This window comes from Vanessa cardui, chromosome 4 (genome assembly GCF_905220365.1).
Source record: "Vanessa cardui chromosome 4, ilVanCard2.1, whole genome shotgun sequence".
Lineage (NCBI taxonomy): Eukaryota > Metazoa > Arthropoda > Insecta > Lepidoptera > Nymphalidae > Vanessa > Vanessa cardui.
The window spans coordinates 4,823,408-5,400,123 of record NC_061126.1 but is presented as its reverse complement, the minus strand read 5'-3'; the positions used below and the strand labels follow the sequence as shown (position 1 = coordinate 5,400,123).

At 32.7% G+C, this 576,716-nt stretch overlaps 22 protein-coding genes and 1 long non-coding RNA gene across 32 annotated transcripts; 11 read left to right on the top strand and 12 right to left on the bottom strand.

The window, feature by feature from the left end:
* Positions 1–8,354: 8,354 nt before the first annotated feature.
* Positions 8,355–10,023, bottom strand: LOC124544153 (39S ribosomal protein L27, mitochondrial). Its single transcript, XM_047122610.1, has 3 exons — positions 9,844–10,023; positions 9,510–9,673; positions 8,355–8,604 (listed from the first exon to the last, which is right to left on the bottom strand). The coding sequence occupies exons 1-3, from the start codon at positions 9,893–9,895 to the stop codon at positions 8,401–8,403; spliced, it is 420 nt and encodes a 139-aa protein (XP_046978566.1). The 5' UTR covers positions 9,896–10,023; the 3' UTR covers positions 8,355–8,400.
* Positions 10,024–13,678: 3,655 nt separating this feature from the next.
* Positions 13,679–28,708, top strand: LOC124544276 (cytochrome P450 4d2-like). The gene is made up of 11 exons (XM_047122753.1): positions 13,679–13,980; positions 18,904–19,010; positions 19,398–19,488; positions 20,986–21,171; positions 21,594–21,663; positions 21,736–21,932; positions 22,174–22,283; positions 22,535–22,668; positions 22,965–23,065; positions 26,273–26,461; positions 27,330–28,708. The coding sequence occupies exons 1-11, from the start codon at positions 13,830–13,832 to the stop codon at positions 27,494–27,496; spliced, it is 1,503 nt and encodes a 500-aa protein (XP_046978709.1). The 5' UTR covers positions 13,679–13,829; the 3' UTR covers positions 27,497–28,708.
* Positions 28,709–32,216: 3,508 nt separating this feature from the next.
* Positions 32,217–43,479, top strand: LOC124544195 (cytochrome P450 4d2-like). Its single transcript, XM_047122655.1, has 11 exons — positions 32,217–32,437; positions 35,307–35,413; positions 35,650–35,740; positions 36,924–37,109; positions 37,551–37,620; positions 37,695–37,897; positions 38,281–38,390; positions 38,517–38,650; positions 39,241–39,341; positions 41,866–42,054; positions 42,760–43,479. Exons 1-11 carry the CDS (start codon positions 32,287–32,289, stop codon positions 42,921–42,923), a joined length of 1,506 nt encoding a protein of 501 aa, XP_046978611.1. The 5' UTR covers positions 32,217–32,286; the 3' UTR covers positions 42,924–43,479.
* Positions 43,480–45,817: 2,338 nt separating this feature from the next.
* LOC124544118 (transcriptional adapter 1-like) lies at positions 45,818–47,695 on the top strand. Its single transcript, XM_047122563.1, has 3 exons — positions 45,818–46,433; positions 46,683–47,047; positions 47,524–47,695. Exons 1-3 carry the CDS (start codon positions 46,038–46,040, stop codon positions 47,672–47,674), a joined length of 912 nt encoding a protein of 303 aa, XP_046978519.1. The 5' UTR covers positions 45,818–46,037; the 3' UTR covers positions 47,675–47,695.
* A 482-nt stretch (positions 47,696–48,177) lies between these two features.
* LOC124544279 lies at positions 48,178–53,232 on the bottom strand. The gene is made up of 5 exons (XM_047122756.1): positions 53,010–53,232; positions 52,805–52,937; positions 49,626–49,928; positions 48,839–49,005; positions 48,178–48,530 (listed from the first exon to the last, which is right to left on the bottom strand). Exons 1-5 carry the CDS (start codon positions 53,080–53,082, stop codon positions 48,253–48,255), a joined length of 954 nt encoding a protein of 317 aa, XP_046978712.1. The 5' UTR covers positions 53,083–53,232; the 3' UTR covers positions 48,178–48,252.
* A 2,891-nt stretch (positions 53,233–56,123) lies between these two features.
* On the bottom strand, positions 56,124–65,454 carry LOC124544278 (ATP-dependent RNA helicase SUV3 homolog, mitochondrial). The gene is made up of 15 exons (XM_047122755.1): positions 64,956–65,454; positions 64,461–64,581; positions 64,175–64,343; positions 63,712–63,898; positions 63,057–63,134; positions 62,677–62,768; positions 62,295–62,434; positions 61,894–62,028; positions 61,447–61,553; positions 60,780–60,973; positions 59,522–59,701; positions 58,523–58,671; positions 57,464–57,562; positions 56,645–56,786; positions 56,124–56,295 (listed from the first exon to the last, which is right to left on the bottom strand). Exons 1-15 carry the CDS (start codon positions 65,374–65,376, stop codon positions 56,197–56,199), a joined length of 2,313 nt encoding a protein of 770 aa, XP_046978711.1. The 5' UTR covers positions 65,377–65,454; the 3' UTR covers positions 56,124–56,196.
* A 632-nt stretch (positions 65,455–66,086) lies between these two features.
* Positions 66,087–88,893, top strand: LOC124543990 (eukaryotic translation initiation factor 5B). The gene is made up of 18 exons (XM_047122310.1): positions 66,087–66,305; positions 66,387–66,449; positions 66,621–66,778; positions 67,947–69,103; positions 69,318–69,482; positions 70,709–70,843; positions 71,278–71,496; positions 71,896–72,009; positions 72,359–72,586; positions 73,497–73,679; positions 74,389–74,550; positions 75,092–75,222; positions 76,423–76,555; positions 76,856–76,963; positions 77,583–77,747; positions 78,085–78,192; positions 78,713–78,874; positions 87,834–88,893. The coding sequence occupies exons 1-18, from the start codon at positions 66,259–66,261 to the stop codon at positions 87,939–87,941; spliced, it is 3,546 nt and encodes a 1,181-aa protein (XP_046978266.1). The 5' UTR covers positions 66,087–66,258; the 3' UTR covers positions 87,942–88,893.
* Positions 88,894–91,641: 2,748 nt separating this feature from the next.
* On the top strand, positions 91,642–130,212 carry LOC124544333 (protein sprouty). 3 transcript variants are annotated; one of them, XM_047122837.1, is made up of 3 exons: positions 91,642–91,764; positions 114,960–114,988; positions 128,721–130,212. In XM_047122837.1, exon 3 carries the CDS (start codon positions 128,778–128,780, stop codon positions 129,432–129,434), a length of 657 nt encoding a protein of 218 aa, XP_046978793.1. In that variant the 5' UTR covers positions 91,642–91,764; positions 114,960–114,988; positions 128,721–128,777; the 3' UTR covers positions 129,435–130,212. The 3 variants fall into 3 exon arrangements, with proteins under 3 accessions (XP_046978793.1, XP_046978791.1, XP_046978790.1); XM_047122835.1 differs by lacking the exon at positions 91,642–91,764 and adding an exon at positions 93,581–93,744; XM_047122834.1 differs by lacking the exons at positions 91,642–91,764; positions 114,960–114,988 and adding an exon at positions 124,526–124,772.
* Positions 130,213–169,149: 38,937 nt separating this feature from the next.
* On the bottom strand, positions 169,150–172,166 carry LOC124544134 (retinal rod rhodopsin-sensitive cGMP 3',5'-cyclic phosphodiesterase subunit delta). Its single transcript, XM_047122586.1, has 5 exons — positions 171,853–172,166; positions 171,505–171,536; positions 171,181–171,332; positions 170,635–170,771; positions 169,150–169,623 (listed from the first exon to the last, which is right to left on the bottom strand). The coding sequence occupies exons 1-5, from the start codon at positions 171,921–171,923 to the stop codon at positions 169,542–169,544; spliced, it is 474 nt and encodes a 157-aa protein (XP_046978542.1). The 5' UTR covers positions 171,924–172,166; the 3' UTR covers positions 169,150–169,541.
* A 424-nt stretch (positions 172,167–172,590) lies between these two features.
* Positions 172,591–185,261, top strand: LOC124544198 (ubiquitin-protein ligase E3A). The gene is made up of 16 exons (XM_047122658.1): positions 172,591–172,805; positions 173,041–173,254; positions 173,758–173,888; positions 174,069–174,229; positions 174,747–174,929; positions 175,124–175,239; positions 175,624–175,840; positions 176,190–176,359; positions 177,123–177,291; positions 177,477–177,611; positions 178,450–178,652; positions 181,032–181,213; positions 182,556–182,724; positions 182,842–183,009; positions 183,382–183,537; positions 184,779–185,261. Exons 1-16 carry the CDS (start codon positions 172,771–172,773, stop codon positions 185,115–185,117), a joined length of 2,748 nt encoding a protein of 915 aa, XP_046978614.1. The 5' UTR covers positions 172,591–172,770; the 3' UTR covers positions 185,118–185,261.
* A 1-nt stretch (position 185,262) lies between these two features.
* On the bottom strand, positions 185,263–203,440 carry LOC124544201. Its single transcript, XM_047122662.1, has 17 exons — positions 203,008–203,440; positions 199,348–199,473; positions 198,783–198,888; positions 196,152–196,210; positions 193,671–193,882; positions 193,173–193,271; positions 192,851–192,955; positions 192,680–192,758; positions 191,805–192,022; positions 190,985–191,219; positions 189,920–190,021; positions 189,577–189,711; positions 188,554–188,871; positions 188,105–188,218; positions 187,469–187,615; positions 186,514–186,704; positions 185,263–185,708 (listed from the first exon to the last, which is right to left on the bottom strand). The coding sequence occupies exons 1-17, from the start codon at positions 203,245–203,247 to the stop codon at positions 185,555–185,557; spliced, it is 2,640 nt and encodes an 879-aa protein (XP_046978618.1). The 5' UTR covers positions 203,248–203,440; the 3' UTR covers positions 185,263–185,554.
* Positions 203,441–203,859: 419 nt separating this feature from the next.
* LOC124544200 lies at positions 203,860–205,153 on the top strand. The gene is made up of 3 exons (XM_047122661.1): positions 203,860–204,116; positions 204,328–204,466; positions 204,598–205,153. The coding sequence occupies exons 1-3, from the start codon at positions 203,980–203,982 to the stop codon at positions 204,988–204,990; spliced, it is 669 nt and encodes a 222-aa protein (XP_046978617.1). The 5' UTR covers positions 203,860–203,979; the 3' UTR covers positions 204,991–205,153.
* Positions 205,154–205,729: 576 nt separating this feature from the next.
* Positions 205,730–235,942, top strand: LOC124544196 (phosphatidylinositol 4-phosphate 3-kinase C2 domain-containing subunit alpha). Of its 2 annotated transcripts, none has more exons than XM_047122656.1 (33): positions 205,730–205,865; positions 206,022–206,157; positions 210,589–210,712; positions 211,015–211,140; positions 211,213–211,801; positions 212,514–212,661; positions 213,953–214,143; positions 214,939–215,029; positions 215,112–215,255; positions 215,900–215,988; positions 216,162–216,399; positions 217,096–217,268; positions 217,735–217,939; positions 218,453–218,657; positions 218,738–218,938; positions 219,528–219,646; positions 220,491–220,669; positions 221,001–221,167; positions 221,626–221,759; positions 222,134–222,222; positions 222,520–222,693; positions 223,423–223,580; positions 224,337–224,424; positions 224,509–224,638; positions 224,991–225,146; positions 225,380–225,530; positions 225,983–226,139; positions 226,789–226,922; positions 228,424–228,531; positions 229,185–229,385; positions 233,235–233,428; positions 234,292–234,437; positions 235,342–235,942. In XM_047122656.1, the coding sequence occupies exons 2-33, from the start codon at positions 206,046–206,048 to the stop codon at positions 235,603–235,605; spliced, it is 5,385 nt and encodes a 1,794-aa protein (XP_046978612.1). In that variant the 5' UTR covers positions 205,730–205,865; positions 206,022–206,045; the 3' UTR covers positions 235,606–235,942. The 2 variants fall into 2 exon arrangements, with proteins under 2 accessions (XP_046978612.1, XP_046978613.1); XM_047122657.1 differs by having other exon boundaries at positions 205,742–205,865; positions 212,514–212,598.
* On the bottom strand, positions 229,664–231,006 carry LOC124544199 (putative uncharacterized protein DDB_G0285869). The gene is made up of 2 exons (XM_047122659.1): positions 230,782–231,006; positions 229,664–230,541 (listed from the first exon to the last, which is right to left on the bottom strand). The coding sequence occupies exons 1-2, from the start codon at positions 230,915–230,917 to the stop codon at positions 229,799–229,801; spliced, it is 879 nt and encodes a 292-aa protein (XP_046978615.1). The 5' UTR covers positions 230,918–231,006; the 3' UTR covers positions 229,664–229,798.
* Positions 235,943–238,092: 2,150 nt separating the features above from the next.
* Positions 238,093–241,921, bottom strand: LOC124544391 (phospholipase A1-like). Its single transcript, XM_047122920.1, has 6 exons — positions 241,743–241,921; positions 241,282–241,457; positions 240,399–240,529; positions 239,461–239,642; positions 238,955–239,107; positions 238,093–238,467 (listed from the first exon to the last, which is right to left on the bottom strand). The coding sequence occupies exons 1-6, from the start codon at positions 241,828–241,830 to the stop codon at positions 238,118–238,120; spliced, it is 1,080 nt and encodes a 359-aa protein (XP_046978876.1). The 5' UTR covers positions 241,831–241,921; the 3' UTR covers positions 238,093–238,117.
* A 3,206-nt stretch (positions 241,922–245,127) lies between these two features.
* LOC124544289 (heparan-alpha-glucosaminide N-acetyltransferase) lies at positions 245,128–266,877 on the top strand. The gene is made up of 10 exons (XM_047122766.1): positions 245,128–245,571; positions 251,571–251,701; positions 256,215–256,330; positions 261,688–261,844; positions 262,078–262,282; positions 264,359–264,526; positions 264,600–264,721; positions 264,841–265,010; positions 265,327–265,513; positions 266,253–266,877. Exons 1-10 carry the CDS (start codon positions 245,383–245,385, stop codon positions 266,545–266,547), a joined length of 1,740 nt encoding a protein of 579 aa, XP_046978722.1. The 5' UTR covers positions 245,128–245,382; the 3' UTR covers positions 266,548–266,877.
* Positions 266,878–267,844: 967 nt separating this feature from the next.
* On the bottom strand, positions 267,845–373,473 carry LOC124544290 (cyclic AMP response element-binding protein A). 2 transcript variants are annotated; one of them, XM_047122768.1, is made up of 7 exons: positions 373,065–373,473; positions 286,180–286,381; positions 275,555–275,745; positions 273,804–273,945; positions 272,261–272,448; positions 271,163–271,306; positions 267,845–270,915 (listed from the first exon to the last, which is right to left on the bottom strand). In XM_047122768.1, the coding sequence occupies exons 1-7, from the start codon at positions 373,125–373,127 to the stop codon at positions 270,727–270,729; spliced, it is 1,119 nt and encodes a 372-aa protein (XP_046978724.1). In that variant the 5' UTR covers positions 373,128–373,473; the 3' UTR covers positions 267,845–270,726. The 2 variants fall into 2 exon arrangements, with proteins under 2 accessions (XP_046978724.1, XP_046978725.1); XM_047122769.1 differs by having other exon boundaries at positions 272,261–272,445.
* Positions 373,474–376,225: 2,752 nt separating this feature from the next.
* On the bottom strand, positions 376,226–393,204 carry LOC124544367 (TBC domain-containing protein kinase-like protein). Its single transcript, XM_047122887.1, has 13 exons — positions 392,832–393,204; positions 392,282–392,534; positions 391,674–391,890; positions 391,051–391,313; positions 390,038–390,281; positions 389,572–389,733; positions 388,988–389,165; positions 388,343–388,549; positions 385,895–386,082; positions 382,309–382,392; positions 379,097–379,221; positions 377,127–377,298; positions 376,226–376,626 (listed from the first exon to the last, which is right to left on the bottom strand). Exons 1-13 carry the CDS (start codon positions 393,022–393,024, stop codon positions 376,504–376,506), a joined length of 2,409 nt encoding a protein of 802 aa, XP_046978843.1. The 5' UTR covers positions 393,025–393,204; the 3' UTR covers positions 376,226–376,503.
* A 693-nt stretch (positions 393,205–393,897) lies between these two features.
* On the top strand, positions 393,898–400,503 carry LOC124544053. Of its 4 annotated transcripts, none has more exons than XR_006967515.1 (7): positions 393,898–394,262; positions 396,768–398,194; positions 398,264–398,475; positions 398,552–398,746; positions 398,820–399,266; positions 399,737–399,979; positions 400,271–400,503. XR_006967515.1 is itself a non-coding variant. In XM_047122450.1 (6 exons), the coding sequence occupies exons 1-6, from the start codon at positions 394,070–394,072 to the stop codon at positions 399,840–399,842; spliced, it is 2,580 nt and encodes an 859-aa protein (XP_046978406.1). In that variant the 5' UTR covers positions 393,898–394,069; the 3' UTR covers positions 399,843–400,503. The 4 variants fall into 4 exon arrangements, 2 of the variants coding, with proteins under 2 accessions (XP_046978406.1, XP_046978407.1); XR_006967516.1 differs by adding an exon at positions 399,558–399,664 and having other exon boundaries at positions 399,737–400,503; XM_047122450.1 differs by having other exon boundaries at positions 399,737–400,503.
* Positions 400,504–405,569: 5,066 nt separating this feature from the next.
* Positions 405,570–465,279, bottom strand: LOC124544328 (synaptotagmin-5-like). Of its 2 annotated transcripts, none has more exons than XM_047122827.1 (9): positions 465,179–465,279; positions 464,432–464,763; positions 425,484–425,627; positions 413,532–413,764; positions 409,331–409,554; positions 407,877–408,084; positions 407,166–407,392; positions 406,613–406,758; positions 405,570–406,147 (listed from the first exon to the last, which is right to left on the bottom strand). In XM_047122827.1, exons 1-9 carry the CDS (start codon positions 465,180–465,182, stop codon positions 406,001–406,003), a joined length of 1,665 nt encoding a protein of 554 aa, XP_046978783.1. In that variant the 5' UTR covers positions 465,183–465,279; the 3' UTR covers positions 405,570–406,000. The 2 variants fall into 2 exon arrangements, with proteins under 2 accessions (XP_046978783.1, XP_046978784.1); XM_047122828.1 differs by lacking the exons at positions 464,432–464,763; positions 465,179–465,279 and adding exons at positions 438,696–439,040; positions 444,356–444,434.
* A 6,259-nt stretch (positions 465,280–471,538) lies between these two features.
* Positions 471,539–472,046, bottom strand: LOC124544316. Its single transcript, XR_006967529.1, has 2 exons — positions 471,814–472,046; positions 471,539–471,625 (listed from the first exon to the last, which is right to left on the bottom strand). It is a non-coding gene; the product is annotated as an uncharacterized LOC124544316 (long non-coding RNA).
* Positions 472,047–480,796: 8,750 nt separating this feature from the next.
* LOC124544121 (venom dipeptidyl peptidase 4-like) lies at positions 480,797–530,015 on the top strand. Of its 2 annotated transcripts, none has more exons than XM_047122569.1 (18): positions 480,797–481,108; positions 511,277–511,349; positions 512,155–512,476; positions 512,641–512,735; positions 513,500–513,577; positions 515,779–516,040; positions 516,523–516,692; positions 523,102–523,193; positions 523,784–523,904; positions 524,502–524,594; positions 524,992–525,125; positions 525,753–525,960; positions 526,215–526,399; positions 526,583–526,777; positions 527,067–527,224; positions 527,616–527,701; positions 528,194–528,319; positions 529,034–530,015. In XM_047122569.1, exons 2-18 carry the CDS (start codon positions 511,299–511,301, stop codon positions 529,121–529,123), a joined length of 2,466 nt encoding a protein of 821 aa, XP_046978525.1. In that variant the 5' UTR covers positions 480,797–481,108; positions 511,277–511,298; the 3' UTR covers positions 529,124–530,015. The 2 variants fall into 2 exon arrangements, with proteins under 2 accessions (XP_046978525.1, XP_046978526.1); XM_047122570.1 differs by lacking the exon at positions 480,797–481,108 and adding an exon at positions 506,393–506,491.
* Positions 530,016–563,977: 33,962 nt separating this feature from the next.
* On the bottom strand, positions 563,978–572,322 carry LOC124544504 (trimethyllysine dioxygenase, mitochondrial). Its single transcript, XM_047123098.1, has 8 exons — positions 572,084–572,322; positions 571,340–571,439; positions 570,957–571,069; positions 570,066–570,286; positions 569,061–569,236; positions 567,992–568,216; positions 565,376–565,509; positions 563,978–564,222 (listed from the first exon to the last, which is right to left on the bottom strand). Exons 1-8 carry the CDS (start codon positions 572,088–572,090, stop codon positions 564,086–564,088), a joined length of 1,113 nt encoding a protein of 370 aa, XP_046979054.1. The 5' UTR covers positions 572,091–572,322; the 3' UTR covers positions 563,978–564,085.
* Between the last annotated feature and the right edge of the window lie 4,394 nt (positions 572,323–576,716).

Sequence of the window (576,716 nt, the reverse complement as noted above, 5' to 3'; positions counted from 1 at the left end):
CCATTCGTCAGTACACACAAAATTACAAGTGAAAAACTTAGTTTTCTGTCAATTAAATTCGTGAATTTAATTTAAATAGATAGCAACTTCCTTTACACGTATAACCATCTCATACCGTAGCAGTAAAAAGCTAATTGCTAAATCTATATAGGTACTTAGAAAATACAGTTTGAGTTTACATCCGGACGCCGGACACCATTTCGCAACCGGAAAATCACCAATCTCCTCTCCCTACCTGCTATTTTTTATGTTACATATTCGTGCTACTAGCATCTGTTACCTAAATACACATACGGCCCGGAGCTGTGAAAATAATTTATAGTCTGTTTTCGACATATTTGAATTACGTTAAGAATAACGACTGTGTAAGTAGTTAAGTTTGATAAATAGTTCCTCATATATATTTTGTATATTAAATATCTTTAAAGGAATTATTTGAATTGTAGATAAATAACTCTGTAGAAATGTATTTATTGATTAATGACGATAAAATTATAAATGTATGTAGCTTATAAAATGTCGAAAGTGGTCTTTTAACTGATTTTATGAAAGAGGCTTAGTTAAGTTGAATTCTATTGAATTTATTGAATCGCGAGCGTATAAGGCTTTAAAGTACTATCATAAAAATATAGTCTAGATCTATATCTAGATCCCTTAATTATATATACATGAAATTAAACATTAAAAAAACTGTTAAATATACAAACTTAAACTATCACGAATCAAGTGTTTGCTGTGTCGAATTTGAATGTTAATGCTATATTAACGTTTTTTGTTTTTTCTACTTTAATTCCCATTTTTTGATAAATCTAAATAAACGAAAACGAAACTGAACGAAAACTGAAAAGGAAAAGGGGAAAATTATTTAAATATAGACGTTTGATATTAACTAAACGATGATATTCTTTAAACGAGTCTGAAGTTTTGTTATCGCACGTGAAATTGGCAAAAAAATCTGTCCCATTTTGGCACAAATAAATGCCATTCGTAAGAGTCGTGAGAGCCCAGTGGTTAGAACGCATGCATCTTAACCGATGCTTCATGTGTTTAATTTGTCTTTATAATTCATCTCGTGCTCAGCGGTGAAGGAAACCACCGTGAGAACCAGAGAGAAGAAACCTGCATGTGACAAATTTCATAGAAATTCTGCCACATGTGTATTCCACCAACCCGCATTGGAACAGCGTGGTGGAATATATTCCAAACGTTCTCCTCAAAGGGAGAGGAGGCCTTTAGCCTGAGGCAGTGGGAATTTGCAGGCTGTTGTTGTTGTAAATGCCAAAAATAAAAGTTTTGTTTCGTAGTATTTATCAAAACATATTTGAGTAAAAATAATAAAAAATATAATATAACGTCATGCTGATCAAAAAACTCACTGGGTGTAGATTACTACGTATGATTTGTAGGTACTTCAGTCATACTGTTAACAAAGTTTGATTTATGAAAGGACTTATTTATAAGGCAATAAAATTTGTCCGTCCCTCATGGCGTCTTTCCACTTTCTTCATATTTCATGAGCAAGGTGTGGGCTTACCTCTTGTAGGATTGAGGCGTAGATTTTTGTTAGAACGTTTTTTTTAGGCAGTTAACATTCTTAAGTTATACAGGTACATAATTTGTACTGAGATGTTATTCTGTAAAAAAATCCTAAAGTTGATGTCGTTTTTATACTACATAATAATACAAAAATATAAATATTGAAACAAAAAAAAAAAACAAAAATTGTCTAGAAGAGATCGCTATTGACCGCCATTTCCGCAATCTATTGTATATACAAATTTATCTGTTTTAGATCGAATTGTCCATTATTATAAATAATGAAATGTAATATTTTCATTTCATTATTTGGTATAATTATATTTAGTATATTAATGAAGGATATTATAAACTATCTAATCAAAATAGGGTCCATACTAACCTATTAAAACTGAAACTGTATTAAGACTGTATCGGATTGTCTCTTTATTTTATTAATTCTAATGTTTTATTTTATCACTTAACTTTTTACAATGTTGACTTATATAATAATTTCCAAGTAATCTTAGAACACCTGTAAAAAAGTGGGCATTTACCCATTTACGTATTTATGACTTTTGTTTAATGTGTATTTTTGTTGTACTACTTGTTGGTGTTGTCAAATAAATAAATAAATACTATGTTAATCGACAATTCGGTCTATAAAATAATTTAAAAAAAAAATACTATAGAAGTTAGTATTTCGACACAATGCTGAAGTTTTTATAACTTTTTAACAATATTTAAGCGATAAGTTTAATTTTATTCTCAAGTTAAGTACGTAAGAATTAAATGGTCAAAAATTTAATTAATTCACAAATTCTGAATTACTTACTGCGTTCGCAGTTACATTTTGATTTTTTTCTGTTGGACGTTACTTTCTTTTTATTTTGTTTTAAATTCGGTGTTAGTCACGATCATTATACCTAGCTCTCGTCGTATGGATATAGAAGTCGCAGCAAGAGATGTGGAGAAAAATCAGTGACAAGACGTCATAGGGTATCACGACTTAGTTACTTAGGTACGTGTAGAAACGCTATAGATAATGTTACTAGGAGAGACAGGAAGACTAGAACTACAGAAGTCCAGGAAGACCGATATAATCGCCCGGGCACTACAAAATTGAGAACAGCAATGTACCTACTGGCGAACCAGTAAGTAGTCAATCCATTATTTTAAATTATATTTACTTGATTGTAGGGCTTTGTGCAAGTCCGTCTGGGTAGGTACCACCCACTCATCAGTTATTCTACCGCCAAATAACAGTACTCAGTATTGTTGTGGTCCGGTTTGAAGGGTGAGTGAGCCAGTGTAACTACAGACACAAGGAACATAACATCTTAGTTCCCAAGGTTGGTGGCACATTGACGATGTAAGGATTAGTTAATATTTTTTACAGCGTCATTGCCTATGGGTGATGGTGACCACTTTTTTTTATGTCATAGGTGGCAAACGAGCAGGAGGCTCACCTGATGGAAAGTGACTACCACCGCCCATGGACATCTGCAACACCAGGGGGCTTGCAGGTGCGTTGCCGGCCTTTAAGAAAGGAGTACTGTCTCGCCTTGCTGAGCACACCCAGCTTTTTTGAAGCCAATTTGGCTTTGCCTTCCAATTGACCGCGGAACTGAACGAGGCTCGAAATATCAACGCCAAGTATTCCGATACTACCTGTAGCGGCTATCGGAATGTTCTCAAATTGTGGAGATACGACAAATGGTGTTTTTTTAGCGGTTAACGCGCAAACTTGCGTCTTTTTGGGGTTGAAATGGACTAGATTTAGTCGGCCCCAATTCGAGACTTCGTTTAACAAAGATTCGATTTCAGACACAAGTTTGTTTCGGTTTTCTTCGACGTTTTCCCGAGAAATATTAGCGCGGCCGGTGTATAAGGTGTCAACGGTACTGTCGTCTGCATAGCAATGAATGTTCCCGATTTGCAACAAATCATTGATATGCAGAAGAAACAGAGTGGGTGATAGAACGCAGCCTTGTGGAACACCAGCATTGACGAATTTTAAGTCGGAGCATGCACCGTCGACAACGACCTTGATGCTCCGATCTGCCAAAAAGCTGGTAATCCAATTGCATAATTTCCCGGGAAGCCCATAGGAAGGAAGCTTTGAAAGAAGCGCTTTGTGCCAGACGCGATCGGAGGCCTTCGCTATGTCCAAGCTGGCTGCTAATGCCTCCCCCTTGCTCTCAACTGCTTCAGCCCATCTATGAGTAAGGCAAACTAGAAGATCACCGGCCGACCGACCCCGACGGAAACCGTACTGGCGGTCGCTAATCAGCTGGTTCTCCTCTAGATACCGCAGGAGCTGGCAGTTAATAAGGGACTCCATTACCTCGGAGAGCAAGGAGGTGATGGCTATAGGCCTATAATTGGACGGATCTGAGCGGTTGCCTTTTTTAGGGATCGGGTGCACCAAAGCTGTCTTCCAGGAGTTCGGGACGACGCCTAATGTGTAGGATTGCCGGAAAAGACGCGTTAAGACCGGTGCCAACTCGGGAGCACATGTCCGTAGCACGATTGGAGGGATGCCATCAGGTCCACTCGACTTATGAATATCCAAGGAAAGAAGTGCTTTGCGAACTGCACTTTGCCGGAATTTAACCTCTGGCATCGTGGTATCACACCGCGGAATTGTCGGTGGAGACTTTCCTTGGTCATCCAGAGTCGAGTTCGACGCGAAGAGAGAGCCTAAAAGGTCAGCTTTCTCTTTCGCGGTATGGGCCAATGACTCACCGTCCCTGTGCAGAGATGGAAACGAAGGCTGACAGAAATTCCCTAAGACAGCCTTAGCGAGAGACCAGAACGCACGTGTTCCTGAAGGGAGGCGCACCAGTCTTTCGCCAATTCTGCCAATGTACTCCGTCTTCGCCCTAGCAATCACGTTTTTGAGGGACCTAGAGGCAGAGTTATATTCCTTTTTGAATGCGCTGGTATTTACATCACGAGACGCAGATGCATTAGCCCAGGTTTGATAGCGTTCCCACTTTCGGCGTGATGCCGTTTTGCAGAAGCAACCAAACCAAGGCTGGGACTTGCCACCGATGGGTACTGCAGGGTAAGGAATGAATAGTTCCATACCCTGAAGCACCACATCGGCAACAGAGTCAGCAGCAGCGTTCGGATCATCCGGCGAGAAACAAATCTGCCCCCATGGGTAAGATGCAAAAAAAGACCGCATCCCATCCCAATCTGCTGACTTGTAGTGCCATACTCGGCGGCACCCAACAAAGCGAGGCCGTGAGTACCGCATAACCGGCACTGCACTCCGGACGAGACAGTGGTCCGACGAGCCCAGAGGGGGATCGACGGTAACCTGATAGCCATCCGGATGCGAAGTCAGCAGAAGGTCCAACAGGGAAGGTGTATGATCCTCCACATCCGGTATTCGCGTTGGCGAGTTGACCAGTTGTGTCAGATCATATGCTAGAGCGAAGTCCAGAACAGATCTACCCGCATGATCGGTGGTGCGTGAGCCGAGCCATTCAGCGTGATGGGCATTAAAGTCGCCCAGAATAATGATCTCTGCGGATGGAATCTGCTGCAGCACGGAATCTGTAGCCAATTGGACGTGCTCAACCAGTCGGTCGGTTTCGGCATTACCGCTATGGGACCTATAAAGGCACGCATAGATTCGCGGATGGTCATCGCAGTCTACACGCAGCCAGATAATCGATAGGTCCTGTCCTTCAAGGCTGCCGAGGCGTCGAGAACAGATATCATCTCTGACGTAAACGCATACCCCAGCTCGTGGCACAAAGGAATGTTCCAATTTGTAACCAGGGTACGAAAGAAAAGTCGTATCGGCAGGAGGAGATATCTGGGTCTCGGTTAGAAAGAGCAAGGCCGGCTTCGCCGTTTCCAGATGGTAGTGAACGGCGTTGAGGTTAGAGTTGAGTCCCCTTATGTTGCAGAAGTCCACAGCGAGGGTGGTAGGGGTTGCCTTATGATGCCTGCTCCGCTTGCCTCGAACAGTGGCGAGCGCAAAATTGCCCCCCCGCCCCCAGAATTCGGAGGGCAGCCTGGGCATCCCTGCTCAGGTGGTGTATGTCCTGAGCATGGATGCCCAGAGAGGGATTCTCCACCGCTGTCGCTGGTGGTACCCACCTGTTGTAATTTAACCATATTCTGCACAACCATCAAGTTTTGGGGGGGAGGGGGATTGGGCCTCCGGAACTCTCACTTACCGGGCGAAACGCGGTAGCATAGCTACCACTTTACGCCGATTTTAAGTGAGACTTACCATCAGGTAGCCCATATGCTCGTCCGCCAACCTATAACATAAAAAAAAAACCATTCCAAATCGACTTTATGAAGATGGCCGAGAGTCCAATATGTTTTTTGACTAAATATGACAACTGGAGAACTGTTCACAGATAAACTAAAGTAAAGTTTGTTAGCGATGATTGACGGATGCGTGGAAAGAGAAGCGGAACCTTTTCCAGAACCTTGCACTCACAAAACAGACCGTTTGCGAGCCCAAATATTCTGATTTGGTGTCGATAAGTCTGCATGTTAAAACGGAGCTGGCATCTATTTAGGAACTTACCCAATTTTCATAAAGAGTCTGTAAAGACAATGCTAGCGCACATACCGCTCTTGCTACACAGAGTATTTTTTTATGACAATATCAACGTTTGATTATAGCCAACCATGAGACCCGACCTTAAATCTATCCAAAATGGATGGGATCAAATATTAAATCTATTATGATATCCATCATAGATCCATCATAGATCCATTTGAAAAAAAATATACATAAATGCTAAAAAAAAAAAATTACAGCCAAATAAACTAATTTGTTTTAAGTAGTTTGTTTCCTGTATTGAATTAAAACAATTTAATAATTTTAAACGGATTAAAAGCGGAACTGTAAAATGAATATCTATATAAAATATACGAGTTCCCTTCAAAAACAATGACCGCTTCTTAAAATGCCTAGTGTCTAAGCCTAAATAATAAATGCACTCGAACACTTAGTATTTTGTTTTTTTGGTATATACACATTTTAATTTCTTAATTTTTTAACTTCTTTTATCCTGGCCTTAAGATTCAACGACTTTCTAAGGGTATATTAAAGGTGAATTAAGTTGCAAATTCGCGTCATCTATAGTTACGAGTAACCAATAAACTTTCGCTGGTTCTTGTTCATAAGATTCATATAAGCATCATACTATTAATAAAGAGTAGGTACACATTTCTTTTCCATAATATACCGAACGAGATTTTTTTATATACGTTTTAGATAGTAATATTGAAGTCTACAAGTAAGCGATATACCCGTGAAACTTATCAGAGCTCATATTATAATAGATTTTATAATAGGATTAAAATTAGGGATATTATGAATTTCAGCATCAATCGAAAATCGATCGTCATCTTAGTAGAGAATACATGAAATATCTATATTTATTAATCTCATATCCGTACCACAGAAATTATTATACTACCTACTACGGGTACACAATATTGACACTTAATTAAATTTTAAGCATTCTGACTTTTATTGTTATTGTATTCTTTTATTCTGCTATAAGCACCGCCTAATACGGTGGGTCTGACAGAATAAAATTTGGTATTAATAGGTATTTCTGAAGGTTCGTATGTATTAATGAAAATATTTCAAAATACATCAGAAATATTACTCAAGTAAAGCTTACTTTAGCTAGTTTAGCTGTTTTACTCACCTGAGAAATTGAGAAACTTTGATTTACATTGTCCTTGCGATTTGCCAATAACACACGTCTTCATTTTATTATGTATATTTCTTGTATTTATATTCACCATCATTTCAGTTCCGATGTCAGGTTAGTCTATATTCAAAATTTCAATTTTTTTTCTAATTCATAATGAGCAAAAAAATAAGTCAAACCCTCGTAATGATATCGCATAAATTTTACAATATGTCTTTTTTCCCGTTGTAATTGGAATAGCTTATATGCAATTAAACCATTGTGACACATATAACAGTGTAAAATCATTATGAGACATAATTTATAAGTCAAATAATTAAAAGTTTGCAAGGTTACTCGACTTCGAGGCGCACTTATTCTTATTTTGTTTAATGCAAATTGCAAGTGAAATAAATAATAATGAACTGCGATCCCGCCATTTTTTGTATCATATCGTCTGCACAGATAAAAAATATTCAATATATTTAATAGATTGTGATATTCGCGACAAGAACAATTTCCTTTTGTTTATACTCTATTCATATTTAAAAAAAAGTAAAGTAAACGAAGCTAATCTACCTTTAAATTATTTTTTTTTTTGTGATTAGATTCGGCTATACATAGAACAGATAATGTTTTTCTTACAATATTTTTAAGAGTTCACCAAATTATCATACATACATATTACATAAGTACATAAAACCTGAAACAGCAATCTCATGTTTTGGGGAGCTCTTTAAAACCCTTCTTCATAATAATACGTAAAATAATTGTAATATTTAAATTAATTTAAAGTTCATGTAGCTTTTAACATTTAATGTTATACTTTGTGAACATTACGACTTATAAACTCAATATACTTACTTTATGTAATTTTATTAAATTCATATTCAGATTACTTTTCAATTGTGTTTGGGTTCCACCTTAAACTTTATGGCAGTTGGAGTAACAATACTCTTAAAGATGAATTATTTGTCTAATGTCTTGAATAAATATTAAAGAAAACATGAGTAATACTATTAAATGATAAATTAAAACAATTTAAATGATACCTTATTGTTATCCCAACCTTTTGTATAAATGAAAGTGTAAGTAATACTAAATTACATATTTAAGTAAATGGTAATTTTATATGTTATGAAATAAAATACAATATTAACCAAATCATATAATTACTATACTATACATCTAAATATAATGCCTAAACTTCATCAATTAATTTAAATCTGGTATGCTGAGGTTCAGGTATGACATTGAAATACTTCTTATATATTGTCTGGTTTTCTCTTCCTCCGTAAACTCTTTGTACCCATGTGTGTTCCCAGTTAGGGTCAAATTTCTCACAGGTTACAACCACTTTACCAGGCACCATTGCAAATAGTGTGCCATTTCTTCCAAAACCAACCTGTAATATACAACATTTATTTTCAGATATTTTTTATAAACCAAAAAGCAGATGGGCGAATGTATAGTGACAGATAACCTCAACCAAAAGAATGAGGAACTATGTATATAACTTTTACTACAATACATGAACAAAAATTGGCTACTAGCTCCCATAATTGTAGTTTTCATAGTAGTAGTAGTAACAGCCGGTAAATTTCCCACTGCTCGGATAAGACCTCCTCTTCCATTAACGAGAGAATTTGGAACATATTCCAGCACGCTGTTCCAATGTGGGTTGATGGAATGCACATGTGGCAGAATTTTGATGAAATTAGACACATGCAGGTTTCCTCATGTTTTCCTTCACCGCTGATCACTAGATGAATTATAAAAACAAATTAAGTACAAATATGTGATGGTGCTAGCCTGGGCATGCACCCGCAAACATCGGTAAAGATGCACGCTTTCTAACCACTGGGCTATCTCAGCTCCTATCACATGATTGAATGCGATAGATTTTTGAACATGTCTGTATACTACAGTCTATATCAAACAACCAGGTAATGTCTTATCACTTGGCTAAGAATTTCTTTACTCTTAAATTTAGAGAATATTAAATGACATTTCATGTCACACTTCCAAGCAGGCATGTGGATAATTACCACACAAGCAAGTGGTAAAATTCCCAGCAACATACATCTGACAACGGTTTTTTCCACTGACGAGTATGAGACAAATAAAAATATAAATTATTAAACATGGTAAAACTTGGTTGGTTAAGGGTTTAACATCTTCAATATTTGGTAAACTTAACTTTTTTTGATTACTACTTAAAATATATGGTTATTTTTAATGTCTTGTACACACTGTATAATTCAGATTGAGTTGTTTTTTCACCAAAACTTGTAGTATTTTTACACTTACATTTAACCCTGGATGAAATCTAGGGGTAAGTTGAGTAACCAACATGTGACCAGCCTGTACAGAGTGACCATCTTGCACCTTCCAACCTCTGTGTTTTGGTTTAACTTTACAATTTGTATTTTTAGTACTGCCACCAGTTTTCTTACTTGCGTGACGTATTATTTCTGTGAAAATATTATATTATCCATGCATTTTTAAACTTTAACTATATAATTTCATATTTTTTGTACATATAAACAATATTTTTTTATTAATGTTTAATAGATTTTGTATATATTCCTGTCGAAACATTTTTTAGTTTCACTTTGAAACTTATGAAAAAACAGTGTCTTACCTAAAATCGGTGTTTTATTTCTACTTGTATTTAAAATAGCATTAAAAGACATTCTAGCCGAAATTTGACTTCTCTCAAATATAATAATTGAAAATATATTAAAATTCAAAGGATAAAAATAACCTTAAAAAGTAATTCCCTAAGTCAAGTGTCAAATTATGAGTCTGACAAATGTCATTGTCAACGTTCAAGACTTATTTTATTTTTACACAGTTAAATAAATATGTGCAATATAAATTAAATAATATCAATTACAAAGAAATGTTTTGTTAAGATACTTGTTTATCTTGTAATATTTTTTACATTATTTATAATAGCTCGTAGTATTGATGATGTTTAAAATATATAGTAGAAAATCTCAGAAGGCGATTACGAGATCCGACTGCAGAATCAGTGTACTCATGAATTGTTTGCTATAAACCAAATTTTTACACATATTTATGATTAGGAGAATTGAAATCTATCAGGTTGCCTATCACAATGTGGCCGCTAGTAATCTTAATTAAATGATTAATAATTCATATTCCGTCAAAATTTAATTAAGTTATTTTTTCAATAAAATGTCGTCCACTTTACGGCAACACCTATAAAGACTGAAAAATCATCGCACCTCTTCGCAGCCAGGTGTTCACAGGTATGATTTTGTACGTTTATAGACTCACAACACAGATTCATAAATTATTTATCAAATGAAAGCAATTTTTTTCTGTTTATTATGATATAATATACGGTTGCCTAATAGGCTATTTGAAAAATAAACTGTGAATTATTGCAATCGGTGTACATTATGAGTTTAAAAATGATTATTTACTGACGAAAATTGAAAATAATACTTAATTTTTTCAAAAATCCATAAATAAAAATGCATTTTTTCAAACGTTTGTCACGTGACCCAAAACGCACCTGATTGGCCGGGCTTTTGCTGAAGTCACTTTCTTGTAAACCTTGCTTTTCTACTATATGTACCACAGATTAAAATACTGGAAAGTGACGTCACCGACCCCAATGCATCGCCATATTGTCCAAGTAGCGTTTTTGCGCGCTATTTAAATATGAAATTTTTAAGATGATTTTTTTCCGCAAATATGTACTAGAAATAAAAAACCAACTTTTACTGGGTTCCTTAACTTCTACTAAATAATATAAAATGGATTTATGGATTTTAAAGCCCAATCAAATAGCCTATTGAATCTGACTGCAAAGTTACTGGCTGTTAAAGATAGTAAATATTAAAAGTAGAGTAAAAGAGAGCTAGCGCGTAACATCACTAGTCAGACGAGGATAGCCATTGCCAGCTGTCGGACGGTTTAAAGCCATTGCGCATGCGTCAAATGCTAGTGTTCTCAACCTCTGATAGAATACAATAAAACGAAAAATAATTCGTTAAATTGCAATAATATTTCACGATTCACAATATTTTGACAGTACACAATCTAACGAATTTTGTAAGTTTACGGTGACATATATAGCATAAAAGTTTCTAAAGATTCAAGCGTTATCTGAAAATGTCAAGACTCTTTGTTGCTTTAAAGTAAAATTTAAATAGAAACATTAAAAATAATAAATGCTTGTACAATGTTACATCGGTCGGACGGTAGGGACGCGCAACGTTCCACTTTTATTGAACACGAAATAATAATATAAGATGCGATATTTTTATTTTTGTCTTTATTTTAATGAACTCCATATAGGATAGATCACAAGTATGTTAAAAATCTAAAAGTCTGTAATTTACGGCAAAAATTCAAAATGACAATTTAAATAAAACAAAACGGGTCTATATTTCGTATGACGTCACTGCTGTCTGTCTGCCCACTGATCGTACTTGACCTCACTGGCTTTCATACATTTTTTTCGAACTTTGAAATACTTTTTTGTAAAAAATTAAGTTGGACTATTGATACTCCGAAAAAAAGCTTTATTGACGTATGTTTTGAGCCAATTTGTTCATCTACTTCAATAAAGTTTTCAAATACATGGTTATTGACAGGACCTTCTGACACAAAATTGAGATAAAAGTGATTTCAAGCTGAAAAGAGGAATCTACTTTGCAAACCCAACTTCCATTTTAATTCGAAAATTAATCGCGTTTTTACCTTACGTTTACGTTACTTTAATTCGTAATTATTGTTAAAAAAAAAAAACAATATTATATCAAATATAAACCTTGCAATGGTTCTTTTATATTTTTTTAATATTTTAACAGCAACATTTTCATAAATATTATATTGGTTTCCCTATTGAAGTTCGAGATGATGACACAAGCTCCGACGACTCTGGTGATGATGATCTTGGCTGTGCTGTTCTCTTCCTTAATCAAAACTATTTTATTTTCAAACTTAATTTGTAAAAACAGGGTTATTTTTAGACCTGCCGTCAAACTATAAATAAAAAAAATGACCTTTCATACGAAATCGACCACGTGTTCGAGCAGTTTTCTATGGGAGAGATGAATTTTCTTTCACGTTTCTATCGTTTAAAAAAAGTTGATTTAAGTATGATGGTCTGAACCATCTAATTAAATTTGGCGGGAGGTCCAAATATAACCCTGTAATATGAAATAGGTACTTATTATGATTATTGACCCACCGTCGCTTATCTACCCAACGTTTTATATATCTAGTGGAATGAAGAAATACACACATAATACAGCCATTCCACAATACAGTTACAAGTATTTTGAAACGTTTTTTGGACTACAAGTTATTTTCTGTTTCTCATCACTTACCATTCTATTTAAAAGATCAAGCTAACTTGTACATGGTATAAATATATACGATATATTTAGCCTTATTTATTTTTAATATAATAAACGAAGTTTTATTGGAATACCAAAAAATAACCCTAATTTTTTTAATATGCAGTGCAATGATGTTGTAGTAAACAGATATACATATTATTAGCGCGCAAAAAGTGAAGACTAGAAAACGTCCTAATTGGGACGTTTTCCTTTAGTTGTTTTACGTAGTAATACGTTATAATACATCATAATTACGTAGTAATACGTTTTGCGTCATTAAAACATCTAGTTATTCCTTTTACTTATTGTTTTTATCAAGCTATCCTTTTTACTTTTAACGAAATGTAAAAATAAACTAAAATGAACGGTCCCCGGTGCGGCACACTTTTTTCTGTTGTTTAGTATGGTTATAACATATCTGTTTATTAGAATATCATTGATGCAGTGCCAAGTTGTTTTATTTGAATTTTATTTTTTCACTCTGTAATCTTTTCGTCAACTGGATCACGAGAGGGTTCTTTCTATTGAAGTCCCCGCCAAAAAGGGTTGTTCATACGTTTTGAACGAAATAAACCAGAAAATATTAATGCAATCTAAAATAAGTAAATTTAGCAAGGAAAAACCACCGATCTGAGATTTCAAATCATACGCGTTTCTTACGAGTAGTGGAAGGAGACCACGACAGACAAACAAAATAGCAGGAATTTATATATATATTAATAAATTTCAGACTGACAAAGAAGACAAAGCATTTTATGATAAATTTAAAAATAATTATAAATTTCTAAAATTTAAAATGTACAAGTTACAAATATTTACTGACCAATAGGTTCTTGTTTTAGTTAAGTTTTTGTACTTATATAAGGACTATTCGCTGATTATGTATAGTATACATATACATTATAAGTAATTAATGATGTTAGTTCTAATAAGAAAATAAATTGCAGACTTACTGTCGCGAATACAAAAGAATATAAGCTGATTCTACAATTAAAATCAATTTAAATAATTGCTACAAATTACTTGAAAGACTTACATATTATTTAAATAACCGCTTCAGAAGGTATCAGCGTAGTGCGTTTAGTATGAATGGTTTTATTATCGTATTAGGTAGTTTATTTGTTAAGTTCGTTGTACAACGCACATTGCACAGTGTCTGATTTTAACTGACGGGACGTAGACGCTTTTATTATTGCCGATTAATAAATTGATAATTTTATATTGTTATAGTACTATTAATGAAAAAATGATAGCGATATTAATATTGTTGGTCTTAGTGCTACTCCTTTTAACATCTTGGTTAATATTGGTTAAAGATTGTAATACGTTCAATATTCCGGGGCCGAGACCTTTACCTTTATTTGGCAATGGACTGTTATTCATAACAAAATCAAGAGGTAAGTCACAAATGTTATTAAACATATAAAGTACTATCATAAATAAGTCGTATTTAATAGTAAGTTAAATAAGTATATATTTACACATAAGTAGCATAATTAATAGACATGCGCACTATCTCAAATCGTATTTATTTTAAACTATAAAATACACTAATATATTAAAATAAATACATTATTTAATAAATATCAATAATTAAATAAATTTACACTTGTCTGTTATACGTAGATTACAAAAAAAAACGTCAGAATTAAATTATTTTATTTAATTCTGACGTTTTTTTTTTTTTGTAAAAGATAACGAATTGTAATGAACTTACAACTTTATCGGTAATTTTTCTGTCACAATTATCATAATATAATATAAAAAAATAATAAGATGCTCTTAGTTAAATCAGATTATTAAATAAAATTTGGAATGAATGAAAAACTAAAATGAATTTTTATCGTTATTTTATATTCTCTGCGCCTATATTTCATGTGTTTTTCCTCCTGGCGAAGGCGAAGTGGACCAAGATTGGGTAAAAATAAAATGAATGTCTTTGGATCAGCTCCTAAATAATGTGTCTGCATATTATTATTAATGCTATCAATATATACATTTTTTATTTAATTAATAAGGCTATTAATATTTTTTTACTTCATTATTATTTAAGAATCATTGCCATTTCGCCCGGTAGGGATCAATATATTTAAAACAAATAGATGAAATTGGTTTGTGTATTAAATTCTTATAGAGTTACAGTCATTATCTACAAATGGTCTTACGTTATTTATGTTATGATTTCATTATTACATAATTATACCATAAACGGTTTATTGAGAATAAAGTTAAGAAAGATAATTATTTATAAGATAATCATGATTATTTTCAAACGAAGTGCATTAATTATAATACTCATATAAAAATATACATCACTCATAAAACAGATATATTTACTTTGTGCCGGGTCTAAACACGAGAATATAATTTTCATTTGTAGCTAAAGTGCTAAAATATTAATCTTTAGGTTTAAACAATGTATCGAATTTAATACATATTATGCCATTTGAATACTAAACAGTACTTTTTACATTTGTGAGATTTTATTTTAGAATTCTCAACTTGAGGCCATGGAAGGTGATATATGGTTTCGGAATTCGTACATACTAATAATTTCGTGAAAAAACGTGCTCTACTCACGGCTAGTTAAAGCATTCCATTTAAATATTCATTTATTTTAAATGTTTCTTCAAAGTTCATAAGAACTTCGTTGATATTCAAATGTTTGCGAATCCATAATGAATATCATAGTTAATCTAGATCCCGTCCAATGATATAGCGTCAATTCAATGTTAATTTTATTGATATATCACGTAGGCGCGCCCTTCCACGTTAAAATATATAAAAACACTTATTAATTATGATAAAGTTTATATTTTTTTGCTGTCGTTCACACTTTGTCGTCCCACGCACTGTAAGATATCTCGTAAGCACGAGCGCCGAAAATAATTTAATTTGTAGAGGCTTCATTAGTGAATCTATATTATTCTTTATAGGTACCTCCTACAAAATATAAAATTAAGAAAATCAAATAAAGGAAATAAAGGCTTTTTAAAGGCTTTTTAAAGGCTTAGGATAATTTTAACGACTAAAAAAATTCACAACTTATTCAAGATTTAGAAGAACCAATCCTCCGATTGGTTGATGAAACTGAAACGTTTGATGACTATTTTAATGAATTCCATGTATTGCTTCCTGGGTATCTCATTGACGTTGATTTTAGACTCGTTATTCAGTGTGAATAATAAAAAAAATATATTTTTTTTAATGTTTCAAGGTCGTCAAGTATTAGTACGTAGGTATAACACAATAGAGTAGGTACGTACCATAATTTGTAAATGACAATTCCAAAGGTGTTAAATTTTAAATATAAACAACCAATTTCCAAAAAAAACCACTAATCAAAAAATTAGATGACTTACAGAACTTTATCATCAAATGTAATAGATATAATATGGCTGTTAATGAGATCCCAAAATGTTTACTTTGAAAATATTTCGAAGCTTCTATGACAATAATGTTCAGCTACCATCAATGTTGTATTAGTGTTTGGTATGATCAATGAAATTTTAAAAAGAGTGACAAAAGTCGAAACGATTTTATAGTCATACATATACATATAGCTCAATACATTTTAGATAAATAATATATGTATAGTGGTCCGATAAGATTCAGGCGTTAGAAACAAATCAGAAATAGATCAGAGTGTTCTGAGATATTTACAGACTGTTAGGTCTTACATTGTAAGAGATAAACACGCATAGGTACTTTGTATAAACCATTAGTCTCGTAACAGTCGTAACAAAGAAAAATAAAACAATTTAAACGTTACAACTACATCATAACAATTGGTCATTTAACTGTTGTAATTACTACTAATTATGTTCGGATGATCTCTCAATCATTTACGCGATTTTCCAATACTTGCATTTATATAGTAAAGTAAATATGTAACAAGTTTCGGAAGTTGAAACTAAATTTTGACTTACTGTCTATCACTATTAATTTTTTTCCGATGAAAAGAAAATAAATATACAAATAACTTTTATTTCTTACCTCTCTTCTTCTGGTCTGGATTCATTTGATGAGTCACTACATATAATTGAATAATACTTTATTCAAATGAGAAGGCATTTATTTTAACTTGATAAACAATTATTATTATACATCACTAATTAAAGATATTAACCAAACAAGAAATGTCTACCAGTTGCTGACTAATTTTGAATCGGCTGATTTAATTGAAAACAATAGTCGTCTTGGACTTTTTCTCCAATATTAAGTCAACTTACATTATACCTGTTTTATATTATCAATTGATAGCGAGAGATTTCTTATAATTTTGAACTAAAGATATATTATATATATATATATATATATATAGATATATTTTTCAACCGACTTCAAAAAGGAGGAGGTTATCAATTCGTCTGTATTTTTTTTATGTTTGTTACTTCATAACTTTTCAATGGGTGAACCGATTTTGATAATTTTTTTTGTTTGAAAGGTAGTGCTTCTCGTGGGGTCCCATTTTAATTTTATTTTTTTCCGATGATGGTATCCGTGTGAAAACGACATAAGTCTTAAATTTGCATTATGTATATGTGCGACTAATAGGTGAATAACTGAAAATCACGTTAACCAATTTTGATTTTATGCCAAGAACACCCTACAGTATATCTATCAAAAAACAATACGAGAATACTTTAACAAATATGCGTTTTACAAATTACCTTTTATACAATAATATACTGGATCTATCAAGGGCTCGTATCGCTTCTTTCTTTTGATTGTTGGGGCAAGGGCATCGTGACTGACACCAGCTCCAAATAACAATAATTATAACTACATCATATAATCGTAAATCGACTTTTAAGTAGTCTAATATTTTTCATTTCATTTTACTTAGGAGGACTCTAAAAAATATGTTGAATACGCAATTATTTTTATTACTTTTTAGTACATATTCATTTGTTTTAAAATAGTGTTTTTTTTGAAGTCGGTTTTTCTTTTTGTTCAAATTTTTATTTATTATAATTTTAATTAAAAAAAACCTTTTAAGAAATAAAATAATACTTACCATTGATCTTTGAAAATTTTAATTCCGACTTTAAATGTTTTATAGCTTGAAAATATTTCCAGCGAAGTTTTTTTAATTTTTATTTTTTTGTCTTCTCAGAATTTTATAATATTTAGTATGTTTACTTAATGCGTTAGCTGGTTTGTTTACTATCACCATACCACTTGTTAAAACATCGAGGTCGATTGTCGGATACGTTTAAGAAGTCGTATAAACGTCGTTGACCTTGCTCGATTGGGTGTTGCCGATAAATATACCGAGCGGAAATCTTACTTCAGTTTGTAGAAAAAATGATTTAATTTAATTTACTAGGGAACAAATGTGTGAGGGATGCATCGCAAATTGCGAATTCAACGTACCGATTATTGAAAAAAAAAACGTTAAAAATATTGCTAAAGATAGTCTGCAATAATTAACCGAACGTTCCGATTATTAAATCTCGTTATTTATATTACTATTCGTTGACTGAAATGGGCATAGATGTAAAGCCTGTTGTAATCCCACTACTGGGCTAAGGCCTCCCCTCTCTTTGAGGAGGAAGTTACACTATTATAGTTTATTATTTTTATAGTATATGTTGGCGGACGAGCACATGGGCCACCTGATAATAAGTGGTCACCATCACCCATAGACAATGACGCTGTAAGAAATATTAACTATTCCTTACATCGTCAATGTGCCACCAACCTAGGAAACTAAGATGTTATGTCCCTTGTGCCTGTAGTTACACTGGCTCACTCACCCTTCAAACCGGAATACAACAATACTGAGACCTGTTATTTGGCAGTAGAATAACTGATGAGTGGGTGGTACCTACCCAGACTGGGTAGATAAAATACCTACAAAGCCCTACCACCAAATGTAAGTTTATTCCAATCCCAGATCTTCCAGACCTTAGAGATCGTGACATTGAATGATATTATAAGAGGTTTTCGAAGAACTTTGGAACTAAAATTACAATTGATATAAGTCGTCAAGAGGAAACGTCTCGCATAAATAATGAAGTTGAACTATTAGCGACACGCTTAAATTTAAGATTTATTTATCCCTATTCTTTTATTGATTAGAATAGATTTTACAAGTGAATAGAAAATACGTTCATAAAACATTTACGGTTTACGGGGGATGAAAATTTATTCACTAGTGATATAAAATAAGTAAATAAATATTTTAAAAAAGTTGGAATTTGAAACACTTTTATTATTAAAATGAGTCCACCCGGACCATGTTGTAATAGCATTAAACTAAACGAAACTTAAAGTATTGTATTGTTTTATCTAAATTGAAGCTTTATTTCCAGATTTCCTGCCGCTTCTTCATAGACTAAGAGAAGAATACGGAGACGCGTACAGAGTGCACCTCCTACACACCGCATATATTGTCCTATCACACCCCAAGTATATAGAGGTACTACTTCAACTTCTTATGACCCCTCCCCCTATTCTTATAATAGCTTGTTAATTTTTTATACGGAGAATCAGAATTGAGATTTAATCGAATAATGCTGTTAATATTCTTGTCACTATAGTACGCGATCATAAATTTTTGTTAATTTACTATTTTACATTTTAATGTGTATATAATTCGTCATATCCTCAATATAAATAGATAATGCGTTGAAATATATTGAATTACAAATTGAATTTGCATTATAAAAGTGTTTACTAAGAGTTATTACATTTTTATTATTTATTGTATTACTCCGGCTTTACCAATTAAGAATAAAGTAAAACAAGTAACACGATTATATATTTTTTGCTTAAAGTTTAGCTATAATTTCAATTTTTGTGACAGGGCCTCATGTCTAGCACAGAAATAATAACTAAAGGCTACTCGTATTATTTCCTGAGACCCTGGCTTGGTGATGGACTTCTAACATCTACAGGTATAACTGTCAAACTATTATTAAATTATTTAGCTTAATATGTATGTAACCAATCCAATATAGAAAATCGATTTAACCTCTTTTTGCTATGATTTTGATTGATCACCATTTGAAACATTAAAGGTAGTAAAATCCTCGGGTGCCTTCTATAAACAGAGCGTTACTGGTAAATAACTAATAATCTACCATGTTACTGGAAAGCTTAGAAAGAAGTTGCTTAGATTAATGAAACTCTCTACAAATAAATCTGTGAAATTTTTCTTTTAAAAATTAACAGTATGCTTCACACTATTGAGAATTGTTATATAATTTGGATAACAATAGTATACTAAGTTTCAGTCTATTTCACCGACGATTGAATAATTTCTACTAACTAGACATATAATGCTTGTGGGATCATCTTATCCTCCTAATAGTAAAAATGCGAAAGTTTGTGAGGATGGATTTATATGTTTATTACTCTTTTCCGAAAAAACCACTGAACGGATTTCGATGAAACTATACAGTAATATAGGTTATAAATCAGAAGAACAGATAGAATACAATTTATAAGGATTTTATGTTATTCGGTTATAATAATATATTGATATATATATATAAAGTATCCGTATGAAGTCGGGGCTGGTCGCTAGTATTATAATAAAAATACAGCAATCGTATAATCTTCAGTTATTATTTGAAATTTAAATTGAACGACGAGGTGAGGAAACGACATATGAATAAGGTCATCAAAAGTTTATCACAACGTTATTCCCAATATTATAATTGCAGTTAGCAAACACTAGGAGTGTTATTCTCATAACGTATTAATACAGCAGTAAATAATAATAAGAAATATTGCAATAAAAAGTAGCTCTACAGTTACGTTCTTTTTTTTTTAAATATAATTAATAATGAAAAATATTTCTTTCCCTTGCTTCATAAATTATTCACGATCTTTACCTGTTGTATTTACATACACCTCTTTATGAATATAAAATAGGCTTTAAACCTTTAAACTTTTGAAACCGGCTCCATCTTATCAGTAATAACACTGGTTAACTTACACATCAAACCAGAATAATGGATAACAGAGGCGTTAGAACAATTTGCTAGTGGACGGTAATTATGCTAGACAAGTCCGATGCTACTAATAAGCTTATCGAACAAGTTATTTAAAAATAAGTGATATGCAATAATAATTCAAAGATTGTTGACAGTTGTAAGAAAACGTGAATCTTTAAAGTGGAAGCAGCAGGTTGAATCACCCGGTCAAGAACAATTAGATTTTTATCTTATGCTCCGCGATGAATGAAAACACCGTGAGAAAACTTGCATATTTCTGATAAAAATCATACACACTAAACATACTTCCTTTACAATATTTGTAAAGGAATTGTTTTTAGTGCTTTTTAGTATATAATGCTCCATAAATTTCCAATAAATGGGAGGAACTTTTGCCTAGCATTGCATTAACAAAAGGTTCTTTGCTTTCTAAAAAAAATTAATTATTTTAAGGTCACAGATGGAGAACAACGAGGAAGTTCTTAACGCCAGCGTTTCATTTCAACATTCTACAAAACTTTTTACCAGTTTTCTTGAAAAACGAAAAGATTTTGATAAAGAAATTACAAAATTACACGGACGGTAAAGCTTTCGACGCTTTTCCCGTTATAGCATTGACGGCCTTGGATAACGTAACAGGTAATCAATGTTTTCACTCACTTTATTTATTCAAAATACTCAATTATACAAAAAAATGTATCAAAGACTTATCAAACATAAAAAAAATTATAAATAAGCTGTCAAAATGTTTTCCTATGGCATTGTTCCTTAGACGGAAGTGCCATTAAGTATCTCAATATTTCGACATACTTTAAACTGAGTTTTAGCAATGAGTTAAAAAATATATAAGTATAAATTACACTTTTTTCCTTTTCGTAAATAAATGTCTTTTGAAGTTGATTGTGTTAGTAACGTTATCTCATTTATATAAATAATAAATTATATAAATTGTAACATGTTCCGGTAGAATATGTTATAACTCAAAAAATTCAAATATATTATTAATTATTTATTTGTGCTTTGCTCAATAAAAAAGATCGATAAAAAAATATTATTTGCAGAATCCATTATGGGCGTTTCTTTCGATGCTCAAAACAATAGCGAATCTAAATATGTAAAAGCGATTGAGTCGTAAGTATGTTTGAATAATAAGCATAGTTTTTATGGTATTGTACGAACTCACAGTGTTAACTTAAATTTTAGTCTTTCCAAGATCCTGTCATTGAGAATGCGAAACCCATTCATGGGAGAAGACGCAATATTCAATTTATTCCCGTATAAAAAGATACGAGACGAAGCAACGGAAATACTGCACTCACATACAAGAGAAGTAATCAATATGAGACGTAAAGAATTGGAAAAATCAAACATCACTAATCTGAATGGAACCTCTGATTTAGGTATATAGATATACTAACGAAAATATAATTTGCAAATTTTGAAATGTTTCAGATTTTTATTATACTGTTTAAAAATGCGGCTTTATGGCTAACTAACAAAAACTTTTTAATTACCACAAAATTAGCTATAAAAAGTTTTTGTAACAAACCATTGAAATACTTTGAATTAATTTTATTAAGTTATATTATTGCCTTCTTACTCAACGTAAAATTAAATTATTTATTAACTCGTACGTTTCAGGTATAAAGAATAAGCATGCATTTTTGGACCTGCTCCTTCTATCCGAAGTTGACGGTAAGCAAATCAGCATCGAGCACGTGAGGGAAGAAGTGGACACATTCTTATTCGAGGTGACTTTAAATGTATTATTTTCGTAACAAGTTCTTTTTCGGATAAAGATTTAATATAAACAAAAAAAAAAGTAATCTGTGTAATTAAATATTTTTTCGCACATAACAATTTGGTTTTTCAAGAATCTTACAACATTTATTTGTTTATTGAAATTTAAAAATAAGATATGTAATAAAAACGTAAAAAAAACTGATAATTTTTCTTTAAATTTAATAAAGGTTATTCGCTTAAGGTTTTATTTTATTTTTAGGGTCACGATACGACCAGTTCCGGAATTTGTTTTGCGCTGTATTGCCTCTCAAAACATCCGGAAATTCAAGAGAAAATTCTAGAAGAACAGAGAAGTATCATCGGAGAAAACTTAGACAGAGATCCAATCTACACGTATGTTATATTAACATTTTATTTTATAACTTTCCGTATTTGAGGGAAAAAGACAGATTCGATTACGAATGCCATTTTCAAAATAATTTAAACTATACTGAAAAATAAAATTTCAATTCAAAAATATTTGTTTCTACCATAATGCGATGAAACGTGGAATAATTCCAAAATCTGCCAACGGGTGGGTTCACGTGACAACCTTTGACTCTATCTCGGCTGGTGAAACCACCAGATACTGATAAAAATATTTTAAAACACATATTCCTATGTAATAATTTACATGTAATATTTTACAGGGAAGTCCAACAAATGAAATATTTAGAACTAGTTATCAAAGAGAGTCTTCGAATATATCCTTCTGTACCTTTAATAGAAAGGCTCGTGACAAAAGATACAGGTAAGTTTTAATTTTTTTTTGCGCAAAATTATACACATTATAAACGATAATTGTTATATTATGCTAATGATACAATTTAAATGAAAAAAAAACTCTTAATATGAAAACAAAAATGTAATTTACAATATAATATATTAAATTATTATGTTAATGAGCATTATAATGACCAAACATTTACTATCAAAATTGAGAATAATTTATAATTTAATTTTTCTTTTATTAAAATTATTTCATTATAAGAGCACTTTATTGAGCCCAGTGTGAGGATATTGTCGTTTTGACAAAATAGCTTTAATATAAAATTTAATTCTATATTAACATCACCAAATTGTATTCAAAATATTATGTTCAACGCTTTTAAAATTGTTAAAATAGTAAATAATTTCATGAAACGAGATCGTAGTATATTTATTTCAAATCTATAGGTAGGTATATATCTATGTAGATTTGCTTGTCGCCAATAGAGGAGCAAAGATCTAATAAATTAATAGTATTTTAAATACTATATTCACATCAATGCATAAATAATTAATTTAATAACGATGTTTTTAAATATTTATTACTGCAAAATGGGTTTTTCCGCCGATATGTGTATACGGAGATAGTTACCACAAATGCGTCAAATTGTGTAAGTAACCGAACGCACTGATATCAAAAAGGAAAAATAATTTACAATTAATCTGTTTTTTTTTATTGTTACTCGTAAACTCCGTCAGGTATGAAACTTTTGAGAATATTCTTTTTTTTCTTAGGATTTATTTCTCAGTATTATTTGAAGACAGTTTTGTGTTTGTCATAAAATTCAATACTATATTAACAGTACATAATGTCACTTGTGTAATTTAGTTTAAAACATACAATATAAATATACGAGTCAAACGTCAATCCTCTTTTATTCCAATAGGGATAAAATAGCAAATAATTTTAACCTTACAGTTACTTAAAAATAAGAATAATTCCTTAGGTATTTAATAAGAACTTAAAACGAAAATGAAAACGCTTAGGTACGTCATTGCGGTTACTACTGTACAATGATAATTACAAAAATGCAAATTATGTTGAGTGATGTCGTTAAAATTGATAAAAAACGTTTACATACTTCGTAACCTGTGTCACTTGTTTTAAACAGAATCAAAGATCACCGTTAATACATATATTCATATTTAATTATTGTACGGCGTAATATCAGACAATCATTCGATTTTTTTCGTTTACGCTCTCAAAACCGGAATATTAATTAAGAAACAAACTACTAGTCTACTAAATATGCTTGAACTGTCCACAATGGATTATTTACCAGTGAACGTAAATCGTTCCTAACTGAGGTTCACGTATTTTTATTGTTATGTTAATGACTGTATCCCTAGTCAACTTCTTAATGAAAAGCTTGTATGGGCACGCTTCCCATGAAATAAAAAGATTTAACAATCAATCTACATATGTTTACGTAAACATCTTTTCGAGTTTTTTGGTAATACCTGCCACACTACACATCCATTGTTCAGTTGATACCTAGAATACTTAATAATAGCTAATGAAATTTGAATATGATTTAATAAACAAGGCAGTAAATTATCTTATATACACGTTTCACATGTAATCTATATTATAGTAAATTATCTATTGTCACGCTCAGAACAAAAAAACTCGGTTAATTTGCAGACAATAATAATTGAATAATTAATTAGATACTCGCTTGACTCGCATTCTTTTATTGTTTAAAGACAACCTTTCGAATCCTTAATTTGATGTATTTAAAAATACAAACATAGAAAAGCGTTTAGTTTTCACTAAAAATTAATGTTTCAACAGTTTACAACATTACAAATCTCAGTCTTCTCGAATCACATGTCATTTTTAACCGTCGTGACGTATTAATTACTAGTTATAGTACGACACACATATGTAGATGTAGCATCGGCAAATTCAATAAAACCGATTACTGCCTACATTACATTACATTACCTACATTTTTTACAATTTTTGTTGGTCTGTTTGTTTGTTCCGGCTAATCTCTGGAACGGCTGGACCGATTTTGACGGGACTTTCAATGGCAGATAACTAATATAATAGAGAGTAACTTAGGCTACACTATTTTTTATTTTTTGTTAAATTCAAGCGCGTACAAGTCGCAGAGCGTACTTGAATCGGATGTGATCGGTTTTACGAATTTAGCCGATGCTACATCTAAGTTGTGTCGTACTATATATGCCATTATAAAGATTCACTATTCCCTATGTTTGTAATAAAAAATCGAATCTATAGCAACGTGTAGCGGTCGACCTTCAAGCTTTATACGGCAACGTGTATCTCTCGGAACTAGTCTACTAGAGGTCTACTAAAGGTTGACTGAGTCTCAACGTATAATCAAAAGATTAAGTCGATTTAGTCCAGTGATAAAATACGTAAATTTTTTAGTGATTTTAATTCGAAGACGTTGAAAACATGTGACATATGAAATAAATGACATGATTATGTATTCAGAATTTCTAAACCTTCTTCTCAATAAGGAGATGTCTTACCCCAGCAGTGTCCTATATATGCATATAGTAAAACCCCACATTGGAATTGCTTTATCATTTTAAAAAATTACATTCGCATTACAATCATATATATATATATATATATATAGGTATATTACTTAGATAATATCTATGAAAATAAAAATATTACACTATTTTTCGTATTCGCTAAAATATGTTCTTGTTTTTTTTTATTATTATTATTATTTATTCGTTACCACAGTTTACATAGCATATTTAAGGTTGGGTCCCTCTAGTGAGCATGTTACATACTCGTGTCAAAGGGACCCACTCTTCCATAACATGTGTTATATGTAAAATAATGAATTATTCTTTGAAAAGTACGTCTAAATTAGTTTTTCTAAAGTCTTCATTCATTCATATCACTAAAAGTAGTAAATCCAACTCAGAATTTTTAATAGAGATTATTTATAGAAAATATTCCGATAACCTTTAAAAATATTGTGACAAAAAATACTAAAGATCAAATATCAAGAAAAGAATAAACATCATTATAATTATTGTGTTTATAATAACAGTTCATAAAACAAAAAAGTATGAAATTTAATTGACACAATATTTTAAACTATAAAACAATAATCTAAGCTCATATAACAAAATATTGTTATTATTTAGCTTCAATGACCTGGATAAGTTCGTTTACTTTACTTAACACTTTTTCCAGAGATTGATGGTCTAAAAATAAGAAAAGGTACATCGGTGATAGTCAACATTTTCGAAATGCATCGAAACCCCGAACTTTACGATAATCCAATGGAGTTCCGACCTGAGAGATTTGAAACTTCATCGGCTAGTACGGCGAAGAACGCTTTCAGTTGGCTTGCTTTCAGCGCTGGCCCGAGGAATTGTATTGGTAAGAAATTAATTATGCATCTTTATTGCGTAAATTCCGCCTTCGTCTCGACCATTTTCACCTTCGGCGATAATGATGAAAGAGATTAGCTGCACAGAACTTATTAAAGTTACCATTGCCCATACACTCTCTTAATCTGATAGAACGTCATTCTGATATGACCTGACAAAATTCTAGCGCAGAACCAACGGCTTCACATATTTACTAGGGCTTGGGAGTATTTATTGATAGATTTTTTGTTGCGTACAAGGGTTATAATTTAACAATTCTTAGTATCTCATACCTAAAGCATTATAATATATCCCCAAAGCAGTTAAAATCCTTGATGTGAGCAAAACAAGTGTTAGTGTGTTAGTGATTAGTATAGATTTTGAGATCATTTTTATCGTATTAAATATGAACTAAATGAGCGTTATTGAATCGGTTATACAATACAAAACTGCATGATGGTAATGCAATGCACGCATTAATTAATTCATAAAATACATCATGTGATTACGCAATAGTAGCGTGCAAACAAATCTAATAGTAACGTACAAACAAATCTGACAATACATTGTAATAGCATTGTCAAGTATGTAATCGCAATACAAGATTCACGAGTCGAGCTAAACAATCAAAAATAATGAAAAATGCATTCAAATTAAACAGAAAAAAGATCTCTCAAGTACTCTGAGACAAAAATCAAATTAGACGAGCGATGGCTAATATCACGGGGGCACACTGAACTACATTTATTTTCGGAGTATCGTCTAAAAATATGAACAGGCCCTTTAAAAAATCATTCATTCACTCATTATTATGAATGAATGATTCGATTTCGAATTCGTGAGAATTTAAATAAGTAATGTGTACATTATTTTTTCAGGTCAAAAATTCGCGATGATGGAAATGAAAGTCACAATTGCTAGTATTGTGAAGAATTTCGTGCTACTGCCGGAGGACGGACAAGATATTGGAGTCTGTGCTGAACTCATACTGCGATCAGATACCGGAGTTAAATTGAAATTGAAACCTAGACACAAGAAGTACTAAATACAGAAGCAAAATAGAACTTATTGAATAATATAATGATTTGTGAATAACCTACCTTACATTCAACGCACACGCGCTCCACTAAGATAGTGTAGGCTTCAAATTGTAATCTTTGTAACTTACGATAGCATTAAGCTTAATGGTTGTTCCATTTGATTCATTAAAATCCTTTGAATCAGGTAATTATTGGTACAATATATACAGACTTCGAACTTAAACCGATCACAACGAGATTTAGCTAAAACGTATTTTTAAGAGGATTTTTTTTACAACAGACCGTGAGATAGTACTGTAACACAACACAGGTATATAGATTTTTATATATTTGTAACGGGTATGTTTTTATATATAAATATACATGTAACATATTGATTAAAATATAAATTTGGTATTGAATAAAATATAAATTTATATTCAGAAAGCCCTTATTTTGTCAATTTTATAAATCAATTATTGATAGGATTAATGTATGAAATATATATTTTTAATACATAGTTATTAATATATTTTTCTAACCCAAGGTTGAGTGTTCATTTTTAAATAGTTATTATATAGATTTAATTTACTGTATCTTGAATTGTACATTGTACTGATGATAATATTATTTTAAAGTAATAGAAAAAAAAGCCAATGTGTCTTTTAATAGAAACTATCGACAATTACAATATAAAAGCATTAAGTACATTCTTTTTAATTTTAATAATTTCTTTTTGCTCTTTCTGTGGCTTTCTTTGCTGCACAACGCGGTTCAATTATAATTGTGATATATAAAATAAATAAGTTATGTATGTAATTTTTTTTTATAAATACATTAATAGACTATAAAAAACTTAAGTATAATAATAAATTTTATCACATGTTATTTTTTTAATATCACTATTCTAATTAAAGTTCCATAGAGATATAGTCGTTATGAGTTAAACGTGTATATTTCTATGTTTGACTTAGGTATCATAGCTCGTATAGGAATAAGTTGACTTAGATCAAATTTGAAGAATATGAAATTGTTAAAGAGACGTAAGCAAATTGTATTACAACTCAGATGGATTTAAGATCGACTAGCCTGTAACTTTGATGATTTTATAATAAAAGGGACCACCTGATGCTGCAATATCACCTGGAATCAGTAGAATATCTACCAACCTCTGTAACTTATAAAGGTTGGTAGGTATTCTACTGATTATCAAAGTGATATGCGTACATAATTTGGGTTATGGTATATTTATTTATTTGTGACTAGCTGTGTCCGCGACCTTATACGCGTTTGAATATAACAAAAAAAAAATATTGCAGCCTTAATTACTCCTTATTATATCAGTTTTTTGCTAGTGAAAGTCCCGTCCAAATCGGTCCAGCCGTTCTACAGATTAGCCTAAACAAACAGACCGACAGACAAACAAAAATTGTAAAAAATGTTCTTTTGGTATATGTTCCGTGTATACATACATATATATATGCATTGAGTAAAAAAGGGCTATTTTAGTATTACAAACAGACACTCCAATTTTATTATATGTAAGTCTTAAAGTAACGTAACAGCCTGGTAAATTTCCCACTCCTGGACTAAGGCCTCCTCTCCCATTAAGGAGTTAAGGAGGTTTTGGAACATATTCCACCACGCTGTTCCAAGGCGGGTTGGAGGAATGCACATGTGGCTCAATTTAGATGAAATTAGACACATGCAGGTTTCCACACGATGTTTTACTTCACCGCCGAGTATATATAAATAAATAAAGTAATCAAATTAAGTTTCAAGATATGAATATTGCATATATTTATTAAGTATTATATGGGACTCACCAATGGCCAGGACGTTGAGTGCGCACTAATACACCGGAATAATTAATCCAAACATTCTCCTTAAAAATGCTGTAGACAGTACAGTGTTTTAACATCTCTACCCAAAGCCAAAGGATCAAGCTGGTAATAAAGGGCTTGACCGTTGAAAACTTGAACCGCTCTGCGTTGGATACGATCAAATTGAAGGAGGTATTGGGGAGCACCTGCCCAGGAGTGAAAGCAGTACTGCATGTAAAGCCGATTTTGCGCCCTGTATAGTTGTAGGCGATGGACCTACAAGAAGTATCGTCTTACCATGCTGAGCACAACAAGATTTATTTAAATCAATTTCAATTTTGTCAATTTGGCTTTACCTTCCGAATGACTGACGAACTATAAGATATTTGAAATATCGCCAATATATTCCGATACTAGCTGTGCAGCAATGGAAATATTCTCAAATAGGTTTTATATAATATCTTCAGTATATTCTATCTTACATTAATACCAGGTCCGGTACCAGGCCTATTTAACCATCTATATGTATATTAAAATGTTTGTTTGTCTAAAATATAGCAAACAGATTATTTTTTTGAATATAAAAACATATTTTATTTAAGAGCGATGTGTGATGTATTGGATGTTGAATATCGCTAATCTTTGTTTTGATTTAACATGAATAAATCCATTTTAAAAGGAAAAATAAACTATTGTTTATACGACACAACTTAGATGTCGCATCGGCTAAATTCGTAAAACCGCTCACATCCGAATTAAGTACGCTATCTCAAATTATCAATATTTATTTCTCACGCTAATAGGATCTTTGCACAAACGTAATAACTTGTAATATCATATGACCTAATATATTCGTCAATTTGACGCGTCGATTGACATGCACTTGCTTTCTCTGACGCGTGAATCTATAGCGACGAATAGCGTCGAATGACGCGATAGGGAGCTATTTCTATTCGTTGTGTAAGTCGGCAGTAATCGGTTTTATTTTCATTCCATTTCATTTTCCGATGCTACATCTAATTACATTAATTACATCTAATTACATTTAATACGTAAAACTATTTACTCGAGTACGTACTGCAAATCCGCTACTATAAAGTCTACTATACTACAAGTTGCTCCAAAACTTTATACAGGAAGAATATTAAATAAAGTATTCAATATTTTTTTCGTGTTTAAGTTATATACAGGCCAATTATACTAACAGAGTCTCACTTCACTTTATTGCAATGAAATCGAAACGTAATCGTTACCGTTCCGCCGTTTTTCCTATTCTATTAAAGCAACAATCAAGTTGGAACGAAAAAGGATCGAACTACAATCGAAATCAAATCGTAAAAGACATAAATAAGTAGAAATTCGCCCTCAGTCACGTTTAAACTGAGGTTTAATTTTGTGAAGAATAGTAGAAGTTGGATCAGAATATAATCGGGAACGAATCACAATCGATGTTAATAAAGTTGGCCTACTGTAAGATTTACTAATCGAATAACAAATGTTATTTTTAATTTTATAAAAAATTACAAATAGTAACATTTACATATAATATATGTTTATAATAAATAAAAGGGAAAAATAAATTGTTTATAACGTTAACTGGTTTTTGGTTGTTTACTACATTATAACTAACGTGCAAATAAATACAAATGCTTTTCTACGAAACTTACCATGCCTATAATTTAGAGTTTGTTCATTTTGAAGACTTTACTTAAGTAAAAAGTTTATAGATGTTGTTTAAGAAATGTACTAAATATATATTAAAAAAAAAGAAAAATAAAAAGGTTTTGCCCCTGAACAATTTACACACAGTATACGACGACTCTATTATATAGTATTATCTTTTAACCTAATTTCTCAACTAAATTGCACTCACTGGTTTAACAAATATGTTTCAAGGATTGTTGACGACCGAACGACCATGTTATGTTTATCGAGTTAAAAAGTTAAGTTCATTGTCGTTATATAAATAAAATGAAAGGGATATACAAAAATACCTGTCAGCCCTGAAGTATTTAAATAGTTTTGTCATCATAAAATTATGATAAAAAATAAAAGTAGGTATACATACCATATTTAACTTTAAATTTAGATGTAGAAATGACTTTTATATATAGTCAAATTATTTTAACAAAATATACTATTAAAAAGTGGTGTTTCGAAAAAAAATGCCGAAGTGCATTCTTCAACACAAAAAATATTCTTGGAAAACTTTCAAGGAAGTATTTTTTATTTTTTTTTTATTTTACAACATCCACAGACTCGCAGATGCCCGTGCCTTTTTTTACATTCTATTTTTATACATTTTGGCGTTTTATATTTTAGGCTAAACATTAGCAGATCTTCGCTGAATTTCATTAGTCTTCTTGGGAGACGTGGCCCAAACTGACTTTTTTTTATATATTTTAAAATGATATATAATAAAAATATGTGTCAAGGCAGTATTAGATTGATAGTTAGGGATCTGACTTCTAAGTTCCAACAAAAATCCGTTATTTTTTTTTATTTTGTCATAGTGATTCATTTTAGTACCATACAATTAGGGTCGTTATCGATTTCAAATTTCAATATAATATTCTCACAGACACATAGAAAACGATAAATACTATTGGGACACATCTGCGCGATTGTCTCGACTTTATCACCGAATGAACTTCCCCCGCTCTCTTTCCCTTTTCCGTCACTTAATACAATTTTAATTTTGTATAACTTAGAATAGCATTAGAATTATCATACATAATATAAGGCAATGAGATTTACCTACGTGAATCAAATCAATCTCTGAAAATCCCATTTTTCTGTAATTCCGAGTATTTATTTATATACCACAGCATTCAACCTACGTAAAAGTTAATATCGTGGTATTTAACATGTTAAAAACCATAATTAATTTTAACGTTCGTTTAAAATCAAATAGTCGCCGATACTCAGTGACACAACACGGACGGTTTAATTACCTTTGATCGATATATCGAAGCCTATTTATTATTGAAAAAATGATTGCTACATTGATATTGTTGATTTTAGTATTGACCGTTTTAACATCTTGGCTAATATTTATTAAAGATTGTAATACGTTTAATTTTTCGGGACCGCGACCTCTTCCTTTAATAGGCAATGGACTTTTACTTCTAACGAAATCCAGGGGTAAGTCAAGATATAAAATATTTTTGAGTGACATTTGAATATTGTTCGAAAAAAATACTATAAAAGTTTCAGCTTCATTGCATATTGCAATGGACATGTGCGATTACTAAAGTTAGTTATCTTTAATGTTCAATTAATCAGTTATTTTAAAAATAAAAAATAGGGTATCCTTAAAATACCGTAATGAACATAACATTATACTTTGAGAATATTCCTCACCGCTATAAGATTTTAGCTCATGCGAGATGACTTTAGATGTTCTTGAAATTATTTTTAAAAGCAATTAAGATACGTGGTGCTATTACGGTTATAGCATAGCAACTGTTGTCATCAAATATTTGTTAAGAATTGATAAATGTTGCATTCAATAAATTAGTAGTATAAAGTATGGTGCTACTGCATAATATTTTTATAAATATAACAGCTCTACTGGTTAAGACATAAATATTGTAGGTTAAAAATAGTAAAGTAACATACGAATATTTTAATTTTTTTAAAGCTTTATGCAGACTCTAGTTACCACTCTCATAACACAGATTCTACCGTCAAGGAGTAAGAGTATTTTTGTGTTTCTGTGAGAAGAGTATTACACAAGGGACATAATATCCAACTTCTCAATATTGGTGGCGCATGGGCGATGTAAGCAATTGTTAATATTTCTTACACAGCCAATCTATTTGCGGCGACCATTTACTATAAAGAAGCAAATAAAAAAATAAGATCGTCATTAATTCGACTTAACGTGTATTGTTAATATCTAATTTTATCATGGTGAAGTACTTTCGCCTAGTGTAAAAAATATGTCTGATGATGATAAATATTAAATTTTATATGTAACCTTAAAAAAAATAGCAACAGTTTTTATGTTTTTCTTTTTCTTTCACATAAATCAAATCACTGACTGCAGTTGAAAATATTTTTTTCGTTTATTTTTATATATGTTTTTAAACTTTATTGATTCTATAAATACTTTTATGACTTAACAATGTTAAAAATATAAAACTTCAGTTATTTCTGATGTTCATTTAGTTACAAAACCATTTTAATGACGCACGCTTACGTGTGTACTTGGATACATTTTATTTAATTTCTTCTTATTCTGATTTTAACGATTACTAATCCGCTATAACTTGACTGCAATACCTAAAACCAATCGAAACAGATAATAAGATCATTTAAAATAAACGACTACAATACTCCGGGCTGAATATTGGAAAAAAAAAACAACATTAAATTCTTAAGGTTATTAAAGATAAAGAAAATACTGTGCATATTAAAAAAATAAACAAAAACTACTTAATACCTGGTTTTTTTAATACTATAGTCAGACATGGTAAGTGGTCACCACTGCCTACTCATCAAGGTACTGAAAGAAATATTAACAATCCCTTACATCGCGAATGCGCCACCAAACTTTGGCAAGAAGATATATGTTCACTCATCCTTCGAGCCGGAATACAACAACACTCAATACTGTTTGAAGGTAAAATGTCTAATGAGTGGGTGTTAATTCCATAAAGGGATTTGCACAAAGCCATACAACAAATTAGTTTTTCCTTCCTGAACGTCAAACGTAATTAAATCTTAACTAAACAACTCAATCCATTCTATCTCAGAACCTTTAACTCTAATATCCATAAATAATATTCACAGCTAATATATACAGCTCTATTGGTCAATATTCTGTTGTTGATGCTAATAATAATAGTAAATATTTTGGAATTGTGCGTAGCAAACACTTACGTCGTAAGGATCACATTGAGCTGTTAACAAATAGACTCAAGACTTTGAGAATAGTTATGTGATTCGAAAGGTGTATTTTGTTTGTGCATTCGCTTGTCGCATTTTGTCTTACATTTTGGGATAAATCAATTTGAACTGTTATGATTCAAGCAAATTTTTCCGAGTGTTACCATTCTTAAATATTCTTTAGTTTTAAATTTCTTCATTAACTATTTTTCAAAATTGCAAAAACTTGTTTATTGTGAAGGTACTAGGGTAGAAAATGCATTATCAAAATTGATATTCATTCATCATATTGTTTGTAACCAAATATTTTGTTTTAAATGTAAGTTATAGAGCAAAATTTTAGGTAAGATTGAACATAGTGGTCGAATGTAACCGATAACACAGTATACTTGAGAATCACTTTACATTCGATATTGGGTGCCATTTATCATGCCCAACAGACTGGGCACAGCATACGCTGTTATAATGATTAAACAATATTGATACTGTTAGATGAGTATGTATATTTTTATCTAGAATGTTAAACAATTTACACTATGATAACTGAGTAAAATTAGTAATACATTTAACTTTTCTAAACGATATTATACTAAATCACCCTAAAAGTTTGCCTACTCTTATGGGCTAGTGTTTATTGTAATACCAGTAAATACTAGTTTAAAAAAATATTTTGGATAGTACACTAATCTGCGCCAACAATTCCAATATTTTTTTTTTTTTATAAATATGAGACAACATCACATACATTACTCTGATCCCAATGTAAGTAGCTGAAGCACTTGTGTTATGGAAATCAGAAGTAACGACGGTACCACAAATACCCAGACCCAAGACAACGTAGAAAACTAATGGTAATCTACATCGACTCGGCCGGGAATCGAACCCGGGACCTCAGAGTGGCGTACCCATGAAAACCGGTGTACACACCACTCGACCATGGAGGTCGGTCAATTTTAACTGGCGGAAAACTAATTTAGTTAGAAACCTGTTATATTCTAAATTGTGTTCTAGCATGTAATGCTAGCCGAGAAAGTGCTGTGCGGAGAAGTGTTTAGGCTGCTGTACCTATATACGAAATAGTATTTAATGGTCAGATCTTATTAAATAAAATTATTTTTAGGATTCCTGCCTCTTCTTCATAAGTTAAGGGAACAATATGGCAATGTATTCAGGGCTCATCTGCTCCACACCGTGTATGTTGTGCTGTCACACCCAAAATATATTGAGGTTACTAAATAAGTCTCATTATATATTTATATTCACTCATTAAACTCTGCATTTGTAGAACGAAACAGCGTGGTGTACGAAATAAAACCTTATCCTTACAAGGAGTCTGTTTTACCTTTAATATTTAAAAAGCGACTTCTCTTTACAATATTTGAAACGGACAGTTAAAATGCTTGATTAAATAATAACGCTATTATTTTTGTGTTTGTTTATTTCTATTAATATGTTTTTAATAGGCTGTTATGTCTCGCAACGACCTAATAACCAAGGGATACTCGTATTATTTCCTGAAACCTTGGCTTGGCGATGGACTTCTTACATCTACAGGTACGAGATTATTAATTATTTTATACATTATCACATCACATTAACATCTTGTAAATATAGAGAAAGATTGGAGCATATTGAACCACGCTTTACCATCGCGTTTTGGTGGATACACATGTGGCAAATTTCGTTGAAATTAGTCACATGCAGGTTTCCTCACGATGTTTTTCTTCACTACCGAGCGCGACACAAATTAAACACATGACAACTCATTGGTGCTTGCCTGGGTTTGAAGCCGTAATCATCGGTTAAGTTGCACGCGTTCTAACCACTGGGCCATCTCGCCTCATCGGTTGGTTGGTCGGTAAAAAATTCTTTCACTCAATGTTCGGTATAGTAGTTGTCTAAAGTGATAGCAGTGTCAACTGCCTATAAGATTAGTTCAAAGTAAATGTTTTATGCTACAAAATTCTTCAAAGTAAATTCATTAACAGATGATTCGGTTTCTCAATACTCTGGTTAACTAGGTCAATGACGTTTTATCACCAAAGTTCCAGTAAAATGACGTCATCACATATATTTTTAAAGATTTAAGATAATATCTTAAACTAATTTGATTTAGTTAATTATTATAGAATGACGAAATTTAATATCGTTACAATCATTTTATTTACTTAGGATAAGGGTGGATAGATATAACAACATAAACATTAATTAAAAATATTAAAATATACTTATAAAAAGATCTTTAAAAACGAAATATTATTGAAAAAGTATTATTTTGAACCAAACTCACAGTTACATTAAACTTTATCAATCTACAACTAATATTAGTTGAAGATTACTTTTTTCTCTTATAAATATAATTCCTTAATTATAATATGCAGATTAAGGGATGGGCTCATTGACACAACAATATTATAAAGTGAATTGGTTTTATCGATATACTAAGCAATAATAATACTATTTCAATACTATTTCAGCAGTTTCTTAGAATATAAATCCATATAATATACGAGCTATAAAGCTGCTAAGATAAAGTTATAAAAAAAACTGGTGCTGCTTCTAAATACACACCTATAAGTCTATAACAAACCAGTTACGTAATATTGTGTATGTGTAGAAAGATATGGGATACTGGAATACAGCGGTAAAGTTGTCTACTTTTATTTACTCACCACCATTAAACTTTAATAACAAGCAATTATTAAAACATTTGTTATTTAAATATAAATCTTTGAAGGCCACAGATGGAGAACAACGAGGAAGTTCTTAACGCCGGCGTTTCATTTCAAAATCCTACAAAACTTTCTACCAGTTTTCTTGAAAAACGAAAAGATACTGATTAAGAAATTACAAAACTACACCGATGGTAGAGCTTTCGACGTGTTTCCTATTATAGCTTTAACGGCCCTGGACAATGTCACAGGTAATCAATGTTCCTAATAACACTATTTTTAAGATTTATTACCTGAGATTTATTACTGAGACCTGAAACAGGAAACAGACACAGGTACAACATACATCATGCAAAGTAATGTATCAGGATGCAAAGTCGTTCTGTATTTTTTTACGATGCTTTTCGGTGATTTTCTCGACACGATACGGCATCGAAGTTGCTTGTTTTGGACCTATGATATTCTGTGTCGTCTGAAACTACAAAACCTAAAAAAAGCAATGGTTTATTTCCTAAAATGAAATTGTCATCTACAGACCTACATTTCCAGGCCTCTTTCTTCCTAGTATCCTAGGACGAAAGAGGCCTGAGAAAGTTCTTAGGCTTGTATGAACATCTAAGCAGTAGTGTTGGAAAAAAGCCTAGTACACTTACAAAGCTGCTTACAAAACTAAGTTAAATATTTATTTGCAGAATCTATTATGGGTGTTTCTTTCGATGCTCAAAACAATAGCGAATCTAAATATGTAAAGGCGATTGAGTCGTAAGTATTGTATAACCAGAAATATTTTTATATTATTGTACGAACTAACAGTAATATCATGTTATCAATTTTAGTCTGACCAAGATCCTGTCATTGAGAATGCGAAACCCGTTCATAGGAGAAGACCCAATATTCAATTTGCTTCCGTACAAAAGGATACAAGATAAAGCCACTGAAATTCTTCATTCACATACAAGAAAAGTTATCAATTTGAGACGGGAAGAATTACAAAAGTCAGAAATAAATATTAATAATTTAAATGAAAACTCTGATTTAGGTATATTTATATCGTAACAATATTTTGCATAGTATTAAACTTAAGATAATTTAAATATTTCCTGTTTTTTTTGGCCGAACCCCAACAAAAAAAAGCGAAGGCGTCCAGTTAAAATCTTGACCCGTCTAATAATTTATCTCGGGGTCACCGGTGTGAGCCAAGTTCGAAAATATCATGATTAAACACGCATGAATGAAATTAAATTTGCCACATACGTATAAACAAACATTCCTAAAAATACACCCACATCTGGATTAATATATCGAAACTTTTTTTGTACTATGACAAAAAAAATCATTGCTCTAAAATTAACGATGTATTTAATAAATTTCAATGAATAATTTTGTATACAATGAATTTATTAATTAACTTGTGTGTTTCAGGCATAAAAAACAAGCATGCATTTTTGGACCTGCTCCTTCTATCCGAAGTTGACGGTAAACAAATCAGTGATGAGCACGTGAGGGAAGAAGTGGACACATTCATGTTTGAGGTGAGTTCCGCGTAGATCCGTTACCAGTGTAATCATATCGTGTGTTAATAGTTTAAAAAAAATATCTTATTACGATATAAAAGACAAACTACATAATGTAAACTATTCAAGCTATGTAATTTTTAGGGTCACGATACAACGACATCCGGACTTTGTTTTGCGCTATATTGTCTCTCGAAACATCCAGAGATTCAAGAGAAAATTCTAGAAGAACAAAAGAGCATCATAGGAGAAAACTTAGACAGAGATCCAATTTATACGTATGTTTACATCTTTTCTATAATTTCCGTTCATGGTAAAATATGAATAAAACACCTTATATTTCGCTAATAAAAAAGCAATTACACAAAACATATGGAAAATTGGGGTCTTAATAGAAAGTCACGCGCTTTAATACGGCATAGCAACAGGGCTGTATTTAGGAGAGGGCAACCGGGGCAACTGCCCTGGGGCCTCCACATTAGTGGGGGCCACAGTTTTCAGCAAGTTAACAAATACCGAGATATAGTCAAATTATAATAATGTTATTATTTAATAATTTAAAAGTTACCGATACAAGTAAATAAATCATTGCTTACTGATTGAAATAACAAAAGTAATTAATTCATGATAATATAATTATTAGCTTGTTCACGCTTCTGTTTGTCTAGAGCCCCCACTGCTTTGTGGCCCGGGGGCCTCCAGACCTTAAAATCCGGCTCTGCATAGCAAGCTTCACTATCTCTTCTATATTCTGGTATTACAAATTCAGAAGAAAAGACATCTACCTACAAGAACCACATCGTTAGCAGATCTTTTCCCAGCATTAGAAAATTAACGAAATGTTAAAATATTATATTTTTGTATGTAGGGAAGTGCAACAAATGAAATACTTGGAAGCAGTTATCAAAGAGAGTCTTCGCTTGTATCCTTCCGTACCTGTCATAGGAAGGCTCGTTACGCAAGATACAGGTAACTTTTAGTATTTATAAAATAATAAACTACACTTTATATTTGAATTTCAAATAAATCTATGAAAATGATTATTAGGAGAGTATAGACAAATTTGAACTCAGTCAAGTCTGCATACCTCAGGGTATGCAGACTTGTATGAATTAACAAATGAGTTAGAGGCTCATTGAATATTAAACCCTAATTAAGGTTATTTTTGATATGATATTTTTTTATATACAAAAACTATTATAAATAATAGTTGTCGCTGATTCTTTAAAAACAATGTTAGCATATAGTTGTGAGAATAGATTATATAATTTTACGCATATCCTGAGGCAACGATAAATAACACATTCTTAAAAACATCCTGAAGAGTCTTGAGCTCCAAGATCGATTAGCTGTTTTCTAATAAATTGATAAGATTATTTTTTCAATATGTATCTGTACCAACTAAAGAACCTACTATACTATAAAAATAACCAATAATTATGGCATTCCGAAAAAACAAATTTCACTAATCGAGCAAAATCTAATCTCAGGTATATTTTTTTTCAACTGTGCGAAGCCAGGCGTGGAAGGCAGACTATATTTTAGTTCTAGTATTGAATCATTCAGCCGCGTAACAGTATATGTCGTGTCAAGGATGCATTGGACATTAGATAATAATCTATACAAGGGCTCGACATATTATGTTACTTGAAATTAAAAAATATAATAAAATAAAATATTACAGGAAAAGTATAATTGTGTAAAGAGGTGAAAATTTAATACCAATTCAAGTATTAAATAATATCCTATAGTAATGTCAAACAACAACACCCGTAATTTTCCCACTGCTGGGCTAAGGCCCCCTCTCTCTTAGACGAGAAGGATTGAAACATGTTCAATGTCAAACCTATATTTTAAAAAATAAAGTCCAAGCTTAAATTTTATTGTTTTTGTTGAATACTTGTAGACTTTTTTGACAGGCTCGATGATTTAATGTCCCGAGGCCTAGAGTTCAAACCCCAGGTGAGGCCTATGAAAAGTGACTAGGTTCTCTATTAAAAGATTCTCAGACCCGCCCGGAAGGAAGCCTAGAAGTCGGAAGCATGTAAAGCCGTTAGTCCTGCGTTTGAACTTTTTCCGGTCATTTCGATTAGCGTTCCATCGGATAATGGAAGGGCATAGAGTGCAACTGTTATTAATAATATAGTGCAGAGTGTAATATTTACTTTGTTGTAAATAATACCTTAGTAGTAAATAATTGAGATTCGCCACCGGGTCGTGGCCGGAATTTCCCGGACGATATCGTCCGCACCAATGATGTTCTAGTAAACAGATATGTCATTAACGCGCAAAAAGTGAAGACTAGAAAACGTCCTAATTGGGACGTTTGCCTTTAGTCGTTTTCATCATAATTATGCCAGTAATACGTTATAATACATCATAATTATGTAGTAATACGTTTTGCGTAATCAAAACATCTAGTTATCCCTTTTACTTATTGTTTTTATCAAACTATCCTTTTTACTTGTAACGAAATTTAAAATAAACGGTCCCCGGCGCGGCACACTTTTTTCTGTTGTTTAGTATGGGTATAACATATCCGTTTATTAGAATATCATTGGTCCGCTCTAATTGATTTAGATACTTTTTGAGAAATTAAATCTTGTATTTATACCTAGATAATTTAATCATTTCTACACTTACCTGATATTATGATATCACATATTAACAAAATAATTTGTAATTATATAAAACTACTAACACCAAAAATTATTTTTTATTTAAAAATACAGCAATTTTTCTCTCTTTCATCACTTTTTTAACTACTTTTATCTTTTTTTTTTTAATGTTATATGGGGGAGTATTAAATGCCAGTATTTTTAACAAACATTACACCTATAAAACCTTACGATAACAATATAAATTAAACATTGATGTTCATAAAGCCAGTTATATATACATAACATTAAACACAAATTAACCTTAGCTCCAAACATTTAAAAAACATTTGTATAATATTTTATTTTACTTAAATCGAATGGCACATTGATTTTATTAATTGGCTTACTGCCCTTGATTTTTTTTTATCTTTGACATGGTGGTATTTATGGCGGGCTTTTATGAAGTGTTCCACGAATATAAATAAAAATGGCGTTCGTCTAATAAATGTCGTAGTAATTATTAGTTAAAGTCGATTTATATGATGAATTATTTTTATAATAATAACGTTTTTGCATATTTGATTAATAATAATTATAATATGTACCTGGTGTAACGACAAATATAATACCTGATTTGTAATATTGACTAATAGTCATTCATCCTCCTGCCCTTATGCTAATGTTATTTGGGGTCGGCGCAGCATGTCTTCTCCTTCCATACTTCTCTTACAGACGTCATCTCACAAGTAACATTCTTTCTAACCATATCGTCTTTCACACAGTCTATCCATCGTTTTCTTGTAATATTGACTATGTAATAGTATTAGTCAGAAAAAACAATCCGGATCTATTTTGTATATTTTTAGTAAAAACTGTTTTTTTTTCTTTTACAGAGATAGCGGGATTAAAAATAAGAAAAAATGCATCAATCCTTGTTAACATTTTCGAGATGCATCGGCATCCCGACGTTTACGATAATCCTATGGAGTTCCGACCTGAGCGATTTGACACCGCGTCAGCCAGTTCAGCGGTGAACGCTTTCAGTTGGCTTGCGTTTAGTGCTGGGCCTAGGAATTGTATTGGTAAGAATTGAATTGAGCCAAAGCCTGTTTAAAATGCTTACGGAAAATATATACATATATGAAATCAATTTATATTTATGTATTTAAAAAAAATGCTACCAACCGTCTATAATCTATATTTAATATGGAAGATCTTACAAAAGGCAAATCATCTGACAGACTAATTCTATTGGGTAGGACAAAGATAGATGGAATATGAACTCTAATTTATTTTTTTAATTGGGATCACTATTTAGTTAATCAGCGGGTTTATCATAAGCAGACTATTTAACTAAACTAATTATTTAAAAGTCTTGGGCAAATTTTCACAGATTCTCTTCAAATCTGTAATATATGTATAAATTCCAGTGGTTAGAACGCGTGCATCTTAACCGATGATTGCGGGTTCAAACCCAGGCAAGCACCACTGATTCATGTGCTTAATTTGTCTTTATAATTCATTTCGTGCTCAGCGGTGAAGGAAAACATCGTGAGGAAACCTGCATGTGACAAATTTCATAGAAATTCTGCCACATGTGTATTCCACCAACCCGCATTGGAACAGCGTGGTGGAATATGTTCCAAACCTTCTCCTCAAAGGGAGAGGAGGTCTTTAGCCCAGCAGTGAAAATTTACAGGCTGCTGTTGCTTGCTTGCTCGCTGTAATACCGTTAGGTAGGTATTAGACGAACAGAATTGTTGACTATATATAATTATAACTTTTAGGTCAGAAATTTGCTATGATGGAAATGAAAGTCACTATTGCTAGTATCATAAAGCATTACATACTGCTGCCAGAGAACATGCAAGATATAGGGCTCTGTGCCGAACTCATATTGCGATCAGATACGGGGGTTAAATTGAAATTGAAACCTAGAGAAACATTATAAGAAACACTACAAATAAAAGTAAAATAGAATTGGTCATTGGACGACATAAAATATTAGTCATTATTTTGAGAATGCTCCTGCTGCTGAGAATGTAATATCAAACAAACTGTACAATGTGTAAATAAAGATGTCTTAAATATATTTTTTTACAATTTACATTTTATACCACTAATATTGTGATAAGTAATTAAACAATTATGTGTAATATGTAGATAATTTGTTTTTTTATTGTTGTAATATTGTTGTAAACTGTTTCATTGGTCTAATGGCTACCTTATAAGGCCGCGAATTTGGAAATTCTCGAAAAACCGTCTTTTTCATTTCTGGCAAGAAATTTTCAGAAGCAACCATCAGTCCGATTTTCGGAAGTTGGCGATGATCACACACGAAGGTACTTCTTCAGAAAAGTGTGTTGTGTTACTGCACCTAAACTACAACTACTAGATTTTACAGTCCTATCTTATTATGAAAATTTGGGAATAGAGACTGAACTGCGGTTATGCAAATAAAAGCATTACATAATATAGTCTGCGCATCATCACCATATATCACTTTCGGGTATGAAGATATAAATATAAAAGCAATAAATAAAATTTTAACAAAAAGAAAAACCGACTTCAAACAAAACAGTATTTTAAAACAAATTAAAATGCACTAAAAAGTAATAAAAATAATTGCATATTTAAGATATTTTTGAGAGTCCTCCTAGGTAAAATGAAATGAAAAATATTAGACTACTTAAAAGTCGATTTACGATTATATAACATAGTTATAGTTATTGTTATATTTGGAGCCGGTGTCAATGAAGCGTGTGCCTGTGGCTGACACCGACTCCAAGTATAGCAATAATTATAACTACATTATATAATCGTAAATCGACTTTTAAGTAGTCTAATATTTTTCATTTCATTTTACCTAGAACGGAAGTTCAAATATCCAAGTAACCCATAAATAAAAGATTCGACCGAGTATTGCTAACGTGCTCCTCAGAATTGTTCCGTTCCCTCCCGTTCCCTTAATTTGTCATAGATCCTGTGCTCAGAACCTTACCAAACTTTCACCAAACTATCCTTAAAGTATATCCTTTATAATAAAAAAAGAATCATCGAAATTGGTTAACGTGATTTTGAGTTATTCACCTATTTGTCGCGCATATACATAATGCAAATTTAAGACTTATATCAAAATCGGTCCACCCAGTAAAAAGTTATGAGGTAACAAAAAAAAAAAAAAAAAAAAAAAATACAGACGAATTGATAACCTCCTCCTTTTTGAAGTCGGTTGATAAAGCAATGCTGCAAAGCAATAATTATAAAACATTTGATGGAAAAATTTATCCGCTCTTTTTCTTCTAAGAACCAATAAAATAATCTTATCTTAATGGATATATTGTCTAAGACCGCTGGACGCGTATTTTTATGTATATAACAGTAGCTTAAACAGAAATTTTATTAAGTTTCATTTAAATAAAAACACACGTAAAGTCATTTCTTAAGGATTTAAAGAAAAACTGTCTTTTTCCTGCTTCAATATAATCTATAATGCTACTAAATCCGGGTTTAGACTGAATAGTATGTTTATCGCTGAGTAAGGCGGTATTAAATATTTATTAACTAAATGATAATAATGCGATTAGTAAGAGACAGTATTTGTAGCTAGATAGGCATTATTTATATTTCAGTTTAATGGACATCATTAATATAAATAACCGATTAATATGCGTAAACAGATAAAATTTTAACTTTAAAGTTTTTTTTATCACTTTCTGCTATAACTTATAGCGCGTAAGATTTCTAGGAATTTGACCTGAAAAATGAGCGATTATGTAAAATAAATTATATTTATGTAATAAATAATTAGTAAGGTAAAATTTAATATAGGTATTTATTCTGACTCAGTCTTTATTCTCACTTTTCACGTAATTGATTCCTATTTTAAATATTAACAATCAATAGGAATATCAAATAGGTATTAATGTCCAATATGTTATTCACTTTTTGACAATGGCCTGAACCTAATTATTATGTAATCTGCTATAAAGTTAAATTTAAATTGCGTGATAAAAATATATGTAAATTGTATAATCACATTTAATTACGCTATTTATAAAACACAGTACAGTGGGTACTGTAAATGTATTTGTATTATTTGGAAACACAAAATTAGTCAACGCGTCATAAATATAATTACAAATATGTACTCTAGCTGTAGTAGTAGTAGTGTAGCTAGCTCTCCACCAGTTATATCATATCATATCATAACTGGTGGAGAGCTAGATTAATCTAAGATAATCACTATGGATTTGCGAAAAAATGGCGTTTTGAACGTCGACGAAATTGTTAAAGGAATTTACGACGTAAGATTAACGTGGAACGAACTGGTCAAGTTCAATTGTGTTATATTGTAAATAAATTTATATTAATCATAAACTATAAGTGAATAATATGTCTAAATTATTAGCAAATCGCATAAAATACGTAAATCTAAGTTTTGGAATTAACTATAACTCAAATATACTCATCGTTACACTCTTATATACAATAATTAAATAAATATTTTTATGATATTGTTTGCCGAACTGGCAAAATTGACTTTAAGGGCTTTTTTCTCATTATAACCAAAAATGTATAGAAATCACCTACAAAAGAAACAAGTTTTTTATTTCGATTTCGATAAGCAAACATTACATTGGCGCAATAACTACTTCCATTTGTCAAAGACTGAATAACTTGTAATAACTAGTGAATAATGGCACTATAAATTATATAGTGCCATTATTCAATAACTAAGTAAGCAACTTTTTAATAAATATAAATATGTACATATTCAATGGTCAAGAAATTACATACAAACTACTTCCAAGGCAAAGTTAAACTTGGTAACACTGGCCAATTTATCAGTCAAACGTCAAGTGTCACTCGCGACATCAATAAAATATTGTAAATAAATATAATGTTGGTTTCAAAAACATCAAATAAAAGAGATCCATTTAAGTATTTATAAGTTACTTTATGATATTTGTCGGTAGAGTTAGCAGAAATTATTCTAAGCAACACACTGAACCAATATTGGAACTATTTATTACTTCTATAACAGCAACAAGAGTATATAGGTATGTCTGCTGACGCCTTAAATATATCTCGTCGAAAGCTTAACGATGCCCTTGGTGAGAAATCTACAAAATATTTCAATCACATGAAACAGTGGTTTCGCATGAAACTTACAAAAGAAGAATTTGATACGGAAGCCCGCGCCCTGTTAAGCCCTGATCAGGTACATTATCACAACGAATTCTTGCTAGCTTTATTAAACAAAGTCGAAGGTTTGGCAGAAACTTCAATAACTATCGCTCAAGAAAAAGCAAGTACTCATAACAGGAATAGTAGAAGACATAAAAGAAACTCTCGAACATCTGAAAAGTCAAACTTTGAACCAGCAGACCTATTGGAATACTTACCACCTAATTCACCACCTGGAGCTGGTAGCGATGGAGTCAAATATGCAACACAGGTGAGGATAAAATCTTTTTATATATGACACTATGTGTCACACTTCAGGGCTAAATATTATGTTCTAGTAAAGGATAAATAAATTTTATGTATCTTACTTATCCAAATATTTAATTGACTCACATAATAAAAGAAATTTCCTCATATCACTTATTATTTATAGTATTTTTATTGATATACTTACTACTGCTTCAATCATAATTGTAAATAATTATTTTAAAGAACCAACAAATAAATATTAATATTGCAGGAAATATTCCTACCAGACCATGCGCTGGTTGTGGGCCGGTTCATGCTAGCAGCCTGGGAACTTGGATTGGAAGGAGCCGACGATGAAGCTGCAGATCTCATTGTAGTTGCTGTACAAAACTTTCTCAAAAATATCATAAGCACTGTTGTTTCACAGAGAAAAGGTTATAAGTTACGAAATGAACGATTCATGTATGACATTGGAGCAGATATGCCTAACATCTGGCTAAGGAATAGTAATAAATTATATGATCCCCAAAATGATGGAAGAATCAATTTAGATGACAGTGTTGATGCATTGGGACCCAGATGTCCTCCGACCATAGATGAAGTTGAACATTCAACGGCATTTGAAATTGCTTGCAGGTGAGCCTCAATATAAAAAAAAAAACAATAGACCAAACACTCACACATCGCTAAACACATTGTGCTTTCCACTGCTAATTATTATTGTTGTTCTCAAGAAAAACAATTATTTGCTTATATAACAATTCATTTCTAATTTTAATTTATAAAGATTTATGGATTTTAAAATCACAATATCATTAATCATTTTAAAATTGTAACATGGTAAAATCTAAATTATGCTTTTATTTAACTCATACTATTTGATTTGCAAGAAAATTTTATATCATTTGTCATTCATAAGAATAATTAATTTGCTTTCTTTGCACAATTTTTTTAATTATCAGAAATATTGAGCGTCACTGGCATTTCAAACAGGTCAATGAGACCAAACTCATAGGTGCACAACCTGTACTAACCTATGGTTAATAGTTGAAACAGGGAAGTTACTTATAAAATTATGTTATCGGTTATTAATTCTTGTTGTATTGTTTCAGTGTACAAAATCCGGAACCAAATGATGACAAGTTATCCATATATGAGTTTTACAACACATTATTGACACATAAAAATGTTATAGCTTGTCATTCTGTTTATGCTGTAAATATGGAAAGATTAGCAGTTATGTTAAATCACCCTAGCTATTAAATATATCATTAATAAAAAATCTTTTAATTTTTTTTTATTTTAATTTATAACAGATAAAATATTACATCACAAATGTTACAATACAATCTTCATAAAAAATATTTACATTTTTTTTTTAAATATAATATTAGTTAACAAACAGTATAGTAGTATAATTAAAATTATTTAACAAACATTCATAATTTTTTTTAATTACATAATGGAAAAATATAATATTCTTATTTTTAAAAATACTTTCATAAGTTTAGTTTGCTTAGAATTGAAATTTATTTTAAAGTGGTAAATTGTTATATTGTGTGGTATCTGTCTACTGAAAATAAATGTTAGAGAATAAAAGAAAAGATTCATAGAAAGAAAAATCAAGAAATAATTACAATTACATTAAGTTACATAGGTTAGATTATTTTTAATTGATAAAAATAAGTTAAGAAAATAGCCACAAATATATAGTCAGTTACAATCCAAGACATTTTATTTGATCAAGTTAAATATGTTATATGGTCCTAAAAAAAGTCATTTCGCACTATTCTTACCAATCGATATAAATAGTTATTCTTAAAAGCTCATTTAAAAAATGATTACGGTGGGCTCTGTGACCGAGACATGAGTGGTGAAGTTCCGGGCTCCCCAGGATCAGAGGGTGACTGCACAACAACAGTTGGCACGCTTCGTCCTGGCTGTGGAGAGTGTTGTTGGCCTAAATTCTCAATTTCTATCACTTCTGGCACCGCCGCTGTCTGGCCTAAAACCCTTCTCTTCTTCCACGCTATAAAACCCAGTGAAGCAAGTGCGACTGCGATTAATATACCCCCAAAGGTAACACCGGTGGCTGATGCTGTAGACATCGTGTACATACCTAGAATTGTCGGAAAAAAGTTCATCTACTTTAAAAAACAGTAATTCCGAGTTTTATTTATGGACGAATAAAAACTTATTATTTGTTAAGAGTTACGTTAAAAGAAATTCCAAAATACACACTAAACAAATACTTTTTTTGCAACTTTTTATGCAAATTACTTGTAACTAAAATTAGGAATATAGTTAATATCGCACTCAAATTGTTACCAAAGCAATTATAATGTGTTAGATATTCTGATTTATGTGAATTATGAGTTTCGATTAAATTTATGATAAATATTTTATGCAGTATCGAATGATACGAACCTTCGACCTCTAATCTGATAACGTCGATGTGCTCCTTGCCGTCATCGAGGCCGGCTCCGCACGTCCATTCCCCGACATCATCATACTTAACTTTACCAATAGTCACTGCACAGTCTCCTCGGTCGAGGCTACTATTTGATGGATAATAGTACTTCTTCAAAATAGGTCTGTAATTTTTTACATAACATTTTTAATTATATCTCATAATTACATATTATAAAAACAAGTCGCTTACCGCTGTCTGTCCCTACGTAGGTATGCTTAGATCTTTAAAATAACACAACGGATTTGAAAGCGGTTTTTTTAATAGATTGATAGATTCAAGAGGGAGGTTTATATGTATAATACAAGCACAATGTAGTAGAGAATAACTGAAAAACTGTGAACATTGTAAGAAGTCTGCAGTATAATTTGTGTCAGAATTCCAATCGTGCGAAGCCGGGGCGAGTAGCTAGTAATAAAATAATTTAAACGTAACCCATATGTATAAATCTGATGATAATGTGTTTACATTAACTGGTGTTAATACAAATTAACCTAGTAACAAAGTTGTTATCAGCAAATAATTATTTACTAATCACCAACCGTTGATGATATAATATATGAAAACACATCTTTTGTTTTTCTAAACATTTCGTAACGCAAGTTTACATATCAATTGATTCGTCAACGTAGTAGACTAGAGCTATGCATACTATGAATTAAAATTAGGCAAAAAAGGTACAACAGATACAAATGACCTTATTGTAGGAACACAATAAGGTCTTAAATAGCTTATAACACTTACTGATCTTCCGTAACTGTTGAGTCTATGTTAAAAGATTGTCCATTGGGCGGTTCAAATCGGCAATAGCTCAACGGCATTAAGCCCCTTGTAGTTGCGCATGCGATCGTTATCGGCTTCCCTAACTTTGCTGTAATATTGGGTTCTACGGCTGCAACTTTATTTACTATTCGCACTTGTATTTTTTTTATAGTTTCCAATCTAACAGACTGCCTTCCTATATGACAACCCCATTCACCACTGTCCGATTTTGTTGCTTTGATATTTTGAACGCATTTACCATTTGTAACAGCGCGGTCTGCAAACCTGTTTCATAAAATTTATATTAGATATTAAACTCGCCTTGTTAACTCATATTATAAAAAAAATGCTTTGCGTTAGAGCTTTCTGCAAATCCTTCAGAGTAGCCACTTAACCAAAATCCTACAGTCAAGCAATAAATGCCAAAGGGACAACATCTTAATACCCAAAGGTTGTGAGCGCGTTAGTTATAATGTCTATAGGCTATGGTTACCACTTGATACTTAAAATGAGGTGTGATGTGATCTATATCGATTAAGTAAGTGGACGAGCTAATGGCCACCTGATAGTAAGTGAAAATAGTTGGCGGATTGTTGATATAGGGAATGATTTGTACTACAAATTTATTCTGGTAGTGGTCACTATTTGCCTAATCGGCCCATTGTGTAATTCCGGCTGCCTTAGACATGAAAAATGAGTATATTCGTGGTTTCGAGAATAGTTAAGAATTCTTACAAATACGTCAAATAGTGCCATCCCCTTAATTATAAAAAAAGAAACTTAATCAAACTGCATATTCACTAACTTTCTGTATTACGTTAGGATGCCAATGATTCCGTCTTTTAACGATATCAGTTATTATCAAATAAGTAAGATTGAAACAAAAATAGGAACGGTACTAAATTCATCCTCCTGCCCTTATCCCAATTTTATTTAGGATCGGCGCAGCATGTCTTCTTCCATATTTCTCTGTCAGACGTCATCAACGTAAGTAACATTCTTTCTAACCATTTCACATACTACTAACGGTACTATATCATGTAACAAAATCTTATAACTTTCTTGGAAGTCAGGTATGTTAAAAATGAAATTATTGTTTATCACTAAATATATATTATTTAACCAACCTCAATTTGTTTTGGTTGTGGATTATCAAACAAAATTAAGCTTTTATCGAAACAAATAACATATTGTTTATTAGTAGTATACTTATGTAAATAAAATAATATGAATAGCAAAAATAAATAAAACATTTTCTGGACCCTATACCAATTTTAGATATATTAAATATAATACGTATTCATTGATAAATTTTTAACAAAAAGAAAAACCGACTTCAAACAAAACACTATTTTAAAACAAATGAATATGCACGAAAAAGTAATAAAAATAATTGCGTATTCAACATATTTTTTAGAGTCTTCCTAAGTTAAATGAAATGAAAAATATCAGACTACTTAAAAGTCGATTAACGATTATATCATGTAGTTATAGTTATTGGTATATTTGGAGCCGGTGTCAGCCACGGTGCCCTTGCCCCAACAATCAAAAGAAAGAAGCGATACGAGCCCCTTGATTGATCCAGTATATTATTGTGTAAAAGGTAATTTGTAAAAAACATATTAGTCAAAGTATTCTCGTATTGTTTTTTGATAGTTTTTTGATAGATACTGTAGGGTTTTATTGGCTGACACCGACTCCAAATATAACAATAATTATAACTACATGATATAATCGTTAATCGACTTTTAAGTAGTCTGATATTTTTCATTTCATTTAACTTAGGAAGACTCTAAAAAATATGTTGAATACGCAATTATTTTTATTACTTTTTCGTGCATATTCATTTGTTTTAAAATAGTGTTTTGTTTGAAGTCGGTTTTTCTTTTTGTTAAAAATTTATTTATTTTTCGATTTTAAGTGAAGCTGATGTTGATTAACTAATTTTTTTTTTATATGGATAGATTAAACGTTCCGTTTATATGAGTCAGAAACTACTTCGAGGACAATTTCAAAGGAAACTTGCGAATAAAGCAAAAATAGACTTTCGAAAATGCGGATTTAATACGTGACGCGGCGTAAACTACAAGGATCCCTCGAAAGAGCTGTAATCGAACTCAGCAAAAAAACTTTGAAAAAGACCAACTATATTTCGTACATCATATGACATCACATCACATACACAAAATTTGATTAAAGATAGTAAGAAATTCTGCCCCATATCGCACCCTAACTGCGAGCCGTATAGGAGTTCCATCACTACATAGTATAAAACAAAGTCGCTTTCTCTGTCCCTATATCTTTAAATCTACGCAACGGATTTTGATGCGGTTTATTTTAAAAGATAGTGTGATTCAAGGGGAAGGTTTGTGTATATAAAACATGAACAATATAGTAAAGAAACACTGATAATTTTAGAAGTTTGCGATGTGATGTCGTATATAAACAAATTCTGTAGTATATTTAGTATCAGTATTGCACCCGTGCGAAGCCGGGGTGGGTAGCTAGTTGATTATAATATTCGACTATGATAATTACATAAACATAACCACATTACGGAAGGTGACTCAAATATCCAAATAACCTATAAATAAAAGATTCGACCGAGTATCGCTAACGTGCTCCTCAGAATTGTTCCGTTCCCTTCCGTTCCGTTACTTTGTCATGGATCCTGTGCTCAGAACCTTACCAAACTTTCACCAAATTACCCTTGAAGTATATATTTTATAATAAAAAAAGAATTATCAAAATTGGTTAACGTGATTTTCAGTTATTCACCTATTTGTCGCGCATACACGTAATGCAAATTTAAGACTTATGTCGTTTTCACATGGATACCATCATCGGAAAAAAAAATAAAAAAAATGGGACCCCACGGGAAGCACTACCTTTCAAACAAAAAAAAAATTATCAAAATCGGTCCACCCAGTGAAAAGTTATGAGGTAACAAACAAAAAAAAAAAAAAAAAAAAAAAAAAAAAAAAAAAAAAAAAAATACAGACGAATTGATAGCCTCCTCCTTTTGGAAGTCGGTTGAAAATTGTCTAAACTATATGCAATGGTATCTACTAAAATATTCATGAGAATTCTAAACAATAAACTTATAACATTACACTTCATTTACGACTCATTTAACTACCTAGTAACTAAATAATACTCACGAAAACCGTTTTCCACTGGGATGAACGAAACCGCAGTAAGTCATAGGAAAATCAGACTTGCATTGTATACTTATATTTTCATTTTCTGATGCTAATATAGTTTCTTTGCCATCTATTTTAAATATCCTATATGCTGAAAGAGTAAAGTTACACTATAATCGATCACCGAATCACAAGGAATATGAGGATTATAAATAAATCGTACCATTGATGTGCACAAAATTTTCACTGGAAATAATTAACGCCAGTGCGACGAGATACTGGCTAACGCTTATCATTTTAACTGTCACTAAGACGGTGTTAATTGTACTGTGAACCGACTACCCTCCGGCCTAGGTAATGGCAAGTGATAAACGCTTACTACATTAATATCATGTCAATAGGTCGTGATTTTACGGCAGACTTTTTGATAATGTAGTGATGAGAGTGACTACGAGTTAATGCCTGAAATTTGTACGTTTTAGTACTAAATATTCATTTTAGGGTTCCGTGTCTTTATAAAATACAATCGCTTTTGTTATTTTTTTAATGTGATATTATATTGTTCTTAGTAACTGTACCGATTATTTTCGGATAACGCTTATTTATGTAATACAAAATACGCATAAATTATTACCCGTTAAATAGTATTTGAAGCGTGAATTTATGTTGTGATTTCTCAAGGATTATAAGAAAACAAAAGTAACCAATTTTGTTGTTTATAGATAAGAATGTAGCTTAAATAATTTAATTTATACAAATATGTACAAATGTTAAATATGTATAGATATTAAATAAAATAATATAAATAATAGAATAATATTATGTAAAGTAACCAACTTTTTGTCCACTGATAAAAATATGAATTTTGTTACTTAAACTTTACTATAGGGAAGTTAACGCAAATTTATTGTTGGGTGCCTAATAAGCAAGTACCTAGTTTTAGTAAACGTTTCATAAAGCATTAATTATAATTGTTCTTTTCATGAGCTAATATACAGTATAAAGTTTTAACAGGATTATTTCTAGGCAAACATTTGACTTTAAATAAGCTGAAAAGACACAACAATAATACCAAAACAAATACATATAGGTATATTAAATATTCATTCATACTGCGAAATCGAATCCAAATAAATAAGTATCGTTCGTCAGCCTTCATCAAATAAAATCAAGCTAAAATCATTGTAGTACACTATATTTATTTATTTATTGGATCGCCAACAAAGTATACACAAATACAGCCATTTAAATTAATACAATTTAGATGCTATGTGCTACCTCAGTTACAGGCAACCACTTCATGCTGAAATATGAATGCTATATGTAATTACTTACATTGAGATCAAAGAATGCTATATGTAAATAGTGTACTACAATGATTTTATCTATAACTTTTTTAAGAATCTGACTGTTTTTACTACAATATTTTATTACGTATTTACTTTTTTTATGACAGCATTATGAATGCTCATACGGTAGTCAGCTCTTTCAAGAGATCGCTGTAATATCGACCACTGTTATCTATTCATGTTTCAAAATTCGAAACAAAAAAATTACTATAGTTGTTTAAATTGCTTTTTGATATAATTGTATTTAACTATTATATTCGACACACTGACTTATTCACCTTGGTCTAGCCGGCAGCGGATCTCCGACCTCTCATAGTTTCAAAGTTCAAATACTATATCGGACAAGATAATTTTTCTTATAAATAGTAAAGTAAGTATCGACTCCAAGCTGCTGTGGTGGTCAAATTCATTAATTAAAAAGACGGTAAATTTTTGGAAGTAATTTTCACGAAATTATTCCTGCAGTTCATACATACATGCATACAACCTAATGTATCGTACAATACAACTTAGATGTAGCATCGGCAAAATTCGTCAAACCGATCACAACCGATTTAAGTACGCTATCTAAAATTATCAATATTTTTTTCTTATGTGAATATGATCTTTACACAAACGTAATAAATTGTAATATCATATGACCTGTATGTTGTATGAATCGGTATTGATCGGTTTTATTGAATTTGCCGATGCTACATCTAAGTTGTCTCGTACTTGCGTACATGCTTGCGTAGGCATTTTCTATGCTAAATTCATAACCCCTTTCGATTCTACCTGGAAAAGTTTCGCAGAGCAATTAAGACCGTTAATCCGATTTTGCTAACTGTACTTTTTTCGAAAATTTGCAATTTCGTTTTGCAATTTTTTACTTTGACAGAGTTCCATTTAATTTTAAAAGCGAAGCAGCAGCAGTTATGGTTTTTTGGCGTATTTACTTTTTTTATGACAGCATAATGAAATCTCATATGGCTGCCAGCTCTTCCAAGAGATCGCTGTATTATCGACCGCTGTTATCTATCCATGTTTCAAAATTCGAAACAAAAAAATCACTGTAGTTGTTTAAATTGCTTTTTGATATAATTGTATTTAACTATTATATTCGACACACTGACTTATTCACCCTGGTCTAGTCGGCAGCAGATCTCCGACCTCTCATAGTTTCAAAGTTCAAATACTATATCGGACAAGATAATTTTTCTTATAAATAGTAAAGTAAGTATCGACTCCAAGCTGTTGTGGTGATCAAATTCAATAAATAAAAAGACGGTAAATTTTTGGAAGTAATTTGCACGAAATTATTCCTGCAGTTCACACATACATGTAAACAACCTAATGTATAGTACAACACAACTTAGATGTAGCATCGGCAAAATTCGTCAAACCGATCACGACCGATTTAAGTACGCTATCTTAAATTATCAATATTTGTTTCTTATGTGAATATGATCTTTACAAAAACGTAATAAATTGTAATATCATATGACCTATAATATATTCGTCAATTTGACACGTCGATTTCACGAGAATCTATAGCGACGAATAGCGTCGAATGGCGCGATAGCTATTTTTTTTGGTCGTATAAATCGGCATTGATCGGTTTTATTGAATTTGCCGATGCTACATCTAAGTTGTGTCGTACTATACATGCTTGCTTAGGAATTTTCTATGCTAAATTCATAACCCCTTTCGATTTTACCTGAATTGGATTAACGGCCTTAGTTGCTCTGCTTTTTTGCTACCTGTACTTTTTTTCGAAACTGTTCTTTTTTTAAAATTAGCAATTTCGATTTACTTTGATAGAGTTCCATTTCATTCTAAAAGTGAAGCAGCAGCAGTTATGTTTTTTTTGCGTATGCCTTATGGAAAGGTACGTTTTAAAAAGTGGTGTTTTTTTGGCATGGTAGCAAAAAGACAACCGTGGGTTTAGGAATTTATGAAAACCTTCTATAAACATAATTAATACAGAGACGCACAATAAAACAACAATATGACTAAACAAGGTATTCTTTAATTTTTCCCGCATTCATTCAACAAAAACATTTACACGACTAATTTATCAAACTATTTTCTTCTATTCCGACCGCCTTTGTTTCTTCGATCAGTTTTATCTGTGGTCAACTCTTGTTGTAACTTCTTTAACATCTGCGGCGTTATTAGTCCCTATAAAAATAAATTATATTACAAATAATTACAAATACAAATATATTTAATGAACTATTCAATAAGATTGCATTAAAAATATATATAACACTTTTAAAAATCAATATGAATATGATAAATATGAAATTAACTCGCTCTTTCAGGACCGAACCGCTAAATTTAACCCTAAATTTAACCGCTAAATTTGATGAAATTTGATACGAACTATAATATATACTAACACATGAAAACCAAGACAAGCAAAGCCGCGGGCGACTACTAGCTTTGATATAAACTAAATTTGAAAGTAAAGCAATAAAATTGACATATTTTATTTAAAAAGTTTAACATGTCTTCTTATACGACTCACCCTCGCAACAAGTAAATCTGACAGTTTGCCTTTCGAGTCGTCGCTTTTGACTTGAGTTTGCATTTTCCCGGTTTTCTTGCCTCTGCCCATTTCACTTATATCCGTGTCACTGCGAAGCACTTGCTCGGAATTCCTTAATAACCTGTTAACAACAATAAAAACTTTATTTGAATACAAATAAAAAGATATTGATCAAATAACTTGTTACTGTTATTATATGTTTTTCTATTATCACTTTCTAGTTTCTTTACGTTACTCTTTGTTAACTTTTGTTAACTCTTATGATATATAAGAGTGTAATATAGCGCTCTGTGCTTATTCATATTGAAAATTTACTTGGTGGTAGGGCTTTGTGCTAGCTCGTCTGGGTAGGTACCACCCACTCATCAGTTATTCTACCGCCAAATAACAGTACTCAGTATTGTTGTGTACCGGTTTGAAGGGTTAGTGAGCCAGTGTAACTGCAGGCACAAGGGACGTAACATCTTAGTTCCCAAGGTGCCACCACATTGACGATGTAGGGAATAATTATTATTTCTTACAGCGTCATTGTTTATGGGTGATGGTGACCACTTACCATCAGGTGGCCTATATGCCCGTCCGCCAACCTATACCATAAAAAAAAGAGAAAAAGAGGCTTCCATTACAGATGATTAAACTTTAAGTAGCTAATAATATCCATTTTCTTCAAGACTTCAAAAGAAAATTTGAAATCTTGTTTATTTGTAGTAAATAATTGTAATAAAATAATATATGTATATAATAACGTAAATAATATACATCAACAAACTAATAAAATATAATGATCGCTATGATTACCTTGTAATTTGAAATATTCCTTGTTGAATGATTGCATCCAGCTCCACTTCCATTTCACGGACGAGCTTTACATCGGGGAACATGTCCGGAAATCTATAGCTGCAGATTGAAATACAAGATATTAGTATAAATATTGGAACAGCGTGGTGGAATATGTTCCAAACCTTCTCCTCAAAGGGAGAGGAGGCCCTTAGCCCAGCAGTGGGAATTTACAGGCTGTTGTTGAGTTGACTATATGTCGAGTATGTCATATATTTAGTGTATCCAACGATAATAAGTTTATCTTAATATATTACTAGTATTTGAACACTATTTAAAAAAGGAATTTAACTCGTTCTTTCGTTTCTGATTTATACATTAAAATAATTAGTTAGAAATACACGAATAAATAAAGTATATTATTTAACACCTGATTATTTAGATGTTAAAAAAGCGCGGAACGAATATTTGTTAAATTAGAGGCCGGATTTAATTATATACATATATATAATTCTAGTAGAATAGTGTCTATACATAGAATAGTATACAACTGAAATAAATTTGTATTGTACATGTTGGTAAGGACTAAATAATGAGTTTCTAACGGTTCCTTTCGATATAATCTACATTCCGAACCAGTGGTAGCTTCACATTACATGGTTTTTTAAAATGACCAAACGCTCTGAATCGCGAACTAGGCCAGTAAGAAGTCGGTTGAAAATGTTATGTTAGATAACTGTGCATATAATTTACTGTGACCAAACTATAAAGCAAATTTATGATACAGAAATGATAACTAGATCCAGTGGCGTAGCTATCGTAGGGCTAGGTGGTGCAGTGCACCAGGGCCCCGGAGTTCAGGGGGCCCTCTAAACTAAACCTTAAGACTTTGCGCACAAGATTTCTTATTTGGTATCTATGTATATTTCATTTTGATTACATTATTTAGGTAAGACACTACATTATTTAGTTAAACCCGATCCTTTTTCTCTGCACCGGGGCCCTTCCTCACTTAGCTACGCTACTGACTAGATATATATATACACTATATATATCACTATATATATCACTTCCACTCACCTGAGCCACAGATACAGTTCGAGTACATCAAAGACGGCTTCGAGGTGAACTAAATCCATAATGGTCTTCGGCGACGGTAGCGGCCAGTCCACCACATTACTCATCCAATTCCTAGTGATTGGCTCATTGCGACTGTATTGACGTACCATCTGTAAAAAAAAAAACAATATTGTCATATCTAATGCATATACTTGAAGAGTCGAGATGGCCCAGTGGTTAGAACGCGTGCATCTTAACCGATGATTGCGGGTTCAAACCCAGGCAAGCACCGCTGTTGCATGTGCTTAATTTGTATTTATAGTGAATCTCGTGCTCGGCGATGAAGGAAAACATCGTGAGGAAACCTGCATGTGTCTAATTTCATCGAAATTCTGCCACATGTGCATTCCACCAACCCGCATTGGTACAGCGTGGTGGAATATTTTCCAAACCCTCTGCTTAATGGAAGAGGAGGCCTTATCTGCAGTGGAGCAGTGGGAAATTTACAGGCTGTTACTTTACTTTTACTTTACTATTGTCATATCTAATGTAAATACAGGTGGCCTAAAATCTGCTATTGTATATTTAAAATTATCATTACACTGTAATTATATACCTATTGAGTATAAATAAAAGAATATACTAGTCATTGGGTCATGTAGAAGCTTTACCAAAATTAAAAGAATACTAGATACTCAAACGAAGTTTCAATGGTAATCAGTCTGTGAGTACCGATCATTTATTATGTATTTTAATTGTCTAAGTTCAAATGTACCAGTTAATTCGACAGATATGTCCTGTATATAATAATTTTAAATAAAAAGAAAAACCATAGAAACTAATAATATGGCATTTCTAAAAATTACCCTTTTCCTTTTACAAACCGTATTAAAATTTTGAAGTCGTTCTCAAGTTATTGCGTGACAAAGGAAAAAGAGCCCTATTTATATACACACACATATTAATATTAAAAGAGATCGTGTAAGAGTGTGCGTTAGAAGCACACTTGTACAAGTGTACCTTGAGGAAGGTGGCGCAGACGAAGGGCAGCTTGTTGTTGATGGGCGCGCAGCAGAACACGTAGCGCGCGCGCAGCGGCAGCGGCACGTGCTGGATCATCTCCGCCAGGAACTTGAACGCCTCCGTGTTGCACATGAAGTACAGCGAGTCGTCCACCGTGCACAGGTGCACGAATATGTCCTGACGACATTATTTCATAGTTGTAATACACAGTATGATGTAATACAGAACAAAGATGGCCGCGTAGTTAGAAAGATCCGGCTCGAAGGACCATGAATAAAACACCACTCGTTCCCAAGACAAAGACAGTTTGTTGATTTGAATTTTCCAGTCTTATATATTTTCCTTTGGGATATCGTTATATAGAAATCAAACTTATTGAATAACGACATCTTCATCATCATCAATATTGAATAATGACAAATGTTTAAAAATTATATAACGCGTGCATCTTAACCGATGATTGCAGTCTCAAACCCAGGCGAGCACGACTGAATATTCTTTGTCTTTATAATTCATCTCGTGCTCGGCGGTGAAGGAAAACATCGTGAGGATACTTCATGTGTCTAAGTTCATAGAAATTCTGCCACATGTGTATTCCATCAACCCGCATTGGAACACCGAGGTGGAATATGTTCCGAATCTTTTCCTCAAAGGTAGAGGAGAAAGGGGTGCTAAGGAGCACAGCTGTGGGAAATTTACAGGCTGTTGTTGTTTGTTGTCATACGATCAAAACAACATTTCTCTCTTTCTATCATCATTGATTTGACGACTTATTTCGTCGACATAACATTTATAAGTAAAACTTTAAAATCAGTTTATTTCTATTTAATTTAGAATAGTACTGTTGGAATAGGTCTTTCACTCACAAAGGCGCGATCCACGCTAAATTACCATCGTGCATGTACGGGTGATGCTCGTGCTTACAAGATTACAAGTCTAAGTGTACGTGAGACGACCAAGAGTAGAGACAGCAAAAAAATTTTTATTAAAAATTAACTCTTCTTTTTCATAAGTGAATAGACCTTTAAATGAAATACAGACTTCACTTTATGCCGACAGTAGATAGCAAACAAATATCTTACCATAGGTATTATATATCTTGTGCTTATTTCAACCCTGGCCTACCTTAGCCGGAACATAGAAATTGGGAGTACAGTCGGTAAAATAATTAGAGAGTCGGTAGTAACCATCCTCACAAGTGTGGATAAAACACTGGCACTGATGAAAATCTTAAATAAGTTAATTTAATGTGTACCATTAAGCTACTAAGGCTAGCGTGAGGTAGGTGGTAAGCGTACAACTCCATCTGTTCAGCTGTAGGATGTAACCCCGCTTGAGTGATGGGATCCGGGGGTTGAGCCAGCAGTGTCTTCAGCGTAGCGAGGTCTTCCGGTTTGAATGTGGTGACGTACCCTGTCTCCCAGGCACTACCGTATCGGCCGGCCCGCCCTAATAATTATGTCAAAATTTATTTAATTTTATACAATTTATTGATGAAAAAATTTGACAAATAGTATGCATATGTACATCACCAATATAGTTGAGTTAAGTTGGTATCATCACCTCTTACCATTAGGTGCCTTATTAGACCATATGACCCATAGTCATTTGCACTATGAGAAATTAATTATTCCTTAAATGGCCAATGTGCCACCAACCTTTGCAAACTAAGATGTTATGTCCCTTGTGCTTTTGGATAGACTGGCGCACTCACACTTCAAATCAACCACAATAATTCTAAGTAGTGCTGTCAGGTGATTGAAAAAGTTATGTGTGATATACGAACAAGTGAGCTTGCAGAAAATCTTACCATGAAGAACATGTTTTAAAAAACAGTTTTAAATCTGCAACTTCCAAACGCAGTAGTCACAACACTTCTTCTTATTGTGCATTAAGTAATGTTGATCCTCAAATAAACATACCTGCTATTTGTAGAGCTTGAGATATACTGATAACGTCCATTTCTTTGTCACCATCCTCATTTATAACGGGTTTTATGAGCGAATAAAATATTATCCTTCGTATACTCCTAAAACATATCATAAAATTATTAGGGTCATTAGAAAAATCTTACATATTAATAGCGCAAGCAGATTTTTGTCCCAGTGATTAAGAGATGATAGTTGCACATAGAAAAATTGGTTATGATCTCATTTTGAAGAGCTCTAGCCATAGATGTGCTATAATTAATGAGGCTTCTTGATTGCAACTTATTTATTTGTATTCTCATATTTATGAGCATTATCACCTTATATGTTTGGACTGGTTTTCTAATTTATGAGGCAATAATGATAATAATTTTATATTTAAAAAATACCGTTTAAATCCAACAATTTCTAGTTTAAATAACAAGTGTTGCCTTAACTTACAAATTAATACCAAGTCCGATAGCATCTGTGGCGACCATAACTTTACAAGAGCTTTCTGGATCGTTGAATTTGTTCGCTTGAGCTAGTTTTGTTCCTGGTGGTAGACTTCCATATATTACAGCCACTTCATGTCCTCTGAAATATAACATACATATATATTGCCAATTATGTACCTAGATATTTCAATTATATAATAACGATATATAAAAAATTAAGTCAAATCTTATACTCATATCTTAATATTATGATTTTATGTTTTTGTGGTTATTCATTACAATTTTTATAATTAAAATATCAAATTAATTATCGAATTACAATTCTTATCTACTAATTACAATTCAAACTAAAATATAGAATGATTTTAATTTGTATTCGGATACCTGCCTCAACCAGGGACTGACCTCTGTTCTATCGCTCGACTTACACTGTAAATGTCGTTCTTATTGAAACACACTATACAGTCGCCGGCGCGCACATTGTCCAGTGAGCTCAGAGCTGCGTCTTCTACTTTTAATTCTGTTAACCGTTTGTATGAACGCACCTGCAAATAATTGGAACATTTAGTAATTAGAAAGGAACTTTGAATTAAGATTTGAATTAAGAATCTTTTATAAACATAATTCTTATCATAACTTAAAAAATTTACTGAAAATAGTCAAGGAAAATAATTCTTATTATTGTCTTATATCGCCATTAAAGTTGGAATAATAAAAGCAATGCTTGATACAATACTTCCAATGCAACAAATAATGTAAGAAGTTATTTATAACATATTATACTTACATCCATTTCCTCGCCAGTTGTATTACAAATTTCTTCTATTAGGCCTATCGCACCTGCTTCACCACATAAATGTATTTCTTCAGCTTGTAAACCTATTGACATACAAAATTAAAATTTAACAATCTTTTAAATATACTTCTTCTGCCACGGCAGAGAAATGTTCAATATGTTTTTGAAAATGAGACGAATATATACTTAAAATTTATGTTTAAATAAGAACAAGTAACATTAATTATTTCTTTTCACAAACAAAATACATATTCTGCCTTACTTTTAAACAAACTCTTGTTGAATATTTATAGATAACATTGTTTGCAATAAACTTAATAATCTGTTTTGGCAGTACAATGAGTTACATACTACATATTAATGTCAAATACCTAAAACAGCTCTCGTCCACGCCCAGCCTCTTCCTCTGTCACCGATCATCTGGATTTCATCGATAATGGCAACTTCATCTGAAAATATTCATATAGATATGAAATCTATCTTATTTGTCATAAAATAATTTAATTTATAAATTAATACTTTTGTGTGCAATGTAACGAAAAGTTAAAAAGTAGTTAAGGACTAATGAATACAACTCTGAGCTTCTCTAGGAATTGTCTTGAAGGTAGGTGTATACCTATTAAATTCTTATCTTAATTAATTTTAGATAGTAAACTAGCAACTAGTTTTATAGCTGTAATATACCTAAGGTATATCTAAGATTTTGGACTCAAACCCAGATTCCAGTTATTGATGTTAGTGGGTTTTCTCATTAAGAAATCATAGCAGTGTTTACAGTTTCTTGCCTCAGAAATCATGTCAAGCCATGTGTCCTTAGCCTGAATTCTTTTCAGTCATATAGGGTTTGCTATCTCAACTAATTATAAATGAGAGAATTGAGAAAGAAAATGCACTATAATCAGTCCTTTGCAGTTGGCTAGTTTTCTTTGAGAAATCGCCTTTGCGTAAATCAATAAGAAAAATATCATCTGAATATAATCCAGGTGTCGACAACTCATTGGCAAACAAACAGATTAATTTACTTACATGTATCATTTAAGGATGTCATTTCAACTGTACACGCAATATGTTTTGAAGGTGTAAGTTCCGGTTCATCGAGCAAATAAGATTCCTTCTCAGTTTCAGGTTCTGCTTCATCTTTGCTATCTATGAGGGTTGTGTATTGAGTAGCATGCCGTCGTTCTTCACCTGTGATTAAATCACAAGGAGTACCCTAAAACATTTAACCCCATAACATAGCATAATATTCATTACTAATAAAAGTAAATGTATAAAATATGATTACCAAATTTTTTTTAGAAATTGCAATTGCAGAAAAGTTTTTGATTTTATCAATATTATTGAAAGTAATCTTCTATTATAGTTACTTTATTGCAGTAAACGTGAAGAATCTTATGTTACAGTAAGTCTTTTATGGATTTTAAACAACAATATATGAATACATATATTTTAAAATAACATACAACATTAATGAGTGCAATGTACATACCTTACTATTTGATTTGTGATATATTTCAGTTGCTAATAATTTTAATGGTCCACAATAGACACCTGATTTTGATGTAAGGAACCTCTCCATAGCATGATATGTCTTGCCGGAGTTTGTGGGTCCTGCATGGAAAATTATTTTCCTATTCATATTACGTGCCTGGGGATACCTGTGGGATGAAAAACATTTGTAATTTTAAATGATATATTCTTCAGATAGTGGCAATAAAATGTTTTCTTTTTAAAAACTCCTGAACTTATATTCAAATCAACTTTTTTATATTTACCAACTAGCTGGTGTCCTTAGGTCTGAAATTTTCTTAAGATCATCTAAGCAGTCAAGATGTGGAAATGCAAGTCTAGCGTGTCTAAGGAAGTATGGAAACAAATCATCTACATGGCCTGCACCTGTGAGATAATTATTTGGAATAACATATACAAATACCACAAGAGTAATCTGAAAAGTATTAGTTATATAAAAATAGCAAATGAGGGGTCTTCTTCTTTATCATAACAATTACTTGATAGTTATTGTTTCTAGCATATTCCCACAAAATTTAAATATGGGTAGAACTTGAATTATCTATAGTTATAAAATTGAATTTTTGTACTATTGTATAATAGCCAAAATAAATAATTTTCTATTTGCTTAGTAATAAAAATATAAGATCAACCTGGCCTCAAGCAACCTGGATCAAGAGTCATCATGTAATTACATGTAGTTTACCAGGTAAACATATATTTCTATTTATCTCAAATTTAATAAAAGTATCAATACCTACCCACTAAGATATCACTTATTGTTATATGTAAATCCGGAGGTAAATCATGCTCTAAACAATGTCTTCTAAACGATAAAAAAGCTTGATGCAGTAACTGATCATCAAGTCCATTTTCTGATGCAAGTAATCGAATCTCTGGCTTTTGATAAAATTTGTTTAATATTTTTAACAGATCTTGCTTTTTTAAACGTCCTGTGAATTCTTCTCCAACATTTATATCATCTGGATTAGGTTTTACCGGCACTGGAACGAATAGAGCTGAGGGATTACCTCTATCATGTTTCTTGGTTCTCTTAAAAACATAACCTATATTAAGTTTTCCATTTCGAGAGTTGAGTACACTAGTTACAAAAGGGGAAAAGCACGGTTGTAACCTATCTACACAATAAATAGTCCATATTCGCGAAAACCCTTTGTACATTTTGATAAAAAACAAAAATAAATGTACTAAAATTTTGTAATTGCTTCTGTCAGTCTGTCACATTACTATAAAAACAGTGTTGCAAAACACAAAAAAAAATTGAAATGTCTATCAAAATAATTTTAAGGCGATTAGCCTTTATAAGTAATATGGTATATGAGGCTATTGGCTATTTTATTAAAACAATCTGACGGTTATTTGTTTGTGATAATACTAAAACGAGTAACAATTATCTAACGGCAGAAAGAAAAAAATGTTCAATAAACAGTATTATTTATAAATAAGCCCGTTAAATTTACAATATACATATATAATTGGCATGGTTATAATCAAAAATGGTAAATCTTTTGATCGATATTAGAAAAAATTTCCATTAAAACTAGGTAACTGAATTTATAATAATATACTTTTCAATTCCTGTAACACCATGAAGCGGCTTTTTTGTATTTTTCCCCGTTGATATTAAATATAATTCAGTCGTACTGCTACTTTTCATATTAACATTCAATATAACTCGTTGTTTAAATATTTTACTATTAACCACATACTATTACACTCGTATAAAAATATATTTCATTTTTTCAATTGAAAAAAATATATTTTTATTTTCACACAAAATGCTTGGAGAAGGCTAAGAATCCATAAAAAATAACTATAATATTCTTTTGTATTGACTGTTTTTTATCTGTATAGGGCTTAAACTTTTTAATATTTTCATTGACGTGCCTGACGTGAGAAGAGTACGGACACGACGACGAGCAATATATTTCGGCTTAGCTTAATTAGTGCATTGATTACGTTTCACATGATAGAAATCATAAAGTATTTGGCAATAGAACATTTCATCACAGGCATCGTGACTTAATAGAGCAGATAAAAATAATGGGCAAGGCTAAAAAAGGGAAGAAAAATCAGGCTGCTGAGGATGGGTAATTTTCTCACTATAACATATGTTTAAGTTATTTTGCTTGAAATAAAATATTAATATTTAATTATTAATAATATTTCAGTGATAGTGATGTGGAAACTACAACTATTGAAAGCTCCAAACCTGTCCAAAATAAAGGAAAGAAGTGAGTAACTTATAGGTTATATGTTATGCTTACTTTCTATTCATTTAAAGCTCAAATAATATGTTATTATAGCTTTATTCATATTTAGTTATATAATAAACATATCAGAAAGTATTGCTGCAGTGAATGTTGACAATTGAGTCATTGTTATGACAGTAAAATAAATTTCAGGAAAATAGTTGAGTCAGATGAAAGCGAAGATGAGAAACCAAAATCTAAAACTAAGCAGAAGAAATCAATCGATTCTGATGTTAAAGAAGTCACAAAAAATATAAAGAATGTATCAATTTCAAATAAGTCTAAGAAAAAAGTGGATGTCAGTAGTGAAGGTAAATTTATATCTAATTTGATCTTTTATAGATAGATAGATGTCACTTATTATATTGGTATATTAGATAATAAGTCTGATCAATATATATATTAAAAAATATTGTTGATTGCTTACATATTATTTAATATGATTCAAATACAATTTAAACTAAAATCTTTCTTGACATGATAAATACATGATTTTCTATAATTTAATTATATATATATATATATATACATAATATTCATGTAAGTCTTGTCCCTTATTTTTTTAATCTGTTAACCAAGATGTTTTTAATATGAGATAAAATATTCTGCTTTATTAAGTTAAGACTATAAATAATAATCATAAAATATAGATGTGTTGTGTGGCCCCTGCGAATTACTTGATCAAGGTCTTAAATCTTTCATGGATATTGTGGATTAGTGTAAAAAGTAGTATTTTGATTCTTGTTGAAATTTGTTATTGGAAGGTTACAAGTAAAATTAAAGTGATCATAGTCATACTGATGCATAATCATGATGACAATTTATGTATATTGTTGCATAATATTTTGAAATTCTATTCATTGATTAATGATTAATAAAAATAATCAGTGAATTATGACTGGTCAATTTAAGGTAGTTTTTACATCATTTATTTCATTAATAAACCTTTCAGATTTTTAATAATTGAGATTCCACCCATTTAGGTCGAAAACAGATCATGTACATAGTCATAGTGTAATTTCAGTTTTTGATTTTGCTTTTGATGTTATTATTTATTTGAAGTAAAATATGTGAGACTTTTTTGAGATCAATAAAAAAGCCTATTGGTGCTGTTAAAGAAGCTGTGCAAAGATGATTATTTTAGATTTTATTATGTTCGATTTTGTATTCATGTCTGATAATCGTGAGTGTGAGAGGGTGTCTGAGTCGGAAGTCTGGTACATAGAGGGAGTATGAGCTTAAGTAGACATCCTAAAACAAAATTGTCGAATGAATTAATATAATTCATAAGCATGGCCATTTTTTTCATTTTTCAGATAGTTGTTTTTGTCGCAATACTGTTTTGTGTTGATTTTTCATTGTTTCCATTTTAAGTTTTTCTGATGGGTTAGACATTCTACACCATAATGTAAACCATATTACCCGTAAATACATATTTATATTTCAATAAATCAAAACATAATATTTCTATTTTACTAGATGAATCAGATATTGAGTTTGAGGAAAAACCAAAAAAGAACAAAAAAAAGGAAGAGAAGAGTGCATTTTCCCTGCTAGAAGTTGAAGATTCGGCAGGGTCAGCACCTGAAGCACCACCTTCTTCTGAAGATGAAAAACCTCAAAAGCCTCAAAAAAAGGGTGCACAGGAAAAAAAAGAACCTGCTGGTAAGAAGGGAAAAAAAGCAAAGAGAAGGAAGGATGATAGTGATGAGGATATAGAAAAAGTTTTAGCAGAACTGGAAATGGAGTATTCAGGTGTTAAAAAGGAGGCTGTGCCTGCACCGGAAGTTGAGAAACCTTCGGAAGTAGTTGAGGAGAAAACTAAAACTAAGAAAAAGGGTAAGAAAGATGAACCTCAACCGGAACAAAATGAAAACGAAGCTGAAGATAAAGGTAGTGACAATGAAGCTGATGTTACCATAAAGACAGCTGCACAAAAGAAAAAAGAAAAGAAAGAAAGAGAAAAGCTAAAAAAATTGGAGGCTAAGAAGAAAGAACAAGAAGGTAAAAAGGATACAGAGCCAAAAACACCAGCAAAACCAACAGAAAAAAAGGCCGACAAACCAGCTGAAGAAAAAATTGAGGAAGCCAAAGCTCCTTCAGAAGAAAAGGAAAAGGATGGTGAAGGTGATACGCCAGCAGGCGAAGGAAAGAAAAAGAAAAAAGGAGATAAAGGTGACAAAGATGATAAAGGTAAAAAAGGGCCAACCAAGAAGACTATAGCAGCAATGCAAGAAGCTTTAAAGAAAGTAAAGGAAGAGGAAGAACGTTTGAAGAAAGAAGAGGAAGAAAGGTTGAAACAAGAAGAAGAGAGAGAACAGCAGCGTTTAGAAGCTATAAGGTTAGAAAAAGAACGTAAAGAAAGGAAGAAGCAGAAAGAGAAAGAAAGGAAAGAAAGACTGAAAGCTGAAGGAAAATTGTTAACCCCGAAGCAAAAAGCGGAGAAAGCTAGAGCTCAAGCAATGCTCGAATCATTAAAAGCTCAAGGTATAGAAATTGGATCCGCTGAGAAAAAACTGCCGCCAAGACCTGGAACTAGAATTAAGCCTACAAAATTAAAAACACAAATGTCACAAGAAGCTCCCAGCACCCCAGCTGAGGAAAAGAAGATTGAATTAGAGATAACAGATAAAAAAGTAAGTGTTTTGACCAACATTTGACTCAATAATTTTTTCTTTAACTTTTTTATAAATGAATATGGGAGCTAAAATGTGATTCCTTTTCTAAGAAATATTTTTCATATGAGTATTTATTTTCTTATGAAAGAAATGAGATCATCTAAAAGTTGCCTAACCTTCTTGCCTAAGTTAGTATACATGAATATTAATTAATATTATTTTCGTTCCTCAGGAAGAACCCCAAAAAGAAGAGGAAAAGAAAGAATCAGACAATGAATCAGTAAAAGATGCATGGGATGCTGAATCTTCTGAAGAAGAAGTAGAACCAGCTAAACCGGAGCCTGTCCCAGCAGCAAAAGAAGTAAAGAAATCTGAATCAGTTGAAGAAAAGTCTAAGGTAAATATTTATTATTAACATTCACAGAATATTAACAAACATAGTTAAAGGATACAATACAATACAATAAAGTCGTAAGATGAGCATCGTAATTGAAATAAACTCATTTAAAGTACTTCCTAAAATAAAATTAAGTTGATTGTTTTAAATACTATCATTGATTTGTAATGTATTTTTATGTTAAGAACTGGCGTGAAATATTTTACTTTTAATCTTTACTCCTGGTTTACGTTTGATCTGAATATTTTCATTGTTTATTATATCTATCTAAAAGTTATTCTATCATTGCGTATAAGTAAGTTTCTCTGCTCTTTTCCCGCCCAAACAACAAGAAAAACAAATGTATATAACCGATAAAAAGTTAAAAACGTTTCACATACACATTGATAAACTTTACAACACAAATTAGTCCAACAACACAACGCGTGCAGATAAAATTAGTGATATCTAGGGAATCTTAAACATATTTTCATAATTTTTCATATTTCATTCAAGCGACCGATCTATTGATAAATACATTTTTTTATTTTGGATAATAAATAAATTTATTCAATAATATGTTTTATAATTATTATTAACTTTAAAAATATTGCTGGTTATTTAAATATTTTTCCATTATATTCAGTGTTTCAGAAAAGGTGGGCTATACAATATAGATATAGTCTATGTTTAATGTAGCCACAGTGTCTCGTAACCATTAAAGAATCGTAATTATTAAAGAAAACCTAATATATTAGCAATTACTTTAAGGTTTTATAATTATATTTGAATAAACTGTTAATTTCTAAATAGTATTAATTTCGTAAATCAATGTATTTGATTGACAATCCAAAACTACGAAACCTACCGACTCTAAGAAATTGATATTATTATTACAGAAATAATAATAGATAAACTATTCAAAAAACTATTCTAAATATTACTATAGGTTATTAAACGGCGAGAAAACCATTTGTTACAATATTTATAAAAACTGTCCTATTTTTACCAAAAAAAATACAGGATTAAATACCTTCGCTGATTTTCACATTTGTTTGAAGGTCAATATATAATGTGACTAAATGCGGCGCATGGTGCCATTTGGATATCAGATTACTTTGATTACATGTGAAGGCATATCCCACGATGTCTGTGCTATATTTATTGTTTTAGTATCTCATTGTTGGTTAAAAACTGTGTAAAATATTTAGAATTCATAACAAATAAAATCTTGTATTATTTATCAGAAAGATGAAGATGATAGTTCAGATGAAGATGATGACGACAGTTCTGAAGACGAATCAAGTTCCGAAGAAGACTCGGAAGAGGAACAAATGACGGATGCGCAGAAGAAACGTGAATTGGTTTTGAAGAGATTAGAGGTAATTTAGTTGTTTTTATCTTATTCACTCAATGATATTCTAATAAACAGATATGTTATACCCATACTAAACAACAGAAAAAAGTGTGCCGCGCCGGGGACCGTTTATTTAACATTTCGTTACAAGTAAAAAGGATAGCTTGATAAAAACAATAAGTAAAAGGGATAACTAGATGTTTTAATTACGCAAAACGTATTACTACATAATTATGATGTATTATAACGTATTACTGGCATAATTATGATGAAAACGACTAAAGGCAAACGTCCCAATTAGGACGTTTTCTAGTCTTCACTTTTTGCGCGTTAATGACATATCTGTTTACTAAAACATCATTATATTCACTACATTTATTGAAATAGATAATTATAAATGATTACATAAAAACAAATAATTTATGGTTTGCCTCATATATATGTCTTATCTTAAAACAGAAACGGCGTGAAGACAACGAAAAGAATAAAACAAACAATCCTCTGCGAGCTGCCGTTGTGTGTGTACTCGGACACGTCGACACCGGTAAGACCAAGATTCTGGACAAATTGAGAAGAACCAACGTACAGGACGGGGAGGCTGGTGGAATTACTCAGCAGATTGGAGCCACTAATGTGCCCATTGAGAACATCAAGGAACAAACTAAGCATGTGAAGGGCGTAAGTTTATTGTCATTGTTTTTCATACAGCTCATACACATACACATTCCAATAGCAGGAGTTTAAAGGCAAAACTACTTTGACCTAGAATTGACGTTAATATGACGTCATTGGATCTTGAATAATCTGTGGTATTTAGATTTATGTTTAAAATTGTGGAAATAATGAGTTGTTATACCATAGATATTTGTAAGTTAGAAAGTATGTGTCAATTGAAATCTTTTTTAACTTCATACCTTTTGACGTTCGAATAAGCTATAATCCATATTTTTATTATTTCATCAAAAAATAAATCTAAAAGTTATCATCAGCTTTTATGCTTATACAAATGTTGTTATCACAATGATTATACAAATATTGTAATGAATTGTTTAAATGTATTGATTATATTTGTTACAGGTGAATGAGATAGCATTCAAGTTACCCGGGCTTCTAATTATTGACACACCCGGTCACGAATCCTTCAGTAACTTGAGGAACAGAGGTTCCTCGTTGTGTGATATCGCCATTCTTGTAAGTTTTACAATCAAGTTTCAACATAGTTATTTAGTAACATATTGATATAAACTTTATATTCATATCATTCTGCTATATATAGTGAAGTTAGAAGTTGCATTTTTGACAAATTTTGAAAAAAGCTAAAAAACGGGATAACTCAAAAATGGTTCACTTTTGGATCGTGCATATGGGGATTAAAAATTATTACAAATAGTCACCCCTATCACCTCCTAACGGATATACGTCGAGTTACCAATAAGCCTGTATGTAATAATATGCATAGGCAAAGCAAGTTTAACATATTAATTTTTAACCCTCGCTGTATACTAATAATTTCTTAATTGGAATTTGCTTTTGTTGGCAGGTAGTAGATATTATGCACGGACTGGAACCCCAAACGATTGAGTCGATAAATCTGTTGAAACAAAAGAAAACGCCATTCATAGTAGCGCTGAACAAGATAGATCGTCTGTACGACTGGCAGAGTGCGCAGAGGAAAGATGTGCGCGACATTCTCAAAATGCAGCAACCCAACACTCAGCTGGAATTCGAGAAGAGGAGCAAAGATGTCATCATTCAGTTCGCTGAACAAGTGAGTTCATATTTAATACTAATATTATAAATGCCAAAGTAACTGTCTGTCTGTCACTCTTTCATGACCAAACCGCTTAAGAGATTTTGTGGATTTGGTTTGGAGCAAGCTTGAATTTCGAAAAATGTTAAGGTACTATTTAGTATGACGTTTGACGACCAATTCAAGCGAAGTTAATTTTAATGTATTAATCAATTGTGGAGCTGAAATGGCCCAGTGGTTAGAACGCGTGCATCTTAACCGATGATTGCGGGTTCAAACCCAGACAAGCACCGCTATGTATATGTGCTTAACTTGTGTTTATAATTCATCTCGTGCTCGGCGGTGAAGGAAAACCTCGTGAGGAAACCTGCATGTGTCTAATTTCATTGAAATTCTGCCACATGTGCTTTCCCCCAACCTGCATTAGAACAGCGTGGTGGAATATGTTCCAAGCCCTCTCCTTAATGGAAAAGGAGGCCTTATCTCAGCAGTGGGAAATTTACAGGCTGTTACTTTACTTAATCAGTTGTGTGGTTGTTTGCTTCATATATTCATAATAAATATTTTTTTTAGCAAGGGATTAAATATAAAGCCCATCTTTATTTTATTGCTCAACAGAAGTACTTATTACAGCTTGACTTCTGATTGATGAATGTGTAAACTTGTACAGTCTCCCGTAGAAATGCTCACATTCGCGAGTCAGGGACTTGGAGATCTGTCTATTAAGCTTACATTTGGTAGTATCTGAGGATGTTACGATTATTTTCCATCTTTACTTCAAAAGCCGTATGGTAGGAATTAGAGATCATTATTGTTCCGTTTGCACGACGACCTTGAAAATCTTAGACCCAACCGCATGGATAGCTTTCACGAACGTGTTGTATGCCAGTTACATGTGTATGAAATGCCAATGCCAATGCTCTTCCAGGGTCTAAACGCGGCTCTGTTCTACTCCAACCCCGACCCGCGCACGTACGTGTCGCTGGTGCCCACGTCGGCCGTGACGGGCGAGGGTATGGGAAACCTGCTCGCCATGATCGTGCAGGCCTGCGAGGGCCCTCTGCACAAGAGGCTGGTCTTCTCGCAGCAGCTGCTGGCTACTGTTCTCGAGGTGAGCTACTGTGAACTACTGTACAGTGTACACTTACCATTTATTTTGGTACACACACAGAGTCGGATTTAAAGGTGTGGAGGCCCCGGGGCCACAAAGCAGTGAGGGCCCTAGAAACAGAAGCGTGAACACCCTAATAATTATATTATTATGAATTAATTAGTTTTTTTTTTATTTCAATCAGTAAGCTATGAATTGTTTCGTATTTGTATCGGTAACTTTTAAAATATTAAATTATTATAATTTGACTATATCTCAGTATTTGTTAACTTGCTGAAAACTGTGGCCCCCTCTCATGTGGAGGCCCCAGGGCAGTTGCCCCGGTTGCCCTCCCCTAAATACGGCCCTGTACACACATACATTACATAGATTATACAGGAAAAAAAAATTAATTTATAGAACACAGTGTAGGTAGCAAAGGGTTCATCTCAGTATAAGCTGTGCTAATGCACAGCACTGATTTTCACTAAGTAATTCCGGCTGTATATTTGCAATGCGCTAAAACCCAAATTCAAACTAAACTTCAATATTTGATTGTCAAATTTAAAACTATTACCGGGGTGGAAAAGAAACTACCCTGCCTTGATAAGAACCGGCGAAAACTTAAAGTGGGTTTGTTGTTTCTGCGAATTGGAAAGTTGTATGTATGGATGTTTGTTACTAAATAATGCTCGAACTCCGACTATGATATAATTTTAATTTCACACAGGTTAAAGCTATACCCGGGCTGGGTACCACAATCGACACGATCCTCATCAACGGTACTCTGAGGGAGGGAGATACTATGGTGTTGGCGGGGACGGACGGGCCCATCGTCACTCAGATTAGGTCTCTACTCATGCCCCAGCCTATGAAGGAACTCAGAGTCAAGGTCAGTTGGTTAATTTCTCACCATATTATTACGGCATACTGTTTTTTTTTTCATTCATTAAATAATAATTTTGTTTTTTTTTTTTTTTGTAATGCATCAATATTCATTATAATAATAATAAATATTAAATAAATATGAGACAACATCACATACATTACTCTGACCCCAATGTAAGTAGCTAAAGTACTTGTGTTTGGAAAATCAGAAGTAAAGACGGTACCACAAACACCCAGACTCAAGACAACATAGAAAACAAATGATAATCTACATTGACTCGGCTGAGAATCGAACCCAGGACCTCAGAGTGGCGTATCCATGAAAACCGGTGTACACACCATTCGACCACGGAGGTCGTCATTACATCGTATATAACAAAGTCACTGACCGCTGTCTGTTACTATGTATGCTTAGACCTTTAAATTTACCCAACGGATTTTGATGCGGTTTTTTTATAAGATAGTGTCAGTAACACCCTTGCCAAGCCGGGTAATAATAGTAATAATAGTAGTGATTTTATATAATAAATTATTTGTCGTTATAGAATGCCTACATAGAGCACAAAGAGGTCGTAGGTGCGCAAGGAGTTAAAATCGCCGCCAAGGAGTTGGAGAAGGCAATCGCTGGACTGAACTTGCTCGTAGCCCAGAAGCCGGATGAAGTCGAAGTGCTCATGTAAGGATCCAAAAAGTTATTTTTCTATCCTATATCTTATCTTAGTTCCCAAGGTTGGTGGCGCATTGACGATGTAAGGAATAGTTAATAATTCTTATGGCGTCAATGTCTATTGGCGATGGTGACCACTTACCATCAGGTGGCCCATATGCTCGTCCGCCAACCTATACCATAAAAAAATTTATTATTAAGTGTAATTTCTACGAAAATGATAACTGTTATATGTATTTTTATTTATCTGTCAGTAATAGTAGTTTATGCGGCAAGTCGATCATTGTTTCACTACGTAGCAAATTAGTACGATACTCATTTTTGAAGTTATTTTTATCGAGTGTCCTAACTACAACAACAACAACAACAGCCTGTAAATTCCCACTGCTGGGCTAAAGGCCTCCTCTCCCTTTGGGGAGAAGGTTTTTGGAACATATACCACCACGCTGTTCCAATGCGGGTTGGTGGAATGCACATGTGGCAGAATTTCTATTAAATTTGTCACATTCAGGTTTCCTCAAGATGTTTTTTGCTGAGCACGAGATGAATTATAAAGACAAATTAAGCACATGAAACAGCGGTGCTTGCCTGGATTAGAACCGGCAATCATCGGTTAAGATGCACGCGTTCTAACCACTGGGCCATCTCGACTCCCCTAACCTATCTATAAAATAACTAAAAAATTGTTTACAGTAAGCAGTAGTAGAGCTTTCAGAAAGAGCTTTCTATGCTTTACTCAGAATAATACTATGTTGAATTATAAAACTTATTTTAAGTTATTTTAACTGAAATCGAGTGTTGGTCTGATTTGCTTCTATTCTGTTGATAAAGAGGTTCAGTTTTGTTCATTAATAAATCGTTAAAAATGTTAGGAACCGTTTTTAAATTTTCCTCCGCTGAGCTAAAGTCTTACGTTTTCATAAGAAGACTTTATCGTTGTCTTAAATTTTCGCGTTTATTACACATTTAAATAAAACAAGTTATAACGGATTTGAATCGCGTATATTAATTATCCCGACGTTTCGAGCACTTTACAGCGTTCGCTCGGGATGTCAAAAATGATTAATATACGCGATTCAAATCAGTTATAACTAGTTTTATTTCAAAGACTTTATCGCTTATTTCACCAAGATTCTTCTATGAGGTCACTTACCTTTAAAAATGCTCTTTTATTTTCAAATTAATTTATAATAATAATTGATGTTTTAGAGAGGAGGTGGCTCGTGAACTGAAGTCCGCTCTGTCTTCGATCAAGCTGTCGGACCGCGGTGTGTACGTGCAAGCCTCTACGCTCGGCTCCCTCGAAGCTTTGCTTGAGTTCCTACGGACCAGCAAAATTCCTGTAAGCATTCGGATATTATAGCATTGAATAAGGGTTTAATAGGGTTGCTCTTACTAACCAAGTTGACTTTTTAAAGTCACACGGTAATGTTAAACTAGAAAGTCTTAGTATTTTCACCAATTAGGTGTTTAATATGTTTAATTTTGATGTGAAATAATATCAATTAATATACGGTTACATAGATACTTGTATAAAAAAGTAGTATCATTTGTATAATTTATTTACTATAATAAAATAGTTTAAATGTGCTTGAAAAAGAACATTTTGTGTAATAAATTGTGCTTTGTTTTTATTTCACAGTATTCCGCCATTAGGATAGGGCCAGTTGTAAAACGTGACGTCATGAAAGCGTCCGCCATGTTGGAACACGACTCGCAGTACGCGACTATTTTGGCTTTTGATGTCAAGGTAAGATATTACAAGAAAAGTACAATTTTACGGCTTGTAAATCACATAATATTAAACTACCTTAAGAACTTTTGTACCGATTTGACTGTTTTATTTTGACACGGTCAATTTTTACATTCTTAAAGCGGTTTAGTTTATGGTAATTTATTTTGAGCTGTTTCAATAAAAACCTAGTTAGTTAGTATTTAGATATCGAATAAATATTTATAACAAATTACGTAACTAAACTTAAGTAACTGAACATTTGTAACAAAAACTTGATTTGTTACAAATGCGCAGTTTTTTTAGTAAGCTGTATATGATTCCGTTTCTAGAAATATATCTGTATAAACTAAATAATTTCACTTTTCAAAAACGGTATGGAAGATCTAGCGAGCTAAATTTGAGTTTCTACAAAATGCTTAATGTACTTCACTGTGATAAAAAATTTTGTTTCTACAAAATGTACTTCGCAGTAGATTTCACTAAAATCCCTTCAGAGACCTTTAAGTATTGATTAGCTCACGATTTTGACAAACACGCACAGTTAAACAATACCTCTATCAACTGTAGCTTTAAGTAACAAAAGTATATCTTAAATATATGTTATTGACGAGATTCTCCACCCCCCCCCCCTCAGATCGAGCGCGACGCACAGGAGTTGGCCGAGAACCTGGGCGTGAAGATATTCGCGGCGGACATCATCTACCACCTGTTCGACAAGTTCACGGCCTACCGCGAGGAGCTCAGGCAGAGGAAGCGCGAGGAGTTCAAGCACATCGCCGTGTTCCCCTGCAAGCTCAAGGTCACCTACCGCAACACTATACCGACCCCCTGCCCCCCCCACGCGTCTCACGCGTCCGTCTCCTACCGCCCCCCCCCACACTATACCGACCCCCTGCCCCCCCCCCACGCGTTTCACTCACGCGTCCGTCTCCTACCGCCCCCCCCCACACACTATACCGACCCCCTGCACCCCCACGCGTCTCACTCACGCGTCCGTCTCCTACCGCCCCCCCCCCCCCACACTATACCGAACCCCTGCCCCCCCACGCGTCTCACTCACGCGTCCGTCTCCTACCGCCCCCCCCACACTATACCGACCCCCACGCGCCTTAGTACTCACGGCTCCTTCTCCACAGATCCTGCCGCAGTTCGTGTTCAACTCGCGAGACCCCATCGTGGCTGGAGTGATGGTAGAAGCGGGGATTCTGAAGGAAGGGACTCCTATCTGCGTGCCCAGCCAGGAGGTGACGCGATTTACTATTTAATACATTATTGTTAATAGTAATTTCTACAACAATTGATAACTGTTATATGTGTTTTTTTTATCTGTCAGTAATAGTGATTTAAACGGATACGCAGCGTATTAGTACGATACGCATTCGAATTACGGGTTCTTGGTAAAATATTTATAAACCAATATAATATGTAATTAGGACAAGTTTGTAAACATCAAACATGTTATATTTTAGTACCTATCTCCCAACACAAGAGCTCTCTGATAGACAGCCGATATTTAGCGTTCGTTCAGAACGTTCCTTGTCCATACTCAAGATCGCCATTAATAACTCATTTTAGAGTTTGTATTCCTGCACATCTTAGATCGCATGGGCTGGAACTTAAGCAGTATATCGCAATAACGAGTCGACACTACCTCTTACACCTGACAGAATATCTGTTCATATAATAAAATCACTAAATCACACCTGTATTAGGTACATAGATATAATACCAATTCAATGTTTAATAAAGAAATGTTTGTTCTAGTTCGTGGACCTAGGGCTTGTGACCTCTATCGAGGTCAACCACAAGCAGGTTGAGACAGCCCGCAAGGGGCAGGAGGTCTGCATCAAGATCGAACCGATCCCCGGGGAGTCCCCCAAGATGTTCGGCAGACACTTCGACGAGACTGATATGCTAGTCAGCAAGGTAACGCTTTGCCATTTTCTTATATTTTATAAAATGTTATTATCGATTCGATCGATTGAGTCGAGATGGCCCAGTGGCTAGAACGTGTGCATCTTAACCGATGATTGCGGGTTCAAACCCAGGCAAGCACCGCTGATTCATGTGCTTAATTTGTCTTTATAATTCATCTCGTGCTCAGCGGTGAAGGAAAACATCGTGAGGAAACCTGCATGTGACAAATTTCTTAGAAATTCTGCTACATGTGTATTCCACCAACCCGCATTGGAACAGCGTGGTGGAATATGTTCCAAACCTTCTCTTCAAAAGTAGAGGAGGCCTTTAGCCCAGCAGTGGGAATTTACAGGCTGTTGTTGTTGTTGTTGTATGCAATAATAATTCATTATAGAAATGCCTCGAAGCAAGGATTTGAAATAATTCATAGATATCTATGTTAAATCAAGACACGAATTGTAAATTTGACAGTAATCTGAAGACACACAAATGAAGTGATCTTAGAAAATAGCAATAGCGTCCGCCCAAACTTACTTTAATTGCATTTTATTATTTAGAAAAATATTCACTTTAGGCAATGATGTCCTAGTAAACAGATATGTTATTAACGCACAAAAAGTGAAGACTAGAAAACGTCCTAGTTAGGACGTTTGCCTTTAGTCGTTTTCTTCATAATTATGCCAGTAATACGTTATAATACATCATAATTATGTAGTAATACGTTTTGCGTAATTAAAACATCTAGTTATCCCTTTTTCTTATTGTTTATATGAAGCTATCCTTTATACTTGTAACGAAATGTAAAATAAACGGTCCCCGGCGCGGCACACTTTTTTTCTGTTATTTAGTATGGGTATAACATATCTGTTTATTAGAATATCATTGACTTTAGCATTTTGTTGTTTCGTTTTTTTTTTTAGTTCTTTTGTAAGAAGTAATAAAACGTTTCTTTAAGACGTCAATTTTTTACTCGACTATATAATATACATTTATTGCTAGTAAATTATTGATAGTAAAGATATAGTTGGGCTCAATATTCATTAAACCCAGCTGTTTTAGGTGTCAATTTTACTTGATTATTAAAGTAAAACTTTCAATGTGAGCTCAAATTGAGCTAGTCAGTCCGCATTGTCAACGATGGACCACATCTTAACTCGTTTTCTCGTCATGCAAAAATGTAACTTTGCCGCGACACGATACTAACACTATAAAGGTACAAGCATTTAAATGACTTCCGGTAATATATCTCAAGAATATTATTATAATATAAAATCCAGGAAGCCGCAACGACATAAACTTTGAATATACGCCAGAAATTGGACACTTATATGAATAATAATTTGATTTTTTATTTAGCGTTCGACGTCCATAGTAAAATCTAACACATGTTTTTGTTATGTAAATTAGACGTAGAAACAGGTTCTTATAAATAGTATCGAATGAAAATATCTTCAAAGATCAGATATAAATGTATATCACCGAAATTAATTAGCTTTTTTTTGTATATGTATATCAAAGGAGCGCGCGTGAAAGTTTTATTGGCACGTTAATAACTATACTTCGCGATGATGTTATATGTTATATCGGTAACATATTTACAATAATTCTATTATTAATAATACTTTTGATCTCTAACGATTAATAAAAAGCGAAAAAAAATTGTTTTTTCTACTTTTAATTTGAGTTATTGGTAATATCTTCTGATTCATTGATATATTTAATTTGAGCCATCATTCGACAGATTCCTTATAATTTATTCCAAAATTATTAGAAAAGATTTATATTTTTTTGAAATTTTAACGAATATCGCATTAAAAGTTTTTAAGAATTTTCCGTGTGATTGAATCAGATATCTTTAGGAATATCTGCATTTCGAAGTTATTGCCGAGTTTTGAGTGGCATATTATTCGATACAATATTTTATAGATGATAAAAAAGCGTGGAGTTAATACCTGTTGACTTTCAAGCAGGATATATTAATTTAAATAATTATATTTAACTAACTTGGTCTTTTTAAATGTTGAAAAAGAGTAATTACTGAGTTTCTTGCCGGTTCTTCTCGGTGGAATCTACTTTCCGAACCGGTGATAGCTTCACTTAATTGTAAAATGAAGATTCAAAAGTGCTTGTAAAAGCGTACTTGAATAAAGTTTATTTTGATTTGATTAAGAATTTTCCGTGTGACTGAATCAGTCAAATCTTTAGGAATATCTACATTTCAATGTTATTGCCGAGTTTTGGGTGGCATGATACCTAGCCATGGCTATAGCCTAGTCTTTGGACCATTGGTTGATGGCGCGTTGACGATGTAAACAGTAGGTATAATGTAGGCCCAACAAGTCTAATTGATTCTCCTAAAAAAATAAAAACAAACATTACCTTTTAATAATACTAGTAAAGATGGCAATTTTAAAATAGAATCATATATATCAACAAACCTTATAACGGTAAATATTGTAGAAGTAAAAACAAAAATTCATATGACATTTTGTTTTCTCATGAACGACGCAGTTGCAACGCTCATGAAATCATATTCGGCGTGACGTCAATTATTGTCAGTTATTGTAAATGTTTAGGAAATTGTGTTTAAACTTGGATCACGTTTTAAACTTACCCAAAATTATTATTATCTTTTTAAGATTACATCTATACTCCGTACTAATATTATAAATGCTCTGTCTGTCTGTCTCGTTTTCACACCCAAACTACTGGACTGATCTAAATGAAATTTGGTACACAAATAGTCTAGCGCCTGAGAGAAAAGACATAGGGCTACTTTTTAAGTGGATAAAATGTCTTGTATCAACGTAAAATGTTAAGGTAATTTGCAAATATATTCATATTATACGCGAGAAAAGCCGCGGGTAACAGCTAATTTGTTATAAACCTTTTTGTACCAGTTTTTTTTTAATATTAACCTTTAAAGTGCTGAACAGGTAAATTCTGACAATTTCCGATACGCTTTCTATTAATGTTGTGCAAGAAGCTTTGAACCTTCTCTCCAAGAAAAGAGGTCGTAGTCTGGCAGTGGAAAAGTTACAGCAATTATAAAAATTGCATTAATACAAATTTACACGTTGACCTGTATTTTAGTAACAAAAATGCTTTCGAAAAAAAAAAAAATTATTAAATAAAAGACTTATTTTTCTGCATTTATTAATACAGTTGATCTATGTACATATCAATCGCTAGTTTATATTGTTTTGGTTAGTATTATTTTAACGAACTGTTTTAAAAATGGAACGCAATCAAAATATTATCCATTGCTATTAGTATGAATAAGGAATATTATGCAATTAACACGTCCCTTTACATTGCATCCGAAGTGCAAATGTTTAGATACGAGAATAGAACGGAAACAGTATGTCGTTGATGTATAGTATTAAAACACGTCGTGTTGATATTTGCGTTGTGTAACTCAAACATCGCGTCTCCTACATAATATAAAACAATCATTATTTTGTGAGTGCATTCGTCTCTGATGCCATTGTCAATATTATATTAACATACAACATAGGATGCCTTTGCATTTTAATGAAACGTATAATATATAAGTCGTTTGTAATTCAAGTGACGGTTTTATCGAATGGATTTTGTCCAAATGTTTTATACTGCGTAGATATTTTTTGAATATTTATGTTATAGCCTGCGTAATAATTTAAACGAACTACCAATATATTATAAATACTAATAGTAGTATCTACAGACGGAAATATAATATATTTATATTTATTTTTCTAGAATGTTGAATTAATCTTTTGATATTCAAACATATGTCAGCTATATGTAATTTGGAGATGATAGACTTAACATTCGGAAAGCCCTTAAATTTGTATATATGTGGTAGTGGCGCCTTCACTTAATATAGTTTGTTGAATTACTCAAAAGTTCTCGTAAAGACATACTTGAATAAAATAAAAGCAAATGCTTATGTTAATTCAAGTATATAAAAGAAAATTAACACTAATCAAAAACAAATCATCAAATACCAATCCAACTGATTTTAGATTGTAGATTTTAGAAGTAGTCTCGATAATGCAATAATTGATAAAGCTAATTTAGCTTCTGAATTTTGAAGTGTTATGTGCAACAACTTAAAATTATATACAAGAGCAGAAATTAACTTTCCATTGAGTTATATCTATCCTCCATTGAGCAGCAAGCATGAATGCCGCACCCCGCCACGCTTTGGCATTGATCACACCAGGTCACTAGGTCAAGTGAGGGGTTGTTCTTTTCTTAGTAACCTGGGGATTTAAGAAATATAAACCTCTTCGTTTATATTTTTGCATCGAGTTCTTCCTTATCTGTTTGTCTTTAGATACGGTTTTGATTGATTTTGTTTAGATGCGATTTTTCGTATGGTATTTTATTTTCTAGCGAATTATGTTACGTTACCAAGTTCTCACAGATGTAACTCGTGTATGTATGTATGTAACTCTTTGTCTTTGTTTCTTGGTGGTAGGGCTTTGTGCAAGCCCGTCTGGGTAGGTACCACCCACTCATCAGTTATTCTACCGCCAAATAACAGTACTCAGTATTGTTGTGTTCCGGTCTGAAGGGTGAGTGAGCCAGTGTAATTACAGGCACAAGGGACATAACATCTTAGTTCCCAAGGTTGGTGGCACATTGACGATGTAAGGGAATAGTTAATATTTCTTACAGCGTCATTGTCTATATGGGCGATGGTGACCACTTACCATCAGGTGGCCCATATGCTCGTCCGCCAACTTAAACCATAAAAAAAGTCTTAAGTTAAGAAGGAAGAAAATTAAAGTACAGTTTCTTTCATACGCGGCCGATGATGAGAATTGGTAATACAGTGCAATTGAACACGGGGTCGACTGATGTGCTCTGCCTTACTTTTATGAAGAAATGTGTAATAAATTGTTAAGAGTTACAAACGTTATATTTGGGTAGCAAAAATAAGCTTCATTTGTAGAACATTTGATTTTCTATAAATAAAAATATTACTAGCAAATATGTATATTTGGTGCACATTGAGAATTTTCTCGTTTGAAAATAAAATACTATTAAGAAGATTTAAAAGTAAATTGAACTTTCTAAAGTCGTATAATTGAAACTGAAACTTATTTGAAATGTTTCATTCGTCGAGTCCATTGAAGTCTATTACTTAACGCAGCCCGCATCCTCCATTGAGCAGTAAGCATGAATGTAGCACTTCGGCCGCGGTTTCATTGATCACATCAGGTCACTGGGTCGAGGGGACTTGGCTACCTAACGATGTGCGTTACACTTACTACTAATGTAAGTCACGCAACCAATTAATTTAATACCTAAATAAAATCTAACGTAATCATTATCATTATCATTGCATAGTATAAAACAAAGTCGCTTACCGCTGTCAATCACTATGTATGTTTAAAATTTTATTCTATCTTTAAAATTTCGCAATGGATATTGATGCGTTTTTTTTTAATGGATAGAGTGATTCAAGACGAAGGTTTTTATATATAATACATGGACGATATAGTAAAGAATCATTGATTATTTTAGAAGTTTCTAATGTGATGTCGTACATAAACAAATTCTGTAGTATATTTAGTGTCAGTATTGCACTCGTGCGAAGTCAAGGTGGCTCGCCAGTATAAGATATTTGAAAATGAGGCGGCATGCTTATAGTCCTATTTTTGCTTAAATGATTACATATTCTATAATTTATTAATTATTTTTAAAATCTTTGTTCTCGATTTGAAAATATTATCCTGTTACAGTTTATTGCAGAAACTTTTATAAAAATTGGCGCGATTTGGAGAAATTAATAAAAAAGTATGAATAAAATACAATAATTCGTATGACAAAATGACACGTAGGGCTCATAATTGACGCAATGACAATAACTGTACTCAAAATATATGTAACATGTAACGTTGGTATTGAGTGAACGTGATAGAATAAGCGTTTCTTTTAATCCTCGTTTTATAAAGCAGTCGTTATGAACTGAGCAGTTTTCCGTCACCCGCGCGAAGGTCGTTTTATTTTCGGCCGTGACGTCACATGACGGCTTTCCATGCATTAGGTAAGAGATGTAGCGCGTGTTGGGCTTGGGCCTATATTTTTTAAAAAAAACACGTTTTCACCAGAACTTTACATCAATGTTTTGTTGTTATTATTCATTCGTTCCTTAGTTCTACATCGTAATTACTAATAAGTGTTCCATTGTTACGGTATGTTCTAATGAATCTGTCTCGTATATTAAAGATTTATTTTTGTATATGCTTATGTTTGGGTATAGACTACATTTATTGGGACATTAAACAAAGTAAGCAGCATTACCGACTTTACCATAAGTGGACATGGATCACGTATCCAGAAGTAGGTGTTACCAATGGACTCCAAATGACTTATACTGTATTTTATTTGAATGTAATAAAAATAAATCGATAAAAAAACGATATACTGCTAGCGCATATATTCCTGCGTGCCCTATTCTATCCTAGTGTTTGATTACTGTATACAATTATTAAAGCCATTGGTCAAAAATATAATTATCATTCATATATATCATCATATTATATTTATTATATAAATATAAATCATGAATACACATACAAATTCGACAAATTAGTCGGATGATATTCACTGATTGATTTTAAGCTTGAAACATAAAAACAAGACCTTTTTTTATTTAAAGTGAGAGGGATTGTTTTTGAATCGGATCGACGCAATACTTAGCATCTATTACAGTTTATTCAATTGAAGAATAAAAACATTGGGGAGACAGTTGTACATTGCATATTTGTAAATAAAACTTTAGACACATGTTAGCCCCAATAAGTAAGTCGGAACCGTGTAAAATTTTCTCACGGCTATGAACAAAGTAAGCTCGGATACGTGTAGGTATAGGTATTATTGAAGTTTGTTTCTAATCTCGCTGAGAAAGTTCCAGAAGTGTTTACATTGTTCGAACATGTGGCGTTATTAGTGTTCAGCATGCTATTATTATGTTGAAGAACTTCCCGTATCACGTCCTAGTAATATAGAGATTTATGGTTTCGCTAACAGCCCGACCCAGCTCCTCCCAATCGAGCACATTAAACATAATTAATCTTGTGAAATTCGTTGAAAACTTACGAAACACCGATCACGTTCACGTGCCCTGAATAAATTCCGTACAATATAAACGTTTTAACTAAATGTGAAATTCATTCATATTGTCCAAGTCAATCGACCTAGTCCATGAAATCTGCTATTTGGATGACTGCCCAGCTGCACCGTTTGAATTAAATTAGCGTCGGTTTACTTGGGTTTGAATATTATACAAAATCCTTTTTCAAAAATACGTTATTTTTACTTGAAAGTAATTATCAAAATTCAAAGCATTTTAACGATATCCTCGTCCCATAAATGTCTAACTAATAAAAGTAATTGATGACATAGACGAACATACGTCGAAACGATTTGAAATGTAAAAAAAGTTGAAACACTAAAGGCACTATACGGGTCTGTTTTATTGCAATTGTATGTGACGTGGCGACGAGGTCATACAGATACGAGCACCGCGAATATATCTTCTGTCTTTGGTAATAAGAAACAGTTGGTGTTCCGTGTTGCCGGGGCGGGGGAACGCACACCGACGCATCCGCCGTGGTAGCTCGCACACAGACGCAGTGACCGGGTCAAATCCCATTCTCGAAGCTCCATTGATATTTCGCATCGCGGTTTCATTGATGAAACTTCTTTGCTTTGCAGCCTTGTAGCACATTCGCATTGCACGAAAGTTTGAGCCACATATGTAAACAAAGTTAATTTATGTCTGCAGCGTTTTATTCAAAAATAATATACATCCACTTTAAAAATAAATCGTATTTAAAATACTGTTAATTTCATGTTATATGAAATTCATTATTTAAACTTGTACGGTTTTTTTAATACACAATTAAAAAAAAGAACTGTGCAATTTACAAAAAACGATTTCTTTTTTATTGAATAATCGTTGATTTTGATTTTATATAAATGCAATGATTTTAAAGCCAGAAAAAAATATTGTACTATTTGAATTAGGTACTTGAATTTCCCTTTTGTTACTTTTTTTTTAATTTCATTATATTATAATACATATATGAATATTTGAATTACTAAAAAACGGACACATACGAGCTAAAATTATACTAATTATTTGAATTATTACGAAATAATTTTAACCCATATCGCAAATTCTAAACTATGTAAGTGTGCCACGCCTCGGTTCATTCAGTATCCCGGATTAATTCAATGACGTCAAACCTCGAGGGGTTGGTGCAGCGAACCCAGGTCAGGGGTGCGGCTGACCCACTTCCATGCTTGCACAACCTGATCTAATTCCGAGTGACGTCATACTTCCATTCAACCCCGGAAAGTTGAATCGATGCTCTGAAACTAGGTCGGCTTGAATGGACTCCCGTCTACATTCACGTGCTATTTTTAACAGCGACTTGTTTGCATTATCACATTAATTATATTTATAAGGAAAATATTTGGTGTACAAACATTTTGAGAATAGAATATGTATGCTATAAATAATTGGTTCGACTCATATTTTCTTGAAAAACTACGGTGTCCCACGAGTACTAGGACCCTGCATGATTGCTCTCTATGATATTGAACCAAAATCTTTTTGTTGTCCTTTAAGTATGTATTAGTGGTAGTAAAATGACCCCAGACCAGATTGTATTAGCTTAATGTATACGTTGTAACTCTAACATACCGTTGTTGAACACGTGCATTCATATCCAATATAAAGGTTCTAATAAATCTATCATCTGAAGGAGAAGGTGATTGATTAATACTTGATTTTTAACACAGGTTTATAAGCTTAATTAGTATGCAAAAATAGGTATATATTTGTTATAAACCTATTTCATATTTTTTAATTATTTGGGTCGTAATGAAAATCACCTTCGGTTCAAACTACATCGATAAAAAATAATATTGACATTCATTGTAATAAAAATATTCTTTGTTACAGATATCGCGAGCGAGTATCGACGCCTGCAAGGACTATTTCAGGGACGACCTCATCAAGACCGACTGGCAGCTGATGGTCGAACTGAAGAAACTCTTCGCTATCTTGTAAAGTGTTGTAGTCGAGACAGTATACGTTACTTAGGATCTTCTCTCGTTGCTTCACACGAGTCAATTCGACACGTGCTCTCCTCGCGTCTTAATGTGTCTACATGTCGTTTACATGTAATTTGGATTCTATATTTGCTTTTTTATAAAGCTCTCATACTAAAAGCAATTTCTGTGGTGCAAAATTTTTAACCCTCAGTCTGTTCCATCTAATTATTCCGTTGTGTCTGAATCTCAGGACTTTAGTATAACAAATAACCGTTTTAACCTAGCCGCGCCCGTAGATACTTTTCTTTCATATGTTTTGTATCATACTTTTGTTTTTTCGAATTACATCGAGCATTCAATAATACCTCTGTCGTCTACATATGTAAATAGTCCATTAGAAACTATTTATTGAAGTAAAAACGCGTTTCATTTCCAACCTTTCGGTATCTTTCATTGGACGTCAATGTCGATCGATTCGAGAGAAATAATTTGCAATATAAATAATATATGCCAGTTATATTCTAGAGATACATTTTATATCACTGATTCTTTGTACATATACATACGTATGATTTATTTACTATTGTAACTTTATGTAAATAGTGTGGCATCGCTTGCATTTTATTTTTTTTTTATTTATGACCATGTCGGAGGGTGCAATAATTGATCTCGTGGGAATGTTTTATTGACAATAATCATTTCCTTGGTATCAAATTAGATGGGAATAAAGTTTTGTTAGTGATGTGATCTTGATAATAATGAAAGAATGTTATAAAAAGTAGCTTGAGTATAATTTTTTTAAGTATCACCCTCGCTGGCATTAGGTTTTAACGCGACAAGGCGTCCATATAAAGGTACAGAAGGTTGTAATTTTTTTAGGTATTATCCCTTTTTGAAATGCTTATATTATATAGATGGAATCGGACATATTCTTATATTGAAGAAATTTTAATAAATTACAAAATATGTATTTGATTTTTATTTTCCCTCCTTCCTTCCCATCAGTATTATTGTATAGATTATAAATACATTTAAACGAGAATAAACTAGACAACTGGTAAGAAATTTCATTTTTTGAATTGATTATATTGAAAATAACAAAATCTTGCTACAAAATTCTACGTCAATTTGCTAAATATTTTTTATTATTATAATGATTAATTTAACATAACTAAATATTCTGAATATATTTCAACTTGGATTACTTTACTATCAACTGAGAGTATAGTACCAGGCCCTACGGGGCACTGGCTTCACGTGGGGGAAACAAGAAATGCATTTTCCTAGCGAGAAAATAATAATTGTATCAAATCAATGGCCTTAGGTGCTCTCTGAGGCACTACTAAAGAGCACTTTATATTTCTGTCTTATAATTAGGTAATCCTTGTGACTACATTCGGAATACCTTTTAAGGGATAAATAGATTCCTGTTTTTGTAGTTACGTACGCTTTGGTTGCGCGATTAATAAAACTGTACAATCAACAAAACCTATTTTTAAAGAATTCTTACCTATGTTATTGATAGTTAATTTGTAGGCATATAAAAATTTAATAAAAAAATGTCAATCACCTTCGAATCATGATTTATTACATATTGCCTTTAACATAAGCATTTTTTCCAGATAACACTAAGGTAGTCGCATTTACACATACATTTCGAATACTGTTATTTTTTGTATAAAGCATTGGGTATATCGAAATTAAAACACTATGATTAAAGCAATCGACAAAAATGAAGTTTTGAATACATATCAAAATTGATAGCGTTATAAAAAAATGACATTTTTTGGGAAAAAGAATTATATGGTCCAGCCTAAATTGTAGTACTCCACTGTCATAAAAATATCTCCAATCTCAATGCTATATGCAGTAAAAGAAATATTTTTCAATCAATAAAAAATATTTAGAGTATTTCTGACATTTACAAAAAAATAAGGTTAATGTTAAATATATCGATGTAGCTAGTTAGGTACCAGATATCAAGTTACATTTATAATTTAATTAAATACTTCATTGAATCAACCTAAATGTCTACTTCGTAAATCTTCGCGTTCGCACTCGTATCAGAAATAGCAGAGACAAGCGTTCAATTGATTTATTAAATAATAACTGTGCTATTCAGAAACTGTAACATATATTTTATGTAATATCAACGTAATCGATGCGGAAGATTTATAGCTCGGCTATATTTGTTGCAATACGTTACAATTCTTGTTAACTTAGATCGCTTGTCCCTTGTTGCACTGGATTACTCATCCTTCAATACGGAACACACCAATATCAGTATTGGTATATAGCCATAGCCGTTTGGCGATAGTAAATGTGATAGGTATCTACATAGACAGTCTCACAAAAAGCAATACGAATAAGTAAGAACTAAAATCAGTAATACATGTAACTCCTTTTAATTGAATGTAAAAAATAATAGTGTGATAAGAGAATTAATTTATTGGCCTGTTATAATTTTATCTCAACGTTGAGATCTTAAGGAGAATGATTTGTTCATTATCCTCAATACTGTTGCTCTGGACGTTGAGAGATGCTCAATGCAAGTGCCATCATAATGTTGTTTAACGCTGAGTTCTAAGTGAAAATTAACCCGCGTCTTGATAAGAAACTGAGATTTTTTTGGTTCCAACTCATATTCAATTTTTTTTTCATACACTACATACACATAAGTATATCTTTTTAAGTTTTGTAAGTAATAAGATTATTATTTAAAGTTTCTCCTAAGTCTGTGCAAAGTATATAAGTAAGACTTGTGCTTAGTGGTTCATTTGGAGATTTCGATTAGCGTATTTGTTATTAAACTTCTATGATATGAAATTTTTTTTTTTTTTTGCACAAAAATTTGTTTTGCACAAAAATAAATGTTTTATTTATCTATGTATACCTAATGAGATTTCTGTTGTTTTAGATCCAACTTAAGTTTAAATTTTAAAATACAATCATTTCTCTTATACTAGTAATTGCTTTGAAGTGTAAAAGAAAAAGGTAAATACAGTATAGTTTTAATATTAATCAATAAATATTTCTTGTATATAATTCTGATGAGTTGTGATTATAATTATCACTAACGCCACGTTGTGTATAATAAATCCGTCCTATTAAGTAGAGTTGTAAGGGGACCAGCAGTAATAATGCATATTAAAAAGTTCATTCCCACACATATGTACAACTAGCGCACTATTTAATTAGATAATGTTCCCAGTATAATACACGGAGTTATAGCTCTAGACGTAACCTTTGACAAGCTAATAGGCTCGTAACCTACGTTGCTCTTGTTTTTCAACCATAATGGCTCCCGGAAGGACAGTACTCATACCAAATGGAGGAGCCAATGCAAACGAAGCATAATCGTTCAAAGGGAGGGGCAAGAGTGTGTAGGTAGCGCGTTACTTCCTTATAACTTTAGACGTAGTAAAGTAAAACTGGACCAAACGTTGACGAACAATAAAAAAACATATGTATTTTTAAGCACTGGATACTTTTAATCGAGACACAGGATCGTTTAACATTAAAATGAGCCAGTAATTTCCGATTGCATTTTGGTTGCATCTTTCCAAATAACCATGTTATTCGGTGAGCGTGGGCGGGAGGGTGGTGTTTTCAGGGTCTAGGTCACGCCCCGGTGCTGAGAGCGCAGGCGCGGGACCGTTGAGGCGCTAGGAAGCAGACCAGCTCAAACCGCGCCGGAGCTTGCAGATGGAAGACCAAACTTCCGCTGTAGTCGGTGTTGTGGGTGACATATATAATATAATTGGCAGAATATTCAATAAGTGATCCCAGTGAGTGTTGATTTTACAAAATTGTGTGAAGTGTTGTTTAATTGCTTTATGGTACGTTTATTGAGGTATTATGAGTTAATAATAATTAGATTAAATTTTTTAATATAATTCACTATATTTTTAAAGGTCTTCACAACGAACATATCTCATCCAAGAAGCTATTACTCATCATAGTTATAATCACGATATGTTATCTTATAGTTATATATACTCTTTTAATTCTATATTCATCAATTAAACAAAAAGTTATTTTTTTTGTTGCTAAATTTAAGCAACTCCTCAATAATAAGTCACTGTGTTTGATCAGTTTGTTAAATAAAGTTAACTAATATAATTCTAATTATAATGTAAACTATACATTTCATATTACAATTTCAACTTAATACTAAATACATACATATATTTAATTTCATAAAAAAAAATTAAAAACCCAGTATCACACAGGCATATTATAATATACTACATTTTCTTTTATAAATTAATTGTCATGTCATAAATATATGTATGTATCAATTAATCTATAGGAAAAAATAATAATCAAAGTATAATAGACTACAGGCCCATATCCAAAAAATGATGGGTCATATGAACCACCAGGTGACGTATATAGGACGATATAAGAGCATAAAATAATAAGATAAGATTTTAACTCTTAAAGAGTTATTGAATTTCATAGAACAAGTTAATAGGAAATCAAAACTAAAAAAATACAGGGTATTGAAAATACATTAACGTACATTAACGTATAATTACATTAACATATAATTATATTAACGTATTTCATATAAAAAGAAATTATAGATTTACTATTATTAACAAGTTGGGAGAAATTTAATTTTCTAATAAAAATTAAAATTCTCTAATAGGGTAACAAACTGAGTAGTAGATAGTAGTATCGTGTTAAAGCATACAAGTAAGGGGTTTATGCAAAAAATATACATATAACTATTATGTCATTGTCAATAGTCAGAAACGAACTGTAAACTAGGCATAGCTTATTAAGGAGTTAGCATTTTTTTAAATTATTTTAATAAAGAAGCGTAAAAATAATAATAAGTATAAAATAAAAAATTGGTACAAATGATACTCACCAAAAATATTTTTAGGCTTTTGCTAGAAAAAAAAAACTGCGTCATGACAGTTGAAGGTATTAATATCAAAAGACAAGTAGAGTCATACAAATATTAATAACTATAGAATAATGAGTTTGATTTTTTTAACAATTAGATTTATTAATTTTAGACTGGCCATAAGAACAAACGATTTATAATTTCTCAGTAAAAAATATTCAAAGAAATTAATTTATCAGCTGTTAATAGGTCCAAACTAAAGTTTATTGAATAAACTTTATAAACAATTAACATTTTGATAAGCCTTAATAATATACAACCCAATTACACACCTAAAAGTTAATTAATTAATTAAATAGTCCTTAAAATAAAAAAGTGTAACGGTTTGCGTGTTTTTACACTCGTAGGTAATTAAAAACTCATTTATAAAAAAAACCTTATCATTAAAAGAAATATGAATATAGAGAATATCATATTTTAATTTTTCCAATTATTAATTGCGATAAAAATGTAAGATATAGTAATTTAGCGTACTTTAGCGTCGATAACATTCGTTACTAATGTATAGCGAAATACATCTCGCCAACATCAGAAACGTCCTACAACTGATTTATTCCCAATAGATAACGTTATGTTGCTCTATATTTATGTTCGCAATAGCATTACACTAGTACATTAGTTCGCACAGTCAACTAATAAGTCTAGTCACCATTAGACAAGGTCGATTCAGTGGTTTCCTGCCAGAGCAGTTTCAGTATTTTTCGGCCACGTGCTGGCATCATTCATTCATGCGTACGAGTGAATGGGGAGTCGCGGGCAGATACAGTCGGCTGGCGATCGGCCGCGCGCACGCCGCGCAGCGCAGCCGCCCGCGCAACGCGAGTGACACCGTGCCATTGCCATTGCTGCCAGTCACGAACGGTTACGACAGTTCCAAGCCCCAGCACACCAGAAACTATCGGTGCGTCATCTATTTATAAATTTTGACTCCCTCAACCTTGAATTGGTTTCATTCATTATTTATTCTCGATGTTCTCGGCTTATCGATGACGGGAGTTTCGCTAATTGGAGATAATTTATACGATCTAAAATTGTTCGTGATTAAGAACGCACGAATTGGACGACTTCGACCGTTTCAAAGTCATTTATTTCAGCTTTTAAAACAAGAAAAATATTCTATAAAATATGCTACCGCTGTTTCATTTACTAACGTATAAAAACTTATAAACGATAATCAGCAAAAAGTACCAACAAGTACGCTATGGTAGATCCTTTTATATTTACAGTTAAATACTAAGAAAGACTATTGACAGGAAATTAAAGTTGTCAGTAGGGCCGGCGCGGGCGCGGGCGGCTAACAGTAGCTGGTCCCGTTGTTCAGAGTCTAGTCGAGTCGCCGGCTCTCGACACTCGTTGCAGAACACTGATATATCACTTGCAGGAAGTACTCGGTACACCTATCACAGTTATCGCTATCACAGAACAAGACCTCATTGTAAAATGACTCGAACAAAGCGCGTGCCAAATACCATCAACAAAAAACCACTTCGGAACACTGTTTCATTGATAAGATAAGACATTCACAAAGGGCTACCAGAAAATTATCCGTGTTTTAAAAGAATTACAGCCATTATTTACTTTGAAAGCCAATATGACAGGGCTTTTAGAAAATTAAGACGGTTATCAATGTGGCGCCAGACGTTTTTTCAATACATACAAACGTTAAGAGGTTTAGATTAAAAGATTTGCCTTCGAGTTTTTTTAGGTGAAAAACAATAACTATCGGATATGTAGCGCATTTTTGTAGTAGTATGACACTCGGAAATATATAATTTTAGCCTATGATATGTTATACGAATATATCGTATCTATTAGTTGAATTTATTTGAAAATACGATACATATTGTATGTATTGAATAAAACTTCTTAAAGTAATAATTAAAGACTTTTAAATTTTTATATGATAGATGTATATTTACTGTTCCTATTTTCATATAATTCATTCCATATTTTTGAGCGAAGAAAGAATAATACAGCGAGTTTTGAAACGTGAGGTGACCGTTTGCGAGTATGATAGCGGGTCGGCGCGGGCGTCGGGCGGGAACGCGACCTCGCGAGATAAATCTATCAATGAAGGCGATAAGGGGACCGCGTGTCACGTACCACAGGAAGTGCCCCGACTCCGCTTGCGCCCTGCACTCTGAACGCACTATCGCCAGTATCGCGAGAATTTTTGTTACAAATAAGGCGGAAAAATCTGCAACACCTATAATAATCCAAATCATAATTACTTCTTCACGATAAATCATTAGATATTATTGTTATATTGAATGTGATTTTAATAAAAAATTAAGTTTTCTTAAAAAAAAGTTTCGCTAATTATGTTAATTAGTTAGGATTTAGAAATGAAGCAATCAGAGTTATCGTATTTATATAATTACATTCCACACCTACAACGACCCAATGTTACTGTGCACTAAAAATGATCTTTGACTGTTCAGTTCTCCTAATCATTTTTTATTCATAATACTGAAATAGATATCTATTTTTAAGGGATGAAATTGTTTCTAAAAAAATTAGTACCTGATCGTTTATACAAATGCTTAATATTTTATACCTTTATATTCAAAATGATATACAAAAGTCATCGCCAATGGTATTTTATGAAAGTGAAGTTACATTTTAAACTATACACATGAAAACATTATACCTTAAAAACAATAGGTGTAATTTGTGACAAAATTAATAGTAAGTTTAGTTAAAGTAATTTTCCAAGAGGAATAGACTGTGGTTAAAATAGACTATAGTCAATAGCCATGTAGGGCCAATTATAATAAGTTTAATTAAACAGCATGTTGAAGTTGTTTAACGTAACGTTTTTTTTCTAATAATTATTGTTTTGATTATTTATTTATCATTTATATGATTTTTATACGACTGTTGTGAATTCGATTGGACAGCGATCTCACACAATCGAGGAAGTGAGATGTAACCAAGTAAGCTGTACCGAAGGATCTGCGTTTTTTCGGGAACGGAGCACATCAATTTTCGAGCTTTGGTTACTAATGATAATTTATTAAGCACCTAATAACTGTTGACTGACCCGATGACGGCTTCGTCGTGTCTGCTGAGTTTGATCGGTCCTTTCTTGTTTCACCTCCGCCATTTCCTTTTGAACCATGGTGATATCACTGAAGGAGTCTATCAACCTCCACGGTGTTTGCCTGCGCAGCATCGTCGACAAGATTCCTCATAGATAGAGATACTCCACGAACCAGGTCCGGTTTCTGCGCATTCCAAATAGGAAACGACAGTTGCGTACGCTAAGCGGTATCCCGATCACATCAACGTCGTCGCTTCGCGTCAGATCTTACACATTTATTCGTCAAATCGCCAAACAGACTGTGTAACCCAATATGTCACCGGCATGCAAAGCGGCGATGGCATCCCCTTATTCCCTCAATTAGTCAGCAGTCTGTGCTTGGCACCTACAACCGCGATAGTCCAAAGACTCTTTGAAGACCCAGTGACCATGCAGGGTGAGGCCAAGGCACTTCATACCTGGCCTTGGTTGGTAACCATCGCGATTCCCAGATTTTTGACCATTTTTTAACCGTAACGTCTCTGTTATAAACTAGTCCAGTATTCGAACCACTAGAACTCACTGGCAGCAAACACGTATAAGTTTGAATTTACTAGAGATTTAAATACCTAAACGAACATCCAAGTTCGTCTACTATTTCCTTAATAGTAATATAAATTAAACACATTATAAATCTTTCTGTATGTGGAGCTTGTTAATTATTTATTTGTGCTAGTGTTGTTTCTAGTTATCAGAGCCGGAAACCCTAGTTTGGCATCAGACCAATGCGTTTGCCGTGCGCATAAATGTTTATGTTATTACATGCAAATAGGGATGTACCGGTATTGTTTTGTTTAGGAAACTTTGCTTATCACCTTTATTCTATTTCATTAACAATGAAATACAGTCTACCCTTTTTAATATGGATTTATAAATGTATTTTTAGAATAGGGTACAAAAAATGTATGAATTTGAAAATCAATCCTACATAGGTTTATATTAGCTAAAAGTGAAAATATATTTGTTTTTACTTTATTTCGTGAAGATCATTCAGAATTATTTCAATTTGTCGTTAAACTACACCACTTAGTATTGTTGTGTTCCGTTTTGAAGAGTCAGAGAGCCAGTTTGTGCGAATTTCAATGGGTGGTAGGGACTAAGATATTCAGGCCAGGTGTACGTAATTAAAAAAAAAAAAGTCTAAATATATTTATAATACAAGTGTTAGAAATACTTCTCTATTTGGTTATAGTTTAATAATATTATATTATTTATTAACTCATATTTTGTTCGTGTATTCGAATTCATAAAAGTGTAATCGATTTTAGAACGTTATTCGTAGGGTTTTGAAATAAAAAAACCAAGACGTTGTCCCGCGCAAACTAAAAGAGAGTCGCGCATGGAACGACTATAGGAGATATTTGTTAATTCGGTGTTTAACATAGGTCCTTAAGACTATAACATCTTATAAACATTAAAAAAAAATTATCAATAAATATTCTTTGTACTGGTGTGTTCATTACAAACAAATTAAACACTTTGTTAAATTTACATTAGACCTTGCTTAGGACATAACATACACGTTTGGTAACAGGTAAATTGTGTATTTCGTGACATTCATGCTAACACCAAAATTAAAATGCAGCGTAGGTTGCATAACCTACTTATGGCCACTGAGAAGGCGACAGATATAACGATGAATCGATATATTCAACTCAAAAAACTTTGTCGTCATTAATTAGCCAGTAGGCGGTACGTGGATGAGCAAATTATGCTGTTCATTTGTCCATAGTTAGCGCTAAGATGGTTAATTTTAATAATAATTGCTATTATATATACCTGCATATACATTTTATAAATATAACGTTTATGTCTTTTAAATTAACTCATAGACATTTCTACCAGCGATGCTATTTTATTGCCAATTAAATTTCTTTTTCAATTTTGCATTTACAGTGTTGCATGTAAAGAAAAACAATGAATTTTTTAAGACACATTTCTGAACGACAATGACGTTACCAAGATAATCTTTTACGTGATATATTTAAATGCAGAAATAATGGAGATATTAATTATTTTTAAAAATATAATTAATTCAAAAAACGTGCTTTTTTTCATATTTCTCTTATTAAACATGTAAGTAATTACTACTTCTCTAGTGTGTACACTTTCATTCATCGTAGAATTAAATTATCGAAAAAACAAAGCGAAGTTTACATAAAATATAGGACACTCTGGAAAGAATCATACAATTTCCGTCTCAATTGATTACTAAATTAATTTTATATAAATCTTTCCAAATTAAGCAAGGAATTGAACTTTTTTGCAGCACCCAAATTAGCAGGACGAGTTTGTAATGTTTTTAAAAATTAAGTCAAGCATGGCGATTTTTATTAAAATTCAATAAATAATTTATTTTACAATTATTATAACACATTACAATCTGCATAATTTTGTAGGTTATCTAGCGATATTTAGAATTCTGAGTAACGTAAGCATAAATTAATAATTTGTTAATAACAACTATTTCGTACGTATTAAGCTTAAGGTAACAAACGTACATCTCCTTAGTCCTGCTTTTAAAGAACACAAAACGAATACTTTATATTGAATTAAAGGAGAAAACATAACTTGTTATGAAGATTTATAGAATATATGAGGCTCTACTATTAATAACTAACTAATTATCTGGGAATCATAGCAATTTAATACAAGTATACGCATAATCGTAAGACATTAGTCTGAGATAAATCTTTAAAGCAAATACGATAGTAGAAATTAGTACGTTGCTAAATAATTATAAAGAAAACCTGCTTCGTGCTTGATGGGATTCCATTAAGTAACATCCGACTTTTCTGAATGGTGAAGTTTTTATAAAACCTGCTATCTGTCAATACTCGCTTTTAAGCCACAGCGATTAGTTTGTTCCAGCGTACAAAATTGAGATGGTATTACAAGTTTCTAACTGGGTATTTGACGAATTTCCATACAGTGATTCAACTTTTTATGGGTACAACTTTAAAAACACTTAGCGCGCCTACCTACCTTAGAAGGATTTTTTATTGAAGCCGAAGACTTTTTAGTTGTAATTATTGTATTCCGTTTAATTGTTCGAGTAACGTAAAAAGTCGATATTATAGTAAAAGTACAATTATAAAACATATAAAAGTCTTCTACTACTATCGGCAAGCCCAAAGGTTTAATAGCTCACCAAAAACTATGAAGAATGACCCTCGGGTTACATAACAGATAAATAAAAACAATATTTTTGGTATTTTTGATTATACTTAAAATAATAGGTCTCGCAGAAGTGGCAAAGGGTCTGCTCCTTTCGTTGAAAAGTTTCATTCGAAACTTGCTCAAATCAAAGTTTCTCATGACGTTTTCCTTCAGCGGGCACGAGATGAATTATAAACACAAGTTTAGCACATGAAGATTCAGTCGTGCCTCGCCTGTTACTATTCATCTTTCAGTTATTATTCACGTGTTCTAACCGTTGGGCCATGTAGTCTCCATTTATTGATTTTGTGCTAATTAATTACTTTTAATATACAATATTATCTATTTTAATATGCACATAACATGCTTATGATAGTGACAGATCATTCTATCACGATCATAAATATGTCAATAATTGAAATATTGTTCTTATATTCATATTTATGTCGAAGTTTCCAAATTAACTAAGCATAACTTTAGTAACGACAAAAAAATACACTACTTGTATATTCTGGGAATTACTTGGTGGTAGGACTTTGTGCAAGCCCACCTGGCTAGGTACCACCCACTCATCAGATATTCTACCGCTAAACAACAGTACGCAGTATTGTTGTGTTCCGGTTTGAAGGGTGAGTGAGTCAGTGTAACTACAGGCACAAGGGACATAGCATCTTGGTGGCGCATTGACGATGTGAGGAATAGTTAATATTTCTTACCGCGTCTTTGTCTACGGGTGCTAGTGACCACTTACCATCAGGTGGCCCATATGCTTGTCCGCCAACCTATTCCCTAATATTTATATATATATATATGATAGAGTTTATCTATTATTATCAATTTTATGAATATTTTTTATTCTAATCACTATGTAGCAGCAAATAAAATAGCTTCCCGTCTATATTGCTTAGATCGTTTAAACTACGCACCGGAGTTTATCAATAATTAGATTAAATTAGATAGTAGGGAATAGCAGGGAATTTAATTTCATTTTTTAGCCGAGAAGAAATAATAATAATTAATTTTTAGTTTTTTAACTTAATAGTTGTGTGTAAAACATCAATCAAATTACTAATTACATATAATAACATAAGGTACATTAATGAAAATACTATTTATTTAATTCCGATTTAACAGAAGTTAAAGATACATTTATTATTATCGTTCAAACAGCATTTGTTTTTAATTTTTGATGACAATTCGTAATGTAACACCGAGAGTTTTTAATCAAAAGGAAAATTTCGAAATATCAATTCATGAGTTCAGTTCTGATTGGATTTCTGTGAAATCCCCGGGAAGCCACAGTTTATATAACATTTAATGTAATAAATAATTCTACGAAATAATTATATTTAACGATTTCGTTTCAAAATTATCTAAGAACAAAATACGTTTTAATTGTTTGATTATTGCGAATGAATCTTGTTGAAAACTGGCTTAAGATTACTTTGTATATTATAATAATCGAAACGAATTTTTAGTAACCTTTGTGTATCCTACTCGTAAGAATTTTTTCCTATTTTTATGGTGACGTTTTGAGCCTTCATCAAGCACACTGTTTCAGTGTATATAGTTATAGGTGTAGCAGAATTTCATATGAGATATTTCATAACTTTTATTCTGGGTACAAAAACTCAATAATTTTGTTACTACTTTGGAACCTTGAATCTCAATATTTTTATATAAAAGCTAGTAACTAGTCCAATGACGGTATAAACTTATTTATAGTAGGTCTCAAGGAATAACTGCCGACTGCATTTACCTAAACGGGACTCATTATAAAGTTATAAATAAATGTATTACTTTTTTGTTGTTACATAAAAAATGATGTACGATACATTTACGGCAACAATTGGATCTGTAATTCGTTGCAAAATTCTTTTATTTTATAATAATGATACCTGTTTTGTTTACCTTTAAGTTCAATTTTGGTACAGTCAACTTTCGCATCCAATAAGGTGCAGGCCATATTGAACAGTTGCATAATGCCTTGCTCCGCTTTCCACCTGCCCACGTGTGGCTGTGGGCTAAGAATTTGGTACCAACCTCCATGCATCGCCTTGCGAAACTGATGCGTAGGCGCAGATTGTGAAGCCAACTTAATATTTCCATCGGTTTTATTGTACTACTATTATGCATAATAAATACTTAAGATAAAGGAATTTGTATGTATTAAGTAAATGGTAGGTTATGAAATAGAACTACTTCAATTAAAAATGAATTGTAATAGTTCTGCTGGAAAGAGGTTTTATATCAACACTATAAATGTTCAATGGTTTTATTAAATATAATTAAATACTAACTTTGAACTTGGATATCCTATAATAAAACTTATAAGCGGATTAATTCTATATATAAATTGTATAATATTTTTTATTATTTTTTCATTTACTTATTATATACAATATTTAATGACTTACTTTTGTTATATTAATATTTATATAAAATATATGTATAACTGTTAACTATTTAATATTCTAAAATGTTACTCTGAAGTAATTTGCTTTATACATAAACACGATTTAATAACAAGAATTTGATCTTTGAATAGGATAGCTTGTGCAAGTTTTCGATAGTGGGTGGTGGTAGGTGGTGCTGTATAGGAACCACTCGGTGCGGTAGGTGTGGGACCGGCGCGGCCGCCGTAGGAGCGCCCCCGTTGATGAAATTATACCGCCTATTATTTTATTATTACAAATTATCAATGATTTATTGCTTGTAAAGTTGAATGGCTGGATATGGCTATGTGTATTACAAAAGTAAGATATATAATATAGTGAAAATGATAGTATTTCGGGTAACGATCATTTTTTTTATTATACATTTATTTTAAGGTATTGATTTAAAGTATTGACTGACACTTACTAATTTTTATAAACAGTAATAGGGATACACTGTTTTTTTTATATATTTTCTTGTATTCATTCTCTATATTCTCATTAGGTATTGGTTTTATGTCAGTTCATTTCGATATGTCATTGATATTCCAGCTAGCTACTAAACATTCGTTTCTAATAATTATTATTTTTTAATTTGTATTAAAATAATAAGTTACCAACTATATTAGTTATAAACTAAAGTTAATAGCGTTCATATATTTAGTTCAATGGTATTTTGAATACGTATAATAAAATAGTATAGTTATTTTGTTATGACTTTAACTTGATTGTATATTTGTTTTGAATGAATTTATATTTTCAATAATCCTCCTTTTATCAAACCTTATTATTTTAAATAAAATCACCTTTATTCAATCGATTGACATTAAAAAATATTGATAAAATCATAACGTAATACATGATTTTAGTACTGTTAGTCTTTCTCCTAAAAACGTTAACAAAATTGTCTATAGTTATAAAATTAATATAATTATTGTGATTACATAATTGACACCCCCATATCGTAATCGAAAAGGATTGAAGTAACCAATATTTCGGTGTGGCAGGGCGCAGGGTCGTCGACCGCACTCTTCGACGTTGTGCGTGCTATTTCCAGCGCGAGCGCGCCCGAGCGCCGCCGACTACACCCGAGCGATGCGCACGCGTAAACAAACATGGCCGAACTGTCATTCACCAATTCATTCATAAGCGATCATTGTATTTGACAAATTGACACTTAACTCATTATCTGCCAGAATACTAGAGACAGTGTAGCAAAGTCTAGCTTTAATAATAAATCATCATTGAAGATTTTTTTAACGAAATTGTCAGTATAAACTCTTTGGTCATGCAAAAGACAAAATATGTTGTGTTATGTAAAATACTACTACATACTAGATTTCAGATTTATAGGAGTAACATTGATATCGACTAAACTAAATGCTTTTAAAGTTTAATATAAAACTAAGATATAACAAGAAACTTATTAAATATCTAATAATATAAGAAGCGTATTAAACATCTTATTTTGAATATTTTTCGAAATATAAACGTACTCTACATACATAATATATCATAATACTTTATTGCTTATGTTTTATCTGCTAAGTGAATAATTCACTTATTTTAATGGTCAGACAATTGTCTTATGTGTATCTTTGGAATGATTAAACGCTAGAATTATTAAGCTAGAGATAACATAATATTTAATTTTTTAATCTCAAAGCGCAACACGACTGGCAACTTACAGCCGGTCGCAAAAACGTTCGAAGGGTAATAAGAAGAACAATTGTATGTCTATTGAAGGATTAACAGAAATTTCGGAAATAATTTAAGATCTAAGGCTATTAAGACTTAGTCTTTAAACAAAAAAGTTGACCCGCACTACCTTTATATACTCTGTACTGAATAGTATAGCTGGTTTTGGAGAAGATATTTCAATCGGTATAGATTATAAAAGGTTTTTGTCTTGAGTGGCATATAATTTTATTTCAGTGTCGCTTAGAATCTGTAAGGTAATCTAATGTTATAAACTGTCAACCGATTTGACCTTTCTAAAAAACTTTTACTGCAATCCTGTTTCATCGTTACAATGGGATTGGAAAAACGATACAAGTTATTTAACAAAATATACTAGATGATCCAGAAGTCATAATTAAATATATACTTAAATATTAACGAAAAGAAAATTAATTTTGTGATATTAATGTTTACGCATGTTGTGTGTGTAACTTTCAACTCCTCCAAATATGTGGTGGTGTGGTTTATTTGTCAACCGACTTCCAAAAGGAGGAGGTTATCAATTCGTCTGTATTTTTTTTTTTTATTCTTCTGCTCATTGCCAAGTCACTATAATTATAATATAAAGAAAACTATTGATACAATTACTAAATGTTGATTTATAACTACAAAATAATTTGAATAGGACTTGGCTTCCATGAGATCACAAAACTTTTTACGATGGAAAGAATGCATCGAGAGACTTGGCATTTTTTTACATTTAATGTTTTTGGTGGGATAATTTTATTTACATTCAATAAGATTTTTTTTGTTTCCTAATGAACGGATAATAATTTAAATGTAATAGTTAACTAAAATAATCTTTATAATGATTGTTTAAAAACTGTTAAATGGCGAATATGTATTAGGTATATTCTAACTTTATACATTTTTTCTTTTATTTTTTATCCTAATTTGATATTTCTCAGTAGTCTTATATACCTACAGTTTAACATTAAATAAATTTATTATGAAATAAAATTATACTGTATAATTAAACGTGCTGATTAAAAAAAATATTTTTTAATTATAAAAGTAAAGACGTATGCTAAGGAAGAATATAAAGTCGATTTTAAATAAACGACTGGAATAAAAATTTTATTTATACAAATGAACTGAAACTCATCGCGCCAAAACTAGTATCGTACGATGTCATACTTCATACATATGAAGGTATGCATTGTTCTTACTCCAACAACGGACAGGGTTAACAGTTCCCAACAATTAGGTTATTTTTTTCTATTGAATTTCTCAATAATTTCTAAACTTCATATTTATATGAAATTTCACATTATATTATTAAGTTTTAAGATTATACTTCAAACTTAACTCAATTTAAATTCTTATTTTTAATTATTCGAATGGCGTTACAATATTGCACAAAATATTAGAAGTAATAAAATTTATTGCCCATTTTTTGTATCATTATCATCACACTAGACAAATAATATGAAAGTATCGACAAAATCAATCGTATTCACTTACATATATATCAGTATATCATACATAATAGTCAGATAAAATATACTACTTCTCTAATATTTCTTTTATACTCAAACACAATGATTTAAAAAAAAATGAACGAATATTTTGAAATTAAATATTTTTAAGTCAAATAATAAAAATAATAATTACATTAATTAATGCCGGTGACAGCCCTACTCTATACCATAATATAGCACATCTGTAGAACATATTCAAGCGTGCCTTTTGTTCCTACCCTGACCATGTGGCCTGCGGTACGTTCAGTCGACGCTTTTTCTAACAGTTTTTTTTCGACGAACGAAATTTAAAAACCATTCATGTGCCTATTCGAGTATCCGGTCACTAAAATAAGCCTTTACATGACAGTGGAACGGATATTATTTCGTTAGTTACACTGCTGACTTATTTCAAATGGCATTTTGGCGTTCGAGTTGAGCTCTAGATTAAAAAATATGGCAGTAAGTGCCTATTTACATTTATGTTGAAAATATTCTAAGTATTGAATCCCATAATGCGCGTTGCTTTAACATTTAAAAACATAGACCGATTTTGCATTATTAATCGTTGTCATATTAAAAGTAAAACTATATTAATATTATAAATGTCAAAGTAACTCTGTCTGTCTGCTGCTCTTTTACGACGAAATCGCTGAACCGAATTTGATGAAATTTAGAACGAAGTAAACTTGAGCTCCAAGAAGGGATATAGGCTCCTTTTTTGTCCAGCACATGACAACCAACGCCCTAAAATGTGAGCAAAACCTCGGGCGACTACTAGAATCGTATCAAGTAAAATACCTTTGTAAAATTTATCTTTATTTGGTACTGATACTGTAATTATTGTTTAATTAATTCAACGTTAATCAACGTCGTAGATATGTAGGATACAGACATAGAGTGGGCACGGTCACGAGTATGCGACGCTGCGCGGGATGCGGTGACGCCGCCGTCGAGCACGTGTCGCTTGAAGAGCTGCCAAGTCGCTACGACATTTCCTGTTTACTGTCACCCGCGCTGCGCCCGCGCCGTCTCCCAGCACGCCTCAATGAAACTTAGCATTAGGAATATTTGATTCGCTTTTAAGAATACACGAACGAAAGTATAAGAGCTTTTGGAGTTAAACGGATCTATGATTACCGTCTTCCTACGGTATTTCAAATTGATTAATTAATTCGATGTTATTATACAGCTTTAATATTATTAAAAATACATACTATTAAAAATGCACACTTAAACCTTGTGCTAATCCTTCGCATTACTTCTTAAGTTACAGGCATATTTATTGTAATATTTAAAGATATAATTTTCTTATTTATTTATCATCACCTAGAACTTAAATCTTGACAGTATCTAAAAAAACGTCGCAAGCCGAAATCGTTACGATGTGGACACAACATATACATACATTTTATTCAAAATTATCGTAATATCACAATCAATATCAAACTTACATTTCGATATTAGGTAAATAGGAGTTTGTTATCAGATCGTAAAAATCTAAAGTAGCGTACGACCTCAAATTGTCCCCAGTAACTTATTTGACATTGCCCAACTCTCGTAGTTTACATCAACACTTAAAAAATCTATTTTTTTCTTACCAAGTTTCCGTTTGTTGAATCTCGATGCGAGAGTTCCGCGTACGGTATGGCCTTGGCGAGTGTTGACCGAAGGATTGCTCCTATTAGCACTCTTTTAGATCTACGATGAAGCTCAGTGCAATATTTAATGTTTAATAGACACGCACAAAATATAATGAATGAAAATTAGGTGTTAGCCCAGCGCTTTGCTCTTTGTTGGCGGTATTTTTTATTTTTAAATGATGTACCGTAATACTAATCAAAAATTTATATTTATAAACAATTTTAGATTGAGCTTTACTAGACTGATCTTTGCCAGAACTCATTATTATTAAAAGTATTTCTAATATATATAATATGATGGATTCTAGAATAAATACCTACTTTATGTTACTTATTTGGACAAATGTGTGTAAAATGGATATGCCTAAATGTGAACACGATTTAATGTGTAATAAAATTCAAAACATGTAATAAAATTGAAAACATAAACTTTTATATATTTCTTACAATAATATAAATTAAACCACAACATACCAAAGAATCTAAATTTATTGAGATCCAAAGGTAGTGCTACTAGGAACAAACCTGACTAAATATTTTTTCTTCTTGTCGTTTATACACAGATAACGCATTGTGTCACTTTATCAAAGCAACGAGTGTCGATGTTTCTTAGCTCGAATATTGCGAAAATAAATAAAAAAGTCTAATTCTAATAATAATATTTTTTTTTTACAGTATAACCGTGGTTATTTAATTTAAACTACCCGTACAAACTTCGCACGTGTATTTCTTTATACCTAGATGTTTTAAAATTAGTATATTTATATAGATACTATTATAAAATAAATATTAATCCGCCTGTCGAAGCTCGTATATATTATATTGATGACTACGCGTGCATTTATAAATCATTATTTCTTTTGATGTGCGGTTTTTTTGATACTTAGTACTACTTTTAATAATTGCTATCGTTATTTTTGCCGTTTATTTATTTATAACAGTCGTTATTCCCACAATACTTAAATAACTTATCTGTTACTGTAAAATATGCAAATGATAAATATGTTAATAATCTTTTCTGATTTTTTACAATTAATTAAAATATAATTTTAAATATCAAGTTTTATGTGTATGGAGTCTGTAAAATACAAATAAACAAGCAAGTGAAGCATACCTCTCAATATAATATTAATATGACTACATGGCTATTAAAAATAAAATTGAAATATTAAAATTGTATCGTTAATATTCTCTTTTTAAACGTTCAACTCATTAAATTCGTTAATGGATTCACATCCGGTTCGCTGGCTACAAACTGATACTTCGGGTTTTTTGTGTTATTTGCAATTTTTTATTGTAAATCAATAAACGTAAGTTGGTAGCTTCGGGTATTGTTAATTATTTTATTTTGTATTCGTTCTTATTAGCCCGATACATATAAAGGACCTATAATATCGTATTTTTTATTGAAATATATGATATAAAAACTTTTTAAATCATACCTCTTTACTGCAAGAGATCTCACTTTTATAACAAGTTTAACGTATATTTGCAGGAAATATAGAAATATAATACAAATTTAACACAATATAGCTAACTTTGTATTGTTATTATACAAGGGAGAATAATATGTACACGCATACCCATTATTCTAATCAATTAGCCTATTAGCAAATATGGAAATGTTATTATTGTAACCAAAATTAAATTAGTTAAAGTAATTTTAAATCAACAAGCTTTTTGGTTATAACTTTTAGATTTTCTTTTAAACAAGTATTGTTTATGAAGTTAGAGATAGACACACTATTTAACATTCCGTATTCAATAAAGCAACAACTGTAAGCTACGTATCACGAAGCCGTATCACATATCTCATGTCTAATGTCATGGTACTCTTGGGGATACGTTTAACGGGACACGCAATTACGATGATAAAACAACTGGTGGCATACATTGCCGCTTTTCAACGTGAGATCAACAATCTTACATTGTGGGGCATAAATTGTTTCTTTATAGAAGAATCACGCAATCTATATAACATATAATGTATGTTGTCGCGGTTAAATCCGGGATAAGGCTTAACGGGGGACGCAATTATGATGATTAAATCAAACTGGTTCCAGCACACGCTGTTCGTTCGCTGTGACCGCAGCTATGATCTCTGCGATTATATCGAACATCAAATTCGTGTATTAAATGTTTAAAAATCATATCATTGATGTACCTAGCTATTTATATTTACAATCGTTTTACAGTGTAATATATGTAATAGATATAAGTTTTCTTTGGATAGGGCACGGGATAGAAAAGAAAAATGTCTAAGATTAACACAAACAGAATTAATTACTTGTATTATTCTTAGAAATTGTATATAGGGTTATTATAGTTAGATATTTTAATTCTTTAAAAAAAACAACCTGTTTTTGGTAACTATGATAAAATTACTTATCTGAAACAATGTTTCTTAATTTAATAACTTATCAATTTTTTTTATAATTACGTGTATAAAACACATTCATAAATTAGGGTTTTTTGACAGCGTGGAAGAGAAATTGTTTTAAAATCTTTACAACGGAAAGCTGAAGAGGGGAATTAAGTAAACTGAGTGAAAACACAAGGGCGGTGTTTCAAAGGAGTATAAATATAACTGGCGCCGGCTACAGCGACAGAACGCTTCTTAACTAATCTCTGATCTCTTGCGAGAGCCAATTTGCCTCCCCTTCAAAAATTAAAAAAAATACATATCTTTTTGTAGCCCATTCATGTAAATTTTTGTTATAATAAAATTTTTCACCCGCCGTGATTAGTAAGGACATTTTAGTTAAAAATACATATAAGATGTTTATAAAAAGTAACATCCACTTTCTAAGTTAATGTACTCGTACATAATACAGGTTTCGAGTAAGTTTAATGATAGATGTTTCATTATTTCAACCTACATATTTTGTGTTTAGATTGTACGATTCTGTAATTAATTTTGAATTATGATAAAATTAAAATCAATTTTATTATGAGCGTGTAATCATAATCGTAACTTTATAATTGCCATAATAAAAAGGTCAATTAATTTTAATAATTTTTTTTTCGTAATAAAATGTTATCCTTTTGCGTCTGGACGAGAATTACTAATTAAAAACTTAAAGAAATTGCTGTTGATGTATTTAAAATTTAGCGGTCTGAGCTGAACTTTTTTTAATGTATATTTTTATTTAATATTTATTATTGTAGTCTGAGCAGACAATTTATTAAGATATGTACTCTTTTACTATTATCATTCGCCATTAAAAAAAGTCACGGGAGCAGCTTGTTTTAATATTTTATATTTTTACTGCGTTAATTAATCTTTTAGTATTTATGTCAGGTAATTATATGAATCTCTCAGTGTGGGAAAGGCGGCTTAGAACTCAATACGCGACGTAAGCTACTCGAGCAATAAATAACGCTTTGCAATTAAAAATATGTTAATCCTAATCGTAGTATAATTAGCATATGCTATTTTCAATACGTGTCATTTATTTTAACATGAAATTCTAACCTCAAATTCAAACATCATATTTCCGCTTCGGTATAAAATTTTTATTCCGAATTAACCTTTGCGGAGTAGCAAGCCACACCATTGTTAAATGCGATATTACATGCTAGATCCTAACGACATTTTTATTGACGTCCCAGCGATTCAAAATGGACACGACGATTATTCTCAAAAGAGACTAATCAAGTGCACCGGACATTATATTATAGTGCACAAATGTTTGCACCAAAAAAAAATGTACCCTTGATTCACTCATACTCATAATCTGATGGGTTCTGTATGATCGGAAAGAGCTTAGTCCAAAAGTGTTGCGTTTTTTCCATAACACGGGTCTGTAAACACTGTTAATTTTTGGCTTACATAGCTATTAAATAAATATCGACAGAAAACGCAACAATTTTTAAATCGTTCGACAGGGATATTTGATCAGGACCTTGGGAAAGCTGCAGCCTTATTATTAGACGCTAGACCAACAAGACTCAATTGAAAGCGAAGATTATGCATGAAATTACTTCGTGATACTTGCACTGTCTTTGTGTATTACTGGGCCACCTCAGCGTTACATATGGTTGATTATATTCGTCATAATCAGTAGCACATTACAATCATCAAACACAAATTATTCATCTGAAAGTGCATAGGTTTAATTTTGTGACGATAACTTAGAAACGGCCAACATATATTTAATAAACTTTTAATTCAAATATACAATAAACGTATTGCCGGCATATCTGTGTATACTAGTTTTAGGTTAAAATATTAAGAAAAATAAAAATGAAACTATAATGTTATACAGAATTATACATACATGTTCTGCTCTTGTATTGTTGACAAACAATGCTACGAATTGCCTTTGATTGTACTCTCGAAACTTAAGCGAGTTTAAAATTAGCGTCGTAGCGTGATTTGATAGGCGAGCGAACGGAAGTCACGTCTAAAATAACCTGATGTTTGCTGTTTGCTGGCCGAGTACTTCCACTGTATATCATGTTGAGAAATCCCTATATATTCTATATTTAAAGAAAGCTATATGAATATGTGACCGAGAGAACCAGGTCTCGAACTAGAAGTAATTATTAAGTAATACTAAGGTCATCGTACTTATTATGATCATATACTAATAGATACCACAAGTGCGACATTTTTTATTAAGTGAAGTCAGTCTGTGACTTCAAATTAAGTGGAAATTTTAGTTAATATGTCTTTTCGCGAGTTACTCAAATTAAAACAACTATCTTCTTAATTTTAGACTATTACTGTTCACTATAAACTTCTAGTTCAAATTACAAAACATCAATAAAATAATATGGCGAAATTCAGGCTTCCAGAGAATTATAATTTTCTCTGCTCTGTTTTAATCGCCCATTAATATATAATAAAAAAGATTGTTTGTTATATTGAACAGAAGAATTAATAAACCATACTAACTAAGACTCTATTGGTTGTATTTTTAATTTACAGTGTGGTTTAAAAAAAACACCATTCATTTTTGTATAGAATCTTAGCTCGAATGTGCGAAGTATATATATAAATATAATAAAGTAAAATTGTCTCGAAAACATGTCGAGCTGACAAGAATTCATTTTAAAACAAATGCTTTAATAGCAAAACACCTTGCTGATGAAATGAAATGTTAAAAAATGAAAAGTAAACGTTGAGCTAATTAGCCTCGAAGTGTTTTACATAATACAAGGGAATGTGGCATTTTTGACACGCTTGACGTATTGCTGCAATGCCGGACGAGAACGGACTGACTAGTGACTACTGAGCACAAAGTTGTGCATTGTACTGTAAAAGTCAAAGACACGCAGAGGAGTTCAATTTTCGTGATTTGTCTCTGATGATCATGATTATGTTACTAAATGCTAAAAACGGCTAAATATTTTAACAACGATGTCATATTATAAGGCTTTTATATTAAATAAAATAATAGTACCGTAAAATAAAAGCAAATTTTCCATAAAAATGTATTGATAAAGTATAACAATGATTAACTTTTTTTGGACTCTTATGTCCATTTGGCAACTCTCTCAATTCTTTATCATACAAATAACAACTCATTCAAATTAATATAAGGCTATAAATTAAACTTAACTCCAGTATGAATGACGAGAGACTGCTTTACAATTCGAATAATTTCGTGAATGCCTACATTATGTTTTAACTTCCCAAGTAGGTATCTAATATTGTGATTGAATCTCATTTTCGTAGAGTTTTTTTATTTGTTTATCGATGTTTTCGTACTGTTATTAAAGTCTTAAAAATAATAGCCATGGAATAAGTTGCTTGTTGTGTATTTTTTATTGTTTTTTGAATATTTTTTGTCTAGAATGCGGCATTTTGTGTACTTTTTTTTCAACAGTAATAAACCTACCAACAAAGTACTGGCTGATATAATAATTTACTTGTATTAAATTATAATATCAAACGGAATTATTTATCTGTGGAGTAATATTCTCGATGGTGCCGGTGGGCGTCGAGAATGTGGATATTTTGGGCCATTATCGCGCGCCCACGTCTCACTATTGGCAGAAAAATGTTACTAAAATACATCGTCGCATTTCACTCGTCTTGTGCCGAGTCAGAGGCTGACATTGATGCTGCCCGCGGCCTGTGGGCTGGCATCAATGAGGTTTCCAACGCTCGCTAGTAGATTAGACCTCATTAATGGCGACAGCCGATATTGTTTTTACGCCGGCTGCCCCCGCTCGTCCCAGGGTCTCTTATCTGCACCTTATCATTGTTACAAAGAGCGGGGAGACGTAATGGAAGATATGTGTTCCAAATCGCCGAGATCTCTTGCTCGTTTCCGGTGGTTGTTTACAAAAAAATAATATATATCTATATATAAAATCGTTGTCCGAAGCGGGCGTACGAACCGGCCGGCCGAGATACTTGGTGCGATTAAAAATCGTTACAACTTCCGTTCGGGTCCGAGCCTCGGAGCGGAGGCCCAGATAAAAAAGATAAATAAAAAAATAACATAAAGATCGATACGGCGGGACGGCGCTACCTGTTTTTTTCACCGAGCCTTAGAGCTTGAGGCAATTGGGACGCTTGTGTCGCTGTGGCCAACATATTTATTTGTACATATAATATGCATGCATTTCTCTATATAGCGCACGATATAAACACGAGATGTAAAATAAACTACGAAATCAATTATCCTACACGTGATAAAGATCAGAATACATTAAACTTGAATGAGTAACTTTCTCTACATCTCTACATTCCTGCAATTTAATCTCCTAGTAACTAAAAAAAGAATGACACGAATAAAATAGTTCCGACGGTCAAAGGCTAAAAAACATACAATGATCTGTCAAGCAAAACCAATAGTAGAATGACTTTTGATACAAGTTTGCTTGCTCGTCGTCCCATGTGAATGCTTCGCCTCAATAATTATCTGTTTATTCGAGTAGTAATATCAACTAAAAAATACTATCTAGTGTCTACAGTTACAAATAAAAGCAAACACGCGCTGCGACTTATGTTTCCGGTCATTAGGTCTGCTGATTAATGAGTTAATGTGTACCTAGTGGAAGTGATTACCATTATTCATTACTTACTGTTACTAGCTATGAATATCGATCCCGCTTTAAATCTTCCTAAGAGCCTCTTGTACTCTCTGATGTCTGTACCTAAATAACAATTTATGGGCCCTCTAGCTTTTAAATTTAAGTACAGGTTATTTTATACGGATTATTACATACTATCGAAAGAGATACCATAAATGTCATTAGATATTGTAATGCGTTTCTCCAAACGACACTCGCAGCGACAAATTAATGATGCTATAAAAACACTCGCATTTGCATTTTGAGGTATGGAACGTTAATAAAATAATCATAGTGAGAGAATTACAGACAACTTTTCAAAGTGACAATATTTGCTTCTGAAATAATTAGTATCCAATGAGTTACGATCGCGTCTCCTCCATGAATTACGAGCCGAGCGGGTTACATATTCAAATTAATTGCAACAGTAGATATTATCGGCAGTCGATAAGAGCAGACGAGATCGGCAACAATTTCACGAATAGTGCGCCATGATAATTAAGTGTTCGAAACGCGGTGGTGTGCGTGGGCCCGAGTGGCCGAGCGAGCGGGCGAGGCGCGGAGAGCAGGCATATCAAGTCTGGTAACTATGCGGCGTAACTCCGGTAGCAGTGCAACAGGTCTGAGGCGGGGCGGCGCGGGCGCGGGACGGACGGTAGGAAATCCTTTGCTCACGAGCGCACACAGCTAAAGGCGCTCCAGTGTGCGCCATCCGGTTTTCTTTGCGCGTGAGCAGCGTGTACACACGCCGCGCGCCTGTAGTGGTGTATATCGAGTCGATCGATCAATGAGCTCGACATCGACTCGGACTGTTGCCTGCATGCAACTCATTGATTAACGCTATGAACGTGGAATTGTTTATTCATTCATGATGAATATTTTTATTTCAAATGAACGTTTTTGTTGTCCGCAACACACAGGTTGACCTTCTTGAAGCAGACATGCTATGATGCTTACGTACGCGTACGGAGACATTGAATATTTTCTTTCCGCACATGTAGCACATCTGTTTAGTCTTCCTTACGGAATTGATACTTTTCTTGATATACTTTCTTAATAAGAAACAACCTTAATTACTATTAATCGAGCATTTTATATAGGTATATGTATATATGTGGTCATTATATGATCTATACATCTTCTCTTTACTTATTTGTTTTAGTATCAAAACATACGTATTTAAGTATATTTAACTTTTTTATAGTAAGTATTCTTTGACAGTGAGGCTAATGGTCCACCTGATGGTGTATGGTCATTGACACTGACCATTCGCAGTGGTGCTGTAAGACACATCAATTCTTACATCTCAATAGATAAGTTCCTTATATCTCCAATGACCAACCAGTGTAGGGCCTGGCTGAAATGTTAGGACCCTTGTGCCTGTAGTTACACAGGCTCGCTCACTCTTCAAATTGAAACACGACAATCAGTAATCAGTAGAATATTGACGAGTGGGCAGTCTTGCACAAAGTCCTACCAACAAGTGTTGAGGTTTGAACTACCCCGTCAATCAATTAAATTATTATTTAAATTAATTCAAATTAACAAAATAATTTGTCAATTTACAGGTTTATGCCAGTCCCTGCGTAAAATGTAGGTAAGTAAATACCATTTGAAATCAATGCAAGTAAATACAGAACACTTCAATTAAGAATTATGTAGGACATTTATTCTATTTAGATTGAAATGGTTAAAAATCAATACTGAGAAAATCAATGAATGTCCATATATTATGATTAAATTATTACTTTAAACTTTAATTTAATAGATTTAGAGTTTATATTACAACAGAATATTGATATTCCTTTTTGCAACTCATTACTTAGTTGGTAGTCAAATGGACGTTACGTATTTAATCAAAGATTGCCTCATAATACGCCTTAAGAATAATTAATTGTCATCGATACATTGACTGTCGTAAATATCTTTTTTTTTTTAAATAAATCGTTTCAACCAAATAGTTTTTAATTAACAAGTAACTGTAAAATCAAGAACTTTAAACATTATGCTATTTTTTATATGAATTGCTGTAAAAACCTTTACGAAAGCGATATTATGTGTTTTAATAAGTAGGTTTTTAAAAAAATATGTGCTCTTGTGTTACACATTTCAATTCAGATTTGCAATTACTTTTAACATAATTGGAATTAATCGGCTAAAATTAAATTTAATTATATTCCGACTGTAATATCCTTCAGTTATATTTTTACTATATTATCTATATTTTATTCGGATGGATGGCTTGTGATCACTAACGATGTAACTCTATATCAAAGAGATTCAAAATAAATATATAAATAGAATAAAATAGAATAAAAATAAAAAACTATCATTAACGTATATTGGAAAGTTTTAAGCGTACAAAATTCAGATGTATGATCAATTCTATCTTGTCAATATTGAATACATTCGCCATAATCGTGTATGTCCATATCACATGAGACTTGAATTCTTAAGAAAACGTGGAACACAGATGTCGGCATCAATTAGCTGGACGCGTGGTGTCGAAGGGATCGTGGATGTAAGCATATCATGTTGTTATATTTAAACAACTGCGTATGCAAAATTGATAGACAGATTAAAAATGTCATTAATTGCTAACCAAAAATCTATTTTCCTTGCATACCTGTATCTATACATAAATCTGTACAATAAATCTGTAGGGATGTTAATTCTGTACATGAAATATTTTTCCAAAATAACCATCAGGGGGTGATCAGGGATCGATACTGATGGCAAAAATGCAATCAGCAAAATTCGTGCATATGGCACGAATATGCTCAGGATGCTTTGACGTACGTTCGAAAGTATTGACAAGGTTGTGAATGTACCGGATTAAATAAGACGTGTTGGTGTGATGCAAACTTATACAGACTATAGAAATTTAATTAAAATTTTCATCGTACCAACTTTACACTGAGATTATACCATCAATAACATTCTCATAAACGAACTATGACGAATATTAAATAAAATATTTTTTAAGTATTTGATTTAATATTCTAATTGTGTCTTGATATATTTCTTTATTATTTGTACAATGTTGATGATCAGTAATTAATCGCAAAATGAAGAATTCTAAATTTATTTTTCTGCGACTAATGCCCAGCGAAGCGGGCGGGTATAGCTAGTGTATTAATAAGAAAAATAACGTGTAATTTATCTACTATTGTAAGTTGTGATGTGGCGCAGTTCCGATGCTAGCTAGTAGGTGAATTAAGGATGGATAAACATAAAAAAATGCGTATTAATGAGCTTGAACATCCTGGACGTGAGGCTTGTGTGGCAACGCTGTACGCAGGTGTGGGCTCGGAATTTGCGTGGCGTGGTCGAAGGCATCGCGTGGGCGGCTTGTTCGCCCACGGCGCCGCACCTAGCCGCGTCGCCGCCTTGCTTGACATATACGCACTGTGGACTGCTACGCTTTTTTCGTAAATAATATATTTAAATTGTAAAGTATTATAGCTCATGTCAGACCCGAATAAGTATTAATTACCCATTTATCCGTATTTCGTAGTAAATAGAATTTCTGCCATCAGTACTGTCGAGGTGAATGACCTCATAAGATACATTAGGTCATTCACCTCGACAATATAAGGCATAATCATTTATATATGTACAAATGTTAGTACTTTGAAGTGATACATAATAGCATCAGGTCACGGATTGTAGGATTTTCCTCGACCGATCATCATTCAATTTTAAATAAACAAGTTAGCAACGCCACCGAAAAGGACATAGGACCTAGCACTTGCCACTCCAATCCACACGGAAACTATTAATTTATAAAGTAAATTAAAATGCCGAATGTTATTTATTATTATATCTACAAATAATTAAAATATGATCATTTAAATTTCACCTGTTGTTAACGTAAAGTACAGTGCGTGTTCACCATCATTATGTGTGATAAATCATTAATCACTACTCCATACAGAGCTAGTTGCCAACCGTTCTATGATTATCTGAGATACCTGGTCTTTTTATACATATACCTGTTTAAAATTATCATAAACGATACATATTTTTCTTTAAAATGAGATGTGATTCCCGTATCAGTTTAACATATCCAAAGTAAATTGAGCCATTGGTCAGTGCAAATTAGAAGCGTTTCAACTGCGAAAAAAACAATGATATTTTCAAGTACTGAATGGATTCGTTGTTTAAATTAACGTTCCACAGTGGGCGAGGAACTATATGAAGAAGTCTACTTGGAATTTGTGAAACGTGTAAAAAGTATATCTGTTTGATCCCGGGATCGTGCAAACCACGTATCACGCCGATAAAATGCTTTTGGGATTTGAGGACATGAATTTTCATTGGATTAAGAGAATGGGTCAGACAGCACTTGTGTCAGCACGCACATGGAGGGCCGAATTAACCATGTCGAGGCCCCTGGGCAAAGAGCAATCCGTAGCCGGCCCTTTTTAAACTTTCTAAAAAAAATGTTTCTCATAATTTTTTTATTACTATATTACGAAAAAGTTTACATATTTTTTTTGCATCCTTGCATCCATACACTTGAAATTAGTATCGGTGGTTTTTAGTGATTAACGCTTCTTAGAGTTCGTGTGACAAATAAGAATAATCACAGCAAAATAGACAAACTAGATTATAGTTGTTAATTTTGTATAATTTTAATTGGAAGGGTGGGTGCACCTTAATTTATGAATAGATTTCAATTAATAACCATAATATTCATCAACGCAAAGCAATTACATTTTTTACACAAGCATTGTAATATTTTCTGCATCCTTGGTTAGTCACCTTAAAATTGCCACCATAGCTGAGATCTATTAGGACGATATCATCTTCGGCCTGGATGATCGTCAGCCCAGTAGAGGCTAGTTTTCTTTAATCTAAACTGTAAAACATGATTTTACTCGTCAGTAAAATAAAAACATTGCTTAAAAGCTGCTTGCTTGCATAAATTCATATCTTTGTCTATATTTAATATAAATTGTAGTAAAACACTTAATCTACACACATTCAAAATATGACATGAAGGAAATAGGTCAAAAGTTTGATTAGTCTTTTTTATTTCGTATCACAACTAAATGTACGCAATGTTTATCAAGCAAAATTATGAATGTTTCTATTATATTCATACACGTATCAATATTACTTATATCAGTTTTAAATGAACACGGAACTGTTTCAGTACTACTTCTAATAAACATTATCGTTGTATTTTCAAATGCAAGAAATGCAATTTCTACGTATATTATTATTAGCAAAATCAATTCCCACGAACGGATCTTATACGATGGGAATGAATTAATACTCCTACCATTTAAAAAGGGTATCTAATAGCACGTTGCTGGCGTCCAATAGAATTGATTATACGATTGCTATCATGCACGAAACCTACCGAAAAAACAAAAGCGCTTAATACGGTGTTATTACGATATAAACAATTTGATCTGTAGCAACAATACGATTGCTATTGATGAAGCACAAAAAATATTTTAGTTCACATATCTATGTCGAGTGGTACAACAACTCTGTGATCTATGGTGTGGTCATAGAGTAGAATGTTAGTCTGTGGTGTGGTGGAAAGTGATGTCATTGGCCGTAACAGAGTGCTCCACTAGCTCTGTCACAGCTACTTTTGCTTTTTGTGTGAACATTATACATCCTGGATGAACACGTCATTCGTTTGGCATTCACTAATAACGAAATGACTATTCTTTTTTTAAAGCTAATAAGGTACACAAATCAATTATTATTTACTACACATACATTTAAACGTGAGCTAATTCATATGTTATAACTGTCAGATTTAATATTTTTAAAAATATATATCGTAAAAAGAACTTTAATGTCAACGGCATAAATACTAAAAGAGGAATAAGTAAGGATTTAAAATTAATGAATTTAAAAAGGATGTAGGTAAGATTGAGATTAAAGTGTACAATTTCACTTTTTAGAAAGACTTGGCAATAAAAAGTTAAACATTTTTTAGTTCCGGGTCATTGAAATTCTACTTCAATAGGTTTTATTCGCCGTTTGCTCTGGACGACGTACGTACGGATTATCGTTGTATTTTATTAGCCGTAGTATTTCCGGACTTTGGAATATCTTAAAACAAATAAATCATTATCATACGAGGAAAATACACATTTAACTTTGCTCTTTAGTTCCTTAATGAATAATATTTAAAGTAACGAACCGATTTTTAATTAATTAATTCCAACTCAACTAATTAAAAAAAAGTTAATTTATTTGATTTATAATTTATTAGCTGTTAAGCTCATTCCAACCATTTAATAAAATATTCACGTAAGCAGATATTTTAACCTACTTACATACTTTAGCTATAAATCTGAAAAGTAGTACCATAAACAGAGAATATTTCGATTTAAATGTCTGTAATGTGAAACATGGCTGGCGGCATCGACTGCGCGCCGTTCCGTTGGACGTCAAGTTAAGATTGTGATTGTTGTTGGGGGCATTCGAGCCGGTGAGCCGGTGTCGGTGATTAAGGTGGCTTCCTGCGCTCGTAATAGCCGAGGTGATGGCGCGGGCTACAGCGCGCCGGACGCGGACGGCCTCACGGAAGGTCGACTGCCTCTCTCGCCGCCCGCGCTCCCGCACCTCTTGCACGCCCTCACTCGACCGCTACGTGGAATTTATATAATTGCCTTCAATTAAAACGAGAATTTCATCCAGCGCATGTTCCATCTTCCCATGACAGACGTGACGTGACGTGACGGATACGAGGCTGACAAATTCGTTAGATGGACGCCGAGTGTTTTATCAGATCGGTCACGTGAGCGAATTTTTGCTACCTACTACACACATCCGTCGCTAAATAACCGCATGGGCATGGAAGGTCATCGTCGATGAGTGCGTGCCATGAATGGAGTGAGTCGTGCGCGACACCGTCCATTCAATGAGATCCTTCATTCTAACTTTTGTCTTACGTAACGCTTGTTCATACACTAGATATATTGTTACATTCAAATATTATATTACGATGTCAGTGTCACATTTTTTATAACCGAAACAACACATCAACTTACGGTTTTTTTAGTGCTGCGAAGTAGAGTATGTTAATATAATGTTCGTTTCATCATTAAAACATTTTGAAATGTTTTTGCACAGTTAAAGATATATATTTATCAGAATATATTGTATTACGAACACGCATCCGTTTGATTTTTAACCAATTCACTTTTTCATCGTATTTCCTGCTGACACTCAAACATCCATGTGTTAATTTGTCATGTTACCACACATGTTTACATCCCAAATGTTGCAAAAAATTGAGTATCCGCGAAAACCGGCGCGACGCGCAGTTCATGTTGTTTTTGTTTATTTCTAAGAAAGAGCATTAGCAGAATTCTCGGAGCGCGGATAACGAATGCTTTATATTTTTTTATCATCGGATCGACAGAGTACGTAATATGTTTACATAGATAGTCTAAATAGTAGTTCTATGCGTTGCCTTTATCTGGGTCTCACATCCGGCATAATAGTGTGCCTAACGCGACTTTCAGTACTGGGACAGTTATCACACGGTTTGGGCACACACTGAGATAGTAATTTTAGACAAACAACTCTCTTATGAACCGCTTATCGGTTCTCATACTCGCGAAAGATAATACGTGTTCAAAACAATACTATTTATCGTTGTTAAGTAACCAGACAATTTATTTCGTAATATACTCGTGTATATGTAACGTTAATTGTCGAAGCTTAAATATATTTAAAAAGAATTACGATTAAAATGAGACTGATAACTTCATTTGACTTCAGAAGGAAGTTCAAAGATAACAAAATATTTTGAGAAAACAATCGAAAGATAATAAATAGCGCCACAGTGGATCTCATTGTCACGTATTAAGTTATGTATAAAAATTATAATAATAAATTAATTAATTATGTTGATGTCTCAAAAACTTTGGTGCTAACAATAAAATGCGTGTAGGATTAACTTTGTCTTGTTTATTTATCCTTACGAACACGTCTTATTTCAGTCACAGTAAACCATTATTTTTTATATTAATCTAAAATAAATACAAGATTCTTTGAAGGAAGTCAGTGAGATGAATAGTATGTTTAAAGTTATATTAATTTTGCTGTTTTAATCTGCATTGTAAAATAGAATAAAAAAAAGGATTAAAAGTTATAATTAAACAGATATAGATAATATGATTAATAAAATTTCATATGTGTGAAGTGTAACAAATTTCGATTATCTTGAAATAACTTTCTATGAAGTTTGTTAAATGTTTTACATTAAGAAAGTGTAATGATATGAAAGTCTTTCTAAATCACTGGCAGTCATTAAACGTTAATTGTATAGTTGTAGATAATACTGTCAATAGGATCACTGGTTGCGGTCGCAGCTCGGGCCGAGGCGGATGGAAAGCGGAGGCGAAGGCTTCCGCTCGACCGACGCGGGCGCACCGCCTCCAGAATAACAAACGAAACCTGATTTCTATCGAGGCCCACGTTCATAAACACTTTACAATCAAAACATTTTTTTCGAATCTTATTTGAGTAGGCATTGCGCTCTATATACACGCGGATATTGAATTAGTTTTGTTTATTAAGTCTAAACAGCCCACGTTGTCATTTATGGTATAACACTTATATGGGCTTGTATAAAATGGAACAATGAATCTGACTCATCCACACCTACCAGTGGAAATGCCATATTGACGGCTCCTTATTGTATTATTTATAAAATAAAACTTTGTAAGTATATATTTATCGTTTCTACTTTCTAAAGTTCTAAGCCATAGAAAACCCACGTTTTATGTCTGCTTTTTATACTAATTTATTCATAAATGGAACACGATAAATTTCCATTTAAAAATGAAGTAACAGGATTCTTATACTACGAAAACCAGAATGATATAATCACATTGTGTACGTTCCTGGATGTAACCTTTAGCATTCCGTGAAACGAAGCCTTGCCTCAATTGGTTGTCAATGGTGTCGTTTTCACATGGTATACCTATTTAGTCAGGCCATTGTTCTTAAATGGTATCGTGTAACTCATCAACGCTTCCTTTGCGTGTTAAAGGCGAGGAGATAAATCGAGATATTTGCTTTTAATGAATATTTTATGAAACTAAGTAATTTATAATTATAATTTAGTTATATGTGTGACATTTTGTGTGGTCCCTTACTAAATTTGAAACGAATAAATCATTCGTTCTCGATAGAAAATTGTGAAGCGATAAAAAAACAATACTTCCTGTATGTTTTCTCCTTACCGTTAACTGAACAAAAAATATAACGATCCGGATGCAGATTCTTTAAAAAAAAAAAACATTTCAAACACATGTCAGCCCAATGTTCCGGTTGGAATAAAACTTTAAGTGGTTTGCGAATTCGTAAAGATTAAATTCACAATAATTTTAAATTTGATGATGTTTGAAAAAAAAAATGTAGTTATATTTATCGGTAAAATTAGAGTGTTCATATAATTATTACAATATTGATTACAATCAATAAAATAGAATATCTGATAATTATTATCAAAAATGAACTTAAAATGATTAAAAATAACTTTAAATGGAATATTATTTATTATTTATGTTAAATAGTAATATATTAGTACATATACGTGCTAAATAAGCTTTAATAACTAAATTGTTATTAATAATAATTAAATTATATTATATTTCCATAAAATGAAATAAAAAGGATGTTCAAAATATGCAATCTTTAATCAGTGAATTAAATAGGTAGTTGTCTTAAATATTAATTATTTTGAAAGTTAGTTTACTATAATTAAACTAACTATAACATATTTTGTGTTGTATTGAAAATATTATTATTACTAGTTAGTTTTGAAAGTGTGTTAATAATATAATTATTACATTGCTCTATTTACCTAAAGTAGTCAAACGAGACAAGAGTAGTACACATGAAATTGGCTTGTTATGTATCTGAGGTTTTTATTAAAATTACACACCTAACAAAAAAAACAATTTACGTTTTTTTTTAATATGATAAATACAGATAAAAATATTATTATTTCTTCGTGACTCTACAATGATTCAATCATATTGCAATTCTTTTTTTATTTAAATATAAGAAATTAAATTCGTTAAATGTGAAAAATTATTTACCACCAAAGGATGATTCAGTGCAATCGTTATTTCATTGAAGTGACTCTCAGAAATGAAATGGAAATTTAAGAGCAATTGTTATGCGGTTGGCGCTTGCATCTGGACAATAGAAGAACTAACCTCAGGTAGAGATCATTTTTTGTATGACTAACTTGTGACGTCCATTCACTCGCGATCTGGTTTATGAATTAATATTTAATATTTACAACGTATGCTGGTCTACATTTTAGATTGTATCTTATTATTGAAGATGGTTCATCAAATCTTTTACCGTAATGGGAGTAGAGTAGGAGTAGGTACCCTTATCTCTGTTATTGTAGTATTCATGTTAATATATTTATACTTTGATTATATTTTAAATAGTTTTTACTATCATAACGGATATGAAACTTAATTTTGTTAGGAGGTTTTTTAAGTTTTTAATTGCTAAGACGTATCTGTCTCTATCAAAATTCGTCGTTGGTTGTAGTCCCTTAAATCATGATGACAACATCTCGTATGGCGTAACGTTATCGCTCGTCCTTGACACAGAGACGCCGCGTGCACAACACGCCTTATTGTCGTTGCAACCTTGCGAAAATTATACTCGCGTATACCTATTACCACTGCGATAACATGTCGCCGGCCGCTTCGCGTCTTCCTCGCGCACCCGGATATTTGTGTCATGAACAACATTTCGCATGATGCTCAAGATGTCTCATTTGGCTATCGAGAGATCTGAATGGAGTCGTATTTTCACGTTCTCTACCACTGAACGAGGGTAGTGTAGTTGCAGGACGAAAGTGGGCGGCGTGGTTCGACTCTTACCGACCGGAAACCTAATTCCCGGATGCGGCCGCGCGGGGATCTCACCGGAAGCTCGATAAACGAGCACATCCGCTGCCGTCGCCCGCGCCGCAAAATTTGGCACCGCGAGCGTTCGCAGCCCGCTTCCGGCCCCCGCCCCCCTTGCCGTCCCCGTTCGCCTGCGAAAATAGCGGCCGACCGCTTCGTGTACGCGGTTCATTCAGTATGGCCGCCTTCCATTCATAAAAAGGCGAAGTGCGCGCGGAGGGACGCGCGGCGGCGGGGTGCGGCTCTCCGCCGGCCCGCTCCCGCGCCCGACGCCAGTGCGGAATGTGCCAGCGAACGGAACGGTCGTTTCGTTGGAGCGTAGCGCTAACGCTCCCGGTTTTCCATTAAAATGTGTATAAGGATAAGTGCAGTGAATCCGCACGAGTTCGGAACGGTTACGAAAATCGCCGTCATCGAGATCAGGAGTAGAAATCAACGAAGAACTTCACCGAGGAAGTGAGTAGCGGCCATATTGCAGTGATAACCGCGCGGCGGGCGGACGAGAATCGAGGCCGGTGCGTGGGCCGCCCCCCGCCCGCGCCAGGTGCCACTCCGAACCGCGCCGGTCTTATGAGCCTTCCCGTGGATTTGCGCGGCCAAAATTCGGTGGTTCTACCGTATTTTTGTGTGTCAGTGAGCCTACCGGCGCGGTTTCGGTCCGGCACTATCGGCCTAGCGTAGATGCTCAGTGTAGTGAGTGGGGCCAATCGGCCCGAGTGCCCTTGTGAGATGTGTGTAGGAGACGTGTGACCGTGGAACGTCTGCTTCGTAAGTACTCGCACGACGTCATTCCATATCCAGGATGTGACGAGTCGCGGCGGATTTGTCCGGCGAGATTTTATAACTCTCGTACCATACGTAGGTAGTAATCAGTCCGATCGCGAAAAAAATTAAGCAAACATGAATGATGAGGCGTCGCGCCGCGCCTGGCGACCGTCGAGTGTGGCTAGCGCCGTCACATACCGTCACACGTGTGCACCTCGCGCGGCCACCGCTCCGCGCACTGCCACTTGCCAGCGAGGCCTCCTCGCTAACAAGTTTAATAGGAGAGCTTTCGTTTACGATGCCACTTCAAAATCATTAGAACGAAATAACAACCACCTTCAACTTCGAAGAGGGCGCTCACAAACTTTCGTGAACTAGCCCGTCCCCGAAGGCACAAACTTTTAAGTACTAGACGAGGTAGAGTCTTATAAGTCGTAGAGAACCGTATCTCGTTTCAGTAACGTTTAATACGATGATAAATTTTATTACATATTTTGATCGTTTTATTGAGAATTATTATAGCAACAGCGAGAACAATTTCGACAACGTTTGATAACTCAACGCAGATAAGAATAAAAATGTATTGTAAACAATACACAACCCTTATCATTTAACAAACTTTACGACGTTAAACGCATTTAGACTAAACAAAATGAAGTCGTGGAATATATGTATATACATAGAAAAATATTATTCTTTCTAAAGTACTCATAATGTATGTAACTCATACATTCAATCCCCATAACATTTATATTATATTCTAATGAAAGCCTGAAGCATATCAAGCTCAGGTTATTAGTACGATATTTTGGAAATACATAAATATTCATAGAGTCTTTATAAATATCGCCTCATTCCATTCTTCTTTCTAAAATGAATTAATAAAATCCACTATGTACAGGAAAATTGAGAATTTATGATTTATATTATTCTAATATTTTAAACATATCATAATTTTTAACTCATAATACATAGATTATTCTTGCTTTTAAAATGTCGGATGTTTTTTAAAAGCATTTAAAAGGTAATACTATAGGAAATTGTTATATTGCTAATAGCTTGTGTTCAAATAACTGTCTAATATTATTACTAACAGAAAAATCAAATGCATAGAGATATTATTAAAACCGGTTCAATTGTTTAATTTATACACATGTACTACTATTATATTGCTACTGACTGGTTAAATGAAACACAAAATTTAAATAAGTTATAACAATTAGAATTATAAGCTAATTCATTTTGCTAAGATATAAAAAAAATACTAAGACAAATGCGAAGGTACTACTCAATAAAAAAAACTTGTACGTATGTAATACCAATAATTAATTAATTTAATTTCGATTCATTAGTGTAGTCGCGACACTATTTTATCTCAGATAGACAGACGCTCATGGTAGCCAGATGCCTGTCATAGATTACATATATGTAAATATTTCTGACATTATTAATTTAATCGTAGCAATATTAATCAACAAACTGCTTATATGTTTCAACACGCACGTTAGCATTCACAAGATGACATCGGAATTATTCATTCTTGTTTCCCATAAAAATATATCTTAACAGAATATTCATATCTAATTTATATAGTGATGTAAACTTTAATAAATAAATAATATGTACGACCTCAATTATGTAATACATTTTATCTTCAATATATATACTAATTTTGGAAGCGACTTTGCTTTCGATATTCTCCGACATAATATAGTCGATTCTATTTCTATGCAAAAAAACACGTGGAATGATTGCTTTTGTTGATTTGTTTAAAAAACAAACCAATATACATTCGCATGTAAATAATACTATTATTAGATATAGCGTATAACCTTTTTGATTCATTTGCTTCACATAAATATAGTACATTATTGTTATATATGTTTTAGGGATAATTAATGTATTTATGTACACAACTGGATTATTTCATGTTGTAATCTAATATACAAGTTTGAAGAAATATTAAAGAGAAGATAAATTATAGAACTGAAAACATTTTTTCAAAACATATTTTCTCTTAATCAATTAATAAGTGATTGTATTCCTATACCAACCTTATAGACTACACGAAACACACCATACATTACATTAAATTTAATAAAAATAATAAAAAATTAAGACTCAGCTCGAAAAGTATTCGAATATATTAACAAATACTTTAATATTATCTTCTAACACTTTATATATATAAATTTAGCATTCACATGTTATTTATTTTAGTATCATTGTTTACAAAAGATTATGAATTAAAGTCGTCAATTAATATACTTGTATTTTATAATTGATTGTTCATTAAACGAAATCGAAAGAGAAAGTCATTAAGTATTTTGTATTTACATTGATTTGTACTTTTATATACAACCGTAAAAAGTATTATTCAGAATATAACGAAAGTAAAAGTTATTGAGAGTATCACTTTTACAGCTACCGAAACATTTTTTGAAAGCGTTTGGTAACTGGATTCAACTCACTAATGTAACTTATTTTCAATCAGCATTAGCAACTTATTGGTTTATAGGCTAATTTAGAGGACGTACGGTTTTTCGAAATTATCCTAATTATTGTCACAGAAGCGAGCGGGCATATTACTTGTAAGCTATGTTCTGACGATAAACATTAAGTTTATTATGATATTGTTTGTAAAAAAAATATAATTCGTAGACGGGTGATGAAATGGTTTAAATTGAAATATAAGTTGAATGTAAATATAAAGCGGTATTATATGTTTTAGTGCTGTAAAGTATGTATGCTATATAATGTTTAATATACTCACTCCATTATTAACTTAGCCTTAGAAGATTATAAAAAAACATCAAAAAACAATATTACAAATTCCTTTACGAAACCCTGTACATAACTCTGTATGTATAGTAGATATATAATCTTTTTTTAAACAGTAAATTTGAAAAACAAATACATTTTAGTTTACTGTTTAAGAAAAAAAATATTAGCAAGGACGATTTGAACTTAAAATCATAACAAATAAATTACCAACTTTAAATCCATATATATAGGCATATGCGAACAGTGTTATTAATATACATATATAATTAATAACAGATAAGAAAAAAACAATACGAAGTGGTACTTTAATATTACAAAATCTCGGAAAAAAAATGTTTTATTGCCTTGCTCTATGTATGCTTAATTTAATATACATACGTCCATTTACCATATACATAGTATTTTAGTTTGGTTAGGCATATTATCGAACTAACAACAGACTACACCGTATGTATCTTGTATCCATAGGAATAATAATCGTAGCGTGTTTTTACATTTATAACAAATCTTACCTTTCCAATACAGTTAACTACGTTTGGTCGTATCTGTAGATACCTCATAAAGGAGACGATAGCTATGAATATCAGAAGTAAAAATTGACGAACTGGAAATAAGTCGTACAAATATCTCTCACATAAACGTATCTTTCTGTTACATTTCGTAGAATGGAGAGGTCATCTTAAACTTGTAAGAAAATTGATAAAAAGTAGATATCTAGAACAGGATAAACGATTGTAGAATAGCTAAACTATATACTCAGTAATTTTAAACGGGAATGAAACGTGCGAGTACAAAAAACTGATGTATTTTCCTCCTGCGTGCATTGTATTAACGTATGTGTTTATTTTTTCTAAGGTGGGGACGATGAGGGAACAGGAAGGCGACGGCCCAGAGAGCCGTTAGCCGGACTCGATGGACGAGTATGGCGGGCCGGCGGCGCCGCCCCGGCCGCCCAAGCCGGCGGCGCGCGTGCACCGAGCGGGCGCGACAGGCGGCGGGGGCGCGGGCGCGGGCGGCGCGCGCCAGCCCGCCGTGTCGCTGCTGCGGCCGCGGCCCGAGGCCGAGCGCGAGCGCAACGCGTACGTGGAGGCCCCGCGCCGCGCGCCCCCCGCGCCGCCCCACCGACACGCGGCGTCGCAGCCGCTCAAGCCGGTGACCGCCCAGCCAGCCGCCGACAAGAGGCGCACGCCGCTCGCGACGGACTCGATCGTGTGCGAGAACTGCGGCCGCTGCCGCTGCGAGCAGTGCGCGCGGCCGCGTCCGCTGCCCTCGCGCTGGCTGTGCGGCTCGTGCCTGTGCAGCGCGGAGGCCTGCGTCGACTACGCGTCGTGCATGTGCTGCGCGAAGGCGCTGTTCTACCACTGCGGGAGCGGCGAGGAGGAGGCTAGCGAGCCGTGCGCGTGCGGGCCGCGGCTGGCGTGCGTGGCGGCGCTGGCGGTGCCGCTGCCGTGCCTGTGGCTGTACTGGCCGCTGCGCGGGTGCGCGGCGGCGGGTGCGACCGCGTACGCGCGCTGCCGCCGCGCCGGCTGCCGCTGCCCCGAGCCGCCGCCGCTCTCCAGTATTATCTAGTCCCGCCGCGCGCCCGCGTTGTACAAATATTTATTGGCGAGCGGAGAGCTCCGGACCGCGCGGGGGTGGACTCAGTGATCGCTGTGCCTGGTCCGAGTGAGTGGTGAGGGCGCGGGGCCGGCGAGGACGAGCGCCCCGCGCCGCGAGTGATCGTCTTGTAAATATAGTCGTATAGTGTGAATGTACGTGAACGTGAACGTGTCGCCCGAACGCCGAAAGTCTCAAATTTTCTTGAGACCGAAACGTGTCATAAGAAAACGCTAACATTAGTATTTTGGATTCCACACAAATCCAGAGAAGATTAAGAAATGAGATATAAAGCATACTTATTAAGATGTAGATAATTTACCATTTATTTATTAACTGAATTTGTATTTATTTGTAAATAAAACGACAACATTATATTATAAATACGAATGTTTACTACAATATTTGTTTTCTTTTTGTCACTAAAACCTAAAACGACGTGTAAAAAGTAAAAAAATGTCAAGTGTTCATTCCATGGCTGTATATATATGAAAAATACGAGCTACGTGAAGTAAATCGAAGTCGAATAATATGTTCTATACTATAAAATTAAATTCCACACTGCTTACTATAAAGATAAATATATGCCATTTTGGGTGTTATTTTTTTAAACACTCGTCAACTCTGTATTACTTCTTTGTTTTGTTTTTAATATTTTTTTTATATATTTAAAATTCATAGTTGCCACGGATTTATATTTTTGAAACACAATATAAAATCTCTAATTTCTTAAATAAATTTATTGCAAATGTATCCGTCGTCATTTTTTTACTAACGAAAGGTGTAATCAATTAATCTTCGTTTGAAGTCTCCGTTGATATAATCGAATAGCTACAATAGTGAAATATTAAAGACGCATATGTGTCGGTATATAAATAGTGGTTCGTTTATGAGTTGGCAGGAGGAAGTGAGGCGCGCCGCTTCCTTCGGCGCGCAGGATGCACCTCCTGTCTCACTCTTCCTTCCTTCGCTCCATGTTTATCTGATGCCTGGAATGCATTCCGAAAATATACGCTCATAATTTTATGCTACTATTTTTCTATTTATCTAACCGTACTATTACAAATTGCCGTGACGTGAAATCAATGTAGAGGCTAACAATATTACAAATTATTTAAATCCTGTTTTATTGCAATATTTCATATTTTATATCCACGTTTAAACATACTTATTCATAAGCTTACGACATCGGTACAATTTAAATAGTTCAAAAAATAGCAATACAAAAACTAACGCTAGTAATATGTGTTGTTTTAAATTTAGTTCGTGGAGACTATTTACAAGATTTACTTGAGTACGTACTTAGCTGGATCGTTTAAATGGGGACAACAGATGTCGACAAGCCGCCGACAGCGTTTGATGGGCGGATGAACTCTGGCATGGGATAAAAGGCAACTATCGCTTATAGGACATATTAGAGACGTAATAAGATAAACATTTGAAAAAAAAAACAAAGTTCCACTTTGTAGTTTTTGTTTGTAAATTATGTCGTCATAGCTAAGGTACGTATTTGAGAACGTAAAGTGCAGATGTGTCATGCCTAACCCTACATTGTATAGACGATGCCTCGAACCCGCTCTCGATATATTTAGGTTTTGCTGTACGTTGTGAGCATTTCTCGTATAGGACGCCTATTTATTTTCAGCGTGCGTAAGCGCACCACATCGAGAATTTTAATGCTCGATATTTGCAAGTATACAGGATCCTCGCGCTATGTCTCCGAATAGACACCACGACATTTCTGTTTACTCAAAAGCAAATGTGTCTAGCTGATGTATTACAATAGATAAACCTGTTTGCTCATACTGAATTCATGTTTTAGATTAAGAAAAAAATAATCTCCCGTATAAAATATGTTGGCCCCACGGATCTTTTGACCTATGCTTCGTGGAAGATGAATTATTCGTGTCATTGCGAGGCAGATTCGAGATTTGTGTGAGCTCGGGGCGATGGAGGTGCGTCGTGGCGCTTGTATTCGTAAACACGCTATTTCACTGTCAAATCTTGCTATTTATCGATCGCATTCCTTGACCTGTGCCCCGTGATGCATGATGCAGTGGCACTCTGATTGTTCGATGCTCGGTGAATAATACTCTACTTCGTTTTATACGATAATAAAGGGGTTACCTTTATATTCTTATCCCGTTGTTATATAATCGAATGTGCTCTGTTATTTATATAGATAAATATAATGCAAGCGATATGAGTATGTTTTCATAACAAGGAATGTCTTATTGTATTTAAAAAACCTCTTATGATAGTATGTTCGTGTAATAATTTTATTTTACACAAAAAAAACTTAATTACTGTCAATGCAATTAATGCAATCTTAAATAGGTACTGCAAGCATAAAATTGCCGTAAAACTTTATTTAATATCTGTACAAGTTCACGACGTGCAATATTTTGATAAATAAGTATTCTATTAATAAAGTAGCCATTATCATCTGACGCCTCAGTCACGTAGCCAGCGGGTCTGCGAAATACTCTATCCGGTAGCAATACGCTTAGAATTTAAATAAAATTAAACAGTATGTAATTTCTTGTGAATTACTATGAAATTTTCCTATGGAATTTTCTGGATCCGTATGAATAGAAGGAAAGAAGATTAGGTACGAATTTTGGTTATATTGCCGCCTTACTTAAGCTTTGTGTCCCTTACAACACTTTCATATCAAATTTAGCATTAGAATTCTACTGAAATGTATCATTACCTAATTTGGCAATTTTATTTTGTAAATAGTTTAGTGACACTTAACAGTAATATTTTTATAATAATAAAGGTTTTTAAAAAATAATCGATTATTACCAGAAATATTTTTGGTACAATTATAAATGACCTGAAACTGTGTTTAATAGCAATTTAACGATTACTGAGACGCGTTCAGTACTTACGAGACGTTAGTAGGGGCTCTGAAGAATTCGGTGGTAGTTACTTCGCATCATCTGCAGCAATGGTGCAGCAGATAAGACAGGTCATCGCGCAGGAAGCGGCTCTTCAAACGAGCTACCGAAGCGATGATAACGAGTTGAGCAAACGCGCCGTCCGTACTCATTCCGTTGCTAACCTATCTCAAGACCGAAATTAAACAATTAGACCGCTTGCCACGCCGAATCGTGCGTAATCTATTGCTCTGTTAGTTGATCTTAATAAGCGCAATAGACTACTTGAATGTTGAGATGACTCCGAGTTCAATGCGAATACGAAACACCTGTCGGTGTCAATTCGAGTTCAATTCCCCATTTTGTTCCATTATCATTTATCTTCGTAGAAGTATATACGAAGGATTAATTAAATACTGTTTAACCTTCGGATGAACCTCATCGCTAGTTTCTATTTTTAACGCTTAACCTTGACCAGCGCTTGATTGTGCCATCTTAGGGAAATGCCTGAAGATTAAAGTCGAGGTGTCGGTTTTACGACTCGCGACGAAGTAGATTGATGGGACATAAATTGACACATTATTGGAGATAAGACACAATTGCCGCTTTAATGAATCATTGTACGGCGGGTAGGACTGTCGCATGTAACAGATCGGCGTTTCTGGAAAGATGATTGAATAACATAAGATGCGTGTTAGAGGTAGCCGGCGGTAGGGTTAGGAACGTTTATTCGTCTCCCATTTAAAATTCCTGGCGTCAAGCGGGCACATAAACAGTGTCCGCTCAACGAAACCATAAATCGATTCATTCATACGACGTTTCGCTTCATCAATCAATCGTCTATAAATAAAAGATGAAAACGCGGCACGGGTGAGGCGGCTTCCACTTCGAATTCTGACGTCAGATACAATGGATGGAGATTTTTTTCTTATTCAACTTTATATCTATTCTAAAGAAAAATTACATTATACAGAATTCATAAATAAGAAACAAGTTTCTTGCCTATGGACGGCAAGTGCAACTTGAATATATCTTAACGGTCTTTTTTGTTCTCATTTCGTAGTAGCGATAAATCTACCTCGATATCCTGGCAAGCTGAATACGAACTAGTCAGTTCGAATTTACAGAATAAGTACTACGTATCTAACATAACATTTATTCAATATGAAGATATCAATAAGATAACAACTTTATTTAAAGGAATAAAACCCGAGCACACTACATTCGTCGCAATTAAATATTTACATAAACTCTAGGTTGGCTTAAAATAACTCATTATTTGTAATTGTAGTTATTCGTTCAGATAATATTCATGCATTATACATTGTATACGATTTTCTTAATAAAAATGAAACAATAATGAATCATTAATACGTCGAATACAATGTAAATGAGAACAGTTACGACAAATTTGTAAAGCGTTATATTGCGTAGAGTTCATACGCTTGGCAGATAAACATGCAAATCCGAAACCAGACGTTTTACAACGCCCGTATGACACAATTAGTTGAAGACGACGATAATGAAGATATTTGTGTCGATCCGTCGAGTGATGGGTTTATCTAGACTCTTCGTATCTCTACAAATTGGCGAGGTAGAAACTACGGTCATCGGTTGTGAGTCGGAAGATAAAAATACGTCCTCATTGTCGCCGGCCTACGCGACGTCGTAGGTGTATTCGCCTACCCATTCATATGACACTTATTGCTCGAATACTTAATAAATATTTATATAATAAACTTATTAATATATTTTTTAATAAAATGTACAAAAATATCTTTTGTTTTTGCTAGTATATATATTAGCATTAAATTAACAAACACTGCTTAAATTAACCTAATTTTAGTTCTGGTAAAAATCAAAATTTCAGCACTGATTTAGCATACTTACTTACGTCGAGCTAGATAGACGCTTTTATTAAACTCCATCCATCCGTCCATTATATATTTAAAATTATATTCGGGTCTATATGATCTATCAACGTCTCAAATAAATTAATAACAATTCAGATAAATATAAGTAAAACCCAGTGATCCGCCTCGATTTCGCACAAGTGCAACTTATTAATAAAAATGATACTATGATATACATATAATTAATACTATAAAAATATAAAAAAATAGAATTTAAATCAAATAAATTTAAGATTACATACTTAGTCCCAGATATTATTAATTTAAATATTATCTGCAAAGGTAAAATAATGACAATACGAGAATACGTCAAGGTAATTTATGCACAAGTAAATCTAATTCGGTGCACAGAAAAACAACACGCACATAAATATGGATAAAACTCAAACGACAGTAATTCCACGCTCTCTATACATACTTAACAAGAACTTATCAAGTTACTGCAATGTTTCATCGTTTTCTTGAGCTACAGATGTCTTCGCCCGTGAATTTACTTTTTCGTTTTTCTTTTAGTTTAGTTTCCAAGTTTAACAATAAAACTTCTTAGCCCGAGTTTCTCTTGACTACTCGACTACACTAAAAACTGTGTTTGGTTCCATTGCTTAAAGCTGATTGGCGTGTTATACTTGATAAACTGTAAAGCGGTCAATGGAAACTAATCTTAAATTAATACACAAACGTTATTAAAGCTTGTGTTTAATTAGTATTGTCAATAATATTTCAAACCTTCGTTTAGTTACTACTCTAATGTTGGAAAATTCGTGTTTTGTCCTTGGTAAATAACCACATAAATTATCTATAAAGCTACTGAGTATAAGGTTTACTTAAACTAACAAGCGAATGCTGAGAAATATTAAAAGTACCATTTGAAAAGTACGTAAATTTCCGTTAGCCTTGGTACCACCTACTATAATTTTTTTTACGTACAATTGATACAGCGCATTAACAGACACAAGGAACTTAACATCTTAAATATTTGACGGTACCACTGTATTACTTCTTTAATGCTACTTCTATCAGTACCTATATACCACAAAACTACTGACGGTCCTTTTCTAATTTGTTTCCCGTATAGAAATTATCATATGAAAAGTTACGTTCCCTTTAATAAAATATATACCTACTTGCATTCTATGTATTTTATTATTGTTATCAGTTTGGCCATTTTTCGATTAACAGCAGAACGTGGGTCGATGAGCACGTGCGCAATCTTGCATACTAAGAGTTAGTATAATAGCAAAAAAAATGCAACTTTAATACGTTGAATGAACAAATATTTGTGATAGGTTAATATTACTATATCAGTAAGACAGGACGGACCTGCAAATTTAATTTTATATTTATATTCTATGTAACAGTTTATATATCAACAAAATTACTTGTTATTTATATATAAGCCTTAAAATTAATTTAAAAAAATTAAAGTATAGTACGACACAAATTAGATGTAGCATCGGAAAATGCAATGAAATCAAAATAAAACCGATTACTGCCGATTTACACGACCAATAGAAATAGCTCACTATCGCGCCATTCGACGCTATTCGTTGCTATAAATTCTCGCGTCAGAGAAAGCAAGTGCATGTTAATCGACGTGTCAAATTGACGAATATATTAGGTTATATGATATTACAAGTTATTGCGTTTGCGTAAAGATCATATTCACATAAGAAATAAATATGAATAATTTGGGATGGCGTCCTTAATTCGTATGTAATAGGTTTTACGAATTTTGTCGATGCTACATCTAAGTTGTGTCGTACTATACTAATTTAACTGAAAACTAAAAGATGGGTTGAAAAAATATTATTTAATTACATATACTCTTAATATTACACGCTCTACATTTCCATAAAAGCCTTCTCCCGTACAAAACGAAATAATAGTAATATAATCATCTCGAGCCATCATACAAACACAAATATATATGCATTTTGTATTGTAGTCTTTTTACTTACAAAATGACAATATTTACTTATGTACACATAACATTTTGTTGCATTTATTGTGTAGAGTAAGATCCCCAGCATATAATGCTTACATGGATGTAATGATCTATTTAAACCACCTTTTAGAACCAAAGAAAGAAAAAGAATTGATTTTTCAGTTCAACCAATTGAGTGAAACTGTTTTAAAATATTAATATAGGAAATTATGTATAGATTATATATAGAGTTAAATAAAAGCTCCGATGTTTTATACAAAGCTATAGACGAGAGCTTATAATTCAATGTATGGAAGAAGATAATTTTATCATGATTCTATTAAGTTTAAGTTGCATATTAACCGCATTTGTGGGATTGTGTACGGGTGTTGCGTTACGTGGTGTCGTGTGACGGGCGGACAGGAAGAGCTCGCGTTGCGACACCGATAATTGTAATACGATTCAACTTTTAACGTGTTTCATACATCAATGGCTTTCATATTTACATTTCTTCCATCTTCTTTATTTATTAAAATATATATTATTTATTGATCATCATCATCCTTCTGCCTCGTCATCTCACAAGTAACATTCTTTTCAGCCTATCATGTCTTTCCATATTCATCCAGCGTTTCTTTGGTCGTCCCCATCCTCTATTTATTATTGATTTAACATCATTTTATAATTATTTTATTTATAAATCTCGATGCTCGATGTTGAAGGAAATCTCAGCGGTAGCATTGTGAATGAGCTTCATGCCATCTCCTTAATAGGATTATACGCTATAATTTTTTAATTGTTACTTTACTATAGATACTACACTTTCTATTATTCGTTGTATTCGAAATTTACAAAATGAGCTTTTATATTCGATAACTGGAAAACTGTAATTAATACCACAAAAAAATATATTTTATTTTTTATGATATAGACGAACGAATAAATGGACCACCTGATGGTAAGTGGTCACCAACGACCATAGAAAATATCGCTGTAGCAATATTAACCAATTCTAACGCCGCCAACCTTATGAACTTAAATGTAATGTAAATGTGTGTTATGTTACATTGGTTTAATCAACCGTGAAACCGTAACACAACAGTACTGATTTCTGATGTTTGGCGGTATAATATCTGATGAGTGAGTGGTACCTGAGTATAAATCATATTTATTAAATATTTATATGTATAAAATATAGTTATACTGCAATTCCATTTACAATAATTTTACGAATTCGTCTTGCCTTTTTCGATGCATATAATACAAATTATTTTATTACAATTACTAAAACTTATTTAGCGATTTAGGAATATCTCTTTTAAATTATGTATAAAAAACTACGCAACAGCCATTGGATGTTAATCATTTCATAGTCTGTTGCCGTGGAAAGCAAGTAAGCCTCCTGAGCGTATGAAATGCTCATTGGAAGGTATAAAAAGCGTTCTCTTGTATTTGCGCAAATCAAATCAAAATAAACTTCATTCAAGCGGAATTTTACAAGCACTACTGAATCGTCATTTAACAACTAAGTGAAGCTACCACCGGTTCGGAAAGTAGATTCTACCGAGAAGAACCGGCAAGAAACTCAGTAGTTACTCTTTTTCAACATTTAAAAAATACAATCATATTAGTTAAATACAATTATATATGTATGTAATGTTATGTGCACATCTATATACTGTGATACTGTGACACGCGTCATTAACTAATGCTTATGGTTGAATGCTTTAGTTAGAATTCGGTAAGGAATACTTCTTAATTCCAAAAGAGCATTTGGAGATCGCTCTATCCAACACTTCACCGCCTTAATTATTTGTACATATTTGTAATTCACTACATGTTCTTTATATTTAAAAGATTATAGAACGAACTTTCTTATGTAAACTACATAAACCTTACTTAAACACATTAGTATGACAAAAAATGTAGTGAATAGTATAGAATAGTTTCATAACATAGTGTCTAGAATAATTCTCTTTAAAGTAAAGTAAAGTAACAGCCTGTAAATTTCCCACTGTTGGGATAAGGCCTCCTCTTCCATTAAGGAGAGGGTTTGGAACATAGAATATGTTTCAAACCCTCTCCTTAATGGAAGAGCTGTTCCAATGCGGGTTGTTGTGCGTTGAATACACATGTGGCAGAATTTCGATGAATTATAAATACAAATTAAGCATATATATGTATATATATAGAGTGATGCTTGTCTGGGTTTGAACCCGCAATCATCGGTTAAGATGCACGCATTCTAACCACTGGGCCATCTCAGCTCTTATTGATAATTCTCTTGCAGATCTTTAAATCATTAAGGGGTCCATGAGTAGGTAGATTAACAAAAATAAATCTGGGGAAGGTTGTAGCTTTTGGGGGTGCCTACTGGGTCTTATATTTGGGTGCGTCTCGCCCTTAGCAATATTATGACACTAAAACTCCTTAATTTATAAATGTATTACAACACAGTATTTAAAATTAGACGACCTCCATGGTCGAGTGGTGTGTAAACCGGGTTTCATGGGTACGCCACTCTGAGGTCCCGGGCTCGATTCCCGGCCCAGTCAATGTAGATTACCATTAGTTTTCTATGTTGTCTTGGGTCTGGGTGTTTGTGGTACCGTCGTTACTTCTGATTTCCATAACACAAGTGCTTCAGCTACTTACATTGGGATCAGAGTAATGTATGCGATGTTGTCTCATATTTATTATTTATTTAAAAAATGAAAAAAAAAGTCTCAAGTATATCAAGTTGTCGATGGGTAATTTATTAAACAGACTACGTATGTTAGAAATTGTATTTCAACCCATGGCTTAGAATTGTATGTTCGAGTAGCTTGAATATTCGAGTGATCAATATTGTGTGTAAATTTACATTGCCTAGGGCATTCAAAGCAAATTCGAGAGCATATTATATTCATTTGTCGTATAAACCGCGCGCCACAGAGACGGCACTAAAACCTTTATTTAAAACATATTTATTACAAAGTGTTAAATTATTTAACGCGTGCATCTTAACCGGTGACTGCGGGTTCAAAACCCAGGCAAGTAACACTGAAATTTTATGTGCTTAATTTGTGTTTATAATAGAACCCGGTGGTGAACGAAACCTGCATGTCTTATTTCAACAAAAATCTGCCACCAATACGTGTAAATTCACCGACCCGCATTGGAGCAGCGTGGTGGAATGTGGTCCAAACCTTCTCCTCAAAGGGTGAGGAGGCGTTAGCTCAGCAGTGGAAAATTGACAAGCTTTTGTTGTTGTTTTATAATATTTTTAGTAACAGTTACACAAAAAAATAATTAAAATACTAAGCACTATCATTTGAACGTACAAAGAAAAGTACCTACAAAATATTTTTATATAATAAACAAGTTCTAGTAACTAAAGTACTCCTCAAGAAAACCTGTAAAAAGATAAATACGACACTATTCGATAAATACATAACGTAGCGTAACAATCGAGGCGGATTCCAGAGCAATCGCTCGTAACAGATGCTCTTCCGCCGGCGCGGTCACAGCACATCCGTCTTATCAGCATCCTATAGTTTATTACGAAACGAGCTGCGTCGCCTCGCGACTTTGAACGCGTACTACACTGCTATTTAAGATTGATTTAATGTTATACGACGAAACATTCTTTGTACTTTAACCTATATCGAAATAGATTAGACATCCAGTACTCCTAAGTATAGGTAGGTATTTGATATCTATCAAAACACTGTAGGTATAATTTTCAAAATAACCTTTAAAATTAATATAATATTCACAATTTACATATAAACCTGATATAGGTTTTATATATTATAAAATAAAGTACAGTAGATACAATACTTTTTCTTCTTTAGTAAGGAATTTATTCAGTGACGTAGCTAGGTGAGGAAGGGCCCCGGTGCATAGAAAAAGAATCGGGTCCCCACCCTCTCTTTCCCATCCCTTTTTAACTAATAATTAAAATTATAGATACCAAATAAGAAATCTTGTGCGCAGGGTCGTGTTTTTCTAGCTTCAGAAGCTTAAGGTTTAGTTTATAGGGACCCCTGAACTCCAGGGCCCTGGTGCACTGCACCACCTGCCCTACGATAGCTACGCCATTGAATTTATTTAAAATAATTTGAAATATAAAATGATTTTAATGTAATACAGAACACAGGTAGTACAGGTGTTGAATGCCAGGCCGCAGCGGACGCACGTCCGGCACCGGAGAGATGAACTACCATCCGCTCCAAACAACAACAGGATTGTTTTTGCCGAAATACCGAATATCATGTTTACTTGACAGTTGCACCTTTGATAACTGCGGATGCCTCCACAATGGAAATATATGTTACATTTCTTTAAGGGTACAATTATCTATGAGATAGAGATAGCATATCCTTTTTGTTCGTCAGGTTAGTGATTATTATCTATAACAACAACAACTTGTCAATTTTTCACTGCTGGGCTAAGGCCTCTTCTCCCTTTGAGGAGAAGGTTTTAGAACATATTCCACCAAACTGTTCCAAAGCCGGTAGTGGAATACACATGTAGCAGATTTTTTATGCTGGTTTCCTCACAATGTTTTCTTCCTTCGCCGAGCACGGGATGAATTATAAACACAAATTAAGCACATGAGTATTCAGTGGTGCTTAAACGCGCAATCATCGGTTAAGATGCACGCCTTCTAACCACTGGGTCATCTCGGCTTGATTAATATTATCATCATTACATAAGAATTCTACTGATGTATTTACCTGCAAGTTATTTGCCTATTTAGCTTGTCTAAGGTTCTGAGGTCTTGGGTTTAAATTCCAGGTAAGGCCATTAAAAAAGTAAAACGATTTTCTGTTGTAAAAATCTCAATAAAAGGGCGAAAGTTGAATGTGTGTGTAATCAAGTGCCCGTGAAAGCGCATTAAGCTTGATCTTGCACATAAGCTACTTAGGGTCGTTTCGGATTTGCCGTCCCATCGATATTTAGGAGTGTCGAAAAAGTGTATTTGAGTTTCTGCAATCATTTTTGTATTATATGTCCTGCGTAGTTGTATGGCTGATCGAAATCGGTCTGGACGACATCACAGCTTGCTGTTGATCAGTAGCGTAGCTAGGTGAGGAAGGGCCTCAGTGTATAGAAAAAGAATCGGGCCAACACTCCCTCTTTCTTGTCTCTCTTTAACTAATAAACTCTTTAAAATTATAGATACCAAATAAGAAATCTTGTGCGAAGGGTCGTGTTTTTCTAGCTTTTAAGGTTTAGTTTAAAGGGCCCCCTGAATTACGGGGGCCCTGGTGCACTGCACCACCTGCCCTACGATAGCTTCGCCACTGCTGTTGATCTTCGCTTCGCTAAAATATTTGGTAAGTGAGTAAACTAACAGTATATGATTGGCGATGAGTTATCGGACGCACCAGTCCTCGCAAAGATGGTCGTACCACTCGTACAGTTTTGTTAAATCCAAGTGCATTCGAAGGTGGCGCTGTTGCCACTCTGTCAAGGACGCAGGTTTTCTTATACACTAGTATATTTGACAGATTTACTAAAACTATTTTTGTTATATAGCATATCTTATCTGATCTTTCTCGTGATAGAGATATTCTTATATATAGAGATTTTCTTCAAGTATTTCTATCTTAATCAAAGAAAGCTTCTACTTTCTTCTACTATTTTCGTTTGAAACCATTTGTGCATGATTAACAGACACCCAAACCTACAATCTCTTACATTTATAATATTAGTAATATATTAATAGCTGTTACGAAATAGATATCGTATGAAATTGAGGTTGTTTACCTTTCCAAATATAATAAGTAAATAAAATAATAGGTATACCTAAAAATAGTAATAAAGACCACGTAATAAATTAAATACACATTATTTACGAATGTTATATAAGCATATCTATATCTACACGTAAAATAATTTTATAAGCAAGTTATTCACCCACGTTGCACTTTCTACAACCGATGGTAATCGTGTTGAAATTAACATTTATAAGCGGTTCTGAGGCCGCGTTGGCAGTTCATTCATATTGGTTGCGGCCCACGCGACCCCTTCGCCTCGCTCAGCCTCCTCCCTAGAACCACATCGACATCTACGCGAGGACTAATCACGATCTAGAACATTGGTTTATTACCTAAATAAAACTAGTTTATGAGTTATGTAATCAATAATATGAGTAATATATTTGAGATAAATTTATTCTTGTTTTGTATTGCTCTCACGTTTCTATTTGTATTTATAATATCATAAAGGCTCGATTTTCAAACTCCATATATTACACGCTTGGATGTGAATTATTCTTATTTAATGCTACCACTGACTTAACAACTAACTATTTCATTTAACACTAGTAAGTAGCTTTTTATAAAGTCATTAATTAAAAATAACACATGAATATCCATTTATTATATGTACTACAAAAACGTCACAAAAATCTTAATTGATTATATGATGTCAAAATAAATTGAACGAAATCATAATTGTAGCTTTTAACTCGACATTTCATCAATCCGCATTTGATCGGGTTGGTGCAGAAAGCTGTGTATTATTTGTCCACAGACGTGCTATCGATGGCGTTGTTATGTCACATCATTTACGACAACTGTAATATATCTGCAATATACAGTGAGGCAACGTCACAATCTAAATTTTTGGACTGAAATATGACGTAGATAAGTCAATTGCAGATCAAATCAAATAAATTTTATTGAAGTAAACGTCACAATGAAGCGTTTTTGAATCGTCAACAATTAAATACTACCACCGACACGACTTTTTTCATTTTCTCCGAGTTTGTTTTTGTGGAAAATGTCCAAACCTTCTCTCCAAAATAAAGAAACTCTTACCAAACAGTGGTACATTTACAAAGTACGTAAGAATGAAAGCAACTTACTGTACTAGATACTCTATTATCCATAGCAGCGACAAATTTCTGTCTCGTCTGCAAAATCTCATGGTCAAGATACTTTCTCGCATACCAAATAAATAAATTCTTCTCAGATTCTATAATATTATTTACGAAGTTATATCCAAAATATTTATAATAATTGCTGATATGAAGCAATCTAATTGTAAGATAAGTCCTTAAGAGGTTGTTAGGCGGGATCCAATCCCTACCGTAGCGTAGGTGCGTCAACTTGTGTATTACGAGACAGCTGTCGGAAAGACACCCTCGAGATGGGGTTAAATATCAAATACGTCACACGACAACCTTTTCAGATTTCTTTAGTCATTGTTATATGAAGTAGTATAACCATGTATTTACTACTTATCAATATTATGCTAGAAGTGCCCCTTCACTAATGAAATTATTGGTGTTTACCCCTGGTTCGAACTCAGAATCATTGATTAAGATTCAGTTCTTGTCAAGAGTCGAAATAAGAAATTCTTAGATCATATAATTTGCAATAGTTCTGCTGTATTACGCACTTCAAACAGTTCAATATTACATAATACTATGTCGAAGTAAATCTGTAATAATCGGGATCCATTAATCTTCATATGTATTCAGTAAGTTTGTTGACCGAGTAACCTTGATATAAGTCTGCTTTAAGGTCGAAGCAGTTTTCACATCAAATGAAGGTACTATAAATAACTTTCTTAACAAGTATATTAATCGTATTAATTTTCTAAAGAGAAATGGCTTAGATTTTTTTTTCACAGGTTCACTGCGAAATCTACTATAATTACATTGTTATGGAATTTTAATTTTATCACGTTTCGTAAACGGTGTAAATAAATTATATTTGTACAAAAACCTGCAAACCTCGTTCTTTAATATAGGAGTTTCAATGATACTAGGTTATGTCCGAGGATATCTGATTGAAATTTTGGTCTATTTTTAACATTCTTAATTTGCAGACTCTCGAATATCATTATGCAAATACTCGACTCGTAACGAAGTCTTCATGAATGGTGTGTAGGCAGCCCGCCTCCTCGTACACCCCTGAGTCACCCCTCACCCTCTTATTTACTCGGGCACGAGGACTAAATTTTGTAACATCGGTAGCATTGTGACTTTATTAGCCCTGTTTCTTTGATATTCGCTTAACGTCACTTTAAAAGGGTTAATTTGGGTTTAATATGTTTGATAGTAACATTAATTATTAATAGTCGTTTATTTGACATCTATTTTTGCACTTTGATGACTATTTTAATGAACCCATAAATTTATATATTGCAATTAAATTTTTATTATGAAATTTTATTGTATATTTAACTCACTACCACATAGAAAAACAGGTAATCAGACCAATAAGCGTCATAATATCTTAGTCTACAAAGTTTGACGATACAATTGTTATATATGTATATCTCACAGCGATAATAGCTCTGGGCCCAAGCTCTTTTTACAGGTGGCCTAAATGCTAGTGACTAAACAGTACTAAGGCACAATTTAACATATTTTACCTTAAGGTAATATTATCAATACGTACTCGTCACTGACTTCGTTCAGTCAGAACAGTGACCTTTTCAAGTGTGATGCAACAAACAATTTACTTTAATGCACATAACACGAGGGTTGCACCTACGACTAAGATATGTGGAAAAATCTTACCTAGATGTTATTACTAGAGTATTATCATCCTTATTTTTAAGACTTGACTACATTTTTTGTAGAAAATTTAAAAGTAGTTAAATGTCATTAGGTACATAGCACTAAAATTTAAGTAATTCTATATAACTGTCTATGTATTCTTAGTGAGAGACGGTTTGAAGCTTATTTCTTGTAATCATTGGACCATACCGACATCTTCTCTCCATTTCGAGACTGTTACTCATAAAATTTCTTGGTCAGAAAATAATAACAATTTAACACAAAGGTGATTTGATTTTATAAGATAATTCAAAGTAAATAAAAATCAAGAACCTCAAGGGAAAATTGCTGACCGTTATTAGTAATTGAATGCAAAAATAAAAAAAGAACCAATCTTTATGCATATTGAAATCATCAAGAGTTGTACAATTTAATTAATTTAACGTACGAGTCAAACCAGTTGCCTGCCTCGATTGCTCTGTCGCGCTGCTGAGCAAAGGATAGTGTCAAAGAACAACGAATAAACAGAAGTAGGAAGAAACAAAAGAGATATACATATATACTACCCACGTTTATTTTATACAATGGAAGTTCTATAAAATATATTTTGTTTTATTAACAGTCATTGAACGCAGAAGCAATATTTGTTTAAAACGACGTCGAGTCAGTGAAGACATTACCTACAAACATCATGTTTCTTCCTCTTGTTTTGGAGATTATAAAATGTTTTTATTAAGACCAACACTTAGTTGATTTTTTAAAAAGATTTGTCCTCGTACTAACGATTTATATGTTATCTAATTTCATTCATTGGAGATTCGGCTGCATTGAAATGACATAGAAAAACAAGAAACGCACTAATCATTAATGGTTCAATACATTTTGAAAGAAATTTATTTTAATAAATGAAATTGATAATTTATAGAAGCTATGAGTAGATTTTTTATGAGAGTGACGTATTGTATGTCGTCTCTACGAATGATATAATCATGGAGCGAGCCTACGCTACTACACAGTCTGCGAGGCGTGGAGCGTAGGCGACGCGTGGGCGACCGCGTAGGCGGCGATGTACTATGTATGTATATATTTATAATATTCGCATTTGAGTAATTAATGTATGCTGACTGTCGACTCGATATCGAAATGTGAGTTGCGACTTCATAAATTTTATGACCAATTCCGAAGCTTTTTAATTAGTCTATAACAAATGAAAAAACAAATACTTTACAATTGTATGTGTATTTTATTTACATATGATTCTGTGCTATGCGTATATGTATACGCTTAAAATAGCGCAATCCAAATACACGATAGCGTGTTGACTTTTGTAAATGCTAACGAATGCTGCTAGTGACAGTTTGACATATTGAAACACCTACGTCAAAGTATTTACTTAAAATCAATAACGAACCTATTTTTAATAAATTATAAAATAGTTTATTTTTACTAATCATAGGTTTAACGTTAAAACAAAAATCTTATTAAATGTCAATTTCGTTAATGCAATAATATTTATAATGGGTTTACAAGATTTATTTAAATATATTTTACGATATTAAGAGCAGACTGCAGAGATTTATGAAACTATTATTATTGACATATTTTGGAATAATATAGGGCCGTAAGTTTAAATAAGAGTTTCAATAAAATCCTTTTATGCAGCCGTAGCTATAATAAAGAGCATTTATTTCAAGAATTGCGCTACCATCAATTTTGTATTCTAAAGTCTATTCTTAGTAACTAAGTACACTTAAAAGTTAAATAAAACATATGGAACAATTGAGGATTGAACAAGTAAAAAAAATATAATAAGAATCTATCCTTGCTCTATTTTCAACTTAATACTAATTCTAAATTCAAAATAAAGTTGTGGGACGCCCAGGAAATGTAAAACGTATAAATTTATTAATATAATTAAATAAAGAGACAAATAAATAAACGCATCTATCTTCTTACTATAAAATATAGTCATATAATACTTATGTTAGTATATCGACTGGAACACTCGAAGGATTAGAGAGGATGGCATAAGAGTTTGTATACTGTTAACTATTATAGTACAAAAAGAAGAAGCTAGAAAATTGGACAACGGGATTGCAACCGACTAGGAAAGGTTGATAACTAGATAATGTTTGTGATCGCTGATGTCTAAGCGATAGGTCGAGCTCAAATCTATATGAACGCTTAGACATTGAGTATTCTATGTGACCATTGAAAATTCTCGAGTTCGTTCGAGCAGCTTCGGCTGAGTTCGTGCACGGTCGGGCGCGCTCGGCTGCGCGTGCGCCGCCCCGCAGGAAACAGGAAGTGGACTAACCGCGGGTTTCCGCTCCCATTCGCCGCTCGACTCGCCGGACGCGCTGTTTCGTCCAATAGGGCTGATGGATAGTTTTGATTTAAAAAAACTGTTTTCCTCGTTAATACTCTTAGTATACTTACCTACCTCATGTCATACATACATCTCTGAATGTGGTGTATCTTTAGCAGTTAGTTTTCAAAAGCATTCAGAACATGGGAGCATTATAAAAAAGATAAATCTTTATTGAATTTAAGTGATTAACGCAGACATAGATTGAATATCGGTGTATATTTTTAGCATAATATTAAGTTTAATATCACATTTTAGAACTGTAGTTCTCGATATTTATTCAATCGATTTTAATGAAATCGTAAAAGTCGCGTTCAAGTTAAATTAGTAATTTAATAAAATAAATTCTAATTAATTTATGTATTAGCTGGATATTAATGAATTAAAATAAATGATTTGAGACGAGTGCTCTTCTATACAGGCACTGTTAAGTAAGTATATTTAACTGGGATACAAAAACAAACAAAAAAGTGGTCATACATCAATTACACACTAAAATATTTAATGTATCGCTTTATTTTTAATAAATTATTTACCATTCAAATAGTTATATAAAATTAAGAGTTTTTCAAATTGAAATACGTCAAGTCACTCTTAAAACACATATTTTGTACCAAATACCTTGGAAGTAATATTTACCAGTTGATGACACCACCAGAAGACGAGTTTGTTTATAAAAAAGTAATATTTAATGTTTATCTTATAATTAAACATTGAATTACATAGTTCGATAAAATTAATTTAAAATAATGTTAATTGCTCTTTTGCTTCTGTATATTTGTTATGTTTGCTTTTGTATCATTAATAATAAATTGATAAAACACTTCTTCTAACTGAGCTTCAGCTACAAGGGCAAATGTCACAAATTGTGCATAGCATATAAAAACATGTATGTAGGGGGGTACAAAGATGCGTGCTCTGTTCTCTCCCTAACGAAACCAAAAAGATCACAGATAATAAAATTATAAACAAATGTTATTCCAGTTTGCAAGACACAGGAGAGTAAAACATCTAAAATCAAGAACTTACACTACACATATATTTAAAGAAAAGACAGTGTGCCTGTTTAATGAGTATTTTTTACCGGATTACTGGATACTATCATTATTGGAACACCACACACAAATGAAGTGAAACTTATTTAAGTTAGCAACCCTATTACCAAGCTCGCAGGTTGCATATCGTGCTATTAAAGTAATATTATCTATGCAGTTGTCTTATTTCTTTTGTGCAAACAAGATATCTTGTCGTTCTTTATTATAATTTATATGAAATGTAATTTCCTGCAAAGAAAACTGGCAGCCCTACGAGATAGGTAGCCTCGCGCTCGACGTATTTCGTGCCATTGAAGTAATATTATCTAGTTGGATGGTCTGTGGAGTAATACCGCGAGCGACTACCGACTGTCGACTACCGGATACGCGCGTAATATGAGACTGTTTCTGTGCTTTTTTGCTGTGTGCGCCCTTTAATTATTATTGTCTATTTTTGATACGAACTAAGCCCGGTTTCTATTTAGACCCTGACACTCAAACATGGCGTCCAATCACGTATATAATTAATCTTTCTTTCATATTGGAATTCTAAAGACTATCGAATTGCTTTTGACTTATATATATTTTTTTATTGAAATAGCGTTTCAATAAAAAGTGTATTTTAGTTTTTTTATATTTAAATATTTTACGATCGGTAATTAAAAACAATTAATATTTGTTAGTACTATATCGCGTCCCTATATCAAAAATTAACGTCGGCTTGCATTATTTAGAGTGATTGAAGCTTATAAGAGTATAGAGAGCCAATACAAATTAAATGTATGTGTAAAGTATATACTATAAATAAATAATTAATTAAAATAACCTTCACGTTAAACAAAATTAATAAAAAAAAATCTTTAACATAAAATTTAAATTCAGAAAGATTATGTTAGTACACTTTCAATACTTTTCTTCTTATAACTTACAAGAGACAATTTTTGATAATTTATATATGTATATATTAAATAGTACGTTGGCATACATGTGTGCATGCGTCAATCTCGAATTACCGAATATTCTAAATAATTAAAAAGATAAACTGGAGCTGATTGTCATAAGAAAGCCCGTTTATTTAGTGTGCTGTTTCACATTACTTCACAGAATTTGCTTGTTACTAGCGACTCTTTCGACTCCTTGTCACCTGTATTATTAGAAATTAGTGTCAAAAGAACGAGTTCGAATCCAAGATGAAATAATTTTAAAAATATATATTTTTTACTCTCTTGATCATTTCAGAAACCTATAGGAAAGTAATCCTGTACCTATATAGCATACTTCTATTAAATATATAAAAATAGATATGTAAAAAATTAGAATGATCTGGAGATCTATTCAGGGATGAAAATTGCCCGTGACGTCACTGGTGGGCGGGCGCGACATAGGGGAGAGGGGTTGAGCTCAATGGAACTAGTTACGTCATCACACTAACTTTTTATACAATCTTGTCGTTTTGCCAGGGTTAAAATAAACATCCGAGATAAGAATAATATATACGCAAGTGGAAGCGTGAGAAAGCAAGGAAGATGTGAAACAAAACCGCGTCTAGAACTATCTTTACTACGACAGGATACTTAAATTAATTTTGAAAGATCATTACTGTTAAAATTGTCATGTAACTATTCACTCTATTAAATATATTTGTTGTATTCTATGCCACAACGATTGTGTGATTAGTGACATAATTAATTAGCGTTACCTTATAGTGAACATTTTTCTTTTCTCCCTGCCATATATCATTGCTTTATAAAAAAAATTTAAGTACATCTTGGCAGAAATGCTAAATATTTATCACATCATAATATTAGAAAAGTTTTATTTCGTTTATTTTAAATTTATATATCGAAATGAGTGACCGATTTAATGGAATTTATAACAAAGTTAACTCGTTTCATACATTGGATAAAATTAATATAAATTTGTGAAAATTGAAGCTAACACCAAGTTAACCAAATTTCAATTTCAATGTATTAAAAATAATTACCCATTTATATGTTCGATACTAATAATTTCCGTTAATTCTCAAAAGATAATTCTAATCCCTCATTATAATTACTCACAAGAACTAGAAGTTGTTGTATACGAAGCGTTAAGCTCGTTCATGTAGTAAGTAGCCCTTGGAGTCGACGTGACTCGACGGAAACATCAATGAACAGACCCGCGCCATTCTTATCCAACTTCCGCTATCCGTCCTTATCACACGTACAACAAACAAATTAACTTAATGAGACAGATATATTTATGGCACTTACGTCGCGAATAAAACAATTTCATTGATTGTGAAACTTGTGAATCAGATTCAACTGTTTTCGGAATAAGTTTGTCTTTTAGTTTTTAAAGATCCTCTGATAATATTGAAGTTGTTATTGGATTACTGGATTGCATTGAGAAAAGTTAAGAACTTTAATAATTGTGTGTAAAGTAGGTAGGATATTAAAGGCGTGTTAGTCTTGTGCAAGGGTATGAATCAGAACCTTTCTTGGAATACCGTGTAAGAATTATAAATGAAGTATGAGACCAGTCTCTACAATAAAAAAAAGCAAAAGGGTAAACCAATCAGCGAATGTTGCATTGGGTCGTAAACCAAAAGAACGTACCTTTTGATTTCAAATTATTACTCTATTTTCTTTAATTTTAACGTGCTAGAAAAGTCCTTTGTATATGTCCCATCTACTTTATTAGTATCTAACGCAAAATAAGTATTTGTAATTCGTTCTGTTTTGAGCTTGGAAATCTTGTAATATGTAGAGTAAATGATATAAGAACTTACAATTATAAGAAAAAGCAATAAATATATAAACATATGTGTATACGATGTAACATAACGAGAGAGCGGCTTCTTAGAAAAATGCTTACATTTAAATGAATGCATGATATATGTCATTGTAACGTTTTCTGCTCCTTACATGTTCGCTTGTCAAACAATCTTACACTTTAATTACAATAACCCCCAGAGGAAACACTAAGTAGGAAATAATAATTGACGCGAACAGGGAACGTACGTATCCGGCGACGGACGGAAGTAACGCCATACGCCTCTGCAAGGGAAGTGGGCCCCTTTCTTTCCTGCGCTCTTGATCATGCGCCCGCGCCGCACTCCGATCCCATTCACGAGACCGTGGGAGAATTACCAACCGAACCACCCGTAACGACTAATTCATGAATGAAAATAAATATACCATTTTGAAAGTACTCGTCCGTTTCACATTATGTACTGTCTCAAGTGTTACTTCTATTCGGCCGGTTCATCCTCACCAGGATGTGAATGAAACGGGGGAGGTATTTTTAAGCGCGCGCACTTCGCTCTACACCGACTATTTTTATTACGGAATTATCTAAATAGGCTCAGCGGAGGTCGTTTTACATACGAAAACATTTCATATTTATTGCTAGAATATTTATTATTAGTTTACTTTATGATTTTTTTCGGCACAAAAATAAAGAACGTTTCTAAATCAATGTTATTCACGAAACGCCTCGTGCTGGCGGCGAGCCAAAATTATGAGCTCAGACGATCTCTCATTCAGATCTACTGTCTTTTTTTACATTATGTTAAACACGAACAAAATAAGATTTACTATATAAATGTAACTTAGCTTAACTTATAGTTATATAAGAATAAGTAGTAATATCTAAAAATGTAAAGTATGATTTTTTTTTCAATAACATAATTAATTATATCTTTATGGATAACTTGAAATGATAAATAAGATGTTATCTAACGATGTCGTATGAAAGTGGTTGTTAAAAAAAGTACGAACTGAGGCTGTAATGACGCTGAGTTAAGTAATTTGTGCTGCAAGAAGTAATCCCAGCTAAACGCGTTTGGTATTCGACATTAACATTGTAGTCTGGACAGTCTAGTTCGCCACATGCTCAGCGGGTACTCATTCTGTTGCCCACTAGACTTGCCTTTATATCGACACGAGAAAAATCTTTAAATACAAAATGGATTATATTAGCTTTACATAACTGAAGCGGTCATAAGCGGTCACGCGATCACACGGTTTTAAGCTAATTGTTAATTATAAAAATAAGACCTATTTTTTTCATTATATATCCAATTTGTTGACTCTTGATGAACTTATAAATTAGTCATAATATATTATAATATTTAATTAACATTAACATATAATAATAATGTTAACAAATCCCGGATCAAACAGCTTCCAACTTCACTTCTTTTATTTAAGTACTGGTAACTGAATAAAATAAATAGATCGATAAATAACAGTAATCAGAATATGCGCTGTTCATAGGGACAAAATGTTACTGTATACTACTATACTACTAATACTGTTTTTAATATTATATATATAAAAAAAACATATAATGTTAGCTTGAGATTTTGGCTAATTCCTTTATTTATATACGATTTTAAAAACTACAAAATAACGAATAAATATTGAAGTAAAATAAAAAAATATTCGTACAATTCGTAAACTATTTTTTTAAATGTAAATAATACTTTAAAACACGTGTTACATTTCGATGAACATTGAGAACACATTTAATAAGAATATATATAAGCTTTACGTTGAATATTGAACTAATTATATAAACTAATAATTATATAAGCGAAATAATCACATGTAATGTTTGATAAACGCCACTAAACACTCAATATAGATCATTTTCGAGCACACCAATAATAATCTCCATTTAAATAACACTAATGTCATATGATGTCTTGTTATCACGGGAATTATGAATGAAGCAGTCTCAGATAAGGGGTTATATTGTAACCATTAATGTGTTTTTCGTTTCGACCAATCGTGTGGAGCCGTAATAAATAGGAAGCCCATTAGGATGTCAAGATGTCAAATACGTTCGATGTTACGCTTTATCAATACTTTTATGCCAAATATAGAATATCGCGACAGTAATTATTATTCGAATAACATTGTATACGTTCCGTTTTGTTATTTCAATTGATTATACGGATCAAATTAAATATTTATTACATTTTAATTTTTATTTACTTACAATATATACGAACACATACTTTAGGATATGTCTAATTCAGTAAATCAAAAGCAATTAACAAGTTAATATTTAATGTTATTTATTTAATTAAAATAATGTTAATGGTAAACGTCGTCTTCCAAAGTTTCTTAGAGAGCAGTATTCATTTGCGCGAATGTATATCCGCAAGGACTATAAGTATAAACACACGATGAATGGAGTTGAGCGCGTCCGCAATTGATAAAACTTAATAGTGAATTTGAATGGTGCCGAGCATCTGCCACGCCAGGTGCGCCCGCGCGTCTCGCCGCGCCGCTGCGCCGAGCGACTGCGCACAAAGATCGACCCGCTTCAGCGAAACTGCGAAGCTTTTGGGACAGATAACATCTAAAACAGGCGGGCTCCGATTGAGCCTTAGCCACTCAATGAACTGACTGTTACGCACCTGCGGCGTAATGCGATTAAAGATTTTATTATATTAACGGATGTTAAGAATTCTTATTAAACATTATTATTCATATATCTAAAAATAAACACATCTTAATTGCACTCTCCGCTCCGCTGATCCTATCTTATAATATAGAATTCTTAAGCACTATCTTAAAGCTACCGGTCTTAAACTATGTCGTCTAGGCCAAAGAAAGTTGCCTATTACTTGGATCATATCGCAGGTCCCAGCTCGCCGTCTGCGCTAATCAACGCCAATAATCAGATAAACGTCATAAACGCTATGGAATGGTCGTTCGGTAGTACCTTCGCGCACGGGTTTCTATTTTTACGTGGCGTAAACTTAAATTAATTAGTGCCCGTCATTTAATCTGTGGAGTGTAGGTGCGTTCCCACGCTGCGCCCGCGCGGCCGGAAACCGGCCCCCTCCCGCGCCGCTAAGCCGAGCCCCATTCCGTCGCTCACGCACGCTCCCTACGAACTCATCACACTATTCACACTCAGCGGCCAAACTTAACTGAAGGCACGTATGGCGAAATAGCTACCTATCTATTCACCAGCCGTAGGCTTTTGTTGATATTAGGCACACTACTTCCGTTCGACGGACCCCATCCGTCCGTTCGTTACTATAGTTTACGTTGTACAATGCACTCATTGACAAGGGTCCGGAAGGTACGGAATTATTCTTCGCTTTTACGTTTTATTGTAACTTGTTTCCGAAATCCGTTTGGCGTTTCCTGTTTCCGGCATTTTTTTCGCTTGCAATTTAGATTTTGACACGTACAAACATCATTTCAAACTAAAAACTACATTTTCTTTTGTACTTATATGAATTCAAAGTTGTTTTTCAATTTTTGTATTTACACATACACAATTATCAGTACGCAAACTATTCTATCCTTCATGCTGAAGTTTGAAATATGATACAAGAATTTATGAAGATTAGAATGCTCAATTTGATCTTTTAAACCTTGTATAATAAAATTTAAATATTCCTAGAAGATTTCACTTTAGATTAACATTGCAGTACTGTACAATACCTACTGTCTCCTAGCTTTTTTACGTTCCCAAAAAGGTTTCGTTAATATGTCTAAAAGAAAAAAATTGGTGCTCCAAGCTCAGCTCAATCAAACAGCTCAACCAAATCTCGTGCTCCACGTGATTTGGTTGAGCTGAGATGGAACGCGTGCATCTTAACCGATGATTGCGGGTTCAAACCCAGGCAAGCACAATTATATATATGTGATTAATTTGTATTTATAATTCGTCTCGTGCTCGACGGTGAAAGAAAACATCGTGAGAAAACCTGCATGTGTCTAATAACTAATTTCATCGAAATTCTGCCACATGTGCATTCCACTAACCCGCATTGGAACAGCGTGGTGGAATATGTTCTAAACCCTCTCCTTAATGGAAGTGGAGGCCTTATCTCAGCAGTGGGCAGTGTACAGGCTGTTACTTTACTTTACGTGATTTGGTTTACACATGCCATGTGTAAACCAAATCACGTACATTGGCGAAATTGTAATGATTCCTTAACCTTAACAACTGAAATGTTATATCTCTTGTGCCAGTTGTTACACTGGCTCACTTATTCTTCAAATCCTTTGGCGGTAGAATATATGAGTCGGTGGTACCTCAAGGTAATTACGATACATAGTATAATATATTAGGTTGGGGAAAAAGTCTTTTCGCATATAGTATGTATGAACTTGTAATAAAATCTCTTTGGCTATACCATTTGTATCTGGCTGGTTTTGGTATCATTAAAAAGTTTTAATTTTAAAGAAGGCACTTCCAAATTCAAATTAGGAATTTATGTGATTTTCATTTGTTTTTATTGTTGTTAAAATGAGTGAATCTAAAGAAGAAATTCGATACATTTTAAAATTTTACTATAAAAAAGGTAAAAATGCAACTCAAGCCGCGAAAAAAATTTGTGATGTTTATGGACCTAATGCAGTATCTATGAGAGTAGCGCAAGTTTGGTTTAAGCGTTATCAAGCCGGAAATTTTGATATCAAAGATGCATCTCGCTCTGGTCGCCCTGTTACGGACAAAATTGATGCCTTTTTTGAAAAAGTGGAGCAAGATCGGCATATTAGTAGTAACGATGTAGCTAAGGAACTGGCAATTGACCACAAAACGGTTTTGACTCATTTGAATAAAGCTGGGTACACAAAAAAGCTCGATATATGGGTGCCTCATGAACTCACTGAAAGAAACCTAATGAACCGTACTCATTTGTGATTCTTTATTACGACGTAATGAAACCGAACCATTTTTGAAGAAGCTGATAACTGGTGATGAAAAGTGGATCACATACGACAAGAACGTGCGAAAAAGATCGTGGTCAAAGGCCGGTCAAGCTTCACAGACTGTGGCAAAACCCGGATTAACTCGCAACAAGGTAATGCTGTGTGTATGGTGGGATTGGAAGGGCATCATTCATTATGAGCTGTTACCGCCCGGCAGGACCATCGATTCAGAACTGTATTGCGAACAATTGATGAGATTGAAGCAAGAAATTGAGAGAAAGCGGCCAGAATTGATCAACAGAAGGGGTGTGGTTTTCCACCATGACAACGCTAGACTTCACACATCTTTAGCCACTCAACAAAAATTACGAGAGTTTGGCTGGGAGGTATTAATTCATCCGTCGTATAGTCCTGACCTTGCACCTTCAGATTTTCATCTGTTTCGGTCTCTGCAGAATTCCTTAGGCAGTGTCAGGTTAACATTACGAGAGGACTGCCAAAACCACTTGTCGCAGTTTTTCGATCAGAAGCCCCAAAATTTTTACAGCAATGGGATCATGTCACTACCAACAAGATGGCAAAAAGTTATGGAACAAAATGGCACCTACATACTTTAGTCAAATGTAAATAAACTATAAAAAAAACTTTTTGAATTTTCATATAAAATACGAAGAAACTTTTTCCCCAACCTATTATATAAATGACTAATAAAACAAATGAGGCAAATTCTCTAAGCGGCTACTTATAAAAAAAAATTGGGTCTATTTATTAGCTGTATCTAAAGTGTATGCAAAATTTAACATCAATCAGCTGCATGGAATTTGTTGAAAGATTAAACTCAAATTATTGCCCGCTGCTTCGCTCACGTATTAGGCTGTTAGTTATCATGTGTAAGGCAAAGAAGTAGCCTATCCTTTCCTGGAATTCAAGTTTGCTTCATACCAAATTTAATCCAATTCGGTTCAGCGGTTTGCTCGCGAAAGAGCGACAGACAGATAGAAAAAGATGCTTTCAACAACATTTATAATATTAATAAAATAACTAGCAAACCGCCCCGGCTACTCATGGGTACAATGCTGATACTAAATATACTACAGAATTTGTTTATTTACGATATCACATTAGAAACTTCTAAAATTATCAGTGTTTCTTTACTATCTTGTTCCTGTATTACCTACGAAAATCTTCGTCTCGAACCACGAAAATATAAAAAAACAAAATCCGTTGTGTTATTTTAAAGATCTAAGCATACATAGGAGCAGACAGCGGTGAGCGATTTTGTTTTATAATGAAATATAGAAATATAGATATAGGTACAGTACGACACAACTTAGATGTAGCATCGGCAAAATTCGTAAAACCGATCACATCCGAATTGAGTACGCTATCCCAAATTATCTAACGTAACAACTTGTAATATCACATGCCCTAATATATTCGGCAATTTGACACGGCGATTTACATGCACTTGCTTTCTCTGACGCGAGAATCTATAGCGACGAATAGCGTCGAATGGCGCGATAGTGAGCTATTTGCGTTGTTTATGTAAATCGGCAGTAATCGGTTTTATTTTCATTCCATTGCATTTTCCGATGCTACATCTAATTTGTGTCGTACTATATGTATATATAACATGCTGTATACTTTAAGTGAAATGACATGCACTTGAAGTGTTTTACCAGCGGGATGTCGACTCCGGACGGAAATCGGGAACGAGATCGACACCGTGGGAACTTTTCTTTATGTTAGAGTCAATATTAAACATGCCATGGACCAATAAGCAGTTATTCTTAACAAGTAGAACATATACACTAAATATAACTTAAATATATAATAATGTCCAGTGTATGGAAGGCTTACATCGGAACTGGTCATATAGGAATGTCCATCCCATTTAAGTATGAGGGGGAAGAAATCTTGTGAAAAGTAAAGTGAATTTATTACTCTATTTTTAAAAATTAGTAACTCCTCAACGCACCTAGAAATAGCCAACCTATATGTATTCCACCTATAGATATATTTACAGTTTACATCTTTACATCCCTTTTAGTTTCGTTACTTTACATCCCCTGCATATTCACTAGATCACTTACTCAGTCAAACCGAAAAAAAACTATCTAAAAGATTCCACATTGATTGATCGATTGTTACTATAGTTATTGTCAATGACACATAGCATAACTTAATGACATTTCACAATCGTGTACCGCGGTGAGTTACGAGTTTGCTCTCAGAGAATAGCTGTACACATACTTAATGTTAATTAGAAGACACTATTATATTCCTTATAGGCTCTTTAGTGTTCGACGGTTGATATTATTCATAATATAAGCTGTTAGTTTTCAATCTGGCGTTAGCAAAAGAGATCTAATTAGGAAGGTTTATATTATAAAGTGACACGACGATACTATCAGTCTTGTAATTAAATTAATTTTGAAAAAAATCTTTTAAATACCAATTGATACGGTTAAGACGGCTGTTACCTAACAGTATATTCTATAAAATTAATTATCGCATAAGTAATTAATTTAATTGAAGCCACATTCGAGAACTATTTGCTTTACAGTATCCAAACTTGTTTCACATAAAATAACCAGTAGATTTAGTCGCGAGATTAACTCAATGTTTTAATGTTCCATTCATTATACTGACATTGAATAAAAATAATTATGCCATATTTGTAATGTTTTTCTCACAAATTTGTTTCTGTGATTATCATAAATCTTTAATTGGTTTTTTTTTTAATTTTATTCATATGGTGATGATGTCAACTTATTCCGCCATCTAAATGGCTTAAAATTTTAATACTAATGGAATTAGTAACATTATAATTAATTTGAGTTTTTTGAATGTGCTTTGAATATTTTTATTTAATAAACAGTTTTAAATATGTAAGAAAGTGGACAGGCGGAGCACGTGCCCTATAACAATGAATAAGACCACTTTCCTCCACGAAGTTTTTTTGTAAACATGTACTTAGCACTCACAATAATTCATATTTGTTATATCAATACACAAATGTTCAAATATCGCTCGTTTTCAAATATCGGTACTAGTTTTACATTTACTTAGAACATCTTTCAGAGCTAGCCTGTAGAGGAACGATTCAGTTCTCAAAAAGAAATTTAAAAAAAAACTTCCTTCCGAAACTGTCACGATATTATAGTTGGTGATTATGTTTAAAGTATGCCAATTAAATCCAAAAAATAAACCTATATCGAATAACGAAGATTAGTGATTTACAAAACAAAACTAAATAAATCTTAATTTTACATAATAAAGTATTCTAAGTGATACATCTCTATGCTATCCTTCTCTTTTAGATTTATCCTAATAATTGATATATTAGACTACAAATCTTTCGGTCTTTTCCTTTATATATTTGCATAGTACGTATAGTATTATAAATATATAAAATTCGGTGGTGTGTTTGTGTGTGTGTGTGTGTGTGTGTGCGACCGAAGCCATGCGATGAACGGAATGTATCGGCAGGTGTGTTCTAACATAACGATGATGTTAACATTGACACGCCTTACATAAAAAGGAAAATACACTCATTAATAGAATATATTTTATTATTATTAATTTGTTACATCTTTTAATATTCTTTAGGGGTTTTACTAAAATAATGATAAATTGTCGTAATCATAAACTGAGAAAAAGCCTTTTGTTACAAGCAGTGTATGTTTTTAAAGTAATTTATATGTCGAGTGCCTTACCTTTTAACAATAAATCAGTAAATACTTTGGACAATTATGATATGATATTATGTAAATTTTAAGTATTTAGTAGGTACCATATAGTTTAGTCTTGTATTGTTACAATTGATTCCATACATTAAAAATATTGTAAGCTTGGACGGTGTTCAAATAAATAAACGTGAGGGTAGTATCTCGCTATGTTCGTCGTGAGCAGATTTCGGGAACCACATGTCATTTCCTTTGGTACCATATGCGGGGTAGGGGCGGTTGAGACGATTTCAATACTCGCAAGAACACTTATACGCGTAGACACGAACGGGTGAATGCAAAAAATACGCCCGCACATTGCTTTGTACTAATTTGTTTTGGAGTAGTTTTATATTTGGACTAGGGAACCGCCCCGGCTTCGCACAGGTGCAATGCTCATACCAAATATACTATATATTACTTTACTATATTTTACATTGGTTATGTACGAAAACTCGAATTACTCTAATTATTAAAAAAAACCGCATCAAAATCCGTTGAGTAAATTTAAAGATCTAAGCATACATACGGACAGACAGCGGTAAGCGATTTCAGATACTGTAACAATGTTTTGTACTGAACTCTTTAAAAAGTTTTTTTTTACGGTATTCTAAAATTAAAATCCAATAATTTGTTTGGTCAAGACGTTGCCAATAGAAGCCCAGAGTCAAGAAAGTCTCTTGCATTGGAAAGCATATCAAATCCTGCGCATCTTTCTGATTGGATTGAATTGCTGCCCTATCGAACTATGGTTTACGAGAATGAAAGAATGGAAAACTTCAATGGTGTAAACATACCCTTGTTTATAATATTTGTACCGGCGGCCGATTTCGGTCAAGAGATTACTGGTATTATTGCTATTGGGCAATGAAATGCAATGCGATGTCGTGAACTTAAGTTATGTATACATTCGAACAAAACAATAGAAATCATATGTCGCATAAAGGCCAAAGAGTTAAGATACTGCTGAGCAGACATACTACAAAAGAACTACATACTACAACTACAAATTACAAACCTTTTTTTTTAAATATGCAATAATTAAATTTTGTATTCAATATCCAATAGATCATTATGTTCATACATGTTGAACATAAACATAATCGTAATCAGAACAATAAACAATTAGAAGCTCTATAAATAACAATAAATTAACTAATCATAACAACTCAAGGCGTGATATCTGTATTCAAGGAATGCTCTCTGACTGACATAATCGTCGAATTTTCCATACATTGATGCTAGTTCAACGTTAGCCTTTGTCTCGTGACTTTACCGGCGAATTTCATATAAGTTTAGTAAGCTAGTTTTAAACTAAGTAAACTTATTTTTAACTTTACGTTGAATTTAACTTCTTATAAATGTATATGAAAAATACTTTTACTAATTACTTATATTTGCAAATAAAATCAAATCAAAATACTCTTTATTGTACACCAATAGAATAGTTGCTTGGAAAACAATCGCATCAAAACTATACACTATTGGAAAATATTAAATATTCAGATGATAAAAATGATAGGGAGATGTAATTTTTCCACGTACCAGTTGCAGTTGGTCTATTATCAGCTTCTTGGGTACTTAATTGCAGTTTTAAGGAGACATTTATATGCAGACTAACCTCAAATCTTTTGATATATACCAGGAATTTATATTGTACATAATAAAGTCTGCGGCAGCGCTATTCATGCGATTCATATCAACTTGTGTAGTTCGCAAAACAATAGCATTGTCAGTGAATGAGTATTATCGCGTTTCGAAGCTAAATTATGAGTTTATACGAGGCAAGAAGCCGAGCTGTCTATCTAGTACTTCTCTCGCGACGAGAATAAACTTATTGGAATTGTTGTTTCATTATAATTGAGCAAAAAAAACATATTTTTAAACCATCTATGTAATAAATCCTTAATCTATGCATAGACGAGACATTCAAAGGAATTTATTGTAATAATTTTACTTGTTACGTTTCTTTTTAAAGATAGATGTTGACATAAGCGTTAAGCGTAATAGTGAGAAGCGTACGAATTGATCCAGGACACGGCGAGGGCGCAGCACAACCGCGAACATTAGCATTCAGCAGCACGCGCACGCCGGAAGCCGCGCTCGGGAACATGGCTGGCCACTTACATCCAAGATGGCCGCGCACTTACAATGAATCAATAATTAACGATAAACGATTTCATATTTCAAATCCACCGCGCCTTATAAACAAGATGTGATGTAACTTGGCCCAAACGTGGACCATTGCCTTCCGAATGCGCAGTAGCTATCCTTGACTGTCCATACCGACCATCGCAACTCATCTTGCATCATTATTATTAAGGACCTGTTCGTTTTGATGGGAGGTCGTCGGAGGTACCTTTGTACGTGTAGGTAGCCTTTTTATGTTTGATTGTCTTGATTCTTTGAATCACCGGTAATCATTATTGTTTTTAATCGTGATCGAATGTAACCTTTAATCGAAGTTTTGAATTTTTATTGTTTTTTTTTAGTATGGTATAACATTTCATTATTTTAAACGTATCAAATTTTTACTTTTAACTTCTAAATAATTGAATTTATTTAATATCTAAATGCATATAATGAAGCTGTAAAAAATCTCTTAAGGATTAAAAATATAGTAGGTATTTTTGTAGGCGGTGTACTAATAGTTATGATATTATCATTTTAAATAAAACAATTATCTTTTTAATTCAAACCCTGTTTATTGTGCTATTGTAAGCGACCGAGTACACATAGCAACATTATTAAATATAATTATTAATAATGTATACTATCATATATTTTCTCATAAAATTCCTGACGTCTCCATCTCCAGTCAACCTTACAAAATATGGAGCTTTCGCTTTTTTTTTATCAATCTATTATACGATATATTAATTTTAACTACCTCGTTGGTAACCTTCTAAGCCAGTTACTAGCTCAAAAGGCTGCACATCAGATAGGTTCTAATTTCAAATCTCATTTTAAGCCAGCGAGAAGAGTTCTTATATTCATCCAATTACTTCTTAGTTACAGTTCAAAGATTAGCAGTCGTTTGGCAGGAGCACAAGAGCAATATAATTAAAACCGTTGATCCTACTTAAAGTCTTCAATCGTGTCAGATGTTGAGAGAAAGAAAGCAGTAAGTACATGTATACGGTGTTACTTTTTAGACTCCGTTGCGAATAGTCAGCCGTAAGATCAGATCAGAGATCAGAGGACGTATCATCGTATTAATAATATGTTTTAATAATAGTAGTTTATTCTTAAATTTAATATATAGTCTGTCCTTAGTATGAAGGTCTCTTATGTAACATTGAAACCGTATAGAATCAATCGCTATAAATACGTTATTCGAAAAATGTTTTGGGAAAGTTTAGTTTCTAGATACAAAAAAAACCGAATAAACGGCACATTTATTTCCTTACTGAATACCATGATTGTTTTTTTCAATCGTTACTGGAGTTCCTGCAAGCGGCGTTTCTGATTACTTTCTTATTAAGCTAAGACACCGGAGGTAATCGCGTATACCGATGCGCATCCAGTTTTTACAGGCACCCGCTAAACGCTTCAATGCGTCTCCCCGTAGCTTGTCACGACGTCCACTACCTTCGACAACGAATCGTAAACATCAACTGTTTTTTTGTGACCACGCTTTTTGCTCAACCTCATGTTCCGCGCCAACGGACCGAGATTTATTTTAACATTTATCGTGGACATTGTTTTAAAACCTAGATTTGGATATGGTTTACACCTTTTTTTAAGTAACTTCCGGTCTTTCATTAGGACTATTGTTTAAAACAAAACGTTCTCATATTTTAGTAGTTTTATAGCAACTATTTATGTGTTTTTTCTTATAAAGTATAAGTTCACCTAGGCTTATACTTTAATAGATTCTAATCATGCCGAATTTAACAAAGTCTCGGGATACGTTTGACTTTTGACGTATCATATAATTTAGAGTTCTATTAAAGTATCCCATCTATGTAACTATTATTTGGTCAAAAAACTTCGTCTTACAAGCAAGATAGTGACGTAGCGGTCGTGACGTTGGGGGGTCGCGGGAGGGGCGGAGGACGCTGACCCGCAGACGATGCGCGCGCGACGCACCCGCTATCCTTCCACATGATGTTTATTCCACTTTTTTGAGGGAACTTTTCGCTCGCATTAGTCTCTTATTCGATAACCGATTGCACGATTATTAAAAGTAAAAGTAAATTGACTACTTTATAAAGTCAACGACTAGTATGTAAGTGTTTTCTTATGAAGACTAAATTATAATAATAATTTGGATTATTTAAAATAACTTATTTCCTATATCACTAAAATAAACAGAATTAGTCATTGCAGGGTATCATTTAAATAAACATTTAGATGTTTAACAAAAACAAATGACAACTAAGATATTTTTGTTTAAACCTTTAAGACAGATTTTGGTTTAAACATATTTTCTCTTAAATTCCTGTATCTAAAATCAAATTCCAAGCACTTTTTAACTCATAATACAGTAGAGTCTCGTCATACAGTTGAATTACCTACTTGGGATATTAAGTAGGTGTAGACTATTTCGATGTTTCTGAACTCAGCATCATAAAATCCCTATTCAACTTTCTTGCAATTCACTTTTGGTCTCTTCAACGTTATTATTAACTTTCATACTTTAATTAAAATTAAATTCGTAAAAAGTTTTGATATTAATTTAACGAATTTAAAATAATTACCTTTTACGTCACATGAATCCAAATTTAATCAAGCCATTTACATGTCAGCAAAGCATTGGTATTAATTATTCATCACTAATTAGCTGTTTGGTGCGGTGCAGATCAGAGCAACTTCTGCCGGAAACAGGAAGAGAGCATCAACATAGCTAAAAATATCACACATTTGGTGTTCATCCGGCAAGCGATTTAGCCCTAGTGACGCTTACGTACCGTACGCTAGCATCAATAAGGCTAAATTTGGAGAAAAGAGTGCTGAGGGGCACCCTTTTTATGTCCCACTACTGGTCAAAGGGTCTTCTTAAAAAGGTTTTAACTGCACACACATCTCTGCACATTTTTAAAGACTTCTATCAGAATTTACTTGGATTTTATTATACTTTCTTCTGTCAAGTCTGTAAAAAACTAGTCTCAATTATAATCATTTACGTATAATCGTTGTATTAAAATAAGTACATATTGACGTTTTAACTATACGAGCATAGACATGAACTATCAGTAATAGTAAAAAGTATATACATTAATGAAATAGAAATATATTTGTAAATAAAATGTTACTTCAGAAAATTGCTTGAATGCTGTTTATCTCGGTAAATGATATTAATATGATCATAAGACATACCATTAGCTTTATCTATTACAAATGCGTACATATAATAAGATTTCACAAACACGGTTATTAATGTATTTTCTTATTAATGTTTTACTCACATCATAGTTATAAATCAAATTTACTGGTTTTCTATGGCAACGATCTCAAAAACGGTGTGATGTTTTTTCGCTTAAGTGTTTCGACACTAAAGCGAAAAAACATAATTTCGAAATTTTGTTTAATTTATTTTCATTTCCGATAACATAATCAGAGGAATAAATGATCGACTGTAATAAATAATTTATTTACGAACTCCAAACACAATTTCTGAATTTCTCATCATCGTGTCTAAATAGTGTGGCGAAGGCGAAGCAATAAAAACTTGACCGAAAGTAATAGAGCGATCGGTCCGCGTATATGTACATACAGTTAGGCAGCTTATCGTTCTATTATAATGTGTAATAGGTAGTAACCGATAACATCGACCTTCCTATCGAAAAAAAGCGTTCAATATTTATCGGAATGTCATAATTATTATTTATTAGGCGGTCAGTATGGTTGAAATTACGATTCCCTGCAAGTACGCGGCTAGCACTCGCCGGTACATAATTATATAATTTCTATTATTTATATGCGGAGTCGGTGCGTGTGCCGCGCATCGAAACGACACGGCTTCCTTCGACGGCACTCTACGAAGAAATCCGACGACGGGTTCTCGCTAGAGAGGATGTAAGGCCCGCCACCAATGATTTAATTCACAAAAAGTTCCTGTCGTGAACGTCCGTAGCTTTTCCTGCAGGTGACGTTTCACCACGCTCCTCGCTTCCTCTATGGTAATATTGATAAACGTGTCAGCGTACTAATAAGATTCAGCATCGAGTCACGATTTATCGATACAACTGATAATTCTACTATTGTTCCAATCATTAAGATTATAACAAACTCAAGACCGAAGGGCTCGTAGTAAAAGGTGTAAATACCTACAACTAAATGTTTGATAAAATCTAGCGTTTTCAAATCAATGTAGGTACATGTGATGTCTAAATTGCCCTGTGTTCAGCAAATCTTTTTTTAATAAATGTATTTAATTATGAAGAGTAATGTCATTGAACTGCATTCAACAAACTTGAAACTCGATAATAATATAATGTAAAGATTCATATAAAATAACATATCGCGTAACTGGGTTTCAACATTTTATGAGTGAGTACCTACTTATTGAATTGCACTGTAGACTATTAAAGTTGCATGACTTGCTTGTCGAAAAGCAGAATAGTGTTTACCTATGCATGAAGTCCTTCTGAATGTATTTCCACTGCATTCAGGGGTCTTGAGGCACGCTTTCAGCCGAACTGCTACTGACAATTTTCCCAAGATGATTATTACCTAAGCCAAATAAAACCAACAATTTGATAACTACAGTTATGTACAGATGGCATATGAGTTGCATCCCCCCAAAGATCTATTTACTATCCATTTTTATGAAAATTTATTCGACACACAAAACGATTATACTTAATAAATATTATCTTCTTAGGTGTTTGTCTTTGTATTGTACAAATGATTGAACGCTGCTGGACTGAATATGTTAATTACATTTTATTGAGCTACGCCACAAAAAAGCGCGATTTATTTGATAGGTATAATGTTAGAGAGTATTTATGTTGAGTGTTTGATTAACCCAACAATGCACATTAAATCCATTCCCTCTATATTGTATAATAGAGGATAATACTAGTGTCGGTGTGAATATATTGCCTTTCTAGCTTTTTAGGCATTACATGTTCAAAACATCTTTTTATGAATACAGATAGCTAGGCCTTATTTTCGTAAGCTCCCGTTTAAAAACTGACTCCTACACAAATTATAATTCCGCTCTATGATTTTTGTAAAAACCCTACCTTCCTTAAAAACATCTATTGACATGCCTTAAGTACATAGACTAGTATCGCAGTCGTGACGTCCAGTACAGTAATAAAGTCCGTGCATCTAAGTCTATATAGCGTCCAAGATCTAGCCTAAACTATGTGTTTAGGCAGAGAATCTCTCCAGAAGCATGGCAATCGCAACGAAGTATCCAATATCCTCGCAAAAAATGAAACAGAGGGATTTGATTATGAGACATGTGCCACAAGAATGCTATGTACGATAGCGTATCGCATGCAGTGTAATATTGCAACAAATAAAAACATTTTAATACTAATGAAGAGGGGACCACTAGAATTCTGAATTGCAATCTAAAAATAGCAATATTTAATTGTGATGGCCCGATTATATACATATATTCTGACCTTGTAGACAGCTATCTACGACGAGGGTTCTAAGATTTCACGATGACTTATAAAACTGAGGCTGTACTCACTAAAGTTAAAGAAACCGTCTTCGTAATACAAATACTCAGAGTCGGATTTAAAGGTCTGGAGGCCCTGGGGCCACAAAGTAGTAGAGGCCCTAGACCAACAGGAGCGTGGAGATCCTAATAATTATGTATATCATGGGTTAATGGATTAGCTTAAGGTATTATTAATTTAAATCAGTAAGTATTTCTTGACTGGTAACGGTAAATTTTTAAATATTAAGTAGTAAGATTATTATAATTTGACTAAATCTCGCTATTTGTTAACTCACTGAAAACTTCTGGGCCCCCACTTATGTGGAGGCCTCAGGGCGGTTGCCACGGTTGCCTTTCCCTAAATCCGGCCCTGCAAATACTTTGTCGTCGAAATGTAATTATAAAAATAATAAGAACACATTAAAATCACACAAATTAAATTACATAAGACAGTAGCACATCGGTGAAATTAGGTACATGAAAGAATATTATGACAAAAAAATTTAAAGACGCTACGGGTAAAAAAAAGAAACAATACATATAGATAGAAAATGTTTTATTGAAACTGTTTTTACATTACAATCTTTTACAACTGCGAACACAGTTTTAACGACGGTCTTTAAAACTTATTTCTAATGCAAGTCTAAGCTCAGTTTGAATCATAAATTAGTGATAGTCGTGTTAGAGCGCGAATGAAGTGAAACTATTTTATAGAGTCAGCATCTCAATCAAAGTCATAGTTTTAATAAAAAAGACAGAAACATCTAAATTGATCTCTACTATTCAAATAAAAGTCGTCTAAACATTCTAAACACCCATTTTTATTAAATATGTCGAAGCAAAACCACCGTCAAATACATAACTTCATTGAAATCGTTATTGAAATGATAAGAACTAGTGGTTTCTGCCTTATTATATGTAAGAATTTAAAAATATGGAACACATCGTGAAAATAAAACCCAATCATAACACATTTTAAGTACCAACTCGAATTGGAAAAGCGTAGTGGAATATTTTCCAAACTCTCTCCTTAATGGAAAATGGCCTTAGTTCAGCAGTGAGTACTTTAAATGCTGTTACTTTACTTTTACATTTTACAATATGACAGCAGAAATCTCCGTAAATTTAAATATAAGATCACTTTAGACGACTTTGACGGTGACTGTATCTGTTTTGTGACAAGAAAACGTCCCTTATTTATTTCCACGAGCGTTTGGTACGCGTCGATCGCTGTCACATTCAAATCCATGTTATCTCTTTAATGTTCGAACACAAAATGTCCTTTCTAATTCTGCTCTAATGAAGGCGGTAGCCAAGAACACTTTAGGCCACTGTTTCACTATAAACAATATTGGTTAAAGCCCGGTTAAAGGTCGGCTCAGATACCAGATCACTTGCAGGAGCGCTATGAATTCACAACCAATATTAATTTAAAACTAGAGTTTACTGTATGTGCGATACACTTCAGCAAAAGTCGATTGGATTGTGATTCTGTCACATCCTTATAATTAAAACCTTTTTTATTATTTTCTAATTATAAAATAATATGCTAACATTACAACATTATGTAATAAACAAACCATAGAAATAGTATTATGGTTTTACCATTGTTGTAATATGTTTCGAATCATTGCCGTTTATGTATAACATTCACGATAACTACTTTTTGTCTAAAATAAATGTAAGGAACATTTAAATTATTTTTCACCCTCAAAAAGTGCTACGCATGTGCTGTGCTTTCATTACTCGTCTTGTGTGAATATGATATAGGACGTTTTCTTTATATAAGTAGGCGTTCGTGCCACCGTGCCAAGTGGTCACAACCGGCCGCTATAAGAAATATTAACCGTTCCTTACATCGTCATTGCATTACCATCTTTTGGAAGATATTACGTTACGCTACAATACCAAGTATTGCTCTTAATATTTCATTCTACAAATAAATCTGGAAGCATCTGCTTCAACAAAACGTCGTAACCGACGGCCAATGTCACACTTAATTACTTGAAATTTTGTGTTCCGATTTGAAGAGTGAGCAAGTGAATGGAGAAGAATCAGCTCAACGAATGAGACCACGTTCGAAGATGACCCGAAACGACCAATACTTCGTCATTATAGGATTCGTAGTAAGTTAAGCCAATTCAACAGTCATAAAATTAAATTACTGTTATATTCTAAAGTTAGTTTGAAATAGTTTTAAACTATTTTAAATTGCTAAAATACATGCGAATACACGTAGGGACAATGTTATCTAAATATTACCTATTTTAAACACGAAGTGCATAATGCGTTTAAAATATTTGACTAGAATTAAAAATCATGACATTCATATAGAAATCAATACTATTCAAATTGTGCACGATAAATGCATATATTGGAAACATACATCGTAAAATAAACGTAAAATAAATGCTTATTAATAAATATAAGTGGTTTAGACGTAAAACAGGCGCACACGAGACGTTGTTATGAGAATATCTCCATCGAAGAACTTCGTTTCAATCACGACATTCCCACTGAAAACAAATGTTTGCCAATTATCTATACATATAAAAAAATGGGAGTGTCTGTTTGTAATATTAAAATAGCCCTTTTTTTTGCTTTACACGGCACTTATACCAAAATAACATTATTTACAAATTTTGTCTGTCTGTCTGTTTGTTCCGGCTAATCTCTGGCCGATTTTGACGAGGGCCTTTACCGGCATATAGCTGATAAAATAGGATGTAACTTAGGCTGCAATATATATTTTTAAACACAAACGCGTACAAGGGCTCCGACATAGCTAGTGAATACATAAAGGGAACAAGTCATAACGACTCGGTAATATATTCAATGTGTCAGGTATGGACTGTGGGCTTCTCTTGGAAATATTGTAACAGATAAACCTACCACCAAAAAATTATTTTTATTGACCTAACATGGAACTCGAACCAAAGATTACAATATTAGGATCTGATTCTAACTAATCACCGTCAAAAATTTAACAGCTGTATAACTATGGATTAATTCTCTCATTCTAGGTAATGAGTTTATTCCTGCTCCACTGTAGTATAGTATCTTCATAACTACAAATTTGGCAAAATTCTATCAGACATGTGTTTACTCAAAATGGGTTTTCTATAAATTTGACAACACTTTAGAACCTGTCTAGGTTTCAGCCAACAATCTTCAATGAAATTCATTGTCTCAAACATTTTCATTTCTACTCCTAAACCTCACATAACATAAAAAAAAATTAATTTATATTTTTACACCAAACTTTGTATATAAAAAAATTCAGCTGTCAAAAATCAACGAAATATATTTGTGGTTACATTAAATCCATTTCCACTGTACATGACAGAAATCAGGCAACCAAGTTTGTATTTCTCGCAGTAAATTAGCATTGTCTATTGTTTTGTTATTTTCAGGAAAAATGTGGGCAATAAGAATTTAGTGGGCCATTTACAATCTTACTGTTTTAGAATACTTAAAAACAGTTTTGTCCATATCTATAAGTCTGAAATTAAAAACTTGATACTCACTTAAGTACATTAGCAGGCATCATCTGAGACTCTGGAGCCGATTCTATGATAGATTGCCAGGTGTTGGTGGAATTAGGAATAACATATCCAAACTCGAAGAACCATTCCTCTAGACATCTACCTTTGAATAGTACTTTCTGAAACATCAAAAATAAAATCATTGTTATTTGTAAATGACTGTACATGTGAATACTGTTTTTGATACAATATAAATAATATAAAGCAAACATAGCCAACAATTCTTCTATATTTTGAGATAAATTGTGATTGAATTATGCCAACTTTTCAAGACCTTAAAAATTTGTGAAGAATCTGTCCATAAACAGCAAAATACATACAATCAGGCAATCTTTAATACATCACCACATTTGGGTAAATGGTATACAACAGGTACTTCAGATTACATTTTTTTTTATGAGATAGGTGGCAAACGAGCAGGAGGCTCACCTGATGGAAAGTGACCACCACCTTGGACATCTGCAACACCAGGGGGCTTGCAGGTGCGTTGCCGGCCTTTAAAAATGCAAGCATGATAAGATTTCTCACCTGTTCTAGTCGGAATTTATCCATGGATTCTACGGAGCTGAAGTTCATCTCGCGAGAAACTACTCTAGACTTGAGTATGCGTTTGGGTACTCGCGCCTCATGCTCCACGTCGGGATTTGACATGTCTTCATTGTGCTGCCAGATTACTTTACCTATAATGTCACAAAATATTTTTTGAATTCATAATATAATAATATTATAGTTATTCACACCTAATCTATTAGATTATATAAAAGTTTGTCAATGAGGCTCAAAGTATAGGAAATATTCTTCAATTTCTCTTTTCATTTTTATACTACCAATAAATTTCATGAAATAACTCACCTGTGTCCACATCTCGTAGGTTCATATAATTTCTGTTTAGTATATTGTTAAGAAAACATTGGTTAATAATTAGAACTATTGCTACATATTAAAAGTTGTTAGTCAAAGTTCATCTTCTTATATTATTGAGGGCAGTATTAGTTTCTTATACAAGCTTTTAACAGAAATAATGTCAATAGATACAAAAATAAGATTAGAGATAAGAGAGAATAAGAAAAGAGATTTGACAAAACACAATTCGATAAAATTTAATAGGCATCATCATAGCACCATATGGATTCCTTTAGAAAAATAAACTATATTAATATTATTTAAAAATAACATTCTCTAACAAAGTAAAAAGGATACATTTGGAAACCGCTGAGAATTGACTTCATTCGATCTTGTTCAGATTCTTCAAGAGGTAATAACTCCGTCATTGTTTTAGAATGAGATGTTACTTACTGTTCTAGTAAAGCTTTAAAATAAGTCTAGGTTGTGAAACGTATACAAATGATTCAAAATCAAACACCTTTAAGAATGTCGATCAAAAATACACGTATAAAAACACAAAGTATGGAATGTTATTGACGATGTAAATTACAACTTTAAATATTACTATATTTTTTGCCTAATTTTGTGCAAAAAGCAATTGCAAACAAAAAGTGACATTTCATTTGACAATTTACTTTTATTTTATTGCCATTGGCAGTTACATTTTGACAGTTATTTTGTCATTTTAAGGTAGAGCATTTGTGTTTTGTGAAAGTTATGGTATTATTTAAATAACGAAAGAATAGCTTTATACATATATATTTCTTTATATATTTAAAAGTATCCATCACGAATTTATTTTTAATGAAAAAATAATTGTAAAAATAAAATTATTGTTCCATTTAACGCAGACTTAAATTTTAATATAAAGAAATTTGGTACAAAAACGTACGATGGAAATAATTTAGTATTAACGACGAATTACAAAACCTTTATAAATATTTTATTTATTTTACATGTCTGATGTTTTGAATTGTCTATAATTATTTTTTTATATAAAAAGTTTCTTTAAATATTTTTCTGATGCGTACAACTTCATGCAAATTCAAAATGGTAGATTGACAGATTGTAGGATGAGAACAATCGGTGGTATTTTTTTGTGTACCTGCTCAATTTGTTTTGTAAAAACATTGCCACGGAATTTGAGCAAATAACTAATGTTGTGTCCGGTGATTTTGCATTAAAAATATTAGACGGTTAGAAGTTAATAAGAATACATAATCATTTATTTCTATGAACTCGAAAAGTGAAACTGACGAAGCTTCAAGGTAAATAAATTTGCCATTTTTTTATTTTCATAATTAAGAAATAGTAAAATTTTCGTTTTTGTTAATTTTTTTTATTTATATCTCCGTGTTCTCATGAGTAATGATTATTTTTTGAATTTATGCGTAATTGATACAAGTAATGATTCGAGGTTATGCATTACTTGCCAAATTTGATCTTTGTTGACAACGATTTATATTGCTATCTTGGACCTTGGCTTATATTAATGTTTTTCAGGGGGAGCGAAGCGTCATCGTCAAACAACAGTTCAACCCCAAGTAATTCCAAGAATCAACCACCAGTAGGTTTATGCGCCGGATCAGGCTCAAACAATCCACACATTATGAAACGAGCAGCTGCGAGACAATTAATTGAAAGATATTTTTATCAGCTGTTGGATGGCTGCGGCAATCCCAATTGTGACAACAAATATTGTGCTTCAAGTGGAGAGGTAGTGTTCTTAGACCTACAAAGTTGTCATAGTGATGAGAAAAGCTAATTTAATTAGTGACTTAATTTAATATAAAAAAATCATGGCATATAATTTTTTTTAATTATATAGAGCAATATAAAAAATAAAGAAGAACAATATAACAGTATAACATAATAGATTATCATTATTATAAAGGAAAACTGATAGATAATATGCAACTGGGCCTAGAAGGTATAGTGGATTCAACTGATGGAAGATTCAGATTTTGAAACCATAATCATCACTACTAAGTTTTCAAGTGCTATACTTATCATGTTTTTATAATATATATAAATGTATATACTACTTGATGGTGAAGAAAAACATTATGAGGATAATGATGCAAGTTACAGAGGAATAATCTGTACATTTTTTTAACAGCAGAGGTTGCGGAAAATTTATTTACTTTTAGTTCTTATTTAAGGTTTCATAAATGTTAAGCTTATGTCTGTAAAAGTTTTCACTTATCTCTATTCAATTAGGCAAGAAATTTGACACCAAATGAAGCAGCAGCAGAGGCAATCAAACTATTCTATAAAGAGGCTCGCCTGTGTGACACCTTACCTAACAAAGTTCCAAGGACTGAAGCAAGTACTTGTGATTCCAGTGCTAGGTAAATTTAATACCTCATAATTATAACCCATAATCATTATAAATAAAAAGTTGACTTTTATTTATCTTTGAATAAATTTATTTTATATACTTAATCATAATATTTGTAGTTAGTTTTAGATTTAATATAATTTTATATTGTGGACAAGAACAAAAGTAATGCATTAAATAAATATTTCAGTGCAACTTGTACAAATTCTAATGTAAAAGGCAAATCAAGTGTAGAGAGCAAACAATCAGATTCGGCATCATGCAGTGTATCACCGGCAGACAACAAGAAAGATAAACCTGAAACTAGTCATAATTTATCACATGAAGAAAAAGAAAATGTAATTTATGATAGTAAGTTAAATTAATTTTATTGTCAACAGTTCACAGCATTCATATCCTGTTTCAGAAAGGAAACTTAACTCTTCAATCTCGTAATCTTGCTTTTTCTTTAATTTTTATTAGTTTTTACTTAATACTTGTCATGAATCTTAAGAATGACAGAAATTTAAAATTAATATAGTATACATAATTAGATGGATTAGTTATAATGGTTACCACTATTGTTATGTGAATATAATTGAGATGAAACAGCCCTCTGCTACTAAATTACTAACTGCTGATAACTGCTATTAAACTTAAAAACCTTAATTACATATAAACACTATTCATTCTAATGAATTATTAGTTAATGTTTTAGTGGTAATTAATTAATTATACAACAAAATAATTGTACAATTCATTTAATTTGTTCATTGCAAATAGAAAGTTTTAATGATAAACATGTCTAGTGTAACTGAGGCTAAGTTTGCTTTAAAAAAGCAGTTGCTGATTCAGGCATTAGACAAATTGCTTCTGTCATTGCTTCTAGACGGTTCCATGTTAACTGAAGAACGTATATATGAATTATGTGATGAATGTCTACAAACGAAAAATCCGGAGCCCTTAATTAGAGCTCTAGGTGAAGCGTTCACACAGCCCACGATACTATCAAAATGTTTTCAAAGAAAAATAATTGAAAGGGACGATGGCAATAAAAGAGAGAAAAAGTCAGGTAAATATATTATTACTATAACACTATTTTATAAGATCTTACTATTTTATGTTCTAGAAGAAAAAAATATTATTTTTCTTTATTTGTGTATAATGATTATTATAAGTGTTTAATCTATGATTACCATCTCCAAAAAACATATGTTAGTCATATTTGGAAACAAATATATATTTATATTGTAATATATGTTTTAGATAAAGAATCAGAGGCAATGTGTTCTTCAAGTGATCCAGATAAAGATGTGGACAGTGTTATGGGACCGGGCTTAGATGTAGCTTCTTGTCAGAGAGCCTTGCAGTACCTTACCAAAGTAAGTCCCAGTAGTACTACTCGCCATACATAATTCATATGTTATTTAAGTTTATAACAAGTTTCAAAGTTTCAGTGTTTGTAAATGAGCAAAATTATTCAATGATATTGCTGACTATAAGTTACATATATTTAACATTACATACTATATAAAGCATATTCATTTGTCCCAGCAAATTAAGCTGTTTTATTATACTCGGTAAACTAGGTGTTTGTTTGACAGACCAGTGGAAAGAATTGATTACTTTTCTTGTACATATTTGTGTTTTTAATTTATATGGTACTTGGTGTTTGATACTTTCTGAGAGGGTTCCTGTTTGATGATTTAACTTATTTTTAATAATAATTATATCCAATAGTATTATATAACATTTTAAATAAATAGGTGCCATCGGAATACTATAGTTCAGCATTTGTGATAGCGCTCACAACACTGGCAGAGAATATAGAAATAGATCTACGGATAACAAAGAATTTGAGTATGGATGATATAGTCTACTGTTTCATCATAGCCTTCGAGGTGCCAGACCTTGGCTGCAGTGATTACTTGGAGATTGCATTGCCAGCAATGTGCCATGCCGCTCAGCATTTGTCTGTCAAAGGTATTTAATACCTGAATAAGATTCTGTGTAAAAGAAAAAAAAAATAAAGTAGCCATTGTTGATTCATTCAAGCCATGCCAATCAATAATTGTAATGACAGTTTTTCCTACAATTAATCCTATTCCATTAAAATTAGTCAAATTTTTTTTAAGATCAAGTATTAAAAAGAAAACAAAATCATATGTAGAAAATGTTACACATGAACTATAATTACTATTATTTGTCTAGATAATATATAATCAATGTCCTTTTTTTAAATTAAATCATTGGTCATCATTTATATGCTAGATATTTTGTATATTGAATGTAAATAATTTAGGATACAATGAACATTTTGGTGAATTTTCAGCTCAAGCTAAACTAGCGCGCCTGTGGGGTCAGCACTGCAAAGAGAGCCTCCGACACATACTAGATACGATCCAACAACTCATCACACTCAGAGTTATATCGACAAACTATTCTAGAACCTTCCAAGTTCAAGATGACGATAGTGTGACTATGGCCACGAAACTTATGAAGGTAGTTTTTATGACTTTACTCTTTATGATATGATATGGTAGTTGAGATGGTGATGATGATGATGATCTTAACCGATGATAGCGGGTTCAAACCCAGGCAAGCACCGCTGTTTCATGTGCTTAATTTGTCTTTATAATTCATCTCGTGCTCAGCGGTGAAGGGAAACATCGTGAGGAAACCTGCATGTCACAAATTTAATAGAAATTCTGCCACATGTGCATTCCACCAACCCGCATTGGAACAGCGTGGAATATGTTCCAAAAACCTTCTCCTCCTGGAGGAGGCCTTTAGCCCAGCAGTGGGAATTTACAGGCTGTTGTTGTTGTTGTTGATATGATATGATGCAAGTGACAATTGATGACTCATAACATTTTGCAGTTATACAATGCTTTCACTTCTTTCGAATCACATGAAAACAAGAAATCAATGTAAATGTTAATCTGTCTTAAAACCATAATTAATTATGTATGTAAAAAATATTTATACATTTGTTATAAATCATCATCATCATCGTCATCATCATATCCTGCCCTTATCCTAATGTTATTTGGGATCGGTGCAGCATGTCTTCTCCTTCCATACTTCTCTGTCAGACGTCATCTCACAAGTAACATTCTGTCTAACCATATCTTCTTTCACACAATCCATCCATCGTTTTCTTGATCGTCCTCTATCTCTATATCCATCCACATCCATGCTCTATTATAAATATAATAATGATAAAATGATATTTTATTTATTATAAAAAAAATTAAAATTTCAGATAGTGTACTATGCCAATATGTTAGCTGGTGTGATGGAACCAAGCTCCCTACGAGAGGAGCCAGTTGTAATAGTCAATCAGTTAGATCCCCTAGGTGATGCTTTAGACCACTTATATCCTTTGTCATCAATCAAGAGCTTTAAAGAGTTACAGCAAGAAGATCCTTTAGGTAAGCAATGATTATCATGTTCCCGGAATAATTTCCTTTATTGCCTTACTCTTATAACTCAATGGTATGACATGTTCTTAACAAAAAATCCCCATAGCTCTTTCATAGTCTGATAATAATTCTTTATCTATAAATGATTTTAAACAAATATACTGGTTACTAATGAATGTATTTTTTTTTTTCAGCTATCGAATTAGATGTAAATGTTTTAGACGTTAGGAAACCTTATTTGCCATTTGAGGATTTTTATAATGAACCTCTTAGTGATACTATAGAAATGGATATAGATTTAGCTAATTGTAAAACTGAAGTAGCAAATGGTAAGTTTAATATCATAATCAATCGGTTTTCTAATTAAGGACTGACATTATATGACTTTTTATTAGTTTTTATTTTTTTAAGTGTATTTATAAGTTTATTGAATTGGTGTTAATAATTTTTCTCGTCCTCGAGAGAATGATAGCATCGAGAGGAAATCTATATAATAGGCTATTTGACAATGCGAAAAATAAATTGTGAATTATTGTAATCAGTGTATATTATGAGTTTAAAAATGGTTATTTGCTAACGAAAGTTGAATGTAATAATTAATTTATTCAAAAATCAATAAATAAAAATGCATTTTATCAAACGTTTGTCACGTGACACAAAACGCTCCTGATTGGCCGGGCTTATGATGAAGTCATTTTCTTGTAAACCTTGCTTTTCTACTATATGTACCACAGATTAAAATACAGCCAAGTGACGTCACCAACCCCATTGCAGCGCCATATTGTCAAAATAGCGTTTTCGCGCGCTATTAAAAAATGGAATTTTTAATATGATATTTTTCGGCAAATATGTACTAGAAATAAAAAAAATCAACTTTTACTGAGTTCCTTAACCTCTACTAAATAATATAAAATGGATTTTAAAAACCAGTCAAATAGCCTATTTAAATGAACTCTGCCACATTTAAGTCCACCAACCCGAGTTGGAGCTTTAGCTAGCATTCTCCTGCAAGGGAGAGGGCGTCCAGCAGTGGTCGTAGGGTGTGATATAACGTACCAACCCGAGTTGGAGCTGACCTTGAGTGACAGAATAAGCTCGAAACCTTCTCCTGCAAGGGAGAGGGCGCCCAGCAGTGGTCGCAGGGTGTGACATGAGGCGTGTCCGCAGGGCGCAAGTTCTCGTTCCTGAAGTACCCGTTCGTGCTGACGGCGGCCACGAAGTCGCTCGGCCTGTACTACGAGAACCGCATCCGCATGTTCTCGGAGCGGCGCGTGTCGCTGCTGCACGCCGTCGTGGGCGCCGCGCCGCCCATGCCCTTCCTGCGCCTCAAGGTGCGCCGCTCGCACCTCATCGACGACGCGCTCGTCGAGGTACGCCACACACACGCCCGCTACACACTATACACCCGCACTACATTCGCAATCCTTCGCACCTCATCGACGACGCGCTCGTCGAGGTACGCCACACACACGCCCGCTACACACTATACACCCGCACTACATTCGCAATCCTTCGCACCTCATCGACGACGCGCTCGTCGAGGTACGCCACACACACGCCCGCTACACACTATACACCCGCACTACATTCGCAATCCTTCGCACCTCATCGACGACGCGCTCGTCGAGGTACGCCACACACACGCCCGCTACACACTATACACCCGCACTACATTCGCAATCCTTCGCACCTCATCGACGACGCGCTCGTCGAGGTACGCCACACACACGCCCGCTACACACTATACACCCGCACTACATTCGCAATCCTTCGCACCTCATCGACGACGCGCTCGTCGAGGTACGCCACACACACGCCCGCTACACACTATACACCCGCACTACATTCGCAATCCTTCGCACCTCATCGACGACGCGCTCGTCGAGGTACGCCACACACACGCCCGCTACACACTATACACCCGCACTACATTCGCAATCCTTCGCACCTCATCGACGACGCGCTCGTCGAGGTACGCCACACACACGCCCGCTACACACTATACACCCGCACTACATTCGCAATCCTTCGCACCTCATCGACGACGCGCTCGTCGAGGTACGCCACACACACGCCCGCTACACACTATACACCCGCACTACATTCTATTGCGAATTTATATTTGACAATGCGAAAAATAATTTGTGAATTATTGTAATCAGTATATATTAAGAGTTTAAAAATGGTTATTTACTAACGAAAGTTGAAAATAATACTTAATTTATTCAAAAATCCATAAATAGAATTGTATTTTTTCAAACGTTTGTCACGTGACACAAAACGCTCCTGATTGGCCGGGCTTATGATGAAGTCACTTTCTTGTAAACTTTGCTTTTCTCCTATATGTACCACAGATAAAAATACAGGAAAGTGATGTCACCGACAAAAATGTAGCGCCATATTGTCGAAGTAGCGTTTTTGCGCGCTATTTAAATACAGAAATTTTAATTTGATATTTTTCGGCAAATATGTACTAGAAATAAAAAACACAACTTTTACTGGGTTCCTTAACTTCTACTAAATAGTATAAAATATATTTTAAAAACCAGTCAAATAGCCTATTCTGACGACCTCCATGGTCGAGTGGTATGTACACCGGTTTTCATGGGTAAGCCACTCTGTGGTCCCGGGTTCGATTCTCGGCCGAGTCGATGTAGATTACCATTAGTTTTCTATGTTGTCTTGGATCTGGGTGTTTGTGGTACCGTCGTTACTTCTGATTTCCATAACACAAGTGCTTCAGCTTCTTACATTGGGATCAGAGTAATGTATGTGATGTTGTCTCTTATCTATTTATTTATTTACAAAACATTACGTATTCGCTGGGTGCGAAGTATAAGGTGGGGGAACTACGAAACGATCGCAGCGCGCGTCATGGCCAGAAAAGGAACTTTCTGTGGCGGACGCTGTCACTTTTTACTAGCGAGATTTACGTTTTTAGTAAATAAACATGAGTATTTAATTTCTTTCACTAAAAACTAATTGTTTCCCTTTCAATGTTGTTTGTGGTTGGAAATTGATGTCGTATGTGATTGGTCGGAATCCAGTTTTTATGATTAATTTGGTCATGTTTAACTGAAAATACATAAAGGGATGGATTATTGTAAGCACAAGCACTCATAAATAATCGTCTGCTATTTACATGAAATGCGTTAAACGATGAAATTTGCTTATTTCTTTACTTACTTCTCATGACGACAGCCATGAATGATCCGTAATGTACTAAGCGAAATCTATTGATTGTGCCATTTTAGACGAAAAATAAAAAAGCCTTACCTTATATAGATTTAGAATATTTATTGGAATAAATCTAAATTACAATATTTAAATAAAATTGTTCGTTTGTAAATAACTCGTCGTAATGACAGCCGGGCATTTGACATTTCGGAGGCCACCGTATTTGCAACCGCTAGTTGGCGCTGTCATCGCGCACCCAGCGAATAGCAGACAAACCGCAACCTAGAGTTGTAATAAAAAAAGTAGCCTCTATCTTTCCCCATCATTTAAACTATCTATCTATGTATATATATATATATATATAAACTATATATATATATATATATATATATAGATAGATAGTTTAAATCACGGGGAAAGATAGAGGCTACTACTACTACTACTACTACTGCTACTACTATATATATATATATATATATATATATATATATATATATATATATATATATATATATATATATATATATATATATATATATCTATGCAACTGTAAATGATATCATATTCGTCAGCTCGAGATGATAGCGATGGAGCGAGCGCTGGACTTGAAAAAGCAGCTTGTGGTGGAGTTCGAGGGCGAGCAGGGTGTGGACGAGGGCGGCGTCAGCAAGGAGTTCTTCCAGCTCGTCGTGGAACAGATCTTCAACGCGGACTACGGCATGTTCACGCACAGGGCTGACTCGCAGACCGTCTGGTGAGAGCTTGAACAAGTACTTGGCTATTTGACACCAGTAAAGTAAAGTAACAGCCTGTAAATTTCCCACTGCTGAGATAAGGCCTCCTCTCCCATTAAGGAGAGGGTTTGGAACATATTCCACCACGCTGTTCCAATGCGGGTTGGTGGAATGCACATGTGGCAGAATTTCGATGACATTAGACACATGCAGGTTTCCTCACGATGTTTTCCTTCACCGCCGAGCACGAGATGTATTATAAACACAATTAAGCACATATATATATAGTGGTGCTTGCCTGGGTTTGAACCCGCAATCATCGGTTAAGATGCACGCGTTCTAACCACTGGGCCATCTCAGCTCACACACCAACTTCTCCTGAACTATTATCTATTGATTTTTTTTCTGAAGTAGTTATCTTTTCTGAACTGGTATTAACTTAATTGTAATATTCCAATAATTAAAGTCAAAGGTCTGAAAAGAAATGAATATAGGAACAATGTATAGTACGACACAACTTGGATATCGCATCGGCAAAATTCGTAAAACCGATCACATCCGAATTAAGTACGCTATCCCAAATTATCAAAATTTATTTCTCATGCGAATATGATCTTTACACAAACGTAATAACTTGTAATATCATATGACCTAATATATCCGTCAATTTGACGCGTTGATTTACTTGCACTTGCTTTGTCTGACGCGCGAATCTATAGCGACGAATAGCGTCGAATGGCGCGATAGGGAGCTATTTCTATTGGTTGTGTAAATAGGCAGTAATCGGTTTTATTTTCATTCCATCGCATTTTCCGATGCTACATCTAATTTGTGTCTTACTATACCTGGCTATTTGACACCAACCTCCTCAATTTCTCTAACTATTATCTATTGATTTTTTTCTGAAGTAGTTATCTTTTCTGAACTGGTATTAACTTAATTGTAATATTCCAATAATTAGAGTCAAAGGCCTGGAAAGAAATGAATATCGGTACATATATAAAAGATAATATTATCAATTTCAATGTTAAAATTTGACACATCGTTACAATAATAGTTTAATACATTGTTTTCTAAATTCTTATCACATGCTATAGCGCGTCAAGTGTAAGTTGGCGTGTGGCAAAAACATGTACTAATTTTTTTTCTTCATTTAATATCTTATTTGTTTTATTTACCCTTATTAAGAAAACTTACCCAAAATCTATTAAAAATGAGACGTAGAGCATTATTTTCTAGGGAGATATTAGTGAAATAAACCAAAAAGTGGCAAAACAAAGGGTGTAGCATGTGCTGCCACAGGAACGCCAACTTATACTTGACAGTCTGCATAGTTATGTTATCTATTTAATTCTATTCCAGGTTTAACCCCACGTCATTTGAAACAGAGGCTCAGTTCACACTAATCGGAATAGTATTAGGACTCGCAATATATAACAACATTATATTAGCTGTTAATTTCCCCATGGTCGTGTACAGAAAATTAATGGGAAGAAAGGGATCCTTCGAAGACTTGGCTGACTGGAATTCGGTAATATACCTTCCATATTCTTGTAGTTTAATTTTCTACCAAGTTGGTACATTCTTTGAATGGAAAATAGCAGAGGCATTTCTGGTATTTTTATGTTTGTGTGTTATTCTGTTTCAGACCTTATATAATGGCTTAAAAGACATGTTAAATTACACGGGTAGTGATTTAGAAGAAGTGTACTATCAGACATTTAGGATATGCTATACAGATGTATTCGGCAGTAATATATTTCATGATCTGAAAGAGAATGGCGATGATATATTTGTTACGCAGGAAAATAAACAGGTGAGTTCTAGTGCGAGCTATATTATTAGCTATATATAATACAACTGTAAAATTAAAATGATATTTCTTAACATTCCTGGTTGAGTGAAAATGTTGTAATATTTTATCAATAAGCCATTTCTTTTGCTACACAACAACAACAACAACAGCCTGTAAATTCCCACTGCCGGGCTAAAGGCCTCCTCTCCCTTTGAGGAGAAGGTTTGGAACATATTTCACCACGCTGTTCCAATGCGTGTTGGTGGAATTTGCTACACAATTTCATCCATTTCAAATGCATTGCAAATTATTTTTCATAAATACATATTATAGTATATATTTTAAAGCATATCGATATTACCTATATATATTATAATTAAAAAATATTTTTAGGAATTCGTAGAACTATACGCAGATTTTCTACTGAACAAGTCAGTGGAGACACAGTTCAAGGCGTTCAGACGGGGCTTCGCCATGGTGACGGACGAGAGCCAGCTCGGCACGCTGTTCCGGCCGGAGGAGGTCGAGATGCTGGTGTGCGGCAGCAAGGTGCCAAACCATTTATAGTACGACACAACTTAGATGTAGCATCGGCAAAATTCGTAAAACCGATCACATCCGAATTGAGTATAGTACGACACAACTTAGATGTAGCATCGGCAAAATTCGTAAAACCGATCACATCCGAATTGAGTATAGTACGACACAACTTAGATGTAGCATCGGCAAAATTCGTAAAACCGATCACATCCGAATTGAGTATAGCACGACACAACTTAGATGTAGCATCGGCAAAATTCGTAAAACCGATCACATCCGAATTGAGTATAGTACGACACAACTTAGATGTAGCATCGGCAAAATTCGTAAAACCGATCACATCCGAATTGAGTATAGCACGACACAACTTAGATGTAGCATCGGCAAAATTCGTAAAACCGATCACATCCGAATTGAGTACGCTATCCCAAATTATCAATATTTATTTCTCAGGCGAATATGATCTTTGCACAAACGTAATAACTTGTAATATCACATGACCTAATATATTCGTCAATTTGACGCGTCGGTTTACATTCACTTGCTTTCTCTGACGCGTAAATCTATAGCGACGAATAGCGTCGAATGGCGCGACAGGGAGCTATTTCTATTGGTTGTGTAAATCGGCAGTAATCGGTTTTATTTTCATTCCATTGCATTTTCCGATGCTACATCTAATTTGTGTCGTACTATACCTATCAAACCCATTGAGTAACATGGTCATGTGCCAATGTAATTACTGGCACATAAAATTATCAGTTGGTCCTTCTGATCGTTTGTCATAAATATTGAAATTTTTTTTTAAGTTAAATGTACTCTGTGGTATAACCTGCGTGATAATGAAGAATTTTATTCAAATCTATGCAGTAGATTTATTTTTTATTAAAGTTTGACGACTACCGTGGTCGAGTGGTGTGTACACCGGTTTTCATGGGTACGCCACTCCGAGGTCCTGGGTTCGATTCCCGGCTGAGTCGATGTAGATTATCATTTGTTTTCTATATTGTCTTGGGTTTGGGTGTTTCTGGTACCGTCGTTACTTCTGATTTTCCATAAAACAAATGCTTTAGCTACTTACATTGGGATCAGAGTAATGTATGTGGTTTTGTCACATATTTATTTAAAAGTTCTAGTTCACAACTAATTACTTACTTTAACGTAACTGAGTTTAGCTATTTATCTAATTTGCATTCGCTATTATCACCTTTATTTATACTCAAATTTGATTTAATATTTTGGTTTTATTTCAGAATTTCGATTTCAATGAACTAGAAAAATCGACAGAATACGACGGTGGTTACACGCCCGATTCACAGACCATAAAGGATTTCTGGAGCATCGTCCACAGTCTGTCATTAGAAGACAAGCGGAAGCTGCTGCAGTTCACCACGGGCTCGGACAGGGTGCCTGTGGGCGGCCTCAGCCACTTGAAACTAGTTATAGCCAGAAACGGCCCGGACTGCGACCGGCTACCGGCGGCCCACACCTGTTTCAACGTCCTGCTGCTACCAGAGTACGACAGCAAAGAGAAATTACAGGACAGACTGATGAAAGCGATTAGTTACTCCAAAGGCTTCGGTTTACTTTAAACTTCCGCTTGAGCCATGAACAAAGCAGTAAATGCCTATTGTTGTAATGCCACTTTTTGGCAGATCTGTATCATTAATGAATAAAGTTTGTTTTATTTATACAGATATTATTGTTTGATTTTGTAATTAAACATATTTTTTTCATGTTAATTTTTTTATTGTAAACCATAAATCATACTCCTATTTTTTAAATAATACAATACATTATATTAATAAAAACGTCCCATTTGAGCGTATTTTGCAATCGTTTAATTACTTCTCTCTCCAGTGAATTACATGAAATTTGCCGAATAATACACTATCGTCGAAACTGCGTATAAGATTACTCATGAGTTACAAGTTCTAAACATTTCATTATTGTCCGACTTATATACGAATAAATATTTTATAAGTCATCCCTTATAGATGGTTCTAGACTGTAACCGTGCTTGTAACATTTATTCAAATTTCAATCGATATATTCCGCTGTATTCGCGGCGCAGGCGCAAGTCGTGCACCGTCAGCGGGAAGGGGCGGCGGCACGCCATGGCGGGCGGTGCATTGCGCGGTGACGTCACTGCTACTGACACCCGCCGACCTTTGATTATGTTTCTGTAAATTTTTATAGATGTGTACTATTATTATCTTCAAATGGTGTTTAAGGTTCACCAATAAAATCACCACTCAGGAGAAATCAGCAAACTTGGCAGAAGATATTTTAGGCCACAAATGAATGCGCAAAGACAGTTGCGCTCATAATTTGATGGAGCCGGAAAAAGTCGCACGACCAACGGTTTTACGTATTTTCCAAGGTACGGAAATGTACACTCTTCCAACTTCCAGATTCTGGGCTACTTTGAGATTTTTTTCTAGCTAGCTACTAGACCAACGAGGCAGTCAACGTTTACTTAATAGTAAACGTTGCTTATTAAGCATTTACGTTAATATGATATGATTTTGTGTTCAAATGAATCTTATCTAGACACATAGCGTGTCAGCCAAGTTCAAGTAATATATTAGTATATCTGAAATAAGTAGAACTAAAGTGATTGTGTAAAGACTTGTCATTGAACAGTGAATATTTATGACCAATATAGGAAATTGTGACATTATATAATGGTAAATATGTCGAATTAAGGCTGCAGTCCAAAAGTGGTCCAAAATTGTTTTCTAAGTTTTCACGGATGGTGTCATGATCATGTTCATGTGTAAAAAATTTGGACCACTATAAGCTGCAGCCCTAATTCGACATATTTACCTATATAATTATTATCGTCTCTGAAATATTGTCTTCTGTTTCATAGTATACCGTCAATACCGTTCTATGGTATGTTAATTGCTGTTCATAAATATTCGAGTATAAATATTTATTGTAGTTGATAGTAAATAGTAACTTAACAATTATAATGTTATTGACCGGTGTTTGGCATCGCACGTGCATGCGGCGGCCGAGAAGGCGGCTGCGGCGGCGTGGCGGCGCGCGTGGCGCGAGCACACGCGGACCGGCTCCGCGCCCGCCGCGCCGCCCTCGGGCAGGCAGGCGGGCGCCGAGCTGCGGCGCGACGAGCGCGACATCGACGCGTACGTCGGCGCTGCGACGCGCTCCACCTTCGTGTACACGTATTGCAAATTACAATAAAGTAACAGACTGTAGCTGAGATGGCCCAGTGGTTAGAACGCGTGCATCTTAACCGATGATTGCGGGTTCAAACCCAGGCTAGCACCACTATATATATGTGCTTAATTGTGTTTATAATTCATCTCGTGCTCGGCGGTGAAGGAAAACATCGTGAGGAAACCTGCATGTGTCTAATTTTATCGAAATTCTGTCACATGTGCATTCCACCAACCCGCATTGGAACAGCGTGGTGGAATATGTTCCAATCTCTCTCCTTAATGGAAGAGGAGGCCTTATCTCAGCAGTGGGAAATTTACAGGCTGTTACTTTACTTTACTTTACTACTATAAATTTCCCACCGCTGGGATAAGACCTCCTCTTCCATTAAGGAGAGGGTTTGGAATATATTCCACCACGCTGTTCTAAATTACAGTAGCGACTCACATTTACATGTTTTCACAAAAAAAGCTTATAGGTCATAAATTTACCAATAGTTCATATCCAGTCTATGATCACAAATTTCTGCTAACAACTAAATAAACTTCAAATATAGATTAGGAATTGAGTATAGATTGTTGGGGAAGTAAATCTATCTACGTTGTTACGCTATATAAACAACTAAACCCCTGAACCGAATTAGATAAAATTTGTCTTTTGTTTTCGATGAATCTTGAACCTCAAAGAAGATGATCCCTAAAACGCAGGCGACTAGCTAGTTGTATCCGGCCAGATTGCTGCCTGGCGGGCACGGTACCTCGAAGGCGTTGGGCTTGCGGCGGCGCGCGCGCGGCGCGGCGGGCGGCGGCTCGGCGCGCTTGCGGCGCTGCGCGGGCGCGCCGCCGAAAAGGCCGCGCTCCTCCGCCACCAGGATCATGTACTTGGCGTCCAGACGGGTGATCTCCTGAGCGACGCCTGACAACTTTATATCGTACCGTCGCGCTCGAGCGCGCACAACCGGCGCTACTCAATGCCGAAGTATCAGTCAGATACACTTTTGTCAACAGACTTCGACATTTCATAGTGTTCCGGTGAGAAAGGTGAGAAGGAACAGCTTTACAAAACAGTCTCAGTATCTTTGAAAGTTGTTGAATAAGTCGGTATTAATGTAAATTAGGTACATTTAAAGTGCCTATTCTTTAAGTTGGTCATTCGTACTAATATTATATCTAAATGCGAAAGTAAATCGACTGTCTATCTGTTACTCTTTAACGGTCAAACTATGGAATAATTTTGTAGAGAAGTTTGGTATTAGTACCTACTATTCCTTGCCTAAAACCTGACAACCCCTAAAACTCGTTTACCATTAAGTCTATAAATGCAATGTATGCCTTTGAGAAATATTTTTAGTATACAAGGAGTATTTAAATGTAAAAATTTCTGTAAGAAATACCTTTCTTTGAATGAGGCCCAAGTAACACCCGTCTCGATCCAGAATATAATTGATGTCTAAGCCATTGCCAAGATTTGGCAATTTTGAGATTTCAAATAAATCACATTCGGGTACCTGCCAGAAAAATAACACGTTCATAATATTCATAATTTAAATTAAACCTATTACGTACCAACAAAGTTTTATGTTTTTGCATGAAACTATTTCTTCACCGTATCTTTTATTATTAGATTATTCAAGTACGATAATAAAAAAAACTAATTACTTCAAAACCTGTGTGATAGTTAAGTGATCATAATCATATTAATTTAGAAATATTTATATACCTATAATGATTAATTTATTAAATTATTTATATGTCATTTAGAAATATATAAGAATTAGTGATCGAAAATACTACTTTATAAGACATTTTTTGACCTGTATATTAATTATTGTTCCATACTTACAAATACGTCAGGGCTATCTTTGTCCGGGTCCCGCGGGAAGGGGTCGCATTCAGCGACATGCATTTCAGGGATAGGTCTAGATTTATGTCCCGGCCGCCATGTCATATCAGCGCTTTCCGCTCGTTTTTTTAGGACTGTTTCACCACTATCTGACCTCGTCCTCGCAGTAGTAGGTGGTGACGACATCGGCCTCTTGTGCGAGGGGTGAATTTCGTCAGCGTCGTCTTTGTCTATGTCAGAGCGCGAACAATTAGTCTGATCCAGAGATGTGCATGAATCGGTTATACCTGCTTCTGCAACTTCCTTATGCTTCGGCGTCTGTTAGGAAATAACGTACACGATAATTTTCTCATCTTTCTTATTAATATTCTATAGATGGCCTCAATCTCCAGGTGTTTTTGGGGACGAATTCGTGCTAAACCTGTATTGTCTTGAGTAGGTACTTATGCACGTCTTATTTACCTAATATCTTAGTGCGATTAGGAATGAGAAGATTTTTAGGAGTAAGGAAAAATCGGTAGTACCTACTTTTATAGGAGATCAGCACTTCATCAGTTTCCTTTGACCTATGTGAAGATATACAGCTAAAAGATGCTGGAGAAAATTTTGCAGAATTAACAATCCTAGAGGATCAAGACTTCTTATATGTATCCAGAGTTAGGTAATTGATATAAAAAGCAGGATTATTTCTTGCTTCTCTTTCTACAGCTAAAGTAAAGTAACAGCCTGTAAATTACCCACTGCTGAGCTAAGGCCTCCTCTCCCATTAAGGAGAGGGTTTGGAACATATTCCACCAATGCGGGTTGGTGGAATGCACATGTGGCAGAATTTCTATGAAATTTGTCACATGCAGGTTTCCTCACGATGTTTTCCTTCACCGCTGAGCACGAGATGAATTATAAAGACAAATTAAGCACATGAAACAGCGGTGCTTGCCTGGGTTTGAACCCGCAATCATCGGTTAAGATGCACGCGTTCTCACCACTGGGCCATCTACAGCTAGATGAAGTTCAAAAGCTCACGTGGTCCTTTGTCTTCTTCTTGAGCAGCGCGTGCCTCTCGCGCGCGAGGCGGTTGGCCTCGGCCACGGCGCGCGTCACTTGCGCTTGGTTCTCTGCCTCCAAAGCAGAATGAGTCTCATACAGGATTAATTGAATCTAAAAGCAAGTATATCAAACATAAGACATAAAAAAATTTCATTTGTCTTCTAATCTTATTATGTCTGCAAGCCGAATCTATCCGATTAGGTCTTTTAAAAGTTCTAAATTAAATATTTTACTATATTTACGATACTGTCTGTTTAACAAAAGTTTTTAGTATTATATTAATTTAGTATAATATTCAGTCATTAAATGCTTTACATACCTGAGGTTTAGATAAAAGAACTTTCAAAGTTTTCTTTTGCTCTTCCAAAATAGACTGCACACGAGCTTTCCCGTTAGAATCAATTTCTGATTCTGTTAGAACCTAAAAATATAATTCTAGCAAGTAAAAAAAATGTTTAATTTCCTTGTGCTAACTATTCATTTTGTGTTATAAATATCTAAATAAAAGTTTCACAAAAACAATACTGTACCGTCTCTATCATTACTGCGGTAATTTCTGTTAGTTTTGATAAATAAATTTTGTGTCTAGGTCTATGATATTTTTAGTACCGAACAGACTATAAATTACTAGTACATTTTTACGGATTTCATATAAATTGTAGCCGTAATAGATGTTAACCAACTTAATGAAAAAATGTTGTATCGGATACATTATTCAGTTTCTAAAAATTTTGTACCGAATAGACTACAAATTACCAACATATTTTTAAGGATTTCGTAAATATTCCAACCGTAATAGATGTTAACCAGCTGAAGTTATATGAAAAAATATTGTATTACATAAATTATTCAGTTTCTTAAAATAACATGCCTGGCGTTATAAGTTTATGTGTGTGATATGACAATGATTGAAATCATCACACCATTATACAAAGCCTATTCACGGTACAAACAGTGCCGTAAATAGCCTTTTCTGCGCCCTGTGAGAAATTCTATAACTGCGCCCTATTTAAGCAGACCCTTTGCCTATTTTACTGTCCCACTCACTAAAACTTTAACGCAGGTTCACTACTGCAAATGCGTTGCCCATTAACGAAAACACTAAACACAAATACGCTCGTGCGCTGCCAAAAAAATGAGCGCGATGTATGTTTTTAATGATACTAGCATGTAAGTACGTTTGTATTGGAATCGAGTACTAGGGGCTCAGCGGAATCTTAACAAGAGCAAAACGAAATAACAATAGTCCTGTCCAGTCTGTCTATTCTTGCGCTAGCGAGAATCTAACCCTGTGCCTGGGCACCGGTGGCACCGCCCTATTTACGCCACTGGGTACAAACACTACATAATAATAATATAATCCTTCATCATTTATATTTATTACCTCAAGCATAGCCAAGTCTCCTCCTCGTCCACACACCAAGTCGATAGGGTCTGTGACTGCTGAGAAGGAGTTAGGAGGTGTAGCGAGCACTGCCACGACTCCGTCCAGGGCGCTGGCGACGAGAGGCGTGTCCCCGTGTACTGGGTCACTCAGAACGCAAACGGGAGCGCTCGACTGAGGCAGCTCTGACGCCTCGATGCCCAGTTCGCGTAGAGCGCACACGTAGCTTTCGGCCCTAGAAATTCTCCTTAATCATTTAATGTTCTAATGGCTTTCTTCTCGAGAAATCACTAACATAAGCTAATCCTTGGTGTTATTGCTGAGCCTATAAACTTAATTATTCGACAATTGCAATTTTTTTGCTGTAACATATGAATATTTGAGAAAATAGTGACGATTAACTTTAAAGATCTTATTCGACTCACAATCAAAAAACCGCAAGTGATTGTTGTGACCCTAAGGTCGATCTTGTCTGTTTTAGTGAGTATCTTAGGATAAGCGAGGTAATATTTGAAACTCTATGACAGCAAAGGCTATTGATTAATAATGGTAGTCAAAGAGGTGGCCCTAGGTGAAATGGTACCTTCGCTCAATTTTTTATTATGAGGTAGTATATACTTATTTTTTGTAAGTAAGTATACAAACTACTAAAACAAAATTGAGCGATTTGGGTCCTATGTTTAGATCTACTCGGCCTGAAGAGATATCCGTCAATATTGATAGTTTTTGTTTCTGGATGTTTAAGACGTATTTAATAGCTACATTCAATACATTTACATCAAAATTTAGCAGCGTATCCTAGAAAGAAACATGAGCATACTTATCACCAGCTCCGAAAACAACCAGCTTTCCGAGCTCGGGTGTAACCGGAAGCGCGGGAGTCTCGGATTTGAGCACGGCTGCCAGCTCCCGTAGTTGCGCGGCGAGGTAGGCAGAGCAGCGCGGGGACGAGGCGTGCGACTGCGCAACGACGCCTCGCAACGCGTTCGCACGCAGCGCGCGGCACAGCGTCGAAGCGCCCGCGCAAAACTCGCGCTCCTTATCACAACGCGAATTGTAATCATCACTATGTAGTATAAAACAATGTCGCTTACCGCCGTCTGTTCCTATGAAAGCTTAGATCTTTAGAATTACGCAACGGATTTTGATTTGTTTTTTTTTAAATAGATAAGATTAATTCGAGAGGAAGGTTTTTGTATACAATATATTGACAATATAGTAAAGATATACTGATAATTTTAGACGTTTTTCTAATGTAATGTCATAAATAAATAATATATTTAGAATCAATATTTGCACCTGTGCGTGCCAGAGTGGGTCGCTAGTTATTCATATAATAAAAGAAGGAAACATTTTATATAGAAGACGGTTGTGAACCAATGAACTCATACACACAGATTTTAGATCCAGCATGTCTTTTAATTAAATTCAGACTTAAAATATTTTTTAAAAGTAATTAACAAGCTATATAATAATGATAGAGAAATTAATTACGAGGCAAGTTAAATTTTAAACCAATCATTAAAAACGTAAATAAATTGCTTACTGGAACGCCTAACATTCAAACGACAAAATCACAAATTTCCCGAAAGTGTATCTGACGTTGTATAGCATGATCAGACTCTGTGCATATCTTAATAAATAGGATATAAGACTACCAATGTAGTTACCATAGCGCATTTAATTTCTTAATACCTGGAGAACGATGACCCCTTCTTTGACGAGATCCAATTGTCCAAAACTGACGTTGTCTGGTGGACGCAATGTTATAAATCTAAAAAACGATATCGTGTTATTTCGTGTTTGAATAATATATAAACAATTAGAAGCCAATTTAAATGTAAATTACAATTTAAATTAATTTACCTGGGGCAAACACGATCAAATCTGTATTCTCCAGCACAGAGTTGACGAGAATTACTATAGGAATAGCCCATATCATTAAGCCTTTTTACAAGCAAGGCTACTTTCCTGAAAAAAAATCTCTTTAGGAAATATTGGTCATATTCAGTTTTTCGACAGCTGCTTTATCAAATTATAGTGGACAATTTTAAAGCATTAGCTAAATCCGTAAAATAAATACGAACTTTTGAAAGGGTTTAAGCTTTAATTAAATATTAATTATATAAAAATATACTAGATTTCAATCTAACATATGTCAGATCAGACACTATGAAGTAGTACTTACTTCGCTTTGAATGTGTTTACCCAACCCGTTACTGTCTCCTTGTTAACACACGCTGATATTCTTTCTTCTCGTAAATGAGGCGGTAAAAGATCAGATAACCTAAAAAAATATCCACGTAGCGTAACCATCAAAAATATCCATAATATCAAGTTGTTATAGTCAAAAACTAAATATTATCTATCATTATATAAGACAGCTTGTGAATTTGAATTAAAAGCAGCGCAGATTCAGTGACAACACATTTAATTAAAACGATGTTACATGTATGTTTTTTCTGAGATGTTTATTACAGACACGGGATTTTTTTTAAATGAACCCTACTTGCCTGTTTGATTCGTTATTGAGCTTACCTATCGTTTTTGTAGCAAACTGATCTCTATTTAATGACTGAATACTCTTATCGATAAAGCAAAATGTTTAATCAGTACAATACATGTATGTATATATATATGAATTATAACAAAATAAAGATTATGCTATAAAATATGTAACATTTACGAGAAAGCTTTATTTTTAATGCGGATCCTGGCGATGGCTGCGGCAAAATGTATTCGCTGTTCCCAAACAGCATTTTCCACGTCTTTGAAAGGAAAGCCTGCATCCCTAAGCAATCTTGTAGCTCTTTCGGCCTCCCCGCGTGCTCTTGCCATCCAACGCCGTCTCGCTAACTCCATTAGAAACAGCCATGTTGTGTGACGGTGGGCGGAAAACTGTTGATGTATTTCATGTGAAAATATTTAACAGGAATTCTTATGTTGAAAATTGAATTTACATTAAAAAAAAAACGATATGCTTGATAGACGGTTATTTATGTTTTGGAAACTAAACGTGAATTCTGATTACAACATATTTTGAAGTTCATTTCTATTCAATTACATTGTTTACTACAATTATGCATTTCTATTCTAAGCGCGCGAGATACTTATTAAACTATTCTTGAAAGTCTATAAATATTTACTTGGTAGCAAATACTTTGGTGAATAATCGTTGGAGCTGTTTTAATTAATTCAGGAAAAGGGTGCTTTATCAAAGGTATCATTGAAGTTCGAATGTATTTTAACACGAATCGGTATTATTATTTATCGACGTCGTTTTATCAGAATTCAATGCTACCGATTTTGATTTTTTTCGCGAAAATAAACCCTCATAAATACGAAGCTCGTTTTCGTGAGCGTCCTCAAAGAAAAAGAAATGGCTTCGGTCACGAAAACGTCGTAATGTGAGTTAGATGGCCTATACTTTTTGTTGTTACATCTTGTCGAATCTGCTTTAACCGAAGTTATTGCCTTTCGGTAATGACATTTCTTTTTAACCTTGGTAAATTTGGGAATAAATTACCTTCAGGACAATGTATCCACAAGTTCAAGAGCACCAGAAATACGTTCAAAAATGTAAATAATTTCACTTTTAGAAGGTTATTAGGTCAGGCAAAGCTTAAATTCTACAGTGATTTATGTGTTGCATGCACGACTGGTTTTAGGAGAGGGCATATCATCCGAGGCTACAACCTCGGGGCCACAAGAGAAATTTCTATAAAAAATAGTAAAAATCCTAATTCAATTGATGAAAAATATTTATTGATATACAAATATGGAGTAGTAAAATCTTCGAGTAAAAGAGAAGACTCTATAATTAATATTTTTTAAAAGACTTTTTTTTTAAATTATTATAGAACTATTTTCTAAGGCGTTACAATTAAATTAGCGTTGATTATTCCAACACACGATTGAAAACAATCATTCTTCATTTCCTTAGGCCTCCAGACCTCTAAATATATCTCTTAAACCAAACCAATATTTTTAGCGAAATTAGCAAATAAATTTGCATTTTTATTTGAAAAATGATCATGTTTCAATCCAAAATATATAAATAGTTATACCAATCAAGAATGTCAGTCATTAAAAAATATAAGATAATTTAGCTTTTAAAAAGAAAAGATATCGAAATTTAAAAAAAACAACCGCTGTCAACTATAATTTTTCTAAATAGGATACCAATCAGAGTTATTGATTCGAATAAGCAGCGAAGATGTATCTTTATAGGAAATACCATGTTATAGTGTATTATACTGTAGTCTATTACTGGATATTCATGTGGATTACAACATGCAGCTCGGAAGTAAAAGAGATTGACCTACTTGCCGAACAAAACGCAAGCCCTATACGAGCTTTCGTTCTATATTGCTAGATTCAAATCCATTACGCGTAACCTAAGCCGCACTCTAGCTCTCAAATTTATTGCTTAACCTAAAATTAATTATTGTGTATTGTAAGAAGCGATCTTATGGGAAATTAGCTATATTTTCCAGACAATACAATTTAAAACTTAAAAATATGAATCGGTGTTGCATTAGTAAAAATACAAACATACAGAAACTAATTATTATATCGCAGCCGTACTAATAGGTACTATTAATGCAATAGTATATTGGCTTACTCTTCACGACACATTAAAATTCGATGTTTCGAGTTTCAAGAAGAGGTAAAATTGGAATGAAGGTTTTTGTGTAGTTTCATAAATTTCACGAGATTAAAGCCGTGTGTTAAGCTAGGATATATATATAAAATAGAGTATACTATTATATAGTTATTATTATAGTGTCTTGATAAGAGAAGTAATGTATGTACCCGTCAGCCATAATAACGAACTATTATTGTTATTATTACTTAAATCTAATTCCATTTGCTGTCGAAACTCTTGGCCATTAGAGTAGTGGTGCAAAAAGCTTCATCAAAAGTATAACACCTCGCCTCATTGCCTCCACTGTTGACAGGAGGGCTGGTTCGTTTTTTGCCCAGAGGATTGGAATTGCGATTCAACTGGGAAATGCTGCTAGCATTCTTGCCACCATTCCACGCGGTCAAGATTTATACAGTAATTAGTTTTAGTTCATATTTGTATATATTTAAGCATTTAATGTTATTAATTCTTATGTTAATAAATATTATTTAATGATATAATAAGTTAATATAAGCTTACTTGCGGGAAATCACCAAAAAAGTCGATGTCGTCAATGGCTTGATCTAAAATAGTTTTATCTGCAAAAAAGCGAATAAGGTATGTTTAATAAGGTATGCATACAAAAAGCAATATGCCTTTAAAAAACACTGACTAATAATGATTTACTGTAAAATTATTATTTTATTTTTAAATTAATTACAGTGTAAACTCTATATAACGACACTGAACGGACTGTGCATTTTATGGCGTTATAGAGAGAGGTCGTTAAATGAAGAGAAGAATAATCAGAATTCGAAAAAAAAAGTTTATTTTAGTCTATTTTTAGTAGTTATGTACATAAAAAAGATATATCTTATTTGAACGCTATTGCGTATACTCTGTTATTTTTGTCTGACGCCTTTTGCTGCATCACCAATTTTGTTGTATATTTTTAATTATTTTATTTATATCTGATATTGAGGCGCCTTGGTGATAAAGGAAGTAATTTTCCAATAATTTAGCTGCTTTCAGAGCTTCTTTAACGCTCGGTGGAGGCTCAAGCTCATCAGTCTCATCTTCTTCATCTATTTGTTCTTGAACCTCAGTTTTTCTCACTGAATCCAAAATTTCTATGTCTTTGAGTGAAGCCGTTGTAAGCAGGCAATTGTCTACTTCGATGTGGGTTTGAAAATTTACCGTATTTCCTCCCATGTTGACCTGCTGAATCCACTCAGTTAATGGAAGGTCGTCGTCGCTATCAAACTCAAGCTTTTCTTCCCTTTAATTCTGCGTCCCACTTTCTCACTTCTTCTTCAAAAAGTTGACTAGTCATCCAAGCTGATTTATTAGCGTTATACGTCACTGGCAATTTTTTAATGTTCTTGAAAATTAGCTTTCTTTTTTCTGGGCCATCCATATTAGCAGCAACAAGCACCGTAAGGAAAGCTTTCCTCCTACACACTGTTCTCCTTTAAACTTCAGAGTTTTATCTGGAGTCAACTTATAGAAAATTCCTGCTTCATGACCACACTCTAGTGATGCAATCATGAGTCACATCCGTATCAACAGTTCGTGCTTCGCCACTTATTTTACCATAGTTGATATGATGATGCTCAAATTTGCCGAGCCATCCTTTTGATGCTTTTTAAAGAAGTTATACCAAGTTCTTCAGCAAAATTCTCCGCTTTAGCTTTCACGAGTGGCCCCGAGACAGTCATATTATTCTGGCGTTGTCGATGAAACCATGATAGTACAGCTTGATCCAAGTCTTCGTATTTAGGTTTCTTTAATTTTTTGGAAGATTTTCTCTCGCTCTCAGCTTGGAGAATTTTTCTTTATTTTTCTATATTGTGGATACGGAAGAGCGACTAAATCCAAAGCGTTTGGCAACATCACTTATCTTCTCTCTCGTTTCTCCAGCGCGTATCAATAAAACTTTTTCGTTAATACACAGTGATATTCTTTAACTAGCCATGTTTACAGTTTGAAAGTTTGTGCGCAGTTTTTTAATAATTTTAGCAACTTAAAATGTACTTTTATTTCTCTCTTTTTTATGGAGTTTACACTGTATTTAAATAGGCAGATTGGCAGACCGTTTGGGTTGGTAACTGAGATATTGTAACCTACCCAAACTGAGTTGTACCAAGCCTTATGGTGCGTGGCAAAAAAGGAACGAGTATTTTGAATACTCTAATAATGTAAAAATCATATATAATGACTTACAGCTAGTGTTTTTTACATTATTGACGTTTTTAAACGTTTTAAAATAAAAAAGAATGTAATTTGAATAGGTAGCAGTTTTCCGGTCCGTAGTAAATGTATCAAATTAAGATTCCATTGCAATAAAAACGTTCGGCAACATTTAAATAAGACAGTTAAGACACACGCGAGTGTTTATCACGACATAATCGCTTAGGCGTTTTGTGATAAAAGTTGAATAATGCTTACGGTGCCTCGTAAACTAGTTTCGAAGTTCGCGTGATGTAATTTACAGCAGTTATCGTTCACGCGCCGACTTTACCATCGTGACACTCACTTATGTCGAAATGTTCCCATCCGGAACCCACATTTTAGGGTACTTTATAAGGATAAGGGCATAAAGGGCTTTATGATCATCGTGTTTAGTGATTTACAACAAAAAAGTCACGAACGATTTTCGAATGACGACAGTAAAAATAACGTCACTTTATGACCGAATAATAAAATGTTATAATTTATACGCTATATTTCAGTTTCGGTATAGGTAATACATAATGGTTGGATTTTTGGCGAATTTCTGATTTATATTGGCAATAATATCGTGTATTATTTAACCAAAGCAATAGGCATTATCCTTCACTTTGTTTTTTTTTTTATTTAATGATATAGGGATTTGATTTTATAGATTTGAGATTTTTGCTCATGATCAACAAACCTACAGTGAAATCGCTCGTAAGGATGAGGAGGAGAAAAAGTCTTGAGATTAAAAGTAAAACTTTGCTAAGGGGCTGTTGTCTTAATGATTTTTGTATCAGCTAATTTTACAAGACTAAAGGTAAATCACTAAAAATGCAAGTGTTTCACTATAAATTCTATTTACAAAACCAACTATTGCATTATGTTATTCACAAATATAATGCTTAATGGCCCAAACTTAGAACATTAACTAAAAGACAATACATATGTACTTACATCGGAAAACATCGTATATAAGGGAGTAAACACATCGCATCTCTTGTTCATCCAAGAAGTCTACGTCCAGTGGGGGCTTGCAGAGGAGACGGGCAGCTTTCAAAACCTAGTAAATAATATGATAGTAGTAATATCATATTAATAGCATTTATATTCACATAAGAGTGCGATTTTCCTATTTATAACGAGAAGGAAGAATAACTAGGCCACCTGGCATGTAGCATCAGTTCGACGTGACCAATATCAACCATTTAATCGACCAATTAATTACTGATAGCGCCACTAATCGCGCAAAAACATTACCAGTATGTGTCGACTTTTTCGTAACAAACGACTTACAGACTTTGTCTGTTGTCTTTATGTAAAACCATATTATAACTATGACTCTTATATGAGAGTATTTGAAGTTCCCTTTGCACGGATTTTTTAAGAAACAGACGAGTAGTCTTTACTACTACTATTTCATTTTTAAATACATAAAATTTTATAAATAAGGTTATTTATAATAAACCGTTGTAGTTTTAGTGTAATTGATTATGAGGAGGTAGCATTCTCAAAAAAATACCTGTCCAATGTCCCAAGTTGGTCCAGGGGCAATTTTTACTGATACAGGGGGTGGTGCGTTTGGATTCTTGCTTGGAAGCACTAAACTCCAAGGCGCCCATTCCTCTGGTGCCTCTTCCAACGTCTTCTTATCTTTGCCCTCATCTTCATCCCTACAAATAGTTTACATTATAATAATATAAAATATTAGTATATTTTTATCCATTTCCAACTATTTTATGATTGGTCTTTTAAAGTTTACTTTGCGGGCTTTGTGCAAGCCCGTCTGGGTGGGTACCACCCATTCATCAGTTATTCTACCGCCAAATAACAGTACTTAGTATTGTTGTGTTCCGGTTTGAAGGGTGAGTGAGCAAGTGTAACTACAGGCACAAGGGACATAACATCTTAGTTCCCAAGGTTGATGGCACATTGACGATGTAAGGAATAGTTAATATTCCTTACAGCGTCATTGTCTATGGGTGATGGTGACCACTTACCATCTGGTGGCCATATGGGCCACCTGATGGTAATGATTTGGCTCGTCCGCCAAACTAAACCATAAAAAAGAAAAATGTCTACGTTATAAATAATGCTCAAGTCATGTGAGTTTGAGCTGTTCTGTGGTTTCTGAATTTACATAATATTCTACCATATATTTTTCATGGACGGTATATAGGTACGTAATTTATTTAAAATTGGACACTATTATTACAGATATAAAGATCTTTAGCGCTGTTGGAATTACACCCAATTATATAATAAAATTATTAAACCTCAAAAGGGCATACCAATGATTCTAATTTGAACAAAAAAGAAACAAATTTTATTATATAGATATTACGATGGATTCAAAAATCCTTAACTACTATAGCGTAGTACATATATAGTAATTTAATATTAAAATAAAATATATACTCATTGTAATAAATATTTACGGTAATGTTTTGTGACGTCCATCAAACATTTCATTTATCCATTAAAATATTATAAATCATTATTCTTCGAAATAAAATAAGTCAACGAAATTCATTTTCATAAGGCGCACAGGCCTAATTATCTAAGACAAATTCAAAAAAATACAGTCTGTTTTGTTGTTGTGTTTGAATAAAAAGTAAAAAAGAGACAATAATTAATTATTAATGTCGTCAATGACATTATATTAAAAAAAAATATATTGTGTAAAGTGCCTGTTAATTATTAGAAAAAGAATTAATTAATTTATTTATAAAACAAAAATTGAACGCACTTAAATGAAAAAGAAAAACAAAATAAATTAGCAATGATATTCTAATAAACAGATATGTTATATCCATACTAAACAACAGAAAAAAGTGAGCCGCGGCGGGGACCGTTTATTTTAGTTTATTTTTACATTTCGTTAAAAGTAAAAAGGATAGCTTGATAAAAACAATAAGTAAAAGGGATAACTAGATGTTTTAATTACGCAAAACGTATTACTACGTAATTATGATGTATTATAACGTATTACTACGTAAAACAACTAAAGGCAAACGTCCCAATTAGGACGTTTTCTAGTCTTCACTTTTTGCGCGTTAATAACATTTCTGTTTACTACAACATCATTGTAAATTAGCCTATAAAATATTTGTTAAGGGTTCATAATGCTATTAAAATTTAAACCCTAATACCCAATACCTTTTATGAATCATACATGAAAACGAAACTGAAAAACACAGACATTATTGATACCGAGAAATCAACAGTTAAAGATCGATGACTGAAGTTTTCAAGTCGACCTCAAACAGCGCTATAACACATCGCTTGCTTTGTAAATTGGCTTAAATGTTATGCAATCAAAATTACAGGTCGTATAATAATTATACTGATATGTGGCACGCGAGCTTTATATTTAATAGTTAGACGAATATATCTAGGATATATAGACATATAATAAAATTGGAGTGTCTGTTTGTAATATTATAATAGCCCTTTTTTACTCAATGTATATGTATGCATACACGGTACATATACAACAACAACAGCCTGTAAATTCCCACTGCTGAGCTAAAGGCCTCCTCTCCCTTTGAGGAGAAGGTTTGGAACATATTCCACCACGCTGTTCCAATGCGGGTTGGTGGAATACACATGTGGCAGAATTTCTATGAAATTAGTCACATGCAGGTTTCCTCACGATGTTTTCCTTCACCGCTGAGCACGTGATGAATTTTAAAGCCAAATTAAGCACATGAAACAGCGGTGCTTGCCTGGATTTGAACCCGCAATCATCGGTTAAGATGCACTGGGCCATCTCGACTCACGACGGTACATTTACGATACCAAAACATTTTATTTTTTTTACAATTTTTGTCTATCTGTCTGTTTGTTTCGGCTACTCTCTGGAACGGCTGGACCAATTTTGACGGGACTTTCACTGGCAGATCACTGATATAATAAGGAGTAAAAACAATTATTATAGCCTTTGGCTACAACAATTTTACAATTTATTTTTGTTAAATTCAAACGCGTACAAGGTCGCGGGCACAGCTAGTATATAATAGTAGACAATAACCAGTAACTTTATTCAAAAAACTTCATGGCTTAACATACGAACTATCCTTAAGCCAGAGAAGTTTAATTAATAACATTAATTACAGGAGAAGTCATTATAAGAATTACGGTATTTACGAAAAGTATTCAAAGATGTTTGTTAAGTGTTGAGCAAAATAAAATATTATGTACAGTTTCAGTCTTTATCGGAACTATATCAATCCTCGCTAAAAGGAGTATTTCTTTTATTTGTTTATAATTCATGTTTGATATATATAAAAATAAAATAAACCTATAACAACTTAGTGTTGAAACGAATGCAAGTTTACCAACTAAGTACTTTCGCTGTTTAGTTGGTAAAGTTAAGTGATTAAGTTTATTACAATCATAAATTAGCTAGGAGGAGTGATTTAAAAAAATATTGACAACAATGTGCTTAGGCTTACTATAGCAGCAATTATGCTTTATGTTAATTAAAATTTGTAGGTAGGTGATTTCTTCGGATTTATGTCGTCTCTAGGTATAATGTACAGACTTACCAATAAACTTGTATCACTGTGTGGAATAAGTTCGAGTATACAATAGCTTACTTTTGTTTTCATTCATTGCTTTGATACGGCGAATTTTACAATAGGTCTATTGTGAATGTAAATAATTATTAGTGTAAAGTACATAGTAAGAAATCGGAGCTTTTGCTAGTGTATTTACCTATACCTACGCTTGTAATAATAAGTTACCTAGTATTTTTTTGATATAGATTAAAAAAAATAAACAATCAATCGAAAAATAAAGCATTGGCACTATTGCAGTCATTCATTATATAATCAGTCAGACGATGTATACCTATAGGTATGTGTGTATGTATCACATTATGTAAAACGCGTGTGGTAAGCTATAACGGGAATAAGTTCATGGCCACAACATAATTAAGGAGCTGAAGATAGAATTAAGTTTATAACGATGTATTCAATACACGCGTTTTACAATATTTTACGACTAAAAATAAAATTAAAATAAACTGATTTCATTTCCGTAGGATTTGAATCTTAAATAATAACTGAAGCTAGGATAAGCATTGTAAAATTTCTGCATTTTTTTAAAGTATTATTGGTCCATTTTGTAACACTCCAAATGAAAATTTGGATTGAGACATTGAATTAACTGGCAATACTTGCTGGTCAACATCCAGCGCCTTCTGCATAGCCACCAGATTAAAATATTGTGTGAGTCTCCATTCCCTGTCGCTCGGTAACACAAGTCTTTCAGCTTCACTATTATCTCCCTCCTGCCTTGCTGCATCTTCTTGTATAAGAAGTTCAGCTAATAGCTTAGGATAGACGGCGAAAAGGTTTCCGTCACTGTGCTCACTAAGCGCAATCCACAAAGCATTAGGATCATATCTTTCAGGCATTTTCTCATTACATTACAAATCGAAAGGCCTTAAATTCATGCTCATATCTTTAATATTTGTATTTCAGAATACGATAACATCTTCATCGATATGTATAAAACATATCTCTGCTCTCATGAAAAATGGTTTTTTATTCCGAGCTATGAAAGAATGTTATATAAAAGTTTTCGATACACAATGCGTTATTTCTTTGAACGCTACCCGCCAACTGAACTTAACTGAACCAAATTACATATATCGGCAGGTCGGCTGTCACGAAATCCAACCTGTTGCTTTGGATCGCGATGAGAGATCTTAGAATAAGTATTTCAATGTTTTAATCAGTTAATTGTTTTGTAGTTTAATCTTTAAATATCCCATGCCCTAAGTCTCTTTTTACTTGTACGAAAATATTTTTTCCAAAATTTAAAGATGATTAAAATGTATTTTGTTTTTTCGAATAGTTTTAACTGCATTGTGTCATAGGCCACAAATGAAAATGAAATATAATGTCAAACAAATGAAAACATTATGTAACCTAAATGTCAAAAAATTCTATTACAGTCTAAAGCTTAAACCTTAAATAAAAAAATGTAAAGGCAGTATCAACATAAAACATTTTCCACACAAGTCTTATACAAAAATATTATACAAAAAAAGTTACACAAAAATGAAATGAAGAAAAAATAGCGAATAATGTTCCAGTTTTATTTAATAGCTGCTGTTTTAAAAACAATATGATATAATAACAAAATGAACAGAATGATGGACCAGCTTCTGTCAAAGGAGGAGAGCTATGCTGAGCGCAGAAAACTGTTTAAAAACATTTGGGATACATCCATGCAAGTCGACGAAAAAGATGATATAATGAACAAGCCCAAAATAATTAAGTATGTTCAAATAGAATTTGAACAAACTATCCTATGATATTCATATGTATATTTAGTAGTACCTATATTAATAATTTACTAGTTACTTTCCTAAACTTACATATAATGATAATTTATATTTTAATCGAAGTTGAATAATAAATAATTCATTCCTGAATTTTGTAAAAACTTACGTTAATGAAAATATTAAAAAAAGCACTTAATATTGTAGGACTCTTCGATTGGATGAAATGGATCGATGTACAGCAGGAAAAAAGAAAAAACAGAGAATAAAAAACCTTAGAGCTGTATGTAATAAGCTGTTGGATTTCTGCGATCGTCAGGATGCAGATGATTTATTTTATGAACAGGTTATTAAATATATTTATGTGTTATGGTAATATAGTACATTTTACTTATCCCGTACATTGTATGGTATAACTATCTCATGTTAAAACTACGGCTACCTAATATTTTCTAAGTATCTCATTTTAATCTTTAGATGGCAGCACAAGGAAAAACCCCACTTACACGTCAAATAGAACCGAAAATTAAAAAGAAACATATTAAATTTAGAAAGGGCATAAAAAAAACGAAAAGCATGCTCCCATCTACAAATGTTACGACAACTGCTAGAGCAACAACATCGGAAATACAAGATGGTCCAAAAAATACGATTAAAACTTCTAAAATCAAATCACCAAGTAAAATTAAAAAGCCGTCTATCGGCTTAGTGACAAAAAATTCTGTGAATACCAAACAAAGCCGTAAAATGACACTGAAAAATGATGCCTCAGAGGTCGCTAGTACTTCACAGAGAAGAATTATTAAAAAGAAACGAAGTAAAAACAAATCAGAACGACCAGATCCAGGTATACACGATGATTGCCTGTAAAAAGAAATATAATGTACACATCTGTGGTTTTCAGACATAATAATTTCAGGTTCAAGAATGCGATACACAATCAAATATAAAATTTTGAAAGAACCAATGAAGTCACCCAAAGAGCTCATTAAGATTACTAAAATTATAATTAAATAATTTTCTAATAAACTTAATAAGAGACTGCTTTATGTATGTGTTTATATCATAATTATATCTATATATTTTTTCCATTTTATTCAGAAAATATGAAAATATCGAAGACTTTTTCATTAATATCAAATTGCTTTCAGTATTTAAAATAACAAAGTTTTGCCGCGCTATTGGGCGATAATTTATATGATAGTCATAAGTTTTCAATAAATGACTGAGTAGGGTTTTCGTTATTTATCACACAGTATTCAATTATTGTGATTTTTTGCAATAATAATTGCACTGTGCCTTTTTTAACTATAAAAATAATTATCAGCCGTACAATATTTGTACAGACTACAGACACAGAATAAAAATGACGTTTTTGTTAGCGTTTAGTTATTGCTAGTGCTAGCTAGTATATGTTAAGAGATTTTAAAAACTCACTTATAATATTTTCATATTTTATATATTGTTATAAAATATTTATTGTAAATTATTGTAATGAATATTGGCCATACTTAAGTATTTACTATTTCTTTCTTTTGGTTAGTACAGAGAGCACAGAAATACTAAATACCTTTAATTTGTATGAAATTTCTATATAGATTAGTAATTAGTTGTCTGTGGCGAAAAAGATGAGAATCTGAACTCTGAAAAGTGAAGTAAAGTGTTAACACAGCTGAACAAAATTCAATCGTTTATAATGTCTTGAAAAGTAAAATAAATAAATCGCTTTCGAGAAGTTGCCTTCGGTAAGATAAAAGCTAAACTATTGGTACTCGAAGATAAATTATCATAATGTTTGTTCAATAGATACGTTAGTGTTTGTGCCTTGTGTAGAAATATGTTATGATCAAAACAATGAATATTTTTGTTGTTCTTACTCTTTTTCTGGATTTATCTTATAGATGATATTTGAGGACTAACAGATAATGTCTGACTACGACCTGCAGTTTGAAGCTGACTTAGAAAAAGCCCAGGCTTTGAGTTTAGAAAGTTTGGCATTGGAGCAATTTCGCAGGCAGAAGCAACTATCGAGTTCAGGTAACTGACGTAATATTGTTTACTCCATGACTTCCATAAGATAAGATTATCCAAGGCCTTTTTTAAATATACAATTTACATACGAATTAACTACTTTTTGTTACGTGTAGATAAGTAAATGTTTTGTTTTCCGGCGTCCAACAATTTACGTAAACAAATCTCCTTTTTTATCTTTTGAAGTGGACAAACTGAAACTATTTTACATACAGATTCATTTGTTTTAATATATATCTTATAAAGCTAGAAACATCAGTTGTAAACAATCAGATTAATTATGTCACATATAATATTATATATATAATACATTATCCATTTGAAACAATAACTTTTGTTTGATAAACAAATTGTTTAGTCATATTGAAAGGGGAATGAGATGAAATTGTATTGTTGAAATGTGCCCAATTGAGCACATTATAATTGATAACAAGGTTGTCAATCTGAAAGGAAGTTAAGTTCATTAACCTTACACAATTTGCTTGCAAGAATTGAGAGTAATATATTTTTCATTGCTGAGAAAATAAAACATGAATTAATTTATTAAAAAAATATATTATTATTGTCTATATTACTTTGCTTGACCAAAGGTATGTTTTTTTAAGAGAACAGTTTTGATTGATTAATCATTCATCATATATATGTAAGAAAAATAAAACCAAATAATTAATTCCAAATTGAAGATAATAAAACATGTATGTCATGTCATGTCATGCATAATATTACTTATAAAGCAAATAGAAAATAGATTTTGATAATTACATTACAAAAATATTTTTTATTAAAAAATAATAAGTAGACATGTTAATATGTATATTTAATATAAATTGAATACTTAACAAAATGTATCTTTACTAATAATAATGTTCTATGCTCAATGGTGGCATTTATTCATCTTTTTTGAAAAGCAAAATATAAATATATAATAAATGTAGGCAGAAAAAGGAACTTGTAGACTCAAAACAGAGAAGATAAATCTTATTTATTAATAATTTTTATTTTTTTTTCTGTGTGCATGCTTATTATAAATAGTTATGAACTTATATTTTCAATTTATAAGCAGTTAGTAGTATAATATTGCAGTAGGTAGGAAATAAATATTACTACTTTGTAAATGTTTTAAATGGAAAAAGACAAAGTTAATGTTTTTATAAATTAACTGATTTAAAAAGAATATAATGTAACTGGCAATGTAATATGTTATAATTATATGTGATGCATCTTCCAGTATAGTGTACCTATACTACACATTTTATTGTTTCATCATAAAAAGAACTGTCTTTAAAAAGTTACAAATAGTAATATAGGATATTTAGGATTTAAGGTTTGATTAAGTTGTGGGTGACTTTCACATTAGTACTCCGAATACTTTGAGTAAGGGACATGCAATAGTGATGACAAAGTTGCATTGACAGCGTTGTTGACTAGATATAAAGATGCAGATCCTGATGTGTGCTTTCACTTCCCAGGTCAAGCTGTTAAACATATTATGTTTAACAGCTTGACCTGGGAATGTTAAGATTCTCAGTAATGCCCAGAATTCATGCGCCTAAACTCATTTTAGTTGTGGCCGAGTTACTGTCCCATCGAATAATCCGAGTGGGTGAATAGTGAAAGCATCTAAGTTTGCACACACTTGTGCCCTTTAATATGTCCTACATAGTTGGCTGGTTGAATGCCATGGCCAAAATTGATCAAGACCACATTATCAATATTAGTATTGCATTTGTCAATAAATATAACAATTGCATCAATTACTCAATGGGTGTTGTTGTATGTTTATTTAGTTTATACATGATTTACCATTGTCACATGCAAAACACCAAACTTGAATAAATGGTCGAATGTAGAATTCATTAATGGGTTTAATAATGATTTCTAAATGAATTAAAAAAAATATAATAATATCATTAAGATATTCTTAACACTGTGTTTACCACTGAAGCATAATACATCTTTTATTTATCCCATTTCATGCAACCAAAAAGGATCTAATATTAATAAAAAATAAAACATGTTTTGAAAATTATCGAATAAAAAAAAAATTATAAAACTTTAATCATTATTATAAATATATTTGTCATGCTGTTTAGTTGACATTGTGTGGATATTATGTTCATAACAAATATTCAGAAATTTCAGAAATCCTGTAAACGAGTAATAAATGTATTCCTTTATCAATTCTATAAACTAAATGGAATAAATTCAAGTATATCTTTCACTCTTAAAAGGAAGTGTTCTTATAAAATATACTTATTGGCAATAATTGTGTATAATTATTATTATAGCTGCATATGAGTCAATTACACATATAGGGACTTTTAATTAATACTGATAACATTATATATAATTATTAATTATTCATCATAGTAATGATTACTATTTGTTTATAGCTAATTGTATAGCTAGTAAAAATAAATAGCAGTTTATTTAATTATATGTAATTTAAAAATACATGTTTCAGTGTAACTTTTACAATTCTTATAATATGTGCTTATCTGGGGTATATAAACATAAATGCACAATATTGGTTAAATTGTTGTTATTTAGATTTATTAAAAAATATGATTGTTGGTAGTGTTTGGTGGTTTTATATGTAATATATTTGTTTAGTTGTCTTTGATATATAGAATAATTTTATTTATACAATTCAATATTCATTTTGAAACAAAATTGTTGTATGAGTGTAATTAATAAAAAAAGTATTTTTTATTAAAATTTAATATACTGCCCTGTATAAAATCTTTAATACACTGTGTTACACATGGATAAATAAGTTTTATTTTTATCTATTTTGTCTAAATATATAAATATGACAGCTACTATCATTCTATCAAATTGTATTCATTATGTTTTTTTTTGAAACACAGATTAAAAATAATTCAAAACAATTCCTTTGTAAAGCAAATAACCCACATTCATTAATACTATATCCGAAATCGAAATTTGTAATGTTCGTTTGATAAAACACAGATAACTGCCACAAAATACATGTTAGATAGCTTTATAGATAATTTTATCTTAACCTTTAAGTACCGACGTGCGGTCTCACAGGCCCCGACAGGTATACGAATTGCTAGTTTACCCCTTTCCCTGCACAATATCGAATCCAGCTTTTCAGTAGCTGCATGGTTAGCGCCTTCATTGATATTGGAACAGGGAATATTGTTGTAGAGGGCATATTTGGTGAGTAATCACCTTTTGAAATTCCGACGCGGCCTCACAGGCCTCACGTCGGTACTAACGTAAGTTTTTCTATTAAATTATATTCTAAATAATATGTTATTTTTAAAGATATTATGAACTATAGATACGCCAGGGACTTCTGCCTATTAATGAAATAATTAAAAAAAAATAATTAATTAAAAAAAATACCCCCCAGGGTTTTTCCCTACTAACATTAGGTATATATAACTTTATTTGGTTTTTACAAAGGATTTAACGATCTGGTCTCATTTTCCAAAGAAGGGAAAAGCAGTCAATTTAACTTAATTAATGCTTCATAACGACGAAACAAACAGTAAAGACAGAAATTATATTTTTTTTATAATTCTATGAAAGGCGGTGTAGATAAATAATTTGATACACATGCAGTCGCCGAGCAAGACGGTGGCCTATGTCAATTTTCACAGAATTTTAGATATTAGTTGCGTCAATTCTTATCTTTTAAATAATATTAATACGGGAAAACATTGTGATAGAGATATATTTGTAAAAAAAGTCAACAGTTAGTATTAGAAATTATAAAGCAAAGATTTTGTAGCCTAAGGTTGCAAGTGTACGTAGAATGAGTTTGGCAAGACTACTTGAAGCTGTGGAAGTCAAGAATTGTGTCTCCTCAGCTTCATATTTTCTTTCACATCAACCTAAATTCAAAAGAAAATCGATCTATGCATACTATTCGTGTAATAAATACGTTTGTTTGTAGTGCGCTAAACAAGTGTGACCTGGCAGGGCTTAAAATTTGAGGAGAAGTTGGACTGTGGATGTTTTTTTATTCAGAAGGTTTATGACAATATATTATTTTTTATCTAAGAGGTATATTAGTCATAAGTTAGAAATGCTATTTTTTGCTATTCAGAAAGGAGTATTTTTTGTGTTTTGATTTTTTATATCGAATGGTCTAAAATTTTCCCGAAATTGAAGGCAAATAATATTATTGTGTTAAAATTACATGTTTCATAAAGTAGAATTTATTTCTATGTTTATTTTTGCGTAAAACCCTTTAGTTTTCAACATAATCTAAGGAAAAATATTCAACTCATACTTTTGATATAAAAAACTGATATTATATACGCGGCCTCTCAGGCCTCACGTCGGTACTAACGTTACAAAAAATGCACGTCGGTACTTAAAGGTTAAAGTAAAAAAAAAATGTATACAATAATACTCTTTGGTGATTGGTGTTTATTTTATCGGATTAATGTCATCTTTTAGATAATGTGCGGGACACGGGCGCCGCCAGTGTACGGCGTCGAGACGAGAGTGACGGTCCGCCGCCCGCTTTACCGCCCCCCCCTCGTAAGCCTCCACGAAGAACTTCAAACTCGGAAAGCTCTAGGTATTATTTTTTTTTAAATCATAACTTCGTATTGTTTCGAAATATGCATCATTAATAAGTGATATATAAATTATGCAATTATATTTATATAAATTGTTGTGATTCACAATAGTTTGTTTTGATAAGTGATGATAAAATGTAGTATTGATTAGAGTATATGCTGTCTGTGTTAGTGTAGATTAAATATATATTTATAGAATGAGTATCGTTTTAATTTGTGAATAAAATTGTCTATTGGTGTTATACCGTATATATTAATAATCTACAAAATATATGTCTTATAAATATCTTGTTTTTCAAAGGTCAACGGGAACCAGTCCCACCAGAACCACTAGCAGTGATCTGATATCATTTGCAAGTCCTACAAGTAAAACTCCTCCAAAGGATTCCCATGCCTCCCTTAAGGAGTACATCGACCAAATTAGCAAGTACGAAGGCAACTGATTAATTTATTTTTGTTGTTTGAAAGTATATATTCTACAGACTTATAATTTTTGTAGATTGGGTCAACAAACTGAAGATCTCACATTGAATACTCCAGACGCGTCAACGACGATGAATAATCAGTATAACCAACGACCGGGCTATCCTTACAATGCTCAGTATAATTACAACTATCCCCCTCCTTACACGGCTATGCCGCCCTATCCCCCATACCCTCCTGCCAGTCCTTACGGGATGCCAACACCAATTGGCACACCGGCTCCAAATTATGCCTACCATCCTCCAGTGGCGGGACAGCACGACCAACCACCGACATATGTTGTTACCAATCCACCAATGTACGCTCCAACGATACCCTACACGCAGACTAGGATGGCAACTCCGACACCTTACATGGGATACCCTCAAAATCATTCGCAGCCCCCGACATACAATTACAACACTACGAATTTAATATCGAGACCGCCGAGACCGGTTTCGCTATACCCTCAACTAAATCAAATGCCGACGTATCCGCCAAAGTCAGCACAAAGCCAAAATGCGAATAATAACAATAATGTTAAAGTCCAACCTGTTTTGAAGAACCAACCTTCCAAAGGCAGCGTTGACACCAACGCTACGAAGAAACCGGAAGTCAGTTCTGGGGTATGATTTTATAAATTATACTATTTCGTACTAGATGAGCCTGCGTCGTTGCTAGGTCGAAATTTATTGAGCTGCCTATAAGCACACGAACCGTCGAACCACCATTTTAAACTAGTCTATGTCCTTTCCTGGAACTTAAACTTACTCAATGCAAAATTTGATCGAAATCGGTTTAGCAGTTTAAGCGTGAAGAGGTAATAGACTTATTTTCGCATGTCACTTATAATATAAGTATAGTGTTTTTTTTATAAATTCAAATACAGTGTAAACTCGTTATAACGAAACTTAAGGGACTGAGCATTTTTTGACGTTATAGAGTTATATGGAATGAACAAAAAAAAAAAATCAACCAAATCAATCGAATCGAAATCGAAATAGATAAAATATGCTCATAAATTATTGTTTACACATATAGTCCGATTGGTGGTGATTCGGTTTCGTCCAATCGATCGTCTTCTTCATCTTAATTAAAAAAATACTGATTGTATTAGCAGCGAAAAATGCTAACTCTATGCTTCGAAGATTAGATATGTTTGGGTGAGCAGGATAATAAATAGTTACAGTCTAAAATTATGAACACATTTCTTCGTAACAGAGAATAGCTGTATCGTTATAGAGAGTATCAATATCAAACCAAACAAGTCGTGCTCACTTCTACTTTATAGAGAGTTTATCGTTTATAAAGAGTTTACACTGTAATTGTATGTTACAGCCGAACGAGTCGAGCGATACAGTGGAAAGTCTACCAAAGTCGATGAATCTGATCGATTTCGGTGGTCGAAAGTCAACTGGGCAAGGTAGCGTAAGAGTCAGTGTGTTAGAGGCGTTTGATCCGCTACTAACTGAACAGAATCATCCTGGTGAGTGGTTTGTGTCTCATTTCATTACTCGAAGAGCTCGATGGCAGATCACTAGTATGTTATATTGTATATTATGTTATCCATAACACAAAGCATATGGTTTTCTTTATGTTATCTTTAAACGCGTTGAGTATAAATTTTATGATTCAATGAAGTTAATTGCGAAAAATATTTAAATATGTACTTATTTGGTTTACTAGTCCTGATGGTAGACTGATGGTTTACGTATGGTCTGTTCCAATCGCAGTAGGAATAAATTTAAACAAACATTAAATGTTCGTATTTCATGCGATTTGCTTATAATGAACGATGTTCACTATCTGTTTATGATTAATTTTATATCTTTATTTATAATACAACACTTTTAGAACTAGCGCGCACTGGTGATTTTTGTCACGGTGACTGTTTCGTCGCGGGCTTGAACTTGACAAATGTCACCCAATTGTCACGTCGTAACGTGCTCGCACCTGCAAACATATTCACGGACTTGACAAGAGTGACGAAACAGTCACCGTGACAAAAATCACCGTTTCGCGCTAGCAGTTACACTAAACTAATTATTTTCACTTCAATTTTACTTCCGAAGATACGATAACAGTTTCGCAAATCCATGAATGTCTTAGATTAATCAAGCTCTCGACCAATCATATCGCGTCAATATGCTGTCAATTTTGTTTAGCTTTTCTCCTCATACGGTTGGAATAGAGTATACCAAAGAAAATTGTACTACGAAGAAGTATAATAACTTTCAACAATAAGTACACTAAAATTGTTTTTAAATGATTCTACTATATTTATCGGTATAACAAATTTGCCATTTAACTCAATGGGTCTTACACAAATATGGCGTCAATAACATTCACGGAATTCATTTAGTGTTTGATGTTCCTTGTGAATTTGTTTTTGCTGTTTTATTCCTCACTCGGTCACCCTCATTTAGTTGGTCACTGTAATTGTATAAAGTCATCTAGATGGGTGTATTGCTTTTGTGATGTCTGGATTGTGAATTATATTTGTATGCTACCACGTAAATAACGCACTTTCTTTTCAAGTATTAATACCTTCATAATTAATATGAGTAATTAATTATACAATAGTATAACAGAATATTTTAATTATTATAATGAATTATTAGGTTTTTCCACGAATTGTAAATTTGTAAAATACAAAAGTAAATTCAACGACTTCTATATTTGTCTATAGACCAATATGATTTCCAAATATCAGAGCTAAAGTTCTAAATTGAAGACAATGAAATTATTCGTGTAATGAGTCCGTGTGTGTGTATCAGACTACGCCGTGCCCAGCGAATGCTCGAGCAGCGTGTACGAGGAGTACGATCCGCTGGACTTCCTGTACGGCGAGACGGAGTTGCGCGAGGCGCCGCAGTACGGCGCCGCCAAGCGTGACGCGCCCGCCGTGCCGTCGCCGCCGCCCAAGAACATACCCAGCGTGCCCGCCGTCGCCAAGCGCCCCACCACGGTACGGGTGACACGTGACACGCGCACCAAGCGCCATTGGCCAATAGTCAAATCATAAGACTTATACTGTTAATATTTTCTTAAATTTTCGCGATGACACATTGAAGTGCCCGCCGTCGCCAAGCGCCCCACCACGGTACGGGTGCCACGTGACACGCGCACCAAGCGCCATTGGCCATTAGTCAAATCATAAGACATACTATAAATAAAAATAAAATAAATAAATATGAGACAACATCACATACATTACTCTGATCCCAATGTAAGTAGCTGAAGCACTTGTGTTATGGAAATCAGAAGTAACGACGGTACCACAAACACCCAGACCCAAGACAACATAGAAAACTAATGGTAATCTACATCGACTCGGCCGGGAATCGAACCCGGGACCTCAGAGTAGCGTACCCATGAAAACCGGTGTACACACCACTCGACCATGGAGGTCGTCAATACTGTTAATGTTGTCTTAAATTTTCGCGATGACATATTGAAATAAAACTAGCTATAACGGATTTGAATCGCGTATATTAATTATTTTCAACAGTCAGTATATTAATTAGTTTTATCAGTCACGGGTAGTTCAGTCTACCCGTGACCACGAACACTGTAAAGTGCTCGAATCGTCGGGATGTTAAAAATAATTAATATACGCGATTCAAATCCGTTATAGCTAGTTTTATTTCGACTTATACTGTTTGTCGTACGGCGGAAATTATTAAAAGAAAGGAAAATTGTGAAATGGATAAATCGCATAATTATTATCAAACAGCGATGTGTAATATGATATTATTTTCAGAATAAACTTTACGACTGCATAGTTAAAACACGTACCAAGAATTACGATAGCGAGCATAAAGCGTTTTTAAAAATGGTCCTCGATGTCAGAAGTAAGTATGAATACTGAAAAAAATACTCTATAATTTTTACGTAAACATTGAATGTATTGCTCACTTTCAAATTTATTTACAGAAAAATTCGTTCACTCTGATGAGAAAACTAACCCGGGTCACGTGATCGCGGCGCGATCGGGCGGGAGGTACCCACCTAACACTAGTATTAAGATTCTAGTCTACAACTCCCACACCGACGAGCCGATCATTTTTACCTCCGATGGTAAGTACACTTATAGTAGTCGTAGTAGTAGTACAATAGTGAATTTCAGAGTAAAAGTAAAGTAACAGCCTGTAAATTTCCCACTGCTGAGATAAGACCTCCTCTTCCATTAAGGAGAGGAACGCTGTTCCAATGCGGGTTGGTGGAATGCACATGTGGCAGAATTTCGATGAAATTAGACACAATGCAGGTTTCCTCACGATGTTTTCCTTCACCGCCGAGCATGAGATGAATTATAAACACAAATTAAGCACATATATAGATATAGCGGTGCTTGCCTGGGTTTGAACCCGCAATAATCGGTTAAGATGCACGCGTTCTAACCACTGGGCCATCTCAGCTCTTTACAAATTAGTAAAGTGAATTTACAAATTAGTTATGTTGGTTCAAAGTTTGAGAACAAGTAAATGCTTAATCAGCATTATAGAAAAGTAACATGAATATTTTTTATATAATTGATGTAAACATAATGTATAGGAAATAATTTAATTGATTTTAGCTTGAGATTCTGCTTGGATATTTCATTAGTTTTTATTAAAATGGGTTGTTTCTTTTTTTAAACACTAATTTACTTTTTACTTTGCCTAAATGGATCGGTGAATAATTTGACATATATAATATTGCTGTTATTGTTTTGTTTTCAGTTGAGTCAACAGTGGAGCATGTGATATTAACAGTGGTATGTTCTCTAGATGAGGATATAAGGGAAGACATGTCTGAGTATATGTTGCGGGTAAAGTATCGTTTAATTATTTTAAAAACCTAATTTTAATAAAGTTCAAAGTGTAGCTAAATCTATAAGTCAAAGACAGTTTTGCTTAAAAAATTTTTTCAAAACTTGTTCAAGTTATGTATAGTGTAATTATTTTGTAAAATATTATGTTATTAATTGAATTGAATATTTAGGTTTGGGGAGCAAAGGAATACCTAACGCCAGGCAGTTCGCTCAGTGAATATGACTATATACGTGAATGTGTACGGTTAGAAAAAGACGTCCGTCTGTGTTTGTCCGAATGCAAAGACACATCGCTGGCCAGGACGGAGAGAGACGACGCGAGGGACTCGCACCTCACTTTGGACGATCTGATACCCACTCAGGGCTCTATGCCGATGCTGTCGTTCGATAATCTTTCCATTTTACTTGGTGAGTAGACTTTTTTAAATATACTCGTATAGTTTAGTTTTTGATGTTAATATATGATCTAAGGATGGTATAGATGTTATGTATTGTACAATTGACTAAGCGGGAATTTGATGTTTAAATTGTTAAATAATTAACCTTGAATTATGAATTTATTTCATTTTCGATTCGATCGATATTTCGATTTTTTTTCTACTCAATAATTTTTGTGCTGACGGTATAATTTGTACTTAAAATTAACCTTTCAATTAGGTCACGGAAAAACTGAAACGCAATCTGTTTTAATCTATTCCATTCCAGTATTCACATTATTGTATACTTTTCTTTGAACAAGTATTATTTAATATATAAAAAAAAGTAAAGTAAAGTAACAGCCTGTACATTTCCCACTGCTGAGATAAGGCCTCCTCTTCCATTAAGGAGAGTGTTTGGAACATATTCCACCACGCTGTTCCAATGCGGGTTGGTGGAATGCACATGTGGCAGAATTTCGATGAAATAAGACACATGCAGGTTTCCTCACGATGTTTTCCTTCACCGTCGAGCACGAGATAAATTATAAACACAAATTAAGCACATATATATAGTGGTGCTTGCCTGGGTTTGAGCCCGCAATCATCGGTTAAGATGCACGCGTTCTAACCACTGGGCCATCTCAGCTCAATAATAATATATGTCGACACATTTCTCGATTGGCAGAGACACTGGAGGGCGAGCTGTCGCGCGCCGTGGGCGTGGTGAGCGCGGAGGGCAGCTGCTCGCCCAACGCCGTGTTCCAGGCCGTCAAGGCCATCTGCGCGCTGGCCGGCGGCGTCGAGACGCTGCACGTCACGCACACGCTCAACGCCTACGCGCAGGCATGCACCGCGCAGGTACACCTTGTGGCCAAGCCAGACGCCAGCCAGATTGGACCACATGTAGTTGACAACCGCTCAACTTTTGCCTAAAAACACTGGCATTGCAAGGGTTGAATGACACTCCTGTCATACATAGTCAATGCTCTCCGAATCGTCGTAACATCTTATATGTCTTCCCCTTGTGCCTGTTGTTGTACTTTTTTTCTCTAATAGGGTTCAATTGGATGTATCCTCGAATATTAACAAATAATTTTTTTTTTTATTTAAAGCTTTAATGTAATTTTAGACAGAGCAGATTATTTAGTACATAACAGCTAAAGTTAGATTATCTCTCTCTCTCTCTCTCTCTCTCTCTCTCTCTCTCTCTCTCTCTCTCTTGTATGTGTGGTAAAATGTACTTAATCCTGATAAAATGATTAGCGGTTTGCGCTCTACCGTACATGGTACGGGTTACCACGGGTTAGTGTGTCGTCGTCCTTAGAGCACGGGCGCCATGCGGCCGGAGATCCAGGCGGAGAGCGGGCCGTACTGCGCGGTGTCGCTGCGCGCCGCGAGCGCGCGCGAGGCGCTGGCGCAGCAGTGCGCGCGCGTGCGCGACGCCGTGCGCGCGCTGCTGGCGCTCTACACGCGCGCGCGCCTGCTCGACTTCCGCCTGCAGGACGCCGGCCTCGCCGCCGAGCCCACCAGTGAGTGCCCGATACCCAAACACTCATGTATGGAACGACAGTTTTGTACCACGTATAGCAGCGAACTTGAAGAAATTATCATAAGCGTTATCCCCCTCTTAAGTCGAGATGGCCCAGTGGTGAGAACGCGTGCATCTTAACCCGATGGTTGTGGGTTCAAACCCAGGCAGGCACCGCTGATTCATGTGCTTAATTTATCTTTATAATTCATCTCGTGCTCATCGATGAAGGAAAACATCGTGAGGAATCCTGCATGTGACAAATTTCATAGAAATTCTGCCACATGTGCATTCCACCAAACCCGCATTGGAACAACGTGGTGGAATATGTTCCAAACCTTCTCCTCAAACGGAGAGGAGGCCTGTAGCCCAGCTGTGGGAATTTACAGGCTGTTGTTTTTTTGTTTGTTTTGTTTGTTATCCCCCTCCACTTTTTCCTCTCTTTATTAATGAAATAAAATTATTTTATTTAATTTATAATATAGATGACATGATTTGTATATTTATTTTATAGAGGCAGTCCCAGCTCATACAATAACGGAGACTTTGTTACTGTGCATCGAGGCAGTCCACAGTCTTCCGCTGTGTTGGAACCACGACGAGTATCTGTTCCACGTGCAGGCGTACTACGGCACTCGACCGTTGAAGACACTACACGTGACGCATATATCTAAAATAGAGTGCGGGGGATTTTACCCTAGGATCATATTTGATACTTGGTAAGAATGTGTACAATCTATCAAGTTATTGGTGTGTTTATAAGTACTCCAGAAAAATATAATATATAATTTTAATTCAGGCTAAATTTAGAAGATGTACCAATCAACACGTTACCTCGTGAGACTCGACTGGTGTTGACTCTGTATGGTCGAACGCAAAGAACTGACGACCAACTGCTAGCCGACCAACAGAACAACAAGGAGGGCGAGGGGAATGGTGACTTACAGTTCGAACAAGTTGAATTGGGTTGGACTTCGATACAGATGTTTGATTATGATGGGTTAGTTCTGTGATTCTGATCTTATTATGTACTAGAATTTCACTACTAAATTTTTTATTATAAAATTTGTTATGCAATCTCGTAATTTACATGCCATATTGATAGAAGCTGGCTAGTTTGTTGATAAGACAAATGTACTCATATTTCTGACATATTTAATTTAATTTAAAGTTTTAATTTTAATATTTATAATGATAATGTATAATCTATAATAGTAATTATTAATATGCTTTCGACACTCTGAAAGTTATTTATGTATTAATTGTCACAGGAAACTGTTTTTTGGTTTAAGGATTAATTATGTACAACATTTATAATTATTAAAAGCACTGTTTGTTTCCAAAATATAATTAACACATAATATTAACAAACGTAATAACTTGTAATATCATATGACCTAATATATTCGTCAATTTGACGCGTTGATTTACATGCACTTGCTTTCTCTGACGCGACGAATAGCGTCGAATGGCGCGATAGAAAGCTGTTTCTATTGGTTGTTTAAATCGGCAGTAATCGGTTTTATTTTCCTTCCATTGCATTTTCCGATGCTACATCTAATTTGTGTTTTACTATATGTTGTTTTCAGGCTGCTGGCGTCAGGGCATTACGTGCTGCCGCTGTGGCCGGCGTGCTGCGACCGGCGCATCGGGCCCGCGCCGCACCCCATGCACGCGCCGCCGCCGCCCTACCCCGTCGTCAACATCGGTGACCACCCCCGCTTTACTGTTGCACACACGTATAGTACGACACAACTAAGATGTAGCATCGGCAAAATTCGTAAAACCGATCACATCCGAATTGAGTATAGTACGACACAACTTAGATGTCGCATCGGCAAAATTCGTAAAACCGATCACATCCGAATTGAGTACGCTATACCAAATTATGAATATTTATTTCTGATGCGAATATGATCTTTACACAAACGTAATATATTATGACCTAATATATTCGTCAATTTGACATGTCGCTTTACACGCACTTGCTTTCTCTGACGCGTGAATCTATAGCGACGAATAGCGTCGAATGGCGCGATAGGGAGCTATTTCTATTGGTTGTGTAAATCGGCAGTAATCGGTTTTATTTTCATTCCATTGCATTTTCCAATGCTACATTTAATTTGTGTCGTACTATTCATCGCTCCCGTGCCTTGTCAAGCTATCCTGTTAATTATCTTAGAACATGTACATTTTAAACGACGATTGCAGGTACAAACCTGCCCGAATTAGCACCACTGTATATTCATGTGCTTATTTGTGTCTACAATTCATCACGTGCACGGCAGTGAAGGAAAACATCTTGAGGAAACCTGCATGTTAGACACATGATTTCAGATTTCACAGAATTTCTGCCACATCTGTATTCCATAAAGCCGCAATGTAATAGTATGGTGGAATATAGTCCAAACCTTCTCCTCAAAAGGAGAGGAGGCCTTTGCCCAGCTGTGGGAAAATTTACAGGCTGTTGTTGTTATGTCAATGTGGCTCTATGCTACGGACAATTAAATATCCGTTGAACATAAAATATAAAATAATCTTGCAATTTGCAGAAATTCCCATATACACTCGGACTGGTGTTAAATGGACGAATGTCGACGAAGAGAAGCAGAAAGTCTTCTCATCAGAAAATTTACCCAAGTTTGACTCGTTGGATGGACACACCCAGTCACAATTACTACATCTCATAGAACAAGGAGCCTATCAAAGGATGCCGACTGAAGGACGAGAGGTGAGACTTTTAGTTTACTCCATGTAATCAGAAGATTTTTTATTCGTGAAGAAAGGAATTAAGTTGACGACCTCCGTGGTCGAGTGGTGTGTACACCGGTTTTCAAGGGTACGCTACTCCGAGGTCCCGGGTTCGATTCCCGGCCGAGTCGATATAGATTATCATTAGTTTTCTATGTTGTCTTGGGTCTGGGTGTTTGTGGTACCTTAGTTACTTCTGATTTTCCATAACACAAGTGCTTTAGCTACTTACATTGGGATCAGAGTAATGTATGTGATGTTCTCATATTTATTATTTATTTATTTATTAAATAATTGTTTATTTTTAACAGATCCTATGGGAGAAGCGTCAATACCTAGTAGAGCTGCCAGGTGCATTACCGTTAGTACTGCTGGCTGCCACCAGTTGGAGCGGCGAGCAACGTGCACAGCTTGTTGCGCTACTGCAGCGTTGGGAGCGCCCGTCACCACTAAACGCTATGCATCTACTGCTGCCTTGGTATGCTATTTTGGCATTGTTATTTATAAATAATAAAAACTATTTGACTAAAAATTTATTAGTTATGGAGCCGAGATGGCCCAGTGGTTAGAACTCGTGCATCTTAACCGATGATTTCGGGTTCAAACCCAGGCAAGCACCACTATATATAAGTGCTTAATTTGTGTTTATAATACATCTCGTGCTCGGCGGTGAAGGAAAACATCGTAAGGAAACCTGCATGTGTCTAGTTTCATTGAAATTCTGACACGTGTGCATTCCACCAACCCGCATTGGAACAGCGTGGTGGAATATGTTCCAAGCCCTCTCCTTAATGAGAGAGGAGGCCATTAGCCCAGCAGTGGGAAATTTACAGGCTGTTACTTTACTTTTTTACTTTTTATTAGTACACATTCTACTTTTCTACTTGGTTCAGATATATGCAGGAATGATGAAAGCTAATACATATTTATATATAGCTTCCCAGACGCAGCGGTTCGCGAGATGGCAGCTCAACTGGCGAGTGGAATGTCAGACGATGAACTTATTCGAGTTTTACCTCAACTCGCTCAGGCGCTGCGGTATGAGACCTACGAAGCTAGCCCACTTGCTGGTAAATTTTATTTAATATCTATTATTATTCATATATTTGCAACAAGTGCCAAATTTAGAACAATATATATATAGTGGTGTACATATAAAAAAATAAAAATATATGAGACAACATCACATATATTACTCTGATCCCAATGTAAGTAGCTAAAGCACATGTGTAATGGAAAATCAGAAGTAACGACGGTACCACAAATATCCAGACCCAAGACTACGTAGAAAACTAATGATAATCTACATTGACTCGGCCGTGAATCGAATCCGGGACCTCGGAATGGCGTACTCATGAAAACCGTTGTACACACCACTCGACCACGGAGATCATAATATGTATTGTACTATGTACTTAATATAATTTGTTTATTTTTATTTTAGGAATGTTATTATCAAGAGCGCTGTCTGCTCCAGCCGTTGCACACAAATTATTTTGGCTTCTAGTGCATTCACTGCCAAATGTACCACTGGTAAGAACAATGTAAATAATAATTAAGTGTTGTGTAGACAAAACATTATTCTTATTTCATCTATGATGAATAGCAATTCCGAATCAGTTGTTGTTTGAATAAATATTTTCAAAACAATTAATTACATTTATAAGTATATAATATGTTCCAAAAAAACATAATGCTTAATATTAACTAATAAAATCACAAATAAATAAGATCCCAAATGTGTCCTTATAAGAAAAAATTGGTAGTTTTGTAATAAAAATGTAATACATGTGAAGAAGGATTTAATATGTAATCCATTATTTATTGTAGGCACCAAACGAAGAGTTTCTAGGTATAAGTCTCGAAGATAATGCGACTGATAGCACAGAAGTGGATGCGTGTATGACGGCCACTTGGCGTTATCGGTTGCTCCTGCGAGCTCTGTTGGCGATCTGCGGCGAGAACCTCAGTCAGACTCTACTGCGACAACAGCTACTGGTCAAAGTTAGTAAGAATATGAAAAAAAAAACGGTGAACTTGGTTCATATTTATTTTGGATAAAAAAAGAATATAGAAATATTAAGGCACGTTGCCTGTATATATTGTCTCGTTAGCATTCTAAATGCAATACATTGTATAAGAATTACACGTGATTAAAAGTAAGTCAGTGTAAAGGCTCGCGCAAACTATAGCCGCGGCGGGCCTCAACGCATTGTATTGCAAAATTGCGCCAAAGCAGGCGCATCGGGCCGGACCGCGACCCAATATCTTATAATCAGTCAGGTTTTGGCAATATAAGAAGATGGATAGTTCTGACGAAGAGCTTTTTTTATTCAATCTATTTGTTGCGTCTGCTAAAGATAGGCGCACACCTAGGCGGGCCGCAACGCATAACAAAAATGCTCCTGAATCAGTTTCATACATTTTGTATGGGCTATCGCACACCTCACGCTGGCCGCAACTGTTTTATTAATTATTTTTATTAATTAATTATGGTAATTCGCGAACTAATTTCGTCGAATTGTTGCGTCTGCAAACGCACACTGAGACGGGCCGCATCGCAACGCATAACATCGCCGCAAAAATACGCCTGGCTAGTGATGCGCCAATGCGTTGCGATGCGGCCCGTTGCGGCCAGCCTGGTGTGCGATAGCCCATACAAAATGTATGAAACAGATTCAGGAGAATTTTTGTTATATATGTGCGCCTATCTTAAGAGTGTGCGTGTGGCAGACGGTGTCGGAGGTGGCGCTGTCGGTGAAGGGCGCGAAGGAGGCGCTGCGGGCGCGCGCGCTGCTGGCGGGCGGCGAGCGCCTGGCCGCGCTGCTGCGCCGCACGCCCGCCGCGCTGCCCTTCGCGCTGCACCGCTACGTGCACGACGTCGACGTCAAGTGAGACACGCACCCCCCCCCCCCCCTCCACACCGCACCGCCCGCACATCACATCCAGTTACAGTTACAAGTGAGACACGCCCCCCCCCACACCGCACCGCCCGCACACCGCACCGCACCGCACGCACATCACATCCAGTTACATTAATAGTGAGCACCCACCACCCTGCACCCCCCCCCACACCGCAGCGCACCGCACATCACATCCAGTTACATTAATAGTGAGCACCCACCACCCTGCACGCACCCCCCCCCACACCGCACCGCCCGCACATCACATCCAGTTACATTAATAGTGAGCACCCACCACCCTGCACGCACCCCCCCCCCCCCACACCGCAGCGCACCGCACATCACATCCAGTTACATTAATAGTGAGCACCCACCACCCTGCACGCACCCCCCCCCCACACCGCAGCGCACCGCACATCACATCCAGTTACATTAATGATAGTGTCACCGTGACAGTGTATCATTCCTTACGGGATCGTTTATTTTATAGATGAACTAATTGAGTAATTTTGGCCTTGCTGGTTAAATTTGAATGTGAAGACAATTCAAGGCTGATTTATTGATTTTCTTTTGTTTTTGTTATTATTTCTGGTTCGATGTAAAATTTTGGTTGAAATAGCAAAAATTTATCCATAATAAATCTAAATATGGTTTAAATAAAATGTTATATTTTGGCAGGAAAGTAAGTAAGTGTTAGAAAAAATGTATATAAAGAGTGAAAAAAATAATTGTAAAACTTCACAGGTCCTGTTCATATTTTTCATCAAATACGCTTCCCTTGAAGATCAACTTCATCGGTGATGACACTGCTGTTGTACCGGCTATGTTTAAAGTAAGATACTTTATATAATACTAAAGACGAGTATGACATGACATGGTATTTTATATGTAATTTATTTAATGATTTTTTTTACAGGTCGGTGATGACCTTCGGCAAGATTCGTTAGTCCTTCAAGTCATCAAAGTCATGGACACCCTTTGGTTAAAAGCGGGCTTAGATTTACGAATGGTCACATTCCAGGCTTTACCGACAAGCAGTAAAAGAGGTAAAATTTTTAGTTCTATAAGAATACTAGTGTTCTGTTATCTGTTATGTTTCCAATACTGGGTTTTCCATCCTATATCATTCCATTTAAGAAATAATATAATGTATACTATACACTACTTCAAAAGGGCTATACACATACACATTCTTCACGAAAAATAAATTTTTGATTACTTTGTTTAAGCTCGTCTGGGTGACATTATATTCCATGGTTAATGATACATTTTTTTTTCTAAAAAAAAAATTAAAATATTTTAATCATCCTTATATTATAATACTTGCAATTAATGGTTGTAATTTACTGAAACCTTTTGTAGCAAAAAATATTCTAAAGGTAATTTTTTTTTTTTCAGGAATGATTGAAATTGTGTCAGAGGCCGAAACTCTTAGAGCTATCCAGACAGAGTGGGGTCTGACGGGCTCATTCAAAGACAAACCCATTGCGGAGTGGCTCGCCAAGCACAATCCCTCAGAGCTGGAGTACCAAAGAGCCAGGGACAACTTTACAGGTTTCAATTGTTACTTTGTTGATTTCCCTTTCAATTTTTACTTTAGGATATGCTGAATAAATGATTGAGGCTCTGTGCAAGCCCCTTAGTGGGTACCACCGATCACCAATCATCCCATATTAATCTACTTAGAGATAATATTCTGGTCTCTATCCTTTTTTTATGGGGGGTATGGGGTGGTACATTAATCTTTATCGACGCACAGTCAAGACTCATCAGTGTGATGATTTCAGCATCGTGCGCGGGCTACAGCGTAGCGACGTACCTGCTGGGCATATGCGACAGACACAACGACAACATCATGCTGAAGACCTCCGGGCATCTTTTCCACATCGACTTTGGAAAGTTCCTCGGTGACGCGCAGATGTTTGGCAACTTTAAGAGGTATATTTTGTTTTTCGTTCATTTTCATATTAATCAATACTACCTTTCAATAATTTTAATAAATAATTAAATATGCGACAAATAATCAATAGCCCTTGCTGGTAGGCCTTTGTGCTAGCCCGTCTGGGTAGGTACCACCCACTCATCAGTTATTCTACCGTCAAATAACAGTACTCAGTATTGTTGTGTTACGGTCTGAAGGGTGAGTGAACCAGTGTAACTACAGGCACAAGGGACATAAAATCTTAGTTCCCAAGGTTGGTGGCACATTGACGATGTAAGAAATGGTTATTATTTCTTACAGCGTCATTGTCTATGGGCGATGGTGACCACTTACCATCAGGTGGCCCATATGCTCGTCCGCCAACCTATACCATAAAAAATAAAAAATAAATCATTTAATGATTTAACAACGAGTTTCCTGTAGCTCTAATTAAGTGTTTTATTTAAAGGGATCGAGCTCCTTTCGTGCTCACAAACGACATGGTGTACGTGATAAACGGCGGCGAACGGCCGACGCAGCGCTTCCAGCATTTCGTGGAGCTGTGCTGCATGGCCTTCAACATCGTCCGGGCGCACCACGACCACTTGTTGGACCTGTTCGCCCTGGTGAGAGCGTAAGGCCGAGGGGGGTGGGGTTAAGAGGCGTAGGGCCGAGGGGGGGGGGGGTTAAGTGGCGTAGGTACCCTTTTTGATAACTACTGACGGTAAGCTGAGATGGCCCAGTGGTTAGAACGCGTGCATCTTAACCGATGATTGCGGGTTCAAACCCAGGCAAGCACCACTATATATATGTGCTTAATTGTGTTTATAATTCATCTCATGCTCGGCGGTGAAGGAAAACATCGTGAGGAAACCTGCATGTGTCTAATTTCATCGAAATTCTGCCACATGTGCATTCCACCAACCCGCATTGGAACAGCGTGCTGGAATACGTTCCAAACCCTCTCCTTAATGGAAGAGGAGGACTTATCTCAGCAGTGGGAAATTTACAGGCTGTTACTTTACTTTTTACTGCAGTAATGCTTAAGAGGAAATTTTGTCATGCAAACATTTCACTGCTATCTGTACTGAAGTTCTTTCAGTAAAGATAGCAGTGAAATGTTCGTATGCCTTTCGCATTTGTATGATATATGTATGTGTATCTTTTTCTAGATGAGAATATCGTAAACAACGTCGGAACGAATCGAATCGAATTATTCTGTGTTTTTTTACTTTACCGACGGTACGTGCTGACTGTGCGGTGCGTTGCTCGCAGATGGCGATGTCGGGCGTGCCGGGCGTGTCGAGCGCGGCGGCGGGCTACGTGCGCGGCGCGCTGCTGCCGGCCGCCAGCAACGCGGAGGCGGCCGCCGCCTTCGCGCGCCTCATACACTCCTCGCTCAAGAGCAAGTGCGTATAATCGTCTGTTCGCGTTAAGAATGCAGTGAGTTGTCATTGTTTACCGGCCTGACTCCGCCCCCTTTGACCAATCAAATCTTTTCAAATTACAAATTCAAGTTCACATTTAATTAATTATTAACTGATATTTTTATTTTTATAATTTAAATTTTGTTTATTTATATATTTATATTTAATTGATTCAAGCTGTACACGTAATAATTAATGTAACCTATTGCTACTAGATGGCGTTATGTCAAAATATGTAAATTTCTACATCGCGATGGCAAGATTCGCAAAGGATTGTATATAGTGTTAAGAATTTTGTTGATTAAACAACCCGATTCGATTTTTTATTTTAATGCGTATGTTTTAAATTCATTATACTTAGTCGTTAAAACAAATATAATTTGTTGGAATATTAACACAAATATGCATACACCTTCACCCTGTTGTTAAAAAACATTTGATTGGTCAGGGGGCGGAGTGAAGCCGGTAAACAATGACAACTCACTGCATTCTTAACGCGAACAAACTATAGTATGACACAAAGTAGATGTAGCATCGGAAAATGCAATGGAATGAAAATAAACCCGATTACTGCCGATTTACACAACCAATAGAAATAGCTCCCCCTATCGCGCCATTCGACGCTATTCGTCGCTATAGATTCACGCGTCAGAGAAAGCAAGTGTATGTAAATCGACGCGTCAAATTGACGAATATATGAGGTCATATGATATTACAAGTTATTACGTTTGTGTAAAGATCATATTCGCATGAGAAATAAATATTGATAATTTGGGATAGCGTACTCAATTCGGATGTGATCGGTTTTACGAATTTTGCCGATGCGACATCTAAGTTGTGTCGTACTATACATCTATACCCACCATTGCTTACGTATCAGAGGCACAAAAAATTCAATATACTTTGTTTCATAATTTTTTTGAAAAAAAAAAACCTTCTAAATAATATCTCTTAAATAAATACTTAAGAGACAACATCACATACATTACTCTGATCCCAATGTAAGTAGCTGAAGCACTTGTGTTATGGAAATCAGAAGTAACGACGGTACCACAAACACCCAGACCCAAGACAACATAGAAAAGTATTGGCAATCTACATCAACTCGGCCGGGAATCGAACCCGGGACCTCAGAGTGGCGTACCCATGAAAACCGGTGTACACACCACTCGACCATGGAGGTTGTCAATCTCTTATGTGGTAATTTTAGGTTGTGTGTTTCTTTTCTGCAATTATGTAGATTCAAAAGACTTGGAAAAAATAGTGTCCCCTTTATTGGGGCGTTGGAGCGATGTAAGTTCAGCGGTATATGGGGGTGGCCCACTACTTCTGCTTATGGAACTTTCAAGCGTGTTAGTCGAATACGTTGCTGGTACTTGCGGTTGCGATGGCACTGGAGGGGGTACTGGTGGATTGGGGGGTACCGGGGGATTAGGGGGTACTGGAATTTGTGATTGAGGGGCGGATTTTGAAATGGTTGCAGATTTACACCAATAAACTTCTTCCTGCACAATCTGGCGCAGCTGAGAGCTAGCGGTGACCAGAGTAACAACACATCGGAACTGTTGTCGTTCATGCCCCGAACTTATACGTGAGTTAATCAATGGGTTGGATTTTACGACAGTAAAATAAAAATAGAATATTTATTATTTAAATAAAAATCTAAATCCTAGATGAGATTGCAATAGGCTATTTGACTGGTTTTTAAAATCCATTTTATATTATTTAGTAGAGGTTAAGGAACCCAGTAAAAGTAGATTTTTTTTTATTTCTAGTACATATTTGCCGAAAAATATCATATTAAAAATTCCATATTTAAATAACGCGCGAAAACGCTACTTGGAAAATATGGCGCTGCAATGGGGTCGGTGACGTCACTTTGCTGTATTTTCATCTGTTGTACATATAGTAGAAAAGCAAGGTTTACAAGAAAGTGACTTCATCTTAAGCCCGGCCAAACAGAAGCGTTTTGTGTCACGTGACAAACGTTTGAAAGAATGCATTTTTATTTATTGATTTATGAATAAATTAAGTATTATTTTCAAGTTTCGTTAGTAAATAACCATTTTTAAACTCATAATATACACTGATTACAATAATTCACAACTTATTTTTTGCACTGTCAAATAGCCTATTAACGAAAGAAAATAGGCAAACCGCACACATTGAACATAACGAAGTGTAACAATATATCATATTAAAAATCATTAAAAAAATATATGTATTACTAACATATATCAACAGAATGACTCAAGAGGGTCGGCTCGTGAGAGTCGAGTGCCTCAGCTACGAGAAGCGCTACGATCCCGAAAAGCACTACGTGTACGCGCTACGAGTGTTCCGTCAGGGGCAGGCCACGCCCTCCGTGCTCTACCGCTCCTACAAACACTTTACCGAGTTGTACCAGAAGATATGCTTGCATTTTCCTTTAGCGAAGGTTCATAGGTAAGAATTACCCATACTACATTTATATGTGATTGTAGCATCATTATGTGGCAGCCTCAATAAAGTATATTTGCATAAACTTTCATGATAAAATACATAGAACGAAGACAAGGTGATTGGGAAAACTTAGATAGGAAATATCTATTAATATATCTTTAAAATGCACATTATCTCGTGCTATATTAGTATAAAGATAAGTTGAGTGCCCAATAAATAAAAAATCTGCTTAACAAAAATATAAATTACTCAGATTTATTTTAATAACTTACATAAGCGAAACATTACTTTCTATATGTTTTTATATCGACTATCTTATCGTTAACATGTATGTATACACGCGTATGTATTTGAATTGAATTAACTAATCGACAACGGTGTATAGTACGATAAAACTTGAACACTAAAATATCAACCTAGGCGTCGCTATTGTCTTGAGGGTTCTTTGAAGTGCCAGCGTTGTAGTGTAAGTCTAAATGCGTTTGCTTGGGCATACTTTTGCCGACGCCTGTCGGTCGGTTTAACTGCTGCCGGTGCTGAGATATCATGTCCCAGCTGCCTGAATCCTGCACTGACTTGGAAAAATTAGTGTCCCCTTTATTGGGGCGTTGGAGCGATGTAAGTTCAGCGGTATATGGGGGCGGCCCACTACTTCTGCTTATGGAACTTTCAAGCGTGTTAGTCGAATACGTTGCTGGTACTTGCGGTTGCGATGGCACTGGAGGGGGTACTGGTGGATTGGGGGGTACTGGAGGATTAGGGGGTACTGGAATTTGTGATTGAGGGGCGGACCGCTTTTTTCCTTTACTCTTTTGCTGCGCTGCTCTCGCTTTTTGTTCTTGTTTTTCTCGTTCTTTTCGCAATTTTTCCATTTTCTGTTGTTCCTTGGCAGCTAATTTGTCCCGTTTCTTCTGTTCGGCCAGGCGACGCTTCTCTAGCTTTTGTTGTTCTTTTATTTGACTTTTTGTTAGTTGAATGTTGTTATTACTCGTTTGAGGTATGTCTGATGAACTGTTCCTTACGTTCGCTGATACATTAGGAGGTCTTACGAGGTCGCTCGTGCTTTTGGAAGGTTTTATCGCCGGACCTGATTGCGACTGTGGTAATTTGACCATAGATGGTGTGATCCGTTTCGGAGGTTCTGGATTTGTGAAATTCTCTGAAAATCAAAACGTAAATCTCACTTCATATTTAGCGATAGCTAAAATAAAAAACAACATACATAACTGTTGTTTTTTATTTTTTTTTCTTCAGCATGCTTTACACATTATCGATTATGTTTATCTTTTATCTTATAATATTTGCTTATTTATAATCCTCTATGATAACGGGTCTCCGAATCGAAATTCTTAAGAATTAATATGACGTAATGTTATTGTAATGTAGATGTAGGACATACCGATGACTTCATCTTTATTGCTTCTGTATGCGCCGTTGAGTGACACGCCGGGAGATGTGTCATATTGGTAATCGACGCCGCTTCCCTTTCCGGTGGAGAAGTTGAGTGAAGCTCTGAATCCACGAAATCTTAGCATTGTTATTGTTCATGTAATGGCAAAGGATAATGCGATCGTTCCGACGTAGTTTACAATATTCTCATCTAGAAAAAGATACACATACATATATCATACAAATGCGAAAGGCAGACAAACATTTCACTGCTATCTGTACTGAAAGAACTTCAGTACAGATAGCAGTGAAATGTTTGCATGAGAAAATTTCCTCTTAAGCATTACTGCAGTAAATAGTAAAGTAACAGCCTGTAAATTTCCCACTGCTGGGATAAGGCCTCCTCTTCCATTGAGTAGAGGGTTTGGAACTTATTCCACCACGCTGTTCCAATGCGGGTTGGTGGAATGCACATGTGGCAGAATTTCTATGAAATTAGACACATGCAGGTTTCCTCGCGATGTTTTCCTTCACCGCCGAGCACGAGATGAATTATAAACACAAATAAAGCACATATATATATAGTGGTGCTTGCCTGGGTTTGAACCCGCAATGGTCGGTTAAAATGCACGCGTTCTAACCACTGGGCCATCTCAGCTCCTGCTGCATTATTGTATACGATCTTATATAATAGTTGCAATCAAATTCGTATTGAAATGGTTAATCGCATCGGAGCTTTGATAAAAACAAAATGTAATAATAATTCATTGTAATATTAATTATGGTGTATTATTATTATATTTATATATAAAGGAATATATTAAGTAGTACTTTTCAAAATATTTACTTACCTGTTAAAACAATGGCTTCCTATACATAAATAATAATCGCAGAGATTAATACTACTCACTGTTGTTTAAATCTCTCATAATCGCCATTACGATGTTAACATAGTTTTGTTTACCACTGCCGCTCTAAAACTGAATCAATACTTGTTTCGAATGAGATTAGATAATAACTATCATTGCAATGAATAATGTAGTAATCTTATCAGTGGAGATTTTAACTAATCGTGTTGTATGGAATTTTCAGTGACATTATTTGTATATTATACCTAATTTACAGCTATCTTATAGTCGTGCACCGCAAATATAGTAGTTATAATTGCAAATATAGTAGATATAATAGTGGTAATAAAGTAGGAGAGGTCATATCAATTACGTTATCATCAATTTTCAAGCACTCTAATCGATTTATATATAGGCAAGTCCCAATAGAAATATATTACAACAACAACAACAGCCTGTAAATTCCCACTGCTGGGCTAAAGGCCTCCTCTCCATTTGAGAAGAAGGTTTGGAACATATTCCACCACGCTGTTCCAATGCGGGTTGGTGGAATACACATGTGGCAGAATTTCTATGAAATTTGTCACATGCTGGTTTCTTCACGATGTTTTCCTTCACCGCTGAGCACGAGATGAATTATAAAGACAAATTAAGCACATGAAACAGCGGTGCTTGCCTGGATTTGAACCCGCAATCATCGGTTAAGATGCACGCGTTCTAACCACTGGGCCATCTCGACTAGAAATATATTGATTATAAAAAAATATAATTACTTCAGTTTAGGGTTGTGATATATTGTAGGTAGACTCTAATAAACATAGCCAAAATAAATTCCTTTTTAATTGACCGACAAATCATGTAAAAAAATTTAAAAGTAGCTACTTTAATCATACTGTATTAGTTCGAAATATTAAAGATTTTCTCAGCATATTGGTTGGGCAGTAAGGATTTAGAAAAGATAATACAAAAAGAAACACTTTGAGATTCACGTTTTTAATTTTTTTATTTTTTTTATTTATAGTATAAACTCGCTCATAAATTTTATGAGATAATCTGTGATTATATTTTTGTGTAGTAAAATATTTTTACATTCCAAGCAAATTCGTCATACACGTTTTCAGTTATCTTTTCCAAATAAATGTATTAATATTAATCATAAACAACAAAATACTTTAATCAATTCCTGGTATTCTACTATTATTACAAGAAAATTATAACAATGATACGTCTGACGTATTTCGCGCCGACTCCCACCAAAAAGATAATAAATTTAAAAAATCAAAAATCAAAATCAAAATATACTTTATTAATGGGCTTTTACAAGCACTTTTGAATCGTCATTTAACAATTAAGTGAAGCTACCACCGGTTCGGAAAATAGATTCTACCGAGAAGAACCGGCAAGAAACTCAGTAGTTACTCTTTTTCAACATTTAAAAATAATACTGTCATGTTAGTTAATACAATTATTTAAATTAATATATCCTGCCTGGAAGTCAACAGGTATTAATTCTACGCTTTTTTATCATCTACAAAATCTTGTATCGAAGCCATCTGACAGCTTAACGTATGGCGTTCAGAAAGTCACACTAATTCTCCTTATAATTTTATTTCAGTTTACCGTCGGGTTTACACGTAGGCAGATCGAACACGAGACAAGTTGCCGAGCGGAGATTCAGCGATGTCCAAGCTTTCCTGACATCTCTGTTCAGCCTGGCGGATGAAATAGCACATTCGGATCTAGTTTATACATTCTTCCATCCGCTACTGAGGGACCAGCAGGATGTAGAACCGCAGAGACTAAAGAAAGGTAATCGTATCTTAAGTATTCATTTTGAAAAAGTCAGCAAGTATAAAGTCAAATTAGATATTTTTTGGTTTCGTGGTCATGAAATTTTCTCACCACGAAAACGTCTTAAGTACATTCGATTAGCTTTACATCGTATATCATATGTATCACGTTTTATGTCTTCTGCTTTTGGACATTTTTTTTATGGTATAGGTTGGCGGACGAGCATATAGGCCACCTGATGGTAAGTGGTCACCATCACCCATAGACAATGACGCTGTAAGAAATATTAACTATTCCTTACGTCGTCAATGTGCCACCAACCGTGGGAACTAAGATGATATGTCCCTTGTGCCTGTAGTTACACTGGCTCACTCACCCTTCAAACCGGAACACAATAATACTGCGTACTGTTATTTGGCGGTAGAATAACTGATGAGTGGGTGGTACCTACCCAGACGGGCTTGCACAAAGCCCTACCACCAAGTGACATATATATTGTTGTAACCTATATTAATATTATAAATGTGAAAGCAACTCAGTCTGTCTGTCGCTCTTTCACGAGCAAACCGCTGAACCGAATTTGATGATGGAATTTGGTATGAAGCAAACTTGAATTCCATGAAAGGACATAGGCTACTTTTTTGCCTAACACATGACAAGCAACAGTCTTAAATGTGAATGAAGCCGCGGGCGATTAATAGCTTGTTTACATATGTTTCCACCAACCCGTATTTTCCACCAACCCTCATTGGAACAGCGTGGTGGAATATTATGTCCCAAGCCTACTCCTCAAAGGCTTTTAGCCCTTCCCTTTTAGCCCAGCAGTGGGAATTTATAGGCTGTTGTTGTTGTTGTTGTTGTTATGTTTGTGTACCGTTCAGGCGAGTCCGTGGAGGCTGAGAACAGCGGCTCGGGCTCGCTGAAGCTGTCGGTGCAGTACGCGGGCGGCGTGCTGTCCGTGCTCATCCTGCACGCGCAGTCGCTGGCAGCCTCCTCGCAGGGCCTGCCGCCCAACCCCTACGTCAAGGTAACACGACCCTTCTGACCATATTCAGTACAAGTGCCTTAATGGCCGATCTGCTGATGTTTAGTATAAAATATAAAACGCCAAAATGTACTTTAATATAATAATGTAAAAAAGGCACGGGCATTTGCGAGCCTGTGGATGTAGTACGTTAAATAAAAAAAAAAAACGTAATGGCCGTACTTTCTTTTTTTTTTAGTTTGAGGAGGTGTATAGAGATTTGGATTCCTATCTCCATCCATTCATCATAAATCTGATTTAAATATAAATAAATTAATATGAGACAACATCACATACATTACTCTGATCCCAATGTAAGTAGCTGAAGCACATGTGTTATTACGTCAAGGTATCACGACCCTTCTAACCATATTCAGTACTGGTAACGTAACGGCCGCACTTTTATTTTTTGTTTGAGGAGGTGTATAGAGATTTGGATTCCTATCTCCATCCATCCATCATAAATCTGATTTAAATATAAATAAATTAATATGAGACAACATCACATACATTACTCTGATCCCAATGTAAGTAGCTGAAGCACATGTGTTATGGAAATCAGAAGTAACGACGGTACCACAAACACCCAGACCCAAGACAACGTAGAAAACTAATGGTAATCTACATCGACTCGGCCGGGAATCGAACCCGGGACCTCAGAGTGGCGTACCCATGAAAACCGGTGTACACACCACTCGACAATGGAGGTCGTCAAATTTGTCTGATTGTAGAGATTTTTTGTCGTCTGATTTGTAGAGATTTTTATTTTACGGTGCGACTCAATTACGACCGATGGACTATTTATTTGTAACTGAATACAGTGTTAAAAATTATTTCCATAAGTGGTTGATTTCCAAAACAGTTACACCGTTTAATAGTTTAATAGAATATATTTATGGTGTCCCAGGTATACCTAGTACCAGATCCAACCAAAGAGACGAAACGCAAGACGCGCGTGTTGAAACGTAACTCGCACCCGTCCTTCATGGAGATGCTGGAGTACCGCTTGCCCCTGGACGTCGTCAAGAACAGAAGCCTGCAGGCGACCGTCTGGCACTACGACTCCTTGCAGGAGAACCAGTTCCTGGGTGGAGTCGTCATCCCCCTGGGCTCGTTGCCACTGAAGCAGGAGACGGTGGCGTGGTATCCGCTGGAGTACATACCGCGGTAGCTGCTGCCATGTGGAGAACAGACTTGCCGATGTGACTCCCAGACTGTGCGTGCGATGATATAGAATGATGCGTATCGATTTAGACAATTTTTTGGTACCTCCTCACTGAAATCCAGACATGCTACTTTTTAGCTTGGATAAATTATACTCTAACGCTTCACGAAATATTTCGTTAATGATAACACATATAAAATTATAAATTTTTCGATTTTTTTTTTAAAATAAATATGTAATCCTAAATGATATTGGCAGCATTTAATAACTAGGAAATAAAAACTGGCATTTCAATAATAATCATTAAATGTCTTTCATAACCTTGAAAGTAATGGCGACAAAAGTGAAGGATATAAACGAATAAATGGTTCTCAAGTGAGATGTAGTTCTAATGAGAATGCCAAACGGATGCATTTGTTTCGTTTTGTATCGGGAGCTATGCGGTAAACTATTGTGATTGCAATTATAGTACGACACAACTTAGATGTCGCATCGGCAAAATTCGTAAAACCGATCACAACCGAATTGAGTACGCTATCCCAAATTATCAATATTTATTTCTCATGTAAATATGATTTTTACACAAACGTAATAACTTGTAACATCATATGACCTTAATATATTCGTCAATTTGACACGTCGATTTACATGCATTTGCTTTCTCGCGTGAATCTATAGCGACGAATAGCGTCGAATGGCGCGATAGGGAGCTATTTCTATTGATCGTGTAAATCAGCAGTAATCGGTTTTATTTTCATTTCATTGCTACATCTAAATTGTGTCATTCTATACGTATAATACAGATGTAGACTGTCAAGTATCAGTTGGCGTTCCTGTGGCAGCACATGCTACACCTTTGTTTTGCCACTTTTTTGTTTATTTTACCAATATCTCCCTAGAAAATAATTCTCTACGTCTCATTTTTAATAGATTTTGGGTAAGTTTTCTTAATAAGGGTAAATAAAACAAATAAGATATTAAATGAAGAAAAAAAATTAGTACATGTTTTTGCCACACGCCAACTTACACTTGACGCGCTATATTACTCAATGTCACAATAGATATTATATTGGTCACGTGACTTAATAACTGTAAACCTCCATATGATAACAGTATTTTCTTAGTTTTTTGATGTGTATCTAAATCTCTTGTTATATTTTATTTACTCTGTTTAACGCAGGCCGTTTATTAGTTGTCTTGTATCAACGGTTGATTTGTTTGACTGCCTGGATTGAGATTATAAACTTTGATTTTGTAAGTTTAATGCACTTGGAAGGTATTGGGAAAATTTTGGCATACGATTATTTATGCCTTAGTTTGGGGCGATGGAAATTGTATAAGTCCGTATATCTCAAACAGCCGTGCAGATTACTGCTCTTAATGAATAATGGTTTTAAAAAACAATGTAACATTTATTAGAAATATTTCTTTCAGCTGTAGTAAATGGAGAATATTATAAATATTAGTGTGTCTTGTCTTGTATGCGTCGTTCCTATATTGTAATTAATTTCGGTTTATTGTTATAAACGGCCTCCAAAGCACAACGTAATAATTTAATTTACATATCACTTTCGAAAATTAATCGGCTCTTTAACTCACATTCCAAAAAGGTTTTATATTTTTGTATGACGTTTTTATAACTCGTAATAATAATCTGTGGTGCTTTATATTTCGCTGCTTTAGATTATTTTATTTAATCTGTGTTTATTTGAAGATTGTCTTTGGAAATTTGTACGATGTTTATCCTGAGATCTGAAATGGATGCATTGTATTTTTTATCAATGTATTTCTATAATATATCTATATTTTACAAAACTAGATTGCGTTTGCTGTGTTATTTAAATGAATATTATTATTTATAAAAAATAAAGCTATTTATAAAGTTTTAAATATGTTCTGTAATCGGTATTAATTTTGTATGAAATCATAATTACGTAAAAAAAGTATTTTACTTCACAGCTTTTTATATACGTTTTAGCGTTGGCATACAATAACCTCAGGCTTCCAGTATTTGCTCAAATTTATTGAATGAGCATTCGTTTTGCGATAGAATTAATGTTTGTAGCTCCTGTATATAACGTTTAGATAGATTTTATACGAAACGTCGTGAAATCTTGTCCTACCGGGAACATAATAAACTATATGTTGTATATTATTTGTATTGAAGTTTAATAAATATCTGCGATGTATTCTTTCTTTTGTTTGATTTGCGTCATACCTTTTTGTAGTCTTGATCATAAAAATAATTATTTGTTTGTGGTAGTTGCTGTGTACGCTGAAAGGGTGTAGGTAGAAAAATTTGCTTCAAAAATAACAAATTCAAGCCTATACTAGAATATGGAAATATTAATGATATTAACATATTACGTTCAGTAACTGCAACTTTTTAACCTATTTTTAATTCGATTTTCGTTTTTTTTTTTTTTTTAATACAAAGTAACCCAGTTATGCTCTTTTCAGAAATGATAAATAAGGTTAAAATATACAAATTAGTAAACTTAACAAAACAATAATTTATTTATATAACCATGTCCTCATCTGGCGCAATTCTTAATAAATAATTATTGACATCGTATCGCCTTTTACTTAACCCCTTCTCGCCCATGTAGAAGGGCAGTGTATCCAGAGTAGGCAGGTAGTAAATGCCGGGCCGGCTGAAGTTAGTCTTCGGTCCAAGGACATTGGTCTCCGTATGCCGTATGTGGTAGCAGTGTCCGTGTCTCACGAGCGCTACGGAGTCACAACGAACGCCTATAAATTGTTCCGTTTCGTAATTTGCGATCGCCCAGTAGACAGCGGCTCGCACGTGACTGCAGAGTTGGAAGCACGGTACGAGATAATCTCGTATCGTTGCTGGCTGAAATTCACCTGAAAATAGAATACTTTATATAAAAACTAGCAACCCAGCCTGGCATGAGTGCAGTGCTGATACCAAATATACTACAGTTTTTTTCTTGTTTCTTTACTTTATTGTCTATGTATTTTATACAAATAACTTCGTTTCGTATGACTCTATTAAAAAATCTCATCAAAATTCGTAGAGTAATTCTAAAGATCTAAGCGACTTTGTTTAATACTATGTAATGATAGTTGAATATGAATTATTTCAGCAATGATATGCTGATAAGATGGTTAAAATAATCACTTCCATTAATTTCGGACTGTTTTCTTATTAGAACAGCGACTTGCTGTCATTGATAAGGGTAGCGAATACCAACCCAAATAATTTCCAATTAAATGTTTTTGAGATCTACACGATCGAAGCTTCCGATAGTATAAATTGAAAAAAGTCACTTTATTTTCTATAATGCTATGTCTAAAGTTTGTAAAATATATTTTTTTAAATAAAGCCTACCTCCGTTGACATAAAAATCGACATGAGCGACAGCCTCAGCTAATCCGAATCCATCAATGTTAGTATGTACAGCGTCGACCTTATGCGCTGCATCCGAGTTAAATCGCTCAGAGCGTGGTAGTGAGCGGAAACAAGGGCCTGCTGGGTCCAGACCTGCGACATATTATAAAAAAATATCATGCTTTTAAATTTTAATAATAATAATATACTCAATATACATTTAATAAAATTTTATGTGCATTGGGTACTCATACTCAATTCAACTCGTATACATTCTTACGTTTATTACAAGGTTGAAAATGAAATCTGAAAAATGTAGCTTTTTTCTTTTGTAGCAAAATAAAATATTTTCATATAATTATGATTATTCACAATTTCAAATATTTAATCATGTTCAGTAATTTAATGACGATAATTCTTCTATATATAAAGTTCTTGTTTTAAAATAACTGGTGAAATTATTGAGAAAAAAAAAACGATTTATACTCGTAATAAGAAAGACTTACCAGTAAGCCGCGCTGGTTTCCAATTTGTCAATTCATGATATCTAGTCGCTGCATATGATGCGATGTGGGCACCCAAACTCCCTCCTAGTAGTTCAAGTTTATTTGGATGCAAACCTCTTCGCGTTAATTCAGCAATGAATTCTCCTAACAGGAAGCCTAAGGGTTTCGTAAGGCGTGCTGCGCTGTCGAAAAGATAAGATGAAACATTATTAAAAATAATTACCAAGTAATTATTATTTATTAATAGTCTATATTGTACACAGCTACGTTAAATATAGAAAGAAAACACAACAAAAATATTTATAAGAAAAGGCTGTAAGTACCGTTCGTTCTTTTTGTAGTTTTCGTGACGTAAAATTTTAGTAATCGAGTTATATACAATATATGAATATAAATGTGTATCAACGATTTATAAATATGGTGATGGTGATCAATTTCGGCTACGTTAGCCATTTCAGACTATATACGATGTAACTAGTAAAGAGGAGGCAGGAGATATTATATCACACAATGCTCTCCCTTTTTTATGTCATAGACAGCAAACGAGCAAAAGGCTCACAAGACACAAACAATAAATAATTCACCGGATCATTCCTCCTTCAAAGGAGATGGAAGAATAGAGAGAGAAGAGTGAACCAACATCTCAACTAAAATCCAAAGGATTGCGCAGATCGGAAAGTGATTTGTGACGCGCTGCAAAGTAAACACTCAACTTCCAAACTCCCTGCAGTGTTTGTACCTAATATTTTTACAGAAAAAATCACTTTCTAAAAACTAATTTTGAACTTGAACCCAGACCGGGAGATTAAGCTCTACTAAAATGGCTCAGATATCTGTTATTGTATAATTCTTTATAACTTGTTCATCATATTCAAATATTCATTTTATATGTTTAAAATAAAATACTTGTTTGTGTTAAAAAGTTTAATAATACATACATTGGGTAGCTCCGATGGAGTATTGGATAAATTTCCAAAATAATGACGTTTCGTCCTCGGTCGAGATAAGGAGTTGCCAATGCCCGCACGATCGGCGAAAACGACGCATCCAAATAGCCGCTTATGAATACCTGAACAGAATGATGGCTGCGTTTTAATCTATACTAAATTTATAAAGCGAAAGTAACTCTTTCCGTATGTTTGCCTGATTCTTTTTCACGGCCAAACCACTGAATAGTAGGTACTGGATTATAATCAGTATGAAGCAAGCTTAAATTCTAAGGAAGAACATAGACATAAGCTACTTTTTATACCTAACCACCAAAGGTGCGGTTGTCAACTACTTCTCATATCAAAGATTACATACGTAATTAAAAAAAACAATTCAAATAGGCTCTTACAAGCACTAATTGGATGGTAATTTTACACGTTTAAATTGAGTTGAAAGTTATGTATCTACATAATCTTATACTTAATTGAAGTCCTTAACCTAACCTAAGAATGTATTGCAACTGATCTTTGAATCAGCTTAAACAAAAATAATAAAATGTGAACAATTCGATATATTTTAAAGTGAACTCTTTTAATTTATAAGATAGAGCCGGTCTCTTTAGTCTATTGAAATAGAATACATATTGAATTTCCTGGTTCCGCTCAGTATATAATAGATTCCTATTATATACTTATTCACACTTAATTATTAAGACGTGGCTTTTAAATTGCAGTCTCACTACCCGAATTAAGCTGATTCAAAGTTCAGTTGTATCTGATCCATAGATAACAGGTAAAGTAATTGGTAAGTTCGTAGAACAATTCAATCAACATAATTATTCTAAGTAAGTTTTACTTCAAAGTAAACCAAATCAAATATAAAGTTTCATACCAATGTTTTTCTCTTTTTGAAGTCCAAGTGTTTCATCACACAGGATGCTCCTTCGTGGTTAAGCTTACAAGTTTCTTCATTGTTCCCGAGCCAGCCACTGCTAGGCCAGAGAACCACAGCTGTTAGTGAATCCTTCGTTTTCTCTGATAATGTTGTGTTTTTTGTCATTCCCGGACCTAATTTTATATAATATAATTTATTAAAACATTTTCTGTTATGATAATCTATTTTGAAAAAAATATCTTCAATGTAAACTGATATTTGTGGTTTTAAAATTCCCATAGTCTTATGTTTTTATTTAAAAAATATTCATTTCACTATCCGTTATTAATTACTAGAGTATGGTGGAATACGCCCAAACCACATTTCTCTCACGCTTTTTAATTAAACAATTAGATATTTTCAATTAGCATGTATTATATTTTATCATAATTATGTATTAGAATAAGATATGTACATACATTCTGCCATTAAACCTGCTGGAAATCCGGTGTCTCGCCTAGCAAGACTTAACGTGCACGTATATAATAAAAGAACAACTGATTTCATTTTAAAAAAATAATATAACAAAAAAAGTTGCAAATCGAGGTAAGCCGAGTGATCGTTACTAGAATACGCACCAAACTGAGTTGCTGATGAAGTTTCTTAAACTGAGAAGGTCGTGAACAATTTTCGTAAGGCTATGATAACTGCCTTCACACGCAACCTCAGGGGTTATAAGGTACTCATTTGGTGCAGTTGTTATTAATTATTCAATTTCACACGTGTGTTTGTGTAATTTCATATTCAAATAAAAACATCGTTATATAATTCTTGATTGTTATAGAAGAATCAGAAATTAGTGCGCAATTAAGTAGATTCGGTAACAAATTAAATTTCACCTAACATAGTGATTAACGATTAGTTCGCTCAATAAAATAATTGTGTAACTTTGAGTACCTTTTTTAATAGATAGATATTATAAATAAATGACGAGCGAGAAATATAATAAATTAAATACGTACTTAAAAAGTATAATAAGCACGCAAAGCGAAATTAAATTATAAATCACTTGTAATTAATTATTATTGTCCCTAGATTTATAAAAACAAACCTTACTTATTACTTAGGTAATATCAATTTCATTTGTATTATTATTATTATTTGATTTTCAAACAACAGAAGTGTATACAAAATACAAACTAAAAATTTCACTCGATATGTACTTACTACCACGTACTTATATGCAAAAACACAACTTGCTCAGATCATTCGTTTAGTGTAGAATGATTATATCTACTATTTTTGTAATACTTTTACTTTAGGCAAAGTAAAATCAAAACCTGCGTTGGTCAGGATATAAAAAATAACCAAAGCATTTAATGACAGTTATAATCTCGATAAGTATTCGATCATATCCAATGCAAAATTTTTGTACTTGGTAGTTTTAATAGAAGAGAATTGATACCTATTAAACATACAAACCTAAAAATAAAATGCGTATTTATTTTAATTTACAAATACGAATGTATTAATCTCATCTTGTAAAATAACTCAAAAAAACCGTTGGATATAAATACACATTATCTTTTAAAGCAATAGGTCAGTATGCCAAGAAATGTTCAAGATAGTAAAACAAGGCAATCTGCTTCAAGAATGAAGCTCGAAGACAGAATTTTAACGAAAACGTTGTTTTTTAGAGACTGCAATTTCAATTTGAAGGTTAAAATAAGTAAATTTATAAAATTTAAATGAATATATAGATTCATATAATAACATATATTTAAATGTTAAATAAAAATCGAAATGTAGAAAACTTGTCAAAATATTATACTAAAGTGGTATTTCAAATAAAATTAGGTTATTTATAAAATCGTATAATCATATTTTTTTTATTATTTTATGTTATAAGGGGCAAACCAGCAGGAGGCTCACCTGATGGAAAGGTGACCACCGCCTATGGACATTTGCAACATCGGGAGGCTTGCCGGTGCGTTGTCGGCCTTTAAGGGAGGATTTAATTTATTTTATAAAATTAAATTTTAATAATTAATTAATAAATAAAACAAAAAAAGCTATTTTTTAGTATTTAATTAATTAACTATGAAAACAGGAACTTGGTCATGAGATCCGTCCTTAATTTTCATACCTGAAACCGCTGCTCAGGCGAAACTTTCTTTTCGTATCTATGTATTTCTCTTATTACTTTACGTTGGCACTGAATTTGTATACACCGACTCTGAGTTAGTATTATTCGAGACTATTACATCCTTGGTGGTAGGGTTTTGTGTAAGCCTGACTGGGAAAGTACCACTCCTCATATGTTTTACCGACAATTAGATTGTACTGCTGTGTTCTGGTCTAAAAAAAACAAAATATGCCTACTTTATTCAACTAGGTTTTTAAAAGCACTTTTGAGTCGTCATTTAATAATTATATTGAGTGAAGCTAACACCTGTTCGGAATGTAATTTCTACCCAGAAGAACCGGCAAGAAACTAACGAGTGAAAGAATCAGTGAAACTGCTACAGACACAAGAGACATATTAGCTCCCAAAGTTAAGATGTCATGTTTGTTACGTAATTAATTGCTAAGTATTTCTTACGGCGCCAATATCAATGAGCGGTGGTGATCACTTACCATTACGTGGCCCATTCGCCTACATACATATATGATAAAAATACAATTTCGTGTAAGACTAAATCGTATGTATTTGTGTGTATCATGTGTGTGTATAAATAAGTAGGTATCTCTATGTTCTTGCCGATTATCCTACCCAATTTTTTTTAACAATAATACAGTGAATTAAAATTTGTAGGCATTTGATGACGTTATTAGACTCATTGAGAATCAAATGTATTTCGCAAAATTTAAAAACATACATATAACGTAGTTTTTTTTTTAAACCTAAGCAAGCACCATTGATTATTCATTATGTGCTTAATTTGTGTTTATAATTCATCTGGTGTTCGGTGGTGAAGTAAAACATTGTGAGGAAACCTGCATGTATCTAATTTCATAAAAATGCTGCTACATGTATGTATTCCACCAACCCGCATTGGATCAGGTTGATGGAATATGTTCCGACCTTTCTCTCAAAGAAGAGACAAAGGTCTTAGAGGGAGTGGGAAATTTACAAACTGTTGTTGTTATAGTACATATACAACATATGTACTGTATTCCATCCATACCAGGAAATAAACAACATTGGTACCACAGTTATATATATTGAATGCGTATTTAATAATAGAAATAATTATAATTAATTAAAAAGATTTTATAGGTTTTCCTCACAATGGACTATGTTATGTTGTGCTCTATATTATAATAGTTTTTACTAATATTTACGATTTCCACCAAATCGATGTCATATATAAGATTATAAATTATCATGGTTATTATTAAAGTTATTAATTTCGGGATATTTACCATGTTTTTTATTTTTGTTAGGTGGAGCTGTCTCGTGAACAAGACATTCATAGTGATGTCGAAATAATAACTTTAATCTATATCATGTTGTTAAACAATGAACTATTGCAAAAAAAAATCATAATAATTTTAACTGTTATTGATCATCGCCTTTTTACATTTATCATATCAATGTCGTGTATAAACGAACCGAACATAAATACATAAACATACAAACATCTCTAATTAAAGAAATCTCTGTTCGTGAGACCCTTAAGTGCACTCGCTTCATTTAATTATAGCGAATCGCAATTGGTATTTCCGTATTAGGAATCAATGGATCCAGTGCGACTGGTATTGCATATTTTTAAATGAAAAAAAAAATTGTACTAACGACTCTTGGAACTAGACTGATTTCATTCGCAATGGAAACTTGCCTCACGTCTGTACTCCATCACAATGTTCGAAGATTTTTTCCCGGCGAGTGGTAGAAAGCCAATTATTTACTAATGTGGTAATACGCGAGACGCGAGCACCGGTTTTACCGGCAGTGCAAGTCCGTGCCTCCCGTCGCTAAGACGCTGCCAGATATGCAGACTGAATACACCACGACACTGCTATAACGATGATTGCTGTTGTTATTGAAAAAATAACGAGTGCTCTGTGTTATTTTTAGTGACATTTTACTAACATATTTTTTTGTTTACGAAAAAAATGAATGAAACAGTGGATAAAGACGCTTGGTTGTGGATCCGTGATGTGATGAGGTCGTGGCTCGAGGACCCTGGTGTGGAAGAACACCAGGGTCTCAACATGAGCGCCCTGAATATGGACGAAGCCTACATTGTCGGGGTGACTGATAGGGATGTCGGTGTTTACGCGGTTTCAGACGACTGTTTCAGGGTAAGTTTACTTGTATTTATATAACGTGAAATAAGAAACAAGTTGTAAATAAAAATAAGAATATTTTAAAGACTTGCAGAACGTACTGGTAATATTAATATTTAATTTAAATGATTGATAATTAACAATTCGAAACCTTTCATTGACTCGTATCAGTTTTACTTATCACAAGGACAAGGCCAGAATCCTATGCCAATTATTATTGTGCTAGTACTAAATAATAATAAAACAAGTACTGATACAAGAATAATTGTTTTGTTTAGTGTTCTAGTAACTAATACTTAGTTCTGTTTCGGTTCAGTAGTAAAAGTCTTGAGACTAAAATTTAAGTGAAGCACTGTTATCTGACAGTATGTTTACAAAAGTAACATTAGGTTTCGAACAAACAATAGCACTTGATTTGACGAACATTTGTTTGTATCAAAAATGCGATACGCTCGAGTGCCTTAATGAGACATTAAACCTCTTTGTTTAAAAATATTTTAAAAGAAAAAGAGTCAAAGGCATGCATTCCTAATATTTTTTCCTCTGGCCTTACTTAATTATAACAGTGTTACATTGACGTTTTTATTAAAATAGGTGCATTCGTTTTCATTGATTGCAAAATATTATCAAAGAATGAAGAAAACGAATCTAGTAAAAAATATATTCCTCTATCAAGCCTTATTGTCGTTTCAACTCACTTATCTATTATTTCTTTCACATTCATGACAAATAAAAGATAATAAAGAAAGGCCTAATCTTTGTTTTTGGAATGTAGCATGAGATCGTGAAAGCTAACGAGTATGTAATGATTTTTTATTTATCTACAAAGACAATTAAAATTAGTAATCTTTATTGGCTAACTTTCTTTTTTGGAAAAAAGCCATGATTCATATTATTCAAAAGTTAATGTAATTATGCGTGTAAGCGATCCTGTGACGTCACCGTAAGAGGTCGTGAGTACGCTTCTTATTTAGTGGATATTCTAGTGAATTCAGTACCAGCGAATCCCATATACCTCCTTTTCCCTTCATGCGTGGGAATTTAGTAAAGACGCCTTTTCAGCAGTATAAAAAACAATTATAAGTGTAGTCAATATACTAGCAGCAATCACTACAATATATTGTGTTCCAAAAACTAATTTGTGCTTCATGGTGATTGGTAAAAATCCATTTATTGTATATTCTAAACTATTTGTATCGTTATAATCGAATTAAGAGAAAAGTTCATTGAACTTTACACATATGTAAAGTTAGTTTGGCATCAGCACTAGTATAACTAATCCATTCCACGTGGTGGAATAAGCTCGAAATAAGAATACTATATAGGCAAGAAAGACTGCCTAGCAGTATCAAATATTTTAATTAGTACTTTGTTTTATTAATAACAAATATTTTAAATTATGAATATATTTACAATAAGGTAATATTTATGTAAATACAAGAGTTATTTGAAAGCATACATTAAGCCATCAATTTCGTACATATTGTCATATGTATGAATACCTAGCAAAGTAGCGTATATTTTATTATTGCCTATTAAGTATAAAAAATGTTTAATAAATACTTAAAAATAGTGGTAAATAATATGTCTAAAACCCGAGACTAGCCCAGTGGTTAGAAATAGTGTATCTTTACCGATGACTACGGGTACAGACCTGGGCAAACACCACCGAATTTGTAAACATCGCGAGGAAACCTGCGTGTGTCGAATTTCAACAAAATGTCGTCAAATGTGTATCAAACGACCCGTACTGAAGCGGCGTGGTGGAATACACTCTAAACCTTAGCCTAGTAGTGGGAAATTTACATGCTGTCACTGTTGTGACAAGAGATTACTCTTTAAAATTCTCATTGCAGTTACGCTTATGAGTGTTTATTATTTAAATATTGTTTATTTTTTAAGTAAATTACAGCCATACTTTCACGACGAATAACTTTTGATTGACCAGAGAAAGCTGCGAATAATATCGATTTACAAGCAACCAAAATTATTGTTTAAAAGTTTTAGTAACTCATTTAAAAATGTAACAAAATTAAGGAATTTATTTATTATGTTTAAATATTAAAACAATTATAAATATGTTTCATTTTATTCAAAAATTAACATAGGACTTATTCCTTTTATGTGTTTAAAAAATAATTGTGTCAATGAGGTAAAAGAATACACCATATTTTGTTTGTGTATAAAATATTATGTCCCTTGTTCATTATAACATTTCCAGCACAAGGCGATTAAAATTTATTTAAGTAATATTTCTTTTGGTGCCAATGTGTATACACATTGGTGTCATACCATAAGATATTATTTTCCCTAAATTATTTTTATAAAATAATAAATGTCTGTTAAAACATTATTGCAGCTTGCAAACTCTACTTAAAAGAATTATAATTGAGTTAAAAACTTTGTAAAGAGTTAAATATAAGTGTTGATAAATATTTCATACTCATAAGTTAGAATATAAATAATACAGTTGCTAATTTGAATTCATTGTTGAAAATCGTGTAATGAGTGATAACATCCTGAATATAATATGAACAATTGTTTTGTAATTATGTATTTGTAAAAGATTTCACGAAATATCCTGCGTTACGCGTGTATGCTTTTGAAAGCCGGTTTAAGGTTAATTAAATGTACGTTCGTATTTGATTTATTTTTTTCCGTCGCGGTATGTTCTTTTCCCTCTTTCATTACCTTCTTGACAGCTATTCTCTTTATCTATCCCGATTTCAGTCTTCCTGTCGTCATATTTCCAACGGCAATATTCATATTTGAAGTAGTATTTGTGCTTGTCCTTGGTGGTAGGACTTGCAAGCCCATCTGGGTAGGTACCATCCACTCATCCGTTATTCTACCGCCAAATAACAGTACTCAGTATTGTTGTGTTTCGGTTTGAAGGGTGAGTGAGCCAGTGTAACTACAGGCACAAGGGACATAACATCTTAGTTCCCAAGGTTGGTGGCACATTGACGATGTAAGGAATAGTTAATATTTCTTACAGCGTCATTGTCTATGGGTGATGGTGACCACTTACCATCAGGTGGCCCATATGCTCGTCCGCCAACCTATACCATAAAAAAGTACAATTCTAATCGCATAATAATATTTTATGACCTTATCTTTAAAAGTAAGTAGTTGCGTGTATAAGTTTATTAAACAGTAAGAACTTATTTCTGTTTAAGTGCCTCTTCAAAGTAAGGCCGACGATTAGCGACCTGAACCTTCGAGGTCTTCGTACTGACTCGATTTTCCTGTATAGCAACAAATGGCAAATAACAGCTTTAGCTTACAATTTCAACACTACTTTGTAAGTTTTAGTAATGAGCCGAACTACCTATTATATGCCTAAAATAAATGTTACTTTTACGAGAACTACAGACAGTACAAATTTCTCACTGAAGTAGTATATTTAGCAAGATGTACAGTCAGAGTAAGAAAACCTTCATCACTTTTCATAGTCATTCCTTTGTCAAGTCTTAAACTCTTAGTACCTTTTGAATCCAAACACCAAATTATCTCGATACAATATGTCATTCTCGGTCGGTAAAGCAGATTATCGCTCATACAGAGCACACGAAAATAGACCTTAAGGTGACGAACCTTATCTTACCCCGACTGTACATTATTTTAAATCTGATTGAAGAAACGAAAATCTGTCAAATATGTCGAATATCGAACACAAATGATAAAGCGAGTACTCGGCCCGTCCATAATTACTTGTAATTTAAATAACATATTATGTGATTCGAATAAAAATAAATAAACAGATACATAAATAGGATAGGCATCAAATTAAGCTACATAGTAAGATCAGTCGAAATTAACAGGCCTTGATTTAACACATTTAAATACTTGCGTACAGAATATTTTGTATGTGTTTATATTTGTATGAAATGAAAAGGGTATCAGAGCGACCCTAGTATCGATTTTTATTGACGTGTCATGGGTTTTCCATATTACTTGGGAATATTCTTGTTTATGTACGTAACAGCTTAGTGCTTTGGTACATATAGTAAAAATGACTAAACCATATATTAAAAATCTCAATCATTGAATTTTCCATAGTGCAATATGTTTATAAAGCAGATAATTAAAATATATATAAATAAATAGTATTAGCATTAATAGGTTTTATAATTTTTACTATATATTTCATACATGTTGTTATGTGAACTGAAAGTGAAACAATACTGAAATGAGTATGTAAAAGTAATTTAGTTTATTAGATTATTGATTTTTTTTAGTAAGTACTAAATATACTCCATTCAGTGTGTACTGTATGTAGTGTGTTGCTATCTTCTCAGTGGAATTTACTTTCCAAACTGCAGGAAGATTTAATTGACACAAGCGATGCAAAATGTCGATTCAAAAATGTTTCTAAATCATGTTCGAATTAAGCATGCTTTGGATTGACTGGGAAAATTTAATGTTTGATGTCCATAATCTGTAGAATGCAAAAAACGATCTGGAAAAAAAATAATTGGAACACAACTGATTCTACTCATTCTGATCTCAACTTTCAAATGTGATAAGAATCTTTCGTGCTTAATATACATATGCATTTGTTGTTTATGTGGTTTAATGTAGCCTAGAAGAAAGGACGAAAATAAATAATGCCAATGACCTCAATAATACGGTGTGTTATTGCGAAGCGATAGATGTAGTTATGTATCTAATTATCTCAGAATATTTATCGATATTTTCCTGTAGATTTTGCCACCGATCTCTGAGTTGACTGTCATCTTACTTTAAAAATAGTGATGCTTATTCGTATACAGTACATATATGTAATAATGCAATCCATTGAACCATTGCGGTATTGATGCACTATAAAATAAGAGATGTACCTACTTTTAAATCTGTTAATATGATACATAACACTCGGTTTATATAATTATAACTGAATACAGATATTCTTTAACCCTTACATTTGTAAATACATATATAAATATAAATGACTTCTCATTATTTATAATATATTATTTCTTGTGATGTAATATAGCATAAATCAATAACAGTTATTAATTACTTTTGTGAATTCGAGTAAAAAATATTTCGTGCCACTTCATATACTGAGCACCGCTATTATTTGGCGTGCGTGATATAGTTTATTGTAACAGTTATTTCTCGTTTCATCACAAAAGTAGGCGTACATATCTCAATAACGCACATAAGAGAATAATTTCTCTCGAAGTAGAACAATTGCATGTTTGAAATGCTTAACATATACACGAAATATTTATATTGTTTCGAGCTATATCTTCAGCGATTGTAGTTTAATTACAATTATGTAATTGATTTATTTATCAGATATCATTGATGAAAAATTAATGTGAAAATAGTAGTCGAATTTGACTAATAGTCAACACGTCAACAATTAAATGTGTCTGACTAAAAAGAATAACGTCTAACCTCGCTTTCAGTATCATAACATTCGTTAATGTGTACATTTCTGGTTAGAAAAACATAACTTTCTTAAACTTTTACACAGCTTAGCGCTTATAATTCAACCTTACACAAAGCAGACAATAAAACATTATTTTATTGCTATAATGACAATCGTTACATCAAATTTAATTTAAATAATGTATAGAAACTTGGGTAAACGTAAAATGTTTTGTGAAGATTTTCATTCGATGTGTTACATAAGTTCACCTTTCTTTAGATAGTTCAGACGCGAATATCGCGAAACAAGAGGATTTCGTAACGTTTTGGCTTATCCAGTATGACTACATTGTTATGTAAACAATCACAATGAATACTATGATACATTATAATTCTGTTAATTTCTTATAAGACGTATCCTTAAACTACATTTATTTAATCCGGCTGAGTGTTTCTAGGCTCGTCACCGACCGCCTGCCGTCACGCTGTGGAGGCCACTTTAACCAAAAGCTCCTATCAATTCGAAATTCCTAAAAAAAATACAATGATTTAGTTTTTTATAGTCTTAATATTCATAATGAATGAAGAAATGAAAACGGTAATCTAATTTAAAGTAACTTTAATTTTTTCAGTGCCCTTTCGAACTTCAGAAGAATCTTTCTCCAGATACGGAGGGCTGGTGGGTGGTGAACACAGCGAAGCGTTCGACCTGGCGCGTGTACGCAGACGCTACAGAAAATTACACGAGTGCTAGAAATACTTCGTAAGTTCCACACAGTTTACTAAACTATATTTGTTTTCCAAACCGAATACGTGTAATGTTTAAGAATTTTATTATTATTTTCCATCAAATAAATATTCAATCCTCAAGAGCTGAGATGGCCCAATTGTTGGAACGCGGCCATCTTAACTGATGATTTTGGACTTAAACCCAGGCCAGCTCCTGTATATATATATATGCTTAATCTGGTTTATAATTCAACTCGTGCTCGTGGAAAACATCGTGAGGAAACCTGAATGTGTATAATTACATAGAAATTCTATAATATGTTCCAAATCCTTTCCTTAATGGGAGAGGAGGCCTTAGCCCAGCAGTGGGAAATTTACAAGCTGTTACTTCACTTTTTTTTACTTTAAATATTCAATCTTACTATTATTGTTATTGTAATACAAAAAAAAAATACAAACGTGACGTTATATTAACTCGGAAGTCAAGTCATTTACTCGGTGTCAGCGCCCTGTTCAACCCTCTGACAAAAAACATCTTGGTTTAGTTCTGTTCTGTAAAATGTATTTATTAACGACATCACTTAAGAAACCTCATAAATAATCAGTGTTTCTCTATTTTATTGTACGTGTTTGCCAATCAATAATCAATCAAATCATGAATCAATCATCATAAAATCTGTTTAAAAAAACAAGTGTTGTTGATAGAATGGATTGATTTAATCTTAGCCTATTACTAGTAAGTTCGATGGTCTCGCCTCGACGCTTGTCTTTAATTTAATGATAAAAAAAAATTCCAATACCATACTCAATTTTTGGTTGGTAATTTGGAACATACTTTTCCTGATTTTGAACGATAAGAATGTTTTACAATTAAAGTAAAACTAAACGATCACAGTCTCTAGAATACCTAATTTATATATTAAATAAGTTTTTACCTACTAAGTATTTGCTCTGTGAGTTTAATTTATAAAACACAAGCACAACAATGACGTGACTCGTATTAACTACAGACAAAAAATGTCTGCTTTCTACTCTTTAATATTATAACAAAATGTGTAAATCGGAATCTTATGCAACTACGTTGATACTTTAACGAAATCATTTGATTGATTTCCTATTATGGCCAAAAACTAGTATATTTTTTTATTTGTGTTTTATACGTTCTATCATATTAGTTGTCATTCTGTAAATAACATTCAAATATTGAGGTTAAAACAATATCTGCATTTTAGAAAGCACGTAAATGGTAAAAAAGCGGCTAAAATTTAAGGAAACATTTTCAATTCGGACTTACGTCGCTTTAAACAAACACTTTTCCTGTTTCGAATTATTTTAGACATTAATCTTTATTTACGTCATATTTTGTTTAAAAGATTATTAATGTACATACTCCTCTAGGACGCCGAGTTAGTTTAGAAGTTTAGCTGATCTTTAGTTACCTCAGGCGCTAGTCAGAACTTCGATTAAATGGCCAGCAGTTTATATGCTATTATGATTGGTATTAACGTAACAGAAGTGACTACGCATAGGTACAGTAAATTAATCCCTTCTATATTAAATCAATAAACGTTTCAATAAATGGATTTCTTAACATATATCTAACTCGTGACCCGCCCTGGCTTTGTATGGATGAATGGTGAAAACAAAAAAATAAGACATGTCTTTAAAACTTCTAAAATTGTCAGTGTTTCTCTAATATATTGTGCATGTATTATAGGTGCATAGAAAAGGTGCACAGAAAGGTGCATAGAAATTGATTCAGTGTGTTCTAGTCTTGAATCAGTGTATCTGTTCATCTCAAAATTCGTTGTGTAATTTTTACATAGGGACAGACAGCTGTAAGCGACTTTGTTTTATACTCTTTAATGATAATGATATACAAATTATAAATAAATATGTACCTATTATATATCTGATAGTAAATTTATTCGTATGGGAACAGCAATGTTTTTTATTAACGCATTCCTGTACATTGCCTTGTTAGCTAAACAATTATTACTTAACATAATTTAATGACGCATTCTCATTGTTTCAACGAAAGATTGACCTTTTCTCAGGTCTCAGGTGGAGAGGTTCTCGGGTCAAATGAGTGCTTCCTCGATTGAAGATGTTCTTAGCCATTTAGTCTTTGATCGCGATTTCCGTTGCGTGGGAATAACGATCAATTACATCGAGTATCAAATGGAAGAAGACACTCCTAGCAAATTATTAATTATCTCTAACGTTTAATAGATTAATAAATATGCGAGGGCGTTTAGTATTCTTTATGTTTTATTATATGTATGTTTACATATACAAAAGCAATAGAGGTTTACTATAAATTACTTTAAATATTTCATTTTATTTGAGATAATAGATCGTAGTAGATCCTGAGCCCTTGATTATTGTCATCGCCAATTGTCATTCCTAACACAAGCGATAAGATTAAAAAGGGGGGTAAATATGAGTATAAGTTATTCTTTAATTTATTTGGGGCATTGCTACAATTAGAAAACAGGATATATAATATTATACAAGACGTGTATTAGTTGTATGTATGTAGGTATGTGTGAATGTTTATAATACTCTGTGTATACTTATGGTTGTATGTATCACCGTAAACTTGTTAATACCGTTAGATTAAAATCTATCTCGAGAGTATGTAAATTGTTGAAAAATTCTCGATCGTGACGATTGATTTAACTTACAACAAAACGCATAAACTTCGATTGTTTATAATCTTTCTGTTAGATATTTTATAATTTCAACAACTCATATGTGTGTACCAATATATCATGTTATTCAACATATATTGTTTAAGTTTATTCTGTAGACATAGACCTTACTGCGTTATAAAGCCCAAATTCTTTATCCAAAGGTTGTCTGGAGGAGATCGCTTTTGTAATGATCAATCCGCCTGTCGTACATAGCATTATTTATTTGTCAATAATATTTTACTCTTTTGGAATAAAATGTAAAATATTATATTCTAGTACATATATTTATTCGATTAAGTTTATCTACATTTGCATATAATGATAGTTTTATTTTGGAATATAGATACACATAAATATCTTTATGCAGTTTAGATGATATGTCATTCATTAATATTATTTATGTAATTCATTAATATTACTAAGTCATTGAGCCCCCTTCAATCATTTGATTTAATTTACTAATGAAATATGACTTAACAGAAAGGATGGATCGTAACGGAAACAGGCAAGGATAAAGTAATTGTGTGATTTAATTTCATCCCACGCTTAAAAAGGGAGGAAAACATTGAGAGGAAATCTGTATCATTTCAAACTTAGTTTTATTTTTTTATTATGGTATAGGTTGGCGGACGAGCATATGGGCCACCTGAAGGTAAGTGGTCACCATCACCCATAGACAATGACGCTGTAAGAAATATTAACTATCCTTATATCGTCAATGTGCCACCAACCTTGCGAACTAAGATGTTATGTCCCTTGTGCCTGTAGTTACACTGGCTCACTCACGCTTCAAACCGGAACACATCAATACTGAGTACTGTTATTTGGCGGTAGAATAACTGATGAGTGGGTGGTACCTACTCAGACGGGTTTGCACAAAGCCCTACCACCAAGTAAAAGTAGTGAAGTAAACTTTTCCATCTAAATCCTTCGCCATGGTAGGAAGTAATCTTTGTCTTATAGCGTGATCATAATGGTCCGTTAATTTTCCTTTTGAATACGACAATAATATATTTTCAAAGGACACGAAATAAGCTACTTAAAAATTAATAGAATGTAGAGTTTTATTTAAGATGCTTTACTATAGATGATAACCTAACCTAAGATGTAATCCAGAAGTGTGGCTATCAAAGAGCAAGGCGTAGCGATGCACCAGAACCCTAAAATGGGAGCAAAATGCAAAATATTAAAAATAACACTTATTAATTAATTTTGATACTTTTCATTACAAGATAGTGTCCACCAATATTAGCTTAAGGTACAGTACAGTACAGTACGACACAAATTAGATGTAGCATCGGAAAATGCAATGGAATGAAAATAAACCCGATTACTGCCGATTTACACAACCAATAGAAATAGCTCCCCCTATCGCGCCATTCGACGCTATTCGTCGCTATAGATTCACGCGTCAGAGAAAGCAAGTGTATGTAAATCGACGCGTCAAATTGACGAATATATGAGGTCATATGATATTACAAGTTATTACGTTTGTGTAAAGATCATATTCGCATAAGCAATAAATATTGATAGTTTGGGATGGCGTACTTAATTCGGATGTGATCGGTTTTACGAAATTTGCCGATGCGACATCTAAGTTGTGTCGTACTATACCAAATTATCAAAAGTAAAGGGAGAGGTCCGATTCGTTCTCAATGTAACGACTTACAGAGGCATATCCATCTAGAAACGCCAATAATGTAATTCATAATATATAACAGGGTGGACACATTTCACATTACTCACCATCGGATTTTTATGTTTTAATTATTGTTTTTAACATATGTCATTCAATATAATGTGGTATTGATTGTAATTATATTTAGTATTTATACAATATTTTTGTTTCAGGGGCTTGTTATGTCAACTACGACCCAACTTAGGGGAGTTTGGGGTTTACACTTTAAATACAACTGGTGAGGGATGCACCATACGAACAACTAGAGAACCTGTTGACATATATATGCGTAAGTGACGACAATTACATTCAAAGGAAGCGATGTTACCATATAAGAAATAACAGTTAAATTAATAAATAATCAAAAAAAAATCAATGTAAATTTGATTTGGAAAAATGAGACATAATGTTGCAAATATTTAAATATATTCAATAACAATAAAAAGCCTTATAAGACAATAACATAAATCGACAGCCTAGTTTGGAAGCACCATCCTTGACACGATAACGCTAGGAGAGACACTTACGTCTTATTTATCAGATATAAACCTACATTATCTATATCTCGAGACATTCGATCAAATTATGCTTTTCAATTGATTTCACTGAGGCGCACGATGCTCTCATTTTTTCATCTCATAAATCGCTCGCTTACTCACATCAATTAAAACTCGACAGTGATTAGATATATAACTTTCTTGTTTGAAGAATTATTTACGCCGTCATTAGATAATTACACATTATAATTATTATTTTATGTTTAATGCAATTAAATTCGTTATTTTTATAAATAAAATGTATATCTATACATTTCGGTCTATATCGTCGGTCTTTCTCAACTGAGGCTTCGTTGGAGCCGGTACATTGTACAAATCAATAAACAAGTGTGAGACTTCTAATATTCAATAAAGATTTTTAAACATTTTTTTAATAATATAGGTTGGGGCAATGTTTCTTTTGATGGCTTACTTACGTAAGAAAAACATTAGTTATCATATCAATATGCCCCCAATTTTGGGGGCTAAGATGTTGCGTCCCTTAAACAGGTACATGCAGGCTCACTCATTCTTCAATAGAGTCAAACACAATACAAGATTTAACTGGTAGATAAACATCTGTCGAATGGGTTGAAGTTACCCAAACTAGGCTATCATCATATGATATAGTCTGTCATCTTTGCATAAATACATTTCACATTGTTTACTTTTGAAATTTATGTTTATTCTATTCATAAACAAAACCCAATGATATGTATCACTCAAAACATCCACAGCCATTTGTAGATAGTTCAAGTTTGTGAAATCATTGTCATCAGACAAATCGCCATATGACATATATTCCATATGCAAATTTATACGGTCAAGGCGATTTGAAATATAGTTGTACTAAATAAAAATGACCTTCATCGATACGAGTCTGTAACATAAATAAGTCCCTTTTCATCGACATGTTTACATTTGTTCGCGTTATTTATGAAACATGTTAAATATCTTGTATCGAATAGTAACTACGTCTACTTTCAGTGAATTTATTGCCTCTTGAATGTTTATTGTTATATAAACAAAATTTTAGTAGATGATAATTTAGGGATCCTTGCGAGTTGGAACTACTATTTTCGGTTTGGATTCACGTATAAAAGGTTACACGAAAAATACAGCAATATTTTATTAATAATTTTCGATCTGTTCGAAAGTCCTTTTTGTATGGATACATAACTAAAAAAATAGTACAGAATGTGACTTTTCGCAATAAGCTGTAATTAGTTGTAGTGTACCTACATTACAAACCAGCTTGAAATCAATTTAGTCACGGTACAAAAATGCTTGATACCTACTAATATTGAGAAGGTGTGTTTATAAGTGATCGAATATAAAGCGTTTTAAGTCACGCACCAAAGGTCGGAGAAAATTGTGAAAATCTGGCGGAACTAATGTTTATTTAACATTACATCTCGAGAAAGTCTTAATTTATTCCTAGGCGTACAAAAAAAAGACTTAAACATTTTATATTTTGTATACAATTATAAAATTCTCTTTGTCATTTGCCCTTTGGATTGGTTAAATACTTTTGGCAGCGCCGTTATATGATTATATTTAAAGCCTGTCATTGTTCATATTATACCTATATCATTCAATCTCATTGTCAATTGTTACCTTTTAAAATATTAACAGGGTAACTGTTTGAGGGAGGTACATCAGCCGTTCTAAATCTTTTGTTCGTCGACTTGGAATTGTATTATTTGATGAACACCATCCGTTAGGTGTGACCTAGAATACTAAGGATTTAAGTGGTACGATATTACTGCGAATCTCTCCGATATACAGGATGCTTTCAATTATTTATATTCTGGCGAAGATGTATGTTCAGTCTTCACATCGTTTATTTAATTATAAAACAATTTTTAGAAACATCGTATTATACAATCGTCTGGTTTTTAATATAAAAATAGTTTTTTAAATTAAAACCAACTTCAAAAATCTTAACAATGAACAGTATCAATGAAATTGAAACAAGACTATGCTAAGTCCAACACGATTATCAATCTAAGGTTATATAACATATATTACCGAACATTCAAAAACGTATGCGTGAGACAACGATCTGTTTTTGAAGTCATTTAAAACAAATTAATCAGTCGTTTTCAATCATACATTTGTGTATAAAAGAATAAAAACATTAAATGTCACATTCCCTTGAATATCTGTTGTATTGTCCGTAGGCTACGTAGAAGAGGTCCCAAAATGCCATTCTTTCTTTGTTCTTTCTGTGTTCGATACGGATGTCTGTGTCAATCACGATGTATGGTCTTGTATTCGCAGTAACTGGGGTCCAAGTCATCGGTAATAATTCATTCGTCTGTGGTGTAGGGTTTCTGGAAGAAAAATTGTTGTTAAAGTTTAAACAATAAGAAATCAGTACACAAATTATATTTAAAACTCCTTACCCGTATTTAACAAAATTAGACCATAATTTCGCAATTCGATCAGTTATCAGTTGATTTTTCTCATTACTTTCAATCCTATTGTTTAACATGTGAAATAGATATTTTAATTCATCCCCGTGTCCAGCCTCGTCTTGTCCATTTTCAGAATAACTGAACTCGTATAAAAATATTGGGCTTGCATTTTCATTAAGCAACTGCGCTATGGTTCTTTGTAGAGGATGATAGAAAGAAACATCAGAATCAAATTCTTCCAATTCAGGTTCTAAAAGTTTTGATACGGGCTCATCTCCAATATAAAAATTTCTTATAATGTTAGCAGCCTCTACTAATTTGTCGTCATCTAGATTAAAGTTTTCATCTACGTTATTGTAAAAAGGATCGCTTTCAAAATAGGAGTTGTCGTATTTAGTTGACAAATCTGAGACCTCCCTGCTTGTGTGTCCAATTAATATTGGCGTATTTTGTACTTTATTCTCATTTGATAAAGAAACTGGATAGTTTTCTATAAAATTACTGATACCACTAAACGATTTCTCCTTGCAAGGTTTTAAATATAAGCCTAAATGAAAAGCAGCGGCTGTTACGAGCTCGTGTGAGCTTCGAGAGAGAAAACTCAGAGCTTCCACCGAATCCGTTGTATTAAAACCTAAATGTCCGGCAAGTTTTAAAGCAGCATCCACATCACCGTCGACAACAGTACCCATAGATTGAGGAGTGCCGCTTTCTGCTATAACTTTGCTGTACACTTTTTCCTTATCCGAAAATAAGTGTAACAAAACTGAACTTGCACCAGCCTCTTGACCGGCAATCGTTATATTATAAGGGTTGCCACCGAATGATGCAATGTTATTCCTTATCCATACTAATGCTTCATATTGGTCTTTAAGTCCTTGATTTCCCGGAACGGAGGGTATATCGAGACACATGAATCCGTACGGTCCTAAACGATAATTAATTGTCACCACTATGATGTTTTGTTTGACTAAATGCTCTGGACCATATTCACCAGCAAACCCTCGGCTGAAATCACCTCCATGAATCCATACTAAGACTGGCAATGGGTTTTGAGAGCTCGCTATTGTTGGCGAGTACACGTTTAGCCGGAGACAATCCAATATTTCATACCCATTAGTTGAAACACGAGGAGTGACTTGCGGACACTTGACTAATCCATAGTAAGCGTTGAATACATCTGACCCAAACCCTGGATGTTGCTGTGCAGGCTGAAATGGAAACATGATAAAGTTTAAACATTTATACTATACATTATACAATTATTCCATTCGTGTAATATGTAGTTTTACTCACACCAAATGGATTATTAAGATCTACGAGAGCGTAAGGAATTCCCAGAAAAGACGAGTAACTGCCATCACTTGATCTAAGACCTCTCACCAGACCTTGATTAGTTATTACTAGTGGATCGACTCTAAACTCAATACCGCTAACACACACTATAGAAAAACATAAAAATGTAATAAACTTCATTTTATATGAAGCCAATATATGAGATTACATAACAAGAACATGGAAGCGCTACTATTGGAGAGCACTTTGGTAATGCAGTGTTGATAAACAGTTTTGTCATAAATAGGCGTCAGATTATCTTGACGAAATGGATCTTCATCTCCCTTATCGACTGTTTCAAGTGCTCATGATGTCGCTTAGTACCGTATGATTATTTTTTTTGTTTCTGTTATGACGTCAATTATCAATATCTGTTATTGTAACTAATGGTATAATCTATCGGCGTTAAGTTAGTAATTAAATAACAATAAAAACCAACGTATATTTTCAATATTATTAAAATTAGATTAGACACCCTTATTTTTATAAAGTCACTGTTTAAACTAATAACAGGTGTTCAGTATACTTAGAAGTTCAATTTCGCTTATTATAATGGCTTCCCTTATTATAAAAGTAGAGAAATATCATTTAATAACCTAACGCGTGATAAGGAGTTTCAGCCATTACATGAATGATTTTGGTTATATTCTAAGATAACAAAAAAGATCAGTTAAAAAAAAAAACAAATGTGATGAATGAAATTCAGAAGAAAAATATATGAAAAATATTTATTCAATACATATAATCGTAGATAATATACATACAATTTACGTATTTTATAATAATTTATTTATAAAAGGCAAATTGTTATTGCATCTATCATCTTTGATCTGGTTTATCTCTACGTAACGATGTGATAAACTTGAAGTTCAAATGCTGCCACTAATGCTTGAATGATGGCAAGATGGGTTTTCTTACGAATACTGAAAAAAAGTTTTTTTTTTCATCAGGCGAAAATATTTGCCATAGAGTTTTGATATCAAGATCAACTTTTAAAAAAACGTAATTTGTCTCAATAAACCAACCAGTATTGGAACAGCGTGGTAGAATATGTTCCAAAACCTTCTCCTCTTGTTGTTGTTGTCTCAATTTAAAAAAAATTAATACCTATAAAACCGAAAAATCCTCGAGATTCAAGCTCGTTTCATAGCAAACTTTATCAAATTTGGTTCGGTCATCGTAAAAATTAACAAACATACATCTATAATTTAAGTAAAGATTAAAGTAGTTACTTAACCTATAATTTGGCTATAATTAACTATTCTTACTTAATTTGATAATTAAAATTACTTTAACATTTTCATGCAACTATTTCACTAATTAATGCACTAATTCAACTTCATATTTTCGTATAGCGCTGCTCCTTCTCCTGGGAGTATTGCTTGCGGCATGGGTGCTGTACGGTATGATGAGGCTCATAATGTCAAGAGTGAGAAGATCAGCAAAACTTCGGTATGGGGACAAAGAACTGGCCATTCAACAACGGCTACGCGCTCTTGATACCTTTAGAGGGTAAGAGATATATATAATCATATTAAATTCCTTTTAACAATGAAATCCAAGGTGTTCAATCCAACAAGGATTTATAGCGAGTGAGCTATAGAATTGGGAGCTCGAAATCATTGTAATAAGTCACTAAAAAAAGAGGTTGTCCAAAGATTCTTAATGATTCCTCAGAATATGAAAAATCCTTTACTAAATTAAATTAGAAAAGGTTTTTAGTTGTATCTGATTTTGTTTCTCAGGATTGCCATAGTGTTCATGATATTTGTAAACGATGGGGCCGGCGGATACTGGTGGCTGGAACATGCGACATGGAACGGGTTGGCTGCTGGTGATCTGGTCTTTCCCGCTTTTCTCTGGATCATGGGCGTATGCATACCACTTTCGGTGAAGAGCGCCTTCGCTAAGGGAGTTCCTAGATGGAAAATTGTTTTCCATATCATTAGGGTAAGTTTTGAGTAACATAATTGAAAATAAACATTTATATCTGTTTTCAGCACAAAAATAATATTAGTAGTTTATTTTTCTACTATGAAGTCCCAAAGAAACACGGATCGTGAAGCTGTGCAACGTTTTAAAATCTCTTAATTTCTGTCTATTCTGATCTATTTTTTTTTTAATTTAACTTTTTTTACCACTGTACACAAACCAGTGAATATTATTAAAAAAAGAGAATGTTTGTCAATGTAAAAAAAAAGTCTTTTCGAAATTATTCATACAATCTCGTGGTTTAAAACATCGTATCGAAAGTAATTTAAAAAATATATTGGAGAGAAAGATTAATAATAATTTATCAAAGTACAGCCGTGCAGCCTACCGCAGGCGTAACCGCTAAGATTACATAAACACAAACGGGACGAGGCTCGACAGCGGACTGGTTCGGCGAGTTGTAACATTATGTATATTATATTTATTTGTTTACAATAAGGGTAGAGTCAGTTAACCTTTAAGAACCAGTATTATAACACGAAACCTGCTTGTGATGTAGATTGGCAGTTATTGTTCATATTTTAAAACGATCGCGAAACCGGTTAAGTAAAAATTGCATTAACGGATTACGTAGCCAGGTTGCCATGGATCACAATGTTGGACATATCAAGTAAGCTTGACGTATCGCTCAGAAAAAAGATTAATATTCATTTGTATAATTTAATCCAAAATTTTGGCACCACCTATGCCGATAACTGACGATTGTAATAATAGTTGTTTTATGACATCTATACATATAATAAAATTGGAGTGGCTGTTTGTTATATTAAAATAGCCCTTTTTACTCAATGCATATCTATTTATATATGGTACATATTCATATCAATCTGTCTGTTTTTTTGTTCCGGCTAATCTCTGGAACGACTGGATTTTGACTGGACTTTCACTGGCAGATAAGAGATATAATAGGCAGTAACTTAGCCTACAATGATACTTTTTTTTGTTAAATTCAAACGCGTACAAGGTCGCGGGCACAGCTAGTTATAAAATATATTCAGTTGATTTGTGTTGCGCCTTATGTCAGCCCTATTACACTACTCAATAGAATTTTCTTTTATTTATCTGTCATCTGAGTCATGGATGAAAGAAAAGATTAGATATAGAAATATCGACATTTCATAAGTCTACTTTTTCCTGAGCATTTATTTATTTAAATTTCTTATCAGTGTAATTCACAAATGCGAGTTTTTTTGCGTATATACATAATGCATGAAAATTTTCGAACTGCTCTTTAGGTACCAGTAAGCGTTTGGCTTGCGAAATGCTTACTTTTGCTATAATTATGTAACTTGTTTTCTTACTCTACGTTATATACGATCCAATATCTCACGAACGTGTTTTTAATACAAATTTAAAGAGATTGCAAGACTGCAATACGTTTCATGTGAAATTCTTACATTGCGTGCAAAACGTGCGCTCTCACAACCGACTCGACTATTATGCGGCGTTTATTTCGTATCGCTTTTAATACATTTCATTATTTGTTCTTGACGTTCTAACATTTATGCTATCACTTTCTTCAATGCATTGTATAATTTAGAAATAAATAGCTGGCGAATAATGATTATTAGGTACGGTGATTTAGAGAAATTAGTCTTGACCTGGTTTTGTTAACTGAATGAGGTTGCTACATTAAATGACGATCAGGTGTGTCCTGATGTACGAGACAGCTTGATTGATCTTATTGGCATAGCACTAACAAAGATATCATTTGAATACTTATTCCAATTTACCGACACACTAACGGAACTTGCTTCATGTCGGTAACTGATCGAGTGAAATGTTTAAAATCTTCCCGATTATTTTTCGGTTTGTAATAAATTTCAACTTATATCACTCGTGGTAGTTCTAGCATGACAAATTTTAATTCATAATAAAAATAATAAATTATAATGGGTAACAAAATATTTGTATATTATTAATTTTTTTATTTAAAAAATGTAGGTATTATCTAGGAGAATAAAAATACACTTAATTTTAAAAAGTTATTGAGTATCACTCAAATTTAATATCTTTAATTAATACACTTTTCAGCGTTCAGTAATGATGTTCCTTCTTGGTATATCTCTGAATACAATCTACGGATCCAACATGCTGGGCGAGCTGCGGATATTCGGCGTGTTGCAGAGATTGGCTGTGGCATATCTGGTTTCTGCTGGTTTCTATGCGCTTACCGCCCCTAAGTACTACACGCCTCCAAGGGTAAAGGTTCAGTTATTCAAGATTGAAATTATAAAATTTAAATGGCAAAGTCTTCACATGTTGAAATTTTCAGGGCGCGTGTGGGCAGGCGTTGAAAGACGTGCTGTCGTGTGCGTGGTGTTGGGTGTTGGCAGGCGTGCTGATAGCAGCCCACAGCGCTATCACATTCATCATACATGATCCTGACTGTCCGGCGTGCGTATCTTATCTCAACTTTTGTTTCAACAATTCGACTATAAGCCATATTTACAAAAAAACTTTTGTGTACATTGTGGAGTTTTTTTTTTGCTTATTGATAACATTGTACTTTGTAGAGGATACCTTGGTCCCGGTGGTAAGCACGACGAATGGGTCGCTCCGGAGTGCAGCGGGGGCGCCGCGGGGTACATAGACAGATTGCTCTTAGGAGACTCTCATCTCTACCAACATAGTGACGCTAGGAATGTATACGGTGGACCGGTGACTGATCCAGAAGGCTTATTAGGTAAACATTAATTATTTTCAATATACCTATGATTTTCATACTATACAATCTAAATGCAACTTATTTTCCACGTATGATTTTCATAATATACAATCTGAATGCAACTAAGTTCTTCAATAATAGTGTTTACCTTAATCATATTTTTCAATACTAGATATACAGTTTCTTTTTAACAATTTTATTATTATTTTAGTCACAACAGATATTGGAATCTTGTGTATATTATTAGAATCTCTTACCGATACTTCGAATCGTAACTTGCAAACCGTAGTCCTACCGGAGTACCTACTCCTGTAAAACGTCATCTCGTTGGCAGGTTGCCTCACGTCGGCCGTGCAGGCGTTGCTGGGGGTGCAAGCGGGTGCGACGGTGCTGCTGCAGCGCTCGCACAAGGCGCGCGTGTCCCGCTGGCTGGCGTGGGCGCTCGTGTTCGCGCTGGCGGGCGCGCTTCTCGCGGGCTTCTCCAGGGAACACGGCGTCGTACCCATCAATAAGAATCTTTGGTTTGCATTACACAATTTAAACCCTACTAACTATTTTTATTCTGGGCTAATCACTACATAGTATAAAACAAAGTCGCTTTCTCTGTCCCTATGTCCCTTTGCATGCTTAGATCTTTAGAACTACACAACGGATTTTGATGCGGTTTTTTTTTTAATAAATAGAGCGATTTGAGAGAAAGGTTTTTGTATATAATACATGGACAATATAGTAAAGGTGATAATTTTTGAAGTTTCTTATGTGATGTCGTAAATAAACATAATCTGTGGTATATTTAGTATGAATATTGCACTCGTGCGAAGCCGAGGAGGGTCGCTAGTCTTGTATAAAAAGCAGTACGTATATTGTGCATAAAAATATCACTATATCATACTTAAAGATTAGTTGCATCTCTGTTGATATTTGGATAACATTCAAATCATTCATGCCGTATTCATTGCTATTGTTCATTTGATTGTGTAGAAGTAAATCGTTTTAAACCAATTATTACTAGATTAAGTTCCGTTCATTGTTAAATGTTATCATGTTTCTGAGGCGTTATGGCATAAATGGCCTGTTCATTTTAGCCTATCGTTTTACTAAGGTATTATACTTGCTCCAGTTTTAAAGCATATCTGTTTGTAAATTTTAACACGACGTTAAATAGAAAAGGTATTCGTAGCTACAAAAAAAACACCATCTGAGTTACATATATAGTATTTGAGCTGTAAAAGCAAATTTGATCACTAATTATATTTCTAGGTCCATGTCATTCGTCCTGGTAACTTCGGCAGTTTCGTTGGCGATACTGAGCATATGCTACACATTCACCGACGCGTGGCGCCTGTGGGGCGGAGGACCCTTCCGAGCCCCTGGCCTGAACGCCATCGCTCTTTACATAGGACACTCGATATGTGCCCACTTGTTTCCCTTCCACTGGAAAGTACCTTTCATGAGAACGCATGCGATACGGCTGATAGAAGCCGTATGGGGGACTGCTCTTTGGGTAATCATCGCTCATATTATGGCGAAGAAAAAAGTATTTATTACGCTGTAAGAAAAAGTTTCAAAATAAATAACGACAGTTGAAATGTTACAAAAAGTGTTGATACAATTTATTAGACGAATACGAAAATTACAATTTTATCTCAATGTTGGTTATCTTTGATTATTTATCGATCATGGTGCTGTTGTCGGCTGCGTTTGTGATGCTTACTTCAAAATATCCCTTACATAAGATAATTTGGAAATAGTTGACTTTGTATTTTATATTCGACAAAGAACACTTTTACTTGTATTATACGAACCTATTCGATTATAAATTTACTTTAAGTACACATTAATTAATAATAAATGTGGAAGGAAAGGAAAAATGTTGGATTACGATGAAAAAAATAACAAAACGACAAACAACTTCGCTTACCTCCAATTCGAGGTAAAAAACTATATTTTACGAAAATAGCATAATAATTAAAAACTGCCATTATTATATTACGGACAATTTATACAATAATAAGTAAGTTTTGTAATTATATAAGAAGCGCGGATTTCGTAATTTTATTTTTAAAACTAAAAATATACATGTATCAAGGTTTAACAACTTACGATTATTTCACTATCATTGCAACTTGTAAAATAACTTGTAATACTAAAATGGGTTGTGTTTGTTTTTAAGACTGAAAAATGCAAGTCAAATCAAGTCTGATTACAGTCAATATGAAAATAAAAATATTTATATATTTTAAAAGATAACAACTTAATTTCTCGTTTTAATAGAAAATCATGAAATAATTTGTGAATGTAACAAAACAGTATTTGTTATTGTTAACAATACAAAAAAAAATAAATAGTTTGTCATTTGACTTCGAAATTTAAATTTTCTACAATTAAACATTGCTTAACTTTTTTTTTAAAGTGTATTTCAAAATACTGGTGCAAAATGTAAGTTTTAATTTTATCGAACATTTTTATCATATCAAAAAGTTATATATTGTAAGAATCTAGTCTAAATATTTTTTTATATATCGAAACTTTATACTGTTTGTTTAACTAAAGACTTTTATGCTTGCTAAAATATATAAATAAACGGAGACAACTCGAGATACTGTGTTTTATTTTATTTGGGTTGGTTTATGAACAATAACATTTTTCTTACCAATGAGGTATGAACTTTACTAATCTTAGACGAAGATGATAAATGTGTTTATTTAAATACTTTTATAGTATTTAGTTATGAATATTTTCAAGTAGGAATAGTTTGTAAGCACGTCAACTAATCCGAGGTTATAAAATATGGGAAAACACACAAAAGACCTTTGCGTTAAGTAGTATATAATTAAAAATAAAACAATCGATTTACAATATCCGACGCTTTATTAGCTCAAGGGTGACAGTAAAATCCGCAATGTCATTGAAATATAATAATAAAACAAAACTATTCAACAAATCATGACTCAAGGTAACAGTGAATAGTTTTAACATATAAAACTATCAATAAAATTACACTTCAATAATAACAAAACCGACACGGCGTCGACCAGACTCTGCGCAACCCATTCGAGATTAAATTTTTAATAAATATAAAAAATATTTCAATATTATATTATTATAATTATATCGTGGAGGGTCTCGAATGGATTCGACATAGCTGTCAACATGCGGTGCTCTCACACTAGTTATGCATTTCACGTTTGGCATTTTGTTTACAATAAATCGCATTACTACGGCTCTAGGACCGACCCGATGACGATACATTTAAAATATCAACTACTTTAGTAAATTTCTATAAGTCGTTTTCAATTAAATCACTCTTTTGTAGACGGTAAATGCCATGTTAGGAATTAAATATATTATATCAAAGTTAAATACTTTATTTTTTTTTATGTATAGATTTTTTCTACAATACAGCATTCTCAAAAATCACCATTCATTTATTCGTCATATGTTCGATTCTTAGTTTATGGTAAAATCAGTAACCGATAGGCACGCACGCTTGCAGTTTCCACGATAAAATTGTATATATGTACATACACGCTAACCTAGCCTTACTCGTATAGCGACAGACACGTAAAACAGTGTTATATATATATAGATATATATTTCTAAAATTTCATTAGAAAAAATCTCTTAAAATATATCTCGATAAATTCTTTTAACATTATTCCCAGCTCGGGAGACAAGTATTACATTACAGAGCGATATAAATAAATTTCTATTCTCTTACATCTAAATAGGAAGAACTTCTAAAAAATGTAAAAGAGAACATAGTAATTGCACACATAGTAAATATAATATACTAACACGAATATGCCGATCGATTGAGTTTAACATTTTGAACATATACATTCATTTGGAACCTTGTCACATTCGGAATTTAAATAAAAAGTTTTTTTTTTTTTAATTTTCGTTATCGATTAACGATTATCGATGAATACTATATATTCAAAAATAGAACACGAATAATTCATATCGAAACACTGTGAGAATAATTCCGAATTGACAAAACTCCGCAACACCACAGCTACGATTATGCTTTAAAGATGAAACTCTTACACAACACATATAAAACATGAAATTAACAGGTAATGATTTGTACAGGCTTTAGAAATTAAGTTATATATCGACATAAGTACTCGAGCTCACTTTAAGTCACTCACATTACTAAATAGATACATGGAATGTTTAGTATAAAAGAATGTTAGTTCACAAAGACGGTGACTCTCGGCCGCTGTTGTGGATTTCAAATTCGCACTTTGTTGGCAAGACCTACGATACATAAGAACTGCGAGATTCTATGAATATAATATATTTAGGTGATGAATGTTAAATTTCATAGTTAATATAGTTAGTTACGTTATTTTCACGAAAGGCATGCAGTTATTTGTACTTGTCTATCTAGAGCGCAGCTTTAAATGGTTTGCTAACCTCCTCGACCCGAGCGCCTCCACAACGAGACCTCGAATGCTTCCACAGAGACTAGGCGTTACCGAAGACATATCTCTTTGCATACAAATCAGGTCCGCTGTTTGATGCGTACATCTAAACGTTATCTTAAATACATGATACAATCTCTAGGACGATACACATTTCGCTATAAATGCAAATTCATGGAATTCAATATTAAAAGATAAGGCTCACGGTGTGTTCGCCTTACATTATTATGCTACTAAGGTTCCCGATATTACCGCACGGTATCGACTCGACCACGAACTCGGCCACGCGTTGGTACATGGGACTAAAGTCACAAAGGAAACCATCATAAAACAGTTCCACGAGCCTATAACGCATCGTTTAATCACAACAACCGATAAAACTGTAAGACCAATAACACTGTAATGTGATCAACAGAACTCAAGATCGCCGCAGAGCGAAGGGGCCCCGCGACAGGCGCGCGAACGCTTAGGTAACAATTAAAACTCCTTAAACTATTTGCATATTTTAATAAAAACACGCACGAATGAAAACTTATATTAATCGCCGCGAGGCATACATCTAAAATATATTACGAGATTTCAAACACGCGTAAATAAGTATCGACATTTGTCTATGACCCAGTGCCGCTCGCCGTCGACCGATAGCGATCGCTTAAACGTGCTGAGTTTATAATAAATATCTAATGTGGCACTCGAAACTTGGTATACCTTAAACGAAAATACAGGTATATCATATCCAGCACCACGGCGTAGCTATCTACTAACAAATACAATGAGCAACCATTCAACTAACAGTCCTTGTCTCTGGATACTACGTAACGGTTCGTAAATTACATCCAAAATATACATCGACAAAATATACACTTCATAATGGGGACAGTATCGTTGTCACTGTTCACTCAGTACACAGCTAAATGTACACTACGAACTGTGAGAAATCGTATCTGTCAGTTCTCACAGCCTTTTTAGGTTATATTTCCGCAGTTGTCTGATCACGAGAACCGGCCGTAATACTGTTACAAGTTCTATTTTAATAGCGAACATTGAAAAAACAGCTTGGAAGGAACAGCGAGCAAAAAGTGTTATAGACTGTTTGAGAGAGAATGAGGAGAATGAAATGCCGGTTTCGCTTTAAACATAGATTAGTTAAAGTATTAAGGTTGTTGTCTATTTGTGATCGAATCCAGCAGCAGTTTATCGCCGAGTGACGTCAGAGCGTCTGTTGTTTTGTATTCTGCAGATTTAAGTCCCTGTGCATGTGAGAGCGAAGTGTGACGTCACGCAAACTGTTTCGCTTGGCGACGTCACTTCCGGGCGCCCCGAGTGACGAGCGCCTGCAGAGCGGCGAGCTGGCTCAGAAGATTCGCGTTCGTCTGCTCCAGTGTTTCCACCCTCTTTCTGTAGTCTGTATTCTCTGATACTAAAATTTCTACTTTCCTCTCTAATTGGTCCATGTATTCCTTCTTTTTGCGTCTGCTTTCTTGTGCCGATATCTAGAACGGATAAATAAATCATTAATTAGTTAAAGCCATTTTTTTCATTACCAAACAATTTTTAGTTACCAAGTTTATATTATCGCAAATCGTAAAACTTTATTAATACATCGGCGGTTCCTAATGATTTTTTAGAAATGTAAATTTGTACATATTATCCGGATCGTCGAATAAGACGGCTATCAATCTATCACCAACCAATTCATTTTATCGCATTATAACATAATAGATGGGAATGTATGCTCACCTTATTTTTAATTTTCCTCCTGATTTTTTTGAGTGATTTCTCCTCAGCTTTGGTGAGGGGTAGGCGCGTCGGGACGGGATAACCCTCAGCCAGTAGTGTGCGCTTCTCTTCCTCCGTTAACACCAGCGTACCCGTTGAACCCTTCTGTAATACATGAGAAAGAAATTTGTAAATCAGTATATTAATGCTAAGCGAAGTCATTGCTCATTAACGTCGGATATAAAAATTAAGACAGCCAATAAGAAATATATAACAAATACAAATCGTTGGAGTATTAAAGGTATTTTATAGTAGTTTTAACATCACTATGTCATGAGGGAGCGTTCTAGTACTATGTAACGCAATTTTTGAAGATTTTTGGCACCTCCTCCTCCCTTTGCAACGCACCGTAACGTTGGTGTACCCCTTCCCCCTCTCTAAGCGTTACGTAACAGTCAAGTAACCATTTTTACCCTAGAGTCATAAAAAGTTATATTATATTTATTATCTTTGGTATAGTCTTAATTCCCTAATTTAAGAAAAACACAATGTTAAGTAGCGTGTTGTAGGGGGTCCCGCACTTGTAATGCGTCGCAATGTTTTAAGAGACACCCTCCCAAATTGTGTTACGTAATACTTGAATGCCCCCTAAGAGATATCCAGTCAGACCGCGTCCTCGGCTGATCGCCTTTTTTATGTTATAGGTTGGCGGACGAGCATCTGGGCCATCTGATGGTAAGTGGTCACCATCACCCATATACAATGACGCTGTAAGAAATATTAACTAATCCTTACATCGTCAATGTGCCACCAACCTTGGGAACTGATGGTAAGTGGTCACCATCACCCATATACAATGACGCTGTAAGAAATATTAACTAATCCTTACATCGTCAATGTGCCACTAACCTTGGGAACTGAGATGTTAAGTCTCCTGTGCCTGTAGTTACACTGGCTCACTCACCCTTCAAACCGGAACACAACAATACTGACTACTGTTATTTCGCGGTAGAATAACTGATGAGTGGGTGGTTTCTACCCAGACGGGCTTGCACAAAGCCCTACTACCAAGTAAAGCTGATATTGTTAAAAAGCATAAGAATGATGGGGGCAACTGACCGGCTGGCTGCTGATGAGTGGCGTGTTGATGGGCTGTCGCGAGTGGTGCGACACGTAGAGGTGCGCGCGGCGCGGCGGCGCGGCGGGCGCGGCGGGCGGCGCCGACGCCTCGTGCGCCGGCGACAGCGCGCCCTCGCTGTCCGACGACGACAGCGACGACGGCGGCGTGGGCGGCAGGTTGAAGCCTGCTGGTAGAGTTAGGACAGCGTTACGAGGAATCGACGCGTGAGTAAATTATTCTCATTTAAAGCAGCACATTGTCATCTTCAACTTTCAGTGTCATAGTAAGATCAAATGACTTATAATCTTTGGGAAAAAGATAAGTATTTCAGAATGATTTTTATAAATACAGATTTATTGCAACATTTGGTTACTAATTACGCCTTTATTTAAGCAATTAGAAAAAGTAATACTTAGTAGCCAGTAGGTGCTATTTATTTCAAAAGAAATCGAGTACATAGATTGATATGTATTCAGTAGTAAATATTGTTTATTAAATAATTTCAAAAAGGAATATACTACATACTTAATGTATAGTATTTTGTGCTGTCAAATATTTTATGGGCATTCTAACACCCAAACAAGGCAAGGTACGCGAATCGGTAAACAGTTTGTTAGTCATGATTTAAAAAAATGATCGGAGGCAAATGACCTTTAAACGTTGACAACAATGAAAAGGCATTTTTTTACAATCGATAAGAATAATATACAATACAATTTACTGAACATATCATATTTAAATTGCTAAACGTCTGTATATAGGGACGAAATCTTAATTCTTAAATAATACATTAAAACTCTAACCTTACAAAAAACTATTGGTATATCCTGTACGTTAGGAACATTTATATCCATATAAAATATTTTTTAATAATCATGAAATGAGTATGCGTTGATTCTCGTGCAGTTTATATCAATTTAAATAATAGTGAAGAGTAAGAACTGCTTTCGTCATTCTTCTCGATTGAATCAAAATTCTAAACGGAGCAAAGATAAATTCATTTTGCATAATAACATTAAACGTTCTACACAAACAAAATATAATATGTATTGTAATTGATTTTTTATTATGAACATAACTACATTTCAGAAATGGATAGAATGGAAAAGTTTTTTCTTAATTCAATTTTAGACAAGAAATATTGATCGAGTAGTTCGCGAAAGAGGTATAGTACGACACAAATTAGATGTAGCATCGGAAAATGCAATGGAATGAAATTAAAACCGATTACTGCCGATTTACACAACCAATACAAAAGGCTCCCTGTCGCGCCATTCAACGCTATTCGTCGCTATAGATTCTCGCGTCAGAGAAAGCAAGTGCATGTAAATCGAGGTGTCAAATTGACGAATATATTAGGTCATATGATATTACAAGTTATTACGTTTGTGCAAAGATCATATTCGCATGAGAAATAAATATTGATAATTTGGGATAGCGTACACAATTCGGATGTGATCGGTTTTACGAATTTTGCTGATGCTACATCTAAGTTGTGTCGTACTATACGAACATAATGAAGTAACCATGTCAGCGTTCTACCTGAAGTGCCGGACGATGTGACTTTAATGGAGAGCTTATTGTTATTCATGGAGATGCGCGGCGCCGCACTCAGCAGTAGCTGCGGCACCCCCGCCGCCCCGACTTTCTGGAGCACCGCTTGTGGCATGTGAATTGTTCCGGTCTGAAATTTAATTGACCTTGTTCATTAATATAACAAAATTAACCATTGCTTCTTTGAGAACAATTTTTTATATCAACTGTTTCTTAATGACTAAAGCTACTTTTATGTATCAACCAGAAAATTTCCTCTACTGAGTTCATTTCCGTTTGAAGAGAAGGCTTACAGCTTATGCGATTTGGTAAAGGCACATAAGCAAGTTAATCAGACATCAGAGGGTAACCCAACCGCCGTTAACCGGTTTTCCGGCTTTCCTTCATCGACACAATTTGAGCACATGAAAAGTCAGTATTATGTACTTGTATAAGATTTTTATATAAATCAAATCGTCCATCACGGCTCCATAAAAACCAACAATTTGCGTCTATCCACTTCCTTTACAAGTTATAATTTCACCAGCAGTCGAAGTGTATAATTGAACTACTATATGTAAGTATCTTGCCAAACCGGAATCGTCATATTTGGTGATGGCTATTGCGTGTCCTGTTATCTGATCTTTATCTTAGATATTAGTATGCAGGCATTCAGCTGCTCTGTTATTCCGTTGCAAAGTGAATTTGCATCTTTGACGCAGCGCCGCACTGGTTTTAAATATTTCTAATAAAAACTTCTACCATTTGCATAATGTTAACACTTTATCATTCACTCACTCTGTAAATGTGAGCTACATGGATACACAAATAACAGAGATTTTACATTTTAAATCTAGCTTACGAAAGTTAGTCATCGTTCTCAATTGATTGACATTTACGAGAAATCTTAGCATTCTCATATCTGTTCGAAAATGGTAAACTCGGTGTATAATTACAAAACTTTACAGGTTTTTTAAATCGTCTATATTTTAAGGTCGAATTACGGAGAAAGTCGCAAAGTATCGTGGGCTATTTGAACCATAGTGACCTTTCGTTTTTTTGTCAAGTCATCCAGCTTTGATGGAGATTGGGTTTGAACTCACGATTTCGTTTCTCGTGTCAATGTAATGTGCAATCATCTTTATGCTCTTTTCCATGGAATGTTTATTTTTAGTTCCTACGTTTTTATAAAGGCCAATTTAAATAGTAATTCTTATGATTGTAAAATATTGAGCTTTTTTGTGAGATCATTTGACAGCCTCGTTATCAACAGTTAACTTGTAATGAAAAAAGATCTTTAGCTCTTTTGTTAAAGTCAATTATTGGTTTTGTATTTTTAGGATATACGTCTATATATAGTAATGTTTATGTGTGAATATTTTTGAATGTGTGAGATTAATATTATACATAAAATATTAATCTCACACATTCAAAATTTCTTGGTGGTAGGGCTTTGTGCAAGCCCGTCTGGGTAGGTACCACCCACTCATCAGTTATTCTACCGCCAAATAACAGTACTTAGTATTGTTGTGTTCCGGTTTGAAGGGTGAGTGAGCCAGTGTAACTACAGGCACAAGTGACATAACATCTTAGTTCCCAAGGTTGGTGGCACATTGACGATGTAAGGAATAGTTAATATTTCTTACAGCGTCATTGTCTATGGGTTATGGTGACCACTTACCATCACGTGGCCCATATGCTCGTCTGCCAACCTATACCATAAAAATACATTAATGTTGTTAATCTCGTTTGGTCCATACCGTGTGGTCAATGACGTAGTCGACGTGTGTGACAGGCGTGCCAGGGGTCGGCGAGGGAGGGCAGGACGATGCAGGAGACTCGGGCTCCGATTTGGGTTCAGCCTTCACTTCTGGCGGTGGAGAATCACTGGACCTCCTTCTGCTCCGCCACGCGCTCGCTGGTATGGCTGGATAGCATTCGTCTTCCATGTCTGAAATAAGTTAAAACATTACGTTGTAGCGTGTACAATATTTTCGATTGTCATCATTATATAACAATATATAAAACAAAGTCGCTTATCGCTGGCCGTCCTAATGTATGCTTAGATTGATAGATAGATTTTAAATTACTCATCGAATTTTGATACGGTTTTTTTTATAGATAGAGTGATCGAGAGAAAGGTTTTTGTATATAATACATGTACTATTTAGTTAAGAAACACTGATAAGTTTAGAAGTTACTACTGTGATGTCATAGCATGCAAGCTGGGGCCTACAATTGTATACCTTAAAAAAAAATTGAACGTACGATCTATATTATATTGTCTTATACAATTTATAAAACCGACATACATACTCGTATGATATTGATCTAATGAAGCAACTGTTGATATATTTAACGTAAGCTCGCTGTTAGTTTTAAAACGATTTCGCAGACATTCCGTTGCATCAACGTTTTAAAACAGGAACGAGTGATTAACCCATCAACTAGTTTATATATTTCGAGAACGATCCTATTAGAAAGTGTTTTAAAACATCCTTGATTCTATTCGTGTTAAATTAAACTTAACTTATCATTCCAGTAATGAAAGAAGCTTGCTTTACTTTTATAAATATCATCACGAATGAGTATAATCGATACTCGAGTTACCTCATAATATTGGTACGATTCTTACATAATACATAAACAATGGAAATTCATAACACACTTACATTCATACAGTATATATATTTCATAATAAGATTTAACACGAGCGTCTTTTAATGTTTGTTATCTTAAAAATATCTTAAAAAACATATTTGGGTTATTAAACAAAGGTCTTAATTTATAAATCCAAATAATTACTTTAAAAAATCGAACTTGATAATAATTTGGATTAATATATTAAATTCCAATAAGTATAGTACGGGTTTAATGCATTTTATAAATTTAATAATAATTTTGCTTATGTATATTATTGTAATTTATAAATGTCGAATGGACACAGATTTATCAGACATTATGAAACAGGGAACATGACAAATATCATCGTCAAATGTCAAATTATATAAGACTTTCAATAGTAACATTTGAAATGTAAATAAACCACTACATATGTATATTATACCTTCATATACATGTTGCCTTTTCTAACCACAAGAGGAACAAAGCCAAATAAACAACATTTGACATCGAATTGGTCAAGAGCTCGAATAATCTTTATAGATTATGTATGTATGGATTTGCGAAAACATGACGCTTAACGTCGATGAAGTTTTTATTGGAATTTTGAAAGCAAAATTAAAGCGGATATAAGTAATTAAGTGGAATAGCGTTGTATTATATATTAAGATATATGAATCAATAAACATTAGTAGTATATAATATAGATAAGCTTTTAGCAAGACGCATGGACTACGGAAATCTAAATTGTGTATATTTCGTGGATTGGAATCAGCTATATTTAAAATTGTGTGTGACTCTATAGGACATATGAGATTGTATAGCAAATATATAAAAAAAAAACGTTTTAAGCTTATGTTTAATACAGACAAGACATTTTTCTATGCAAGGCAGCAAGATGATATCGATAAAGAAAACATTAATTTATTGTTTAATGTTCATTGACATTTAACCATCATATAGTATAAAGTTTAACATAAGAAGTTTTTAATAATTACTAATGAAATAGTCATGTTTTTCAGGTACAATATTGTCTCCTCGACTGGTAAAGAGCAGGATTGGAGTTTATTTTGCCACAGTGTTTTTATCCGACTCATACAGTGTCCATTACAAAGTTTTCTTTTACAGAAAATTAGATAAATCAAATACACAAGCACACGAATGTTGAAACGAACGCACTTAATGGTAAGCACCATTAATCACGTGGATTAGAATCTTCGATTATAGGTTAATTTCCATCTGCAGACCCATCTATAAATATGAGCATTATTTTAGCTTGTAATGTGTCAAAATAATAGATAATAAGCCCCTAATAGTCATTCATCTTGCTTGATACAGAACATTAAGGTTCGTTAGGACAAGTTTATATTTTTATTGGCGATATTGTCGCGGTCATTGAACTTTGTGTTTTAACAGCTATTGAATTCATCGAAGCCAGTTAATTTTAACGTAAAAAAAATATTTTACTTTTAATTACTCCATTAAAATAAAAAAAGGAACAGAATTGGACGACGTGTTATGTAAAATAATTTGAGTGGGAAAATATATCTGTCTCATTTTTATGAGTGAAAAAAACAAAGACAGCAAGTTTTTTAATTTCATCAATTATTTCAAGTTAGACTGTACAAAACACTCCTGACCGATCGGCAAATGCGGCCAGTTTAAACTAAGACTAACAATGCACATTACACACATATGTATATCTGGACATACTATACGGGATCAAAGTGGCAATTTCTATTCCCTAATATATAATCCGATGAGACAGCAAGCCGAATTTTAATTTGCTCTCCGAGGCACGGATTGCAATGCCAACTTCCAATCTCACGAGTGTTTCTGAGAATTTCTTTGCGATAAAAAATTGTGCCTGCGTTCGTACACAATAGATTCGACACCGTTTCTATAACTATGATAAAAAATACAAGTTAAAACTTTTATTTGCTTAGTTCATTAGAAGTGGACCAGTTTGATTGTTAATGCAATTATATGAAAGTACTGAATTATAATACAGCCGTAGATACAATATAGAAGTTTATCTACTATTTTATAGTTCAAAGAAAAATAATACATATTCTATTAGTTATAAATGCTCAAAATGTTTGGCGGTAACTTAAATAGTTTAAGCCGGCGGTACGTTGTATTTAAAAAATCCTTTCACTGTAATCAGACGTATTTTATACAGAGGTGCTTGTGATTAAATTAATGACTGACAAGTAACGGTCAGCGGTAGGTTACCACTTGAGAACTAAATATATTGGGGGGAAAAATATTTTCTAATACCGGCATTTTTCATAGGCGTGTCTATCAAGATATTATGATTATGTGGTAATTTTATTATATATTAATTACGTCCTATAAATTATGGAAAATAAACCTTATCCTGTGACCATCAATTTAACAATACGATACAATATTTAAGCAGCTTTTGCAAGTTTCCAAAATGGAGAAAAAATGTCTAGCTCGACATAGCTATAGTGAAGAAAGTCAAAATGATAATCTAAGATGTTGATTAATTTTGTTTTTGCAATGATCATGGTTCACTTACCTTTATAATATTATCGCAGCGATATGATGTATTATTATTCAGCTCTAAATAAATCCTTTGGTTATTTATTTGTCTAGATAGACTGTCAAAGCTGACAAGGTGTCGAAAAATAGGGGACGTTCGAGTGTCAAGAGTAGCTAAAGGGAGCAAAGAGTCTTAGCACAAATCATATATTATTTTAAAATTAAATGTAATCTATTTTATTTAAATTGTATCTAGAAATGTTTTTTTGGTCAATTTTTTTTTATGATTTGAAGTTATCATCGCTTCGACAGTTTTGATTTATTTAATTTATATTTCCATTAAATGTCTAGCTTTTTTATCGCGTATTTTGTGTTGTCATACTTTTAGAACATACAATATTATATGAGCTTTGAGTGTATATCATTGTTGTAGTAATAAACAACCAATAAATAAATTACTTTGTTTAAATATAGCTCGGGTACTCAAAAACTTCACATTGTTAGCCTAATACCAATTAAAATTAAGCGTAAAGATTGTGTTTCAATGGAACCAATCGTTTTAGGATAAGACTTTCACATAGCAGTATGTATGACATTCAGCTATTAACTAGCATGTTATATACAAATTAAGGTATGTTTTTTACCTCAACAATGAAGACAATACAGTCTATTTCCATATAGTCTGCACTGACATATAACGGGAAACTAAAACGGTAGTAGAGAAAGCATATGGTTTATGAAAGAAAGTCAAAATATTAACTGCATCTGCATACTAGTATCCGCTTATATTAAGCGTACATTCATATTTTTAATCACTTACTATAATTATGTATAAATTCTATGTTTTATGTATAATATGTAATTTAATTGTTAAAAAATGAAGATCTAATATGTATATTCTAATGCATGTTAATATGTAGTTTATTTTATTAAGAGCCGAGATGGCTCAGTAGATCATGAGACGCGTGCATCTTAATCGATGATTGCGGGTTCAAACCCAGGCAAGCATCGCTGAATAGTCATGTACTTATTTTGTGTTTATAATTCATCTTGTGCTCAGCTGTGAAGGAAAACATCGTGAGGAAACCTGCATGTGTATTAGAGACATGCAGGTTTCCTCCCTCAATTCATAATTTCATCGAAATTCTGTTCCGAACTTTAAACTCCAAATTATCCTCAAGGGGAGAAAAGGCCTTAGCCCAGCGGTGGGAAATTAACAGACTATTGTTATTGATGTTGTTTATCAAATAGTACATCCTATAATTAGGAAAACATTTATAAAGGGTTTATGAGGTATCAGTTTTATTTTATAAGAATTCTTCTAATAAATATTAATTATTATTTGGAATAATTTTAGGATATAAGTATTTAAGTTGCGATTCTGCGAAATATAAAATTCAATATAACGATTAGATATCATTAAATAATACATTAATTCCAATGTTTTTTTCTAATACCTTATCAACAATAAAACTAGTTAAAAGCGTGTTAGTTCGTGTAATCTATAAATTTAGATATATATAATAATTGATTTTTTATCTTATTGAACATTTTACATCAACGTTTAATCATCGCATTTATTCTTCCGAGAATCGATAAGTCTTTAACAAACGTTTGTACTTAATAAGTACATGATATTTGTAATGATATATTTGTAACGATTAGTGCATTGTCAGAGGAGCCTGCAGTGATGTCCTTCTGACCGCTTTCGGTCATTACTACGTTTGCTATTAACAAAACTATACAAATTAAATATAAGTTACTTGGTAGGGCTTTGTGCAAGCCCGCCTGGGTAGGTACCACCCACTCATCAGATATTCTACCGCTAAACAACAGTACGCAGTATTGTTGTGTTCCGGTTTGAAGGGTGAGTGAGCTAGTGTTACTACAGGCACAAGAGACATAGCATCTTAGTTCCCAAGGTTAGTGGCGCATTGACGATGCAAGGAATAGTTAATATTTCTTACAGCGTCATTGTCTATGGGTGTAGTGACCACTTACCATCAGGTGGCCCATATGCTCATCCGCCAACCTATACCATAAAAAATAACATACCAATATGCCACAGGCGGATACGTGTCTGTAAAACTCCTTTCAGATAACAATATACATGTATTTTTAGTCTGATATTCTGATGAGACTTTATACAATCGACGAGATATCGGGTATAGCCAATGGTACCTATTAGTGTTGTAGGTAGGGTGTGGGATAGACTGGGCACAGTTGAAACAAGTTACTAACCAATTACCAAATGATGATAATGACACGTGAGATTCAAAAGTTTACTTTTGGCTACAATATGGTTTTACAATTATAGTTCCCGGATAATACTTTTAGATAAAAATGAAATTTAAAATATATACATATTTTGTTTCATCCGTCCCCATGCCAGGGGCGGTTAGAAAGGGCGAAAATCTCCCTAAAGCTGATAGAAACAATTTCTTGGAAGAAAAAAGTTTTTAGGTAATACTTATTACCGATACCAAATTTTAAACTGCATACAGTTGCATAATATATTCCAAACTGCATGATTTTTTTTATACAAAAGTGTCAATAGCTATGTATCATGAGTCCAAGTCTTCTTTCAATGACTGACATGACAATGTAATATGTCGGTGGGGAAACTAACTCCGAGTTGAGTCATCGTCATCAAATGTTAAGTTAGTAAACCGACCACAATGCGTGGAACGCATTGAATTTTAATTCAATTCTAACAGTTGTTGGCATTTTTGGACATCGACCCTTAAAGTTTATACTTCGAGAATGTTAAAAAAACAAATTTATATAAGTACTGAGTTTGTATTGTTCCTCGCCTATTTAAAAAAATAATAAGGCATCTATGAAGTATATACGAGTAAGTTTTTTTACTGTAAAAGTATTTAGTAAAGTATGTATATTATTAATAATAATAATAATGTTAATGTACCTTTTTAAATAAATAAATATTGGATAGTTGTAATTTTAGTTATGGCGTCAAGGGATGTTTTGTTAAGAGGAAACGATAACAAAATTAAGTAAATGAATGCATCACTTGTGCGGGACATCATTGTATTGCAATAACAATACAACGAGGGAATGTTACGAGTATTCTTGTCACCAACGTTTGACAATTTTATATGAACTTATGTTAAGTCAAGCATAACGAAAAGCCGCTTAATTAATTGTCATTCGGCCTTTCTGTCACGGATTTGTGTAATAAATATTACTACTACAATATACTACTACAATATTTAGTCGTAATTAAAAACATATTATTTACAAATTACAATATCTTTCATAATATATGTATTGTTTTGAAACATTATTAAAAGTCGATTTAGTTCTACAAATTTTAAACGGCTATGTTAAGAATGTCTAGTTAGTTTGTTTTCATTTCTTAAATGATTTTCGACTCAACATTTTTTCGAGTCAAATATATCTACACAACAGACCAAGTTTAATCAAACTCTCACATTTTTTGAGCAGAAGAGAGCTAGATCAACGAAAGCGGTAAAAACAGTTACTAAGTAAGCCGTAATGAAATAAGATAAACAAAGATTGGATAAATTCGTCACGGTATAATAAGAAATACCACCTCCTGTTTCAATATTTCATTGAAATCGGTTTACGAAAATGAGGTCTTAAAATTTATTATATATAATTCCCATTATCGAAATCATAAAGTATAATAACATTAATATAAGACGGACATGTTAAGTAACGAACATTCGGCATTGTTTGAATACAAACGGTTATCGCATTACGATAGCGCTATCGTTTAACAGATTAAAAATAATTCGTTAATACGTCACTTGCGCCGCTAACACGACTAAGGATTAATGTCAACAATAAATAAATGGATACTACTGATTGCCACATTCAATAATTACTGTAACATGGAACTTTTAAATTTTATATCAAACTAACTGTTCCCGCGACGACGTGCGCGTTGGAGTTTAAGAACAAAGTTATTGCTGTAGCCTAAGTTACTCCTTGCTATATCAGTCAATGAAAGTTCCATAAAATCGATCCACCCATTGCAGAGATTATCCGGAACAAACAGACCGACAGCGAGACAGATCAAATATGTAGAAAAAAATATTTTAGTATGTAAAACGTACATACATATGCATTAAGTAAAAGCGGTTATAAAAAATTACAAACAGACACTCCAATTTTATTATATGTATATATCATGATCAGTCGTTAGATTAATGAAATTTGTTAATGTAAGATGATACCATTTTGTCTGCACCGTTATATATGGGCCTGGTTGAACCTGTAACACGGGTTTTTATCACTCGGTTCGAAGCACGGAAATGCATTTGTAATTATGAAGTGAATGGTTATGTTGTGCCTTTTTGGTGCATCGGTTAGCTTTCACGGCTGTGATTTATAATGGACAAAGTTCATATACGTCAATCAGAAATTATTTTGAGTCGTTGGTACTACTATTTCCGGTCGTGTCTTATTGGTCTTGAAATTATCGGCTCTACTAGCGTTTTAGGGTGTTGGTTGTCATATGTGTTGGAGTCGAGATGGACCAGTGGTTAGAAAACGTGCATCTTAACCGATGATTGCGGGTTCAAACCCAGGCAAGCACCGCTGATTCATGTGCTTAATTTGTCTTTATAATTCATCTCGTGCTCAGCGGTGAAGGAAAACATCGTGAGGAAACCTACATGTGACAAATTTCATAGAAAATCTGCCACATGTGTATTCCACCAACCCGCATTGGAAAACTTGGTGGAATATGTTCCAAGACTTCTCCTCAAAAGTGAGAGGAGGCCTTTAGCCCAGCAGTGGGAATTTACAGGCTGTTGTTGTTGTTTGTTGTTGTCATATGTCAGGCAAGAAAAGCAGCCTATTTACTTCTTGGAGTTCAAATTTGCTTCATTCCTCATCAAATTCGGTTTAGCGATTTCGTCGTGAAAGAGCGACAGAGACACAGTTACTTTCACATATATAATATTAATATAGATAAAAACGCCTGGTGATAAATGTTGCGTCACTATTTTTTTTAGTGTTTTAATCGTCATGATGTTATAATTGTGTGCCCGCCGCGCAATGTGGACTCCCCGCGTGCGACACGAATGTGCACAATGTCTCGTTCGCACGAAAGATGTTGTGATACGAGATAAGCACGTATGTCATTATTGTCATTGTATTCCAAGTTATTGTGTGCACCGAGAATTCGTTTTTATGCTTCGACTATTCATTACGTTTGAATTTAGAATTGGCAGTTTGATCTTTATTCTTAAAAAAAAACAGATATTTAAAATTTATTGCGAATTTAATGCATTTTTCTTGCTATATACTTAACACACTCTCGTTAAACTTCTTATAAACAAGGTGAGTCAGTATTTATCTTTTCTTTACTATATTGAGAAACCATCTCGAATCACTCTATTTATTTTTAAAAGCCGCATCAAAATGAGTTGCGTAACTTTAAAGATCTAAGCAAACTAGGAACAAATAGCATTAAGCGACTTTTATACTATGTAATTACATATTGATCGATATGTAAATCATTAAAAAAAAACAACGAAAAAAATGACCAAGTATTTAAAATATATTTGTGCCTAAATTGACACATTCCATTATAACTTACAATGGAGTTAATTACTAAGCAAAACGTGGTTAAAATAATATCAAACATGATTTATTCTTAGAATTATTTGTTTAATAGCACGCACTCACATACGTGTATGAATTTAACAATTTCATCAAAGAGATAAGGGTTTATCTTGATATCATCGAAGTAGTATTTTCAATGAAATGTGTTATTTCCTTATCATCCATATTCCTTACAAATCGATTAATTCACAAACTCAGTCCGAATCATATAAAATGAAACTAAAGAAGACTTTATACATTTTAAGCAACATTTAGACTTTCAATAAAAAAAAAACTTATGAATTTGAAAGTATATATACTGTTTGAATTAAGTTTGTAGTTATTGTTGCATCCGTATGCTTCATTCTATTGATTTGAAATTTAATACACGAATGAAACTTTGGTATAAAATGTATTGGCATTATCAAAATACAAAAGATGGCGCGATTCTCATAAGATTAGTAAAATTAATTGTAAATAAAAATACATACAACACACATAACATAAAGGTGATGTCTATTTCCAGGGTCCCAGTAGTAGTTGAGGACTTCGTAACCGACTACGGTTACCGTGAAAGTTAGGAAGTTTAACGCTTACTTCAGATAATTTACATATTATGCATTTACATTCCACACTATATGTAGTAAGTTCGTTATCCATTATCGAAGTGTCGATTTCAAATCCTGACATATAAAACTTAGTTTGAATTTCATCTCTCGCTCGGCAGTTAAGGAAAATATTTTGACGAAACCTGCATATTATGTTGGATGAAACTCTAACTCATATGGCTATAATCAACACTATTTATAGTTCCTTGGAATAAACAACTCAATTGGTGAAGACAACCCTTTGTCAATCAGTGGGATATTCACGAGTACTACCAAATCATTACTTATATGTATTCATCTAATTTATTTCAATCTTCACCCTAAAAGTATCCAATAAGTAGATTGATGTTAAATAATAGTCTGAAAATTTAACAACTGTTGAAAAGTAACTGTTATCTAATAAAATAAGTACTTGTAAAGTAGATAAGAGATATTCTTTTAGATTAAAATAGAAAAATAGTTCAGATAAATTAGGACGAAGACACAATGTGCGTGAAGTAAAATACGTATTTATAATATTTTTGCACACTGTCAAAAATATATGCTCTATTCTAGTCAGCTGTAGTGAAACGACATTTTAAAAGACTATATTGAAAAACCACTGGTTCGGAATAAAAGCCTAGCTAGACGAATCGATATGAAACATGTGTACCTTTTTCTATTAATGAAATTGCAAAGATGTTTTAAATATATTGTTATAAATCTTGCGTATAGAATAATGAAAAGTGCCAGTAAGTAAGTTTTATTCCACTTACCATCGTATTACGTAAAGCGTCATAGGTTATGTTAAGCGTAAAGTTGTTTGAAACCCAAAAATAAATTTTCCTAGTTTATTATTTAATATTTATTCCTTTTCCGTAAGTAAGATAACAATGCGACTTTCGTTGATTTTTATAACAATTGTACCTATTTGTTTGTTTTTTTTTTTTTTTATTTGTGGCAGCTTCATTCGTGTATGTTTTTGTAATTTTATTTATAATTTAAGTGTATTGTGAACTGTTTGTGCCTTAATAAAGCAAAATAAAATAAAATAAAATGTTAAATTCATTTACCGTCAACTTTGGTGTGGTGTGGCGAAGGTGGCGCTGATTCGACATCGGAGTGGAGGCTGTAGGAATGTTCTGTCTTGATGGGGGCTGCGCCGAGAGCTGCATCTGTCATCAGTCTGTCGTGTAACACCACGCCTAGCTTGGAGTCTCGTTCGATCAGCCAGTCGCCCATCTCTGAGTCCTCGTCTAAGACATCTTGCATCTCCTGCAAAGACATTACATTTTGCTAATTTTTGCACAACATTTAAAGTTTATGGTTAATTATTTCATAAATTTAAACGAATACCAACAACCCGTTACTAATTAATATTTAATTTGTTAATAATTTACCCGCTTGTAAAATTAATTGCGGTCTACGAGAAACATCACGAATTTCGTTTTAATGGTATAATTTGGCTTATCCTTGGCAGTCATTCTATTTGCCAATCGAATATTCCAATGTTACTTCATACTTAATTGGTAACTAATATTAATAAATACTCTCTAATTTGTCTTTTGCTGCATTGCTGACTTTCAACTGTTTCTGTTTAGGATGATTTTTTACGATATAAATAGCGATAACGTAATACAAAAACGTAGTCGTTTGATCAGGTATATTTGTGCTCGTAGAACATTCCGAATCACGCTTCAAAACATACGAGGTCAATAGCACGAGCTATTAATTCGCATCTCTAGCTCCGCGATTCGTTCGGCCCTCACCTTGGCCGAGTGTAAATAGGAGCCGCTCGGGTAGTGGAGGCGAAGAGTAAACGTCCGCCAAACACGGTCGCCGACCCCTCGCGACGCCCGATGACTGCCTGATGAGCCAAACTACTTGATAACGCTGAAGGTGGACGATCACTGCCTAATTTGTATTGCCATACGCTGTACTCGGCTTAGAATGTTTATTAGCGTGCTTTCGACGGAGATTGTGAATCGTCGACACGCTCGCGTGAGCACATGTTGGAAAAATGTTTTCGCCATTTCTATAATAGTAGTCTATTGTTGTTTAGTTTGTAGTCTGTTGTACGATTTCAAACTATATAGAGTTTCAAAACGGAAACAAAACAAAGCGCTCTGCTAACGATAGCTTTTCAAGTCGCAGATATTACGTAGCGTTGTAACTGTAAATTAATGACTAGGAGTATTGAAAACAGATAATTGTTCGAGTTAGTGTTTCTAAAGGAATTCTTTATCGAGACTATAATGGTAAATTCGGCGGAGACCGAGGTATTGTACTTTTAACACACGCCTCGTCGTTTCACGGCGCTTGTGGGAAAAACCGACCAACATACTATAACGTACGTGATGGAAATTTGAATCACAATTGGTATTAGGATTATTTTACACGATTGTATATATTACTTTGTAGTCATTCAATTAGAGTCGGTTTTATTATGCAAGAAGTTCCTTGGCTTTTATTTTTATTGTATACGTGATTTTATATTTAATGATTAAAATGTTTTCTCGGTCTGACGACGCCTTTCTTTATAATAATTTCTGTATCTGTGCGAGCGCGACTGTCGAATAATAAAAAGTAAAATTAAGCTTTCTAACGATTGGCATTTTTTTTCATTATTAATAGCCCGTTGATTGCAATAGCCCATGTTCTTGTTTATTCTGTGTTCAGTAAATATGTTTGTTTTCATATATTTCTGTTGTGAATAATCGTTTGAAGCGAGGAAGTTTCTTCATGTCCGCCCTTGTAATAAACTAATTATTCTCGATTTATAAATGAGTTGTTATTTAATTGTTACCCATAATGGCGGTTTGTTTTCGCGTTTACTCGCCGCATGCTTCACTGGTTCTTAATTATACTTGACGTAACATTCTCCCGTCTCGATACTCATATTTCACTTTCTATTCGCTTTGAGATTTACTTTGACAATATTATAATATCATTTTTGATAATATTAAACACTAAGTCATTTTGATAAATACGAAATTCGAAATCGCTCTTCTTTTATAGATGTATAGAAAAAGACGAACAATTATTGCATGTAGTTACATACATACATACACACATATGTATATATATAGTTTTTAATTTTGCTGATGTTTCTTTTTTGTAATTTTTCCTCTCTATTCTAACCTTTTACTAATATTGTATTTAACACATCTGCATTAAAGACTAAGCGAGAAAATCGATTTTTATGTGCGTGCTTATTATCATTCTAATTATATTTATTATATTACGTTAATATGAAAGGGACCACGACGAACTATGAAATTAATAACTTACTTATATATTAATATTTAAAATTTTAAAGCATTAAATTTTTTTTTCAAAATGATACAATAGAAAGCCGTCGTTTTTATTCAATATCTACTTTTATCAAGCAACTCAGAAAACATTTTTTTCGTGGAATGTAGATGCGTTTGGATCGTTGGATCGCTAATACGTGATTCAGAGACGTATTATCGGAACGTAACGTTTCTTAAAATAATATCATTCAACATTCTTGCATATTATAAAAACAACTGTTTCATTTACTCGTTATTTATATTAAATTTCCGTGACGGTTTTGCACTGTGATATTTATACACTATATTTAAAAAAAAAGGTTTTATTTTTAACTATAAAATATTTTTTGCGGCATTCCAAAATTAAATATAATTTAAATTTACCGCTTTTAAAGTACAAACATATGTACCTATTATTAACTTTAACATTAACAAGTTTGAATAACGGTAAAAGTTATGTCGGTTTGTAATGCTGTATTTGAAGGGTTACTGAGCTGATGCAATAGCATCCTAAATCTCTTGTTGGCAAGCGTTGACGTTTAAGGATTAGCTTTTAAATTTTGCAGTCCATTCATATAAATGCTCATTCATTATTCGTAAATCTACTACAAATTAATTTAATACAATGATTATATAATTTACACACTTTACGGTAGGTACTTCATATTGGAAGTGTGGCTTTCACTAATAAATTTAATAATTGATGAAATTTAAACAAAAAAAAACATTGCGAAATATAAACAATATTTACTAAAATGTACCTAGAAAGTAGGTTATGCAAGGCCAGCTGTATTGTTGTTGCTATAACACCTAACTACTGTGAATTCTGATTATGTTTCATAAATCTAGCGAATCAAACAATTTTGCGCATCGTTTTGTGTGTTCATCTATATTAATATTATAAATGTGAAAGTAACCCTGTCTGTCTGTTTGTATGTCGCTTTTTCACGACCAATTCGCTGAACTGAATTTGATGAAATTTGGTATAAATCAAACTTGATCTCGAAGAAAGGACATAGGCTTTTTTGGCTAACACATGACAAACAACTTCCTAAAACTACTAGTAAAACTACTAGTAATCAAAAAATTAATAATAAAAACAATCCAAATATCGTGTCGTTCTCAAAAACACAAAACTATGATGATTCAGCATCATAAATACTTTATAGAGATCTTATTTTTATATTAATTTTTTGTAAATAACTTAGGTGTTTTTTCCTGCTGCAGCAAAAATAAACTTTTATGTAATTGTTTTAAAGGTGAAATTTAAATGGCAATATAAGATGTACAACGCCGTTAGGATATATTGTTCGAAACTAATCGAACGATAAATAGTTTGCGATTAACTAGTTTAATAAAGATTATAGCCGATAAACGATTCTAAAACCTTATTACTAAGTACGTAAGGATGAAAATGTTCATTTTCTTTAATTACAAATGACCTTTCGATTAATGTTATTTTTTAGTTACACAGAATTGCAGTTTTGTTTTGAATGACGCGGGAAAACGTGACATAAGATGATTGCGATTGTGCATTAAATTCATTTATAATAAAGTTTTATTACCTACAAATGACTGACCATTTTAGAGCTGAGAGGGCCCAGTGGTTAGAACGCGCGCATCTTAATCGATGATTTCGGATTCAAACCCCGGCAAACACCACCAAGAAGGAAACCTGCATGTGTCTATATTCATCGAAATTCTGCCACCTGTGCATTCCACCAACCCGCAAAGAACAGCGTGGTGGAATATGTTCCAAACCCTCTCCTTAATGAAAGAGGAGGCCATAGCCCAGCAGTGGGTAATTTACAGGCTGTTACTTTACTTTACTTTACCTACAAATAGTAATTAAATCTTTTAAAATGCTGTAATGTCGATCTATTTATAGATAGTAATCTATATGTGTGTAATTGTGTATATTTGTCAAAAACTTTAACATTTTTAATTGAATTAAGATATAATGTTATGCAAGGTGAGCAACTTGTCTATTATTCATAAAGAACAATGTCTAACTTAATTGATATATTATAGGCAAATGAACTAGAAAATAAAAGTGACGTTGCGTTATTCTTTTTTATATTTTATTTTTTTTTCTTTTGCCTTAAGATTTTAGAAGACTATAGTGAACTGTTCTTTTGTAGGAGTGCGATGTTCTTATTGAATTCAAATAAAAACAAGTTAGTATGACAAAAACCCTCGGGGTAATCGAACCTGCGACTTTCACATCACTAGGCAGCCCGCATGCTCTATCTTATACAATTGTAACTTATTCCAAGCCCATTCCAAAATTAGTCAGAATTTAATTTGACACATGGATGTTTTCCAATTTGACACAAGCACTAGTTTAACAGACATTTTAAACACATGAAAACTTGGAAATATGTGTTCTAGTTACTGTTCCACCTCAGCTTAAATATCAAATTATAACATATGTTAATGTAGTATAGTTATAGTATAATATATGTTAATAACTGCTGTAGCAAAATTTAAAATGACATACGAATACTGAATTTTCTTTTAAATTTTCGAAAGTCGAGTCGTCGATTGTACAACATTTATATTTTTATCGATGTATCGATATAACGGTAATCGTTCGGAAACTGATAATATTATGTTAATCATGTCATCATATATCACACATAAATATCACGTAAAGTTGTGGATTAGTTATCTTGGCAACTGGCATTGGCTTATCGTTGGCGCTAGATTGGTAGTTCACTATCAAATCGTAAGAAAGTAGTTGTTATTTAAGAGGTTACTTCAGATAGCCAAGTGAATACATCTCTACATTGGTCCAACAGTATTACCAACCAATAAACTGAACTGAAAATTATTAATAATAATCGTTATTATTCAATAATTTAATCCTTAGTATCACTGTATAGACCAAGCCTTACATTGTCAATTCACCACCAACTATTGGTACCAAGATTAAAATATAGACCCTGTGCCGGTTTTATTTGCTAATAGAGTAAGCTCTTTTATTAAACATCTGTTAATTTAAAAATATCGATTGCATAAGTGTATTAACGTGTTAGATTCAAATAAGAAATTGATTATTTCCGGACGTGTTATTATTGTATGCAAATACAAGCTGTTGAGTGTGAAGCGTCATAAATTTAAAATTACTGTAAGTGTACTTTATTTAAGTATACTCTTAAATGTACTTTTGAATCTTCATTTAACACGATATCATATCGGAATTTAGATTCTACCGAGAAGAATCAAGAATCTCAGTCACTCATTAGTCTCTCTCTCACTCATTAGTCTTTTTCATCGATTATATTGTTACTATTTCTGGTTATTTACATATTATAATAGTAAGGACAATTGAACTAATTTGTATGCGATTTCAACAGTCAGAAAGATTTAACTTCCGGGAAATGAACCATAACTTTATATTTCTTTCGTATATTTAACACCGTGACTCGGCGAACAGTTAACTGAGACCAGTCAAACTTATTTCGGTTTAATGTTCTCATAACTGTAACCAGTTTAAGTACGAGAAGTAAAGCATTGTACTAGAAACATGGATGACGGACTAGTTTTATATTACCCCCCTTTTTAAACTCTCAGTGGTTTAAATAAAATCAATATATACCAATTGAGAAATCGTTGGCGTTAGTTGCAAATAATATTTTCTTTTGTTCTTCAAATAGACAAATGCCACCTTAATCTACCCTATATATATACCTATACCTCTTAGTAAAGTGCTCGAAACGTCGGGATGTCCAAAATAATTAATATACGCGATTAAAATCCGTAATAACTAGTTTTATTTAAATGTGTAATAATCGCGAAAATTAAAGACTCTCAGTGGTTCCTTGGGGTAATATCTGTTTCCTCTGTAGAAATTTGGATATCTAAAACCATTCAAAATTGAAAGCTTTTTAGCTGAATCTCAAAATAATATGCAATATATTACAGTACAGCCTCAATATAACGACTTCCTCGGTTTAACAAATTCCTCGTTATCCCCTTGAATTGTCCATAAGAGTCAATGTAAAATATACCTTTACATTGCGATTTTTTTTTGCGAACAACCTCTTTATAAAGAATTTTAGACCAATATCAATATAACAAACCTCAGTTCAACGAATTAATTGATATAACGAATATTTACTTGTTCCCTTCCGATTTGTTATATCGAGGTTGCACTGTATAATGGCATATTTTAGACCTGAAAGTATAGATTAAGACAATATGAAAATTACAAATCGATGACATTAGCAGTTTGTTAGAACGGGGCCATATAAACATACAAATTTTAGTCTTTAAAATGCTGTATATATTTTTAATATATGAACAATATTATCTTAAATTGATTTGTTTTATTTCGAATTTAGTAAAAAAATTAATCATTCATTCAAAAAAGTTGTTACATTAATCCATACTCGCGTTAAATATTCTGACAAAAGAACATACTCGTATCTCCAATAAAAAATTGAAAAATAACTTTTACGTTTCTGATCATTACATGAAATAAATTAGATTGAAAAATATTTTGGATGAGCATTGACATTTATTATGTGCATACTAATTCATAATTATTTATAAATGAAACTATTTACATAAATATATTGTAGCTAGTTAATATGTAAAACTTTTTAAATAAATTTATTTAATTAATCTCGTACATATTTTTACTAAATATTTCATCTTGAAACTCAATTAACTTTATTCTATGATAATTTTACACGTTATTATAAACTTGAAGTGCCTAACTTCAATGTATTGCAAAAGTTGCGCTCATAACACACATATAACACCCTGTGAATATGTACGTACATATATAAAGATGTCGCAACTTGTACGAGCCCGCAAACTAGTTGAACGCGTCAGTACCTCACTTGCATAATAATATCGAGCGGATAATGTCACTATAACCTAATTCTCTTAACAATAATATGTACTAAGAGCAGCGTTAAGATCATTGATATATACATCATACTTCATTGATGCCACATAGTATCACAATTATAAAGCCAAAGAGTTTGTTTGTTTTAACACTCTGACCTCATAAGCTATTAGTTCAGTAGATTTGAAATTTTTGCCTTAAAGAAATAGTTAATTATAAACTTCAACTGTCAACTTGATGAAAAATTATCATACTGTTTTTGAAACTATGTATAATTGTATAATTAAATTTTAATAAAGATGAAACCTTAAGGTGCAGGTTATCATAAATATTTTAACTCTTTTTTTTGTATAACAAATGATTATTTACTATTATTTAGATAAAATATTTTAAAATATTCACATAAAGTCGATTGATTGCTATATTAACTTTAGCTGTATATGATTTAGTAGGCAAATATTGGACAGGTTCAATTACGACAAGACAGATTAATTAGGAAATATTTAAAATTAAACAGATACTATAAAATATATCTATTTTTTGTAGGTTATGTCTTATTAACTTTATATATAAAGTAATGTTGTCTATCTGTGACAAACGCAGTACAAATGTTTCATAGAACATTAACCTTTTTTTTTTTTAAGTCCATTGAAATCTTAAAAAGTCCCGTAATTTAAGGAAGGCCGATCGTATTTCCGACCTAATAGGATTTCCTGCTTTACAAGAATAGACAAGTTACTTTATAGTTATGAGCAACGCCATAAATTCTGCAGTAAATATTGACCGACAAAATGAGCTGCCGTTTGCCCGTATATCTTTTATGTTATTATTTATTAAGAAAAAAACTATTTGCAAATAAACTATTGCAAATAAATACATTGTTGTGAAGATGAAATAAAGTTGTAAAGGTTATTTTGAACACGGGAATAAATATGTTTTTGCGTTCAGCAGAGCTTATTTAGTTAAATGAGTCTAAAGTACAAATCTTTAACCATTATAAAATCCTTACTGTTTATCTTCTCAACAGATGCTGTAATCTGATCCTGTGGTAGCTTTACAGTTAATTCAATTCTAGAACATGATATTCAGAATTGATTCCATCAGGCCAATTGAATAAAGAATTTTACTTTTTTTTTTAATTTAGTATATGTTTTTTTTGTTGTTTTTGTAATTTTTCTCCTCTTGTATGATTTTGCCTGTCTACCTTTTAACTTTTCTGTCTGTTTCTTCTTTCTCGGGTATACTGGAAGAAATCTCTTCTAGGGATAAGTATACCTTTTAAACTTATTTTTCCCGTGTACACATTTTCCTTTTCAATGTATTTGGCAAGTTTAATAAATGGTTAAATTAAGAATATTTTGATGATGGTATCAAAAGACATCGCTTCGGAAATAAATACATCAGAAGAGAAAAATAGTCAGTGAAGGTAAGTCGACAGAAAGGATTCAATTGAAAACATAAACAATAACTTTACATTATTTTAGATGTTTTATAACAAACCAAGTGGATATTTATAAAGTACAGAGATACAACAGTCTGATAGAGTTTATAAACGATATAAGATACATTTTGACTCTAAATATTATTATCTACATTTCATCAACGTTGTATTGTCTATTCACCTTGCTGTATTTAACTAAGTACAATGTAGTTTCCATTGTGGGCCACGAGAGTCTGATAAATAGCGTCCCGTTATGACGAACTGACATCATTATCAAAACACATTCAAAGTTCATTCAACAAGCTCCGGTACTAATGAAAATTACTAAATCAGATGTAGTTACGGCGACTCATTTGATTTTAATTCACTTTTAAATCTGATTGTTATGTTTTTTATTAATTCGAAAATTCTAAAATTTCATTTAGATTTGTTTAAATTATTATGTAGCAATTTAATAATTAATCTCGGTTAAAAATAAGGTATTGGGTGTAACAAAATTTCGCATATGTAATGTAGAGCTCAAATATATATTATACATAGTTATGTCTAATGTTTGTATTTATTTTTGTGTGAGTTTCAACCTTTCCTCCACTTTCATCATAAATATTGAAATTCATCGGACTTTACTAAAACTGTATGTTCTCTATTATTACCGTCTGATATTCAATTTATACTGTTCTGTCTGAGTGTCTGAAATTGTAACATATATACACAAATTATTCTAGAATTTAGTCCTCAATTGTACGAGACTCTTAGGTTCCTTCGTGGTTCTGAATCACGTCATTCATCAACAAATAATATGTCTGATCTCACGACTGAGTTGAGGCGGTGACACACGCGGTGTGAATTAGTTCAAAAGTAATTCAGACAAAGCGAATGCAATATTAAAAAAAAAAAAGTTTTTATATAAAATTTTACATTTTAACCTTGATGTATTCCGATTATAAGGTTATCATTATAGTTGGTTGTGGTGGAAATATTACTACCTTTATTGCTAAAAATTAAAAAAAAAACTCAATGTTTACACATACAGCCAAGCTGACAGTTACATTGTTATTACGGCCGATGTATATTTATAACAATAATACAATAAATTGAAAAAAAGACAACGATAAATTTCTGAATATGGAATATAAAACAAATAAAATCGTTTCATATTACTCAATAAAGTTGTATACAAACAATGGTCAATCACCTCCAATGTACTTCTACTTCATATATTTTATCGTACATTTTAAAATGAGAAATTAGCTAGAACCCTTTTGTCATACTTAAATGCACACTTATAAATCTATTTTTTCACTTTCAATTAGATTGACTATGTTCATTAAATTTGCGCTAATTTAATGATTTATTATGTAATAGTTAATTTGTTTATAATATTTTAACTGTTCTCAGAGGTCGTTCAATAATTATACGGTATTTTTCGGACTTGATTGTTTAGTTAAATAACTGAGATTAAAGTGAAATTTTAATAATTGACTTTACGTTAAAATTACTTTTTAATTTATTGGCAGTAGACAGCAATGACAATAATTAAATGACAGCAAGAATTAATTGATTATTTATTTTATTAAAATCGACTCGACAATATTAATTGAAATATAATTTGAAAGAAAAAAACTTGTTTCGAAAGTTTTTTTATGATCATTCGATGTCGAATACTTATAGGAATAATTTCACTGTCGCATAAATATGATAACATTACCAATAATGTAAGCTGTATAGTCTTATTACGATATTGTATTTTTAATCGATTTATTTGTTTTCTTAAAGTGGATACAAGATCAAAAGATACGTATTCGTCTAAAATACCTGTCATTAAGTAAGGCCAGATATATTACGTTTAAGTACACCCTTTTTAGACCTCTATTTCTTGTCGGTCTGAAGTGAATGTCTCATGAAATATCAACCGGCGCGGGCGCAAGGAATGGGAGCATTTTTTGTGAGATCTACTTTCACCAACCGATAGTGGATTCGCATCCGGTTCAAGTACCGTTTGTATCGGCTATTATCTTGATCATGTACATTTGGTATAACTCGTGTTTAATATTTTAAATGTGTGATATGTCACTAGAGAGGCAATAAATCAACACTATGAAGTTGAAAACTACACTCCCTAAGCGCGTCGGGTTATATTTACGATTTGAATCATTATAATCAGCATTTTTTAGATCCTGTATTTAGTATCAAATTTCACGTTTAGAATTGATTTATTATTCATACTTTTTATGATATGGTGTTTAAGAAAATATAAATAAAATATTGATATCATTATATAATGTATATTTTTTAATATAGTTTCATAATTGTTATTATGAAATAGTACTATAATATAAGGCGTATATATTGACACGGGTCGCTTTTTATGTCACGGCCATCCACGCATTAAAACGAGTACTTAAAATAATCACTGATAACATAACTTATATGCAATACATTTTCGCTAATAATATAATTCGCGCGACTACATATGAAACGTGTGACATTTCAAATAATCATAGAATTTATTCGAAAACATCTTTCCAAGAGACGTTATTCACATCTTTAAACGTCAGCTAGCTTAGATATTCTATTGAGGATGGCCATTATGCTTATTAAAGTGCCGAGAGCCTGTATTCTGGCATGCATAGTGCATATGCTATCACGTATGTTGCAATATGTGTGCCATCACACCGGTCGGGCACGAAATAGGTCGCGGAATAATAGAACGAATGGCTTGAGAAATTCCCAGTACACGATCCACACACTAAATTTGGTTTATCGACACTTGTGCACGGTTTTGTAATTATTTAACTAAATATAAATTTCATAAATAGAATATACAATGACATGATAACTCGTTTATTGCGAATAATTATGTTAATTTTAAAATTTTATCTTTATTAGGTTTTATTTTATAAGCAGTTCATTTTAATATAGTTAAATGAATGTGATGCATTTATGCATACTTCTAACATATTTAGTTAGGTTCTAGGTTAAACTATTTTACAGATTTTAAGAAAATACAGAAATAATAATATTTATTATTCCTTTCCTAAATGCCATTTTCACCATTATTTATGGAATTGCAAGTTGAGAAGATTTGTGTTTGTATCCATTCTGCGACATCATTAATTTATTTAGAACGTATGTTTAAAAAATACGGTTAAGTGCGCATCTAAACGCGCAACAGAAGATCCGTTAAAATGCAACGAGAATCATGTAAAACAAAGTCGTATATGCGATCAGACATTATAGCTTGACACATTCCCTCTCAAACGTATGTACATAAATAACTACGGCATTATATAACTGACAGTTTGATTTAATTTGAGAAAAAGAGTAACTACTGAGTTTGTTGCACTATTTCTGTTATTTCTACATTTCGTGGTACATTCGCAAAAACGGTAAATGTAGTGGTGTGTACGGAATAATGCATTATGACAACAGATATTTTAAAAACTACACATTAAAAAAGTAAGTCATAAACTCTAAAATGATGTATTAAAATTATTACCTAGCTAACAATGTAACGAAATAATAATTGTATTAAAACAAATACAACAATTCTCATCCTCAAATGAATTTTTAATTGATGCTGAACTGAAAACGTATTTTAGTTGTGTATATATTTATATTTGTACTATCACTTTAATAAGTGATACTTGCTAATGCAAGAACTAAGACGTTCCTCTTTACTGAATGTAATAAAATTCTTTTACTGTATTAGTAGTAGTATAGTTACTGTATCTTTTTTATAATCTTATATTTTGTATAAATATATTACTAGAATGTAATTCGTAAACTTGTGATTTTCATAAAGTATAGTATAGTATTCGTTATTGGAAACTTTCTCAGTCTGTCGTACTTTCTAATAAGTTCCGAAACCATACGATTCATTGTAATCTCAATAAAGGACACAATTTTCGCAAGTTACATTGAAAGCTTCAGTGATTGGAGGTTACGTAATTGTCTGTCTAGACAATGGATGGATGAAATAATTAGACAAAATACCACTTCAATTATTTTACTTATCATTCTCATATCACACCTACTTATTACTGTGTCTGAATTATAAATTGATAAGTGTATTAGTTATAGGTAGGCGGATTGCCAAATGAGCCAACTGATGATAAGTGGTCACCATTGCTTATAGACATTGGTACTGCAACTACAAAGTTTTAAGCATAACTAAGACATTCCAGCTCAACAAACATTTTTAGATACCTTCCAGTTCGCTATGCTTAATATTTGACCATAAGCGAGGTGCCTAGAACTTGTGGCGCCATGCGCCTTGATGAAGACGTTCCTAGCAATTATACTAAACATTGCTATTGTACAAATATATCTTTTATATCATATAAGATATAACTAAAAGTTTAACAGAGAATCTCAATCGTGACATATGGTAAATACCTACAAAAAATTGAAATTGGTTAAAGTATAGAATAAATATACATATAAACAATTCCTATAATGATTTTATCAAATTGTTCTTAATATAATATTATGACATAATATTTTGACATTCATAGTACAATCAAGTTTATGACAGTTCTTTCTCTTGATTTCTGTACCTGGCCCGTTTTCAAACATATCCTGTTAGTTATTCAAAGCTAAAGAGAACTTCAAATGAATAAAATATAGGATAGAATTCCTTAAAGTACGTACACATTTTATTACAGCGTATGTTTGCGTTCGACGACATTTTGGCGCCTTGAATAATGTTTTATAGAAAAGCTGAGAAGGCTTTTACTGATACATTCGAAACGCGCTCCTTAGTAACATTGTAGATGATAATGGTTTTAATTTTTTTTTATATTGGTGTATGTTACTTAGCCGTTTTACTGAATTAAAAAAAAAAAGAAAAGCTTCTTAATATGAATAGATTTCAAATACAATATAAATGATTTTATGTAAGTGTGTATTATCGTGTATTTTCATTACGTTCAATGATTATGAAATGAATCGTTATTTGAAAGTAAATTCGTGTTAAATGTACTAAAAACTTAATACGTTGCTGCTTTCTAGTTTCGTCTAACGCTTAGACATTTTTATTTCCTCTTTTGAAATTTATTACAACGGGTTTAAATAAAAAGTAAGATCGGACAACCTTTGTTCGCTATAAATTATAATCACCAATACACAATGAAAATAAATCTATTTTTATCTATTCATTCTAACCTTATCAAATTAAGACTGAAACAAATCTAATATAAATTTTATTTCTTTCTTATAAGTTAAGACACAGACTTCATTAAAAGTATTAATTTTTTTTATCATCTGTGTTTATGTGTTATTATATACAGATATTTATAATCTGTGTAAATATATAACAGTACGGTATAACTTGGTAATTTGACAGTTATAAAATAAATAAACCAGAAGCTATTTTATGGTTAACCATAAGAGTGAGTTGATTTTGAATTAACAAAATGTCGGCGTAGTTGCGCTGGCCGACTTGTTTTATGAATAGAAATTGAATTTGACGCATGAATGAACCCTATCATAGTAACAGTAGTTCCTATTGAACACAAATGAAAAATATAACAGTGTCAAACTGTGACATCAGAAAATTACAACGTGGGCGAAATGCTAGGGAGCGTGACGTCATACGCGCCATAAAATTTGTCTAGACGACTACCACGTCATCACTGAAGCGCCATTCTTATCAAACTGTGCCTTTGAAAAAATGTGTGACTCGAAAAAAAAAACATTTACATAAATTTGAATAAAGAAAAATGTTTTTCAATACATTAAACTGCGATAACTTTTTATTTTATCTTTAGTTATCTTTATAAGGTCATTGCGTAATCTTCGGTGTTGAATTTGACCGAACAATGTCTTAACATCAACAATTTGAAATAAAAAAAAAACAATTTAAATCGGTATCATCTATATTAATATTATAAATGTGTAAGTAACTCTATCCGTCGCTCTTTCACGACCAAACTGAACCGAATTTCATGAAATTAGGTATGAAGCAAATTTGAACTTGAAAGAACATAGGCTACTTTTTGTCTAACACATGTCAACCAACACCCTAAAACGGGAACCGCGGACGACTACTAATTACCTATAAAGTAAAAAGTAAAGTAACAGCCCGTAGATTTCCCACTGCTGAGATAAGGCCTCCTCTTCCATTAAGGATAGCGTTTGGAACATATTCCACCACGCTGTTCCAATGCGGGTTCCTGGAATGCACATGTGGCAGATTTTCGATGAAATTAGACACATGCAAGTTTCCTCACGATGTTTTTCTTCACTGCCGAGCACGAGATGAAATATAAACACAAATTAAGCACGTATATATAGCGGTGCTTGCCTGGGTTTGAACCCGCAATCATCGGTTAAGATGCACGCGTTCTAACCACTGGGCCATCTCAGCTCAGCTCAGCTAATTACCTATAATCACAATATAGTATTTAAAATTCTATTCAAAGTACAATTTAAAATGATTCATTGTTATAAACGTTTTATCTAAAAGCACAACCCTTGCAGAGCTAAAAATAGAACTAATTTTCACACAATAACACAATTTATCGATAACTCGGGCCCTGTCTATCCAATTTTCCAGCTATCCCGTATCCCATAACCCAGCCCACGAGTGACATTACGCCAACATGTTTTCAGCGTCCGCGACAGTAACGAGTACCGTAGCGTAAAATTATTTTTAAATGTCACAAGTACACTCGCTGCCATATTGAATTGAGAAAATTATTTATGATGCTCAATATACTAGAAAAATGGTTTAGAACCCTCTATTTCCTTGCTGTTAAATTACTACAGAGTAGAGTCGAGATGGCCCAGTGGTTAGAACGCGTGCATCTTAACCGATGATTGCGGGTTCAAACCCAGGCAAGCACCGCTGATTCACGTGCTTAATTTGTCTTTATAATTCATCTCGTACTCGGCGGTGAAGGAAAACATCGTGAGAAAACCTGCATGTGACAAATTTCATAGAAATTCTGCCACATGTGTATTCCAAAAACCCGCATTGGAAATAGTGTGGTGGAATATGTTCCAAACCTTCTCCTCTAAGGGAGAGGAGGCCTTTAGCCCAGCAGTGGGAATTAACAGGCTGTTGTTGGTTGAAATAACTACATGTATTATAATAAAGACATTCCATATGTTGAACAAGTTCTTCATTGGGTTTATCTATGGAAGATAGTATTTACGACTAACCTTGATATACTTATTATTATTTAATTATCATTAATAGCTTAAAGATTATTTTTTTGTCTTTAAGCATAAAATAATTTATTTTGGAACCAATATATACATCGATTGCAATAATCCAAAAATACGTACGATATAGTAATTTTACAGTTCCGATATTTATTATTATTACCATTCTTTAAGAATATGTATTCAAAACACACTGCATACAGGTATTACAAATGCGAAATGTCGTTTCACTGAAATGTTGCAATTTGTAGGAAATGTAATAAAAATATTAATATGAATACGCAGCGTTTATGATATTGCTGTAAGTATTTATAATTTTGTTCCTTTTTAGGAGCTGAGAATGTATTAAATTTTTATTTATTGCTTCCCCTTTAATATTACATGAACAAGTTTTCAACGCTTATGTATTTACATTTACACAATAGGCACAGTAAGCAGGTTATCACAAATGACATGAGGTATCGCACACGAGCCCCTATCATCACGGTATGACACATATCTTTAATTGAAAATGTATTTTTTAGCACTGGCATTCTTTTTTTCAATAATTATATAGAAACTTTTTCTTGTTAAGTTTTTATAAATAAATAATTGTGGAATATGACATTGTTTAAGAGAAAAATATATTTGCAAATTCAATTTGAATAAACGAACGATGGGTTTGTAGGTCTAGTATGGACTGAGAGTCACTATTTTCAAATACATTATTTTGGTTCTACTTTATTCAGTTACAAGTTTCTATTCAAGCTTCTTATATAACGACTAGCGACCCGCCCCAGATTCACAAGGATTCAAAAGTCATATACTGCAGAATTTGTTCATTTACGACATCACTTTGGAAACTTCTAAAATTGTCAGTGTTTCTTTACTATATTGTTTTATATGTATTAATTACAAAAACCTACCTCTCGAATTACCTATCTATTAAAAAAACAGCATCAAAATATGTTGCGTATTTTTAAAGATTTAAGCATACATAGGGACAGAAAAGCGACTTTGTTTTATACTATGTAGTAATGATACACCTCTTTATAGTTTCTTTTTATATTAAGGAATGCCCAATATATATTATTCTATTAATAGTGTATAGTACACGAATGTACCCTCCTGTGCCGATGCGGGGGCGTTTCGTGACGTCACAGGGCGCCGGTGTCGTCACAGTGTCGGCCGGGCGATTCAATTTACAATTTTCCGCCACGATACCACCGCCTGCGACTTCGGATAACTCCTACAAGCAATATCCCACATTCTATTGGTTGATCTAATTCCAGCACCCTTTCTTATATATCTTCTCTTGAATGATGTATTTTAAATCCGTTAAATTGAAAATAAAATGCATCAATACCAATTCTTGTTCAATATAGATGCTGTGTTGCAAATTGTAGCGTCTACAAGATAACCGTTAACGCCGAGTTCTTAGAAGCTCGATGGGACATAGATAATGCGAATTTCATAAAGATTTTTCCACTTAGCTATCTTTTTTCAACTAGGATTAATCGAAAATAAGCTCCATTAGACATATAGCGTTATTGAATAGGAATATTTTATTATATATTGATCACGAGATAAACCAGTAGTTAGAATGCGTGTATCTTAACCGATGATTGCGGGTTTACACCCAGGCAAGCACCACTGAATATTCATGTGCTTAATTTATTTTTCAAATTCATCACGTGCTCGGCAGTGAAGGAGAATATAGTGAGAAACCTGCATGTGTCTAATTTTATGAAATTCTTCCACATTAGTATCTACCAACCCGTATTGGAACAGTGTGGTGGAATATATTCCAAATCTTCTCCTCAAAGGGAGAGGATGTCTTAGCCCAGCAGCGTTTAGAGACTGTTGTTGTTTTGAATAGGGATAGAGCACTCATACAATATATACGAGTGAAGTTACGTTATGTTCCTCGAATTTAGCTGTTTACTAACATGAAATATAGAAACCATGAATCACAATAATATAAATATTTCAATATTGAATTACATAATACTCGTCAAACAAATCTTGTAATTGGATTTCGTAGGTTTTCAAATTGTGACAAACAGCAGCAATAGCTTCTACTAGGCAACTTTCCCGATAATTTATTAATATGTTTTGGTATTTTTTAAGTTCTATAATCATTATTATTTGAACATAACATAAGGTCTTCATTATTTTGGGATATACTAAATATGTTACAATATCATCATATTCGACATGTAATTAATAACTTTTATGGCGAAAATCGGCTAGAAGGACATGATCTTAATTTGCATATTTCATTAAATTGAAATTCAATTATTCATTAAAACGAAGTAAGGAAGACCGACATCCCTAATTCACTGACGCCACTTGGTTTATCGTCAATTTTGGGATAAAAATAAAATGGCTATGTATATAAGTTGTTATTAAGAAAAAACTGGGCAAGTGCGATTCGGTCTAACGCGCTAAGGGTTCCGTATCGGCAGGCAGATAGATAAACAGACAGTGATGTAAGAAAACAATTACATGTTCCGGATTTTTTCTTTCTTCTTGCCGAACTTTGTGATTCTAGGATATATAATATAGATTTGGATTCCCTTTTCGAAGTTATGGAAATTACAAAATATACGACCATATCTTTTGATTGCTTAGACAGAGATTTGATTTTTCACAGCTATAAAGCACCCCATACTTCGGTATTTAGTATTAATTTTAAGTTTAATAGTTTACACTTTTCAGGGAAAACGGTCTTGACAGACAGATGGACAGCGAAATAATCTATATAAGGGTTCCGTTTTTTAATTTAAAAAATACGGAATCCTAAAAAACGGAAAATTGTGTATTCAAATAAAGTATCTTGAAGTAATGATCAAACTTCACTCCCAAGCCTTTGATCATCTAAAGTAAGTAATCCGACGTTGACGAGTATGTAATTATAACGTAACGCGTGGGTACGATGTAAATGAACATTTCGTATACGATTAAATCGATTGTAAAATAATTAATTGCAAAATTTAAATCGGAAAACAAGACAAAACACTTTAAAACTTATTTTTACCAGTAACTTAAACCATATCAAGCCATGAACTATATGTTGAAAGATCAATCAAACAATAAACTATTGTAAGTGAGAAATACTTACATTCCTTTAAGTAATTGTATGATAGCTCAATACTAAGGCTATTCATATTTATTTAAACTTTTATCGTAATCGGTTCAGTGGTTTGGCTATAAAAGAGCCATAGACAGGCAGAGTTACTTTAGCAAAAATATAGATTAGTTTCAAACCAAATAATTTATTAGGTACGCCTTTTTATAACAAATTATTCAGTAAGGCGTGAAATAATTGAGATGTGAATAGAGCCTTCGAATCCAATTACCACACCCTTTCACTGAGCTCATAGAAATTAATAGATGTTACGATGAAACACGGTTATATGCTGGACAATAAAAATATAGGGGTATTTTGATGTACACGTCGAAGCATCAAAAAGTTTAATTAGGATACATTTTTTTATCGTAAATTCTGGCGACGTCTGTATGACGTCATACACATAACATGACAGTCAAAAAAATGTGATATTAAAGGGAATATGGAAAGATATTACGAATGTGAACGATTAGACTTATATTTTGTACATCATGTCTGAAAACGCGTATATGCCTAACTCCTCGTTATATATGAATATATATACACGCTGTATATATATTTATATATAACGATTATAATAATACTATGCGCATAACGTACATAAATAAGTTTCCCAAGAATTGGTGCTGCATCCACATAACAAATTAGATTTCAGAAAACAATTTCTATTTTTATATACGAGTAAGTAAAAATTTAACAATTTAATTAAGTGACACAGGTTTGTCTGGGTTTCCACAGATTAATTATTACTAATTCAGTCGTTTATTAATTGAAATAATTAAGCCGTCAATTAAACTAAACACTCTTAATTAAAAGCCAATGTAAGTAAAATACAATACACATTTTAAGGTATTAGGTGATAAATATTTTTGTCGCTATTTTATCATTTATGATACAACAAAAAAAGAAAAAGAATATAATCATACTTTCTCAATTATAATGTGATATTGTCTGAATACGTTATATTAGTGAATTATGTAACATCATTATTGTCGAGTCGTTTTATAATAATAGCGCATACCAGAAGATAGCGAGTGATAATATTATACACAGGAAGGAAACTTCTTATCAGCGGAAACTCATCTGAAAATGTTATTAAATTACGTAAATGCGTTAATCTTACTCTCAGTGTTGCACGTTCTAATTAATGTAATTATATTTATGTTTAAATATATAATTGTCTCGCAAAAAATATCTATTCATAAAAAAAAACCAACAATTTTAGAATACTTAACTGTTAATCCGTTGTCTATAATATCAACAATTCTTAAAAAAAAAAGAAATTAATAATGATGATGACATTTGTAGAATTAAAAATCGAATTCAAAAATGGAATGCGACTTAGATATAGAATGTTATATTTGTATATTTGAATTGTAAACGGTGAAATCGAGTAGAATCCATGCATCAGAGTATGGCTAGCTAACGGTACCGCATGCCCTGACGTAACGCTAAGTCATATGGCGAGACATTGTTTGCGTGAGCTGCATGCATAGTTCATTGCTTTCCGATCACTAGTAATACATATTCTTAGAGACATTTTTATGAATCAATTATCAGTGTTTATAGGTTACTTTGATTTATTGGTGAAGGTGTTGCTTTTCTTTGTTAGATAGACATTTATGTGTATATAACAAATAAACTTTAAATTGAATATTATAAATAAAAGCACAAAAAATTACGAGAGTAATTACAATGATTAAATTTGCTATTAATAAGTAATTGATAAACTTGCCACAACTAATAAACACGGCTAATTACAGCTAAAGATTACTGTGTCATAATATTCTTGTTATCGTCCTCGTGGCAGTGTGTTAGGAGAGCGGTAAAATGGAACAAGACACACGATATTAACATTCCAATCTCACAAAGAAGTTCTTATATTGCTTTATCAACATTAAAAAGGTTAATCTATATCGGTTATGGCTGTATAATCTTCTACCTTTTCCTTCTAAAAAAATCACAATGTCATAAAATATTAATAAATTTGTACTGAATTGAATTTAAGATATAAAAATACATATTATATGTTTCGCGAGTTTCAGTTTAACATCCAATCTCGATTCTTATCAATGGTGTACTTCGTTTTATTTAGAGCACTTTAATTGATGAGGTTGATGACTCTCAATTTGAAAGTATCAAAACTGGTTATCTCTGACGTCATTAATAATTTTATTCTCGTATATTTAAGAAAGTTTTATAATTACATAACAATATTAGTATTTGCAAATATCAAAATTGTATGTAACGGTATTAAAATATATGAAAATCAAATTGTAATGTACCAAATACGTTTAGAAAGTGTCTTTTGTTATTCGTATAATGTATCAAAAATATTTAATCACACTATAGTAAATAATAAAGATAAGTGAGCTATGTTTATAATAGACAAGAGTAAAATGTTGCAAGGAAGGTAATTGCTCAATCATCGCCGGCCCGGTTCCGAATGTGCATAGATAATACAATAGCCCTTATATGTGAATTAAAATTATTTTAATCCTTACACATTTAATTATAAAGTGTAAATTAGCTTGTACCGTCTCTGATTACATTTTATGAGAGAATTGAATCGAATCAGAACAGTAGGTCTACAGAAAATAGTATCAAAGTCCTAATTAACAAATAGTACAATAATTATGGCAATAAGTATGTCAAGTTAATATCATATGAAAAAAGGTTACATATACCTATTTCTTGTTTAAAAAAACACAAAATAAGGCTATTCTGATATCTCCGATAGTGAAAATCGACTAACTGCCTAAGGATCCATCGCATAATACCGTCATTATTAAATCACTTAAAAATAAATAAAAATCGTTAACGAAACACAACTCTTTTTGTACGTGAAAGTTCCAATAATTCAAATGCCATGTCTAATCGGCTATGGTCTATGGCGGTATCAAATGCCCTAGATTGACAGGCGGTGACATTGCGCCAGTTGCACTTGTCTGTTTACTATAGTGATAACGAATATTGCTATATGTATATTTTTATAGGTTACACAGTGAGAGTAAGTCGTATCTGTACGATTATTTCAACAGATATGACGAATGTTGACGAGTGACGGGTTACTGATGTGTTTGTATTGTGATGTGTTAGAACCGTATTGTATATGATACTTCTAGACTAGTCTTCCGCGATGCTATTCTGTAAGAGCTCACTTCGTATGTCACTCGTTCCTTTGACATACTCAATACTGCATTTCACTTTTTGACATTTCACGATCGTTTTGTGATCGATGCGTCGTGTTTATTCTTCGGAATAGGTCTTTCGTTCGAAATTTGTATTTTACAAATTAATTGATTCTTATGACAGTTTATTCCTGTCCGAACTTTCTTTGATTATATAACATTAATTTTGAGTGTTGCCATTAAATTAAATTTTACCCTCGGACGGTTTCTAGCATTAAATTAACGACTTTGAAAATAATTAGTAAGGAAAAATCTGTATTAGTTTGTGTACTTATTTTATACTTTTTTTTCTATTCAACGAATCAAAAGAGGTCCCATTGTTTGCATTAAAAAAAGCATAAACGTAAAAATTTTCCTCATTTCTATTTTCGGTCCATTCGATATTTAATTTCGACACCTTCGTGCAAAGGTTGTTAATATTTAACCGCTAATGTTTTTCTCAGAAACAGATTAACGTATGATAATTTTTGTCTAGTAAATCTGACGACCTCTATGTATGTACACCGGTTTTCATGGGTACGCCACTCTGAGGTCCCGGGTTCGATTCCCGGCCGAGTCGATGTAGATTACCATTTTTTTTCTATGTTGTCTTGGGTCTGGGTTTTTGTGGTACCGTCGTTACTTCTGATTTCCATAACACAAGTGCTTCAGCTACTTACATTGGGATCAGAGTAATGTATGTGATGTTGTCTCATATATAATGTGTAATGAAAACTTTAGATGCGAATGTACGTGGAATACAACAACATGTTTCTTTTCCAAAACGTATGACGAATACTCGTATCTTTTTAAACAAACAAATGATTAGCCTTAAATGCATCAGTGCTCTGTTTAGCACTGATGCATTTAAGGCTGAAGAGCACTGAAGCCTAGGTTTTCTAATTATTATTAAATACTTATACCACTTTCGCTATTTAGCATGGAATTCGTTTTATAAACAAGAAGTCGTTTACAGTTGCGTTCGCGTTTAAGGGATTGGTCAGATTTTAGGTATAAAAAAGTAGTCTAAGTTTGCTAAGCTTTACACAAAAATTGTCATCAAATTTAGTACAGTGGTGAGAGTAACATTTAAATCTTTTTTTTTTGAACTGTATACACAATACATGAATAATAAAAAAAAACAAAGGAGTACAGTTATGAACCGGTCTTCCCCAATTACACAAACATCCATCGACAAATCAGGTATGTGAACCGACAATATTCAATAATAATAGAATTACGAACATTACGATTGATTTACTGAAATTAAAATCGTATTTTAAGGGCCGATATGGCCCAGTGGTTAGAACGCGTGCATCTAAACTGATGATTGCAGGTTCAAACCCAGGCATCGACCACTAAGTAAATATTCGTGTCCTTAATTTGTGTTGAAGGAAAACCTCGTGAGGAAAGCTGCGTGTGTCCAATTTCATCGAAATTCTGACACATGTGCATTCCACCAACCCTTATTGGAATAGCGTGGTCGAGTATGTGCCAAACCTTCTCTTCGAATGGAAAGGAGACCTTAGCCCAGCAGAGTGAAATTTACAGACTGTTAATGTAAAGTCTTATTTTTACTTTTTCCACTGACCACATAAGGAATTGTTACATGGAAATGACTCGAGCTTACTATACTCGTAATCCGATTGCGGTGTGTGACGTCATGTAAGCCATTCTTAGTTACAATAGGTTTATAAACATTTCTAATAAAAATAATGAACTGTATATATAAGGTATATTACTTACATTAACCTTTTAGGAAGGCGTGGAACAATTTTAATGTCACACAGAGGCATAATAAATTGACGCGGAGTATAATGTATAAGTATGAACGATTAATTATTTGACCAATTTATAACTTTAACTACAACACAATAAGATTTCATCGAAGAATAAAATTAACACATGGAGAATTATTAAATAAGTAGAGTTTAGATTAATCGAAATTATTATTATTTAGTTAACCAAACTTCTTTTAAGTAATGTATTTATCACAATAAAATATTTATAGATTCATCATTCACCTAAAAATATACTATAAAATATACTTAACGAAAGGGAAAAATATACGAATTTAAAAAACGAACGTTTAAAAATTTCCATTGTTGACATTCAAATGTTTCACAATTAGTGCCTACTTTGAATACAATAAGGCACACTTCTGTTTAATCTTTTATTAGACATTTTAATCCCATATTACAATGTGTACGCGTTAATATTTTAGTCATACAACACTGATACCAAGAAGCTCACAAGTGCTATTTAAAACACTATTGGTCCAAAGACGATTTGTCGTGTACGCATGCATTCCGCGTTTGTTCGCCCTAAAAGCCAAAACTCAAGGGCCGTGAGAGTCTAACAACGCATTCCATCATGTAGTCGAATTAAAATATTTATAAATTCGAAATAGAAAAGTGAAATTAGCGAAACATAATAATTATTTTATTATAAATGATGGTTTTGTGACAATCGTAATAAGATATTGGATGATTATTATAATGTCGCGAATCGAATTTTTATGTTATAGTCAAAATAAATAATAATAAAAAGATATCATTTTAAAAAACTTATTTACACAAAAACCTAAACAAATTATATACCTAAACCTTCTTCATGAATTTCTCTGTCCATTAGTGAAAACCGCATGAAAATCCGTTCAGTCGTTTTTGAGTTTATGCGAACATACAGACAGACAGACGCGACCTATTTCTATGTTTTATAAAAATGTACTGATGATACTTTCATAATGCAATAATTATTATTTTATCATACAGATATTTCTATATAATATCTGCAAAGATATTACAAATTAATATGTATATATATAAAAAAACCTGTCTGGAACGAGAATCGACTATCGATATCGAAACAAGGACATTACAGATGACAAATGAGGAATGATTATGGACTAGATATCCGCCCCGACTTCGCACGTCTATTTTACAAAAAATATAACTCTATTAGTTTATTTAACAAAAATCACCCCTTCATGAATTAAACACACAGACGATCCTTATGAAACACTCCTTAATTAACTAACAACTTATTTTTTAAATGTTAAAAAATAGTAACTACTGAGTTTCTTGTCGGTTCTTCTCGGTAGAATCTACTTTCCGAACCGGTGGTAGCTTCATTTAATTGTAAAATGACGATTCAAAAGTGTTTGTAAAAGCCTACTTGAATAAAGTTTATTTTGATTTGATTTGATACATGCTAAAAACCGCATGAAGAAACCGGTAGTTATTGTATCGCGTATTTACAGACAGACGGCAGGTTATGATATGTATTGATGTAATAATAAATAAGTCTAATTAATCATATGACTACATAATGCAAATGCAAGTATATTGGCACGGTTAAGTTGAAAACGATCAATAATACCCAAGGTCGCTGTTATGGTTAAGACTAACTCACTGATAACATTCATATTAAAATAGAACTATTGAATCGAATATTTATTATTATTTCTAGCCTCCATTATATTCTTACTATAAAATATAGTTTTACGCAACAACAGCCTGTAAATTCCCACTGCTGGGCTAAAGGCCTCCTCTCCGTTTGAGGGGAAGGTTTGGAACATATTCCACCACGCTGTTCCAATGCGGGTTGGTGGAATACACATGTGGCAGAATTTCTATGAAATTTGTCACATGCAGGTTTCCTCACGATGTTTTCCTTCACCGCTGAGCACGAGATGAATTATAAAGACAAATTAAGCACATGAATCAGCGGTGCCTGCCTGGGTTTTGATCCCGCAATCATCGGTTAAGATGCACGCGTTCTAACCACTGGGCCATCTCGACTCAAATATTTTTTTTTATATGGAAATATAGTTTTATTCCTGTAAAATTGTGATTTATATTTAATTTTAAATAATTAACGTATGTCTGATTTTATTGAATCAAGCGAAGCTGATACTTTACATGCAAATTATTAAACAAAATAAGTTTGACAAAGTAATATTTCAAGGAAAATATAATTTAACCGATAAGATATATTGTATATATATCATATTTATTAATAAAACGTTAGTCATATTATACAATTAATAATTCTTAACATTGATATTAATAACTCCTCAATTATTTGTCTATTTTCAGTGGCATTATGTACTAATTGTAGTATTAACAAATAGCTACCTTCCTCTATTAATACAGTATTTAACTGTAATTAAAATAATCGCTAAAATAGAAACACAGAATTTAAAACCAGTTAATTTTTACTTCACCTATTCTCATAGACGAAATCATTCATAGCGCATCACCTGCTCAACCAGTACAGCGAAAACCTGTTAAATTTGAGTATACAAGTGTGTTACATATCCATCTCTTTCTATCGCTTAATAAGTATTAATCCTCCGTCTCGCTCTACCATGGTATTTGTGTTCAACGGGATGTCAGGGCCCATCACCGACCATCTCTTGAGATGCACTCCACGCAAAGCTCGCCTTTCCTTTAACAGGGTTGCTAACTCAATGATTGTTTAATCCGATAAATTTCAATTTTTTAATAATTCTTTGTCCAAATATTTTGTAAATACTATTTAAATAAATAAGTTTTTGGTATTATTAAGTTTCGGGTATGTGTCGAAATCAATGTCTCTATGTCAGAATATTCATGAAATTTAATTTATGTATACATGGCATTTAGATTTATTTCAATAGCTTAACGGTATAAAGATCGAGTAGCGATGTAAAATTAGCAGGTTCGATCTTTCAAAATTTCCCTTCAAAACATAATTAATATATTTAAGACAAGCTGTATGCGTAAAGAAAGAAGCCTTGAAAACAAGCCTTGCCAGTATTTCTTCATAAAAACACGAAGGTTTTGTTTTCGAAAATTACAATTAAGTTACCAATTTTAAAGAGAAAGGTTTATACATTTTATATATTTAACGTAAATTGTTGTCAACCCTGTTATAAACGAATAAGACATTAAAGGACGGTAGAAGGTAAACAGTCTGTTATTTGTCTCGGCAAGGCTTTCATTCCTTTCCCAAGATAGCGCTGTTAAGAAACATAAGCCTTAAATAGATCGAGGACTCTGTCAAAAAAATAACCTCTGTCTTATAACGCTAAGCAAAGCCAGTATTAAACCTAATTTATTATTTTACTAGCAACCCGCCCCGGCTTCGCAGGGGTGCATTGTATGACATCACAGTAGAAACTTCTAAAATTATCAGAGTTTCTTTACTAAAAACCTTCTTCTCGAAGCACTCTATCTATTAAAAAAATCGTATCAAAATCCGTTCAATAGTTTTAAATATTTAAGCATACATAGGGACAGAGAAAGCGACTTTACTTTATACTATGTAGTGAAGCATTATTAATGTACTTTGTAAAACAGTTGATTACTAAGGAAAGACTTCCAAATATTTAATGTGATTGAGGTTATTAATAGTGCTTTTTCTAACGACTAGCTACCCGTCCGAGCTCACAGGGATACAATAAGGGTACAAATTTACAACTTTTAGTTTGTCAACATAAAAATCCGGATAGGAAAGTTGATTCTCGGGTTTTTTCTACCATAATATGTACACGTATGTATTATAAATTCTTTTGAATCATTTTGTTTCTTCATGAAATTCCCATTAAAGTACGTTTAAAAAATTTAATAATATATATTTAGAGATGTCCAATAAACACACAGACGATGTCAGACACTCATATAAATTTTATAATTAATACAAATATCACGTTCTGATATTTCATTATTATATCTTGGGGTGAGTTTCGAATTTGTAGTCACAGAATAGATATTTTTATAAGGGTTTCACAAAAAAAACTATATTGTGTTCGGTATGTTTAAATACATCGCTAGTAACATTCCATCCATCTATCCTCCAGCCCTTATCCCAATTTTATTTGGGGTCGGTGCAGCATGTCTTCTCCTTCAATACTTCTCTGTCAGACGTCATCTCACAAGTAACATTCTTTCTAACTATATCGTCTTTCACACAATTCATCCATCGTTTCCTTGGTCGTCCTCTACCTCTATATCCATCCACATCCATGTTCAAGGCCTTCCATCGCTAGTAACATTATGGTTTTAAAGAATCTTTATTATTAACCTGTATGAATCTTACAACACAAAATATGTCCACGATTATCTTTCATTAAATGTATATAAACCCTAAACGAATATGGTTGTGGTCTATTAATGCCACAGAAAAGATAAAAGATAAAAGAGCCGATCAATTTCACTTAGAATTTAAAAAAAAAAGATAATCTTACACATAATCGTAGTATCCACCGGGTAGCCATCGTCGTAACTGGTTGGCACAGTAATTATATTTAGAAGCGGCCATCGCCTTCTTTTACTATAGCGGGTGATTCCACTTTTTGCACCTGAGTGTGAGAAAGCGAGGTTCCACGCCATTCATGAGAGGAAAACGGAGCACATTGTTTTATTTATAAAACACTTGCTCGTAACTAAATGTACATAATACGAGTTTTCTATACTTGATTACTTTTATTACTAAGTTTAATATATTTATTGTACTTCTCGAATTACAGTATTATTCAATTTCAAATAGTAACGAATCGACGGTTTATTTTAACTCAAAATTTGGAGAGATTTTTTATTATAGTCTTACTAGTTGCCTCCTGCGGATACGCTCGTGTTTTAGTGGGTTGGTTGTCATGTAAAAAGTCAAAGTCAAGTAACAGCCTGTAAATTTCCCACTGCTGAGATAAGGCCTCCTCTTCCATTAAGGAGAGGGTTTGGAACATATTCCACCACGCTGTTCCAATGCGGGTTGGTGGAATGCACATGTGGCAGAATTTCGATGAAATTAGACACATGCATGTTTCCTCACGATGTTTTCCTTCACCGCCGAGCACGAAATGAATTATAAACACAAATTAAGCACATATATATATAGCGGTGCTTGCCTGGGTTTGAACCCGCAATCATCGGTTAAGATGCACGCGTTCTAAAACACTGGGCCATCTCAGCTCGGTTGTCATGTGCTAGGCGTAAAACGTAGCCTTCCTTCAAGTTTACTTCAAAATTTCAATCAAATTTGGTTCATTGGTTTGGTCGTTAAAGAACGACAGATAATATATAGACAGACATACTTTCACATTTATAATATTAATATAAATAATTTTTCAATTAAGATGCTTACGACGAGGATCCTAGGGGCGATTAAATTCCATTAGTGACGAATCGCTAATGAAATTGTGTCACAACATATATTGTGAATTATTTTCTTTCGCTTAAGACGTGGATATCGAGTATAGATAATCTCATGGGAACTGTCTCATTTGCTGTGATAAAATGTTACTTATAAATCGTGAGCACGCCAAGTTACATTAGAAACCAATCTGTGTATTTCCTGAACTAAAATACACGAAAAGACTGACTGATTTTGATAAATATCACGTATAAATAAATCTGTATTAATATTATAAATGTAAAAACTCTGTCTGTCTGTTCTTTCATGAACAAACCGCTGAATCGAATTTGATTGAATGTATGAAGCAAACTTGAACTCTAAGAAAGAACATTGCCTCCTTTTTTTGCCTGACACATGACAACCAACAACATAAAACACAAACGTAGCCGCGGGCGATTAACTAGTAAGTTATAATGTTAAAATTTATATTCAAAAGAGTTAGGAGAACTATAAAACATAAGACACATATTTATCAAGTACGTTATGTAATATATAGACTAGTTGATTTCGCAATAAATGGGTTATCTAACGTAAAAATTTCACGTCGAGACTGTGGAACCGTCATTGATCGAGAATTGATTTTTAGTGAATTCGAGAGTGATTTACTTGGTGGTAGGTAGTACTCGGTATTGTTTTGTTCCGGTTTGAAAAGTGAGTGAGCCAGTGAAACATATACATAACATCTTAGTTCCCAAGGTTGGTGGCACATTGACGATGTAAGGAATAGTTAATATTTCTTACAGCTTCATTGACTATGGGCGTTGGTGACCACTTACCATCAGGTGGCCCATATGCTCGTCCGCCAACATATACATAAGAAATCAAACCATATGATAAGCATGCATGGGATTTTATAATAGTCATGCAAGGCTTGCATTTGTTTCAGTCTGGATTTATAAATATAAAACACATTCACATTACAAGCATAGTAGGCCACCACTTGTAAAGTGACTGTATAATCAGCATGTGATAAGGAAAATGATCACTACATCGGTAATCGTGATAAGTTACATTTATTTCAATAATGTAACATGACTTTGATCTCCAATCGAATGGTTATGAGCCAGAGTAAAGAATATTTTCTTTATGATCACAATTCTAAATTCTTATCCAAACTCATATTTTTTTCTCACATCATTCATTTACATAGGTACACTTTTTTTTCAATGAAAGTTCTCAACAGAAACAAGACATAGATATATCAGGCTTTGTTAGCAGAGCATTGTCGTTTCTAGTGTTGTACATAAATTTTCAGAAAAACCGTTTACAATTTATTACTTAAATTAAATTAAATGAGACAACATCACATACATTACTCTGATCCCAATGTAAGTAGCTGAAGCACTTGTGTTATGGAAATCAGAAGTAACGTCGGTACCACAAACGCCCAGACCCAAGACAACATAGAAAACTAATGGTAATCTACATCGAATCGGCCGAGAATCGAACCCGGGACCTCTGAGTGGCGTACCCATGAAAACCTGTGTACACACCACTCGACCATGGAGGTCGTCATTATTACTTAATGAGATTACAATTCCATTTGATTAGACTATTCGTTTTTACAATACAATAAATGAATGGAAACGACAGGGAGTGCCAGCGACAGATATCTCAAACGGTAATCAAGCAATACTTCATTTTACTATTTCATAAAAAAATCAAACAAAAACTAGAGCGAGCATCAAAGTAACTCGTGATAATGTTTAACAGTAAATTGATTGAGTTAATAACGGTACTCGCAAGTAATATCGCCTATAGAATATCTGATTGTAAACAGACGGAAATGCGGGTTTCAATGAACTTGGTATAGATTTTTTCGTATCGAATGACAATGAAAATTATTTTAAATATGTCATTCATTGAAACGTTTAAAAATATTCTGTAAATTAATATAAGATAATAGCAAAAGTAGAACAAAAAAATTGCCTTATCCAAATTAAACACTAATTACATTAAATTCAAAATGATCTATTTTTAAAGCATTTCTGCGCTTAATTGTGAGTGACGCGACTTAATCACCCTAATAAGTAAAGTATTACTCGAGTCTACGGCGATGGACGATTCATATTACAACATTTAACAAAGGTATACAATAATAAACACCTACATAAAGTGCAATGTTTGCAAAACAAACCGTATCGACGGGACTTACTATATTAGCTCGTAACGACCGTTGACCCATGGTTGATTGCGAATATAGTAGAACTTACCTGTAAAAAAAACAATGATTCATTACTATACTATCTATTTGAATAAGAGATAACAGATAAAAAGTATGATTAGCTATGTAGATGGCGAACGCCCCCGCTCTAAGTGGCGTTATCTATTTAAAACTTTATTACGTTGTAATAAACAAACTGAATTGAGTTACAGTTTATTCGCGTCTATGTAATTTGTATCTGTTTGTTTCTTCATTTCTAAATAAAAAGTGATAAGGACTTATCGCGTACTTTTTTTATTACGACACTTGATTAGTAAGTCTGTCAGTTAGTGTAAATACAAATGAAGATACATCAATACACGTATTTTTTTTCAATAAAGTTCAATGAAAAAAAAACATATTTTATTAAGCGTCAATAGTTCAATGGTTTTCGAGATCAGGATCTATCCTGACCTCTTGGGCCATTGTTGTCCCCACTCTCAACACAAGTGTTAATATTAAAAAGAGGAATAAATTATTAGACTATTTCGGGGGTAAACCTAATTACTGGAGAGCACAAAATCAACTGTTACAGTGTTGGTACACATGATATCACTTATAAGATACTAGCGATACCCGCCCCGGCTACGCACGGGTACAATACAATGCTGCTACTAAAATACTACAGTTTTTTTTTTATTTCTTTACTATATTGTCCATGTATTATATACAAAAACCTGCCTCTCAAATCACTCTATCTATTAAAAAAATCGCATCAAAATCCGTTGCGTAATTTTAAAGATCTAAGCTTACATAGTGACAGACAGAGGTAAGCGACTTTATTTTATACTATGTGATAAGATACACGAAACATATAATCTCAATTACTAAGCAAAATAATTTTAAGAGATTAACTTTCATTAATCAAATATACGACTATTCCCATTTTATCATTCCTTCTAATCCTTCTTGGATTGTCATCCAATGAGACAAATTAAACTTATCCAAATGTTGTACAAGTCAAAAGTTGTCATGGGGTTTCATGATCGCTTTTTCAAGCTTACGGAATAAAGATTAAACTAACATCCTGTTTTATAATACGATATGGTGCATAAACAAATATAATATAAAATAATTACAAGTGTTGAGCACAAATAGAATCAATATTTTTTATATCTAAATGAGACTTTATATTTTGAATGTCATTAAATAGAAGTATTATATTATTATGATAATATATTATGAAGAGTTACGAAACTATGAATAAGGGAGAATCAGGCAATCACACAAAGGTATCCATTACAATGCAACTTTCACTCTGATCTAGTTGTGGTAACTGGTGACCCATTGTCGAAGGACAATAATTGTTTTCCACTTTCACACCCGCTCAATCACTGACAGCGTAGATTGACTCATTCATTCACTCGTACAAAAATTTAAGGCACAGATTAAAAATGGATGCGTTATTTTTGTATAAGTAAAACTTTGAATGATTTCTCATTCCAGTCCTATGTTAAATTGAGGTGTATGTAAAAAAATGTTAATATTTATGAAATCTATAATGCGAATTAAATTAACAAAAACAAATGACATTTTTCAAACGATTGATAACAGTTTTCAACAACAATATATTGATATGTTCTATAACACACAATCTTTAAACTAATTTGATAAGACAAAATCTAATCCTTTATAATTCCCATGAGAAAGAGATGGCAACACATTACCAACAATTGAAAAAGAGATGGCAACATTTCAGTACAGTCATATTAGTTTATATTTGAGATTGTTTAAAGAATCGGTACTATTGAAACAAACAAGGATATTGTACTATAATCGCTATGAGAGATACGGTGACTTGCTACGTATGTATTTGTATATAGCCTCTTAGTTCCGTCATTTTGTTCGATGAATCACATGAACGCGTTGTCACTGACCTATTGGTTCGAATACCATGAAATATTTACAAACGAAGGATTATGCGACTACAATATTTTCATGCTTGTTTATAGCTTCGAAGCTAAACGCTTATTAGTTAAAATAGCATGAAAAATGTATAGCAATTTAACGTTTAATCATTCGTTTTTCCGGCAGACAATATTATATAAGTATAGTTCCTAGGTGACAAGGTAAATATGGTGGTCCTATTCTGACCGTGTCAAGATTAGCTGTTTAATCGTTCGATCATTGACTAGAGATTATTTGCATTTATTATATGAATTGTCTGCACGGATACAACAACAAGAACGATAATATTCATACATTTATTTATTTATTTCGCTATTTTCAGAATTTATTTTATTCTCAGAATGTTATATTGACGTCAATAGTAACATTGATTCCGGTGATCACTGTTATATTGAAAAAATTAAGAAGGTAATTTAAACAAAAGTTAACCTTACTTCCCTTCATTTAAAATTTAAATTGGAATAATTCTGTAAGTGTTTATTATGGAGAAAATTTATGATGAACGATTTACTTAAAACATTTGATCGTTATTCAATAATACATATAAGGAAACCACAGATTTACAATAGGATGATAGAACATATAATTATTTATTTCGATATGCATAAAATTAACATTTATATGCACGTTTTATTATTGATTTTAGTGGTGTACCAGGCGCGTGACTACGTTTACGTACCCGGAGATCCGGTCGATTGAGTGCCTTGCTTAACTGCACTGCACTTGGCGATACGAACTTTTTCTTTTTCTAGTGTATCTATACATAAAAGTATTATATATAGCGTCTAAATACTACAACTTTGTAATATAAACTGGACGCACAATTAGTTACTATAGATATATGTATATATGTGTGCGTTACTTTTTTATCTGTGTTAACAAAATAGGAAAAGCAAAAACGAGGATATACTATTTAAAGACTAGTATTATTTTCACATTTATAATAAATAATAATAATAAATATGAGACAACATCACATACATTACCCTGATCCCAATGTAGTAGCTAAAGCACTTGTGTTATGGAAATCAGAAGTCACGACGGTACCACAAATACCCAGAACCAAGACAACGTAGGAAATTACTGATAATCTACATCGACTCGGCCGGGAATCGAACCCGGGACCTTAGGTAGCGTACCCATGAAAACCGGTGTACACACCACTCGACCACGGAGGTCGTCAATATAAATATAAACAACATTGTATCACAGTTTTTTTTAATTAAATTAAGCTATATATTGTGTCTCGTAGTAAGTTCAGTGCGATCAGCCTAGACGTCCTACAGGCGGCCGACCTTCACACCATACACCGCGCCCCGACGACATTCCATACCTTACAATTTATGGCATACTGTCTATTACACCGAGGTTTGCTTGCATCGAATTATTGTTAACTTTTTCTAAACTTCACTTGATGGTAGGGCTTTGTGCAAGCCCGTCTGGGTAGGTACCACCCACTCACCAGTTATTCTACCGCCAAATAACAGTACTCAGTATTGTTGTGTTCCGGTTTGAAGGGTGAGTGAGCCAGTGTAACTACAGGCACAAGGGACATAACATCTTAGTTCCCAAGGTTGGTGGCACATTGACGATGTAAGGAATAGTTAATATACAGCGTCATTGTCTATGGATGATGGTGACCACTTAACATCAGGTGGTCCATATGCTCGTCCGCCAACCTATTCCATCAAAACAAAAAAAAAACAAAATCAAATAACTATCAGAGACTACCTCAATGCCATTTAAGAAGATCAAGGGTTAGGCCAAACACTTAATAAGTCATATATATGTATAGATAGCGTGTCGCACTACAAAAGATCTAATAAATGAGGCTACTTTATTATATTTGTGTGCAGAACGTATGACATTCTCCGAACGTAATACTTTACTAGTGTGCGTGTAGTTAGTGGTCAACAGTTGGCTACTAATTTTTCAGCCCTTTCTTTGACCATTGACATCTATAATCGTATAATAAATCGTATAAATAAGCGAAGGTCTTGAATTTTAATGTCAATAATTAACAAACTAAACATGAATCTATACTCGACTGAGGTTAATTGAAAAATCGTAAATACATAACACCGATTTTGAAAAATTAAACGTACTAATTTAATAATTAAATAAAAACGTAACTAAAATTATGTTAGGAAATGTAGATAAACTAAGTGAAAACAGCGGTGAACACTTAGATTTAGAATGAATAAGCAATTGCTTTATCAGAAATCCTTATCGAATTCGCTTATATTTTTTAAAAGCCGAGATGGCCCATTTTTTAGAACGCGAGCATTTTAACCGATGATTGCGGTTTCAAACCCAGGCAAGCACCACTTCATTCATGTGCTTAATTTGTGTTTATAATTAATTTCGTGGAAAACATCGAAGTACATGTGTCTAATTTCATACAAATCCAAAGACGTGTGTTCCACCAACTCGCATTGGAATAGCGTGATGGAATAAGTTCCGAACCTTCTCCTCAAAGGGAGAAGAGGCCTTAGCCCAGCAGAGAGAAATTTACAGGCTGTTGTTGTTTTATATTTTTTATATACGTAAGCACTAGGTAAGCATTAACTTAGTGTACATAATAAAATGAATATAATACAAATATTTTGTAATAATTTGCATTTGATCTATATAAATATGTTTATTCGGCTAATTGGTGCGTGTGCATCGATTTATTTAACCCAGATCGATGTTTTGAAATCGCTCGCATGCGCTTACATCAGCGTCGTGAGAAAAATGCTGACTTAACAGCGATTTTTGCGCAAATATTTAAAAAAATCATCATCATAATGAAATTTTAATAATTTTCTGACGTAACTGTTTTTAATTGCATACAAAATTAAATGCGATTGCAGTATTTATTTTGTGATTTCTCAGCTTTTATATAGGACGGTTTTTTATAATATACATTTGGTAATTCGTTTGTACGTCAGTTAGCTTTCTTCTACTCGTGCATAATCCTAACAAATATTATAAATGCGAAAGTTTGTTGTTACACTTTCAAGTTTGTACGAAATTCTACACAGAAGTCACGACAAAAAAAAAGACAGGATATAAGGGTGATATTACCTCTAGATGGCATTACCTTTCCATCTCTCACTCTCCCTTTGTATATAGTATAGATGGTATATATGGTTATGTACCATCCATAATATATGGTACATAACCATATATTATACAAAGGGAAAAAGAGAGATGGAAAAGTAATGCCATCTAGAGGTAATTTCACACTTATATTTCAACATTATTATAAACATATTTTTGATAGTGTTATTAGTCATACAAGATAAAACAAATTTTAATTTTTGTCAATTATTAAGATGTTTCATTGTATCTGTTATTTAATACATAATATGTAGCAAAAGTAACTTCGTTTTAAGCCATTGTCTCAGGGTTAGACAAAAGTTTTATCACAAATAGTTACTCCACTCCAGAATTATACACACTCGTTACACATAACGTCTGCCACGTTACTTTAATGCGATGGATAAGGATTTTCAACAAATCCTAATCATCCCTACATTATTTTTTACTTTTCTTAGTAAAAAATGTATTTATATAAAATGTCCTTCTATATTATTTTATTGTAAATTGTTTAAATCGATACAAGTTTAATCTTATTAAAAATGAGTAGCTATTTTTTTTAAATATAATAATATCCGCGGTTTATAATAAGTATTTCAGATGCAGACTTGCATTCTCCTCGAGTCGACAGTTTATACATTTTGTAAGACGTGTTCTTGGCTCCATCATCACTTTCCATCAACGTGATTCAGGTCAAACGTGAATCTAAGCTAGCCGCTCATTTAAAACTAATGAATTCATTTATATCTTATTTTATATATTCTTAAGAACACACTACAAAAGCATTTGTACTTTCATTTGTTTCTCTTGAGAATTGAGTTTCTTCTCTTGAGAACTGTATAAAGTACTTGAATACAAAATAACAATTGAAATTATTACAAATGAATCGATTGGACACAGTTTCTCAAACTTTTACCGAATAGACTTTAAGAATTTTTATTCGTAAATTTATTTCAGTCTGCATTGACTGCAATTTCACAAATGAAATTCACTTTCACGACTAACATCGCCGTCGATATTTTAGTCACGCTACTGAAGCACGAGCAGGTACGTGTATTATTGGTGGGTTTATCTCTTAACCTATGCAAATACCAAATAACAGTATTGCTGAAAATTAATTCAAATTTATATTAAAATTAAATAATGATATTTATGGATTATATCTTTATACAATCGTAGACATTTTGCTAGGAAATTTTGTAAATTTCAATACGTAAAATACTAGACAATATCAGATCAGTATCATTGAAAAATGTTAATATAGTAATTGCGTAATAGAAGAATACAATTATTACGGAATATTATGAAAGTTACTGCCAGTAAAAGCAGTATATACACAGCTGTAAAAACGCTTTTCTCCACATGTAAAGGTAGGTTATTTAAAAATGTACACGTGTAACAGTATTTTATTCCACCCAGACAATGTTCACCAATAAGGCATGAGCTATCCTACACTGTAGGTTGCCTGGAAGAGTTCGCTATGTAGCTGTAAGGTCGCCGAAATAGGTACGCCTGTTTTGTTAAGGCCTAACCTATGTTGTATTTGTTTAACCGACTGTACAGTCAGGGTAAGGAAGTGTTCATTATCTTAAGATCTATTTTCATGTGCTAGGTATGAACGATAATCTGCTTTACCGATTGAGAATGACATATTGCGTCGCAATTATTTGATGTTTAGATTCCAAAGGTACTAAGAGTTTAAGACTTGATAAATGAATGAATTTAAAAATTGACGAAGGTTTTCTTACAACTGCACAATAAAAGAATAAAGTAAAGTATGTTAGAAACGCTATTTAAGTATTTAAAATCACAGTGGTGCTATTTAACCCGATCTTCGATTTAGTTTCACGTGTAGCCAACAGACAATCAAGGCATGAATATAAATAAATCTTTATTAAGTACTTAAATATACTCAAAAGGGTATAATATTGTTAATGTAAACATAAATTGATTGAATAGCTAAAAATAAAGTAAAATTATAATAAAACTTCAATAAAAGTGATATTATAATAACGTAAGAAATATCAAGGTCTTATTTACACTTTAAAATCGCGTTGTGATCAGCGATGTTTACATTTAATGAAAATAACTTTGGAATCTTCTAGAACATTCGTCACCGATTGTGTTTTTAAAATAGTGATTTTAAGTGTTTACGAGAACAACTTATTTTTTACTTACCTACTTCGTTCAAGTTTATGTACTGATTCTATATTTGTACACTACTATTTAAAAATATTTCTTTTTTATACATACATATATATATACTACCCCTTTGTAAAGTGTACCTGTTATGTCATTAAGACTATTTTTAAAACTATTTTTAAAGTCAAACTGGTAGATCTTGAGATTTGCGCTTCTAAACAAACTGTAAACGATAAGTATTAAGATTATGGCACCCGCATATAAATAAATTCTCATAACTTCTTCATTCATACGTGTATGTGTATTGAAAATATCACAATAATTATCGCAGGCACATATCAGAGTATTCATTCATCACTTCACCTACCAAAAACAAAAACAATACAATCGATCTCAATCCCATTCAATTGTCTAGTGAGCAAGACTGTATGCAATTAAAACATGTGAATACTGGGACGATTGCATCATGTAGAAAGTGGATGATAAAATATACAACAAATTGCCGATTACACGTTCGTGTCTTAAGAAGTGGGATTGAATGATTTTATGATTCGAAATTCAAAGAAATTCGATCGTTTTACCAGACCGTTCTTAAAATTTTGCGAAAAAAAATTCATTTGTATTCAGTAACGTAATGAGGACAAAGTCACAACATATTTTGCTTATTGCAAACACCCAGGAACATTTATAATATTATGATTACAAAAAAGATCATTATTTATGCCTAATTCTAGCTTATATCGCATTCGATGTATCTCTTTAATTTTTCGGATACGACTAGCGCCATCTATTGTAATAAACACCGAAGTTTTATCGTAAACGTGAGGATGTTATAGAAAGCAAACAGCTCAATGAAACGTTGTTTTACATATATATAGAGCCCAAATTGAAAGCGTATAAATCATCTACTGTAAATGATCATTCGCGTATGATTGATAAAAAGACTAATTAATGAGTTTCATGTCAGTTTTTCTCGGTAGAATCTAATTTGGAAACAGTTGTCCGAATTTAATTTATATCGTAAAACGACTTCAGTGTTAAGAGCCTGTTTGAATAATGTATATTTAATATTTATGATTTTGATTTATTCGTGTCTAATCTGTCTAGAATTAAATACTATTAATCTAATTGAAATCTTTGAGAACCAGTATTCAAATTTTCAAGCTTATAAAGTTCAAATATATATATTACTTATAATGAAATTAATGTAATTGTGTACAGAGAATTCTACATTGTAGCGAATACTTTACATGTACAATTTTTCTTGAATAAAGTTAGAGCAACCAATATTTCCAGAAAAAATATAATTAAAAAAGGTCGTATCATGTATTTTCCACCAGTAATATGATTGGTTTCTAATTAAAGTTTAATCTACTTGAAATCTATCCGTTCATACACGCGGTATATAAATTATAGATAGCGTTTCGTTAAAGCCAGTTTTAAGAGAGATCGCATGGCGCGGGTTTTCTATTATCTTTACACATATGAAAGGCAATGTCCTGACGACTATCGCCGCACAGTAACTATAAGAAAGATTGATAGCGCAGTCAGATAATTCGGAGAAAACATTAAGAAGTCTCCAACCTTCAACTATATGCAATTTACTGATACTACATAATATTGTTTTACAAGAACAACAACAACAACAACAGCCTGTAAATTTCCACTTCTGGGCTAAAGGCCTCCTCTCCCTTTGAGGAGAAGGTTTGGAACATATTCCACCACGCTATATTATAAAGGACAAAGTGTTTAATGAGAAATATATAGAATGATTAAAGCTACTTATTTATTTGATTGCTTTTATTTCTAATTATAAATTATTTTAACCATCAATGTAGTATACATCACTTATTTGTCTTAATCCATTTGAATAAAGAAAAAGTAAAGCCTAATTAACATTACCGCTTATGACACAAACATATGCAACAGTAACAGCCGGTAAATTTCCCACTGCTGGGCTAAGAATTTCTCTCCCTTTGAGAAGACAGATGGGAACTCCTGCATTGAGTTTTAGATACTTATTGGGCAGAATTTCGTTGAAATGAGACACATGAAGATCTTCCAAGAATGATTTATTTCACCGCCAAGAACGAGATGAATTATAGACACCAATTAAGCACATATAAATTTAGTAACGCCTTTAGCTCAATTTGAGATAAACACATTCTAACCACTGGACCATTTCGGCTCTTAAAAAGCACTAATAGAAACAATGCAAGCAGCATAGTGAACGTATTACTTTAATCGACTCCGTATTGGCTATGGTGTTAATAATCGCTAACCAAGCACTAAATTAACATTCATAGAGCCCACTTATACTTAATTAAGCTAATTTAAATTTTACAATGTACAAATATCGATAAATATAAACGTCAAAGCCGGAATTATACTACGAGCAAGGCATTAATATGTAATGACTATAAATAATATTTTATATGATAATAATACGACTTTAACTTGCTCGAAACTAGTAGATATGACATTTCGCTTCATATAGGTACTTTTAAACATTCTATCAATATGTAAGATTGTATAGAAATCATTTGATTATATACCCAAAGTTCTATACATGAATAATGGACAAATGTATAATTTTAATTACGAATACTATTGTTACACAGGTAGATTAAGTTAGAACTTTATAAGTAAGGTATATTGGCGAAGGCAATTAGCTTAATTAGTCATCCAAGTAATAGCCTAGCCTTTTTACGAAGCGGCGTCGTTCAATCAACGCTCTGAATGCCTAAAGGAAATTAGTCAAATTACTCTATTCTTTGAGCGAAAGATGTATTGGGTGACCGCTGGTAAAATGGCTAGGCTGGTAATTAAAAGGCTAATTTAACTACTTGGCTGCGACATCCATATCAGGCATATAACAAAGCTGTGTAAATTAAACATTTTTTTTTAATTATTTAAAATAGGAAGGCGTGCAAATAGGCAAGTTGCCAACATCCATAAACTTAAGTTTAATTATGTACTCTGTCAAAAGCTCGTATAAGAACTAAGATGTTATGGGCCTTGCGCCTGTAATCACAGGTTCATTCACCCTTCAAAATGCACAGTAATATAAAGTATTGCTGTTTAACAGTAGAATACCAGATGAGCCTAGAATTTTAAATCATCTTACACAAATAATTTAAAATCGTTATCAATCAGTGATGTGTTATTTTCTCATACTACGCAAGAACATTAACCGTAATAGAAACAATTCGCATTTACTTAAATAAATTATGCAGATACTTTCTATTTCATGAAACGTAAAATGAAATTTAGAGAAATAGAATAAGTCTCACAGAGGACAGATAGAATGAAACAGATTAAAATTTCAAAATAATGACTTTACAAATCACGGCAACGTGGAATGGTGGCAAGAATGCTAGCAGAATTTCTCCGTTGAATCGCAATTCCGATTCGCTGAGCGGAGAAAAATCAACCCGCCTGACACGACAGGAGCCAATAAGGATTTCTATGTTGAAACAAAGACAAAAATGTGATCTATACTTATATTATAAATGAGAAAGTAACTCTGTCTGTCTCTGTCGCTCTTTCACTACCAAACCACTGAACCGAATTGGATGAAATTTGGTATGAACAAACTTGAGCCCCAAGAAAGGACAATAACGATACTATTTTTGCCTGACATATCACAACAGACCCCTAAAATGCGAACGACGCCGCAACTAGTAAGAAATAAAGCGTATTTAAAAACTCAATAAAAAAGCTATGATATAAAAAAAATATAGTAAAAATGACAAGCATCGTGTCTTACCAAACACGTGTGCTATAAGTAATTTATAATTGCAAAAGTCAGGCTTGCAATCAAAGCGGTCGTGAGTGGAACCGAAATGCTTGCGCAACGATCTCTCTAAATATTGTCTGCCAATTTTAACGCGATGAAGTGATCAAATAGAACAATGAATTACGACATCGACCCATCAAAGAGATTAAACGCGATTACTGGGCGCGTTATTGTTAACTTGTCTCAAATCTACTGACAAAAAAATACAGACTTAACAACTTTATTAATACTATATTTCTTAGTAGTCATTATCGAAATTTCAAAAGGATACACAGAAAAATCTTTCAAAGAAACTTTCATAGTTCGAGACTAAAAGTGAAGGTTAAGAAGGATGCTTTATGTCTGGACATCGTATTCGCAACAATACTGCTCGCAATTTACTACTGATTTCTTCGCTTATGTTACACTAGCTGTGCCCGCGACCATGTACGCGTTTAAATTTAACAAAAAAAAAATATTGTAGCCTAAGTTATTCCATATTATATCAGGTATCTGCCAGTCCCGTCAAAATCGGTCCAGCCGTTCAAGAGATTAGCCGAAACAAACAGAATGACAGATAGACAAAATTTGTAAAAATAATCGTTTTGTACATATGCATTGAGTAAAAAGCGGCTATTTTAATATTAAACAGACACTCAATTTTTTATTATTTGTATAGATTTGACTTGAGCAATATTTACACGATGTTTCAGCTATAATAATCTTATAGCATACACATGTGTCTTCATGTAAATGCCCTTTGAAATTGTTGGCTAACATTGGTTGCAATTCAATGTAACCAACTTTTACCGTGGAGTTAAAAATCTAAAATGATTAAGCAAGACACTTTTATTTCAATTTATTTAAATTTGTTTACAATTTTTGATATGGCAACTTTTGTAACCAATGAATGTAGTGTATATGTAACTTTTGTAACACAATGTTGCCAATATACTATCGGCTTATACTCGGCATTAGTAAACAACAGACCTAATGATCTTGAAACATAATAAAATGAACGAAATATGAATGGTTTTTAACAACACACGTAATTCACATGCGAAGCGCGGATGTAGCGGCACGGACCAGCGAACAGATCCTTATCTGATCAGTTTTCTCTGATAAGATTGCGGTAAACGACTGATCGTGGGAATATTCGCAACTGTTATTAAAAACTGTATCGTTACTTTCCAAGTGAAATGGCACGTGTGTAAAAATTAGGTATTATGTTGAGTTACGGTCCGTAATGCAATGTCGACTCTGTTCCTACCGTGAAATGTTGAAGTATCGCTACGGTGTTTTTAAATCACGCTATAACATGTTTATAATTTACTTTATTTTGTTTTATAAGTGCGTTCTAAAAATAAGATATAAGAATAAATTAAAAATTAATTTAAGGGTTGCCACTTTTTATTAAATATCATTAAAATTATTGTTTTGTAAGCTACCCGGCTTCACACAGGTGCAATGCAGATACTAAATATGCTTCAAAATGTCTTTACGCATAACTTTCACAGCATTTAGCCATAAGATAATATAAGCCGCTATGTCCTGCATTTTAACTTTGTAAAATATTCAAAATATTTACGTGCTGTAATGGGCCATATTGATTTATATTGAATGCAAAATGTACTTAACACATTTAATTAGATACGGAATAATGCTGTATTATATGCTCGAAATCAAGTATTTACTTCAGCCATCCCATGAGAACAATAAAATTAACAGTTTCTATGGTATATTATGCATGTATTACACACCAAAACCTTTGTCTCAGATTTATTTAACAAATTTTAGCATACCCAGATAGACAGCAGGAATCGATTGTTTTATACTATGTAATGACATTAATCTCAAAAGTTAAAAGTATTACACAAGCATTATTCTTCAAACACTTATTAATATTTATTGTTATAATTTTATAAGAATACCTAGTTATTAATTAATATATTCATTGAGAAATAAAGTCTAAATATTATTTACATTTATAGATTAAAATAAATTCTCCATACTTAATAGATTTTCTTTCAATTATAATCGTTTATTATTGTTATATACCGTGGTATGCATTTCGCTTATCGCACTTAGTAACAGCCTTAGCACGGAATGCAGTAACGCTTACAGCAGAAAATTTAAAATGTATTCACGCATACTACATAATTGCATTTTTCAGTTATGCTATTCAAAACGATTTTGCAAATTATTATTTTATTTATTAACTAAGTGAAAAGCAAACATCACATTCTATTTGCCAATATACATATGCATGCAATAATATTGTCTTTAGAAGTATTTTTATCGTCTCGGATCTCCTTCACACAGTCTTTGTTTTGGAATTTTTGAGCGATTTTAATCAAATAAAGCATACTTATATGTTATACAGAGTTAACTACAATATTTAAATGAAAACCGCATCTAAATTGGTAAAGCCGTCTCTGAGATTAGCCGTAACAGAGTACAGATAAACACAGACAGACAAAAATTTTAAAAATCATATTTTTGTGATCAAAAATATACAATTTTTTCTCAAATATCTTCTATGTACAGATTTCGATCAGTTATAATTTTATTACATGTATAGATAGATAAAATTCAAATTTGGAACATGTAAAACATGTATGCAGAGGATCATTTTGATATGCCCAGTTCCTAAAGAAACTGACTAACAATTCACGTTGTCATCTTCTATTTCGGAACAAGATAAAAAGTAATAACGCGTGACGTAGGGAAACCGAGTGTTAGTTTAGCTTTACGCTTTCCTGAGCCCGTGAATGCGGGCGAACCCACTTATTACATTGATTGCATCATTAAAGAATAGTCGCTAGGGACAATCATACTATTTTTGATTTTACACTCAAAAATAATAGCGGTTATTTCATCTGCTAATCTTATAAAAAATATGATATAGCTAAAATAATACCATGTTCTATTAGTATTTTTTTTTCGTGGTAATTGTAGAACAATGGCAAAGGTCGGAACGGAATCAGACAATGCAAGACTTGACAGGCCATTTTATAAATTTAAAGAAAAAATATTATTTTAATAAAAAGAAGGATTTCAATTGCCAAATGAATATATTTATGAAAAAAATCAGTATGCAATCTATCATGGATTAATAAAATTCTTATAGAATATATAAACTTTTTTTAAATAGGATTAAGGCAAAGTTTCTTTGCAATTGTTTTTTTTTTTTAAATGCTCATATAGTCATTTCATAATTGATCGCTTAAGGTGGAATAAGCATTACTTTATTTTTCTAGCAATACCATTAGTGAGCAGACGTGTCACATTTAGTGTTAGATAAATGAATATGCATAAACAGGAAAATATTTACATTTTTCATATACATTTGTAATACGAACGCTATAATATTCGAACCTTCAAACCATTTATAAAAAGCTGTCATAGACCAGTATGGCAAATAAATACCAAATAAATAGCCCGCATGTTTGGAAGTCAACGACCCCTAGCGTTACCACGAGATCGCACTTGAAAGTTGGACGAACATCGTGAGATTTTCCTCTTCATAGCGTTATTAGACAAGGAAATTTGAAATTATAACTGTCATTCATTTAGATTAAAGAATCAAAAAAACACTAGACAATTTTTGTATATGTATATATCTAGAAATTCACGAATTTCTTTTTGTGCTCATTAAGTGGTACCTTTGGAATGAAATAAGCTTTATTAATTATTTTAACGTCTTCATCGAGAATCAATTTTGAAAATTTTTAAACTAATGTTTGAAATCACTTTTGTCAAACTAAGTTTCAAGGAAATTACAAATAAGTAGTTAAACATATTAAAAGTATCTACTTCATTCATTAATTTTGTTTTTGACGTGTGGTGTTAACTTTATTTTTATTATTATTATCAGAACTGAAAGTCTAACTGTTTTACGGTTTTGCTGTTAAATTCGAAATGGCAACTTTTACCGTGCCAAATTCTTGATTATCGATTCGTGTGAACACAGCGCTTAAACTTTCCCGCAAACATGAATTTATAAGAACCCATGAATACCATGCTTAGGGTTGCCACTATCAACATGTCACAACTCCCATATTCCCGAAAGTTTATTACCTAGAAATATACCTAATTAAACATCTATGGAAAAAGTTGAATGTTCGTAGGTATGTGTTATATAAACAACGGTAGCAAATTTAATTATTTATTTGACACTTTAAATATTTTCTTAAATTATGACTAAGGTGCTAACATAATTATTTGTTTTTCTATTTTATAAGGTTGTGTGCGAAACACATTTTTTTACTTTTTTATAAATAAGTATAGAACTGATACGCTCATATTAAAGTTAATTATATGTACAAACTTCAACTATAAGACAATACGAAGACTGTATACGAATTAAATATTCAGAATAAATTCGTAATATTAGGCAGTCGTTTTATGGAGCAAGGTATAATTAAACACTACGACCCTAAAAAGCAGAGTAGTAAATATAAACGTCAGCCAATATAGCAAATGTATGAAACGGGCAGTTATGAACTAGAAACCAGTTTAACCAAAGAACTATGTATATACTCAAAAATAAAATATCATTCAGGATTTATATACTATTCTTATTTTAAACATAGTTATAAGAATTCGATATTCAAAGAAACCGTATCGTTAATACATTTCCCGCCAGCCCAACTCAGTGTTAATGTTGCCAGCTTAAAAATACCGAATATTATAATGTTTAAAAAAAGTCACAAATACTCGCTGACGAGTATATATAGATAATATCAAAAATATTATATCTAATATTAAGTATTATATTGTCGTTGAATCCTTTAACTTAACCTCTCATTTTTGTTTGTGTACATTATGTAATAAAGTTGATGCAGTATTTTAAATTTATCAATCATTGTGTAAAAGCTGGTATTCAACTGCAACCTTTAGTATTGCGGCTAATTTATACAAAGTAATCAATAGTTGCTATATGAATTATGTGTACTATACATATATTAAGTATTATGTTTTTATCTATGCTAAGATCACTACGAATGTAACGATTTCTTAAACAAAACATTGATAACACCTTTTTATCAATAAATAATCAACTCGCTTATTCCACATTAAAGACTTTTTTACAGTCAATTTTTATTTGCAATGCAATTGTTAAAAATTCATGGTTAATTAATTTATTTGTAAGCAAACGACGACCTCAATACCTAGATTAAAACTTTAGACATAATGTAATTATTGGCGCGAAATTAGTTACTTTCAAAATTTTCTTCGTAATCCGTATAGAATATAAAGATTTAGACGTTTTCATTTAATATATCTTTATATAGCATTTAGTGCTTAAAATTATTGTACAATATAATTTAAAAATATGATGGATAGTGAAAAGTAACATGCAATAAACAGCAACAACGCGTGTAATTGCCGGCCACTGTCCTTGAAAATAAACGTGCAGATAAGCGCTCAATTTAACAGAAATAGTAAACATATCAACATATTTCATAGCTCGACATCAAAATGATTGAAGCGATCGGATGAGGATATTAAAACATAAAAACTTTAGTTGATATTTTACCATCGCGATGATAGTTTATAAGACCGCGAAATATTATATTTTTAACAATTCATAAACTTTTTAATTGAAAAATTTATCTATGTCAGAGTGTTACTTTTTGTTAATAATAATAAAAGCTGTTATTATATTCATTAAGTAAAAATACTTCAAAATAAATTATTTAAGAATTTTATAATAACCCGCTAAAACAAACCACAGATTATACAGAACTATTCTAAAGCCGCTACCTCACGTACATCACAACAATATGGTAATCACATTATCAGCGACATATCCGAAACTGGTTCCGGAAGGGTTGTTCACCTCTCGTTTCTTGAACCGCGTTTTTTACTGATGCCTAACGTCATGGTTAAAAAAATATGTTTACAATATACTTTTTTTGAACGCCCATAACACACCTGACTATGGCTAGTTTTATGGAGCATGCGTCGATAATATTTCTACTTAGTTGTACCTAATCTTGGACGTAAAAGCGTATCGAATATGTTGTTTATAAAAATGAGGTGATTTTTCAAGGTCTTTACGATTTTAAAATAAATTTAAATGTTTATTCAATGCTTTGCTTAAATTATATAAACTTTTTCCTGGATCCAATTAGTTTATTTATTAAAATGTTAATAATCAATGTATAATTTGATCATTCTTTTTCGTCATATTACTTTTACTGTCGTAATATTATATATTAGATTATTAAAAATATAATTGCGGTCTACATTCAATTTGAGTTACTTGACATCAGAGTCCATTAACAATAAGCAATATAATTATTTTACCCATATATAGAGCCGGAAAATGTATTAAATACTACATATGGAGGAAAAATAAACACCTGTATCGTATTAATAGTTGATTTAAAACAAGATTTAATGTAATGATATGGAAAATTAAAGGTATTTCAAAGAATCAGTACTATTAACGATAAATTATATGGAGGAAAAATTAAAAATCAAGTCAATTTTACATTGTTGGTTGTGAACGGCAATGAATATTTTCCAAACTGATTGATTTTTATGAGTTTCGACTCGTTTTTAAATATTCGTAAGTGTAAACCGGTTCCACTGAATTATGATAATCTATAAAAACTGTATATTTTATAAGACCTCATCACATTTATTTAAATTATCTCATCAATAGAAAAACATTGCTATTTAATGTTATACAATAATATTCTCAAGGTTCTGGAAAAGAAAAAAATTGTTTTTAAATAATAATTATACGAAAAATGTAACAAATCATAATTTACTTTCTGAATCATAATAACAGATGTAACAAAATTAAAAAAAAAACTGATTACGATTTTTGTGTCAGTGTCAATGACAAATTAAAAAAAAAACGTAATGCACAGATTATAAAAGCGTTAACGTAAGAAACACACGTTAGGTTTTCCATGCAGATTCCTCGAAGCGATCGGTCAGAGCGTGAACCGAGCGCGTGCGATAAAAATGATAATGAGATGAGCGACACGAGTCACGCCCGCATGTTTATATCACGTTGTGATATTATTGTAAGCGGTAACAACAATTTGCTCTGACAACATTGTAAACAGCTTGTTGTGTGAACTACCTTTTGTACTGTTATGACCATTGTCATTGATATTGTAGAATATAACTATAGAAATCATTTGTAGGTAATGATATTCAAAATATTAAAATGAAATACGTATTCATAGTAATAATTGTTGTTATTGAATATACAGTCCCTATTGGCGGACTCAATAGAATACTAAACGAAATGTTATAATAATGTTGCCATCCTAAAAAAATATATATTTACATAACATTTATTTAGTGATTGAATTTTAAATTTATTAAATTAACTTAAAAAGTATTCGTACATATTACATATTCAACACATAAAATAATTAATTAATAAAGTATAACCAAAACTATTTTTATAGTAGTTTAGTTTTGAATTGTAGTCAGGCATTAACATACATATTTATCAGATTTATTTTAAGCTATAGCACCGTTTCAAGACTGACATTTTAATTCAAATAAATATAGGCATATCATTCTACAACTATTCATGTACAAGAATTTCTACTGAAAACGAAACATGTATACGACCTGACATTTCTTAATTACGATTTATAAAAAAACGATTAGAATTTATCTTTAGATTGATGGGTAATATTTTAATTATGTTTGTAAATAATTTTAACGCACATAAAAAAAATAGATAATGAATTATAATATATTTAAATTATTCATGTTATTATGGCTAAAAAATAAACCTAACAACTATACAAAATGTAAAATAATAAATTTTGGAATGCCTCTTTGAGATTGATAGGTTCCATCACTGTCCGATTACCGTTTTTTATGAGTAAGGTTTTTATCCATCTAGTTGCAACTCGCCAACTGATGTCACATCACTACGTATAGGTACCGTTTAGTCAATCGCCATGAAAATTTGTAATTATTACCATTTAAGAAATATTATAGCGTTAGCGGTATAAGAAAGGTTTTCAAACAAAATAGATCGAAACGCATGTCGAACATTAACTTGTATTTTATAATAATAATTATAACGGTAATAATATAAATAATGACTCATAATACGCTTTGTAATTAAATTACTCATAATAATCTACATTTTCCTACAAATACAAACATTATTATATAAGCGCGTATTTAATGATAAATTTAAATTAAATGTGATAACAGTGATATGTTCAATGTCTTATCCTATATTATTATCTTTAGGATTCAAAATATAAGCTAAATATAATAATAATTTATCTACTACTTTTTTAGCATAAAAAATCAGTTTTAGTTTGTGGAACTACAGTAATTACGAGTAGATAAAACATTGTAGCTTACCACTGTCTGTCCTTATGTATGCTTAGATCTATCAAATTATGCAACGGATTTTGATTAGTTCTTTTTAGTAAATAGACTGATTCGAGAGAAAGGTTTTTGTTTATAATACATGGACAATATAGTTAGGACACACTGAAAATTTAAAATGTTTTTAACGTGCATTTAGTATCATTATTTGGGCATATCACTAGTTCCAATATATTGCTTTTTTTAAAATTCATGTTAATTGATAAAGCGAAAGTTTGTACGAAGAAATCGACAATCATTTCAAATTAGTAATATCTATTATGTGAGTATTAAATTATAAAATTAATATCCACTAAGCTTAGTAGCTCAACTTAGTAAATTTCTTTTATCTTTTGAATACAATTCTCCTCAATAAAATTTTAAGGTTCAAAATGAGTTCAAGGAAGGTAATTAATTGCTATACTGTTTATTGTAAATGTTATTTCGTTACATGTTTCGCAATTAAAAGTACGTAACGTGTTTGACGAAATTTCTTCGAGGTAATTGACCTCTGAATAACGCGCCAAATAGTGACATTGACATTGTACTCGCTGACTATAGGCATAGACAATTTACACATAGGCACACGCTACACGCGGCTGGATTAGTCGAAGTATAATAATTGAACGCTAAAATCCATTTTATGATATCTTCGTTTATTATCAATATGTTAAATATTTTTTTCTATTACATTCTACGGTACTTACGCCTTTTTTTAAATATATAAACTCTAAATGCAGCACTCAGATTCATACCACTTACCTAGAAATAAAAAAAAAAACACATTAAAGAACTTGTATGTACATACAATAACACATGGGAAAACGAGAAAATTTGCATAAAAATTGTTATCGTCGGATATTTCCGGCGCCCTCGGGTAAACTTTACTTGTCTCGAGGAAATGAAAACATTAAGACGTACTATCGCTACTAAAACGTGTTCTTAACGTAATATTCGAGCGAGCGATAGTCTATCTTAATTTTAACATTAAACTCCAATTGGTGCAATTTTTATTTTTACGTAAGATTATCGAACTTTTCGTGACATCATTAGTACTTAACCAGTACAATAAACCATTGGAAATTCCAACTTTTAACACGCGATAATAAGCCTTGTATTACTGCGGTTTACCGTTGAATATTGTGTGCGCGTTTTGTTATTTCAGATAAATTATTGATGCCATTTTCAATAACTTACATTTGATTCGAGATTAGAAGAGACGGATTCGGTAATACTCATCTGAGTCAGAATTTATATAATCCATTAGTATTTTTAGGTATCGGCAGCTTTGAGAACAAGGCTCTTGAAGTTAAATATAGAAAGATAATTACTGAGTATATAATAAATTCGAACACAGATAGCAAAACTGATGCACTTAAAAGATTTCGATTTATATAGGTATTTTTTTTTACTATAAAAAAAGAAAGTTGCATTAAAATCTTAATTTCAAACAATAATCATCTTTTTTTTAATAGTAGTAATTAGATCGAAAGTCTCGCTACTTTCATCCAACAAAAACCCAAAAAAGAGTAAAATCTATGGTTAATACTGGCTCCTTTAAAGATTATATATGTACATTTTTTTAAATTAAGCATTCGGGAGATAATTTTGTGATAATTTTCGTTATAGTCAAATCTCTAGCTGAATACTAATTATCAAGTTTCTAGAACTGCTTGGCACTGACTTGAATGTTTGATAATGGAGCACAACGATTATTGTTCTGATAGGAATATTTAATTCGGAGTTGAAATTCAATTTTATATCGTTCTTCAAGTAGGAATTGCTTTAAAGTCGACATTTCTAAATTTATAGGCCGTTTTATCGTGAAATAAATCGCTTAATCCATCTTAATGATATAAATGTGTGACGTATTGGATGAAATTGATAAAATAAATCTATGTCACTTTTTTTCCTGACATTGTGAGTGAGCCTAAAAAACAACAATGGACTCATTATAACACGAAATACATTGCTTGGGCATATATAAATAAAACTTACCTATAAATGCATTGCGAAAGGCAAAACAATGAAATATCTTCATATTAATAAAACAGATAAATATGAAATCTCTAAATAAAAATCAAATCCGGGATTTGAATATTACATAATTTATTAATTCGATGGATGTTAATGCTTTAATTCGCTTACAGCTTGTATAATATAAAAAATATATATCGACGAATCGCTATCTATATAATTGTACATGGAACTGGCTAGGACATCTGGTGACATTTAGCCGAATTAAATCAACTATGACCTTCTTGGAGAGTGACCCTGTCGCGGTCGCACATGTCTGTCTGTACTGTGTCATCTCATTCATAGAGTTTATGCCAAGAGTGATACGGATTTATATCTGCTGATTCTGTATATTTCTCATATGAATTGAATATACTAATAGATTATTTACTACAACGAAATAAATTAAAAAAAAAAACGTATTTTTATTTACTTGACTTTTAATAGGAAATAGTTCCGAAAATGTATGATAAATTAATATTCAACTATAAAAAAGTAAACAACTATGCAATGTATACGGTATTTCAAAGGTGTACGTCTAACTTAAAAAATTACATTGAATTTTTTAAGTTAGACGTTTCAACGTTTTTATGAAGTAACTCTAAAAATCTTTTAGCGTACATCCGCTTGGGGCATAATTGACCTGACGACACGACAGCGGTGTCGGGTTATATGACAAAGAGTCGCTGATAAAAAAATCTCATTTACCAACTGATACACATGCATAATGACGAGAGATAAAGTTATCTAGTGTTTAATTTTATTTTGGTAACATTTCGCTGGTTGATTGATCGCTATTGTGAATTTAGTAGAAATAATATTTACCATGTAATTTAAAATATCATGAAACAATTTGAAATATTCTTTATTTATTTGGGAAGATTATTTAACATTTAGTCTTATTTAACTTTGAAGAAAATTATTTCATTTTTTTTTTATTACTCATTTCATTACACAATTACACATCAATTAAATTAAAACGCAAAGTGCAAGGCGAAAAATACATATTATAAGAATGTCATCACAGAAAGGCATCCTATTAAAATATTGCATTAAAAAATTAAGAGAACTCAAAATATGAAAATTCGTTAAAGATTTGATTTAAAAATCGAATCCGAAAATATGGTTGAGATATTATTAAAAAAATTAAAAGCGACTGTACTTTCAACTTAAGCCCAGGTAATGTGGATAGTGATAATTAAATGCAATCAAATGCATCTATTACATAAATGTATTTACGTAATAGGTGCTTCCAATTTTTACGACAAGGTTATTTGACGAAATTTTATTATACGTTCAGTCGATAAAGATACAATATCTCCGACAAAGATAAGTAAGACAATCTTGCTACTATTAAGTGCGGAAGTTTGTGTGTTCGTTTACTCAATCACGTGAGAACTGTATTTTTATTTTGAGAGAGGAAGTTTTAATCTTTTAAATTTACGCGAGTCGAGATGGCCCAGTGGTTAGAACGCGTGCATCTTAACCGATGATTGCGGGTTCAAACCCTGGCAAGCACCTCTATTTCATGTGCTTAATTTGTCTTTATAATTCATCTCGTGCTCTGCGGTGAAGGAAAACATCGTGAGGAAACCTGCATGTGACAAATTTCATAGAAATTCTGCCACATGTGTATTCCACCAACCCGCATTGGAACAGCGTGGTGGAATATGTTCCAAACCCTCTCCTTAATGGAAGAGGAGGCCTTAACCCAGCAGTGGGAAATTTACAGGCTGTTATTTTACTTTACTTTTTTAGTTTAAATTTACGCGGGAGGGTAACTGTCAAAGTAATTATCCGTCAAAATACAATTTATTACATATCAAACGTCACCTTGTTTTGTCTTTTGCATTTCTAAAGGTTGTTTAAAATTCTAAATCAAAAACAGGTTGCTGTTTTTACACACAGCTATTTCTACACGACCTCTGCAAGTCCATACGGGCGAATAAGTAAAAAATTGTTTAATAATTATCGTAGGTAATAAGTGAAACAAAATTATCAAAACATAAATATTCGTACCTTTAGTTAATTTAATTCGTTAAAAGATACGAAATTACTTTTTTTTGTATTAACGTATATTTTTGTTCTTATATAGACGTCTTAATTCCAAGTCGTTTACAAAGATTAGTTGACCTGACAATTACTGTCATTACCTAATTAATGTCATAGTAAAAAAAAAAAACATATTGAGCGTATCAAAAAACTCTTTACTGCTTCAGTAAGAATACTGTTTGATCGTGTGTAACAGTCAAATAAATAAAACGTAAAAAATATATACCTAATTTGATTAATATTTATGATTATAAAATGGTAATAAAATTTTAGAACAAATTTTATATTCTTACTGGCAACAAAAATTTCATAAGAAATAAACGAACTAATAATTAATCTCATGACCAGGTTTAATGTAAAAGTCTGATTCGTCAAATGTCAATGAACTCAGGATGTCGTAACCGTAATTTAAAGTTAAAAGTCTTTTACGTTGAATTTTTGCTGCGCGCGATAATTCTATTGGTTGTTTTAAGCCGAAAGCCTAAAGAGCATTATCGACATGCAACAAGAAAATAAAAACGTTTAAAGATATGTTATCTTTTTTTATTTTACTTTATTTCCTTAATTGCGTTTTAAATATTGTACAATTTATGCATAGCTTGTGCATCATAATACAGCATGTTCATTTTTATTTGTTGTAATTACTGATATGAGTACACTTTTACACATTGCAATGTTTCACATATATATACTTGTAATAAAAGTAATGAAATTCAGTATATTGACTTTATTACATCAATACGATTGTCGCTTGTATTTAAAATTCAGCACAATCAGTCAGTGTTCGTTAAAAATAAAACTGTAAGATACAATATATACTTAAAAGATGAAATATACATTACTCAATTCCAAATGGTCATAAGATATTGGCTGATTGAATATATGTATATAATATTAATATAAGATTGTCGTGTTGAAAATTGACACCGAGTTTCGGTACCTAATTTAAAATAAAATACAAAAAAAATCACTCAATCATTAATCTATAAAAAAACGTGATTGATAAGATCGTTATCAGAAACAACAGTTTTAAATTAGACCTGTTATTTTGAGTGAACATTATCTGCCGATAAAACACTCAACAGCACACTTTAATTTAAATTCTAATCACAAAAATTATAATTGGTTTCGTATAACACAAACATTATTTACATTCTATTGTTCAGGACAAATAACTAAAATTACACTATGAATCAATTTGGAAAATTCTTTATTTGTTTAGCAGGCATATTTAAAGTAAACGTAAATTAAGCTAATCATTTGTGGAAATAAATCTATGTCATTAAATTAAATGAAAGAGCTGAGATGGCCAAGTGGTAAGAACGCGTGCATCTTAACCGATGATTGCGGGTTCAAATCCAGGCAAGCACCACTATATATATAAGTATGTGTGCTTAATTTGTGTTTATAATTCATCTCGTGCTCGGCAGTGAAGGAAAACATCATGAGGAAACCTGCATGTGTCTAATTTCATCGAAATTCTGCCACATGTGCATTCCACCAACCCGCATTGGAACATCGTGGTGGAATACGTTCCAAACCCTCTCCTTAATGGAAGAGCCTTATTCCAGCAGTGGGAAATTTACAGGCTGTTACTTTACTTTACTTTACTTTATTAAATGTAGTACTTTTCGTCACTTACACTACAAAGAATAACAGAGAGAAAGCTATCAGCGACAAAAACAATTATTTAAGATAAAAAAAATCAATCGAATGATAACATTATATTAGAATGTCGAACGGCTCGACTGTCCTTTATAGAATATTCCAGAACGTGTGTTTATTTATTTTTTAACACTGTACTAAACGTTTCTTTCAAATATAATCAGTTTATACCCCGGAGCAGACAGGGTGAGCGTTCCCATAAACTTTTATGTTGAAAACGAGAAAACAATTGAACGTTAATTTTGCACGCGCTAGTTTTAGTTCTAATTGCTGATAATTTTTATTGGTACTATTATGTTCGGAACTTAGAGTTTATCTTATCAAGCGTTTTATTATAGATATTTTACATTCGAATTAAAACAAAAAAAGTCCACTTAACATATTGCTCTATATTTAAAATGATATTCTTTACGAAACACATCTCTCATTTCAAAGATTGATTTGCTTTACATCCAAATTGTACTGCGACTAAGCTTGTTTGATCGTTGTATAAAAATAAAAAGTAGCTACTTAAAAACCCTTAGGAATGACAAAGTTATACTTTATAATAATAATTATAATATTATGGAATAGTCATTAAAATTTCGATCTTCAGTCACACATCCTGTTTAGAATTTGAGCTGTTTACAGTGTTACACGCGTTGACACATCCATTATAGGGTTATTGACTTGTTCTCTGTTGAATCGTACCGAGAAATCTAAACGCTTAAGGCGTATTAATTTATCACGGGATGACCTCTAGAAAGTTGAATTATTATATTGCCGTTTCAATACGTTCGACGTTCATACTCAGATTACATCTATAGACGTTAGCACGTTTGTAATATATTTGCAGGAATGTTTGTTAGGATGTCTTGATTTGAATTTATATATATTTATCTATAGGCGTTGAGGGTAAGACCGACTCGTATGCCCGTGATGGCAAACGGCATGTAGCTCAATTACGCCGTCATATTCAATGTCCATGCCATCTCTACTTCTATCTGCGCATACTCTTTTGTAACTTTTATAGCAGGAAAACTGACATATATTATAGCAAAGAAACTGACTGACTTTTTTATTTATTTCACTTCTATGGAGTCTTTCAATGAGCATCAATTTCAAAATATAATTAATGTAATTTATTAATATTATTACCTTTTGGCATTTAAAAAAAACTTATTACTAATTTAATGTCACTTTTGACATAATTATACAACCTTGCCAGTGTCAAAAATTCGACTAATCAAAACGAGCGAGGTCTTCTACATCTACGCCAGACTAGTGTTGCTACAATTGATATAATTTAACGAGTGTTATTTATAATGCCACTGAATGTGTCCAGTTACATAAAGTTTAGCTGAAATTGGTCAATAATACTTTATGAAATTGAGACGGTTGACGAAATTCCTTGCAATTGTAATCATAAGTGAATTTATACTGTTTAGAATTTCACAGCAATCTTACGTCATATGCTAGTATAGTATAGAAATTCATTATATAACGATTAACGATAAGAATGGTATTTTTTTTAGCCCTATGAGCATTTAGAAATATTTACTATAAAAAATCTTTATCTTAATGGTGCTATTACAATTGCTTGTAATAATTACGATTAGAAAAATGGCGGCGTAAGTATCAAATACATTTACTTATACTATAGGGAATACTGCTAGTGTTTAGATTGCTACAAGCTGAAATCTTGTACTAACTTAAATCATAAAAATATAATTACAGGCATATAAAATCATGCTTATAGTAGAGGCGACCCTTAAATATGACACATAAAAAACCATATAAAGTAGTAACTTTTGATTACAAACAAACAAAAATCTTGTAACTGAATAATAAAAAAATTATTATTAAAAAAACAAAATACCCGACTGCACACTAAAAAAAGAGTAAAACAAGCCCCACAATAATATTGATCAATCAAATGCTAAAAACTAATTATGTAATACCGTTTAAACAATACCTATATTAAAATACACTACAATATGTGTTCGTAATCGATAGTTAAATAAACAGAAACTTATTTTGAATACAAATTACCTGAATATAATTTATAAATGTTGATGGAAAGCATCGCAGGCGGGGACCAACAGAGGCTTATTTATAGTCATTTCGGTTGTGCACCATTTAGCAGAATTTTCGTTGGTGGCGGTCAAGGTGGTCCCCGCCTGCGATGCTTTCCATCAACATTTATAAATTATATTCAGTAAATTTGTATTCAAAATAAGTTTCTGTTTATTTAACTATCGATTACGAACACATATTGTAGTGTATTTTAATATAGGTATTGTTTAAACGGTATTACATAATTAGTTTTTAGCATTTGATTGATCAATATTATTGTGGGGCTTGTTTTACTCTTTTTTTAGTGTGCAGTCGGGTATTTTGTTTTTTTAATAATAATTTTTTTATTTATAACTTTTTAGCTGTTTTTATTTAACGAAAATGTTGTAGATGTAGAAGACTATGTATATGTAAGTACCATTTTAAATTATTTCGACGACATTTGGCTTTAGATTACGAGTGATGTTACTCCGCAACATAAATTTACCGCCAATCTGGACTGTTGGTAGTGAAGAAGAAAAAGAATTAGGTGAGTCATTACTGCTGAAGATCCCGCAAACGTTTAAGTTCAGTTAAAGAACATTCGTCGTGGGGCCGGTCCAACAGCTTTTTTGGGTCAAGTGTTTTTATTGCTAACCCAGCAAGTGTTTTAACACGGCTTAGGGCTACATAAGCCTGGCCCTTTGCAAACACGTTTGATAGGTCCACGACAGCCCGATCCAAGGTGGTACCTTGCAGTTTGTGTACCGTTACAGCCCAACAAAGTATCAAAGGCAGCATCCGACGTTCAATCTTCCCTTGTCCGCGAAGCGCATCAAAGTCTACAGTGGAGGGCTCTATGCGAACCCCCACACCCAATTCATTGCCCTTAACAGAACGATCGTCGAACTCTACGAATACTGCCTGCGGTAACTCACCTGGTTCTAACTGCTCTCTGCGAAGAGAAGGCCACTCAATTCTTCTTATGATACCCATAGCACCGTTCACCAGACCATTATATACGCCCTATCTTTTTGCTTGCTAACGCATGAGTTGCTTTGCGTTGACGCAGAATTAACATGTTCCCGTGGGAATTTTGAGAAAAAACGTATCCTATATTAATTACTCCCGTGATTGAAATGAATCTAATGATACCGCATACATATTTTTTTAAAGGGAAATTTAGAAAAAATATTATTATGTCTTTATCCCGTGGGACTTTTAGGATAAAATGTATCCTATGACACTCCCGTAATCAAGACAAATCTAACGATACCTCATACATCAAAATCCATCAAGCCGTTTAGGCTACAGGAGGTCACAAAGGAAAAGACATACATACATACTTACATACACTCGAAAAACATTACCCTCCTTCTTTGGCAGTCGGGTAAAAATATAACTCGATGACACAGTCACGTCTTGAGATATGATTTTCGAGGAACAACCCAGTTCGTGGTTTAAGGTACAGGAAAATACAATTTAAGTCAAAACTGGGGAATTCCATCCACGTTCTGTTCTGCATCATTAGCCTGATGGGTTTAATCAATATACTGTTTACCTACATATTAGATACTGATAGTGCTGATTCATCTTTATATACTATAACAGTATTAACACCAGTTATGCGTGAAGGATCGAGTGACACTGAGTTTTTGAATGCTATAGCCAATTGCTACTGAAGAAACAATTACTGCATATACTATAGCGCAAAAATATATGCGCAGGCACAAATGCACTATATGTTCTTTCGATTCTAACTCGATAGTATTCTAACGCGACAGAGTCGCCGAGGCCGTGCTCTCTCTGATCAAGCGCGGACCAGGACCCGCTGGATTGTAGTAATACGAATTACACATATACTGCTACATATTTTTATTATATAGATTATGTATATATTATTTTAAAATACTAAAAAAAAACAAACAAAAAAGAAATGTCTGTGTGGGCCACGTCTCCCAAGAAGACGACAAGATTGATTTCCAGCGAAGATCTGCTGATGTTTAGTATAAAATATAAAACGCCAATATGTTTAATATAAAATGTGAAAAAAGGCACGGACATCTGCGAGCCTGTGGATGTAGTAAATAAAATAAAAAATAAAAAAACTAGATAGCACAGCACGGTGTCTTGATCAGAAAGAACAACTGAAGCACCAGCGGCTTTATGTGCATACTGATTAAAAGACGGCCAACTCCCTTCGACTCGGAATCTAAACGCGACACCTCGGGATAGCCAATAGATCAACGGTGACGGTACTATTTACATACAAACAAAGACCCGTACTCGTATCGGTTACGACCATGAAAAGCCAGTGATTATTATAAAATGAAGCGTCCTTTAGATGCAGTTATTGAAATGTTGCCAAAGGAAATTTATTTATAGATGCAAAACAACGCAACATAAATAAGCTTCACGATATACGAAAAATCCCAAAAAAACGAATTCGAATAAAAAAAAGAAACTTTGCGAGTCAAGTCTGAAAAGTTTTTGGTAAAGAAGAGAATTTAATAACGGAATCAGTATCTAGGAAGTGTACGGTTTTAAAACAATGAAGGACTCATAAACGTTGCTTAGAGGTTGTTTTTTTAAATTGAGTGAGCCTAATCTGATTCATATATTTCTTTACTTCTTGATTTACCATTCAAAAGAACGTATAGTTTTACTTTATGATCCCTAAACAAAATATTTATAAATGAAGATACTGAGAGAATTACCGCTGCAAGGAAAACACTTCCATTCAAAAAAAATATTATAAGTCAAAACATTGATATATGTTTTTAGTGGAAACAACTCTCCAGAAGACGATATAAAAGCTAATATTTTTGGTCCAATATAAAAATAAAATGCGGCCTTACAAATTATTCATTTCATTCACTCACTCATCACTTATGTGGAGGTTTGGTATAATTGCAGTGCATACTCTGTTCACGTGTGATTGTTAATGTTAGAGAAAGCTAAACAGCGTTTACAATATAGTAAAATTTTCGTACAAAACACTGTATCTCTGTGAATGTTTTGTCATGCGATACGACAGAGATGAAAATAATGGGACCGGTGAAAGAGAAAAGGAGATGCGATGACCTAAACTTTCGTGCCTTCACGATATTGCAGTCATCCATTACAAGCCATCATCAACCTTTACGAGCTCGTGATTGATGACGAGACTTTACAAACAATATGAAAAGTTATGTGAATTCAACCCGATTGTATATTCAAATGTTATTACAGTAAAACTCCGAACTGTATAAATATACATTACATGATATTTTACCAATTTTGACATTACGCTTTACATAACGCCAAGCCGCGCCTTTCGAGTAATATTCCATTATAATTTGAAACCAGCACTCAACTTTACTGAATCCTTATAAATAACAATAAAGCTTAATTTTAATACAGTATTTCGAAATAAAAAAACTGTTATTTTTGTAGAACGTTCTTAATTTTACAAGCTTCTATTTAAATTACAATGTTTAGGTGACTTAATGCGAAATGCTATTGGGTTAGAAATACTTCCATTTGTCATTTATCCAGTGTTGCCATAAGACGGAGGAACTCCTCAAAATTAAGCAGCATAGACACGAAATATTTCTAAGAGCTGTTTTTAAAAATGGATTTTTAACTAACATGATCAAATGAACTTAAAGGGATTTATACAGACCGAGAAAAGAAAGCGGTGAGCGCTATCAGGAGAATCTGTTTTTTCCAATTTCAAATCTAATGAAATTGTATTGAAGTGAACTTTACAATAAAGTTTTTTTTTTTAAAATACAATAGGCGAAGACCATTTAACATGAAACGACAGTCGTCCTAAAATAAAAAAATACCACTATAATTTCACTACTGATTTGTGTCTTGCTTAATTAGTATTTCATTCATAGCATAATATTTTACAGGCTATTTATAACTGATGCTAATAATAAACATTCGATGATTCCAGAATATTTATATTATTAATAAAATTTGATCTGAATGTACTAAATAAATTTTTAATACCAATTAAACTTTGGGCCGGTATAATTCTGTGTTGTGTGAAACGAATTCAAAAGTAACAAATGAACGAGCCGGCGGTTTGAACGGGTAACGGTACACGAGGAATGTTGCAACAGGTGGGAGAGTTACTCCATTCAAACTATCTGCCATTTTTTTGGACACAAATTACGGTATTATGACGTGATAGTTAGCTGAGGATCTATATTAAAATTTATACATTATTATTTAACAAATGCATCCCGAAACTATATAATTAAACATTATTTGTAAAAGTCATCTTTCAATTGACATAAAGCAATGATGTTTTAGTAAACAGATATATTATTAACGCATAAAAAGTGAAGATTAGAAAACGTCCTAATTGGGACGTTTGCCTTTAGTCGTTTTACGTAGTAATACGTCATAATACATCATAATTACGTAGTAATACGTTTTGCGTAATTAAAACATCTAGTTATCCCTTACTTTACTTTTTGTTTTTCTCAAGCTATCCTTATATTTGTAACGAAATGTAAAAACGGTCCCGGGCGCGGCACACTTTTTTCTGTTGTTTAGTATGGATATAACATATGTTTATTAGAATATCATTGCCCTAAACTATATAATTAAACAGTATTTGTAATAGTCATCTTTCAATTGACATAAAGTCTGTAAAATGTTTTATTAACGTAAGAAAAAATATATAAAAACGGGTTTAATAAAACATTGAAGTAATACAATTTTAATTGCAACTAAGTACTTGTAATAAATCAAGTTACAATGTTAAAAGTGGTATAATTAAGTCTTACATTAAATGCAGTTTAAAAGGAAATTGACTTTATTAAAAAATAAATCATGAAATAATTTTAATATGAAGGAAAGAATAGATGGATAAAATCAACAATTCCAGAATCACGCATATATAATGTTTATTTTTAAATAATCTAATCGTCATATAAGGTGTATCTGATATTAATTATGCCAGAGACATTCGCTGGCGCGTTTCCTATCGCCCCGATAACTTATCAAAGAAGCTTTCATCCACTTGTCACGATTCCAACAGTATTTTGTATGCTATCAAGGTCGAATGTACCTCCAAACGTATGAGCTGAAATGACAATGCTTATCTTTTTCATCAAACCGCGTAATATAACATTAATAGAGATTGTTTTGTATTTCGTTGATGGACATTACATAAACTGTTGTTGATTTTCGATATGTCTATATTAATATTATAAATGTTAATGTAAGCTGAGATGGCCCAGTGGCTAGACCGCGTGCATATTAACCGTTGATTGCGGGTTCAAACCCAGGCAAGCACCACTATATATATGTATGTGCTTAATTGTGTTTATAATTCATCTCGTGCTCGGCGGTGAAGGAAAACATCGTGAGGAAACCTGCATGTGTCTAATTTCATCGAAATTCTGCCACATGTGCATTCCACCAACCGGCATTGGAACAGCGTGGTGGAATACGTTCCAAACCCTCTCCTTAATTGAAGAAGAGGCCTTATCTCAGCAGTGGGAAATTTACAGGCTGTTACTTTACTTTATTTTAACGTAATTCTGTCTGTCTATTGTTCTTTCACAGTCAAACCAATGAACCGAATTTGATGAAATTTGGTATGAAGCAAACTTAAACTCCAAGAAAGGAAATAGGCTACTATTTTGCCCAACACATGACAACCAATACCCTAAAACAGGAGCGAAGCCGCAGGGGAGTTCTAGTCTCATAAATATTAAAAAATATATATGTAGGTGTATTTGTTTGAGATGAATAGACTTCGAAACCGTTTTAGTGATCACCTTGAAAGTTAAAAAGATATTTGTACACTGAGGTTTTAATAGTATCCACTTTATTGGAACTCAACAATAGATAGCTCGGTATGAACGGTATATAAACGATTCAACCGACCTCTATTAATATTTGTATACGACACACAGACGGGACAACGCCTGCCCAGTTTATTAGATCGATATAAAACTGAGAAAATGACAAACAAATTATTCAAATAACAGCCCAAATACAGTCCACCCCCCCTTAATGAATTACTTCCATTTTGATTTTTAGAAATAGTCTAGCCGTCTTTATTTAGATAAAATAAATAATTTTGAAACGAATATCATAATGGTGATATTAAAATAAACGGCAAAATAACAAGTATGTATACAAGCGACCAGCTAAAACGACGGGTCAAATGAAAATCAATTCTATATTTATAATTTATGATTTACTTTTGTATAACAAAAGATGTACTACGTTTCTAGAATAAGTAATAAACTAGTTAACTGGCCGGACATAGAACTGACGGTGCCGACGTGACGGATGCGAATGATCAGCGAGTGATCAGTCAGACTACACTTTACGCGTTAGTTTAAAATCATAGCATTTGGAATAGGTGTCGTTCTGTTATCTATATATTTGCTATTAAGACAAAAGTTTGTATAAAATGGAAAAACGAGCTTGGCCTTTCCCCACGTGAAAGGGGGGGGGAGATTATGTAGGACTGCCCAGGACGTCAAATGTGCTGGTAGACAAATAATACCTACTAAAAAACCAGCGGTACCCTTTCCGTCTTTATAGCGCGCGACACAGGATCGCTTAACACATGCTATTGTTACCAATGTTACCTACGCTAATCTTTGAACTATGATTTAGGCTCTTACGCTGATAATATTCGTAAGAACATTACGATTTAGAAGATTTTTGAAGTCCATTCTCCTACTGAGAATTACTTAACGGAAAAACCCAACAGTGACCCCTTTGGTCCGAGGCAGTTCAAATAGCATATACCCACATAGCTGAATAAATAAAATACCTTCTCGTCTGTAGAGTCACGTTCCAAACTAGTATCAGCGTTAATTGTTAGCCCATAAACGTCAATCGAGGCTTGATTGAAGCGAGATGAGTAATTAAATAAATAATATAAAAGTAATATGATATGTTCAGCTCTATTTTGATATAATGGGTTTCTATTCTAGTTATTGTAAGTAGTCGGATAAAAAAGCATCCGTCATTTCTATTGTTAGATGAGTGGGTAGATTTACCTTTAACCTAATATTTTGATGTTTGAAGTATACATAAGCCGATTCAAATGTAATGGATATAAAAATTATAATTCTATCATGGCAACATTGGTAAATATAAATGTGTTGTGTTTGTGTGTGTGTGTGTGCGTGTGTGTGTGTGTTTACGTGTGTGTAATGAAAGTGTAAACTAATTATTTTTTTGTAGTCTATTTAATAGATTATGATTAAAAGAGCTGAGATGGCCCAGTGGTTAGAACGCGTGCATCTTAACCGATGATTGCGGGTTCAAACCTAGGCAAGCACTACTAATGTATGTGCTTAATTTGTGTTTATAATTCATCTCGTGCTCGGCGGTGAAGGAAAACATCGTGAGGAAAACCGCATGTGTCTAATTTCATCGAAATTCTGCCACATGTGCCCTCCACCAACCCGCATTGGAACAGAGTTGTGGAATATGTTCCAAACCCTCTCCTTAATGGAAGAGGAGGCCTAGGAAATTTACGGGCTGTTACTTTACTTTACGTTTTTTACTTAGTCTATTTAAGAATGTCGATAAGAAATATAATTTAAGATTTAACAGTTTATTCAAACAATCGTCATTTTACGAATCTATCGACGCGAAATTTGATATCCTGCATGAATCATCGAATTTTAACTCCGCCCTTTATTATCATGCTAATGAGGTAAACTTTGTTGTTTTCGCTAAATTCGTCCAAGAACTCTGATGTGTGAACATTCAAATGTATATTTTCGAAACTAGTTTTTTATTCTTAGTTTTTCTTTTTCGTAGTAGTATTTTGTACTTTATTATATTTCAAGCCAACGTTACCCAAATATTATAACAGTTACAATAACTAACGTTACGGAAAAGATTAGACAGTATATAATTTATATATAACTCAAATTTGTATATTTAAGACATTAGAATAAATTAATATAGTAATAGTGTTTATTAATTCAGCCTGTTCTGTTTGAAAGGACAGATAGACTAGAGCGTTTTGTACGATGTATTAAATAGTATGTATAAGCAATACTTTAGCACAATTTAGCAGGCAAATGATGCCTTCATTTGTCTGCTATCTGATTCTTATATTAGCTCTAAAATTAAATTTTATACTTGCAAAATCAGAACAGTTGATGTAATAATCTATAACAAAAAATATATAATTGTATTGCACTCTTAAACAAGATCCGTATGTGCTACCAATATTGACATTGACATTTTAAAATGCAACAACTAAATTAAATATACTGGAATTTTCATAATATATATTTTTAATAATTTGTAACATAGGAGCGAAGGTCTACATGTCAAACAAATATTAATAACTTAATTCTAAAATTGTACATACATTTAATATATATGTACAATCTTTAACCGTTTAAACCGTTTTCCAAATAATATTAGATAAAATAATTTATGATTATTTAAATATACAATCACTTTTTTTTCAACTAGCAACATTTATAATTCAAAATCAGGTACACTTACACTGTATAACGGTGCTATCATTGACAAAAAATAAAATAAAAAAAGTAAGCATAATCGTGACATGTGCTATTAATTTGAACGCATCTAAATAATAATTATTGGCGTGCCTCAGTCATTAGCATAACAGGATCTCGGCCTCTGTTAATGTATTTCGTGACATTTCCAATCGACTGGTGTTGCTAGGTGAAATAGAATACCGGAAAATCCATTTAAGCTTGTAGAAAAATAGTTATGGATATTTCTATATATACATTGTTTTAATAGTTATCAATAGTTTGTGACTTTAAGCTAAAAGATTGTAAGACGAGATGTTTCGTCATTTTTAAATGCAGATTAAAAATATAAATCTCATGATAGACACAAACAAGTATTAATAAATTTACTTAAAAAATGTTTAAAATTTGTTATTCGATGAGCAAATAACAGTATTGAATTAGCAAAAAAATACATAAAAACGCGCAAAAAATCTTACAAACCACAAGATCCAATAACGTAAACAGCATTTCGAATAGGTAAGTTGATTTTAACTCTTGACATGTATAAGTATACTTAGGCATCGTTAATATAATCAAAGTGACTGTTATACAACGATCGTTGATCTATACATATAAAATCGTTTGACCTGATTAGTAAGACATAATCAAAATTCTAGAAAGTTGAAATTTAAAACATAGGTTCATTTCAAAAGGTACGCATAGAGAATGCTTATTATTTTACCTTTAGCTATATAACATAGCGTTAAATATTTAATTTTAATACTATCAGATATGCTAAATTTGTAACGGGCAATGACTTAGTCGACCATCGACCATCAATTCTGATAATGTCAACACGGACATCCGTTCTGATCCAAATTCGGTCATCCCGTAATTCGTGACAGCAAAGTAACTAATGAATTACAACTTCCTTTTGCTAGTATTATAAATAAAAGTGATTTAAAAGTAATTAATGTTAATTAAGTATTATAGTACAAGTATTATACGGGTAAATAAAAATGTCGTAAACGTTCATACGGGACTCATCTCCCACTGATACATTCTATTTATTATTGTAATACAAGAATAAATTACTTAAATATATATAACTCGTTCATGTCGGTACCATCCACTGATCATATATTCTTATAAAAAAACAAATATGCTATTCATTCAATGGTACATAGTCATTCACATGAAAATTTAAATTACTAAATTCTTTTGTAATAAATTTTGTTTCTAACTTGGGCTAAGCTCAAAGTATTGATTTATTACTAGTATATAAATTTTCAACTTGAGAATGTACATAGTTTTCTACTCTTATTTTAAATATTTATATCGATAAAAGCAATCGATAAGTAAAAATAAAACCTTAACTAACAGAAGAGAAAGGCACTGAACTGTTATACCTTTGCCTAGTTATATACAGATAAAAAAGTTTATAAATTTAATAACGTAAGTAAATAGATTTATAAGTCGTTAATCCGCAACAGACAAAAAACGTTCAATACCGCTATTTTGAACCATTATACTACCCTAATTGAGATGATTCTTCGTTATATTTCGTGCTTATTATATCGTGATTAAGAGCAATTATTGATATTGATTGTTTTTAGTTACTATTAAAATAATACTAAATAATAAATATATTATTATTATTATTTAATACATAATAAATATACTAAATAATAAAAATAATACTAAATAATAATACTAATTATCAATAAGAAAAGGTTATTTGCTTATATACATGTAGACAAATCTACTCAAGTAATACATTCCTGAATGATGTTGTAATGAATATAAAATTGGAAGTGGCATTTTAAATTACCTAAGCGCATTCACCGAAATATTACTTTTAAAAATACAAATCATTTACAACACTGCCATATTTCATCTCCAATAAGCGAGATAACTCGTTAGACATCAATTGACTTAAGCAAACAAGTGGAAAATAAATCTTATTACAAAAAATTACGATTGAAATTGTTTTGTAAAGTCTACTAACAAAAAGATAAATACGAATAGTAACAAAACGCTTTTTTAATTTAATAGAATACAAAGTCGTTGACCTCACATAGGTGTGGGCCAATCAGCGAATGTTCATTTTTTTGGTCATTTTGGTTAGGTACTGTTATCTTATGCTATGTATTACTTACAAGTTAGAAATGCAAAGCAATTCTAAGATATCCAATGACATGACAGCATTAATTCTATTTTTAAATCACATTTTGTTGGCTAGTTTAGTTGTTACCTGTATTTATTTTACTGCACTTTTATTAACTTAATATCGAATACTTTAGCTAATAGTTACATTAACATTTAAATGTCCGAAGCAAATTCGAAGAATCTTGGATCAACCACCATTCAACAACATTGCTGTATTACTATATTTATATTACTTCGAGCTTAAAGAGATATTACATTCAATTAAATCCATACTAATATATATGATGAATTTCACTTGAATAATTAATCGTTTACAAATTAATTAACTGGCTATACTGTTAAATGTAGGGGATGAGTCACAACATTATAAAGTGATTTTTTGAAATTATAAGCAGCAATGGCCCTAGATATGAACTAAAAGCAACACTTTCGAGTGGCCTAACGGACTTCGGGCACCGGTAACATGACCAGTCAAAAAGCGTGACGCGCTATCGCAACCAAGGCGTTGTAACTGCTCGGAGCGAGTACAGTCCGATGTCTCCCACGGTCATTAGCACTGGTTCATTTTCACACCAATAACTATACCTTACATATTTACAAACAAATCGCCATTGTACAGAGTTGCAACAAAGACTTATCGATACTTCAAACGACAAAAACGATTTCATTTTGTACAATTTCCTGTTTTCTCGTCAATGTTAGTCACAAATGTTAATAAGTATTTTACGTATCATACTCTTTGAAATGTAAAATATATATCTAGATTAAATATACTTAAAATAAAAAGATTATTAAGATAAAATTTATTCCATAAAAATTAACAAATTTTCGAGTTTATGTATGTACTTAATTATTACTGCATTTTTTTAATAAGCTGCCGCTTTGAGTCGTGTATGAATATGACGCGACTATGATCCTTACTCATTTTGTCAGATATTGGTTGTTTGCGAAAAGCCACTAATTCCGTTCGGTTACAATCGACCCAGATCTTTAGCCGACCGATCAACACAGTTTGACGTACTTACCGAATTATGTCATACTATTCGATGTCGACTGTGACCGGTTAACAGCATTCGTTATTTATGAAATCATATTTTGTAAAATATAATCGGATTCTTCAAATTTTGGCTGTTGACAAAATGCTATTTAACATCGTATAAATTCAGTAGAATCTTCAGAACAAAATTTTCAGGTATAGCAACATTTTATTGTATTAATTATTCATCATAATTATCTCTAAATAACACACAAAGTCTTAGATTTTTATTTATTTTATAATAAAAACTGGAGTTTAAACTTTTTATGAGAAGACTTTCTTTTTGTTTCCTTGTAAAACAAAAACAGATTTAAAAATAATTATGATACTTCTTTTAATTTGATATTAAAATCAGTATACGCTTTAGAAAGTTGAACTTTTTCGTTAATTGGAACATGAAATATAGAAACCATTCAAGTAATTACAATAATTTTACATGCACTACGGATGTGACTCGCTCGTTCGTAAGACTTGCACGCATTCTTGTTATCTGTAACACGAGTAGAAATCATGCAAATGACATATTTGAGATTTTTAATTTATGTTCTGTGTAATTATTACGTTAAATACCTTATTAATCATAACACAGGTGTATTACGTTTATTTTACTTAAGAATTATGTAATATATATTATTAATAAGTGATTTATAATAAAACATAAAACATTAGATCAATTTTAAAGACAAAGAGATATTTCTTTCAAAATTATATTCAATATTTGCAAACTATTGTCTTAAATATAAAAATAAATGTTGATTGAATTTACGACATTATTTGTCCTACTTTTTTTATATTGACTAAAAGACGTTTTGTATAGGGTTGTAGAAACGTCACGTTATTATGATAAATGTTTTAATAATTGTCAGTATGCTCTCACGACTAAAAACAGGTCGAATTAATCTTTTTATTAAAAACTAGCGTCCCGTCCCGGCTTTGCACATGTAGACAAAAGTTTATTTTTGAATATTTTAAATTAAATACTTTTATTTATATATTTTTCCGACACGTTAAACAATTGTCATTCACAAAAACCTTAATAATAATTATATACATATACGTTCCTCATGAATCACTCTTTTATTGAAAACCTCACGAAAATCCGTTTTGGAGTTTATAACGAATATATAGACAGACAGACGCGGCTTTATTTTATAATATATAGTGAAATATCTCGTTGCTGTTCATCAATCTCTTTTACTTTAAGGAAATGCGTTAAACACAGAGTAAAGTACTTTAACATGCGAAAAATAAGAGTTGTACTTGCGTTACTACTTATTTATGGTAACGTGAATAGCGGTATTTTGGTTTGAGTCCAAAATAACAACAAAATTTAAATTAAAAAATACTCTACAAAGCCCTTAAGGAAGCGTCATTAGAACGAATTAAGCACATTGCGTGTTCCCTTTACATTGTTATGTGACCGATAGCGAGGATATGTACACGATAGTGGGGTAATGTGATCATCCTTAAAACATTTAGGTACTTTTTAAAAAAAGAATATCGTAAAGCGAAGCTAGCTTCTATTATTCTTAATTAAATTGCCATATCAAAAAAATAAATCAGTTTTAATATTTTATTTTTCATATCAATAAATAAAATCTAAAAACGCCATTTTTGCGTTATTCGTAGGGATGTTAATGACGTCATAATGTTGAATTCCTTCTATCATTAATAACATGTTGATCATTGAGTTCAAATTGATTGAGTTCGTTGACTTGATTTATATTTAAAAAAAAAAAAAAACAAACACCGAGTTCGTTGACTTGATCTATATAAAAAATAAGGCATCCATTTACACCTGTTTCCATGACCTGGCGCTCAGTCTGCACGCAGCCTTAGTTCTCGTGTTCAGGACAATGTCGGGACGCATTAGGCACACTACGTCGCGTGCCCTATTTACCTTGTTTTTCAATGCACTGTGTAGGATGAAGATTGCGTGGGAGCGACAACTGGCGCTGGGATGAAATTACTGAAGCTCAATTGCCCGTGAGGCGAATTAATACTATATATTTTAGTACACGGTCTTTATCAAACACGGATTTAAAAAACGCTACTTCATTTGTAGTAAAAGGGAAATTGATACATATTTGATTTATTATATGTCTAATCAAAAGACCTTACTGCCTAACTATAAAGGTTAGAATCCCACAAATAACCAATAGATAATGGATATTCCAACAATAAATAAATTACTCTGTAAAATGCGAAGAACCGAATAAAAACAATTTTGTTTTTAGTTATTATGGGACTTTACCAGTACACATTCGTAAACACAAGACCTCGACAATCAGTAGAAAAATCTGACGTCATTCCTTAATGGAAGATAGTCGTGGGGAAATCCTTATGTAGTATTATGTGATAAGTACTTGTTATCTCGGATGTTTGAAATTAAACACATTATGTTTTCGAATTTAAAACGGTTTATCAAAGCTTAGCATAGCAAATCTTTTCTTCGTCCAGATATAATACATTTTCTGCAAGGTAATCAATCGGTTTCACATACATCGGAGTTTATTTCATATTTTATAATTAAAATACAATTGATTTAATAATATAGTATATATTGTATGTTAGTTTCCCTAAATATTTATTTAAATAACAACTGCCAAGCATTATACAATATTTATTTTACTACAGAATGAATATTGTAAAGTTTTTACTACTTTTGTCCAATTTGATACAATGTTATCAAGATATGGAGGTTTATATGATAATTGGATTATTAGTTTATGTATGGAAAAATACAAATTACTGTGTTATTATTATTAGTATTTATTTATTTCATGACAGAGTCACGTTTACAAGAAGAGTTTTAGGTTCATAACAACGAGAATTCCAAAATATGGCTGGAGTGAATGTGATATATTAGGAGTACCTAACTGAGAATGTCAAATAGAGTCAGAGATAAGTGGAGGATAGTAGAGAAACAAGAGACAAGGAAAATCACATTGCGATAATAAATAGAACAAGTTTAATAATAAATTAGATATAAACAAAACCCTTAGCTTTCCCAATCCTTACCTAAGACGGCAATTGCAAAAGTTTTTGTAGATCTTCTCGTATAGTACCTACATCCAAAGATTATCCTTACCTAAAAACAAGCATCCGAAACGCAATTAATCAGACGTAAAATCTAATACGATATAAAAAATAAAATATCATATTTCAAATAAAATAGTTACTATCATTTCCAGACGTTTTATTGCTACAAATCGAAGTCCGCAGTGCCATTTAATTCATTTACAGTGGTCTTCCTAATCGCATTCTCAGATAGTAGTTAAATCGAGTTTGTACTACAATTCATTTCATTGATACATATTATTCAATGAACTTATTCAATTTCCCATTATTTACTACGAGCTACAACTGTTTCAAGTTTCAGATCAAACTAGATCTTAAGAAGGTAATTCGAGCCCGTATCCTTGGTCACATTTCCTTATCACACTATGAAAGTTATTACATTTATTTATAAAATCGTTTGTGCCGAATGAATCAACAACATCAACAAATAGTGATTTGTTGAAATTTGGAACAAAGGTTTATTTTAAGCTAAAAAATATATTTTTTATTTTGAAGTAAATTTATAATAAGTTTGTTTTTGTTATATGTTACGTTCGCTTGACGCTTGAACATTTGAATCCTTATTTTACCTGTACAAAGTCGTGCAAATAGTAACTTTAATAAATTAAAGTTTGCTTTATTCAAGGAGGCCCTTACAAGTTCTTTTCGAATCGTAATTATAAAAGAATTCAATTAAACGTAAAACAATCAGGGCAGAATGTAGATTTTATTGCGAAGCGAAAAAAATACGAGTCATAACAAATTTAAAGGTGTTCCCCAAAACAATATGGGGCTATTCAAGGGGCGGGAGTAGGTTCCCCAACAGCCGGCAACGCTTTGGCAAATCCCCTGGTTCTACAAATGTCAATGGCGGTAATAAACACCTAACATTAGGTGATCCAACTCGTTGGCTCACAAATTAAGTATACTTAAATAATTATATGAAACAATATATATTATTAATTTATTGAATGCGTCCGATTAAATACTAATATACATAAATGTTTCAAGAGATTTTTAGTTAAATTTCTCAAAGCGATAAAATCTTAGGTGAAAAATGGTGTCAATAAAATCAGTAATTTTCCACAATGTAGAAATCGGCAGATAAACGCAAACCCTGTTCCACTCCACCGGCGACACGGTACACGATGCTTTACTGCATTTTATTCATAACATAACAGCACCGGATTTTATGTGTCTGCGATCAATAGATTTTCCAGTCTACATTTTTCTTATTGTTTTCACCAAAGTATATTGATTACTACCAAATAAAAATCGTTTTACAAACAGGGAAGGAAAAGGTACTAAACAGTTAGGCCTATATTTATATATCTTTCGCCCTCCTGGTTGTATTAGTAGGCCCTAGATCGTTTAGATGTGACCCGGTAGATAGCCCTGATTTCTGCGATCAGGGAAGTATTCGTATTTATCTCCTGAATATAGTCGAAATCGTTAGGTATTGGGTTACTATTGGTTTATATATTGAACGTTATACTAAAAAAATCATAATATTATCATAACTCACGATTTAAACGTTTTGCGGTGTTTAGTTAAACATTATCTCTTTCTAACAACATAGTTTTGATATTAGAAAGAAGAAGACAAAGTATTGTTCGAAAATTCACTCCTAAACAACATTTACAAACAAACCCTTTTTAAAGGCATATAGAATATACCTTGTAAATAGTAGTTATTTGAATTACAAATTTGACAAAATGCCATTTAAAAAAAAGGGGAGATTTCCTTTCAAAAAAATATAATCAAATGACGCTTACTATGACGGGAGTTATGTTAAAACACTTCCATTGTGACATACGCCAAGACAAATAGTCACACCGGATACAAGCAATGAGCGGACGACAATACGGCATAACATAATGCACGCGACCGCGTGTTTACCGCTGCCATCTGGAAAACAAGCCGTCACGATGGCTTTGACATTCAATTACGTTAGTGCCGGTTTATATTTTACTAGATGAAAGCCCGGCTTCGTTCGGGAAAAATAAATTGGCCTTTACTCTATTCCAATGAAAGGAGGAGAAACGCCAAAAAACTAGGCACCGTTCAATCTCCATCGTGCCTTCTCCATTGCACGTGACATGGGCGAAATAATCTGTGCCCTTTTGGCACAAAGAAAAGCCATTAAAAAAACATTTGACAGCAAATAAAGCGATATCATTGGTCGAGAAGGTTGATATTCACTATGGATTTGCGAAAATATGGCGTTTTTAACGTCACGTTTGACAATAAAATGCCACGATATCATTGGTCGAGCTTGACTTATCTATGGTATTCACTATGTATTTAGGAAAAACTGGCGTTTTAAGTGTAAAGTTTATTGTATTATAAATAAAGATATATTTATCAGAAACTCTTAATAGTGCACAATATAGCTGAGTTGTAAGAAAGTCGCATGAAATACGTAAATCTAAGGCATGTTTATCTTTTTTCCTGCTTCCATTGGAGTAGGCTAGAAACAGATACGGTTTATCATTTACTTTTCATATAACTTTAACATTGTGATTATCAAATATCTATAACACTCGCAAACGTCACACATGGCAACAGGTTAAACTGTCATGTCATTGATTTTTATGGATTTAATATCGAAAACTCTCAATTACACGAATTTTGAGTTCTTTAATTGCGGATAAATTTCGATCGATTCTATCGTAGATCTGCACGAAATTATAAATATAGATAACTCGACTATGTTACCTTGTTGGTTTAGAAGCTAGTTATAAGGTAGCATATGTGAAGGTTTCGGGCGAAAATTAAATATTGAAAAAAAAAATCTGACAATAAAAACCCTGTTCCATAATTGAATTAATAAAATAAAAAAAGAAATAAGAAATCACTTTTGAAATTAACTGCACAGCTAATTCTGAACAATGTATGGTAATTATTTACTTGTCTTGAATATCTACAAATGTATGTCAATAGTGTGAAACATGCGAGCTAAATGATAACAAAACAATAATCGTAAGGAATTTCCATCGCATTTCTCAAGTACGATAAAAACAAATATCTTAGTATTTGACGGCTCCCTTTATCGTCAACTGTCACAATTCACACTGCCCTTTTAGTGTTGCAATTAGTAATAAATTAGGTGTCGCTCTGATAAATAAATTTAGCCATGTGTGCACTGTGGTACCCATTGTATTTTTATAGGTAACATAGACAAATAAAAAAAAAATAAATTAAAAATTTAACAAGTCCATTGTTTGTTCGAATGAATTTTGTTTTTTTTTTCTAATGAAAAAGAGATAAATGATATGATTTTTACTCTTAAAATTATCAAGCCACATAAAAAAATGTATGTTAGGAACGGAAAATAATCGCAGATTTTTATGTAAAATATTCTATCTACACTGTTGACCATACAAGTATCTTTGTATGCATTGTCATAGAAACTGAAGCAACATGTAAAATCTATAATACAAATACATATAAGCCAAGGAAGTGGTTCTATCAGCTTGCAAGATTTGACTTTAACAGACTATATAACATCGCAAGTTAAATAAAAGTTTGTAAGTATACATATAGAGGTGTAATATATATGAATAATATTGACATTTACGATTAATTTTATACAATTTATACGTAGGTGTAAGAATAATAAATATTTAAAAAATCACGCTAACTGCTTCGTTTTACAATCAGCGTTGCAAATAGTATGGATATGTTTTTAAATGGTAGTGATTTGTTTTAGTATTCAAATTCGCCCTACTCTCCGCTCAACATTCCAATCTTTTGTCGGTCCTTAGTCATAGTGATAGTGCCCTCAAAAGGCTTCGAGGGTGACGTCACGGCGCAGTGAGCTGTATTTCAATTAGAGACAGACAGAATTAAGGTTGAAATAATTATTCAGGCATTACTAACGGGTACATAAATCGTATTTCAATCCTCTAAGACTGAATGATTTGAAGCGACGGTTCGGTTTTAAAATCAACGTTGATCTTTAAGTTGAATTATTATTTATTATTCAATATTACCTGCTCCGCGCGTTTTCACCCGCGTTTAACGTTAATGCACCGCCCTGTTGAGCCGTAGCGTGATGTAATTATGACTTATAAACTTCTTAACAAATAAGCTATGGAATGCAAACATATTTTGTTCATAATCAGCACGTTCTTTATCGCGTTACTAAAATATCTTCATCTTTTTAATATGAGTGGAGATTTGATTAAGTGGAAATTAAAATGAATATTAAATTGGTTCAATGATGTTAATAAAACTTTTATAAGATGTTAAGACTAGAATGTGTTTTTATTGCGATGATTAAGTTTTAGAAAAGCGCCTCTATAGGCGTATTATATAAACAAATCTATAATTTATAAACACACGTAATCCTATACGGATTAAGTTGTTCAAACAAACAAACCGCTGTCGCAATGAGAGAAAAATTTTAAATAAAAAAAGAGTATGAAAGAAACAAAAGTTGGGACAAAACATTAACCAAAGTTTTAATTTTAAACTACAGAAGAGAGTTACATGATGTTTTATCTGGCTTCGGAAGCCAGATGCATTACTAGTATACAATCATGTTTATGCTTCAGCTAAGACAATTATATGCAATGGATTTTAGACATACATGTACACTGTATATTTCTTCATAGATTAATATCTTATGTCTAATAATACGACATTATGACGTCAATAATTAAAAAAAAACAAATGCCTGTCAATTTCATTCTTTTAAAATGAGTACAAGTATAATTAAACATATGTATTATTACATATTACAAGATGCCAGATTTTTTTTGTAATGGTATGTCCGACGTTCCATTTGGGACAATAAATTATCCTGTTCTTCCGTGTAAGTGAAATCGGCCCATACCTTAACGGCAATTGTAAATATATTTCCTTAAAGAATATATGAAGAAGCCTTACGTCCTTACTGGATTTATTACTAGACAAGTCTTGCAGTCGCCATAATAGCGAAATAAAAGGTCGCTTTCATCACTATACAAAAGCGTCGTAACATTTTCAATAAACAATGAATCAATGAATTTTGTTCGTACATAAAATATTGTAACACTTTTCTCATACAAGTTTAAATTGATTACTCAATTTATTGTTTTAAAATGACAAAATTATATATAATCATTTAAACTAAATATAGTATATATCGAATTATAACAGCAAAATCTAAGGATTTTCAAAAACATATTACTTGAATATTGATTTAAATTTAGCAATATCACTGGTCAGATAAATGTTCGCGTTTAAATTTAAAAAGTATAAGCAAAAAGGAAAAGTTTTAGAAATTACAACTTCCTTTCAGATCACCTTGGGCCGATAGTTTCGCATTGAAGTGAATTTATATGATTTTTTTATGGAAACGAATCGAATCACACGCTGACTGATAAGCGACACGTGCTGTGTGAACACTATGCAACTAATTTCGATTCGTCGATACTGATTATGCAAGCTTTCTGAAATACAAAGTCGTGAATTCGATTTATTCTCATCTCGCCTTTCGTTTTCGCTACGTTTTACATAATTCAGGTCGGAGGTATTTCCTTTTCTTTACCGATTTTTATTAGATCGTTATTTTCCTTGTCAATAAGTATTTTAAATTTAGAATGTAACAAATCATAAATTAAGTTTTACAATGACAATCAAAAGCCGAATTAGTGTTGTTAAATGTTGTCAGACAAAACATTTCATTTGTTAATTTAATACTAGTTAATTACAATTGATAATATTTTCTTTATATTACGTAACTTTACACTCACTATGTTTTGTTATAAATTGTGAACATTTTGACAATAAGATTTATGAGCTCGTATAAATTATGTTTCTGCTACATCGATAAATATAAATACGCGATAAAGAATTATTAACTATACATTTTCCTTTTACAACGGATTTAAATAAATAAGTTATTATTTTCGTCATAGCATCATATAAACTAAATTACGTGCAATTTTTAAATAACTGTTTTTTAAATTATTATTAGGTTGTATTTGATATGAAAATTAAAAACTCGTAATGAGTCTGTTATAAAATCTATCTGGCTATATAACGAAGCACATAGCGTACAATCACGTGTACACGAGTCCGTCTAGAATTCTCAGCGTTATATAAAATGATCTACTTAAGGACAGCATTTCTATCCAACAATCTTTAGTTTCAATGCGACCGGATTGGGTTTCACCGGTAGGGGAAAGCATCTTACATAAAACTCCATACAAAAACGTCCAGTTTGTTAAATGTTATCAAGCGATAAATTTTATTCGCCCACGGTCCAATAATCCACTTATTCCAGTGATAACGTAACATATCGCTAATATATTTACGTAACTATAGCTAAACAGAGAAATAATAAAAATTCATACATAATCAAAGAGTAATTTAATAAATCACTTTTGTTTTAAAATATTTTTTTATGTGTATACGCATAAAAAATTTTTTCAATGACATTGACATTAAATAAACGGTTATTTAGATTATCTGTGCACCTTATTTTGTTTTTACATGACTGCGTCAAATACGAGATTTGTTTATGGTTAATTATTCGCTTATAAGGCTGCGGTTAGACTACGGCAGATAGGGTCCCTTGCTCATTCCAATCAATACGAATTTGCTCGTATTTCAACCGCGCAGCATCCCTATGTTGAACGCTTGGGAACAGCAATGGCTATATGGTTATTTTATTTAAAAGACTTTTAATGTGGTATTGTGTAATGCACTTTTATCTTAAAGGTGGGATCAACGCGCGTCCAAACAGCTACTGCGCTTGGTACGGATTTCGGAATGTCTATCTAATGTACGATATTTTATTGCGTTGTGTAACTACAGCCTTAGGGTCGTTGAGTGATATATATTATTACGTTTATCTAGGTTAAAAACTACGATTATCACGTTTAAATATACAAACTCTCTACCTACAGTAACAGTAGTATAAATTAAAAGTATATATTAACTTCATAGAAAATCGTCCTTTCCTCTCAAACAAAATTCCATTTCTGTAAGCTTCCATTGTTTCACTGGGATCAGTTCATAACTTCCTCAAACTATAAAAAACTTTTGCCATCTAAAACTGCTGGCTTCGTTGATAAAAATAGCTCTCTCCGGAGTATAAGGGATATTGCAGTTCATTGCTAATTACGTAACGTTGGCAACTTAGTTGAGATGTCGAGATGTTATCAAGTCCAACACGTGATATGAGGTAATCTTTTAATAAACCGTGAAAGCGTTTGGGAATTTGGTTCAGGTTAACTTGATAATCATCAGATAATCAACCACCAAACAGAAATGCACAGTATTCTTGTATTTGAAAAAAACATATAATTTTCCAAATTTGGTGACGCGTTGGCATTTCTCAGAATATTATGATAAAAGGATACATATTAAATAATTCATTTCAAAGATAAAAAGAAAGATTATATGTTCCGCTGTTGAAAATTCATAAAACTACAATCAATCTTATCGATGTTACATTGAAATTAAAGATTTGAAACTTAATTTGAAAAAAATATTAGCTGAATTAAATGGATTTAAATCGTTGATATATATTAAGCTTATTCTTAATTAAAATTTATATAAGTAACTTATCCCCATATCATTCAATTCAAATCATTTAATAACTTAAATGTAACGAATATATAAAGTTAATCAGTGAAAACAGTTGAATATTTTAATAATTAAAATAAAAAAATTATTTGTCAGTAAGTCTGAATGATTGTGAAAGCATTATTTGAAATTTTAAAATCAATGATATTTCAAAGAAAAAATAAATGCCAACTTTCCCTTTTTGCAAGCATGACGTTCTAATTTTAAATTATTAAATAAGTATTGGCTGTTTTCGTCGCGTTCAACTGAATTGAGTTAAATTTCAAAATGTTTATTTCAAAAAGTAAAATCTTTGTTTAATATATGTTTATCATACTAAATTTCACCTCCTTCAGTGTTAGGAGCAAACCAAATTAAGAAATCAAATTACATCAAATTTCGTTCAGAGTTTAGCCGTGAAAGGGAAGAGACATATTTTGTTTTTGCTCCTCTTTGCACCAGCATCTTTATATCTCGCGCCATAGTCAACTTAAGTACATATGTAGAAATTACTACAGTCCTCTTCGTTCAAGCATTTTTGAAAGTTACATACCCATATATTAAACATCACAATACACGAACTTTAACAATTATATTAGCAAAACAAATTAAATGCTTATCTCGAATTTACTATGTATAGTGTACCCCAATCGATTTGAAATACCGGTTCAATTTATAATATGTATAATGTATATCAACTCCAATACATCTGTATCAACAACAAAAAAGGTGAAAACGGTATTACGACCTTCATCAAGGTATCGTAAATAAAAATATATCTTATGTCTTTCATCCGATTCAAAAGGTTAGGTTTATCAGGGGTCACTCGTTTAACAGATTACGGACGAGTTAAAAATTCACCTACCGAACTCAATGACAGTTATGTAACCGCGTGATAAGATAATTGAAGTGTAGATTAGGTTTACTTTTTAATTTTCTTTACATCATTTGTTATAATGACTATCAATATGAACACGATTGACATCAAAGTATTCAAATAATATTATTTAAATTTTTGCGCCATCAATTACACGTATTGTGGGAAAATAAAATATACATCTATATCGGCAATGTGTATGCTTCAATATAAAGTAGGCATATATTCCTGTATAAAGTGCATGAATTATACAAGTTGCCGGTAACATATATCTATCTATGTATATATATAAAATCCTGACCGACTGATTCATCGTCGCCGAGTGTAAACTATTCAAGTTAGGACCTTGAAATTTGGTGAGTTTTATTGAGTATACACCCACTAGGGAATTTCGCCAATTCTATCCCTAACGGGGTGAAATAGGATTTGAAATTTCAGGTAATACAAGCAATTTCCACGCTGGCAAAGCCGCGATCAACAGCTAGTATAGGTATATACTACTAGCATAAACAACTGATACCAAAATACATTTTTCGAGAAATTTCATGAATTATTTAGAAATGCAATTCCATCATAGAATTTCAATTTGCACAGCAAAAGTGTAAGACCGCATTTGCGGTTAGGCGCTAAGAGTTCAAATGAATAATTTTTCAATTATCTAAAATTGAGTGTTAGCGTCAGTTAAGTTGTTAGAGCGATATTAACCGAAATGGTACATAATGAGCGTTTTAATTGAACAGCATATTACGTCTAATACAATCTGCCTCGATACGTCATTATCAAGAAATTGGATGCTACTTGAAAGATTTACACTTAAGTTTAAAATTGTAATTAGCCTTAGTTAAAATAGATTTTTAATTGGTTTAACCATAGAGTCCCATGCTGAGATGGTCCAGTGGTTAGAACGCGTGCATCTTAACTCATGATTGCGGGTTCAAACCCAGGCAAGCACCACTATATACATATATGTACTTACCTAATTTGTGCTACAATTCATCTCGAGCTCGGCGGTGAAGGAAAATATCTTGTGGAAACCTGCATGTGTCTAATTTAATCGAAATTCTGCCACATGTGCATTCTACCAACCCGCATTGGAACAGCGTGGTGGAATACGTTCCAAACCCTCTCCTAAATGGAGGAGGAGGCCTTATACCAGCAGTGGGAAATTTACAAGCTGTTACTTTACTTTACCTTTTTTACTTTACTTGTATAGAGTCCCATAGACATTAGAAAAAATATAAACCATTCCATTTGCAAAGCGTCACCAAACATGGGAACTAGTATGTCATCACGTAAATCTGTAATTTCTTATTGTAATTATTTTGCAAATGTCGTTTAATCAAGCAAAAAAATTGGCATTTCTCGCATCATATGGTAACTGTTTCATGACGAAGCGTCACTTAACCCGTTGATATATATTATTAGGGCGTCTGAAATAGCGTCTTGGGTGTCATTAACCGTGTCGAGAAAAATGTGCCGCTAGACGGTGCTAATGAAGAATGACAATTGTTCCAGCGACTCTCTAAATTCGTGATATGTGCGAGCAATTCTAGATAACTATTTATTCTTATTAAATTGATCTCTATTACGTGTGCAGTAAGAGCTACGACTGTCGTACGAGCGTCAGGTTCACGGTAAGTTTGCAGCGGTGCGGTGAGAGGAATGCAAACGACGGACCGCCTTTCACACGACACGAAACGGACAGGGTTGCACGCACGGTTGCCGGCCGTATCGTAATTACACGCATGTACATATGTACGTAATAATAATACATACTTTAATACCTGCATCGCATCAGAATAAAAAGACGCGGAATGAGAGCGAATGTATTATTTATTAAGTCCGGTTTAATCGCACACTTGACGAAACATCGACAGGGAGAAAGGATTTTCAATATAATTTTACGCACGAAAATAAAAATTAACAACGTACCAATTTATTAAGGCTACAATTTTATACTTCCATATTTCATAACGAGTTGTTTTTTTTTTTAAATATCGAATGATAGGTTTTTAAGGTTACTTCATCAAATATCAGTCTCGTCTTAAATGCCAGTGAAACTAGTTGGTCGTGTATTGACAACCCTGATCGTATTAATCAATATTGTTAATGTTAAAGATTGCTCCAAATACATCAAATTACGTATGAAAATGTTATAGTATAATCAAATGTCACTTGAGCGAGTTTCTTTGTATCTATGTAACTCGTCCGAAACACGGATTACATACATATATTCAATTATTTATAAACTACGTCAATGGTTACAACCTTAAATTTAAACATAATAATTAAGTAATAATAATTATAAAATATAATTGTTGTACACAATGCCATATGTAAATAATTTTAATTTTTATCGTCATGTTTTGTTTATTTTTTTTTTAAACTATAACCTTGCCGTCAGGTAAGTGCATTTACAGCCAAATTGAAAAATACTGCACTGATTTCTTTAAAAAAAATCAAATATTTTCTTGTGTGAAAAGGTAAAATCACACAAATGATTTTACGGTTGAAAAACTTTACGATTTAAACCGGCTCCATAATTACTTACTGACCCTGCTTATAGGTCATTGTTAGTCTTTAACAGAGGAACTTTATCGATAATATTTTTATACATCGAATAAAATATAATTTGATAGATATTCGCGGACGAAACAATGTCGGCCGTGCACTTGTGTCAACACTGTGTGTTATTGAAAGCACTCGGTATATCGTGACGCAACCAATGGGTATATATGTATATTTACGCAATATACCCATTGTTTGACTACACAAACAAGTCGGATACAATATTAAGGTATATCTTTGGATGATCTAATCGTTTCTTGATTCTATATTTTAATTGGATTTAAAAGAAAAAAAATATTTAAGTATAAATTACTGTTCTAATAAATTCTACCAATATATTGTTTGTAAATATTTTACATATAAGTATTATTTATATAGATAACTGGTACTGTTTATGAATACAATGTAATAAATCGTTATCTCTGTGTAAAACGCTACACGTTTGAATAAACTATACATTTTATTATACAATTTTTGTGTTGTTTAATGAATCTGTTCAAATAAATTTATTAAGTAATATACGAATACTCTGTGAATATTTGAGCGTTTTGAATTTTATTCTATCGTATAAATAATTTGAATAAAAATGAAATTGATTTTAATATCATTTTAATTTCACTCGTTGAGCTATGAAAGCAAACAATTTTCCCCGCCTTCACATATTCAAAGTTACAAGTTACCTATTCAAGTTTTTGTCACTTGACATTATCAACATTCACTCAAGTGAAACCCGTTGTGCAAGTAACCACGTTTTGTTTAATTTAATTTTTATGCTTAATAAAAAATAAACTCGAGATACATAGATGTATATTTATGCCTATAAGACTTCAACCTGAAAATTGATAATTTAGTAAATATATAATATGAATGAACTATTACTTCACATCAAATATATAAAAAGTAAAATTCGTTCTATTTCCGTTACCAGTGGCAGAATATTTTATGCATTCGTGCAAAGTAATTAAAATCAGAACCACCAGCCGTTTGTGGTAATACCTTAATGAAACTATAAACTCCTTGGTCCAGCCGTTTGTGGTGATACCTTAATAAAACTATAAACTCCTTGGTGTGTTATGTTGTATTTAACTTACACTATTTAATCACTAAGTGTATCACAGTGTAGCCGACAGTCCACACCCGGAAAGGAAATTCAATTATCATCAGTGCCGCCGTTACGTTGCCTTAGCAGTTATCGTTACTCCAGTTTCCAGCCTACTTTCTTAAACACTACTTGATATTAATGCATTTATTCGGGCATAAGTCTTAATTGTTACAATTAATTTTATGGTTATATGACTCAACTGTAAATGAAACTCCAACTAACAAAGTTTAATTTTAGAAACGCGAAGGTATAACTGTGACTTTATATCGTGTTTATTGTAAATACTTATTCTTAATTAATATTATTAGTCATCAATCTTTTACCAAATTAAGTAAGAGCTAATAAGAACGGAGAAATAATCCGGTACGTTCTAATATTATAAAATATATTAAAATATTAATTTACATAGGAATCGCTTCATTCGGTATGGGCTATTATGATATCATTGTTAATAATTCTTCAAACTTGACTATCCACAGTGAACATGTTAATATAGTTAATAAAAACGGTTGTCGGGCCTCTTAGTTCAGCGTACCAGGTCGTCGCACCACGGTGTACCGTACGCCGCTACCATAAGAAATGTACGCTATATCCTATACATATGCAATAACCATTCAACATCGAACAAATTATTCTGCACGGACAAACTACCTAATTTAGACGGATTACTTTTCTTCATCATTCTACACGTGACGTCACAGTCCACCAGGGAAAACAAGTAACAGGTGTCAGATTGAAAATGGTTAAATCGAGTTAACGGAAAATGGAATAACTTACTTCTCTCATCTGGTATTTTCCATTTCCCCGTTACCGCGATAGAAAGTTTTAATTTTATGGATACAGAACATATTTATAAAATAAGTAGTTTTTGTGAAGTTGATATTATTATACTTTTAGTTACATGAAGATAATTCGATTTATCAACGAGTTTAGTTTTCTTACGGTGAGTTTTGATGTAAATCATGTAATTATTTGAATATCTACCAGGAATAACCGGTTATGATTATGCTTAGAAACCACAAAAATCATTAGATTCTCGAACATACTTGTAACCAACTATAAATAAACATTTTAGTATAATAAGTCGGATTTCTTGTCTTGTTTTACTTATGAAAAAATAAATGAAGATAATGAAACATTAACGCTTAAAACATGCAGATTCCATTAAGTAGGTACTTATGTTAAAAATAAACTTTAATGCACTTTTATTTTGGAAAAAACATATTTATCACAACTATTACAGTTGTGATGTTTATATGCGATCCAATATTTGCTATTTCAGATAAAGGTTTGGCCATAAAAAAACGTTGAATTTTTAATTACTAATAATCAGCGAATATATCGTATCGCTTAATGCTACAGCAACAGTGCCTAGTATCACAATCTATCGATCATGCAATTACCTCGTTGCGATACTGGAATCGTGAGTCGTACACCGATTATTTTCTTTACCGATGCAGGTACCTTGATTACAAAACAAGGTCGGTCGGAGTTGCAATTATTTATTATCAACTTTATCGGTATTTGATTTGATCTCATTCCATGAAAACTTAATCGTACGTTCGCGATTTTTGGCGCGGAATAAACAATTTATATTCATCTTCACGAGATAAGATGTGATAACAAGGTCAACTCACCGGGTCGATGTCCGCTTCCCAGACATCGTTCAGATCGTTGGAGATGTCGAAGTAACTCTCCATGTCGGGGCCGGGTTTCTACGACGGCCTCCGACTTCCACTTAAAGAAACTCCCTCGAGTAACTCGCACAAAACACAGAGAACTGTCACGGTCCTTTCCCGAGCGGTGCGAAACTCGGAAAGAATGTAAACTTCCACTACTACTTAACGTCAGTAAGTAAATATAATATATAATTTTACGGATCACTTCGTATCACCACAAGTTTAGGTTTCACTATCGACGCCCATTTGTTTTTAAATGCGGATTATTTTTGTGAAATTTCACTGCACGCGAGGAATGTTTAGTGAGCGTCGGATCGTAAATGAGACACACGCTCGCGGCGGAGTACGGCCGGCGAATGCGAGGCGACGATGACCGTTTCCCCCTCCCCCCACCAGCCTCTCATTCATAACGTGATAGGGGGTAAAAACATGACCATGAGCGTCAGGACACGGGGGTGCCCATGCATTCTTCAATAAGAAATATGTTAATTATGCGGGCAGCGTGCACTACTCTTTAGCTACACACATTGTAAAACCAATTAGTGAGTTAATATTATTAAAGTTGAAAGTACGCTGTAAACTTTTCGGATATATTTATATTATATAGAAGCTTGTGTTACTACTAGAATATAAAATTATTCTCTTTAAAAGCCAATGTATATCCTTAAAACACTTGTCCTTATCTTATTTTCATAGAATCGTTTTAAATATGCTTTTATGTATTTATTTTAAGCAGCATCGCAATCGAAATTTAGAAGTTTAATTAAAATTCATTAATAAAAAAACAGTCTCAGAATAAAATTATTTATTAAATAAATTGCTTACAAACATATCTTTTTTCATAAAGTTTTTATTTGATTGATTATATCCGAACATATAAATAAACCTATAATTATATTTGAAAATAATTAATAATAACACTATTACAAAATACACTTAAACTTTTGAAAATCAATATTAATTTAAAGTAATTAAATTATTATTTTCATTTGTTTTAAAATCGACAGATTAGGCAAAAAGTAATACCTCGTATTAAATTCAGTTATATACATAAATAATAATTTAACAGATTTTTCAACAATAAAATCATGGAACAAAATACTTTGAATAATTCATATATTTTTTTCAAAACAATGACATATAAAACTTTAATTTTAAGGTATTGCATTGAATTACAGTTAAAATGGATGCAGTAATGTTACAACGCCTAGCATGTGAGTTAAATTAAACGGTAGTGTTACCATATGAGAAACAAAGCTTCCCCATAATGAAACTAGTACCGAATCAAAAACAGTAAAGGTTATTTTTTTTAAAGACATTGTAGGTATTTTTAAGGTCGTTTTTTATCGGTGTTCTTTATACGATTAGTCAAATAAATTAATTCTTAATGTAATTATTGTAATATTTTATTGATTGCACATTAAAACTAGAAAGAGATAATACAATACAAAAATATTTTATTAACTTGAGATTTTATTTAGGCTACTTTTATGTATTGCCATTTCAATAAAGTAAAGCAAATATTTCAATAATAATGAATCTCATGAGATTATATTAAATTATATTAAAACTGTCTTGCTTAATCATGATCAAGCAAGACAGTTTTTTATTCAATATATCACCAAAAACTTCCAGGTTAATTTTGAAGAAAAAAAAAACTAATATCAATATCTTACAAAAAAACTAGCAAATTAATATAATATATTATATTTTAAATAATTCATAAATAAGATTTAATAGCGCAGTGTTTTATTTTAATATTTAGTGTTCATGAAACACACATTTTTCTATACAATAATATTTATTTATTTACATTGACATTAGTATACATAAGCAGGATGGAGTGTTTGCTTGTTCATTTTCGTTCGTTCACTTTTCTTAAGGATATTAGGTTATTTATCGACGTTTACAATTTAATTAAAACAAATTAATATTCGACAATATCACACATATTATTCTGATCCCAATGTAAGTAACTAAAGCACTCGTGTTATTGAAAATCAGGAGTAACGTCATATCACACCCAGACCCAATACAACATAGACTAATAACTAATAACCTTTTTCTACATCGACTCGGCTGGAGATTGAACCCGGGACCTCGGAGAGGCGTACCCATGAAAACCGGTGTACACACTACTCGACCACGGACATCGTAAAATAATAATATTTTCTTCATTAGGTTACACCCATTGATAAATACATACTTCTAGTAACTTCTGAATTTAACCTAAATATTTCAAACAATTCAGACATTTGCAGAATCGCCGGTAGAATCTGGATGAGGGAAGCATAGGATTGAGCAACGTGGCGCGTGGTGGGGGAGGCCTATATCCAGCAGTGGACAGCAGTAGGCTGATGATGATGATGATGATTTCATACACTTTTACTTGGTGGTAGGGCTTTGTGCAAGCCCGTCTGGGTAGGTACCACCCACTCACCAGTTATTCTACCGCCAAATAACAGTACTCAGTATTGTTGTGTTCCGGTCTGAAGGGTGAGTGAGCCAGTGTAACTACAGGCACAAGGGACATAACATCTTAGTTCCCATGGTTGGTGGCACATTGCCGATGCAAGGAATAGTTAATATTTCTTACAGGGTCATTGTCTATGGGTGATGGTGACCACTAACCATCAGGTGGCAACAAAAACGTTTCTAGAACAAGGCCATTCGGCGACTCAACTATAACAAAATGCAGATGGAACGCACGGAACATTAAAGTGAGTAAAAATTCCCGGTAGTGCGTCAAAGTATCACTTCAATTATTAATTATTATTATTGACGTGTAAATAAAAATACGGTCGTTTCGCACTACGGGGAATTTCATTTGATTCTGCATTCGATTCAAAGAGATTTAAGAGCCTTTTTATAAAGTATAATTGGTTTGTAATTTATTTGTTAATAATTTATAGCTTCGTTTAAGTGACAATAAAAGCTGCAGGTATCGGTCGGGCGGATATTAAGCGGATGTCATATATCTAATACATACACGTATTAAATTATAAACAAGCCTCTTTAAGCAAATCTGTACTAGCGTAACTATAATACCAATTTAATTTCATTTTACAAATATTTCAAAGTACCGTCAACAAAAAAAAAATATGTAAAAACTTATATAAGCATATGTTTTAAACAAGCATGTAATACAGTCGTGAATAATTGTTATCTCTATTTCAGCTATGTTTTGATCGTAATGTTGTCTTAAATTTTCGCGATTATTACACATTGAAATAAAACTAGTTATAACGGATTTGACCACGGATATACTACCCGTGACCACGAACGCTATAAAGTGCTCGAAACGTCGGGATGTTAAAAATAATTAATATACGCGATTCAAATCCGTAATAACTAGTTTTATTTCAATATGTTTTAATTGTTTATTGATTTCGCGAGGTTATTTATGAGTTGTCTTCTTAGGCACGCTGAACAGTGAGGGCACGTGCGTGTGCAGCGCAGACACGCCGCCGTGCAACACGCACACACGCGACACTCCGCACTTCACGAGGTAGTCGCTGAACTACACACACAGAAACCACGTGTTTTGGTTATGGAGCCGAGATGGCCCAGTGTTTATAACGCGTGCATCTTAACCGATGATTGCGAGTTCAAACCCAGGCAAGCACCACTGAATATTCATGTGCTTAATTTGTGTCTACAATTCATCTCGTGCTCGGCAGTGAAGGAGTTTTCCATATCGTGAGGAAACCTGACATGATATGTGTCTAATTCCAGTAGTGGGAAATTTACAGGCTGTGTTGTTGTTGTTGCTGTTTTGGTTATAACACTTAAAATAAAAACAACACATACATTTCCTACATTTATGCCAAGGGATTTTGATCTGGGTGATGAATACATACATATTACACATACAGCAAATTTTTATCTTAAACACGCAGTTGTCCTCACGTTTTATTCCTTCGTCGCCAAGCACGAGATGATATATAAACAGAAATTAAGGCGCCAAAAACTATTTCACTTGTAACATATTAAAAAGAAAAACAAAAAGTGGGTACTCACTAATTGAGCTGTCTCGTCCTCAGCTGAAGCGACAACTATAATCTTCTTCTGCCGGATGGCTTCGGTCAGCACTTTGCTCGGGTGAGCTCCGAGGGACTTCAGCTCGTGCTGACCTAGGTGTACCCCGCTGTAGGGCACGTTTATACTGCCCTCTATACAACTCTTTTCGTATCTAGAAACACAAATAGATTTATTAGATTTTTTCCAAACACTAACTAATTTATAATAGGCTATTTGACAATGCGAAAAATAAATTGCGAATTATTGTAATCAGTGTATAATGAGTTTAAAAATGGTTATTTACTAACAAAACTTGAAAATAATACTTAATTTATTCAAAAGTCAATAAATAAAAATGCATTTTTTCAAACGTTTGTCACGTGACACAAAACGCTCCTGATTGGCCGGCTTATGATGAAGTCACTTTGCTGTAAACCTTGCTTTTCTACTATACATACCACAGATTAAAATACAGCAAAGTGACGTCATCGACCCCATTGCAGCGCCATATTGTCCAAGTAGCGTTTTCGCGCGCTATTTAAATATGATATTTTTCGGCAAATATGTAATGGAAATAAAAAAAATCTACTTTTACTGGGTTCCTTAACCTCTACTGAATAATATAAAATGGATTTTAAAAACCATTCAAATAGCCTATTATGTTTGAGACACATTAATGTTGCTCCATTGACGTCGAATGCGTGTTATACTGTTTTTTAATTTTTATTTAAGTAATTTTAATCATTATCATCATCTCCTCCTGCCCTTAACCCAATTTAATTTGGGGTCGGCACAGCATTTTGCTACTTCCATAGTTCTCTGTCAGACGTCATCTCACAAGTAACATTCTGTCTAATCATATCGTCTTTCACACAATCCATCCATCGTTTCCTTGGTCGTCCTCTACCTCTATATCCATTCGCATCCAGGCTCAATTAAAGTAAATTTAATCATGTAACTTTTTTATTATTATCAAAAAAAAATTATCGTTATAAAACAAAATCCCCGAACATGTTCTATCTATTACATAAGGCAGAACAATTAATCAGACACCCAATTCCGTGAACTCCGAAAGTCTTATATCGAAACGCATATAAAATAGTATTGTATAACATTGTATTGTAGTATTTTTCCTACTCTACGATTATTATGATTGATTTTTGCGAACAAAACGAGAATGACAACTTCAATCAGCGAAACATATATGACCTACAAGGACATAATCTTGACCAAAATAAATATCCTTTTAAAACGAGTTATTAATTAACAAAAAGGTATTAACGTACGAATGTTTTTTAAAAACAATGTTTTAATTACGTCCACATTTAAAAAATCTTTATTTTTAAAGACATTATAAAAACACTTCAGATCACGTATTGAATAGTAAGTTTGGAATTTTTATAATAAAACTAGTGACAATACTGATACTAATTATACTACGGGATTTGTTTACGACATCACATTATACACTTCTAATATTATCAGTATTTCTTCACTATGTGGTTCATGTACCACATACAAAACCCTTAAATCTCTCTATTTATATATATAAACCCTTAAAAACCGCATCAAAATCCGCTGCGTAATTTTAAAAATCTTAGTGACAGACAGCAGTAAGCCACTTTGTTTTATCCTGTGTAATGATAATGTCTAGCAGGCCTTCCCATTTCCTTACGAGTAATGTTCATACAGTTACGTATAATAGGACAAATTTCCTTTCGAAGATTAAAATAAAAAAAACGTTATAACATTGACACAAATTTCAGCTATATATGCTAATATTTTAATATATTATAAAGAGGTAAAATTACTCTTAAATAATAATGATTCAATTCTAAAAGTATACTTACTAGCATAAAGCTATAAAATTGATGAGTGCTGGATATCAATCATATTAAACTCCTTATTAATAAACTGCACCCGAGTTAAACCGGGCTGGATCGCTAGTAGATAAATAAAATTATACTCACAGCAAATTGGACCGTATGTCAACTACGCAACATTTATCTTGGCATGTCAATGAGAAGAAATCAGCGAGACTTATACGGGAGCATGTTTCAGACAACAGCACATCCAATGGAACTTCCACTACATCCTATAAAAAAACAATAACATTTTTAAATTTAGAATCGAAAAAAATAATAAGAATAACAAAATTCATTTAGATGCACATCACATATAATTAGGTCAAACAGAATTAACTAAATAAAAAAATTAACAAAATAATATGCATTAAAAAGTAAAAAAAAAAATATTACGTATTCACAATATTTTTTAAGAGTTATCATAAGGAAAATGAAATGAAAAATATTTGACTACTTAAAAGTCGATTTATGATTATATAATATAGTTACAATTATTGTAATATTTGGAGCCGGTAACGAATTGACAACCTCCTTATTTTTGAAGTCGTTTAAAAACCAGCCTATTGAAACATACATTCAGGTACATTTAATACATAACTAGATCAAACAGACTTTAAAAAGTTATTACATTTAATTTTTATCGGTAAACAAAAGTATGAGAGGCTTATGCTAGATTTAAAAAAAAAGTATCTTGTCACGAAAATTATCAATTATAGCTACTCTGTGGATTTTTCGTTTTCAACAATTTGTCAGTTGAGTTCATAATAATGAACGTAACGGAAGTCTATCATTTATTTGTGTATTTACACATAACAATAAATGTTTTTAGCTGTTTCGTGTGGTATGGTACATTTTTGTTTTTTTTTTTTTTTTTTTTTTTCTTCAAATAAAATCGTAAACGTCAACCTGTATACAATATATCACAAAATACAGTAACAAAAATATGTGTATAGAGTTAATTATTAACAATCTGTCAATTTAGAAACGACAATATAATAAATAAACTCGTTAGTTACCTAATGCATCGTTACCGCGTTATGACACATTAATTACCGATCGTTATGTACTCGATGCTAAGAATAGAATGAGTGAAGATTAAATAATTAACTATGAGGAAATTGCGTACTTAAAATTCGCAATAAACATTTTTTAAAGTCATTTGTTTTTTTTGTTATAATTGATAACTTTGTGACGTCATAATGCCAGTTTTTAGTATCAAAACAAATAAAACTCCTTAAGATTTTTTTAGAGTAAACCTATTTTCAAAACGTTATAAAATTAGTCCCATAATAGGAATTACGGAATTTTCGATATACACTTAAACCCTCCTGTTACAATGTCAATTAACTATACACTTGATGACTTCCAGGCAGGATATATTACATACACACATAATTGTAAATAACTAACATAACTGTATCCTTAAATCTTGATATAGAGTAACTACTGAGTTTCTTGCCGCTTCTTCTCACTAGAATCTACTTTCCGAACCGGTGGTAGCTTTACTTAATATAGTTGTTAAATGACGATTCAAAAGTGCTTGAATAAAGCATATTTTGATTTTTTTTTCTGATTTTTGAACTGTTAGTAGTATATAACTAATGACCAATTGACGACCACAAATAAGTTAAAGAAAAATCAGTAGAACTTTATGGGATTTAAAAACGTGATCCTGTTTTAAGATCAGCTTGTACAATCGACTGAATAAAATAGGATCTTCTCGTACAAGTCCCATTGCTTGCACCATTACAAGCCTAATTCGGATTTTAACCTATCACGCTAAATATGCAGTTAGGATCACATTCCGACACAGTCGTAGGTAGCTTTACATATTTGACATTTGTTTACTTTTTGAGGAAGGCGGTTATTAGGTACCTTGAGATCTCTGTAACCCTGTCAAAGTGCAAAAAAAAAATCGATGTTTGTAGTAATAGTTGTCGCCCGGGTTTCGGCTTCTTTCGCGTTTTAGTCATTCCTACTTCTTCAAATTTTAGGGATAAAAAGTCTATGAACTTCGTCAAGCTTATTCATAACGAATTCATCAAATTCGATTCAGTTATTTTGAACAAAATATAGACAGAAAGAGTTACTTTAGCAATACAATATTAGTACAGATTTAAGATAATCCCATAAGAAAGTCAAGTATTCCTCAGTACCCGGTATACCGGTATAAGTATCCCAAGGGTTCTGAACATATACACAACACGTGTACATAATAATATAATGCTAAAGAGTTTATTTGATGCGCTGACATCAGAAAGATATATTTAAAAGAAGGTTGTATGTTATATAAGAAGGCGATGGCGGATCAGTAACGTGCAGTTTACGCGCAGATCTACTTCCGGTTCAGAATGTACACTCATATTAATGCTTTGATATCCTTATTTTTGTGCCTGAGTGTGAAATAGAAGTCCTATATTTTGTTTTATTTATTTCTATCATAGGAATGGGTAAAATGTTGTTAAAGACGACAGTCTTTCAATATAATATATTATACTAGTTGTTGCCCGCGGCTTCGCTTGCGTTTAAGATTGTTGTCTGTCATGTATGAGGCAAAATAATAGCCTATGTCCTTTCTTGAAGTTGAAAGATGTTTACTTCAAACAAAATTTCATCAAATTCGGTTCAGCGGTTTGGTCGCGAAAGAGCGGCAGATAGACAGACAGAGTTACTGTCACATATATAATATTAATATAGATTTCGGGAAGATAACGTTACCCATCGTCGAAAGACCGCTTCAAGAGAAGCCGGTCTTGCAGTCATAAACTCAAACTCAAATAACTTTATTCAATAATATAGAAGCATTACACTTTCTTATTGATGGTCAATTGAAACACTACCACCGGTTCGGAAAAGAAAATACCCTGACCTGAGAAGAACCGGCGAAATAATAATAAGTCTGTCTTGATATAATTTCATATTTCACTCGTGAGTCGTGACTAACCGTCTTACGCTATTTTTATGATTGTATGCTTTAAAGGTTATAATTATTAACGTCAATGGCACGTATCACTTCCTGACATTTCATAGCGTTCTGCGGTGATTTTGCAGTTTGCTTTCACAGAGTAGCTCTTAATCATCAAAAATGAAATATAATACAAGCCAAATAGAATTTTATAAAATAAAAAAATATTAATATAAATATATTCATAAGCATGTAAATGATAATTTAAATAACAGTAACAATGCATTTGAACAGCAACAATAAAATGTTAGATATATTTATTTAGAAATATTATAAATAATACATTTAGAAATAATTTTATAACTCTATACGTTAATAACTGTTGCAAAAAAATTTCAATGATTAAACTTACCATAGGGTCCTTCATTTCTGGTTCATTTGTGAATCTCCTATAGCTTATGCTTCTTGGTGAGATACGACACATGTCTATCGATTCCTGAATTGAAAATTAACAATTATTAAAATCCATATTTATATTAATTGATAATACAAATCAATAAATGATACGAAAACAGAAGTTTACTTGAGATATATTGAATATTAAAAATATAATTACAGTTAATAACGTTGTTTTCATAACATACTGGTACTAAAATTTAAAACTACAGGATCTTTTCGAAACTTTAACATCTTGTTATTGAGAACAATACATATTATATTGTGTTTTTGGTTCTTATTATGTAGCAGAGTACATTACGTTTTTAAAAACTTAAGTAGTTACGTAATTAATATAGACGATGGCAAAGATTTTTTTCTATTTCATAATGGAGTAGTATACAAGAAAATTAGTCACCACTGATAGAACGCATACTACCTACGGTCATCGGCACTATTATAAATATTTAACCATCCTTAAAAGTACAATTAGATCTTATAAAATTTCCGGATTCCGCAATTTTGATTTCTAGCTGAATTACGAATACTGAATTGTTATATATACACTGAAATATGAAAAAAAAATTAAAATGTCTCAGGATAAAAAAAAAACAAGCAGATCTATAATTTGTTACTAAAAAGAAATATCGACGAACGCAAAAACTAAAATTGAAATTTAAAAAAAAATACATCAAATACATAAAAGTATTTTTGTCTAAATAGTACTCATGACTTCTTCATTCACAAAAACGACTTAACGCCGCCTAATAATACCACGACAGATATCTTATATCTAGACCTTATCACACGGCAATAAGGGCTAAAATCTATCTATACGGTAAATAACAACTTGTTGCTCTGTCATAAAGTCGGTAGAATATGCTCTATGGTTTAATTACGAGTTTTGTTCACTTTATGGGCATTAATGACAGGTCTCTAGGTTTAATCACTAAGTTCTATTCAGGCTCGAATGGAGCGAAATATATTGTGTAATAAAACGAATTCGCGCTTCATGATTGTGACAAAATCGTACTTATTTTTCATTACACTAGCGACCCGCCCCGGCTTCGCACGGGTACAATGCTGATACTAAATATACTACAGAATTTGTTTATTTACGACATCACATTACAAACTTCTAAAATAATCAGTGTTTCTTTATTACATTGTCCATGTAATTATATACAAAAACCTTCCTCTCGAATCACTCTACATATTAAAAAAACCGCATCAAAATCCGTTGCGTAGTTTTAAAGATTTAGGCATACATAGGGACATAGAAAGCGACTTTGTTTTATACTATGTAGTAATTTATATTGTTGTACACTCGACCACGGAGGTCGTGTACACCGGTTTTCATGGGTACGCCACTCCGAGGTCCCGGGTTCGATTCCCGGCCGATGTGATGTTGTCTCATATTTATTTATTTATTTATTATATTTCTTTATACGTTTATATTTCACTTTCTTCCTTAGTTATTAGAAATTATTTCGTAGAAGAACATACAATTTTTTTACGAGCAAAATAAAGTATTTCTGGCAATGGTTAACGCTACTACTTAAAAAGCCTAGCCATCATTGAATATCTTGTAAGATCATTCGAAAAGACGAAATGAATCATCCCATAAGCATATATTATGCAATCTTTGACATATAACATTATACATTGAAATGTCAGAATATCACAATAACAGCGAATAAAAATAATTTAAGCTGAGATACTCTTAAAAATTGGTCACTGAAACGACGATTTCCTACTTAGGTATATACTAAAAACTAGTCAAATATCTGTGGCCAGAACCGTTATTAACTAGTCCTTAAAACACCAATGCGCCATCAAACTTCGGACGATATTGTGACCCTTGTACCAGTAATTGAACTGGGTCACTAACTCATCAATACGGAACAAAAATTATCAAAAATCCCAAGTATTGCTTGCGACAGATGTACCTATAACGCATGGATTACACTTACTCAGATGGGCTTAGACAAAACCCAGTGTAAGAACCCAGCTTAACTTTATTTATACGAATTATATTTCGCATAGTACTTATATAGAGTCGAGATGGCCCAGTGGTTAGAACGCGTGAATCTTAACCGATGATTGCGGGTTCAAACCCAGGCAAGCACCGCTGATTCATGTGCTTAATTTGTCTTTATAAATCATCTCGTGCTCAGCGGTGAAGGAAAACATCGTGAGGAAACCTGCATGTGAAAAATTTCATAGAAATTCTGCCAGATGTGTATTCCACCAACCCACATTGGAACAGCGTGGTGGAATATGTTCCAAACCTTCTCCTCAAAGGGAGAGGAGGCCTTTAGCCCAGCAGTGGGAATTTACAGGCTGTTGTTGACATAGTACTTATATAAAATACTGTTCGAATTAATAGCAAAATAAACAACTTTGACCTTGAACTGACATTAAATTACAATTTGAATAGTTAGGGGAAAAGTACTGAATGAGTCGTTCAATGAATAAATAATACGGTAACGAAAATATTATGTTCCATGCTAGTATACATTTAAATACCTAAACATAACGTGACAACATTTGATAACACCGAATAATCACTCGCGTATAATAAAGATCAGCGCCGTATCTCATAATAAGTTATGCTATATATCAGTGTTGCTATGTATAAAAGTATTTTAAATTATATTGGCACTCTATGCTAAGTTTTATTTCTGCATAGTTACATAAACAATAAACATTCGTTTTTTGAATACTATATTTTGAAATAAAAAAAAGTTATTTTAGACGTAAAAATTGCAATAGGTTATGCTATACAGTGTTGCTATGTATATAACTAAAATTTCGTATTTATTGTGTTCATATAAAAGAAATAACATCAATTCGATTTTCGAACTTAATGCGATGCTAATTTAAAAAAAAAAACAGTAATATTGAATATAAAAACTTTTTTTTTAAATATTAACGATATTTAGTATTCATTGGTGCATACTCGGACGAGATTTATATAATCTTTGTACTAATAAATGATATTTCTTCGATCGATCCTTTGAATCAGTTAAATTTGTCTTTATGAAATACCGGATTAATAACACGAAATCGTCGTAAATATTTAAATATATAGTAAATCACGGGTTATAATTAAGTAGGCAGTTACCACAATATAAACTAATAATAAAACACACTTTATTATTTCATTAACAACCCGCCATTTCGGTCATTGACCGACGGCATGGACGAATATTTTACACACGATTTGAATTTTAAATTATATTGTTACTATTACTTTTGACTTTGTGTTATATACAAGTTCAAAGTTTTTTTTGAATAAATAATGAGCTGAATGTATATACTATTTAATGTTATATACAATAGCACTTTGACATTTATTGTTAGATATATATGTTAGATACTAATAAAAAAAAACTGTTGTTAAAGATTAAGCTTAAAAAAAAGGATCCAATATTTTAATTTCTACTTTTAACAGAATCGAAAATATTTCTAAGTTAAGAGTTTAAGCAAACTATAAAAACTAACAACTCTTAATATTATATTAACTTCTAGAAATTTCCATTAAAAAAATGTATACGCACCTTAACACATTCCCCTATATCGATTTCAGGCAGATCGGAGAACAAAAGAATGCATTCATTGAACCCCGAATCCAGCAACGTGTCTCTCAACTGCCTCAGAATTCCAACACCCATAAACAGAGGCAACGAAGGCCCTTCCACCAGAAGGGCGTCCCATAAATGGACGATTTTATGTAACGGGAATACGTCTAAAACATAATTGAAATAATAAACAATTGTAACAACCTTAAGTGTTCGACTTGAGTTTTTAATTTTATTTAAAACTAGCTGTGAACGTGACTTCGAGTGCGTTTACATCAACAACAACAACCACAGCCTGTAAATTCCCACAGCTGGGCTCCATCGTTCTCTCCATCCTTCCATCATACTGTTCCAATGCGGATTGGTGGAATATACATGTGGTAGAATTTGTATGAAATTTGTCACATGCAGGTTTCCTGACGATGTTTTCCTTCACCGCTGAGCACGAGATCAATTATAAAGATAAATTAAGCACATGAATCAGCGATGGTTGCCTGGGTTTGAACCCGCAATCATCGGTTAAGATGCACGCGTTCTAACTTCTGGGCCATCTCAGCTCTCTCGAGCGCGTTTGTATTGAACAAAACACTTATTATTGTAGCTTAAGTTACTAATTACTACATCAGCTATTTGCTAGTTGAAGTTCCATCAAATTGGTCTAGCCGCTCCAGATATTAACCGGAATAAACAGACAGACAAACAAAAATAGACAAAATTTTATTGTTATATGTACCATGTATACATATGCATTGAGTATAAAGCGGTTATATTATTACTGCAAACAGACACTCTAATTTTATTATATTAGATAGACCGAATAAATACGCAACGTGATGGTAAGTCTTAACGACAGACCATAGACACTAGATTTGCGAGACATATTAACAACTTCTTGCGATGTCAATGTCATCGACCTAACAAACTAAGACGTTTTTTTTATGGTATAGGTTGGCGGACGAGCATATGGGCCACCTGATGGTAAGTGGTCACCATCACCCATGGACAATGACGCTGTAAGAAATATTAACTATTCCTTACATCGTCAATGTGCCACCAACCTTGCGAACTAAGACGTTATGTCCCTTGTGCCTGTAGTTACACTGGCTCACTCACTCTTCAAACCGGAACACAACAATACTGAGTACTGTTATTTGGCGGTAGAATAACTGATGAGTGGGTGGTAGGTACCACTGGGTAGGTACCCAGACGGGCATGCACAAAGCCCTACCACCAAGTCATCGATATGTTCCGAAAGAATTATTCGAACGCTATATATATAACATATATAGAAATTTTGCGATCAAATTTGACCTTGAAATACTACTCTTTGGTTTTAAAGAAATTTCGCATTTCGTAATGAAACAAAATATACAATTATATTTACCGAGAGGCATGTTAACATAAAAAAGTGATTAACATATATAACGGAATAAACAAGCGGCTTTTATTCATATTAGTCTAATATTAAGTATAACAGATTTTTATCTAAACAAATTTACACCTTAATTAAAAGAGAAAAAAAATTACGCATATAGGACTAGACTGGATATTCCGAATACATATTTGTTATTCTTTTAACCGCTAACAACAGAAAGAGATAGCAATATTTCATTCCTGTCATATAAATTAATTGATTGTCTACAAAACGAAACTTCATCATTGCAAGAAAGAGAAGCTAAATATCGAATAGAATGTCTAACATTAAAGATATATAAAATACGTCTTTCTGCCAGACATGCCTGTGGCAGATATTCATCATCATCATTCAGATCAGTTTGTTACATGAATTATACACACATACACACATTTTAGCTTAATTTCTAGTGCTTGACCAGTTTTGGATCCCAATCTTTGTTAAAGATTTACGCATTGTTAACAAACAACTATTTATATTACTTTTAAATTTAGCCAAACGTTTAAAAATCAACTATTAACATACTATATATATAACTCAAATTTATCCGGTATGTTAATATCGGGTATATTTTTTTCTGAATCCGAACCAACAGCGTTTAATTTAAGAAAGAAATTATAGAGCCAAATGTAATTTGTACTTGAAACGGACCATAAACGTTGAATATTCAATTACTGTAATTTCTGGGTCGAGATGGCCTAGTGGTTAGAACGCGTGCATCTTAACCGATGATTGCGGGTTCAAACCCAGGCAAGCACCGCTGATTCATTTTTTTTGTGCTTAATTTGTCTTTGTAACTCATCTCGTGCTCAGCGGTGAAGGAAAACATCGTGAGGAAACCTGCATGTGACAAATTTCATAGATATTCTGTCACATGTGTATTCCACCAAACCCGCATTGGAACAGCGTGGTGTAATATGTTCCAAACCTTCTCCTCAAAGGGAGAGGAGGCCTTTAGCCCAGCAGTGGGAATTTACAGGCTGTTGTTGTTGTTGTTGTAATTTCTGACTTACGTGAAAACATTGTCAAGAACCAGGGTATAGCGAAGAGTTCTGGCACGAAGTTGATGTCGTGTAAATGCGTTGCCAACTCTGGCTCGTGGAACGCTGTCATCTGCCAGAACTTTGCCAAGTACTCCTTAATCACAGCGCTATTGTCTTTCAAGAAGAATTTGTGGAGGAACTTTGGTACGAAAGCTGATAAACAGGCAAATGCTCGGGCTGCAAAAGGTAACATAAGTTTAAAAATAATAATAATAGCAGGGGAGGGAGTATTATTTCCCTTTATCCATCCTGTCATAAGTTATTGATAATTGAAACAACTTACTTACAAATCATATCGATTTGCTTGGAAGTTATTTTTAATTTAGGTATATATACCATTTCCAAATTTAATTCACAAATTTTATTATCAATTTAATTATAGTTATAAAAATAAAAACATTTAATTTTTTAGCATACGCTATCTTTGAAATCAAAATATTCTTTATGAAAGCGCAAATAATTCCTAACCGGAATAACCGCCAAGAAACTCAACAGTTACTCTTTTCCACTATGATTACATTATTACTTTTCTATCTTAAATATAATTTTGTATTGAGTAATATACCTTATTTATCAATGGTTTTAATATGTGCTTTAAATGTTTTCAACGCTTACCTTCATTACAAAAGTTTAAATACAAAAAGGGAGCTGTCAACGAATCTAATCCTTGCCAGTAGACGTATTGTGGATTGGTTAGTAGCCAAGCTTTTAGCAACCTCTTCAACGTCCTATGGCCAGCCGAACCGCAAAGCAACCAGCAGTATTGGTGACACCGAGGTATATCTACATCGATCTGAAATAAGACTCTATTCATTATACAAATAAGGTTCAAATTTCAATGACTAAAAGATTCAGATTAAGTAACTCATGATTATACCACTGACCTATGTCTTGTTGTAACAAGACATAGGTCAGTGGTATAATAATTAATATAGTTGTTAATTACGGGATATTTACCATGTTTTTTATTTTTATTCGGTTCGGACTGAATTCAGTCTCGAGAACAAGACATTCGTAGATACTTTCGAAATATCGAGCTTTACCTAATAAAAATGTCTTGTTATTTAAAAAAAAAAATCAACAAAAGGTTTACTATCTTTAATTGCGGCAAAAATGTCAATTACTTTACCACTACTTCGAGATTACACTTTATAAAAAATTTAGTTCATTTATCAAGCGATCACACTCATACCGAATACCTGTCTGTCTGTTGGTGTTGGCGTCTCCTTGTCTATTCTCTCGTATTGTTCCTCAATGTCCCCCACCACACCCAATAGAGCAGCCCACACGTCCCCCCTCACTAAAGGCGGGATATCTATTTCTGCTTCAGTTCTTATATATTGAGTTGTGTATGGATAACCCTTAGAAGTAAGAATGATATTATTAGTCAAAAAAAATTCAAAAAAAAAAAACAAAAATATATATAAATATTATGTAAGTGTGTGCGTGCCTGCGTGTTTATGTACGTGTGTCATATAGCGTGTACGCGTGTATTCTTAGCTGTGAAAATTCGTAATGATTTATATTATTATATTTATAAAATTGCTAATTACTTATAGGTATAAGGCCAGTTAGCGCAGTAAATAACATATTGTGCTTAATTTATAAGGCCTATCTTTAGCAAAGGGACACACTGTGGATGGATTTAAAAATTGTTATACTCACATGCAATAGCCTTTGAAACCAGAGCAATCTATAGAACTGGTATTCAGTATCTCTTTCTCTGATTATCTTAGGCAAGGCAACAGCATCATAGTCCTTTCTCCTCTCGTGCATCAATGGGTAGAAATCCTGAGGCGGAATGTGACTTAGGCGATTCTTTAGTAAATCTAAGCTGTACTTGGCAATTCGTCGATCAAAAAGAGCCCCCGTTTTACCTCCTATTGTACCACCATCTAGAAGAATAGCTCTGAAAAAAAAAGTTTATATAATTATAACTCTTAATGAATATTTCAATAATGATTTTCATCAACGTTTTCTTTTCTTACATATACACAATATATCAATTCAATATATCAATTATTCTTCCTATAATAAAAGACAAGGGTGTTTTACTGATTACTACTTCTAATATAATATATTAGTTACTAGCGACCCGCACAGGTGTAATAATATGACACCACAGTAGAAACTTCTAAAGTTATCAGTGTTTCTTTATTGCATTTTCCTTATATTATACAAAAAATCTTCTCGAATCATTCTATCTATTAAAAAAAACCTTATCAAAATCCGTTGCGGAGTTTTAAAGATTTAAGCATACATAGGGATAAAGGGACAAAAAAGCAACTTCGTTTTATACAACATAGTGATGATGGATCCATTGTCTTATATTATTTTAAACTTTAAAGTATTTAAAAGTAAGAAAGAAATCCATAATTTTGAATCCAGGTTATGAGAGATTTATATAATCAAAGAGATTGCTATCCTAACAGAGGCAGACATTGAATAAAAAACAACAACAACAATTGATGGAAGTGGATGTTATATTACATAACATTAGGTTGTAATATTGAATTAAATTTAATTTGTAATAAATGGGTCATTTTTTTACTGTTACAAGTTTGTGACAAGCTGACAGACATTAGGACTGGATTTTCATTTTCTGGTATTTTATATTATTAATTAATTTCAGGACTTTATCAAACTAATTTTATCAAAATGTGAAATATTTTACTTACATAGGCATAGATAATATTGGTGGACTATTTTTTATGAGTCCATTCTTTTTCAATTCTGCTTGTATATCCCCCCCTGTGAGCTGCCACCAGTAATACAAGTACTGTAGCTTACAGCCCATTAGGCCACGAGGTTGCTTTATATCTTCTAGTGTTTTGCTATTAATTTTTGACAGGTCTTCATTTAACTCTGCAAATGTTGCTCTTTCGCTGGGATATATTTTAAGACATTTTTCTATTAAATTTCTCACTGTGTCTGGTATTTCCTGTAAAAATATTTTCATGACAAGCTAGTAGATTTCTGGAACTACTTCATACACTCAATGTGAAGTATCTATTTATTTTTATCTATATCCCAATTTGATTAAAACAATTCCATAGCTGTTAAAGTAACGCTAATATACATCAAATGCTGCAAAAGTTATAAATAAATTAAGTTATGGTCTAAGAATCATTGATTTATTCGTTGATAAGATTAATTGTTACATAATATATGTCTAACAAAATCATAAATTCAATTATTCTTCTTGAGTAATTAAAAATTTTAGAACTATAAAAAATCGATTGAAATCAATTGTTATAAGAGTATTTAATGATAATATAAAGTTTACACACAGCATATATACCTTATAGGCTTCAAGACAGTCATGTTCCCGGGCTATCCTTTCCGCAGGATTATTGGCATGAACCAGAGTCAGTATTCTTCTCAGTGTAGGACCTGGCTTTATATTTTTCCATAATTTTCCTATGCATAGTTCTAAAAGGATAATACCAAAATTCCAGACATCTGCTGCTGGGCCACCACCATTCAATATAGTCTCAGGACTGAGATATCTTGGTAATCTAGAAATATAAACAATACAATAGAGGGTTCCATACCATTACTTATTTAACTTATTATGTTATTGTATATAAACAAATAATAATTTTCAGATATGAGTACCAAGCCATGCATAGAAAATTTATATGTTCTAAGCAAGGCTTGGTAAACACTCTTGTTGTTTCTAAAGTGTGTATATAATAAACGTGTTTTAAGTTTTTTCGACTACTGGAAGCTTAATATTAAAGGCTAAAAAAGTTTTTCAGATGATTTTATTTATTACATTATCATAATTATACTGTCAAAAAGAAATATTGACACATTAAAACCATGTGTCGCTAGAAAAGTATACTCAGTTATAAAATAACAGAATATTGTGTCTAGTAATGACTCATATATAAGTTAAAGATATACCCAATTGGGAATGGTACTTCATTTCCTTCATTTGTCATGTAATACATTCCATAGTTAAACAATTTCACACGACCACTGCTATCCAATAAAATGTTATCATCAGACAATGTCCTGTGGGTTATTTCTTGCTTGTGGAGGAACATCATTGCATTTGTTACTTGCAGAGAAATATTTATTATCTCTTCGTAAGAAAACTTAGATGAATATTCAGCTAAAGACTTCCCAATCACTTCTGCAACTACAATGATTCTTTCTGAAAGTGTAAGAATAAAAATGTAGTATTGAATATAACCAATGCCATACCTGAGACTTATATAATTATCATATGGTGTGGTAATTGAATATTTGCAATGGAAATTATTTCTTATTTATTCTAGACAGTTGGAAGCTATTGGAAAATGTATTCAGTGCCTTATTTTTGTATATAGAAATTATATTGTTTGTCTACAGATTACGTGATTTTCTACTTTTTCCATGAGTTTGACAATGTATACAAAGGAAATGGTTACGGTGTTATTTGTTTACAATGTTTACAATAAATATAGCTCACCATGTTTGCCTCTTATAATATCAAGATATGTACACAAGTTGGTATGTTCAATCGTTAATAGTCGCTGAGATCTACCTAGTATCGTAATAGAACTAGGTGTTAAAGGTAACCCATTGCTGCCACACGACTCCCCTGGGTGATTTTTGGCAAAGAATGTACATGCCGCAAATTTACAGCTCTCGTCTTCATTCATATTGTTCTTTTTGAGATTTAAATTTTTATTTTAATATACTTTTTCAAATTGCTTATGGTATCCCATAAATGGGCGTATTTTGTTATATACTTTTAAACTACGGAAATAAATGATTTGTTTTTATTGATAGTTTCAGTCCACCTCCAACTTCTGACACTTGACTTTGACATACATTTATTTGATTATATTTTGAAAAGCCAAAAGAGTGGTCACATACAGCCCAATGTATATGTGCAACTTACAATAACATTTGAATGCTACAAAAATAACTTCTGGAAACTCTTATTATAACAAACCACATAAAAGCGTGTAAAAATTATTGTTTTAGATTATTACATTATAAGGACAATGTTATGATTATATTTTTTAATTGACATCTTAAAGTCAACTGTGTTAGTAAATGTTTGCATTTACACTACACTAATGTGTGTAAATTTTAGTTTGAATTGTGGAATAACATGAATATTGTAAAGCGTAAAAATATTTAAAAAAAAAATTGAGCTTGTAAACATTTCTCATTCAATAAAACTATATTTTTCTATAATATAGTATAAACCTGAGGTAAAGCGTCTATTGATGATGAAATAGAAGCACAACACTTAAAAAACATAAATCATACCTTTAGTGCCTTACACACACAGTTAATATATCAAAGAGAGCGATGTAGTTATAAAGTTCTACAATACCATTAAATTAAAGTCTACAGATGCTTTTACCTTAGCTGACTATGTGTCCTAAACAGTTTTCATATTATTACATACTTTATTCAGTGTATAACTTTATTTGAAATAACTGTCTCGAATATCTTGATCATTTATTTATCAAACAGATAATGTACTAACTTAAAAGTTTCATTATCTGTATCGAGTATCTTCTAAATCTTTGACAGTCGTGGACTTTGACGAGAAGAATTTTATATATAGTCGATTTTAAGAGTTTTCAGGAGTTTATTAAAATAATACTAATCACTTTTAACGAAAGCTTAATGTTTGAGTTATTATTGCATAAATCTTTTTGATTTGTTCCTTTATTTCAAAGATTTAAAATGGCCTGTGTCGATTTACCATCAGCTAATGCTGATTCGGAAATGGAAGAGGGAGAAATAGTGGATGAAGTGGATTATCTCTCCGATATATCATCCGAAGAAGAGTTTTTGTTAAGACAAAGGTTGAAGGTTTTAGAAAACTATAATAACGCATTGGAACGTAAGGAAGCCAAGAGGACATCAATCGGGTCAGGTACTGGTGCTGAGCTGCGTTGAGTATTATTATGACCTTCTATTGTACAATCAGTACGGCGTTATCACATAAAACTAATGAAAGCTTATTTGATTATTAACTATTGTGTAACAGTCTCCCCTTATGCAAAAAAAACATTTTTATAAGATCTGATAATATAAATATTTTGTTAAACTCAATGTAGAAAAACTAAACAAAAAACAATACATTAAATATCAGAAACTTATTTTAATTCTTCAAAAGTTTCATAACTGCTTTCTCAGCAATCTCGGTATATGCACCATTGTGCTTTACATACATTAGTCTTTATTTTCATTTTATTTAAAGAAAAATAACTCATTCATTGTTTAAACACTAATTGTGACCATCTGGTGCTAAACCAAATTAATTTTATAATTTTACTTCGAATGGATATACCGTCAGTAAACACTATAATATTTTCAGCAAAAAAAAATTGTTTCTTAAATTTAACATAAAAAATTAACAAAATTTCACCTTGTTACTTGAATGACTTTGATAATTTATGTATCAACAATCTTATACTCATAAACAGGCCAATACAAATTTTCCTACATTTTTTAATAATAATAAGCTCTCATACAAACTTTCACCCTAAGGTTTACCCTCTTAAGTGATGGATGTTGAAAATATCTTTACCATGTTTCATTAACTCATGAACATAGTGGGTTTCATAATATTAACAAGAGAATTTCCATTAAATATTTTATCCCCCCATCAGGAGATGAATTATAAAACAAAAAATTTTCTTCATTTCCTAACCTTTGTTTGATAAGGAATTCCTGTGCAAAGTTTCATCCTGCTAGAGCCACTTGCTAAGGCTGTTTGTTCTTAGACAGACTTAAATTTTATTAAGTATTTTATTATTGACTATGGTAAGTATTTTTTCTAAATTTTTTTTTTAAATAAATTAAAATAACCAATTTATGGAAAAAAAAACACGTTGTTTGCATTGTGTAACTTAAATATTTAAGAGTTTAGTTATTCTGAAAACATTATTCAGAACAATGTGCTTCTCGTGGTTTTATCTGCATTCAAAGTCACTTTTACTGTTAACTTTATATATAATCTATTTGGTACTCCTTGTCCAATCCTGTCTGTGTTGGTAGAACCTACAGCAGAGAGCAAGCTTTAGAAATGTTGTGTTTCTGTTTGAAAGGTGAGTGAACCAGTTTAACTATGGGCATAAGTGACATAACTTGGTTATCAATGTTGGTGGCACATGGGTGACATAAGCATTGGTTATTGTTTCTTAAGAAGCTACTCTCAATGGACAACTTACCATAAGCTGGCCCATTGGACCGTCCACATACCTCTGTCATAAAAATCCTCATTATATCTAATACAGAAAAATTTGATGAATCTGAATTGTTTGAAAAAGTTAAATTCTATTCCTTTTGATTTATTGCTTTTTAAACTTGTTAATATTTTTTAGTATTTAATTCTCATAATTGCAATTTAAATTTTGCAAATCTATTTATTCATTGTGTCTTTTATGTCAAATAATTTGCTTTTTGTATTGCTTATTTTATTTATTTCATAAAACACTCTCAAGGAAATATTTAAGAGGAATATGAAAAATATACTAATAGTATATAAACAGTATTATGTGATTCTTTGAAGAACTTGCGATATAGGTAATAGTAATACTAGAGTAATACAAAACTAAAAAAGTCTTAGTACTACATCTTTTTATTTTTTCCTACAAATAAGTAAAATGTGTTTAAACAGGTTAAATTTTTATTATGTCCAATCAGCTATTCACTATGTAAAGTTATTTTTAAAATGCGTGATAAAAAGCTTATTTAAGTGTCTCATTTTAGTACCGTAATCCATTTTTTTGATATTCACGATAATTTATTGGCATACGTCATAAGTATAGTTACATTCTGTGGCACATAGTAATGTTCTATAATAGTTTCATATATTTTTAAAAACTGCAAATATTGATAAAATTTATAATATAAGCAATACCGCCAACAAAACAGATTTATTTTTTACCTAATGAGAAAACTCGACAATACATGTCAGGCAGTCCCAATCAATATTAAGTCAGGCTTAGCAAGCTTACTTCAGTCATTAAAATTGTGCAAACTGACAGATTTGAAAGCTCATAGTGTTTAAGCCTCAATTTTTTTTTCTTTTTCGACTAATCAGGATTTTATGTTCCTCTTAATAGCCCCAAGGTTTTCTTGCAGAATGCAAGAAAACTCGTAGTTGTAGTTAAAATTTATCTGGCTAATGGTTTTATCGAAACCTAATTTCGCGTAAAGACTGACAGTCGACGACTGGTGATAGGGTTCTGGTCACGCTGTTGACATAGATAGACCAGAATGAAAGTTTTTTTACTGTCAAATAATATAAAATAAAAAATCACTTTTAGTAATTAAAACAATCACTTTTCTAGTATCGAAAATATATTTACTTGCATGATGATTTTATTGTGAATTGATTTAATTTAAGCAACAGAGACAAAATGGATTTTAGGTAAGGAACATGGAAACAAAGATGCTCCCTATGGACCCTCCGAAATTTCTGGTACTGATGCAGATGATGGCTTTCTTAAAACAAAATTTGTTATTACCAAAGAAAAAAAACATATCAAACCACATCATAGACAAAAGCGACCGAAACAAATTGATAAGGAGTGTGGCAAGAATAAAGAACACCGAAAGAAAATTTATCGTAACAGAAAAAAATTGGAAGTAAGTAGCGATAGTGAAGCTAGTGAATTTTCTGATGATGATTACAAAAATAAGAGGCGTAAACTAGCTGATGCAGTTGCATTGAATATTGGTAAGAATGACACATCAACGTTAAAAGACAGGTTATCTAAGATGTTATGCATATCAAAAGCTGAGAATCATAATAAGGAAGTTCCATTAATAATATCTGAATGTAAAAGTAGTCCTCAAGATCAAAAATTAAATAGTGACCACATCAAAGCAACGCTTAATTCGAACACTGCAGATAATCTAGCTAGTTTGTGCAAAGACGAAGTTTCAAAGTCAACACAGATTGAAGAGAGTACGAAAGACATTGTGGATCCAAGTATCATTGATAAAAAAGAAGAAAACAGCGTGGAAAATTCAGACGAAGACCTAGAATTGCTTCGACAACATGCACTTAAAACAAAATCTGTTAAAACAAAAAATGACCAAAAAGTAATGAATGATAAACCTGAACATAAGACTGATGCTTTATCTGAAGACGAAGATAGTGATACGGCGGAATTGAGAATGATTTGCCTTAAGTCAACGTTATTGAAAAAAGCGATTGAATTGAAGCAGAAACAAAAATTACAAAAAAGACTTTCACATTCTGCCAATATGAATGATTTTGATATATGCAAACCGAATAATGATTTACATGTAGATAACAATACTGATATAGAATCTGTAGACATGGATATTGGTTCTGATGGCGAAGATAAAGGAAAAGAATTAATAAGTGTGTGTACGCACAATGGCCCTAGGATAAATAGTAGTGAAGGAAATAATAACAATAACAGTTTACGTAAAGAAGATGAATTAGAAGAGGACGAAGACTTATTACGAGCTAAATTATTAACTTCCTTAAGCAAAAATCTGCCAAATTTAGTTGATCTAAATGTTTTAAATTCTGCTCTCGGTAAAGAAACAACTAAAGTTGAGAAGAAGAAAGGTCCTTTACAACCTAATGCGAGCGTTGAAGAAAAGAAATTTATCATACAACTTGGAGAATCTGATTCTGAAGGTGAACACGAAGCGACAAAGAATTTAACGAAAATGCATATAAAATTGTCAGAACAAGCAGAGTTTCAACAGAAATTAGATCAATTTTTGAAAACGACTAGATTAGAAGTTGAGAAAACAAAACTACCAGATGTTGTACAAGAACCTGTGCCAAAACCACCAGAGAAGTTTATTGCGAAGGTTCGGTTTTTATCACAAGATGTTATTCTTAAAATTTACCTTTAAATTAATAACGTTTATTTGTTTTAGACCATGAACCATTTACCAAAATCAGAACAGATAGAATATAAAAACTTAGTAAAGAGAATGGCCGAACTAGAGAAAATGAAACAAGCTAGGCAAAATTTAATCAACGTTAAAAATAATGTGGCTAAAGATACACTTAAGCCTAGAAATTTCTCGATGGCATCATACAAAATAGCTTCTGCTAAAAAAGTAGAAGAAAAGATCGCTCTATCGAGGTATTAATACATGTTTAAACGAATTACGTATAGCTAGCTCTTATTTTCTTAATTGTTATTTCAATGTGTATTCCAGAAAAAGGATAGCAGAAGAATCAGCGAAAATGTTGAAATTGAAAGAGGAGGCAACAAAATTATCTCAGCGATATAAAATTGTTGCTACTGAGTTAAAAAATATCGCGACAGCAATAACGATTAATAAAAAACAACAAAAAACCATACAGAACGGCTTAACTAAAATTAGACATCAACATCAGATGCTTCTGAAAAGGTATTTATATGCAATACTGTAACTTTAAATATTTTGGTGATTATTTCAATTAATTGAAACGTGTTTTTTTCAGTTCGCCCACTAAACATTCCAATCAAAATTTAACTTTAGGGCGGTCGATTCAGAATGCACTGCCGAGTCTAAAATTACAAAAAGAAAATGATCCGTTGAACGAGGAACACAAAAATTGTGCCGTTCTCACGTCCGTTAAAGTAACAGTCGCTAACGATCTCAAAAAAGAAACCGCCCCAGTTAGTCCTAGATCTGTTGAAACAGAAACAATTAATAATAAAAAAAATATGAAATCGCCACAAAGTCCACAGAAAGACAAAATAGTTGATTTGAAGAGACTTAGTCCAAATAAAAGTGTTAATGAAGAAATTATTAATGATAAGATTGTGTGTCATCCTCTGGATAACAATACAGACAGCGACCGAAATTCACCAAAGTCGGAAAATTTAAATTGCTTACCAGAATTAGATGATTATAAATCGCCATTGGATGCATTGCAATGTAAAAAGTAAGTATATTAATCCTAAGACAAATTGATTTCAAAAACATCTAATAGTATAATAATAAAATTTCCAGACAGGTTAAAATCAAACATGTTCCAATAAAAAGATCTTATACAACGTAAATGTGTTCACTAACAGATAGTAAAATTAAAAATACAATGAAATATTTACGTATTTCTCTTGAGTACTCGAGAGTAAATTAATTATATTAGGTATTTCCATCAGCATTGAAAACGTAGGGAATTAAATCTGAATAACTTTGTCCGAAGTGTTCACTTTAAAATGTTCTTCATTAGGTGTATTAAAAAAACGAGAGTAAATAAACATTCAAAGTATCGTTTCCGCAACTGAATGTAATGTGGATGGCCATGTGCTTACGAACATCGCCCGCCTGCGTTGCGATGTAAGTATGCATCAGAACTGTCCACGGGTCACGTTAAACTATCGTAATTTTTCTAAAATGATGACTTTTCAGCTGGGAGGAGGACCCGAATGCCGTCCTGTGCCCTTTCGAATTTGGCGGCAGTTGCAGAGACCCTGATTGCAAATACCTTCATCCCAAAATTCCCAAACAAGAATGACACTACATACACACGTACACGTACGCACACACTGCCCTACATACAAATATACGTAAACAACACCACTCATATTAATTCTTTTTCCTGTACTACGTACTTTTCGTATCATCCCCGAGTGCCTATGGATGCCATTATGTGTAAAGTATTTATGTAGATCTATTTCTTCTTTCATGCATGCAAATATTTTTATTATTTTTAATATTTATTAATTTTAATATTTTTTAAATTTAATAATTTACTTATGTTACTTTAATGCAGGCAAAATAATATTCCATATTTGTTAGGGCATAGAGTGTGGGTGTTGATTGTTGGGTAAAATCTTTTCTCATAAACTTGAAAATAGGGGTTGAGAATTGAAATGTAACTCTAATATTGAATGCCATTGATAAGGAATATTAAGTTATTTATGTTTATCTATGCAATTCTAGTTGCCGTTGAAAATGGTGGCATCGGCGTCGGAGTGGTAAGTTACGAACCTTTAAACTAGTGATATTGTAGTGGTTTTCAAAGCGTCGGCGGTGATATAATAGCGACTGATCCAGCGTTAATGGTAAACTGTTGTGGACATTTTACGTTATAAACTTGTTTTTATTTACTTTAATTAATTAATTGTACATAGTGTAAAATAAAGAGAATAATAAAACATATAAGTTATTGTAAAATCGACTTTTATTTTACGACCAACTCAAACTCAAACCTCAAACTCAAATAACTTTATTCAATATAGAAGCATTACACTTTCTTATTGATGGTCAATTGAAACACGGTTCGGAAAAGAAAATACCCTGACCTGAGAAGAACCGGCGAAAGAAACTCAGCGGGTTTTTTTTTGTTTGTCTCATATAGCACACAAGCGGTCCTTAATATATTTTTTTAATTTGGCAACAGAGGCATTTTGAACGCTTTCTGGGATCATGTTGTAAAACCGTATACATTGCCTCACAAAGGAGTTACTGACTCTATGCAGTCGAGTAACAGGAGTAACAAGTTTGTGTTTGTTCCTTGTACCAATGAGTATCACATTTTCTCATGAAATCATTAATAATTTTTCGTACATACATAACATTGCAGAATATATATTGAGAAGCAACAGTCATTATCTTGATTTCTTTAAATTTATTCCTTAACGATTCTTTAGCTCCTAGGTTATAGATTGCGCGAATAGCCCTCTTCTGTAGCACAAATAATTATGTGTTACGAGAGTAACCTTATCCTTCAATACGGTTATGACATTTGATTCTATATCATAATTTATATCACAGTATTATTGCATATTAATATCGCAGGTGCTATTGAATTCACTTTATTATATACAATTATTATTGTAATTAATTGATCAATAATTTGTAAAACAGTAATTAATATTATTTTATATGGCATAGCATTTAATACTGGCATGTAACACTATTTCTTATTTTAAATATGATTGAGCTGTCAATATAAAACAATTGGACTATAGCGTGGGGCATTCTAAAGAAAGATAGAGACATTGAAGCATCATTGTAAAACGATAATATTATTTTGGCCACCCCGAACTACTGAAGTTACATATGATAGCGGCTGCGTTGCCCCTCAGCACAATACCGTATGACATTATACTATGAAAGTAACTGATATATACTAAGCGAGCCGTATCAACATCGGTACATAATCTAATTTTTTTTGACCGCGAATGCCGCAGAACTCAGTCTACTCGCCAATCCGTTAATATGGGGGCCCCATTGCAACTTGGCATCAACAGTAAGGCCAAGAAAGTCAGCAGAATCAATTAGATCCATCGATTCCCTGTTGATGAGTGCATTGGCTTTTACATTATGTACATTTGGTGTACTAAATTTCAAAATTTTAGTTTTATTATTATTTAGTCTAAGATTGTTTACGCTAAATCAATGTACTATATCAGCTATAGCATTGTTTACGTCGTCGTACTGTACCTGTTTTCTATTAATTTTAAAAACTAAGGAGGTGTCATCAGCAAACAATACTATTTCATGTTTGTTCCCAAATAGAAAGGGCAAGTCATTTATATATGTGAGAAACAGAAAAGGTCCAAGAATTGATCCCTGAGGGACCCCCATACCAACTGAGACACCAGGAGACCTTTTTCCTTTAACGTCAGCCCTCTGTTGAGCGCACATTCTCTAATTCCATAGTGATGAAGTTTCCTGACCAGAGTCTCATGTTGAACACAATCAAAGGCTTTGGATAAGTCACAGAAAATCCCTAAGGCATCCCGTGACTCTTCCCAGGCTTCATAGATATTCTTAATAAGCTCGATACCAGCGTCTGTAGTCGAGCGACCCCTTGTGAATCCAAATTGTTTACTATGAAGCAGATTATGTATGTTAAAGTGTTCTAATAATTGATTTAGAATTATTTTCTCCAATATTTTGCTTAGGGTAGGTAGAATTGAAATTGGCCTACAGTTGTTGAGGTCTGAAGAACTACCAGATTTAAATATTGGAATAACTACTATGTTTCATCAGGTCAGGAAATATACCACGTTGGACACAACTATTAAATATTAAAGCAAGATAAGGTGCAATCACATCAATAATCGAATTTATCACCTTTAGAGAAATACCCCATAAATCAGCCGTTTTCTTGATGTCTAGTGACTTAAAGGTGCGTATTATGTCATTGGGGTTTACAAGGGTAAAATTAAAGTTAGATTTGCAAGCATACATTTTCTTTCATCAATGACTCCGCAACACCAGGAGAAGAAATAAGTAACTTAGTTGTTAAAACTGGTATGTCAGCAAAAAATTTTTCAAAAACTGTAGCAACTTCCTTTTGACTATTTACTACTTTACTATTATAATTCAGGCTCAATTCGGAGTTGCAACTGCCAACTCTACCAGTTTCACAATTAATAATTTTCCAAGTCATTTTTATCTTGTCATGTGCATTCTTAATTTTATTTTTTATAAAATGTTAAAGATTTTGCCAAAAAGCACACTTTTTTAAACAATTTTGAATAGTTACTTACATAATTGGCAAAAGTGGCACTATGATTGTACGTCCTTTCATTCTAAAGCTCATACATTCGTTGCCTACTTTTATGAATTCCAATAGTCGCCCAATCATTGAATTTTAAAACGTTTTTTTGTATTTACTGTTTTAGAAGTGAATATGGATTTAAAATTGTTTCTGATTTATTTGAATAAATTGTTATACAAGACATTGGGATTGTCACTAAAAGATAGGTGACGGAGATTAGCCATAATATTACTTCTAAACTTCTCAATACGACTTGTGGTCAAAGGAACAAACATTATCTTTTCAGAAGTACTTATTTTTTTAACATGAAAATTAAATAATGCTTGTTGTCCACAATGATCTGAACTTAAGGTATTAATAATAATTTTGTGTTGTGGAATATAGGTAGCAAATATATTATCTATGCAAGTTGCTGTGGAATCTGTTATTCTAGTTGGCTCTAAGAACAGATTTACCAGATTATATGAACTTAACAAAGATCTGAATCTAATACTTGTGGTTGAATTATGAAATAAATTTATATTAAAATCTCAACAAACTGTAATTTCTTTATTAGATCCAGATAATTTCGATAAAACATTGTCCAATATATTTTCAAACAATTCATATAATCCACTAGGGGGCCTGTATACGCATACAACAATGACACGCTCAAGCTCTGCACAGGCTACTTCAATAGTTTGCTCAATAGAAAGGCTCTCAATATCTTTACGTTCTTTAAATTTAATATTTTTACTCATAAGTATTAAAGAGCCACCACGTATAGCTTTATTTCTACTGAACAGACTAGCAATCTGCTGCCCACTAAAGTTAAACATAACCTGAAAATTTTGACCTGACCATTCGTTAACTTGAGTGAAATGAAAGACCTTATATAAAGAGATAATTTATTCAGACATTGTAAAATAAAAAATACTTTTCATCACACAGATACACTTATATAGACAAAAATACGTATAATTTGGAATCAAATTCGATATAATTACAATTCTTATTTTTAAATAAGTAATCACATGAAATGACTAGACACTGGTACACGTAAAGTGAAACTGTGGGCGAAGTATTTTGGAAAAGAACTTACCTATTGAACAAGATGGACTCTTAAAATTTCAGTTACAAAAAAATTATATAATACTCTTATATAAAATCTATAATCATAAGATTTGTTTGGTGTTTCCAAAGCTCCATTATTAGGTATCTACGTAATAACGTTTGTATAGTCGAGTAGGTATATAATGTATCTTTAAAACTTATACGCGTTACATTTGTTATATTCCTTATAATTATGTTACACGGAAATACATATGTACTTAAGGAAGAGCCCACAGTTAAGGATATTAACAGGTTATATATGAATGTGAATATTAGGGTAGGCTATTGTGACCGACTCAACATTTTTAATCTACAGGCATTTAAGTTCGCCTTTAATGGGAAAATTAGAAATACAACATCTTAATACGATTGTTATAACACATACAAGTGATTAATAGTGCCCGACCTTTATTGAACTGTCCGAAACCGAAGGTTCAATATCTACACTGTCTTTTAAAAAATCTGAGTGTTTTCCAAATTCTGTGTTAGCTAGCTCTCTTACTGACATCCTGTTAATGGGTTAGCTAGCTTACTGGAGCAAATCTTTAATCTTTAATAAGTCTTTGCAGACATATCAACACTAAACGAGTATGTTTTTGAAATAGTGTGAAAATGTAATGATGTGGTAAAGCGATGTATAATAATAATAAATGACTGGATTTAGGGGAGGACAACTTCGATTTCGCTGGTGGCTCCACGTGAGGTGTCTCCACATCAGAGATTCCGACGAGTTAACAAATATCTAGCTTTAGTCTAATTATAATTATGATAATTAGTATCATATTTAAAACTTACTGATTCAAGTAAATAAACCATAGTTTATTAATTGAAATTAAAATATAATTAATTCATAATATAATTACTAGGGTCTTCACGCCTCTGTTGGTCTAGGGCCTCCAGTCCTTTGTGGTCTTAGGAAAATTAAATCAGGGTTTTTAATTTTGTCTATGATACCTCAACTTATGCAAGCTAAAGTAATTCACCAATCTGTCTGTCGCTACGCATCTACGCTTCATCTCAAATTTAATGCAATGTTTCTTTAAATTTCAATATTTAAAAAAGGTCCTCATTTTTGCATTTCTTGAAATTCAGCTAGCTATACCATAATGAATTAATTCGTTCGTTGAATCTTCGGCTTCGGCTAAGCATTTAGTCCTTTTCGGGTGGAGTAAGGCCTGTCTGGCCAACGCTTCAGCCGGGCTCTATAGTTCCTCTATCTATAGACTATAATTTATTAATGTAGAGCATTGGAGTATGGATATTTTTTTTCGTGGTTGGTACGGGTCCTAAGGTATACGTTTATTCATTTAATGGTTTAAAAATGTGCTTTATCATAAACGTTAATAACTTACTTATCCTATTAACTCCTATTTGTATTTGTGCTTTTAGTCCCAATTAAATGTAATTATTCCGTTAGCAAAAATATATTGTGTTGAGTACATAATATTTTTATTATATTTTGATGTTTTTCACGTATATTGGGGTTTTTTAATTGGAGTATCTTTTTTTAATAAGACTTTTTCTATTTTTTATTTTAGTTTATGAAATCAACCTGTGTATTACGTTGTATGATACATGAACGTTAATAGATATTTTGTAAGAAAATTTTAATTTAAAAAGGGAATTCATGTTTTACAGAGTTAAATCACCCCAGCGTGGTTAAAAATATACCATTTAGCATATTTTTCAAATTAAATTCGTTGTGTTATTTAAGTCAAAATAAAAATGTTTCGTCTTATGTAATTTTGATAATAGGCGTTTTAGACCGATAGATATTAACAATACCAGTTTAAGATCGAGGGATTCTGTTTGGTGTTATTTAATAACGACTTATTTCATTCATGGATGTTTCAGTGATACAAATATGATCTATTTCTTTGGAGATTATTTCAGAATTTTTTTGTGCTATTACGTTATATATAAATCTGAAACTCTGGTACTCTTTGGATACAAACAATTTAGTCACACAGAGGACACAAATAAATAAAAATATTTCCTCGGTTGAGATAGAAGTATTTGTATATAGAGAGTAGCACACACACAATATAGGGAGGGGAGGGCTCGGCCTATCGCAGCGTGTGCCACATGGCGACGGCCTTGCGCGTCTGTTGCGCCATCTGGGCCCAATGGCGCCCCTCGGCCGCCGGCTCGGCCGCGCCCACGCAGCACCAGCCCACCACCAGCCCGCTACCACCGCCCGTCACCACGCACACCTACCAGTTGATTACGATTAGTTCGTACTCGTATGGAGAAAACTGGATTAGAACACATACTTATTACTTATTACTTAGTTTATTTTATATCTTTATACATATATGTGAGTGAATATAAGTTGAATACAGAAGTCTGTTTGTGTATGTTGTTACTACATTACTCTTAGACTGCTGGAGCAATTTCCATGTTTTTTTTAATGTGTTTTTAATAATTTAGATTGAATTGATTAGGCGGCTTTGCGATCGGATTCTAGATTAATTATTGTAAATAAATAATATAAAATTACAGTAAGTACAATAATAAATTACATATATATTTGATAAGTTTGAAATACTACTCAATAGCCATAACTTGCAATGAACACAAAAAAAAATATTGGAAAAAAATTTAGAGTTGATTAAAAGCAGGAAAACTTTAATGAAAAGAATAATTTAGAGTTGTTTAACTCTACATTTTAGCTTTACCTCAATGGAAGCTTCGTGTAAGTTAGCTGAAGGCAGACTGAACGACAGCGCCTCGTTCCAAACGGGATTATTGATCTCTTTTCTGTTGGTCTTCTTCTTTTTAACCCGCTTTCCGTTTACGAGCAGATATACTTTTACGTACACATCTGAAACATAGAATGTTATCATTGAATGAGAGATCACTGTTAAAACCCAACTTAATTTAGATTTAAAATCTGTTGGTCAATGTAATGAAATTCTGGCAGATCCAATTTCAAATTTCGCAAAAATGTTATGCAAATTAAGTCATTTATCTCATCTACAAAATATCATAAATTTATCTATATATAACTCCTTTTCAACATTTTAAAATATATAAAGTTATGTTAATTAAATACAATTATATATTAACCAATTTCAGTTGTATCATAAAACTGAGACTAGGAATATTTTTGCGCCATTTTATGATGAGAATGATATTCGGAAACGAAGAAATCCTTGAATATTTGTCCATTGACTATTTTTTTAAATATTATTATAATTCTAAAGAAAAAATATTTTATAACACGTTTACCTAAAGCATCTTTTCCTTCCTGAGGGGGCAAAAGATTTCTTGCTTTCAGCACGACCACCGTGAGACGCTCAGCTGATGGTAAGTATGACAGAGATAGTAACAGCTCCTGAAGTTCTTCGGGCGGTCGTCTCTCTCGGGATAGCTCTGCCCATATTTCCGCACCACCTGCCACCTCTACTCGTGAGAGTGGTACCTTCGCTGATCCCATTACTTCGTTGCGTGAAAACCTTAATATTGACGAAAAAACCAAGATGATAAAATTATTACATAAAATGGAAATCGAAGCTCACACGGAGCAAATGCTGGTTAAAAGAAAAATGAAGATATTAATATGAAATGTTTATTTTCTAATTTCGTAATATACCTCATATTGAATGAAGTATGCGTGAAGATGCGACAAGATAGCAAAGTGGTATGAGCTTGTACATCTTAACCGATGGTTGTGGATCCAATCCCAGGCAAATGCCATTAAATTTTAATGTGCTTAATATGTGTTTTTAGTTCATCTCAATCAAGGTGGTGAAGAAAAACATAGCGAGGAAACCTGCATGTGTCTAATTTCAACAAAATCCTGCCACCACCACCAACATTCATTGGAGCACCGGTGTGGAATATGCTCCTAACCTTCTCCCCAAAAGACGAGGTGGCCTCAGCCTAGCCGTGAGAAAATTACAGGCTATTATTATTAATTTATAAATTAATTGGTTTTACCTGTCATAATCAAAGACCTGAAGCAGGAGTGTCTTATCGGTGAGTTCGTCATGGGACACCGGAAACTTGAAATGCTGGTCGAAGAAGGGGTTCGCTTGGTTTCTATGAACGGGTGTTTGTCGTACACGGGTGTCCACTTCGGGCAACAAGCTCACTCTTACGTAAGGATCGTTGAAACCTCCTGCTTCGTAGCCGGCGAGGTCATGTGCTAGAAGTGACAATAACAAAACCTTTACATATCAGGGCTACTAGTAGGTTTAGGGCTAGAAGCATAGGTCTTTATTATAATGAGTGAGAAGAACTTAACATAACTGCGCAATATCGCTAATTTTACGGATTATTATTAAATAAATTTCTTTTACGCAAATAACACAATCGAACCAATATTACCGCAATCAATATGACCGTTTCATGTAACTTTGTAAAAACTACAGGCGAATACTTAATACGGAATCTTAGGCGAATGGTTATCAGTTCTTATCATGGCTGAGGCACATTTTTTTATAATAAAAAGGCCTGATTATAAATGGTCATAACCACCCATAAACAAAAATAAGCCACCAACGTTTGAAATTAAGACGTTACGTCCTACAATTACCACTATTTTAGTATCTATAGTAAATTATTAAAAACGATTCTTAGATTATTACGTCACAGGCGAGGCAGTTATATCGCCCTTAGATGACCGCCCTTAGGCTCCTTATCACTTCACACTCGAGCAAGCACAATTTAATTTTCGTGTGCTAAACATCCTGAGGGAACCACGTCATAACAATATGTACAACATAAACACGGGTCTATCTTCCTATAGGTATCCACCTTAGAGCGGCGTGGTCAAATTTGATCCCAACCGTCTCTCGTAAGAGAGGAGACTTTGTACGCAGGCTACTTCACTTTCTTTCTTTATTTTGGAACAGACCTATTAACAAATATAGAGCTGAGATGGCCCAGTGGTTAGAACGCGTGCATCTTAACCGATAATTTCGGGTTCAAAACCAGGCAAGCACCACTATATATATATATATGTGTTTATAATTCATCTCGTGCTCGGCGGTGAAGGGAAACCTGTATGTGTATAATTTCATCGAAATTCCACATGTGCATTCCACCAACCCGCATTGGAACAGCGTGGTAGAATATGTTTCAAACTCTCTCCTTAATGGGAGAGGAGGCCTTAGCCCAGCAGTGGGAAACCAGTTTACCAGGCTGATACTTTACTTTACTACTTTACTATTAACAATTATGTGTACATCACAGATACTTTAAAAATACATAAATAGTAAACCATTTTATTATAAGCGCATGACTACTGAAACAAAGTGCTAAAATAAGAGACTAAATTATTCAAAAGTAAGAATCGGTGTTAACGCTTTCATCCTTTTTGAGAAGGAGGTAAACAAAATAAAGACGCCTTTTAAATTCGAAAACAAAAATAGTAGTGTATTTAGGTATACCTTCAATCAAATGGACTTCGAAATCGGATCTATCGAAATCGTATTTCAAACGTAAGTGGATTCTTCCCAGCGAAGGTCCGGCTCCCTCTAGCTCAATAACGAGAGGGGCTTCCCGCTTAGTGTAGAGATCCGGCTGAAGAGCTCCCAGGGCGCTGATAGTGGCACCAGGACTCAGAGGTACGCCACTGCTACTTTCCACTAAGGAGTTGCTTCGGTCTATCCGTCTGAAACGCAGGAAAAATAAACTTAAATACAATATTAAAAACCCATGTCAATTGTTTTTTGAGACCATACAAAAGATTTTAAATACTACACAATAGTCTTTATTTCCCTGGCGAGAAGTTGGGTATTATGCTGTCAGGTGAAGCCGCAGCATTAGATAAGGCTTGGCTTTACTATAGTAATAATATTGAAGTTACAAGAAGCTAAATTTTGAACCGTTAAGACTAGTGCAAGTGTCTCATTAGAAAAGAAAAGAGTTGTAATTAAAGCTAAAAACACTAACACTCACTAAAGTCACCTTTCAATGAAAGTGCGATATGAAACTCGGTTCTTTCGTTTAGAATTTGCGATGGGGTTACAAAAGATAGATTTAATAATACTTTAAGCTTCACAATACAATATTAAAGATAATTTGAACATACTACGGAGCCAGATTTTATCAACTCAGTGTACATTCATTCTCTACTCAAGTATGGACTTGTGTGATATGTACATTTATGTTCGTAAACGAGTTACATCCCGGCATCCTATATCATCAACTCGTAATGTAACCTTAAATATTAAACGCACCCATGGGACTCGAAAATACATATTTCACCAAGTTAATAATGTACCTAGATACTTGGTGTCAACGAAGTGGTTAATAATTCAGCGAATGTAACTCGCAGTCGTGACCTCTGTTGACAATTTATACCTAAGTATCTGATTGAAAATTAAAATTTTAAACTAAAGCCGAAATTCTCCCCATTTTTTATCATAAGTATGAAGCTTTGGTTCAGAAAAATATTTGGACGTGTGTTTAGTTTTTTTAATGGTGTATTTATATGTGAGAGTTGATTGTCATTTTTTTTTAATTTTACAAAAGGATTCCGTCATTAATTAAAATATTGTTTTGAAGTGTTCTGTTCAGGTAAATTATTAAAGACAGGTTTGTTTTTGTTTTTAAAACTTAATAAATTTGTTTTTGATAAATATCATTTCTTTAAAATAAACCAACATTTTTGTTTTGTTAAGCGTTGAATTGAATTACTTTATTCGACATATCCTAGGAGTGTTATAAGGATGTTTATGACAAAAATGTTGAACAGTATCCTACGTAAAGTGATTATAGATAGCATTAAATAATTTCATGAGCACAGATAGCCTGTTGGCAGAAAGTAATGAGTTCGGAGTGTCAGAAGAAGGCCCGGGTGGGTAAATTGAGTTTTATCAATTTGTGCGGGACACGCCCGCCTGAGATTGATTCTCGGAGCGGGGACTTTTGCGTGTCAAATTTTGAACATAATATTTGACGTACAATTCCGAATGACAATATAGAACAATCTACGTGACGTTTTAAATCCTAAGTTTTACAAGTAAAGTGTTATTATTCAGATTTATAGCACATGTTTCAGTGTATGTTAATTATTTTATAAATTAATCTGGCTTCCATCAACGTCGCAAAGGGGTTGGAGATTCTCATCTAAGTTGGAATATAGTGGACGAAGCTGAGAGAGATATATATTTATTATATATCATAATTCAGAATAAAAATCGTAAAATAAGTCGTAAATAGTAAAATACTTTTGATACAAACTTGTAATTTAATATAAGGGTTAAATCAATAGATTTTTCTTTTTTTTAAAAACTCGACAAATTATTTCAGATTTTGCAAAGCATCAGTAGGTAAATAGCAGATGGTTAAGCTAGAGGGACACACATCGGGTGCGGTAAAGATTCGGTTAGCGAGATAAATTTGTCGTAGATCAGATTTCCGAGATCTAGGGCGCCGAGTATAACGTAGAGGAAGATAAAAAAATATCTTACCACATGGAAATCTAGCTTGCGACCATTAACTTATAAATATATTTTTAAATAACATTAAGTTTTCAAACCAAATATCATTGACCTCGACCGGCTTCGCTGTAAACACTTTATATTTATAATAAAAGTATCTTTTGATTATTCGGAAAATTATTACACTTGTATTATACCATTCTAAAAGTTACATTTATTCATTAGGTGAAATTAATCAAGAAAATCGAGAGCGCTTTTGCACAAAGTTACATTGCATTTTAAAAATTAAATGCTTATATGACACTGGCATTGTTTAGGTTTTGTATAAATTTTATACAGACTATATATAAGAATATAGTTTACTATATTCTTTGTCTGTATAAAATTTATACAAAACCTAAACAATGCTATTTTTTTTTCGCTTTGCTTAATAATAATTATTGATTTTATTTAATAATCATGTTTATTAAGCAAAATACATCATAAATACATCAGTTATACTTACTAAAATGACAAGGAAATCAAATCAATCAAAATCTACTTATGTTGCTGTTTTTACCTGTAAATTGATACGACACCATCCCACTGGGATGAACTAGGTTTATTAAAATGGATTCACAATCCGCAAAGATATCGAGTGATATGCACGATGTCCCAAATCCATGACTTATCTTTATTTCACTCTTCGTCGTGCTTTTATTTATTTATACTTTTATTTCATATTAAAAACAAGTATATATTTGGTTATTATATAAATATCAATAAAATGAAGTCATATTTCATTCTATAATTTATAACTAGATGTGCCCACGGATTCGCGTGCGTCCTATATACTTATATTGTAGCCTATTTCAAAAAAGGAAGAAATTATTGATAATTTCTTAATTTTTTTTTGTGTTGTCTTCTTAAACCTTCAATTTTTTTTGTGTTGACACAAAAAATATTGAAGGTTTCTTTGTAATATAAAAATAACCACTTTTTACTAAATGTTTATGTATGTATACACGGTACATATATATCAAAACAACATTTTTTAAATTTATGTTTGTCGTCTGTTTGTTTCGGCTAGCCCGGCTGGACCGATTTAGACCGGACATTCACTGGCAGATAGCTGATGTGATTAGGCTACTTTAGAATTATATATAAAATTATAATAAAGTCTGCAATGACCAAAACCAATGTCAGTACCGAGCATAGCCTTAGCGACTATGATGCCGTTATGTCGGGTGCACCACCAATGACGTAATATTAAAAATCTGCCTAATACAGAATTAATATGTTTATAGTAAAATCTGAGAACTGTACAATAACTTTTTTATAAATTCCATTCGTACGAAGTCGCGGGCACAGCTAATAGTTAACAATCTTCATCCAAGAGAACAAATGGAACTTTATATTTTATATACGCTCTCCCTTTGACTTGTATAGTTAAATAATATGGTTTAAATAAAGTATGCTACGTGAAGTGGCACCAACTCCACATCTGTAGAACATATGAAACCTTTTAAAAACTATTGAATTCCATTACATTTATTTCCAGATTGCATTTTCTATTATTTATGAAGTCGTATCCATTGTTCAGAGAAACATTTATTTTTCATTTTAAGTGTAAGCACAGAAGTGAGTAGTTATAGGGTAGGTTATAGAATACCTTAGTGAAACTACTTCTCTAGTATAATCAAAGGGTACTATTATCATTGAAATTTACGTTAGTTTAGTTAAGTACGCTTTTGGCAAACCTTGCTGCTATTTTGAGTAGAGTAAAAACTACAGTATTAATATAATATGAATAAAGTTACTCGCTATTCATAAATGTTCGGACTTATTATATGTCATTATACGGATATATATATAACAATAGGATCAAAGACATAAGCAATTCGAACATACAGTATAAATATCCTGTAAATGATAACAAATTATTCGTGGCTTTACAAAATTTAGGCCATTACGAAGTAGAATTTTATAAAATGTATACAATCAAAACCGACTAATACTATCATCATCCTCCTGCCCTTATCCCAATTTTACTTGGGGTCGGCGCAGCATGTCTTCTCCTTATATACCTCTTTTTCGGATGTCATCTCATAAGTAACATTCTTTCTTTCCCTAACTCTATATCCATCCACATCCGTGCTCAAAACCTTATTACCGTCTAATACTACTACTAATCAAACACAAGCAATAAGTAAATCGAACAGACCTTGGTGGCACCAGCAGGGGAGACAGACATCTCGGTGGTACATGTCGGGGGCTTGGTGGTGCGGGGGAATCAGCTAACGAAGCGAGTGAGCCGTGGGCGAGAGGTGCCGCTCTGACATCCAGAGAGGCAGCTCGTAGCGGCGATGGGGACCGCGGCACTCCAGTAACTCCCGCTTCCAGAGTTCGCCCGTCGGGAGCAAATGTGCGTATTGCTGGAGATGAGCCGCGGTGACTCTGTAATAAGTTGTTTGTTTTACATTAAACGTATATTATATATAAAATAAACCTGGTATAATTAAATATTATTGAGTGTATCTATTTGGTTGCGATTAATTTTAATTTACCTAAAAGAGAAAACTACTATTTTTGTAATTTAGAATGATGTTTATTCTGTATAAAGTTTAAGAAGTTATTCATTATAGCTTATTTAAGTGCTATGAACACAATAAATATAATCCAAATTAACGTCACGATTGGTTAAGAAAACTTCACAATTCATTGTACACTTTGGGAATAAAACAAAATGATCGGATCGTACCGTCGTTGTATTAAGAAAAATATAATTGATTTTAAATTAACGTATATGTCGTTTTAAAAATATATCTGAATCTGTTTACTGTTTATTGTTCTATTTATTTTTTTGTTTACTGCAAATGCATATCATAAGAGGCTTTTGTTGATTATGGTTTTCGATTCCACTTATCCATTCTAATTGTCATTGCAAACATCATTAGCGGTTAATACACGATAGTGGAGGTAATTGATTAATCTCTCATAACGTTATACAATTTACTCTTAATTAGTGCAAATTTAACGTGATATGATTAATACAAAACGTAATTAACTGGGGAATGATAAGAGGTGTTAATTTATAATATTATATAATTAATATGTTTACTAATGTTGAACGAAAATTGAGTGAGGTGGTCAAGGAAGTGACGTCATCAAAAAAACCAGGGGGATTCATCTTAGGTTGTCACGGTGGAAATATATTTGTGCGTGTGTCAGTTGCGTTTTCAACCGACTTCAAAAAGGAGGAGGTTATCAATTCGTCTGTATTTTTTTTTTTTTTTTTTTTTTTTATGTTTGTTACCTCATAACTTTTTACTGGGTGGACCGATTTTGATAATTTTTTTTTTGTTTGAAAGGTAATGCTTCCCGTGGGGTCCCATTTTTTTTTAATTTTTTTCCGATGATGGTATCCGTATGAAAACGTCATAAGTCTTAAATTTGCATTATGTATATGCGCGACAAATAGGTGAATAACTCAAAATCACGTTAACCAATTTCGATGATTCTTTTTTTATTATAAAGGATATACTTTAAGGGTAGTTTGGTGAAAGTTTGGTAAGGTTCTGAGCACAGGATCTATGACAAATTAAGGGAACGGGAGGGAACGGAACAATTCTGAGGAGCACGTTAGCAATACTCGGTCGAATCTTTAATTTATGGGTTACTTGGATATTTGAATCACCTTCCGGAACGTGGTTATGTTCATGTAATTGTCATAATCGAATATTATAATCAACTAGCGACCCGCCCCGACTTCTCACGGGTGCAATACTGATACTAAATGTACTAAAGAATTTGTTTATTTACGACATCACATTGCAAACTTCTTAAATTGTCAGTGTTTCTTTACTATATTGTTCATTTATTATATACACAAACCTTCCCCTTGAATTACACTATCTATTAAAAAAAAACGCATCAAAATCCGTTGCGTAGTTTTAAAGATATAGGGACAGAGAAAGCGACTTTGTTTTATACTATGTATTGACGGAACTCCTAAACGGCTTACAGTTAGGGTGCGATTTGGGGCAGAATTTCTTTCTGTCTTTCATTAAATTTTGTGTATATGATGTGATGTCATATGATGTACGACATAGCATACGAATAGCTCTTTTGCAAAGTTATTTTACTGAGGTCGATTACAGCTCATTGAAGGGTGGTACCTTGTAGTTTATGCCGCATGACGTATTCAAGCCGCATTTTCGAAAGTCTATTTTTGCTTTATTCGAAAGTTTCTTTTGAAATTGTTCCTGAAGTAGTTTCTGATTCATATAAACGGCACGCTTAATATATATATCCATATTAAGAAAAAAATGTTAGTCTACATCAGCCTCACTTAAAATCAAAAAATAAATAAAATTTTAACAAAAAGAAAAACCGACTTCAAACAAAACACTATTTTAAAACAAATAAAAATGTACTAAAAAGTAATAAAAATAATTGCGTATTCAACATATTTTTTAGAGTCTTCCTAAGTTAAATGAAATGAAAAATATTAGACTACTTAAAAGTCGATTAACGATTATATCATGTAGTTATAATTATTGTTATATTTGGAGTCGGTGTCAGCCAATAAAACCCTACAGTATATCTATCAAAAACAATACGAGAATACTTTAACAAATATGTTTTTTACAAATTACCTTTTACACAATAATATACTGGATCAATCAAGGGGCTCGTATCGCTTCTTTCTTTTGATTGTTGGGGCAAGGGCACCATGGCTGACACCGGCTCCAAATATACCAATAATTATAACTACATGATATAATCGTTAATCGACTTTTAAGTAGTCTAATATTTTTCATTTCATTTAACTTAGGAAGACTCTAAAAAATATGTTGAATACGCAATTATTTTTATTACTTTTTAGTACATTTTTATTTGTTTTAAAATAGTGTTTTGTTTGAAGTCGGTTTTTCTTTTTGTTAAAATTTTATTTATTGATGAATTTCATATTTTATTGACATATCTGAAATTTTGGTAATTAGTATCCGTCGACATTTATTTTAACTGTTTTAGTAAATAGTCTCCTATGATTAGTCCTTGTATAAAATTGAGAGCATTGATTAATGTGGAATAGTACTTAATATCACTACAATACAAGAATAAACCAGCGTATCTGTGTCAAATAAATAATAGACTTAAAATCAGATTAGTTTTGAAACTGGTATAATTCCCACTACAAGACTAAATTACCGAAACAAAACGATATAATTTCAGCGCAGGCAATTGTTACCTTTGACAATGGAAGTCGGCGGGTCGCGTGCTTTTCACTATTAAATGTTTCATGCGCTATACAACCTAATGCCATGCTGATATAATCATTATCAATCACTCGTATAAAGATAAAATATAACAAAAGAGATTTTTGTCCTTTGGTAGTTATTATTATAAGTGTAATTTTGAAAGGACTGGCAGCGTGGTCGCCCGATAAACAGAACCCACAAGCATTTCCGCTGTAATAAAATTTTCTTATTTCGTCAATGCACCGCCCATACTGGTAACTCAGAAGTCCTTACCTTTGAACCAGATCAAAATTTACGAAGACAAAGTAATGTTATGAAGAGGTTCGAAGGCAAAAAATAGTATAGACAGTATAAAGCTTCTATACCAAAATAAAATGTAGTCGGACTCTTTAAAAACAGTAGACGATTCAGGTGCAAGGCGAACGTTCTTTCCGTGCGAGACAGGAGAATATAAACTTGGAACTTTTAAAATAAGGAATACTTCATAGAATTTTTGAAACATATCAATATAGTAATAATGTAAAGCAGTATTTCAGATCACATCAAAACTATATAGTGATTCAATCTTCAATACGAAATCTTCGTAAATGTATTTGAAATGACGTCTTTCTAAAAAGTTATCGTAAATTTTATTGACTTACTACAACTTTTATAATACTATGGTAATCATCCCTACATTAGGTACCTACTTAAGTACATCTACATACATTAGATTTTGTATTACAATATTTATAGAACAGTTTAAACTTTGGCGAAGCTTGTTATCTATTTTAAATATTTTATTAGAGTTTAACCAAACAATGTTCGCAAGGTCCGGCAGTATGAGTGTAATGTATTCGCATATATTAGAACAATAACAAAATATATACACAGTAGAAGTATAATAGAGGTGAACTCTTTGAGGTCGGATGGAGCTGTCATCCACTAACCCGCATTGGAGCAGCGTGATGGAATAAGCTCTAAACCCTCTCTACAAAAGGGACAGGAGGCCTTTGCCCAGTAGAACGTTAACAGGCTGTTAATTATTAATTATAATTATGGAACATTCAGTTGTGATCAGTACAGGTGGTAATCATAATTACTTTTAACCCCAACACGACCTCCGTCCTTTCTCTCGAAACGTCGGGTGAAATAAAAAAGGTTTGATCGCGGTTAAGGTCCTCATTGTTATATATTTATAAAGGATAATATTTATCGACCTGTATATTAAAATCGCGTAGTTATTCGTTTTTTAAATGTGACTTAATTTTCACTTTTAAGTTTTCTGTAATATTTTATTATCACTAGGGAATATTAGAAAATTATTGCATAAGATTTATGCATAATATTCTATAAAACTACTAGCCTCCAGGCCCCAGCTACACACGGGTCCAATGCTGATACTAAATATGCGATAGAATTTTTTTTAATACATCACAATAGAAACTTCTAAAGTTATCAGTATTTATTTACTATATTGCCCAAGTATTATATACAAAAACATTTCTCTCGAATCGCAAAAAAACCGCATCAAAATCCGTTGCATAATTTTAAAGATCTAAGCGACTTTGTTTTATAATATGTAATGATGAAGAATATAGTTAAAACACTTCTTTTTAATCAGGTAAACATTCGTTATAATTTCGAAATGCATTAAATAGTCTTGATCAACTTGAACAAGGAAATAAAAATATTTTCATAGGATGACTTTTTTATTTTATTAAGAGCAGAGATGGCCCAGTGGTTAGAACGCGTGCATCTGAACCGATGATTGAGGGTTCAAACCCAGGCAAGCACCGCTGATTCATGTGCTTAGTTTGTCTTTATAATTTATCTCGTGCTCTGCGGTGAAGGAAAACATCGTGAGGAAACCTTTATGTGTCTAATTTCATAGAAATTCTGCCACATGTGTATTCCACCAACCCGCATTGGAACAGCGTGGTGGAATATGTCCCAAACCTTATCTTTAAAGGGAGAGGAGGCCTTTAGCCCAGCAGTGGGAATTTACAGGCTGTTGTTGTGTTACATTAAGTGTTGTTCTTAACAAATTCATATTTATGATTATTTCTGTGACTTAAAAGTACTACAAAGTGAAGCCTATTCGGTAAAATGATACCTGAATCAAACAGAGTGAATCGAATAAATAGTACATTTGTATTCCCTGCTTGTGATGAGAGTGAAGCGGTGTGTTCCGTGTGCTGCGTTTTGTTCTCATCACGAATTCCGTTAGTGCGAGGCTTCATATACGAAATTCATTGTTTTCTGACTAAACAATTGTGTGATGTAATGGAAGTGCGTACTATTCACATAAATATATTATGTAATCCAGCCATTAATCGTATAATTACAGAAGTAGTTCACATGGTATTTATTAATATAAGAATTAATATCATTAAATGCTTAAATATATACAGATATGAATTAAAAATAGTTATTGTATAAATCTTGGCCCCGTGGTATGGTCTTTGCTATTTAATTGATATAATTTTGAGTTTCCAGTAGAATTTAGATGGTAAAATCGGTTCCAAAATTTCATTACAAATTTTTGAAGCCCTTTTTTTATGGTTGAATTACAATTTCCCATCATCATCATTACTTAGTAAAAAACAAAGTCACTGTTGTCTGTCCCAATTAAAGCTTAGATCTTTAAAATTACGCAACGGATTTTGATGCGATTTTTTTTAATACACAGAGTTCAAGAGGAAGATTTTTTTATGTATTAAATAATCAATAGAGTAAAGATAAACTGATAATTTTAAATGTTTTTAATGTGATGTCGTAAGTAAACATCTATTTTTTTTATGTATTAAATAATCAATAGAGTAAAGATAAACTGATAATTTTAAATGTTTTTAATGTGATGTCGTAAGTAAACAAACTCCGTAGAATATTTAGTAACCCGTGCAAAGTCGGGACGGATCGTTAGTTTATAATGTTACTAAAATTAGTATAATCTTGTAACATGACCATTTGAAAAGTGCCAGAGCCTACATGAATAAAGTATATTTACATCGTGCCTGTCTATACGCGTATACTATGTCCAAAGAGATGGATGGGAAAAAACAGAATACGTCGAAATGCGAAGCCAGTATTTTTGTTAAAAAAAGCCGTTTTCCGTACGACAAAGTCATCAGAGTTCGTTTCAAAAACGTACCTACTTTGATGTTTACATTTATCCTTTGACCTTTCCTTCGCACACAGCATTTCGACCATTTAAAGCATTTTTTCAAAGGAATGTTCTTCCCGTAACAAGTGCTTTACACGAATGTTTTTTTACATATTCTTGGTATCAATTGTTAATGAACCTTTCACATGTTCTACCGTATTTTCTGTTGAATAGCTTCAATTCGTTTCAGTATAAAATGTTATCAAGGTACCATAAGGACGACACACATGTTATCATTCCAGTTTTAAAAGGATTTTCTTTAAAATAATACGCTAAATTTCAGTTTTACGAAACAATATATGCAAATTCGCTACCAAAGGGATATATTATTGGACAAATAAAGTACGGCCTAAATAAATTTACGCAGTCTAAGGCAAACTGGAGAATATGTAAAATATTTTGTATTCTTATGTATAGCTATATTCTTGAGAAATAAGTTTGTATACATATGAATATATATATGAGAATATAAACAGTGAACAGAGATTACATAAAAAACCCTCATCGCTCTACAAACTCACTTCGATATCCAAATTGGAACGACAAAAACACAAAAGATGATTTTAATTGCACCACGAATTTCTAGAAACTCTAAACAAATACACCGAAAAACCCTTGGTTGGTCTTTGCTGAATAAGTGCTAAAAATTATAACAAAATCTGGTTTCATCTGGTTTTAAAGCGTCCTTGGAAGTAACCTGTATGTACTCCAGTTTTCTATGATAAAACATACATACAACAACAACAGGGATGTTCCTTCATTACATAGGCATTAATTATGGACTGGTTTTACAAATTATCAACCTCATGTTGGGTTAACATTCTAATTAAAGTTTATTTTACGACTGTAGAGAGGAAAGTAGAATATAAGTGTTATTGTTATGCTTAGAGCCAAGATGGCTCCCTGGATAGAATATGTGGATCTAACGGAACCTAACTATCATATTTGCATATTAAAGGCTTTCTAGAGGCATTTCCAAGACAGATATTGCTGTAATTTAATTTTTAAACAGTTCGCATATATTTTTCTTTATTTATATCCAAGAAATCCATCCTTTTTGAGTCGATTTGGAACGTAATTTGTGATTTCATTTTTGTCATAATTTTATATTACAACAACAACAACAACAGCCTGTAAATTTCCCACAGTTGGGCTAAGGCCTCCTCTCCCCTAGAGGAGAAGGTTTTGGAACATATTCCACCACGCATGAAATACGCATGTGGCAGAATTCCTATGAAATTAGACACATAAAGGTTTCCTCACGATGTTTTTCTTCACCGCCGAGCACGAGATGAATTATAAACACAATTTAAGCACATGAATATTCAGCGGTGCTTGCCTGGGTTTGAACCCGCAATCATCGGTTAATATGCTCGCGTTTTAACCCCAGTGTCATTTTGGCTCAATTTTATATTATTTTATGGTATTTCTGATATTCCTAGTCTTTAAAAAAAATCCTTTTCCTTTTCCTTCCCTAATTTCCTTCGTATGGACACAATTATTTTTTTGTATAGGTAACTGCGATTTTAACATCTATTGAGACTTACTTAGCTATTGGTTGAGCTATTGAGACTTAAAGGGGGGGGGGGGGGATATTGCATGGTATACACAATTTAAATCAAACGGGTGACAATGCTAAGAATATTAAACTGCGTATTGCTATGCACTGTTTCCAATTTAACGAGAGCGTTCCCGATAGGATTCGGATTCTTGCTGAGAAAATTGGATGTTGTGTGAAGTAGATTGTATGAGTTACAATATACGTTGCAGAATATTCCAATATACGACCAGAAAACGTTCATCATTGTTGGATATTATATTCGAACAGAAAGTTATTCTGACATTATGGTTTGTTTAAATTTAAGTTCTTATGCTATTTTTATAAAGGCGTCATTATATATTTTATTATATGATGCTTTATTCAAGTAGGTTTCAGGTAGGTTTATTCAAGGATTCAGCTGACACTGTCCAATGGACGGGACTAGAGATTGCGGGTTCAAATCACGGCAATACTGATTGTTTCACAATAGTGCTTATATCTATATTGTTCATAGTAGTCAATGATTTCATGATTTCCTCTATTATCTTATTTAAGCAATCCGGCAATTGATCAGCGACGTAAATAAGCTCCAAACGGAAGATACCCGATAGTGGGATGATTATGTGTGGGATACCATGCATCTCAAGGATTATAAACAATTATTTAATTTTTTGCAGCACAAATGATAATTAGAGCTGGATATTATTGTCTGTATGGTCAAAAGTATTGAAGTGTACCACTCTTTGACGCAATTTGGTCATAAACGATGATCGTCACTTTTCTTGAAACTGTTCTAGATAGGAATAATCTAATATAAATAAGAAGTACATAGTATTGGCAGAACACGATGTCTTATTTTCAATCTTATTAACAAAAACTTTGAAAAATGACTTTATATATCTAAATAATATTATTTTTTACAATATTGCATTTGGTATAACCGTGTATTTGATATTTACAATTGCATATTTCGGTCTAAATACCGACGTATCGATCGAGACTGTCGGTTATGAAAGTTATGGAAGTGATTCGTGGTATTTTCACGTATGTTAAGCGCGTTCAATATGCGAGAATCTGCTCGTGCGATGCACATACCTTATAACGAGTAAATTATATTAAAATAATGATTATTTTGCTGGATAAGCAAATATTTAATCAGTAAAGTATTCAGAATTATTGTGTTAAGGTTTTTATAAGCTAATTGAAAAATAAACTGTTTTTGACATCTCATTTTAATTCTGCTGTTGCAAGTAAATTGGTACTCTACTCTATATATAAGGAGGTATGTTGGACATACATTTATACATTACTGCTATCTATATAATTAAACTAAGAAACTTGACGTGTTAGCAATGTTAAAGCCCACCAAAAAAAAAAAAAACGTTTTGGGTTTATTTCTAAACACAGATGTTCATCCTTTTAACTTAAGAAAATTTCTTGTTCCATAAAACCATCATATTAAATTTCTCCCCCTGCTGATGAATTTAATTTTAATCATGAACAAAAACTTCAAGTAATGAAAAAAAGGGCGAACTATATAATCTTCGTTCCAAATTTCATCCCTTTGGGTAATTAATTTTCAGAAGATTTTTAAATTGTATCACTTCGATTATGTTAATATGTTACCTACATCAAATAATAGTTTAAGTGTTCGATGGTGTAGCTTTTACAATAAATAAATACACGTTAAATTTTTAACTCAGTAACATACGAAATAAAAGCATTTTTAAATTTGTAAATGTTTAGCTACAGTAATTAATATATATTTGTTTATATTATCAAAGTATTTTACTGTGCAAAGTACAAAGTTTTAACTATTAAAAAAAAGAATGGGTTATCCAGTCAATAATAGTATTTGTATTTTCTTCCTCAGTACTATGTTATTTATGGGTGACCTTCTTTTTTCATGAGAGCTGAGATGGCTCAGTGGTTAGAACGCGTGCATCTTAAACGATGATTGCGGTTTTTATTAATTAATCTTGTGCTCGGCGGTGAAGGAAAACATCTTGGGGAAACCTGCATGTGTTTAATTTATTCGAAATTCTGCCACATGTGCATTCTACCAACCCGCATTGGAACAGCGTGGTGGCCAGCAGTGGGAAATTTACAGGCTGTTACTTTACTTTACTTCTTTTTTATTAAATTGTATATTCTTTTAAGCTTAAAACCATTAGTATTGTAATTATAAAGTTTATGTCAATCCTTTTTTTATCATTAATGTAATCTTATTGGGCTCAATATGCCTTATTTATGATTGTTGTTGATTATATATGAGTCAAGTTGAAAAAGAACTGGTGAATTTTATTATAGGAAAGAATAAAGCCAGAGTGTATTGACGTTGCCCCAGGGATGGTATAGACGGTCTATACAGGGTATATTTACTTTGCAAAGTCGGAAACTAGGTGTTATAGGATTACCTTTACTCGTCGTTCTTATAAAATGACTGTCACTGTTTCTTTCAAAAACATATACAAATTGTGAACATACATAGTAATATTGCAAACATATTGTGACGATATTTTAAATATAAGCATTTTATTAAAAAAATCCCGAAGAGAGTCTTGAACTTGCATTAAAAAAAATTATACATAGTTTCTTTTTACAGAATGAAAACAGATGAAATGTGAATTAGAATGCTGTAAAATATAATACTGAAAAAATAAATAGTAATCAACGTAACCGAAGTATACAATGCGAGGAAAATCAACATTAGTTAGTTGTCTAACTGTGGAGCTTGTCAGGACGATAAATAAGAATTCCACTGAAGTTTTGAGTTTCAGTTATTTTTTATAGGTACGTGGATCGGCGAATGGGTCATCTGCTGACAAGAAGTCACCATCGGGTGTAGTTATTTACATGCTGTGTCACTTGTGCTTGTAATTCAACCTTCACACCGGACCAAAAAAATACTGAGTATTGTTGTTTGGCGGTAGAATGTGTTATGAGCGAGTTACTACACAGACGGGCTTGTAGAGAGTTCTAAATAAATATTTTATCTTAGATACGTTTAACAAAAACGATATATTATTAACAATAGTTTTTATCTATTTTTCCACGAGTCCTAAGTAAGCACTCACTATTAAATAAAACTTCAATCTCGTGCATTCGATCAAAGTTCGTGATTGCGTTTACGTTTTTTATCCAGATAACTACCAACTTAACGAACTTTAGAGTACTTTGTTTTAATGACTTTTTAATTAGGGTACTTATTTGTTGGAGGTTTATTGCGATTTGATGATGCTGATCTTCAAAGAGTTGGTAAGCACTAAGGCTTTTAAATATATGCTGACTTACTTCGACTACCTCATTGGTCTAGTGACTAGGAATGGACATCCCAAGGTTCTGGGTTGAACTCCATGTCGGACCGATACTAATAATAATATGTAATAATCACATTATAGACAGAGACAGTTTAAATATATCTTAATAAAAATAACCATCGTGTGTGGGAGACAGCAGTCTAATTTTTGTTGCCCTTTGGTCTCCTGGCTCCCATACTAAGATGTCAAAGATTTATTTATTTGTAATAAAGTTATTGAATTAATATATCGAAAAGTTGCATGTGTACACTCTCGTGCCTCGGAAAAAAGTGAAGTTGGTCTTGCGCCTGAACTCTTTCCGGTCGTGGTTTTGCCGTGCGATTACGAGAGTGAGCGAAAAAAATTGCACCTGGGTTTGCACCCACACTTGTGTAGGAAATACACACTTGTGTATGTGTGTATAATATATCCGGTAGTCTGAAATCGGTGTTGATAACGTCATCATCGTTGCTACGGCTACAAACGTACAAAATACTGTTCTTCAAATATAAATGAACATGAAAATAATTATATGATAAATAATGTAAAAGATTTTTCTTTTCATCACATTATATAAAACAAACTACAATTCCTCGTTATCGACAGTAAAGTGTAATCCATAGTTCTTCATTTTCCAATCGTTAATTAACATGGCATTAATTATGATGCAAATATTTTTGATCAACGTGAAGGGTTTAGGTATATGCTTGATATAAGTAATTTGGTTTATTAATCTAACTACTTTTTTGCAGGTACTTTAATGATAGTTTAAAGATTAATTAATCTTAATAACTAACACTCAATATTTCTGCGTTTGACAGCCGATTTCTCGAGAAGGTTCATAGTCTATTAACATCACGCTATTGTCCACAAGCGTAGACCAGCTAGTACATTGTAACTTAATAAATCAATTTGTGGTTATACTTACAGTAGCTCTAGAAGTCCCGCTGTCAAGGCTGCTTTGAGATGATATGGATGGAGTCCGCGCAAGCCTCGCATGAGGCAACGAAGTAGCCGTTCGACTTTCACTCAGCGGTTGCACCCGACATTGTTCTTTGGGTATCAACATCTCCTGCAACAAAAGACTACTATAGAATATTTATAGCATAACATCGCAAATACTTGATTAAACTTCCTGTCGGTAAGGAAGTAAAAATATCGAGTAACGAAGAGCCAAAGTCATTGACCTCGTACCAAAACTTATTCCTTTTTATTATAAGAGCACATTTCTACGCGTATGCTTATAGATGATAATAGTTCTTACGCTGAAGGTTAGATTTTGAGATTTAGCACTAGGCAAGATTTGATGAAGATGATCTTATATATTAATAAAATCCGTGTGCTCGTTTTGAACAGCTCCAGTGGTTGATGTGCGCAAAATTAAAGAGGATTCTTGATTGCAATTAACTAAATTGTTCAAATAAAAATAATAATAATTTTAGAGCTGAAAAAAGTTACTGGCCGGCTGGAGAGCAGTGCAACGGCTGGAAAAGAAAAAAATAAGAAAACCGTAAAATAAATTGTTATCAACAAACTTCAATTCTAATTTAACAATTGTATTCTATTTGACACAAAATAAATCATTTGAATAATTTACATAATTTTGCCGCCAATGATTATTACATTTAATTTCATCATCGCATCAACACCTGTTTTATTAACACCTGTTATATATATTATATTTTGAAAAAAACGAAAAGATTCGAGCGCTCCAATTTATAGGGAAAAACAACTTTAAAAGTCACAGTTAACCTGTTAAATTAAAGATGCCCATAATACAGTTGTTACACAATATTGTATTTTGTATTTTGTATTTTGAAGACTATTATCTTACCTTATTTTCAATCATTACTATCGCTCCTTTAATAATATCTGTTTAATTCTATTATAGAAGCGAATGCCTTGCACAAATGAGGATTTATTGACTTTGCGGAGTCGACGACTTGTAACTAAGTTCTCGTGTTTATAAAATAATTATCGCTGTGTCTATCAAAGTGATACTGTAAATAATTATAACATAGCGTTGTTGTAAATATATTGGGACGCAACTGTAATTATTCTTACTTACTTTGTTAGTAGTAGGTAGGTTAATAATATATGAAATACAGTCTCTTGCACTTAGATTATAAATAAAGCTTTTACTAGTGTTTCTCTGGGTTTGTGCCTTTCCGAGTAACATAGCCCAATTATTGATTATATTATCAAACAAGTAAGTATTATAATACGTAAATAAACGAAGTCCAAGCCAAAACTGACAAAATATACGAAAACTTCAAGTAATAGAAACGAGAATTCGATAGCGCTACAAATTAAATTTGTAAATAAGTACAGTTTCAATATATAATAAATAATAGTATCACGAATATTATGAACAATCAGCTATAAAACTATATAAACAAGCAAAATACGTCATATATATCCATAAACTTAATGATCATACTACGGAAATCAGACGAAACAAAGTGGTATATCACTTAGAGTATTTGGTCAAAGTAATTTTATATTACAAATAAACGTAGGTCTAATATAAAGGCTAGTATGTGGATGAGATCTGAATTAAAAAAATATGTTAATTTGTCAGTTAAGAATATCTCAATCACGTGAGATAAAGAGTTTGACGGTACTATACCTGGGCGAGCATGTAAAGCTGTGGAACTTAAGCCTAATCCCTCTCACGTTTCGGAATAAAATTACATATTTTATAATAAAATTACAGTATATTTGGTAGGTAGCTTATGAAATACTGATTTCTCTTTCTTTATCATTGATTTGACATAGGAAAGAGGGAGATAGAACTGTGTTACTCAATCACCTCCTGGACAACATTGATATATAAGCCCTTATTAAGTTTAAACATGCTTTTAAATGACCTTTTCGAGGCATCACGTGAATGGATCAGGGCAAAATCTAAGCTAGCATTATTCCTAGTGTCTATGATAGTTTAGGTATTCATTAGTGCGAAATGTTGTAGTTTTATATGAAGGTTTAAGATTAATTTGAGTACTTTGTATTTAGTTGGGTGCGCCAGCTTGGAAGGCAAGTCGTGTGCTCGTTAGTGCGCCTTCCTATCATGTCACGTTCGCAAACTACGCTGCTGTTAGTTGTTACTACGGTTCATAATTTTCCTTCTGAAATGAAATAATCAGTAAAGGAGAACAAAATTATATTATGTTAGCAACGTTTGCTTTCATTAAGTTCTCGATTCTAAATAATAAATGCTTAGTGACTATACATATAATAAAATTGGAGTTTTTTTTTTTTTTTATGGCATAGGTGGCAAACGAGCAGGAGGCTCACCTGATGGAAAGTGACTACCACCGCCCATGGACATCTGCAACACCCGGGGGCTTGCAGGTGCGTTGCCGGCCTTTGAGAAAGGAGTAGGCTCTTTTCTTGAAGGTTCCCATGTCGTATCGGTTCGGAAAAACCGCCGGCGAAAGCTGGTTCCACAAAGTGGTTGTGCGAGGCAGAAAATGTCTAAGAAATCGCGCTGTTGTGGATTTTCGGACATCAAGATGGTGCGGGTGAAACTTAGAATTTTGACGAGATGTCCGAAGGTGAACATGTTTGAAGGTGAACATGAACATGTGTTTGTAATATTAAAATAAACACTATAAGTACATATGTATATACATACCAAAGTATATATACATTTTTAAATTTCTCTTTGTTTGTCTATTTGTTCCAGCTAATTTCAGGAAATGCTCGATCGATTTTGACTGGTCTCTGTCACTGTTAGATAGTTGATGTAATAAAGAGTAACTTAGGCTACAAAAATAATTATTATTAAATTTAAATGACCACGAAGTCGTGGGCACAGCTAATGTATTTATAATATTTATGTTTGTATGTGAGTGTGCTCATGTATGCATGTGTGTATGTAAATCATTGCCTGTTTCTTCGTGCATACATATAATATAACTATGGTTGTTCATTACTCTATTACGCTTCGGGTGAAATTGGATTGAAGTTGATTTAATTTGTTCTGAATTTATACGATATGAAAGAAAGTTGTATAGAAGGATATAATACACACATAAGAGCGTATACACATATATTATACTCACGAAACCATAGAATTTGAAACATAAACATTAAATATATTAATATAATAAACATTCAAAATTGCGGAGAAATAAATACCTGATATGTGTAACGGTTCAAAATAACTTGTGATATTTCGTTATTTTATATTAAATTCATATAAAGCTTCTAGTTGAGTATAAAGAGACTTGCACGAATACAGAGTATGTAAAGGACAGAGAAAACTATTTAAATATTATGAAGTACGTTTTTGCCAATATGATGTCATGTTCGGCTTTTCGTTCAAACCTGAATACACGCATATAAAGCAATGCTGCGTACTTGGCGATAGTAAAATTGAATTATGGGTACTGTTATGTTTTGGCTTCTGATATTCTATTGTTGAATCCTTGGGGTTTGCCGCTAGACATAATTTTATCATAATATTCTGTATTCTTTCATTTTTCATCAGGTTAATTTGTTCTTGTAATGGGTGCCGAAGAAAACATTTTGAAGTAAAACGACATTGATATAAATTTACTATATCATTAACTAATTTATATTGTCTCTTGTGCTTGTGATTACACTAACTCACTCATTCATCAAACCGAAACACAAAGAGTATTGTTTTTGACAGTAGACATTTACAGTTTGTATCACATATCATCCTAAACAGCCTATTAGCAGTGTAAGGAAAACTGAAGCGTTCCAATATATTCAGATAGGGGCGAATTATCAAAATATTATAGCTCGATTGACGAATCAAGATCCTTGCATAGTTTAATGCAAACTCACTCAAAATACGCAATAAATAACGCAAAAGGACTCTCGACCGTCTCTTGTCGCTCCGTACATTTTTCATTATGTTCGTTCTTCGTTGTTACTCAGCTAATAATTTATGAGTACTTCAAAACTCGCTGTAATTGGCTTTGTTTTACCACGCCCTAATGCATTCTACTATTACACTATTTGTCAGTTATATAAAGTTTCTTATGAGATGTTCGCCATTTAACCCAGTATAATATCATACGAGAAACTAACTACTGATTATAAATGCGAAAGTAACTTCAACTGCTACCAATATACTGTTAGAGTTATTTTTGTTACACATTGTATAACTATAATTTATTAGAATAATTTAATTAATAATATGTCGATTGACTATTTTTAGAATATGTTGTAATGTAATATTTTAACTTTTCACGATTAATACTGGCCGATTGTCTGATACTGGCCGGTAAGAAAGAGACTGTCAAGTTTATATTATTAATTTGGAAATAATGAGAATGAGAGGCTAACTTTAGATATGAAATACGGGATGTATATGATGTATGTAAAACACGAATTAGTGGATAAAATGAATGTGAAAATAGAGCTAATAAATGAATCTGGAAGAATATCGTTGTTTAAACTCGTGACCATCCTAAAAATACGCTTTAACCGATTTAGAGTCCCAGGGAAGGACAGAGGTTAGTTTGAATCCTGGACCTACCTTAGTCCTAGTAATATATAATAGAGTACATCAAGTGTGTAATAAGGGGAGTGAAAATTTTTTTGGAGAATCAATAATTCCTTAAGTAAGTATTTTCAATCTATTATAATTTGACATTTCGGTTAATTAGAGGATTTTTAAGAACATTTGTATCGAATTTGTGGTAAAATGGGTTTATGTGCTATAAAGTATTATAAATTGGTACAGGTATTCTGAAGAGTGTAGTAATTATATAATTTCTTTGCTCATAACTTGATAATTTTTTATTATTTTTCAATTTATATGTAAATACATCTTGTGCTCGGCAGTGATGGAAAACATAGTGAGGAAACCTGCATGTGTCTAATTTCGTCGAAATTCTGCCACAGGTGCATTCCACCAACCCGCATAGGAACAGAGTGGTGGAAGCCTTATCTCAACAGTGGGAAATGTACAGGCTGTTACTTTACTTTACTTTACTTTATGTAAATACAATTAAACTATTTTTCAAAAGAATCCCGAAATATTCAATATTTAGATGCCTAACTTTTTATTATTTTTTCAAACTAAATCAATCGAAAATGGAGATTGACTATAAAAAAATACGCTTTATAAACTATTTTGTGATAAGTAACAAAGATAACTCCGTTGATGCAAAAACATGAATCTTAATCGAAAGTGACAAGTTCAAAGCACGGTTGCGGTTTGTTGTGTATTCAAGGCGTGTTAAAAATTCATATCGTGCTCGATGTAAACAAAGCAAATTTATGGATAAAGTATTATAGGTTTCTTCTTAGACAAAGACTTTTGCGGAGCAGTTTTCTTTTTCATTTAAATATTTAGGTAGTTTTATCGGCTATAGACTTTAACGTTTTGAGAAATAAATATGCCTTGCTTTGTCAATGAACTGACATCCTTGGAAACTAAGAAAATATACTGTGAATGTACCTAGCTCTCGTTTAAAATTTTACAATCATAATAGGTATTGGAGAAGGCTAATCAGACGCGTTTGCGCAAAGCTACCAAGAAAATTATCATTAACTTAACGTCAAACAGTAATAAATAATTACAATGCTTGCAAAGAGATGGCCCAGTGGTTGGAACGCGTGCATCTTAACCGATGATTGCGAGGTAAAACCTAGGCGAACACCACTATATATATATAATATGTATGTTTATATTTCATCTCGTGCTCGGCGGTGAAGGAAAACATCGTGAGGAAATCTACATTTGTCTAATTTCATCGAAATTCTGTCATGTGTGCATTCCACCAACCCGCATTGGAACAGCGTGGTGGAATATGTTCCAAACCTTATCCTCAAAGGGAGAGGACGCCTTACCCCAGTAGTGGGAAATTTACAGGCTGTTACTGCTCTTTAATTTATTTTTTTAAATATTTGAACTTTATTTCCTATACTAAAGTTCAGCACACTAGACAACCAATAATTGGTTAATATTATTATTTGATAAGTGTATTACTTTTTTATTGTTATTTAAAAGTGTTGTAAATACCTGTAGTAGTGTATTATTATACCACATTTGTCTTTTGCCTTATGATTGCATTGTTTTTGTAAACATGCCGATAGTGTTGCAAGTAAATAAACGAATAAATATGTATTTTGGAATATACATTTATTTACTATTTTCAATTTTGACGCTTACTCAACGCATACAATAATCAATTATAATCTGAGAGTATTGCTTTGCACAAGTGTTTTATGTTATTCTTTTCTTCCCAGCATCATTTCGTAAGTATAGATGTTATAATAAATTAGAATCATTGTTACCAACATAATTATTTAAATTATTTTTAAAACAGTTTTTGAACAAAATAAAGAATAGCACTCTTTATAATGTGATGTAATTAAGGATTGACGTCATCTTATATGAGAATTTATAAAATATCATATTTACATGTAACTAAAGCTAGAACAAAGCAACAAAAAGCGCTGTGTTAGGAGCACCTACCCTCGTTTCCATCTAAAACCGAAAATGGATTCTCGCGCTTCAGAATATGAATGTAATTTCCTGAGTTTTTTTTTAAACATATCAACGGTAGGAAGGGATTTACAACCTAAGAACTCATTTCCGAGGAGTAAAATTTCGCGTTTTAGCTTTTCTTTTTCTCCCCTTTATGTATAAATATCCCACAGTTGGACAAAGGTTCTTTAGAAGGTTTTGACCACTGGTAATTCTTTTCCCTAAAATTGACAGATGATTGCGGTTTCAAGCCCAACTTTATTCATTCGCTTAATGTGTCTTAACGTCTCGTTCTTGGCGGTGAAGGAAAACATCGTGAGAAAACCTGCAAGTATTGGATGAGAAACTGCAATATTTATCCACTTGATAATGATTGGCTAAATAAATTAATTTCAATAATTAAATGGAGTTAATGGAGAAAAAATATCACTGATAGAAAATAAATTATTCTAGGTACTCGCTATGGTATTTCTATGCATTATTTATTGGGATAATATCGATTGACAGTTTATAGGTCTTCATATGAATAAGTTAGGCCTCAATGGGCTGGATTCTGACCCTTTTGAATTTGTCATTTCGTTGCTAAGAATCTGTATTACGTAGTAACTTATTAACAAAATGCTTGAGATACTCTTTCAGTTCAATGTTATCACAAAATTTTACTCACTTATGTATTACAGTGGTGTCACACTTATATTTGTAACTAAGGTATTGTTACATATGTCATCAAGGGAACATTTTTTTTTATTGTTTCATATCGTTAATAAATATCCATGTAAGTGAATTTATTTAGTCATTTGTTACCACTCCACCATTGTTTACTAGCTGGTAGGGCTTTGTGATAGCCCATTTAGGTAGGTACCACCCACTCATCAGTTATTCTTCCGCCAAGTAACAGTACTCAGTATAGTTGTGTTCCGGTTTGAAGGGTGAGTGAGCCAGTATAACTACAGGCACAAGGGACATGTCATCTTAGTTCCCAATGTTGGTGGCACATTGACGATGTAAAGAATATTTAATATTTCATACAGCGTCATTGTTTATGGGTGATGGTGATCACTTACCAAGTGGCCCATAAGCTCGTCCGCCAACCTATACCATAAAAAAAAAAACTTTCATCTTATCTACTCAAACGATCATCATTAACGTCGTACGCTTTGACAGAGGTATACGGACAAAACCGTGGACAGACACTCGAGTTCACATAAAGTTAAAATATTAAAATGCCAATATCAATATTTTACATGCAGATCAGTTTCAACGGAAACAATTACACAATATAGGCAAGATAAAATCGGAGGAATTGCACGGAATTTATTTCAACTACGCCATTTTTTTTACTGAAACCGATTCGTTTTACTGAAGTTGTAATTAAAAACTTTACGTGTATGTTCGCTTGATACGTAGTTGGAATCTGTGACGCAAATAAAAAAAGGGACTGGAGCGTACGAACTACAGGATATTGTAACTACATAATATGAAAAATTGCGGACTGATGATTCTAGGTCAACATGTTTAAAGTAAAATATTCCATAAGTCTGAACGTAGCACTCAAAGGTATTTAATTATTGCTTTTATTTAATTTCATCTGTTAACATGTGTGTGTCGAATGTTGCAACTGAATTTTAAATCAGATTATTTTATTAGATTACGTTGAAATTTCGGAGATACATTTGTCCAAGCTGTCACTTATAACTTTCAAGTTTATTCATAACATTAAAAATTAATTTTATCTCTCTTTATTAAAATGTTATTTGTCCTGAAAGATGAAGTAAAAAAATATCATGAAGTTTAATAATTACTACTCAATATTGTCCAAAATACAGTATTAGTAAATGTCATATTTAATGGAGTGACCGCACACGCAAAATGGATGGTTGCGGCTGGAAAATAAGTGCCGTGCATAGATTTCAGTGACGTGCTTTGCGATGGTCCAACTTATATCAAAAACAAAATATCTTTAAAATAATATGCATGTCATTATACTTTAATACATATATACATTACACATACATACATTCGACAAGGTTACTGTGCTGTCTACTAATTATAAATAAATAACCTAAAATTGTACGAAATTAATGCTGTTATAATAAAAATACTATTTAATAGAATGTGTTCCAAACTTTCTCGTCAAAGGGAGAGGAGGAGAAGACCAGTAGTGGGAAATTAACAGGCTGTAACTGTTGTTGTTGTTGTTGTAAATAGGTCATTTAATTGGCCTATCTTATTTATTGGTGTCCCACATGGCGCAAAATGTAAACAAAAAAAAATCTTTGATAACTTCAAATGTGTGTGACTGTAGTTCGTGCTTGATTCACGTTGGGCAAATAAAAGTTCCTGAAGAAATTTCAGTAGCAGTTCAGAGAGAAAGTTGGCAAGATTATATTCCAGTACCTCGGTAATCAAAAGCTTTAAAGGGTTAGTTCAAGCTTCAGCGCTTGGTCTTTCTTCAGTCATGTCGAATTTTGAAGGGATGTAATATGCATTTGTTTTTCTGCACAGGATCTAATGATGTTGCCTAGTCCAAAATTCGGACAAAAAGACCTAATATTAACCATAGTCTTGCCATTGTTTTGATCTGGCTCAATGATTAGTATGGTCGGTAAAAAGTTCCAAATATTTTGTTGGATATAATTTTGCGCTTACTAAAGTAAGTAATAACAGCATTGTAAATCTGTTTATTTGAAAAGAGCAACTATGCGAGTTTCTTGCTGTTTCTTCTCGCTAGAAGCTGCTTTCCGAAACTGTGGTAGTATTTAATTATTGACCATTCAAAAACGCTTCATTGTGAAGTTTAGTTGAATAAAATTGATTTGATTTGATTTGCAGACCAATATAGAGAAAACAATTTAGACAGAAAGTCAATACTAATTCTAACACAGGTCTTATTTCGATTCGAACCTAATTCCACATCCGCTTGTTATAAAGAAAATCCAATCACCAATGATTCGATTCTAGGTTAAAATAAAAACGGATTTTTATATGTTTTCGAAATTTAATTAACGCTGTTTGTTTTCAACATTCTATTTTTAATTGGGGATGTGTCCGTTCAGTTCAATTAAAAGCTGTGAACACTAATGATTGTTTGTTTTTTTTTAATTTACGAGTTATATTCGAAATAATATTTAATTCTCGCTTCATAAAACAGTTTAATTGGCTTTGAACAAGTCGGATCGATTTTTGTTAACGCTTTGTTGTTTTGATATAGAAATTTATGATATAAGTTTTCTATTGTTTAAGGAATATTCCATATAAGAAAATAGTGAGTGAAATCTAATTAAGCAGTAAATTGACTTTATAATATATATACTAGTGGTGCTCAGAAAAATGTTGTTGAACATTTTTAATTTAAAAAATGCTTTTACAAAGAAATTCCTTTTAAGGTAATTGTATAAGACAAAGCTATGAAAAATTCATTTCTTGAACTCTTTGTTTTTAATCAGTTTTAAGTAAGATGCGTTAATTACTTTGACGTTCATATATATGTATAATATTGAATATAGTTCATTTATAAAAATAACACAATGATATGTAGTATGAGTTTGTGCAAGCCCGTCTGGGTAGGTACCACCCAATCATCAGTTATTCTACCGCCAAATAACAGTACTCAGTATTGTTGTGTTCCGGTTTGAATGGTGAGTGAGCTAGTGTAACTACAGGCACAAGGGACATAACATCTTAGTTCGCAAGGTTGGTGGCACTTTGACGATGTAAGAAATAGTTAATATTTCTTACAGCGTCATTGCCTATGGCTGATGGTGACCACTTACCATCATATGCTCGTCCGTCAACCTATACCATAAAAAAACGACTGATTTTGACGATAGCGGTGTAAAGAGAGTCAGACGAGCCCACTGCGAAAGGCGACATACGAGATCAAGATTTTCTTACACCATGGCGCTTCAATCCAGGTTGTTGTTGTATTTACTATTGTTGAACAAAAGAGAAAACATATAACTGTGTCACAACAACAACCACAGACTGTAAACTTCCCTCTGCCGGGCTAAGGCCTCCTCTTTCTTTGAGTGGAAGATATTCCATCACGCTGTTCCAATGGAATACACATGTGACAGAATTTCTATGAAATTAGATACATGCAGGTTTCCTCACTATGTTTTTCTTTACCGATGAGCACGAGGTGAATTATAAACACCAATTAAACACAAGAATATCCAGTTTTGCTTGTCTGAGTTTGAACGATGCACGCGTTCTAACCACTGGGCCAATTCACTATTTAAACCTGACAGAAATGCAAAAAAAAAACATTGCAATATATTAACGGCATTTTGTCAAATGATATAATTAATAATAGTTTATATAGTGCACTTAGTATGAGTGTGTTGGTGAGGAACCCACTCTATCACGCCACGTTACGACGTCGAGAGGGATAGTTATCGCGAATACAGTTTATTGCCAATATTTCAAACTGAAATACGACTTTGGAAATATAAGCTCTTGCAGTTTAAATAACATTTTGACTGTGTAACTAAAACATTTCCAAACGATAATTCAATTATGTTTCTATAAATGGTGATAAATTTTTAATTTACGATATAGGTAGGTGAACGGGCAAATTGATCACTCGATGGTAAGTGGTTACCACTGTTCATAGACCAATGTACATTTCTTACACCGTCAATGCGTTACCAATCTTGGAAACTATGGTGTTAAGTCCCTTGCGTAGTTACGTGTAACTACGCAAGGGACAGAGCTGAGATGGCCCAGTGGTTAGAACGTGTGCATCTTAACCGATGATTTTGGGTTCAAGCCAAAGCAAGCACCACTATATGTATATATGTGCTTAATTTGTTTTTATAATTCACCTCGTGCTCGGCGGTGAAGGAAAACATCGTGAGGAAACCTGTATGTGTCTAATTTCATCGAAATTCTGCCACATGTGCATTCCACCAACACTTATTGGAACAGCGTGGTGATATATGTTCCAAACCGTCTCCTTAATTGAAGAGGAGGCCTTAACTCATGCAGTGGGAAATTTATAGGCTGTTACTTTTTAAACTGAACCTTTAAACTGTTACATAGCAATATCAATTGTTATGCGATAGACCAGGGTGGTACCTAATCAGACGGGTTGACCAAAGCCCTACCAATAAAGTTATATCGTTATAATTATTTATTACCTTTATATCGTAATCTATTTATCTTTACCAAGTCAAAATAATATGTGTTAAATTATTTGTTGTTCTTTCAAATACAAAGTATATCCTTCTAAATTATTTACTGAGAAATCTATTATTATTTTTATCATTATTAATGACGTATTGTGTTTTACGCATGTTAGAAACAAAATAAAATTTTAACAAAAAGAAAAACCGACTTCAAACAAAACACTATCACTAACACTATCTTGTGTTTTGTTTGAAGTCGGTTTTTCTTTTTGTTAAAATTTTATTTATTTTTTGATTTTAAGTGAAGCTGATGTAGACTAACTATTTTTTCTTAATATGGATAGATTAAGCGTGTCGTTTATATTAATCAGAAAGTACTTCGGGGACAATTTCAAAAGAAACTTTCGAATAAAATAGACTTTCGAAAATGCGGCTTTAATACGTCATGCGGCATAAACTACAAGGTACCGTCGAAAGAGCTGTAATCGACATCGGTAAAAAAACTTTGCAAAAGAGCTAATATATGTCGTACGTCATATGACATCACATCATTTGCACAAAATTTGATTAAAGACAATAAGAAATTCTGCCCCAAAACGAACCCGTTTAGGAGTTCCATCACTACATAGTATAAAACAAAGTCACTTTCTCTGGCCCTATATCTTTAAAACTACGCAACGGATTTTGATGCGGTTTTTTTAATAGATAGTTTAATTCAAGGGGAAGGTTTTTGTATATAACACATGAACAATATAGTAAAGAAACACAGACAATTTTAGAAATTTGCAATGTGATATCGTAAATAAACAAATTCTGTAGTATATTTATTAGTATCAGTATTGCACCCGTGCGAAGCCGGGGTGGGTAGCTAGTTGGTTATAATATTCGACTATGATAATTATATAATCATACCCACATTACGGAAGGTGACTTAAATATCCAAATAACCTATAAATAAAAGATTCGACCGAGTATCGCTAACGTGCTCCTCAGAATAGTTCCGTTCCCTTCCGTTCCGTTACTTTGTCATGGATGCTTACCAAACTTTCACCAAACTACCCTTGAAGTATATATTTTATAATAAAAAAAGAATCATCAAAATTGGTTAACGTGATTTTCAGTTATTCACCTATTTGTCGCGCATATACATAATGCAAATTTAAGACTTATGTCGTTTTCATACGGATACCATCATCGGGAAAAAATAAAATTGAAATGGGACCCCACGGGAAGCACTACCTTTCAAACAAAAAAAAATTATCAAAATCGGTCCACCCAGTGAAAAGTTATGAGGTAACAAACATAAAAAAAAATACAGACGAATTTATAACCTCCTTCTTTTTGAAGTCGATTGAAAATGAGATATAGGGTAGGAAAATACATGAAATAACTTACTATATATTCAATGACTTAGCCGGATACATATATATCGAATAACTAAAAGAAACTGTTCTAAAAATCTAATTATTTCTGATACATAAATGCCAATGCTTATAATATTATATATACTTATAAATAAATAATAATAAATACATACGCTTGGACTGCCATGAGATTTATCTTCGCCGAAGCTGTCCGTTGAGTTATGGCTTTGGCCACTACTGGCGCTGGAAGTCCTCTCCCTTGCCGCTCTTGCCCAGGACTCGAGCCTCTTTTGAGCAGCCCACACACCAGGGGGCCCTAATCCACTCATTTTAACTATTCTTTTTTCATTACTTCACAATACTCTAATTAGATTTCAAAGAGAAAATTTAAAAAGTCATTTACGGATTTGTATTGTGCCACTTGTATAACTCACCGTAAAAAAAAAGACTATTAAAATATCTTTAGGTCGGTTTTCGTTGTTCGAATTTTCTTGCAGCTGATTTTTATCTTTTAAATTCTGCGAAGTTGATTTTATTATCATTTATTTTGCCGTATTTAAATACTGGTATTTACGTATGTACATTAATACCAGTATATTAATAAAGAGTTACATATATTTAAGAATATATTATCACGCTTTTTGTGTTTTTATGGATGAATCGTTTTAAGTCGAAAATTTGGTAAAGTCAATAATTTAAATAAATTATTGTTGTACTTTTTTGGTGTCACAAATAATATGTCCGCTCCTTAGTAACGTAAGATAGTAAGATACGCTTAACTAGTAAATGTTTCCTGGATATGCTTGAAAAAGTACCAACTAGAGTAAGTACTAATGTAACTTTTTTTTAGTATTTTTTAAATATACAACATGTGATTTTATAAGGGTTTCGCTGTCAATCTCTAAATAACATAAGAAGATTAATTCTATTAAATTTAACGTATAGAAAGCTTAAGCGACATGTATTGGTTTTATTTCTAAATCGAAGGATTTATATATAAAATAAAATATACTTTCAATATCACATTGTGTATCCAGTTTATACTTTTATGTATTTCGAAGGTTTTGTATTAATTAAAAAGTAGTGTTCGGCGGCGACTTTTGCGGAGTTGGACGTCAGGAATTAGGCACAAAATAGCCAGGCCCCTGAAGTTCAAGCTTGCTTCATATTAAATTTTATTAAATTCGGTTCAGACCGATGGTTATAAAGTAAAAAAAACAGAGAGTTTATAATATTAAGTAGTATAAATTCCTATCAATCTAACTGGAAATATAACGTAAAACAATATTATTGTTTGACATTGTAGTCTAGAATTAGAGATAATAGCAATTGCTAAACCTATTAAAGTAAATTACTTTACTCTTACGGAGTTCATGATATTCACTATGTATGGTTTATTAAGCATCGCAGGCTTACTATAAATTGACTTTATTCCTTGTATGTTGATGATCTAATTTTTATACAAAGGGTAAAATTGAATAGCTACATTATTCTAAACAATTTAATAAAACCTTAGTGTTGATAGGAAGGGCATTAAAGCTGTAAGTATGGTTTAAATTTTGAATCTCTGCAAGGAGCATATATAATAATAAATATAAGACAACATCACATACATTACCCTGATCCCAATGTAAGTAGCTAAAGCACTTGTGTTATGGAAAATCAGAAGTAACGACGGTACCACAAACACCCAGACCTAAGGCTCAACCGGGAATCGAACCCAGAACCGATGGCGTACCCATGAAAACCAGTGTACACACCATTCGACCACGGAGGTAGTCAAAATCAGTAAATACTATAACAAATTAAGCTATATACGTTTTAAAAATTTCATACTATGACGGAATCAATTCTTTCAAAGTTATAACTGAACATAAAATGAATCATGAAATCTAAATCTATACGAATATAAATTTATTTTTATTTGAATATAAAATAAAAATCTCAATATTTCCTAATCCCGCGTTCGTTTTGAATATTTATCCACTAATTGAGAGAGGATAAATATTAAACAACAGCGAAATGACGCAAAGCAGCTGGTAAATAAATAAATAAAACATTTTTATACACGCCGTCAAAACTTTTTGATAATCCTATTTATTTTTGGAAAATATATAATATTTTTCTTTCATATTGCATATTTATAAATCATTTATATTATTAATATCGGATATATAATGGATTATTATATGTTTTAGATTTTGTAAGAATTAGGTCAACAGCATTGGTATATATATTAATATATATATGTATTATGTAAAGGCAGACCGCTGCAGGCTCGCAAGACTAACTGGTCTGGTTTAAACGCTAAATGAAATCATACTTTGGTCCACTGAAATAGTTGGCAATTTCTGTGTTTTCAATGTTTGCAATTGCAGTGTTAACGCAGAATTGTTTTAATTCTCATTGACAATGTAAGTTATTTACATAAGCTTTTGTTACCAACATGTGTTGATGACACAAAAGTACCGGCAACTATTTGCGCGACAGGTCATATAATATTTTAATAATATATTTTTATTTGTTATCAACGGTATTATTATTCATCACTTCAGACATCTTTAACAAAATTATTATTTATTTTAATTTGTATGTACATGCTATTATATATATTTTTTATTGTATAATGTATAAATATAAAACGAACATTTTACTAGAATTTTTATACTCTAAATAAAATTAAATGTGCACAACGGAGGACATTTTATGAAATCTAAACAGAATTGTTTGCTGCCCTCTTGCTTGTCGTTAAAATTTACTGTCTGAACTGTAATTTTAATAGCTTAAGATTCAATTTAATTCTATAATATTCTAAGTAACAAACGCGTTTGTTAAAAGGGCGTAAGAGCCTTAAATAAAGTATCCTTTTATTTTACCTCTTTTATGTTTAACGTTTAAATATTATTTTTACATGCTTTAAAATAAATCGCGATGAAGGAAAAAATCATTAAGAAACCCTTGGTTGGAACCTACCCGCATTGGAGCAGCGTACAATAGGTTCCGAATCTACTCTCAAACTTGCTACTTTTGTAAATGTTGCTTGAATTTGAGCTGAGATCACTTTTTTGGAAAAAGATTCGACATGTTTATATCGTGGTCCGAATGTGACTACATTAATTTATTGTACACTAAGTCCAATAAATTAATGTAAACCACTTATTTGTAATTCTGAATAACGATTCTTGAGAGGAAATTTTAGCAAATGCAGAGAATTGGAATCGCAATTTAAATTATAGGGAAAATACCGTAGAATCGATCACTATTTGTGATTTCGATTTGAATGTAAAATATGAAGAATATATTTTACGTTTAATGTAATTATGAAATTAAAGGGCGTATTATAAGAAATTATTTAAAATTGAAATGATTTGACGTATAGTAACCTGCTAGACGGATGGCCGGGGTCATGGACGGGCGTGCGTGGGCGCCGCCTGTAGCGTACTACGAACTCTCTGTGTGGGTGTTTGTTTACGTCGAGACTTAGGATTAACCACTATATTAGTATTTTTTTCATAGATAATTCAACAACAACAGCCTGTAAATTCCCACTGCTGGGCTAATGGCCTCCTCTCCCTTTGAGGAGAAGGTTTGGAACATATTCCACCACGCTGTTCCAATGCGGGTTGGTGGAATACACATGTGGCAGAATTTCTTTAAAATTTGTCACATGCAGGTTTCCTCACGATGTTTTCCTTCACCGCTGAGCACGAGATGAATTATAAAGACAAATTAAGTGACATGAATCAGCGGTGCTTGCCTGGGTTTGAACCCGCAAACATCGGTTAAGATGCACGCTTTCTAATCACTGGGCCATCTCGACTCTCATATATAATTATGAATCAAAAAGTTTTAATTACTTATGCTGTAGAATAATAATCAATTTTTTTTTATGACGTAGATATTAACCATTTACTTAACTGCCAATGCGCCATCAACTTAGAAAATTATATGTTATGATCCTCGTACATTTAGTTTCAATTGTTTGCTCACTTCAAACGTTGTGTAGCAGAGGGATATCTGATAAGTAAGTCACCTAACTTAGTCAGACGAGCTGGTACAAAGTTCTACAGTCCATTAAATAATAGTACTGTTTTTGCAAAACAAACCGAGAGCATAATGACTCATAGCATCTCAATGCATTTTAAGTTTGACATATTATTTATAAACAAAAATACAGCTAGACTACATTGTCTTAAGCTGATTTTCTTTTGAATTTAAAACATATTTACGAACTGGTAATCGACATAAATAAATATCGCTTACAAAGTAATTCAGATGGTAGAAATTGTACAGAACATTTTATATAGAACCCAATTCCTTAATACCAAATAAGATACTATAAACTTTGTAAAATTTTACTGCTTTTCCATTCCATCGTCCATTTTCTATGCAAAGTAGGTTTAAGAAACTGTGTCGCTCGATTCCATACCGTCGTTCCTTTAGGGATTTTTGTAATCACTTGAAAATATCAAAACGTTGACATACAAATGTAGATTGACAAGGATTGAATAATTAATATTTGAATATTTAACGAATCATTCAAAATCTGGGTCAAAGGGAATCATTACTGAATATTCTACCGTTAAAATTCATTGCTACGTATAGTCGACATTACTGAGATAACTACGTAGATGCCATATTAGTTCTGCCTTTGTAATAAAGGATATGACTCATGCATATATTTAAATGAATAAAGAAGGTGAAAGGAGAATTAAGTAAATGAAGAAATTTGTAAACTAAAGAAAAATCTTTTGTATTAAAGAAGTTTTAAGGTATATTTAACCCGGTTCGATTTTTAAATCTTTGATTTATCATCAAATGAAACAAATCCTATACAAAAAAACGAAGGTAAAATAGAGCTAAATTTTCGTTCATATTTAGAAAACAAAACAATGTTTTAATCAAATTCAAAGTATACTTTATTCAAGTGGAATCTTACAAGCAGTTCTGATTTTACAAGATTAAATCAATGTTAACGTTGCCAAGACGAGTATAGAAAGAAAAAGAAAGTCATTTTATGAAAACATTTTATATATTCAGTCGCCGAGTGTGAACGGATAATCTTAAAGCGAATCGTCTGTGAAAAATCATATAAAATGAGACCAGATAACGAGCTAACTGTTGCGCTTCGAGTTATCTCAGGAAAGATCATCTCAGTGGATTGCGAATTTATTTAAATTAGCAGTTTTCAACCAGAGCGAACCTCTAGAAAGATCAAATTATGTCTAACTCCGACGAGGATTCAATTTATGCGTAGCGCTGAGCTACTGATGTTCAGCCGTCTTCGAGGTTTCAGTCGTAAGTATGATCTTGAATTAAAATTGAATTAGCGTATTGAATTCTATGAGAGCTACTTTTTTAAATATCTCATGTTACACTGGAGTATTGAAAATATTTTTAACAAGTAATAACTTGTTTTAAAATAAATAAGCGCCGATAAAATGAATGATGTTTACTGGAGCCATTTTAACTCTGATTTCTTGCTTGCTTAAAGCTAAATTTTGTAAAATCATTATTTGATGTCATATGGGAAAGTTCATTGTCAATTAAGTCAAGTGTGAACATCGACCTTAATACTTCAATGGCAGCTAAGCGTTCACATCACCGATAGAATATTATAATTCAAGAGAACTCCCAGGAAATATACCTAAATTTAAACAATAAAACATTTTTACATCATATATATTGGGACACCAAAATACGTACAATATTAATGATAATTAAATTGTTTAAAAGATACCAAAAGATTTTTGATACGTTATTCAAATTGATTTCAATTCAATAAGATTTAATTGAGATTAAATATTTTTTTGAAGGAGATTATTTAAAATACCGTTTAGAATGAGTAGTTTTGTATTTAATTGGAAGAATAACAGTTGAAGCACTTGTTTTATACGCGGATCGGGTTAAGGGTTGAGCGGCGCGCGGCCAGCACCGCGTCTCGCGAAAACTGCCGCTCCCCGGGCCAGTGTTGCCCTCCTAGATGCGACCTTACCCCATATTTGCAGGTGCGATGCGAATGTATTCACCCGTATAATCGCTTACGCCTCGCTGCACGCACTCCGTATAATTGTACATTATATATTGCTTTTACCTGCAATCTGAGATGTGTCTTACATCTTCGGCTAAGACGTGTATGGTGCTTGTTAGTGGTATTGATCTATGCAAATATTGATTAAATAAATTAATCACTTTTTGTAGACAATGGGATGACACTTGTGTCTCTTACTTTACGATTAGATGTAATGTAAATAATTTATTTATGTAAATCAGGTTGGTAGTTTATTTTCAATATCTTTGTATACAATTTCTCATTTACTATATGATTAAATGGATGATTTTAGAATATTATAAATTAAACTTTATTTTTATATATTTCTTTTATTGAAGCTTGAATAATTTGCCATTTAACAGATGAAACATTATAAGTTGGTATCACCAAGGGCGGCGGCGCATTTTGGCCGCGTCACTTTCTCTGGGCGAGCAACAGGTACGGAAGGTCATGTAGGGCGTCTTGGGAGTACGGGCACAGCCTCGTGTACATTCGATATATAATTAAGGAGTTCTCAAATTGTTATCTTAACTAAAATAGAGTGATGATTGTAGACTGTCGACGATTGAAAGATTGATTATATATAAATGGTAGACGGCTTGCCATACACATTGGCAGTGTAATATTAACCATTCCTTACATCGTCAATGCGCTATAAACCTTGGGAACTACGAAGTTATGTCCTTTGCGCTTGTAATTACACCGGCACACTTACCCTTCAAACCAGAACTCAGTAATGTTAAGTGGTGCTATTAGGTGTAAATAGCTGTTAAATAAGTGATGAGTGGGCGGTATGTACCCTGACGACCTCACAAAAAGTCCTGCCGCCCAGTAAAATATTCATGTTTAAATGTTAAACATAAAAACGTTTGGAAGCATCCTTTTCAACTATTACTTTAAAACGATATCTTATAAAATATGTAACAAATAAACGTATTAAATAGTTAAACACATCTGTGCTGGATTTATAAACAATTGTAAGATGCAAATTTAATGTACGCATAAATAGTAGTTTTCATATATGATTATATATTTCATATAGACACTTACCGATTGACCTCTAAAAAGACACTGAAGTCGCTGACCATAAATGGTATAATAATAACAGAAAACTGGTACGTGTTCTAATAATGCATTCAGCTACTTCTAGGCGTATATTAAATGATATATTCATAATTCTGTTAAGGAAAGTCATTATCGTTTTTATAAAAAACATATTACGACATCTGTTGTCCATTTTAGAATTTTCTAGATTAAACGAAATACAACTACATAATTTGTCGGGAATTTAAAGATGTATGTACATAAGCGTACAAACTTGGAAAATAGTGTATTTGAAGCGTGCCTTTGTTTACAATTGTCGTATGCTTGTGTTCCTCAACTGTGTATGCTACACAAATATTGATGGCCGATCGCTCGCCGACGTGTCGCTTAATATGATTCCAATGTCGTCATTGCATCACCCAATCTAGGTCATTCTTAAAATTAGATGGACTATTTGTCTTTTTATAGCACTTAAAATGTAGAAAAAAATGATTTTACAAGTGGTCCGTTCCGAGTTACCAGCTAACAGTAACAGCATGTAAATTTCCCACTGCTGGCCTAAGGCTTTCTCTACCTTTGAGGAGAAGGTTAGCAGCATATTCTACCACGCTGCTCCGATACATATGCAGGTTTCCTTCACCACCGAGCACGATATGAACACAAATTAAGCAAATTAATATTTAGTGGTGCTTGTGTAGGCTTTAATCGGTAGGTTATAATGCATGCGTTCTTACCACTGGGCCATCTCGGCTCTTAAAAAATTCATTTAAATTGACTGAAGCTAAACTTCACTTTCTAGACTTTTCTAGAGTAGTTTCTGTGCTGTTACTTGATAGTAAGTCAAGAGAAATAGCTTTATAATATTAAATAATACACTGTGTTGTGATCAGGGTTGAATGATGGTAAAGAAACAGCCTGTAAATGACGCAATGCTATGTTAGGACCTTCTTTATTTTTTGAAGAGATGATCTAAAGCTTCTTTCTCCGCCTCAGCGAAGACCACAGGGCATGTTTTAACGACTCGACCATTTTGACTAGTTAATCAATGATTGATAATCATGTATAAGTACGAATGTTGAAGACTAAATATTAAAAGGTACAATGAAAATTAAGTAAGTAAGAAACACATGCACATTTTCTTTTGTTTGGTTTATTTCGAACATGTATAGTTAGACATAAGGCTTTCAGGACTCAATCCCTCGACATACATACAGCTTACAGCCCAAAATGACAATTGTGAAAACAATAAATAATTTTTAAGTATTGAGATAAGGACAAGGCGAATTATACTTTTAAAAATACTCAAAAGTCTATTGAAACGATCCCGATGATAATATTTGATTATTTTTATACAAAAAATATTGCACTTGAAAGAAAAAAAAATACATAACTTTTGATCTGAAGAAAGGGCCCTTCTGAAAGGTGAGAGTTTCGAGTTTCGAGTAGCCACGCTGCTTTACCGCTGACTTCTAGGTAAGTATTTCAGAATTTGTATTGCAGTTCAATATAAATTTCATAAAAAGTTAAGAGAAACAAAGTGACTAGTTACACTTGAAAGTTCCAAGCAAATAGAAATTTATTTTGAAAGATAGAGTATAGAGTTTGTCTTGCGTGTTTTTTCTAGAAGAATATCAATTATGAGATTGTAGCACTTAGTATTAATTACGACCGAAATACTGTTTTATCCAATTATAATTTGTTTTGATAAAAAAATCAATCATTTTATGAATAAACTTTTATTTGTTTTTTACAATCTTAATTAAAATATTCTGGATAATTCTGAATCCAGATGGATTTTTAAAAATTTGTAACTTGAAAACCCTGTCATTTATGAAACGATTTTTAATTTTTTTTAATTGACCTCGGGTATTCTTCCTTTGCCCTTATTTAAATTAAAAAAAAATCGAAATATAATTTTTATGGGCTCTAATTTTATGTATAATTTTATTTTACAATAGATGTTATTCTTAGCAGCTCCAGAAATAGTTGAATAATTTCAGGAATAATAAAACTGTATATAATTTAAGTTGCAAGATTTAACCTAAGTATTAAATTGCTATCGATGTATCCACAGTGTCAATATTTTTTTTCAGCTCAATAAAATTATAAATTACTGTCTGTCTACCAACGTGTGATCCTTTTTCCATATTCTAGTACCTAATGCCGCTGATATTTACGACAACGCATTTCTAGGTCAACGAGACGTAATTATTTTGGCGTTAAGAGCTGCCGTGAGTGCTCTCCAATAGAAAATTCGTATCCGTTGTCCTTTAAAAATGAATATTTTCAAGATTAATTTTGATGTTTAACAAAGTTCTAATCTAACATAGCATATAACAAAGTCGCTTACCGCTGTCTATCCATATGAAGAAACCTACGCAACGGTTTTTAATGCGGTTTTTTATAGATAGTTTGATTCGAGAGGAAGGTTTTTGCATATATTCCATGGACAATATAGTTACGAAAAACTGATAATTTTAGATGTTTCTCGTGTGATGTCGTAAATAAACAAATTCTGTGATAGATTTAGTATCAGTATTGCACCCGTGCGAAGCCAGGGCGGGTCACTAGTTTCCAAAAAGATTTATAAAGAGTTCTGTTAGGATGTTAAACATTTATTGTTATAGGTTCTGAAGAAAAATTGTATGGCATTTTATATAGTGAAATATAACCGTTCATTGAATGACTAGCGAGGAGTCTAGAATATAGTCTAGAATAAAATGTGATAAATATTGCTATACGTATATTTACAATAAGTTACCTTCTTTATAATAGCCTTGGTTTAGCTGGGTCTTATAAAACCTCGCTGAACATTATCTGCTCCGCGCAGGTTATCCCCGGGTACTGTTACTGTCCGCCATCGTGGATTAATTTAACACTTTCTAAATTGACTGGTATGTCTTAAATTAGCTTTTAGACAAACATAATATAACTTTTATTTTTTGGCCTGTGTTGTTAATATAAAGGGTTATTAAGTATCAAGAAGTAGGTACTCTGTTTGCTTGGGCTTCAAGCTTGCTTCGCATCTTCATGAAATTTTGTGTCTTAGTTTAGCAGTGACAACCAACAATACAATTTAAATTTAAGTTTGGCAATAACTAGTTTTTAATAAAAATATTATTAAAAACTAGTTGTGGCCAAACTCCATTTGAAGGGGGGGGGGGGTTGTCATATGTTAGAAAAAAAGGTACTCTATGTCCTCAAATAAAACTCTTGGAGTTAAAATTTTTTTTTCATACCAAATTTCATCAGATTCGGTTCATCATCGTGAAAGAGTGACAGACAGACAGAGATACTTTTACATTTATAATATTAGTATAGTGGTAAGAAGTAAGAAGGCGCGCATCTTAACCGATGGTTGCGGGTTTAAACCCAGGCAAGCACTGCAGATTCATGTGCGTAATTTGTCTTTATAATTCATCTCGTGCTCAGCGGTGAAGGAAAACATCGTGAGGAAACCTGCATGTGACAAATTTCATAGAAATTCTGCCACATGTGTATTCCACCAACCCGCATTTGAACAAAATGGTGGAAATATGTTCCAAACTTTCTCCTCAATTGGAGAGGAGGCTTTTAGCCCAGCAGTGGGAATTTACAAGCTGTTGTTGTTGTTTGTTACACAGCACAGTACCTCTGTAATTTAATTTGACTAAGATTTGATCTTTAGTCGATTAGAATGTCTATGTCTTTAAGAGGTTCACGAAAATACTACAAAAAAATAATAAGAAATATAGTTTAGTATAAAGAAGTGAAGAAAGCGGTTTATGTTCAGAACCTTATCTTTAAGATCCATAATAAATACATCAAAATAAAAGAATCAAAATGAAAGCGCTTTAAGTGTACGTAAAGCTGTTTACGGCTGAACCACCCAGTGAACGAAGGACGAAATAAAAATGGCAAGCTACATATTCTAATCTTATTTTAACGATATGCGAGAATTGTGGACGAAAAAGATTATAGTACACCCGTCTTTGTATGCGTGACCTGGTTACATTATTATTATATATATATATATATATTATATATTATATATTACCTGGTTAAATTAGGTCCATTTAACATAGTAGAACAAAAAACAGCCTAAAAAATTATTGTGGATAAATTTTGTATCTTTTTTTCGATAATAATTTTCTTAACATTGAAACATTGTTATCTGTAATTGGTGGAATACAAGTAATACTTGTAAGATGGTATATTTTGTTGTTGAATTCAAAGAAATCGCCGTCCACTCAGCATGAATTATTTCGACTAATTATTAATTCCACTTATAATATAAAGCAAAGTGATGCGAAATGATGACTTCAATGTATATTCACAACTAGTTATTCAATGTTTCATTTGAATTAAAATATGATTTAATTGTTAGTTAATTATTAAACGAGCCGAGATGACCCAGTGGTTAGAACGCGTGCATCTTAACCGATGATAGCGAGTTCAAACCCAGGCAAGCACCACTGAATATTTATGTGCTTAATTTGTGTTTATAATTCATATCATTCTCGGCGGTGAAGGAAAACACCTTGAGGAAACCTGCATGTGTGTAATTTTAAAAAAATTCAGCTACATGTGTATTTCATCAAACCGCATTGGAACAGCGTGGTGAAATATGTTCCAAACCTTCTCCTCAAAGGGAGAGGATATCTTAGGCTACTAAATTGTCCAAACTGGATCGAAAGTGTGACATTAGTTGTTTTACAGATTGTATACCTAATAATATTAACATGTATGAATATAAAGGTATGTTTACAAACGTTTGTCTTGATTTACTATCAACGAACAGTCTACTGAGCGGAACATAGGATTAATTTATAACGTAAGCAAGAGAACTTGAAAATTTCAACGTAGAGAAGTAACTGGGGGCGTTGTAATTTTGTATGAATTTTATTCACACAAAGTATGTACGGGTAGCTAGTTAATTTAAAATAAGATGAGGGAAATAACTCATATAACTTATACAATTAAATGCCAGACGTCGAACTTCCATTAACGAAATGTGTACTTAAACTGGCCCCATGCGGCTTGCGTTGACCAATCAATATTCTATAGGGTATAACTATAAGGTTCTATATTCAACACATTTACTTAAGAATAAATAGTCAATTGTGATTGTGACACTTACCTTTCAAAAAGTAATAATAATAATCAGGGTATAATATTTTTTTTAGAACCTAAAAAATATATTAAAATGGTTTATAATAAGTGTCAAATATCGAAATATATGGTCGTGTGGGTATATATAATACAAGCTTTAAGAATTTTTGCATATTGTTGTGGTGAGGTGTAATCTAATTTGTAATTTTTCAATCAATAATTTCAAAGGCTCATACTTTTATTGTAACACGAAAAATAAATTATAGTATTTTCTTATGATAAAAGTAAGCGGACCGTCAAACGGGCCGTCCGTTGGTAAGTGGTCGCCATCACTCATAGACAATGACGTTGTAGGAAATATTAATAATGATTAATTTCTTATGTCACCAATTCCGCAACAACCTTGGGAGTTAAGATGTTATGTCGACTGAGTCTGTTGTTACATAGGCTAGAACACCCTTCAAACCGAAACCCACAAATACTGAGTACTGTTATTTGGCGGAAGAATAACTGATAAGTGGGTGGTATCTACCCAAACAAGCTAGCACAAAGCCCTACCACCAAGTAAAAAGTATTTGTGAAGTTTTCTTTTTTTGTTCGGGGAATTTTTCGTACGGGTATTTACTAATTTCTGCTTCGAGTGGTCGAATATATGATCATTTTGTGCAAACCCATCTAAGTAGATATCACCTGTACCTACTCAGATGGGTTTGCATAAAACCCTACTACCAATAATATCATATGTGTTGTGATAATTTATTTCATTTTATTTTTTGAACGAAGCCAATGGATCGTGCGATTAATATAACATTATATAACTTGAAAACATGTAACTAATGAAATTGTACGTCACCAGCGATGGTATTCTCGGGACAATCTCAACACGTCAACCCGAGTAATTTAGTTTTTTACCGACGTAAATGGGGTTCCTAAACACATTTCCTCAGATAAATCTGATAAAAGTTACGTGTGCCATTATAATATGGGTTCGTAACTAATTCTATCTGACATCTCTTGATTTTCACAAAATATTCGTACAGTTTTATAAGATTAAAACACTAATGCCTACATATTATTTTAAAAGAAGCAACTACCAAGTAGAAAAGAAGCTGGCACAGGTATCTTCTCATATGATGAAGAATAAGTTGGTACATTGTTTCACCAAGAATTCCTAAATCGATACACATGCAATTTTTCGTCTAGTTTGAGATGAGATACAGATAAAATAAAGCTCATGGGCTCATTAGTACACTCGTTTTAAATGTTGAAAAAGAGTAACTACTGAGTTTCTTGCCGGTTCTTCACGGTAGAATCTACTTTCCGAACTGGTGGTAGCTTCACTTAATTGTTAAATGACGATTCAAAAGTAAAGTAAAAGCCCACTTGAATAAAGTATACTTTGATTTGGTTCACATGCGTAATTTTTGGTATATAACGCGCATTTTTTAAAAAGTGAAGAACAGTAGAGTAGCTAGAAATTGATTCAAATGTATTTGAAACAAACATTTTTGTAATTATACTTGTAGCTTAACTGTTTGATAAATATTTTACTATAAAAATATTATTTATTTGTTTTTCAAATTAAGTTTGTTCCAATTAAGACTAAATATATTTACACAGAAATGTGCTTACTAACTTTAATAACCAGCCTGCTTTAAACATTTCTAAATATTTGTTAAATAGAAGCCTTGTAACATTTAAAATAAATAATTTTAGCATATAAAATAAGCTACCGAACAAATGTCTGTTTTTTATGTAATATAGGCAGGCGGACTGGCATATGGGACATCCGATGGTGGTAGTGGTTAAAGTGGTCACCACTAACCGTAGAAATTGGCACTATAAGATGCACTAATCATTTATCATACTACTAATATACCATCGACCTTGGGAACTGAGATGGTATATCGCTTGTGCCTTATATCTTTGTTCGCTTTTTAAGAAATTTTTTTTTTTTTATTTTAAACACAAATCTTCCAACTATCTCACATCTACGCTGTGCAAAGATATATAAGTTTTTTTTATATAACCGTAAAATACCATCAGTGATATTAGAGTTTTAAAACTAAGATTGATTTAATGATTCATTTTCCATATTGGTATAGTATAGTTCGAAAGTAACATTTCACCTATTTCAAGTAAGATTTACTAAAGTAAAGTAAAGTAACAGCCTGTACATTTCCCACTGCTGAGATAAGGCCTCCTCTTCCATTAAGGGGAGGGTTTGGAACATATTCCACCACGCTGTTCCAATGCGGGTTGGTGGAATGCACATGTGGCAGAATTTCGGTGAAATTAGACACATGCAGGATTCCTGACGATGTTTTCCTTCACCGCCGAGCACGAGACGAATTATAAACACAAATTAAGCAGATATATATAGTGGTGCTTGCCTGGATTTGAACCCGCAATCATCGGTTAAGATGCACGCGTTCTAACCACTGGGCCATCCCAGCTCAAGATGATGAAAAGATGTACTAAAAAATGTTATTGATTATTTAATTGCAATGTTGGAGGAGGTCAATTAAGTCTCGTGTCCCTTTCGAAAATCGAAGAATACGAAGACATTAATTACAATTTAGTGATCTTATTGGTGTTCTTTTGTCTACGAGTTCCGTTCTGCTACGTTTTCTTAGATATTTTCTTGACTCTTAAAGACTTCGTAGCTTTATTCTACGTCATCTTGCTGCGCACATTTAAGCTCGAAGGATACACTGCCCAAGTTATATGCGAGAGTTTTAGACAACTTTTTAAAATTTAGTACCATTTCTAAAAATTGCTTTACTTTTATGACTACAGTTTTTATGATGTTGTGGTAAAACAGAAAGTGAGTAGGGTTTTATTACATGGAACGTTCAGGATCTTATTTCGAATGGGAGTTATAATTGATTCGTTTTATTTTATCCTTCAAAAAGCCATCTAGTTGTTTTTCAAATTACTTCTTTAATATAACTCATTCTATTTTTAATTATTTTAAAAATGAGATTGATTGTAATTTCAAAAAAAATAGTATGCAAAATATTATAGTATAAAAATTCAACAGTTCTTATTAAACTTGACTCATACATAAATGACAACAATTACAAATAAGGCATATTGAGCCCAATAACATTATATTAATGATAAAAAGGATTGACATAAACTTTATAATTACAAGACTAATTGTTTTAAGCTTAAAAGAAACTTAAATTTAATAAAAAAGAAGTAAAATAAAGTAACAGCCTGTAAATTTCCCACTGCTGGGATAAGACCTCCTTTTCCATTAAGGAGAGGATTTGGAACATATTCCACCACGCTGTTCCAATGCGGGTTGGTGGAATGCACATGTGGCAGAATATCAATGAAATTAGTCACATGCAGCTTTCCTGACGATGTTTTGCTTCACCATGAATTGTAATCAAAAATTAAGTTTGAACCCGTAATCATCGGTTAAGATGCACGCGTTCTAACCACTGGGCCATCTCAGCTCACTTAAAAATATTATAACGTTAAAGCAATAATTACGATCTACATATACGACATGTACATCTGTTGAAACACGACGGTGGAGTACATTTAATTAAAGTTAATATAAAAAAATATAATCTAATTTGTATTTTTTTGCTGACTGTAGTGTATCATCTCACCCACACTAAGAAATTTCGTAGACACGAGCATCAGTCATGCATGCCGATAATCTAGCGCAGAGGGGCGCGCCATCGTTATTGAATAGATCTACGTGTCTATATTTATTATAAACGTTGTATAACGACGTTTACTTAATCACTGTATATATTTTTCTGTCATAATTGAGTTGATATTTGAAAAAAGAACACACAATATTTGTGTAATCAATCATTCCCAAACAACATTTACAGCTAAAAATGTTTCGTAACATCCAAAGTAAATAATAACATCCTTCAATAATGTGGACGTTGGACAAAAATAAACTAGGGGAAGTACTGGACGCAAGTTAGATCGAATAAAATATTTTCGTAGTATTCAATTAAATCACAAAATATTGTTTCAATAACATTGGCTTTGAAAAATAAGTTACAGAAAGCGCTTTGATGCAGTTTCTAAACTTAAAACAACAACGTACAATACGAAATATATTTTTTCATAGATTCAATTAAACCACAAATATCCTATCTCAATAACGAGGAAATTGTTAAATAAATCACAGACAGCGCTGTACCATAATCGTCAATCAATAACAACTTTTTCATAAAAGCAGTTTTAGGTACGCGCGGGGTGTGGATGCGAATTACTGATCGATGCAGCACTTGTTGCGGCGTTCAACAGGCTCGGGGCATTTCGCTCAAGCCCCGGCGGATTTTGGTGACCTCGTTTGATAATATTAAGATAATGGCAACATTGAAATGAAATGTAAAATAAAATAAGCTACTTTTTTGACGATGATTTTGAGGATATGTATGATATTCACGTTAACAAATTTGACTTATGTAATGAAATTTTCATCAATGGAGATTATCTTGATGTCGTATTTAATTAAATAATAGACTACGTATAAACTAATTAGGTATGAATATTTTTGATTAAATTATTTAGATTGTTAAGATGATAATACGAATATTGATATATTTTACGATAATCTAACTCGCAGCATTCATGAAGTGATTTTAAATTCTAACTAAAATATGGGAAAATATTTCTGGGGTGAGACAGTTCTTATATCAAGAATATTAATCATTATATAAAACAAACTTCATATAATTATATAGGTATTTAACCAAGAGAATATGTAAAGTTACCCTTGGGTTCACTTGTGTGATTTAATTTCGCCACCACACTGGTGATTGGAGCGCTTGAATTACCCAAATTAATTATTTCTGTCGACTCTTAAGTTACCTACTGTCTGAGATGGTATGTTGATTTGCACACCGGAACTACTCGTCTTAAATATGATATAGTGTGTAATTATACAATTTTTTTTAAATAGATAAATGAACAATTATATTTTTACGTTTATTGTAATACTCTATAATTTTAAATTGTATAGAATTAAAAATTGTATAGCCCAATTGTTTTCAAAACCGAAAACATCATAATGAACGTAAAGAATGTCAAAAATGAAATAACATTCAAAACTTAACTTGTAGCTAAATGTTTGTTAATTAAAACGCAAAAACGTGAGTCACAAATTGAATACAAACAGCATTCTGAATAAATCCTGAAACAATGGGACTGTAACAATATAATGGAGTACGTTGGGACCGTAATCAAAGACTAGAGTAAACAACGGCTTCAGAGGAAAGTGAGATACAAAAGGGTTTTATGTATTTTTATATTTTAACTTGAATTTACTTTAAACATTTTCTCAGTATAGAATGTATGTCAACGTTAGAGATGAAACATTAAGTCAAATCACTTCATAAGTTTTTTTGTGTTATTTAATTCGTTTTTTTAATTTATGCATTTAAATGTTTTATTTATTTTATTTGAATAAGTTAGTTATGAGGACGATCGTCATCTTTTTTAGAACATGGTTAACTATTTATAATATTACTAATTGTTTCCTGCGGCTTCACTCGCGTTTTAGAGTTTGGTTATTACATATTATATATATTTGGCAAAACAGTTGCCTATGTCCTAACTTGGAGTTTAAATTACCTCAATACCAAATTTCATCAAATTCGGTTCAGTGATTTAGTAGTGAACGACGGACTGACAGAGTTACTTTCACATTTATAATATTAGAGATATTATTTTTTAATCATGATTTTTCCTGTGTATTGGTTTGGTTGGTAAATAATTAATTTAATTTTGATTTTAGATTATAGTAATGTTCATTACAAGCTTGTCAAAATAACTATTGAAAACTCCTTTTAAAGAGCTTAAACAAAGGACCGACATATTGCTTTAGAAAGTCTACTTTCACTTTAAAAACAATGCTTTTTATTGCATTATAAATTATTCAATTCTTTATTGAGTACATTTAATGGTAATAAATATTAAATGTACACAAAGGATTATAAATAGTAACATTACATACGCTTAATAAGACAAATTAAAATGAATATTAAGTACGATGCCTAATATATTATGTAGGATATGTTAAACACAATCTGCTATGTAACAAAAATTAATAAGTAAGCAGTTGCCTGTGCATCCAAGCTGAAACGGAGTGTCACTTTTTAGGTCAAGGAGAACTCCAAACTCCCACCTAAACATGTATAAGTTTCTACATTAGGCACTCTGACTATCCAAAGAATAATTACTGCTACGTACATATGTATATATCTATATTTTTAAATGAGGAGTCGTTTCTTTGTAATGGCTTAATCAATAAAAATGCTGAACATATATCAAATTAATATCAGAGAATGTAGCGTGTTTCAGAAAAGGTTTTGTATATAACATTATTATATGAGTAGCCACGCTTCACAGCATTTTAAAATTATTTAGTTTATTGATGTGACAGGTTTAGTATACTGAAGGGTATTGCAACAAGTTTGCAATGATGGATAGAACGTTATTGCTATTTTATGCTAAGGAATTCAGAGTAGCTTGGAGTTTTGTATAATAATTTGTAACACTTCCTTACCTAGGAAAGCACGTGAAATCGTTAGTTCTATACACGTTCTTTTAGATTGTGTATTGTGAAATTAAAGAAAAAGAGGGTGCATTTGTAATGCGCCACATAAACGAAGGAAGATTCTGCTGGAACATAGCAGACATGGCTGAAATGAGATGGAGGAGCATCAAGTACTACCTGTGATATACAGACATAAGCGTTATAATTAATATTAATCATTCCTTATACCACCAACGAGTCAACAAATCAAGGCGCTATGACGTTTTGTCTCTTATACTTGTAGTTACACTGGCTCACTCACCCTCGGAAATCGGAACAATACCGAGTATTGCTGTTTTGCGGTAGAATTAATGATAACTAGGCAGTACCTAGCCAGATGGGCTTTCACAAAACTCAAATACCAAGTAGGATATCCATGTCTAGATTTTAAATTAAAACTAAGATTGCAATAATTCACCCATTTCACATATCCCCACAAACGATCACATTTAATAAATAACTAAAAACAATTTCATACAGATATATGCCAGAGATTGACCGTTAATTGTCCATTGTCAGTACTGCCATACTGTTTCGACTATAAATAAATAATCGTTAAGCTTTCAATCAAATGTGGTGTGTTTTTTTAAGCGCGTCATGTTTTCGTGAATAACGCTATGATATCAAAAATCGTTAATGAAATTTTAATTGATTGTCACCGATTTGTTTAAACAATACATAATTCATTTCAAATATAAGAATTACGACTGTAACTGCACTTGCAACCTATAATTATATGTAATTATTTTACATAAGAAATTAGATTATGTTAATATATATATCTTATGATTATGTTAATTCTGAGGGTGTCAAAATAATAATCTTTAAAGAAAAGGCCTTTTTAACAAATTACAATATTTGGTGTTACAATTGACATTAAAATTAGAATAAAATTATAAAGTAGGTGTTTTCTCTATTGGTTTTGTGTTAAATGAACAAATATTAAAAAAAAACGCTTGTAAATATTAATAATATTTTTGATATAATATCTTGGTAAGCGATAGCTACGTGTTGCTACGAATCCGTAGCTATCACAAGAAAAGCTTCGTAATTGTAGAGCATTGTAGAGCACATGTATGCTACGCCATCTATTGCCCTGTATGGCACTTTTTTGAATTTTACCGACATGGTACTTAGGAGCTTTAGTGTATTTAGTTAACGACATGAAATACAGATGGCGGTAATAATAAAACTTTTCCAAAACAACGTAATATATGTGTTATTCCACGAGAGGAGAAAACATCGTTTACTGTATACAATACAATAACAATGTTTAAAACAAACATATAAAACGAGATAACAATAGAAAAACTATTACAACATAATTATGTATTACAAGAACGTATATTAATAATGTGCTTTTCACTGAATATTTGCCATGCCGGTCAATATAATAGACATCAGTCAATTACATGCTGTAACAATAACTACAACACGTCTTGAAAAAAAATTAATGACCCTATCTGGGATTCGTATCCAGGATTCGGAGCTGTAGTTGTAGCCACTGGACCACCGAAGCGATAAACAAATATATGTTTATAGCTAAGGATCTTACGTATGTGTTAGATTTGTAAAAGAAGTTCTTCGTGGTAGAATCTACTTTCCGAACCGGTGGTAGCTTCACTTAATTGGTAAATGACTATTCAAAGGTGCTTGTAAAAGATTACTTGAATAAAGTTTATTTTATTTTGATTTTTGAGACTGAAATCATACTTTTTTGTATTGAACACAATTAAAGAATTTCATAGGTTATATAATTTGAAATGAAGATATTAGAGACGCTAGCATGAAAGGTAGCACGTGAAAGCTAACTGAGGGCTATGGGTTTTAATCCATGCTTACCTACTTATAACACATCTCGTGCTTGCCATATCAGAAAGGTTACCTTAGCTCAGTACTACAGACTTCTATATTATTTCGTACTTAGGATAACGCGAAAAAGAAGAGGATGTGTAGACATTCACCATTATAGTAAATTATATGAAACAGTTACATCTTAACGCTAAAGTCTTTACTCGGAAACTCGGATAAAATAAGTGAGACTCAGATGATAAAAAAATTAATACCATGATGATAAAAAGATATAAAAGACCAATATTAAATGATGCAATTTTCAGTACCAACCTCTAATTAAAACGAACGCTCGAAGAATCAGGTTGTCATAGCACATTTAAAACAAGGAAAACATTCAATGCCAAATATTATCATAATCTTTCAAGTCAAGGATAGAGATATACGGATCGTTTTCCACCTACGGTGTTGAATTTATGTAATATATAATAAGAGTACAATAGAGTCTATTTTTACGCGCATTCAGAAATTGCGAGAGCAAACTTAATACGCTTGAGAATTCTTTGCCAGCTTTTCTTAGTTTATTCAGGCAGTTTGTACGGGTTGGTGAGTTAAGAATAAATCCATATTTCCGAGGTATATATTGATATTCAATATGTAATATCTGATATACTAATAATAATAGGAATAATCTATCTATACGTAATCGTAACATCCTCATTCTGATCGATTTTGAAAATAGTGTTAGAAAAAGTGCACATCAAACTTTGAGTAAAGTAGAACTATAAATGCTAAGACAAGACTTTCTTCTTAATAAGATTTGGAGACTTTTTACCTTGGTAATTCAGGTTCGTCCACATACTTGTTGCTGTATTTCATGCGCGATGTACCAATTTACCCACTATGTTATCCTTTACCACGAACTAAGAACTGGCCTATGGTGTTTTATTACAAACATGCATCTAAATGTAATTATATAATTATACGTATTTTCTTTCACTAGCGACCTCAAGATGAATTATAAACACAATATGAAAATTCAGTTGTACTTTTGCGGGTTTGAATCCGCATCGGTTAAGATATACACCTTCTAACCTCTGGGGCATGGCGGCTCTTTATATTATACGTATAATGAACGGTAATGAAATTATAGGACACACGAAATCAGCTATCCACGAAACGTTCCATATAATGTATATACGCTTAGTCACGTCTTTCCCAAGCTTCGCATGCATCCAATACGTGTTACGAACAGACTTACAAGTGCGTAATGAAATTGATTCCCGCCCTGTTTATTTTAAACGAGTGCAAAGACACTAGGGAACTCAATCGTGAATATATTGACTTTAGTACACCAGCGCCAGGAACAAATAAGCTTGTTAGCTCTGTGTAGGTATAGTTTGGTATTGAGAAGTTGCAATACAGTATAGTATTTTATGTTTTTGTATGAATTGAATATTTGCAACTGCGTTTTCAAATTCAGTTTATTGAAACACACTACCTATAATTATTATTATTCAGAAGATATTTCAAACATTACATGATGAAAATATCAACAGTAATTAGGAGGCATGCTATATAAAGCACAATAGGTTCCTATAGGATTAGGATCTTATTAAAGGACCAAGTTTAAAATATTGACCATCTTTGCACCAGTATAAACAAAGGTTTATATTTAGTCTCATTTTGTAGGCCAAGTTCTAATATCGTAAGCCCTGTCGGGTATAATAATAGCTACTTACATAGTACAAGTTACTAGACCTTTGGGATATTTCTGTAAAGACTTAGCTTATGATACCTAATGAGATTACGCTTGTTTCAAATTGGTGCTTATTAGATTTTAATTATATATTAAAATGTAAAATTGAAACATAAATTTCCTACAGATATTGTTTTGGCTTTCATAATCTCAACTTTAATTTTATCGTAAAACTTGCAGATTTATGATTGCAAGTCACTACTGCGTATTTTTGTTATAAGTGTTAATATATGTATACCTGCTTAATATGTATATGAGCGCATTATGTTGTTATATATTATCTACTTGGTGGTACGGCTTTGTGCAAGCCCGTCTGGGTAGGTACCACCCACTCACCAGTTATTCTACCGCCAAATAACAGTACTCAGTATTGTTGGTATCCGGTTTGAAGGGTGAGTGAGTCAGTGTAACTACAGCCACAAGGAACATAAAATCTTAGTTCCCATGGTTGGTGGCACATTGACGATGTAAGGAATAGTTAATATTACTCACAGCGTCATTGTCTATGGGGGATGCTGACCACTTACCATCAGGTAGTATGATCTTTACACAAACGTATTAACTTGTAATATCGTATGACCTAATATATTCGTCAATTTGACAAATCGATTTACATGCACTTGCTTTCTCGGGTTGAACTGACGCGAGAATCTATAGCGACGAATAGCGTCGAATGGCGCGATAGAGGGCTATTGGTCGTGTAAATCTGCAGTAATCAGTTTTATTTTCATTTCATTGCATTTCTCGATGCTATATCTAATTTTTGCCGTTCAATACTTAATATAAGAGTAGTATTTGACTATATAATAGGTACCGATCCACGATTTTGCGACATTGCTTGACGTTGATTGTATATAGTGTTAATAGTATATAACAGGTCGTTGATAAATAGGCTATTATAAGAAGAAATAATCACTCAAATGAGACGTGTAGGTCTTGAGATTAGCTTGTTCAACCATGTCAACTCTTCGATCATTGCAACACTACGCACTATTTATAGCCTATAGATTTACACGCTGTAACTTCGTAACAATATGCATCATGTTAAATGCTGTGAAGTTACAGCGATAGTTATTTAAACGTAAGTCTTCTTGTTATAAATGGTTTTATAGTTTATTATGACAAATAATTATTAATCTTGAAAGTAAAGTAAAGTAACAGTCTGTAAATTTTCCACTGCTGGGATAATGCCTCCTCTTCCATTATGAAGAGGTTTTGGAACATATTCCACCACGCTGTTCTAATGCGGGTTGGTGGAATGCACATGAGGCAGAATTTCGATGAAATTAGACACATGCAGGTTTCCTCACGATTTTTTTTTCAAACACAAATTAAGCACATATAATCATAATCATACCCCGGATTTAAAGGCTGTTTCAAGATTAATTGAGCTGAGATGGTTAGAACGCGTGCATCTTAACCGATGATTACGGGTTCAAATCCAGGCAAGCACCACCACTGCTTTATGATTGGGTTTAAAAAATTTGCAAATCTAAGATCAAATATAATCGGGCTGGCCAATTTTAAGTCGAAAAACGCGGGTAACCCGTGCCATACAAATGCTCTATCACATATCCAATTGAATCGATATCTTCGTGGAAAAAACAATTAGTGACAGTGCCACGAATCAAACGGTTGTTCAGCCGATTGCCTGGAACTTGAAATTTATTAATAGAAAATCATATACTCCACCTAGCTGTTTCATATCGAATCTCAGCAATTTGTTGGAAAAGGCTAAGGGTATTATTGGACCGTGGGACATTTACGGGCTGTTTCATACATATATTCGTATTTTATGTCCGAATAATCAACCAAAATCGACTTATGGTTTATCATTTAGATTTTTTGTTTATTATCTAACTTCAGTTTAGTGAAACGATTACGATTATTTCATTTTTTTATAGATTATAATTTGGTATGATGTGGTCGCAAGTAAATAATTAAAAAAAAAAAAACATTTCAATTGTTTTTTTATTGAATCAATACACAATGCCTTCCTAGGTTTGTATATTAAAAATACAAATAGCAAATGTTAATTTTATGATGTGTTTTACTTAGGGTATAATAAAACCCTACGTATTGTATATTTCACACACACGTTAAGTATACAATTTGATTTGGATGTTTTCTAACCACGTTCGAACGTTTCGGATTTTAATGGAGACAAGGATTTACTGTAAACTTTAATTAATGGCTAAGAGTTTGGCATGACAGTTCTCTAGCTCTAGTTCAATAATTTATTTCTGATATATCGAAACATCGAATAAGAAAACAAAGCGTGAATATACTACCTACATATATTTTTATCTACTGTTATAGTTCGTTTTTAGCAACAAATAAAATATTCTATATCAACATATGTTATATATATAGCTATATGTTGTAGGTACATGTTTATAAATATTCCTCTTTTGGACATTTTTATTATGTTAAGCTATGCTTAGAAATACAAATATTTGTATAAAAAAGCGATTTTAGAAATAAATGAAAAGTAACGTACGTTTTTAAATGTAATTTATGTATTTGTTTCACACTCATGAATTTAAGGGCTCGCTGAATCTTTTATTGTATATTTTAACCGAGCCTTAAATGTATTTGGTAGGGGATGATTAGGGATTTTCACGGCGAAGTAATTAAAAATGTATTTCTGTTACAGTAGTAGAGTAGTAGTAGTAGTAGAGTTTAATAATTATAATAGGTGTAAAAATATTTTTTCTCAATAATAAATAGCCTTAACAACCGTACAACTTTGCATTATTTTTCTGTTTTGAAGGTAAGAAATAAGTCAAGTTTTTTTAAAATGATATTTTACTACTACTTCTACTTTGCATTATTTTTCTGTTTTGAAGGTAAGAAATAAGCCAAGTTTTTTTAAAATGATATTTTACAAGATTTTCAAGTGAAAATTTGTATGGAATTAGGTCATTTCAAAGTTATAAATATGGAAATTATTCTTTAAGCTACTGCGCAAATAAAAATCGGTTTTAGTAGCCTTTTTGATTCATCCTTGAACAGATTTTAAGGGGGTTGAAAGTTTATTTGGAAGTTACTCTTTTTCGTAGCTGGGAATATGGAAATTGGTTTTTAGAATTCTGACATTAATAAAAGAAAAAATAATCAGCGTTTGATAAACATCATATGAGAATGATGGTAGCGTTTTACTAAAGAAATAGGAGATAAAAAGTTTGTATTGAACATTTTCATAGATATGTGCAAAAATCGTTATACTTTTTAAGTTAATTTACTTAACGGAAACTTATCGCCACGACCATAGATTAAAAAAGATTTTCAGAGACGATTAATCAAATAATATAAGTATATTTGATAATTAATAGTTAGTTAAAAGGTTCCAGATATGGAAAATCCTGTAGGACAGATATTGCTAGTGATTAATAATCTTAATACTATTCTATAGAACAAAAAGAGTACTATTGCACATTACAACAACAATGAAATTACATTCAATAAATAAAATACGGTGACTGTGGTACACGGTAAAGTTTATAAAACTTATGCTGTACTATAATAATTTGTTACTATTTTGTATCATGCTAAACGAATAAATAAATTAAAAAAAAAAAAAAAAAGTACTTACAGTTTGCCCAAGATCCAACGGCGCTAGAAGCGGTAGCTCTTGTCTCTTGGGTCTTTTGAACAAAAACAAGAAGGCTGCAACGATTAAAACTGTCCCAGCCCCTCCCATAGCCCCCAAAGCTACACTCCACGCATTTCCATTAGAAGACCAATTATCCACCCTCGATAACGCTTGCGGAGGTAAAACCTCTCTATGAGGAATAAAATTATCCTTAGTTAAGGTCTTTGCTGGCGCCTCTGCGTTCCAATTATTTCGATATTCCTCCATAATATCGTAGTCGCGACCGTCCCAAGGTGCCCCACCGAGTTGACTCCGTTCTGCCCACAGCTTATCTGCAGATAACGAAATTAGTTACATAGTACAATGTATCATCGATCGGATCGTAGACGATGATATATACGCGATGTTGTTTTAGAGTTATACCTGCGTGTACCGCGTTTCAACGTTGCAACGGTGATGTTTATTTAGAAATTATGTTTAAGAAAAATTTCCAACAGACAACCTGATTATGCAGATTGTAGAACGAAACACGGCTGTAAAACCACTGACGCGAAAAGCCCATAAAAGTTCATGGCACTCACTGTTTATTTAATGGGACTAATTACTGTTCACACGACAGTTTAAGAGCACTAAACAAACTTTCTCTATTAACGTTATTATCTGATTTGAGCTTACCATTGCGTATGCTGCCATATGGTAAAGGATAAAAGTGTAAAGAGTTATTATATTTGAATTAATATTACTTACTCATAATATGTGGTGATTTACTTTGTGTCTCCGTAGGTTCAGATAATTGTTTTTGACTGTTGTTTAGGTCACGAGTAGGGCGGGCGGAGCGCACGACTGTACGCCGCGGCGCTCGTCTTGTCATTAGACTTGTTTACGCCAAGTCGTGATCTGTGTTGCGATGTTGATTTTATGGCGACGTAATCGTGTAATACCATTCATTTAGTTAGCCTGGAAGATTCTTATCGCTAAAAGCAAAGATACTATAAAATCAAGTATTCATTCGAAATGTATAATATTCGAATATGATTATTATTATAATCGAATTTGTCATGTGTAATGTATATACATATATATTGACTACGTGCTTATAATATTAACGCATGTTCTGAATACATGTTTGCATTAATTATTATTATCATTGGATAATTAAAGATATGATTCGATCTCTTTTGAACGTAAGTCTTGCGATTAGTATATTTAACTGAATTAGGAAAAAAAATAACAAAAATTAAATTACGTTAATATCTTTAAGTACGTACGTATATATATCTGAGGCAATATCGAACGAAGACTTTTTCGGAACACAAATATTTGGTTCAGTAAACAATTTGCAGGCACGAGCGCTCAAGCGAGCTAGATCTACTTATCCTTTTATTTTATATGAATAATACGCATAAATAAAAATCTTTAATAATGTACTATCAGTTATTTATAAACAACAATAATATAACCTCAAAAATCTTTATAACACCCGTATTTTCCGATCTAAGTTAAAACGTTAAAAGTGTCTTATATGTCAGAGCAGAATCGTAAGAAACCATACATTTTTAAAATATATGACCTGTATATACTGATATCCTCAATGAGTAATTGACTTTGACCACACTTTTGACATCTAAGTAATGCTTAAATAATTTTAAATATTGATTTTGCGAAGTCGCTAACTGAGTAGTGGTATAAGGTTTTCTTAAAGTAAGATTTTATGACACGTTCATACCTAACTCGATCAAAAATTAAATAAGTATGGGTAAAATTGTTAACTCAAAATATAACCGTGAAGCGTTGCATGTGTATATGACCAGAAGAACCATTATAAAAAAAATCCTGCGCTTCTATGAAAACTTGAAACTTTTATGTATAATTCTACATTAAAATTTATTTCATTAATAATTAAAACATGATAACTAAAATATTTAAACATTATGTACTGACTACAACTACCATTTATAGTAAGGAAATAAATGATTTCTAGTAACGGGAACTACGCGCAGCACTAGAGAAAAATATAAAGAAGAAAAAATATGCAACGGAAAAGGAGGACAAACAGAATAGGTAGAATACGAGGGGTCAATTATTGGACCACATGGTGCAGAAATGTACCAACCCACAGAAGCAATAATAAAAGTTATTTTATGGTAATGACTGTAGAGGCACTTTATTTTAAAGAAATATATTTTCTCTTTCTTTGCTTTTTCGATTTCTTTTTTTATGGTGTAGGTTGGCGGACGAGCATATGGGACACCTGGTGGTAAGCGGTCACCATCACCCATACACAATGATGCTGTAAGAAATATTAACTATTCCTTACATCGTCAATGCGCCACCAACCTTGGCAACTAAGATGCTATGTCCCTTGTGCCTGTAGTTACACTGGCTTACTCACCCTTCAAACCGGAACATAACAATACTGAGTACTGTTACTTGGCGGAAGAATAATTGATGAGTGAGTGGTACCTACCCAGACGGGCTAGCACAAAGCCCTACCACCAAGAAAATTTCTACACAATACGGTCTAATTATAATGAGTGAGTAAAAAATATATGTACCCTTTATTATTATAAGCTGTATTTTACAATTTCTTCAACAATTTACAATTTCTGATTACAGTATAAATAAGCTATAATTTATCAATCAATTGCCTGTTTTGAAGTAAAATTGTAGTACGGACCTTTTTATATACCCACACAAACAATCTAGGTTAATGAAGAAAGTTTTTAAATACTTTGTACTCCTACAAATTCAATGAAACAGTTTATAGTAAGATTTTTATATTATATTAAATTAAAAAAGATGTAATAAGCATTTATATAACGTATATTCGTGTAACGTGGAACATTTTCATAATGATGGTCTTCGTGTTTTCGACGGTATGTATTTTTTTAATAGGTGCTACTGAAACTCAACACAAAGGTCATTCCTTCAACTTCATACTAAGTGGAAGAGGTAAGGAACAGTACTTTTTCAGTACTATAACTACTATACCTCTAGAAACCTAAACAAATAGCAGATATACAAATATACGTTAGTTAGGAGATTTGTTTATAGTTACAAATATTTTGATAAAAAAAGAGTTGAACGGTAATTTTCGAACCACATATTTATGTTTGGGCTCTCGGACGCTAAGATTTTATTGCCATTTCTTGTAATTTGTTAAAAGTGTTTATTGACTTCTTTGGTTTTTGAAAAGTAAGTTTATTTATTTCAATTTGTACCAATTGTATTGTTTTAGTTTTGTTACGATCATTACGAAGTTCTGAGATATTTATAACATATCTAAATATTGTAACATCTGGGTGCTAAATCTATAAAGCTTGTGACATCACTTAAGTAGGTAGTTACTAGCTTGATTTCTATGTGTATTACAGTGTCAGGTTTTATGATAAGCGGACTAAGCCGGGGCGGTCAATCAATCATTCGAATCAATTATAAAAAAGGTAAATTCAACAATGGAATCGAAGAGACACAACTGTGTGTCTCATGTGCATTGAAACTTGTCACAGTTTAGCACTCACAAATTTACCTAAAAAACATCGGAGCAAACTAAGACAAAATCTACACTCACTCTTCACTTTAGTTTTCTTTGTAATCACAACTTAATTATATCAAATCAATTAAGAAGACTCTTTTCATCAGAATTTTTTTACTAAATTTATAAAAAAGTTAATGTCATTAATCTATAGTAATTATTCATGAACTCATCAATTAGTTGCCAATTGTAATTAGACTACCACTGTCCTTAAAGGTTAGGGTAATATTTTTTTTGTAGTAATTAGCTTATCTTATAAAAGTTGGTTAACTTAAAAAGATTTTACGGCACCATTTGATAATAAAATTAAGTACTTAAGAAATCGTATAGATCTTAAAATTTACGCTTACTATGAGTGACAATCGAATTTAATATTTTACTCCAAGTATTTTGTATCTAATATTATTTATTATTTCAGTAATTTATTACTACGCATATATCATTTCATTTTTGATATAATTGAAACAAAAAATATAGATGAATGAAATAATGTAACACCATCACGATACTTTAAGAAATTAATTGGTTGGACTATAGTACCTAGTTGTGATTTTATACAGGCATACACAGTTATATGCAAATCATATTTTAAATGTATTTTATTTATCTTTTACCTCATAAGAAGAGTTGATTTGCACCGAACCAGAAAAACGTTCCTACATTGCGCAACCAAATTATATAATAATGTATTGTAGTATGTAATACGTTGTGTCTTTTAATAGGCACACTAGATCACTTATTATCCAAGTCGAAATAGTAACATATATTATTTATTACATAAATAAGAGAGTAAGTTTAAAATGGAGTTGAGATTCCCAGCGATAGGCTAGTTAATTGGGGGACACGGGCAAGTCTAAGACAAACCTCAGTGGATCTTCGTGAGCTTAATTTGTGTTTACTATTCATCTTGCTCGGTGAAGACAAACATCGTGAGAAAATTTGCACAATTTGTCACGTGCATCCAGTTTAGCCACTAAACCGTTGGACAAGAGTGGTGAAATAAATTCTATTATTCTTATGATGTTACGTAATATATAGGTTTACTTTTAAGTAGTTAAGTGCACTGGCAACATTGGAAACTTTTTATAACAATTTTACGTATTACTATTTACTCTTTGACAGTAGTATACGTGATGAGTTCATGAGTTGCTTGCACAATGCCTATAAACTAAAATTAGCTATTTTTTCATTTTGGGTGTTGCATTATGTATATTCTTTATCAAGTTTGCCAAAGCGGCCCATTGAAAGTCATTACTATATATTTTTACGACGTAGTATAGTTGTATTTACTTAAAGAGGGACATTCCAATTAATGTTAATGAAATATGGTCCACCTAATTTATATTCTTTTGTTGTCTTTTCTTTCAGTCGTTTCACGCACTCTAAGACATCATGTAAGTGATCAAGCGTAACTGACTCATATAAATGTAACTACGCCAATAATAATAATACCCATACCACTTCCCCCCCCCACTCCTTTCATACATGTTTAGTGTCTAGAAGAGACATAGATTAAAAAATACGAGAGTTAAATTAATTAAAACAATTTATCTCAACATAAATCAATCACGCAATTATACATATTGTGTTACAAGTGAAGTGCATTTCTTCGATTAAACTTACAAATCCAAATAACGCAACAAACCCTTTTAATAGATTACACTTTACGCTAAAAACGGCCTTACTGTCCATGCCCCAAAAAGATAGATAATGGCGGTTAACCTGTATAGGTATAGGCACGCTTATTTTTTTAAATTAGTTCTAGCGATTTGTATAGATAAAGGAATATTCTAAATAGGTATATTATATAACTGGTATTCCGCAGTAGTAAATAAAATTTATCTAAGTATTTTTACAGACATTGTAAAAATTTAGCTGTCTTGCTTAATCGATCTAACAGCTTTAATCAACACAAAAAATGGTTCATCTATTTATATAGAAAAAAAAAGTTCACACAATATTTAAAATCACACAATGTACGACTTGCTTTTACTTCAACTGACTATAAAGCGCCATCTGTAGGTTACAAGTTATATTCTAACATTGGGGGTTGGTAATAGGTATTGGCTTTAGTTGCTTATTTAATTTTGATTGAAAAAATATAGATGTCTCTGTAATTAGTTTTTTAAAATATATTTTTTTTTTGTATACAAGAATTTAATATTATATTTATAATATATATATATATAGTTTTTTGTTTTTTTTTTTACTTTTTTAGATACATTTTCTGCCATTTGCTAATAAATCTGCTATAAGATGCACTACAAACAGTTTCTGTTTATTAATGTTCATTTTAAAACGGTTGATCTGTTAGTGTTTCAATATAGTTTGATTTCTCTCTATAAAAAAAGGGTACTAATAACTAATAACTATTTTTTAGTTTTTTTTTAATTTATTTTTGAGTTATTAAAGTCATTGCCAATGTTATTACCTACACTGCTACTCTTCCACAAAAACCTCTTTCATGGCACTCTACTCAACTACTTAGCTTCAACTCTTCTCGCCCATCCTCTAATATTTCCCTACACTATTTCGGTATGTATTTATACATCCATGTTTTTACTTGATATTAAATATGTCTTTTCTACTGAATTTATTACAAATGCGAGTCGAGATGGCCAAGTGGTTAGAACGCTTGCATCTTAACCGATGATTGCGGGTTCAAACCCAGGCAAGCACCGCTGATTCATGTGCTTAATTTGTCTTTATAATTCATCTCGTATTCGGCGGTGAAGGAAAACATCGTAAGGAAACCTGCATGTGACAAATTTCATAGAGATTCTGCCACATGTGTATTCCACCAACCCGCATTGGAACAGCTTGGTGAAATATGTTCCAAACCTACTCCTTTAAGGGAGAGGAGGCCTTTAGCCCAGCAATGGGAATTTACAGGCTGTTGTTGTTGTTGTTGTATTACAAATGCCCTATATATATAGATTTTATATAATATAGTTTTTTTGTTTTAGAAATGTTAACATCTTTATGTTAAGGCCGTGTTTATGTTTAAGGACAATGTTGCACTAATGATATATAAATAAAAATAAAAAAAGTCACCGTACAAATCTGGAATATGGGGAATTGTGGCAAGTATTCTTGCAGCATTCATTTCCCAGTTGAATCACAGTTTCGATAACAATAACTATTAACAGTAACCTTAACTAAAATAACAACTAATATTATGTAAAATTTTTATTAACAACTTAACATACTACAAACTAATTTATATTCTTAAACTATTTATTTTACAATATTAACATGAAAATATTATCGTACTAGAGTTAGAAGTATAAATATTTTGAAAAATCATATTGATCCATAAGAAAGTATAATTATTACAAAATAAATAAATATAGCATGACTTTAAATGCTTTGCTCTTATTTAGATAATAATAGCAGTAAACTTTATAAAATGCATTTTCATTATAATCATAGCTCTAATATACTCGTTGAAGCCAATCATTGTATGTGTATTTTACATAAATCTTCTTAATGTAATGTGTTCTGGAGACTTTAGATTAGTAAATAAACTCTGAACTTAGTAAACATACTATGTATACTAATTGTTTTTTTTGGGTCCTTAATTCTTTTTCACGACTTCTCAACGTGCCTATTGAAAGGATATTGTTTCTTGTATCTTTGTACTCCAAGGGTTACAAATGCTGAAACAAAGACGCGAAATTATTTTAATTCGCGTTTATATATTTATTATAAGAATAATAAGTAAAATTTTTTAAGAATGACAGATAGGTTATAAAGGCCATATCTATTAGTTATAAGATTACACAATAATGTTTTTTATTGCAAGGATATAATATAATAATTTCGAACTTCGATAAGTAATATTTACCGAAAGAAAGTGTTGATATAACCATCTTCCCAGGAAGGGTTTTATTCTTCCAAGCAGTGTTAGCAAGATAAGCACCAATACCAACGAGACCTATTGAGCTGACTATCCTGCACGCATCACAGTCTTGGGGACGATTTTCTACGGCCGTCGTCATGTTTAACTATAATATATATGAGTTATATCCATGAAAATGGTAATTCAATAGTACCCGGCTATTTCAGCCTCCGTTTGACAGTATCCACTTAGCTGTCATTTACTGTTGTCAGCTGTCAAGTACAAATAAATGTCATTTTTGTCAGATGACAGTAAATTGTAAAGGTCATTTACTCTGTGGTGGGCAAAGAAAAATCTATGTAGGAAGTTGTCGATATATGGTTTGTATATCATCTTTGTTTAACAAAATAAATTACCTTAAACAGACGTTTGAATAAATCTGTTTTTAAACTAGTAAAATCTAGGTACATTACATTTTATCATTAAAATTCGTCATACGTCATGCCAATGTAAAAAAAACAAAATTCATTAATCACTGTGTCCTATGGATAGAAAATGAAACTCTTAATATTTCGGAAATGATATAGTATCTCCCAAAACGATATAGCTAAAATAACATGTTCGAAAAGTATTTTATTTTAATATATTTTTTTAAATATTATTCATATATACAATATGTAATTTGTCATTCTCTTGTACGAATAAGTTATTGATACTCTTAAACTACTAATTAATTATTATAAAAGAGTTAGAAATAGAGAAGAGTTTGAAACTTTTGTTTTAATTACTCAACTCAGCGTGTACTGCGAGGCCTAGGTCACCAGGGACGAGAGTAGCTATATTAAAGATACACAAAACATTTAACTACAAGTATTAAAACAGCATCCTGAATATCCTATGTATTTATTTGATGATGATATCTGTTTTATTTTTATACAATTGCATAATGTGAATCGATGTGGTGTAGAAAGCAGATCTGTATCAAATTATAAAATATGCTAACTTAATAAAGAGTCGAGACGGCCCAGTAGAGTCGAGATGGCCCATTGGTTAGAACGCTTGCATCTTTACCGATGATTGCGGGTTCGAACCCAGGCAAGCACCGCTGATTCATGTGTTTAATTTGTCTTTATAATTCATCTCGTGCTCAGCGGTGAAGGAAAACATCATGAGGAAACCTGCATATGACAAAATTTCATAAAAATTCTGCCACATGTGTATTCCACCAACCCGCATTGGAACAGCGTGGTGGAATATGTTCCAAACCTTCTCCTCCAAGGGAGAGGAGGCCTTTAGCCCAGCAATGGGAATTTACAGGCTGTTGTTGTATTGTTGTTTGTTGTAAATAAAGGTAAATAAGATAAATTAATTATATTCGTTCTAAGCGAATTAATGACGAGGTTATGTCTATGGAGGACTATGTACTCTGTAGTGTGGAAGCGCAGACTTTGTTTTGTTTGTTATTTTCGGAACTATACTTCTTAACTTAGCCGGCTTACTTTTTATTTAAAAGTAAAAGCTCTTGTTGATAGAGCCCTAGACGAATAACTACCTAGACTGTACCCTACGTTATTGTCTTCTGGTTATATCTTGACCTAGTTAACTAAGTCATTCAGCGTGAAGTTCCCGTGAGCCAAAGCAATAAACAGAACGTCTTATTTAATGTTGTTAAGACTTACATGTGTACTTAATAGATCTCGGGAGGATTTTCGAAAACTTAATAGATAAGGTAACAAAGGAGAGCTATAAATATGAACCATAGTTTTCTCGTAATCTTTGTTTTCACGTAATCAAAAATATTCAATAGTTGCTGACATTTTGAACGTTATCACCAAACTTTTTTTCTTTTTAATTAGATTTAGTTGTGAAAGCTGATAACCGAATTTAGAGCTGTGTTACTACAGAGCTCAGTTATCGTTTTGAATAACATCTTCAAAAGATTTTTTAGTTGCTAAGAAGTAAGGTCCAAATCTACCGTCAATGGACAAAGGCCGCGATTTAATTTGAATTTGCATCGTTATCATGCAATTTGTTTAATAGGTGAAATCTCAGAGTTATAAAGGCACGAAGCAGGCGTCGCGCCGCTTGGTAATAAAAAAGAGTAGTTACTCAAAAAAAGATAGATATACCAAAGGTATATATGTAAAGGGACATGTCTAAGGATACAATGATATCAATAAATATAGTGATATCAAAAAGAAAAAAAGTAAGTTTTTTATTAAACCTCCATGATATAATATGTGAATGTGTATATTTTGCCCAGACTGTGTAAGTATTTCTCATGGTCTACGGCTAGCTTCACTATTATTTTTTTTTACAAATTACCATTTGCACTTAAAATACTTGAAGATTAGAGCAATAGTGGGTTTATTAAAAGTAAAAAACTTCCTCAATATTACCTTCACTGATGAAGGAAGAGATATTTTTACCCTAGTAATAGGTATAATAAACGTCGTCGTCGAACATAATAGGTTGGGGAAAAAGTTTCTTCGTATTTTATATGAAAATTCAAAAAGTTTTTTTTATAGTTTATTTACATTTGACTAAAGTATGTAGGTGCCATTTTGTTCCATAACTTTTTGCTATCTTGTTGGTAGTGACATGATCCCATTGCTGTTAAAATTTTGGGGCTTCTGATCGAAAAACTGCGACAAGTGGTTTTGGCAGTCCTCTCGTGATGTTAACCTGACACTGCCTAAGGAATTCTGCAGAGACCGAAACAGATGAAAATCTGAAGGTGCAAGGTCAGGACTATACGGCGGATGCATTAATACCTCCCAGCCAAACTCTCGTAATTTTTGTTGAGTGGCTAAAGATGTGTGTGGTCTAGCGTTGTCATGGTGAAAAACCACAGCCCTTCTGTTGATCAATTCTGGCCGCTTTCTCTCAATTTCTTGCTTCAATCTCATCAATTGTTCGCAATACAGTTCTGAATCGATGGTCCTGCCGGGCGGTAACAGCTCATAATGAATGATGCCCTTCCAATCCCACCATACACACAGCATTACCTTGTTGCGAGTTAATCCGGGTTTTGCCACAGTCTGTGAAGCTTGACCGGCCTTTGTCGTATGTGATCCACTTTTCATCACCAGTTATCAGCTTCTTCAAAAATGGTTCGGTTTCATTACGTCGTAATAAAGAATCACAAATGAGTACACGGTTCATTAGGTTTCTTTCAGTGAGTCACCCATATATCGAGCTTTTTGTGTACCCAGCTTTATTCGAATGAGTCAAAACCGTTTTGTGGTCAATTGCCAGTTCTTCAGCTACATCGTAACTACTAATATGCCGATCTTGCTCCACTTTTTCAAAAATGGCATTAATTTTGTCCGTAACAGGGCGACCAGAGCGAGATGCATCTTTGATATCAAAATTTCCGGCTTGAAAACGCTTAAACCAAACTTGCGCTACTCTCACAGATACTGCATTAGGTCCATAAACATCACAAATTTTTTTCGCGGCTTGAGTTGCATTTTTACCTTTTTTATAGTAAAATTTTAAAATGTATCGAATTTCTTCTTTAGATTCACTCATTTTAACAACAACAAAAACAAATGAAAATCACACAAATTCCTAATTTGAATTTGGAAGTGCCTTCTTTAAAATTAAAACTTTTTAATGATACCAAAACCAGCCAGATACAAATGGTATAGCCAAAGAGATTTTATTACAAGTTCATACATACTATATGCGAAAAGACTTTTTCCCCAACCTAATATATAATCTCTTCCGTTTTTCGGTTAAATGGGAAACACCAGTTTTCCTCTGCAGAAATGTTTCATAGATGAGTCACTAAACAACATTAATATATTATCAAAACATAGCAAACGCTTACGCATAACGCAACTGTTGCCGGGGATTTACTAACATTTCACTCTATACAACATCATTTTTCTTCTGTTAATTATCTGTAACTTTACCACTATATCTTATTATTTTTATTTTATGACGAAAGTAATCTTATTTCAATAAATACATACATACATATACCTATGAATATACACACAATTATTATCCGAGTATAAGAATATATGAACAGTTTTAATCTTAAAACCGGTTGAGAGACTAGGCTAAGTATTTGTTTTTTTAACTATTTATTTTATCTAGATCGAGGAACAAAAGTAGGAATAATTGGAAGTGAGCAAGAATTTTTTTTATGCATACATAGATTCTTACAAAAAAAGTAAATGCGTTTGACTGAATATCTATTTTTTGCGCCGAGATGGCCCAGATAATTAAAACGCGTGCATCTTAACTGATGATTGCGGGCTTAAATCCAGACAAGCATCACTGAATAATCATGTGCTTAATTTATGTTTGTAATTCATCTCAGCGGTGAAGGAAAACATCGTGAGGAAACCTGCATGGTGTGTCTAATTTCATAGAAATTCTGCCAGATGTGTATTCCTCCAATCCGCATTATGTTCCAAACCTCTTCAAAGGGAGAGGAGGCTTTAAGCTCAGCAGTGGGAAATTTTTAGGTTGTCGTTGTTGTTGGGCAAACAGACATCTGGAACACCGGGAGGTGCGATGCCACCGGTGGAAGCTTCATCGTTCCACAGAGTTGTTGTGCGAGGCAGAAAATGATGAAAGCAAAACATTTTTGCTTGAACTCAAGCGTATATTTATGTATATCTTCTGCAAGTGTACCTGTAACTGACTTCCTAAGCGAGTGGATTGTTGATTGACACCATGAACTGCATGCATATGGGTTACTTTTCTTGCCAACACATGACAACCAACCCAAAAACGTGTGCGAACCGCGGGAAACAACTAGTTTTTAATATGTATATATGGTTATTTACATTGAATGAAGTAAGTGACGCTACGGTCAGATATATACGGGCAGATAGCTGTATATCATATATTATTGCAGTATAGAAGTGTGACACACGCCGCTGTATTTATTGTTTATGAGCGTAGTATTGTTGAATGCTACAGTTGTTTTTAAATGTTATTATTATTCAATATAAATGTGTGATGCAACCAAAATTTTAGTATCATATCTTTGTTATTATATTTTATAGGGTTTAATCAATCTCGTCTCAACTTTAGTTAGCTTTTTTAGCTGTTCGTGTTATGACCGCTGTGACCACTTAGTATCAGGTGGTCGATTTGCCAATCCGCCTTCTCTTATGAAATGAAAAACCTTAAACATAATTATAATCCTTACATTGTTATTAAATTTCGGTTATGTGGGTGCAGACAAAAAATGATGTTTTAGCAATTACTTAAAAAAAACATTATTGGCAATTGGCAAAGCTTTGGATATATTTTCATTACGTATATACTGGGCAACTCTGGTACATTTCCATTGTGAGTTACATAGTTACATAAGTAAGTTATTTCGTGTTAAGCAAGTAGGATCACCTTGTAAGAACGAGGTTGCCAGCAGTCAAGTAGCGGTTTTATACTTTAAAAGGCTATGAATATTCTATGGGCCGGGCTCCATTCATACAGTTGACAGGTTATTGTAAAGGGCCGTGTATGTCGTATTTCACCAAGTTTATCACTGAAAAAAGGAGTTCAGCCTTTAAACACAACCTTCTTTATCGCGACGTTTAAATTATTTTTTATCTGTATAATAAATAGAAATTTCACAAGAGTTTCTCACTTTTTTCTTCGTTCGTATCTTTCAAAATTTTTGTAAAGAAAATTCCTTTTGTGCATTTCTTTTATTAAGGTGATATTTGAAACCAATTATTAGGTATAATAAATGCAAAAGTCTTTTAACTTTCAGTTGTATTGCAATCTGTCTTTATTTTACAAAAGAGAGCAATTCGGTTTATTTATAATCTTGGAGCTAGAGACTCTCTTCGGGATGTTTTTAACAGAGTAGGAATACTTACTGTTGCGTCGCAATATATTTACAACAATATCATGTATATTCACAGTAACATTGATCACTTTGATAAAATCAGTGATAATCATTGTATATGCACTAGAAGTAAGGATAAACTTATAACGCCAAGTTTCCGACTCCGCAAAGTCAATGGATCCTTCTTGGGGCAAGGTATCCGTTTCTATAATAAAATTCCGCAGAAATTTTTAACTTTGCCGTTTAGTAAATTCAAATCGTTTGTTAAAAATACATTGGTAGAAAAAGCATACTATTCGATACAAGATTTTGTAGATGATAAAAAAGCGTGGAGTTAATACCTGTTGACTTCCAAGCAGGATACATTAATTGAAATAATTGTATTTAATTAACATGACGCTGTATTTTTTAAATGTTAAAAAAGAGTAACTACTGAGTTTCTTGCCGGTTCTTCCCGGTAGAATCTACTTTCCGAACCGGTGGTAGCTTCACTTAATTGTAAAATGACGATTCAAAAGTGCTTATAAAAGCCTACTTGAATAAAGTTTATTTTGATTTTGATTTTTGATTTTGAATCAATGCCTTAGGGATTTTATTTTTTAATTGAATTGAATAAAAATGTAGGCTGTTTTAATCCTAGTACAATCATAAGTTAACAGTGGGTATCAGGAATATATCTTGTATGTATCTCCAAAATCTTAACGAAAGTCTTGATTTAATGTTGATTAAAACATTTGGGAGTATTTTAGTAGGTACTTGGATGGTTTGTATTGGACCTTTAGCAGAAACTACGATAACGTTCCAAAATTGTTTTCAACAAAAATAAATCGAAATAGGCACGGGCAGCTAATAATATATAAATTTAAAGTAAATAACGTAAGTATATTATGTTTTATTTCATATCGCTATAAAGTATCATTGTTGTCATGTATAGGGTCTCTTAGACCGTTAGATAAATTAAACTTTAACCCAGATGATATACTTCATAAATGTGTCATGAATTACTATGACTGTATTAGTGTCGATATTCACAAAAGTATGAATGCTTTATAGATAATTTAATATAATCAATACATATTTTTTTTTAGGATTATTAAAACTTATGAGCTTATTGTAATTTTATATTTTAAATTTATGTTAATAAAGATATCATTAAACTTGACCAACAATGGTGGAACCGCATTATTTAATATTATATAAATTAATATAGTTTATAGAGTCTAGTTTAGTAAAAATGTAACCAATACGAAATATTATTGAGATTATCAACAACTACGTATATCAAAGCATTTAGTATTACACAAATTCATAAAGTTAAGTATATGTACATATATACTTGGTATTTTTGTAATCCGGATTAAAGTGAGTGTGTACAACTATAACGGACATGACATCACAGTTCCCACATGTGGTTGATTATATACAACAACAGCCTGAAAATTCCCACGGCTGGGCTAAAGCCACTTTGTGGAGGAGGCTTGGAATATATTCTACCGAACTGTACGATTTCAGGTTGGTGAAAATACGTACGGCGTCTAGGACTGGTGACTTATCTTCAGGTGACCCATTTCCCGTCCATCTACTGATGACGATGATGATAATGACTACAAATATATCATATATCTTGTTTATGTAAAAACTGTTTTGCTCCAAAGGCCCACTGGATTGTAGTAAACATAATTTAAATAAATACTTATACTATTTATTTTAATTATAAAAAAAAGAAAAGTCAGCAAGCCACGTCTTCCAAGAAGACGACTAGCTTGAAGTCCAGCGATGTTCATAATGTAAAATCTAAAATTATGGCACGGGCAACTGTTAGTCATGGACTTTGTAAATTAAATTTAAAAAAAAAATGTTTTGCACCGTGATAGACTTATGTGAGTAGCGTTATTATTAAGATTGATACACGAGTGTACTGTGTAAGCGATGTGTAAGTGTATATATACACAATATGTAGGGACATGGAGAAAGCAAGTGAAAGTAATGTCTATAGTAGATCTCATACGATTAAAAATAGGCTTATATACATTAACTAATATTAAGTACGGGCTATACGTTGTCAGTGTATACTAGACATAAAATATGTATGTTGATTTATATTAAACTGGTCCACTTCCGATTACACAAGAGCTAGAGCGTTTGACTCATACACAGTCTAAATATGCGAGAAGTTAATAATTTTGCTATTTGACCTATTTATAAATTATTGGCATTTTTTTGTATAGTTGTAATATTTAATTTTTTACACAATTGGGCAACGACGATTTATTGTTCTTAATTAGTTGTACTTACGTTTAATAAGTATTTCTTCAATATATGAATATAGTTAGTAATACAAATGTTAAAATTAGTAAATTGCCTTTGCAAAAGTCTCAATATCTTTGATTAGTTGAATTACTGAATAATTAAAACTTTTGTAGTGAATAAGAAATTAAACAAGACCAGACTTAGTGAGAATAACACGAATACTAAATATTTAATGATTTTCCCATTCAAAGTTAAATTATTAATAAATACATTTTAATGACGAATATAGAATATCATTATTATTAATACTTCAGAAACTTGCAATTGATCTTGATGGATTACGCTTCGATTGTTTGTTGTCTTGGCCTAGATTTTGGTATTTATGAACTTAATTACCAAATAATACAAAAATATTTTGATGGATGGAAAAATAAATACTTATGACGTCATTTGTACCAACCATTACAAATACCGTGTTTATGTTTTTAAAAAAAGCCCGTAGTTACGTCATTTACAGCAGTTTTTGAACTTTTGAATGTAATTCTGGAATCTTAAAGTTGAGTAGACAGTACTCACTCATAACTTTGTTTATACAACAATAAACAATATCTATTTCGTTTAATAATAAATGAGAAGATATCTTCCCTAACGGAAAAACATCCTATTCAAATATACTTGGAGTAGATTTTGACTAAACAATATAATAATTTGTCTTTCGTAGTTTTATCCGATTTAAATACAGATTAATGAAGCGATTAGTGGCAAGTGAAATTGGCATTCCTATGTTTAGTATTTCAAGTGGCGAATACCCAAAACAAATACCTTGTTTTCGGATTAATAAATATTTCTTTAAGAAACGAGATTCTGTTACGTCAAGTACGCTAATCATTCCATGAACTATTCGTTGTATTCAGTTAGCAGTCCGCGGACGGCAGTGTACGAGAGACGGTCGTACGCACAAGTACTATGTGGTAGCTGATTGCAATGTTTATTTACAAACGTACGAACTCGAACGAAGGCTCGTTTGCGGTGGACAAATTAACTGTGTGAATAAATCGAATGGTAAAATATTAAATTATGAACGTAATGCTTTTGCTGTTTTATTATAAAAGAGTATATTAATAATGTTTGTGTAGTAAAAAGTTGTAACTGATGTACGTTTTTAAGTGATGTGAAAAGTTTTATATGGATTTGTAGACTAGATGAATTCGAAGCTGACGTTTTATTACTAAGGTAAGTTATATTTTATTTATATGTTTTCTCTCTGATTACTTAGTGTCTCTGATTTGAGTTTAAATCGAATAGGGAATTATGGGTATATTATTTATTTATCATAATTATTGAAAACTCGTTGAGGATAAAATGTGGTATAAATTCAATTAGTTTTCTAATATTAATTAATATTTGAACACTAGAAAAGAGACTAAAGAGAAATATGATAAAATGTACTTACCAGTATTAATGTTGTGTATTGTTATGGGTCATTTGTGTACGATTAAATTTGACCCCGGGTGGATAAAGATATAGAATACATCCAGTATTATAAATTACTACTTAAATGCATCCAAATAAAATATACATTAAATAATCCTCTGTTTGTCAAATCAATACTCAAGTTTTGTTTTCTGGTTTTTAGATTTTACTATATATCGCATTTTATATAATATATACATAAAAATAAACACTAAGTTTTATTGTTGAGAATTTTAGTTATTGTTCAGAAATTTTAATTGCAGCTTAACATATTTGCACATGACAGAAATGACACACGTATTTTCTGTATAAAAAAACTACTTATAGAAAAAAAAATGTCGATTATCGAATGTTAGGTATAATTTTCTGTACTTGTTTATGATGTCATAAAATAACTTACAGATACATTTCTACGTATTTCAGATATTTGTAGGAATAAAAACAAATATATACCTATCACGAAAGGAAATTCATCTGTCAACATCCGATAGGAAAGGTGAAAAATATGGATATCGAAAAGAATTACGATGTAGGATTTTATAGAGGCGTAGATATTTTTAGTTTGTCGTGCTCAAAAACAAAAGTAATTTTCTTCTACATATTAGTTCTAGTACTTATGTCATGTTACGAATTAGCAAAAGACTTTTTATACGAAAGTAGTTAATTTAAAAAAATAGAAACTGCTGACTTTCTTACCTGTTCTCTTAGTGTAATAATTTACATGTGTATACGAAATGTGACAATCCAAAATTGCATATAAGTCTACTTTATATATTTTACAAACTTTTATTTAGATTACTTAAAATAATTTTAAATCTATAAAAAAATATTTTCCATGTTATTCTTAAATTCATTATTAACTAAGAAAGTTTGACTTCTACGTATGTATATTTTTCCAAAAAAGTGTTTAAAAATATTTCATTTCAAATAATAACCAAGTATAATAATATATGGTAAGGTAGTAAGTATATAAATAAATTGAGAGTCTGTAATGAGATATTAAAGTGTTATTTACATTGATTGCAAGCATCAAATAATTGATTGTATCATTAGTAGTTATCTAACACAAGAAACATCTTACGCTGCGGAAATTAAGTAATGGTACTCAGTATACTTTTCTCGTGCCATGCCTGTAATTGGTTGCAATATTCAATTTGCATTGAATGCAATCTTTACTTGTGACATTACAATCTCATAGGTAGATATAATCATATGTTACGAACGTGATATTGTTGAAATAATCTGCGCCCTGAGCACATATAAAAGCCAAAATCATAAAATAATACTCTTATGTTTTTAATTACATAGTTAAAGTTACAAAATGTGCGTGGCTCAAGTTCAAGTCATAATTACATTGAAGTTTAGTATCATAAATGTTATTAAGATAATACGCCTATAATATATATGCTTATAATAAGCCTAAGACTGCATTGATTAGTTGACCTCTCACCATATCATCAATGTTAACTCTTAACATATATGTGACTTAGAATCGTCATTTCGTTATTGTGTCAACTCAACTCAAATTATTTTATTTAATGTTGAAGCATTATATTTATCATTTACTTATGGATGGTCAAATTACACTACCAACAGTTCGACAAAAGAAACACCCTGATTTGAGAAGAACCGGCAAAAGAAACTGAGAAATCAAGTCAGTTACTTTAAACGCATGTCTATCGTAGTCATCACTGCTTAATCAAGCATTGGAAACCAATTCAATAAATGACTAATATTTAAAACGTATTTTAAAAAAATAATGATAACGACAATAATAATTTAATTGTAAGAAAAATCTAAATATATTTAATTCAAGAAGGCTTTTTTTCTCAAACGTCTTTGTGTCGGTTTCGAATAGAGAGATACTCAATAGTTAGTTGTGCTTAAAATTCAAAATACAAAATTGTGTTAATTAAATACAATTATTTATATACTAATGATAGAAACTATATGTATAAGTATATATATAATGCCTGAAAGTCTGAAATTATTAGCTCCACGCTTTTTATCATCTATATAATCTTGTATTGAATATTATGCTTTTAATTTTTTTCATGTACAAATGATTATTGTCCTGTTTTAAAAATTGACAATCGTTGTTATAATCGTACCAGTAACAAACGTAGTAAACATAAAACATTTAAAGATTTTCGTAACAAAAAAAGAGGGAAAAGCTCACTCAATAAAGGAATTTTCTTATTTTCTCTGAAGTTGCTGAACGTACGTGGGAAATAAAAGCGTGTGAACGATGTAGCACCCAATATTGAATGCTGTTTGCGTAAAAGGTATTCTCGAAGAAAGGTTTACATGGAACGACAAGAATTGGTTACACATGTGTCTTTCCGCTGTATTCATTGGTAAAAGTAACACTCTGTATAACCTATTTATGTATCTTAATATACAATTTTCCTTTGGCAATGTTATGTATTCCAAATGTTATTATTTCTTTTATGCTTTCCAATATTTACTTGATGCTACACTCTGTGTAAACTCTTCTGGGTAGGTACTACGTTATTATATGACTCTACATAAGAACAAAAGAACAAACACTTGGTATTGTTGTCTTCCGTTTTGAGTGAGCAAGTGTAACTACAGGAACATGGGATATAACGTCTTAGTTCCCAACGTTGGTGAACATTGGTGACGTCATGAATAGTTAATATTGTTTGCATCGCCAATGTTGGCGCTGGCTGTCATCAGGTGGACCAAGCAGTCCGCCTAACTATATAATATAAAAATAAATACTTTCCAGTATCATACTTCACGTTATGAGTAGATTTGTTGGAGCTAAACTTTATCGGGTTTGTCGTTTTGTATTCTCTCAAGATTTCAATAAAGATTACCTTCGTGATTACATCAGTGGCCATTGTTAATCTGACAATGGTCTATTTATAAGTTTATTACCATTCATCGGCATCTCTCTCGACGGTTTCGTTTATTTTTATACGAACTTCGACGATCGAATTTACATCTTTTTGGGGATAATTAAAAAAAAAACGTAATATACCTACCTAAAAATGGTTTCGTAATCTTTTAGTAGCAATTAAGTACTGATTATAGCTAAGATATTATTAAAATATTTACTTTACATCATTTTACTAAAAAATTATGTCATATGCTTCAAAGCATACCTGCTTACATTCATGAAAATTTTTGTACCGATAAGTTTGAGATAATTTTATACATTTCGTAAAATTCATTTTCATTTAAGTTTACATCATAAGTTTACATTTACATGTATTAAATACGTGATTCAGTATTCAATGAGTTCATTATCTTTATTATAATTAGGTACATAAGTATTTTACAAATCCCCGATACTTACTATTTATGTGTAAAATAACTTTCCCGTAAAGGCAAATGCATTTTAAGTAAAGTGGTTATCCTTGAAACATAACTAGGACTGGCCATTTATAATGAACTGTGTACGACACACATACATACTTACAAATAATATGCACGCGTGATCTTTATTAGCATAATGTTAAAACTTAGTTAAAATATTATGTATGGGAGCGGTATTCGGGTGCGTTTCTATGAATAACGTTTATCATAATAAATTTACCCCTGAGTCACATAGTATTTTATGTGTTACTACTACTTACCATAACATATTAAAAATTACACGTAAACAGTCTCAACTAAATTAATATTTTTGTTAATTATTATTAAAGTCTGCTAGTTGAGTGTCAATAGTTCGGTGACTAAGAAGGTTTTTATGGCATAACCGATAACTGTCATGCCATACACATGTTGGATAAAAAAAAAAACGAATTGTATTGTGAAACGACAATCATCACTCAACCGCAATTCATTGCTGGCCATGGGCCTCTCCCAAGGTGCGCTAAAGCTCACGTTTCTCCATCTTCCGCATTCAGTCGGCTCTACCACCTTCTTTGGTCGGCTCCACCACCTTCTTTGGATCAATTTAATAGATCATTGTAAATGTGTAATCTAAAACGCTATTAAACGTATATTGGTACTCCATTGTATATAGCATAGGATGTAGATCAATATCCAATGCTTCGCATATTTTAACTTGACTAATCTGGCTCTTTTGTATGTCTATAACTAGTGAACTACGCCGGCTTCGAAATATACTGCAGTTAGTCTTACAATTTTCACAGTTTTTTAATCATTCTGTACTATATTGTGAATGTATCATACATATAGATAAACCTTCATCTTGAATCAATCAATCTTTAAAAAAAAACCACTTCAAAATCCGTTGTATAATTTTAAAGATCTAAGTATATACAGACAGGACAGACAGCGGTAAACGACTTTGTTTTGTACGATGTAATAATAATAAAATAATGATAAAGACTATATGTTGTCAGTAATAAGAGACTCTGTACAGACCACTGCTGATCGAATTACTGATAAGTGAATGAGTAATTCAAAAAGATCATTCACTTCATTCGCTTGCGATTGTTCATTAATCTGGAATCGCAGTACACATGTAATTTTATTTACATTCATCTATTTCCCACGTCATATCCTTAGTAAACCATTTCCTTGCAAGCGCTCTCTCATATATCCAACAATTTTTTAAACCCATCTCTATTGTGCCTTTGATCTACATATAAGACATGTTATTTTTGGCAATACCATATAATGTTTTTGCTTTTGTTCTTAATTTAAAAAAACAGTTCTACCAAATCGATCGAACTGAAATTTTCCACATTCTTATATTTGCACTCTTGATGATTATACATTAACATATCTGTGTAATTACTTTTGATCTAAATGCATAATAACGTTTAATTAGCGCAACTTACTTTCTTGTCGGTTAAATTTTATAATTTAAAATTTTATTTAGACTCGTTTAATTGTGATCACAAAGTCTCTATCCTAATTTTGTATAATGTCTACATTTTCTTTTGTACGTGTAATCAAAACTTATTTTTTTAATATTTAAGCGATTAAAATAATTTAATGGAATATTTATTTATCAATAAACGTTGCAACAATTTTGTCAGATAATTACTAGTCTTATTTTAGAATACTAATAATGATATGTGTAAGTAATTAACTTTAAATAAAATCATCGGCTATATTAATACGGTAAAAAAGAAAAAAAAATTGTTTCTTTTTTTTTAAATTTGGAACGTAATAATTAACATGCATTTTCTTTATTCCTAATTCAAACAATTATATTTCTATAAATATTTAAATTACTTTTGAATAACATAACTTTCGTTTTTCACGATTACGGGTTGAACTATTACGACGTGTATCATTTCATTACAATACAATACAAGCTTTGTGAGCTAGTTGACGAGTTCGACGTGTCTCGAATAAAAGCAAGTAACACGTCGGCCCACGTTCTACATTTCGGTCTCCACCTTGATCTTACATAGAATTGAATGCTTATCTCCTATTTATTAACTAAAAAATATATATATATATATATATATACATAAAATAAATGGATAACTTGTAAAATAATATGATAACAATTTTGTATGAACATAAAATACTCGTACAAAGTTAATTGTAGTAAATTACTAAGAACATAAACGGGAAATACCTTAATTACCTTAGATTCACTGATAATATGATCTCAAGATCTAAGCGATTAGAATATGATGATAACAGAGCTATATGAAATAAGGAACATTATAAAAATATAATCATACACACCAAAAACTAAAGTAAAGATTAACGTCACCAAATGCCTTTATTAGCTGACATACACTGAGCATAGAATATGGAAATATTTTAGTAATTAGGGAAAAATATTTATAGAAATTTCAGAAACAATTATGGAATTAATAGAAGAATAAAGAACACATGGATTTCCCCTGAAACTGAAACTTATGCTTGACATGCAGACAACTTGGATATAAAATAACAATCCAATAATATAGAAGAACCAACGGAAAGGAATATCTTGAATGTTAGAAGTATAAGCAAAAATCAGGACAATTCAAAAACTCATAGTGATTCATACTCTCTAGGATATGAAATGATTGAAGTAGATATAGGTAGGCTGGTGGATCAGATATGTTTCACAGATAGAACTCCTTCACAGTTAATCTTTAATAAATATATTCTCATGTTTTTACTTTTCTATGTATGTTAAGGAAATAAAAAAGCTTTATTATTATTATTTAGCTTTCTCTCTTTTACCAGATAATAATAATTTATACAAGAGTCTTGAGTATATTATTCAATTATTACGAAATCATTTATTGCAAAACAAAATTTTGCAATAAATGATTCACACTTTCTGGCCCCGTCTCATATCAGAGAATCAATGTTAAAATCGGAGCCGCTGTGGAAAAACCTGCAACGAAATGATACAAATATTCGTGTCACTTTCCAAACGATATGTTATATATCCTTAACAGATAATATAACCACAAATTATCTTACTATATATGTAAATACCCCTTTGTTTTAAGGATAGCTGAGTAATGTTTTTATAATTTTTAATATACATTAATTGATAGCATATTGTTAATTTAAAAATAAATGAAAGATAAATTTATGAAAGAGGCTGACGTATATATATTCTACTATTGTTAACCCAGCTGAACATATATGTACAATATGATTCGCCATCGCTACGGGGGCAATTATAGCTTACGTACCTTCTGTTGCGAGATATAAAACAAAATTCTTTATTTATATAAAAAAAATAGTGATTTACTTTAAACATATTTGTTACTAGCTGTGCCCGCGACATTGAACGCGTTTTAATTTAACAAAAAAATAAATGATTGTAGTTAAGTTACTCCCTATTATATCAGTTATCTGCCAGTTAAAGTCCAGGCAAAATTGGTCCAGCCGTTCCAGAGATCAGCCGAAACAAACAGACAGACTGAAAGACCGACAAAACTTGTAAAAAATCTTATTTTGGTATATGTACCGTGTATACATATATATGCATTGAGTAAAAAAGGACTATTTTATTATTACAAACACACACTCCAATTGTATTATATGTATAGGTATAGAAAATATCAATGTAACAGTTATGACTCATTCTTTACTAATAGGAGAGATACTATACGATTTTCCACATCTTATAATAAAATACCAAGTTTGTACTTAAAGTTTGCTCTAACCTTAAATCTTGTCAAAAGCTTAATTTATGTAAGGTACTACTTCATTAATTACAAGTAAATACATCGTCAATAATCAATGTTAGTTAAAATCTAATGAGCCTTCGGTTAGTCGCTTACCCTTGTTCGTATCAGTTAAGCCGAGAAATATATAAGATACTATTGTACCATCATATTTCGTATTATTAAAATAAGGTTGATATCTTGAAATATTTAATACAGGTTATGAGAACATTGTTTCGAATAGGAAAGCTTAAAATACGATACCGACGTCAAACGATTAAAACCAAAATACAGTGTCATAATTAAACTAAAATACATTACTACGTATTTATTTATTATATGTACACACTTTGAAGACAAATCTCTTATTGAAAAAGCTTGAGTACCGTTCGTTCGTTTTAATGATTTGACCGATTAATATTCATATATTGCCTATGTCTAACTTGAAAATATGAAGTAAATTAATACGGTAGTTCTATAACAATATGAGACCAAAAAAGGTAAACGAAACAAACTCCCTTGTTATAATTTCAGTATGACAGACTAAACTCTTCGTTTATAGAATTAAACTTGTATGTACTAGATGGTTACGAACAGAAACAAGGTTAAATGGGTTAACCTCATCAGTTTAGCTCCAGTGAACAATAAATGTTTACAGAAACACTTCGATCATGGAATTAGCGTGAAAATTATATCAATTACGTAACACTTCATAACTTTTGCCACGTACGGGAGGACTATATGTAATTATGTATATTCTCACTAATACAGTAAATGTAAAAGTGAGTTTATTTGTTTTGATTGTTAGGCTTTTACAATAAAAACCTGTTAATTTCCCACTCTCTCTTTGAGGCCTCCTCTCCCTTTGAGGAGAAGGTTTTGGAACATTTGCACGCTGTTCCAATACTGCTTGGTGGAATACACATGTGGCAGAATTTCTGTGAAATTAGACACATGCAGGTTTCCTCACGATGTTTTCCTTCACCGCAGAGCATGAGATGAATTATAAACACAAATTAAGCATTTTTAGTCATACTCATTAAAATATAGTGGTGCTTGCCTGGGTTTGAACCGGCAATCATTGGTTAAGATGTACGCGATGCACCCGCTGTGCCATCTGTAAAACATTCTTGCCCCAATATAAAACGAATGATTTTACATTGAGGCAAGAATGTTTAACATAAACATAGTTTTTCATTGCGAATTAATTATATATAATAATTGATATTTCTTATGTATTATATTCTATTGTGTATATTATATTTGTCGCATTATACTCGCGTATTTTCCTTGTTCTCCGGAATAATATACTAATCACATACCATTACTAGATTAGCAATAAAATAAGTTTACAGGCTTTAAGAGCTGTTATGATGAATTTATTGTAACAAAACTAAAACAATACATATATTATTAAACAATTTTCTCAATATAAAATGGTTCACACGAACCAAAATTATAAATATATCTTTTATTATGACTATCGGATATCCTTAAACATAGAAATCAAGTAAACTGGATTACTGCGGAAGTTCGTACATGTGTTGATGAATATACGAAACAAGAAACAACAGGTTTCTTAACATTAGCATTTTATCTATGACTATCTAAAATTCTAATTTCTTTTATTAATTAATATATGTTTATATAATCGAACTAAAGTTAATACATTCATTATCAACAAATTATCGTGTTGCGCTGGCTGACCTGTTAGTCTACATACATATGTCGTTGTTCTGGACTTACATACCGGGACGATAAGAAGCCTCCATCGAAAAATTCTTAGTTGAAGCTCGCAGTTTGAAGGTCCATTTCAAATATGTAGAAATAGAAAGTAAAAGCATTCAATGAAATATTCTTATATAATGTTATATACAAATTTATCCTATTTCTATACCATCCTTTTTATTCTTTTGGTAAAAAATATTTTATTTTAATTTGATCCCATTAAATTAAAAAGAATCGTATCTAAGTTAATAAGGTCCTTGTAAATAAGATAAGTGGCTTAATTCAAGTTCACTCCGAAATGTCTAAAGTAATCAGGCTTGCTCTGATGAAGAAACCTAATTGCGAATTCTAGTCCAATTACTTTTATAGCTACTTTTCAGGAATTGGGACGTTATGTTGGTATAAACTAACGCAATCCCGTATATAAGGAATACGGACATTTTTGGAAAGGTCGAATTATATTTCAAGTTCTATTCTATAAATCAATCAATTTATTTTAATCACAACCCAACTCTTTGATTAGGTAATGTTATAGTTTGTTGTTACTACATTATCTAAGGCCTCATATTGAAAACGATTTATAGCTCATACCACTTAGATGTTATTATACAGAGGTGTTGATACACGTGTGGCAGATTATCATCAAACCCATGCAAGTTGCATTTATTGATGACTACGATATGATTGATAAGCACATTGAAATTCAGTGCTGTTTGACGGATTTTATCCGAAATTTTCATTTTAAAGGAGAATGCAACCGTTTTATAAAGTGGTCTTATTTCGAAGGACTCATAATAACAATTCTCCACAAAAAAAAGGGAAAATTAAGTCGATATACACACTAATCGATTTTCTAATATGTTTTTTGATTTTTATATATTTTAACGATTTTTTGTTAATATCGAACTCACTTTAAATCGATAATTATGATCTATACGATATTTTTCAGTTTTCTTGGTTTCTGAATTGTAAAACAGTAAAGTAATACGTTCTAAGTTTCTTTACAAAGATATAACCCACTTTTTACGATGCTTTTCATTTTGATAACTTTTGGGCCCAAAAGTCCTTGTCTCCTTTATATGTATTAAAATCTTGCACTGTTCTATTTTTATCCTGACTTATTATTGTATGAGTCAATATTATCAAAGATACAAAAAATTAACGCTACAGGTTACTAATTTATTTACCAATTGACGTTTGATTCGACGAGCTATGAAGGTCAAATCAGTTATAACGGCCTAATCACTTTAACCGACGGTAAACTGCAGCTCTATTATCGGACAATCATTGTGTTGGTTTATCAACAATGATGATTTATTAATATTATCATATCATAAATATCTAACATAAAAATATCATCCTTACCGACTGAATTGATGAATGTGTATCCTTTTTCTACACAATTAAATTGCAAAGGCTGTATGGGGCTACTCGCTTTACAAACGGCCAATCGACCTCAGTAAAATACGTCAACCTCTTTTATATTTAGTTTTATGTATAGGTTATTTAATAATAGTAAGGGACGATTTACTGAGTTTACTTGGTGGTAGGGTTTTGTGCAAGCCCGTCTGGGTAGGTACCACCCATTCACCAGTTATTCTACCGCCAAATAACAGTACTCAGTATTGTTGTGTTGTGTTTGAAGGGTGAGTGAGTCAGTGTAACGTAAAAGTGTAAGAAACAAAGGATACGACATACATACGAAGACACATAATATCTTAGTTCCCAAGGTTGGTGGCACATTGACGATGTAAGGAATAGTTAATATTTCTTACAGCGTCATTGTCTATGGGTGACCACTTACCATCAGGTGGCCCATATGCTTGTCCGCCAACCTATAGTATAAAAAAGCTTAAATAATAAATAATACCATGAAGCTTAACAACATGGCCATTAAATAGATAATTTATATTATTAATGATTCTGTAATGGATATGAACATGCATAACGCTGCTAAGAAATAAAAAAGTCTGGTTCATTAAAAATATTGTAAATGAAAACAATAGAACAGATACCCCAAAGGACAACAAGTCTCTGAATATTTGATGACTTTGATCTATTAATCTATTCCAATCGAAGAAGGAATGGAGATAAACAACCCCTACATATTTTAATATAATCTATACTTTTAATAAATCTGTAGGGAGGTCAATTCTGTACATGAAATATTTTTTCAAAATAACTATCAGAGGTTGAAAGGGGGTCGATACTGATGGCAAAAATGCAATCAGTAAATTTTTTGTCTGTCTGTCCGTATAACCATTATAAAGACAAAAACTACTCGACGGATTTTAACGAAACTTGGTACAATTATTTTTCATACTCCTGCACTGGTTATAGTATACTTTTCATCACGCTACAGTCAATAAGAGCAGAGCAGTGAAGGGAAATGTCGGGAAAACGGGAGAAGTTCCTCCATATTTTAAGCTTCCGTCGCGTGTATAACCTTAATGGTTAAAGCTACATAGAAATTGTATATTACGGAAATGTTCTCCTTAAAATTATATAAAAAATATCCCGTGACAGCCTTTGTCTATCTTTTATGGTTGACTCACAATAACACGTGTCACTCCCAATAGCTTAGTAGTTCGAAGCTTTCTGATAATATTTGTCTATTCCTGCGTTTATAACACTCTCAATCATCCCAAAATAAAAAAGTTAACAGTATTAATATGGAATAGTTCCATAAAAAAGAAGCATAGAAATCGGTATAGAAACACCAAAGTTATACATGAAATACGCTAACAATAAAGCTATCGCACGTGAATACTAAATCTATACTATTATATAAATCTCTAGAGTCTGTCTGTACACTTATTTTTGTCATAATTCGTCATAAGTATTCTTTTTATGATTGACTTACATCATTCTTACCATTTTTGACATTTTTGTCTGTCTGTATGTTTTGCTATAACTCGAGAACAGATGCACCGTGCCACTTTATAAAAATTGGTATACAGGAAAAACATGAGCTTGCGCAAATGATAGGCTAGCTATATACAAAAGTGGATGTGTTTGTATGTGTGTCATCGATAAACTCAGAAACTATTTGATCGATCATTAAGATTAAATGAATAAAGAGATTATGCTATCCCCATTGATGTAACTCGCCACCAGGTAGCGCTGCGATATAAATATATCTACACCGTTCAACCGATTGTTATGAAAATTAGTACGTATAAGTATTTTTTCGCGGATAAAGTGATTATTTCATCCGTATCATTAAAAATAACCAACAGATAGATACGGCCCTGACGAGTATCACGATGCATTTCTATGCCGATCAACCGATAAGTATAAATATGAAAATCATTGATCATCATTGAATCAAATAATTTATATAAATAGAAACCACCATGCCATTGAAGAAATAAAAGATCCGAACATCAACAATATATGCGTAGCGTCATCCAAAAGAGCTACGGAAACAACACACCAACAAGAAATACGTTTAGAAACAATTAGAATCCGAATTTCTACTTTGAGAGTTGCCAAAACAGTTAGTCAACGTAATGATCAAGTTCCAGATCTTCGAACAAGCATCTTCATCAAGAGATACTGAAAAACCTGATGAGCGAGCCCAACGACTGGATGATCAACGATTAAAATAGACTAAGTCAAGAACTAGAACCAATCTCAATAAATCCCGATGTGATCATTGGTTCAATGAATATAGTATGCCCACGCTCACGCTATGATGTTTAAAATAAACTGCTGGTATAGTGCTACTCCACTGGTAAAATGTATTTTCCACTACTGGTTGAACTACTAGAACCTCTTCTTATCTACGTTACGGGAACTACTGTGGAGTCTGAATTTTTCTTTAATCGTATTAGAAATTACAATTCTTACTTTGAAATGACATCATTTGGAGCAACAAATATTGTACAATACAATAATTTCGCGTCTACGTTTAAAGTGTATCATATGACTCGTTCACTTCTTCCAGTATCTAAATAAAATCCCCAGTTTCTGCACATTTATTTAATGGACAACGTAGAAAAAGATTGATCTTCGATGCATGTTTAGCATTACAACGAATCAAGAAAACCTCAACAGGATTATGTTTTATGAAAATAAATGTTCAGTTAAAGATTTTAAAACTGCTCTAGAAGGTGAGACAACAAATGATTCAAAGTCATTATCAATGCAGATAGAACGCCATTGAATGCAAAGCATGAAAGGCATTTTAATGCTGCCATAGCTCCTGAAGTCACAGCTGTAATTGTCGGTACAGAAATTACAAAACGAGGTATTGTTATCACTAAGCGACACAAGAACAATCAAGGTGTCGCTGAAACACATCAATCGTATGACAATTATTACGATTATCGAATTATGTTTATGCGAGCAGAAGATGGATATCATCTCGGACTGTATCAAAATATTCTCACGACAGGCTCTGTGACATCGAAGAGAATGCAAAAAAATTCATTCAACTATGTATGGATTTTTTTGCATATCGTATAGTAGAGATAATAATCAATCTAATCATATTCTGAAGTGTCGTCAACTGTTTTAACAATTCATTGATGACATGTACGCTATGGTCGAGAATGAAACTTCAAGACATATGCACGCATTATTATATGTACTATAGATTGTTGATGATCAGTAATTAATTACAAAATGAAAAATGAAAATAAAAAAATTTTTGCGACTACTGCCCAGCAAAGCGGGCGGGTATAGCTAGTGTAAGAATGTAACAATCAAAATTCTAATAGCCATATTGTGCATCACTAGATATGTATCATAGATTATTCAAGCTCTCGCTTGATATCGCTTCAATTCGCTGTCATATGTTGTTTATTTGGCTTTTGTGTTCTTGTGGTTGGAATAGACATGCCTTTGTTATTTTTAGACGTTATTATTACATATTATAATAATTTATTGCACCAGGTATGAAATAACTAATACCGGTATTTAAAAAAAAATAAAGGAGTAGGTATTAAAGGGAAATGAATATGCGTAAAAAATACAGTAATCATCTCTATCCTATAGATTTTTAAGCTTCGAGTTTCGATTAAAGTGGTATTATACGTACTTTTCTTTGTCTTTAACAAATTGTCTTTTATGTAAAACCGTATATTTGATCAGCTCTTTAAATATTACATGTTTGGTAATATTATTTTTCTTTTCTTATTAACATGTTATTACTATGTACACTTAAGATATATTCATAAGAACAAACTTGCTAGCACAGAACGTGTTCGTGAAATGTCAACAAGTGATAAGCGACATCGGCACTGGATCTGAGTGGTGAATCTCTAAAAACCATCTAAAAGTGAAAGGAAACCAATACCAATTCTTTAGACAGCTTGTATGAGATTGCGGGTTCACACCCTATTCATGTATTTAATTTCCTGTACAGTGAAGGTAAACATTCTGAGGAAACCTGGACCTCAAAAGAAGACGATGCCATAGCTTAACAGTTAAACTTTATGGAATGTTATTTTTACTCACTTAACTTTTTCTTTTATTTATTACTACCTGTATATACGCGTACGAATTTAACAAAAAAAATTTAATCAGTTTTATGCCAGTGAAAGTCCTTTCAAAATCGGTCCAGCCGTTCCAGAGATTAGACAGACAGACAAATATTGTAAAAGAAAATATTTTGGTATATGATTCATGTATACCATACATATGCAATGAGTAAAAAAGAGCTATTTTAGTGGTCACCATCACCCATAGACAATGAAGCTTTAATAAATATTAACTATTCCTTACAACGTCAATGTGCCACCAACCTTGGGAACTAAGATGTTATGTCCCTTGTGCCTGCAGTTACACTGGCTCACTCACCCTTCAAACCGGAACACAACAATAATGAGTACTGTTATTTGGCGGTAGAATAACTGATGAGCGGGTGGTACCTAACCAGACGGGCTTGCACAAAGCGCTACCACCATTAAAAACAGACTCAAATTTTATTATATGCATAGAAGATTTGATTTAACATTAAACCTATTACAGATGATACGAACATTAAAATAATTATGTTAAACAAAGGAAATAGACTCCTAATTTCATTTCTACAATTTCGTACTGACCCCCTTTCGGTACGTGTAATACATAAGTTCCTTAGTTCCGCTTCGAACACGGGGGACTTGTAAGTAATGTAGAAGAATAAAGTATTATTTCTTTGGATCTTTTGTTTTTTTGTGAACACACCCTTATGGCGAGGGCCTTTGTTCTGTGTAACATGGTATTAAGAAAGGCGAGGTTTTTTCAGGAAAATTCTTTATCTAGTCAGTATCGGATGAATTGTTGTTGTTATTTGTTGATTTTTTTTTATTAATGAATTTATGATATTTAAATAGTTTGAAATTAGAAATTTTAGTCATCCAAATTAAAAAAATATATTAATTATCCTCTAATATATACATATTATAATAAAAAAGAAATATCTATGTATATATGACATTTAAAACATTATAAAATCAATAATTAATCTCTAATATTTTACTCATATTATAGTAAATATATCACGTAAAAAAATGATCCTGTTTAATGAAAATAAAAACAGATCGTTTAATATAATTATGCACTATTTATTATTCTTTTCTGGCTACGTAATTATAATCACGAATTTATAAAATTAGATGAACGAGGTTTGATGATTTAGTACCTAATAATAATTAATGAAAGTAATGTGACATACATAAAAAAAAGTTCCATTACCTTAGAGCTTTTTATCATTTGTGTAACGGTCGGTTACAATGAACTAATAATACTAAAAATCTCCATTTTAATTGTTAATTCATTGAAAAATGGCGATTTGAATGCTGTCATAGCTATAGTTATCGCTACTTTGGAAGTAAAATTAAAGTGTATTGTTGTATTACAAATGAAAAATATATTAATCAAAAACTGTTTGAAAATAAAGCGGAATTATCATCAAAACACTTGTGATACTGAAAAGTACGGTTTGTTTTGGTTGTTTCCTATTCTCATTGGAATAGAGTATAATAACTTTTACAGTATTTATATTTTGTGGTCGTAAAATAAAAGTAGTAACTTAGTAAAATATCATTTGAGTATTTGTATATATAAAACTGGTTTTAAAAGTAAAATACTGATTATCTGAATTTCTAACAAGGTATTTACAGTTTTAAATCTATATCTCGTACATTTTAGAATATACATTGTATTACATATGCAATAATTATGCATACTTTCAACAGCAAACAACACGTACCATATATAAAATAATATTTATAAGTACGGCTGTAGATTTTTTATATTCTGAGAATGTCAATTAAAATAGCTGTAACTGATTTTTTTTTTAAATTAATTTTTCGCGTTTTCTTAATTAAAAAGGTTTTCCTTAAATTTATCTTTATTAAATATCAATTATGAAAGATAAGTTCAATATTCTAATTTTAAAATTGATAAAAGTTACAAATTGAGTCAATTTAAAATTGATTGATCTGTTTTAAATGTTTTTAGCGTATGACGTGCCTAATTGAACTTTGTAAGTAACGTTAGCAGAAACGAGTTCTTTTTTTATACGTTTTATAAAATTTTGAACAAAATTAGAGTTTGATTATATTTTTATTTTATTTATATACTTAGGTATTCACGAAGGCGTGCACAATAAATTATTATCAATGTGCGTTAAAGTGAATGACGCTTATATTAACAAGATGCCTTAGTGTGCGAAAAAAGGTTAAAATTAGATTGTAAGTGTTAAGTTACCTACCTTTAATTTAAAAAAAATGACGTATGGTAAGTGTGTAAATCTATTATATAATAATATATATAATGTAGGTAAGTATTTAATTCAATTGTCTTGCCATGACTAAGTAAACTTTAATGTAATTTAATTAAACAGAGACTATTGGTTTTCTTGACAAAATTCAACAGTGGTTGTTTAAGTAGAATTTGAAAATAAATAATTTTATTTTTCTTACACTAAAATCTATATGATGATGACGTTGATATAACTAAATGATTTAAATGCAACTCAACCTACAAAGATCAATTACATCTTCAAGACAAAAATTTGACATTTACTACTTAAAGAATCATAAAAATGCAATTCCTTCTTAAATTGACAAATTTCCCAAATTAATTCGGGGTTAAATTTGAGAAAATAATTTCTACAGGAAATCGAAATAACTAAACCCAGTGAACCCAGCACCGTAGTCTGTACTCTTGGTAACTAGACCAAAAACGCAGTATACTAAGAGGTGACAAATCCACTTATAATGTCAATGAAGTGGTCACTAATTCCACAACATTAACGGGTGACGTAATTGTGAGCTTATTCGACATTTAGGCTGCGACACCAGAGATATACGAAGAAGAAGCGCGAGGAAAAAAAACATATATCATCACTTCATTTTCGTAGCCTCGCTTAGCTCAGCTCCAGTGGACAAAACCTTAGTAAAGTGAAGTTTTTTGTCATAGAAACAAGCAAGGAATGTGACGAGTAATAAGAGCAAGGAACGTGTTCCCTGGTTTATGTTGTATTCACTCAGTAGACAGTGTTTGAAGGAATGAAAAATAGACACTGATCGCTTAGCTTCCTTATATAATTGGAAATGTGTAAATGTACATTATACATATAAAATATATAGATGATTAAATAGTCAATTTTTGATAAATTCACATTTGACGGCAGAAATATAAGATTATTTGTTTTATGGTACCATATTAAAGCGATAACTTGTTATGGTAGGGTAAACCCCTTCGTTACGTAACGCGTTACGGCACCAACTGTATTCCATATATGTCCTTTTCTTTTATACATACTGAGTTACATATTATTGAATATGTACATGAGAAGGTATATTAATATTGTAAATGTGAAAGTAACTCTATCTGTCTGTCTATCGGTATTTCACGAACAAACTACAGAACCGAATTTGATGAAAATTTGGTATGAAGCAAACTCCAAGAAAGGACATACTACTGCTACTTTTTTGGTGAACAAATGACAATCAACACCCTAAAACACCAGCGAAGCCGCTGGCGACTACAGAATTGTTTTGTATATAATAATATATTTTATAGCCAATAAAAGATCATATTCAAATACATAAAATTAAAGTAATAACTTGAGCTTTCTCAAGTTAATATTTCAATATTAATACAATTCAATTTCATTATTAAACAGGTCAATGTAGATCAGTTTACGTTATCACTCCTGTGGGGCGTCAAGAGACACTATTTTTTTTTCAATACGAAATATCTTAGTATACGAATGCTGATCATTGTGTGTTAAAAGGGAATTATTTATGTGACAGCATATCTATTGTATAAATAGACAAAGACAAAACAGTTAAGTACCTTTTTCTGCTCTGTTTCTCAACCGTTTGTTTAGTAGCTATCAACGAGCTTCAGTATTATGAATAAAATAAATACGATATAAGAGTGGACGAAAATGTTGAGAACATGAATTCATTTTTTTTTTTAATTTCAATAAAGATCATGTTCGAAATTTGAATACTGGACAAACAATAGAATGAAGAAATCCTAAAACATTGCCAAAAATTCAACCTCTTACGTAAGTTTCCTTAGACGCAATACGTTTGATATTATGTTACATTACGTGCTGTAATTAATTATTCAGGTCACTCGCATTGACTCGTGAGGAAAGTAATCGTGAGCAAACGCCAAATGGCTCTATCAGACTGACATAGAGTCAGGGAGGACTCCATAATACGACCACATATTTAAAAGTAAGTCTAAGCTTCATAATCGGAAATTTAGATATGTTTATTTTCAAGGTCATTTAAGTACCTCTTTTAGTGTATTGGACGTCATAATAACAATAATATAGTACAGATACGCTAAACAAACATAAGGAGTAGGTACTTTTTATTACAATATATGCTTAGTTGAAATGTTATTTTACAAAGAAAAAAAAATACATTTTTCCAATACTAAAGTAATAAAAATGAGTTGTGAAAGCTTGGCAGTGAAATATCTTTAAGAAAAAATCCGTGTCAGCTGAAATGCTGCAATATTTGTATCCACCAACACGCATTTAAGAAGGGAGGTTGAGATTCAAAAGAAGTGGTACTTAAGTGCAATGGACATTTACGGGCTTTTATTTAATGACTTTACTTTTAACTTTTATATAATGTAAGTGCTAAAATTCACACTTGACATCTCAGTTGAAATTTAAAGAGGGTGATAATGGGAGTGCAGAGGACATTTTTTATTAAAGTTAATTTTAATTACCAACTTTATTGTTTAAAGAATATGATTAAAGTTTATTAATCTGTATGTCTAATTAAATCCTTCTTTATTCAAGTAGGTTTTTACAAGCACTTTTGAATTGTCATTTAACAACTATATTAAGTGAAGCTACCACCGGTTCGGAAAGTAGATTACACCGAGAAGAATCGGCAAGAACCTCAGTATAACTACTGACTCTATCTGTGTTTAAATTTCACATTATGTAATATTAGTTTTCACACTGTTAGGCGTAGTCATCAGCTGTTAGGCATACAATGAAACCCTTTCCTTGGATTTTAAGCTTCATACCAAACTTCATCTATTTCGTTCAGTGGTTTAGCCGTGAAACAGTAGCATTCAGACTGAAAGAACAATTTTCGTGCATATACATTAGTTATTATAAATCGTTTTGTGAGAGATAAGTCACCCTCTTTAAACTTTATGTTATTATAACGATGACTTTATTGTACGGATAAATAACGTTTATATTCTAAAATGATTAAGTTTTAATCAATAGCGCCTGCTAAAATTTGAATATAATTTAATTATGATACGTATTTGCTTTTATATCAGTAAAAAGATTTATCAGATATTTTATAACATGGTTTTAGTATAGTTAAAAGGAATGTTATGCATGTTTATGGGACTATATCGTGATATTATATTATTTTTAACTGTTATATAAAAGTTGTTATGAAGAGCCGACATGACCATCGGCTAAGTGGCTAGAATACGAGCATTAAATAAAATAAAAAAAAAAACTGAAAGTAAACCCGAATTTCTAATAGATATTGGATTATAGATTAACTTACAGTTAAACAATATTGCAAGCGCTAAAAAATGATTTATCGAATAAAATGACCGAAATAATTATACGCCATCATTTGAAATAGTATAATATTACATTAGCCACAAAAAATGTAGTATAAACAAATAAAATCTTGTAAATTATAGTTGTTTTGAAATGAAAATATTTTAAATGTTTAAGTTTTTTTATAAACGCTAAATTTTATGTATCAAATAATTAATTTCAAAGTTCCTTAATTTTTTTTTTCTTTTTGATAAATAGCAATGAAGACGAAGCGAGCGAAGCAGAGTAGCGACTTTACTATTATGGGTTTTGTTTTATTATTTTACATTTTAGAAAATGTACGAGAATGCATGAAGTGTATGTAGGAAAATAATGTTACCACATTAAACGGAAGTCAAGAGACAATTTGAAAACGGAAGCACTACAATTCCGTTTTGAAATAGCTTTTAAACAATTTTACCACTAAAAGTACTCTATGTACAAAATATAAGTTATTTTGTATGCATTTTTAAATTTTTAATTTCAAGTATTAAGGGTATTTCTTTATAAAATTTAAAATGTATTATAAAAAATAATAAATTATAAAAAAAACTAGCGACCCGACGACACATAATAAACTTCTAAAATTGTCCATCCATTTATTACATACAAAAACCGACCTATCGAATCACTATTTATCAAAATCCGTTGCGTAATTTTAAAGATCTAAGCATACATAAGTATAGACAACGGTAAGCGACTTTGTTTTATACTATGTAATTTTAAAAATGAAGATTTACATTAATTTTTAATTTCTTGTGATATTCGTGTTTCTGAGAACAAAATTCAGAGAACAGTGCTTCACTGAAATTACGTTTGTATCCATGATTAAAGAGGAATAAATCTGAGACGCTTTAAAAACATCGCGAGGGCAGGAAATGAAAACGGGGGGAAATTGAAAGACCGCCTTTATGAGATTTTTTCGGAAATTGGCATTTCTGTTCCGTTTTACGATTTAATGATATGATATTTCTTTTATTTCTGATATAGGTAGGTGGGCGGGGAAATGATAAGTGGACATCACCCACCTTAAGCATTCCTTAATTGCTAATGCGCCACAAACCTTTTGAACTAAGATATACAGCCTTGGCCAAAAGTATGGAGCACCCTATAAATGTTGCACGTGCATCATAAATACCGCATAAAACAAAGCCTTTTGTTTATACATTACCTGGGCGACATCTTCAAACGTCTTATGAACAATAGTTTTACTTGGTAGCTTGTAATAAAACCCCTATTGTTGTGTAATTTGCGATTTTACGTTTTTTGGAATAATCACTTTATTCGCTAATCACTTTCGTTGTGTACACACGCTATGACTTAGTGCTCTCTTGCTGTTATTTTGTGTTAACATTATTTAATATTATTCCAAAATGCCTAAAAAGAATGAACTTACTCTGGAACAACGAGTGCAAATTCAAGTTTTGCATGAGCAAAGCAAATCACAAGTTCAAATATCTAAAACCGTGAAATGCTCGCGTCGAGCTGTGCAATTAGCTATTGAACGATTCGTCGCTACCGGCTCACACCTTAGCAGGCCCAAACCAGGCCGTAAACGCATCACCACTGACCGAGAAGACCGAAAGTTAGTAAGGGAATCTTTAAAAAATTGAAAAAAAACATCTTCTGAGCTTGCTGCTGAACTATCAACGGAAGTTAATAAAACAATATCAGCCAGAACAACTCGCAGAAGGCTTCAGGAAGCTGGCCTTAAAGGCTGCAAAGTCAGGAAGAAGCCATGGCTCTCGGACAATAACAAAAGAGCCCGCTACGCCTGGGCCCTAAAATATCAATATTTTACGAAAGAAGACTGGTCAAATATCATATGGTTCGACGAATCAAACTTTGAGGTAAGTCAGATAATATTGTATGCAATATAGATAAAACAGAATAAATTAAAATATTAATTAACCGATTCTATGTTTCCTAATTTCTTAACTATCTTGTTTACGATTAATTTCAGGTATTTGGTACCCCTGGTATCACCTACGTGCGTCGTCGCGTGGGCGAAGAATTCAACCCCCAATGCGTGGTACCGACTGTTAAACACGGTGGAGGAAGCGTAATGGTCTGGGGCTGCATGACTGATTCTGGAGTTGGTGAAATGTTCGTGTGCGAGGGTCGGATGGACTCTACAAAGTACATCAATGTACTGGAATCAGCATTGGTACCCTCATTTTCTACACTTTTTGGAGACACCAATATGGATAGAGTTAGATTCCAACAAGACAACGCGCCTTGTCACAAGTCAGCCCGCACAGTGACTTGGTTTCGGGAAAATAATATAGAGCTTCTAGAGTGGCCTGCACAGTCACCGGATCTGAACCCCATTGAGCATTTATGGGGTATATTAAAGCGTAAGGTCCGGCGCCATACAATAACCACCAAAGAAGACTTGAAAAGGCGCTTACGTGAAGAGTGGAACAATATAAGCACCGAAGACTGTAAAAAACTAGTTACGTCGCTACCTGCAAGAATTACTGCTGTGATTAAGGCCAGGGGTGGGCCAACTAAATACTATTTTTTTGTAATAATAAACACCATATTAAATTTATAAAATTGTTTCATTTACTTCCGAATGAGCCTTCATAATAAAATTGAAATATATTGGGGGTGCTCCATACTTTTGGCCAAGGCTGTATAGCACATAAGTAACGACTCTTTAAGCTGGAACACAATAATACCAAATGCTTTTATTTGAGCTGTTTCAGTAAAACTATATTAAAGTTATGCCCTTAAAATTAAACATATAAAGGTATGAGCTATGTTTTTATCTGTATATATATCACTAATACAAAATATCACTTGCTTTGTATTATGTCATGGCTTACTACGTACTGATAGATGTTTTATAACAACAAGCCAGTAATAAAAACAAATATATGCTCATCACAAAAGGCAGTTCTTGTCTTATTAGCCATAATCTTTAATTTTTCCATTCTTAGAACTCTGCAGTTTTCTTTGAACTATGCTGGTAACAAAAGTTTGTAGTTGATGATCGTAATGTTAGCGTCTGACAATTACAAGTTTGTGGAGAGAGAGGCATTAATTGTTAACATTAAAGTAATTTCTCGATTATTCACATTCGAAATAGGAACATATACTGAAATAATATGATTATTTTTATATGAAAACATTAGCATATGTTTACTTGAATTAGTATTTGTATATTGTATGAATACTTATTTTTTCCAAGTGAAACTTTGTTGGGTCCACTCGAAGTAATATTACGATGTCGCGTCAAATTACGTCACAAGGGACAGAAGATTAATAATTATTTATTTGAAGCAAAAAAGAGAGGGAACTTCACGTATTACACGGCTATTGGTTTGATCATACTTTTCAAAAGTAAAACTTTTTAAAACGCTATTAGATTACAATTTCGAGACTGAAATTGCATGTAACGTTTCTTTAATGAGTATCATACTCGTAGTTAATATTATACGGATTACTTGTCATTATTTTAACTATTAAGTCAATTGGAGAATTAGACGTTCGATTAATTACAATTTTACCTTTAGCAACTATCTACTATATATGATCAGCCTTATTTGAAAGTCATAATTAGCTTTTTAGTTAAACTAACTTTAAACTATTGTTAAACTAACGTTAAACCAAGGGTTCTCAAAGAGTTGGGATCAATTCCAGTTTCAGTTCAATAAAAGAATTCCTTTCAAGAACTTTTCAGTGGCAAACTACAGTTGCTGTATACGCTTCCATGCATCGGAAATTACCTTAAAGCTATGGTCCTTGTGCGTGAACTCTTTCCGTTCGTATCGGATTTATTTCCTTCGTATTGTGAGAATGAGGAAATAGAGATTGCACCTGTATTTTAAGTACGTACTTCTGTACCTATAAGTATATATACGTATAATATTTTGCAACGTTAGCTAGTTTATCCTGAGAATGAAAGCAAGAACTGTAATTACCGACTTTGAAAATAATAAATTCGTTTTTAGACACCTCATATTAAATTGAATTTAAAAACAAATGATTTTCATATCACTGAATAATTTATAGTCTAGAAACGACTTTATAAAAATGTAGACTAATAATATCTTATATAAGACTTTATAAAAAGTGACGACTAATAAATAATATTATCTATAATATAAAGTTGATTTATAATTAATAGCCAAAAATAACACCCAATTAAAATTTATATTAGTCAGAAATAGACAGTCCGAAGCTCACAAACTTCCCGCTAAATAGTCAGCTTCTGTGACAAGCGATCGCGCTCTTTTTTTTTAATTTTCACGCTACAAGGTATTGATGCATTAGGCGTAAAAGTATTTTTATTAAGCAATAAGTTAAGACAATACTCAGTACTAGAGGTTATGTGTCAGTAAATTATTTTAGTTCCAAATGGTTTATTTATTTGGACGTTTTATTTTTAAATATAAATAGCTTTGAATAATTAATCAAATTATATATAGTTGAAAACTATAAATAAATTATTACTTTAGATCTGGTATCTTATTTAGATTGGGTTAAGATGGCCACAGAGTAATCTATAGCAAAGATTCCATTAATTGTATTACTTATAATCGATTTAATTAATATGATATTGATTTTACCTAGTCCATATGTTCAAAGTATGGAAGACCATGATTTGATAGATCATGTCGTAAATTGAATAGTATAATTCAAATATACTCAAATAACCAAGATGTATAAGGATATAAAGTTCGTTGACCTTATATTTAATAAATGAACAAAACTTATGACTATTTCAATTCATAGTAAAAAGTTTCTCTCAAAAACAAATCACTATTTATACCGACTTCAAAAAATATATAAAAATTTAGGAAGACCTCAATTCAATACAAGTTAAGATTCCTTCTCCCTTCCGTATACTTATTATACATATATTGCTTGAAAAGTTGTTACGACAGACGTAAAGTATGAAGCACAAGTGCTTTTTCATCCAACCCCTTTTTTTGTTAATGAAATCAAATATCTAAGAAATACTTATGGAAGGCACTATTTAAACAATCATGCACATCAAAAGTCGAATCGAATTTACCATGCTTTTTTAGAACTGTTCAATTATGGTAATAGATTTCGCAAACACAAACGAATTAACTATTTCAATAGTGATGTTTTTTTTTTACACTTATCTAATTTATTTGCATTTTATCATTTGCCTTCTATTATATCTGATTAGTGATTATTTAATTTCATTGTTATCTCTATTAAAGATACGGGTATCTTAATCTCGCTTAACCCTGTTAAATATCAATATTTAGTGAGGCGGAAAGTCGGCCACGGGCCGGTGTTGAATATTTAATTGTCGTGGTAAGTGATCTTAAGTATATTTCTTGCGTATCAATTATGAAATAATTTTCTATTTTTTATTATTAACCGTAAATCTGACCAAACGTAATGTTTTTATTATTTTTTTATTCGAGTATCTTTTTTGCGATCTGAATAGAGTAATAGTTGTTTTATCCATTTAATACAAAGTTCAGTCGGATGTTTGTTTAATATGATGGATAACTAAAACGACCCTTTTATCTATACATATAATAAAATACGAGTGTCTGTTTGTAAAATTAAAATAGCCCTTTTTTACTCAATGCATATGTATTTATAGACTGTACATATACCAAAATAACATTTTTTTACAATTTTTGACAGTCTGTCTGTCGTCTGTCTGTCTGTTTGTTCCGGCTAATCTCTGGAACGGCTGGACCGATTTTGACGGGATTTTCACTGGCAGATAACTGATATAATAGGGAGCAACTTAGGCTACAATTTTTTTTTATTAAATTCAAACGCGTACAAGGTCGCGGGCACAGCTAGTCGTAAATAAGTAACAACCAAAGACTGACTAACTTTAAAGATTTACTAACTTAACTATTAATAACATTCACTACTTAAACATGATTTTAATATAGTTGTTATATAAATAATGAGCGCGTGGAATGGTAGCAAGAATCCCCGTTGAATCGCAACTCTGATCATCTGGGCTAAAAACGAACCAGCCCTCCTGTGACCAGTGGAGGCAATAAGCCTATACTTTAGATTAAGCGTGTTGCACCACTTTTCACAGCCAATTGGACAAAAAACTAATTTCACATAAGACACGAATATTTAGATCCTTTTTTCGCTCCAGCTTTTTCACCTGTGGCACTGGCTCTTAACATTGTTTCTCGGATATGAGATGGGGCCAACGTGTCAACGCATTTATTGTATCCACTGGTGATTATAAATATGTCAAATTAGCAAAAGGCTAATAAAAAATTGTATAGTAAAATCTATTATTGCCACAATTATCAACAAATTTTATATGTTAGGCATTTTAATACACACACGAGGTGATTATGAATAAAGAGAAAACAACAAAAATGATAATTCACATTATATTTTAATTTACGATCGAATTAAAGCAATGTATTTGTGGCATTATTCAAATACAAATACAATTAATATGAATTCAACATCATTATATGATCTGTATAAATCTATTGTATGTACCGTTACTTCGTATCTTTTTAATGGTTGAATTTGATTACAAGTTTTTTATATGTAACATTTCCAAGTTAAACGTTTATGTCGTAAATGGAATCTTTTTTATACAGCGTCCTGACTCTTGCGTAGTTTATTTATTTTTATTATGTTTTTTTTTATAACTCATGAAATATATAATATGTTGTACCCTATATAATAAACATCTATTGTTCAAAAATTACATCTGTGATTTAATCATTTGTAATAATAACTCTCAAAACATTTTCAAGTATTTACAATTTAATTTTAATTATTATCTTACCGTTTGATAAGATAATGACTATGAGATGCAATTACGCTATTTAATATTAAGACAATGAAAATAATAATTGTCAGTTTAACACATCTAGTAGGACTTCGTCAATGATAACTGCGAGTTCTTTGACTTATACTTCAGTAGTAGGGCTTTGCAAAGTCCGCATGGCGATCATATATTGATCAGATTTACAACCGTTAAACAGTAGGACATGGTATTATAGTTTGAGTGAGTTAGCTATTGTAACTACAGGCACAATTATAATCTAACTACTACTATATTTACTGCTTACAATCTGGTTCATCCATTCCATTCACCAGACCGTCTACCCAAGACTAAAAATAGTTTTGCTTATCACCAATAATATCTTGAACCTACAACTCGAGTATTGTTCTCTTTAAATAATGAAGTGAATTTGACTTTCATTAGGAGAAGCGATTATCTTAGCGTGTCAGTATTACAGATATTTGTTTCTCTTAGACGTTCCTCTTTCAACTATTTCCCCTTCAGATTTATACCATAATATTTTTTTCGTATCAAGACTACGTATATTCTTGGTTTAGTTTAAGTCGGAGTAATCATAGCATCTGTGATAGGGCTTCGTGAAGGCTAGCCTAGCTGAGCAACGCGCATTCGATTATTATTTTAGTACAGAGTAATACTTATTAAAGTTTTCCTTACACATGGAACTCTAAACATTTTTTCATTTTAATACTTATTAAAGTTTTCCTTACACATGGAACTCTAAACATCTTAAATCCTGTTTATCGTGTTGACGAATAACGGTTTAGAAGTCATCTATCGTTCTTGCAATGCCAGGACATGTGATTGAACGTTTTTTTATCATGCCATATATTATTGGATGAGCATACGATCATGATGGCAAGTGGTCACCGCCCTTAGATAATGGCTGTAAGAAATATTAACCACCTTGGGAACTAAGATGTTATGTCCCTTGGGCCTGTAGTTACACTGTCTCATTCACCCGTCAAACTCGAACACAACAATACTGATTACTATTGTTTGGAGGTAGAATATCTGATTGTACCTACCCAGACGGGTTTGCACAAAGCTCTACTATCAAGTAATTAGGTAGTTTATTTGCACATCCTAAATGCAATTGGCTCAGTGCCTTACTAAATAGAAAAAAAATACTCTGTTATAATTACGTAAGAAGATCTTCGGTTATCTTATTCGCTCATTTGTATCTCGTGCCTCGGGCTGTCATTTAACCTCTGTTCATAATGGGAAATGGCGTAACGTAATTTGAACAACGCTAACGAACTAATCTAGCCGGCAAATTTATGTACAAAGAAAATCCTTATGTATCTTAAAATATATGTAATGTTATTGAGTTTTAGGAGAATTATGTTTATTTATTTAACGCTAAAAGTATTTTGTATATCTTTTTTTTTATTTGTGTGAGTAATACTTGTAAATAATTCTATTCATACAGATAAATGCATTGATGTTTTTTAAACATATTAAATTTGGATAATTGAACATATTACAGATGTAACTATTTTTGTTCGGAAAAAGGAACACCCAGACCTGAGAAGGACCGGCGAAATAAACTTAGCGGGTCTTTTTTTGTCAAATTAATCAGATACAAAATTGTTTATGAATAGAAACAAACAGGAGGCGATCGTTTCATTCCCAAGGTGTGCTACCAAAGATAAACTCACTAATTATATATACCTTACGCACACAAGCGTTCTTTAAATTTTTTTTTTAATTTTGGCAACAGATATATCGAATAACATCATCTTTAGTATCTACAATATTTTTATAGAAAAAGTACGCTTAGGAATCAATTCCGACGGTTTTATTGTTATTTTTTTTAAATAAAATCCAATTTTTAACAATAAGTCCCCCCAGAGCCCGATAATTTCCAGATTGTATTTAACCACAAGATATACATGTTTATATTGCTAGTGCTTATAATAGATTATTTGTAAATTACTAAAACAGTGCTCAATACTAGCAATGATCAAAATTACTATTTAAAAAAAGTCATATTATCATGATGAATGATTTTTAAATTTTATTAATATGTTAATATTTTTAGGGTAATTTTTTCTGAATAGAGCCTAATAAAAATAACAGTATATGAGATAAGGTAAATATTTAGTGACGGAACTATGTTTGAAAATATTATCTTTATATACACATTTATGGTAACATTAACTGATACCGATACACATAATAAAAAACTTGAATTGTAATTTACGTTACGGATTAATAAGATATCGATAACTGGTTCATATCGATTGTCGACAACCAATTGCAAATGTCCATTAATCTTTTACGATTTTGGACGTGGGTTGTGGATGGTCCCGGTATAACATTGGTTCGTTCAGTTCTTATTTTGAAAATATAGTTGTTCTAATTTTCGAACGTCGCATTGGAGCTTGTAAATTCCATTTTGAATTTTTAAAACATCAAGTTTAGTTTTTTTTTTTTAAATATTTCATGGCAAGCAATGGTCTATTTGTGTAGATACATCGAAAATATGATATATATTTATGAAATAATTATTTTGATAAATAAACTTGAACTAGCGAACTGCAGTAAAATGTTTTCGTCCTGCTTGAAGAGTTTTACGACACAAAGAATTCGAATTTGGAAGTCTTAACAGTGAGGAAAACTTTTGTTTATAATAAAATATTAATTTGTAGGAATTATATTTTAAAACAAATCTTAACAGTATTATTGTTAAACCTTTTTCTTTAAATTTTATGAATTTCTGACCTTTGAACTCTCTTTCTAATATTAATAATTTTCTTAATATTCTTAATATTTTAAAAATTAATGCTTTTGTTACTTTCTTATTCATGGTCGTGTAAATATACTTTTTTATAATATTTGTGTATTTTCGATTTTTTTTTAGAAAAAATAATATTTTATTTAAAAACTATTTGTATTGTTCCTTTTAAAATTAATATTAAACGCTGATATTATATATACGTTATGAATATTTATCTTTTCACCTTTCGAAAAATTTACAATATTGTAATTAATATAAATTTATTTATTTAATGTATGAGCACGTTACAAGATATATATACACTAAAGATATATTTGTAAAATTTTTAGCGAAAATCTGCAATGTAAAGATTACAAGTTATGCGCTCCTTCAATTATAGAAGACCATAGCACGCTCTATTACGCAAATGCTATTTAAACACAGTTACGATAAAAAGCAATAAAATAAATAACACTAAAATATCTAATAAAAATTAGATACTTATAGTTATAAGCTTATTATGTTGACATTTATATATAGTGTTTGATATTTAATTATTTATTTACAGTTGATCTTTTATCCGCTTCACCATGGCACAAGATAACGGCAACTCGACCATGGAGATGGGCACCAGTGACCAGGTAAACCGGATGTTATTCACAATTTTCCATGAAGAAATATAGGAACTGGGAACAAAGCTTATGTTAACATTACTAACATATTTTAGTATATATAACATGTTTATATTATATATATAGATGTAGTCGATATAAGTATAACCATTGAAATATATGATACGATTCAAAAAAAGAATGCATTTATAATATACTGTAACAATTTTCATTGAATTTACTATCTTGATTTTATTTGATGAGCACGACTAAAACTACACCATAGTAATTACTACAAATACGTAATAGCGTTTATAAGTCAAGTAGATAACCCTTATGATAACTGTGAATCATTGACCACTAGAGAAGGAAATCAAAGAAGTAAGAATATTTCAGTATTACAAGTAACAGACGAGCGTGCCATAGTTTTATAGACTAAAATAAGTAAATTTTAACACCTTAGTGTCAGGAAGGATTCAAATTGTTAATTTTCATGCTTTATCAAAAAAAATCAAAGTGATATCGTGACTTTCAATAAGTTGTTAACCTTGCTTGACAATGTTTAGGATGATATAAGAACTGATCTGTTTTTGTAATTGTCAGTTTGTTCAAGTTTTCCTGTAAGGTCGGTGGTCGTTGCGTTCACGTTGAATTGATTTGTACGAGATTAGAATCAATATCATTGAGATGAAGCACGTGTTATCACTTATCTTAGGAACAGTGTTCTATCTTTAAAACACTATGTTATCTATAAGATTCGTTTGAGTGTTTTTTATCTATTTCGAAAAAAAAGTGATATTGTTTTCTGTGAGTGTAAGCGGTTGTGTTTTCGCAGGTCCTGGTTGCGAGTAAAAAATCGAGGAGAGTGACGTATGGGATCGGTTTCGTCGCGATGTTGGTCGCAATCGGTGTTGTTATAACACTAGTGGTATTACTAACAGGAAACGATGCAGGTACAGCTGATCCTATTATATCGACGACAGAAGGACCAACATTCCCAACAACTATACCCGTTCCAACAACGACGACGACGACGACAACAACAACGACAACAACTGAAGCACCACCGACGACGCCCGAATTGGGAGAGATAAATTTGGAAGATGTTATAAATGGGGAATTTGCTTCGCCGATATTCAATGGGACCTGGACATCAAGTACGTATTTTTACTTATCATTACATTGACTAGTATAACACTTTAGAATAATGATAAAACATGTCTTGATATGACTAGCATATATTTCTTACAATCACAAATATAAGTACCCAAGTAATTTAGGTTCGTACGTGATAGTAGATTTAATATTGAATTATTTGCAGGTGGAGAAATATTATTCAGAAATGCGAATGGTGATCTGGCGCTGTATGACATTGATTCCAAAACTTCAACGATCATTGTTTCAAATACATCACAGGTTTACAAGTTTAATGCAATTCATACGTAGTTTTAGTTCGTTCATAATCACTGACGTTAAGAGTAATATTCCCTAAATACATACAAACATTATAAAAAACCGAGCTACGCTAAGCTCAGAGTTTATCTTATAACTACGATTATAACAATGCTATTGAATAAAATTATTTGATACAGTGGTGGTATTGGTAGTTTGATGGCTTTTTGGTGATTCAGGGAATGATTAATACTTTTAATGTGCTAGTGTCTATGGGCAGTGGTGACCACTGAATATTAGATGCCCCATTTGTCGTTATAATTCGTTTGAGAAATGATAAGTAGTTACACTTTTAGCACTTTTGTGGAGAAAATTATAAATGTAATTTTATTAGTATAGCTGTAGGTAAAAAATAATGATTGCACATAGGAATGTAACAAATTACATTCCTGTTGCTATTACTGGCCCTAAGTTCAAGTCTATTTAGTTTCTAGTGTGGTCTATTTGACATTTTGTTAAATTACTTATAATGTTTATATCATTATTTTTATTCATTAATCTTACTTAATCTTGACAAACACCTTAAGCGAAACTTAGTTAATTCACACGTTATACACGAGTTCTAGTTAAACTTAAATTATTAAAGTTGGTTCATACTTTGAAACATTGTAGTTAGTCGAGTACACCTCAGTTATATATTAAATGTTATAATTTATGTAACGTCAGTGTATATACTTTTTTTAAACGTCTTGTAACAAGACTTTCCATTAATGAGTTATTATTTTTAGATCCTACTACAGTCCTTCCGAGTAACAGAGCTGGCACCTGATGGTAGACATGTGGTACTTTCTTACAATGAAGAATCGGTAAGTATTTTTGTAACTGGTACTTGTATTAATATCGGGGAACATTTTAGTCTACCTTACTTATTAGTTTTAGTTGATGTTCTATTCGCCGGGATACAAAATTTCATATACATATAAATGTTCTCCTTACTGTTTATTGGCAGTTTCTATGCGATGCAATACATCAAGTAGTACTTGACAAATATGCCATGCCATTGGATGTCAAATGGCACGAAACACAAAAAGTTTGACATTAGTTCGCTTTGATAAAAACGATATACCTAATGCCTCATACAATATGTATATTAAGAAGGTTATTAAAATATATTAAATTAAAAAAACACATGTCATAGTAGGATTAGTCTTTTTCCTTTATAGCGTTGGAATGTAAAGCTGACGTTACAACAAGGAAAAACACTCGATCGTACTTAATCACTATCATCGCGTAATTTAGTAAACAAATGGCGCGAAGTAAACAAAATTAATTCACGACTCGTGCTTCTAAAAGCTTTGTAGCAACAGACGTGATCTTAAATAATGTTACGCTCCCAGAAGGATCGAGGAACCTAGTTTAAAATTTATGTTTACATTTTATAGAAGGGTGAATATTGAGGTTGGTGAATAGTTACATACCTACTATTAAAATAATCTGTGATAATTACGATGACTGGGATTAATTTAGTTTTTTTTGCAATCTTAAATCATGCGCAAATTTTATGCAAGAATCACATTTAGAAGTTTTTGTTAATGAAGTAAGTAACGATCACCAAGACCTGTTTATAATTAACAATTCTTATGTCGGCGAATTGGTACAATAAAGGTTGAGCGTCGAATAAAATTAATAATTCACAATGTTTTAGCCTTTCAAGTTGTACGAAGTTATTTTTTTTTATGGTATAGATTGGCGGACGAGCATATAAGCCACCTGATGGTAAGTGATCACCATCACCCATAGACAATGAAGCTGTAAGAAATATTAACTATTTGTTACATCGTCAATGTGCCACCAACGTTGGGAACTAAGATGTTATGTCCCTTGTGCCTGTAGTTACACTGGCTCACTCACCCTTCAAACCGGAACACAACAACACTGAGTACTGTTATTTGGCGGTAGAATAACTAAGTTGGAAGAAATATGTTGTTGAAAGAAACAATTTTTGCACTTAAATAGACCATGACCGAAACAAATCGAGCCTTGACACCACAATTAGTCACATTATTATAATTTATTTGGTATTGCCGACTCAAATATTTGAGCACTTGTGACAACTACATTTAACAATAAATTAATAGTGAACTTTTTATCACTGATAGGTTAAACACAATGGTATACAAAAATCGTCATAAATGTTTAATAAAATAATATTACTTGTGTATAATTCAGTTTTTTTCATTCATTAATTCGATATCCAATTTAATTTATTATATTAAATCAAAACTGTGATTCGAATCATAAATGTTCTAAAATAAAAAATATATCTGTACTTCTGGTGTCCTACAAGGGTCACTTTGGAGCCTTTTAATATTATTTGTCATGTTTATAAAAATAACATCTACCTACTTCAGCTTGAACATGTTTATAAACATAATTATATATTTGAATTTGATTATTAAAGCATTCAAATTGAATTACCTCAGTAATGTAGATAGCGATCGGCATTATTGAGAAACTATATTTCGATACCGACATTTTTCGATCTTATGAATGCATTCAAGAAAAATATTGTTGGTTATCTCAGCACAACAAAATTTTGTTACTGTTGCTATGTTATAGATAATATCATGTTTATGATTACTAGGGTTTAGATTATATTTTATATTCAACCATTTATTAAACTTGCCAGATACATTGAAAAGGAAAATGCGTACTCAGGAAAAATAAGTTAAAAATGTATACTTATCTCTAGAAGAGATTTGTTCCAGTATACCTGAGAAAGAAGAATTAGATTATGTAATTTATATTAATATTATAAATATGAAAGTAACTTTGTCTGTCTGTCTGAAAGTGTGACTCTTTCAAGGACAAACATATGTACAAACAGACTTTGATGAAATTTGGTATGGAGTAAACTCGAACTCCAGGAAAGAAAATAGGCTTCTTTTTATAAACCTCTAAAACGCGAGTGAAACCGTGGGCGATAATAAGTTCATAAATACGTAACATTTGTATATGAATATGTAATAGTCCTTAAAATTAATTAATAAAAGTCATATAATTGTAGGTATATAGGCACAGTTTCGAGGCTCGGTATTCAGTGATTGATATCATCACTGGTGAAGTGACGAACATTATACCTCCCGGAGGGAACTTTGAAGACGCAATCCTCCAGAACTTCGTTTGGGGTCCATCGGGTACAGCACTGGCTTATGTATACTTGAACAATATTTACTACCAATCGAATTTGTCAAATGCACCTCAGCAAATCACGACTAATGGAGTAAAGAATATTGTTTACAACGGTGTTCCTGATTGGGTATATGAAGGTACAGATTTTTATTTTTATATTTTATGTTACTTTTGGAATTAATTAAATTGTTATTGTTCTTGTTTTAATATTGTACATTTTATGAAACCAGTAAATTTAGTTCAGTAATATTTAAGTATTAAATTAGTGTTGGAGATATTAAGTATATACATCATAATGATAACAGACATACGTTGTTGACTTCCATGCAGGATAAATGGCATACATACATACATATATGTATGATTGTATTTAACTAACATGACTTTGTATTTTTAAACATGGAAAAAGAATACTAAATTGCCGGTTCATCTCGGTAGAATCTACTTTCCGAACCGGTGGTAGCTTCACTTATATTATTGTATAGATTGTTAAATGACAATTCAAAAGTGCTAAAAATGATATATAGTACTTTTTTGACTTTTTACGTGCCGTAATGATAATGGAACTATCATTAATTTTTATATTTTAATACGAGTGATTTATTTTTATCTTGTGTAGAGGAGGTCTTCAGTTCTAACAACGCGCTCTGGTTTTCGCGTGACGGTGCCAGGATGGCGTATGCGACATTTGACGACACAAACGTAAGAGTGATGCAGATACCGCACTTCGGCGTACCAGGCTCCGTGGACTCACAGTACACAACTCATCGCGATATACGCTACCCGAAGGTACGTCAAACTTATTGGTATCAACTTATAGTACGACACAAATTAGATGTAGCATCGGAAAATGCAATGGAATGAAAATAAAACAGATTACTGCCGATTTACACAACCAATAGAAATAGCTCCCTATCGCTATTCGTCGCTATAGATTCACGCGTCAGAGAAAGCAAGTGCATGTAAATCGACGCGTCAAATTGACGAATATATTCGGTCATATGATATTGCAAGTTATTACGTTTGTGCAAAGATAATATTCGCATGAGAAATAAATTTTGATAATTTGGGATAGCGTACTCAATTCGGATGTGATCGGTTTTACGAATTTTGCCGTTTTTGCGTTCTTTACATGTAAAGTAAATATTACTTGATGATGTAGAGTACATTTATTATCATAATAATTTTATTATTCATGAAAAATATATTTATTATAATTACATAATATTGATATCGTTAAAATATCAATATGTTTGTACCGTGTTACAAATAAACTTTGATCACATTAATTTGAGACTTGCCTACATCTATGAAATATTTTATTTTAATACAAAATTTAAGTATCAAATAATATGTGATGTAATTGTTCACGTTTATTTATGACCTATGTAATTAATATTATTTGATACGCTTCGATTTTATTAAAGCATGTAAATATTGTATATTCAAGTATAAATTACCAAACAAAAATATTAGATCATTTCAAAAAATAATATAGACTCAAATTATTTATACACTAATAGTTTCGTGAGTAATTTTTTGAACGTTTTAAAGAAAAAAATAATACTAACACATTTTTACTTATTTCATGTATGTGAGTTATTTCGAAAACGTTTGCTAATTTTCAACATTTATACCAGCACTACTTCATACTCGTATTTACGGTTGGATTAACGTTGCTAGCGGTGTTTTTAAAAAAGAAAAACTAAACAAATTTTAAGGTTTTTAACAGTTTTACCTTCATGAATTAACATTGACAACAAAAACATTTAATATGTTCCTCAAAGTTTGTTTATGTGTTTTACTAGCGATCCTACTATACTAAATATACTACAGAATTTGTTTATTTCCGACAAACTTCTAAAATTATCAGTGTCTCTATACTATATTGTCCATCTATTATTCACAAAAACCTTATTTTCGAATCATTCTATCTATTAAAACAAACCGCATCAAAATCCGTGGTAGTATGTAATTTTAAAGATTTAAGCATACATAGGGATATAGGGACAGAGAAAGAGACTTTGTTTTATACTATGTGGTGATGATTATACTTTAATTTTAATAATCATCTTACTTTAAATTAACTTGCCTCTCAATTTACCTAAGTTTGAAACACAACAAGTTTCCTAATAAGTTTTCCGAGCTTCGAAAATGGTTTCATTGAAACTTGATCATGATTCATTGCATTGCGCTAAGTAGCATTGATTCTGTGTTTTTGTTCGATTTTTGTGTAATGCTATACGACTGTCTGACATCGCGCTTATCTAATTATCATTTGTCGTTTGTCTGTCTCAGACGCGCATGGGTCAAATTTAATATTTATTTTTATTGTAGCATTCTTGTCGTTCTTTCAAAATTAGTTGAATATCAAGAAGTATAATACATATAAACCTCTCTCTTGAGTCGATCTATTTATTGTTGAAAACCGCATCCCAAATACTTGAAAAGATTGAAAAGATCTAAGCAAACAGACGCATTTTATAATATCTAGAGATTTTACGTAATGAAATAACTAATGTATAAAAAAAAGTAAAGTAACAAAAAGTAAAGTAAGGATAAGGCCTCCTCTTCCATTAAGGAGAGGGTTTGGAACATATTCCACCTCGCTGTTCCAATGCAGGTTGGTGGAATGCACATGTGGCAGGATATATATAGTAGTGCTTGCCTGGGTTTGAACCCGTAATCATTGGTTAAGATGCACGCGTTCTAATTAGTAGTAGTAGAATTTATAGTGAAATATATTATTAGATTATCTTTTAAGGAAATCATTATACCAGCTGATGAATAACATATTTAAAATCGAAATATCTAATCACAGCACCACTGCATAATACATAAACTTATGTTTTGTAATACCCAATGGTTTTTGTAGGAAATTACATACGAACCTTTGAAAATGAAATGTATCCAAACTTCACGGATCAAGAGATTTAATCATTTATACTAGAGCGCATCTTATTTATTGGGAAAGGTTTATTCGTATATTTATGTATAAGGGGACTCGTCTTTATGACAGACGGTATGAGGATGTTTTTTGTATTGATCTCATGTTTTTTTATCATAAAAACCCGATCGTGAGGTTTTCAGCAATTTTTTTTTTTTTTTTTTTTTTTTTTTTTTTTTTATGGTATTGGTGGCAAACGAGCAGGAGGCTCACCTGATGGAAAGTGACTACCACCGCCCATGGACATCTGCAACACCAGGGGGCTTGCAGGTGCGTTGCCGGCCTTTGAGAAAGGAGTAGGCTCTTTTCTTGAAGGTTCCCATGTCGTATCGGTTCGGAAAAACCGCCGGCGACAGCTGGTTCCACAGAGTGGTTGTGCGAGGCAGAAAATGTCTAAGAAATCGCGCTGTTGTGGATTTTCGGACATCAAGATGGTGCGGGTGAAACTTAGAATTTTGACGAGATGTCCGAAGGTGAAATTCAGCAGCCGGGATTAATCCGAACAATTCCTCGGAACATTCCCCGTGAAAAATTCGGTAGAAGATGCAGAGTGATCCAACATCTCTACGCAAAGCCAAAGGATCAAGGAGATCGGAAAGGGCTTGATCGTCGATAATTCGAGCCGCTCTACGTTGGATGCGGTCAAATGGAAGGAGCTGGTACTGGGGAGCACCCGCCCAGAGGTGAGAGCAGTACTCCATGTGAGGCCGAATTTGCGCCTTGTAAAGTTTTAGGCGATGGGCCGACGTGAAGTACTGTCTCGCCTTGCTGAGCACACCGAGCTTCTTTGAAGCCAATTTGGCTTTGCCTTCCAATTGACCGCGGAACTGAACGAGGCTCGAAATATCAACGCCAAGTATTCCGATACTACCTGTAGCGGCTATCGGGATGTTCTCAAATCGTGGAGATACGACAAATGGTGTTTTTTTAGCGGTTAACGCGCAAACTTGCGTCTTTTTGGGGTTGAAATGGACTAAATTTAGCCGGCCCCAGTTCGAGACTTCGTTTAACGAAGACTCGATTTCAGACACAAGTTTGTTCCGGTTTTCTTCGACGTTTTCCCGAGAAATATTAGCGCGGCCGGTGTATAAGGTGTCAACGGTACTGTCGTCTGCATAGCAATGAATGTTCCCGATTTGCAACAAATCATTGATATGCAGAAGAAACAGAGTGGGTGATAGGACGCAGCCTTGTGGAACACCAGCATTGACGAATTTTAAGTCAGAGCATGCACCGTCGACAACGACCTTGATGCTCCGATCTGCCAAAAAGCTGGTAATCCAATTGCATAATTTCCCGGGAAGCCCATAAGAAGGAAGCTTCGAAAGAAGCGCTTTGTGCCATACGCGATCGAAGGCCTTCGCTATGTCCAAGCTGGCTGCTAATGCCTCCCCCTTGCTCTCAACTGCTTCAGCCCACCTGTGAGTAAGGTAAACTAGAAGATCACCGGCTGAGCGACCCCGACGGAAACCGTACTGGCGGTCACTAATCAGCTGATTCTCCTCTAGGTACCGCAGGAGCTGGCAGTTAATAAGGGACTCCATTATCTTGGAGAGCAAGGAGGTGATGGCTATAGGCCTATAATTGGACGGATCTGAGCGGTTGCCTTTTTTAGGGATCGGATGCACCAAAGCAGTCTTCCAGGAGTTCGGGACGACGCCTAATGCGTAGGATTGCCGGAAAAGACGCGTTAAGACCGGTGCCAACTCGGGAGCACATGTCCGTAGCACGATTGGAGGGATGCCATCGGGTCCACTCGACTTGTGAATGTCCAAGGAAAGAAGTGCTTTCCGAACTGCACTTTGCCGAAATTTAACCTCCGGCATCGTCGTATCACATCGCGGGATTGATGGAGGTGACTTTCCTTGGTCATCCAGAGTCGAGTTCGACGCGAAGAGAGACCCTAAAAGATCGGCCTTCTCCTTCGCGGTATGGGCCAATGACTCAACGTCCCTGTGCAAAGACGGAAAAAAAGGCTGACAGAAATTCCCTAGGACAGCCTTAGCGAGAGACCAGAACGCACGTGTTCCTGATGGGAAGCGCACCAGTCTCTCGCCAATTCTGCCAATGTACTTCGACTTCGCCTCAGCTATCACGTTTTTGAAGGACCTGGAGGCAGAGTTATATTCCTTTCTGAATGTGCTGGTGTTTGTATCACGAGACGCCGATGCGTTAGCCCAGTCTTGGTAGCGTTCCCATTTTCGGCGTGAAGCCGTCTTACAGAGGCGACCAAACCAGGGCTGGGACTTGCCACCAATGGGCACCGCAGAATATGGAATGAAAAGTTCCATACCCTGAAGCACCACATCGGCGACAGAGTCAGCAACAACGCTCGGATCATCCATCGAGAAACAAACTCGCCCCCATGGGTAAGATGCAAAGAAGGACCGCATCCCATCCCAATCTGCTGACTTGTAGTGCCACACGCGACGACAGCCCGCGAAACGAGGTCGTGAGTATCGTGTAACTGGCACTGTACTCCGGACGAGACAGTGGTCCGACGAGCCCAGAGGGGGATCGACGACAATCTTATAGCCGTCCGGATGCGAAGTCAGCAGAAGGTCCAACAGGGAAGGTGTATGATCCTCCACGTCCGGTATTCGCGTTGGCGAGGTGACCAGTTGTGTCAAATCATAAGCCAAAGCGAAGTCGAGAACAGATCTACCCGCATGATCAGTGGTGCGTGATCCAAGCCACTCTGTATGATGAGCATTGAAATCGCCCAGAATAATGATCTCTGCGGATGGAGTCTGCTGCAGCACGGAATCTGTAGCCAATTGGACGTGCTCAACCAGTCGGTCGGTTTCGGCATTACCGCTATGGGACCTATAAAGGCACGCGTAGATTCGCGGATGGTCGTCGCAGTCTACGCGCAGCCAGATAATTGATAGGTCCTGCCCTTCAAGGCTGCCGAGGCGTCGAGAGCAGATATCATTTCTGACGTAAACGCACACCCCAGCTCGTGGCACAAAAGTATGCTCCAATTTGTACCCGGGGTAAGAGAGAAAAGACGTATCGGCAGGAGAAGATATCTGGGTCTCGGTAAGAAAGAGCAAGGCCGGCTTCGCCGTCTCAAGGTGAAAGTGAACGGCATTCAAGTTGGAGTTGAGTCCCCTTATGTTGCAGAAGTCCACAGCGAGTGTGGTAGGGGTTGCCTTATGATGCCTGCTCCGCTTGCCCCGAACAGTGGCGAGCGCAAAATTGCCCCCCCCAGAATTCGGAGGGCAGCCTGGGCATCCCTGCTCAGGCGGTGTACGTCCTGAGCATGGATGCCCAGAGAGGGATTCTCCATCGCAGTCGCTGATGGTACCCTCCTGGGGTAATGACACCAAATTCTGCACAACCATGTTTTGGGGGGAGAGGGATCGGGCCTCCGGAACTCTCACTTACCGGACGAAACGCGGTAGCATAGCTACCACTTCACGCCGATTTTAAGTGAGAGAGTGGTACTTCCCCGGGCGTGCCGGCCCATTCGACTGCAACCGAGAGGTATGCAGTGTGGCACTACCACTTAGTGGGGACATTGTCGTAATCTAACAATAATAGTAAATAGTGGACGCCGTGGACTATAATATTTACATTTAAAATGTACCTTTTATTATGGTTAAATACTTTATTGTACACCTCGAATCTTAGGACAAAAACCTTAGGACTAAATATACATATTTCTAAATATATACTTGACTTATGGCTAATTAGCCATCTCTTCCAAATAATCGAATTGAGTGAGATATTATTTTATTTAATGGGAATGGTATGCTTTACTAGATCGAATTTTGTTCAGAATTGCGATTCAATAGGGACATACTAGTACTTGCTTCTGTTAAACACGATCGTGATTTGTACTGCAGGATATTTTTGATTTTTGACTGTTCTTGTTAGTAAAGTAAAAGTAAAGTAACAGCCTGTTAATTTCCCACTGCTGGGCTAAGGCCTCCTCTTCCATTAAGGAGAGGATTTGGAACATATTCCACCACGCTGTTCCAATGCGGGTTGGTGGAATACACATTTAGCAGAATTTCGATGATATTAGACACAGGCAAGTTTTCTCACGATGTTTTCCTTCATCGCAGAGCACGAGATGAATTATAAACACAAATTAAGCACATATATATATAGTGGTGCTTGCTTGGGCTTGAACCCGAAATCATCGGTTAAGGTGCACGCGTTCTAACCACTGGGCCATCTCAGCTCCATGTTCTTGTTAGCCTTGTATGTATTAAAGAAAATTTTGTTTATTTTCATTTACAGTCCGGTACAACGAATCCAACTGTTAGAGTCAGCATTCGAAACATCGCTACCAACGTTGTCACAGTTTTCAACGCACCCACAGATCTTAACGAGTAAGTAAACGCTTAGTTGAATACCATTTACTTATTATATGTTTCACATTTTTGTACTGAATTTCACAATTTAATTCAGCGAGTTTGATATCCATATTCTGTATCTTTTGCGTCTCGGCAAACGTAGTGTAGGACGTCCTTAGGCACGGTGGAGTGACGATATACGCAAGGCGGCAGGCAGGAGCTGGTGCGAGTAGCCGGAGAAAGACCACAGTGGAGTGCTCTTGGAGAGGCCTATGTCCAGCAGTTGACGGGAACGAGCTGACGATGATGATGATGATGATATCCTTAGTCTACTTGTAAATTTATTTCTCTGGAATGCCTTCTAGAAGAAGTAACATTACGTAAAGTTTAGCTGAAACGATCGTCTATTTTCCTTATGGAGGAGTGAGAATATGAGATGATGGATTTTTGTAACGATATGTCACTGATTCTTATCAGATATATAATTAAGTTTTCTTTCGTCGCCAATTACGAAATGTATTATATTAATTCTAACTACAAAGCCATTTCAGCTCTAATAATTAACATTATCCAGTGCTACTAGCCAATATCAAGGAATTCATTTAATTTTAATTTTCTCATTCCAGGCCAATTTTGAAATCGGTCGCATTTGTTGGCAATGACAGGATTGCTATAATGTGGACTAACCGAGTTCAAACGACGCTTCGAGTAGTCATCTGCGCTGAGACAGCTACCACATGCACTACGGTAATTACAGTAATATTCATTAAGAGTAGAGTAGCGTATGGTCAGGATTCACTCCTTTTTAAAATATTTGACAGGCAATAGCACCACCAACCACCACCAATAGCGGTGTAACTCTAAAACTATCGTAATGGTACTCCGATTGTCATAGAGTTGTATGTAATCACAAATCGAAAATAAAAAAAAATGCTATTAAAATAATTTATAATACAACCCAGATTTCTGATGTCTATCGTCGGGTAACCAACACTCGTGAGTCCACGTTCGTTTACAATAGGCCAAAGGCCATTTTTGTTGCGGCGACCTGATGGAAAGTGGTCACTACCAACTACATACATTGGCGTCGTAAAAAAAAAAACTGCAAAACGTTAATGAGTAACTAGCCAGTGGAACTGAGATGTTCATTGTTACTGGAATCATACTTAGTCACTTTTCCAACTGCAATGCAGTGCAATGTAGTATTAAGTATTACTAAGTTTGATGGTAGAACCAACGATGAGTGGCTTGATGCCATATAACTACATATGTACAATATTTAATTTCAGTTTTGTAGATTATTAAATGAATAAATTAATGACGATTAAAATGAATATATTTCAGATTTACACATACACGGAAACAAATGGTTGGATTGATAACATCCCGATGATATTCAACGAGCAAGGAAGTTCCTTTATCACCATATTACCCGATGTAAGTTCATACAGAAATATTTTTCTGAAATCAAAATCAATAACATTGTAATCAAAGAGGCTCTTAAAATAATTTTGAATGATAGATAAAATTTAATAAGCCTTTATTTAAGATAAAATTAGAAATACAAATAGTGTAATATATAAATAAATATATTTAAAAAAAAATCATAAGACAATGCATATTATACTATTGTTTATAATGGAAATAAGCGTTTTGAAATTATTATTTAGACTATGGTATTAATTAGATTTAGTCCAAAAAAACAAAATTGCTTGATACCTGATTAGTATTGTAAAAATTGAAATAATCCATTTTTTTAAATAAAACGGATATTATGGTTATAAGTAAATGTTTATTAGTATTTTTTTATTTAGATGTTTCATTTGTTTCGCAGACGGTAAATGGTGTTCGTTACAAGCAAATCATTCAAGTTACAAGTGGTACCGGAAACAATTGGTCATTTAGACGTCGTACAAACACAGCCCATACTGTTGCCGAAATCTTACTATGGACTGCTGATGATACTATGTGAGTAAGAAATTTACCTTACGTAGAATCTTCGGCAACATTGACTGCCCTAACAGATTTTAGCATGTTAACATCATCCTGGCAATTGATAGGTAGTCAGCAGACAGTCGGTAGTCAGTAATCATAATTATTATCAGGCGTGCAAAATTTGACCTCAATCATATGAAATTAGCTTTGACTTTTATAAAAATAAAACGGACGGTCAAGTGGACCATCTGATAGGGACGTTGAGATTGTCAATAACTATCAATAATTAAAGGACAATAAATAAAATGTCTTTACAATAATACTTATGAATTAGAATTAACAGTACCAAAAATGAGTATCATGTTCTTTTATAAAAACGAATAAAATAGAAAGAGACAGAGATAAAGAGAAAGAGAGGGAAGATCGGCTGGAGGGTAATAGATTTTTTTCCGAATGTGACGATTTCTGACAGTTCAATTTACTAAGCCGCATAATAACTTAGTTCCAAAAACAAAAAATCAAAAATTGACTGTGATAAATACACGATTATAGTATTACTATAAGTTAAAATACGCTATTACTACAAAAGTTAGTTTTATCCGGACTTAAATTTAATTGATGTTAGGTTAAGACTTTATTATTGGATTATTTGTTTTTCAGTTGGTATAAAGCGAACAGTGAAAACGACACATCAGAACAACACATCTACACATTAAACAACAACGATGAACTGTCTTGCTTCACGTGCAACATCGTGCGACCTGATGGCGGTCAGTGCCTGTACAACGAAGCAGTCATCAGCTCTGGATCTCGTATTAGCATAAACTGCGCTGGACCAGACATACCTCAAATTTACATTCACGATACCGTAAGTAATATTATTGACAGTACTTTGTAAAGGTTTCACATGTAATTTTTCCGCTAATTCTGAGAGTTCAAAAATAGATAATCAGGTCCAAACTGAATGAAGTGACTTGATTATCTTTATTAAAACACGCAATCTTTTAAAAATTGGCACGATCAACCCAAATGTAACAATTTAAGGCGTGTATTTACTTAGTGCCCTTTGACTTCTCATTTAGCCTTTTATTGGTAATCTTAAAGTTTTGTGACATTTTTCAGAACGGTACTCTGGTGTCTGTATGGGATGACAATTCAAGAGTTGCTGAAATTGCGTCCACATACACTGTGCCAATTACCTTACGCAGGACCGTACCCTTGGGGGTAGGTCTTCCTGATGCGGATGTTCTCCTCCAAGTACCGTTTGATTACTTCTCACGTTCAAACGTACCACTCTTGGTTTACGTGTAAGTACTATTATATACTAAACTTGTCATAAATAATGGCATGCTATTATTTAGATGAAGAAAAGATATTATTTATTTAAATGCGCCAATTGCAAGATCTACCAGGCATTAATAGGATTGTTGAATGTTGAATTGTTGTTGATGTTTTGACTTAGATTGCATTTTTATTGACATTTTTTTTAGTTATGGAGGCCCCGATACAGCTCTAGTCACAAAGCAATGGAATATTGATTGGGGTTCATCGCTCGTGAGCCGATATGGTATCGCGGTGGCTCGTATTGATGGACGAGGCTCTGGACTTCGTGGAGTTGAGCATATGTTCGCTTTGAACCGACAATTAGGATCTGTTGAAATCGAGGATCAAATTACTGTTGCTAGGTGAGTGCTTCAAAACATAATAATGAAGACATGATAAGCGCATATTAAAGTATGTATTTGCTGGTGTGCATTTCACACAAGCTTTAAGCCAAATTTTGAGTCTCCGGTGAAAATCGCCATTCCAAAAAGCGGAGACAATGACACTGTGTTGTGGAGTGTTGAATATATTATTTACAAACATCCCCAGAAAACTACAAACTAAACAAATATGTAGCACGCGAAAACCAAGTAATTTTACTTGCTTGTTATTATTTTACATCAATGTTGAAATGCGAAAAAATGTCATCAGGTACCTTCAGCAACAAACCCATTGGATAGACCGTAATCGTACGTGTATCTGGGGTTGGTCGTACGGTGGGTACGCGGCGTCGTTGGCGCTGGCGCGAGGAGGAGACGTCTTCCGATGTGCTATAGCTGTGGCCCCAGTAGTTGATTGGCGGTTTTATGGTAATTGTTGCAAATATTTAATAGAGGATATTCCTTTAGACAGGAAACAAACAATGGATATAAATCAAAAGAAAAATGAAACTTTAAAAAAATACTGTGAAAAACATTTTCTTTTTGTACACCTTTTCTAAGTGTGTACATACGCTAACTAAGTGCACAATATTTTAAACCTTTTCTTATCATCTAAATTAAATTTCGAACCAATTTGTTGTGTCCATTTTTTCTGAATTTATTTCTATATAATTATTACAATTGACTGTATTTGTCTAGAAATAGAAAAACAAGGAGTTTAGGTTTTTTATTAGTTAAAATTTTATTTAGAAATGTAAATGATTTGTCACTTGTGTTTTATAAAAAATAAGGAAAATTTAATTTGAAAAATGCATTATAGACACCATCTACACGGAGAGATACATGGACACTCCGCAAAACAACGTTGAAGGTTATGCGAACTCGTCTCTGCTGACTGAACAAGTGGTGAGTGTGAAGTTGCGGTGTTTATCGCTAGATGGCGCTATTCTTACTATTCGAAATTTAAAATTATTTTACAGGATTTATATGATTGATTATTTGAAGCATTAAGTTGGAACAAATAAAAGAATAACTATCTTTTTTATGAAATAGGTTAGCGGATGAGCATATGGGCCACCTGGTGGTAAGTGGTCACCATCACCCATAGACAATGACGCTGTAAGAAAAATTAACTATTCCTTACATCGTCAATGTGCCACCAATCTTGGGAACTAAGATGCTACGTCCCTTGTGCCTGTAGTTACACTGGCTCACTCACCCTTCAAACCGGAACAGAACAATACGTACTGTTGTTTAGCGGTAGAATATTTGATGAGTGGGTGGTACCTACCCAGGCGGGCTTGCACAAAGCCCTACCACCAAGAAATCTGAATTTGGAATTATATTAAATTAATAAATTGTTAGTAAAAAAATATAGGTTTAACAAATGTGTTACAGGTGGAAGCTTATAGAGACAAACGGTACTTCCTTGTCCACGGAACGGAAGACGACAATGTGCACTATCAGCACGCCATGTTGATATCCAGGTTGCTGCAGAGGCGAGATGTCTACTTCACTCAGATGGTTCGTTTGTTCATTTAAATGTTGCCTCCTTTAACTGACAATCCCAAAGTCCACTTTGAGTACTGTCTGTTAATCTTTCAGTTATAATAAATACTAATGCTACTTGAAAACTTTCGGAACTTTTGGAATTATTTAATTTGGAATTATTTTGTTACATGTATATTTTTCAAAAAATCAAAAAATCAATATATTCAAATAAGCTCAAAAAAGTAGGTACTTTTCAATGTTCATGTTAGTGTTAAATTAAATGCAAAACTACCACCGGTTTGGAAAAGTAGATTCTACCGAAAAGAACCGGCAAAGAACTTAGTTCTCTTTTTCACTAGTATAATTACAGAGTACGAGAGTTAAGTACAGTTAAGTTTTCAGATATCGTGCCTAGAAATCATTAAATATCTAGTTCACCTTTTTATCTATAGTATAATTTTGTATTGAGTAATACGCATGATAATTTTAAGTTATTTTGACACCACCTATTAATTTTTTAACTAGTCTAAGCCTAAGTTAAAAATTATGGAATCTTAGTACAGAAACGAATGCCGCATATTACACCCAGAAACGACGAACTTTTAATAAAACTATTAAATACAATAAATAACAAAGAAATAAAATGAATATCATTGTTCCTAATTAAATACTATTACCTGTGACCGTTAATATAACGTTATTACCTGTGTTATTACTTATTCTAATATGTGTCAAAATCTATTGCAGAGTTACACTGACGAGGACCACGGACTCGGAGGCGTAAGGCCACATCTTTACCATGCGTTAGAAAAGTTCCTAAGAGAAAACATGTTTTAATCATTTTCATCTAAGGCTATAACTATATTTATAAATCTATGTAATTTACATTCCAATGAAATTAGATAGAATAAAATTTAATATTAAATCAATTATCTTCATAAAAATGTTGTTGTATTAAGATGAAATTGCACAGATTGCTTACATTAGCAAACATGTATTCCACAGTCTTCAAAGCTTAGACCTGCGATATAAAAACAGCTGAAAACTAGGTGTAATAGAACCAAGTATGTCCACGATTATTATATTAAATATTACGCCATGTAAGACTTTGACAGCGCTTCTGCCATCTATAATATTACATTCCAATACTAATAATTAACCCTAATTCAGCTAAAGAGTTCTTTTTATCCCACTGAAAAAATCCCGTTCAGAACTGAAATCTACGAATTTTATATAAGAACCATTTATGTTGAAATTATTACACAAGTGTCATGAAAAGTTCTGGGGGTTAAACAATGTCACTTCATATCGTTATAGACAATTTTATTTTGTTATTTTATGATGAAGCTATATTTAATATGGCCTCGTATTCATATAAAATATTGACATTTTTTTATTAAACCTCGACTTTTGTAAGTATTTTTTGTACTTAACATTTTTAATTTTTATTTATATTGAATTTAAATAAATTATTGTTTTTTTTAAAGAAAACGTACAACAATGAAATAGGTATTGTAAATATATAATGTTATATATTTAATTTTAATGTTGCCAAATACAGCCAGTATGACAGGGTTGTCTGTATAATACATATGTTGAATTTATTGAAATTTCATAGACACGTAAATGTATTCGCCGATAATATAGCAGATAAATAATAGTTTGTTTGTAAATATCTATATAATCCTTATTTTAAGTATCAATTCCAATAAAAGTGTTTTCTATTAAATTTTGTAATTATTGTTCCGACTTAGTTAAAATGCCAATCATTTATACATATTGAGATTATTTAAATATCTATTTACAATGTTACACTACAGAAGAAATATAGCAAAGGAGCCTTTTCAACCGACTTCAAAAAGGAGGAGGTTATCAATTCGTCTGTATTTTTTTTTTTTTTGTTATCTTGTGCGCGTGGCAACTACTCTTGAGACTTGCCAAACGTCATACTACTTTACAAGTGTGCGTGTACTGACAGCCACAATATTTCGGGGTTTTTTTACGAATACAATAAACTTGCCGCGTTTGTTTTAAATCTTTTATTCTGAGATAGTCTATCTAGATAAATGAGCGATATTTAGTGTCGATAGCGCAATGGACCGCATATGCACCATCATTGGTAAATTTTGATCATCACCCGTAGACTTTGTACTCCAACAAATGTTTATTATTACCGTCATCGTCAATACGAAACAAAACTGCGTTTTACTTTTATGCATTACCGACATAAGCTGAATAAAAATAAAGTAAAGTAAAGTAACAGCCTGTAAATTTCCCACTGCTGAGATAAGGCCTCCTCTTCCATTAAAGAGTGGGTTTGGAACGTATAGCACAACGCTGTTCCAATGCGGGTTGGTGGAATGCACATGTGGCATTTTTTTTTCGGTGAAATTAGACACATGCAGGTTTCCTCACAATGTTTTCCTTCACCGCCGAGCACGAGATGAATATATATAGCACATATATATAGCGGTGCTTGCCAGGGTTTGAATCCGCAATCATCGGTTAAGATGCACGCGTTCTAACCACTGGGCCATCTCAGCTCTAAAATAAAATAATCTATATCATTTTATTTTAATAACTTAGTGTATGTCCTACCGCTTAGTTCTAATAAGGCTTTGAAAACTATTTCACCACGTTGCTCTAATGTGGGTTGGTAGATGACTTCAGCGGTCTTTGCCAGGGCCTGTGCCCGCAATTTCTAGATAAGATTCACGAGTTCCAATTAAAAGACCATCACGTCCCTCTAAAAAAAATTTGGACATCAAATAAAATATTATCAACCTTTAAAGCTTATATTTTGATAAAAGCGAATATTTAGGAACTAGTGACCTATTAATATCAGATAATATATTTACTTTACTAAGTTTGTTCATGCTCCTTAACGAATGTTTGATTGTTGTCTATTTTTGAGTTGGCTGTACAATTTTTATTGGTCATCATTAGTTATACTAAGGTCTATTAGGGTTTTTATCGATTATTTCCATCCCTAGCGAGTTATATATAGTACAAATCTGGTTGTAAGGGTTAGGTCTAAAGGTCAAAGTCATATCGCTGTTTGCGTCCCGCCTCCTATAGCTAAAAGCTCCTGTAGTCCATTAGCCAAGATAGACTTTTTATTTAGAATTCATTACAGCGGAGGTATTGTACGCCCGTTGCTTTATAATGTTCTTGAACTGTTTTTTATTAAGATTATCTTACGACACAAAAATATTTTCTAGTATTAATCTTTGATAGTTGTTTAATTTTGTATGTATATATTAACATAGTATATATCTCGTAATTGATGAATAGATGCACAAAGACTTTCTTCTTTAATGTATTTCTCTTTTTGTGTATCATTATTATTATTACAAAGTATAAAACAATGTCCCTTACCGCTATCTGTCCCTATATATGCTTAGATCTTTAAAATTACGCAATGGATTTTGATGCGGTCTTTTTTAATAGGTAGAGTAATTCGAGAGAAAAATTTCGATTATGTAATACATGGACAATATAATAAAGAAACACTGATAATTTTGGAAGTTTCTAATGTTATGTAAATACTCAAATCCTGTAGTATATTTAGTATCAGTATTACATCCGTGTGAAGCCGGGGCGGATCGCAGTATTATTACAAAAGAAAGCTATAAACGTAACGTCATTTTGTTGGGTTTATGGTGTGACAATCGATATAAAAACAGTATTGGTATATAACATAATTTTTCCTAAAGGAACAACGTGTCGATATAGTTTTATTGATACAGCATTACGATTCATATATGTAACATATATGTATAATATTTCACACAAATAATTGTTACTTCTTATTCGTAATGGTAAACTATTTCTTTTAATAAATATAACAGATTAGTAATAAATAATTTCATTTATTAAGAATATATAAAGCCCCAGATAAAATGTTATTTTTTGTATGGCTATATTTTTATACAAAACAATAATTTCTTAATAGTAACTAAAACTAATTTATATTACACATTTACAAAAAACCTGTATATTTGGATGAATCTGTGATATACATATATTAATAATTTAATTTAACCCAGTTTATAATCTGTCAGATGCAAGGCGTTCAATGAAACGTTTTTTAAAATGCAAATGAATTCAGTGAAATGTTCCGTTTTTTTCTCAACTAGATCGTAAAAAGCCTTCTGAAGTTTAATTGTGTCTGTCATTAAATGTCATTTTACATCTTTTTTTGTATAAAGTATTCATGGAAATTTATTAATTTACTACACTTACATATTTTTTTTTGTTTTATAATATTAGACATCATCACATATATTACTCTGATCCCAATGTGAGTAGCTGAAGCACTTGTGTTATTGAAATCAGAAGTAACGACGGTACCACAAACACCCAGACCCAAGACAACATAGAAAACTAATGGTAATCTACATCGACTCGGCCGGGAAACGAACCCGGGACCTCAGCGTGGCGTACCCATGAAAACTGGCGTACACACCACTCGACCATGGAGGTCGTCACGTAGGAAATATTAATAGTAAGTCATAAATATATACAAATACAAATTAAAATCAGTTACTGTATAAATCTTGAATGCTTGGAATGGTGGCAAGAATAAATAAATGAATATGCTATGCTTAAGCACTTGTATTGAAAAAAATCAGAAGTAACGACGGTACCACAAACACCCATACCCAAGAAAATATAGAAAATTAATGGTAAATTACGTCGACTCGTACGGGAATCGAACCCGGTCTTCGGAGGGGCGTACCCATAGAAACCGGTGTACACACCACTCGACCACGGAGGTCGTCGAGAATGCCTAGCATTACCTAGCAAGTACCATAATTGAATGGTAATTTTATTCTGATCCTCTCCTTCGGACTCTTGTCAAATGTTTCTGTTACCAGCGGAGGCTTTTTGCACCACTACTCCAAGGTTCAAGTCTGTGCCTTTAATTATTATTTCTTTTGAATATACATACTTAAAAAATAATATTTAATTAAAATAAAAACAAACGACGGATACGACCTTTTACTTTCAAAAAATTTGTTTATTATGTTGTTAGCACTATTGAGTCATTGAATTGTTTGGCTATTAATTACAGTATATAGCCTATTAATAATTATTACATAGTGCTTTGGCATAGAGCCCAATTATGCATAGCCCTTTGGCGTAATCTCTAATTAAAGACATGATTGATCCATAGACAATTTTCTTGCTTTTTACTAATTTATACATTCATTATAATATTAATAACAAAATTTGCTTTAATGTATGTATATGCAGTAATATAATTTTGTCATATATAATAACAATATTAATGTCGTAATAATATTTTTGATTTAAATAAAATTTAAAGCAATTTGAGTTACAATATAATTTAAGCATAACTTCCAAATTTAAGAGCCTAAAAGTATTACTTTTTATTATTTAATATTACTTTTTACTTTATTGATGTGGCAAAATTGTTAAATTAAACATAACTTTGCGTATAATTTTATAATTATCCTATTTAACAATTCTTTTTTATGGAATTGGTTGGTGGACGAGCATATAGGCCACCTGATGGTAAGTGGTAAACATCACCCATAGACAATGGCGCTGAAAGAAATATTAACTATTCCTTACATCGTCAATGCGCCACCAACTTTGGGAACTAAGATGCTATGTCCCTTGTGCCTGTAGTTATACCGACTCACTCACCCTTCAAGCCGGAACACAACAATACTGCGTACTGTTGTTTAGCGGTAGAATATCGGATGAGTGGGTGGTACCTACCCAGACGGGCTTGCACAAAGCCCTACCACCAAGTGTTTTAATATTATGAAATATTGGATAACATTACACACATTACCCTGATCCCATTGTAAGTAGCTAAAGCCTTTATGGAATGTCAAAAGTAACTACGGTACCACAGTAATCTTAATGCATATAAATATTTACATTACTTCATAATATTGTAAAGTAAATATATCTTAATGACCAAGATAAGTCTGTGTATATTAATGAGAAGAAAAACAATTTCTTTCGGACACGCTATCAGATAATTTAGTAGACTCGTTAAAGGAATGCCGAGTCATTTGACTCACCTTCTTAATTTTGTAACTTTTAAACGAATTGCTGGAATAATAGCAGTCTAAAAACTTAACAAAAAGCTTTGTTTCTTTACAAATGATTGTTTTTTAAAGTAATTTAACTTTTTAAGGTTCCGTTGCCAAACTATAACCTCGTAAAGAATAACATACATACAATAATACATAAATTCCTCCGTTTCAATTAATAAGTATAAAAATCAAAAGTTATCTAGTTTGATAATATTTGTGAACTTATCATACTTTAAACAATAAGAACTGATGTAAAACGAAGCAATTTAATTGTTACACAAGTATAGAGCACACTTACGTAATAAAGCGCTGCAATAAAAATAAATAAAATATTTTTAAAACTGCGGAACCAAAAATCTTTAACTTGAATTGAATTCGATCATTCATTTAACTTTTCTCGTTAATTTTATAAGACGATGCGCAAAGAAAGATCGACTTGAAACTTTTACGTTTCTAGCATTATCGAACCATTTAATTACAGGTAATTTTAATAGTATAATATATAATAATATGAGACAACATCACATACATTACTCTGATCCCAAGGTAAGTAGCTGAAGCACTTGTGTTATGGAAATCAGAAGTAACGAAGGTACCACAAACACCCAGACCCAAGACAACATAGAAAACTAATGGTAATCTACATCGACTCGGCCGGGAATCGAACCCGGACCTCAGAGTAGTGTACCCATGAAAACCGGTGTACACACCACTCGACCACGGAGGTCGTCAATTTTAACATATTATTTATGATATTATAGTAACTATTGAAATCCTAGGAAAAGTAATGATTTTGTTTCATCTATATTAGCAGCCTTCTGCAATAGAAGAGTACTTATTTTCTATAAATGTAACCTTTGAATGATGTTAAGCTTTGCCAGTAGTGTTGCCCAAATGCAAGACCAAGACGAGACTAATGCGCCAATACACCTGGTCTTAGTCTTGGTCTTGGTCTTGCGCTCCCAGTCTTGGTCTTGGTCTTGGTCTTGCAGCAAGAGTCTTGCAAGTCTTGCAATTACCTATTAGTCTATTACTATTTATTAAAGTTTATTTTAAATCTCAGAAAAACGTATTAGAATTGGAACATTGTGAGCTAGAATTAACATAGCCATAGTAAAGATCAAGCAGATTAATAAATTGCTGAAGATTTGATAAGAAATTTGAAAAATCAACTGACAAACACAGATTATTTATTACCTACTTGTTCAGAGTCGACGCGTGAATAAAATATAAGAAAATAATTAGTGCCAATCACTATCCTTCACATATAAGTGAATGTTTTGGCGTACATCTATACTAATATTATAAAGCTGAAGAGTTTGTTTGTATGTTTGATGACAGAAGTTTTAAAATAAATAAATAAATCCTGAACGTCACTATACTTCCAAAGTTACTATTCTTCGTGGACGAAGTCGTGGGCACTGCTAGTACATACTTACTCTCCATCTCTCTCAGAGATATTCGGGCTGGTAAGCAATACAAAACTCTTATCGCAGGCTTTTTGTTTTATTAGAAGGTAAGTATCTACGCTTTTTATATTATTTTATTAGTATTGTAGGATTGTTTTACACGTTTCAGGTATATTTAAAAGTGGCTACAATATTTATCAAACGGGTGATATTTGAACACTTTTTTACTATTTTGTCTTGTAAAAACTTAAGAAATGTAATGACTGAATGTACAATAATAGTAAACCTAAGTGATTAGTTTAAAACCATATAATCAATTTTATAATATATACTTACTAAGTAGAATAAATTATTATGACATCTACTACCTATTCTTACCATTCTATCGTAATCATAATACTACTTGCGTGATCATTATAATGTATTCATTTTCATTCTAAGCTCTCTGAAACTTATTTATTCTTTGAAACACCTGTAGGTACTCTTAAAATTCGAAATTATTTTGCATTAGTATACCTACGCCCTGTGGCGGCCATAAAATAGTGTCAAATGTTGTGATTTCGGTGCGGCGGCAACGATTGTTGTATATGATTTCAAAAGAAGCCGCCGGCGCGTGTATCATAACCATGTACTTCCGAAAAACGGCAAATTTCTTTGAGAAGTAGCTACAAAACCTTTGATGCCGCATTATCAAAGTGCCGATGATTAAAACATACCTATGCATGCATTCAGTTTGATTTTAATGGATATTTTTTTATTCGCTATGTAGGTATGTTTATGGTATTAGTCGTAATGCGCATAGGTCCAGTTTTTCATATTCTTTGATACAGTTTTTTGCGTCTCATAGATTTCCTAAGCGTACCTATACACCGAACTGTTATACCTAACTACTCCGTGAAATAGCGCTAAGTCCTAGCTGCAAGACGCAAGAGTCTTGCAGGCTATGTCTTGTTCTTGCGCAAGTCTTGCATGGTCAGTCTTGGTCTTGGTCTTGCTAAAAATACGCGGTCTTGTTCTTGGTCTTGGTCTTGCAAAAACGCAAGAACAAGACCAAGACTGCAAGACCAAGACTGAATTTGGGCAACACTATTTGCCAGAACTGCGATGAAATTTGCAACTAGCTTAGATCAAGGATTTTGAAAATTATTAGTAGTGATTTATTTTTATTTTCTGTGCCTTAGACTGTATTTGACATTACTATAGTAAATAGGGATTTTCTTAAAAAAATAAATGTACCTTATAGCTCAACAATGACGAGACACATGACTCTAACACAATGTGCACCGTTATTATTTTTTTAAATTCTATAGTAAATTCACGTTTGTTATATATAGAAGTCATTTTTTATGAAAATAATGAGGAAAAGCTATCGATTGTTAGGCATGAATTATAAAAATTATACAATAAAAGATTAGAATGGGATAAAGTTATTAAATGAAAATATGTTCCGTTGAAAAGCTGGACTAAGAAACAAACCTCAAAGAAATAATTTTGCTTCATTTTGAAATTCAGGGAATCAAAATTGCCGAATAATAATAGTTCAACTAGAAACTTTTTTGACACTCGACCTCCTTCATACATAGATAAAATAGAATTATATCTGTATTATAAGAACGTTTGAATCATAAAAAGTGATGTTCTATAAATATACAGTGGACTTCACAAACAGCCCTCGGTTGATTTCGTCTTTACCGCTCGAGTTCTTGTGTATTCACATAAATCCTCCCATATTGACACTCCACCGCACCCTTACACGAATACACTCGTATCTTTTGTTGAACGCTCCCAAATATTACGAGAATACTAAAATGCCAAGCTAAGATTTAATATCAGGGTTTTGAGGGCGGTCCGAGTTACTTTGGGGCTAAGAATAATGAACGATACTGATTTATGAGTAAATTCTTATCTACATAGTCGGTAGATATCGGAGCTTTTTTGTTTTCTTTTTGTAATTTTCATGTGTTTATAATATATCTCGTGCTCAGTGTCGAATTTAAATCTGCCATACAGCAGAATGAGAATAAAAATCGTGATATTCTTTAACGCGTTTTTTTTAATTGAAAATAAAATATATTGTTATATAATTGCTAAGCTCCATCTAACCTGCCCAATTAGTGATTATTTTATTTTAATGTTTTTCAATTGGGCTGAATTGGCAGTGATTTTCAGTAATTGGTTTATATTTTGACACTAACTACAGAGAGTTAAAATTGGAAGAAATCACAAAAAATTGCGACTTAAATAAATCCTAGAGACTAAATAATTTTGATATTAGGTCACCGCCATTCACGTATTAAATAAAAAAAATAAACTGTCTATCTAATTAATATGTTGGATAAATAATTTTCATGTGTAATTTCGTGTTTAAATTTTATGCTCGGGTTATGATTATAATGCAATATAATTATACTAAATCAAAATGAATTTGTTCTTGTCTTTCATTTGTCATTTAGGATAAATAAAGATGCAGGATTTGTATCCGATATGTCACTAAGTGTTAATATTTGTATATTAACACTTAGTGACGTAAATTTAATATGTCACTAAGTGTTAATATTTGTATATTAACACTTAGTGACATATTAAATTTACGATTAAATCAATATATGTTTGTATAATAAATCATATAAACGTTATATGTGTTTCATATATTATTATATATTCATTAAATTATGCTATTAATGAGAGCTTAGATGGCCCAGTGGTTAGAACGCGTGCATTTTAACCGATGATTGCGGGTTCAAACCTAGCCAAACCCAAGCACATCGTGAGGAAACCTGCATGTGTCTAATTTAATCGAAATTGTGTCACATGTGCATTCCACCAATTCGCATTGGAACAGCGTGGTGGAATATATTCCAAACCCTCTCCTTAATGGAAGAGGAGGCCTTATCCCAGCAATGGGAAATTTACTGACTGTTACTTTACTTTTTTTTTACTATGCTATTAATTATTGCTTTAATAAATTTGAGGTAAAATGGTATTCAGATATATTAATGCGAATATTATAAAACAAATTTTAATATAAGATCTCTCACATTTAAAAAAACAATATTATTATTACAAATCCATAATTCATTTCATAATCATGATCTTCATCACCAGTATACTACTATCATATCAATTTTGTCTCAAAGTTTTTTAGTTGACTTAAGTCGTATTAATTTATTTTTATTAAGTTTTCGTAATATCGAATTCGCATTAAAATTTAACCTCCTATTCAGGATAATGCCCTCACAAATTTTGTTCAATTGTTTTTTTACATCTTCATAACTATGGTTCCGTACTTCTAAAGAAAAATAGGATCCCGTATAAGATCACGTCGTTCTCCGTCTGTCTGTCTGTCTGTCTGTCCGTCAAAACCCTTCTCAGAAATGTGTAAGGGTATAAACTTGAAATTAATACCAAGTATTGAGGTCTGCAGGCCCTTGGAGAGTCCCTTTGCGAATGTATTTCAAATATTCTCAAAGGGAATCAAAACCTATGGAGTACCTCCCAACCGGATTGATATGCACTGAAGAAGCAATATATTGTTGCACAGATATAGGAAAAATCGGAAAACTGTTAATGCTTTCATAATTTTACGATGGTACGGAACCTTAACGCCCATTTGCGACTCGTACCTAACTAGAGCACTGTTTTTAAAGTTTTACATACTAATACAACCGCCCAAAAATAGTTATACATATATCCGAACCACGAGTATACTCCACAAAGCCTATTTCTTCCATAAAACCCAGCTGAATACGAAAGCAGGTTTAATTTTACTTCAATTGAAGGCTTTATCTGCCACTCACAAGGGATTTCTTTTAAACGTGTAAATTAAAAAAATATATCCAAAAATGTTTTGGCATAAAACGTAACAAGTTCTTTGTGAGACTTGATTCGTCGAGAGTTTGATATTTTAAGCGAAATAAATAATATCCTTAACGTTGATCTTGGATGTGAAACTCATCTTCAATTTCCTTATACACAAACAGATTTACAGACTTTATATAATAAAATACAAAAACATTTTTATATTTATCTACAATCAAATTTATAATAACAATAAATAAAGTGGCGTAAATGCAGGAACTGTTTTTCTCATCTTTATAACCAAAATAGCCATATACAGTGTCATCAATACTAAATAATACATTGACAGTAAAATAATATCTATTATTAATCCAACCAACCTACTTCGAATTTAAGTTGCAGAATTTAAATTGCAAACAATTTCCTAACTACGGTTCGCTTAACGCTTGAAGTTAAAGAGTATAATGTAATAAAGGTATTCGATAACCAATGATACGGGTTTTGTCGAATTTATCAATGATAGTCACTCATCAACATCCTCTTTCCCTTATCCCAATTTTACTTACAGCGCAAGCTTAATATCTTCTTCTTATATTCTCTTTCTGACGTCATCTCACAAGTAACATTCTTTCCAGCCATATAGTCTTTGACAAAGCATCCATCGTTTCTTTGATCATCCCCTTCCTCTATGTCCTTCCACGTCCGTGCTCAAAACCTTCCTCACAACACGGTCCTCATTCCTTCGCGTAACATACCAATGCCATGTCGGTATAATAGGTATGAAAGCCGGTTTCCACATAACTTCTCTGTTATGGGTACCAATCAAAGTTTATATACCAATTAAATTATACTATTAACTCTAAGTGTGTCGTTTCTTTGTTGTCTATAATAAAACATTTAAACTCGATCCTTTATGGTGTAAAATAATAATTATTCGTTTTAATTAAATAAATTAATAATTCTAAATATCATTTAGTTACGTCAAAAATTACTTAGATAAAATATTAAAGAATAAATGTACAAATATTTATTATTTATTTATCAATTCGTTGGTATATTATTAATTTATATTTTTTAATTTATTATTTTATTATAATTGGTCTTCCATTGAATTGTGTTTAAAACGTAAAACAATTTTAATATTATAAGTACGTTAACGAGAGCAATAAATAATCTACAGTTTGATCAAACTTTCGAAAAATCTACACATGCGTGTTAAATTCACAATGCGAAGTAGCCAAGTATTGAAAGAGCAAGTTACACGGGCCACTAATCTTAAGAAGTTCCCAAACAACACTCATTAACCACACATACAGGTGTTACTTCAGATAAACCTGACGATAAATTGCTGAATGTTGGCGAAAGAGCTAAAAGTTTCACCTTGTTACTTACTTTGCGATGTATGTACGTACGGTCAGAATGAATAATGTGTTTTGATATTTAGCACCCAGTGAAAATGTTCAAACTTTGAATTAGTTCCTCTAAAAGTTATATGTGAATCCTGTTCATATTTTAGTTCAACTTTCAAACTGTACTCGAATTGTATGTTTTTGCATCGTGTATAATAATTATACATAATTTTATACAAGAACATTAAGACTATATTAGTATATGTTGGATACGTTTTAATACTCTGTAATTTATTTATTTATGTACCAACAGAGTATACAGAAAATTATATAAATGAAAAATGTGTACAAAGGGATAACTTATCTCTAACAAGAGATCTCTTCCAGAACGCCTGAATCTAGTGGAGATTATTTGTAATAAATATGTTATGGTGTAGGTACAACATCAATTAGTTTTAAATTATAAAATTCAAGTAGACTTAACGATAAATGAATATTAATAATAATTGTTTTGCATAGATGAGTATCTAACGAAATTAATGCGAAACACAAATTAGTATTTAAGCTTATTTTGTTGTTAAATTTATCACTTGCATCTAGACCACCTGATACCTAAATGTGTGACGGACACCCTTTACGATCCTATAGGAAATTCCAGTAAATTATGTTATTAATGACACATGCCACAGCTATCCTTCCAAGAATAATAGTAATACATTTTCTCCAGTATTTCAGACCTCACAGAGGTGAAAATTCAAAAAGCATATACATCAATGGATTAAACTCTTAACTTTAACAAAGCCGTGACTGGTAGTGCTGGGCATATGTATAAAAATCACGCTTGCGAATGTTCGTGTATTCAAACAACGCTCATTCCGGTTTAAACTTTGTACTTGTTGTCGGCATTTGCTTATAAGTTTCTGACAGAAGGCTTCAACAACAAGTAGCGCGAGAGACGAACTTAATAATAAAATGGGGCAATGCATGCTTTACATCAATTCAAAAAAAAGAAAACGGGATTTCAATTATTGGCTCTTTGATGTTTTTCAAACAACTTTTGAAGTAGAGGTTTCGTAACATCACATCTTGCTCTCGCTCCTTTTACTTTGAGGCTTTTGTTTTTCTCACAAGTACAAAACAAAGAAGTGGTTGAAAAAGTGACAATTTATCGATGTTGGGAAATTTATGCGGGAAAGTTTCTGTATGTGGAAAGAAAGTACGAAATTACGAAAATATTATGGTTCGATATTATAAGAACTTTTAAGAAAAATGTTAGTATACATTTAGAAAAAAAGTTACATAAGGATAAACATTATTATGTTTATTTAAAAGAACAGAATAAGATATATGTTAAATTATCCAGTGCCAAGTACTCAGTATTGTTGTATTCCGGTTTGAAGGGTAATGAGCTAGTGTAACTGCAAGTACAAGAGACGTAATATCTTAGTTCCCCAAGGTCGCTAGTGTATTGATGATCTATGAGATTGCTAATATTTCATACATCGCTATTGTCATTGGGCTGTGATAACCACTTACCATTATAATAATAATAATAATAAAATAGCTTTATTTATTCCACAGTACTACTCTAAGTTACAAATACTAATTTAGTTGTATCACGTACATACAAACAATATATTACTGAAACAACACATAAAATATATATAAAACAAATAATATGAAACAGTGTTGATGTATATGATTAATTTTTATTTCGTGTGGACCCCTTCAGGGTAAAAGCCTCCTCCATAGAGTCCCATTTTCCTCTATCTTTGGCGATGGTCATCCAATCACTCCCCGCGTAGGCTACAATCTCGTCTTGCCACCGGGCGCACGGGCGACCTCTACTTCTCACGCCATACGGCCCTTTCCATTTTGTAGTGTTGATAGTCCATCGATTATCATTATATCTCGCAACATGACCAGCCCACCTCCATTTGAGACTTTGAGAGAAATGTAGAGCATCTTTAACTTTGGTTTTTCTTCGTATTTTTATGCTTTGTATTCTATCCCTCAAATTTATGTTTAAACAGCTCCTTTCCATTGCCCTCTGAGTGGACTGGATTTTATGTCTTGATTTATAATCGTAAGTCCATGTTTGGCAGCCATAAGTGAGACTTGAGTTGATGTGATAAAAGCATTATTACATCATGTCTAACAATATTTTATTCAAATTAACATAACTTTTTTGTAATTACATAATAAAGATGGAAGAAAGTGTCCAATTAAAATGAATACAATATGAAGTAAATTGCTCGTGAATTTTATATTGGAAATTATTCAGTGATAGCTCTCAATACATTCATTTTTCGAAGGAAATACCGCCCTCGTCTATCAATAGGAATCTTAAAAACTATTTCGTAATTCAATTCGCTTTCAGGAGTTTCTATATTCCTTTTTTAAAATTTAATACCGATGTGGATCGCTCATAAGAGCTTCCATCATAAAAAATTAACATGCAAAGATTTATCGGCGTCCATTAGTATGAGTGCTTTCAAGATTTCTTTGTGTGCGTGAGATGACAGTGGCTTCATCCGAGTTTAAGGTATAGGTTATGAAGGCACCTTATGTGTTGTTCCAGACTATAATCTATCTATGTGCTAAATTTCATTCAAATCACTTTCCTTACTTCCTTAATAACTTCACCAATTATTGTATTTTAAAATGATATATTATTAGCGATTCTTTGTTTCTTTAATACATTGTCCATGTATTATACAAAAACCTTCCTCTCGAATCACTCTATCTATTAAAAACCGCATCAAAATCCGTTAATATTTTGAAAGATCTAAGCATACATAGGTACAGACAGCGGTGAGTGACTTTGTGTTATACTATGCAATAATTAATAAATAAGAATTAAAATTTTCTTTGTTAATACTGTAACCCTAAAAATTTTAATTTTTCAATATTTTATTTCTAATAAATTATAGTATTTATTTTTATAAACATTTATCGGTTTTAAAACAAAACTTCGATTTTTGAACCGTAACCGTCGTTGTCTTTAATTTAAGAGGTTTAGGCTACTAAACCGTAAGTAGAACAATTTATATTTGCTTAATCGAGGCACATTAGTGGTTTTTAGAATGATATTTAATCATATTTTTCGTTCAATTCCAGTCGTCATAAAATACCGGCCACGTGCATTATTTGACAGGCGTTGCCGAATATCTATTTATTTAAACACTCCTGAGGTGAGTTCATGCATTATTGTCCCCGCGACAATTTTGGCGCCCCACGTTGGGCGCCAAATTGTCGCGGGGACAAAAAAAACTTTTGTTGGTTAAGCAATTTTTAATGAAAAAGAAAAAAAATTATAAAATAATTTTATAAAAATTATTGTAATTAAAAAAAAATCATCAGGGGGAGGTCGTTGACGGTATCTGGTCATGAACATCATCAATTTAAAACTAATATTAATGAGTTGGCATCTTTATATTAAGAACGGATAAAGCAAGCAGGATAGCTCAAACCCACGAATGGAATGCATCAATAAAAGCCATGCAACCAAAATAGCGGCAGCAGCAGAAGCAGCAGCACTGGACATGCAGCAATTCCTCGGACGAAGCAGATGCTCGAACTCAGCAACAACCCTCAGCTGAGTCCGCTCAGCAACACCGTAGTACTTCAGAATATACTTTATTTAAAAGTATATATGTATTGAAATACATATAAAAAAAACACTCCCTGTGAACAAAACAACTTATTACCTATCTTGCATAAGCACTAAGAAGGTCCTAAGAATGCCTTAGACACAGGTACAAGCAATAAAGAGTTATTAAAATTCAACAATAACTCATAAGATTGAAGCTATTGAATTGGATATTTAAAGTGTCAAAAATGTACAAATTATTGCTTAATTTGCAATAACATAAAACGGAAAAGCAAGAACTATATTTATTTTAACGAAACAGTGCCTCTAAGTGATTTAAATCACTATAATATTCGACTTAGGTCATCCAATACATGGACAAGGTCTATGTTCAGTTTTTGAGTAAAATATGAAGAAATTAATAGAAATAATTACTGAGCCATGTAGGATATTGATTAACAAAGGTAATTAATGCATGAACTCACCTCAGGAGTGTTTAAATAAATAGATATTCGGCAACGCCTGTCAAATAATGCACGTGGCCGGTATTTTATGACGACTGGAATTGAACGAAAAATATGATTAAATATCATTCTAAAAACCACTAATGTGCCTCGATTAAGCAAATATAAATTGTTCTACTTACGGTTTAGTAGCCTAAACCTCTTAAATTAAAGACAACGACGGTTACGGTTCAAAAATCGAAGTTTTGTTTTAAAACCGATAAATGTTTATAAAAATAAATACTATAATTTATTAGAAATAAAATATTGAAAAATTAAAATTTTTAGGGTTACAATACACGACAATAATCTCATAAGAAGATTGCCTTAAAGACAAAGTAACAGCCTGTAAATTTCCTACCGCTGGGCTAATGGCCTGCTCTTCCATTAAGGAGTGGGCTTGGAACATATTCCACCACGCTGTTCCAATGCGGGTTGGTGGAATGCACATGTGGCAGAATTTCAATGAAATTAGTCACATGCAGGTTTCCTCACGATGTTTTCCTTCACCGCCGAGCACGAGATGAATTAAAAACACAAATTAAGCACATATACATATATAGTGGTGCTTGCCTGGGTTTGAACCCGAAATCGTCGGTTAAGATGCACGCGTTCTAACCACTGGGCCCTCTCAGCTCTAATAAGATTGCCTCAGTGAACAGATATGTAAATCAAACTTGTTACATGTACCCGGAATTATTTTCAATATAAAACGTTGCAACCTGTTATCTTCTAGTTACGAGTAACATTTTCACATGTTATAAACATTATACCTATTATACCCTTTAACTACAAGTAGGCAAATTTCGTATATCCTTGCTCATGTCATCATCATTAATCATTCGCTGGCTTTCATCCCACAGTATGTTGTATATAAAACTGCAAGAAAAAGAATTTGACAGATTTGTATAAGCAGTCTTCTGACGCCAACCATGTCTGGGAAATTTGTACTTCAGTACTATAATAATCTTCAGTACGGGCCACTCTAGTCCGCTTTTTAAATAAATATTTAGGTTTAAATTCCAACACAGGATTGATTAAAACGTTATTGTGAAAACTAACACAATTGTTAGTCTGGTTATTTAAAAGAGCAACTAGGTATACCATTTTGTTGCCTTTTCTACTTGTTGGAGCTAGCATTCGCAAATAGTGGTAGAGTTGCATTTCTAAAGATTCAACAATGCTGATTCTGATATATGTTTCAAATACATTAAGAAATGTTACTATACTTTGAATAAATAAATACTACAAAATTCCAGTATTGCTTAATTATATTTTGGTCTCCAGGATGTTCGAATTGTTCAAATTTTGCTGCTATTGCATTGTTACTGTATGGTTTTAATTTCATAAGCGTTTAATACCAAATTGTTGTGTGTAATACCAGTAACCGGTATGTGACAAGGTTTAATAGCGAGATTATTTTTTATTTAACACGGCGATAATCATTGTATCATGTAGATATTTTTAAATTGTTTTTATAATACATTTTACAGCATATACCGTATAAAATAAAATTTAAATGTTTAAAATTATGTTAACAGTGCAGTACTAATATAAATTTCGTTCTAATCTACACTGTCGTATAAGCCTGTCTGAAGCAAGTTCTTTGTTCTGCTACGGACAGTGGAAATTAATAATATTTTAGCAGCTTATTATCATATTTGAAACAATATTCCATTACGTATTATATTATATTGTTTGAAATGCTATCGTATTTGGTCGTGGAATCAAAACCCAATCAAAAGTTTTTGAGTTTTCTGCTTCGATCAACAGTGGTATTGTTGATTGAAGGGTTTCTGAACAGGAATTCTGTAATCGGAATGGGCTAATCTTACATTCCCTTGTCGTTAAAAACACGCAAAACGCCTAAACTTGTAACGGTCTTGCTTGATTGATAATTTTATCAGATAATCAGTGTGCTTAAATAAAGTGCATCTAAATGTGTGTATTCTTAAGAATGGTTATATAAATATTGGAAAACATAACATACATTACTCTCATCCCTATGTGAGTAGCTAAAGCACTTGTGTTATGGAAAATCATAAGTAACGACGGTACCACAAAGAGACCCAAGACAATGTAGAAAACTAATGAACTTTTTCTACATCGACTCGGCCGGGAATTGAACCCTACCCTACCCTACCTACGGTAAGGTACGGTACCTTACCGTAACCTAGTTGTTTACCCATGAAAACCGGTGTAAACACTGGTCGACCACCGAGGTCGTCACTTGTTTATTTATTTATTTTATTTAGGGTTATATCTACAGTCTGTAGGTATGTGTTTGACCTTTCACAATTTGTCTTGAGCTAATACATTAGGCTGTATTATTTTTGTGTTTTATTTATTAATCAATCTTTTAAGTAGCTTAGATTAGCTATTTTCGAAAGATTTGAGCGAAATTACAAAATTTTATCAATAATTAAATTTTTTTAGTATCTACTTTTAATATATTTATAATATTGCTAGATCCATTATATTAATTATTATTAACGTCATTATCATCTTCATCTGTTTACTACAAATATTTTATTATAATTGATTTATTAAATATTATATCATAAATAGGTGATAATATACGAAAACTATATTTATTTTAAGTGGTATAAGTTCTTATAAAGTTTTGTATAATGTTTATTTGGATTAAAAGAATATGTTCCACAAAAAGGCGATTATAATTTATGATAGTCAAAGACGAAGAATTCCGAAGACATAAATTCAAGCGGCGAAAATATTACACGGGAAACGTTTTATCTCATTTACAATTGTTTACTTGGCAATTGAAAAACTCTGTTTCGCTTATAGAGTCCCGCTGTTAGCTTGAGTGTACCAAAATTAAATTAAATAATGTCATTTGCCTTATTCATTAATTTATTTAAATAAATTCATTATTTTCACTGAAATGTTTGTTAAATTTTATTAAATAAAAGTAGTCTTTATTCTCTAGGACATAACTCGAAGAACAAACAAATCACGATCGTTAAATTAGTGAAAATTCTAATTGATTAAAAAATATTCACTGTGAAATAATTTCATTTTATTCTATGAAATACATTTATAAATTCTGCTTGTGGTGTTGAGATAAGGTTTTGCGAACTGCTGAACTTAAGAAGTGAACTTTAACTTAAATGTTAAATGAGTTTGAGAATATAAATGGCAAGGCTTAAAGAAAATATTGTTTCTTGATTCAAAGCTTGACTAGAGAAACAGTAAAATGAAAGATATATTGGAATATTAGTATTTGGTTGGATAAAAAAAACCTACCATTCTTAAAACATGTTTTAGATTAATCTATGTTCTAATATTATATAAATGAACTGCCGCCATTGGCCAACTGGCTAACTTATTATGAGATCCTGGGGAAAGGCCAGGTTCGAGTCAAAATAAAGGTGATTCCGCAGATAAATTCTCAATAATGGTCTGTAGTCGAGAAGTTGGTAGTTATTACACTCCCATGCCTAGCAAACTTCGAGCCGTTTATTCTGTGCCTCTTTTTCTGGTCGTGTCAGATTATAAGAGAATATACGTCAGTATGTTTGCACCGGCCTAGTCGATATAAAAAAAATTCATTACATTTCTATGTTGTCTTGGGTCTATTTGTGGTACCGTCATTACTTCTGATTTTTCATAACACAAGTGCTTTAGCTACTTACATTGGGATCAGAGTAATCTATGCGATGTTGTCCAATATTAAAAACAAAAACACTTTAATTAAGGAATTATGAGATATAGTCTATCAAATTATACAAATATATTTATGATGAACATTATATTTTAATCTGGGGTATAATATGAACCACATTTATTCGTGGTATACCGAGTCTACTAAAATTTTAGTTAATAGCTAACCCGCACATTGGTGACTTATTAAATGTTTTAAGAATAATACCATGACTTTTACTAACTATTATAAATATAATGGAATTATATTTGCTAAAATACTAGAAGACTAGAAATCATATTATGAAGTACTAAGTGTAAGGGTGTGAGTTAACACAACCGCTGAGTTTCTTTCGCCGGATCTTCGCAGTTAAGGGTATTCTTTTATCCGAATCGGTAGTATTGTTTACTATGACTATCAATAAGTACCTAAGTGTAATGTTTTTATATTGAAAGAAATTTGAGTATGAGTTTGAATTTGACTACAAAACTATCTAAAGTCTAAACCGTCATTTTTCACTTTTTTGTATATAATCTTGCTTTATCTAATTCTAAAGATTGAAAATAAAAGTTAAAGAAGTTGCGAAAATCTGAACTTTGATGGCATATTTTTTATAATATAGATAGGCAGACGGGTCAACGACAGGAAGTAAGCCAACTTTGGGAAATAAGGTCCTATGTCCACTTAGAGGATATCATGCACTGGGATAAATTTATGAAATTAATATAATATATAATACATATGGAACTGAACTGAAATATAATACATATTCTGGCGTAATGTCCTGAAAATGTAAAATATTAATTAAAATGATTGAACTTGAATCGATACTTGTCTTTCCGATATTCGTGATTAAATCTTCGATGTGCGCTCTATTTGACATGAGGTCCAAAGGCCGCACTAATACACTCGTGAATGATGCAAATTTGAAAAGTAGATTACGGGCTTAATTCCGTATTCGTGGTGAAGCGTGTCCATTTGAATGATTCGCTTCGTTAGCACATGAAGTAGCCAACTCATTTGAAAAAAAAAAACTAGTACATTTCTAAAATAAATCATTATACAGAAAATATTTTTTTTCAGTTCAGATTATGACTGTAGTACAATCTATAAATAAGATAATGGAATATAATTTTTAAAAAAATAATTGGTAGTAAGGATTTTTGCAAATAAGTCTGGGATTTGGGTAGTACCTACTCATCTATTTTTCCATAAAAAAAGCAAAAGTTATTATTATGCTATTCCAGTTTGAAGTTTGATTAACTACAGGCGAGAAGCTAACCTTATTTCTTTTGTAAAATTATGTGTAGTAATTTATGGCTGGTTTAAAAGTTAATTGCACTGTACCATTAGATATTTTTATAGCAATATTTTCTTTTAAAAAAGGCTATGTAAGCAATTAAAGTAGCGCTGTCGAGAAAGTTATAACGATTTGAAGCACGCTTACTTCAATTAATGTTCCAAGGAATACAGTCAGCTAATCAACTAAGCTATTCGAAACTATAAGACTTTGGCTTTGAGACTAATTAGGTCTGATGCAATCCACTGGGAAAACGTAACACAACGGTTGTTAATTGCATTTCACGGAGCGATCAGCTATTTCTTAATCAAGGAGTTTTCAATAGTATTTAAGGTGACACAATTACGATTACTGTTTATATCACCACTTGCATTGCGTCACTAAATCAAGAAATCCAGACTTGTTATTTTCATTGTATTTATAATTCATTAATGATTTCTTGTAGTAAAAGTGAAAACAGTTTTATAACATAACACCTTATCTTATTGCCTGTGCTGGTGACAGAAGGGTCAGTTCGTTATCCGCGTTGTGGATCGGATTTGCGATTACTGCAAGCGTTCCAATTTGGTCAGGATTTGTACAGTTTATTTGTAGACACTTAAGACCTTAGGGAAAATATTTTTTATGCTAATTATTGATGGATAATATATGAATATTGTAGATTACAAAGTTCATGTTCGAATTCCAAATTGACTGATGAAATTTGATTGCTACTAAAAATTATTAATTTTAAAAATTGGCCTTGTAGTGGCGATTTATCGCGCCGTGCCCTGAAAGGTCGTCATTGATTGGTTTGCACACAAAACACTTTCAAGAAGCTCTGTGATTGGATATTCATTGATCTACATCGCCTTCGATATTCAAATTTGGAATCACATTAACAATTTGGATTAAAATTAATAGTTTGTTTCGCTCTAGCTTTATTTTCATTTAATTCAACATTCGTTTGTATTTATACCGGAAACAATTTAAAAACTGGCTTGAATTTCCACTGAGTGGTTGCAGCTGCCTTCTGTTTTCATTCAATTAATTCATTTAACAATACGATGAGTTAATTTGTACAATTACAGGACACATGATGCTCTCATTGTAACGAAATTTAAAAGTAAATCATGTTAAAAGACTTTTTTATGTAATTGTTATAAATTTTGCCTTGAATCAGCTATAAAAAAGATTTAATGAATTAGTATATACGGTTGTTGATAATTAAATAAGGTTGACACTTTGAAGTATAAGAAATATAATAACAAATCTACTTGAATGTTATATATGTTATTTTTTAAGCTGGTTTGGTTGCCCTGTGTTAGGCAAAAAAGTAGTCTGTATCCTTTTTTGGAGTTCAAGTTGAAGTTCGAGTCTTCATAGTAAATTAAGAAAAAGTAAAGAAACAGCCTGTTAATTTCCCACAGCTGGGATAAGGCCTCCTCTTCCATTAAGGAGAGGGCTTGGTCCACGTTCCACCACGCTGTTCCAATGCGGGTTGGTGGAATGCACGTGTGGCAGAATTTCGATGAAATTAAACACATGTAGGTTTCCTCACGATATTTTCCTTCACCGGCGAGCATATATATATAGTGGTGCTTGCCTGGATTAGAACCCCCAATAATCGGTTAAGATGCACGCGTTCTAACCATTGGGCCATCTCAGCTCTTCTGCTTCATAGCAATATTCGTCAAATTCGGTTCATTGATTTGGCAGTTAAAGAAAGCCAGACAGACATATTTTGTCACATTTATATTATTAGCATAGAATAGATTGAAATATGAAACAAACTACGTGGAACTGAATAGCGTAATCTGATATAATTATCTAATTCAGAACATTCGGACCCGTCGGCGCCCAATTGGTTTAATTTACTATTTGGCAAATAGAAACTGAAGCCGATCGTATAATCGGCCAGTTAATCAGCTGGCCCTATGTCTAAAACGAGACTATAAATTGAAAATGAATATTTAAAGCTTGCATAATTAAAGTAAATATAATTTTATATCACGTACAGTAATTTATATGTTTATAAATTGTAAAGGGTTTTGTATTACGTTTTATTATAACTAAAACATGTGACCATCATAAACAACGCGGAAGACGTAGAACATCGCATTTGATTGATAAATAAAGACTAATTCATACCAATATAGTGTCATTAAGTATATATAGTAAGGAGTTTTCATGCATATGTAAGGAGTTTTTATGCATCGTCATTACCACCCGACGAAAATTAACTCAGAACTAATGTGACATTTGCATGCCATCCGTGGTATGCTACGGACGATAGAGACAAGGAGTGTTGCTGATGATTAAGATCATGTAAACCATTTTGATCTTACTTATTATTATTATATTATTAAAGCTTGCAGTAATTATTTGTGATATTATTTTGTCTACTTATTACTTTTGTTTACTTATTTTGGCTTCTGGTTACTAAATATATATATTTAAAAGTGTATACGATATATACGCGTCAAGCACATATGGTAGTTGATAGCAGCGGGGGAGATGGGCATGTTTGTATGTTATACCTTTTATTGGAATTTACTTAGTATAGGGCAATTGATTACTTAGTATAGTGTCCAGTTACAATCAGGTATCGTTTGAGTGTACGCCTGTCTATTATAGGAGAAAAAAAATATAATAAATAATTTGCTAAATGTATCTACAAATTAAGTTAAAATCAAGCTGGTGAATGGGTGCGTGAATGACTCTCTGGCAAGGTGGAAAAGTTGATGGGAGATAAATCACAGACATTAATAATGGTTTTATTAATATACTGCGTCTATATTATTTATCAATAATTAATTTTAAAAGTATATGTGATAAATAATTTACAACGAATTGACTTACATTTTTTTTTTTGTGTAAGACAGGATGAGTTATGGAAATATTTAATTTGTATTTCATAACAGTTCATGATGAAATAATTTATTTATATAAGAATTAATAACATCAAATGCTTAAATATATACAAATATGAACTAAAATTAGTTACTGTACAAATCTTGAACGCGTGGAATGGTGGCAAGAATGCTAGCAGCATTATATGATTGAACTCAAATTAGGAATTCAATTAGGCTTAAAACTATGCTGGTGGAGTTTCGATCATAGGCTGAAAATCACAAAATATATAAGGCAGACATGATTACACTACGAATGTCCCTTCTGTAGTTGGGGAACTCTAATGTCTATATCTGCTAAAACGTGACTAAACTACGTGATCGTAATCAAATGTATGACTGTTTCGATCGCCTAGTATCTACTACGTAAGATTCCGGTTTCAGATCTGGGTCAGTATATTCTACTAAGAAACATAATGGTAGGAAATATATATATAATAATATACAATAATAATATACCAAGAAACAACATCACATACATTACTCTGATCCCAATGTAAGTAGCTAAAGCACTTGTGTTATGGAAAATCAGAAGTAACGACGGTACCACATACACCCAGACCCAAGACAACATAGAAAACTAATGATAACCTATATCGATACGGCCGGGAATCGACCCCGGGACCTCGGAGTGGCGTACCCATGAAAACCGATGCACACACCACTCGACCACGGACGTCGTCAAATAAGAAATTATATAGGTGTACCTATATATAATTATATAGGTGTACCTATGTATGAAAATGGTTTATATGAAGTGTTAAATATTCACTTACGAGTAATATTCACTATTAATTTAAGGGAAGGGCAAGAGCAAACTATATATTTTTAAATATAATTTTCATATAACATTTGCTTGAAATAGCCTCCACATAATATTATAATAACGATCCGCCCGGCGTCTCACAGCTGTTATTAATAATAAAGTCAATTATGTTATATAAATAGTCGTAAATATGATTTACTTACTCGGGTGATATAAATAAAAGTAAACGAATACGGAAAAAATATATGGATTTTTTAAATTTCTGTTTTGAAAATATAAATTAATCTTAAACGGCTTGATATGTATGTCTAATACAGCAAATATAACTTCTACAACACTTAGAATATATTAAACTAGAATTTCACTAGTTATTTCATGACAATTGTGATAAAAATTCAAATAACGCCTGATTTCATCTTTGTACCATTTGACTATTGATCATAGGATTGAATTCAATGTAAACTGTTTCGAAAACTATTTCAGCGAGTATTTAATTGAAAACAGTGTTATTCAACTGAAAATAAACCGACGTTGCTCTAAAATACATTTTGTAATAGAAATCACAGACATCAAATAAATATTAACGTTCAGCGATTTGGAATATCAAATACAATTTATTTGGAATTAATATTTGAAATCGTTTAATTATGATCATCGTGATTGGTTCAATTTTTTCATTGTTCTGTTATCGAGTTGCCAGTCACTAAAAATATTTTTTTAAATAAGTACATTAAAATAATAATGACTTCTTTTTTCTCATATGTTTATTTTAAATTAATTCGAAATTTGAATACTTATTTTTTTAATTTGTTTCTGTTTTAATAAGCGTTTTATTTTTTTGTCGTTACATAATGGCCTGTAAGAGATAATATTTTTAAGACTTTAATGTGTATATAGTGTAGTATACACAGATGTATAATAATATATTAATGAATGTTAGATTTATATTTTTATATATCTATATATTATCTGTGTAGTTATGGATCTGCCCTCTCGAGTAGCACGCATCGCGAAAGCGCGGGAAAATAAGATATAGATATATTAGTGGGTAGTACTTATCCAAACGTACAGGAAGCCTTACCACTAAGTAAATATTTTTAATTCATATTTTTACAATGAAAATTGACTATGAATAAACAGCATAACAGTCTATGAAACTTATAAATAAAGATTTCATATTAATTCCTCGAAACAAACTTTTAGTTCTCAAAACAGCCATTGTCACGGACTGAAATACACGAAGAGCATTCTGGTATATTTCTGAGTGTCTGTATTGCTGGGGTTACGTGTAACCGACAGAAATGATATTGTGTTAACCTCGCTTTCTGTCTTTTATTTCAAATTCCATTCGTATATTTGTTTAATGTACGTATATAAAGCCCTTGATATGGTTCCGTATACAAATAATAAAATTCAATACTTTTACTAAGACTCCTCGGTCACCATCCTGTACCTCGTGAAGCCTGATTGTTAGACAGTTGAACTAATCACAAATGATGTATTTCTGTTTACGCTATAAAAAAATTACACATTATTTATTTGACGTTTTTATAAGTAATGGTACGGAACTGTTTATACGTAACTCCGACTCACACGGGGGCAGTTTTTTGTTTTATCTTTTAAGTGTTATAAGACCCTCCTGGGATCATTTTAGAATGTTGTTCACCCATTAAATTCATTAGTCCACACATTCAGATTTTCTGATCGAATATCACCATAGTTACTCACATAATATAGTAATGACCCAATAACCATGTACCATTTACTGTCTCTTAACAAAGCAACAACAACAGCTAGGAAATTTCCCACTGCTAGGCTGAGGCCTCCTCTCATTTGAGGAGAAGTACAGTACAGAAACAGCCTGTCAATTTCCTACTGCTGAACTAAGGCTGAGGAGAAGGTTTGGAGCATATTCCACCACGCTGCTGCAAGGCTTCACATGTATCAGAATTTCGTTGTAATTGGACACATGCAGGTTTCCTCATGATGTTTTTTTTTTCACCGCCGAGCACGAGATGATCGATGATTATAAACAGAAATTAAGCATATGAAAATTCAGTGGTGCTTGCCTGGGTTTGAACCCACAATTATCGGTTAAGTTATACGGATTCGAGATGGCCCAGTAAGTCGAGATGGCCCATTGGTTAGAACGCGTGCATCTCAACCGATGATTGCGGGTTCAAACCCAGGCAAGCACCGCTGATTCATGTGCTTAATCTGTCTTTATAATTCATCTCGTACTCGGCGGTGAAGGAAAACGTCGTGAGGAAACCTGCATGTGACAAATTTCATAGAAATTCTGCCACATGTGTATTCCACCAACCCGCATTGGAACAGCTTGGTGGAATATGTTCCAAACCTTCTCCTCTAAGGGAATTTACAGGCTGTTCTTGTTATACGGATTCTTACCACTAAGCCATCTCGGGTCATCGCTGTCAATAATACGTTATCAGTATGCATTAAAAAGTACTCAAAAACGCGTTGTCTGTAAATTGTTTTAATCAATCTTCTATTTGTAATATAATCTGAATACTTGGTCGCATTCCATTTATTCCAGAAGATATTCCAGCAACACCTGCGCGTAATTTACCACTGTCAGGCTCCAGCTTGTTAAAAATTATACTCATTTGATTTTAGACCGTACCTGCTTATTGCATTTAATCTATTACGTTGATGCTGTAATTCTTTATTGTAAAAACTCGTTTTTTTATTTTACCGGACTAAACCTAGCGTGTTGTAAAAGATTAACTTGATTTCAAGCAGGCACGCCCCGCGGCGAGTGACTTTCATTCACGTGACTGGCTTTTATGTATCTTGAATATTCTATTTAAAGATACACGTTAAATAATAGTTTCATATCGTATCGCAATCTACACTTCGATATTAATCGAATGTAATGACAACATGACAACCTCCATTGTCGAGTGGTGTGTACACCGGTTTTCATGGGTACGCCACTCTGAGGTCCCGGGTTCGATTCCCGACCGAGTCGATGTAGATTACCATTAGTTTTCTATGTTGTCTTGGGTCTGGGTGTTTGTGGTACCGTCGTTACTTCTGATTTTCATAACACAAGTGCTTTAGCTACTTACATTGGGATCAGAGTAATGTATGTGATGTTGTCTCATATTTATTTATTTATTTATTAATATTATAAATGTGAAAGTCACTCTCTCTGTTTGTCCGTCACTCTTTCTCGAACAAACCACTGAACCGAATTTGATAAAATCGTTACATATTATAAAACAAAGTCGCTTACCGCGGTCGGTCCCAATGTATGCTTAGATCTTTCAAATTACGTAACGGATTTTGATGCGATGAAGTTATTTGAGAAGAAGATTTTTGGATATAATACATGGACAATATGGTAAAAAAAAAACAATAAAAGTATGAATTATATTCAGTATCAGCATTGTACCTGTGCGATATCGCGGCGGGTAGGTTTTGGGTGGTGGTTGTAGGTTTAGGGTGTGAAGCAAAATTGAACCCTAAGAAGGGACATAGGCTACTGTTACTGTTACTGTTTTGTCTAACACATGACAGCCAATATATTTATGCATCGTGAAATAAAATTTGCTATCGTAAGTCCTTTTACAACATATTCCAATTTTAAAACATATTTCAAATTTGCTCTGCGCTATTATCTATATATACATAATGAAATTTAATTTGTGTCTGTTTTTAATATTTAAAAAAATCGCCTTTACTAAATGCATTTGTATGTATACGCGCTATATATAAAAAATGTCATTTTTACAATTTTTTGTCTGGGCTGACTGGTTAGCTGTATTGCTGGACTTATTTTGACGGACTTATTTGAATGGACTTATTTATTCTTTTACTGTAAGCTGATATAATAACGAGTAACTTAGGCTACAACAATAACTTTGAAATTCAAACGCATACAAATTCGCCGGCAATACAATTAATGTAACACTTCACAATTAGGTTACAATAAAACCTAGCTTCTACTTATTTGCTCTTAAGAAATTTTGAACGCTTTGATTCATTCAAATTTAAATTCTATTTCAACAAATAATACGAGTTAAAATATCTTATATAATAAAAACAATTTAAGTAAATAACTGCATTAAGATTTCCATTTCTTTAAAATAGGCGGCCGCAATTCCGCGGTATAGTATTGAAATTTATTTTACCTGCGCTTCGCTTACCAGTTTATAGCACCTGGTTTAACTGTAAAGGTAGAAGCAAACCATTATATAATAATTTTCTAAATTGAAAGATGAAAAACTATCGAACAGTATCTATCGAAAATTATGTTTATGTTAATTCTTAATATTTATTTAAAAATTCTGGATTGAGATTTTTTTTTATTAAATCAATAAAATAAAATTGATTGCTTTAAATTTGTATATAGCATTTTAGTTAAATCGGTTGTGTAGAATTGGTTTCAAATTCAAAATTGTTTTGTAGATAGCAAAACTACAATTGGTTCAGTATCATCTCACTTTTAAAAAGAAAATAATTGAAATTTTTAATAATAATAGTTTATTACAACGATAAAAAAATCAAAACATACATTTTACACATTATTAATAATTATGGTACACTACATTGAACGTACTAAACTTTAAATTAAACTAGCGACCCGCTTCGGCTTCGCACGGGTCCAGTACTGATACTGAGTTTAATACAAAATTTGTTTATTTACGAAATCCCGTCACAAACTTCTAAAATTATTATTACAAGAATATTAGAGAGTTTCTTTACTATATTGTCCGTGTGTTATATACAAAAACCTTACTCTCGAATCGCTCTATCTTTAAAAAAATCCGCATCATAATCCGATGTGTAGTTTTAAAGATTTAAGCATACACAGGGATATAGGGACAGAGAAAACGACTTTGTTTTATACTATGTAGTGACGAAGAGACAACTATAGCATTTTATACAGCTGACACGTAACGCTCCTATCCATGACATAAACACGTACTATGTATATAGTGTGGCTCCACGTTTATCACATAGAACGTGGAATGTTCAACTTTACGACACTATCTAGGTGGTTCAGTAATTATGCTGTTTTAAGAAGGTATTTCCTCTTCAGAAAATTCGAGAAAATCTCCGTCTTATTTTTTGTTCTTCAATTTGAAATCAGAACATTATTAAAAAAAAATCCGTAAAGGTTTTATATGTGTAAAATAATCGTCACTATATATTCGCTTTAGCTACTTACATTGGGATCAGAGTAATGTATGTGACGTTTGACAATATTAAAAAAAAAAAACTTATGATTATAATATTTTGTGTTAATAATTCAAAGCGTTCTGCTATTATTCTTTATGTATATTAACCATAGTTGTACTAGCTGACTCTTCCTTCAAACTGTAATACAATAATACTGAATATGTCTATTTTGCGGTAGAATATCTGATAAGTGTAGTATCTACTTTGAAGTCTAGAACCAAATAAATTAAAAATTAGAGATAATAGCGTTACCCGCTGGACGCAGATAATAATATTAGGAGCTCATTTATTAATTCAGACTCTATCTAAGAACTGTCTGTCCGAAGAACTTAACGTTCTCGTGTGGTAGTGAATCTCGACTTAAAAGTTCTTTGTAAGAAAGGATTAGACTTTGTTTTGTTTTGTCTTTAAACAGAATGATTACAATTATATAGATAGTAGCAGAATTTTGTGAAGTTATTTTCCGTTTAAAAAGTAAAATTAATTTATGTATTATTTTTATGTATATTTTTGAGAATGGCCTAGTGGCTAGATCGCGTATGTTAACCGATGTTTGCGGGTTCAAATCTAGGCAAGCACCACTGAAATTTCAACTGCTTATAACTGTTAATAATTCATCTCGAACTCGGCGGTGAAGGGAAAGGCCGGGAGGAAACCTGCACGTTTAAATGAGTAAACGAAATTCTGCCACAAAATGTGAATCCACCAACCCCTATTGGAGCAGCGTGGTGGAATATGCTAGGAGAAGACTAGCTTCTTCTCAAAGGGAGAGGAGGCCTTAGCCCAACAGGGGGAAATTTTAACTGTTGATGATGATTGGTTAAGTTATTTTACGTTTAAAAAAGAATGCAGAGTTATTATAATAATTACTATGTTTTTTCATGTTATTCTAATATTAGTAATTACTTGAAAAAAGATATTTCTTTTTCTAATGGCGTTCTACTTGGCGAAATATTTATACGATTTTTATTCTGCTGAAGAGGGTTGGTTATTCGTGTTATTTATAGCCGGGGCCTAAGATTCATTGAGATGTAAAATTAAAGCAATTAAAATAATTGCAGTCATTTCTCTATATGTATTTGAGAACATTGTGAATGTATACAAATCGTATAATTATGTTCTTCTAGTAATTATGGTATATATATAAGATTTTAAATTAACATGATTATTATTATTATTGAAGTTATTGATTTCGGGATATTTATCATGTTTTTTATTTTTGTTCGGTGGAGCTCGATATTTCGATATTATCTACGAATGTTGAACCAAACCGAACTCAATAACTTTAATATGGTATACATGTATAAGTATAAGTTAGTAACCAGTATTACTGGAGTGTACGCTTTAACAAAAGGATCCAGAAAATGTTGAAATTGTACAATATTAAAATGATAAATAATGATTATGTACTAAATGTTATTAAATGGTGTATTTGTAGTTCACAAAAGGAAATATATTTTTTAAATGAAACAGATAATTATTAAAAAATATCCAGTTTGTTTTACCTGTTCTTCTCAAGTCCGAAGTATTTATTTCCAGAGCGGTGACATGTTTTTGGTACTTAAGCAAATAAAACTATTACATTGAATATAGACTTTAACTTTAACACTCTATATTATAATGATAGTGATTTATACTTCATTTTAATTGTTTTATACCCAGATTCGTTAAGAAAACGTTGAGAAAGGTTACTTTGAACAAAACTATTTTTAGTAATCATGACTGCTTCGTTGACTTAGTGACTAGATACAGAAATATAACCTTATATTGCTCGGGTTACTGCGTTCAAAAATCAGGTTGAAGTGATAAAAGTTATTGGTCTTTTTCTGGGAAAAATCCTCAATGACAGCCCCGGGTCTGGAAGTTGGAAGTGTCATACTCTCGCCCCTGAATTATTTCCGGTCGTATTGAATTCACCGTCACATCAAATTATTAGAGAAAGGAGATAGAGTGTGCCTGTTTGTACGCACACTAATGTACTTTAATATATTATGCTGGTCTCGTTTGAGATACGTCCCTGTGACCGAAATCGGTCAGAGGGATATCATCATGTAACAATTCGACATTAATTTATCTCAAAGTATCCTATACATCCAGTAAATAAACATCTCTATGAGAGTGCAAAACTATCCGCGCGTGAAGTTATTGGAAATTGAATTCGCCTTCACGGCAAAATGTGGTTCCACGTTTTTTGCAATTTACCGTCTGACACATTTTGTTTTGTACCCTGTATAACAGTCGCACAGACTAAGCAGAAATATTGTACAAAAATTGCATTTTCTCTTTAAATCATTCTTCGTAACGTATTATTACAAAACACTTCTATAAAATTGTCCAAGATTTTTGTTTTTAACAGGAAATTTCTACAATATCTAAAGAGACCAAGAAGTTTAGCCTAACCAATAGCCAATCAATGATATAATTTTTAAAGAATGAGTTCGAACCATTTACTTCTTATTCAAGTATCGACTGTAAATTAGTGTTTATTCCGTCCGTAAACGACAATTCTTACTTGTACTGTGTACAACAACAACAACAACAGCCTTTAAATTCCCACTGCTGGGCTAAAGGCCTCGTCTCCCTTTGAGGAGATGGTTTGGAACATATTCCACACGCTGTTCCAATGTGGAATATACATGTGGCAGAATTTCTATAAAATTTGTCACATGCAGGTTTCCTCACGATGTTTTCCTTCACCGCTGAGCACGAGATGAATTATAAAGACAAATTAAGCACATGAATCAGCGGTGCTTGCCTGGGTTTGAACCCGCAATCATCGGTTAAGATGCACGCGTTCTAACCACTGGGCCATATCGACTTGTACTGTGTAAATTGCAATAATGCTTCATATAAAGCACTTAAGTTTGAATACATCGAGGGCGTTTGATGCGATCTTCTCAAATGTATAATTCAAAACAAAATATTCCGCGTGCTAAATCGCATTGGGTCTGATAATGAAATAAATTGGTGGCAATTCTTGTACAGCGAAATGTCAAAGAAAATTCTAAAAGCAATCGTGGTCTATTCAAGTAAAAGGTTGGCTATTGAAGAAATGTATCCAAGGACTGTGACTGAGTGAGTCTTTTCAAGTTTTCGATATCGTTTGTTGTGAGCTAACAACCATCATTGAAAATCTGAAAGGTGAAGGAAACCTGCAAGTCGTAAAGAACAGATCTTGCTTTATTTTGATTGAAAATTCCAAGTTTTTCTTCAATAAACAATAAGTATAAAAGTAATATAATGTTATCAGATACATGTTATAACGATTCCTATAATAGAGACTGTGCCAAACTCGAAAGTGAATATAACCATTATATCAAATTCGGTCACGTCATGCACGTAATTTAATTGGCAAAGAGCCTTTGGCAAGATAACCTACACGGGTATCGACTCAAATATTGCATTGTTGCAACTTTTTAGGTTCGAAACAAAATTAATACCAATAATTATTACTAACAAGTTATCCTTGGAAATGACAGAATCGTACTAATTATTTCATTAATAAGTAATACCACATCAGCGTTATAATAAAGTAATAATAAAGTATGACGAGAATCTTAAAAGTATATAGCTTGAATTGTAAGACCTGCGTTTTTCCTATGACAAGCGTTTTTCTATATAAATAATTGTAAAATACTTATATTTAGAATTTTATGTGAGTTATTCAATTTAGGACAGAGTACGTAAAGGCTAGAGAATAGACGTATATATTTTAGCGTAAACTACATAATATACTTCTCAAGTCAAATTTCATAGACAATTTACGTGTATATTTTCATAGACAATTTATCCATCACCAAAACAAATTCTCTTGATAGATCAAAGCGTCGAATGTTTCTCACGATTCGGCGTTAAAGTTGACAACGAGGAAAATCGTTCTTTACGTTCAGGAATACTCGAATGCGCAATTTTTCGCCTCAACATCGACTTCTTTCGATAATAAACGATGAATAAAACAAAGCGAGTTCTTGAAAGACTGCTTCCATATTATGAATGTTTTGTGTGAAGTAAATATGGGTAATATTTACGCGTCAATGAAAACACATATGTTTGCTTCAAACATTTTTATTTAAAGTGCGTTTTAAATTTACTTTAGCAAATGCGTTATTGCATCCACTTGGATGTTTTAAAGTTAGTGTTCAAATTAAGAGCACAATTTACAAATATGCACAGATTTATTTAGAAATATAATTAATTAAGTTTGTACTAGGAAATGGTATGAGTCTCTCAAATAGTCTGAATTGGTCCTAAAGTCGCTAAAAGACTATTAAAATAAAAATAAAAAACAATATTTTTTTAATAAAGTTGGTTATTATAAGCTTTACATATTGAATATTACGTAAATATAAGGGCATTTTTATCGTATTAGAATTTTACATTATTATAAAATGTTTACAATAAAGGAAAATATAATAGTTTCGATTAATTATATTTTGAAACGAAATCTATCTCTTTGTTACCACATGGTCACTAAGCTTCGGAATCGACCCTAATGAAATTTGATCGAAGAGCTAGCCTGGGTCCTGAAAAGAGGTAAAAGGTTATTAATTACGGTAGAAATAAAGACCGCAGACAAAGTCACAGAGAACAGCTAACTTTTATTATATAAAATTTTAAGCTTATAAAATTTCAATAAATTTATCAAAGTATTATATTTTGTTCTGAACCGTATTTCCAAACTTTATAAAGTTTCTAATCTGGAATACAATAATTAGATTGAAAGTTATAAATCTTCAAAATTGCCCAAATACGAGTGGTGTCTGATCGTAATTTATGGAACGACTTCTGTGAAAAATGTCCTCATCCAATAGAAATTTTAAAGGTTCGGACACACAAACGCGACCAAGCAATTTTTGTAACTCGTTACGTTACGAGTAGCTTAGCCTTTCATACCCAAGCATTTTGTTTTTATCGTATATAACAGCTATATACTCACGTAGATGTTTATTATTAAATTTGAAATACATAAGGTATTTTTTTTATAAAATTCATTGCTACATACACCAGTATATTATATAATGGATTTTTTCCGTTTATGAATGTATAAATATTTATCAATGTATAAATCATTCACTCATTCATTCATTCCTTTAAACGACTCATTTCAGGCCTTTCTCGACAAATAAAATAAACAATATAGATTCGATTACTTTATTATGCAATATTTACAATTATCAGTGTTATTGTAAGAAATATTTCGTGCTTCGATCTTTTTAAATGGAAGTAAAGTTTTATATCCAATATGTCACTGTATTAGACCCAACGCTCTGGCCTTATTTAACCAATCAGAACGCGACACGTAGCTCCCACACAGAACGCGTTTACCGCTGAAGCCAGTTCTGCCGTGCAAAACTCTGAAGTTGTCCATCACCATCACAAGACCTGGGATAAAATACTTTGTTTATTTATTTATAGTACTGTAAGAAATACTGAACAATGAAAATAAATAATTTAAAAAAAAAATAAACTGATTTCAAAATTAGAAACAGGTAGTGAAGTAAAAATAAAAAAATAGATCTATGAAACTATTACACCGATTTTAATGAAACTGACATTGTTCCCTAAGTCGAAGTGTATCTAACTTAGATCAAAAATAATCATCTCCAAACGACTTACAGCTTTCGAGAAATTCATGGAAAAACGTATAAACGTACATACAAACATACACTTATGAAATTAAGCACACGTGCTTGGAAGTTTAATGAATAACCATACTCAAATATAATTAAATTCTTACATACATGCATGTCGAACTGATAACCTCCTTTTTTAGTAGTCCGTTAAAATAACATTAATATAAATTATAAACTGATTAATTGTTAGAAAACAATTAAAGACACAAACATGTACCAATTTGAATTTCGCCTACGCCCTAAAAGACTTCAATATACTTGTATTATATTTTATTGGAACTTCATCTTGACTATAAATTTTGAACAGTTGTTGAGTAAGAATGATGCCTCAATTGCATCAAATTGTAATTATAATACAGTTAGAACTTAATTTCAGACTTGTTACTTTACATGTTATAACTATTGAAATTATAAAATCAAAATAAACTTTATTCAAGTAGGCTTTTACAAGGACTTTTGAATCGTCATTTAACAATTAAGTGAAGCTACCACCGGTTCGGAAAGTAGATTTTACCGAGAAGAACCGGCAAGAAACTCAGTAGTTACTCATTTTCAACATTTAAAAAATAAAAATTCAAGTTAGTTAAATACAATTATTTAAATTAATATATCCTGCTTGGAAGTCAACACGTATTAACTCCACGCTTTTTTATCATCTATAAAATCTTGTATCGAATAATATGCCTTTTTTACCATTTTATAAACAAAGTTAAAAATGTCTTATATTTTAACCAATTCCATTAGTACTACAAATAATTCTACCATTGTTTAAATCTCTTTCTCACTTAATGTATATCTTATTAATATGTACATTGTAGAACGTTCCACATTAAAGTTCTAAAGTTTTGTATAGTGGAATGCAAAGAGACGTTAAGACTTGCCGATTGTATTTCAAGCCTTACCTGGTTTAAGTTTAAATTTCCACTGAAATTCCGGATTTTCATAGTATCTTGACAAATTCCGCAATGAGCGATAGTATGACCTGCATTCCTCTTCGTTGGGGAATGCCATCGCTGAACGATCGTACACGTTAAATCTATAAAATACTTATTCTTTGGTTAAGCCGAAATTAACAGTCAACTAAAATTCATATTTTTTTAACTGCAACAATAATATGCATTTTTTCATTTATCAGTATGCTTTTCTACATATATATTATGTTACGTATTAATTATATTATGTAACATGTGTTATAAGACTACATACATTATTACATAAAATGGATGCGCATTGTTAAAATATTTAATTGATGGTATTAAAGTAAAGTAAAGTAAAGTAACAGCCTTTAAATGCTGTGATAAGGCCTCCTCTTCCGTTAAGGAGAGGTTTTGGAACATATTCCACTACGCTGTTCCAATTTGGGTTGGTGGAATGCACATGTGGTAGAATTTCGATGAAATGAGACACATGAAGGTTTCCTTACGAAGTTTTGCTTCAACGCCGAACACGAGATGAATTATAAACACAAATTAAGCACATGTATGTATAGTGGTGCTTCCCTGGGTTTGAATTCGCAATCATCGGTTAAGATGCACGCGTTCTAACCACTGGGCCATCTCAAATTGATAGTAATGGTAACAAAACCTAAACATATAATAGTGTTTTTAAACTAAAATTTAAAATAATCTTATTATTTTTTACGTAAACGAAGGGCGATGCATATTTTATTTAATTATTATTAATATAAAAATCATTTCATATAAGCATATTAGCTATGTAACACAACATAACATATTTCATTAATTCCAAATTACCCTTGTTTAGTATTGTGTTAACTTATTCAGGAAGGTAACCTTTCTAATTAAGGAGGTCCATACCTTGAGAGCATTCACGAACTTAATAAGCAGCGGAATAAAAAAGTGGAATTGCATTTAGGGTACTAAGTAATTTTGCATGAAATGGCGTCAAGAAAAATACCTTACATTTACTTTTATAGCTCGTATTTTGTTTATTTAATAAATGAAGTCTTTTAGTGTTTTTTTTTTCATTTGTAAATTATACTCTGTATAAAATAACAAAGCATGTATTATTTCTTAACAAATTCCCCCAACAAATCTTATTGTGTTGCTATTCCGGTATTTTATATATTTTTTTTCTAATTTTTGTTCGTATAATTCAATTCTAATAAGACGGGTGAATCGCTTTTCTCCTAGCTAGGTTATAAAATAATCTGTATTAAACAATGAGAGACTCGTTCATCTTTTTATGTAACAAAATAATTATGTATAGTACTACACAATTTAGATTTAGCATCGTAAAATGCAATGAAATTAAAATAAAACAGATTACTGCCGATTTACACGACCAATAGAAATAGCTCTCTATCGCGCCATTCGACGCTATTCGTCGCTATAGATTCTTGCGTCAGTTCAACCCGAGAAAGCAAGTGCATGTAATCGACGTTTCAAATTGACGACTATATTATTTCATATGATATTACAAGTTAATACGTTTGTGTAAAGATCATATTCACATGAGGAAATAATATGGATAATTTGGGATAGCGTACTCAATTCGAATGTGATCGGTTTTACGAATTTTGCCGATGGTATATCTAAGTTGTGTCGCACTATACAATATATTTAATGACGATGTTATAATTTAATCGTTAACTATATAAATAATAATATATGTGTGCGTATACACGTGGTTTGAGCGGTGTGTAAGTCTATTTAAAAATATGGAACGTATTTTTTGTGGTCGATTAGTATGAAATCATTTATATGTCTTACACTATCAATATATATATATGATGATATTATTTTCTGGTAACCAAATCACCACCGATTATCTTTAAATTTAGAAAATATCCAAAAAACAAAGTATCCATAACTAATTGCAAACAAAGCGAATATGATTTATCAACTCTTTCATTTCATCTCTTGATGGTAGGGTAATGTGCAAACTAGTCTTGGTGGCACCACCATCATCATATAACACACAAAACAAAATTTAAAAGTGATTGAAGAACATAACATCCTAGTTCTCAAGGCTTGTGGTGTATTGATGATGTTAAGATTGGTTAACATTGATTTCTCACAGAGCAAATGTCTATGGCATGTCCATATGTAAGCATTCCTTTATCGTAAAATAATGCAATTAATTCAGTGTCTAGATGTATCAAGCTTGCCCCATTTTGTCTCCAGTTAAAGTTAGTCAGAGCTGAGATGGCCCAGTGGTTAGAACGCGTGCATCTTAACCGAAGATTGCGGGTTCAAACCCAGGCAAGCACCGCTGATTTGTGTGCTTAATTTGTCTTTATAATTCATCTCGTGCTCGGCGGTAAAGGAAAACATCGTGAGGAAACCTGCATGCGACAAATTTCATAGAAATTCTACCACATGTGTATTCCACCAACCCGCATTGGAACAGCGTGGTGCAATATGTTCCAAACCTTCTCCTCAAAGGGAGAGGAGGCCTTTAGCCCAGCAGCGGGAATTTACAGGCTGTTATTGTTGTTGTTGTTGTAAAGTTAGTCCATAAAAATTGTAGTGTAAGTAATATTGATTGTATCAAACCTAATCTGTGTGATGTCCTTCATCTTGTCCAGTTTTATGACTGGAGCTGAATATCTATAGTGGTGGCCGTCTTCTAAATACTCTGCCTCTACGTCGAAGTTCGTTAAAAACTCGAAATCACTGGGATGTTCGATCTTCAGTCGGGTGGCTCCGTGAAATCCGTCCACAAGGAGCGTTTCGCCACCGATTCCGCCGGAATGTTCAAGACAATGCAAAATCTGAAGTCTGTAATATTAAAATGAAACTAATGATTATACTGATATACATATGATTCTTCTATATGGTGAGAAGTAACGAACATATTTTGTAACAAAATCAAGTTAACAAATGAAGTGAAATATTTCAAAATATTCTCAGTACAAAGCAAACAAGACTAGGTGACTGAAGTTTGAAAGGGGGGAAACATGTAAAGGGGGTTGGTCTTGTGCCTGAACTCTTTTTGATCTTGTCAGATTTACCGTCCTATGAAAATGAAGGAGCAGAAACGAAAAATTACTTAAGTTTGTGCCCAAACCTGGGCACTATGATATACCCATCGCAGCTATCACGTTTCCCTTGAAATAGATTGCCTTGGCTTATCACTGCAGCATGCGATATCGATACTGCTGTTTTTTTTGTATGTATTTCGGTGCCCGAGGCGTCCTGGGTAACGAGTCTCACATTTCCACGTGAGGGAAAAGCATAACGCGCTTTCCCAGCGAGAAAAAAGGGCTGCTATGGCCGAAATTTATTTTTCGAAAGTTAGATACAAACCCCTTTGAGCTCCATTGAATTTTGATATGCTCAATCATGAAACATGGATTAACTCTTACTTTAAAACATCTAGGATACCTAACGACATTCCGATTTTCGCAAAAAAAAAAAGAGATGTATAAACACAAATCGAAGACATGATTCAGCTTATAAAAAATAAGTACCTACCACTATGGTATAATCTCATATTTAAAGAAATAATGATCTGATAGAGGAAGAGAGAAAAAGTGAGAGAAAGGGAAAAAGAGTTGTTGTCGGAAAAAACAGACAGACAGCTGTCTTCACTTTAATAATAATCTAACAATTTCAACCTTACCCTGCAGCTTCAGTGAAGTAAGTATTGTCATTATGTACGGCTAATGGTAAATTCGTATATGCGGTGTCAGCGTGATCCTGCGTCGTTGTGAACTCCCACATTCCACCGAACAGCGTGTGCTGAACACCTCCCAATGCATTGCAAACTGTCTCCGTCGCTTCCACTGATACGTCTACCTAGAGGTGAAATGGAATTACTTAGTGTATAACATTTACTGGCGATGTTTAATAGATTCATTGGACGCGATACCCGAGGAATGCTATTTAAATTCTAAATGTTTATACGATCTTTATTTAGTTAGGTAATTTTGTTAGCTACTGGTACACATACGATTTAGTTCTAAGAAATAGCAAACGATATTATTCCCCTCTCTCGTAGGGAAATCTGTGTTACTAATTTCATTTGTTTCAATTTTTCAATGAAACGTCATCAAAATATTGCATTGTAATTGTTACTTACGTGTAAATGTAAAAGATTTTTAATTATCTTGAATTATTATTCAATGTGATATATTTTGACGACGACGACTTCACATACTAATGAAGAAACATAATTGTATTTGAATGGTTACAGAATATAAAATCGCTTATTAATTATATTTTCAAAGTAATATTAACGAGATACGTGCGTACCTGGGTTACCAATTAATTTAATTATTATTGAAGGCAAATTTTTCAGAGCGCAATGCGAGTAACAATTCATGTTTTATACTTGAAAGCAACGTTTGATTAAAATGTTGTTACCAAATTTGTATTTTAAGTTGAAGAAATATTTACTGTCTTGATTGCATTAGTTTCAATTTATAAAAAATGTAAATGCATCAGTAAAAAATTTAATGACAGCTAGAATTACGATTAACACGATTTGGACGATCAAATTTAACGTAAAAATAAATGATGTCTAATATGCTGTGATTGTTTTTTATTAGTGATTCTGGAAATAAATTGTCTCGATTACGCATTCCTTATTTAAACAAAAGTCTTAAAATACTGTTTTCATTCTTACGTTTTCAATCAGAGCTACGCCGTAATCTAGAAGAGATTTAAATACTGCCTTCGCACCATCGACTGAATTAAGGAATTCATCAACATGAATTCTCTTGACTTTATCCGCTACGCTGCCTCCGCTCCACATTACCGGCTTTAGTCTTCGACTGTCCCTCCACTTATCATAACTAAATTCTGCTAAGAACTCGGCTTTGTAAACTGATTCATGATTATCACTCCCTGAAAAAATATATCGTTATTTATCTAAAAGCAATATTGATAGAACCGAGATGGTCCCATAAATGGTTTTTGGATCAAAAATTACTTGTTTATCTGAGAAAGCGCCTCTAAGTTTCTTTGCGCCTATCTTTATATTAATAATAATTAATCTCGTGGTAGTGGCGGAATAAGGAAAGGAAAACTGCATTTGATAGACGAAAAATGAGGTGGAAAATTGGTGTCCAAACTTTAAACATAAATAGTTTGTGATTATGAAGTTGCAACTTTTTCCTCACTATATAAATTAAGTTCTACATATAAGTTTTATATGAGGAAAATCATGCTGTGCGTATTCATTGGGGTGTCAAAGGAATTAATACTTTATTGAGGACTCGATTTGATTATATAATTATGTGATAACTTGTCAACTTTGTCCAGCGGGACAATGACGTGTTGTTATTATTATACTAACAGCATGTGATGTATTATCAATACACATGTATAGAGAATATCATAACCTATGTATATCAAAGGTAAGAACAATAAAACAATCCACAATGCCCCAAGAACAATGTGTCCATTCAATGTATTCTCACTTAATGCCAAAATACGGAATTATCAAGAATAACATGCAAAATAAGAAGTTTAATTAAGATTACTAACTAGAATATTTAATTATTCAAATGCTTACAAGTTACAGTTAGTTGGTCTTTGTCATATTTTACGTTGCTTATATTTACGTCTGGTATTTGTAATAAGTGGTGAGCCCTTTGGAAAGTATCGGCATGGTAGCAAGTTGAACATCTGTAAAGTAGAAAAATTGAACCCAATGCAAATATATGAACAAAGACATTTCAACACACTTTATTCGATTATATTTTTATGTTTTAAATCTGGACAGATTTACATCTAAATTTTGAGTATATAACCTTATTCATTATTTTCGATCAAAAATCTGATGATGATTTTAACTCAAAACAAAGTAGGTATTCATTTATCATATTTATATAGTGACAGTTGAATATAAAATGTGATAAAATTATGAAACACTGTTTAAATATCAACAAAAAATACCTGCAATGATCACGCAACCAACATTCTTGATAAGCTATTGATGTGCCATTTTGAAATTTCACAGTTAGCACTTTGTCTAGAACACTAATTGTTTCTAACACTGCAATAAACAATGTACATAATTATAATCTTCTAGTTGACACCCGCGGTTTTGCTCGCTTTTAGGAGTTGGTTGTCATGTGCAAAAAAGTAGAATGTCCTTTCTTGGTATTCAAGTTTGATACACACCAAATTTCATCAAATCCGATTGGTTGGTTTAGTAGTGAATGAGCGACAAACTGACAAAAAGAGTTACTTCCATATTTATAATTTTAGTATATAATAGTATGCAATTAGTATAGATGACAATTCTTTTTTATAATTTTATACTAAAATGTAATATTGGATTTAAACGTAATTTAAATTAAAGCGAGGTACAAATTTCGAACTAAATAAAATTTCTATTATCACACAAGTCACGTAAAATTCGGCTGTTTGGAAACAAGCCTACAATTTAAAGCAATTGCTCTAATTGCGCTGAAAATGGTCACAAATACATTGAATACAAATTTCACTATATATTTCGAACGATATATAAATTTAAACATGCATTAAACATAATTTAATTTTAGTATAACCTATAAATTAATATATTTGATAACGAATGCTCGTTTCGTTCGTTCGACTCGCATTAATACAATATTAATAAAAATAAATTGTCTTAAATATCATAAAATATTTTCGTATATAAGTTTTAAGTCTCACCTGCCATTTTCTACGGTATTTATGTATTCAGAACACACGTCTGTCGTCAAACATTGTCTAAATGAGCTTGTGAGATTGCAGAGCTCAAAGTACATTCATTAATAATAAATATTATAACACTAATTGTCTTATCATCTGGGGTCATTAGGTCTATATGACGATTTAGGTTTAACGTCCGCTAGCAATGCGTCACTGTAAAATTCTCGCGATTATAATCAAAACTATGATTATTTAGACTAACGGCCGAATAATAATGTTCATCGGTTGAATTCTCATTGATTTTGTCATCGTACTCTTTCTGTCATCAGGAATTTGTCATTCAAAAGAGAAAGACAAAACACTGTCTAGTTATACAAATATTATCGCTTATTATAGAAATAGGTTAATGTAATTATTAATAGCTTTGTTTAGATAAGACTCGCTTGCGTTTTCTATGATTTATTTATTTTTAGTTGTCGTGATTAGTGCATTCAATAATTGTCGATAATGTTTCACTGGTAATTAAATGTTTTATGTCAAATTTATTTTGCTAGCCGTTACTACTATTTCCTATTTTGTTTCTATATTTTTTAAAAAGTTTTTTTTTTTACATTTAATATTTCTGTATGGTATTATACATATATTTTGAAGGAAAACAGTTACCTGTCAGAAATTTTAATATCCGGATTATTTTTGAGTAGACGATGATGAACTTAATATTAATATTAAGGTAGAAATATTAAATCGCATCTTAGTTTATGTAATTTTACCTAATAAATCAATTATTTTTCTGTTCTTTTTTCTGTTTTCTTTATAAGATATTCTTTTGAGTTTGAAGTATTAAAATAAGATAAACGGCTACAGTTACACGATATATTTTCACTCAGACTCCTTAAATGCTACAATGAAAGAATAAATCAGCAAATACCGTTGGGACTCAGGACATGAAGACATTATGAGGATTATTCTTCCATTTCAGACACGTGATATGTGTGAAAGTGTCACGTAAAACGTAAAATGTGCGAATTCCATTCGAAAAAGTGCCGAAACGCTGGAAAATTTACCAAAGTACTTGTCTATATTTCACTGACAAGTATGTGTTAACTTTTCCTTCGATGAAAAAAAATTGTTGAGTTTGATCTTAAAAAAAAAGTGTGCACAGCTGTCGTGACAGAAGTGACACCTTATTTTCAACCTTTTTGCTTCAGAAACGTTCATTAGTGGAGACGTTACGACGTTTTATTTCTCCTCAGACTTTGCACCCCTATTTTGTAAACAAGATAATATTTCATGGTTCCCTTATATTATTATTTTTATTTAATTAAATGACTTGTATATTAATTTACGCAATTCCATGGATGATTAAGTTCGAAAATTGTGATCTTATTCTTTGAAGTCGTTATAAAATACTATGGTAGTAACCATTTGAGTAAAGCAGTCAGAAAAATTCAACTCAATCGGGTGAAACTCCATGCCTGCATTTGATGGTTTCGTACATTGCATGAAAATTTCATACATTCGACAACCCATCAATCATTGAATGTACGAAATCCTAAAACTAGACATAAATATGATAAGGAAGGGTGATATGTTCTTCTGAGCAATATATGGAATAAAATTGGCTGATCAAGCGTGCATTAATTACGACAACGTGTAGGTAATTTGCTGAATATACTAGTTGAAAACCTGGCTTCGTTTGGGCAAAATAAATAAAACTAAACAAATATGGTTCATCATTTATAAATAATTTACTGTGGATAAGTTTCCACTGAGTTTACTATACTCTGCACAATATTAATAAAAGAAAACAAACATGGGGCGACCCGTTGCAATTCATGTCATTGAATTTTATTTATATCAAAATCTTACCGATCAATCTCATTCGTGTCTTCCTACGCAACATCTGTGGCCTGTCAGTACAACTAAAAGCCATTAAACTAACAACTAACGAATTTTTCGGATATGATATATTGTCGATCACTGTTTTTTAATTACCTAAAATTGTGGATAGAATTCGATCGGGTCTATCATAGACCTGCACGATATATAGATGTCATTTTTATATATATTAATATTAACATACCAAGAGGTTGACAATAAGCTTAATGCTAACATTATTTATGTTTAATATATATTTATAGGTTTCAGTACAATGTTTCTGCCATGACATAAATCCTGGGTATTGGAATCTGGTATCATCAGCTATACCATTGATATATCTCACCTAATTACTATAAATGATTAATTGAAATCTAGGAAAGCCAGTGATAAAAAATAGTTGATTAATACGTTTCTTTTATTATGAAATATCTCGTAATACGAGCTACAAAATAAATGCCTACAGTACAGTTTGTGTATATTGTTATTATGTAAAGTTTCGAAAATCGTATCCACATATCAGCACGATAATACATGTTTTCAGCTATCAAGATATCGGATATGTTTATTAATGTTTTTAGTATGACTATTTTTATGTTATTTATAAAGTTCAATTGTATAGCGTAAAATATATCGGATATTACTCAAACTATATAATCGACCTCGATGGTCTGCCGGTTAGCTTATAATGGTTCAAAATTCAAAACATGCGTAAAATCTCTTACAGTTTACACACACACGCTCACACATACTCTCGCATACATAAACACAATATTATGTAATAACTTTAGATTTATTAGACCACACTGTTACTCTGTTCGTACTGTGTGTCTCGATACTCTTTTATTTATATAGAGCCGATCGTAAGCACCGGAAATACGATAGACGAAATCATATTTTGGGTCAAACTTTCTATTATTATTTCTATTTTCGTTTTATGAGGTCTAAAGGAAATAACAGATGTACATCATCCGTGTTATAAACGGTTGTTTGATCATTCATTGCTTTATGACAATGTCCTGTTTCGCCACAGCGTATTTATATAGACTTGAGAGAATACTAATTATGGTACACACAGTCCAAGTTCTATGTTCTAGTTACCTGTATCCATATGGAATAGTAAATAGTACGTTTCACTAAATCAATGCGTATTTTGTGTGAGCTACCCAAACAGTTTTAACAAACTACAGAAAACATTTAAAGTGTTGGTAGGAATTAAAGTTGTTGTTGTTAGTTCGATTAAAATTTTGAAATATATTGTTTTATTTAGTCTATACTATTAATTGCATTAAAAGTAATTTTATTGTATATATTACAAATATTCACAAAAAATATGTAGTTAATCACGTATGTGTACGCTATACATAATATGTGCATAATAGAATGTTTTTATATATGTCTTATTTAATACATACCAAAAAGTATTTCAGTATTTGGTATGTTTTTAAATATTTGTGGCCCGTGTGAATGCTCTTTCATGCATTAAGTTTTTTAGTTTAACGAGTGAAATTGATACACTCTAAAGTTTAAATAGACGAAAAAGTATAAGAGCTGCGACGTACTCGTATACTTAATGCATATACGCTGCTAGCCCAAGTGTCATTACATACTATGAATCTACATATATACATACACTCCAATTTATCTACGTTTTTCTAAATCGTGTCAAATAATCTATATTTAAATTATAAATCTGACAGTAACTATGTCTGTCTATCTGTAGCTCTTTCACGACCAAATCGCTAAATCGAATTTGATTATTTTTTTATGTTATACGTTGGCGGACGAGCATATGGGCTCGTGATGATGGTAAGTGGTCACCATCACCCATAGATAATGAAGCTGTAAGAAATATTAACTATTCCTTACATCGTCAATGTGCCACAAACCTTGGGAACTAAGATGACATGTCCCTTGTGCATGTAGTTACACTGGCTCACTCACCCTTCATACCGGAACACAACAATACTGAGTACTGTTATTTGGCGGTAGAATAACTGGTGAGTGGGTGGTATCTACCCAGACGGGCTTGCACAAAGCCCTCCCACCAAGTATTTTATACTTGGTATGAAGCAAATTTTAACTTCAAGAAAGCACTAGGCTACTTTTTTAAGCCTAACACATGACTACCAATACTGTCAAACGTGAGTGTAGGTGACTACTAGTAACTTATATTAATACATAATGTATTACTAAATTTCTACCATTTTTTTTCTACCAATTGAAGACGAGGTTTCAAGTTTTTTGATTAAAATGTCTTTGATAAATGTCGCAATATATAAATCTTAATTAATATACTAAATGCGATCTGAAGAGTTCAATGAAGCCGGAGCATTCTAGTCAATTTATCAAAAGTGTGCTCTCCTCAGATAGAGAGTTCCAATTGATTTAAGACGCAATAGTAATTGGAATTCTTATTCTTCTAAAATATTTAATCAAAGGATAAATGAACACTCAAAAGTAAATGTTCAATTGTTTCTGTAGTGCTTTAAGAACTAGTCTGTGATTTATTAATTCATATATGTACTTCTGCTATACGTAAGTGTAAAATAATAATAATCTATAGAGATCTAAGACCTTTTTATTGTTAAGCAATATATAATACCTTTATATAAATACTGAGATGGCCCAGTGGTTAAAACGTGTGTATCTTAACCGATGATTGCATGTGCAAACCCAGGCAAGCGCCACTATATATATATATATATATATATGTGCTTAATTTATGTTTATAATTCATCTCGTGCTCAGCGGTGAAGGAAAACATCGTGAGGAA

Coding starts and splice junctions, on each gene's coding strand:
- LOC124544153 (XM_047122610.1), bottom strand. CDS start 9,895: ATGTCTTTTAATGCTATTTTAAATACAAGTAGAAATAAAACACCGATT. Junction 9,674..9,843: donor AAATAAAACACCGATTTTAG/GTAAGACACTGT, acceptor ATATTTTCACAG/AAATAATACGTCACGCAAGT. Junction 8,605..9,509: donor GATTTCATCCAGGGTTAAAT/GTAAGTGTAAAA, acceptor TGTATATTACAG/GTTGGTTTTGGAAGAAATGG.
- LOC124544276 (XM_047122753.1), top strand. CDS start 13,830: ATGATAGCGATATTAATATTGTTGGTCTTAGTGCTACTCCTTTTAACA. Junction 13,981..18,903: donor ATTCATAACAAAATCAAGAG/GTAAGTCACAAA, acceptor CTTTATTTCCAG/ATTTCCTGCCGCTTCTTCAT. Junction 26,462..27,329: donor TGGCCCGAGGAATTGTATTG/GTAAGAAATTAA, acceptor TTATTTTTTCAG/GTCAAAAATTCGCGATGATG.
- LOC124544195 (XM_047122655.1), top strand. CDS start 32,287: ATGATTGCTACATTGATATTGTTGATTTTAGTATTGACCGTTTTAACA. Junction 37,621..37,694: donor TATGTAAAGGCGATTGAGTC/GTAAGTATTGTA, acceptor TATCAATTTTAG/TCTGACCAAGATCCTGTCAT. Junction 42,055..42,759: donor TGGGCCTAGGAATTGTATTG/GTAAGAATTGAA, acceptor TATAACTTTTAG/GTCAGAAATTTGCTATGATG.
- LOC124544118 (XM_047122563.1), top strand. CDS start 46,038: ATGTCTGCTGACGCCTTAAATATATCTCGTCGAAAGCTTAACGATGCC. Junction 46,434..46,682: donor GAGTCAAATATGCAACACAG/GTGAGGATAAAA, acceptor TTAATATTGCAG/GAAATATTCCTACCAGACCA. Junction 47,048..47,523: donor GCATTTGAAATTGCTTGCAG/GTGAGCCTCAAT, acceptor GTATTGTTTCAG/TGTACAAAATCCGGAACCAA.
- LOC124544279 (XM_047122756.1), bottom strand. CDS start 53,082: ATGATAAGCGTTAGCCAGTATCTCGTCGCACTGGCGTTAATTATTTCC. Junction 49,006..49,625: donor TCAACAGTTACGGAAGATCA/GTAAGTGTTATA, acceptor AAAAAATTACAG/ACCTATTTTGAAGAAGTACT. Junction 48,531..48,838: donor TATCAGATTAGAGGTCGAAG/GTTCGTATCATT, acceptor CGACAATTCTAG/GTATGTACACGATGTCTACA.
- LOC124544278 (XM_047122755.1), bottom strand. CDS start 65,376: ATGTACAAAGGGTTTTCGCGAATATGGACTATTTATTGTGTAGATAGG. Junction 63,899..64,174: donor ATCACAAATCAAATAGTAAG/GTATGTACATTG, acceptor TAAATGTTTTAG/GGTACTCCTTGTGATTTAAT. Junction 56,787..57,463: donor GGAATATTTCAAATTACAAG/GTAATCATAGCG, acceptor TGTTGTTAACAG/GTTATTAAGGAATTCCGAGC.
- LOC124543990 (XM_047122310.1), top strand. CDS start 66,259: ATGGGCAAGGCTAAAAAAGGGAAGAAAAATCAGGCTGCTGAGGATGG. Junction 66,450..66,620: donor GTCCAAAATAAAGGAAAGAA/GTGAGTAACTTA, acceptor AATAAATTTCAG/GAAAATAGTTGAGTCAGATG. Junction 69,104..69,317: donor TAGAGATAACAGATAAAAAA/GTAAGTGTTTTG, acceptor TTCGTTCCTCAG/GAAGAACCCCAAAAAGAAGA.
- LOC124544333 (XM_047122837.1), top strand. CDS start 128,778: ATGGACGAGTATGGCGGGCCGGCGGCGCCGCCCCGGCCGCCCAAGCCG.
- LOC124544134 (XM_047122586.1), bottom strand. CDS start 171,923: ATGACGGAGTTATTACCTCTTGAAGAATCTGAACAAGATCGAATGAAG. Junction 170,772..171,180: donor ATAAATTCCGACTAGAACAG/GTGAGAAATCTT, acceptor TTGATGTTTCAG/AAAGTACTATTCAAAGGTAG. Junction 169,624..170,634: donor ATGCCTGCTAATGTACTTAA/GTGAGTATCAAG, acceptor ATTTGTTTTCAG/TGGGAATGTCGTGATTGAAA.
- LOC124544198 (XM_047122658.1), top strand. CDS start 172,771: ATGAACTCGAAAAGTGAAACTGACGAAGCTTCAAG. Junction 181,214..182,555: donor GCTGACTCGCAGACCGTCTG/GTGAGAGCTTGA, acceptor ATTCTATTCCAG/GTTTAACCCCACGTCATTTG. Junction 182,725..182,841: donor ACTTGGCTGACTGGAATTCG/GTAATATACCTT, acceptor ATTCTGTTTCAG/ACCTTATATAATGGCTTAAA.
- LOC124544201 (XM_047122662.1), bottom strand. CDS start 203,247: ATGCCTGAAAGATATGATCCTAATGCTTTGTGGATTGCGCTTAGTGAG. Junction 191,220..191,804: donor GTTTTCGGAGCTGGTGATAA/GTATGCTCATGT, acceptor GAGAATTTCTAG/GGCCGAAAGCTACGTGTGCG. Junction 185,709..186,513: donor ACGTGCGATGCCAAACACCG/GTCAATAACATT, acceptor AAAAATTTACAG/AAACATAATCAAAGGTCGGC.
- LOC124544200 (XM_047122661.1), top strand. CDS start 203,980: ATGAACAGAATGATGGACCAGCTTCTGTCAAAGGAGGAGAGCTATGCT. Junction 204,117..204,327: donor AACAAGCCCAAAATAATTAA/GTATGTTCAAAT, acceptor TTAATATTGTAG/GACTCTTCGATTGGATGAAA. Junction 204,467..204,597: donor ATGATTTATTTTATGAACAG/GTTATTAAATAT, acceptor TTTAATCTTTAG/ATGGCAGCACAAGGAAAAAC.
- LOC124544196 (XM_047122656.1), top strand. CDS start 206,046: ATGTCTGACTACGACCTGCAGTTTGAAGCTGACTTAGAAAAAGCCCAG. Junction 225,531..225,982: donor ATGTTTGGCAACTTTAAGAG/GTATATTTTGTT, acceptor TTTTATTTAAAG/GGATCGAGCTCCTTTCGTGC. Junction 226,923..228,423: donor CACTCCTCGCTCAAGAGCAA/GTGCGTATAATC, acceptor AAATGGTTGCAG/ATTTACACCAATAAACTTCT.
- LOC124544199 (XM_047122659.1), bottom strand. CDS start 230,917: ATGCTAAGATTTCGTGGATTCAGAGCTTCACTCAACTTCTCCACCGGA. Junction 230,542..230,781: donor CAATAAAGATGAAGTCATCG/GTATGTCCTACA, acceptor TTTGATTTTCAG/AGAATTTCACAAATCCAGAA.
- LOC124544391 (XM_047122920.1), bottom strand. CDS start 241,830: ATGAAATCAGTTGTTCTTTTATTATATACGTGCACGTTAAGTCTTGCT. Junction 239,643..240,398: donor CTCCATCGGAGCTACCCAAT/GTATGTATTATT, acceptor TCTTTTCGACAG/CGCAGCACGCCTTACGAAAC. Junction 238,468..238,954: donor CGATTTTTATGTCAACGGAG/GTAGGCTTTATT, acceptor TTCTATTTTCAG/GTGAATTTCAGCCAGCAACG.
- LOC124544289 (XM_047122766.1), top strand. CDS start 245,383: ATGAATGAAACAGTGGATAAAGACGCTTGGTTGTGGATCCGTGATGTG. Junction 245,572..251,570: donor TTTCAGACGACTGTTTCAGG/GTAAGTTTACTT, acceptor TAATTTTTTCAG/TGCCCTTTCGAACTTCAGAA. Junction 261,845..262,077: donor GCTCTTGATACCTTTAGAGG/GTAAGAGATATA, acceptor TTTGTTTCTCAG/GATTGCCATAGTGTTCATGA.
- LOC124544290 (XM_047122768.1), bottom strand. CDS start 373,127: ATGGAGAGTTACTTCGACATCTCCAACGATCTGAACGATGTCTGGGAA. Junction 273,946..275,554: donor ACTACGTCATTGACCACACG/GTATGGACCAAA, acceptor ATTAAATTTCAG/ACCGGAACAATTCACATGCC. Junction 272,449..273,803: donor CACATCGTCCGGCACTTCAG/GTAGAACGCTGA, acceptor TAACTCTACCAG/CAGGCTTCAACCTGCCGCCC.
- LOC124544367 (XM_047122887.1), bottom strand. CDS start 393,024: ATGAATGAAGACGAGAGCTGTAAATTTGCGGCATGTACATTCTTTGCC. Junction 389,734..390,037: donor GGTTTCAAAGGCTATTGCAT/GTGAGTATAACA, acceptor CTTACTTCTAAG/GGTTATCCATACACAACTCA. Junction 382,393..385,894: donor ATATAGGGGAATGTGTTAAG/GTGCGTATACAT, acceptor TTTTCAATTCAG/GAATCGATAGACATGTGTCG.
- LOC124544053 (XM_047122450.1), top strand. CDS start 394,070: ATGGCCTGTGTCGATTTACCATCAGCTAATGCTGATTCGGAAATGGAA. Junction 394,263..396,767: donor GAGGACATCAATCGGGTCAG/GTACTGGTGCTG, acceptor AATGGATTTTAG/GTAAGGAACATGGAAACAAA. Junction 398,476..398,551: donor GAAAAGATCGCTCTATCGAG/GTATTAATACAT, acceptor TGTGTATTCCAG/AAAAAGGATAGCAGAAGAAT.
- LOC124544328 (XM_047122827.1), bottom strand. Junction 406,759..407,165: donor GGAAGGAAAAGATGCTTTAG/GTAAACGTGTTA, acceptor TCTATGTTTCAG/ATGTGTACGTAAAAGTATAT. Junction 406,148..406,612: donor TACACGAAGCTTCCATTGAG/GTAAAGCTAAAA, acceptor ATCAACTGGTAG/GTGTGCGTGGTGACGGGCGG.
- LOC124544121 (XM_047122569.1), top strand. CDS start 511,299: ATGGCACAAGATAACGGCAACTCGACCATGGAGATGGGCACCAGTGAC. Junction 513,578..515,778: donor TTTCTTACAATGAAGAATCG/GTAAGTATTTTT, acceptor ATATAATTGTAG/GTATATAGGCACAGTTTCGA. Junction 523,905..524,501: donor CAGCTACCACATGCACTACG/GTAATTACAGTA, acceptor AATATATTTCAG/ATTTACACATACACGGAAAC.
- LOC124544504 (XM_047123098.1), bottom strand. Junction 569,237..570,065: donor GCGTAGCTCTGATTGAAAAC/GTAAGAATGAAA, acceptor TTTCACCTCTAG/GTAGACGTATCAGTGGAAGC. Junction 564,223..565,375: donor GAAATTTAAACTTAAACCAG/GTAAGGCTTGAA, acceptor ATTTTATCCCAG/GTCTTGTGATGGTGATGGAC.